General features: G+C 44.2%; 3 non-coding genes across 3 annotated transcripts; all 3 read left to right on the forward strand.

Moving 5' to 3' along the window:
* Positions 1–9,541: 9,541 nt before the first annotated feature.
* On the forward strand, positions 9,542–9,615 carry trnat-ugu (transfer RNA threonine (anticodon UGU)). Its single transcript has one exon. It is a non-coding gene; the product is annotated as a tRNA-Thr (tRNA).
* A 47,401-nt stretch (positions 9,616–57,016) lies between these two features.
* trnaf-gaa (transfer RNA phenylalanine (anticodon GAA)) lies at positions 57,017–57,089 on the forward strand. The gene has a single exon. It is a non-coding gene; the product is annotated as a tRNA-Phe (tRNA).
* Positions 57,090–122,195: 65,106 nt separating this feature from the next.
* Positions 122,196–122,267, forward strand: trnaw-cca (transfer RNA tryptophan (anticodon CCA)). The gene has a single exon. It is a non-coding gene; the product is annotated as a tRNA-Trp (tRNA).
* The last annotated feature ends 454,449 nt before the right edge of the window (positions 122,268–576,716 follow it).

The raw sequence follows: 576,716 nt of genomic DNA on the forward strand, positions 1-576,716 counted from the left end.
CATCCTTCAATCCAAGGTTTCGGCAGCATTTAATCTCCCTTTTTGGTGAAATTCTCTGTTATTTGCAACTTTTTTATCCAGCTTTGATGGGCAAGTGAAAAAACTGAAAAAAGTAAACAGTTCCATCCTTTCTTTTCTTCCTTCTTCCCTTCTTTCCATCAGTTTCTCTTTTCTGTCCCAGATCAATATGATGATGAGAATCCCAATTTAATCTGTTGTTTCTGGTGTTTTATCCATTCCAATTAAAATTCAACATTCCAGTCAAATCTATTTCTATTCCACAGTGTCTCTCCATGTGTTTTATTCTGTTGTATTCTCTCACAGTCTGTTTGATGATCAATGTTACATCTCACTCTCTGTTCTGGTGAAGGTCAGAAGCAGTAATATCTGTTTACACCACCTGACAAGTCAGTCTGAGGCTGTGACTCTCTGATCATGTGGAGTTAAAGCAATTCTTCCAGTCAGTTAGTTCAGTTGTCATTTCATGAGAAATTAGAAGTCATCATGTCTTCGTCAGTGACCTAATGGTTCAGGTGTCTGAGTGATGCTAATCATGATGTGATCAAATGATTGTATGTTCCAGTCTTTCCGTGGTGGGTTTTCACACTGAGTAGAAACGTGTTGGACATGGTCTGGAATGTTTCACACCGCTCCATTCCCAACAGGCCATGACCTGATGTGATGGAAATTTCATTTACTTACAGAAGCTACATTTCCATCATTGCACATCTGGCTGCACAGTCAGGATCTGAGCTGAAGGTGACAATCACGCCAAAACAGTTGACAAGGTGGCGGAGAAGTTAACATGATGGATTGCTAATCCATTGTGCTTTGCGCGTGTGGGTTCAAATCCCATCCTTGTTGTTAGTTTATGAACTGTCTGGTGCATTGTTGTTTCCAGGGGGGGAAATTTTGTGTTAAGTCGGCCTGGAAACCTGTTCTTGTCAATATCTTGGTGGCACAGTGACACAGTGGTTAGCACCGCAGCCTCACAGCTCCAGCGACCCGGGTTCAATTCTGGGTACTGCCTGTGTGGAGTTTGTAAGTTCTTCTTGTGTCTGTGTGGGTTTCCACCGGGTGCTCTGGTTTCCTCCCACATGCCAAAGACTTGCAGGTTGATATGTTAATTGGCCATTATAAAATGCCCCGAGTATAGGTAGGTGGTAGGGAAATATAGGGACAGGTGGGGATGTGGTAGGAATATGGGATTGGTGTAGGATTAGTATAAATGGGTGGTTGATGGTCGGCACAGACTCAGTGGGCCGAAGGGCCTGTTTCAGTGCTGATTCTCTAAACTAAACTAAACTAAATATCTAGAAGGTGATTCCAGAATTGTTTATACTTAATTAAAATTGAGTCAGACAATTGGAATTCTTTACCAAATTGGACTGGAATGAAGATCAAATTGGGATCACGAAAAGGAGCAAGATTTTTCCCTCCATCCCTTCCTTCCATCTTTACTTTCTCTGGATTTACACCAAATGAAAGACTAACGGGAAAAGCAAACGGCGAGGGAGCAGAAGCAGAACATTATCCTTTGACAAGAAATTTATTTTCAAATCTTCTTGATAGATTAAGTGAGTGAGCAATGCTTTGGCAGATGGAGTTTAAAATGAGGGGTCATCTAGGACCGACGAAAGATAGATCAGAGTGTTTTTTATAAGTGGTGAGATGTTAGAAACTGGAGAAGCAGAGACCCGAGTGCTGAATCACTAAAAGCAAGTGGACTGATAGAAAATAATGTGAAAGGCTAATGGAATCTGAAGATTGGAACTCATGTTGTAGTTATATAAAGCTCTGTGCTCCTGAAGTAAATATCCAAGCCTGAATTGTGGGGAATCTTTGGAGAGTGATTTGGTTTTTATTCATTCTTGGGCGCGAGTATCGCTGATAAGTCTAGCATTTATTACCCATCCCTAATTGCCCTTGAGAATGTAGTGGTGAGCTGCCTTCTGGAACCACTGCAGTCCATATGGTGTAGGAACACCCACAGTGCTATTGGGGAGGGAGTTCCAGGACTGTGACCCAACAATAGCGAAGAAATGGCGATATATTTCCATGTCAGGATGGTGAGTGACTTGGAGGGGAAACTGCAGGTAGTGAGTTCCCATGCATCTGCTGCCCTTGTCCTTCGAGGTGGTAGTGGTCACGGGCTTGGAAGGTGCTGTTGAAGGATACTTGGCAAGTTACTGCAGTTCATATGGAGATGGTACACACTGCAGCCACTGTGTACTGGTGGTGGAGGAAGTGAATGTTTAAGGTGGTGGGTTAGGTTCTGATCAAGTGGGATGCTTTGTCCTAGATGGTGTTGAGCTTCTTGAGTGTTGTTGAGTGAGGTGTATTCCATCACACTCCTGACTTGTGCCTTGTAGATAGTGGACAGGTTTTGGTGTATCAGGAGGTGAGATACTTGCTGCAGAATTCCCAATCTCTGACCTACGCTTATAGCCGCAGCATAGATGTGACTGGTCCAGTTTAGTTTCTGATCAATGGTAACCCCCAAGATGTTTATGGTGAGGGATTCAGCGATGGTAATGCTGCTGAATATCAAAAGGTGGATGGTTTGATTTTCTCTCAATCGAGATGTTCACTGCTTAGCACTTGTGTGGCCAGAAGGTTGCTTGTCACTTATCAGCTGAAGCCTGAACGTTGTTTTGGTCTTACTGCTTGTGGGCACAGACTGCTTCAGTATCTGAGGAATTGTGAATCAGCAGGGAACATTCCCGCTTCTGACTCTTCTGAGTCAACAATGAAACAGCTGAGGATGTCTGGACCTAGGACACTACCCTGAGAAACTCCTGAGGCAATGTCCTGGGCTGAGATGATTGGCCTCCACTAACCACAACCATCTTGCTTTGTGCGAGGTACGACTCCACCAAGTGGAGAGTTTTCCCCCGATTCCAATTGACTTCAATTTTGCTAGGGATCCTTGATGCCACACTCACTCAAGGGCAATCACTCTCACCTCTCCTCCGGAATTCCACTCATTCGTCTCTGTTTGAACCAATCTGCAATGAGGTTATAAGAACAGAAGAAATAGTAGCAGGAGTAGGCCATTTTGCCCCTCGAGCCTGCTCCGCCATTCAATAGGTTCATGGCTGACCTGATCATGGCCTCACTCCCACTTTCTTCCGGCTCCCCATAACCCTTGACTTCCTGGGAGATAAAAGTCTGTCGAACTCAGTCTTGAAGACATTCAATGATCCAGCCTCCATTGCTCTCTGCAAAGATTAATGAATCTCTGAGAGAAGAAATTCCGCCTCATTTCCTTCTTAAATGGAAAACCCCTAATTCTGAAACCGTGTCCCTGAGTTCTAGATTCCACCATGAGGGGAAACATCCTCTCAGCATCTACCCCGTCAAGCCCCCTCAGAATCTTATATGTCTCAATACGATCACCTATCATTTTTTCTCAGTTCCAATGAGTACAGGTCCAGCCTGCTCAACTCTCCTCATAAGACAACCCCTTCATCACAGGAATCAATCCAGTGAACCTTCTCTGAACTGCCTCCACTGCAAGGATATCCCTCCTTAAATAAGGAAACCAAAACTGTACACGGTACTCTAGGTGTGTTTTCACCAACACCCCTGTACATTTGCAGCAAGACTTCTCTACTTTTGTCCTCCATTCCCCTTGAAATAAAAGGTAACATTCCATTTGCCTTCCTAATTATTTGCTCTACCTGCATGCCAACTTTTATTGATTCATGGACAAGGACACCCAGATCCTTCTGCACCGTAGCATTCTGTAGTCTCTTGCAATTTAAGTAATATTTTGCTTTTTCATTCTTCCTACCAAAGTGGATAACCTCACATTTTCCCATATTATACTCTACCTGCTAGTATTTGTTTGGAGCCGAGACACCGTGGCAGAACCTAAACTGAGCATCGATGAGCAGATTATTGCCAAGTGTGTGGTGCTTGATAGCACTGTTGATGACATCTTCCATCACTTTGCTGATGATTGATAGTAGACTGATGGGGCGGTAATTGGTCAGATTGCATTTGTCCTGATTTTTTTTATGGAGAAGGCACACTTGGGCAATTTTCCACATTGTCAAGTAGATGCCTGTGTTGTCGCTCTACTGGAACAGCTTGGCTGAGAGTGCAGCTAGTTCTGGAGCACAAGTCTTCAGAACCAGAGCCGGAATGTTGTTAGGGCCCATAGTCTTTGCTGTATCGAGTGCCTTCATCTGTTTCTTGCTGTCATGTGGAGTGAATCGAATTGGCTCAAGACTGGAAACTGTGATGCTGGGGACCTCAGGAGGCCGAGATGAATCATCCACTGAGCAATTTCTGACAGAAGATTGTTAGAAATGCTTCAGCTTTGGCTCCAGCATCATTGAGGATGGAGATGTTTTTGGAGCCTCCTCATCTCATCTGTCCACCATCATTCATGACTGGATGTGGTAGGACTAAGGACCTGTGATCTGATCGTGAGGGAGATATCCTTGCATGGAGTGGTGGGATCTATGTAGAGTGATCCTGACAAGTGTCTGTAAACCTGGAATGGAAGCTTTCTGTGGAGGTACAGGAGTAGGCCATTCAGACCCAGTATTTTATAAAGGTTTATCATAACTTATTTGCTTTTACTCTATGCCTCTATTAATAAAGCCAAGTGTCCTGTTTTCTCTCAGCAGCCTTTTCAAACCTTCTAAGATTGGTGTACATTGTCTCTTTGTTCTTGCACCCACTTTAGAATTGTAACATTTCATTTATATGGCCTCTCCTTATTCTTCCTCCCAAATTGTATCACTTCACAATTCTCTGTGTAAATTTTATCTGCCATTTGAAAGCCCATTTTCCAGTTTTTTTTAAGCTCTGCTGAAGTGTGTTACTATCACTGGCACAGGATGAAATTCCCGAGCATTCTTTGATGCTATCTCCATGGAAAGAGCAATCTGACACGCTAGCTCAAATGTCGGATTTTGTGTGTTTAGTATCTTTTCTCATTCACCAATATAAGCACAAATCTGTCTCATAATGTACCGTCTAAGAATGTGCCAAAGCTGCAATGTAGTGATAAATTCTTCAGTGTCACAATGTACTCACCAACTGTTTCACTACTTTTCTGCTTTCTGGTTCCAAATTTCTAGCTTGCCGTGATCTCTCGTGGCTTTGGGTTGAAATGTTCCTCTAACTTGGTGATGATTGTTTTGAATGGCACATGTTTTGCCTTGATAGGAGCAGTAAGCTTTGTTAGCTGGTCATACACTTCCAGGCTAATTTCCATTAGCAAAATTGCTTTCTTGCCCTCAAGAATTGCTTTATTCTGAGTCTTGACCTCCATATTTTCATCTTCACATTCCAATTAGTTATTAGCTCTGAAAAACATTTCAATTCTTTCAATATATGAACTGAATGGTTCTCGAGCCCTCTCATATGTTCCGAGCCATGTATCCCATGGGTGTAGCCATATTTTCCCAAAATATCACTTTGAATCGGATGCACACTAAGACCCTGCGGCATCTCATTCAACTGAGGAGACAGTCTGTGGCCCAGGCTTCACACAATCCACCCAAAATCTCCACCATCCGAGCAGGTAGCTCACCAGGAGCTGGCTGATCTTGTTCACTGCCGTCCCTGCTGCTGTTTGCTGCCAATATTTTCGGACTTTCATCTCATCCTCATCACCATTTTCTCTGATATATTCAGGGGGCATCAGCAGAGAAAATGTACACCAAGTGTGGAAAGTGCAAGGAATTGTTTATTTACATCATTACCTCATGAACATAATATACAAATACATTACATGTGTGAATCACATCTTGATCACTATTACCTTTATACCAGATGTGTCTGAATAAATGGAACCCCGTCACAATAAACACTGTCACCTTTCAATGTTTAGCGGAGAGGTTTGACGGCCTGGTGTGTGTGATTCCCACATTAATGTGTTTGTACAAAGTTCGGAGAAAGACGGAGATATGAATAATTTGTTGGGAAATCTTTAAGCATATCTCCATGTCTCTCACGCACAAAGAACTGCAAACACATGGATTCAGAAAGAACCTGAGTGCAAAATCAACAGAAAAAAACACAGCCAGAGAGACTTGCAATAACCTGTAGCTCAGGGAAAGTGCATGATGTTATGGAAGGGACTTTGAATTTTTTTTTTGTGAATTTTATTTTGTTGAGGAAATTATAATCAAACTGAATAAATGTAAGACCAGTTCTTTTTCAAGAGGGCACTGAAAGTATTAATTTGACAACTATGTTGACAAGTTGTCACAACTCAAGCTAAATGTAGAACAGAAGCCCTGGTAACGGGGAAATGTGGACAGAGAAGTCAGTCGTGCCTCTTGATTGGACAAGCCCGGCAGCAGCAGCGCGCACCAAAGAGGGCAGAAAAATCGCAAGCTTTTGTTTGTAGCAGTCATTGTGTTTTACCTTCTGGAGTGAGCAGCTGATAAAGTTAGCCAGAAGAAGTGTCAAGGAATGAGAGAAGACCGCAACCCACCTTGTTTTGCAGCAAATCTTGAAAAGACTCTGAGAAGTTCACTGTGTCAATTCGTCTCATATTCTGTCTTTGAAGAAAGCCTGCTAAAATTAATTCTCAACCCCGCCTCTAAATAAACTCTTCTAAAAGAACCTAGTGACCTGTGCACATGTACTCGGAAATTAGACTGCATGTCAATTTTGGAACAACAGCGAAGATGATTCTCGGCAGGGGTGAGAGTAACAGGGTAGTTGTTATGGGGGACTTTAACTTTCCAAATATCGACTGGAAATACTATAGTTCGAGTACTTTAGATGGGTCAGTTTTAGTCCAGTGTGTGCAGGAGGGTTTTCTGACACAGTATGTAGACAGGCCAACCAGGGGCGATGCCACATTGGATTTGGTACTGGGAAATGAACCCGGCCAGGTGTTAGATTTAGATGTAGGTGAGCACTTTGGTGACAGTGATCACAATTCGGTTAGGTTTACCTTAGCGATGGGCAGGGACAGGTATATACCGCAGGGCAAGAATTATAACTGGGGGAAAGGAAATTATGATGCGATTCGGCAAGATTTAGGATGCATAGGATGGGGAAGGAAACTGCAGGGGATGGGAACAATCGAAATGTGGAGCTTATTCAAGGAGCAGCTACTGCGTGTCCTTGATAAGTATGTACCTGTGAGGCAGGGAGGAAGTTGTCGTGCGAGGGAGCCGTGGTTTACTAAAGAAGTTGAAGCGCTTGTCAAGAGGAAGAAGAAGGCTTATGTTAGGATGAGACGTGAAGGCTCAGTTAGGGCGCTTGAGAGCTACAAGCTAGCCAGGAAGGATCTAAAGAGAGAGCTAAGAAGAGCAAGGAGAGGACACGAGAAGTCATTGGTGGATCGGATCAGGGAAAACCCGAAGGCTTTCTATAGGTATATCAGGAATAAAAGAATGACTAGAGTTAGATTAGGGCCAATCAAGGATAGTAGTGGGAAGTTGTGTGTGGAATCAGAGGAGATAGGGGAAGTGTTAAATGAATATTTTGCGTCAGTATTTACAGTAGAGAAAGAACATGTTGTTGAGAATACTGAGATTCAGGCTACAAGGCTAGATGGGATTGAGGTTCACACGGAGGAGGTGTTAGCAATTTTGGAAAGTGTGAAAATAGATAAGTCCCCTGGGCCAGATGGGATTTATCCTAGTATTCTCTGGGAAGCTAGGGAGGAGATTGCAGAGCCTTTGTCCTTGATCTTTATGTCGTCATTGTCGACAGGAATAGTGCCGGAAGACTGGAGGATTGCAAATGTTGTCCCCTTGTTCAAGAAGGGGAGTCGAGACAGCCCTGGTAATTATAGACCTGTGAGCCTCACTTCGGTTGTGGGTAAAATGTTGGAAAAGGTTATAAGAGACAGGATTTATAATCATCTTGAAAAGAGTAAGTACATTAGAGACAGTCAGCACGGTTTTGTGACGGGTAGGTCGTGCCTCACAAACCTTATTGAGTTTTTCGAGAAGGTGACCAAACAGGTGGATGAGGGTACAGCAGTGGATGTGGTGTATATGGATTTCAGTAAGGCGTTTGATAAGGTTCCCCACGATAGGCTATTGCAGAAAATACGGAAGTATGGGGTTGAAGGTGATTTCGAGCTTTGGATCAGAAATTGGCTAGCTGAAAGAAGACAGAGGGTGGTGGTTGATGGCAAATGTTCATCCTGGAGTTTAGTTACTAGTGGTGTACCGCAAGGATCTGTTTTGGGGCCATTGCTGTTTGTCATTTTTATAAATGACCTGGAAGAGGGTGTAGAAGGGTGGGTTAGTAAATTTGCAGATGACACTAAGGTCGGCGGAGTTGTGGATAGTGCCGAAGGATGTTGTAGGGTACAGACAGACATAGATAGGCTGCAGAGCTGGGCTGAGAGATGGCAAATGGAGTTTAATGCGGAAAAGTGTGAGGTGATTCACTTTGGAAGGAGTAACAGGAATGCAGAGTACTGGGCTAATGGGAAGATTCTTGTTAGTGTAGATGAGCAGAGAGATCTTGGTGTCCAGGTGCATAAATCCCTGAAGGTTGCTAACCAGGTTAATAGGGCTGTCAAGAAGGCATATGGTGTGTTAGCTTTCATTAGTAGGGGGGTCGAGTTTCGGAGCCACGAGGTCATGCTGCAGCTGGACAAGACTCTGGTGAGACCGCACCTGGAGTATTGCGTGCAGTTCTGGTCACCGCATTATAGAAAGGATGTGGAAGCTATGGAAAGGGTGCAGAGGAGATTTACTAGGATGTTGCCTGGTATGGAGGGAAGGTCTTACGAGGAAAGGCTGAGGGACTTGAGGTTGTTTTCGTTGGAGAGAAGGAGGAGGAGAGGTGACTTAATAGAGACATATAAGATAATCAGAGGGTTAGATAGGGTGGATAGTGAGCGTCTTTTTCCTCGGATGGTGATGGCAAACACGAGGGGACATAGCTTCAAGTTGAGGGGTGATAGATATAGGACAGATGTGAGAGGTAGTTTCTTTACTCAGAGAGTAGTAAGGGCGTGGAATGCCCTGCCTGCAGCAGTAGTAGATTCGCCAACTTTAAGGGCATTTAAGTGGACATTGGATAGACACATGGATGAAAATGGAATAATGTAGGTCAGATGGTTTCACAGCTCGGCGCAACATCGAGGGCCGAAGGGCCTGTACTGCGCTGTAATATTCTAATTCTAAACAAATCTGCTGTTTTCTTCAGAAATGAGCAAGTAATCAGTCCAAGTGTTTTTTTTGTCTTTAACAGAGCCCTGAATTGTATAGAAAAATCCCTTTTTTTTCAGTATGTGTGTTTGCGTGTGTTCAGCTGAGGGAAGAAAGGGACTTTAAATGTTGGTTAAGGTAAAAAGGGAACTTTTAAAATTTCCACCTGTGTGTTTTTGCTTTACTTCATGATTAGTTAAAACTTGTTCTATAAGAAACTGATAATTTTGTTGTTCATTAAGTGTCTTCCATTCTGGGAAAAATAGAGCATATGATTGACTGTATCAGTAAGTGGGAAAAGTTAAAATTTTTGTTGTAACCTGTGGAGAAGTGGGATGAGAATAAATAGTAACCACCTCAGATTTCAATTGCAAGAGCACTTGTGATGTGGCTCTGTAGCTTAGTTGGTTAAAGCACCTGTCTTGTAAACAGGAGATCTTGGGTTCGATTCCCAGCGGAGCTTTATTTCAAATTTGCAATCTGCTTGAGAAGTTTCCGTATCAACATTTATGTCTGTGTCTTGTGAACTTTAACTGAGAATTCAAATTACATGATGAATTTCATTCACAGGAGAAAACAGCCTTTGTGAAGGATGTGAGTTTGGAATGGCTCTTCCTCCTCGTACAGAAATTCAGTGCTGATATTTCAAAGGCAACTTCTTTGATACAAATTTGTTCGCAGTTGCATTCAACCTGGAAAAGAAGCTCGAACTTAATCTCACTGAAGGAAAGTGTGACCGTGTTGTCTGTTTCAAAGTGTGTGTGTCATGATGTGTTGCTTGTAACTGAGACTGGGTCACGACACAAGTGGGAGGGTTGATCTGAGGTTTGGAATATTTCTCAGTCAGGAACAAGAAAAATCAAAGGAACCAAATAAGAAAACCATTGTCTCATGTGGTTACCGAGAAACGGTGAGGAGATATTAAACTTTGTTCTATTCAAAACAGCTGTGAACTTTGACCTTTCCTGCCTTTTCTCAACAGTATTTGAAGTGTCTCGGTAACAATGTTCAGTGTTGATGAGAGTGGGGTCTGGGTGAGCATCTGCTGAGTGTGACAGGGTCAGGACTGGATGCAGGAAGTTTTCTGACAGTCTCTCTCTCTCGCTGATGGGTTTGAGTTGATTTTCAACTGGGAGCAGCTGGTTTTTTGATAAATGAAGGAAGTTCCCTCTCTCCATTTTTTTCTGACAGACAGTGTAGTATAAGGATGTAAAGGGTTAATGCTGAAGACAGTGGGATCAACCCCTCCCACTGTCAGAGTGATGATGTAACAGTCAAATGAGATGAGGTTTGGGAGAAGAGAGAGCAGCACCAATGATGCCAGCTTAGGAGGCTTGATGAGTGTGTATATAGTATTGAGTAAATTAGAAAAGATTTCTTAGTTCTTTCAGCAGGAAATGTGTCCAGAAAATATTGATAAAGTCACAATTTTATAATTCAGGAGTCGGAACACAGATATTAACTCCAAGTGACAGTTCTGGGTTCATTTAACAAAAGTAGAGAATAATATTACTCACTGCTTGAAATCCCCCAGTGAGGAGACAGTTAAACAGATGATCTGTTGGGGCATCCTTCGATCCAAGGTTTCGACAGCACTTAATCTCCCTTTCTGGTGAAATTCTCTGTTATTTGCAACTTTTTTTATCCAGCTTTGATGGGTGAGTGAAAAAACTGAAAAAAGTGAACAGTTCCATCCTTTCTTTTCTTTCTTCTTCCCTTCTTTCCATCAGTTTCTCTTTTCTGTCCCAGATCAATGAGAATCCCAATTTAATCTGCTGTTTTATTCATTCCAATCAGAATTCAACATTCCAATCAAATCTATTTGTTATTCCACAGTGTCTCTCCATGTGTTTTATTCTGTTGTGTTCTCTCACAGTCTGATTGATGATCAATGTTACATCTCACTCTCTGTTCTGGTGAAGATCAGAAGCAGTAATATCTGTTTGCACCACCCACCAAGTCGGCCTGAGGCTGTGCCTCGCTGATCATGTGGAGTTAGGAACATAGGAACATAGGAGCAGGAGTCGGCCATTCAGCCCATCGAGCCTGCCCCACCATTCAATATGATCATGGCTGATCGTCCACTTCAATGCCCTTTTCCCCACACTTTCCTCATATTCCCTTATGTCATTTGTATTTAGAAATCTGTCAATCTCTGCTTTAAACATACTCAATGACTCAGCTTCCACAGCCCTCTGGGGTAGAGAATTCCAAAGATTCACAACCCTCCGTGTAAAGAAATTTCTCCTCATCTCTGTCCTAAGCGGCTACTCCCTTATTTTGAAATTCCTTCCCTTGGTTCTCGGCTCCCCAACCAGGGATCTTAGCTGCATCTACCCTGACTGTCGTTTAAGTATTTTGTAGGTTTCAATGAGATCACCTCCCATTCTTTGAAACTCTAGAGAATACAGCCCCAGTTTCTCCAACCTTTCTTCATACAACAGTCCCACCATCCCTGGAAGAAGTCTGATGAACCTTCGTTGAACTCCCTCCATGGCAATAATATCCTTCCTAAGGTAAGGAGACCAAAACTGTATTCCAAGTGCGGTCTAACCAAGTTTCTGTACAACTGAAGCAAGAATTCACGACTCCCGTACTCAAATCCTCTTGCGATACAGGCTAACATACTATTAGTTTTCCTAATTGCTTGCTGCACCTGCATGTTAGCATTCAGTGACTTATTGACAAGGACACCCAGATCACCCTTATATTCTATACCTCAGCTAATAAAGGAAAGGATTCCATATACCTGCTGAACCACCTTATTGACCTGTCCTGCTACCTTCAGGGATCTGTGGACATTCGCTCCAACGTCCCTCACTTCCTCTACACCGTTCAGTGTTCTCCCATTAATTGTGTATTCCTTTGCCTTTTTTGACCTCCCAAATGCATCACCTCACACTTGTCCAATTTGAATTCCATTTGCCACTATTCTCCCCACCTGACCAGTCTATTGATATCTTCCTGCAGTGTACAGCTATCCTCCTCGCTATCAACACCACAGACAATTTTCATGTCATCTGCAATCGTCTTGATTATGCCCTCTACATTCATGTCCAAATCATTAATTTATACCACAAAAAGCAGGGAACCTAGTTCTGAGCCCTGTGGAACACCACTTGAAACAGACCTCGAGTTGCACAAACACCCGTACCCAATTCCTTTTTGCTTCCTGCCACCGAGTCTATTTTATGTCCAGCTTGCTACATTCCCCTGGATCCCATGTGCTTTTATTTTTTTTAACCGGTTTGTCATGTGGGACCTTGTCAAAAGCCTTGCTAAAATCCATGTAGATCACATCAACTGCACTACCCTCATCAATCCTCATTGTTACTTCTTCAAAAAATTCACTCAAGTTAGTCAGACAGGAGCTTCCCTGAATGATGATACTTGATTAATCTGTGCCTTTCTAAGTGACAGTTTATCCTGTCTCTCAGAATTAATTCCAATAATTCACCCACTATTGAGGTTAGGCTGACTGGTCTTTAGTTGTTCCCTCGCTTCCTTTTTCAAGAATGGCGCAATGTTAGCAATAAAAACAAAAAGTGCTGGACATACACAGCAGGTCTGGCAGCATCTGTGGAGAGAGAAGCAAAGTTAACATTTCAGGTCAGTGACTTTTCATCAGAACAGATATGTTAACTTTGCTTCTCTCTCCACAGATGCTGCCAGACCTGCTGTGTATTTCCAGCACTAATAGTTTTTATTTCAGATTTCCAGCATCTGCAGAATTTTGCTTTTATTGCAGAGACCTCCAATCCTCTGACATCACACCTGTATCCAGTGAGGGATTGGAAACTGATGGTCAGACCTTCCACTATTTCCTCACTGGCTTCTTTTAACAGCCTGGGGTACATTTCATCCGGCCCTGATGATTTATCCACTTTCAAGGATGCTCATCCCATTTATACTTCTTCTCCCCCTCAGTTTATCATGTCCAATGCTTCACACTCCTTCTCCTTAATTATAATGTCTGCATCACCCCCTCATTTGTGAAGACAGTAAAGTATTCATTAACAAACATACCAACATCTTCAACCCTGACACATAGGTTACTTTTTAGTTCTTTGATGGGCCCTACTTTTTCCTCTGTTGCCTCTTACTCCCATGTATTGAAGAAATATCTTTGAATTCGTTTTGATTTTGCTTGTCAAAATTCTTTCATGCTCTGTGTTTTTCACCACTGCTCCCAAATGCCTGTAGTCATGTCAAAGCACAACTTGTCAGAAGTGGGATTTAAACCCACCCCTCCAGAGAGCGTTGTGATCTGAATGCACCATTTCAGACTGCTTGACATTCCTGTCTACCCCATGTGGATGCGTAATGCTGAGGTAGTTATCCATTCTTTGTGAAAGTATTTGTGAGACTGTGGAAATGTCTGGAAGAGGAAAGACCAGCGGAAAAGCTCGGTCCAAGGCCAAGTCTCGCTCCTCCCAGGCTGGACTGCAGTTCCCGGTGGGCCGTGTTCACAGGCTCCTGAGAAAGTGTAACTATGAAGAGCGTGTGGGTGCGGGAGCCCCGGTCTATCTGGCTGCTGTGCTCGAGTATCTGACCGCTGAAATCCTACAGCTGGCCGGTAACGCGGCCCGGGACAACAAGAAGACCCGCATCATCCCCAGACACCTGCAGCTGGCCGTCCGCAACGACGAGGAGCTCAACAAGCAGCTGGGAGGAGTGATCATCGCTGCTGCCCAAGAAAACCAGCGCTCAGAGCTTCCAGAAAAAGAAAAGCGGCCAAAATGTCATCTAATAACCCAAAGGCTCTTTTCAGAGCCACCCACAGTCTCTGTGAAAGGGCTGATTACTGTCTAATTCCAGCATGTCAGTAACAGGACAGAATAAGATCTATTTAAAATGTTTAAGCAACTATTTCAGTGGCTTCTCACTGTCCCCCTGATCCTTGTGTGAAGGGGAATTACCAAAAGTCTAATTTATTCCTTTCCACACCAAGTTTGAGTTATTGGTCCCTTAAGGATTGCTGAATGGAGTCTTTTACCGCCAGTTACAGATAAGAAGTGGGAAAAAAATGACAGGTTAAAACTGTGCGTAAAATAGCGCCAGGAATTTGTGGCGAAAATAGCGGAATAAACAAAGGTTTTTAAAGGTTGGTGGAAAATATTTTACGAACAACTTTAAATAGATTTTCCAGTAATCGCTTCTTTCCGACACTGAAGTTGGCGCCTTTTGCGAATTCAAACTTTCTGCCAGGTCGACAATTTAAACCAATGTAATAAAAACAAGAAATGCTGGAACCACTCAGCAGGTCTGGCAGCATCTGTGGAACGAGAAGCAGAGTTAACGTTTTGGATCCGGAACTGTTCGCACCCACACTGTTTGGGATCATCTTTTCCCTGCTGCTCTCATATGCATTCAAGTCTTCAGAAGAAGGAATTTTCCTCCACACATGATCAGGTGGCAGGTTGATCAACCTTGCCTGTCTAAGAGCGAAGACCAAAGTACGGAAAGTCCTCATCAGGGAACTCCTCTTTGCTGACAATGCTGCATAAAAATCTCACACTGAAGATTGTCTGCAGAGTCTCATCGACAGGTTTGCGGCTGCCTGCAACGAATGTGGCCTAACCATCAGCCTCAAGAAAACGAACATCATGGGACAGGATGTCAGAAATGCTCCATCCATCAATATCAGCAACCACACTCTGGAAGTGGTTCAAGAGTTCACCTACCTAGGCTCAACTATCACCAGTAACCTGTCTCTCGATGCAGAAATCAACAAGCGCATGGGAAAGACTTCCACTGCTATTTCCAGACTGGCCAAGTGAGTGTGGGAAAATGGCACACTGACACAGAACACAAAAGTCCGAGTGTATCAAGCCTGTGTCCTCAGTATCTTGCTCTACAGCAGCGAGGCCTGGACAACGTATGTCAGCCAAGAGCGACGCCTCAATTCATTCCATTTTCGCTGCTTCCGGAGAATCCTTGGCATCAGGTGGCAGGACCGTATCTCTAACGCAGAAGTCCTCGAGGTGACCAACATCCCCAGCTTATAGACCCTACTGAGCCAGCGGCGCCTGAGATTGCTTGGCCATGTGAGCCGCATGGAAGATGGCAGGATCCCCAAGGACACATTGTACAGCGAGCTCGCCACTGGTATCAGACCCACCGGCCATCCATGTCTCCACTTTAAAGACGTCTGCAAATGCGACATGAAGTTCTGTGACATTGATCACAAGTCATGGGAGTCAGTTGCCAGTGATCGCCAGAGCTGGCGGGCAGCCATAAAGGCGGGGCTGTCGTGCGGCGAGTCGAAGAGACTTAGCAGTTGGCAGGAAAAAAGACAGAAGCGCAAGGGGAGAGCCAACTGCGTAACAGCCCTGACAACCAATTTTATCTGCAGCACCTGTGGAAGAGTCTGTCACTCTCGAATTGGTCTTTATAGCCACTCCAGGCACAGCTCCACAAACCACTGACCACCTCAGGCGCTTACCCATTGTCTCTCGAGACAAGGAGGCCAAAGAAGAAGGTGTGGCTTTTCACTGAGGGCATGTGTCGACTGGGGAAATAACTAACTGTAGAACCTCGGGCACTGTTTACACAGCCCGTTTCGAAAATCAAATCCACTGCACATCCTTGCTGCAAGTGAAATGTCAAATTTGGGGATTCCAGTTTTATTCCCGAATGCAGCACAGATTTATTCCAGTCAGTTCTGAACAGCCAATCCCAGCTCCCGTTTCCAGGTCACTGCTCTCTCTGTGTGAGGCGGTGGGTGGCTCTTCGAAGAGCCTTTGTTGTGTGTTTGCTGGAAAGCGTCGAGTTGTTCAGCCGTCGAATCCGTGGAGTGCGGCCCTGCCATTTCAGAACGTACACCACATCCATGGCAGTGACCGTCTTGCACTTGCCGTGCTCAGTGTAGGTGACCGCATCCCTGATCACATTCTCCAGGAAAATCTTCAACACCCCGCGAGTCTCCTCAGAGATCAAACCAAATCCGCTTGACCCCGCCACGGCGAGCCAGGCGGCGGATTGCTGGTTTGGTGATGCCCTGGATATTATCACGAAGCACTTTGCGGTGCCGCTTTGCTCCGCCTTTTTCGTACCTCCCTCTCTCAATTTGTACCCACTCCATTGCCTCAACTCTCTGCACTTCTACTGATATTTTGTCCAATTCCACTTCCTTAGTGATCACTGATACAAAGTATTCATTAAGTAGATTAACATTGCCCTGCACCTCGAAACATATATTCCCCTCTTTGTCCCTAATAGGCCGCACTCTACCTCTTCCTACCCAGTTATCATTTACATGCTGCTCAAAGATTTTTGGGTTCCTTTTCATGTTGACTGCCAGTCTATTCTCATAGAAATAGAGAATAAGCTAAATATAGAAGATATAAATATTTCGCATCCTTGGGTGAGGTGGAACTTTTTTATGTTATGGGTGGTAATGACTTGGCCCACGAGTGTGGTGGAAGCAGAGACAATCAATGATTTGAAAAGGAAATTGGATGGATACTTGAAGGAAAGAAACTTGCAGGAGGAAAGGGATCGAGCTGGTGAGTGGAACTGACTAGATTGCTCCAGGGAGAGCCAGCATGGACATGATGGGCCAAACGACCACCTTCTATGCTGTAAACAACTCTGTGTTGTTTCTCAAATTCAATCCACTGGTGCTTGGTAAATAATTTCAAAGTAAATTGTGCAACTGGAAAATCAGAACCAAGGCAAGGGACGCATAAGGAAGCAGAATTGCTGAAACCCGGGATTGAACCTGGGTTCCCATGGATCAGATACTCCTCCACCAGTCCTAGGGATCATCCAAGTTACTTTTAAATCCTCCCATGGGTCCACATGTCAGACTGAGTTCCATGTTGTCGAATCAAGCAAAGGAAATCTGCTCAGTTCCAAAACTATCAGCAAATTGAAGCTGATTACGATCAACATCAACAGAGGTCAGAACTCCCTGGTGAAAGAAGACACCCTGAAGAAGGATCCACAATATATTCAAAGACATCAGCAAAGTAAAAAAGAAGAAAATCGATGATAAAAACAGAAAGTGCTGGAAAAACTGAGCGGGTCTGGCAGCATCTGTGGAGAGAGAAACAGAGTTAACATTTCAGGTCAGTGACCCTTCTTCAGAACTGGCAGATATAAGAAATGTAAAAGATTTTAAGCAAGTAAAGCGGGGGTGGGGCAAGAGATAACAAAGGAGAAGGTATTGATCGGACAAGGTCACGGAATAGCTTAACAGAAGGAGAGGGCGGGGGTAGTGGGGGTTGGAGAGGGTGGGGGGATATAGCGGGGGAAGTGAGGGGAGAGGGCGGGGAGAGGGGTGGGAAGCGAGTAGAGAGCGTGGGGGAAACGGGGAGAGAGTGTGGGGAATCGAGTAGAGAGCGTGGGGGAAGCGGGGAGAGAGTCTGGGGGAAGTGGGGAGGGAGCGGCCGAAGACCTTGGTGGCGGTGGGTGTGCTCTCCTCCTCCCCGCTCTCTCCGGACATTCTCTCCCATCTGATCTCTCCGGTCTTTCTCCCCCGCCTGATCTCTCCGGCCATTCCACCCCCCGCTCCCTCCACCCTAACCGCCTCCGCCCGATCTCACCAGCCATTTCCTGCTGCCATGAAAACACATGGCCTTTGTTTTGCTTTTCATTGCCTTTGTGTGATTATTTGAGCAGAGCCATCTTTAGTCCTGGCAGCTGCCAGAACGTCGCTGACTGGGACGTTTTATTTGAACAAAGTGATTGATGACAAAGCTACGTCATCAGAATGTGCCACGGTGCGCACGTGCGCACACGGTCTTGGGCCCTCTGCGCATGCGCTGCGGTCCGGATTGTCAGGACCAGTGTGCGCATGCGCAGACGACGTCATCGCGTAACGTCATCTTCCTCGGGGAACACGTCAGGTTGGCCTTTGCGCATGCGCAAACTGGTCCTGGCAATCCGGACCGCAGCGCATGCGCAGATGACCGGACCCCGTGTGCGCATGTGCGTCAATCTTCCGAAAGCTTCGGCGCGAGTTTTTGAAAATGGAAGGAGGAGAGGTTTCGTCGGGCATTTTATCTCAATTATTTAGTCATTTTGGATATTTGCTTCATTTTTATTAGACAGAGGAGATTGTCCCAAGGTAAGTTGCTCTGAAAATACATTTCAAGGGAGGGAAGGGAAGGGAGGGGAGGGGAGGGGAGGGGAGGGAAGGGAGGGGAGGGGAGGGAAGGGAAGGGAAGGGAAGGGAAGGGAGGGGAGGGGAGGGAAGGGAAGGGGGAGGGAAGGGAAGGGAAGGGAGGGGGAGGGAAGGGAGGAGAGAAGGGGGAAGGGAGGAGGGAAGGGAGGGGGAGGGAAGGGAGGAGAGAAGGGGGAAGGGAGGAGGGAAGAGGGGAAGAAGGAAGGAGGGAAGGTAGGGGAGAAGGGAAGGGAGGGACGGGGGGGAAAGGAGGTCGGGGGGGAGGGGGGGAGGACACAAGGACTGGCTGATGAGATGGAGCCAATTAATTTGCCCAACAATTGCCCGGAAGCACCTTCGGATGGAGGTGGCCACGCGCTGGACATCAGTCGCGTGCCACAATCCATGGATCCTGAGCATTTCACCCCCTGGCCTAATGATCTGATGGACCATACATATGCCTGCCTGTTCAAAGCTCCACTTCCCCCACCTGCGGTACCCTCTCCTTGCTGTTCAGTTCCACAGTCACCTGTTCCTGCACCCATCCAAGCAGTGCACGTGGACACACAGCCACATGTTTCCCCATCCGCCCTTGAAACAACCATGCAGAGCCTTGTGAGACTCCGCAATTGCCAGCTGCTGCCTGTCAAGCAGAGAAGGCGTCCAAAGGGGTCAAGCACTTGGGGAACATTCAGCAAGAAGAGACTGAGCACTAAAAGAAACAAGCATGCCGTGTCCAGTGGTTGCACAAATGTGAATGCTCTTGCTGCGTACACAACTGGTGAGGTGGGAGTGCAGCCACACCATTCTCCATCCTCAGTGTTGCTTTAAGGCAAAGGTAGATAAGAGTGAAAGAAATGGAAGATGATGCTGATAGTAGTAGGCAGGATTAAATGGGAATGGATGGGAAGACGCACGACTAGCATAACCACTAGCAGGGAACAGCTGGGCTAAATGGCCTGCTTTATGTTCATAGTCCAAAAGAAATGTGCTTCTTTTTCCAGCACCCTCACATCATTCATGTTTTCCCTGAGAGCAGCATTGAACCATCACGAGATAAGGGCAGTTACATCATCCTGCCTCCTACAGCTGAGGTGGGTACTAAGTGATTCATTGGCCTATACTGCAGAGCATAAAGCATGCGCAACAGTAATTTCATTGGAGGGAGGGAAGCTCTGACTCTGATTTGCTTTTCTTCTTTTCATGTAAAACATGCCGTCGAGAAAACAATCCTCGAGATTTACGGTCAGCATTCAAGCAACGAAGGCAACTGGATCATGCTGTGGAGCTCATCACGATGTGGAAAGGAACATTGCATTTATGGATGAATTGGGAATGCACATTGGGATGCGCTTGGGGAACATTCACCAAGAATAGACTGAGCTCAGACTCTTGTGACTTTGCCTTCTTCACATGGACAATACAGTAGTGGAATAGAGAGCCAAGCGTTCATTCACCACAAGGCTCTCCAGGAACAATCTCTTTTGCTGTGCATAGCAGAGACTCGGCCTGTCTGTCTAACGGGAATGCTGGACACAACACTCATGTATCCATGCACAGCAGTTCCTCGGATACTTAATGAACTTAATAAAACTTTTCAATAATTAAACCCAGAATTGTTGAGGTTTTGTTTTGCATGCTATTTCCCCGACTTTGCAACTGCACTTCAGATATTCAACTATGGTGGGGGGGGGGGGGGTAGAGGGAGGGGGTGGGTGAAGAGGGGGAGGGGTGGGGAGATCGGGGAGGGGTGGGGGAGAGGGAGCATGCAAAATGCAGGGATCAAACAGTTGCAATGCCTGAAGTACTGTGGAGAAGTAGAGAAAGCAACTGGGTAGGGGAGAAAGCAACTGGATTGGGCATCCGCAGCTGGAGGGAAGGGCTGAATGGAGAGGGCCGAAGCGAGAGGCCGTAGACAGCCGTGGGGAGCGAGCTTGCGAAGACCTTGGTGTCACCGAGTCCAGGGACTGGCCAGTAAGTCTTTTGCTGTTGTGTTCATAGCGCATGCACAGAAAAAGACACTCCTCTTCCGTTCTGCTGCTCCCTCCCCCCACTCTCTCCCCTTCTCCCCCCCCCACTCTCTCCCCTTCTCCCCCCCCCCACACTCTCCCTCATTCTCCCCCCTCCCTCTCCCCCTTTCTCCCCCTTCTCCCCCACTCCCTCTCCCCCTTCTCCCCCCTCCCTCTCCCTCTTTCTCCCCCCTCCCTCTCCCTCTTTCTCCCCCCCTCCCTCTCCCTCTCCCTCTTTCTCCCCCTTCTCCCCCCTCCCTCTCCCCCTTCTCCCACCTCCCTCTCCCTCTTTCTCCCCCCTCCCTCTCCCTCTTTTTCCCCCCTCCCTCTTTCATCCCCCCTCCCTCTTTCATCCCCCACTCCCTCTCCCTCTTTCATCCCCCCTCCCTCTCTCAGCCCCCCCTCCCTCTCCCTCTTTCATCCCCCCCCTCACCCTCTTTCATTCCCCCCCACCCCGGGCACTGCTACCGCTGGTCTCCCCCTTTCTCCACCCCCCCCCCCGCCGCCCCGGCACCGCTACCGCTGGTCTCCCCCTTTCACACCGCCCCCCCCCCGGGCACCGCTACCGCTGGTCTCCCCGCGCTGCTCTCCTCGGCGCGCTCCACTCTCTCACTCCGGCCACTGTATTCTGCCACGTGTTTGTTAGGTTTCATCTCTGTGATTTTTTGACCAGCGCCATCTTTAGTCCTGGCAGCTTGCTACAGTCGCAGGCTGTGACGTTTTCGTGGCACATGCTGTGTCTGCGCATGTGACAAACAGCGCCACCTACCGATCGCGTTGTCAACAATTGCGGTCTAATTTGAACAGGCTGCTTTTGCACATGTGCTGATGCAGCGCCACCTAGTGGTGACGTTGTCAGCAAATGCAGCCTTTCATTTCCTGGCATGTTAGTGTGTGTTTTCTTTTGTACCTGTCAGTGCCTGGGAGGAGAGAGTCAACTTCACTTCGTAACTGTGAATTTCGAGTGCGAGAATGTGGGTTTTTACTTTGTATGTTTCAGTTTTTGGTCTGTGACTGTTTGTTTCTGCTATTGCTCTGTGAGTTTCACCACATATCTTTCAACAACTTGTCTGTGAGCATCAGCTTTTGTCCAGATCTATCAGTTTCTGATATAGAGTCATAGAGTTATACAGCACAGAAACAGGCCCTTCGGCCCATCGTGTCTGTGCCGGCCATCAAGCACCTAACTATTCTAATCCCATTTTCCAGTACTTGGCCTGCAGCCTTGTATGCTATGGCATTTCAAGTGCTCATCGAAATACTTCTTAAATGTTGTGAGGGTTCCTGCCTCTACCACCCCTTCAGGCAGTGCATTCCAGATTCCAACCACCCTCTGGGTAACATTTTTTCCTCAAATCCCCTCTAAGCCTCCTGCCCCTCACCTTAAATCTACGCCCCATCGTTATTAACCCCTCTGCTAATGGAAATACTTTCTTCCTATCTAAACTATCAATGCCCTTCATAATTTTGTATAGCTCTCCCCTCAGCCTTCTCTGCTCTAAGGAAAACAACCCTCGCCTTTTCAGTCTCTCTTCATAGCTGAAATTCCCCAGTCCAGGCAACATCCTGGTGAATCTCCTCTGCACCCTCTCCAGTGCAATCACATCCTTCCGATAGTGTGGTGCCCAGAACTGTACACAGTACTCCAGCTGTGGCCTAACTAGCATTTTATACAGCTCCATCATAACACCCTGCTCTTATATTCTATGCCTCAGACGATCTATATCGTCCTGTAATCTAATGCTTTCCTCCTCACTATTTACGACACCACCAATTTTTGTGTCATGTGTGAGAAAGGATTTGATTCTGTCCCTATCAGTTTCTGTTACATGCATGTGTTTTTAATCTGCACCTCCTCTAGGTAAGTGTGTTTTCTTCTCTGTAATGGTCAGTCTCTTGTAGATGAGTCTGTGTTTTGCTTTTTATCTCTCAGTCTTCGAAGTATGAGCCTGGTTTTGTACCTAATTTTCTTTGTACCTTGCAGGATGGATATTGAAGAGAGGTTTTTGCACATTACCTGCCAAATCCTGCTAAATGATTTTTGGGTTTCACACAGTATCTGTCAGTTTCTTGTCTAGGCCTGTTGTTTTACTCTGTCCCTGGCATTTGCTGGTTTGTTAGTGTGGGGTTTACACTGTACCTGTCAGTTTCTCATATGTGAATGTTGGTTTCACTTTGTGTGGAATCATAGATCACAGAATACTTACAGCACAAAAGGAGGGATTCAGCTCATCGTGCTTGTGCTGCCTCTCTGCACAAGCAACTCAGATCATGCCACATCCTCATGTATTCCATGAAAACCTGATTTTTTTTCCCCTTCAGATAATTATCATATATCCTTTTGAAAGCTATTGTTGAATCTTCCTCCGTCACACTCTCATGCGGTACATATCAGATCTTAACCACTCGCTGCTTAAAAAAAGGTTTTTCCTCATGTTGCCTTTGGTTTTTTTCCCAATCACCTTAAATCGGTGTCCTCTGCTTACTCAGCCATGAGTAATATTTCCCGTTGCTTTCTCAGTACTGATGGATTGTGAGGTGGGAGACAGCCAGAAGTCCCACTGAGCCGCACTGACTCCCAGCTGAGAATGAAATGAGATAAAGTTCAATGTTTCACAGCGAGATGCTGCAGAGAGTTAAGAGTCCCGAATGAAAGTGAGACTTTCTCATACTGTTGTTGAATTTCATTTCAAACACTCCTTGTCATCTCTGCTACTGAAGCCGAAAAATAGGGAAAAACTAAATGGCGCTCAAACTCACAACCCTGAGATTAAACATCCCATGATTGACAGACTGAACTGTCACTTCCACTCTACCTCTGTTTGGATGGATGCAACTGTATGCTCCAATGCAAGGGCAGCTTTCAAATCCTCCCATGAGTCCACATGTCAGACTGAGTTACATGTTGTAGACTCAAGCAAAGGAAATCTGCTCAGTTCCAAAATTATCAGCAAATTGAAGCTGATTACGATCAACATCATCAGAGGTCAGAACTACCTGGTGAAAGAAGACACCCTGAAGAAGGATCCACAAAGATTCAAAGGCATCGACAAAGTGAAAAACAAGAAAATCGATGAGTCAATCCAAGCCAAACAGAAACAATTGAAGAATTCCATTCCAGACCAGAACACAGTATTGTTGCTTTTGGAGCCAGGTCTCAGTTAATGCTAGAACATGGCTACCTGCCTGACCCTAACCCGACGGGTCCCGATGACATGTGTCGGGTTTGGGTCGCTCCTCCTGGTTCAGCATTTGGGTTCGGCATTCGGGCTCAGGTCAGGCCGGGCTGGGTCAGACACACTCGAATACTCTAAATGCCTTGTGTTCAAATTGTGTTAGTGAAACACTGGAAACCGCAGATCTTTTGAAGTGTACTTCCTACTCTGCTTGGTATTTCAACTTACTGTGTACTAATCAATAAACAGTTTTTGGCGTACATTGTCGCAGAACTCAGCCCCAGGCACATAATTATCCAGTTAGCCCTTTCTTGCCCTTTCCTGATTCTAGGGGTGTTGAAGCTCTTTGCCATTTTAATCATAATGAAATATGTACAATGTAATCAGTTGCTGCACTGTTGTGTAATATGATGTTTTTAATGAGTTCTATTTTTCATTGACACAAATTTAACCTTTTTGTGTTTTGGTTTATCTCTTGGTTTTCCTTCGTGCTTTGTATTCTTGGTGACAAAAGCAGTTGAACAGCTACAATCTGCATTAATAGCAACTTCACCCTTTTCTTTAATTGCACAGTTTGCAAATGAATTGACTACATCCCGTTAGGGGTTGGCAAGACTTCTTGTGCCTGCCTCAAAACATATTGTATTGAATAAAGATTGTAAAGTAAAGGAGGCTTGTAATGCAAATTAAGAGATTTAAAGGGGAAAGACAATGAATTATGCTCTAAATTTGGAATATATTTAATCAATTAAGTGTCAGACTTGATAAATCGCTGCTTTTAGTTTAATGTGGCCTCAGTGTTTATGGATAATTAATGAAATTAAGAGGCATTTTTTATATACAAAGCTGGGCATTAGTACTTAATAGTTGATATATAATTTTGAATATATTTTAATTTCTTTATTCATTTGACACTGCTAAATACGAAGCAGTCTTAAATAAGTTAATTTTTTTTTGTAAAATCTGACTTACCAGACTAAAATATTAAATCAAAGGAGACATTTCAAAGATTACTGGACCAGTAAAAGCCAAAAGACTTGCAGGTTGGTAGGTAAATTGGCCATTATAAATTGTCACTAGTATAGGTAGGTGGTAGGGAAATATAGGGACAGGTGAGGATGTTTGGTAGGAATATGGGATTAGTGTAGGATTAGTATAAATGGGTGGTTGATGGTCGGCACAGACCCGGTGGGCCGAAGGGCCTGTTTCAGTGCTGTATCTCTAATCTAATCTAATCCAGAGGCCTTGACTCAAGATCCAGTGGCAGCCAGGACGTCAAGGTGGGAAACACTCTGCACTAGTCTGCAGTGAGCGATTCTATTGAAGGTAGAGTACAATCTCTTTAATATAAGAATGTATATTTTATAATAATTAATCACTCAAGACCTTCCTGGTCTCTGCATCTCAGCTGCTCTCTGGATAAACTTGCAGCAAGTATTTCAACCTGTAAAGCAGGAGTCTAGGGAATGTATAATGATATTTTCTAGCCTTCGGGCAATATTTTAATCAATACAGTGTGGGACAACCTGTCTGTGCACAACTCCATGACTTTCTCTTTAACTAGTGACCGAACAATCACTAACTTCTATGGTAACAATCTTCAGCTCATCACCTCCGGTACGTAGCTCTAATCTTAATGGACATTTAAACAACCTTTCAAGTCCAGTTACAGTTTTTGTTGCCTTATCTGCACAAGCTTAAAAAGTGAAAAACGGAAGCAAGTTTAACTGAACATTCTGGTGGTCGGTTCGGGCACGGGAAAAAATGAAAGGACTCGGACCAGGTCGGATGTGGTGCTGTCAGGCTTGGGTTGGGTTACATTTGCAGACCTGAGCAGGCCTTTAGTTACTGCTGCAACTTTATATTCCCACTTGACAACCTGTATATTTTGTTCATTTCAATTTTGTCGACAAGCTCTTTGAATCGAGTTCACCCGTCCTCAAGCAGGCTCAGTATGGAAATCGATTCCACCTTCTGGAAAGCTGAAACCAATCGATGACCTTAAACTAAAAATAGCAACAGAGAAGGGCTCGTCTGGGATTTGAACGCAGGACCTCTCGCATGTTAATCATTTATACACCCAAAGTGAGAACCATGCCCCTAGACCAACGAGCCGCTATTGGTGAGCTTTTTATTTGCTCCTGTGGAATTTCACTGGCGCCCACAGCCGATCATCCATTTTTTTCTGATCAAAGCAACATCCTGCAAAGCTGAAATAAAAACAGAAAGTGCAGGAAATGCTCAGCACCTCGGGCAGCATCTGTGGAGAGAGAAACAGAGTTAACATTTCAGGGTTTTCACCTTTTGTTTGAGCCATCTTTTCAGACTGCTTCTGTCCATCCAATCTCACTTTTTATTCTATCCACATTCTAAAGGTGGTACAGTGGTGAGCACTGCAATCTCACAACTCCAATGATCCAGGTTTAGTTCTGAGTACTGCTTGTGTGGAATTTGCAAGTGGTACTTTTTCAAACGCATTCGTAAAATCCAAATAAACAACACCCACTGCATTCCCTTCATCAACTTTCTCAGATAGTTTATCAAAAAATGCAGTTAGATTTGTCAAGCATGAACTCCCATTTATAAATCCATGCTCACTCTCCTTAGTTAACTCAAACCTCTCCAAATGACTTGAATTTTTTTCCTGACCTGTTGGTCTCATGCTGATAGCAAGCTCACCATAGAGCTTGTATTTGGCAATGTGACCGTCATTCATTTGGCCCAGTCAACAGAGTCACCGCTGACTCAAGAGGGCAAACATGCTGTGGATCCCTGCACGCTGGTGTACTTCCGCATTCGGCACTCTGTCCTGCCAGGAGATGTCCAATATCCATCTGAGACAGCGGAGGTGGAAGCTGTTCAGCTGCTTTCCTTGGCTTATATAAGTTGTTGATGCTTCTTGACTATAAAGGAGGGTGCTGAGAACACAAGCCGAGTACACGTGGAGCTTTGTATCGTTCAGTTTGCTGTCGGTTCACACTCGTCTTCTCAACTTTGACATGACAGCTGCAGCATTGACAATCCTGGTGCTGATTTCAGTATCAAGGGCCAGATTGCTGGTGATTGTTGATCCAAGGTATGTGAAGCTGTTGACAACCTCCAAAGTGAGGTTGTCGATGTTGATGGAAAGTGGAGTCTCTACGTCCTGGCCCATAACTTTGATCTTCCTGAGGCTGATCGTCAGTCCAAACTCCTTGCAGGCCAGGGAGAACCGATATACAAGCTGCTGTAAGTGAACTTCATTATGGGATGTCAGCGCAGCGTCATCAGCAAACAGCAACTCACAGACTAGGAATTTACCCACTTTGGTCTTGGCGCACAGTCTTGCCAAGTTGAACAGCTTGTCGTCAGCTCTGATGTGCAGGTGAACACCCGCATCTGAGTCACTGAAAGTGTACAATAGCAGCATGGAGAAGAATACACCAATTGTAAAGGATGTGATAACTAGACAGTTAGAAAATAATGATATGATTGGGCAGAGTCAACATAGATTTATGAAAAGGAAAACAGGTTTGAAAAACCTGTTGAGTTTTTTGAGGATGTTACCTGTAGAACAGATGAAGGAGAACCAGTGGATGTGTGGTATTTGCATTTTCCTTTGGTAAGATCCCACACAGGAGGTGAGTAAACAATATTAGAGCACATAGGATTGGGGATAATATACTGGTATGGATTGAGAATTGGTTAACAGACCGAAAACAGAGAGCAGGAATAACGGGTCCTCCTCTGGATGGCAGGCTGTTACTATTGGGGTACTGCAAGGATCAGTGTTGGAGCCACAGCTGTTAACAACCTATATAAATGATTTGGATGTGGGGATTAAATGTAATATTTCCAAGTTTGCAGATGACACAAAGCTCGGTGAAGTGTGAGTTGTGAGGAGGATGCAGAGAGGCTTCCAGGGGACCTGGAGAGGCTAAGTGAATGGGCAAGAACATGGAATATAATGTGAGTAAGTGTGAAGTTATCCACTTTGGTAGAATAAACAGAAAGACAGAGTATTTCTTAAATGGTGAGAGGTTGGGAAGTGTTGATGTCCAAAGGGACCTGGGTGTCCTTGTTCATGAGACACTAAACGCTCTTGTGCAGGTGCAGCAATCAATTAGGAAGGCAAATGGTATGTTGGCCTTCACACGAGGGGTCTTGAGTACAGGAGTAAAGATGTCTTGCTGCAATTGTATAGAGCCTTGTTGAATCCGCACTGGAGTATTGTGTACAGTTTGGTCTCCTCATCTAAGTTTGGATATACTTGCCATAGAGGGAGTGAAACAAAGGGTCACCAGACTAATCCCTGGGCTGGTGGGATTGTCTGATGAGGAAACTGGGCCTGTATTCCATAAAGTTTCGAAGAATGAGAGGTGATCTCATTGAAACTGACAAAATTCTTACAGGGCGTGATAGTGTGGGTGTCGACAGGATGTTTGCCCTGGTTGGTGAGTCTAAAACCAGGGGACATAGTCTCAGAATAAGGAGTAGGCTATTTAAAACTGAGATAGGGTTGAATTTCTTCACTCAGATGGTGGTGAATCATTGGAATTCTGTACCCCAGAGGGCTGTGGCAGCTCAATCATTGAGCATGTTCAAGACAGAAATTGATAGAAAGCTTGATACTCATGATATCAAGGGATATGGGGATAGCAGGGGAAAGGGGCTTTGAGGTAGATAATCAGCCATGATCAAATTGAATGGTCAAGCAGGCTCGACGGGCTGAATGGCCTAGTCCTATGTTCCTCTGTTCCTAAGAGAGTTGGCGCCAGCGCGCAGCCCTGCTTTACCCCACTGCTGATCTTGAAAGTGTCTGATGTTGCTCCATTGTAACTGATGGAACTGTGCATGTTCTTGTGGAAAGAAGAAGAGACCATCTCTGCTGACAAGATCAAAGGCCCTGGTGATGTTTCTTAAAACATATGTGGCTCTGTGGTGCAATGGATAGCGTGTTGGACCTTGTAAATAATGATAGAGAAAATGTTCAAAGGTGTGGGTTCGAGTCTCACCAAAGTCTAACTTTGGATCAGAGACACAGGAGCACGACGGAACAGAGATATAAGAAGTGCGTCAAAAGCACAGACTTGGAGACAGAGCAAGGCAGGAGTGACATCATAATGGAGAGTGAGAGCAGGGAAACAGAGAGCCGCTGGGGTGAGTTTGCAGGATTTGGTTCTTGCTTCGGTGCAGTGGAAGGAGCTGTTTGGTGAGGATCTGGTAAGCTGTGACATCACAGGCAAGCAGGTAGTTCATTGATTTGGAAAAAGTTGCATGTTTGATGAGTATCTGGTAAGTGATTAAGATCCATTTTAGTCCTAATGTTTAAAATAGTAAACAAACTAGTGGTAAGCTTAATAAAATATACAATAAAATAAATAATTGAATAAAATAATTAAGTAGTTAATTAGAACACTTTAAGGATGACAGGACAGGTGATGTGTCACAGCTGCAGCATGTGGGAGCTCCTGGATGCCAGTGTGATCCAGGGCAAACACGTCTGCAGTAAGTGTTTGCGGCTCAAAGAGGGAGAAAAAAGGAACGTAGTGGTAGTAGGGGACAGTATAGTAAGGTGGATTGACTCTGTTCTCTGCAGAAAAGAGCAAGAGTCCAGATGGCTGTGTTGCCTGCCGGTGTTAGGATTAAGGACATCTGCTCAGGGCTGGAGTGAAACATACAATGGGAGGGGGAGGATCCAGTTGTCGTGGTACATGTCGGTACCAACGACATAGGCAGGACAAGGATAGAGGTTCTGCATCGTCAGTATGAGGAACTAGGCAGCAAATTAAGAAGCAGAACCTCAAAGGTAATCATCTCTGGATTATTACCTGAGCCACGTGCAAATTGGCATAGGACAAATAAGATTAGAGAAAGTTATGCACAGCACAAAGTCTGTTGTGGTAGTAGTGGGTTCTGGTTCATGGGGCATTGGCACCAGTACTGGGGAAAGAGGTGGCTGTACCGTTGGGACAGTCTGCACCTGAACCATGCTGGGGCCGGTGTTCTAGCGAGCCACATAACGAGGGAAGTAGAGACGGTTTTAAACTGAATAGTGGGGGCAAGGGATCAAATTTGGGAAGATATGGTGAATCAAGGAGGAGAGACAAGGCAAGACAGAAAGGTATAAATAGGGGAAATGATAAAGAGAACGAGACAGGAAGAGACAAAGCATACAAATCAAAGAGTAAATCAAAATATAAGGCTAGAGGTGACAAAAATAATAAAAGGACAAAACTAAATGCTCTGTATCTGAATGCATGGAGCATTCGAAACAAAACAAATGAACTGAGAGCACAAATAGCATAAATAAGTACGATCTCGATCTGATAGTCATTACAGAGACATGGCTGCAGGGCGACATAGATTGGGATGTGAATATTGGAGGTGACATGGCATTTAGGAAGGACAGGAAGCTTGGAAAAGGTGATGGGGTAGCTCTGTTAATTAATGATGGTATTAGCACAATAGAGAGGGATGACCTAAGTTTAGGAGATCAGGATGTAGAAGCAGTTTGGGGAGAGATGAGAAATCATGAAGGCAAGAAGTCACTTGTGGGAGCAGTGTATAGGCCACCTAAGATTAACCACACTGTAGGATGGGGTATAAAGGAAGAAATAATGGCAGCTTGTCAGAAAGGTACAGCGATAATTATGGGGGGTTTTAATCTACATATAGACTGGAAAATTCAGATGGGCAGAGGTTGCCTAGATGAGGAATACATAGAATGTTTTTGGGATAACTTCTTGGAACAATACATTCTGGAGCCAACCAGAGAGCAGGCGATACTAGACCTGGCATTGTGCAACGAGATAGGATTAATTAATGACCTCATAGTTCAGGTGCCCCTAGGTAGTAGCAATCATAATATGATTGAATTTTACATTCAGTTTGAGGGAGAGAAGAGTGGGTCCCAGACTAGCATTTTAAACATAAATAAGGGCCTTTTGGCTAAGATCAAGTGTAGTATCTGTTCTTATTGGTGCTTATTTGGAAGAGAAGAAAGCATGATCATTGGCTTTTGATCCTGGGTAGGCTTTGAGTAAAATGGCTATAACCAATCTTCGCGCTTCAGGCCAGGGAGTGCGGAACACCGTTCGGGTGGTGGTGAAGGACAAGGAAGGAGAAGCACTGGTCGATCGCACCTTCTTCATCAAGAAAATCCTCATCAATTGCTGTGGATTTCGAGCTTCGGACATCTTCTGCCTGCAGGATTTCCCCAGCAGTGGGTATTTCGACATGATGTTCAAGAATGTGGCAGGATGCATCAAGTTCCTGAAGGCGTTCAAGGAGAAAGGGGACCAGGCGCCGTTGTCGATCCTCACAGTGAAGGCACTCTTCACAACGTGACCAGGTGGTGACGATTCACCTCTACAACCCCCATGTTCCGGTGGTGGATGTACTCACCTTTCTCGCCAAGTACGTCGAGGTGCCCGGCAGCAGCACTGATGTCAAGAACCGCTTTGAGATTTGAATCAGCAAGCGGCAGGTCAAGGTGACCTTGAAGGTCGATGCCAGTGGAACCATTATCCACCCTCCCTCCAGCTTCGCTATCGGGGGAAGTCGAGGCTTCTTGGTCTACGCTGGGCAGCCCAGATTTTGCTGCACCTGTGGCAAATCTGGTCACGCGGCAGCTAACTGCAGCATGGTTGTTTGCAAGAACTGCAAGGAGGAAGGCCATCAGACCAAGGACTGTAAGCAGACTAAGTGTTGCAACTTGTGCTGTGTGGCAGGCCATCTCTACAAAACCTGCCCCAAACGCTGCCTCAGTTATGCTTTGGCGGCAAGGTCCAAGGAAAGGCCGGGAGAAGGTTCGACGAAGGTGTCCGGTGCTGGAAAGAAGACAAGCAACCTTCTCCGCAGTGAGGAACTTCTACCTGAGAAGGAGAACAAAGGGGAGGCAGCTGAAACCAGCGACGCAGCACCTCCCCTGCACCCGGAAACCCCTCCTCCACAGACTGAATCAATGGAGGAGGAGGCAGCAGATGGACAAACCGGTCAGTGGAAAGTGGTGCAAAGGAAAACCACAAAGAAAAGACCTCCAAAAGCAGAACAGGTCACCACCCAAACCAGTGGCAAGAGGAGACTACCTTCTGAGACAGACTACAACAGCTACTCTTCACTGGATGAGGAAGTGCTGGAACGACGGCCCCTTCAAAAGAAGCGGCAGAACTCCAAGGAGCTGGAAGATAACGCCCCCCAGCCCCCGGACACAGGAAGATGTGATGGGCCTGGCGAGCCCCAACCCCAAAGTGCCACACCTAACGAAATGGCCACCGCATCCCAGCTCCAGGACACTGAGAGCAAAGACACGTCTGGCGCACCTCAGCTCCGGGAAGCAGGGAGCAGTGATGTTTTCGAGGAGGAACAGAGGGGAACAGCAGAGGACAACCCTATCCTTACTGCCTACAAGACCCCCCCGATGTCAACCCAGCGGAACAAACCCTGCATGAAAAACCAGGAGGGGTTTCTGAGCCCAACGAATGTGAAACAGCTTGCGTACACTATGGGTATGCAGGAACATCCCGAAGGACTGGGACTAGCAAGGACAAATGGTATGGGAAGCAACAACCAACTTTTAAAAAATGGGTATAAGGATTGCTTCCATAAATGTGCGTAGCATTAAATCCACTACGCGATATGTTTCAACCTTGGATTAACTTGCCAAGGTCAAAGCCGACCTCCTGTTTCTGCAGGAGTGTGGAATACAACATCTCAGCACCTACAGGCAGTGGTCACGATGGTGGTCCCATGGGCCATCGATCTGGTCGTGGGGTAATGACTGCCGTTCCTCCGGCCTGGGTATTCTGCTGCGGGGAGGTAACTTCACCATCTCCGAAGTTAAGGAGGTGGTGGGCGGTCGCCTCCTCGTAGCAGACGTAATGGACAACAACGCTCCGCTCCGGTTGATCAACGTGTACGCCCCGGTACAATGCAGCGAGTGGCTGACCGTCTTCCAGCAGCTCCCACTGCTGCTGGCGACGTCCAGGCCAGTCATCCTAGGCGGTGACTTCAACTGCATCATCAATGCGGCTGAACGATCCAGCAGTGACGACAGCAAACTGGACACTACGTCCAGATTCCTAATAGAAACAGTTAAAGATGCCAAACTGCACGACGTCTTCAGCAAACCTGCAGACGGAGCGCAGCGCAGACACACATGGTCAAGATCGAACGGGTCTGCCCGTTCCAGGATTGACTTCCTGTTTGTGTCCCGTGCTGTCACGGTCAGATCCACCGATGTCAAGCCGGTGTTCTTCTCCGACCACTGCCTCTTACTGGCCAACTGTCACTTACAGGACGTCCAGCGGGTTGGCAGAGGGAGGTATAAGCTCAATGCTACACTGCTGACCCCAGAGAACGTTGAGGAACTCAAAAGGGATAACAAAGGTTGGAGGACCGTGAAACCTCTCTTTGAGTCTCCAGTTCAGTGGTGGGAAGCGATCAAGGAGAACATCAAGAGGTTGTTCATCCACAAAGGTGTTCAGAGGGCGAGAGAGAGACAGAGGGAAATGTCCCGACTCCAGAAAAGTATGCAAAATCTGCTCCGGCTGCAATCAATGGGGGTCGAGGTCAAGGAGGACCTCCAAGAGGTGAAGAGCCAGCAGGCCTCGTTCTTTGCCACGGAGGCCTCCAAGATCATCTTCCGGTCCAGATTTCGCTCCATTGAGCAGGATGAGATGTGCTCGCATTACTTCTTCCAAAAGGTATACACAGAGAGCTCTGTTATCAGCAGCCTGAAGGAAGAGGATGGCTCAGTCACGTCTTCACAGTCCGACATACTAAGGATTAGCAAATACTTTAATGCTGGGCTGTATGACGCGAAGCCCACAGACAGCAGAGCCTCCCAGTCCTTCCTGTCATCTATCACAGAGGTCTTAGATAACAGCAGGAGGGAGAGACTGGACAAGCCGCTAACTCTGGACGAGCTGACAAAGGCAGTTGAGTCCTTCGAGACGAGTAAAACTCCCGGGAGCGACGGCTTACCGGTTGAGTTGTACTCGGCCCTGTGGTACTGGGTCGGCCCGGATCTGCTGGAAGTATACGAGAGTATGCTCCTGGCCGGCAGGATGTCAGAATCCATGAGGAAAGGCATCATCACCCTCATTTACAAGCGGAAGGGGGAGAGGGCAAAAATCAGAAATTGGCGGCCCATCTCACTGCTTGATGTTGATGAGAAGATTCTGTCCAAAGTCATCACCAGTCGAGTCAAGTCTGCTCTGGAGTTGGTGATTGACCCTGATCAGACCTGTACTGTACCCGACAGGAAGATCTCTGATAGTCTCGCACTACCCAGGGATACGATCGCCTATGTATGGACAGGAGGGTGGACACCTGCCTCATCAGCCTGGACCAGGAGAAGGCTTTTGACAGGATATCGCACACCGACATGATGGACGTGCTTTCCAAAATGGGGTTTGGGGAGGGAATCTGCAATTGTATCCAACTGCTCGACACAAACATCAGTAGCGCAGTCTCAATCAACGGGTGGGAATCAGAAAGTTTCCCGATCAAATCTGGAGTCAGACAGGGCTGTCCTCTCTCCCCGGTCTTGTTTGTTTGCTGTATTGCACCCTTTGCTGAGTCTATTAGGAAGGATGCGAGCATAAGAGGGGTGACAACCCCAGGCAGTGGAGGCACTCAGGTGAAAACCTCCCTGTACATGGATGATGTCGCCGTCTTCTGCTCGGATCCGCTGTCTGTGCACATACTGATGAATATCTGCGAACAGTTCGAACTGGCCTCGGGAGCCAAAGTTAACCATGGCAAGAGCAAGGCCATGTTCTTTGGTAACTGGGCTGACCGATCCTTTGTCCCCTTCACCGTCAGGTCAGACTACCTGAAGGTGCTGGGGATATGGTTCGGAAGGGAGGGGCAGCGATCTCTCTCCATTGTGGGTAAGAACCTGGTCATCAGGTGCGAGGCGCTCACTTTGTTGCTGTATGTGGTGCAGGTCTGGCCCATACCCCACTCCTGCGCTGTGGCGGTCACCCGAGCCATTTTCCGCTTCATCTGGAGATCTAAAATGGACCGGATCCGGAGGGACACGATGTTCAAATCTCTGGACAACGGTGGGAAAAATGTACCCAACGTGGCCCTCATCCTGATGACCACCTTCGTGTGCGGCTGCATCAAGCTGTGTGTAGATCTCCAGTACGCAAACTCCAAGTGTCACTACGTGCTGAGGTTCTATCTGTCCCCGGTGTTGCAAAGGATGGGCCTGGTCACATTGCCGCGGAACGCTCCATGCAGTTGGACCGTGCCGTACTGCCTATCCTTCGTGGAGCAGTTTCTGCGGGAAAACACCTTTGACCGCCGATCCATCAGGCAGTGGTCTGCACGGAATGTCCCCAAGGCCCTACGGGAAAAGGAGACGGGGGATCCTGTCGGATGGTTCCCTGAGCAGACCGTCAACGTCATTTGGTGTAATGCCTCATCACCAGAACTTTCTAGCAAGCACCAAGATGTAGCTTGGCTGGTGGTGAGTAGGGCCCTACCCGTCAGATCCTTCCTGCACGCACGAAGTCTCGTCCCCTCCGCGCAATTCCCCCCGCGGTGGCTGTGGTGGGGAAGAGATGATTGCCCACCTCCTCCTGGAATGTGTCTTTGCAAAGCAGGTGTGGAAGAGATGAAGTGGTTTTTGTTGAGGTTCATCCCTAGCAGCTCCGTAACACAGGAGTCTGTGCTCTGCGGGCTGTTCCCAGGGACACACACCGAGACAAACATCAACTGCTGCTGGAGGACTATCAATTCGGTGAAAGACGCCCTTTGGTCTGCCCGAAACTTGCTGGTCTTGCAGCGCAAAGAGTTGTCCACGACCGAATGTTGCAGACTGGTACATTCCAAGGTCCAGCACTACGTGCTGAGGGACGCATTAACGCTTGGGGCAGCTGCAGCAAAGGCTCAATGGGGAAAGACCACAGTGTAAGGTCCCGCCACCAAGCTGAACTGAGGGGCTGGCTCCATGGAAAACCCCTCGAACTGTTTTGGGAAATTTCCGTTTGCTGTAAAATGTACATGGCATGAAAAATGAAATGGAAGGGTTGTGAGGCAACTCACTCCTGTATTGAAGGAAACTGACCTCCTTTGCACTATTTGTAATTTTTGACGTGGTGCTGTTTGGAACTGTTTTGTCATGTAATTTTTTACAGATTTTTATGAATAAAGTATATTTTGGAAATTAAAAAAAAGTTCAGGGAAGCCAGGGTCCACCATAAACTGAGCATGTGGGAGCAACAATCTCTCCATTGTGGGTAAGAACCTGGTCATCAGGTGCGAGGTGCTCACGTTGTTGCTGTACGTGGCGCAAGTCGCCCATTCTCCACTCCTGCGCTGTGGTGGTCATCCGAGCCATTTTCCGCTTTATCTGGAGGTCTAAAATGGACCAGGTCCGGAGGGACACGATGTTCTAACCTCTGGATAAGGGCGGGAAGAATGTACCCAACATCGCCCTCATCCTGATGACCACCTTCTTGTGCGGCTGCATCAAGCTGTGTGTAGACCCCCAGTACGCAAACTCCAAGTGTCACTATGTGCTGAGGTTCTATCTGTCCCCGTTGTTGTGAAGGATGGGCCTGGTCACATTGCCGCGGAACGCTCCATCCAGTTGGACCATGTCGTACCAACTATCCTATGTGGGAATGTTTCTGCGGGAAAACACCTTTGACCACCAATCCATCAGGCAGTGGTCTGCACAGAATGTCCTCAAGGCCCTATGGGAAAAGGAGATGGTGGATCCGGTCGGATGGTTCCCCAAGCAGACCGTCAAAGTCATTTGGCGGAATGCCTCATCACCAGAACTATCAAACAAGCACCAGGATGTAGCTTGGCTGCTGGTGAGAAGGGCCCTCCCCGTCAGATCCCTCTTGCACACCCGGAGTCTATCCCCCTCCACACGCTGCCCTTGAGGTGGCTGCAGTGGGGAAGAGACTCCTTCTGGAATGTGTCTTTGCAAAGCATGTGTGGAAAAGCATTTGTCGAGGTTCATCCCAAGCAGCTCTGTAACACAGGAGTCTGTGCACTGTGGGCTGATCCCAGGGACACACACTGAGATAAACATCAACTGCTGCTGAAGGACTATCAATTTGGTGAAAGACGCTCTTTGGTCTGTACGAAACTTGCTGGTCTTCCAGCGCAAAGAGTTGTCCACCACCGAATGTTGCAAACTGGCACATTCCAAGGTCCAGGACTACAGGCTGAGGGATGCACTCAAGCTTGGGGCTGCCGTCACAAAGGCTCATTGGGGAAAGACCACAGTGTAAAGTCCTCCCACCATAGTGAACTGAGGGGCTGGACCCATGGGAAACCCCTCGGGCTGTATACACCAAATGTGGGTTTGCTGTAAAATGTACACGACATGAAAAAAGGTATGGAAGGGTTGTGTGGCAACTCACTCCTGCTTTGAAGAAAACTGATTTCTTTTACACCTTTTTTAAGAATTAGAATTAGAACATTACAGCACAGTACAGGCCCTTCGGCCCTCGATGTTGCGCCGACCTGTGAAACCATCTGACCTACACTATTCCATTTTCATCCATATGTCTATCCAATGACCACTTAAATGCCCTTAAAGTTGGCGAGTCTACTACTGTTGCAGGCAGGGCGTTCCACGCCCCTACTACTCTCTGAGTAAAGAAACTACCTCTAACATCTGTTCTACTCCGCAGTTTCATCTCATCTTACGTCTCATCCGACGCATTAACAAAAAACTTTTTCTCTTCCTTTCAGGTGTTAAGGAACGCAAGCTCCAGCAGCTGATGGGGACTAATGCCCCTCCAGATCCTCCTTCCCCTGCAATTCCCTCTGACCCCAACCCTTCTGATCTGACCCCTTGCCGTGTATTCACTATACCCTCTGACCTCCCCCTCTCTGATGCTGAGCGTTCTGTACTCAGCAAAGGTCTCAGTTTTATCCCCTTACGCCCCCACCTCAATGAATTTCGAGCTCGGCATGACGTTGAGCTCTTCTTCCATCGCCTCCGCTTCTGGGCTCACTTCTTCGACCAGGAGTCCTCCCCCCGACCAGTAGACCCATTCACCCGCCTCCAGCATTCTCCCTCTACCTGGACCCCTCCCCCTGGCCTCTTACCCGCTCTTGAGCTCTTCATTGAAAACTGTCGGCGAGACATTGGTCGTCTCAATTTCTCTGCCCCCCTCACTCACTCTAACCTGTCCCCCTCTGAACTTGAGGCACTCCGTTCTCTCAGGTCTAACCCCGACATGGTCATCAAACCTGCAGACAAGGGTGGTGCTGTTGTTGTATGGCGTACCGACATCTACCTTGCAGAAGCTCAACGCCAACTCACAGACACCTCTTCCTACCTCCCTCTGGACCATGGCCCCACTACCGAACATCAAGCTACTGTCCACAGGACTGTCACTGACCTCATCTCCTCTGGAGATCTTCCCTCTACAGCTTCCAACCTCATAGTCCCGCAACCCCGGACAGCCCGCTTCTACCTCCTTCCCAAAATCCACAAACAGGACTGTCCCGGCAGACAAATTGTGTCAGCCTGCTCCTGCCCCACTGAACTTATTTCTTCCTATCTAGACTCTATCTTTTCTCCGCTAGTCCAGTCTCTTCCCACCTACATCCGTGACTCTTCTGACGCCCTATGTCATTTTGACAATTTCCAGTTTCCTGGTCCCAACCGCCTCCTCTTCACTATGGACGTCCAATCGCTCTACACCTCCATCCCCCACCAGGATGGTTTGAGGGCTCTCCGCTTCTTCCTGGAACAGAGGCCCAACCAGTCCCCATCCACCACCACCCTCCTCCACCTGGCTGAACTTGTTCTCACATTGAACAACTTCTCCTTCAACTCCATGCACTTCCTTCAAGTAAAAGGTGTCGCTATGGGTACCCGCATGGGTCCGAGTTATGCCTGTCTTTTTGTGGGATATGTCGAGCATTCTTTGTTCCAGTCCTACTCAGGCCCCCTCCCCCAACTCTTTTTCTGGTACATTGATGACTGTATCGGTGCCATTTCCTGCTCCCGCCCCGAACTAGAAAACTGTATCAACTTTGCTTCCAATTTCCACCCTTCTCTCACCTTTACATGGTCCATCTCTGACACTTCCCTTCCCTTCCTCGACTTCTCTGTCTCCATCTCTGGGGATAGGTTGTCTACCAATATCCATTATAAGCCCACTGACTCCCACAGCTACCTCGACTACACTTCTTCACACCCTACCTCCTGTAAGGACTCCATTCCATTCTCCCAGTTTCTCCGTCTCCGACTCATCTGCTCTGATGATGGTACCTTCCATGACGGTGCTTCTGATATGACCTCCTTTTTCCTCAACCGAGGATTTCCCCCCACTGTGGTTGACAGGGCCCTCAACCGTGTCCGACCCATTCCCCGCACCTCTACCCTCACCCCTTCCCCTCCCTCCCAGAACCGTGACAGGGTTCCCCTTGTCCTCACTTTTCATCCCACCAGCCTCCATATCCAAAGGATCATCCTCCGCCATTTCCGCCACCTCCAGCGTGATGCCACTACCAGTCGCATCTTCCCCTCCCTTCCCCTGTCAGCATTCCGAAGGGATCGTTCCCTCCGCGACACCCTGGTCCACTCCTCCATTACCCCCACCACCTCGTCCCCGTCCCAGGGCACCTTCCCTTGCAATCGCAGGAGGTGTAATACCTGCCCATTTACCTCCTCTCTCCTCACTATCCCAGGCCCCAAACACTCCTTTCAGGTGAAGCAGCGATTTACTTGTACTTCTTTCAATGTAGTTTACTGCCTTCGCTGCTCACAGTGTGGTCTCCTCTACATTGGGGAGACCAAGCGCAGACTGGGTGACCGCTTTGCGGAACATCTCCGCTCAGTCCGCAAGCAGGACCCTGAGCTTCCGGTTGCTTGCCATTTCAACACTCCCCCCTGCTCTCATGCTCACATCTCTGTCCTGGGATTGCTGCAGTGTTCCAGTGAACATCAACGCAAGCTCGAGGAACAGCATCTCATCTACCGATTAGGCACACTACAGCCTGCCGGACTGAACATTGAGTTCAATAATTTCAGAGCATGACAGCCCCCCACTTTACTTTCATTTTTAGTCATTTTTAGTTATTTTTTCTTCCTTTTTTTTTTGCATTCCTTTTTACATTTTTTACAATCTTTTTTTGCATTTATTTCATTTCATCTTAGTTTGTTCAGTTTGCTTACCCACTGTTTTTTTCAGGTTGTTTTTCTCCAGGTTTGCACTTGCTGCTGTTCAATATTCAGTATATTCACACATAATCTGTACGAATGCTTTGTCTTTCAACACACCATTAACATATTGTTTGACTTTGCTCCGTGACCTTTTGGTCAGCTATGTGGCCTGGTCCAATCTGCACCTTCTCCTTTGTTATCTCTTGCCCAACCCCCACCTCACTTGTTTATAATCTGTGACTTTTCTAATATTTGTCAGTTCCGAAGAAGGGTCACTTACCCGAAACGTTAACTCTGCTTCTCTTTCCACAGATGCTGCCAGACCTGCTGAGTGATTCCAGCATTTCTTGTTTTTGTTTCAGATTTCCAGCTTCCGCAGTATTTTGCTTTTATTTACCTCTAACATCTGTCCTATATCTATCACCCCTCAACTTAAAGCTATGTCCCGTCGTGTTTGCCATCACCATCCGAGGAAAAAGACTCTCACGATCCACCCTATCTAACCCTCTGATTATCTTATATGTCTCTATTAAGTCACCTCTCCTCCTCCTTATCTCCAACGAAAACAACCTCATGTCCCTCAGCCTTTCCTCGTAAGACCTTCCCTCCATACCAGGCAACATCCTAGTAAATCTCCTCTGCACCCTTTCCAAAGCTTCCACATCCTTCCTATAATGCGGTGACCAGAACTGCACGCAATACTCCAGGTGCGGTCTCACCAGAGTTTTGTACAGCTGCAGCATGACCTCGTGGCTCCGAAACCCGATCCCCCGACTAATAAAAGCTAACACACCATATGCCTTCTTAACAGCCCTATTAACCTGGGTAGCAATTTTCAGGGATTTATGTACCTGGACACCAAGATCTCTCTGTTCATCTACACTACCAAGAATCTTCCCATTAGCCCAGTACTCTGCATTCCTGTTACTCCTTCCAAAGTGAATCACCTCACACTTTTCCACATTAAACTCCATTTGCCATCTCTCAGCCCAGCTCTGCAGCCTATCTATGTCCCTCTGTACCCTACAACATCCTTCGGCACTATCCACAACTCCACCAACCTTCGTGTCACTCGCAAATTTACTAACCCACCCTTCTACACCCTCTTCCAGGTCATTTATAAAAAGGACAAACAGCAGTGGCCCCAAAACAGATCCTTGCGGTACACCACTAGTAACTGAACTCCAGGATGAACATTTGCCATCAACCACCACCCTGTGTCTTCTTTCAGCTAGCCAATTCCTGATCCAAAGCTCTAAATCACTTTCAACCCCATACTTCCGTATTTTCTGCAATAGCCTACCGTGGGGAACCTTATCAAACGCCTTACTGAAATCCATATACACCACATCCACTGCTTTACCCTCATCCACCTGTTTGGTCACCTTCTCGAAAAACTCAATAAGGTTTGTGAGGCACGACCTAACCTTCACAAAACCGTGCTGACTATCGCTAATGAACTTATTTTTTTCAAGATGATTCTAAATCCTGTCTCTTATAACCTTTTCCAACATTTTAGCCACAACCGAAGTAAGGCTCACAGGTCTATAATTACCAGGGCTGTCTCTACTCCCCTTCTTGAACAAGGGGACAACATTTGCTATCCTCCAGTCTTCCAGCACTATTCCTGTCGACAATGACGACATAAAGATCAAGGACAAAGGCTCTGCAATCTCCTCCCTAGCTTCCCAGAGAATCCTCGGATAAATCCCATCTGGCCCAGGGGACTTATCTATTTTCACACTTTCCAAAATTCCAAAATAACACCTCCTCCTTGTGAACCTCAATCCCATCTAGCCCAGTCGTCTGAATCTCAGTATTCTCCTCGACAACATTTTCTTTCTCTACTGTAAATACTGACGCAAAATATTCATTTAACGCTTCCCCTATCTCCTCTGATTCCACACACAACTTCCCACTACTATCCTTGATTGTCCCTAATCTGGGGTGGAACAGTGGCGCAGTGGTTAGCACCGCAGTCTCACAGCTCCAGCGACCCGGGTTCAATTCCGGGTACTGTCTGTGTGGAGTTTGCAAGTTCTCCCTGTGTCTGTGTGGGTTTTCTCCGGGTGCTCTGGTTTCTTCCCACATGCCAAAGACTTGCAGGTTGATAGCTAAATTAGCCATTAGAAATTGCGCCTAGAATAGGTCGGTGGTAGGGAAAATATAGGGACAGGTGGGGATGTGGTAGGAATATGGGATTAGTGTAGGATTAGTATAAATGGGCGGTTGATGGTCGGTACAGACTCGGTGGGCTGAAGGGCCTGTTTCAGTGCTGTATCTCTAAACTAACTCTAGTCATTCTTTTATTCCTGATATACCTATAGAAAGCCTTCTGGTTTTCCTTGATCCTATCCGCCAATGACTTCTCGTGTCCTCTCCTTGCTCTTCTTAGCTCTCCCTTTAGATCCTTCCTGGCTAGCTTGTAACTCTCAAGCGTCCTAACTGAGCCTTCACGTCTCATCCTAACATAAGCCTTCTTCTTCCTTTTGACAAACGCTTCAACTTCTTTAGTAAACCACAGCTCCCTCGCTCGACAACTTCCTCCTTCCCTGACAGGTACATACTTATCAAGGACACGCAGTAGCTGCTCCTTGAATAAGCTCCACATTTCGATTGTTCCCATCCCCTGCAGTTTCCTTCCCCATCCTGCACATCCTAAATCTTGCCTAATCGCATCATAATTTCCTTTCCCCCAGCTATAATTCTTGCCCTGCGGTATATACCTGTCCCTGCCCATCGCTAAGGTAAACCTAACCGAATTGTGATCACTATCACCAAAGTGCTCACCTACATCTAAATCTAACACCTGGCCGGGTTCATTACCCAGTACCAAATCCAATGTGGCATCGCCCCTGGTTGGCCTGTCTACATACTGTGTCAGAAAACCCTCCTGCACACACTGGACAAAAACTGACCCATCTAAAGTACTCGAACTATAGTATTTCCAGTCAATATTTGGAAAGTTAAAGTCCCCCATAACAACTACCCTGTTACTCTCGCCCCTGTCGAGAATCATCTTCGCTATCCTTTCCTCTACATCTCTGGAATGTCAACTTGGTGCTGTTTTGAACTGTTTTGTCATGCATTATTTTTACAGATTTTTATGAATAAAGCATATTTTTGGGGGGAGAAAAAGTTCAGAAAAGGTTCACTAGGCTGATTCCTCGGGTGAGGGGTTTGTCTTTTGAGGAAAGGTTGAGCAGGTTGGGCCTGTACTCATTGGAGTTTAGAAGAATGAGAGGTGATCTTATTGAAACATATCAGATCCTGAGGGGGCTTGACATGGTAGATGCTGAGAGAATGTTTCCTCTCATGGGGGAATGTAGAAATAGGGCACACAGTTTCAAATTAAGGTGATTCCAATTGAAGATGGTGATGAGGAGGAATTTCTTCTCTCAGTAGGTCATTAGCATTTGGAATTCTCTTTCCCAGCGAGCAGTGGAGGCTGGGTCAATAAATATATTCAAGGCTGAGTTCGACAGATTTTTGATTGACAAGGGAGCCAAGGGTTATGAGGGGGCAGGAAAGTGATGTTAAGACCACGATCAGATCAGCCATGATTTTATTGAATGGCGGAGTAGGATCAAGGGGCTGAATGGCCTACTGCTGTTCCTACTTCTTATGTTCTTATACCTACACAGACAGTCCTTTTTCACAGCTACTCTAAAACGAATGATATTTTAATGACTCTTGCAAACAATCCTCTCCGACTGAAACATACTTCATTCACCTGACTTCATTCTCCAAATCTAGATCCAGTACCATCTCCTTCCCCATTGGATGGAAATATACTGATTCAGAAAGTTCTCTTACACACATTCCAGGAATTCTTCTCCCTCTTTGCCCTTCACACAGTTATTTTCCCAGCCTGTATTCGGATAATTGAAATCCCCATTAGCATTACTCAGAGGTTCTTGCATCTTTCGACAATTTGCCTGCAAATTTGCTCCTCTATCCACTTCCTACTATTTAGTGGCCTGGATATACACTGAGCAGTGGAATAACTCCTCTGTTGATGCATTATTCTAAACAAATAGATTCTACCTTTCAACCCTCAAGTACATTTTCTCTTCCTAGTGCTGTAACAGTATCTTTGATCAATACAGCTGCACCCACACAATCCTCTGCCTATTTTTCTTCTCTATCTTTCTTGAATACATCGCAGTGAGGAATATTAAGTTCCCATTCCTCCCCTTGTTTAATCCATGTCTCCGTTATTGCCACTGGATCACAATCCCATGTGACTGCTTGTACCTGCAGCTCACCAATCCTATTTACCATGCTGCAAGTATTTACAAACATGCACTCTAAACCTATCTCAGTCTGCCTTGCATTTGTCTCTTGTTTGAGTCTTGTGTTTCTGAACTATTCTTTATTCTAATGCTGTTTGTTTCTCTCAGTCCTCGGTGCACCTTGTATCTATTCTCTAATGCTTCATCCTTGTGCCCCTCCCCCAGCCAAATTAGTATAAATCCTTTCACAAAACATTAGTTAAAGTGACAGCGAGGTCATTTGTCCTGTCCATCTTGTGCAGGTCACATCAACACCAGAAGTGGTGACAATGTTCCTGGAAGCTGTAGCCCTGCCTCATCCACCATTTCTCCAGCCATGCATTAACCTGTATTATCCTACTATTCCTATACTCACTAATACACATGGGAGTAATCCAAATATTATAACCTTTGTGGTCTTGCTCTTTAACTTCCTTCCCAGCTCCTAAAACTCTGATTGTAGGATCTCAACCCTTTTCATACCCATGTCATTGGTTCCAAAATAGACCACGACTTCTGACTGTTCTTCTTCCCCATTGAACATATTTTGAAGACTGAAAACTGGTTTCAGAATCTCACACTTGGTCCCACTGCCAAGCGGCCGGTGGGGAGGTGAGGGTGGGGGGTGGCGGAGCGGCGGGCCTTTCCCGAAGTCGAGGGTCGCGGCGGGGCTCTTCCCGCGGAATTTTATGGCCCCCTCCTGCCGTGACCCATGACATCGAGAGGCTGGTCAAATTCAGCCCGATATGTTCAGCTGCAATGGCGGTTCATGCTGCCCTCTCCTGGTCATTGGCTGACATACATGCAAAGTTTCTGTAAAATGAATGTAACGTGGATATATTGCCAGAACAGGGGAGGATCACCTTGAGATGTTTTTAGGAAGAAGCAGAGCAGTTGGACTAATTGGAGAACACAGCCAAAGATACAGCACTGGCATGATGGGCCAAATGGTCTTTGTTCACTATTCTATGACTCGATGAACATTTCCCATCCTAATTTCACATTTTCTACAACTGCAGCATTTGGCTTTGTAAAGGTCTGGTGTGTAGACTTTTCCCAGAGCTGCAAATAGTACCTTGTGACAATATAAACTGTCAGTGTGTGAATGTGGGTGTCACATTTCTATACAAAATGAGTGCTGAAGTTATGACAGTGTCAGTTGTAAATGTATTTTCATTATGTTTCTAATCTGTAATATGTTATACATATCTATGATTGAAACTGTGCTCCTGTAAATGGTGAGCTTTATTAATCATTCATTGGATGTGGACATCGTTTACAAGGCCAACATTTACTGCCCATCCTGACTTGCCCTTGAGATGCTGGTGCTGAACCGGCTTCCTAAACAGCTGCAGCCCGTGTGGATTTGCAGTTTTTCTTGTAGTTATTCATTTGAAACAGATGAACGGTATGCTCGGGCATTTCAGAGAGCAGTAAAGAGTTAACTACAATGCTGTGAGTTTGAAGTCACACATGGGCCAGACCAGGTGAGGAGAACAGATTTCCTGTCCTAAGAACATTAGTGAACCAATACTCCAGTTGTTTCATTGTCACCATTACTGATACAAGCTATTTATTGTTGATTTATTTCATTAACTGAACTTAAATTCTGCAACTGTGGTGATGGGATTTGAAATCACTGTCACCAGATTATTGATGGGATTTGAAATCACTGTCACCAGATTACAGATGGGATTTGAAATCACTGTCACCAGATTATTGCTGGGATTTGAAATCACTGTCACCAGAGTACTGATGGGATTTGAAATCACTGTCAACAGATTATTGCTGGGATTTGAAATCACTGTCACCAGATTACTGATGGGATTTGAAATCACTGTCAGCAGGTTATTGCTGGGATTTGAAATGACTGTTACCAGATTACTGATGGGATTTGAATTCACTGTCACCAGATTATTGCTGGGATTTGAAATCACTGTCACCAGATTACTGATGCGATTTGAAATCACTGTCACCAGATTATTGCTGGGATTTGAAATCGCTGTCACCAGATTACTGATGGGATTTGAAATCACTGTCACCAGATTACTGATGGGATTTGAAATCACTGTCAGCAGATTATTGCTGGGATTTGAAAACACTGTCACCAGATTAGCGATGGGATTTGAAATCACTGTCACCAGATTATTGCTGGGATTTGAAATCACTGTCACCAGATTATTAGTCCAGGCCTCTGGATTACTAGTGCAGTAAATATTACCACTATTTTACTGTAGCCAGGGGTGCATCAATGGGCTCATTATGAATAAATGTGTGTGTCTGTGTGTGTGGTTTTGGAATATATTTGTGTGTATCTTTGTGTATAAATGTACTTAGGTGTTATTAATAAATAAAACAGAAATAAATAAACAGATAATTTTTTTGAATAAGACAATTCAACCTGAATAAATAATAGATTCGTGCAAATAAGCATGTAAGCAGTATTTAACACAAGAAATCAAAAATGTTCGAGTTTAACATGGATGAAAGGAAGAGCAAATGTAACAGGGCTTTAAGGTGATAAACTCATAGAATCAGTGACTGGTTACAGCACAGAAGGAGGCCATTCAGCCTATCGTGTCAATGCTAGCTCTCTGCAACAGCAACTCACCCAGTCCCACTCCCCTGCCTTTTCTCCATTGCCCTGCAAATTTTTCTCCTCAGATAATTATCCAATTCTCTTTTGAAGGCCTCGATTGAACCTGCCTCCGCCGCACTCTCAGGCAGTGCATTCCAGATCCTAACCACTCGCTGCTTAAAATAGTTTTTCCTCATGTTGCCATTGATTCTTTAGCCAATCATCTTAAATTGGTGTCCTCTGGTTGTAGATCCTTCCAGCAATGGGAACAGTTTCTCCCTATCTACTCTGTCCAGACACAAGAACACAAGAACATCAGTAGTATGAGAAATGGTCCATTTTCCTGCTGATTTTTCTATTGCCTCACCTCAATAACCACAATAACAATCATCTCCTTGGGTTTCTTGGTTTATTGAATGAATTTGCAGTCCTGACACAGTGTGAATCCACAGAAGTCATCGATAAGGTCTATCTACTGCCCCGTGACATGGTGTAGCTAGCTCTATTCTATCAATGAAAGTAATTCGCATTGGCATTACATACTATATTGCTTGCTTGCTAGCTAATGCATTTTGCTGCTCTCCATTGATGTTTGTATGCTACTTTATTTATAGGGAGAAAATATGTTTTAAATCAGACTGTGTTTTGAAGGCATCAGATTGGCTATACAATTTATATACAGATTAATTGCCCCCATGTCCGTGGCTGAGTCAATAATTTTGTCAAATGTCCATGGTGCAACATCAACATGTCAGTGCCTATCCCTGCACAGATAAGAGGGGCTCCCTCTTCATTTAGGGCAGGAGGAGGAGGAATGGCTTTCCCAGAAGACATAAATCTCAAAGAACACATCCATTCAGAGTTTTGACTGAACTGAACTGCACAGAATGTTGTGAGATAACAATCCAGTTCCTTTTCCCACTCTCTTGGGGCTTGAGGAAAAAATGTTCTTTAAAACAAAGAAAGAAATGCACTGGACACATTCAACTGGAGAAACTGGATCAAAATTCTTTGCCGCTGTTTGTTGTTCCACCTCCCCTAAAGGTTTAATGGGTGTATGTGGCGTGGCAATGGAATGATGGAAACTCGGAAACCCCAAGGTAGATTTGCCCAGATTTGTGCTGAGTTGACGTACCACATTTAGTCTCAGTGTCCTTAGTTTAAGAATGGGAAAACGTAGCCAGGAATCCTCCTCCTAATAGCAATTCAGTGACTTGATGTCAATTACACAGGTATGGACCTGAGGCAAGGGAGAGATTAAGCTCAATTTGTGATGTGCTCCAAGCAGCCTGTCAACAATGGCTCTCTCAGCTCACACATGAAGAATGTTCTAGAAGGCTGACCGAACCCATGGATCATAATCCCAGTGAGGACTCAACAACCAGAGGAGGAGAAAAACAATGATTGGATAAAATAATTGAAATGCTGTTTGTAAAGTTATATATAATGCAACAGTTCATGCTGCAACAAAACAACATGATGTGGGTTTGAACCCGTAAGTGCACAGCAGTAATATTCTCCATCTACAGACTAGGAGGCTCCTCAGTGAAAGTGAAATTGGAGTGTCAGCCTAGGACATGAAAGCTAGTGCCAGTTATTTTAGCAAACTAAGACACACAGGTTCAACTGGTAGAAAGCAAAATTAGGACTGATGTCAGGAAGTTCCGTACACAAATAGTGATCGCCGTGTGGAAAAGACTTCCAGATAGGGCAGTGAAGATAAAAAAGCTTGTCAACACTGAAGAAACAGTTGGAGAGTGTGGGAGTGAGGGATGCAGTTCTTTCTGCATCAATGAGCTTGAATAGGCCAGATGGCATTCCTCAGAATCCCAATGTTTATAACCTGTAAGGCTGAATTGCTATATGTCTGGGGATAGGTTATCTGTTTGCTTCGTAGTCTGAGTGAAGTGTCTCGCATGGGCAAAACAACTAATGGAAAAGAGGTAACTTACCTACATGAGACTCCCTCTCATGCAGTGACAAGGTTATGATAAGCATGGTGAGGACACAGAACTGCGAGCTCAAGGTACAGCTAACAGATCTTCAAAATAGATTTGGAAAACCTGTATGTATTTTACATCACCTCTTTGTAAAACCCAAGATCTTATTCACAAATGTGTTTCTGAATCTATTTCACTAATCCTCACATCAACTGGATCCATTATTAAGTCTTTGTGGTCAAAATCCTGAAGTTCCCTCTTGCATTTTGGGTGTATTTAGACTGCATTTTCGATCAGTGTGAAATGGTTTCAACTTTGCACTGACACTTTTATTATATTCATTCAGAGGTAATGTAATATCCATCTTCGAAAAGGGTGACAGAACTAAGCCGAATAATTGCAGACCAGTTAATTTAACATCTATGTTAGTTGAGTGAGTATGTTCAAGACTGAGATTGGTGGAGTGTTGGACACGAATGGAAACAAGGGAAATGGGGATAGGGTGGGAAATGGATTGAGGTAGAAGATCAACCATGATCTTATTGGATGGTGGAGAGGCTCGAGGGGCCGTACAATCTACACCCGCTCCTATTTCTTATTTTCTAGGTCAATGTTTAGAATCTTTAAAGATAAAATTACTAAATATCCAAGTGAGAAAATTATTAGAAGTAGAAACACTGGTTTCATAAAGGAAAATCGTGCTCGACAAAACCCAATAGAGTTCTTTTGAAGTGACAGATAATGGTGGCCGTGTGGACAGGGACATTCGGAATGCCTTGGAAAAGTTAGTAGAGAGGAGACCATTGGAGAAGATTAACACTTTTGGAATTAGGGGAATGGGATGAAATGGGATTAAAAACTGGTTCTGAGGGAGGGGAGAGTAGGAGTTAAGGGCAGTTTCTCCGAGGGGATGGAAGTGGGTAGCAGTGCCCCACACGGTTCTGTTCTAGTGCTGCTAATTTGTAGTGTGTAAGGTCACTTGTGCACTTGGCGGGGAGTGAATTATGGTGCAGGGCATGGGGAAGATGCAAAAAGACCATCTTTAAGAAAAGGAGTCTGGCCTCAATGGTCCGGGTGGAAACACTTGTGACACCATGCAGTCACACTGACTCACTCGTATGCATGGGATTGGCCTGTGTTGACAGCCCGAGCAATAAGGGAATATTTTTTTTCTACAGAATGTAACATTTGATTCGCTTTCGGTTGAGTTGAAGAATGACGGTTTTTATAATATTGAGAAACTGGTTCTTTCAAACTGCTTGTTTCTCTTATGGAGTTTGTTGAACCCAGACTGAGTCACAACACTTCAATAACCTGAAACATTCTCAGCACAGTAACTTTTTATTCATGTGATTGTGTTTTTTACTCCCCAGATCTAGAAGACAGCAGCTTGACAGATGATATTGAGTCTTCAAGCACTTCACTGAGCTGCTGTGCTTCCAGCAGAGGCTCTGCAGCAAAAGCAGGCTTGCCTTCCGAAGACTGCACTACTAAACAGACCATAGAACTTACTGAAGAAATCCAGAACCCACAGGTCAAACAAAACTCATCCCTGACCTTTTGTAAATGTGTTCCCTTTCTCTGCAAGCATGAAAAAGCATGAGGTAATCAAGATTAGAGCCGTCTGACAATCTGATCCATTCAAGCACAGGGAATATAATTTTTTGGGGGGTGGGAGATGGTTGTAAATAGTTAAGGATCTAAAGGCTAAGTGTGTTGATGAGCAACATTGTGGTAGAACGCGAGGAATTTTGAGGCCAGAGAAACCGTGGTTCTACAAAACACCAGCGTTAATCTTGCATGACCTCTAATAATGCCTCATCAAAAAGATGACTATAATTAATAACCGAGTTCCTTTAACTTCTGTAAACAGCTGCTTTGAAACCGTTTACAAACATAATCACATGTATTGTAGATTTTTTAAAACCCAGTGTAATAAGTTCCTCTCCTTCCCAGAGATTTAAGTTATTATAATTCTCAAATGACATTGATAGGATTGTCCCAATCAGGAGCCATTTGACCTGTCTGCTTTTGTAGACTAATTACACTCTATCCTCAAGGCTCAATGGGAACTCAGTGCATTTGTGTAAAAACCAGACAGGGAATTGTGAAAATATACTAAATCTGTGTTTTTTAAGCTGCTGAAAACAAATTGCACGTTTTAATTTAGAAACACAGTTTCTCGAGTTCCCCAATGGTCTAGTGGTAAAGGCACTGCTGTTCACCTGACATTCAACCATATGAACCAGAGGATCTCAGGTTTGATTCCCACTCTTGGCTGAGTTAGCTAATTTCAACGAGAGACACTGTCGGGGCTGCTGCAGTTACCTCAGTCACCAGTTGAACCATGTAGGTTTGGTGCTCCGAAGTCGGAGATGATAAAGGGGGTGAGAAAGGGAACGGTGGCCTCATTCCCTGTCTCTGTTCAAGTTTTGGAGCTGGGGGATCCTCCAAACACCACCAGGTTTCATCAATTTCTGTCTCCGCTGGGCAAGCTAATATTGTCACTTGCTGTCCTTCCATCCTCTTCGCAACCACTCACAATCACTCTGGTGAGCAGATTGTTGAGGTATTTGCTGTTTGCTTCTCTCATTGCAGTGTGTCAGGGGCCTGGAGAACATGACCTTTGGAGATGCTGGATGGTTTTGGAGGGTGCTGGACTCAATCATTATCCTGTTGAGGAATAAGCAGAACAAAGAGATGCTAACGCTTGAGGTGCTGTCATACCTGTCGAAGAACATGATTCAGTTGAGAGCAAACACTAATCCACCCTTTGTCGATACAATTCTCAGCAGAATTCAGTCACTCTTTGAGGGAAGGTGTGAGTAAGTACTGGTGGAAATGTTCCAATGTGTTGGGAAACTTGACCAAGTGGAATCTGAGGGTGAAGATCTTTCTTCTACCAACAGGTCCATTCCAAACTCGTTCACTTATTGTTGCACTTGGATGGAAAGAGTGAGGAGATCATCAGATCTTGTAGGTCAACACTGTGGATGATCTTGCCACTTACTGGATCTGCCGAGGCTTCCTCATAGATATCTAGAGGAGCCCAATGGGAGTTACATGGACTTCCTCAGATACCTATCACAGCAGTTAGTTTAAGATGCTTCGAAACCTGTGGAGCTTTTATCAGTTCTCCAAGGAAGACAGTCACAGTGACTGCCTGACAGTGTTGGATCTTAAGGATGTGAGAAGCCAGCTGCTCCACAATACCAGGCAGACTGGGACCAACATATTCCACCATTGCTCTGGCAGCAGAACAACCCCCTTGTTGAATTTGCAGAGGTTCATCATCTGTTCCCATCCTCCATTTCTTTCCATGTATTCAGCTCCGTCTCTATAATTGTCTGATTCAAAGGGATCTTTAGTGTCTCCACACTATTGACACACAAATCCCTACTTATAGATGTTTGAAATTGAGCTGTGAATTCTCTCTGCTGTGATTCACTCTCAGAAACAAAACCATTGATCAGAGAAAGATCAATTCCTATACCATGGATTGTGAGTTATTCTTCAATAATGAGCAGGAGCAGCTCCGAGAACACGCAGTGACCTTTTCAACTTTACTCCTGCAGCAGCTGGAACGTGTCTGACCCGCCCGGTGGGTTACCTGGTGGACGAGCTGTGTGATGAACTGCTGCTGTCCCCCACCAGAATGAAACCTAAAGACACAGACCTCGATCCTCCTCCACATCCTCCTCTTCAGAACAACAAACTGATCATTCTTTCAACATGACCTACACATTTGTAAATGTATGGATTGTAAATAAATAAATATTCTCTTGTGTTATTGTAACTATTGGTGAATCTTCAAACCCATTCAGGGAGGTAGTATTCCTTACACAGAGCAGCAGTGAGCAGGAGGAACTGGGGATAACATTGAGGAGAAATCTGTCTCTCCCCGGGGGTGACAGAAGCAGGAGGTCTCAGCTGTGGATTCCAAGAGCAAGATCTCTGAGGCCTCGGCTGGTAAAGATCAATGATTGATGAGCATTGGTCTCACACACAGGCTGTGGAGACAGTCTCTTCTCTCCTGGTGTAGATGACGGGACAATTGGAGGAGTCCAGAACTCACACCGACAACACAATGAGGGAGGCAACACATGAAGTGAGGAAGACCCTGGGCACTGGCCGTCCGGGAGATCAATGTAGCTGCCAACCAGACATTAGGAGGAGGGGAGAAGAGCTCTGGTCACTTCTACAGTGACAACAGTTACTGCTTCCATAGCTGGCATTCTGACAACGTAGCCTTGACTGCTCAGAAACTGCAATTTCATCATCATTTCCATAACTCCTGGTAAATCCGTAATCCAGAATTAGCCCACTGTGTGTTCACATTTAGCCATTTCTCCCCCGTCGCTCCAGTCATTTGATTCTGGTGGGTGCACTGTCACAAAATGATCAGAGTTACAGAGGCTCAGAGAGGGAAATCATGGCAGAAATCCCAGTGGTCACTTCTGGTGAGGAGTTTTGCTGTGGGGCCATGTCCCTCTTCACTTGCCAGACCAGCTCCCAGAAGTGGGTGGTTTTCGGAAGGAAATTCCAGCTGGTGATTTTGGGATACGGGTGCTGTGATAATAAGACTCGCCTGTTTGAAATCTGGTTTTCACATAACATTCTGATGACCATAATTTGAAATTGCATGGAGGCATGAAAACAGAAAGCTGCAGTTCATCACTCGAGTGCTGATTCGAAGCAATGTTCTTGGTGCAGTATAAGTGGGTTCCACACACACATTTCCACTGAAGGTGTGAAGTGTGCTGTCTGACACACAGCAGCATGTTTCAGGATCACTCAGGGACTGAGGGAACGAAGGCACAGGTTCACAGATACAGTACTGGAGGTCCTGATCGAGGAGGTCCAAAGGAGGAGGAATATCCTGTACTTACAGAGGAGAAGGAGTCCACCTCCCTCTCCTGTCCTTCTCTCCTGCCACGGCAGGTGCTGCTCAGCCTGGCCTCGTGTCCTCCTCCCATTTCTCCCGCAGACCGAGCAAGATGTCAATGACCAAACGCTCCCTTTCTCCTGCTGATTCCTATAAAGTTTCCAATAAGGTGGAGTAACACAGCACTTAACCTTTATAGGTGAAATCCTCAGAGTATTTCCCGAGTAAATGCTGACAGAGTGTTGGTGAAGTCTTGACAACCTTTCCCAGAAAGTCTCCCAACGTGTTTCAAATGTCCTCTTCAAACCTCCAGCAGTAAGTGAACAGTAAAAGGTGATTAATCTTCAAATAGCACTTGAAATCCCCAGCGATGACTTGTTTACTCCTGTCACTGTCAGGAGACGGTGTGAGTTCAACAGCCAGCCACCAAAATGCTGATCTGAGCAAGATGTCGATGACTAAACACTCCATTTGTCCTGGTGACTCTGATAGGGAGGGGTCGACCCAACTCACAATCTCACTGATTTCACACAAATCATAAACTGCAGGCCTGTCTGTGAAATTAACCTCCAATGTAGCATTCAAAATAAAATATGAATTCATAATTTAATAGTTTGTTTTAAAACTCCTCTGTGGTCACTGTGATACAAAAACACTTCACTTCCTTCATGTGATGATGTGATCTTCCAAAAGGAAATTGAAACAGTCCTCGTTCAGGAGTGAGAATTCTTCTGGTCACTGACTGCAGAGTTAAAGGTGCCAACAATAGCTTCCTCTCTTGCGGATTTCCACTGTAATCACAGTTTCATCGAACAAGGAAAGTGTTTACCAGCATACATCAGCAGCATGGAATTCTGTTGTGTATACAGGAAAGGGAGGTGGGGACAGGACAGGCACATGGGATTAGGACGACTGCTCATGTGGAGGATGATCACCAGTAATCTATCAGAGATCAGATTACACCAGAGAGACTCCTAAAGAGAAACTGGTGTTGAATTTGTGAGGCTTGCTTTGTGGAATGCTTTAGTATTTGATGAGAATGTTGAACCAGTGAAATTTTGCAGCTGTGGGATGACAGTTACTTGAATAGATATTATAATATTTATTGCAACATTAAGGTACCATGTGTACTGAGTGTAACAACGTTAGCAGCATCCAATCATACAGCTGTGAAATATCTGCAAATGTTGCTATTTATGTCGTGAGACAAATTGAAAAGTGTTTAACTTCTCTGCGATTTAAATAGACATCGAGTCACTGGACCCAGAACCCTGAAGTGGAAGAAAATCATTCTCGTTCTCGAGGGGCTGCCTAAGAAGAAGAAGAAGAAGAAGAATGGAATAAAGTAACACCCTGACAGTTCATTAATTGTCTGTATGGAACCTTGCAGAATTTGGAAGACAGGCAGAAAAGTCAAAGTCACTGTCCTGGTCCCAAGTCCTCCACTCCTCCAATATTGCATATTTACATCTCTATAAAGGAGATGGCTTTTTGGTAAAGGAGCAGAATTCCTGCTGTGTATTTGTGTGAGGTCCTGGGTTCAAATCATACATAAGCCCTCATTTCGCCAGTAACATTAGAACTTGTCAGTGAAGTATTTAATACTTTTTCCCATGCGAATTGTGAAATTTACAGAAGTCTGCTACAAAAGAGGTTGAACCTCTGTTGAAAAAGGGAGCGAAGGAAAGACCGAGTAATTACAGGCCAGTCAGACTAACCTCAGTCATGGCCCAATAACTGGAACCTATTCTGAGAGACAGAATAAACTGTCAGTTCGAAAAGCATAGGTTAATCAAGGATAGTCAGCATGGATTTTTAATCGAAGATCTTGTTTGACCAACTTGATGGAATTTTTTGAAGAATTAACAAGGAAGATAAATGAGGGTAGTGCAGCTGACGTGTCCTACATGGATGTTATCAAGGCATTTGGCAAGGTCCCACATGGCGGACTGGTTAAATAATTAAAAACCCATGGGATCCAGGGAAATGCAGTAAGGTGGATACAAAATTAGCTCAGTGGTAGGAAACAAAGGGTAATTGTTGACGGGTGTTTTAGCGACTGGAGGGCTGTTTCCAGTGTGTTCTGCAGGGCTCAGTACCAGGTCCCCTGCTTTTTGTGGTACATATTAGCGATTTGGAAGTCAATGTAGGGGGCATGATCAAGACCTTTGCAGACGACACAAAGATTGGCCATGAGGTAGATAATGAGGAGGACAGCTGTAGGCTGAAGGAAGATATTGATGGCTTGGTCAGGTGGGCAGAAAAGTGGCAAATGGAATTCAACCTGGAGAAGTGTGAAGTGATGCATTTGGGGAGGTCAAACAAGGCAACAGAATGCACGATACTGAGAAGTATAGAGGAAGTGAGAGACCTTGGATTGAATGTCCACAGATCCCTGAAGATGGCAGGACAGGTCGATAAGGTGGTTTAGAAAGCAGATGGAATCCTTTCCTTTGTTAGCCGAGGTATAGAATACAAGAGCAGCGAGCTTATGCTGAAACTGTATAACTCATTGGTTAGGCTACAACTTGAGTTCTGTGTGCAGTTCTGGACACCTCATTTCAGAAAGGATGCAATTGCACGAGAGAAGGTACAGAGGAGATTTGCAAGGATGTTGCCAGGACTGGAAAAATGCAGCGATGAGGAAAGACTGGATAGGCTGGAGCTGTTCTCCTTGGAACAGAGAAGGCTGAGAGGAGATCTGACTGAAATGTACAAAATTTTGAGCGGTCTAAATAGAGTGGAAGCGCAGGGTCTATTCACCTTAGCAGAGAGTTCTGTGACGAGGGGGCATAGATTTAAAGTGATTTGTAGGAATATTAGAGGGGAGACGAGGAAAAACCTTTTCACCCAGAGGATGGTGTGGGTGTGGAACTCACTGCCTGAAAGGGTGGTTGAGACAGAAACCCTCTACTCATCCAAAAGGAGTCTGGATAATCACCTCAAGTGCCGTAATCTGCAGAGCTACGGACCAAATGCTGGAAGGTGGGATTAGAACAGGTGGATCGTTTTTCAGCCGCCACAGACATGATGGGCCAAGTGGCCTCTTTCTGTGCGCTGCACCTTCTATGATTCTGTGATTCTTAACTGTCTCCAGCATCTTGCTTATTGATTTTCTTGTTCTTCTTGTTTTTCACTTTGTCGATGCCTTTGAATAATTGTGGATCCTTCTTCAGGGTGTCTTCTTTCACCAGGTAGTTCTGACCTCTGATGATGTTGATCGTAAACAGCTTCAATTCGCTGATAGTTCTGGAACTGAGCAGATTTCCTTTGCTTGAATCTACAACATGGAACTCAGTCTGACATGTGGACCCATGGGAGGATTTGAATGCAACCCCTGCGTTGGAGTTGCATCCATCCAATAAGAGACCGAGTAGAAGTGACAGTTCTGTCAGTCGAACATGAGACTTTTAATGGCAGGGTTGTGAGTTTGAGTGCCATTCTGTTTTTCCCTTTTTTAAGGCTTCATGAGCAGAGAGTACATGGAGTGTTTGGAATGAGCAAGTCTCGCTTTGATTCAGGACTCTCACCACTCAGCAGCATCTCACTATGAAAGATTGAATTGGATCTCATTTCATTCTCAGCTCGGGGTCTGTGTGGCTCAGTGGCACTTCTGGCTGTCTCCCGCTTCACAATCCATCAGTACCGAGAAAGCAATGGGGAATATTACTCACATGTTGTGTTCTTTAATTTTTTGGAAAACTTGAATGTATGTATTTTCTTCCAAAACAAGGACACCAAGCCACTCTTGGCGTAGGGCTGAAATAGCTCAGTTGGGAGAGCGTTAGATTGAAGATCTAAAAGTCCCAGGTTCAATCCCGGGTTTCAGCAATTCCGCTTCCTTATGCGTCCCTTGCCTTGGTTCTGATTTTCCAGTTGCACAATTTACTTTGAAATTATTTACCAAGCACCAGTGGATTGAATTTGAGAAACAACACAGAGTCATTTACAGCACAGAAGGTCGTCGTTTGGCCTATCACGTCCATGCCGGCTCTCCCCGGAGCAATCTAGTCAGTTCCACTCACCAGCTCGATCCTTTACCTCCTGCAAGTTTCTTTCCTTCAAGTATCCATCCAATTTCCTTTTCAAATCATTGATTGTCTCTGCTTCCACCACACTCGTGGGCCAAGTCATTACCACACACAGCATAAAAAAGTTCCACCTCATCAAGGATGGGAAATACATATATCTTCTATATTTGCTTATTCTCTATTTCTATGAGAATAGACTGACAGTCAGCATGAAAGGAAACCCAAAAATCTTCGAGCAGCATGTAAATGATAAGTGGGTAGTAAGAGGTTGAGTAGGGCCTATTAGGGACAAAACAGATAATATAAGCATAGAGCTGCAGGGCAATGTTAATCTACTTAATGAGTACTTTGTATCAGTGATCACTAAGGAAGTGGAATTTGAAAAAATATCAGTCGAAGTGAAGAGACTAGAGGCAATGGAGAGAGCACAAATTAGGAGAGGGAGGTACTAAAAAGGCTGGCTGTGCTTCGGGAAGATAAATCACCTGGTCCGGATGGCTCACATCCCAGGTTACGAAAGGAAATGCGGATGCAGATAACAGAAGGGCTTGCTATAATCTTCCAATCTTCCCTGGATACGAGGGAGGTGCCAGAGGATTAAACAGTGGCAAATGCGACACCCTTATTCAAGAAAGGGAGTAAGGACAGTCTGGGTAACTGCAGGCTAGTTAGATTAACAGCAGTGGTGGGTAAGGTTTTAGAAAGAATAATCAGGGTAAAAAATCAACAGTCACTTGGAGAGGTTTGAGTTAATTAAGGAGAGTGAGCATGGACTTAAAAACGGGAGTTCATGCTTGACTAATCTAACTGCATTTTTTGATGAACTAACAGAGCAGGTTAATGAAGGGAATGCAGTGGATGTTGTTTATATGGATTTTAAGCAAGCTTTTGACAAGGTACCACATAAAAGGGCGGTTAACAAAATTGAGGTTCGTGGTATAGGAGGGTCAGTGTCCAATTGGATAGAAAATTGGTTTAAGGACAGAAAACGGCGAGTCTTATTAAATGGCTCTTTGTCAGACTGGAGGATAGTCGACAGTGGTGTTCCCCAAGGGTCAGTGCGAGAACCACTGCTTTTTTTGCTAAAGCATTTTGGATCTTGGAATACAGAGTAGAATCTCAAAATATGCCGATGACACCAAACTTGGAGGAGTGGCAAACAGTGAGGATGATATGAACTGCCTGCAACAGGACAGTGATAGGCTAGCAGAATGGGCAGACAGGTGGCAGATGGAATTTAATAGTGACAAGTGTGAGGTGATGTATTTTGGCATAAGGAATAGGGAGAGGCAATATTTACTTAATGGCACAGTTCTAAAGAGTGTGTTGGAATAGAGGGACTTGGGGTTCATGTGCATCAATCTTTGAAGGTGGCAAGACATATGGCGAGAGTGGTTCGCAAAGCATATGGGATCTTGGGCTTTATAAATAGAGGCATTGAGTACAAAGCAGGGAAGTTATGCTGAACCATTATAAAGCTCTGGTTAGGCCCCAGTTGGCGTGTTGCTTCCAGTTTTTCTTACCACACTTAAGAAAGCATGTGAGGGTCCTTGAGAGGATGCAGAGGAAATTCACCAGAATGGATCCAGGGATGGAGGATTTTAGTTACAAGGTTAGGTTGGAAAAGCTAGGGTTGTTCTGCCTCTATCAAAGGAGAGTGAGGGGAGAATTAATAGATGTGTTTTCGGCTTTGACAGTTTTAAATAAGTTGGCAAGGAAACATTGTTCCCGTTGACTATTGGTACAAGGACTAGGGGACACAGATTGAAGGTTTTGGACAGGAGATACAGGGGGAATGTGCGGAAGAACTTTTTTACACAGTGATTGGTGATGATCTGTAATTCGCTGCCCACGAGGGCGGTGGAAATGGAGACAATCGATGATTACAAAAGTAATTTGAATGGGCACTTGAAGGAAATAATTTTACAGGGCAATGGGGATTGAGCAGACAAGTAATAACTCGTCTCCACTCCTAGTATTTCTAAATCCCACACATTCAATATAATGTGAACAATTATTTCCTGTTGTGTCTCTCTCCGATTTGTAAACCTCACTGTATTGGAGTGAAGTGACATCTACTGGCAAGAAACTAGAACTGCCGTGATGAGATCAGCCATGATTGTATTGAATGGCAGAGCAGGCTCCAAGGGTTGACTTGCCGACTCCGGCTCCTCGTTCTTATGTTCTTAGAATCATACAGCACAGAAGGAGGCCATTCGGCCCCATTGTGCCTCTGCTGACTCTCTGACAAAAAGATGCAATTAGTATAACCCCCTGCCTATTTCCCCATAATCCTGGAGAATTTCACTTTGAAATATTTGTCCAATTCCTTTATGAAAGTTATAATTGAATCTGTTTCCACCACCCTGTCAGACAATTCATTCCAAATCCGAATCAGTTTCTGGGTAAAAAGATCTCTCCTCACCTCCCCTTGACATTTTTGGCCAATTATTTTAAATCTGTGTCCTCTGGTTACTGACTCCTAGGACAGTGGAAACAGTTTCTCCCTCTCTACCCTATGAAAATCCTTCATGATTCTGAACACCTCTATTAAATCTTCCCTTAACCTTCTCTACTCTGAAGAGAACAATCCCAGCTTCACCAGCCTGTCCAGAGAACTGAAACCCCTCATCTCTGGTATCATTCTAGTAAATCTCCTCTGAACTGTCTCAGAAGCTTTGATGTGCTTTCTAAAGCCTGGTGCCCAGAACTGGACACATTACTCGAGCTGAGATAGAGCCAGCGACGCCCACATCCCACGAACGAATAAAAAAACGCTCCCTAACCAGTCCCCAATTCTTAAGCATTTATCGGCACTCCCTGCCCAGTCCCCAAATTTATTCATTTAGAAACGCTCCCTGCCCAGTCTCCAATTCTTATTCAATTATAGACACTCCCTGCCCAGTCTCCAATTCTTATTCATTTATCGACACTCCCTGCCCAGTCCCCAATTCTTATTCATTTAGAGACGCTCCCTGACCAGTACCCAAATTTTATTCATTTAGAGACGCTCCCTGCCCAGTCCCCAATTCTTATCCACTTACAGACGCTCCCTGACTAGTACCCAAATTTTATTCATTTACAGACGCTCCCTGCCCAGTCTCCAATTCTTATCCATCTCCAGATGCTCCCTGCCCAGTCCCCAATTCTTATCCAGTTCTCGACACGGTTTCGGGAAGCCTCACCGGGAAAAGCTTCACCACCGCCATCCGCAGGGATGCAGATGGGATTGTTCCATGTTATTGTGGCCCTGAGGCCCTGCTCCAGCTGTGTGAGCCCACAAAGTCTTCTCGCACTTTGTGAATATCCCGCTCCAACTCCGAACCCGCAGCTCCAGCTGCTGACAGAGCTGTCTCTACTGCGCCTGCGCGCCCCGCTCCTGTCACAGATAGCGCGGATTCTAGGCCGCTGAGCATTCTGGGCACCACACCTGTCATTAATGCTATTCATTCAGCTGATAGGTTTTATTGCGTACATTTCATGACCCGGAATCGTCGTGAGTGTTTTCTTTTGCACCTGTCAATGCCTGGGAGGATAGAGTCAGCTTCACTTTGTAGCCATGAGTTTCTGGTGTGAGAAAGTGGTGTTTAACTCAGTATATTTCAGTTTTTGGTCTGTGACTGTGGGTATTATTCAGTACCTGTTTGTTTCTGCTATTGCTATGTGAGTTTCACCACATATCTTTCAACAACTTGTATGTGAACATCAGCTTTTGTCTATATCTATCAGTTTCTGAGAAGTGAGAAAGGGTTTGATTCTATCCCTATCAGTTTCTGTTACATGCATGTGTCTTTAATCTGCACCTCCTCTGAGTGTGTCTTCTTCTCTGTACTTGTCGGTGAGTATGTGTTTTGCTTTGTATCTCTCAGTCATTGAAGTGTGAGCCTGGGTTTGTACCTAATTTCCTTTGTACCTTGTAGTTGGGATATGAAAGAAAGATTTTTACACGTTACCTGCCAACTGCTGCTTAGTGACTGTGGGTTTCACGCAGAATCTGTCAGTTTCTTGTCTGGTAATGCGAAGTTTACAAAGGACCTGTCAGTTTCTAGTCTGGGACTGAGTTGGCTTTACTCTGTCCCTAGCATTCGCTGGTATGTTAGTGTGGGGTTTACATTGTACCTGTCAGTTTCTTGTATGTGAGTGTTGATTTCACTCTGAAAAGCATCATTGATCACAGAATAGTAACACAACAAAAGGAAGCCATTCAGCTCATTGTGCTTGTGCTGCTTCTCTGCACGAGCAACTCAGCTCATGCCACAGACTCATGTATTCCATGAAAACATGCAATTTTTTTCACTTCAGATAATTATCTTATACCATTTTGAAAGCCATGTTTGAATCAGCCTCCATCACACTCTCAAACAGTGCATATCAAATCTTAACCACTCGCTGTGCAAAATAAGTTTTTCCTCATGTTGCCTTTGGTTCTTTTGCCATTCACCTTTAATCGGTGTCCTCTGGTTACAGAGCTGTGTATAATATTCCCCATTGCTTTCTGAGCACTGATGGATTGTGAAGTGGGAGACAGCCAGAGGTCCCACTGAGCCGCACTGACCCCGAGCTGGGAATGAAATGAGATGAAGTTCAATCTTTCACAGCGAGATGCTGCAGAGAGATAAGAGTCCCGAATCAAAGTGAGACTTTCTCATACTTTTGCTGAATTTCATTTCAAACACTCCTTTTACTCTCTGCTAATGAAGCCTTAAAAAAGGGAAAAACAAAATGGCACTCAAACTCACCACCCTGAAATTAAAAGTTTAATGTTTGACTGACGGAACTGTCACTTCTACTCGGTCTCTTATTGGATGGATGCAACTGTATTCATCAACGCAGAGGTGTCATTCAAATCCTCCCATGGGTCCACATGTCAGACTGAGTTCCATGTTGTAGACTCAAGCAAAGTAAATCTGTTCAGTTCCAAAACTATCAGTGAGTTGAAGCTCATTACGATCATCATCATCAGAGGTCAGAACTACCTGGTGAAAGAAGACAATCTGAAGAAGGATCCACAATTATTCAAAGGCATCGACAAAGTGAAAAACAAGAAAATCGATGAGTCAATGCAAGCCAAACAGCAGAAACACTGAAGAATTCCATTCCATTCCAGTCCAGAACCCAGTCCTGTTGTTTTTGGAGTCAGGTCACAATTACTGCAACAACTTTGGATTCCCACTTGGCTATCTGTACATTTAGTTAATCAAGCTCTTTGAATCCAGCTCTCTGGTCCTCAAGCAGGCTCCATATGGAAATCAATTCCGCCTTCTGCAAGGCTGAAACCAATCAATGACCTTAAACTAAAAATGCCAAAGAAGAAGGGCTTGTCCAGGATTTGAACCCAGGATCTCTCACACATTCATTAATAACTCACGCTAAGCAAGAATCATACCCCGAGATCAACATGCCACTGATATCAGAACTTCCTTTTAGCTCCTGTGGAATTTCACTGGCAGCCAAAGCCGATCATCCATTTTTTTTTCAGAGCAAAGCAACATCTTGCAAATTCTGAAATAAAAACAGAAAGTGTTGGAAATGTTCAGCATCTGTGGAGAGAGAAACAGAGTTAACCTTTCAGGGCGTTTACCTTTTGTTTGAGCCATCCTTTCACACTGCTTCTGTCCACCCAATCTCACTTTCTATTTTATCTAGATTCCACCCTCTCACTACCTAAGTACATTTATCATGAATTCCTCATATCTTTTAATAATGACAATTTTATTTTTCTGTCCTTTGCTTTGGACTCCACCACAAGTGGAATCATGTCTCCATCAACCCAATCAAACCCATTCACTATTTCCTCACATTGCAATGTTTCTTTCACCCTGACAGACGATGGAATTTCTGCTGCTTGATTGCTGTTCTTGCCTCTTGCCAGTAGATGTCACCTCACTCCAGTGCAGTGAAGGTGACTAATCTGAGAGCACACAACAAGAAGTAATTGTTCACGTTGTTCATTTTTCAGTGAACAGGTCCCTCTATTCCTGCACACTCTTTAGAAATGTGCCATTAAGTATATATTGCCTTCCCCTATTCCTTCTGCTAAAATGCATCACCTCAAGCTGTGAAGTCAATTTCAGTGTAAGTTTAAAAGTGAATTCCCTTTTGTCTTCGGAGGACCAGGGGACTGCTGGGAAAGTAAAAAGTATATATTTGTGTGGTGTAAAATCTCTTTCTTTTAGTTTCGGTGACTGCAGCTTTGATAGTAACGGAGGTGCGGGAGCGGGCTTACTGCTGTGAAGTCAATTTCATTGTAATTTTAAAAGTGAATTCCCTTTTGTTTTCGGGGGACCAGGGGACTGCTGGGGAAGTAAAAAGTATATATTTGTGTGGTGTAAAATCTCTTTCTTTTCGTTTCGGTGACTGCAGCTTTGATAGTAACGGAGGTGCGGGAGCGGGCTTACTGCTGTGAAGTCAATTTCAGTGTAAGTTTAAAAGTGAATTCCCTTTTGTTTTCGGAGGACCAGGGGACTGCTGGGTAAGTAAAAAGTATATATTTGTGTGGTGGCTGTAGCCGAGACACTACACGTGTAGTGTCTCCCACCCACCCTCCTCCTCTAACCAAAAAAAAAGGACTCTGGTGTGTTGATAAGGTAAGCTTTTTATTTAAGAAGTTCTGTCCGTTGGATTGCTAACCTAACAAGTTTTGACTTTTTGTTTTTGGTTTTTCAGTAGATTTGTTGGGAATTTAGAATAGTGGGAATGGAGGTTAAGGCAGTTGTATGTTCCTCCTGCAGAATGTGGGAGGTAAGGGTCGCCAAGAGTGTCCCTGCTGACTGCATCTGTGGGAAGTGCACCCAACTCCAGCTCCTCGAGAACCGCGTTAGGGAACTGGAGCTGGAGCTGGATGAACTTCGGATCATTCGGGAGGCGGAGGGGGTTATTGAGAGGAGTTATGGGGAGGTAGTCACACCTCAGGTAAAAGAAGTAGGTGGATGGGTTACCGTCAGGGGAAGGAGAGGGAACCAGCAGGCAGTGCAGGGATCCCCTGTGGCCGTTTCCCTCAACAACAGGTATACCGTTTTGGATACAGTTGCGGGGGACGACTTACCAGAGGCAAGCAATGGGGTACAGGTATCTGGCACAGAGTCTGTCCCTGTTGCTCAGAAGGGAAGGGGAAGACGAGCAGAACATTAGTCATTGGGGACTCCATAGTTAGGGGAACAGACAGGAGGTTCTGTGGGAACGAGAGAGACTCACGGTTGGTTTGTTGCCTCCCAGGTGCCAGGGTTCGTGATGTCTCGGATCGTGTTTTTGGGATCCTTAAGGGGGAGGGGGAGCAGCCCCAAGTCGTGGTCTACATAGGCACCAACGACATAGGTAGGAAGAGAGATGGGGATTTAAGACAGAAATTCAGGGAGCTAGGGTGGAAGCTTAGAGCAAGAACAAACAGAGTTGTTATCTCTGGGTTGTTGCCCGTGCCACGTGATAGCGAAGCGAGGAATCAGGAGAGAGAGAAGTTGAACACGTGGCTGCAGGGATGGTGCAGGAGGGAGGGTTTTGGTTTCCTGGATAATTGGGGCTCTTTCTGGGGTAGGTGGGACCTCTACAAACAGGATGGTCTTCACCTGAACCAGAGGGGTCCCAATATCCTGGGGGAGGGGAGATTTGCTAGTGCTCTTCCGGGGGGTTTAAACTAATTCAGCAGGGGAATGGGAACCGAAATTGTAGTGCCAGTGCACAGGATATTGAGAGTAGTGAGGTCAGGGATATGGTTACAAGGACGCAAGAGGGCACTGGCAAGCAAGAACCTGGTTTAAAGTGTGTCTACGTCAACGCCAGGAGCATCCGGAATAAGGTGGGTGAGCTTGCAGCATGCGTTGGTACCTGGGATCTCCATGTAGTGGCCATTTCGGAGACATGGGTAGAGCAGGGGCAGGAATGGATGTTGCAGGTTTCGGGATTTAGATGTTTCAGTAAGAACAGAGAAAATGGTAAAAGAGGGGTGGGGGGTGGCATTGTTAATCAAGGAGAGTATTACAGCGACAGAAAGGACGTTTGAGGACTCGTCTACTGAGGTAGTATGGGCCGAGGTCAGAAACGGAGAGGTGAGGTTACCCTGTTGGGAGTCTTTTATAGAACTCCGAATAGTTCCAGAGATGTAGAGGAAAGGATAGTGAAGATGATTCTCGACAGGGGCGAGAGTAACAGGGTAGTTGTTATGGGGGACTTTAACTTTCCAAATATCGACTGGAAATACGATAGTTCGAGTACTTTAGATGGGTCAGTTTTTGTCCAGTGTGTGCAGGAAGGTTTTCTAACACAGTATGTAGACAGGCCAACCAGGGGCGATGCCATATTGGATTTGGTACTGGGAAATGAACCCGGCCAGGTGTTAGATTTAGATGTAGGTGAGCACTTTGGTGATAGTGATCACAATTCGGTTAGGTTTACCTTAGCGATGGGCAGGGACAGGTATATACTGCAGGGCAAAAATTATAGCTGGGGGAAAGGAAATTATGATGCGATTAGGCAAGATTTAGGATGCGGAGGATGGGAAGGAAACTGCAGGGGATGGGAACAATCGAAATGTGGAGCTTATTCAAGGAGCAGCTACTGTGTGTCCTTGATAAGTATGTACCTGTGAGGCAGGGAGGAAGTTGTCGAGCGAGGGAGCCGTGGTTTACTAAAGAAGTTGAAGCGCTTGTCAAGAGGAAGAAGAAGGCTTATGTTAGAATGAGACGTGAAGGCTCAGTTAGGGCGCTTGAGAGCTACAAGCTAGCCAGGAAGGATCTAAAGGGAGAGATAAGAAGAGCAATGAGAGGACACGAGAAGTCATTGGCGGATAGGATCAGAGAAAACCCTAACGCTTTCCATAGGTATATCAGGAATAAACGAATGACTAGAGTTAGATTAGGGCCAATCAAGGATTGCAGTGGAAAGTTGTGTGTGGAATCAGAGGAGATAGGGGAAGTGTTAAATGAATATTTTGCGTCAGTATTTACAGTAGAGAAAGAAAATGTTGTTGAGGAGAATACTGAGATTCAGGCTACGAGACTAGATGGGATTGAGTTTCACAAGGAGGAGGTGTTATCAATTTTGGAAAGTGTGAAAATAGATAAGTCCCCTGGGCCAGATGGGATTTATCCTAGGATTCTCTGGGAAGCTAGGGAGGAGATTGCACAGCATTTGTCCTTGATCTTTATGTCGTCATTGTCGACAGGAATAGTGCCGGAAGACTGGAGGATAGCAAATGTTGTCCCCTTGTTCAAGAAGGGCAGTAGAGACAGCCCTGGTAATTATAGACCTGTGAGCCTTACTTCGGTTGTGGGTAAAATGTTGGAAAAGGTTATAAGAGACAGGATTTATAATCATCTTGAAAAGAATAAGTTCATTAGAGATAGTCAGCACGGTTTTGTCACGGGTAGGTCGCGCCTCACAAACCTTATTGAGTTTTTCGAGAAGGTGACCAAACAGGTGGATGAGGGTAAAGCAGTGGATGTAGTGTATATGGATTTCAGTAAGGCGTTTGATAAGGTTCCCCACGGTCGGCTATTGCAGAAAATACGGAAGTATGGGGTTGAAGGTGATTTAGAGCTTTGGATCAGAAATTGGCTAGCTGAAAGAAGACAGAGGGAGGTGGTTGATGGCAAATGTTCATCCTGGAGTTTAGTTACTAGTGGTGTACCGCAAGGATCTGTTTTGGGGCCATTGCTGTTTGTCATTTTTATAAATGACCTGGAAGAGGGTGTAGAAGGGTGGGTTAGCAAATTTGCAGATGACACTAAGGTCGGTGGAGTTGTGGATAGCGCCGAAGCATGTTGTAGGGTGCAGAGGGACATAGATAGGCTGCAGAGCTGGGCTGAGAGATGGCAAATGGAGTTTAATGTGGAAAAGTGTGAGGTGATTCACTTTGGAAGGAGTAACAGGAATGCAAAGTACTGGGCTAATGGGAAGATTCTTGGTAGTGTAGATGAACAGAGAGATCTTGGTGTCCAGGTATATAAATCCCTGAAAGTTGCTTCCCAGGTTAATAGGGCTGTTAAGAAGGCATATGGTGTGTTAGCTTTTATTAGTAGGGGGATCGAGTTTCGGAGCCACGAGGTCATGCTGCAGCTGTACAAAACTCTGGTGAGACCGCACCTAGAGTATTGCGTGCAGTTCTGGTCACCGCATTATAGGAAGGATGTGGAAGCTATGGAAAGGGTGCAGAGGAGATTTACGAGGATGTTGCCTGGTATGGAGGGAAGGTCTTACGAGGAAAGGCTGAGGGACTTGAAGTTGTTTTCGTTGGAGAGAAGGAGGAGGAGAGGTGACTTAATAGAGACATATAAGATAATCAGAGGGTTAGATAGGGTGGATAGTGAGCGTCTTTTTCCTCGGATGGTGATGGCAAACACGAGGGGACATAGCTTCAAGTTGAGGGGTGATAGATATAGGACAGATGTGAGAGGTAGTTTCTTTACTCAGAGAGTTGTAAGGGCGTGTAACACCCTGCCTGCAGCAGTAGTAGATTCGCCAACTTTAAGGGCATTTAAGTGGTCATTGGATAGTCATATGGATGAAAATGGAATAGTGTAGGTCAGATGGTTTCACAGGTCGGCGCAACATCGAGGGCCAAAGGGCCTGCACTGCGCTGCAATGTTCTAAATCTAATTCTCACACTAGTCACTATTAAAATCCATCTGCACCTGTCCGCCCATTCTGCTAGCCTATCACTGTCTTGTTGCAGGAGGTTCATTTCATCCTCACTGTTTGCCACTTCTCCAAGTTTGGTGTTCTCGGCATATTTAGAGATTCTGCTCTATATTCCAAGATCCAAGTCATTTATCTGTCGCAAGTAAAAAGCAGTGGTTCCAGCAGTGACCCTTGGGGAACAGCACTGTCGACAACTTTCCAGTCTGAGAATGAATCATTTATTACGACTTGCTGTTTTCTGTCCTTAAGCCAATTTTCTATCCAATTGGACACTGACCCTCCTATTCCATGAACCTCAATGTTGTTAATCACCCTTTTATGTGTTGTTTCTTAAAATCCATATAAACAACATCCACTGCATGCCCTTCATCAACCTTCTCTGTTAGTTCATCAAAAAATGCAGTTAGATTAGTCAAGCATGAACTCCCATTTATAAATCCATGCTCACTCTCCTTAATTAACTCAAACCTCTACAAGTAACTGTTGATTTTTTTCCCTGATTGTTCTTTCTGAAACCTTACCAACCACTGCTGTTAATCTAACTGGCCTGTAGTTAGCCGGACTGTCCTTACACCCTTTCTTGAATAAGGGTATCACATTTGCAACTGTTTAATCCTCTGACACCTCCCCCGTATCCAGGGAAGATTGGAAGATTATAGCGAGCCTTTCTGTTATCTGCATCCACATTTCCTTTCGCAATCTGGGATGAAAGCCATCCGGACCAGGTAATTTATCTTCCTGAAGCATAACCAGCCTTTTCAGTACCTCCCTCTCTCAATTTGTTCCCTCTCCATTGCCTCTACAATCTCCACTTCTACTGATATTTTGTCAAATTCCACTTCCTTAGTGATCATTGATACAAGGTACTTATTAACTCGATTAACATTGCCCTGCAGCTCTAAGTATATATTACCCTCTTGGTCCCTAATTGAACCCACTTCACCGCTTACTACCTGCTTATTATTTATATACTGCTTGAAGATTTTTGGGTTCCCTTTCATGTTGACTGCCATTATATTCTCGTAGAGATAGAGAATAAGCTAAATATAGAAGATATAAATATTTCCCATCCTTGGGTGAAGTGGATTTTTTTAATGCTGTGAGTGGTAATGACCTGACCCACGAGTGTGGTGGAAGTAGAGACAATCAATGATTTGAAAAGGAAATTGGATGGATACTTGAAGCAAAGGAACTTGCAGGATGAAAGGGATCGAGCAGGTGAGTGAAACTGAGTAGCTGGCTCCGATAATTGCTGCAGTCACTGCGATCCCCCTTAATTTTGTACAAGGTGACAATGTTTGCATCACGCATGTTTTGAGCCCTTGTTGAGCTCGACTATGGAGGGCTCACTGTCCAGTTCCTCCATGACAGGGAAGTCTGGAATGGCACTGAGAGCTACTTCAGTGACAATGTTCTCCGTTATGTAGAGTTCAAAATAATGCTCCACTCACCTTTCCATCTGCTTGTTAGGTTCAGTGATGATCACCCCTCTCTTTGTCTTCAAAAGGTGCTGATTTAGTTCCTACTGGGCCCATTGCTTTCTTAATTCCTTCATACATCCCTCTCGCATCCCCCCATTCATCAGAAGAGTTTTAACCAGTATTGATTGGTGCAGTGCCGAGCAGTCTGCAGAGACTTGTTTCTGGCAGCTCTGAGAGCATTTAGATGTTGTTTGCTGGGGACTTGTTTGTAGTTCATGAGGACTCTCCTCTTAGTTACAGTAACTGACTCCATTTCAGTCCAATAAGCCTCAAACCAGTCAGCATTCCTCCCATCTCTTTTCCTAGACACAGTGAGTGCAGAGTTATAGATGGTGGTGTGCAGATGATTCCACTTTGACACTGCACTGAGGCCTTGAGCATTGTTGTCTGAAAGAGCCTGATCGAGGATGTTGAGGAACTCCTGGGTCCTTTCTGGATCAGTGGTTCGGCAAGTGTTGATCAGAAGACGAGCTTTTATCATGGATGGATGAAGCTTCCTTGGCTGAAGCCTGACCTTGTTACAGACCGGGGAGTGGTCAGTGTCACAGTCAGCGCTGTGAAAGCTGCGAGTGATGAGGACACTGCTGAGGGTGGTATGTCTGGTGAAGATAAGGTCTAGCTGGTGCCAATGGCATGATCTCGGATGTCTCCAGGACACCTTGTAGCACAGCTTGACCTGGAAGTAGCTGTTCATCACACAGAATCCATGGTGACAGCAGAGCTCCAGCAACCTCTGTCCATTTTCGTTCATCTTGCCAATCCCCTGGTGCCCTATGCACATTGGCAAAGCTGTGTAGTCAGTACCAAAGCTTGTGTTGAAGTCTCCTAGAAGGTACAGTCCCTCAGTGCTGGGAATTCTACTGATGGCAGTGTCAAGTGTCACATAGAATTGATCCTTGACATCTGGAGTGGAGGTGAGTGTCGGGACATAGATGCACATGAGATTAACTGGATTAGCTTGCTGACAAGTGAAGAGTAAGAAGTCTCTCTGAGCCTACTGTGGGTGGTTCACTCATCTCAAGTGGCGTGTATTTTACTGTGAAACCCACTCCATGCTCACGACTTGCCTCTTGGGCTTTCCCCTGCCAGAAGAAGGTGTAGTGTTTCTCTTTGAGGGATCCACTTTGAACGAGTCTAGTTTCTTGCAGCACAGCAATGTCCACATTGTGTCTTGTGAGTTCCTTGTCGATCACAGCTGTCTTGTGTGTGTCATCAACCTGCAGAAGGTTGTTGGTAAGGCCAGGACACATGGTCCTTAGATTCCAGCTTGTGATGCGAAGGACTGGTGTCTTCTTTGTTGAGTTTGTTTTTCTTGGTGCATAGATTATCAATCCGTCTGTTGAGAGATGACTCTCTAAGCTCCAAGCACCCATTGAAGCAAGCAGGTCGTGGCTTCACAGCACCTAACTGACTGGGGGCTGCCCAGCTTGGAGTGAATGGTATCTATCCAATGAGACACTAAGAGCTCTCCCACTGTCCGAAGTAACCCCTGGCGCTCATACTCTACACCAATTGAATGAGAGCTTATAATCAGTAACTGTTTATTCCCGGGTTGTGCGAATGTTTAACCACGAAGCTGGAGTGTCCTCTCCAGGGCACAGGCCTGGGCAAACAGTATGGAGACCCTGAGCATCAGGACCACCTCTCAGCATTGCTCGTATTGTCCAAAGGAATGGAAAAACCAGTACTGTTTGTTACCAGCTCTGCTGCAGGAGTTGCTGGAAATCTGCCTGCCAAATCACAGGTAACCGCCTCCAGGACTCCACTCCGGATTTACTGTCCACGTCCACTGCCTCAGCCTTCTTATTTATTTATTTATTTAGAGATACAGTACTGAAACAGGTCCTTCCTGCCCACCGAGTCTGTACCGACCATCAACCACCCATTTATACTAATCCTACATTAATCCCATATTCCTGCCACATCCCCTCAATTCCCCTACCACCTACCTACACTCGGAGCAATTTACAATGGGCAAGTTACCTATCAACCTGCAAGTCTTTGGCTGTGGGAAGAAACCAGAGCACCCGGCAGAAACCCACGCAGTCACAGGGAGAACTTGTAAACTCTGCACAGGCAGTACCCAGAATCGAACGCGGGTCACTAGAGGTGTGAGGTTGCGGTGCTAACCATTGCGCCACTGTGTCTTCTCGAGACACCCCTTGAGAAGTGAGACTTTTTGCCCAGAGATGGGGCTCTATTTCTTGGCATCAGGATGGAACCACACACCAGTGGGCCTGTATGACATGCACAAGGATATCACACACTGCCCCATCCCTGTGACAGATCAGAGAGATACCCTGATGATAATGCACCTCACAGGAAAATCACAAACAGCCCGCTCCCTAGGACAGCTCAGAGTCAGAAACTGCACACACTGCAACAACAGTGACAATACTGTATTAGTCCCTCCATTCTGAAAAACAAGCATTCACCCTAGTTTATGTTTTCCGTCTCTCAGCCAATTTTGTATCCATGCTGCCGCTGCCTCTTTAATCCCATCTGATCAAATTTTGTTAACAAGTTTATTTTATGGTACTTTTTCAAACACAATTTCACCACCCTGGTCAACTCTCTGTGAAACTACATCAAAGAAATTAATTCATTAATTAATTCATACACAATCTTCTGTTAACCAATCTGTCCTGGCTGTCATTTATTAGCCCATGTTCTACCAAGTGCCAGTTAATTTTCTCCTGGATAATTGTCTCTAAAAGTTTCCCCACCACTGACATTAGACGAACTGGTCTGTAGTTCCTGGGTTTATCTCTCTTTTTAAACAGGGCTGTAAAATTAACAATCCTTGCAGACTTATCTTTCAGTTCTGGAAAGTCTATTGTGGAGAATCTCTTTGGGCATGACTTTAACCAATTAAAGCAACAGGATACTTGATTAATAAGTCCAGAACTTTTATTGAGAGTAAAATAGTCCTAAATAATTGGAAGTAAAATTATCTTGAACAAACTTGGGGAACATAACTTGACAGCTCTAGCAGGTGTGAGAACTGGTCGAGCTTGGTCTCAGAGTGTCACGGTCCTCTTTGTCCAGTCTAGATCCCTCATCAGGTGGAGAACTTGGTTGATGATCTGAGCCTTTACCCCTGAGGTCTTCTCGTGGTCCTGCACACTGAAACCTTACAAGATCCCTACTTTTAACCCCTGGATGGCCATCACACCACCATGTAAAATAATAATTGGTCTGAGCTGTTGCTTGGTACATTTAATTAATGATGTCTTCCACTAACAGCCAACTGTCCTCAGAATCTCAGGCATGAGTACAATGGAATGGTTTCACACTGTCTCCCAATCTGATCTGAAACAAGTTTCCTATTCATTAAATCGAGACTCTTGAAAATGCTGGAAATACTCAGCAGCTCTGACAGCATCTGTGGAGAGAGAAACAGAGTTAACGTTTCAGATCTGTGATTTTTCATCAGAACTGGGTTGAAATTGTCTGAGGGACTGAGATTGTGGAATCAATTTCAGGGTCAAAAACATTGTACTCTGTCAGGATAGGAAGATGGTGATTATTAAGTATAGTGCAAGAATATAGATGCTTTTACATTATTTGAATCAACATTGATTTAAACTTTGTGCTCACGAAACCTATCTTGTGATCAAAATGACACTGATAACAATGGAAAAAGCAACACATGCATTTCACGACCACAGGGCTTTGTAAAGCCTTTTACAGCCAATGAAGGACTTTCCAAGTGTATTCACTGTACAGTACAATACAATACCCTACAATAAGGATATTTCACATTCGAGTCACGCAAGTCCCAGGCAATGACCTTCTGAAACAAGAGAGAATCTAACCATCTCCCCTTGACATTCAACAGCATTACGATTGCTGAATCCCCCACTATCAACATCCTGGGGGTAACCATTGACCAGAAACTGAACTGCAGTAGCCAAATAAATATCATGGCTACAAGAGCAGGTCAGACACAAGGAATCCTGCGGCAACTAACTCACCTCCTGACTCCCCAAAGCCTGTCCCCTATCTACAAGGCACAAGTCAGGAGTGTGATGCAATATTCTCCATTGCCTGGATAGGTGCAGCTCCAACAACACTTAAGAAGCTCAACGTCATCCAGGACAAAGCAGCCCACTTGATTGGTGCCGCATTCACTATATTCACTCTCTCCATCACCAACGCACAGTGGGAGCAGTGTGTACCATCCACAAGATGCACTGCAGCAACGCAGCAAGCCTCCTTACACAGCACCTTCCAAACCCGTGACTTCTATCACCTAGAAGGACAAGGGCAGCAGATGCATGGGAACACCACCACCTGCAAGTTCCCCTCTGAGCCTCACACCATCCTGGAATTGGAACTATATCACCGTTCCTTCACTGTGGCTCGGTTAAAACCCTGGAAATCCCTTCCTAACAGCACCACATCGACTGCAGTGGTTCAAGAAGGCAGCTCACCACCACCTTCTCGAGGGAATTAGGGATGGGCAATAAATGCAATAAATAAAAATAAAATCAATAAAAAATGACAACATCCTGTAATCCCCAAAAGTAGAAAATACATATGAAAATGAAAATATGATAAAACACAGTCAGCATGGATTTCACAAAGAAAGTCTTGATTAACCTTATCTTTGAAGAATCAACAGCAAGAGTAATACAGCAGATGTAGAAGAGTTTAAGTTAATAAAGCCTCATACTTTTAAGTGCTTGAAACAACAAATTGTGGGTTAACAAACAAGCACACTAACTGACAGAGCTGGGTGTTGTGCTTTCTAGATTACCCGAAAGCAGGGTGTCAATGAGTTAAATCTTCAGGTTGCTGCAACCAGAATAGCCATTGTCCAGTATCAGTTTTACTGTTACAAATAAAGGGTGGAACGTTAATTGTGAATCTATAGAAACAGTCTGGTCCTGCACACTGCAGTCACATCCACGTCATCACCAACCAGCTCTCCTATAATTGATGCAGTTATTCGACTTTTCCCCATTAGCTCCATGGAATTAATTTTGAAAGATTTTAAATTCCAAGAAGTTTTGTTAATATTCAGCCCTCGAGAAGAAATCATTCCCTGACCACAGTGGAGACAGCATTGAATAGAAAACAGTAGACGACCAGGTAACACAGAGAAAGCTGATCAGCTAATCTATAATTTTGCTCTTGCTATTCGGATTTTCATCATTTTCAGCTCCTGACTGTGGATATTATTGTGATTAAATGTGAAAAGATGCACTGTGTCTCAGCCCCGGTATGTTGGCTCTTTCTCTGTACAGTGCGGTACACACTCAGATACTGACAGTGTCTCTCCCTCCCTCAACTTTCCAGCCCTGACGGTGCAGAAAGTGCTGCTCAAAGTTACACATTCTGACTGTTTGCAGTTGATTAGTGAGAGCTTATTAACGTACCCTTCTGCAGCGCTGCCTCGGTTAATAACAGCAGATCTAAGTCACATTTCAGATACAGAAACAGACGCATCAATTATTCACTCTTTCCCAGAGCGAGTGAGGCCGGGACAAGCAGCAACATTCCAGCTCCACACTCTGCAATTACCCAGCACCAGCGGAAAGCAGTGAATACAGATTCAATCAGGGGGTTAATGTCCATTACCGGGATGCAAGATTCCACGGCCCAGCATAAACATCCCCATACACCGAGAACAAGCTCAGGAAAACCCGGGGGAGTTAATAGCCCAATCACTGAGCATTGCAGCAACATTGAACAAGTTCCAGAACTGAGTGAACCTTTCAAATTACAGAAGTGATGACGAGGTCAAAAAGGTCTGAACAGTTGAGATGACTGAGCGGTTTCAGCTTCTCTGTTCAGGTTGCAGCTTTCACTGGAGGCATGTGTTTAAATCCCACTTCTGACAACTTGATTTTCAGTTACTTTACAGGGTTTCCTTGAAGGTTTGAGGTACAGTAAATAGTGAGGAACTGTTTCTCACTGCTGAACGGTCAATAACCGAAGGTTACAGATTTAAAGTGACTCACAAAACCAGAAGGAACATGAGGAAAAATTCCTTTCTGCAACATGTGGTTAGGATTTCAGTAATGTGGACAGATTGGAGAAGCTGGGGTGTTCTCCTTAGAGAGGAGATTTGATAGAGGTGTTCACAATCATGAGGGGTCGTGACAGACCCGATAGAGATAAACTGTTGGATGAAGGATTGAGACTCAGGTAAAAGCTGTGGCTCAGTTGATCACACTCACCTCGAAATCACAAGCTTCTGGGTTCAGATTTTACAGCTGACACTCCAGTACAGCACTGAGGGTGTTGAAGGTGCTGCCTTTCAGGTGTGATGTTAAACCAAGACCTGGTCTGCATGTTTGGGTGAATGTAAAAGATCCCATGCTGCAATTTCAAACAAGTGAAGAGCAATTCTCCCTGCTGTTGTGATCAATATTTGCCCCTCAATCAGATCAGTTGGTCATTATCACATTGCTGTTTGTGGGTATTAGCTGCTGCATTTCTGACATTACAACAGTGATTACACTTCAAAAGTATTTCATTGTCTACAAAGTGCTTTGATATGTCCAGTGGTCTTGAAAGGTGCTATATAAATGCAAGTCTTTTCTTTCTTTATCACAACACATTGCTGTGTAAAAAATGGTTCTTCATGTCACCTCTGGTTCTTCTGCCAATCACCTGATATCTGTGTCCTCTGCTTTACAGACCCTTTTACCACTGGAAACAGTTTCTCCTTATTTAAAATCTTGAAAACCTCCATGATTTTGAACAAATGTGTCAAATCTCTACTGAACTTTCTCTGCTGCAAGGAGAACAAACCCAGCTTCTCCAATCTCTCCACAGAACTGAAATCCCTCACCCTGCTACCATTGTGGCAAATCTCTTTTTTATTCTTTCCTGGGATGTGGGCACTGCTGACACAATGTGATTCCTGTCAACGGAGCGGCCCGCTGACATCATCAGAGAGCGCCAAGCTGCGCATAGGCACAGCTACATCTTGCCAGGGTTAAGTGGCACATGCACAGGATGATGTCATGGCTCAGCGCCAACATCATCGCATATCAGCCCATGGTCCATCTTCGCACATTCACGCTAAAGCGTCATCGGGTATCCAGCCTCTCACTCAGCTGGAGGAAGCGGCTGAATGGGAGACTTTGAGGTTGGAGCTCTCCCCCCTCAGCCTTGACGCTTCTTCTCCTCAGCTGCTCGCTCTCCACCTCGCTGCTCCCCTGGACGATTGTTCCCCACTCACGTCACCCAGCTCTCCTGCCACTCGCTCCCAGCCCCCCAACCCCCACTCCAGCCATTAAAACGAGGCCGTGCCACTTCCCTCCTCTTGGCCACTCGTTCTTCACTCCTACGTCACACTTTTTGAGAGGCATAGATAGTGTAGATAGCCAGAGTCTGTGTCCCATGGTAGGGGTGAATAAAACTAGAGGGCATAGATTTAAGCTTTTAGGGAGGAGGTTTAAAGGGAGTCAAAGGGGTAAATTTTTCACAGAAAGAATAGTGGGTATCTGGAATGAGCTGCCTGGTGGAGGCAGGAACAGTAGTCACATTTAAGAGACATCTGGACAGGTACTTGAATGAGCAAGGCATGGAGGGATATGGAATTAATGCAGGCAGGTCGGATTAGTATAGATAGGCATTATGGTCGGCATGGACGCGGTGGGCCGAAGGGCCTGGTTCTATGCTGTATTACTCTATGACCCTCTGTGACTCCTGTTAATTGTTTAATTATCCAAGACCATTCAGGACTGGATGTGGCAGGACTGCAGAGCTTTGATCTGATCTGTTGATTGTGAGATTGCTTTGCTCTGTCTATTGCATGCTGCTTCCGCAATATGACATGCAAGTCATCCTGTGTTGTAGCTTCACCAGGTTGACACCTCATTTTTAGGTCTGCTTGGTGCTGTTGCTGACATGCCCTCCTGCACACTTCATTGAACCACTATTGCTCCCTTGGCTTGATGGTAATGGTAGAGTGAGGGATATGCCAGGCCAGGAGGTAACATATTGTGTTTAAATACAATTCTGCTGCTGATGATGACCCACCGTGCCTCATGGATGCCCAGTTTTGAGCTGCCAGATCTGTTCATTTCTTCCCTCAGATATAATTGAAAAAAAAAATTCTGAAGAAATGCATGAACTAAATATAAAGGAGAGAGAAATAAATACTGACAAAATAGATGGCAGCATTTGGAAGGTAAAAAGATTTCAGTTTTATTATTGATGAGTGAGAGGAATTTCTCACACTTTGGGGCTTCTGTAAGTGGATTTACTGTATCAGAGTAGAAGTACTGTATCAGGCCTTGTTAGCTTAGTTGGTAGAGTATGAGACTTTTAATCTCAGGGTCTTGGATTTGAGACCCTTGTTGTGTGGTTGTTCTTCCCTTTTTCAGTCTTCATCGGCAGAGAGTTCAAGGAGTGTTTGAAATTAAATTCAACAACATCACCAGATTTCAACCACCCCCCCTTGCCCCCATCCCAGTGTAGTTGACAGGACCATCAACCTCTGCCTTCCCCTTCCCCTCCCTCCCAGAACTGCGACAGGGATCCCCTTGTCCTCACTTTCCACCCCACCTGCCTCCACATCCAAAGGATCATCCTCCACCATTTCCACCACCTCCAGCGTGATGCCACTACGTAACGCATCTTCCCCTCCCCTGTCAGAATTCCGAAAGGATCGTTCCCTCCGCGACACCCTGGTCCACTCCTCCATTATCCCTGACACCTCATCCCCTTCCCAAGGCACATTCTCATGCAATCGCAGGAGATATAATACCTGCCCTTTTCCCTCCTCTCTGCTCATTATTTAAAGGCCAAACACTCCTTTCAGGTGAAGCAGCGATTTACTTGTACTTCTTTCAATTATGTATACTGTATTCACTGCTCACAATGCGGTCTCGTCTAAACTGGGGAGACCAAGCGCAGATTATGTCGAACACCTCTGCTCAGTCCGAAAGCATGACCCCGAGCTTCTGGTTGCTTGCCATTTCAACACTCCCCCTGCTCTCATGTCAACATTTCTGTCTTGGGTCTGTTCCAGTGTTCCAGTGAACATCTCCATGGAAAGATCAATCTTACACGCTAGCTCAAATGTTGGATTTTGTATGTTTAGTATCTTTTCTCATCCAAAGATTACACTATCAATCATTTACCACTCTGTCTTCTCCTGAATTTCGAGTTCAAATTTGTTTGTGAAGTTGAGTGACACGTTTAGACAGCACAGTCTTTGTCTTTGTGAAGGAAGTGATTTCGGAATGGCTGTTTGAAACTGCCCCTCCTTGCACAGAAATTCAGTGCAAATGCTCAAATCACCCACAATTTCTTCGTGGTAAATTTGTTCACAATTGCATTCGACATGGAAACCGCCGCAACATTAATCTCACTGAAGGAAAGTGTGACCGTGTTGTTTGTTTCAGAGTGTTGGTGCCGTTATGTGTCGCTCTAAACCAAGACTGGGACACAACGCAAGGTTGATCCAAGGTTGGCATATATTATCATTCAGGAGCAAGAAAAATCAAAAGGAACCGAACAAGAAAACCCAGTCTCCAGATGTGAGAATCTGTAGATCCGCTTTGGGAAAGTGAATCAGAGCAGAATGAAGGGTGAACTGTCCGACTGCCCAGAAGAGATGAAGATACAGCTCAGTCAGCACGTTCCCCCGGTTTATGATGCTGGAACATTCCTCACACAGAAATTATTCAACCCGATGACAAACGTGCTTACAGCCGATAATATATTAAGATAATTTTTTTTTGAGCTACAACACAAACAGCTACTCGACAATGTGGAAAATTACCCAGGTGTGTCCTGTCCATAAAAAAAAAGCAGGACAAATCCAATCTGACCAATTACCGCCCCATCAGTCTATTATCAATCATCAGCAAAGTGATGGAAGATGTCATTAACAGTGCTATCAATCACCACACATTTAGTAATAATCTGCTCATCGATGCTCAGTTTAGATTCCGCCAGGGCCTCGCGGATCCAGGCAAACATTTGGAAGCTGGAGTATAATGTGGGAAAATGTGAGGTTATTCACTTTGGTAGTAAGAACAGATAAATTAAATATTATTTAAATTGCGAGAGACTACAGAATGCTGCGGTATAGAAGGATCTGGGTGTCTTCGGACATGAATCACAAAAAGTCAGCATGCAGGTAGAGCAAATAATTAGGAAGGCAAATGGAATGTTACCCTTTATTACAAGGGGAATGGAGGATAAAAGGAGAGAAGTCTTGCTACAAATGTACAGGGTGTTGGTGAAACCACACCTGGAGTACTGTGTACAGTTTTGGTCTCCTTATTTAAGGAGGGATATACTTGCATTGGAGGCAATTCAGAGAAAGAGGTGGGCAACTGTCTCTTCCCCACCACAGCCACCTCGAGGGCATTGTGCGGAGGGGGTGAGACTTCGGGCGTGCAGGATGGATCTGATGGGGAGGGTTCTTCTCACCACCAGCCAAGTTACATCTTGGTGCTTGTTTGAAAGTTCTGGTGTTGAGGCATTCCGCCAAATGACTTTGGCAGTTTGCTCGGGGAACCATCCGACTGGATCCACCATCTCCTTTTCCTGTAGGGCCTTGAGGACATTCCGTGCAGACCACTACCTGAAGGATTGGTGGTCAAAGATGTTTTTCCACAGAAACTTTCCCACGAAGGATAGGTGGTACGGCACGGTCCAACTGGATGGAGCATTCCGCGGCAATGTGACCAGGTCCATCCTTCACAACGCTGGGGACAGATAGAACCTCAGCACGTAGTGACACTTGGAGATTGTGTCATGGGGATCTGCGCACAGCTTGATGCAGCCGCACACGAAGGTAGTCATCAGGATGAGGGTGACGTTGGGTACATTTTTCCCGCCCTTATCCAGGGGTTTGAACATCGTGTCCCTCCAGACCTGGTCCATTTTGGAACCCCATATGAAGCGGAAAATGGCTCGGGTGATCGCCACAGCGCAGGAGTGGCGTATGGGCCAGACCTGCACCACGTACAGCAAGGTGAGCGCCTCGCACCTGATGACGAGGTTCTTACCCACAATGGAGAGAGATCGCTGCTCCCACATGCTCAGCTTATGGTGTATCCTGGCTTCTCGCTACTTCCAGGTTTTGGTGCACGCCCCGGCCCTTCTGAACCATATCCCCAGCACCTTCAGGTAGTCTGACCTGATGGTGAAGGGGACAAAGGATCGGTCAGCCCAGTTCCCAAAGAACATGGACTCGCACTTGCCATGGTTAACTTTGGCTCCCGAGGCGCGTTCGAACTGGTCGCAGATGCTGATCAGTCTGCGAACGGACAGTGGATCCGAGAAAAAGACGGCGACCTCATCCAGGTACAGGGAAGTTTTAACCTGAGTGACTCCACTGCCTCGGATTGTAACCCCCCACTTATGCTTGCATCCTTCCTAATAGACTCAGCAAAGGGTTCAATGCAACAAACAAACAAGACAGAGGAGAGAGGACTGCCCTGTCTGTCTTTGCAAAGCAGGTGTAGAAAAAGATGCAGTGGTTTTTATCGCGGTTCATCCCAAGCAGCTGTGGTACACAGGAGTCTGTGCTCTACAGGCTGTTCTCAGGGATGCACACTGAGATAAACATCAACTGCTGCTGGAGGACTATCAATTCGGTGAAAGACGCACTTTGGTCTGCCCGAAACATGCTGGTCGTCCAGCGCAAAGAGTTGTCCACGACCTAATGTTGCAGACTGGCACATTCCAAGGCCTAAGACTACGTGCTGAGGGACGCACTACAGCTTGGGGCAGCCGCTGCAAAGGTTCCCTGGGGAAGACCACTGTGTAAGGTACCCCCACCAAGGTGAACTGAGGGGCTGGATACATGGAAATCCCCTCGGGCTGTATCCAGAAAATATTTCTCCGCCTCCAGGCTCACTTCTTTGACCAGGAGTCCTCCTCCCGACCAGCAGACCCATTCACCCACCTCCAGCATTCTCCCTCTACCTGGACCCCTCCCCCTGGCCACTTACCCACTCTTGATCTCTTCATTGAAAACTGTCGGCGAGACATTTGTCATCTCAATTTCTCTGCCCCCCTCACTCACTCTAACCTGTCCCCCTCTGAACTTGAGGCATTCCGTTCTCTCAGGTCTAACCCCGACATGGTCATCAAACCTGCAGACAAGGGTGGTGCTGTTGTTGTATGGCGTACCGACCTCTACCTTGCAGAGGCTCAGCGCCAACTCACAGACACTTCTTCCTATCTCCCTCTGGACCATGACCCCATCGCCGAAAATCAAGCCACCGTCCAAAGGACTGTCACTGACCTCATCTCCTCTGGAGAACTTCCCTCTACAGCTTCCAACCTCATAGTCCCGCAACCCTGAACAGCCCGCTTCTACCTCCTTCCCAAAATCCACAAACGGAAATGTCCCGGCAGACCCATTGTGTCAGCCTGCTCCTGCCCCACTGAACTTATTTCTTCCTATCTTGACTCTATCTTTTCTCCGCTGGTCCAGTCTCTTCCCACCTACATCCGTGACTCTTCTGACGCCCTCCGTCATTTTGACAATTTCCAGTTTCCTGGTCCCAACCGCCTCCTCTTTACTATGGAAGTCCAATCGCTCTGCACCTCCATCCCCCGCCAGGATGGTTTTGAGGGCTCTCCGCTTCTTCCTGGAACAGAGGCCCAACCAGTCCCCATCCACCACCACCCTCCTCCGCCTGGCTGAACTTGTTCTCACATTGAACAACTTCTCCTTCAACTCCACGCACTTCCTTCAAGTAAAAGGTGTCGCTATGGGTACCCGCATGGGTCCTAGTTATGCCTGTCTTTTTGTGGGATATGTCGAGCATTCTTTGTTCCAGTCCTACTCAGGCCCCCTCCCCCAACTCTTTTTCCGGTACATTGATGACTGTATCGGTGCCGTTTCCTGCTCCCGCCCCAAACTGGAAAACGTTATCAATTTTGCTTCCAATTTCCACTCTTCTCTCACCCTTACATGGTCCATCTCTGACACTTCCCTTCCCTTCCTCAACTTCTCTGTCTCCATCTCGGGGGATAGGTTGTCTACTAATATCCATTAAAAGCCCACCGACTCCCACAGCTACCTCGACTACACTTCTTCACACCCTACCTCCCGTAAGGACTCCATTCCATTCTCCCAATTTCTCCGTCTTCGACGCATCTGCTCTGATGATGCTACCTTCCATGGCGGTGCTTCTAGTATGACCTCCTTTTTCCTCAACCGAGGAATCCCCCCAACTTTTGTTGACAGGGCCCTCAACCGTGTCCGGCCCATTTCCCGTACCTCTGCCCTCAACCCTTTCCCTCCCTCCCAGAACCGTGACAGGGTTCCCCTTGTCCTCACTTTCTACCCCATCGGCCTCCATATCCAAAGGATCATCCTCTGCCATTTCCACCACCTCCAGCGTGATGCCACTACCAGACACATCTTCCCCTCCCTTCCCCTGTCAGTATTCCAAAGGGATCGTTCCCTCCGCGACACCCTGGTCCACTCCTCCATTACCCCCACCACCTCGTCCCCATCCCATGGCACCTTCCCCTGCAATCGCAGGGCGTGTAATACCTGCCCATTTACCTACGCTCTCCTCACTATCCCAGGCCCCAAATACTCCTTTCAGGTGAACCAGAGATTTACTTGTACTTCTTTCGATGTAGTATACTGTATTCGCTGCTCACAATGTGGTCTCCTCTATATTGGGGAGACCAAGCGCAGACTGGGTGACCATTTTGCGGAACACCTCCGCTCGGTCCGCAAGCAGGACCCTGAGCTTCCGGTTTCTTGCCATTTCAACACTCCCCCCTGCTCTCATGCTCACATCTCTGTCCTGGGATTGCTGCAGTGTTCCAGTGAACATCAACGCAAGCTCGAGGAACAGCGTCTCATCTACCGATTAGGCACACGACAGCCTGCCGGACTGAACATTGAGTTCAATAATTTCAGAGCATGACAGCCCCCCATTTTACTTTCATTTTTAGTTGTTTTTTCTTTTTTCTTCTTTTTTGCTTTTTTACATTTTTTACAACCTTTTATATTGCATATATTTCATTTCATCTTAGTTTATTCAGTTTGCTTACCCACTGTTTTTTTCAGGTTTGCACTTGCTGCTGTTCAATATTCAGTCCATTAACACCTATTCCGTACTAATGCTTTGTCTTTCAACACACCATTAACATATTGTTTGCCTTTGCTCCATGACCTTTTGGTCAGCTATGTGGCCTTGGCCAACCTGCACCTTCTCCTTTGTTATCTCTTGCCCCACCCACACCTCACTTGCTTATAACCTGTGACATTTTTAATATTTGTCAGTTCCGAAGAAGGGTCAGTGACCCGAAACGTTAACTCTGCTTCTCTTTCCACAGATGCTGCCAGACCTGCTGAGTGGTTCCAGTATTTCTTGTTTTTATTCCAGAAAATATTTGTTTGCTGCAAAAAGTACATGGCAGGTAAAATGAAATGGAAGGGTTGTGAGGCTATTCACTCCTGTACTGAAGGAAACTGATCTCCTTTGTAATCTTTGTATTGTTGACTTGGTGCTGTTTTTGAACTGTTTTGTAATGTATCTTTTTATAGTTTATTTAACGAATAAAGTACATTTTGGAAATTAAAAAAAAAGTTCAGAGAAGGTTCACTGGATTTATTCCTGTGATGAAGGGGTTGTCTTATGAGGAGGATTGAGCAGGTTGGACCAGGGTCTCTCAGCTCCAGGAAATAATTTGGCAGATAGAGTATAATGTGGGAAAATGTGAGGTTATCGACTTTGGTAGGAAGAATAGAACAGGAAAATATTATTTCAATTGTGAGAGATTACAGAATGCTGCAGTGTCGAAGGATCTGGGTGTCCTCGGACATGAATCACAAAAAGTTACCATGCAGGTACAGCAAATAATTAGGAAGGCAAATGGAATGTTACCCTTTATTGCAAGGGGGATGGAGTATAAAAGTAGAGAAGTCTTGCTACAAATGTACATGGTGCTGGTGAAACCACACCTAGAGTACTGTGTACAGTTTTGGTTTCCTTATTTAAGGAGGGATATACTTGCATTGGAGGCAGTTCAGAGAAGGTTCACTAGATTTATTCCAGTGATGAAGGGGTTGTCGTATGAGGAAAGTTGAGCAGGTTGGACCGATACTCCTTGGAGCTGAGAAAAATGAGAGGTGAATGTCTTGAGACATATAAGATTCTGAGGGGACTTGACAAGGTAGATGCTGAGAGGAAGTTTCCCCTCGTGATGGAATCTAGAACTAGAGGACACAGTTTCAGATTTAGGGGTTTTTCATTTAAGAAGGAATTTCTTCTCTCAGAGGGTCATTAATCTTTGGAATTCTCCACCACATAGAGCAGTGGAGGCTGGGTCATTGAATGTCTTCAAAATTTTTATCTACAAGAGAGCCAAGGGTTATGTGGGCAGGCAAGGAAGTGGGGTTGAGGTTATGATCAGGTCAGCCATGATCCTATTGAATGGCGGAGCAAGCTCGAGGGGCCAAATGGCCTACTCCTGCGACTATGTCTTCTGATCTTCTGCTCTTATCACTCATTGCAGCTTGGCCCAAACAGAGATGAAAGAGTGGAATTCCAGAGGAGAGGTGAGAGTGATTGCCCTTGAGTGAGTGTGGCATCAAGGATCCCTAGCAAAATTGAAGTCAATGGGAATCAGGGGGAAAACTCTCCACTTGCTGGCGTTGTACCTCGCACAAAACAAGATGTTGTGGTTAGTGGAGGCCAATCATCTCAGCCCAGGACATTGCTTCAGTAGTTTCTCAGGGTAGTGTCGTAGACCCAAACATCCTCAGCTGTTTCATTGACGACTTTCCCTTCAACATAGGTCAGAAGTGGGAATGTTAGGTGATGATTCACAACTCCTCAGTTGAAGCAGTCTGTGCCTACAAGCAGCAAGACCTGAACAATATTCAGGCTTGAGCTGATAAGTGACAAGCAACCTTCTGGCCACACAAGTGCCAAGCAGTGAACATCTCCAATGAGAGAGAGAAAAAAATCTACCTTTTGATATTCAGAAGCATTATCATTGCTGAATCCCCCACCATCAATATGTTGGGGGTTACCATTGACCAGAAACTTAACGGGACCAGTCACATCTATGCTGCGGCTATAAGTGCAGGTCAGAGATTAGGAATTCTGCAGCAAGTATCTCACCTCCTGATACACCAAAACCTGTCCACCATCTACAAGGCACAAGTCAGGAGTGTGATGGAATACAGCCCACTCAACAACACTCAAGAAGCTCAATTCCATCCAGGACAAAGAAGCTCACTTGATCGCCACCTAACCCACCAACTTAAATATTCACTCTCTCCACCACCAGTACACAGCAGCTGCAGTGTGTACCATCTCTATATGCACTGCAGTTACTCGCCAAGTATTCTTCAACAGCACCTTTCAAACCTGTGACCTCTACGACCTCGAAGGACAAGGGCAGCAGATGCATGGGAACTCGCCATCTGCAGGTTCTTCTCCAAGTCACTCACCATCCTGACTTGGAACTATATCGCCATTTCTTCACTGTTGTTGGGTCACAATCCTGGAACTCCCTACCCAGTAGCACTGTGGGTGTTCCTACACCATATGGACTGCAGCAGTTCAAGACGGCAGCTCACCACTGCATTCTCAAAGGCAATTAGGAATGGGTAATAAATGCTAGCCTTATCAGCGATACTCACATCCCAGAATGAATAAAAAACAAATCACTCTCCACAGATTCCCCACAATCTGGGCTTGGACATTCGCTTCAGGAGCACAGAGCTTTATACCACTGCAACATGAGTTCCAAACTTCATATTCCGTTCGCTTTTCACATTATTTTTCTGCCAGTCCACTAGTTTTTAGTAATTCTGTATTCGGGTCTCGGCTCCCCAAAAGTTTCTAACATCTCACCTCTTGCAAAAAAACACTCTGATCTATCTTTCGTAGGTCCTAGATGACCCCACATTTTAAACTCCATCTGTCAAAGCATTGCTCACTCACTTAATCTATCAAGAAGATTTGGAAATAAATTTCTTGCCAAAGGATCATGTTCTGCTTCTGCTCCCTCGCCGTTTGCTTTTCCCGTTAGTCTTTCACTTGGTGGAGATCCAGAAAATTTCAAGATGGAAGGAAGGGAGGGAGGCAAAATCTTGCTCCGTTTCGTGATCCCAATTTGATCTTCATTCCAGTCCAATTTGGGTGAAGAATTCCAATTGTCTGTCTCAATTTTAATAAAGTATAAACAATTCTGGAATCACTGTCTGGAAATTGACAAGAACAGGTTTCCAGGCTGACTTTACGCAAAAAGTGCCCCATTTTAAACAATGCACTACACAGCTCACAAACTAACAATAAGAATGGGATTCAAACACATACATGAAGAACAAATAGATCAGCAGTCCATTGCCTTAACCTCTCAGCCACCTGGTCAATTGCGCAAGCATGACTGTCACCTTCAACACAACTCCTGGCTGTGCAGCCAGCTGCAGTGACCGAATGGTTCAGGCGTCTGAGTGATGTTCATCATGATGTGATCAGATGATTGTCTGTTCCACTCTTTCCGTGGTGGATTTTCACACTGAGTGGAAACGTGTTGGACATGGTCTGGACATGTTTCACACCGCTCCATTCTCTATTTCATTTACTTACAGAATTATATTTCCATCATTACACAACCCATAAGATGAACTTTTTCCAAAAGACTTCAGTGTGTTTAACTCTGTGTCCAACACTGTGAGGCAGCTTTCTGTGTTTATAAAGAGTGTAATTTATTGACTGGTCTCTTGGATCTTGGATCAAACAGGGTGACAGACAGAGGTCTGTGTGCAGAGGGTTTGGAGGTGAGCTCTGATTCCTCACCCTTTCTGCATTATGAGGAATAAAGAATGAATGAGAGAGAGAGAATGTGGGAGAAGGGATGATGGAAGAATTTGTCCGTGAACCTGATTAAAAGTGGCTCAAACGCAAGATAATATTAAGATATCAAGAGCAGAATATTAACATAATCTGAGTTCCACAATCTGGTCGGGTCCCATTCCCCTGAAGTGAGGAATGAACGGGTGGGAAATTCCGCCTGGAGTTATATTTGTCTCCAATGAAGATGAGTTCACAGTGAGGCCGGAATAGCTCAGTTGGGAGAACACTAGATTGAAGAACCAGGATACAATCCCTGGTTTCATCAGGTTTAATTTGGTGTCTCCATCATTTTAAGTAGAGAGAATCAGAGGGGAGATTTTCCACTTTTGACCCCATGGGCTGAATTTTAAACTAACGGTGTGGCTCTTGGCAGAGACACCGGAAGTGGGTGTCGACACCAAACGAGTGAAATGTGGCCGACCGAATCCGATCACGGAGCAGCCGACCAATTAATGAAGGGGAGACGTGGGGCCCATGTAAACAAGGACCAGAGGTAGGGAATGAGGTGCTGATGGCACCGACATCTGACACAACGGCAGGTGCTGGCACCATATTTAAAGGGTTGCCAGCCCTGCATTCACTGCTGCCTTGTTTAAAGGAGTGTCTTCCTGAGAGCCCTCTGCTGTCCAGGACCCGTTCTGCTGCCTCTGATGCCCCAGGACCCGTTCTGCTGCCTCTGCTGCCTGATGGGTAAGGAGCTGAATGCGAGCCTGCAGTGACCATGGTCCCACGGTTTAGCGATGCCTCCCTGCCAGTTCTCCTCCAGGTGGCAAGAGAAAGGTGGAAGATCCTCTTCCCCAGGGATGGGAGGTGGAGACCTGTCCACCTGACCAAGCAAAGCTGGCTGAAGATAGTAGGTGAGGTCAGCAGCCGTGGGTTCACCCCCAGGACATGGATCCAGTGCAGGAAGTGGGTCAATGACCTGATCCAGGCTGCTCAAGTGAGAACTCCAAACACTTTGGACCCTTTGGACATTGCGTGTGGCAGAGTGAGAGGGAGTGTTTGGTGGAAAGGGAGTGACCACCCAGTCATGTGTATTGGGGAAGGGCAGCAGGACATGCTGCCTGAGGCTTGGCTGCATCTCGGTGAGAGGTGCATGTCAGTCATTGTATAACCTCACACAGTCCCTCGAGAGGGGCCGCATGCAGGAGGAATACGTGTATCCCCATCATGGACTGCTGGGCTATCACCATCAGAGATCTTGTCCCCGCTGGGAGACTAACTTTGTTCATCATTGCGTCTGCAGGAGAAGACATCCCACAATTGGAAAGAACCAATCAAGACCGACGGTGGAGTGCCTTATCTCCATGTCCTCATCCCGATGGAGGAGGAGGCCATGGAACTGGCCGGGCAGCAAAGCAGCTGCTCCATAGCTGATGGAGAGACAGGGGCACCTACCCAAGAGAGTGAGTGAACATCTCCTGGGGCACAAGGGAGCATCTGCTGCAAAGGAGCCACACTGCTCATCTGTTCACCACTGCATCAATGGAGCTGCACATTAGGGGTGGTTGGAATGTCACGATGGGAAGACCCTAACCCTTCAATGTCCCTGTTTTCTCATGAAGGCCCGTATGAATGACATGAGCGAAGAGCTGGAGAGACTGGGAGACAGCTGCATACATCTGAGGAGCAGGAGGGAGCCTCAGAGGGTGCACCGTCACATCATTCCCCCGCATCCTGCACCAGAACAGAAACTCTCACGTTGGTGGGTATCCGTTCGCTGTTAGATTTGAGCACACAAACTGATGAGCACATCACAGACAGGCCCGGGCAGCTGACGGAGGCTGTGACAGCCGAGGCCACTGGCACTTGGCGGTCAGTGGGAGGCCAGGCCCACGCTGAGCCCCAGGCTGATGACATGCCTCTGGTGTTACTAGCAACACGGGAAATGCTGCAGCTGCAGTGAGAGGTCAGGCAACATCTGGCAGAGTTGCCAGACGCTATGTGTACCCAAGCATGGACAATGGAGGAGTCCATCCAGGCCTTGGACGCTGCACTGTCTCTGATGGGGGTGTGTCTGGCTTCCTCCATTGAGAGATTGGTGACTCTCATGGAGAGGCAGATCCAGCCGACCAATCAGTGGCTGCCGGAGATGTGCGCAGACCTGCACTCCATCACTTTGTCCTTGAGCTCCATCCAGCGGTGACAAGGTGAGAGGGGGGACGAGGCACCTGAACTCTCCACCGGGTCCACGTCCCTCTCAGGTCAGCAGGGAGGTACAAGTGTGTCTGATAAGGGGGAGGAGCAGCTGGCTGCTACATCCGGGGTCTCCTCTCAGGGGGCTCCTAGTGTGGACAGTAGCTCTGAAGCCCCTCTGCCTGTAACACCAGTGATGCCAGCACCTCCATCATCCTCGCTGACAGAGGGGGTCCCTGTACGTGTGCAGGAGGTCCTCAGTGTGCCAGGGCCCTCCAGGCCTCAGGCAGTGAGAGGACGGCCGCCAATGTCATCCCAAGCCATGGGGCAGCAAGGTCAGCAGCCTGTCTTCACCTCAGCTGACAGAGCAGGGGGAGTAGCACGTAGGAGCACCCGGAAAAGATTTAAGAAGAGCACCTAGATTCACTGAGGGGTTCACGGGTGAATGTACATTCCAGGTGGATAGGGTTGTGTTTGGTGTCGCACAGAATAAAGAAATGATGTTCTCTCACTATGTCTCCTTCCAATTGTTGATGCCCTTTTGGACTTCATTTCAACCCTTCCTCCCAAGGGGCTGGAAGTGAGGGACCAAGCCCTGAGTTCACAAAGCTTCGGCCTTGTCACTGTGCGATGTGTACCTGGGCGCTGTAGTGCAGAAGGAAAGAGGTGACAACAGGGCTGCTTAAAGCTAAGGCTTTATTGCTGTGGTTCCAGAAGGTGGTAAGGCTCAAAGGAAACTTGAATCTATAAGGGTGTGTCGTGCCTCCCTTGTGTGTATCTCATGGTGGCTTTCCTGCTGTGCCTGAGGTTCTTCATCTGGCACTGCTTGGGCAGCATCCTCCTCCACATCCTCATCATCAGAGGAGGCATCACACTCCATGATATCCTCACTAGTCAACACCTCACCCCTCTGTAATGCCAGATTGTGCAGAGCACAGCAAAACACCATGATATGCGAGACCCTCACCAGGACATACTGAAGGGCTCCACAGGAACAATCTAAGTGACTGAATCTCATCTTCAGGAGACCAATGGCCTCTTTGATGGTCGCTCGGGTTGACCTGCAGCAGGTATTGTACCTCTCCTCTGCATCTTGGGTGGGTTCCTCACAGGCGTCAGTACTCATGTCTTCAGTGGGTAGCCCTTGTCTCTAAGGATCCATCTCAGAAAGCGCATGGGGCCACGGAAAAGTTCTGGCACCTGCGACTGCCTTGGTAAGCAGGTGTTGTGGCTGCTTCCCGGGATTTGTGCACACACCTGTAGGATCTATTTGTGATGGTCACAGACCAGTTACACACTGAGCAAGTGGAAGCCCTTCCTGTTGAAGGCTGCTGGCTGGTCTGCAGGAGCCTTGATGGTCACATGGGTGCAGTCAATGACACCCTACACCTGGGGGAATCCAGCGATGGCCCCGAATCCTATAGCCCTCTCAGCGTGACTGTTTGGATCGATGTGCACATAGTCACCGGCCCTCCTGAAGAGGACATTGGTGACCTCCTTGGTGCACTGATTCACCACAGACTGTGAGATTCCACACATATCTCCAGTGGATCCCCGCAATGATCTGCTGGTGTAGAAGTTCAGTGGCACGGTGACCTTCAGTGACACTGGCATCAGGTGCCCAGCAAGTCCCATGGGGCACAGCTGCATCATGGCAGAAACGACCTCCGTGGAGAGGTGCAGTCTGTGGAGACACTGTCACTCGGACATCTGCAGGAAGTTGAACCTCGGCTGACGTGTTTCTCTGCCTCCTTCTCCTGCCTCCTGTTCGAGGCTGGCCCTCCTGTGGGCCCCCAAGCAGCTGTGGTGCCCCTGCTGGTGCCTGCGCTCCCTCTCTACTACTGCTCTTCTTCAATGGGAGCATCAAATGCAGGGTGAATGAGGCTGATGCCAGGTTGCCCCTCCCTTGGTGCAAGGCCTTCACAGTAAACAACACCCAGCCACAGTTCCCTCACTTGTCATCCTCAATGAGGTGGCACTGCCCCAATGGCACCCTGGTGTTGTTCCCCCTGCAGAGCTGGCACATTGGCCCCCACTCCTGACAGTGTTTCCCGATGCCCTTTCCCCCTCCACCCTTGCTGCCAAGTTTTGCTGCCTCACCCGATAGCTTCCCAGTGAAGCCAACACTCAGGTGCCACCTCCCAGTCACCTCCTTTAACCAGGCGAGGCTCTGAAGCCCCGTGGTTCCCGTGTGCTATTAGTTCAATTGGACCCAGTGAATAAAATTGCTGACAATTGGACTCATAAATACTTTCAATGCCTTCTTGCCGTGTGGATGTGCGAAGTCTGTCCTCCATGTTAGCCGCCGACAGAAAAATCTGGTCCGACGTCTTCCATCCCTATTTTATACACCCCCCTCCCCCTCCCCAGCCTCCATTTCCGTCTCCAACGGTCCCTTAAAATTCTGGCCCATGTCTCTAAGACTAATGGGAGTGAAACTATCTCTGATCCTTAGACTGAATAGGGAGAGCTGCTCTCTCTGTGTTTAAAGTGACTGAATCTGATCTTTACCTTGTCTTACTGGAACGTTCACTGTCTGGAAATGTCTGTTTGAAAATGTTTTCCTGATATATTAATGGAGCAGAGGAGCAGATGTGAGGTACTGTTGAACAGAGAGGTTTGGAAGTGGGTGAAGGTGTGAGTGAGAGGCGCAGTGAGTTGGCCATTCTCAATAGAGTGTCAGGAATGAAGGTCAGAGGAACAGACCAGGCTGGAAACACAGAAAGAGCGAGGAGAAGCTGGTGTGAAAAACAGAGATTAAACAACAGGCTTGTTCAGTTGGTTTGGTTCTGGTGTTTAGAATACCCGGAATCTGGGTTCACGTCCCTTCCAACTCAGGCAACTGTACCAACATTATGTTCATAAAACCATAGACTGAAACCCAAAGAAGGAGACCATTTGGTCCATTGTGTCAGTGCTGTCTCTTTGGTTGTGCTATCCAATTAGTCCTGGTGTTCAGCTTTTTCCTGTAATCTGTACATTTTCCTTCCAGTATTTATCCCAATTGCTTTTCAAAGTTACTACTGAATCTGCTTTCAAGTCCTGATCAGACAGTGCATTCCAGATCACAACACATCACTGTGTAAAAAATCATTCCTCCTTTCGCCTCTGGTCTTTTCTCAATCACCTGATAAATACATCCTCTGGTTACTGACCCTTTTGCCACTGGAAACAATTTCTCCTTATTTAAAACTTATTGAAAACCTTCTTGATGATGTCACATACTAGACTGCCAGTAAAACTGAAGCCCATGTAATAAAAGGGACAATGACAGCATGCATATGAAGTTAGCAGACTGATAGGAACATAGAAGCAGGACTAGGCCATTCAGCCCATCGAGTCCACCCCACCATTCAATATGATGATGACTGATCATCCACTTCAATGCCTTTTTCCCACACTATCTCCATATCCCCTATGTCATTTGTATTTGGAAATCTGTCAATCTCTGCTTTAAACATACTCAATAACTGAACTTCCACAGCCCTCTGGGTAGACAATTCCAAAGATTCACAACCCACTGAGTAAAGAAATTTCTCCTCATCTCTGTCCTAAGTGGCTTTCCCCTGACGTTGAAATTGTGTCCCCTGGGTCTAGATTCCTCAACCGGAGGAAACAGCTTCATCTACCCTGTCCATCCCTTTAAGTATTTTGTAAGTTTCAATGAGATCACCTCTCATTCTTCAAAACTCTAGAGAATACAGGCCCAGTTTCCCCAATCTCTCTTCATATGACAGTCCCGCCATCCCGGGAACAAGTCTGGTGAACCTTCGTTGCACTCCCTCTATGGCAATGATATCCTTCCTAAGGTAAGGCGAACAAAACTGCACACAGTATTCCAAACTGCAGACCAACCAAGGTTATATACAATTGAAGCAAGACTTCACTACTCCTGTACTCAAATCCTGTTGCGATCGAGTCTAACATGTCATTCGCCTTCCTAATTCCTTGCTGCACCTGCATGTTAGCTTTCAGTCACTTATTGACAAGGACACCCAGGCCCCTTTGCACATTTACACTTTCTGATCTCATACCATTCAAGAAATAATCTGCACATCTCTTCCTCCAACAAAAATGGATAACCTCACATTTTTACACATGATATTCCATGTGCCATTTTCTTGTTCACTCACTAAGTCTGTCCAAGTTTTGTGTCATCCACGAACTTGGAAATAGTCCATTTGGTCCCCACATCCGAATCATTGATATATATTGTGAACAGCTGGGTCACAGTGTGGTGGTGAACAGTTGCATTTCTGTATGGAGGAAGGTTTACTGTAGGTTCCCCATGGTTCCTCATAACTTCAGTTATGTGCAGAGACTGGAAAAGCTGGGGTTGTTCTCCTTGGAGCAGAGCAAGTTCAGAACAACTTTGACAGAGTTAGAATCACGGAATCAAATGGTGACAGTTCAGATGGAGACCATTCAATCCATCATGTCCATGACAGCTCTTTGCAAGAGCAAATCAGCTAATTCCACTCCTCTGCCCTTTCATTGTAGCCCTGCAACTTTTCTCTATTCAGGTGTTTATCCAATTCCCTTTTGAAAGCCACGATTGAATCTGCCTCCAGCACACTCTCAGGCAGTGTACACCAGATCCGAACCACTCGCTCTGTCCCACACCCCTGGTATCATTGCAGAAAATCTCTTCTGTTTATTTCATCCCTCATAAATAATTGAAATGTAATGTTCCTTAGGAAATGCACAACTTGAAAAGGAGAGAGAAATAAATGCTGAGCAAAATAGAAGTCAATGTTTGGAAGGTAAAAAGAGCAAAAGATGTAACTTTTATTCTGGACGAGTGAGAGGAATATATCACACTTTGGGGATTTTGTAAGAGGATTTATTGATAAACCTGGGATTTGAGAGGAAGCTGGTTCATGGTTTACAGAACAAATTCAGCCCCTGGGGTGGAGCCAACAGCAGCACCGTCCAATAACAGACAGGACGCGGACACTGTCTCAGGCCTGGTGAGCTCAGTCGATGAAAGCATGAAACTCTGAATCTCAAGCTTTTGAGTTTGAGACCCACGGTGGGTGTTTTTTATTTCCTTTTTAGGCTGATTTTACAGGCGTTCTCCAGCTCTGAATTCCTCGGCAGAGAGTTCAAGGAGTGTTTGAAATGAGATTCAACAGCAGTATGAGAAAGTCTCTCCTTGATTCAAGTCTCTTACCTGTCCGCAGCAACTCCCTGCTGAAGATTGAACTTTTTCTCATTTCATTCTCAGCTCAGGGTCAGTGTGGATCACTGGGACTTCTGGCTGTCTCCCACTTCACAATCCATCAGTGCTGAGAAAGCAATGGGGAATATTACTCACATGTTGTAATGTTTTATAAATACTTGAATGTATTTCACACTGTGTCTAACAGTGTGAATCTCCCCTGGTATATCAGCTCACCAATACTTCAACAGAACATTCACATAATGTGAGCTCTGAGATCTGTTCAGATCCCATTCCCAAAACCTGGAAAGTGGGATTGGGCTGGGTCGCTCTTTTTCAACTGGCACAGACACAATTGCTAAATGGTCTCATTCTGTGCCATAACTTTTCTCCATTTTCTATGTTCTATGAAGTGAGGTGTGATTGGCAGAGGCAATTCCACCAGGGTTATATTTTCTACCAAAACAATGACACAAACCTCTAACCAAAAAAAAGGACTCGGTGGGGTGTTTATAAGGTAAGGCTTTTTCGATTTCTCTGGTTTTATTGTGATTGGTAAAAACTTTTCGTTCCTTTTTCATTTAACTAAGTTTAAACTTAAGATTAAAAATGGCAGGAGATCTCAGACCCGTATCATGCTCCTCTTGCTCAATGTGGGAGCTCAGGGACATGGCTGATGACCTTGACTCCTTCACGTGCAGGAAGTGTGTCCAGCTGCAGCTCTTGTTAGACCGCATGACGGCTCTCGAGCTGCGGATGGACTCACTTTGGAGCATCCGCGATGCTGAGGAGGTCGTGGATAGCACGTTTAGTGAATTGGTCACACCGCAGATTAGGATTGCTGAGGGAGAAAGGGAATGGGTGACCAAAAGGCAGAGAAAGAGCAGGAAGGCAGCGCAGGAGTCCCCTGCGGTCATCTCCCTCCAAAACAAGTATACCGTTTTGGATACTGTTGAGGGAGATGGCTCACCAGGGGAAGGCAGCCGTAGCCAGGTCCATGGCACCGTGGCTGGCTCTGCTGTTCCGAAGGGCGGGAAAAAGAGTGGAAGGGCTATAGTCGTAGGGGATTCGATTGTAAGGGGAGTAGATAGGCGGTTCTGTGGTCGAAAACGAGGCTCCCGAATGGTATGTTGCCTCCCAGGTGCACGGGTCAGGGACGTCTCAGATCGGCTGCAGAACATTCTAAAGGGGGAGGGTGAACAGCCAGTTGTCATTGTGCACATAGGCACTAATGATATAGGTAAAAAACGGGATGAGGTCCTACATGCAGAGTTTAGGGAGTTAGGAGCCAAGTTAAAAAGTAGGACCTCAAAGGTAGTAATCTCAGGATTACTATCAGTGCCACGTGATAGTCAGAGTAAAAATGAAAGAATAGTCAGGATGAATGCGTGGCTTGAGAGATGGTGCAGGAAGGAGGGGTTCAGATTTTTGGGACATTGGGACCGGTTCTGGGGGAGGTGGGACTATTACAAATTGGACGGTCTACACCTGGGCCGGACTGGAACCAATGTCCTTGGAGGTGCTTTTGCTAACGCTGTTGGGGAGGGTTTAAACTAATGTGGCAGAGGGATGGGAACCAATTGAGGTCCGTTGACAGTAAGGAGGTAGTAACAAAAGCCTGTAAGGAACTAGATAATGAAGTCAGTGTGACTAAGGGGAAGAGCAGGCAGGGAGCAGATGATGAATATAAAGGGACTGGTGGTCTGAGGTGCATTTGTTTTAATGCAAGAAGTGTAGTAGGTAAGGCAGATGAACTTAGGGCTTGGATTAGTACCTGGGAGTATGATGTTATTGCTATTACTGAGACTTGGTTGAGGGAAGGGCATGATTGGCAACTAAATATCCCAGGATATCGATGCTTCAGGCGGGATAGAGAGGGAGGTAAAAGGGGTGGAGGAGTTGCATTACTGGTCAAAGAGGAAATCACAGCTGTGCTGAAGGAGGGCACTGTGGAGGACTCGAGCAGTGAGGCAATATGGACAGAACTCAGAAATAGGAAGGGTGCGGTAACAATGTTGGGGCTGTACTACAGGCCTCCCAACAGCGAGCGTGAGATAGAGGTACAAATATGTAAACAGATTATGGAAAGATGTAGGAGCAACAGGGTGGTGGTGAAAGGAGATTTTAATTTTCCCAACATTGACTGGGATTCGCTTAGTGTTAGAGGTCCAGATGGAGCAGAATTTGTAAGGAGCATCCAGGAGGGTTTTCTAGAGCAGTATGTAAATAGTCCAACTCGGGAAGGGGCCATACTGGACCTGGTGTTGGGGAATCAGCCCGGCCAGGTTGTTGAAGTTTCAGTAGGGGACTACTTTGGGAATAGTGATCACAATTCCGTAAGCTTTAAAATACTCATGGACAAAGACGAGAGTGGTCCAAAAGGGAGAGTGCTAAATTGGGGGAAGGCCAACTACACCAAAATTCGGCAGGAGCTGGGAAATGTAGATTGGGAGCAGCTGTTTGAAGGCAAATCCACATGTGATATGTGGGAGGCTTTTAAAGAGAGGTTGATTAGCGTGCAGGAGAGACATATTCCTGTGAAAATGAGGGATAGAAATGGCAAGATTAGGGAACTGTGGATGACAGGTGAAATTGTGAGACTAGCTAAGAGGAAAAAGGAAGCATACATAAGGTCTAGGCGGCTGATGAAAGACGAAGCTTTGAAAGAATATCGGGAATGTAGGACCAATCTGAAACGAGGAATTAAGAGGGCTAAAAGGGGTCATGAAATATCTTTAGCAAACAGGGTTAAGGAAAATCCCAAAGCCTTTTATTCATATATAAGGAGAAAGAGGGTAACTAGAGAAAGGATTGGCCCACTAAAGGACAAAGGAGGAATGTTATGCTTGGACTCAGAGAAAATGGGTGAGATTCTAAATGAGTACTTTGCATCGGTATTCACCGAGGAGAGGGACATGACGGATGTTGAGGTTAGGAACAGATGTTTGATTACTCTAGGTCAAGTCGGCATAAGGAGGGAGGAAGTGTTGGGTATTCTAAAGGGCATTAAGGTGGACAAGTCCCCAGGTCCGGATGGGATCTATCCCAGGTTACTGAGGGAAGCGAGAGAGGAAATAGCTGGGGCCTTAACAGATATCTTTGCAGCATCCTTAAACACTGGTGAGGTCCCGGAGGACTGGAGAATTGCTAATGTTGTCCCCTTGTTTAAGAAGGGTAGCAGGGATAATCCAGGTAATTATAGACCGGTGAGCCTGACGTCAGTGGTAGGGAAGCTGCTGGAGAAGATACTGAGGGATAGGATCTATTCCCATTTGGAAGAAAATGGGCTCATCAGTGATAGGCAACATGGTTTTGTGCAGGGAAGGTCATGTCTTACCAACTTAATAGAATTCTTTGAGGAAGTGACAAAGTTGATTGATGAGGGAAGGGCTGTCGATGTCATATACATGGACTTCAGTAAGGCGTTTGATAAGGTTCCCCATGGCAGGCTGATGGAGAAAGTGAAGGCGCTTGGGGTCCAAGGTGTACTAGCTAGATGGATAAAGAACTGGCTGGGCAACAGGAGACAGAGAGTAGCAGTAGAAGGGAGTTTCTCAAAATGGAGACGTGTGACCAGTGGTGTTCCACAGGGATCCGTGCTGGGACCACTGTTGTTTGTGATATACATTAATGATTTGGAGGAAAGTATAGGTGGACTGATTAGCAAATTTGCAGACGACACTAAGATTGGTGGAGTAGCAGATAGTGAAGGGGACTGTCAGAGAATACAGCAGAATATAGATAGATTGGAGAGTTGGGCAGAGAAATGGCAGATGGAGTTCAATCAGGGCAAATGCGAGGTGATGCATTTTGGAAGATCCAATTCAAGAGTGAACTATACAGTAAATGGAAAAGTCCTGTGGAAAATTGATGTCCAGAGAGATTTGGGTGTTCAGGTCCACTGTTCCCTGAAGGTGGCAACGCAGGTAAATAGAGTGGTCAAGAAGGCATACCGCATGCTTTCCTTCATCGGGCGGGGCATTGAGTAAAAGAGTTGGCAGGTCATGTTACAGTTGTATAGGACTTTGGTTCGGCCACATTTGGAATACTGCGTACAGTTCTGGTCGCCACATTATCAAAAGGATGTGGATGCTCTGGAGAGGGTGCAGAGGAGGTTCACCAGGATGTTGCCTGGTATGGAGGGCGCTAGCTATGAAGAGAGGTTGAGCAGATTAGGATTATTTTCGTTAGAAAGACGGAGGTGGAGGGGGGACCTGATTGAGGTGTACAAAATCATGAGAGGTATAGACAGGGTGGATAGCAAGAGGCTTTTTCCCAGAGTGGGGGTTTCAATTACTAGAGGACACGAGTTCAAAGTGAAAGGGGAAAAGTTTAGGGGGGATATGCGTGGAAAGTTCTTTACGCAGAGGGTGGTGGGCACCTGGAACGCATTGCCAGCGGAGGTGGTAGATGCGGGCACGATGGAGTCTTTTAAGATGTATCTAGACAGATACATGAATGGGCAGGAAGAAAAGAGATACAGAACCTTAGAAAATAGGCGACATGTTTAGAGAGAGGATCTGGATCGGCGCAGGCTTGGAGGGCCGAAGGGCCTGTTCCTGTGCTGTAATTATCTTTGTATCTTTGTTCTTTGTTCAAGGGATACTTCACATTTTTATTCATTCATTCATGGGATGTGGGCATCGCTGGCTAGGCCAGCATTTATTGCCCATCCCTAATTGCCCTTGAGAAGGTGGTGGGTTGGGCTGCCTTCTTGAACCACCGCAGTCCATGTGAGGTAGGTACATCCACAGTGCTGTGAGGAAGGGAGTTCCAGGATTTTGATACAGCGACAGTGAAGGAACGGCGATATAGTTCCAAGTCAGGATGGTGTGTGGCTTGAAGGGGAACTTGCAGGTGGTGGAATCCCCTGCATTTTCTGCCCTTGCCCTTCTAGGTGGTAGAGGTTGCTGGGTTTGGAAGGTGCTGTAGAAGTAGTCTTGGTGCATTGCTGCAGTGCATCTTGTAGACAGTACACACTGCTGCCACTGTGCGTCGATGGTGGAGGGAGTGAATGTTTGTAGATGGGGTGCCAATCAAGCGGGCTGCTTTGTCCTGGATGGTGTTGAGATTCTTGAATTGGAATTGCACCCATCCAGGCAAGTGGAGAGTATTCCATCACACTCTTGACTTGTGCCTTGTAGATGGTGGACAGGCTTTGGGGAGTCAGGAGTCATCGATGAGTGAGAGGAATATATCACACTTTGGGGCTTTTGTAAGAGGATTTATTGATAAACCTGGGATTTGAGAGAAGCTGCTTCATGGTTTACAGAACAAATTCAGCCTCTGGGGTGGAGCCAACAGCTGCACTGTAATTACTCACCTCAGGATTCCAAGCCTCTGACCTGCTCTTGTACCCACGTTATTTGTATGGCTACCCATTGTAACCCCCGTGATGTTGATAGTGGGGGATTCAGTGATTGTAATGCTATTGAATGTCAAGGGGAGATAGTTAGATTCTCTCTTGTTGGAGATATTCATTGCCTGGCACTTGTGTGGTGCGAATGTTACTTGCCACTTATCATCCCAAGCCTGTGAGACTGAAATAGCTCAGTTGGGAATGTGTTAGACTGAAGATCCCTGGTGCAATCTGGGGTTTTGGCAGTTCTCCTTTATTCTGCATCGCCATTTGGTTTTGACTCTCGAGTTGCACAATTTACACTGAAATTATTTACCCAACTCTGAAGGTTGGATTGGAATAGAGAGATATCAAGGATGGGAAATATTTACATTGTCTGCTGTAGTTTATTCTCTATCTCCTTGTGTCCTTTTCCCCAGTTTTTGAATCTTTCGGGGCCGGGTGAACATTTGATTTGCTGCATTTGTCCCAAACTGAAGCCTTTTCCACATCTCTGGGCGGTCAGACTCACTCTGTCTGTTTTTGCTGCTCGTGACCATTAACGAGAACAGGCCACGAGTTCAATGTTTATCAGCAAATGGAAGATAATTGGAAAGAATTCTGTGTTACTCCAGACCAGTGACAAAGATACAATGGATATTATTCAAAATAAATTCCATTTGACATTTTATGTAAACTTGTTGGCATCTAAAAGTTGGATTTTAAGTGTTACAAAAATGAGTCAAATTAATGACTGACCATGTGACAGCGCACATGGGGATCAAATCCACAGCCTTGTTGTTATCAACACTGCGTCCTAACCAACTGAACTAAGTGGCCTATAGGCAGAGCCAGGTATGGGTTTGAGCCGCAAGCTGGGCGGTTTGTGTTTTATTTCTCACACTGGGTGACAGAGCGATTGTCGAAACAATGGACACATCACATCCCTGAAACATTGTTCTGATATAAAACAGTGTGAAATAAGAACTGAGCATGGAAATGGAACGGAACCAGAAATCAGGACTTGAATCTATTGAAGTTGATCTTGAAATTAAACCATTCACTGAACATTCCAATAGATCGAACTCTCTTCTGATATAAAATCCAGGAACTTGAGCTGCTGGAAAACACAACTGAGCCTGACGTGATTTGAACACGCAACCTTCTAATCTGGAGTCAGACACGCTACCGTTGTGCCACAAGCTAACAGATAAAGCAAATTGTTCCATTCCTGACAGATTTACTTCTTGTTTAGATTCAGTGATTGAAATTAATTCAATCCTCATCTGACCTCCGCTCTGTAAAGGCCTGCAATCGGACCTGAACCCGACGGGACCCGACGACCTGTGTCGGGTTCTGGTCATGTCCGGTCGCTCTTCCGGTTCTGGTTTTCGGGCTCGGGTCAGATTGGGTCATGTTCAGGTCAGGCTGGGTCCAGGTTGGACTGAGTCCGGGTCGGACACACACAGTAAGTATTACATTTAACTCTGCTGGGAAGTTGAGTTTAATAAGTGTCAAAAGTTGAAAAGCCAACCAAAGCCGGGAGTCCGGGTCATTAAGGAGGGAAACTCTGAGTCTGCGCAGTGAGCAAGTGAGCATCTCGATGATGTCATTGCGCTCATGCTGCAGCTTCCTACAGATTCGGAATCGGGAGGTAGATAAAGTGAACATTCCGGTGGTCGGGTAAGGCGCGGGTCGGTTCGGGCGCGGAAATAAATGGAGATACTCGTGCAGGGTCTGGCTTGGGTCCAATGTGGTTCTGTCGGGTTCGGGTCGGGTATTTTTTCCTGACCTGAGCAGACCTTTACCGCTCTGTCAGTTCAGTGCCTTATTTAAACTATTACTTGGAGTTCTGTTTGACAGGGTCTCGGCTGTTGAAGTATTTCCCAGACCCACTACTCTGATTAATCATACATTTTGCTGCTAACTGCTGCTGCTACAATTGAAATGTAAAAAAGAATTTCCAGTGACCTGCAACCAATGGGCAAATACATTTCAGAAAGATAAAGCTCATTCACCAATCCACAAATGTGTTTTTCTGCTTATATTTATAAACAACTCCTTCTCTCCACTATGAGAACTATACAATCACTCCAGTTATTTGAAAGTTAGTATAAGATGTTCTAGTTCATCAATTTTAAAACTGCAGCAGGTATTTTCCAGAAAACTTCTCTGTTGGAACCTCAGTCCCATTTAGATTGAAAGTGGACAATTAATGTTTTCACTTGTTCATTGTGGACAGGTGTCTGACTTCGAATAAATCTCATTAACTTTCAATGAGGTGGCAGTATTTCTGTGCTCCCATTTTACAGTCTGTCCTGTTCATGCACCATGTTTTTATTCTCCTCTCCCATTCTCCACAGGATACAGATTACAAGCATCATCAATCTAGCTGTTGAAAAGCATTGGAAGAATCTGGTCACACAGGTATTGTAACATTCATTATCTGCCATTTTACAAGTTGGTTGCTTTAAACACAGTACGATGTGTAATCATCTTGAAAAGAGATTCTCTTCAATATCCAAAACAAATTGAATTACAAACCTGACAGACAAACACAGGAGAACAAATGACTCGTGAACACAAACCTGATGGTGCTCATTTTCAGATCTATTGCAGTCATCTTACAAAACAAGTGAAAGAATATTACAGTGAAATGATTTGGAAAGGAGGTGTGACTTTTGTTGGTGCCTTTCTTTGCTCTGTTGGTGAAACTTTCTTGCACCTGACTCCTGTTCATGTCTCTGTTTCCTCTATTGAATGAGGAAGGAGGCATTTGATCAGAAATCAACTGGATTGTGTACCTTTGAGAGGGGATTTCTGCACCGTCAGGGCTGGAAACAGGAGTGAGTGAAAGACACTGCATGGAGTTTGATTTTGGACAGAGGGAGAGCAAATCTAACAGGACTGTGCAATATTGGCCTGGATTTTACAGTCCCAATAGCAGCAAACGCTGAGACTTTCACTGCTATTGAGGGTCTGAACAGCAGTGCAACTGCCGGTACATGCACACACTAACACCAGCATCTGGAAGTTGTGGTGGTGAGAAATGTGCTTAGAAGGAGCCTCTGATCATAATCACACCAGCCAACTCTTTAAAGTGACAGGGACCTGTAGTTCAGCAATTTGGGCTCATTGCCCACAACGTACCCTGATTTTTACCTGGGTTGGATTAGAGCCGGAACCAACAGGCTTAGGGCCTGCTCGGGAAGGACTTTTCTGTTGACACAACAGCTCCAATATTCCAGGAAGACACCGGCTGCAGCAGGGGTCAACTTTCAGAAAGGAGTTCAGACATTTTAAATGTTGTATTTTATTTCTTAATTGGATGTAAGTTTTTAGCATGGCCTTATCAGAGTGCTTAAATTTACATCTGACTTTTTATCAACAAGATTGAAGTGCTTTTAAAAGATCTCTAAATATATATGACTTTTTATCAAGATTTACCTGGCTTCTTTGTAAAGACTCGAGTAAGATTGAAGTGACTTTTAAAAACTACATCTTATCCTTTAAAATCCTGCTTCCATGTAGATGACATTGGAAGATGGCTTCAGAATAACTTAGACTATCTTTCTAACAGGTACTGCAACAGCTTAAGTCCTACTTTCTGCAAAAGCTGGTGAATTACAAAGAAACAATGTATTGAACATTTTATAAACTGTTGATGCAGATGGGATTCAAACTCATACATGGAAAACAGAAGGAATTAATAATCCATCATCTTAACCTCTCAAACACTTCATCACCCAGCTTTGTGCCAGTAGCCCATCACATGTCTTTTTTGCCTCCATGAAAATTTGGGCAGGATGGTCACCTTCAGCTCAGATCCTGACTGTGCAGCCAGATGTGCAATGATGGAACAGTAGCTTCTGTAAGTAAATAACATTTCCATCACATCAGGTCATGGCCTGTTGGGAATGGAGCGGTGTGAAACATTTCCAGACCATGTCCAACACGTTTCTACTCAGTGTGAAAACCCACCACTGAAAGACTGGAACATACAATCATTTGATCACATCATGATTAACATCACTCAGACACCTGAACCATTAGGTCACTGATGAAGTCATGATGACTTCGAATTTCTCATGAAATGACAACTGAACTAACTGACTGGAAGAATTGCTTTAACTCCAAATGATCAGAAAGGCACAGCCTCAGACCGACTCGGCAGATGAATATTGATTGAATAATTTCTGTGTGAGGAATGTTCCAGCATCATAAACCAGGGGAACGTGCTGACTGAGCTGTGTCTTCATCTCTTCTGGGCAGTCGGACAGTTCACCCTTCATTCAGCTCTGATTCACTTTCCCAAAGCGGATCTGCAGATTCTCAAATCTGGAGACTCGTTTTCTTATTTTGTTCCTTTTGATTTTTTTTGCTCTTGAATGATAATATATTCTAAACCTCGGATCAACCCTCCCCTATGCGTCGTGTTATTTCTTTTTTTTCTTTCTTTTGGGCCTCCTTATCTCGAGAGACAATGGATACGCGCCTGGAGGTGGTCAGTGGTTTGTGAAGCAGCGCCTGGAGTGGCTATAAAGGCCAATTCTGGAGTAACAGGCTCTTCCACAGGTGCTGCAGAGAAATTTGTTTGTTGGGGCTGTTGCACAGTTGGCTCTCCCCTTGCGCCTCTGTCTTTTTTCCTGCCAACTACTAAGTCTCTTCGACTCGCCACAATTTAGCCCTGTCTTTATGGCTGCCCGCCAGCTCTGGCGAATGCTGGCAACTGACTCCCACGACTTGTGATCAATGTCACACGATTTCATGTCGCGTTTGCAGACGTCTTTATAACGGAGACATGGACGGCCGGTGGGTCTGATACCAGTGGCGAGCTCGCTGTACAATGTGTCTTTGGGGATCCTGCCATCTTCCATGCGGCTCACATGGCCAAGCCATCTCAAGCGCCGCTGACTCAGTAGTGTGTATAAGCTGGGGATGTTGGCCGCTTCAAGGACTTCTGTGTTGGAGATATAGTCCTGCCACCTGATGCCAAGTATTCTCCGAAGGCAGCGAAGATGGAATGAATTGAGACGTCGCTCTTGACTGGCATACGTTGTCCAGGCCTCGCTGCCGTAGAGCAAGGTACTGAGGACACAGGCCTGATACACTCGGACTTTTGTGTTCCGTGTCAGTGCGCCATTTTCCCACACTCTCTTGGCCAGTCTGAACATAGCAGTGGAAGCCTTACCCATGCGCTTGTTGATTTCTGCATCTAGAGACAGGTTACTGGTGATAGTTGAGCCTAGGTAGGTGAACTCTTGAACCACTTCCAGAGCGTGGTCGCCAATATTGATGGATGGAGCATTTCTGACATCCTGCCCCATGATGTTCGTTTTCTTGAGGCTGATAGTTAGGCCAAATTCATTGCAGGCAGACGCAAACCTGTCGATGAGACTCTGCAGGCATTCTTCAGTGTGAGATGTTAAAGCAGCATCGTCAGCAAAGAGGAGTTCTCTGATGAGGACTTTCCGTACTTTGGACTTCGCTCTTAGACGGGCAAGGTTGAACAACCTGCCCCCTGATCTTGTGTGGAGGAAAATTCCTTCTTCAGAGGATTTGAACGCATGTGAAAGCAGCAGGGAGAAGAAAATCCCAAAAAGTGTGGGTGCGAGAACACAGCCCTGTTTCACACCACTCAGGATAGGAAAGGGCTCTGATGAGGAGCCACCATGTTGAATTGTGCCTTTCATATTGTCATGGAATGAGGTGATGATACTTAGTAGCTTTGGTGGACATCCGATCTTTTCTAGTAGTCTGAAGAGACCACGTCTGCTGACGATGTCAAAGGCTTTGGTGAGATCAATGAAAGCAATGTAGAGGGGCATCTGTTGTTCACGGCATTTCTCCTGTATCTGACGAAGGGAGAACAGCATGTCAATAGTCGATCTCTCTGCACGAAAGCCACACTGTGCCTCAGGGTAGACGCGCTCGGCCAGCTTCTGGAGCCTGTTCAGAGCGACTCGAGCAAAGACTTTCCCCACTATGCTGAGCAGGGAGATTCCACGGTAGTTGTTGCAGTCACCGCGGTCACCTTTGTTTTTATAGAGGGTGATGATGTTGGCATCGCGCATGTCCTGGGGTATTGCTCCCTCGTCCCAGCACAGGCATAGCAGTTCATGTAGTGCTGAGAGTATAGCAGGCTTGGCACTCTTGATTATTTCAGGGGTAATGCTGTCCTTCCCAGGGGCTTTTCCGCTGGCTAGGGAATCAATGGCATCACTGAGTTCCGATTTGGTTGGCTGTATGTCCAGCTCATCCATGACTGGTAGAGGCTGGGCTGCATTGAGGGCAGTCTCAGTGACAGCATTCTCCCTGGAGTACAGTTCTAGGTAGTGCTCAACCCAGCGGTCCATCTGTTTTCGTTGGTCAGTGATTATGTCCCCCGATTTAGATTTGAGGGGGGTGATCTTCTTGATGGTTGGCCCAAGAGCTCTCTTCATGCCATCATACATTCCTCTGATGTTTCCGGTGTCTGAGGCCAGCTGAATATGACTGCATAGGTGTTGCCAGTAGTCGTTTGCGCAACGCCTAGCTGTTCTTTGTGCAGTACTTCTGGCTGCTTTAAGTGCTGCGGATGTTAAATCGCTGGGGGCTTTCTTGTCGTGTTAAAAGAGACACAAAACGGCACAAACACTCTGAAACATACAACACGGTCACACTTTCCTTCAGTGAGATTAATGTTGAGCTGTTTTCCAGGTTAAATGCAACTGCAAACACATTGCTCTCAAAGAAATTGTAGGGGATTGAGTTGCCGTTGAAATATTAGCACTGGACATCTGCACGAGCAGGAACAGCCATTTCAAACTCACATCCTTCACAAAGGCAACCACTGAGCTGTTTTCTTGCGTGAATAAAATTCATAAGAAAAGTTAAAGTTCATAAGAAAATGGATGTAAATGATTGATAGCTAAACTTTTGAAGCAAGGATATGAATCCAGGATTTTCTGATTATTAGACAAACACTCAAACCAATTAAGCTACTGAGCCAGATCACAAGTGCTGTGACAACTAAGGGCAGAGGAGGGCACTCTTTATTGTCATCCCACTTCTCCACAGGTCACAACATCGATGTGAACTTTTCCCACATACTGATACAGTCAATCATGTACTCTATTTTTCCCAGAATAGAAGACACTGACCAGGTTTCTTTAATGAACAAGAAAATTATCCATTTATTGTCGAACAAGTTTTAACTAGTCATGAAGTGAAGCATAAACACACAGGTGGAAATTTTAAAAGTTCCTTTTTCACCTTGAACAACTTTTAAAGTCCTTTTTTTTTATCTTCGAGCCACACGCACACACACACACACTGGATAGCTGAAAAAATAAAAGGGAATATTTTTTAAATTCAGCACTCTGTTACAGACAAAAAAAACCTCTTGGGCTGTTTATTTGCTCGTTTTTGAAGAAATCATCAGATGAGATATGTTGCTCCAAAACTGGAATACAGTCTAACTTCCGAGTATACGTAGACAGGTCACGAGGGTATTTTGGAACAGTTCTTTTCAGAAGGCATTGAGAATTAAATTTAGCAGGCCTTCTTCAAAGACATGCGACAAGATGAATTAACTCAGTGGACTTCTCAGGGTCTTTTAAAGATTTTCTGGAAAACAAACTGGGTTGTGGTCTTCTCTCCTTCCTTGACGATTCTTCAGGCTAACTTTATCAGCTGCTCACTCCAGCAGGTAAAACACACTGACTGCTACAACCAAAGGTTGTGAGTTTTCTGCTGTCTTAGGTTTGCGCTGCTGCTGCCAAGCTTGTCCAATCAAGGGGCATGACTGACTTCTCGGTCCACATTTCTCCCTGTTACCAGGGTTTCTGCTCTATATTTAACTTGAATCATGTGACAACCAGTAAACATAGTTGCCAAATTGGTTCTTTTGGTGCCCTCTTAAAAAAGAACTGGTCCTACATTTATTCAGTTTGATTATGACTTCTTCAAAAAATATTTTAAAAGAAACAGAATCCCTTCCATAACATCATTTACTTTCCCTGAGCTACAGGTTATTGCAAGACTTTCTGGCTGTGTTTATTTTAGGTGATTTTGTACTCAGGTTCTGTCTGAATCCATGTGTTTGCAGATCTTTGTGAGTGAGAGATGTGGAGATATGTTTAAAAGATTTCCCTGTAAATTATTTATATCTCCATCTTTCCCCGAACTTTGTACAAGCACATTAATATGGGAATCACACACATCAGGCCGTCAAACCTGTCTGCTAAACATTGAAAGTTGACAGTGTTTATTGTGACGGGGTTCCATTTATGAAGACATATCTTGATGATTCACACATGTAAAAATTTGTATATTATGTTCATGACATAATGACATAAATAAACATTTCTTTGCACTTGCCACGCTTGGTGAACATTTTCTCTGCTGATGCCCCCTGAATATATTAGAGAACATGGTGACGAGGTTGAGATAAAAGTCTGTAAATATAGGCAGCAAACAGCAGCAGGGACTGCAGTGAACAAGATTTACGTGACATATTTGTGCTTATATTGGTGGGTGAAATAAGATACTAAACACACAAAATCCTACATTTGAGCTCGTGTAAAAGATTGCTCTGTCGATGGCGATAGCATCAAAGAATGCTCAGGAATTTTGCCCTATGCCAGTGATCGTAACACACTTCAGGGGAACTTTAAAAAAATGGTAAAATGGGCTTTCACATAACAGATGAAGTTTTACACAGAGAAGTGTGAAGTGATACAATTTGGAAGGAGGAATGCCATATAAATGAAACGTTACAGTTCTAAACTGGGTGCAGGAGCAGAGAGACAATGTACACCAATGTTAGAAGGATTGAAAAGGTTGCTTAGAGCAAACAGGACACTTGGCTTTATTAATAGAGGCATAGAGTAAAAGCATATAAGTTATGCTAAACCTTTATAAAATACTGTGAATGAATGGCCTCTTCCTGTACCTCCACAGAAAGCTTCCATTCCAGGTTTACACCCACTCATCAGGATCACTCTCCACAGATCCCGCCATTCCAGGTTCGGACACCCACTTCAGGATCACTCTCCATACATCGCAGCACTATGGGCTCGGAGACCCTCTTCAGAGATCCTAAATCTCCAGACACGGACATCCTTTGAGGAACACTCTCCACAGATTCTTCCCTCCAAGCTCAGGCACCCTCTTCAGAATCACTCTCCATACATCCCGCTACTCCACGCATTGATATCTCCCTCAGGATCAGATCAAAGAATGTTGCTTGTCACATATCAGCTCAAGCCTGAATGTTGTTCAGGTCTTGCTGCTTGCAGGCACAGACTGCTTCAGTATCTGAGGAGTTGTGAATCATCAGCGAACATTCCCACTTCTGACTTATGTTGAAAAGAAAGCCATCAATGAAACAGCTGAGGATGGTTGGGCCTAGGACACTGCCCTGAGAAACTAAGTATCCAGTCATGAATGGTGGAGGACAATTAAATAACGAACCAGATGAGGAGGCTCCAAAAACATCCCTATCCTCAATGTTGGTGGAGCCGAGCACTTCAGTGCAAAAGGTGAAGCTGAAGCATTTGAAACCATCTTCAGTCAGAAATTGCTCAGTGGATGATTCATCTCGGCCTCTTGAGGTGCCCAGCATCACAGCTTCCATTTTCAGCCAATTCGCTTCACTCCACATAATGGCAAGAAACAGCTGAAGGCACTCGATATAGCAAAGACTATGGGCCCTAACATTCCGGCTCTAGTACTGAAGACTTGTGCTCCAGAACTAGCTGTGCTCTCAGCGAAGCTGTTCCAGTAGAGCTACAACACGGGCATCTACTTGACAATGTGGAAAATTGCCCAAGTGTGCCCTCTCCATAAAAAAATGCAGGACAAATCCAATCTGACCAATTGCCGCCCATCAGTCTACTATCAATCATCAGCAAAGTGATGGAAGATGTCACCAACAGTGCTATCAAGCACCACACACTTAGCAATAATCTGATCATCGATGCTCAGTTTAGGTTCTGGCAGGGTCTCTCAGCTCCAGGAAATAATTTGGCAGATAGGGTAGAATGTGGGAAAATGTGAGGTTATCGACTTTGGTAGGAAGAATAGAAAAGGAAAATATTATTTCAATTGTGAGAGATCACAGAATGCTGCGGTGTCGAAGGATCTGGGTGTCCTTGTACATGAATCACAAAAATTTACCATGCAGGTACAGCAAATAATTAGGAAGGCAAATGGAATGTTACCCTTTATTGCAAGGGGGATGGAGTATAAAAGTAGAGAAGTCTTGCTACAAATGTACATGGTGCTGGTGAAACCACACCTAGAGTACAGTGTACAGTTTTGCTCTCCTTATTTAAGGAGGGGTATACTTGCATAGGAGGCAGTTCAGAGAAGGTTCATTGGATTCATTCCTGTGATGAAGGTGTTGTCTTATGAGGAAAGTTGAGCAGGTTGGACCGATACTCATTGGATTTGAGAAAAATGAAAGGTGAATGTCTTGAGACATATAAGATTCTGAGGGGGCTTGACAGGGTAGATGCTGAGAGGATGTTTACTCTTGTGGTGGAATCTAGAACTAGGGGACACAGTTTCAGATTTAGGGTTTTTTTATTTAAGAAGGAATTTCTTCTCTCAGAGGGTCATTAATCTTTGGAATTCTCTACCGAAGAGAGCAGTGGAGGCTGGGTCATTGAATGTCTTCAAGATTTTTATCTACAAGAGAGCCAAGGGTTATGTGGGCAGGCAAGAAAGTGGGGTTGAGGTCATGATCAGGTCAGCCATGATCCTATTGAATGGCGGAGCAAGCTCGAGGGGCCAAATGGCCTACTCCTGCTACTAGTTCTTCTGATCTTCTGTTCTTATTACCTCATTGCAGCTTGGTCCAAACAGAGACAAAAGAGTGGAATTCCAGAGGAGAGGTGAGAGTGATTGCCCTTGAGTGAGTGTGGCATCAAGGATCCCGAGCAAAATTGAAGTCACTGGGAATCGGGGGTAAACTCTCCACTTGCTGGAGTTGGACCTCGCACAAAACAAGATGGTTGTGGTTCGTGGAGGCCAATCATCTCAGTCCAGGACACTGCCTCAGGAGTTTCTCAGGGTAGTGTCGCAGACCCAAACATCCCAGCTGTTTCATTGACGACTTTCTCTTCAACATAAGTCAGAAGTGGGAATGTTAGATGATGACTCACAACTCTTCAGATACTGAAGCAGTCTGTGCCTGCAAGCAGCAAGACATGAACAACATTCAGGCTTGAGCTGATAAGTGACAAGCAACCTTCTGGCCACACAAGTGCCAAGCAGTGAACATCTCCAATGAGAGAGAAAAAAAATCTACCTTTTGATATTCCGAAGCATTATCATCGTTAAATCCCCCACCATCAACATCTTGACCAGAAACATAACTGGATCAGTCACATCTATGCTGTGGCTATAAGCGCAGGTCAGAGATTACGAATTCTGCAGCAAGTATCTCACCTCCTGATACCCCAAATCCTGTCCACCATCTGCAAGGCACAAGTCAGGAGTGGGATGGAATACATCCCACTCAACAACACTCAAGAAGCTCAACACCATCCAGGACAAAGCAGCGCACTTGATCGGCACCTCACCCGCCACCTTAAACATTCAATCCCTCCACAACCAGTAAACAGTGGCTGCAGTGTGTACCATCTCCATATGCACTGCAGCAACTCGCCAAGTATCCTTCAACAGCACCTTCCAAACTCGTGACCTCTACCACCTCGAAGGACAAGGGCAGCAGATGCATGGGAACTCACTACCTGCAGGTTCCCCTCCAAGACACTCACCATCCTGACTTGGAACGATATCGCCATTTCTTCACTGTTGTTGGGTCACAATCCTGGAACTCCCTCCCCAATAGCACTGCGGGTGTTCCTGCACCATATGGACTGCATCAGTTCAAGAAGGCAGCTCTCCACCACCTTCTCAACGGCAATAGGAATGGTTAATACATGCTCGCCTTATCAGCGATACTCACACCCAAGAACGAATAAAAACCAAATCACTCTCCACAGATTCCCCACAATCTGGGCTTGGACGTTTACTTCAGGAGCACAGAGCTTTATATCACTGCAACATGAGTTCCAATCTTCATATTCTGTTCACTTTTCACATTATTTTCTCCCAGTCCACGAGCTTTTATTAATTCAGTATTCGGGTCTCTGCTCCTCCGCCGTTTCTAACATCTCACCTCGGACAAAAAATCACTCTGATCTATCGTAGGTACTAAATGACCCCTCATTTTAAACTCCATCTGCCAAAGCATTGCTCACTCACTTAATGTATCAAGAAGATTTGAAAATAAATTTCTTGCCAAAGGATAATTTTCTGCATCTGCTCCCTCACCATTTGCTTTTTCCATTTGTCTTTCACTTGGTGCAAATCGAGAGAAAGTAAAGATGGAAGGAAGGAGGGGAGGAAAAATCCTGTTCCGTTTCGTGATCCCTATTTGATCTTCATTCCAGTGCAGTTTGGGTGAAGAATTCCAATTGTCTGTCTCAATTTTAATAAAGTAAAACCAATTCCGGAATCACTGTCTGGACTTCGACAAGAACAGGTTTCGAGGCTGACTTTACAAATAAACTCACCTAACATAAACAATACACTAAACAGTTCACAAACTAGCGACACAGATGAGCTCCGAACCCACTTGTGCAGAGCACAGTGGATTAGCAGTCCATCACCTTATCCTCGCAGCCACCTTGTCAGTTGCACAGACATAGCTGTCACCTTCAGCACAGCTTCTGGCTGTGCAGCCAGCTGTGGAATTATGGAAATATATCTTCTGGTAGTAAATGAAGTTGGGAATGGAGCGGTGTGAAACATTTCCAGACCATGTCCAACACGTTTCTACTCAGTGTGAAAATCCACCACGGAAAGACTGGAACAAACAATCATTTCATCACATCATGATTAACATCACTCAGACATCTGAACCATAAGGTCACTGACGAAGTCATGATGATCGGATTTCTCATGAAATTACAACTGAACAAACTGACTGGAAGAATTGCTTAAACTCCACATGATCAGAGAGCCACAGCTTCAGGCCGACTTGGTGGTGGTGCAAACGGATATCACTGCTTCTGATCTTCACCAGAACAGAGAGTGAGATGTAACATTGATCATCAAACAGACTGTGAGAGAATACAACAGAATAAAACACATGGAGAGACACTGTGGAATAACAAATAGATTTGATTGGAATGTTGAAATTTTGATTGGAATGGATAAAACACCAGAAACAGCAGATTAAAGTGGGATTCTCATCATTATATTGAGCTGAGACAGAAAAGAGAAACTGTTGGAAAGAAGAGAAGAAGGAAGAAAAGAAAGGATGGAACTGTTCAATTTTTTCAGTTTTTTCACTCGCCCATCAAAGCTGATAAAACAAGTTGCAAATAACAGAGAATTTCACCAAAAAGGGAGATTAAATGTTGCTGAAACCTTGGATCGAAGGATGCCCCAACAGATCACCTGTTTAACTGTCTCATCACTGGGGGATTTCAATCAGTGAGCAATATTATTCTCTACTTTTTTTGTTAATTGGTCCCAGAACTGTCACTTGGAATTAATATCTGTGTTCCGACTCCTGAATAATAAAATTGTGAGTTTCTCGATATTTTCTGGACACAGTTCCTGCTGTAAGAACTAAGAACTCTTTTCTAATTTACACAATACTCCAGACACACTCATCAAGCCTGCTAAGCTAGCATCGTTGGTGCTGCTCTCTCTTCTCCCAAACTTCATCTCATGTGACTGTTCCATCATCACTCTGACAGTAGGAGGGGTTGATCCCACTATCTTCAGCATTAACCCTTTACATCCTTAAACCACACTGTCTGTCCAAAAAAAATGGGTGGAGGGAACTTCCTTCATTGATCAAAACACCAACAGCAGCAAAGTGGCACAATGGTTAGCACCGCAGCATCACAGCTCCAGCGACCAGGATTCAGTTCTGGGTACTGCCTGTGTGGAGTTTGCAAGTTCTCCCTGTGTCTGTGTGGGTTTCCGCCGGGTGCTCTGGTTTCCTCCCACCTCCAAAAGATTTGCAGGTTGATAGGTAAATTGGCCATTGTAAATTGTCCCTAGTGTAGGTACGTGGTTGGAGAATGGTGGGGATGTGGTACAGTATATGGGATTAATGTAGGATTAGTATAAATGGGTGGTTGCTGGTTGGCACAGACTCGGTGGGCCGAAGGGCCTGTTTCAGTGCTGTATCTCTAAATAAGAAAAGTAAAATAAAAGCTACCAGTCGTAAATCAACTCAAACCCATTAGAGAGATAGAGGGAGACTGTCAGAGAACTTCCTGCATCCAGTCCTAACCCTGTCACACTCAGAAGCTTCTCACCCAGACCCCACTCTCATCAACACGGAACATTGTTGCCGAGACCCTTCAAATACTGTTTACAAACGGTAGAAAAATTCAAACTTCATCACAGCTAGATTGAATAGAACAAAGTTTAATATCTTTTCGTCGTCACTCGGTAACCACATGATACAGTCCTTAAATCAGTAGCATAAATTATCAGCTGTAAGAATGTTTGTCATTGGGTTGAATCATTTCTGTGTGAGGAATGTTCCAGCATCATAAACCAGGGGAACGTGTTGACTGAGCTGTGTCTTCATCTCTTCTGGACAGTTCATCCTTCATTCTGCTCTGATTCACTTTCCCAAAGCAGATCGACAGATTCTCAAATCTGGAGACTGGGTTTTCTTATTTTGTTCCTTTTGATTTTTCTTGCTCTTGAATGATAATATATTCCAACCTCGGATCAAGCTTGCCCTGTGTCCCAGTCTCGGTTAAAAGCGACAAATAACGGCACCAACATTCTGAAACATACAACACTGTCACATTCTGCTTCAGTGAGATTAATGCTGAGGCAGTTTCCGTGTCGAATGCGATTGTGAAAAAATTTCTCTCGAGGAAATTGTGAGTGATCAAGTATTTGCACTGAATTTCTGTGCAAGAAGGGACAGTTTCAAACAGCCATTCCCAAATCACTTCCTTCACATAGACAAAGATTGTGCTGTCTTAACGTGTGAATCAACTTCACAAACAAATTTGTACTCGAAGTTCAGGAGAAGACAGAGATGTGAATGATTGACAGTGTAATCTTTAAATCATAATTTTCCGTTTCTTCGTTGAAGCGAGGCTCAACCCTAATCCACTGGAGATCGCGCAAAGCTACAAACTTGGATCCAGAAATCAGAAAAGTAGTGAAACAGTTGGTGAGTACATTGTGAAACTGAAGAATTTATCACCACATTGCAACATTGGCACATTCTTAGACCGTACATTATGAGACAGATTTGGGCGTATATTGGTGGATGAGGAAAGATACTAAACACACAAAATCCCAATTTGAGCTAGTGTGTAAGATTGCTCTTTCCACGGAGATAGCATCAAAGAATGCTAGTGAATTTCGTTCTATGCCAGTGACAGTGGTACAATTCAGAGGAACTTAAACACACTGGTAAAATGGGCTTTCACACAACAGATAAAATTTTACACAGAGAATTGTGAAGTGATACAGTTTGGGAGGAAGAATGAGACAATGTACACCAATCTTTTTTGATCAAGGTTTGAAAAGGTTGCTAAGAGCAAACAGGACACTTGGCTTTATTAATAGAGGCATAGAGTAAAAGCAAATAAGTTATTCTAAACCTTTATAAAACACTGCTGCTGAATGGCCGACTCCTGCACCTCCACGGAAAGCTTCCACTCCAGGCTCGGACACCCTCTTCAGGATCACTCTCCATACATCCCGCCACTCCACGCACGGATATCTCCCTCAGGATCAGATCACAGCTCCACAGTCCTGCCACATCCAGTCGTGAATGGTGGTGGATAATTAAATAACTAACAAGATGAGGAGGCTCCAAAAACATTCACATCCTCAATGATGGTGGTGCTGAGCACGTCAGTGCAAAAGATGAAGCTGAAGCATTTGCAACCATCTTCAGTCAGAAATATTAATTGGATTTGATCTGTGCTAATTTCAGCTCGTCATGCTCGCTGGTGCCTTGGTTCTCTGGTGCTAATTTCAGAGTAAATCATGCAGCTTTACAATTGGAGCCAAAGAAAAAGACACAGGAGAGGTTGAAAGTGCCAAAACCTGGGATTGAACCAAGAACTGTTTAACTGTTAGTACAGCACAAACTCAACAAAGCTATTTCAACAACACACTAAAGCCACCATTCTGTCACTGCTTTGGAAGACAATATGTGTCATTAAAGTGAATTAAAGACAATTAAAGTGTTTGTAAAAAGTTACAGAACACAACATGTGAGTAATATTCCCATTGTTTTCTCAGTACTGATGGATTGTGAAGTGGGAGACAACCAGAAGTCCCACTGTGCCACACTGACCCTGAGCTGTGAGTGAAATGAGATAAAGTTCAATCTTTCGCAGAGAGATTCTGGAGAGAGGGAAGAGTCCTGAATCAAGGAAAGACTTTCTGACACAACAAAAGCAAAATACTGCAGATGCTGGAAATCTGAAATAAAAACAAAAAGTGCTGGAAATACTCAATAGCTCTGGCAGCATCTGTGATGAGAGAAACAGAGTTAACGTTTCTGGTCTGTGACCTTTCATCAGAACTGACACAGGTTAGAAAAGAATTAGGTTTTAAACAAGTGAAGGGGAGGGGAATGTGGGAGAGAACAAAGGGGAAGGTGTTTGATAGTGCAGAGGGCAGGAGAGATTAAATAACAAAGCTGTCCTGGGACAAAGGTAAAGAGTGTGTTAATGCTTGTGGTTGCCTGACACCAGTCATGCTCTGATGTTATTGAACACAATGTTCAATCCACAAGGCTGTAGAGCGCCGAATCAAAAGGTCAGGTGCTGCTCCTCGAGCTTGGGTTGATTTTCACTGGAACACTGGGGCAGGCCAAAGACAGAAATGTTGACATGCGAGCAGGGGGGAGTGTTGAAATGGCAAGCAACCAGAAGCTCAGGATCATGCTTTCGGCCTGAGCAGAGGTGTTCCATCTAATCTGCGTTTGGTCTCCCCAGTTTAGAGGAGACCGCATTGTGAGCAGTGAATACAGTATACATAATTGAAAGAAGTACAAGTAAATCGCTTCTTCACCTAAAAGGAATGTTTGGGGCTTTAGATAATGAGCAGAGTGGAGGGAAAAGGGCAGGTATTATATCTCCTGCGATTGCATGGGAAGGTGCCTTGGGAAGGGGACGAGGTATTGGGGGTAATGGAGGAGTGGACCAGGGTGTCGCGGAGGCAACAATCCCTTCAGAATGTTGACAGGGGAGGGGAGGATGCGTTTGGTGGTGGCATCACGCTGGAGGTGGCTGAAATGGTGGAGGATGATCCTTTGGATGTGGAGGCTGGTGGGGTGGAAAGTGAGGACAAGGGGAACCCTGTCGCAGTTCTGGGAGGGAGGGGAAGGGGGAAGGCAGAGGTTGATGGTCCTGTCAATTACACTGGGAGGGGGCGGGGTGGGAGTAGTTGAAATCTGGTGATGTTGTTGAATTTAATTTCAAACACTCCTTGAACTCTCTGCTGATGAAGACTGAAAAAGGGAAGAACAACCACACAACAAGGGTCTCAAATCCAAGACCCTGAGATTAAAAGTCTCATACTCTACCAACTGAGCTAACAATTCCTGATACAGTACTTCTACTCTGTCTGTTATTGGACGGATGCAGCTGTTGGCTCCACCCCAAGGGCGGGAATTTGTTCCACCAACTATGAAGCAGTTTCCCATCAATTCCCCAGATTATCAGTAAATCCACTTCCAGAAGCCCCAAAGTGTGATATATTCCTCTCACTCATCAATAATAAAACTGAAATATTTTTACCTTCCAAATGCTGCCATCTATTTTGTCAGTATTTATTTCTCTCTCCATTTTATTTAGTTCATGCATTTCTTCAGAATTTTATTTTCAATTATATCTGAGGGAAGAAATGAACAGAACTGGCAGCTCAAAACTGGGCATCCATGAAGCACTGTGGGCCATCAGCAGCAGCAGAATTGTATTTAAACACAATATGTTACCTCATGGCCTGGCATATCCCTCACTCTGCCATTACCATCAAGCCAAGGGAGCAATAGTGGTTCAATGAAGTGTGCAGGAGGGCATGTCAGGAGCAGCACCAAGCAGACCTAAAAATGAGTGAAGCTACAACACAGGACTACTTGCATGTCATATAGCAGAAGCAGCATGCAATAGACAAAGCTGAGTGATCTCACAACCAACAGATCAGATCAAAGCTCTGCAGTCCTGCCACATCCAGTCCTGAATGGTGGTGGATAATTAAACAATTAACAGGAGGACGAGGCTCCACAAATATCCCCATCCTTAATGATAAGGGAGACCAGTATATCAGTGCAAAATACAAGGTTGAATCATTTGCAACCATCTTCAGCCAGAAGTGCCAAGTAGATGATCCACCTCGGCCTCCTCCTGAGGTCCCCAGCATCACAGGTGCCAATCTTCAGCTAAATCCACTTCACTCCACATGATATCAAGAAATGGCTGAAGGCTCTGGATACTGACAACATCCTGGCTGCAGTGCTGAAGACTTGTGCTCCAGAACTAGCCACGCTGCCTGCCAAGCTACAACACTGGCATCTACCCAGCAATGTGGAAAACTGCCCAGGTATGTTCTGTATACAAAAGGCAGGACAAATCCAACCTGGTCAATTCCTGCCCGATCAGCCTCCTCTTGATCATCAGTAAAGTGATGGAAGGTGTCGTTGACAGTGCCATTAAGCAGCACTTACACAGCCATAACCTACTCACCAATGCTAATTTTGGGTTCTGCCAGGGCCACTTAGTTCCTGACCTCATTATGGCCTTGGCCCAATTATGGACAGAAGAGTTGAATTCAGGAGGTGAGGTGAGGTGACAGTGACTGCTCTTGCCAAGGGCATCGAGGAGCCCTTGCAAAATTGAAGTCAATGGCAATCAAGGAGAAAAATCTCCACTGGTTGGAGTCATACCTTGCGCAAAGGAATATGGTGCTTGTTGTTGGTGGCCAATCATCTCAGTACCAGACATCGCTCAGGAGTTCCTCAGGGTAGTGTCCGAGGCCCCAACCGTCTTCAGTTGCTTCATCAATAAACTTCCTCCTTCATAAGGTCATATGTGGAAATGTTCACTGATGATTGCAAAATGTTCAGTTGCATTAGTAACTCCTCAGATACTGAAGCAGTCCGTGTCCACCTGTGGAGAGACCTGGACAATATCCAGGCTTGGACTGATAAGTGGCAAGTAACATGCACGCCACAAAAATGCCAGGCAATGACCATTTCCAACAAGAGTGAATCTAACCATCCCCCCTTGACAGTCAATGACATTACCATTGCTGAATCCTTCACTATCAACATCTGGGGGGTTACCAATGAGCAGAAACTGAATTGGATCAGTCATATAAATACCGTAGCTACAAGAGCAGGTCAGAGGCTGGGAATTCTGCTGCAAGTAACTCACCTCCTGTCCACCATCTACAAGGCACAAGTCAGGAGTGTGATGCAATACTCCCCACTTGCCTGGATGAGTGGAGCTCCAACAACACCAAAGAAACTCAACACCATCCAGGGCAAAGCAGATCACTTGATCAGCACTCCATCCACTACTTTAAATATTCAAATCCTGCACCACCAGTGAACAGTGGCAGCAGTGTGTACCATCTACAAGATGCACTGCAGCAACTCACCAAGCCTCCTTCGACAGCACCTTCCAAACCCCCAACCTCGACCACCTAGAAGGACATTGGATGAATGGAAACACCACCATCTGCAAGCTCCCCTCCAAGTTACACACTGTCCTGACTGGGAACTATATCACCATTCCTTCACTGTCACTGGATCAAAATCTTGGAACTCCCTTCCTAACAGCACTGTGGGTTTACGTACAACACATGGACTGCAGCAGCTCCAAAAAGGCAGCTCACCACCACCTTCTCAAGGGCAATTAAGGATGGACAATAAAGGCTGCGTTTGCTGACAACGCAACCACTAGGTGGCACAATTCGCTTTCTCCCCCTGCTTTGCACCGGCAGCTTCCACCCTCCACAGTCGCTGGCTCCAGACCTCGCTGCTCCCCACCCCCCCCCACTTCCCTGGCCGATTGTCACCCGATCAGGTCACCCCATTCTTCGGTCGTTCGCTCACTCCCCACCCCACCTCCCCTCCAGCCGCTGGCTCTAGGCAGCGCAGCTTCCCTTCTCTCGGCCACTTGCTCCCATGTTTGTCCAGTCTCCACGCGACGCCCGAAGAAGCAAGGTGGGCTGCAAAGTGTGACGTAGGAGTGAGTGGCCTAGAGGAGGGAAGTGGCACGGCCTAGAGCTAGCGGCTGGAGCGGGGGTTGGGGGGCAGAGAGCAAGCGGCCATAGAGCTGGATGACGCGACTGGGGAACAATTGTCCAGGGGAGCATCGAGGTGTGGGCAATGAGCCCAAATTGCTGAACTACAGGTCCCTGTCACTTTAAAGAGTGGGCTGGTGCGATTATGATCAGAGGCTCCTTCGAAGCACATTTCTCACCACCACAACTTCCAGATGCTGGTGTTAGTGTGTGCATGTACCGGCAGTTGCAGTGCTGTTCAGACCCTCAATAGCAGTGAAAGTCTCAGAGTTCACCGCTATTGGGGCTGTAAAATCCAGGCCAATATCTCACAGTCCTGTTAGATTTGCTCTCCCTCTGTACAAAATCAAACTCTACACATTGTCTTTCACTCACTCCTGTTTCCAGCCCTGATGATGCAGAAATTCCCTCTCAATGGTACACAATCCAGTTGATTTCTGATCAAATACCTCCTTCCACATTCAATAGAGGAAACAGAGACATGAACAGGAGTCAGGTGCAAGAAAGTTTCACCAACAGAGCAAAGAAAGGCACCAACAAAAGTCACACCTACTTTCCAAATCATTTCACTGGAATATTCTTTCACTTGTTTTGTCGGATGACTGCAATAAATCTGAAAATGAGCACCATGAGGTTTGTGTTCACTAGTCACTTGTTCTCCTGTGTTTGTCTGTCAGGTTTGTAATTCAATTTGTATTGTATATTGAAGAGAATCTCTTTTCAAGATGATTGCACATCGTACTGTGTTTAAAGCAACCAACTTGTAAAATGGCAGAAAATGAATGTTTCAATACCTGTGTGACCAGATTCTTCCAATGCTTTTCAACAGCTAGATTGATGATGCTTGTAATCTGTATCCTGTGGTGAATGGGAGAGGAGAATAAAAACATGGTGCATGAACAGGACAGACTGTGTAAAATGGGAGCACAGAAATACTGCCACCTCATTGAAAGTTAATGAGATTTATTCGAAGTCAGCTACCTGTCCACGATGAACAAGTGAATACATTAATAGTCCACTTTCAATCGAAATGGGACTGAGGTTCCAACAGAGAAGTTTTCTGGAAAATACCTGCTGCAGTTTTAAAATTGATGAACTGGAACATCTTATACTAACTTTCAAATAACTGGAGTGATTGTGTAGTTCTCATAGAGGAGAGAAGGAGTTGTTTATAAATAGAAGCAGAAAGACACATTTGTGGATTGGTGAATGAGCTTTATCTTTCTGAAATGTATTTGCCCATTGGTTGCAGGTCACTGGAAATTCTTTTTTACATTTCAATTGTAGAAGCAGCAGTTAGCAGCAAAATGTCTGATTAATCAGAGTAGTGGGTCTGGGAAACACTTCAACAGCCGAGACCCTGTAAAACAGAACTCCAAGTAATATTTTAAATAAGGCACTGAACTGACAGAGCGCTAAAGGCCTGCTCCGGTCAGGAAAGAAAACCCGACCCGAACCCAACAGAACCACATTGGACCCGAGCCCGACGCGGCCCGAGTATCTCCATTTATTCCCACGCCCAAACTAACCCGAGCCTTACCCGACCACCAGAATGTTCACTTTACCTACCTCCCAATTCCGAATCTGCAGGAAGCTGCAGCATGAGCGCAATGACGTCATAGAGATGCTCACTTGCTCACTGAGCAGACTCAGAGTTTCCCTCCTTGATGACCCGGACTCCCAGCTTAGGTTAGCTTTTCAACTTTTGACACTTATTAAACTCAACTTCCCGGCAGAGTTAAATGTAATACTTACTGTGTGTGTCCGACACGGACTCAGCCCGACCTGGACCCAGCCCGACCCGAACCTGGCCCGACCTGACCCGAGCCCGAAAGCCAGACCCGGAAGAGCGACCCGACACGACCCGGACCCGACACAGGTCGTCGGGTCCCGTCGGGTTCAGGTCGGGTAGCAGGCCTTTACAGAGCGGAGGTCAGATGAGGATTGAATTAATTTCAATCACTGAATCTAAACAAGAAGTAAATCTGCCAGGAATAGAAGACTTTGCTTTATCTGTGAGCTTGTGGCACAACGGTAACGCGTCTGACTCCAGTTCAGAAGGTTGTGTGTTCAAATCACGTCAAGCTCAGTTACGTTTTACAGCAGCTCAAGTTCCTGGATTTTATGTCAGAAGAGAGTTCGTTCTCTTGGAATGTTCGTGCATTGTAGAATTTCAAGATCAACTTTAATAGATTAAAGTCCTGATTTCTGGTTCCGTTCCATTTCCATGCTCAGTTCTTATTTCACAGTGTTTTGTATCAGAACAATGTTTCAGGGATGTGATGTGTCCATTGTTTGTACAATCGCTCTGTCATCCAGTGTGACAAATAAAACACAAACCGCACAGCGTGCGGCTCAAACCCATACCTGACTCTGTCTATAGGCCGCTTAGTTCAGTTGGTCAGGATGCAGTGTTGATAACAACAAGGCTGTGGATTTGATCCCCATGTGCGCTGTCACATGGTCAGTCATTAATTTGACACATTTTTGTAACACTTAAGATCCAACTTTTAGATGCAAACAAGTTTACATAAAATGTCAAATGGAATTTATTTTGAATAACATCCATTGCATCTTTGTCACTGGTCTGGAGTAACACAGAATTCTTTCCAATTATCTTCCGTTTGCTGATAAACATTGAACTCGTGGTCTGTTCTCGTTAATGGTCACGAGCAGCAAAAACAGACAGAGCGAGTCTGACCACCCAGAGATGTGGAAAAGGCTTCAGTTTGGGACATATGCAGCAAATCAAATGTTCACCCGGCCCCGAAAGATTCAAAAACTGGGGAAAAGGACACAAGGAGATAGAGAATAAGCTAAAGCTGACAATGTAAATATTTCCCATCCTTGATATCTCTCTATTCCAATCCAACCTTCAGAGTTGGGTAAATAATTTCAGTGTAAATTGTGCAGCTCAAGAGTCAAAACCAAAGGGCGATGCAGAATAAAGGAGAACTGCCAAAACCCCAGATTGAACCAGGGATCTTCAGTCTAACAAACTCCCAACTGAGCTATTTCAGTCTCACAAGCTTGGGATGATAAGTGGCAAGTAACATTCGCACCACACAAGTGCCAGGCAATGAACATCTCCAACAAGAGAGAATCTAACTATCTCCCCTTGACATTGAACAGCATTACAATCACTGAATCCCCCACCATCAACATCATGGAGGTTACCATGTATAGCCATACAAATAACGTGACAACAAGAGCAGGCCAGAGGCTTGGAATCCTGAGGTGAGTAATTACAGTGCAGCTGTTGGCTCCACCCCAGGGGCTGAATTTGTTCTGTAAACCATGAAGCAGCTTCCTCTCAAATCCCAGGTTTATCAATAAATCCTCTTGCAAAAGCCCCAAAGTGTGATATATTCCTCTCAGTCATCCATGACTCCTGACTCCCCAAACCCTGTCCACCATCTGCAATTCACAAGTCAAGAGTGTGATGGAATACTCTCCACTTGCCTGGATGGGTGCAAATAGAACTCAAGAATCTCAACACCGTCCAGGACAAAGCAGCCCACTTGATTGGCACCCCATCTACAAACATTCACTCCCTCCACCATCGGCACACAGTGGCAGCAGTGTGTACCGTCTACAAGATGCACTGCAGCAATGCAGCAAGACTCCTCAGACAGCACCTTCCAAACCCAGCGACCTTTACCACCGAGAAGGGCAAGGGCAGCAAATGCACGGGATACCACCACCTGCAAGTTCCCCTCCAAGCCACACACCATCCTGACTTGGAACTATATCGCCGTTCCTTCACTGTCACTGGGTCAAAATCCTGGAACTCCCTTCCTGACAGCATTGTGGGTGCACCTACCCCACATGGACTGCAGCGGTTCAAGAAGGCAGTTCACCACCACCTTCTCATGGGCAATTAGGGATGGGCAATAAATGCTGGCCTAGCCAGCAACGCCCACATCGCATGAATGAATGAATAAAAATGTGAAGTATCCCTTGTGTCATTGTTTTGGTAGAAAATATAACCCTGGTGGAATTGCCCCTCCCAATCACACCACACTTCATAGAACATAGAAAATGGAGAAAATTTATGGCGCAGAATGAGACCATTTAGCAATCGTGTCTGTGCCAGCTGAAAAAGAGCGACCCAGCCCAATCCCACTTTCCAGGTCTTGGGAATGGGATCTGAAGAGATCTCAGAGTTCACATTATGCGAATGTTCTGTTGAAGTATTGGTGAGCTGATATACCAGGGGAGATTCACACAGTTAGACACAGTGTGAAATACATTCAAGTATTTATAAAACATTACAACATGTGAGTAATATTCCCCATTGGTTTCTCAGCACTGATGGATTGTGAAGTGGGAGACAACCAGAAGTCCCAGTGATCCACACTGACGCTGAGCTGAGAATCAAATGAGAAAAAGTTCAATCTTCAGCAGTGAGATGCTGCAGAGATGTAAGAGTCCTGAATCAAGGAGAGACTTTCTCATACTGCTGTTGAATCTCATTTCAAACACTCCTTGAACTCTCTGCCGAGGAATTCAGAGCTGGATAACGCCTGTAAAATCAGCCTAAAAAGGAAATAGAAAACACCCACCGTGGGCTCAAACTCAAAAACTTGAGATTCAGAGTTTCATGCTTTCATCGACTGAGCTCACCAGGCCTGAGACAGTGTCCCCGTCCTGTCTGTTATTGGACGGTGCAGCTGTTGGCTCCACCCCAGGGGCTGAATATGTTCTGTAAACCATGAACCAGCTTCCTCTCACATCCCAGGTTTATCAATAAATCCTCTTACAAAAGCCCCAAAGTGTGATATATTCCTCTCACTCATCCAGAATAAAAGTTACATCTTTTGCTCTTTTTACCTTCCAAACATTGACTTCTATTTTACTCAGCGTTTATTTCTCTCTCCTTTTTATGTTGTGCATTTCCTAATAAACATTTCATTTCAATTATTTATGAGGGATGAAATGAACAGAAAAGATTTTCTGCAATGGTACCGGGGTGTGGGACAGAGCGAGTGGTTCGGATCTGGAATAAACTGCCTGAGAGTGTGCTGGAGGCAGATTCAATCGTGGCTTTCAAAAGGGAATTGGATAAACACCTGAATAGAGAAAATTTCCAGGGTTACAATGAAAGGGCAGAGGAGTGGAATTAGCTGATCTGCTCTTGCAAAGAGCTGTCATGGACATGATGGACTGAATGGTCTCCTTCTGTACTGTAACCATTTGATTCCTTGATTCTAACTCTGTCAAAGTTGTTCTGAACTTGCTCTGCTCCAAGGAGCACAACGCCAGCTTTTCCAGTGTCTGCACATAACTGAAGTTATGAGGAACCATGGGGAACCCACTGTAACCTTCCTCCAGACAGAAATACAACTGTTCACCACCACACTGTGACCCATCTATTCACATGATTTGGATGTGGGGACCGAATGTAGTATTTCCAAGTTTGCAGATGACACAAAACTAGGTGGGAATCTGTGTTGTGAAGAAGATGCAAAGCGGCTTCAAGGGAATTTGGACAGACTTAGTGAGTGGACAAGAAAGTGGCACATGGAATATAATGTGTAAAAATGTGAGGTTATCCACTTTGGTAGGAGAAACAGATGTGCAGATTATTTGTTAAATGGTAAGAGTGTGAATGTACAAAGGGGCCTGGGTGTCCTTGTCAATGAGTGACTGAAAGCTAACATGCAGGTGCAGCAAGCAATTAGGAAGGCGAATGATATGTTAGCCTCTATCACAAGAGGATTTGAGTACAGGAGTAGTGAAGTCTTGCTTCAATTGTATATAACCTTGGTTGGTCTGCAGTTTGGAATACTGTGTGAAGTTTTGTTCCCCTTACCTTAGGAAGGATATCATTGCCAACGAGGGAGTGCAACGAAGGTTCACCAGACTTGTTCCCGGGATGGTGGGACTTTCAAATGAAGAGAGATTGGGGAAACTGGGCCTGTATTCTCTAGAGTTTCAAAGAATGAGAGGTGATCTCATTGAATCTTACAAAATATTAAAAGGGATAGACAGGTAGATGAAGCTTAGATGTTTCCCCCGGTTGAGGAGTCTAGAACCAGGGGACACAATTTCAACATAAGGGGAAAACCACTTTGGACAGCGATGAGGAGAAATTTCTTTACTCAGTGGGTTGTGAATCTTTGGAATTCTCTACCTCAGTCATTGAGTATGTTTAAATCAGAGATTGACAGATTTCTAAATACAAATGACATAGGGGATATGGAGATAGTGTGGGAAAAAGACATTGAAGTGGATGATCAGTCATCATCATATTGAATGGCAGGATGGACTCGACGGGCTGAATGGCCTACTCCTGCTCCTATGTTCCTATCAGTCTGGAAACTTCATATGCATGCTGTCATTGTCCCTTTTATTCCATGGGCTTCAGTTTTACTGGCAGTCTAGTATGTGACATCATCAAGAAGGTTTTCAATAAGTTAAATAAGGATAAATTGTTTCCAGTGGCAAAAGGGTCAGTCACCAGAGGATGTATTTATCAGGTGATTCAGAAAAGAACCAGAGGTGAAATGAGGAATGATTTTTTTAATCAGTGATGTGTTGTGATCTGGAATGCACTGTCTGATCAGGACTTGAAAGCAGATTCAGTCGTAACTTTGAAAAGCAATTGGTATAAATACTGGAAGGAAAAATGTACAGATTACAGGAGACAGCACTGACACAGCGGACCAAATGGGCTCCTTCTTTGGGTATCATTCTTTGGTTTTATGAACATAATGTTGATACAATTCGCTGAGTTGGAAGGGAAGTGAACCCAGATTCCGGGTATTCTAAACACCAGATCCAAACCAAATGAACAAGCCCGTTGTTTAATCTCTGTTTTTCACACCAGCTTCTCCTCACTCTTTCTGTGTTTCCTGCCTGGTCTGTTCCTCTGACCTTCATTCCTGACACTCTATTGAGAATGGCCAACTCGCTGCGCCTCTCACTCACACCGTCACTCCACCCCTTCACCCACTTCCAAACCTCTCTGTTCAAACGTACCTCACATCTGCTCCTCTGCTCCATTAATGTAACAGTAAAACATTTTCAAACAGACATTTCCAGGCAGTGAACGTTCCAGTAAGACAAGGTAAAGATCAGATTCATTCACTTTTTTTTTAGAATATTACAGCGCAGTACAGGTCCTTCGGCCCTCGATGTTGCGCCGATCATCTGACCTACACTATTCCATTTACATCCATATGTCTATCCAATTACCACTTAAATGCCCTTAAAGTTGGCGAGTCTACTACTGTTGCAGGCAGGGCGTTCCACGCCCCTACTACTCTCTGCGTAAAGAAACTACCTCTGACATCTGTCCTATATCTTTCACCCCTCAACTTAAAGCTATGTCCCCTCGTGTTTGCCATCCTCATCCGAGGAAAAAGACTCTCACTATCCACCCTATCTAACCCTCTGATTATCTTGTATGTCTCTATTAAGTCACCTCTCCTCCTCCTTCTCTCTAACGAAAACAACCCCAAGTCCCTCAGCCTTTCCTCGTAAGACCTTCCTTCCATACCAGGCAACACCCTGGTAAATCTCCTCTGCACCCTTTCCAAAGCTTCCACATCCTTCCACCAGAGTTTTGTACAGCTGCATCATGACCTCGTGGCTCCGAAACTCGATCCCCCTACTAATAAAAGCTAACACACCATATGCCTTCTTAACAGCCCTATTAACCTGGGTAGCAACTTTCAGGGATTTATGTACCTGGATACCAAGATCTCTCTGCTCATCTACACTACCAAGAATCTTCCCATTAGCCCAGTACTCTGCATTGCTGTTACTCCTTCCAAAGTGAATCACCTCACACTTCTCCGCATTAAACTCCATTTGCCATCTCTCAGCCCAGCTCTGCAGCCTATCTATGTCCCTCTGTACCCTACAACACCCTTCGACACTATCCACAACTCCACCGACCTTCGTGTCATCCGCAAATTTACTAACCCACCCTTCTACACCCTCATCCAGGTCGTTTATAAAAATGACAAACACAGTGGCCCCAAAACAGAACCTTGCGGTACACCACTAGTAACTAAACTCCAGGATGAACATTTGCCATCAACCACCACCCTCTGTCTTCTTTCAGCTAGCCAATTTCTGATCCAAAGCTCTAAATCACCTTCAACCCCATACTTCCGTATTTTCTGCAATAGCCTACCGTGGGGAACCTTATCAAACGCCTTACTGAAATCCATATACACCACATCCACGGCTTTACCCTCATCCATCTGTTTGGTCACCTTCTCGAAAAACTCAATAAGGTTTGTGAGGCACGACCTACCTTTCACAAAACCGTGCTGACTATCGCAAATGAACTTATTCTTTTCAAGATGATTATAAATCCTGTCTCTTATAACCTTTTCCAACATTTTACCCACAACCGAAGTAAGGGTCACAGGTCTATAATTACCAGGGCTGTCTCTACTCCCCTTCGTGAACAAGGGGACAACATTTGCTATCCTTCAGTCCTCCGGCACTACTCCTGTCGACAATGACGACATGAAGATCAACAACAACGGCTCTGCAATCTCCTCCCTGGCTTCCCAGAGAATCCTAGGATAAATCCCATCTGGCCCGGGGGACTTATCTATTTTCACTCTTTCCAAAATTGCTAACACCTCCTCCTTGTAATCTCAATCCCATCTAGCCTAGTAGGCTGTATCTCAGTAATCTCCTCGGCAACATTTTCTTTTTCTACTGTAAATACTGACGAAAAATATTCATTTAACGCTTCCCCTATCTCCTCTGATTCCGCACACAACTTCCCACTGCTATCCTTGATTGGCCCTGTTCTAACTCTTATCATTCGTTTATTCCTGATATACCTATAGAAAGCCTTAGGGTTTTCTTTGATCCTATCCGCCAATGACTTCTCGTGTCCTCTCCATGCTCTTCTTAGCCCTCCCTTTAGATCCTTCCTGGCTAGCTTGTAACTCTCAAGCGCCCTAACTGAGCCTTCACGTCGCATCCTAACATAAGCCGCCCTCTTCCTCTTGACAAGCGCTTCAACTTCTTGAGTAAACCACGGCTCCCTCGCTCGACAACTTCCTCCCTGCCTGACAGGTACATACTTATCAAGGACACGCATTAGCTGCTCCTTGAATAAGCTCCACATTTCGTTTGTGCCCATCCCCTGCAGTTTCCTTCCCCATCATACACATCCTAAATCTTGCCTAATCGCGTCATAATTTCCTTTCCCCCAGCTATAATTCTTGCCCTGCGGTATATACCTGTCCCTGCCCATCGCTAAGGTAAACCTAACCGAATTGTGATCACTATCGCCAAAGTGCTCACCTACATCTAAATCGAACACCTGGCCGGGTTCATTACCCAGTACCAAATCCAATGTGGCATCGCCCCTGGTTGGCCTGTCCACATACTGTGTCAGAAAACCCTCCTGCACACACTGGACAAACACAGACCCATCTAAAGTACTCGAACTATAGTATTTCCAGTCAATATTTGTAAAGTTAAAGTCCCCCATAACCACTATCCTGTTGCTCTCGCTCCTGTCGAGAATCATCTTCGCTATCCTTTCCTCTACATCTCTGGAACTATTCGGAGGTCGATAGAAAACTCCCAACAGGGTGACCTCTCCTCTCCTGTTTCTAACCTCGGCTCATACTACCTCAGTAGACGAGTCCTGAAACGTCCTTTCTGCCGCTGTAATACTTTCCTTGATTAACAATGCCACCGCCCCCCCCCGCCCCCTCTTTTACCCTCTTCTCTGTTCTTACTGAAACATCTAAATCCCGGAACCTGCAACATCCATTCCTGCCCCTGCTCTACCCATGTCTCTGAAATGGCCACAACATCAGGATCCCAGGTACCAACCCATGCTGCAAGCTCACCCACCTTATTCCGGATGCTCCTGGCGTTGAAGTAGACACACTTTAAACCAAGTTCTTGCTTGCCAGTGCCCTCTTGCGTCCCTGTACCCTTATCCCCTACCTCACTACTCTCAACAGCCTGTACACTGGAACTACAATTTAGGTTCCCATTCCCCTGCTGATTTAGTTTAAACCCCCCCGAAGAGCACTAACAAATCTCCCCCCCAGGATATTGGTACCCCTCTGGTTCAGGTGAAGACCATCCTGTTTGTAGAGGTCCCACCTACCCCAGAAAGAGCCCCAATTATCCAGGAAACCAAAACCCTCCCTCCTACACCATCCCTGCAGCCATGTGTTCAACTCCTCTCTCTCCCTATTCGCTAGCACGTGGCACAGGCAACAACCCAGAGATAACAACTCTGGTTGTTCTCGCTCTCAGCTTCCACCCTCGCTCCCTGAATTTCTGCCTTAAATCCCCATCTCTCTTCCTACCTATGTCGTTGGTGCCTATGTGGACCACGACCTGGGGGTGCTCTCCCTCCCCCTGAAGGATCCCAAAAACACGATCGGAGACATCACGTCCCCTGGCACCTGGGAGGCAACACACCAACCGTGAGTCTCTCTCGTTCCCACAGAACCTCCTATCTGTTCCCTTAGCTATGGAGTCCCCAATGACTAATGCTCTGCTCCTCTTCCGTTTTCCCTTCTGAGCAACAGGGACAGACTCTGTGCCAGAGACCTGCACCCCATTGCTTACCCCTGGTAAGTCGTCCCCCACAATAGTATCCAAAACGGTATACCTATTGTTGAGGGAAACGGCCACAGGGGATCACTGCACTGCCTGCTGGTTCCCTTTCCTTCCCCTGACGGTAACCCATCTACCTACTTCTATTACCTGAGGGGTGACTGCCTCCCTATAACTCCTGTCAATAATCCCCTCCCCCTCCCGAATGATCCGAAGTTCATCCAGTATGTCTTTTTAACTGGGTGTTAGTGTGTGTCTGTGTTACTTGGTGTCAGTGCATGTCTTTGTTACTGTGTATCAGTGTTTCTCTGTGTTACTGGGTGTCAGTGTGTGTTTGTTTGTGTTACTGGGTGTCAGTGTGTGTCTGTGACACTAGGTGTCAGTATTTAGTTTAGTTCAGAGATACAGCACTTAAACAGGCCCTTCGGCCCACCGAGTCTGTGCCGACCATCAACCACCCATTTATACTAATCCTACACTAATCCCGTATTCCTATCACATCCCGACCTTTCCATACATATTTCCCTACCACCTACCTACACTAGGGGCAATTTATGATGACCAATTAACCGATCAACCTGCAAGTCTTTGTCATGCGGGAGGAAACCGGAGCACCGGGAGGAAACCGGAGCACCGGGAGGAAACCCACGCAGACACAGGGAGAACTTACAAACTCCGCACAGGCAGTACCCAGAATCGAACCCGGGTCCATGGAGCTGTGAGGCTGCGGTGCGAACCACTGCGCCAATGTGCCCCCCAGTGTGTGCCTGTGTTACTGGGTATCAGTGTATGTCTTTGTTACTTGGTATCAGTGCATGTCAAAATACTTGGTGTAAGTGTATGTCTTTTTTACTGGGTGTAATTGTCTGTCTTTGTTACTTGGTGTCAGTGTATGTCTGTGTTACTTGGTGTAAGTGTGTGTCTTTGTTACTTGGTGGAAGTGTATGTCTTTGCTACTTGGTGTCAGTGTATGTCTTTGTTACTTGGTGTCAGTGTGTGTCTGTGTTACTGGGCATCAGTGTATGTCTTTGTGACTTGGTATCAGTGTACGTCTTTGTGACTTGGTGTCAGTGTATGTCTTTTTTACTGGGTGTAAGTGTGTGTCTGCGTTACTGGGTATCAGTGCATGTCTTTGTTACTTGGTGTCAGTGTATTTCTGTGTTACTTGGTGTCAGTGTGTTTGTTTGTGTTACTGGGTGTCAGTGTGTGTCTGTGTTACTTGGTGTAAGTGTGTGTCTTAGTTACTTGGTGTCCGTGTGTTTCTGTGATACTGGGTGTCAGTGTATGTCTTTGTTACTGGGTGACAGTGTATGTCTTTGTTACTTGGTGTAAGTGTGTGTCTGTGTTACTGGGTATCAGTGTCTGTCTTTGTTACTTGGTGTCAGTGTATGTCAAAATACGTGGTGTAAGTGTATGTCTTTGTTACTTGGTGTAATTGTCTGTCTTTGTTACTTGGTGTCAGTGTATGTCTGTGTTACTTGGTGTAAGTGTGTGTCTTTGTTACTTGGTGTAAGCGTATGTCTTTGTTACTTGGTGTCTGTGTATGTCTGTGTTACTTGGTGCAAGAGTGTGCCTGTGTTACAGGGTATCAGTGTATGTCTTTGTTACTTGGTGTCAGTGTATTTCTGTGTTACTTGGTGTCAGTGTATTTGTTTGTGTTACTGGGTGTCAGTGTGTGTCTGTGTTACTTGGTGTAAGTGTGTGTCTTACTTACTTGGTGTCCGTGTGTGTCTGTGTTACTGGGTGTCAGTGTATGTCTTTGTTACTGGGTGACAGTGTATGTCTTTGTTACTTGGTGTAAGTGTGTGTCTGTGTTACTGGGTATCAGTGTCTGTCTTTGTTACTTGGTGTAAGTGTGTGTCTGTGTTACTGGGTATCAGTGTATGTCTTTGTTACTTGGTGTCAGTGTATGTCTGTGTTACTTGGTGTAAGTGTGTGTCTGTGTTATTGGGTATCAGTGTATGTCTTTGTGACTTTGTATCAGTGTATGTCTTTGTGACTTGGTGTCAGTGTGTGTCCGTGTTATTGGGTATCAGTGTATGTCTTTGTTACTTGGTGTCAGTGTGTGTCTTTGTTACTGGGTATCAGTGTATGTCTTTGTTACTTGGTGTAAGTGTACGTCTTTTTTACTGGGTGTAATTGTCTGTCTTTGTTACTTGGTGTCAGTGTATGGCTGTGTTACTTGGTGTAAGTGTGTGTCTTTGTTACTTGGTGTAAGTGTATGTCTTTGTTACTTGGTGTCAGTGTATGTCTTTGTTACTTGGTGTCAGTGTGTGTCTGTGTTACTGGGCATCAGTGTATGTCTTTGTGACTTGGTATCAGTGTATGTCTTTGTGACTTGGTGTCAGTGTCTGTCTTTTTTACTGGGTGTAAGTGTGTGTCTGCGTTACTGGGTATCAGTGTCTGTCTTTGTTACTTGGTGTCAGTGTATGTCAAAATACTCGGTGTAAGTGTATGTCTTTGTTTCTTGGTGTAATTGTCTGTCTTTGTTACTTGGTGTCAGTGTATGTCTGTGTTACTTGGTGTAAGTGTGTGTCTATGTTACTTGGTGTAAGCGTATGTCTTTGTTACTTGGTGTCAGTGTATGTCTGTGTTACTTGGTGCAAGATTGTGCCTGTGTTACTGGGTATCAGTGTATGTCTTTGTTACTGTGTGTCAGTGTATTTCTGCGTTACTTGGTGTCAGTGTGTTTGTTTGTGTTACTGGGTGTCAGTGTGTGTCTGTGTTACTTGGTGTAAGTGTGTGTCTTAGTTACTTGGTGTCCGTGTGTGTCTTTGTTACTGGGTGACAGTGTATGTCTTTGTTACTTGGTGTAAGTGTGTGTCTGTGTTACTGGGTATCAGTGTCTCTCTTTGTTACTTGGTGTAAGTGTGTGTCTGTGTTACTGGGTATCAGTGTCTGTCTTTGTTACTTGGTGTCAGTGTATGTCAAAATACGTGGTGTAAGTGTATGTCTTTGTTACTTGGTGTAATTGTCTGTCTTTGTTACTTGGTGTCAGTGTATGACTGTGTTACTTGGTGTAAGTGTGTGTCTTTGTTACTTGGTGTAAGCGTATGTCTTTGTTAATTGGTGTCTGTGTATGTCTGTGTTACTTGGTGCAAGAGTGTGCCTGTGTTACAGGGTATCAGTGTATGTCTTTGTTACTTGGTGTCAGTGTATTTCTGTGTTACTTGGTGTCAGTGTATTTGTTTGTGTTACTGGGTGTCAGTGTGTGTCTGTGTTACTTGGTGTAAGTGTGTGTCTTACTTACTTGCTGTCCGTGTGTGTCTGTGTTACTGGGTGTCAGTGTATGTCTTTGTTACTGGGTGACAGTGTATGTCTTTGTTACTTGGTGTAAGTGTGTGTCTGTGTTACTGGGTATCAGTGTCTGTCTTTGTTACTTGGTGTAAGTGTGTGTCTGTGTTACTGGGTATCAGTGTATGTCTTTGTTACTTGGTGTCAGTGTATGTCTGTGTTACTTGGTGTAAGTGTGTGTCTGTGTTATTGGGTATCAGTGTATGTCTTTGTGACTTTGTATCAGTGTATGTCTTTGTGACTTGGTGTCAGTGTGTGTCCGTGTTATTGGGTATCAGTGTATGTCTTTGTTACTTGGTGTCAGTGTGTGTCTTTGTTACTGGGTATCAGTGTATGTCTTTGTTACTTGGTGTAAGTGTATGTCTTTTTTACTGGGTGTAATTGTCTGTCTTTGTTACTTGGTGTCAGTGTATGGCTGTGTTACTTGGTGTAAGTGCGTGTCTTTGTTACTTGGTGTAAGTGTATGTCTTTGTTACTTGGTGTCAGTGTATGTCTTTGTTACTTGGTGTCAGTGTGTGTCTGTGTTACGGGGCATCAGTGTATGTCTTTGTGACTTGGTATCAGTGTATGTCTTTGTGACTTGGTGTCAGTGTCTGTCTTTTTTACTGGGTGTAAGTGTGTGTCTGCGTTACTGGGTATCAGTGTCTGTCTTTGTTACTTGGTGTCAGTGTATGTCAAAATACTCGGTGTAAGTGTATGTCTTTGTTTCTTGGTGTAATTGTCTGTCTTTGTTACTTGGTGTCAGTGTATGTCTGTGTTACTTGGTGTAAGTGTGTGTCTTTGTTACTTGGTGTAAGCGTATGTCTTTGTTACTTGGTGTCAGTGTATGTCTGTGTTACTTGGTGCAAGATTGTGCCTGTGTTACTGGGTATCAGTGTATGTCTTTGTTACTGTGTGTCATTGTATTTCTGCGTTACTTGGTGTCAGTGTGTTTGTTTGTGTTACTGGGTGTCAGTGTGTGTCTGTGTTACTTGGTGTAAGTGTGTGTCTTAGTTACTTGGTGTCCGTGTGTGTCTTTGTTACTGGGTGACAGTGTATGTCTTTGTTACTTGGTGTAAGTGTGTGTCTGTGTTACTGGGTATCAGTGTCTCTCTTTGTTACTTGGTGTAAGTGTGTGCCTGTGTTACTGGGTATCAGTGTATGTCTTTGTTACTTGGTGTCAATGTATGTCTGTGTTACTTGGTGTAAGTGTGTGTCTGTGTTATTGGGTATCAGTGTATGTCTTTGTGACTTTGTATCAGTGTATGTCTTTGTGACTTGGTGTCACTGTATGTCCTTGTTACTGGGTGTCAGTGTGTGTCTTTGTGACTTGGTGTCAGTGTGTGTCTGTGTTACTGGGTATAAGTGTATGTCTTTGTGACTTGGTATCAGTGTATGTCTTCGTTACTTGGTGTCAGTGTATGTCTGTGTTACTTGGGGTAAGTTTGTGTCTGTGTTACTGGGTATCAGTGTATGTCTTTGGTACTTTGTATCAGTGTATGTCTTTGTGACTTGGTGTCAGTGTGTGTCCGTGTTATTGGGTATCAGTGTATGTCTTTGTTACTTGGTGTCAGTGTGTGTCTTTGTTACTGGGTATCAGTGTATGTCTTTGTTACTTGGTGTAAGTGTATGTCTTTTTTACTGGGTGTAATTGTCTGTCTTTGTTACTTGGTGTCAGTGTATGGCTGTGTTACTTGGTGTAAGTGTGTGTCTTTGTTACTTGGTGTCAGTGTATGTCTTTGTTACTTGGTGTCAGTGTGTGTCTGTGTTACGGGGCATCAGTGTATGTCTTTGTGACTTGGTATCAGTGTATGTCTTTGTGACTTGGTGTCAGTGTCTGTCTTTTTTACTGGGTGTAAGTGTGTGTCTGCGTTACTGGGTATCAGTGTCTGTCTTTGTTACTTGGTGTCAGTGTATGTCAAAATACTCGGTGTAAGTGTATGTCTTTGTTTCTTGGTGTAATTGTCTGTCTTTGTTACTTGGTGTCAGTGTATGTCTGTGTTACTTGGTGTAAGTGTGTGTCTTTGTTACTTGGTGTAAGCGTATGTCTTTGTTACTTGGTGTCAGTGTATGTCTGTGTTACTTGGTGCAAGATTGTGCCTGTGTTACTGGGTATCAGTGTATGTCTTTGTTACTGTGTGTCAGTGTATTTCTGCGTTACTTGGTGTCAGTGTGTTTGTTTGTGTTACTGGGTGTCAGTGTGTGTCTGTGTTACTTGGTGTAAGTGTGTGTCTTAGTTACTTGGTGTCCGTGTGTGTCTTTGTTACTGGGTGACAGTGTATGTCTTTGTTACTTGGTGTAAGTGTGTGTCTGTGTTACTGGGTATCAGTGTCTCTCTTTGTTACTTGGTGTAAGTGTGTGTCTGTGTTACTGGGTATCAGTGTATGTCTTTGTTACTTGGTGTCAATGTATGTCTGTGTTACTTGGTGTAAGTGTGTGTCTGTGTTATTGGGTATCAGTGTATGTCTTTGTGACTTTGTATCAGTGTATGTCTTTGTGACTTGGTGTCACTGTATGTCCTTGTTACTGGGTGTCAGTGTGTGTCTTTGTGACTTGGTGTCAGTGTGTGTCTGTGTTACTGGGTATAAGTGTATGTCTTTGTGACTTGGTATCAGTGTATGTCTTCGTTACTTGGTGTCAGTGTATGTCTGTGTTACTTGGGGTAAGTGTGTGTCTGTGTTACTGGGTATCAGTGTATGTCTTTGGTACTTGGTGTCAGTGTATGTCTGTGTTACTTGCTGTAAGTGTGTGTCTGTATTACAGGGTATCAGTGTATGTCTTTGTGACTTGGTGTCACTGTATGTCTTTGTGACTTGGTGTCAGTGTATGTCTTTGTTACTTGGTGTCAGTGTATGTCAAAATACTTGGTGTAAGTGAGTGTATTTGTTACTTGGTGTCAGTGTGTATCTGTGTTACTTGGTGTAAGTGTGTGTCTGTGTTACTGGGTATCAGTGTATGTCTTTGTTACTTGGTGTCACTGTATGTCCATGTTACTTGGTGTAAGTGTATGTCTTTGTTACTGGGTGTCAGTGTATGTCTTTGTTAATTGGTGTAAGTGTGTGTCTGCGTTACTGGGTATCAGTGTATGTCTTTGTTACTTGGTGTCAGTGTATGTCAAAACACTTGGTGTAAGTGTATGTCTTTGTTACTTGGTGTAATTGTCTGTCTTTGTTACTTGGTGTCAGTGTATGTCTGTGTTACTTGGTGTAAGTGTGTGTCTTTGTTACTTGGTGTAAGCGTATGTCTTTGTTACTTGGTGTCAGTGTATGTCTTTGTTACTTGGTGTCAGTGTATGTCTGTGTTACTTGGTGCAAGTGTGTGACTGTGTTATTGGGTATCAGTGTATGTCTTTGTTACTTGGTGTCAGTGTATGTCAAAATACTTGGTGTAAGTGAGTGTATTTGTTACTTGGTGTCAGTGTGTATCTGTGTTACTTGGTGTAAGTGTGTGTCTGTGTTACTGGGTATCAGTGTATGTCTTTGTTACTTGGTGTCACTGTGTGTCTATGTTACTTGGTGTAAGTGTGTGTCTTTGTTACTGGGTGTCAGTGTGCAACTGTGTTACTTGGTGTAAGTGTGTGTCTTTGTTACTTGGTGTCCGTGTGTGTCTGCGCTACTGGGTGTCAGTGTATGTCTTTGTTACTGGGTGTCAGTGGATGTCTTTGTTAATTGGTGTAAGTGTGTGACTGTGTTACTGGGTACCAGTGTCTGTCTTTGTTACTTGGTGTAAGTGTGTGTCTGTGGGACTTGGTGTAAGTGTATGTCTTTGTTACTTGGTGTAAGTGTGTGTCTGTGTTACTGGGTATCAGTGTATGTCTTTGTTACTTGGTGTCCGTGTATGTCTGTGGTACTTGGGGTAAGTGTATGTCTTTGTTACTTGATGTCAGTGTATGTCTTTGTTACTTGGTGCAAGTGTGTGTCTGTGTTACTGGGTGTCAGTGTGTGTCTGTGTTACTTGGTGTAAGTGTGTGTCTTTCTAACTTGGTGTCCGTGTGTGTCTGTGTTACTGGGTGTCAGAGTATGTCTTTGTTACTGGGTGTCAGTGTATTCTTTGTTACTCGGTGTAAGTGTGTGTCTGTGTTACTGAGTATCAGTGTCTGTCTTTCTTACTTGGTGTAAGTGTGTGTCTGTGTTACTGGTTATCAGTGTATATCTTTGTTACTTGGTGTCAGTGTATGTCTGTCTTACTTGAGGTAAGTCTGTGTCTGTGATACTGGGTATCAGTGTATGTCTTTGTGACTTTGTGTCAGTGTATGTCTTTGCTACTGGGTGTCAGTTTGTGTCTTTGTGACTCGGTGTCAGTGTATGTCTTTGTTACTTGGTGTAAGTTTGTGTCTGTGTTACTGGGTATCAGTGTATGTCTTTGTTACTTGGTGTCAGTGTATGTCAAAATACTTGGTGTAAGTGTATGTCTTTGTTACTAGGTGTAATTGTCTGTCTTTGTTACTTGGTGTAAGTGTGTGCCTTTGTTACTTGGTGTAAGTGTATGTCTTTGTTACTTGGTGTCAGTGTATGTCTTTGTTACTTGGTGTAAGTGTGTGTCTGTGTTACTGGGTATCTGTGTATGTCTTTGTTACTTGGTGTCAGTGTATGTCTTTGTTACTTGGTGTAAGTGTATGTCTTTGTTACTTGGTGTCAGTGTATGTCTTTGTTACTTGGTGTAAGTGTATGTCTGTGTTACTGGGTGTCCGTGGGTGTCTGTGTTACTGGCTGTCAGTGTGTGTCTGTGACACTAGGTGTCAGTATTTAGTTTAGTTTAGAGATACAGCACTTAAACAGGCCCTTCGGCCCACCGAGTCTGTGCCGACCATCAACCACCCATTTATACTAATCCTACACTAATCCCGTATTTGTATCACATCCCCAAATGTCCCTATATATTTCCCTGCCACCTACCTGTACTAGGGGCAATTTATGATGGCCAATTAACCCATCAACCTGCAAGTCTTTAGCATGTGGGAAGATAGATTGGAGAGTAGGGCAGAGAAATGGCAGATGGAGTTCAATCAGGGCAAATGCGAGGTGATGCATTTTGGAAGATCCAATTCAAGAGTGAACTATACAGTAAATGGAAAAGTCCTGGGGAAAATTGATGTCCAGAGAGATTTGGGTATTCAGGTCCACTGTTCCCTGAAGGTGGCAACGCAGGTAAATAGAGTGGTCAAGAAGGCATGCGGCATGCTTTCCTTCATCGGACGTGGCATTGAGTACAAGAGTTGGCAGGTCATGTTACAGTTGTATAGGACTTTGGTTCGGCCACATTTGGAATACTGCGTACAGTTCTGGTCGCCACATTATCAAAAGGATGTGGATGCTTTGGAAAGGGTGCAGAGGAGGTTCACCAGGATGTTGCCTGGTATGGAGGGCGCTAGCTATGAAGAGAGGTTGAGTAGATTAGGATTATTTTCATTAGAAAGACGGAGGTTGAGGGGGGACCTGATTGAGGTGTACAAAATCATGAGAGGTATAGACAGGGTGGACAGCAAGAAGCTTTCTCCCAGAGTGGGGGTTTCAATTACTAGAGCACACGAGTTCAAAGTGAAAGGGGAAAAGTTTAGGGGGGATATGCGTGGAAAGTTCTTTACGCAGCGGGTGGTGGGCACCTGGAACGCATTGCCAGCGGAGGTGGTAGAGGCGGGCACGATGGAGTCTTTTAAGATGTATCTAGACAGATACATGAATGGGCAGGAAGAAAAGAGATACAGAAGCTTAGAAAATAGGCGACATGTTTAGAGAGAGGATCTGGATCGGCGCAGGCTTGGAGGGCCGAAGGGCCTGTTCCTGTGCTGTAATTATCTTTGTTCTTTGTTCTTTGTAAACCGGAGCACCCGGAGGAAACTCACGCAGACACAGGGAGAACTTGCAAACTCCGCACAGGCAGTACCCAGAATCGAACCCGGGTCCCTGGAGCTGTGAGGCTGCGGTGCTAACCACTGCGCCAATGTTCCTCCCCACCCGCTCCACCCCAGTGTGTGCCTGTGTTACTGGGTATCAGTGTATGTCTTTGTTACTTGGTGGAAGTGTGTGTCTGTGTTACTGGGTATCAGTGTATGTCATTGTTACTTGGTGTCAGTGGATGTCAAAATACTTGGTGTCAGTGTATGTCTTTGTTACTGGGTGTCAGTGTGTGTCTTTGTGACTTGGTGTCAGTGTATGTCTTTGTTACTTGGTGTAAGTGTGTGTCTGTGTTACTGGGTATCAGTGTATGACTTTGTTACTTGGTGTCAGTGTATGTATGTGTTACTTGGTGTAAGTGTTGGTCTGTGTTACTGGGTATCAGTGTATGTCTGTGTTACTTGGTGTAAGTGTGTGCCTGTGTTACTGGGTATCAGTGTATGTCTTTGTTACTTGGTGTCAGTGTATGTCTGTGTTACTTGGTGTAAGTGTGTGTCTTGTTACTGGGTGTCAGTGTGTGTCTGTGTTACTTAGTGTAAGTGTGTGTCTTTGTTACTTGGTGTCCGTGTGTGTCTGTGTTACTGGGTGTCACTATATGTCTTTGTTAATTGGTGTAAGTGTGTGTCTGTGTTACTGGGTATCAGTGTCTGTCTTTGTTACTTTGTGTAAGTGTGTGGCTGTGTTACTGGGTATCAGTGTATGTCTTTGTGACTTTTTGTCAGTCTATGTCTTTGTTACTGGGAGTCAGTGTGTGTCTTTGTGACTTGGTGTCAGTGTATGTCTTTGTTACTTGGTGTAAGTGTATGTCTGTGTCACTGGGGATCAGTGTATGTCTTTGTTACTTGGTGTCAGTGTATGTCAAAATACTTGGTGTAAGTGTATGTCTTTGTTACTTGGTGTAATTGTCTGTCTTTGTTACCTGGTGTCAGTGTATGTCTGTCTTACTTGGTGTAAGTGTGTGTCTTTGTTACTTGGTGTAAGCGTATGTCTGTGTTACATGGTGTAAGTGTGTGTCTGTGTTACTGGGTATCAGTGCATGTCTTTGTTACTTGGTGTAAGTTTGTGTCTGTGTTGCTGGGTACCAGTGTATGTCTTTGTTAATTGGTGTCAGTGTATGTCTTTGTTACTTGGTGTCAGTGTATGTCTGTGTTACTTGGTGTCAGTGTATGTCTTTGTTACTTGGTGTCAGTGTATGTCTGTGTTACATGGTGTAAGTGTGTGTCTGTGTTACTGGGTATCAGTGTATGTCTTTGTTACTTGGTGTAAGTGTGCGTCTGTGTTACTGGGTATCAGTGTATGTCTTTGTTACGTGGTGTCAGTGTATGTCTTTGTTACTTGGTGTAAGTGTGTGTCTGTGTTACTGGGTGTCAGTGTGTGTCTGTGTTACTTGGTGTCCGTGTGTGTCTGTGTTACCTGGTGTCAGTGTATGTCTTTGTTACATGGTATAAGTGCGTGTCTGTGTTACTGGGTATCAATGTATGTCTTTGTTACTTGGTGTCAGTGTATGTCTTTGTTACTTGCTGTAAGTGTATGTCTTTGTTACTTGGTGTCAGTGTATGTCTTTGTTGCTTGGTGTAAGTGTGTGTCTGTGTTACTGGGTGTAAGTGTGAGTCTGTGTTACTGGGTATCAGTGTATGTCTTTGGTACTTGGTGTCAGTGTATGTCAAAATACTTGTTGTAAGTGTATGTCTTTGTTACTTGGTGTAATTGTCTGTCTTTGTTACTTGGTGTCAGTGTATGTCTGTGTTACTTGGTGAAAGTGTGTGTCCTAGTTACTTGGTGTAAGTGTATGCCTTTGTTACTTGGTGTCAGTGTATGTCTTTGTTACTTGGTGTCAGTGTGTGTCTGTGTTACTGGGTATCAGTGTATGTCTTTGTGACTTGGTATCAATGTATGTCTTTGTTACTAGGTGTCAGTGTATGTCTTTGTTACTTGGTGTAAGTGTGTGTCTGTGTTACTGGGTGTCAGTGTGTGTCTGTGTTACTGGGTATCAGTGTATGTCTTTGTTACTTGGTGCAAGTGTGTGTCTGTGTTACTGGGTATCAGTGTATGTCTTTGTTACTTGGTGTCAGTGTATGTCTGTGTTACTTGGTGTAAGTGTGTGTCTGTGTTACTGGGTATCAGTGTATGTTTTTGTTACTTGGTGTCAGTGTATGTCTTTGTTACTTGGTGTAAGTGTATGTCTTTGTTACTTGGTGTAAGAGTGTGTCTTTGTTACTTGGTGTCCGTGTGTGTCTGTGTTACTGGGTGTTACTTTATGTCTTTGTTACTTGGTGTCAGTGTATGTCTTTGTTACTTGGTGTAAGTGTGTGTCTGTGTTACTGGGTATCAGTGTCTGTCTTTGTTACTTGGTGTAAGTGTGTGTCTGTGTTACTGGGTATCAGTGTATGTCTTTGTTACTTGGTGTCAGTGCATGTCTGTGCTACTTGGTGTAAGTGTGTGTCTGTGCTACTGGGTATCAGTGTATGTCTTTGTTACTTGGTGTAAGTGTGTGTCTGTGTTACTGGGTATCAGTGTATGTCTTTGTTACTTGGTGTCAGTGTATGTCTTTGTTACTTGGTGTAAGTGTATGTCTTTGTTACTTGGTGTCAGTGTATGTCTTTGTTACTTGGTGTAAGTGTGTGTCTGTGTTACTGGGTGTCAGTGTGTGTCTGTGTTACTTGGTGTCCATGTGTGTCTGTGTTACTGGGTGTCAGTGTATGTCTTTGTAACCATGTGTCAGTGTATGTCTTTGTTACATGGTGCAAGTGCGTGTCTGTGTTACTGGGTATCAATGTATGTCTTTGTTACTTGGTGTCAGTGTATGTCTTTGTTACTTGCTGTAAGTGTATGTCTTTGTTACTTGGTGTCAGTGTATGTCTTTGTTGCTTGGTGTAAGTGTGTGTCTGTGTTACTGGGTGTAAGTGTGAGTCTGTGTTACTGGGTATCAGTGTATGTCTTTGGTACTTGGTGTCAGTGTATGTCAAAATACTTGTTGTAAGTGTATGTCTTTGTTACTTGGTGTAATTGTCTGTCTTTGTTACTTGGTGTCAGTGTATGTCTGTGTTACTTGGTGAAAGTGTGTGTCCTAGTTACTTGGTGTAAGTGTATGCCTTTGTTACTTGGTGTCAGTGTATGTCTTTGTTACTTGGTGTCAGTGTGTGTCTGTGTTACTGGGTATCAGTGTATGTCTTTGTGACTTGGTATCAATGTATGTCTTTGTTACTAGGTGTCAGTGTATGTCTTTGTTACTTGGTGTAAGTGTGTGTCTGTGTTACTGGGTGTCAGTGTGTGTCTGTGTTACTGGGTATCAGTGTATGTCTTTGTTACTTGGTGCAAGTGTGTGTCTGTGTTACTGGGTATCAGTGTATGTCTTTGTTACTTGGTGTCAGTGTATGTCTGTGTTACTTGGTGTAAGTGTGTGTCTGTGTTACTGGGTATCAGTGTATGTTTTTGTTACTTGGTGTCAGTGTATGTCTTTGTTACTTGGTGTAAGTGTATGTCTTTGTTACTTGGTGTAAGAGTGTGTCTTTGTTACTTGGTGTCCGTGTGTGTCTGTGTTACTGGGTGTTACTTTATGTCTTTGTTACTTGGTGTCAGTGTATGTCTTTGTTACTTGGTGTAAGTGTGTGTCTGTGTTACTGGGTATCAGTGTCTGTCTTTGTTACTTGGTGTAAGTGTGTGTCTGTGTTACTGGGTATCAGTGTATGTCTTTGTTACTTGGTGTCAGTGCATGTCTGTGCTACTTGGTGTAAGTGTGTGTCTGTGCTACTGGGTATCAGTGTATGTCTTTGTTACTTGGTGTAAGTGTGTGTCTGTGTTACTGGGTATCAGTGTATGTCTTTGTTACTTGGTGTCAGTGTATGTCTTTGTTACTTGGTGTAAGTGTATGTCTTTGTTACTTGGTGTCAGTGTATGTCTTTGTTACTTGGTGTAAGTGTGTGTCTGTGTTACTGGGTGTCAGTGTGTGTCTGTGTTACTTGGTGTCCATGTGTGTCTGTGTTACTGGGTGTCAGTGTATGTCTTTGTAACCATGTGTCAGTGTATGTCTTTGTTACATGGTGCAAGTGCGTGTCTGTGTTACTGGGTATCAATGTATGTCTTTGTTACTTGGTGTCAGTGTATGTCTTTGTTACTTGCTGTAAGTGTATGTCTTTGTTACTTGGTGTCAGTGTATGTCTTTGTTGCTTGGTGTAAGTGTGTGTCTGTGTTACTGGGTGTAAGTGTGAGTCTGTGTTACTGGGTATCAGTGTATGTCTTTGGTACTTGGTGTCAGTGTATGTCAAAATACTTGTTGTAAGTGTATGTCTTTGTTACTTGGTGTAATTGTCTGTCTTTGTTACTTGGTGTCAGTGTATGTCTGTGTTACTTGGTGAAAGTGTGTGTCCTAGTTACTTGGTGTAAGTGTATGCCTTTGTTACTTGGTGTCAGTGTATGTCTTTGTTACTTGGTGTCAGTGTGTGTCTGTGTTACTGGGTATCAGTGTATGTCTTTGTGACTTGGTATCAATGTATGTCTTTGTTACTAGGTGTCAGTGTATGTCTTTGTTACTTGGTGTAAGTGTGTGTCTGTGTTACTGGGTGTCAGTGTGTGTCTGTGTTACTGGGTATCAGTGTATGTCTTTGTTACTTGGTGCAAGTGTGTGTCTGTGTTACTGGGTATCAGTGTATGTCTTTGTTACTTGGTGTCAGTGTATGTCTGTGTTACTTGGTGTAAGTGTGTGTCTGTGTTACTGGGTATCAGTGTATGTTTTTGTTACTTGGTGTCAGTGTATGTCTTTGTTACTTGGTGTAAGTGTATGTCTTTGTTACTTGGTGTAAGAGTGTGTCTTTGTTACTTGGTGTCCGTGTGTGTCTGTGTTACTGGGTGTTACTTTATGTCTTTGTTACTTGGTGTCAGTGTATGTCTTTGTTACTTGGTGTAAGTGTGTGTCTGTGTTACTGGGTATCAGTGTCTGTCTTTGTTACTTGGTGTAAGTGTGTGTCTGTGTTACTGGGTATCAGTGTATGTCTTTGTTACTTGGTGTCAGTGCATGTCTGTGCTACTTGGTGTAAGTGTGTGTCTGTGCTACTGGGTATCAGTGTATGTCTTTGTTACTTGGTGTAAGTGTGTGTCTGTGATACTGGGTATCAGTGTATGTCTTTGTTACTTGGTGTCAGTGTATGTCTTTGTTACTTGGTGTAAGTGTATGTCTTTGTTACTTGGTGTCAGTGTATGTCTTTGTTACTTGGTGTAAGTGTGTGTCTGTGTTACTGGGTGTCAGTGTGTGTCTGTGTTACTTGGTGTCCATGTGTGTCTGTGTTACTGGGTGTCAGTGTATGTCTTTGTAACCATGTGTCAGTGTATGTCTTTGTTACATGGTGCAAGTGCGTGTCTGTGTTACTGGGTGTCAATGTATGTCTTTGTTACTTGGTGTCAGTGTATGTCTTTGTTACTTGGTGTAAGTGTATGTCTTTGTTACTTGGTGCCAGTGTATGTCTTTGTTACTTGGTGTAAGTGTGTGTCTGTGTTACTGGGTGTAAGTGTGTGTCTGTGTTACTGGGTATCAGTGGATGTCTTTGTTACTTGGTGTCAGTGTATGTCAAAATACTTGGTGTAAGTGTATGTCTTTGTTACTTGGTGTAATTGTCTGTCTTTGTTACTTGGTATCAGTGTATGTCTGTGTTACTTGGTGTAAGTGTGTGTCTTTGTTACTTGGTGTAAGTGTATGCCTTTGTTACTGGGAGTCAGGGTGTGTCTGTGTTACTTGGTGTCAGTGTATGTCTTTGTTACTTGGTGTCAGTGTATGTCAAAATACTTGGTGTAAGTGTGTGTCTTTGTTACTGGGTGTCCGTGTGTGTCTGTGTTACTGGGTGTCAGTTTATGTCTTTGTTACTTGGTGTCAGTGTATGTCTTTGTTACTTGGTGTAAGTGTGTGTCTGTGTTACTGGGTGTCAGTGTATGTCTTTGTTACTTGGTGTAAGTGTGTGTCTGTGTTACTGGGTATCAGTGTATGTCTTTGTTACTTGGTGTAAGTGTATGTCTTTGTTACTTGGTGTAAGTGTGTGTCTGTGTTACTGGGTGTAAGTGTGTGTCTGTGTTACTTGGTGTCAGTGTGTGTCTGTGACACTAGGTGTCAGTATTTAGTTTAGTTTAGAGATACAGCACTTAAACAGGCCCTCCGTCCCACCGAGTCTGTGCCGACCATCAACGACCCATTTATACTAATCCTACACTAATCCCGTATTTGTATCACATCCCCACCTGTCCCTATATATTTCCCTACCACCTACCGATACTCGGGGCAATTTATGATGGCCAATTAACCTATCAATCTGCAAGTCTTTGGCATGTGGGAGGAAACCGGAGCACCCGGACGAAACTCACGCAGACACAGGGAGGACTTGCAAACTCCGCACAGGCAGTACCCAGAATCGAACCCGTGTCCCTGGAGCTTAGAGGCTGCGGTGCTAACCACTGCGCCAATGTGCCACCCCCCAGTGTGGGCCTTTGTTACTGGGTATCAGTGTATGTCTTTGTTACTTGGTGTCAGTGTATGTCTGTGTTACTTGGTGTAAGTGTGTGTCTGTGTTACTGGGGGTCAGTGTGTGTTTCTAACTGGGTGTCAGTGTGTGTCTGTGTTACTGGGTATCAGTGTATGTCTGTGTTACTTGGTGTAAGTGTATGTCTTTGTTACTTGGTGTCAGTGTATGTGTTTGTGAATTGGTGTCAGTGTATGTCTTTGTTCCTGGGTGTCAGTGTATGTCTTTGTTACTTGTTGTAAGTGTGTGTCTTTGTTACTGGGTATCAGTGTATGTCTTTCTTACTTGGTGTCAGTGTATGTCTTTGTTACTTGGTGCAAGTGTATGTCTTTGTTACTTGGTGTAAGTGTGTGTCTTTGTTACCTGGTGTCAGTGTATGTCTTTGTTACTTGGTGTAAGTGTGTGTCTTTGTTACTTGGTGTCAGTGTGTGTCTGTGTTCCTGGGTGTCAGTGCATGTCTTTGTTACTTGGTGTCAGTGTGTGTCTGTGTTACTGGGTGTCATTGTGTTTGTTTGTGTTACTGGGTGCCAGTGTGTGTCTGTGTTACTTGGTGTAAGTGTGTGTCTTTGTTACTTGGTGTCCGTGTGTGTCTTTGTTACTTGGTGTCAGTGTATGTCTTTGTTACTTGGTGTAAGTGTGTGTCTGTGTTACTGGGTGTCAGTGTATGTCTTTGTTACTGTGTATCAGTTTGTGTCTGTGACACTAGGTGTCAGTATTTAGTTTAGTTTAGAGATACAGCACTGAAACAGGCACTTCGGCCCACCGAGTCTGTGCCGACCATCAACCCCCCATTTATACTAATCCTACACTAATCCCGTATTCCTATCAACAACTTTGCTTCCAATTTCCACCCTTCTCTCACCTTTACGTGGTCCATCTCTGACACTTCCCTTCCCTTCCTCGACTTCTCTGTCTCCATCTCTGGGGATAGGTTGTCTACCAATATCCATTATAAGCCCACTGACTCCCACAGCTATCTCGACCACACTTCTTCACACCCTACCTCCTGTAAGGACTCCATTCCATTCTCCCAGTTTCTCCGTCTCCGACGCATCTGCTCTGATGATGCTACCTTCCATGACGGTGCTTCTGATATGTCCTCCTTTTTCCTCAACCGAGGATTTCCCCCCACTTTGGTTGACAGGGCCCTCAACCGTGTCCGACCCATTCCCCGCACCTCTACGCTCACCCCTTCCCCTCCCTCCCAGAACCGTGACAGGGTTCCCCTTGTCCTCACTTTTCATCCCTCCAGCCTACATATCCAAAGGATCATCCTCCGCCATTTTCACCACCTCCAGCGTGATGCCACTACCAGTCGCATCTTCCCCTCCCTTCCCCTGTCAGCATTCCGAAGGGATCGTTCCCTCCGCGACACCCTGGTCCACTCCTCCATTACCCCCACCACATCGTCCCCGTCCCATGTCACCTTCCATTGCAATCGCAGGAGGTGTAATACCTGTCCATTTACCTCCTCTCTCCTCACTATCCCAGGCCCCAAACACTCCTTTCAGGTGAAGCAGCGATTTGCTTGTACTTCTTTCAATGTAGTATACTGCATTCGCTGCTCACAGTGTGGTCTCCTCTACATTGGGGAGACCAAGTGCAGACTGGGTGACCGCTTTGCGGAACATCTCCGCTCAGTCCGCAAGCAGGACCCTGAGCTTCCGGTTGCTTGCCATTACAACACTCCCCCTGCTCTCATGCTCACATCTCTGCCCTGGGATTGCTGCAGTGTTCCAGTGAACATCAACGCAAGCTCGAGGAACAGCATCTCATCTACCGATTAGGCACACTACAGCCTGCCGGAATGAACATTGAGTTCAATAATTTCAGAGCATGACAGCCCCTCACTTTACTTTCATTTTTAGTCATTTTTCGTTATTTTTTCTTCCTTTTTTTTTGCATTCCTTTTTACATTTTTTACAATCTTTTTTGGCATTTATTTCATTTCATCTTAGTTTGTTCAGTTTGCTTATCCACTGTTTTTTTCAGGTTGTTCTTCTTCAGGTTTGCACTTGCTGATGTTCAATATTCAGTATATTCACACCTAATCTGTACTAATGCTTTGTCTTTCAACACACCAATAACATATTGTTTGCCTTTGCTCCGTGACCTTTTGGTCAGCTATGTGGACTGGTCCAATCTGCACCTTCTCCTTTGTTATCTCTTGCCCAACCCCCACCTCACTTGTTTATAATCTGTGACTTTTCTAATATTTGTGAGTTCCGAAGAAGGGTCACTGACCCGAAACGTTAACTCTGCTTCTCTTTCCACAGATGCTGCCAGACCTGCTGAGTGAATCCGGCATTTCTTGTTTTTGTTTCAGATTTCCAGCATCCGCAGTATTTTGCTTTTATTTTAGTGTTTAATTCACTGCCACTTCTCTTCCAGGAATGCCTACCTTGAAGAAGTTATGCTCTTCTCTCCGACGGGATTTTCGTTTGTCTCTTTTACCTTGTTCACCTTGATTGCTTTCTACTTCCCTCCTGGTGTTTGATAAGGTTTCTACCAAAACCCGTTTTCACAGCCACATCTCCTTCCCCAGTGACTGTCTCCGGCTCCGACTGATTCCACGTGGATTCCAACTGCAGTTTCACGCATCATGCTTTGAAACCACCCAGGACCACAGGTATCACCGAGAAATACAACGTTCCTCGGACTGCTACTCTCGCCGCATCCTGAGATCCACACTCAGTGCTATGCGCCACCATATGCACACACTGGACCTCTCTCTCCAGCAGCACCATCTCACCTTATCTCAAATCTGTTCGACTCTGCAGTTTCATCTCATCTTACGTCTCATCCGACGCATTAACAAAAAACTTTTTTTCTTCCTTTCAGGTGTTAAGGAACGCAAGCTCCAGCAGCTGATGGGGACTAATGCCCCTCCAGATCCTCCTTCCGCTTCACTTCCCTCTGACCCCACCCCTTCTGATCTGACCCCTTGCCGTGTATTCACTATACCCTCTGACCTCCCCCTCTCTGATGCTGAGCGTTCTGTACTCAGCAAAGGTCTCAGTTTTATCCCCTTACGCCCCCACCTCAATGAATTTCGCGCTCGGCATGACGTTGAGCTCTTCTTCCGTCGCCTCCGCCTCCGGGCTCACTTCTTCGACCAGGAGTCCTCCCCCCGACCAGCAGACCCATTCACCCGCCTCCAGCATTCTCCCTCTACCTGGACCCCTCACCCTGGCCTCTTACCCGCTCTTGATCTCTTCATTGAAAACTGTCGGCGAGACATTGGTCGTCTCAATTTCTCTGCCCCCCTCACTCACTCTAACCTGTCCCCTCTCTGGACTTGAGGCACTCCGTTCTCTCAGGTCTAACCCCGACATGGTCATCAAACCTGCAGACAAGGGTGGTGCTGTTGTATGGCGTACCGACCTCTACCTTGCAGAAGCTCAATGCCAACTCACAGACACCTCTTCCTACCTCCCTCTGGACCATGACCCCACCACCGAACATCAAGCCACCGTCCAAAGGACTGTCACTGAACTCATCTCCTCTGGAGATCTTCCCTCTACAGCTTCCAAACTCATAGTCCCGCAACCCCGGACAGCCCGCTTCTACCTCCTTCCCAAAATCCACAAACGGGACTGTCCCGGCAGACCCATTGTGTCAGCCTGCTCCTGCCCAACTGAACTTATTTCTTCCTATCTAGACTCTATCTTTTCTCCGCTGATCCAGTCTCTTCCCACCTACATCCATGACTCTTCTGACGCCCTACGTCATTTTGACAATTTCCAGTTTCCTGGTACCAACCGCCTCCTCTTCACTATGGACGTTCAATCGCTCGACACCTCCATCCCCCACCAGGATGGTTTGAGGGCTCTCCGCTTCTTCCTGGAACAGAGGCCCAACCAGTCCCCATCCACCAACACCCTCCTCTGCCTGGCTGAACTTGTTCTCACATTGAACAACTTCTCCTTCAACTACATGCATTTCCTTCAAGTTAAAGGTGTCGCTATGGGTACCCGCATGGGTCCTAGTTATGCCTATCTTTTTGTGGGATATGTCGAGCATTCTTTTTTCCAGTCCTACTCAGGCCCCCTCCCCCAACTCTTTTTCCGGTACATTGATGACTGTATCGGTGCCGTTTCCTGCTCCCGCCCCGAACTAGAAAACTTTATCAACTTTGCTTCCAATTTCCACCCTTCTCTCACCTTTACATGGTCCATCTCTGACACTTCCCTTCTCTTCCTCGACTTCTCTGTCTCCATCTCTGGGGATAGGTTGTCTACCAATATCCAATATAAGCACACTGACTCCCACAGCTACCTCGACTACACTTCTTCACACCCTACCTCCTGTAAGAACTCCATTCCATTCTCCCAGTTTCTCCGTCTCCGACGCATCTGCTCTGATGATGCTACCTTCCATGACGGTGCTTCTGATATGACCTACTTTTTCCTCAACCGAGGATTTCCCCCCACTGTGGTTGACAGGGCCCTCAACCGTGTCCAACCCATTCACCGCACCTCCACCCTCACCCCTTCCCCTCCCTCCCAGAACCGTGACAGGGTTCCCCTTGTCCTCACTTTTCATCCCTCCAGCCTACATATCCAAAGGATCATCCTCCGCCATTTTCGCCACCTCCAGCGTGATGCCACTACCAGTCGCATCTTCCCCTCCCTTCCCCTGTCAGCATTCCGAAGGGATCGTTCCCTCCGCGACACCCTGGTCCACTCCTCCATTACCCCCACCACCTCGTCCCCGTCCCAGGGCACCTTCCCTTGCAATCGCAGGAGGTGTAATATCTGCCCACTTACCTCCTCTCTCCTCACTATCCCAGGCCCCAAACACTCCTTTCAGGTGAAGCAGCGATTTACTTGTACTTCTTTCAATGTAGTATACTGTATTCGCTGCTCACAGTGTGGTCTCCTCTACATTGGGGAGACCAAGCGCAGACTGGGTGACCGCTTTGCGGAACATCTCCGCTCACGTCCCTATATATTTCCCTACCACCTACCTATACTAGGGGCAATTTATGATGGCCAATTAACCTATCAACCTGCAAGTCTTTGGCATGTGGGAGGAAACCGGAGCACCCGGAGAAAACCCACGCAGACATAGGGAGAACTTGCAAACTCCGCACAGGCAGTACCCAGAATCGAACCCGGTTCCCTGGAGCTGTGAGACTGCGGTGCTAACCACAGCGCCGATCTGCCCCCCACCCCCCCCCCCCCAGTGTGTGCCTGGGTTACTGGGTATCAGTGCATGTCTTTGTTACTTGGTGTCAGTGTATGTCTGTGTTACTTGGAGTAAGTGTGTGTCTTTGTTACTGGGTGTCAGTGTGTGTCTGTGTTACTGGGTGTCAGTGGATGTCTTTGTTACTTCGTGTAAGTGTGTGTCTGTGTTACTGGGTATCAGTGTCTGTCTTTGTTACTTGGTGTAAGTGTGTGTCTGTGTTACTGGGTATCAGTGTCTGTCTTTGTGACTTGGTGTCAGTGTATGTCTTTGTTACTTGGTGTAAGTGTGTGGCTGTGTTACTGGGTATCAGCGTATGTATTTGTGACTTGGTATCAGTGTATGTCTTTGTTCCTGGGTGCCAGTGTGTGTCTGTGTTACTTGGTGTCAGTGTATGTCTTTGTTACTGTGTATCAGTGTTTCTCTGTGCGACTGGATGTCAGTGTGTGATTGTTTGTGTTACTGGGCGTCAGTGACACTAGGTGTCAGTATTTAGATTAGTTTAGAGATACAGCACTTAAACAGGCCCTTAGGCCCACCAAGTCTGTGCCGACCATCAACCACCCATTTATACTACTCCTACACGAATCCCGTATTCCTATCACATCCCCACCTATCCCTATATATTTCCCTACCACCTACCTATACTAGGGGCAATTTATGATGGCCAGTTAACCTATCAACCTGCAAGTCTTTGGCATGTGGGAGGAAACAGGAGCACCCGGAGGAAACCCACGCAGACACAGGGAGAACTTGCAAACTCCGAACAGGCAGTACCCGGAATAGAACCCGGGTCCCTGGAGCTGTGAGGCTGCGGTACTAACCACTGCGGCAATGTGCCCACCCCCAGTGTGTGCCTGTGTTACTGGGTATCAGTGTATGTCTCTGTTACTTGGTGTCAGTGTATGTCTGTGTTACTTGGTGTCAGTGTGTTTGTTTGTGTTACTGGGTGTCAGTGTGTGTCTGTGTTACTTGGTGTAAGTGTGTGTCTTTGTTACTTGGTGTCCGTGTGTGTCTGTGTTACTGGGTAGCAGTGTCTGTCTTTGTTACTTGGTGTAAGTGTGTGTCTGTGTTACTGGGTATCAGTGTATGTCTTTGGGACTTGGTGTCAGTGTATGTCTTTGTTACTGGGTGTCAGTGTGTGTCTTTGTGACTTGGTGTCAGTGTATGTCTTTGTTACTTGGTGTAAGTGTGCGTCTATGTTACTGGGTATCAGTGTATGTCTGTGTTACTTGGTGTAAGTGTGTGTCTTTGTTACTTGGTGTAAGTGTATGTCTTTGTTACTTGGGGTCAGCTTATGTCTTTGCTACTTGGTGTCAGTGTGTTTCTGTGTTACTGTGCATTAGTGTATGTATTTGTGACTTGGTGTCAGTGTATGTCTTTGTGACCTGGTGTCAGTGTATGTCTTTTCTACTGGGTGTCAGTGTGTGTCTGTGTTACGTGGTGTCAGTGTATGCCTTTGTTACTGTGTATCAGTGTTTCTCTGTGTTACTGGGTGTCTGTGTGTGTTTGTTTGTGTTCCTGGGTGTCAGTGTGTGTCTGTGTTACTTGGTGTAAGTGTGTGTCTTTGTTACTTGGTGTCCGTGTGTGTCTGTGTTACTGGGTAGCAGTGTCTGTCTTTGTTACTTGGTGTAAGTGTGTGTCTGTGTTACTGGGTATCAGTGCATGTCTTTGTTACTTGGTGTCAGTGTATGTCTGTGTTACTTGGTGCAAGTGTGTGTCTGTGTTACTGGGTATCAGTGTATGACTATGTGACTTGGTGTCAGTGTATGGCTTTGTTACTGGGTGTCAGTGTGTGTCTTTTTGACTTGGTGTCAGTGTATTTCTTTGTTACTTGGTTGAAGTGTAAGTCTGTGTTACTTGGTGTGAGTGTGTGTCTGTGTTACTTGGTATCAGTGTATGTCTTTGTTACTTGGTGTAAGTGTGTGTCTGTGTTACTGGGTAACAGTGTATGTCTTTGTTACTTGGTGTCAGTGTATGTTTGTGTTACTTGGTGCAAGTGTGTGTCTTTGTTACTTGGTGTAATTGTCTGTCTTTGTTACTTGGTGTCATTGTATGTCTGTGTTACTTGGTGTAAGTGTATGACTTTGTTACTTGGTGTCAGTGTATGTCTTTGTGACTTGGTGTCAGTGTCTGTCTTTGTTACTGGGTGTCAGTGTGTGTCTTTGTTACTTGGTGTAATTGTATGTCTTTGTTACTTGGTGTCAGTGCATGTCTTTGTTACTTGGTGTAAGTGTGTGTCTGTGTTACTTGGTGTAAGTGTGTGTCTAAGTTACTTGGTATCAATGTATGTCTTTGTTACTTGGTGTAAGTGTGTGTCTGTGTTACTGGGTAACAGTGTATGTCTTTGTTACTTGGTGTCAGTGTATGCCTGTGTTACTTGGTGTCAGTGTATGTCTTTGTTACTTGGTGTAAGTGAGTGTTTGTGTTACTTGGTGTAAGTGTGTGTCTGTGTTACTTGGTATCAGTGTATGTATTTGTTACTTGGTGTAAGTGTGTATCTGTGTTACTGGGTAACAGTGTATGTCTTTGTTACTTGGTGTCAGTGTATGTCTGTGTTACTTGGTGTAAGTGTGTGTCTGTGTTACTTGGTGTCAGTGTATGTCTTTGTTACTGTGTATCAGTGTTTCTCTGTGCGACTGGATGTCAGTGTGTGATTGTTTGTGTTACTGGGCGTCAGTGACACTAGGTGTCAGTATTTAGATTAGTTTAGAGATACAGCACTTAAACAGGCCCTTAGGCCCACCAAGTCTGTGCCGACCATCAACCACCCATTTATACTACTCCTACACGAATCCCGTATTCCTATCACATCCCCACCTATCCCTATATATTTCCCTACCACCTACCTATACTAGGGGCAATTTATGATGGCCAGTTAACCTATCAACCTGCAAGTCTTTGGCATGTGGGAGGAAACAGGAGCACCCGGAGGAAACCCACGCAGACACAGGGAGAACTTGCAAACTCCGAACAGGCAGTACCCGGAATAGAACCCGGGTCCCTGGAGCTGTGAGGCTGCGGTACTAACCACTGCGGCAATGTGCCCACCCCCAGTGTGTGCCTGTGTTACTGGGTATCAGTGTATGTCTCTGTTACTTGGTGTCAGTGTATGTCTGTGTTACTTGGTGTCAGTGTGTTTGTTTGTGTTACTGGGTGTCAGTGTGTGTCTGTGTTACTTGGTGTAAGTGTGTGTCTTTGTTACTTGGTGTCCGTGTGTGTCTGTGTTACTGGGTAGCAGTGTCTGTCTTTGTTACTTGGTGTAAGTGTGTGTCTGTGTTACTGGGTATCAGTGTATGTCTTTGGGACTTGGTGTCAGTGTATGTCTTTGTTACTGGGTGTCAGTGTGTGTCTTTGTGACTTGGTGTCAGTGTATGTCTTTGTTACTTGGTGTAAGTGTGCGTCTATGTTACTGGGTATCAGTGTATGTCTGTGTTACTTGGTGTAAGTGTGTGTCTTTGTTACTTGGTGTAAGTGTATGTCTTTGTTACTTGGGGTCAGCTTATGTCTTTGCTACTTGGTGTCAGTGTGTTTCTGTGTTACTGTGCATTAGTGTATGTATTTGTGACTTGGTGTCAGTGTATGTCTTTGTGACCTGGTGTCAGTGTATGTCTTTTCTACTGGGTGTCAGTGTGTGTCTGTGTTACGTGGTGTCAGTGTATGCCTTTGTTACTGTGTATCAGTGTTTCTCTGTGTTACTGGGTGTCTGTGTGTGTTTGTTTGTGTTCCTGGGTGTCAGTGTGTGTCTGTGTTACTTGGTGTAAGTGTGTGTCTTTGTTACTTGGTGTCCGTGTGTGTCTGTGTTACTGGGTAGCAGTGTCTGTCTTTGTTACTTGGTGTAAGTGTGTGTCTGTGTTACTGGGTATCAGTGCATGTCTTTGTTACTTGGTGTCAGTGTATGTCTGTGTTACTTGGTGCAAGTGTGTGTCTGTGTTACTGGGTATCAGTGTATGACTATGTGACTTGGTGTCAGTGTATGGCTTTGTTACTGGGTGTCAGTGTGTGTCTTTTTGACTTGGTGTCAGTGTATTTCTTTGTTACTTGGTTGAAGTGTAAGTCTGTGTTACTTGGTGTGAGTGTGTGTCTGTGTTACTTGGTATCAGTGTATGTCTTTGTTACTTGGTGTAAGTGTGTGTCTGTGTTACTGGGTAACAGTGTATGTCTTTGTTACTTGGTGTCAGTGTATGTTTGTGTTACTTGGTGCAAGTGTGTGTCTTTGTTACTTGGTGTAATTGTCTGTCTTTGTTACTTGGTGTCATTGTATGTCTGTGTTACTTGGTGTAAGTGTATGACTTTGTTACTTGGTGTCAGTGTATGTCTTTGTGACTTGGTGTCAGTGTCTGTCTTTGTTACTGGGTGTCAGTGTGTGTCTTTGTTACTTGGTGTAATTGTATGTCTTTGTTACTTGGTGTCAGTGCATGTCTTTGTTACTTGGTGTAAGTGTGTGTCTGTGTTACTTGGTGTAAGTGTGTGTCTAAGTTACTTGGTATCAATGTATGTCTTTGTTACTTGGTGTAAGTGTGTGTCTGTGTTACTGGGTAACAGTGTATGTCTTTGTTACTTGGTGTCAGTGTATGCCTGTGTTACTTGGTGTCAGTGTATGTCTTTGTTACTTGGTGTAAGTGAGTGTTTGTGTTACTTGGTGTAAGTGTGTGTCTGTGTTACTTGGTATCAGTGTATGTATTTGTTACTTGGTGTAAGTGTGTATCTGTGTTACTGGGTAACAGTGTATGTCTTTGTTACTTGGTGTCAGTGTATGTCTGTGTTACTTGGTGTAAGTGTGTGTCTGTGTTACTGGGTATCAGTGTATGTCTTTGTTACTGGGTGTCAGTTATGTCTTTGTTACTTGGTGTCAGTGTGTGTCTTTGTTAATTGATGTAAGTGTGCGTCTGTGTTACTGGGTATCAGTGTATGTCTTTGTTACTTGGTGTCAGTGTATGTAGTTGTTACTTGGTGTATGTGTGTGTCTGTGTTACTGGGTGTCAGTCTATGTCTTTGTTACTTGGAGTCAGTGTATGTCTGTATTGCTTGGTGTAAGTGTGTGTCTTTGTTACTTGGTGTAAGTGTATGTCTTTGTTACTTGGTGTCAGTGTATGTCTGTGTTACTTTGTGTAAGTGTATGTCTTTGTTACTTGGTGTCAGTGTTTATCTTTGTTACTTTGTGGAAGTGTGTGTCTGTGTTACTGGGTATCAGTGTATGTCCTTGTGAGTTGGTGTCATTGTCTGTCTTTGTTACTGGGTGTCAGTGTATGTCTTTGTGACTTGGTGTCAGTGTGTGTCTCTGATAGTCTTTGTTACTTGGTGTCAGTGTCTGTCTGTGTATGTCTTTGTTACTGTGTGTCAGTGTGTGTTTCTTTGTGTTACTGGGTGTCAGTGTGTGTCTGTGTTACTTGGTGTAAGTGCATGTCTTTGTTTCTTGGTGTCAGTGGATGTCTTTGTTACTTGGTGTCAGTGTTTGTCTTTGTTACTTGGTGTAAGTGTGTGTCTGTGTTAGTGGGTATCAGTGTATGCCTTTGTGAATTTGTGTCAGTGTATGTCTTTGTTACTGTGTGTGAGTGTATGTCTTTGTTACTTGGTGTAAGTGTGTGTCTGCGTTACTGGGTATCAGTGTATGTCTTTGTATCTTGGTATCAGTGCATGTCTTTGTTCTATGGTGTCAGTGTATGTCTGTGTTACTTGGTGTAAGTGTTTGTCTTTGTTACTTGGTTTAATTGTATGCCTTTGTTACTTGGTGTCAGTGTATGTCTGTGTTACGTGGTGTAAGTGTATGTCTTTGTTACTTGGTGTCAGTGTATGTCTTTGTTACTTGGTGTAATTGTGTGTCTGTGTTACTTGGTGTAAGTGTGTGTCTGTGTTACATGGTATCAGTGTATGTCTTTGTTACTTGGTGTAAGTGTTTGTCTGTGTTACTGGGTAACAGTGGATGTCTTTGTTACTTGGTGTCAGTGTATGACTGTGTTAATAGGTGTAAGTGTGTGTCTTTGTCACTTGGTGTAATTGTATGTCTTTGTTACTTGGTATCAGTGTATGTCTTTGTGACTTGGTGTCAGTGTATGTCAAAATACTTGGTGTAAGTGCATGACTTTGTTACTTGGTGTAATTGTCTGTCTTTGTTACTTGGTGTCAGTGTATGCCTGTGTTACTTGTTGTAAGTGCGTTTCTTTGTTACTTGGTGTAAGTGTATGTCTTTGTTACTTGGTGTCAGTGTATGTCTTTGTTACTTGGTGTCAGTGTGTGTCTGTGTTACTGGGCATCAGTGTATGTCTTTGTTACTTGGTGTCAGTGTATGTCTTTGTTACTTGGTGTAAGTGTGTGTCTGTGTTACTTGGTGTAAGTGTGTGTCTAAGTTACTTGGTATCAATGTATGTCTTTGTTACTTGGTGTAAGTGTGTGTCTGTGTTACTGGGTAACAGTGTATGTCTTTGTTACTTGGTGTCAGTGTATGCCTGTGTTACTTGGTGTCAGTGTATGTCTTTGTTACTTGGTGTAAGTGAGTGTTTGTGTTACTTGGTGTAAGTGTGTGTCTGTGTTACTTGGTATCAGTGTATGTCTTTGTTACTTGGTGTAAGTGTGTATCTGTGTTACTGGGTAACAGTGTATGTCTTTGTTACTTGGTGTCAGTGTATGTCTGTGTTACTTGGTGTAAGTGCTTGTCTTTGTTACTTGGTTAATTGTATGTCTTTGTTATTTGGTGTCAGTGTATGTCTGTGTTACTTGGTGTAAGTGTATGTCTTTGTTACTTGGTGTCAGTGTATGTCTTTGTTACTTGGTGTAAGTGTATGTCTTTGTTACTGGGTGTCAGTGTGTGTCTTTGTGACTTGGTGTCAGTGTATGTCTTTGTTACTTGGTGTAAGTGTGCGTCTATGTTACTGGGTATCAGTGTATGTCTGTGTTACTTGGTGTAAGTGTGTGTCTTTGTTACTTGGTGTAAGTGTATGTCTTTGTTACTTGGGGTCAGCTTATGTCTTTGCTACTGGGTGTCAGAGTGTTTCTGTGTTACTGTGCATTAGTGTATGTATTTGTGACTTGGTGTCAGTGTATGTCTTTGTGACTTGGTGTCAGTGTATGTCTTTTTTACTGGGTGTCAGTGTGTGTCTGTGTTACGTGGTTTCAGCGTATGCCTTTGTTACTGTGTATCAGTGTTTCTCTGTGTTACTGGGTGTCAGTGTGTGTTTGTTTGTGTTCCTGGGTGTCAGTGTGTGTCTGTGTTACTTGGTGTAAGTGTGTGTCTTTGTTACTTGGTGTCCGTGTGTGTCTGTGTTACTGGGTAGCAGTGTCTGTCTTTGTTACTTGGTGTAAGTGTGTGTCTGTGTTACTGGGTATCAGTGCATGTCTTTGTTACTTGGTGTCAGTGTATGTCTGTGTTACTTGGTGCAAGTGTGTGTCTGTGTTACTGGGTATCAGTGTATGTCTATGTGACTTGGTGTCAGTGTATGTCTTTGTTACTGGGTGTCAGTGTGTGTCTTTTTGACTTGGTGTCAGTGTATTTCTTTGTTACTTGGTGGAAGTGTATGTCTGTGTTACTTGGTGTGAGTGTGTGTCTGTGTTACTTGGTATCAGTGCATGTCTTTGTTACTTGGTGTAAGTGTGTGTCTGTGTTACTGGGTAACAGTGTATGTCTTTGTTACTTGGTGTCAGTGTATGTTTGTGTTACTTGGTGCACGTGTGTGTCTTTGTTACTTGGTGTAATTGTCTGTCTTTGTTACTTGGTGTCATTGTATGTCTGTGTTACTTGGTGTAAGTGTATGTCTTTGTTACTTGGTGTCAGTGTATGTCTTTGTGACTTGGTGTCAGTGTCTGTCTTTGTTACTGGGTGTCAGTGTGTGTCTTTGTTACTTGGTGTAATTGTATGTCTTTGTTACTTGGTGTCATTGTATGTCTGTGTTACTTGGTGTAAGTGTATGTCTTTGTTACTTGGTGTCAGTGTATGTCTTTGTTACTTGGTGTAAGTGTGTGTCTGTGTTACTTGGTGTAAGTGTGTGTCTTTGTTACTTGGTGTCAGTGTATGCCTGTGTTACTTGGTGTCAGTGTATGTCTTTGTTACTTGGTGTAAGTGAGCGTTTGTGTTACTTGGTGTAAGTGTGTGTCTGTGTTACTTGGTATCAGTGTATGTCTTTGTTACTTGGTGTAAGTGTGTATCTGTGTTATTGGGTAACAGTGTATGTCTTTGTTACTTGGTGTCAGTGTATGTCTGTGTTACTTGGTGTAAGTGCTTGTCTTTGTTACTTGGTAAATTGTCTGTCTTTGTTATTTGGTGTCAGTGTATGTCTGTGATACTTGGTGTAAGTGCATGTCTTTGTTACTTGGTGTCAGTGTATGTCTTTGTTACTTGGTGTAAGTGTGTGTCTGTGTTACTGGGTATCAGTGTATGTCTTTGTTACTTGATGTAAGTGTGTATCTGTGTTACTGGGTAACAGTGTATGTCTTTGTTACATGGTGTCAGTGTATGTCTGTGTTAATTGGTGTAAGTGTGTGTCTTTGTTACTTGGTGTAATTGTATGTCTTTGTTACTTGGTGTAAGTGTGTGTCTCTGTTACTGGGTATCAGTGTATGTCTTTGTTACTGGGTGTCAGTGTATGTCTTTGTGACTTGGTGTCAGTGTCTGTCTTTGTTACTGGGTGCCACTGTATGTCTTTGTGACTTTGTGTCTGTGTATGTCTTTGTTACTGGGTGTCAGTTATGTCTTTGTTACTTGGTGTCAGTGTATGTCTTTGTTAATTTATGGAAGTGTGTGTCTGTGTTACTGGGTATCAGTGTATGTCTTTGTTACTTGGTGTCAGTGTATGTAGTTGTTACTTGGTGTATGTGTGTGTCTGTGTTACTGGGTGTCAGTCTATGTCTTTGTTACTTGGAGTCAGTGTATGTCTGTATTGCTTGGTGTAAGTGTGTGTCTTTGTTACTTGGTGTAAGTGTATGTCTTTGTTACTTGGTGTCAGTGTATGTCTGTGTTACTTTGTGTAAGTGTATGTCTTTGTTACTTGGTGTCAGTGTTTATCTTTGTTACTTTGTGGAAGTGTGTGTCAGTGTTACTGGGTATCAGTGTATGTCCTTGTGAGTTGGTGTCAGTGTATGTCTTTGTTACTGGGTGTCAGTGTATGTCTTTGTGACTTGGTGTCAGTGTGTGTCTCTGATAGTCTTTGTTACTTGGTGTCAGTGTCTGTCTGTGTATGTCTTTGTTACTGTGTGTCAGTGTGTGTTTGTTTGTGTTACTGGGTGTCAGTGTGTGTCTGTGTTACTTGGTGTAAGTGCATGTCTTTGTTTCTTGGTGTCAGTGGATGTCTTTGTTACATGGTGTCAGTGTTTGCCTTTGTTACTTGGTGTAAGTGTGTGTCTGTGTTAGTGGGTATCAGTGTATGCCTTTGTGAATTTGTGTCAGTGTATGTCTTTGTTACTGTGTGTGAGTGTATGTCTTTGTTACTTGGTGTAAGTGTGTGTCTGTGTTACTGGGTATCAGTGTATGTCTTTGTATCTTGGTATCAGTGCATGTCTTTGTTCTATGGTGTCAGTGTATGTCTGTGTTACTTGGTGTAAGTGTTTGTCTTTGTTACTTGGTTTAATTGTATGTCTTTGTTACTTGGTGTCAGTGTATGTCTTTGTTACGTGGTGTAAGTGTATGTCTTTGTTACTTGGTGTCAGTGTATGTCTTTGTTACTTGGTGTAATTGTGTGTCTGTGTTACTTGGTGTAAGTGTGTGTCTGTGTTACATGGTATCAGTGTATGTCTTTGTTACTTGGTGTAAGTGTCTGTCTGTGTTACTGGGTAACAGTGGATGTCTTTGTTACTTGGTGTCAGTGTATGACTGTGTTAATAGGTGTAAGTGCATGACTTTGTTACTTGGTGTAATTGTCTGTCTTTGTTACTTGGTGTCAGTGTATGCCTGTGTTACTTGTTGTAAGTGCGTTTCTTTGTTACTTGGTGTAAGTGTATGTCTTTGTTACTTGGTGTCAGTGTATGTCTTTGTTACTTGGTGTCAGTGTGTGTCTGTGTTACTGGGCATCAGTGTATGTCTTTGTTACTTGGTGTCAGTGTATGTCTTTGTTACTTGGTGTAAGTGTGTGTCTGTGTTACTTGGTGTAAGTGTGTGTCTAAGTTACTTGGTATCAATGTATGTCTTTGTTACCTGGTGTAAGTGTGTGTCTGTGTTACTGGGTAACAGTGTATTTCTTTGTTACTTGGTGTCAGTGTATGCCTGTGTTACTTGGTGTCAGTGTATGTCTTTGTTACTTGGTGTAAGTGAGTGTTTGTGTTACTTGGTGTAAGTGTGTGTCTGTGTTACTTGGTATCAGTGTATGTCTTTGTTACTTGGTGTAAGTGTGTATCTGTGTTACTGGGTAACAGTGTATGTCTTTGTTACTTGGTGTCAGTGTATGTCTGTGTTACTTGGTGTAAGTGCTTGTCTTTGTTACTTGGTTAATTGTATGTCTTTGTTATTTGGTGTCAGTGTATGTCTGTGTTACTTGGTGTAAGTGTATGTCTTTGTTACTTGGTGTCAGTGTATGTCTTTGTTACTTGGTGTAAGTGTGTGTCTGTGTTACTGGGTATCAGTGTATGTCTTTGTTACTTGATGTAAGTGTGTATCTGTGTTACTGGGTAACAGTGTATGTCTTTGTTACATGGTGTCAGTGTATGTCTGTGTTAATTGGTGTAAGTGTGTGTCTTTGTTACTTGGTGTAATTGTATGTCTTTGTTACTTGGTGTAAGTGTGTGTCTCTGTTACTGGGTATCAGTGTATGTCTTTGTTACTGGGTGTGAGTGTATGACTTTATGACTTGGTGTCAGTGTCTGTCTTTGTTACTGGGTGCCACTGTATGTCTTTGTGACTTTGTGTCTGTGTATGTCTTTGTTACTGGGTGTCAGTTATGTCTTTGTTACTTGGTGTCAGTGTGTGTCTTTGTTAATTGATGTAAGTGTGTGTCTGTGTTACTGGGTATCAGTGTATGTCTTTGTTACTTGGTGTCAGTGTATGTAGTTGTTACTTGGTGTATGTGTGTGTCTGTGTTACTGGGTGTCAGTCTATGTCTTTGTTACTTGGATTCAGTGTATGTCTGTATTGCTTGGTGTAAGTGTGTGTCTTTGTTACTTGGTGTAAGTGTATGTCTTTGTTACTTGGTGTCAGTGTATGTCTGTGTTACTTTGTGGAAGTGTGTGTCTGTGTTACTGGGTATCAGTGTATGTCCTTGTGAGTAGGTGTCAGTGTATGTTTTTGTTACTGGGTGTCAGTGTATGTCTTTGTGACTTGGTGTCAGTGTGTGTCTCTGATAGTCTTTGTTACTTGGTGTCAGTGTCTGTCTGTGTATGTCTTTGTTACTGTGTGTCAGTGTGTGTTTGTTTGTGTTACTGGGTGTCAGTGTGTGTCTGTGTTACTTGGTGTAAGTGCATGTCTTTGTTTCTTGGTGTCAGTGGATGTCTTTGTTACTTGGTGTCAGTGTTTGTCTTTGTTACTTGGTGTAAGTGTGTGTCTGTGTTAGTGGGTATCAGTGTATGCCTTTGTGAATTTGTGTCAGTGTATGTCTTTGTTACTGTGTGTGAGTGTATGTCTTTGTTACTTGGTGTAAGTGTTTGTCTTTGTTACTTGGTTTAATTGTATGTCTTTGTTACTTGGTGTCAGTGTATGACTGTGTTAATAGGTGTAAGTGTGTGTCTTTGTCACTTGGTGTAATTGTATGTCTTTGTTACTTGGTATCAGTGTATGTCTTTGTGACTTGGTGTCAGTGTATGTCTGTGTTACTTGGTGTAAGTGTTTGTCTTTGTTACTTGGTTTAATTGTATGTCTTTGTTACTTGGTGTCAGTGTATGACTGTGTTAATAGGTGTAAGTGTGTGTCTTTGTCACTTGGTGTAATTGTATGTCTTTGTTACTTGGTATCAGTGTATGTCTTTGTGACTTGGTGTCAGTGTATGTCAAAATACTTGGTGTAAGTGCATGACTTTGTTACTTGGTGTAATTGTCTGTCTTTGTTACTTGGTGTCAGTGTATGCCTGTGTTACTTGTTGTAAGTGCGTTTCTTTGTTACTTGGTGTAAGTGTATGTCTTTGTTACTTGGTGTCAGTGTATGTCTTTGTTACTTGGTGTCAGTGTGTGTCTGTGTTACTGGGCATCAGTGTATGACTTTGTGACTTGGTATCAGTGTATGTCTTTGTGACTTGGTGTCAGTGTGTGTCTTTTTTACTGGGTGTAAGTCTGTGTCTTCGTTACTTGGTGTCAGTGTATGTCTTTGTTACTTGGTGTCAGTGCATGTCTGTGTTACTTGGTGTAATTGTCTGTCTTTGTTACTTGGTGTCAGTGCATGTCTGTGTTACTTGGTGTAAGTATGTGGCTTTGTTACTGGGCATCAATGTATGTCTTTGTTACTTGGTATCAGTGTATGTCTTTGTGACTTGATGTAAGTGTGTATCTGTGTTACTGGGTAACAGTGTATGTCTTTGTTACATGGTGTCAGTGTATGTCTGTGTTACTTGGTGTAAGTGTGTGTATTTGTTACTTGGTGTAATTGTATGTCTTTGTTACTTGGTGTCAGTGTATGTCTGTGTTACTTGGTGTAAGTGTATGTCTTTGTTACTTGGTGTCAGTGTATGTCTTTGTTACTTGGTGTAAGTGTGTGTCTCTGTTACTGGGTATCAGTGTATGTCTTTGTTACTGGGTGTCAGTGTATGTCTTTGTGACTTGGTGTCAGTGTATGTCTTTGTTACTGGGTGCCACTGTATGTCTTTGTGAATTTGTGTCAGTGTATGTCTTTGTTACTGGGTGTCAGTTATGTCTTTGTTACTTGGTGTCAGTGTGTGTCTTTGTTCATTGATGTAAGTGTGTGTCTGTGTTACTGGGTATCAGTGTATGTCTTTGTTACTTGGTGTCAGTGTATGTAGTTGTTACTTGGTGTATGTGTGTGTCTGTGTTACTGGGTGTCAGTCCATGTCTTTGTTACTTGGTGTCAGTGTATGTCTGTATTGCTTGGTGTAAGTGTGTGTCTTTGTTACTTGGTGTAAGTGTATGTCTTTGTTACTTGGTGTCAGTGTATGTCTGTGTTACTTTGTGTAAGTGTATGTCTTTGTTACTTGGTGTCAGTGTTTGTCTTTGTTACTTTGTGGAAGTGTGTGTCTGTGTTACTGGGTATCAGTGTATGTCCTTGTGAGTTGGTGTCAGTGTATGTCTTTGTTACTGGGTGTCAGTGTATGTCTTTGTTACTTGGTGTCAGTGTTTGTCTTTGTTACTTGGTGTAAGTGTGTGTCTGTGTTAGTGGGTATCAGTGTATGCCTTGTGACTTGGTGTCAGTGTGTGTCTCTGTTAGTCTTTGTTACTTGGTGTCAGTGTCTGTCTGTGTATGTCTTTGTTACTGTGTGTCAGTGTGTGCTTGTTTGTGCTACTGGGTGTCAGTGTGTGTCTGTGTTACCTGGTGTAAGTGTATGTCTTTGTTTCTTGGTGTCAGTGGATGTCTTTGTTACTTGGTGTCAGTGTTTGTCTTTGTTACTTGGTGTAAGTGTGTGTCTGTGTTAGTGGGTATCAGTGTATGTCTGTGTTACTTTGTGTAAGTGTATGTCTTTGTGACTTGGTGTCAGTGTTTGTCTTTGTTACTGTGTGTCAGTGTATGTCTTTGTTACTTGGTGTAAGTGTGTGTCTGTGTTACTGGGTATCAGTGTATGTCTTTGTTTCCTTGTGTCAGTGTATGTCTTTGTTACATGGTGTCAGTGTATGTCCGTGTTACTGGGTATCAGTGCATGTCTTTGTTCTATGGTGTCAGTGTATGTCTGTGTTACTTGGTGTAAGTGTTTGTCTTTGTTACTTGGTTTAATTGTATGTCTTTGTTACTTGGTGTCAGTGTATGTCTGTGTTACGTGGTGTAAGTGTATGTCTTTGTTACTTGGTGTCAGTGTATGTCTTTGTTACTTGGTGTCAGTGTTTGTCTTTGTTACTTGGTGTAAGTGTGTGTCTGTGTTAGTGGGTATCAGTGTATGCCTTTGTGACTTGGTGTCAGTGTTTGTCTTTGTTACTGTGTGTCAGTGTATGTCTTTGTTACTTGGTGTAAGTGTGTGTCTGTGTTACTGGGTATCAGTGTATGTCTTTGTTTCTTTGTGTCAGTGTATGTCTTTGTTACATGGTGTCAGTGTATGTCCGTGTTACTGGGTATCAGTGCATGTCTTTGTTCTATGGTGTCAGTGTATGTCTGTGTTACCTGGTGTAAGTGTTTGTCTTTGTTACTTGGTTTAATTGTATGTCTTTGTTACTTGGTGTCAGTGTATGTCTGTGTTACGTGGTGTAATTGTATGTGTTTGTTACTTGGTGTCAGTGTATGTCTTTGTTACTTGGTGTAATTGTGTGTCTGTGTTACTTGGTGTAAGTGTGTGTCTGTGTTACATGGTATCAGTGTATGTCTTTGTTACTTGGTGTAAGTGTTTGTCTGTGTTACTGGGTAACAGTGTATGTCTTTGTTACTTGGTGTCAGTGTATGACTGTGTTAATTGGTGTAAGTGTGTGTCTTTGTTACTTGGTGTAATTGTATGTCTTTGTTACTTGGTATCAGTGTATGTCTTTGTGACTTGGTGTCAGTGTATGTCAAAATACTTGGTGTAAGTGCATGTCTTTGTTACTTGGTGTAATTGTCTGTCTTTGTTACTTGGTGTAATTGTCTGTCTTTGTTACTTGGTGTCAGTGTGTGTCTGTGTTACTTGGTGTCAGTGCATGTCTTTATTACTGTGTATCAGTGTTTCTCTGTGTTACTGGGTGTCAGTGTGTGTTTGTTTGTGTTACTGGGAGTCACTACACTAATCCCGTATTCCAATCACATCCCCACCTGTCCCTATATATTTCCCTACCAACTACCTATACTAGGGGCAATTTATGATGGCCAATTAACCTATCAACCTGCAAGTCTTTGGCATGTGGGAGGAAACCGGAGCACCGGGAGGAAACGCACGCAGACACAGGGAAAACTTGCAAAATCCGCACAGGAAGTACCCAGAATCGAACTCGGGTCCCTGGAGCTGTGAGGCTGCGCTGCTAACCACTGCGCCAATGTGTCGCCTCTCACCCCACCCCAGTGTGTGCCTGTGTTACTGGGTATCAGTGTATGTCTTTGTTACTTGGTGTAATTATCTGCCTTTGTTACTTGGTGTAAGTGTATGTCTTTGTTACTTGGTGTAATTGTCTGTCTTTGTTACTTGGTGTCAGTGTATGTATGTGTTACTTGGTGTAAGTGTGTGTCTTTGTTACTGGGTGTAAGGGTGTGTCTTTGTGACTTTGTGTCAGTGAATGTCTTTGTTACTTGGTGTAAGTGTGTGCCTGTGTTACTGGGCATCAGTGTATGTCTTTGTGACTTGGTATCAGTGTATGTCTTTGTGACTTGGTGTCAGTGTATGTCTTTGTTACTTGGTGTAAGTGTGTGTCTGCGTTACTGGGTATCAGTGTATGTCTTTGTTACTTGATGTCAGTGTATCTCTGTGTTACTTGGTGTAAGTGTATGTCTTTGTGACTTGGTGTCAGTGTTTGTCTTTGTTACTGTGTGTCAGTGTATGTCTTTGTTACTTGGTGTAAGTGTGTGTCTGTGTTACTGGGTATCAGTGTATGTCTTTGTTTCCTTGTGTCAGTGTATGTCTTTGTTACATGGTGTCAGTGTATGTCCGTGTTACTGGGTATCAGTGCATGTCTTTGTTCTATGGTGTCAGTGTATGTCTGTGTTACTTGGTGTAAGTGTTTGTCTTTGTTACTTGGTTTAATTGTATGTCTTTGTTACTTGGTGTCAGTGTATGTCTGTGTTACGTGGTGTAAGTGTATGTCTTTGTTACTTGGTGTCAGTGTATGTCTTTGTTACTTGGTGTCAGTGTTTGTCTTTGTTACTTGGTGTAAGTGTGTGTCTGTGTTAGTGGGTATCAGTGTATGCCTTTGTGACTTGGTGTCAGTGTTTGTCTTTGTTACTGTGTGTCAGTGTATGTCTTTGTTACTTGGTGTAAGTGTGTGTCTGTGTTACTGGGTATCAGTGTATGTCTTTGTTTCTTTGTGTCAGTGTATGTCTTTGTTACATGGTGTCAGTGTATGTCCGTGTTACTGGGTATCAGTGCATGTCTTTGTTCTATGGTGTCAGTGTATGTCTGTGTTACTTGGTGTAAGTGTTTGTCTTTGTTACTTGGTTTAATTGTATGTCTTTGTTACTTGGTGTCAGTGTATGTCTGTGTTACGTGGTGTAATTGTATGTGTTTGTTACTTGGTGTCAGTGTATGTCTTTGTTACTTGGTGTAATTGTGTGTCTGTGTTACTTGGTGTAAGTGTGTGTCTGTGTTACATGGTATCAGTGTATGTCTTTGTTACTTGGTGTAAGTGTTTGTCTGTGTTACTGGGTAACAGTGTATGTCTTTGTTACTTGGTGTCAGTGTATGACTGTGTTAATTGGTGTAAGTGTGTGTCTTTGTTACTTGGTGTAATTGTATGTCTTTGTTACTTGGTATCAGTGTATGTCTTTGTGACTTGGTGTCAGTGTATGTCAAAATACTTGGTGTAAGTGCATGTCTTTGTTACTTGGTGTAATTGTCTGTCTTTGTTACTTGGTGTAATTGTCTGTCTTTGTTACTTGGTGTCAGTGTATGTCTGTGTTACTTGGTGTAAGTGTGTGGCTTTGTTACTGGGCATCAATGTATGTCTTTGTGACTTGGTATCAGTGGATGTCTTTTTTACTGGGTGTCAGTGTGTGTCTGTGTTACTTGGTGTCAGTGCATGTCTTTATTACTGTGTATCAGTGTTTCTCTGTGTTACTGGGTGTCAGTGTGTGTTTGTTTGTGTTACTGGGAGTCACTACACTAATCCCGTATTCCAATCACATCCCCACCTGTCCCTATATATTTCCCTACCAACTACCTATACTAGGGGCAATTTATGATGGCCAATTAACCTATCAACCTGCAAGTCTTTGGCATGTGGGAGGAAACCGGAGCACCGGGAGGAAACGCACGCAGACACAGGGAAAACTTGCAAAATCCGCACAGGAAGTACCCAGAATCGAACTCGGGTCCCTGGAGCTGTGAGGCTGCGCTGCTAACCACTGCGCCAATGTGTCGCCTCTCACCCCACCCCAGTGTGTGCCTGTGTTACTGGGTATCAGTGTATGTCTTTGTTACTTGGTGTAATTATCTGCCTTTGTTACTTGGTGTAAGTGTATGTCTTTGTTACTTGGTGTAATTGTCTGTCTTTGTTACTTGGTGTCAGTGTATGTATGTGTTACTTGGTGTAAGTGTGTGTCTTTGTTACTGGGTGTAAGGGTGTGTCTTTGTGACTTTGTGTCAGTGAATGTCTTTGTTACTTGGTGTAAGTGTGTGCCTGTGTTACTGGGCATCAGTGTATGTCTTTGTGACTTGGTATCAGTGTATGTCTTTGTGACTTGGTGTCAGTGTATGTCTTTGTTACTTGGTGTAAGTGTGTGTCTGCGTTACTGGGTATCAGTGTATGTCTTTGTTACTTGATGTCAGTGTATCTCTGTGTTACTTGGTGTAAGTGTGTGTCTTTGTCACTGGGCATCAGTGTATGTCTTTGTGACTTGGTATCATTGTATGTCTTTGTGACTTGGTGTCAGTGTACGTCTTTTTTACTGGGTGTCAGTGTGTGTCTGTGTTACTTGGTGTCAGTGCATGTCTTTGTTATTCAGTATCATTGTTTCTCTGTGTTACTGGGTGTCAGTGTGTGTTTGTTTGTGTTACTGGGTGTCAATGTGTGTCTGTGACACTAGGTGTCAGTATTTAGTTTAGTTTAGAGATGCAGCACTTAAACAGGCCCTTCGGCCCACCGAGTCTGTGCCGACCATCAACCACCCATTTATACTAATCCTACACTAATCCCGTATTCCTATCACATCCCCACCTATCCCTATATATTTCCCTACCACCTACCTATACAAGGGGCAATTTATGATGGCCAATTAACCTATCAACCTGCAAGTCTTTAGCATGTGGGAGGAAACCGGAGCACCGGGAGGAAACCCACGCAGACACAGGGAGATCTTGCAAACTCCGCACAGGCAGTACCTAGAATCGAACCCGGGTCCCTGCAGCTGTGAGGCTGCGGTGCTAACCACTGCGCCAATGTGCACCCCTCCCACCACCCCAACCCCAGTGTGTGCCTGTGTTACTGGGTATCAGTGTATGTCTTTGTTACTTGTTGTAATTGTCTGTCTTTGTTACTTGGTGTAAGTGCATGTCTTTGTTACTTGGTGTAATTGTCTGTCTTTGTTACTTGGTGTCAGTGTATGTCTGTGTTACTTGGTGTAAGTGTATGTCTTTGTTACTTGGTGTCAGTGTGTGTCTGTGTTACTGGGCATCAGTGTATGTCTTTGTGACTTGGTGTCAGTGTATGTCTTTTTACAGGGTGTAAGTGTGTGTCTGCGTTACTGGGTATCAGTGTATGTCTTTGTTACTTGATGTCAGTGTATGTCAAAATACTTGGTGTAAGTTTATGTCTTTGTTACTTGGTGTCAGTGTATGTCTTTGTTACTTGGTGCAAGTGTCTGTCTTTGTTACTTGGTGTAAGTGTGTGTCTGTGTTACTGGGTATCAGTGTATGTCTTTGTTATTTGGCGTCAGTGTATGTATGTGTTACTTGGCGTAAGTGTGTGTCTGTGTTACTGGGTATCAGTGTATATCTTTGTGACTTGGTGTCAGTGTATTTCTTTGTTACTGGGTGTCAGTGTGTGTCTTTGTGACTTGGTGTCAGTGTATGTCTTTGTTACTTGTTGCAAGTGTATGTCTTTGTTACTTGGTGTAAATGACTGTCTTTGATACTTGGTGTAAGTGTATTTATTTGTTACTTGGTGTCAGTGTATGTCTTTGTTACATGGTGTCAGTGTATGTCTGTGTTACTTGGTGTAAGTGTGTGTCTTTGTTACTTGGTGTAAGTGTATGACTTTATTACTTGGTGTCAGTGTATGTCAAAATACTTGGTGCAAGTGTATGTCTTTGTTACTTGGTGTAATTGTCTGTCTTTGTTACTTGGTGTCAGTGTATGTCTGTGTTACTTGGTGTAAGTGTGTGTCTTTGTTACTGGGCATCAGTGTATGTCTTTGTGACTTGTTGTCAGTGTATGTCTCTGTTACTTGGTGTAAGTGTGTGTCTGTGTTACTGGGTATCAGTGTATGTCTTTGTTACTTGGTGTCAGTGTATGTCAAAATACTTGGTGTAGGTGTATGTCTTTGTTACTTGGTGTAATTGTCTGTCTTTGTTACTTGGCGTAAGTGTATGTCTTTGTTACTTGGTGTCAGTGTATGTCTTTGATACTTGGTGTCAGTGTGTGTCTGTGTTACTGGGTATCTGTGTATGTCTTTGTGATTGGTATCAGTGTATGTCTTTGTGACTTGGTGTCAGTGTATGTCTTTGTTACTGGGTGTAAGTGTGTGTCCGTGTTACTTGCTGTCAGTGGATGTCTTTGTTACTGTTTATTAGTGTTTCTCTGTATTACTGGGTGTCAGTGTGTCTTTGTTTGTGTTACTTGCTGTCAGTGTATGTCTTTGTTACTTGGTGTAAGTGTGTGCCTGTGTTACTGGGCATCAGTGTCTGTCTTTGTTACTTGGTGTAAGTGTGTGTCTTTGTTACTTGGTGTCAGTGTATGTCTGTGTTACTTGGTGCAAGTGTGTGGCTTTGTTACTGGGCATCAATGTATGTCTTTGTGACTTGGTATCAGTGTATGTCTTTGTGACTTGGTGTCAGTGTATGTCTTTTTTACTGGGTGTCAGTGTGTGTCTGTGTTACTTGGTGTCAGTGCATGTCTTTGTTACTGTGTATCAGTGTTTCTCTGTGTTACTGGGTGTCAGTGTGTGTTTGTTTGTGTTACTGGGAGTCAGTGTGTGTCTGTGACACTAGGTGTCAGTATTTAGTTTAGTTTAGAGATGCAGCACTTAAACAGGCCCTTCGGCCCACCGAGTCTGTGCCGACCATCAACCACCCATTTATACTAAACCTACACTAATCCCGTATTCCTATCACATCCCCACCTATCCCTATATATTTCCCTCCCACGTAAATGTACTAGGGGAAATTTATGATGGCCAATTAACCTATCAACCTGCAAGTCTTTGGCATGTGGGAGGAAACCGGAGAACCGGGAGGAAACCCACGCTGACACAGGGAGAAAATGCAAACTCCGCACAGGCAGTACCTAGAATCGAACCCGGGTCCCTGCAGCTGTGAGGCTGCGGTGCTAACCATGCGCCAATGTGCACCCCCCCACCCCTGTGTGTGCCTGTGTTACTGGGTATCAGTGTATGTCTTTGTTACTTGTTGTAATTGTCTGTCTTTGTTACTTGGTGTCAGTGTATGTCTTTGATACTTGGTGTCAGTGTGTGTCTGTGTTACTGGGTATCTGTGTATGTATTTGTGATTGGTATCAGTGTATGTCTTTGTGACTTGGTGTCAGTGTATGTCTTTGTTACTGGGTGTAAGTGTGTGTCCGTGTTACTTGCTGTCAGTGGATGTCTTTGTTACTGTTTATTAGTGTTTCTCTGTATTACTGGGTGTCAGTGTGTCTTTGTTTGTGTTACTTGCTGTCAGTGTATGTCTTTGTTACTTGGTGTAAGTGTGTGCCTGTGTTACTGGGCATCAGTGTCTGTCTTTGTTACTTGGTGTAAGTGTGTGTCTTTGTTTTTTGGTGTCAGTGCATGTCTTTGTTACTGTTTATTAGTGTTTCTCTGTGTTACTGGGTGTCAGTGTGTCTTTGTTTGTGTTACTTGGTGTCAGTCTCTGTCTGTGTTACTTGGTGTAAGTGTGTGTCTGTGTTCCTTGGTATCAGTGTATATCTTTGTTACTTGGTGTCAGTGTATGTCTGTGTTACTTGGTGTAAGTGTGTGTCAGTGTTACTGGGTATCAGTGTATGTGTATGTTACTTGGTGTAAGTGTATGTCTGTAGTACTTGGTGTCAGTGTGTGTCTGCGTTACTGGGTATCAGTGTATGTCTTTGTTACTTGGTGTCAGTGTATGTCAAAATACATGGTGTAAGTGTATGTCTTTGTTACTTGGTGTAATTGTCTGTCTTTGTTACTTGGTGTCAGTGTATGTCTGTGTTACTTGGTGTAAGTGTGTGGCTTTGTTACTGGGCATCAATGTATGTCTTTGTGACTTGGTATCAGTGTATGTCTTTGTGACTTGGTGTCAGTGTATGTCTTTTTTACTGGGTGTCAGTGTGTGTCTGTGTTACTTGGTGTCAGTGCATGTCTTTGTTACTGTGTATCAGTGTTTCTCTGTGTTACTGGGTGTCAGTGTGTGTTTGTTTGTGTTACTGGGAGTCAGTGTGTGTCTGTGACACTAGGTGTCAGTATTTAGTTTAGTTTAGAGATGCAGCACTTAAACAGGCCCTTCGGTCCACCGAGTCTGTGCCGACCATCAACCACCCATTTATACTAAACCTACACTAATCCCGTATTCCTATCACATCCCCACCTATCCCTATATATTTCCCTCCCACGTAACTGTACTAGGGGAAATTTATGATGGCCAATTAACCTATCAACCTGCAAGTCTTTGGCATGTGGGAGGAAACCGGAGAACCGGGAGGAAACCCACGCAGACACAGGGAGAACTTGCAAACTCCGCACAGGCAGTACCTAGAATCGAACCCGGGTCCCTGCAGCTGTGAGGCTGCGGTGCTAACCATGCGCCAATGTGCACCCCCCCACCCCCCCAACCCCTGTGTGTGCCTGTGTTACTGGGTATCAGTGTATGTCTTTGTTACTTGTTGTAATTGTCTGTCTTTGTTACTTGGTGTAAGTGTATGTCTTTGTTACTGGGTGTAAGTGTATGTCTTTGATACTTGGTGTCAGTGTGTGTCTGTGTTACTGGGTATCTGTGTATGTCTTTGTGATTGGTATCAGTGTATGTCTTTGTGACTTGGTGTCAGTGTATGTCTTTGTTACTGGGTGTAAGTGTGTGTCCGTGTTACTTGCTGTCAGTGGATGTCTTTGTTACTGTTTATTAGTGTTTCTCTGTGTTACTGGGTGTCAGTGTGTCTTTGTTTGTGTTACTTGCTGTCAGTGTATGTCTTTGTTACTTGGTGTAAGTGTGTGCCTGTGTTACTGGGCATCAGCGTCTGTCTTTGTTACTTGGTGTAAGTGTGTGTCTTTGTTACTTGGTGTCAGTGCATGTCTTTGTTACTGTTTATTAGTGTTTCTCTGTGTTACTTGGTGTCAGTGTGTCTTTGTTTGTGTTACTTGGTGTCAGTGTCTGTCTGTGTTACTTGGTGTAAGTGTGTGTCTGTGTTCCTTGGTATCAATGTATATCTTTGTTACTTGGTCTCAGTGTATGTCTGTGTTACTTGGTGTAAGTGTGTGTCAGTGTTACTGGGTATCAGGGTATGTGTTCGTTACTTGGTGTAAGTGTATGTCTGTATTACTTGGTGTCAGTGTGTGTCTGCGTTACTGGGTATCAGTGTATGTCTTTGTTACTTGGTGTCAGTGTATGTCTGTATTACTTGGTGTCAGTGTGTGTCTGCGTTACTGGGTATCAGTGTATGTCTTTGTTACTTGGTGTCAGTGTATGTCAAAATACATGGTGTAAGTGTATGTCTTTGTTACTTGGTGTAATTGTCTGTCTTTGTTACTTGGTGTCAGTGTATGTCTGTGTTACTTGGTGTAAGTGTGTGGCTTTGTTACTGGGCATCAATGTATGTCTTTGTGACTTGGTATCAGTGTATGTCTTTGTGACTTGGTGTCAGTGTATGTCTTTTTTACTGGGTGTCAGTGTGTGTCTGTGTTATTTGGTGTCAGTGCATGTCTTTGTTACTGTGTATCAGTGTTTCTCTGTGTTACTGGGTGTCAGTGTGTGTTTGTTTGTGTTACTGGGAGTCAGTGTGTGTCTGTGACACTAGGTGCCAGTATTTAGTTTAGTTTAGAGATGCAGCACTTAAACAGGCCCTTCGGCCCACCGAGTCTGTGCCGACCATCAACCACCCATTTATACTAAACCTACACTAATCCCGTATTCCTATCACATCCCCACCTATCCCTATATATTTCCCTCCCACGTAACTGTACTAGGGGAAATTTATGATGGCCAATTAACGTATCAACCTGCAAGTCTTTGGCATGTGGGAGGAAACCGGAGAACCGGGAGGAAACCCACGCAGACACAGGGAGAACTTGCAAAATCCGCACAGGAAGTACCCAGAATCGAACCCGGGTCCCTGGAGCTGTGAGGCTGCGCTGCTAACCACTGCGCCAATGTGTCGCCCCTCCCCCCACCTCAGTGCGTGCCTGTGTTACTGGGTATCAGTGTATGTCTTTGTTAATTGGTGTAATTGTCTGCCTTTGTTACTTGGTGTAAGTGTATGTCTTTGTTACTTGGTGTAATTGTCTGTCTTTGTTACTTGGTGTCAGTGTATGTCTGTGTTACTTGATGTAAGTGTGTGTCTTTGTTACTGGGTGTAAGTGTGTGTCTTAGTGACTTTGTGTCAGTGTTTGTCTTTGTTACTTGGTGTAAGTGTGTGCCTGTGTTACTGGGCATCAGTGTATGTCTTTGTGACTTGGTATCAGTGTATGTCTTTGTGACTTGGTGTCAGTGTATGTCTTTGTGACTTGGTGGAAGTGTGTGTCTGCGTTACTGGGTATCAGTGTATGTCTTTGTTACTTGGTGTCAGTGTATGTCAAAATACTTGGTGTAAGTGTATGTCTTTGTTACTTGGTGTAATTGTCTGTCTTTGTTACTTGGTGTCAGTGTATGTCTTTGTTACTTGGTGTAAGTGTTTGTCTGCGTTACTGGGTATCAGTGTATGTCTTTGTTACTTGGTGTCAGTGTATGTCAAAATACTTGGTGTAAGTGTATGTCTTTGTTACTTGGTGTAATTGTCTGTCTTTGTTACTTGGTGTCAGTGTGTGTCTTTGTTACTGGGCATCAGTGTATGTCTTTGTGACTTGGTATCAGTGTATGTCTTTGTGACTTGGTGTCAGTGTACGTCTTTTTTACTGGGTGTCAGTGTGTGTCTGTGTTACTTGGTGTCAGTGCATGTCTTTGTTATTCAGTATCAGTGTTTCTCTGTGTTACTGGGTGTCAGTGTGTGTTTGTTTGTGTTACTGGGTGTCAATGTGTGTCTGTGACACTAGGTGTCAGTATTTAGTTTAGTTTAGAGATGCAGCACTGAAACAGGCCCTTCGGCCCACCGAGTCTGTGCCGACCATCAACCACCCATTTATACTAAACCTACACTAATCCCGTATTCCAATCACATCCCCACCTGTCCCTATATATTTCCCTCCCACGTAACTGTACTAGGGTCAATTTATGATGGCCAATTAACCTATAAACTTGCAAGTCTTTGGCATGTGGGAGGAACCCGGAGCACCGGGAGGAAACGCACGCAGACACAGGGAGAACTTGCAAAATCCGCACAGGAAGTACCCAGAATCGAACTCGGGTCCCTGGAGCTGTGAGGGTGCGCTGCTAACCACTGCGCCAATGTGTCGCCCCTCACCCCACCCCAGTGTGTGCCTGTGTTACTGGGTATCAGTGTATGTCTTTGTTACTTGGTGTAATTGTCTGCCTTTGTTACTTGGTGTAAGTGTATGCCTTTGTTACTTGGTGTAATTGTCTGTCTTTGTTACTTGGTGTCAGTGTATGTATGTGTTACTTGGTGTAAGTGTGTGTCTTTGTTACTGGGTGTAAGTGTGTGTCTTCGTGACTTTGTGTCAGTGTATGTCTTTGTTACTTGGTGTAAGTGTGTGCCTGTGTTACTGGGCATCAGTGTATGTCTTTGTGACTTGGTATCAGTGTACGTCTTTGTGACTTGGTGTCAGTGTATGTCTTTGTTACCTGGTGTAAGTGTGTGGCTGCGTTACTGGGTATCAGTGTATGTCTTTGTTACTTGGTGTCAGTGTATGTCAAAATACTTGGTGTAAGTGTATGTCTTTGTTACTTGGTGTAATTTTCTGTCTTTGTTACTTGGTGTCAGTGTATGTCTGTGTTACTTGGTGTAAGTGTGTGTCTTTGTTACTGGGCATCAGTGTATGTCTTTGTGACTTGGTATCAGTGTATGTCTTTGTGACTTGGTGTCAGTGTACGTATTTTTTAATGGTGTCAGTGTGTGTCTGTGTTACTTGGTGTCAGTGCATGTCTTTGTTATTCAGTATCAGTGTTTCTCTGTGTTACTGGGTATCAGTGTGTGTTTGTTTGTGTTACTGAGTGTCAATGTGTGTCTGTGACACTAGGTGTCAGTATTTAGTTTAGTTTAGAGATGCAGCACTTAAACAGGCCCTTCGGCCCACCGAGTCTGTGCCGACCATCAACCACCCATTTATACTAATCCTACACTAATCCCGTATTCCTATCACATCCCCACCTATCCCTATATATTTCCCTACCGCCTACCTATACTAGGGGCAATTTATGATGGCCAATTAACCAATCAACCTGCAAGTCTTTGGCATGTGTGAGGAAACCGGAGCACCCGGAGGAAACCAACGCAAACACAGGAAGAACTTGCAAACTCCGCACAGGCAGTACCCAGAATCGAACCCGGGTCCCTGGAGCTCTGAGGCTGCGGTGCCAACCACTGCGCCAATGTGCCCCACCCCCACTGTGTGCCTGTATTACTGGGTATCAGTGTATATCTTTGTTACTTGGTGTCAGTGTATGTCTGTGTTACTTTGTGTAAGTGTGTGTCTGTGTTTCAGGGTATCAGTGTATGTCTTTGTGACTTGGTGTCAGTGTATGTCTCTGTTACTCGGTGTCAGTGTGTGTCTTTGTGACTTGGTGTCAGTGTATGTCTTTGTTACTTGGTGTAAGTGTGTGTCTGTGTTACTGGGTATCAGTGTATGTCTTTTTTAATTGGAGTCAGTGTTTGTCTGTGTACTTGGTGTCAGTGTGTTTGCTTGTGTTACTGGGTGTCAGTGTGTGTCTGTGTTACTTGGTGTAAGGGTGTGTCTTTGTTACTTGGTGTCCGTGTGTGTCTGTGTTACTGGGTGTCAGTGTTTGTCTTTGTTACTGGGTGTCAGAGTAACTCTTTGTTATTTGGTATAAGTGTGTGTCTGTGTTACTGGGTATCAGTGTCTGTCTTTGTTACTTGGTGTAAGTGTGTGCCTGTGTTACTGGGTATCAGTGTATGTCTTTGTTATTTGGTGTCAGTGTATGTCAAAATATTTGGTATAAGTGTCTGTCTTTGTTACTTGGTGTCAGTGTATGTCTGTGTTACTTGGTGTAAGTGTGTGTCTTTGTTACTTGGTGTAAGTGTATGTCTTTGTTACTTGGTGTCAGTGTATGTCTTTGATACTTGGTGTAAGTATGTGTCTGTGTTACTTTGTGTCAGTGTATGTCTTTGTTACTGGGTGTCAGTGTATGTCTTTGTTACTTGGTGTAAGTGTGTGTCTGTGTTACTGGGTATCAGTGTCTGTCTTTGTTACTTGATGTAAGTGTGTGTCTGTGTTACTGGGTATCAGTGTATGTCTTTGTTACTTGGTGTCAGTGTATGTCTGTGTTACTTGGTGCCAGTGTGTTTGTTTGTGTTACTGGGTGTCAGTGTGTGTGTATGTGTTACTTGGTGCCAGTGTGTTTGTTTGTTTTTCTGGGTGTCAGTGTGTGTGTATGTGTTACTTGGTGTCAGTGCGTGTCTTTGTTACTCGATGTCCGTGTGTGTCTGTGTTACTGGGTGTCAGTGTGTGTCTTTGTGACTTGGTGTCAGTGTATGTCTTTGTTACTTGGTGTAAGTGTGTGTCTGTGTTACTGGGTATCAGTGTATGTCTTTGTTACTTGGTGTCAGTGTATGTCAAAATACTTGGTGCATGTGTATGTCTTCGTTACTTGGTGTCAGTGTATGTCTTTGTTACTTGGTGTCAGTGTATGTCTGTGTTACTTGGTGTAAGTGTGTGTCTGTGTTACTGGGTATCAGTGTATGTCTTTGTGACTTGGTGTCAGTGTATGTCTTTGTTACTGGGTGTCAGTGTGTGTCTTTCTGATTTTGTGTCAGTGTACGTCTTTGTTACTGGGTGCAAGTGTGTGTCTTTGTTACTTGGTGTAAGTGTATGTCTTTGTTACTTGGTGTCAGTGTCTCTCTGTGTTACTTGGTGTAAGTGTGTGCCTGTGTTACTGGGTATCAGTGTATGTCTTTGTTACTTGGTGCCAGTGTATGTCTGTGTCACTTGGTGTAAGTGTGTGTCTGTGTTACTGGGTGTCAGTGTGTGTCTGTGTTACTTGGTGTAAGTGTGTGTCTTTTTTACTTGGTGTCCGTGTGTGTCTTTGTTACTTGGAGTCCGTGTGTGTTTGTGTTACTGGGTGTCAGTGTGTATCTGTGACACTAAGTGTCAGTATTTAGTTTAGTTTAGAGATACAGCACTTAAACAGGCACATCGGCCCACCGAGTCTGTGCCGACCACAAACCACCAATTTATGCTAATCCTACACTAATTCCGTATTCCGATCACATCCCCACCTGTCCCTATATATTTCCCGACCACCTACCAATATTAGGGGCAATTTATGATGGCCAATTAACCTATCAACCTGCAAGTCTTTTGCATGTGGGAGGAAACCGGATCACCCGGAAGAAACTCACGCAGACACAGGGAGAACTTGCAAACTCCGCACAGGCAGTGCCCAGAATCGAACCCTGGTCCCTGGAGCTGTGAGGCTGCGGTGCGAAACACTGCGCCAATGTGCCCCCCCCCACCCACGCCAGTGTGTGCCTGTGTTACTGGGTATCAGTGTATGTCTTTTTTACTTGGTGTCAGTGTATGTCTGTGTTACTTGGTGTCAGTGTGTTTGTTTGTGTTACTTGGTGTCAGTGTGTGTCTGTGTTACCTGGTGTAAGGGTGTGTCTTTGTTACTTGGTGTCCGTGGGTGTCTGTGTTACTGGGTGTCAGTGTATGTCTTTGTTACTGGGTGTCAGAGTAAGTCTTTGTTACTTGGTATAAGTGTGTGTCTGTGTTACTGGGTATCAGTGTCTGTCTTTGTTACTTGGTGTAAGTGTGTGCCTGTGTTACTGGGTATCAGTGTATGTCTTTGTTACTTGATGTCAGTGTATGTCAAAATACTTGGTGTAAGTGTCTGTCTTTGTTACTTGGTGTCAGTGTATGTCTGTGTTACTTGGTGTAAGTGTGTGTCTTTGTTACTTGGTGTAAGTGTATGTCTTTGTTACTTGGTGTCAGTGTATGTCTGTGTTACTTGGAGTAAGTGTGTGCCTATGTTACTGGGTATCAGTGTATGTCTGTGTTACTTGGTGTAAGTGTGTGCCTGTGTTCCTGGGTGTCAGTGTGTGTCTGTGTTACTTGGTGTAAGTGTATGTCTTTGTTACTTGGTGTCCGTGTGTGTTTGTGTTACTGGGTGTCAGTGTGTATCTGTGACACTAGGTGTCAGTATTTAGTTTAGTTTAGAGATACAGCACTTAAACAGGCAAATCGGCCCACCGAGTCTGTGCCGACCATAAACCACCCATTTATGCTAATCCTACACTAATTCCGTATTCCGATCACATCCCCATCTGTCCCTATATACTTCCCTACCACCTACCTATATTAGGGGCAATTTATGATGGCCAATTAACCTATCAACCTGCAAGTCTTTGGCATGTGGGAGGAAACCGGATCACCCGGAGGAAACTCACGCAGACACAGGGAGAACTTGCAAACTCCGCACAGGCAGTACCCAGAATCGAACCCTGGTCACTGGAGCTGTGAGGCTGCGGTGCGAAACACATCGCCAATGTGCCCCCCCCGCCCCCCCCCCCTCCCCCCACGCCAGTGTGTGCCTGTGTTACTGGGTATCAGTGTATGTCTTTTTTAATTGGTGTCAGTGTATGTCTGTGTTACTTGGTGTCAGTGTGTTTGTTTGTGTACGTTGGTGTCAGTGTGTGTCTGTGTTACTTGTTGGAAGGGTGTGTCTTTGTTACTTGATGTCCGTGGGTGTCTGTGTTACTGGGTGTCAGTGTATGTCTTTGTTACTGGGTGTCAGAGTAAGTCTTTGTTACTTGGTATAAGTGTGTGTCTGTGTTACTGGGTATCAGTGTCTGTCTTTGTTACTTGGTCTAAGTGTGTGCCTGTGTTACTGGGTATCAGTCTATGTCTTTGTTACTTGATGTCAGTGTATGTCAAAATACTTGGTGTAAGTGTCTGTCTTTGTTACTTTGTGTCAGTGTATGTCTGTGTTACTTGGTGTAAGTGTGTGTCTTTGTTACTTGGTGTAAATGTATGCCTTTGTTACTTGGTGTCAGTGTATGTCTTTGTTACTTGGTGTAAGTGTGTGCCTATGTTACTGGGTATCAGTGTATGTCTGTGTTACTTGGTGTAAGTGTGTGCCTGTGTTACTGGGTGTCAGTGTGTGTCTGTGTTACTTGGTGTAAGTGTGTGTCTTTGTTACTTGGTGTTCGTGTGTGTTTGTGTTCCTGGGTGTCAGTGTATGTCTTTGTTACTTGGTGTCCGTGTGTGAGTTTGTTACTTGGTGTCCGTGTGTGTCTGTGTTACTGGGTGTCAGTGTATGTCTTTGTTACTGGGTGTCAGTGTATGTCTTTGTTACTTGGTGTAAGTGTGTGTTTGTGTTACTGGGTATCAGTGTCTGTCTTTGTTACTTGGTGCAAGTGTGTGTCTGTGTTACTGGGTATCAGTGTATGTCTTTGTTACTTGGTGTCAGTGTATGTCTGTGTTACTTGGTGTAAGTGTGTGTCTGTGTTACAGTGTATCAGTGTATGTCTTTCTGACTTGGTGTCAGTGTATGTCAAAATATTTGGTGTAAGTGTATGTCTTTGTTACTTGGTGTCAGTGTATGTCTGTGTTACTTGGTGCAAGTGTGTGTCTTTGTTACTTGGTGTAAGTGGATGTCTTTGTGACTTGGTGTCAGAGTATGTCTGTATTACTTGGTGTCAGTGTGTTTGTTTGTGTTACTGGGTGTCAGTGTGTGCCTGTGTTACTGGGTATCAGTGTATGTCTTTGTTACTTGGTGTCAATGTATGTCTGTATTACTTGGGGTCAGTGTGTTTGTTTGTGTTTCTGGGTGTCAGTGTGTGTCTGTGTTACTTGGTGTAAGTGTGTGTCTTTGTTACTTGGTGTCCGTGTGTGTCTGTGTTACTGTGTGTCAGTGCATGTCTTTGTACTGGGTGTCAGTGTAAGTCTTTCTTACATGGTGTAAGTGTGTGTCTGTGTTATTGGGTATCAGTGTCTGTCTTTGTTACTTGGTGTAAGTGTGTGTCTGTGTTACTGGGTATCAGTGTATGTCTTTGTTACTTGGTGTCAGTGTTGTCTGTATTACTTGGTGTCAGTGTGTTTGTTTGTGTTACTGGGTGTCAGTGTGTGTCTGTGTTACTTGGTGTAAGTGTGTGTCTTTGTTACTTGGTGTCCGTGTGTGTCTGTGTTACTGTGTGTCAGTGCATGTCTTTGTACTGGGTGTCAGTGTAAGTCTTTGTTACTTGGTGTCCGTGTGTGTCTGTGTTACTGTGTGTCATTGCATGTCTTTGTACTGGGTGTCAGTGTAAGTCTTTGTTACTTGGTGTAAGTGTGTGTCTGTGTTACTGGGTATCAGTGTATGTCTTTGTTACTTGGTGAAAGTGTATGTCTGTGCTACTTGGTGTAAGTGTGTGTCTGTGTTATTGGGTATCAGTGTATGTCTTTGTGACTTGGTGTCAGTGTATGTCTTTGTTAATGGGTGTCAGTGTGTTTCTTTGTTACTTGGTGTCAGTGTATGTCTTTGTTACTGTTTATCAGTGTTTCTCTGTGTTACTGGGTGTCAGTGTGTGTTTGTTTGTGTTGCTGGATGTCAGTGTGTATCTGTGACACTAGGTGTCAGTATTTAGTTAAGTTTAGAGATACAGCTCTTAAACAGGCCCTTCGGCCCACCGAGTCTGTGCCGACCATCAAGCACCCATTTATCCTAATCCTACACTAATTCCGTATTCCGATCACATCCCCACCTGTCCCTATATATTTCCCTACTACCTACCTATACTAGGGGCAATTTATGATGGCCAATTAACCTATCAACCTGCAAGTCTTTGGCATGTGGGAGGAAACCGGAGCACCCGGAGGAAACTCATGCAGACACAGGGAGAACTTGCAAATCCCGCACAGGCAGTACCCAGAATCGAACCCGGGTCCCTGGAGCTGTGAGGCTGCGGTGCTAAACACTGCGCCAATGTCCGCCGCCCCGCCCCCCCAGTGTGTGCCTGTGTTACTGGGTATCAGTGTATGTCTTTGTCACTTGGTGTCAGTGTATGTCTGTATTACTTGGTGTCAGTGTGTTTGTTTGTGTTACTGGGAGTCAGAGTGTGTCTGTGTTACTTGGTGTAATTGTGTGTCTTTGTTACTTGGTGTCCGTGTGTGTCTGTGTTACTGTGTGTCAGTGCATGTCTTTGTTTTGGGTGTCAGTGTAAGTCTTTGTTACTTGGTGTAAGTGTGTGTCTGTGTTACTGGGTATCAGTGTCTGTCTTTGTTACTTGGTGTAAGTGTGTGTCTGTGTTACTGGGTATCAGTGTATGTCTTTGTTACTTGGTGAAAGTGTATGTCTGTGTTACTTGGTGTAAGTGTGTGTCTGTGTTACTGGGTATCAGTGTATGTCTTTGTGACTTGGTGTCAGTGTATGTCTTTGTTACTGGGTGTCAGTGTGTGTCTTTGTGACTTTGTGTCAGTGTATGTCTTTGTTACTTGGTGCAAGTGTGTGTCTGTGTTACAGGGTATCAGTGTATGTCTTTGTTACTTGGTGTCAGTGTATGTCAAAATACTTGGTGTAAGTGTATGTCTTTGTTTCTTGGTGTAATTGTCTGTCTTTGTTACTTGGTGTCAGTCTATGTCTGTGTTACTTGGTGTAAGTGTTTGTCTTTGTTGCTTGGTGTAAGTGTATGTCTTTGTTACTTGGTGACAGTGTATGTCTTTGTTACTTGGTGTCAGTGTATGTCTGTGTTACTTGGTGTAAGTGTGTGCCTGTGTTTCTGGGTATCAGTGTCTGTCTTTGTTACTTGGTGTAAGTGTGTGTCTTTGTTACTGGGTGTAAGTGTGTGTCTGTGTTACTGGGTGTCAGTGTATGTCTTTGTTACTGGGTGTCAGTGTATGTCTTTGTTACTTGGTGTCAGTGTGTGTCAAAATACTGGGTGTTAGTGAATGTCTTTGTTACTTGGTGTCAGTGTATGTCTGTGTTACTTGGTGCAAGTGTGTGTCTTTGTTATTTGTTGTAAGTGGATGTCTTTGTTAATTGGTGTCAGTTTATGTCTTTGTTACTTGGTGTCAGTGTGTGTCTGTGTTACTGGGTATCAGTGTATGTCTTTGTGACTTGGTATCAGTGTATGTCTTTGTGACTTGGTGTCAGTGTATGTCTTTGTTACTGTGTGTCAGTCTGTGTCTGTGCTACTTGGTGTCAGTGTATGTCTTTGTTACTGTTTTTCAGTGTTTCTCTGTGTTACTGGGTGTCAGTGTGTGTTTGTTTGTGTTACTGGGTGTCAGTGTGTGTCTGTGTTACTTGGTGTGAGTGTGTGTCTTTGTTACTTGGTGTCCGTGTGTGTCTGTATTATTGGGTGTCAGAGTATGTCTTTGTTAATGGGTGTCAGTGTAAGTCTTTGTTTCTTGGTGTAAGTGTGTGTCTGTGTTACTGGGTATCATTGTCTGTCTTTGTTACTTGGTGTAGGTGTGTGTCTGTGTTACTGGGTTTCAGTATATGTCTTTGTACTGGGTGTCAGTGTAAGTCTTTGTTACTTGGTGTAAGTGTGTGTCTGTGTTACTGGGTATCAGTGTATGTCTTTGTTACTTGGTGAAAGTGTATGTCTGTGCTACTTGGTGTAAGTGTGTGTCTGTGTTATTGGGTATCAGTGTATGTCTTTGTGACTTGGTGTCAGTGTATGTCTTTGTTAATGGGTGTCAGTGTGTGTCTTTGTTACTTGGTGTCAGTGTATGTCTTTGTTACTGTTTATCAGTGTTTCTCTGTGTTACTGGGTGTCAGTGTGTGTTTGTTTGTGTTGCTGGGTGTCAGTGTGTATCTGTGACACTAGGTGTCAGTATTTAGTTAAGTTTAGAGATACAGCTCTTAGCAGGCCCTTCGGCCCACCGAGTCTGTGCCGACCATCAACCACCCATTTATCCTAATCCTACACTAATTCCGTATTCCGATCACATCCCCACCTGTCCCTATATATTTCCCTACCACCGACCTATACTAGGGGCAATTTATGATGGCCAATTAACCTATCAACCTGCAAGTCTTTGGCATGTGGGAGGAAACCGGAGCACCCGGAGGAAACTCATGCAGACACAGGGAGAACTTGCAAATCCCGCACAGGCAGTACCCAGAATCGAACCCGGGTCCCTGGAGCTGTGAGGCTGCGGTGCTAAACACTGCGCCAATGTCCGCCGCCCCGCCCCCCCAGTGTGTGCCTGTGTTACTGGGTATCAGTGTATGTCTTTGTCACTTGGTGTCAGTGTATGTCTGTATTACTTGGTGTCAGTGTGTTTGTTTGTGTTACTGGGAGTCAGTGTGTGTCTGTGTTACTTGGTGTAATTGTGTGTCTTTGTTACTTGGTGTCCGTGTGTGTCTGTGTTACTGTGTGTCAGTGCATGTCTTTGTTTTGGGTGTCAGTGTAAGTCTTTGTTACTTGTTGTAAGTGTGTGTCTGTGTTACTGGGTATCAGTGTCTGTCTTTGTTACTTGGTGTAAGTGTGTGTCTGTGTTACTGGGTATCAGTGTATGTCTTTGTTACTTGGTGAAAGTGTATGTCTGTGTTACTTGGTGTAAGTGTGTGTCTGTGTTACTGGGTATCAGTGTATGTCTTTGTGACTTGGTATCAGTGTATGTCTTTGTGACTTGGTGTCAGTGTATGTCTTTGTTACTGTGTGTCAGTCTGTGTCTGTGCTACTTGGTGTCAGTGTATGTCTTTGTTACTGTTTTTCAGTGTTTCTCTGTGTTACTGGGTGTCAGTGTGTGTTTGTTTGTGTTACTGGGTGTCAGTGTGTGTCTGTGTTACTTGGTGTGAGTGTGTGTCTTTGTTACTTGGTGTCCGTGTGTGTCTGTATTATTGGGTGTCAGAGTATGTCTTTGTTAATGGGTGTCAGTGTAAGTCTTTGTTTCTTGGTGTAAGTGTGTGTCTGTGTTACTGGGTATCATTGTCTGTCTTTGTTACTTGGTGTAGGTGTGTGTCTGTGTTACTGGGTTTCAGTATATGTCTTTGTACTGGGTGTCAGTGTAAGTCTTTGTTACTTGGTGTAAGTGTGTGTCTGTGTTACTGGGTATCAGTGTATGTCTTTGTTACTTGGTGAAAGTGTATGTCTGTGCTACTTGGTGTAAGTGTGTGTCTGTGTTATTGGGTATCAGTGTATGTCTTTGTGACTTGGTGTCAGTGTATGTCTTTGTTAATGGGTGTCAGTGTGTGTCTTTGTTACTTGGTGTCAGTGTATGTCTTTGTTACTGTTTATCAGTGTTTCTCTGTGTTACTGGGTGTCAGTGTGTGTTTGTTTGTGTTGCTGGGTGTCAGTGTGTATCTGTGACACTAGGTGTCAGTATTTAGTTAAGTTTAGAGATACAGCTCTTAGCAGGCCCTTCGGCCCACCGAGTCTGTGCCGACCATCAACCACCCATTTATCCTAATCCTACACTAATTCCGTATTCCGATCACATCCCCACCTGTCCCTATATATTTCCCTACCACCGACCTATACTAGGGGCAATTTATGATGGCCAATTAACCTATCAACCTGCAAGTCTTTGGCATGTGGGAGGAAACCGGAGCACCCGGAGGAAACTCATGCAGACACAGGGAGAACTTGCAAATCCCGCACAGGCAGTACCCAGAATCGAACCCGGGTCCCTGGAGCTGTGAGGCTGCGGTGCTAAACACTGCGCCAATGTCCGCCGCCCCGCCCCCCCAGTGTGTGCCTGTGTTACTGGGTATCAGTGTATGTCTTTGTCACTTGGTGTCAGTGTATGTCTGTATTACTTGGTGTCAGTGTGTTTGTTTGTGTTACTGGGAGTCAGTGTGTGTCTGTGTTACTTGGTGTAATTGTGTGTCTTTGTTACTTGGTGTCCGTGTGTGTCTGTGTTACTGTGTGTCAGTGCATGTCTTTGTTTTGGGTGTCAGTGTAAGTCTTTGTTACTTGTTGTAAGTGTGTGTCTGTGTTACTGGGTATCAGTGTCTGTCTTTGTTACTTGGTGTAAGTGTGTGTCTGTGTTACTGGGTATCAGTGTATGTCTTTGTTACTTGGTGAAAGTGTATGTCTGTGTTACTTGGTGTAAGTGTGTGTCTGTGTTACTGGGTATCAGTGTATGTCTTTGTGACTTGGTGTCAGTGTATGTCTTTGTTACTGGGTGTCAGTGAATGTCTTTGTTACTGGGTGTCAGTGTGTGTCTTTGTGACTTGGTGTTAGTGTATGTCTTTGTTACTGGTTATCAGTGTATGTCTTTTTTTTAATTAGAATATTACAGCGCAGTGCAGGCCCTTCGGCCCTCGATGTTGCGCCGATCATCTGACCTGCACTATGCCATTTACATCCATATGTCTATCCAATGACCACTTAAATGCCCTTAAAGTTGGCGAGTCTACTACTGTTGCAGGCAGGGTGTTCCACGCCCCTACTACTCTCTGCGTAAAGAAACTACCTCTGACATCTGTCCTATATCTTTCACCCCTCAACCTAAAGCTATGTCCCCTCGTGTTTGCCATCCTCATCCGAGGAAAAATACTCTCACTATCCACCCTATCTAACCCTCTGATTATCTTGTATGTCTCTATTAAGTCACCTCTCCTCCTCCTTCTCTCTAACGAAAACAACCCCAAGTCCCTCAGCCTTTCCTCGTAAGACCTTCCTTCCATACCAGGCAACATCCTAGTAAATCTCCTCTGCACCCTTTCCAAAGCTTCGACATCCTTCCTATAATGCGGTGACCAGAATTGCACGCAATACTCCAGGTGCGGCCTCACCAGAGTTTTGTACAGCTGCATCATGACCCCGTGGCTCCGAAACTCGATCCCCCTACTAATAAAGGCTAACACACCATATGCCTTCTTAACAGCCCTATTAACCTGGGTAGCAACTTTCAGGGATTTATGTACCTGGATACCAAGATCTCTCTGCTCATCTACACTACCAAGAATCTTCCAATTAGCCCAGTACTCAGCATTGCTGTTAATCCTTCCAAAGTGAATCACCTCACACTTCTCCACATTAAAGTCCATTTGCCATCTCTCAGCCCAGCTCTGAAGCCTATCTATGTCCCTCTGTACCCTACAACACCCTTCGGCACTATCCACAACTCCACCGACCTTCGTGTCAACCGCAAATTTACTAACCCACCCTTCTACACCCTCATCCAGGTCGTTTATAAAAATGACAAACAGCAGTGGCCCCAAAATAGAACCTTGCGGTACACCACTAGTAACTAAACTCCAGGATGAACATTTGCCATCAACCACCACCCTCTGTCTTCTTTCAGCTAGCCAATTTCTGATCCAAAGCTCTAAATCACCTTCAACCCCATACTTCCGTATTTTCTGCAATAGCCTACCGTGGGGAACCTTATCAAACGCCTTACTGAAATCCATATACACCACATCCACGGCTTTACCCTCATCCACCTGTTTGGTCACCTTCTCGAAAAACTCAATAAGGTTTGTGAGGCACGACCTACCTTTCACAAAACCGTGCTGACTATCGCAAATGAACTTATTCTTTTCAAGATGATTATAAATCCTGTCTCTTATAACCTTTTCCAACATTTTACCCACAACCGAAGTAAGGCTCACAGGTCTATAATTACCAGGGCTGTCTCTACTCCCCTTCTTGAACAAGGGGACAACATTTGCTATCCTCCAGTCCTCCGGCACTACTCCTGTCGACAATGACGACTTAAAGATCAACAACAACGGCTCTGCAATCTCCTCACTGGCTTCCCAGAGAATCCTAGGATAAATCCCATCTGGCCCAGGGGACTTATCTATTTTCACTCTTTCCAAAATTGCTAACACCTCCTCCTTGTGAATCTCAATCCCATCTAGCCTAGTAGGCTGTATCTCAGTAATCTCCTAGGCAACATTTTCTTTTTCTACTGTAAATACTGACGAAAAATATTCATTTAACGATTCCCCTATCTCCTCTGATTCCGCACACAACTTCCCACTACTATCCTTGATTGGCCCTGTTCTAACTCTTATCATTCGTTTATTCCTGATATACCTATAGAAAGCCTTAGGGTTTTCTTTGATCCTATCCGCCAATGACTTCTCGTGTCCTCTCCTTGCTCTTCTTAGCCCTACCTTTAGATCCTTCCTGGCTAGCTTGTAACTCTCAAGCGCCCTAACTGAGCCTTCACGTCTCATCCTAACATAAGCCGCCCTCTTCCTCTTAACAAGCGCTTCAACTTCTTGAGTAAACCACGGCTCCCTCGCTCGACAACTTCCTCCCTGCCTGACAGGTACATACTTATCAAGGACACGCATTAGCTGCTCCTTGAAAAAGCTCCACATTTCGTTTGTGCCCATCCCCTGCAGTTTCCTTCCCCATCCTACACATCCTAAATCTTGCCTAATCGCGTCATAATTTCCTTTCCCCCAGCTATAATTCTTGCCCTGCGGTATATACCTGTCCCTGCCCATCGCTAAGGTAAACCTAACCGAATTGTGATCACTATCGCCAAAGTGCTCACCTACATCTAAATCGAACACCTGGCCGGGTTCATTACCCAGTACCAAATCCAATGTGGCATCGCCCCTGGTTGGCCTGTCCACATACTGTGTCAGAAAACCCTCCTGCACACACTGGACAAAAACAGACCCATCTAAAGTACTCGAACTATAGTATTTCCAGTCAATATTTGGAAAGTTAAAGTCCCCCATAACCACTACCCTGTTACTCTCGCTCCTGTCGAGAATCATCTTCGCTATCCTTTCCTCTACATCTCTGGAACTATTCGGAGGTCTATAGAAAACTCCCAACAGGGTGACCTCTCCTCTCCTGTTTCTAACCTCGGCCCATACTACCTCAGTAGACGAGTCCTCAAACGTCCTTTCTGCCGCTGTAATACTTTCCTTGATTAACAATGCCACACCCCACCCCCTCTTTTACCCTCTTCTCTGTTCTTTCTGAAACATCTAAATCCCGGAACCTGCAACATCCATTCCTGCCCCTGCTCTACCCATGTCTCTGAAATGGCCACAACATCAGGATCCCAGGTACCAACCCATGCTGCAAGCTCACCCACCTTATTCCGGATGCTCCTGGCGTTGAAGTAGACACACTTTAAACCAAGTTCTTGCTTGCCAGTGCCCTCTTGCGTCCCTGTAACCTTATCCCCTACCTCACTACTCTCAACAGCCTGTGCACTGGAACTACAATTTAGGTTCCCATTCCCCTGCTGATTTAGTTTAAACCCCCCCGAAGAGCACTAACAAATCTCCCCCCCAGGATATTGGTACCCCTCTGGTTCAGGTGAAGACCATCCTGTTTGTAGAGGTCCCACCTACCCCAGAAAGAGCCCCAATTATCCAGGAAACCAAAACCCTCCCTCCTACACCATCCCTGCAGCCACGTGTTCAACTCCTCTCTCTCCCTATTCCTCTCTTCGCTAGCACGTGGCACAGGCAACAACCCAGAGATAACAACTCTGGTTGTTCTCGCTCTAAGCTTCCACCCTAGCTCCCTGAATTTCTGCCTTAAATCCCCATCTCTCTTCCTACCTATGTCGTTGGTGCCTATGTGGACCACGACTTGGGGGTGCTCCCCCTCCCCCTTAAGGATCCCAAAAACACGATCGGAGACATCACGTACCCTGGGAGGCAACACACCAACCGTGAGTCTCTCTCGTTCCCACAGAACCTCCTATCTGTTCCCCTAACTATGGAGTCCCCAATGACTAATGCTCTGCTCCTCTTCCATTTTCCCTTCTGAGCAACAGGGACAGACTCTGTGCCAGAGACCTGCACCCCATTGCTTACCCCTGGTAAGTCGTCCCCCCCAACAGTATCCAAAACGGTATACCTGTTGTTGAGGGAAACGGCCACAGGGGATCCCTGCACTGCCTGCTGGTTCCCTTTCCTTCCCCTGACAGTAACCCATCTACCTACTTCTTTTACCTGAGGTGTGACTGCCTCCCTATAACTCCTGTCAATAATCCCCTCCGCCTCCCGAATGATCCGAAGTTCATCCAGCTCCAGCTCCAGTTCCCTAACGCGGTCTGCGAGGAGCTGGAGTTGGGTGCACTTCCCGCAGATGCAGTCAGCAGGGACACTCTTGGCGACCCCTACCTCCCACATTCTGCAGGAGGAACATACAACTGCCTTTACCTCCATTCCCACTTTTCTATATTCCCAATAAATCTACTGAAAAACCAAACGAAAAAAAAGTCAAAACTTGTTCGCTTAGCAATCCGACGGACTGAACTTTTTAAATAAAAAGCTTACCTTATCAACACACTAGAGTCCTTTTTTTTTTCGTTAGAGGAGGAGGGTGGGTGGGAGACACTACACGTGTAGTGTCTCGGGTACTGCCACTGCCCAAATAAATAGTTTTCCCCTACCCAGCAGTCCCCGGTCCTCCGAAACAAAAAAGGGATTAACTTGCAACTTACTGAAATTGACCGCTCAGCTGAAAGTCCGCTCCGCACCTCGTTCTGTCAAGGCTGCTCCTCGCAAAAGACAAAGATTTTAAAACTGCCCAAATAAATAGTTTTCCCCTACCCAGCAATCCCCGGTCCTCCGAAACAAAAAAAAGATTAACTTGCAACTTACTGAAATTGACCGCTCAGCTGAAAGTCCGCTCCGCACATCGTTCTGTCAAGGCTGCTCCTTGCAAAAGACAAAGATTTTAAAACTGCCCAAATAAATAGTTTTCCCCTACCCAGCAGTCCCCGGTCCTCCGAAACAAAAAAGGGATTAACTTGCAACTTACTGAAATTGACCGCTCAGCTGAAAGTCCGCTCCGCACCTCGTTCTGTCAAGGCTGCTCCTCGCAAAAGACAAAGATTTTAAAACTGCCCAAATAAATAGTTTTCCCCCACCCAGCAGTCCCCGGTCCTCCGAAACAAAAAAGGGATTAACTTGCAACTTACTGAAATTGACCGCTCAGCTGAAAGTCCGCTCCGCACCTCGTTCTGTCAAGGCTGCTCCTCGCAAAAGACAAAGATTTTAAAACTGCCCAAATAAATAGTTTTCCCCTACCCAGCAGTCCCCGGTCCTCCGAAACAAAAAAGGGATTAACTTGCAACTTACTGAAATTGACCGCTCAGCTGAAAGTCCGCTCCGCACCTCGTTCTGTCAAGGCTGCTCCTCGCAAAAGACAAAGATTTTAAAACTGCCCAAATAAATAGTTTTCCCCCACCCAGCAGTCCCCGGTCCTCCGAAACAAAAAAGAGATTAACTTGCAACTTACTGAAATTGACCGCTCAGCTGAAAGTCCGCTCCGCACCTCGTTCTGTTAAGGCTGCTCCTCGCAAAAGACAAAGATTTTAAAACTGCCCAAATAAATAGTTTTCCCCTACCCAGCAGTCCCCGGTCCTCCGAAACAAAAAAGCGATTAACTTGCAACTTACTGAAATTGACCACTCAGCTGAAAGTCCGCTCCGCACCTCGTTCTGTCAAGGCTGCTCCTCGCAAAAAACTTTGTGACTTGGTGTCAGTGTATGTCTTTGTTACTGGGTGTCAGTGTGTGTCTTTGTGACTTGGAGTCAGTGTATGTCTTTGTTACTTGGTGTAATTGTGTGTCTGTGTTACTGGGTATCAGTGTATGTCTTTGTTACTTGGTGTCAGTGTTCTTTTGGGCCTCCTTATCTTGAGAGACAATGGATACGCGCCTGGAGGTGGTCAGTGGTTTGTGAAGCAGCGCCTGGAGTGGCTATAAAGGCCAATTCTGGAGTGACAGGCTCTTCCACAGGTGCTGCAGAGAAATTTGTTTGTTGGGGCTGTTGCACAGTTGGCTCTCCCCTTGCGCCTCTGTCTTTTTTCCTGCCAACTACTAAGTCTCTTCGACTCGCCACAATTTAGCCCTGTCTTTATGGCTGCCCGCCAGCTCTGGCGAATGCTGGCAACTGACTCCCACGACTTGTGATCAATGTCACACGATTTCATGTCGCGTTTGCAGACGTCTTTATAACGGAGACATGGACGGCCGGTGGGTCTGACACCAGTGGCGAGCTCGCTGTACAATGTGTCTTTGGGGATCCTGCCATCTTCCATGCGGCTCACATGGCCAAGCCATCTCAAGCGCCGCTGACTCAGTAGTGTGTATAAGCTGGGGATGTTGGCCGCTTCAAGGACTTCTGTGTTGGAGATATAGTCCTGCCACCTGATGCCAAGTATTCTCCGAAGGCAGCGAAGATGGAATGAATTGAGACGTCGCTCTTGGCTGGCATACGTTGTCCAGGCCTCGCTGCCGTAGAGCAAGGTACTGAGGACACAGGCCTGATACACTCGGACTTTTGTGTTCCGTGTCAGTGCGCCATTTTCCCACACTCTCTTGGCCAGTCTGAACATAGCAGTGGAAGCCTTACCCATGCGCTTGTTGATTTCTGCATCTAGAGACAGGTTACTGGTGATAGTTGAGCCTAGGTAGGTGAACTCTTGAACCACTTCCAGAGCGTGGTCGCCAATATTGATGGATGGAGCATTTCTGACATCCTGCCCCATGATGTTCGTTTTCTTGAGGCTGATGGTTAGGCCAAATTCATTGCAGGCAGACGCAAACCTGTCGATGAGACTCTGCAGGCATTCTTCAGTGTGAGATGTTAAAGCAGCATCGTCAGCAAAGAGGAGTTCTCTGATGAGGACTTTCCGTACTTTGGACTTCGCTCTTAGACGGGCAAGGTTGAACAACCTGCCCCCTGATCTTGTGTGGAGGAAAATTCCTTCTTCAGGTGTCAGTGTATGTCTGTGTTACTTGGTGTAATTGTGTGTCTGTGTTACTGGGTGTCAGTGTGTGTCTGTGTTACTTGGTGTAAGTGTGTGTCTTTGTTACTTGGTGTCCGTGTGTGTCTGTGTTACTGGGTGTCCGTGTATGTCTTTGTTACTGTGTGTCAGTGTATGTCTTTGTTACTTGGTGTAAGTGTGTGTCTGTGTTACTGGGTATCAGTGTCTGTCTTTGTTACTTGGTGTAAGGGTGTGTCTGTGTTACTGTGTATCAGTGTGTGTCTATGTGACTTGGTGTCAGTGTATGTCTTTGTTACTTGGTGTCAGTGTGTGTCTTTGTGACTTGGTGTCAGTGTATGTCTTTGTTACTGGGTGTCAGTGTGTGTCTGTGTTACTTGGTGTAAGTGTGTGTCTTTGTTACTTGGTGTAAGTGTATGTCTTTGTTACTGGGTATCAGTGTATGTCTTTGTGACTTGGTGTCAGTGTATGTCTGTGTTACTTGGTGTAAGTGTGTGTCTTTGTGACTTTGCGTCAGAGTATGTCTTTGTTACTTGGTGCAAGTGTGTGTCTGTGTTACTGGGTATCAGTGTATGTCTTTGTTACTTGGTGTCAGTGTATGTCAAAATACGTGGTGTAAGTGTATGTCTTTGTTTCTTGGTGCAAGTGTGTGTCTGTGTTACTGGGTATCAGTGTATGTCTTTGTTGCTTGGTGTCAGTGTATGTCAAAATACTTGGTGTAAGTGTATGTCTTTGTTACTTGGTTTCATTGTCTGTCTTTGTTACTTGGTGTCAGTGTATGTCTGTGTTACTTGGTGTAAGTGTGTGTCTTTGTTACTTTGTGTAAGTGTATGTCTTTGTTACTTGGTGTCAGTGTGTGTCTGTGTTACTTGGTGTAAGTGTGTGCCTGTGTTACTGGGTATCAGTGAATGTCTTTCTTACTTGGTGACAGTGTATGTCTGTGTTACTTGGTGTAATTGTGTGTCTGTGTTACTTGGTGTCCGTGTGTGTCTGTGTTACTGGGTGTCCGTGTATGTCTTTGTCACTGTGTGTCAGTGTATGTCTTTGTTGCTTGGTGTAAGTGTGTGTCTGTGTTAATGGGTATCAGTGTCTGTCTTTGTTGCTTGGTGTAAGTGTGTGTCTGTGTTAATGGGTATCAGTGTCTGTCTTTGTTACTTGGTGTCAGTGTGTGTCTTTGTGACTTGGTGTCAGTGTATGTCTTTGTTACTTGGTGTAATTGTGTGTCTGTGTTACTGGGTATCAGTGTATGTCTTTGTTACTTGGTGTCAGTGCATGTCAAAATACTTGGTGTAAGTGTATGTCTTTGTTACTTGGTGTCAGTGTATGTCTGTGCTACTTGGTGCAAGTGTGTGTCTTTGTTACTTGGCGTAAGTGGATGTCTTTGTTACTTGTTGTCAGTGTATGTCTTTGTTACTTCGTGTCAGTGTGTGTCTGTGTTACTGGGTATCAGTGTATGTCTTTGTGACTTGGTATCAGTTTATGTCTTTGTGACTTTGTGTCAGTGTGTGTCTTTGTTACTGGGTGTCAGTGTGTGTCTGTGTTACTTGGTGTCAGTGTATGTCTTTGTTACTGTTTATCAGTGTTTCTCTGTGTTACTGGGTGTCAGTGTGTGTTTGTTTGTGTTGCTGGGTGTCAGTGTGTATCTGTGACACTCGGTGTCAGTATTTAGTTTAGTTTCGAGATACAGAACTTCAACCGGCCCTTCGGCCCACCGAGTCTGTGCCGACCATCAACCACCCATTTATGCTAATCCTACACTAATTCCGTATTCCGATCACATCCCCACCTGTCCTTATATATTTCCCTACCACCTACCGATACTAGGGGCAATTTATGATGGCCAATTAACCTATCAACCTGCAAGTCTTTGGCATGTGGGAGTAAACCGGATCACCCGGAGGAAACTCACTCAGAAACAGGGAGAACTTGCAAACTCCGCACAGGCAGCACCCAGAATCGAACCCGGTCCCAGGAGCTGTGAGGCTGCGGTGCGAAACACTGCGCCAATATGCTCCCCCACCACACCCCAGTTTGTGCCTGTGTTACTGGGTATCAGTGTATGTCTTTGTTACTTGGTGTCAGTGTATGTCTGTGTTACTTGGTGTCAGAGTGTTTGTTTGTGTTACTGGGTGTCAGTGTGTGTCTGTGTTACTTGGTGTAAGTGTGTGTCTTTGTTAGTCGGTGTCCGTGTGTGTCTGTGTTACTGGGTGTCAGTGTATGTCTTTGTTACTGGGTGTCAGTGTAAGTCTTTGTTACTTGGTATAAGTGTGTGTCTTTGTTACTTGGTGTAAGGGTGTGTCTGTGTTACTGTGTATCAGTGTATGTCTTTGTGACTTGGTGTCAGTGTATGTCTTTGTTACTTGGTGTCAGTGTGTGTCTTTGTGACTTGGTGTCAGTGTATGTCTTTGTTACTTGGTGTAAGTGTGTGTCTGTGTTACTTGGTGTATGTGTGTGTCTTTGTTACTTGGTGTAAGTGTATGTCTTTGTTACTGGGTATCAGTGTATGTCTTTGTGACTTGGTGTCAGTGTATGACTTTGTTACTTGGTGTAAGGGTGTGTCTGTGTTACTGTGTATCAGTGTATGTCTTAGTGACTTGGTGTCAGTGTATGTCTTTGTTACTTGGTGTCAGTGTGTGTCTTTGTGACTTGGTGTCAGTGTATGTCTTTGTTACTTGGTGTAAGTGTGTGTCTGTGTTACTTGGTGTAAGTGTGTGTCTTTGTTACTTCGTGTAAGTGTATGTCTTTGTTACTGGGTATCAGTGTATGTCTTTGTGACTTGGTGTCAGTGTATGTCTGTGTTACTTGGTGTAAGTGTGTGTCTTTGTGACTTTGCGTCAGAGTATGTCTTTGTTACTTGGTGCAAGTGTGTGTCTGTGTTACTGGGTATCAGTGTATGTCTTTGTTACTTGGTGTCAGTGTATGTCGAAATACGTGGTGTCAGTGTATGTCTTTGTTTCTTGGTGCAAGTGTGTGTCTGTGTAACTGGGTATCAGTGTATGTCTTTGTTGCTTGGTGTCAGTGTATGTCAAAATACTTGGTGTAAGTGTATGTCTTTGTTACTTGGTGTCATTGTCTGTCTTTGTTACTTGGTGTCAGTGTATGTCTGTGTTAATTGGTGTAAGTGTGTGTCTTTGTTACTTTGTGTAAGTGTATGTCTTTGTTACTTGGTGTCAGTGTGTGTCTGTGTTACTTGGTGTAAGTGTGTGCCTGTGTTACTGGGTATCAGTGAATGTCTTTCTTACTTGGTGACAGTGTATGTCTGTGTTACTTGGTGTAATTGTGTGTCTGTGTTACTTGGTGTCCGTGTGTGTCTGTGTTACTGGGTGTCCGTGTATGTCTTTGTCACTGTGTGTCAGTGTATGTCTTTGTTGCTTGGTGTAAGTGTGTGTCTGTGTTAATGGGTATCAGTGTCTGTCTTTGTTGCTTGGTGTAAGTGTGTGTCTGTGTTAATGGGTATCAGTGTCTGTCTTTGTTACTTGGTGTCAGTGTGTGTCTTTGTGACTTGGTGTCAGTGTATGTCTTTGTTACTTGGTGTAATTGTGTGTCTGTGTTACTGGGTATCAGTGTATTTCTTTGTTACTTGGGGTCAGTGTATGTCTGTGCTGCTTGGTGCAAGTGTGTGTCTTTGTTACTTGGCGTAAGTGGATGTCTTTGTTACTTGTTGTCAGTGTATGTCTTTGTTACTTGGTGTCAGTGTGTGTCTGTGTTACTGGGTATCAGTGTATGTCTTTGTGACTTGGTATCAGTTTATGTCTTTGTGACTTTGTGTCAGTGTGTGTCTTTGTTACTGGGTGTCAGTGTGTGTCTGTGTTACTTGGTGTCAGTGTATGTCTTTGTTACTGTTTATCAGTGTTTCTCTGTGTTACTGGGTGTCAGTGTGTGTTTGTTTGTGTTGCTGGGTGTCAGTGTGTATCTGTGACACTCGGTGTCAGTATTTAGTTTAGTTTCGAGATACAGCACTTTAACCGGCCCTTCGGCCCACCGAGTCTGTGCCGACCATCAACCACCCATTTATGCTAATCCTACACTAATTCCGTATTCCGATCACATCCCCACCTGTCCTTATATATTTCCCTACCATCTACCTATACTAGGGGCAATTTATGATGGCCAATTAACCTATCAACCTGCAAGTCTTTGGCATGTGGGAGTAAACCGGATCACCCGGAGGAAACTCACTCAGACACAGGGAGAACTTGCAAACTCCGTACAGGCAGCACCCAGAATCGAACCCGGTCCCAGGAGCTGTGAGGCTGCGGTGCGAAACACTGCGCCAATATGCTCCCCCACCCCACCCCAGTTTGTGCCTGTGTTACTGGGTATCAGTGTATGTCTTTGTTACTTGGTGTCAGTGTATGTCTGTGTTACTTGGTGTCAGTGTGTTTGTTTGTGTTACTGGGTGTAAGTGTGTGTCTTTGTTAGTCGGTGTCCGTGTGTGTCTGTGCTACTGGGTGTCAGTGTATGTCTTTGTTACTGGGTGTCAGTGTAAGTCTTTGTTACTTGGTATAAGTGTGTGTCTGTGTTACTGGGTATCAGTGTCTGTCTTTGTTACTTGGTGTAAATGTGTGTCTGTGTTACTGCGTATCAGTGCATGTCTTTGTTACTTGGTGTCAGTGTGTGTCTGTGTTACTTGGTGTAAGTGTGTGTCTGTGTTACTGGATATCAGTGTAAGTCTTTGTGACTTGGTGTCAGTGCATGTCTTTGTTACTGGGTGTCAGTGTGTGCCTTTGTGACTTGGTGTCAGTGTATGTCTTTGTTACTAGGTGTAAGTGTGTGTCTGTGTTAATGGGTATCAGTGTATGTCTTTGTTACTTGGTGTCAGTGTATGTCAAAATACTTGGTGTAAGTGTATGTCTTTGTTACTTGGTGTAATTGTCTGTCTTTGTTACTTGGTGTCAGTGTATGTCTGTGTTACTTTGTGCAAGTGTATGTCTTTGTTACTTGGTGTCAGTGTATGTCTTTGTTACTTGGTGTCAGTGTATGTCTGTGTTACTTGGTGTAAGTGTGTGCCTGTGTTACTGGGTATCAGTGTATGTCTTTGTTACTTGGTGTCAATGTATGTCTGTGTTACTTGGTGTAAGTGTGTGTCTGTGTTACTGGGTGTCAGTGTGTGTCTGTGTTACTTGGTGTAAGTGTGTGTCTTTTTTACTTGGTGTCCGTGTGTGTCTTTGTTACTTGGTGTCCGTGTGTGTCTGTGTTACTGGGTGTCAGGATATGTCTTTGTTACTGGGTGTCAGTGTATGTCTTTGTTACTTGCTGTAAGTGTGTGTCTGTGTTACTGGGTATCAGTGTCTGTCTTTGTTACTTGGTGTAAGTGTTTGTCTGTGTTACTGGGTATCAGTGTATGTCTTTGTTACTTGGTGTCAGTGTATGTCTGTGTTACTTGGTGTAAGTGTGTGTCTGTGTTACTGGGTATTAGTGTATGTCTTTGTGACTTGGTGTCATTGTATGTCTTTGTTCCTGGGTGTCAGTGTATGTCTTTGTGACTTGGTGTCAGTGTATGTCTTTGTTACTTGGTGTAAGTGTGTGTCTGTGTTACTGGATATCAGTGTATGTCTTTGTTACTTGGTGTAAGTGTCTGTCAAAATACTTGGTGTAAGTGTATGTCTTTGTTACTTGGTGTCAGTGTATGTCTGTGTTACTTGGTGCAAGTGTGTGTCTTTGTTACTTGGTGTAAGTGGATGTCTTTGTTACTTGGTGTCAGTGTATGTCTTTGTTACTTGGTGTCAGTGTGTATCTGTGTTACTGGGTATCAGTGTATGTCTTTGTGACTTGGTATCAGTGTATGTCTTTGTGACTTCGTGTCAGTGTATGACTTTGTTACAGGGTGTCAGTGTGTGTCTGTGTTACTTGGTGTCAATGTATGTCTGTGTTACTTGGTGTCAGTGTGTTTGTTTGTGTTACTTGGTGTCAGTGTGTGCCTGTGTTACTTGGTGTAAGGGTGCGTCTTTGTTACTTGGTGTCCGTGGGTGTCTGTGTTACTGGGTGTCAGTGTATGTCTTTGTTACTGGGTGTCAGAGTAAGTCATTGTTACTTGGTATAAGTGTGTGTCTGTGTTACTGGGTATCAGTGTCTGTCTTTGTTACTTGGTGTAAGTGTGTGCCTGTGTTACTGGGTATCAGTGTATGTCCTTGTTACTTGGTGTCAGTGTATGTCTGTGTTACTTGGTGTAAGTGTGTGTCTTTGTTACTTGGTGTAAGTGTATGTCTTTGTTACTTGGTGTCAGTGTATGTCTTTGTTACTTGGTGTCAGTGTATGTCTGTGTTACTTGGTGTAAGTGTGTGCCTATGTTACTGGGTATCAGTGTATGTCTGTGTTACTTGGTGTAAGTGTGTGCCTGTGTTACTGGGTGTCAGTGTGTGTCTGTGTTACTTGGTGTAAGTGTGTGTCTTTGTTACTTGGTGTTCGTGTGTGTCTGTGTTACTGGGTGTCAGTGTATGTCTTTGTTACTTGGTGTCCGTGTGTGAGTTTGTAACTTGGAGTCCGTGTGTGTCTGTGTTACTGGGTGTCAGTGTATGTCTTTGTTACTGGGTGTCAGTGTATGTCTTTGTTACATGGTGTAAGTGTGTGTCTGTGTTACTGGGTATTAGTGTCTGTCTTTGTTACTTGGTGTAAGTGTGTGTCTGTGTTACTGGGTATCAGTGTATGTCTTTGTTACGTGGTGTCAGTGTATGTCTGTGTTCATTGGTTTAAGTGTGTGTCTGTGTTACAGTGTATCAGTGTATGTCTTTCTGACTTGGTGTCAGTGTATGACTTTGTTACTGGGTGTCAGTATGTGTCTTTGTGACTTGGTGTCAGTGTATGTCTGTGTTACTTGGTGTAAGTGTGTGCCTATGTTACTGGGTATCAGTGTATGTCTGTGTTACTTGGTGTAAGTGTGTGCCTGTGTTACTGGGTTTCAGTGTGTGTCTGTGTTACTTGGTGTAAGTGTGTGTCTTTGTTACTTGGTGTTCGTGTGTGTCTGTGTTACTGGGTGTCAGTGTATGTCTTTGTTACTTGGTGTCCGTGTGTGAGTTTGTAACTTGGAGTCCGTGTGTGTCTGTGTTACTGGGTGTCAGTGTATGTCTTTGTTACTGGGTGTCAGTGTATGTCTTTGTTACATGGTGTAAGTGTGTGTCTGTGTTACTGGGTATTAGTGTCTGTCATTGTTAATTGGTGTAAGTGTGTGTCTGTGTTACTGGGTATCAGTGTATGTCTTTGTTACGTGGTGTCAGTGTATGTCTTTGTTACTGTTTATCAGTGTTTCTCTGTGTTACTGGGTGTCAGTGTGTGTTTGTTTGTGTTGCTGGGTGTCAGTGTGTATCTGTGACACTCGGTGTCAGTATTTAGTTTAGTTTCGAGATACAGCACTTCAACCGGCCCTTCGGCCCACCGAGTCTGTGCCGACCATCAACCACCCATTTATGCTAATCCTACACTAATTCCGTATTCCGATCACATCCCCACCTGTCCTTATATATTTCCCTACCATCTACCTATACTAGGGGCAATTTATGATGGCCAATTAACCTATCAACCTGCAAGTCTTTGGCATGTGGGAGTAAACGGGATCACCCGGAGGAAACTCACTCAGACACAGGGAGAACTTGCAAACTCCGTACAGGGAGCACCCAGAATCGAACCCGGTCCGAGGAGCTGTGAGGCTGCGGTGCGAAACACTGCGCCAATATGCTCCCCCACCCCACCCCAGTTTGTGCCTGTGTTACTGGGTATCAGTGTATGTCTTTGTTACTTGGTGTCAGTGTATGTCTGTGTTACTTGGTGTCAGTGTGTTTGTTTGTGTTACTGGGTGTCAGTGTGTGTCTGTGTTACTTGGTGTAAGTGTGTGTCTTTGTTAGTCGGTGTCCGTGTGTGTCTGTGCTACTGGGTGTCAGTGTATGTCTTTGTTACTGGGTGTCAGTGTAAGTCTTTGTTACTTGGTATAAGTGTGTGTCTGTGTTACTGGGTATCAGTGTCTGTCTTTGTTACTTGGTGTAAATGTGTGTCTGTGTTACTGCGTATCAGTGCATGTCTTTGTTACTTGGTGTCAGTGTGTGTCTGTGTTACTTGGTGTAAGTGTGTGTCTGTGTTACTGGATATCAGTGTAAGTCTTTGTGACTTGGTGTCAGTGCATGTCTTTGTTACTGGGTGTCAGTGTGTGCCTTTGTGACTTGGTGTCAGTGTATGTCTTTGTTACTAGGTGTAAGTGTGTGTCTGTGTTAATGGGTATCAGTGTATGTCTTTGTTACTTGGTGTCAGTGTATGTCAAAATACTTGGTGTAAGTGTATGTCTTTGTTACTTGGTGTAATTGTCTGTCTTTGTTACTTGGTGTCAGTGTATGTCTGTGTTACTTTGTGCAAGTGTATGTCTTTGTAACTTGGTGTCAGTGTATGTCTGTGTTACTTGGTGTAAGTGTGTGCCTGTGTTACTGGGTATCAGTGTATGTCTTTGTTACTTGGTGTCAATGTATGTCTGTGTAACTTGGTGTATGTGTGTGTCTGTGTTACTGGGTGTCAGTGTGTGTCTGTGTTACTTGGTGTAAGTGTGTGTCTTTTTTACTTGGTGTCCGTGTGTGTCTTTGTTACTTGGTGTCCGTGTGTGTCTGTGTTACTGGGTGTCAGGATATGTCTTTGTTACTGGGTGTCAGTGTATGTCTTTGTTACTTGCTGTAAGTGTGTGTCTGTGTTACTGGGTATCAGCGTCTGTCTTTGTTACTTGGTGTAAGTGTTTGTCTGTGTTACTGGGTATCAGTGTATGTCTTTGTTACTTGGTGTCAGTGTATGTCTGTGTTACTTGGTGTAAGTGTGTGTCTGTGTTACTGGGTATTAGTGTATGTCTTTGTGACTTGGTGTCATTGTATGTCTTTGTTCCTGGGTGTCAGTGTATGTCTTTGTGACTTGGTGTCAGTGTATGTCTTTGTTACTTGGTGTAAGTGTGTGTCTGTGTTACTGGGTATCAGTGTATGTCTTTGTTACTTGGTGTAAGTGTATGTCAAAATACTTGGTGTAAGTGTATGTCTTTGTTACTTGGTGGCAGTGTATGTCTGTGTTACTTGGTGCAAGTGTGTGTCTTTGTTACTTGGTGTAAGTGGATGTCTTTGTTACTTGGTGTCAGTGTATGTCTTTGTTACTTGGTGTCAGTGTGTATCTGTGTTACTGGGTATCAGTGTATGTCTTTGTGACTTGGTATCAGTGTATGTCTTTGTGACTTCGTGTCAGTGTATGACTTTGTTACAGGGTGTCAGTGTGTGTCTGTGTTACTTGGTGTCAATGTATGTCTGTGTTACTTGGTGTCAGTGTGTTTGTTTGTGTTACTTGGTGTCAGTGTGTGCCTGTGTTACTTGGTGTAAGGGTGCGTCTTTGTTACTTGGTGTCCGTGGGTGTCTGTGTTACTGGGTGTCAGTGTATGTCTTTGTTACTGGGTGTCAGAGTAAGTCATTGTTGCTTGGTATAAGTGTGTGTCTGTGTTACTGGGTATCAGTGTCTGTCTTTGTTACTTGGTGTAAGTGTGTGCCTGTGTTACTGGGTATCAGTGTATGTCCTTGTTACTTGGTGTCAGTGTATGTCTGTGTTACTTGGTGTAAGTGTGTGTCTTTGTTACTTGGTGTAAGTGTATGTCTTTGTTACTTGGTGTCAGTGTATGTCTTTGTTACTTGGTGTCAGTGTATGTCTGTGTTACTTGGTGTAAGTGTGTGCCTATGTTACTGGGTATCAGTGTATGTCTGTGTTACTTGGTGTAAGTGTGTGCCTGTGTTACTGGGTGTCAGTGTGTGTCTGTGTTACTTAGTGTAAGTGTGTGTCTTTGTTACTTGGTGTTCGTGTGTGTCTGTGTTACTGGGTGTCAGTGTATGTCTTTGTTACTTGGTGTCCGTGTGTGAGTTTGTAACTTGGAGTCCGTGTGTGTCTGTGTTACTGGGTGTCAGTGTATGTCTTTGTTACTGGGTGTCAGTGTATGTCTTTGTTACATGGTGTAAGTGTGTGTCTGTGTTACTGGGTATTAGTGTCTGTCTTTGTTACTTGGTGTAAGTGTGTGTCTGTGTTACTGGGTATCAGTGTATGTCTTTGTTACGTGGTGTCAGTGTATGTCTGTGTTCATTGGTGTAAGTGTGTGTCTGTGTTACAGTGTATCAGTGTATGTCTTTCTGACTTGGTGTCAGTGTATGACTTTGTTACTGGGTGTCAGTATGTGTCTTTGTGACTTGGTGTCAGTGTATGTCTTTGTAACTTGGTGTAAGTGTGTGCCTGTGTTACTGGGTATCAGTGTATGTCTTTGTTACTTGGTGTCAGTGTATGTCAAAATACTTGGTGTAAGTGTATGTCTTTGTTACTTGGTGTCAGTGTATGTCTGTATTACTTGGTGTCAGTGTGTTTGTTTGTGTTGCTGGGTGTCAGTGTGTGTCTGTGTTACTTGGTGTCCGTGTGTGTCTGTGTTACTGTGTGTCAGTGCATGTCTTTGTACTGGGTGTCAGTGTAAGTCTTTGTTACTTGGTGTAAGTGTGTGTCTGTGTTACTGGGTATCAGTGTCTGTCTTTGTTACTTGGTGTAAGTGTGTGTCTGTGTTACTGGGTATCAGTGTATGTCTTTGTTACTTGGTGAAAGTGTATGTCTGTGTTACTTGGTGTAGGTGTGTGTCTGTGTTACAGGGTATCAGTGTATGTCTTTGTGACTTGGTGTCAGTGTATGTCTTTGTTACTGGGTGTCAGTGTGTGTCTTTGTGACTTTGTGTCAGTGTATGTCTTTGTTACTTGGTGCAAGTGTGTGTCAAAATACTGGGTGTAAGTGTATGTCTTTGTTACTTGGTGTCAGTGTATGTCTGTGTTTCTTGGTGCAAGTGTGTGCCTTTGTTATTTGATGTAAGTGGATGTCTTTGTTAATTGGTGTCAGTTTATGTCTTTGTTACTTGGTGTCAGTGTGTGTCTGTGTTACTGGGTATCAGTGTATGTCTTTGTGCCTTGGTATCAGTGTATGTCTTTGTGACTTGGTGTCAGTGTATGTCTTTGTTACTGTGTGTCAGTGTGTGTCTGTGCTACTTGGTGTCAGTGTGTGTTTGTTTGTGTTACTGGGTGTCAGTGTGTGTCTGTGTTACTTGGTGTAAGTGTGTGTCTTTGTTACTTCGTGTCCGTGTGTGTCTGTATTATTGGGTGCCAGTGTATGTCTTTGTTAATGGGTGTCAGTGCGTGTCTTTGTGACTTGGTGTTAGTGTATGTCTTTGTTACTGGTTATCAGTGTATGTCTTTGTGACTTGGTGTCAGTGTATGTCTTTGTTACTGGGTGTCAGTGTGTGTCTTCGTGACTTGGAGTCAGTGTATGTCTTTGTTACTTGGTGTAATTGTGTGTCTGTGTTACTGGGTATCAGTGTATGTCTTTGTTACTCGGTGTCATTGTATGTCTGTGTTACTTGGTGTAATTGTGTGTCTGTGTTATTGGGTGTCAGTGTGTGTCTGTGTTACTTGGTGTAAGTGTGTGTCTTTGTTACTTGGTGTCCGTGTGTGTCTGTGTTACTGGGTGTCCGTGTATGTCTTTGTTACTGTGTGTCAGTGTATGTCTTTGTTACTTGGTGTAAGTGTGTGTCTGTGTTACTGGGTATCAGTGTCTGTCTTTGTTACTTGGTGTAAGGGTGTTTCTGTGTTACTGTGTATCAGTGTATGTCTTTGTTACTTGGTGTCAGTGTGTGTCTTTGTGACTTGGTGTCAGTGTATGTCTTTGTTACTTGGTGTAAGTGTGTGTCTGTGTTACTTGGTGTAAGTGTGTGTCTTTGTTACTTGGTGTAAGTGTATGTCTTTGTTACTGGGTATCAGTGTAAGTCTTTGTGACTTGGTGTCAGTGTATGTCTGTGTTACTTGGTGTAAGTGTGTGTCTTTGTGACTTTGCGTCAGAGTATGTCTTTGTTACTTGGTGCAAGTGTGTGTCTGTGTTACTGGGTATCAGTGTATGTCTTTGTTGCTAGGTGTCAGTGTATGTCAAAATACTTGGTGATAGTGTATGTCTTTGTTACTTGGTGTCATTGTCTGTCTTTGTTACTTGGTGTCAGTGTATGTCTGTGTTACTTGGTGTAAGTGTGTGTCTTTGTTACTTGGTGTAAGTGTATGTCTTTGTTACTTGGTGTCAGTGTGTGTCTGTGTTACTTGGTGTAAGTGTGTGCCTGTGTTACTGGGTATCAGTGAATGTCTTTCTTACTTGGTGACAGTGTATGTCTGTGTTACTTGGTGTAATTGTGTGTCTGTATTACTGGGTGTCAGTGTGTACCTGTGTTACTTGGTGTAAGTGTGTGTCTTTGTTACTTGGTGTCCGTGTGTGTCTGTGTTACTGGGTGCCCTTGTATGTCTTTGTCACTGTGTGTCAGTGTATGTCTTTGTTGCTTGGTGTAAGTGTATGTCTGTGTTAATGGGTATCAGTGTCTGTCTTTGTTACTTGGTGTAATTGTGTGTCTGTGTTACTGGGTATCAGTGCATGTCTTTGTGACTTAGTGTCAGTGTATGTCTTTGTTACTTGGTGTCAGTGTGTGTCTTTGTGACTTGGTGTCAGTGTATGTCTTTGTTACTTGGTGTAATTGTGTGTCTGTGTTACTGGGTATCAGTGTATTTCTTTGTTACTTGGTGTCAGTGCATGTCAAAATACTTGGTGTAACTGCATGTGTTTGTTACTTGGTGTCAGTGTATGTTTGTGCTACTTGGTGCAAGTGTGTGTCTTTGTTACTTGGCGTAAGTGGATGTCTTTGTTACTTGGTGTCAGTGTATGTCTTTGTTACTTGGTGTCAGTGTGTGTCTGTGTTACTGGGTATCAGTGTATGTCTTTGTGACTTGGTATCAGTTTATGTCTTTTTGACTTTGTGTCAGTGTGTGTCTTTGTTACTGGGTGTCAGTGTGTGTCTGTGTTACTTGGTGTCAGTGTATGTCTTTGTTACTGTTTATCAGTGTTTCTCTGTGTTACTGGGTGTCAGTGTGTGTTTGTTTGTGTTGCTGGGTGTCAGTGTGTATCTGTGACACTCGGTGTCAGTATTTAGTTTAGTTTCGAGATACAGCACTTCAACCGGCCCTTCGGCCCACCGAGTCCTTGCCGACCATCAACCATCCATTTATGCTAATCCTACACTAATTCCGTATTCCGATCACATCCCCACCTGTCCTTATATATTTCCCTACCACCTACCTATACTAGGGGCAATTTATGATGGCCAATTAACCTATCAACCTGCAAGTCTATGGCATGTGGGAGTAAACCGGATCACCCGGAGGAAACTCACTCAGACACAGGGAGAACTTGCAAACTCCGCACAGGCAGCACCCAGAATCGAACCCGTTCCCAGGAGCTGTGAGGCTGCGGTGCGAAACACTGCGCCAATATGCTCCCCCCCCCCACCCCAGTTTGTGCCTGTGTTACTGGGTATCAGTGTATGTCTTTGTGACTTGGTGTCAGTGTATGTCTGTGTTACTTGGTGTCAGTGTGTTTGTTTGTGTTACTGGGTGTCAGTGTGTGTCTGTGTTACTTGGTGCAAGTGTGTGTCTTTGTTACTCGGTGTCCGTGTGTGTCTGTGTTACTGGGTGTCAGTGTATGTCTTTGTTACTGGGTGTCAGTGTAAGTCTTTGTAACTTGGTATAAGTGTGTGTCTGTGTTACTGGGTATCAGTGTCTGTCTTTGTTGCTTGGTGTAAGTGTGTGTCTGTGTCACTGCGTATCAGTGCATGTCTTTGTTACTTGGTGTCAGTGTGTGTCTGTGTTACTTGGTGTAAGTGTGTGTCTGTGTTACTGGATATCAGTGTAAGTCTTTGTGACTTGGTGTCAGTGTATGTCTTTGTTACTGGGTGTCAGTGTGTGTCTTTGTGACTTGGTGTCAGTGTATGTCTTTGTTACTAGGTGTAAGTGTGTGTCTGTGTTACTGGGTATCAGTGTATGTCTTTGTTACTTGGTGTCAGTGTATTTCAAAATACGTGGTGTAAGTGTATGTCTTTGTTACTTGGTGTAATTGTCTGTCTTTGTTACTTGGTGTCAGTGTATGTCTGTGTTACCTGGTGTAAGTGTATGTCTTTGTTACTTGGTGTCAGTGTATGTCTTTGTTACTTGGTGTCAGTGTATGTCTGTGTTACTTGGTGTAAGTGTGTGCCTGTGTTACTGGGTATCAGTGTATGTCTTTGTTACTTGGTGTCAATGTATGTCTGTGTTACTTGGTGTAAGTGTGTGTCTGTGTTCCTGGGTGTCAGTGTGTGTCTGTGTTACTTGGTGTAAGTGTGTGTCTTTTTTACTTGGTGTCCGTGTGTGTCTTTGTTACTTGGTGTCCGTGTGTGTCTGTGTTACTGGGTGTCAGTATATGTCTTTGTTACTGGGTGTCAGTGTATGTCTTTGTTACTTGCTGTAAGTGTGTGTCTGTGTTACTGGGTATCAGTGTCTGTCTGTGTTACTTGGTGTAAGTGTGTGTCTGTGTTACTGGGTATTAGTGTATGTCTTTGTGACTTCTTGTCATTGTATGTCTTTGTTACTGGGTGTCAGTGTATGTCTTTGTGACTTGGTGTCAGTGTATGTCTTTGTTACTTGGTGTAAGTGTGTGTCTGTGTTACTGGGTATCAGTGTATGTCTGTGTTACTTGGTGCAAGTGTATGTCTTTCTGACTTGGTAGCAGTGTATGTCTTTGTGACTTCGTGTCAGTGTATGTCTTTGTTACTGGGTGTCAGTGTGTGTCTGTGTTACTTGGTGCAAGTGTATGTCTTTCTGACTTGGTAGCAGTGTATGTCTTTGTGACTTCGTGTCAGTGTATGTCTTTGTTACTGGGTGTCAGTGTGTGTCTGTGTTACTTGGTGTCACTGTATGTCTTTGTTACTGTTTATCAGTGTTTCTCTGTGTTACTGGGTGTCAGTGTGTGTTTGTTTGTGTTGCTGGGTGTCAGTGTGTATCTGTGACACTAGGTGTCAGTATTTAGTTTAGTTTAGAGAGACAGCACTGAAACAGGCCCTTCGGCCCACCGAGTCTGTGCCGACCATCAACCACCCATTTATGCTAATCCAACACTAATTCCGTATGCCGATCACATCCCCACCTGTCCCTATATATTTCCCTACCACCTACCTATACCAGGGGCAATTTATGATGGCCAGTTAACCTATCAACCTGCAAGTCTTCGGCATGTGGAAGGAAACCGGAGCACCCGGAGGAAACTCACGCAGACACAGGGAGAACTTGCAAACTCCGCACAGGCAGTACCCAGAATCGAACCCGGGTCCCTGGAGCTGTGAGGCTGCGGTGCTAAACACTGCGCCAATGTCCCCCCACACCCCCCCGCCCCCCCCCCCCGCATTGTGTGCCTGTGTTACTGGTTATCAGTGTATGTCTTTGTTACTTGGTGTCAGTGTATGTCTTTGTTACTGGGTGTCAGTGTGTGTCTGTGTTACTGGGTATCAGTGTATGTCTTTGTTACTTGTTGTCAGTGTATGTCAAAATACTTGGTGTAAGTGTATGTCTTTGTTACTTGGTGTAATTGTCTGTCTTTGTTACTTGGTGTCAGTGTATGTCTATGTTACTTGGTGCAAGTGTATGTCTTTGTTACTTGGTGTCAGTGTATGTCTTTGCTACTTGGTGTAAGTGTGTGCCTGTGTTCCTGGGTATCAGTGTATGTCTTTGTTACTTGGTGTCAATGTATGTCTTTGTTACTTGGTGTAAGTGTGTGTCGATGTTACTGGGTGTCAGTGTGTGTCTGTGTTACTTGGTGTAAGTGTGTGTCTTTTTTACTTGGTGTCCGTGTGTGTCTTTGTTACTTGGTGTCCGTGTTTGTCTGTGTTACTGGGTGTCAGTGTATGTCTTTGCTACTGGGTGTCAGTGTATGTCTTTGTTACTTGGTGCAAGTGTGTGTCTGTGTTACTGGGTATCAGTGTATGACTTTGTGACTTGGTGTCATTGTATGTCATTGTTACTGGGTGTCAGTGTGTGTCTTTGTGACTTGGTGTCAGTGTATGTCTTTGTTACTTGGTGTAAGTGTGTCTGTGTTATTGGGTATCAGTGTATGTCTTTGTTACTTGGTGTAAGTGTATGTCAAAATACTGGGTGTCAGTGTATGTCTTTGCTACTGGGTGTCAGTGTGTGTCTGTGTTACTGGGTATCAGTGTATGTCTTTGTTACTTGTTGTCAGTGTATGTCAAAATACTTGGTGTAAGTGTATGTCTTTGTTACTTGGTGTAATTGTCTGTCTTTGTTACTTGGTGTCAGTGTATGTCTATGTTACTTGGTGCAAGTGTATGTCTTTGTTACTTGGTGTCAGTGTATGTCTTTGCTACTTGGTGTAAGTGTGTGCCTGTGTTCCTGGGTATCAGTGTATGTCTTTGTTACTTGGTGTCAATGTATGTCTTTGTTACTTGGTGTAAGTGTGTGTCGATGTTACTGGGTGTCAGTGTGTGTCTGTGTTACTTGGTGTAAGTGTGTGTCTTTTTTACTTGGTGTCCGTGTGTCTTTGTTACTTGGTGTCCGTGTGTGTCTGTGTTACTGGGTGTCAGTGTATGTCTTTGCTACTGGGTGTCAGTGTATGTCTTTGTTACTGGGTGTCAGTGTGTGTCTTTGTGACTTGGTGTCAGTGTATGTCTTTGTTACTTGGTGTAAGTGTGTGTCTGTGTTATTGGGTATCAGTGTATGTCTTTGTTACTTGGTGTAAGTGTATGTCAAAATACTGGGTGTCTGTGTATGTCTTTGCTACTGGGTGTCAGTGTATGTCTTTGTTACTAGGTGTAAGTGTGTGTCTGTGTTACTGGGTATCAGTTTATGTCTTTGTTACTTGGTGACAGTGTATGTCAAAATACTTGGTATAAGTGTATGTCTTTGTTACTTGGTGTAAGTGTATGTCTTTGTTACTTGTTGTCAGTGTATGTCTTTGTTACTTGGTGTCAGTGTATGTCTGTATTACTTGGTGTCAGTGTGTGCCTGTGTTACTGGATATCAGTGTATGTCTTTGTTACTTGGTGTCAATGTATGTCTGTGTTACTTTATGTAAGTGTGGTCTGTGTTACTGGGTGTCAGTGTGTGTCTGTGTTACTTGGTGTAAGTGTGTGTCTTTTTTACTTGGTGTCCGTGTGTGTCTTTGTTACTTGGTGTCCGTGTGTGTCTGTGTTACTGGGTGTCAGTGTATGTCTTTGTTACTGGGTGTCAGTGTATGTCTTTGTTACTTGCTGTAAGTGTGTGTCTGTGTTACTGGGTATCAGTGTCTGTCTTTGTTACTTGGTGTAAGTGTTTGTCTGTGTTACTGGGTATCAGTGTATGTCTTTGCTACTTGGTGTCAGTGTATGTCTGTGTTACTTGGTGTAAGTGTGTGTCTGTGTTACTGGGTATTAGTGTATGTCTTTGTGACTTGGTATCATTGTATGTCTTTGTTACTGGGTGTCCGTGTATGTCTTTGTGACTTGGTGTCAGTGTATGTCTTTGTTACTTGGTGTAAGTGTGTGTCTGTGTTACTGGGTATCAGTGTATGTCTTTGTTACTTGGTGTAAGTGTATGTCAAAATACTTGGTGTAAGTGTATGTCTTTGTTACTTGGTGTCAGTGTATGTCTGTGTTACTTGGTGCAAGTGTGTGTCTTTGTTACTTGGTGTAATTGGATGTCTTTGTTACTTGGTGTCAGTGTATGTCTTTGTTACTTGGTGTCAGTGTGTATCTGTGTTACTGGGTATCAGTGTATGTCTTTGTGACTTGGTATCAGTGTATGTCTTTGTGACTTCGTGTCAGTGTATGTCTTTGTTACAGGGTGTCAGTGTGTGTCTGTGTTACTTGGTGTCAGTGTATGTCTTTGTTACTGTTTATCAGTGTTTCTCTGTGTTACTGGGTGTCAGTGTGTGTTTGTTTGTGTTGCTGGGATTCAGAGTGTATCTGTGACACTAGGTGTCAGTATTTAGTTTAGTTTGGAGAGACAGCACTTAAACAGGCCCTTCGGCCCACCGAGTCTGTGCCGACCATCAACCACCCATTTATGCTAATGCTACACTAATTCCGAATTCCGATCACATCCCCACCTGTCCCTATATATTTCCCTACCACCTACCTATACTAGGGGCAATTTATGATGGCCAATTAACCTATCAACCTGCAAGTCTTTGGCATGTGGAAGGAAACAGGAGCACCCGGAGGAAACTCACGCAGACACAGGGAGAACTTGCAAACAGCGCACAGGCTGTACCCAGAATCGAACCCGGCTCCCTGGAGCTGTGAGGCTGCGGTGCTAAACACTGCGCCAATGCCCCCCCCCCCCGCTAGTGTGTGCCTGTGTTACTGGTTATCAGTGTATGTCTTTGTTACTTGGTGTCAGTGTATGTCAAAATGCTTGGTGTAAGTGTCTGTCTTTGTTACTTGGTGTCAGTGTATGTCTTTGTTACCGGGTGTAAGTGTGTGCCTGTGTTACTGGGTATCAGTGTATGTCTTTGTTACTTGGTGTCAATGTATGTCTTTGTTACTTGGTGTAAGTGTGTGACTATGTTACTGGGTGTCAGTGTGTGTCTGTGTTACTTGGTGTAAGTGTGTGTCTTTTTTACTTGGTGTCCGTGTGTGTCTTTGTTACTTGGTGTCCGTGTGTGTCTGTGTTACTGGGTGTCAGTGTATGTCTTTGTTACTGGGTGTCAGTGTATGTCTTTGTTACTTGGTGTAAGTATGTGTCTGTGTTACTGGGTATCTGTGCCTGTCTTTGTTACTTTGTGTCAGTGTATGTCTGTGTTGCTTGGTGCAAGTGTGTGTCTGTGTTACTGGGTATCAGTGTATGTCTTTGTGACTTGGTGTCATTGTATGTCTTTGTTACTGGGTGTCAGTGTGTGTCTTTGTGGCTTGGTGTCAGTGTATGTCTTTGTTACTTGGTGTAAGTGTGTGTCTGTGTTACTGGGTATCAGTGTATGTCTTTGTTACTTGGTGTAAGTGTATGTCAAAATACTTGGTGTAAGTGTATGTCTTTGTTACTTGGTGTCAGTGTATGTCTTTGTTACTTGGTGTCAGTGTGCATCTGTGTTACTGGTATCAGTGTATGTCTTTGTGACTTGGTATCAGTGTATGTCTTTGTGACTTCGTGTCAGTGTATGTCTTTGTTACTGGGTGTCAGTGTGTGTCTGTGTTACTTGGTGTCAGTGTATGTCTTTGTGACTTGGTATCACTGTATGTCTTTGTGACTTCGTGTCAGTGTATGTCTTTGTTACTTGGTGTCAGTGTATGTCTGTGTTACTTGGTGTCAGTGTGTTTGTTTGTGTTACTGGGTTTCAGTGTGTGTCTGTGTTACTTGGTGTAAGTGTGTGTCCTTGTTACTCGGTGTCCGTATGTGTCTGTGTTACTGGGTGTCAGTGTATCTCTTTGTTACTGGGTGTCAGTGTTATTCTTTGTTACTTGGTATAAGTTTGTGTCTGTGTTGCTGGGTATCAGTGTCTGTCTTTGTTACTTGGTGTAAGTGTGTGTCTGTGATACTGGGTATCAGTGCATGTCTTTGTTCCTTGGTGTCATTGTATCTCTGTGTTACTTGGTGTAAGTGTGTGTCTGTGTTACTGGGTATCAGTGTATGTCTTTGTGACTTGGTGTCAGTGCATGTCTTTGTTACTGGGTGTCATTGTGTGTCTTTGTGACTTGGTGTCAGTGTATGTCTTTGTTACTCGATGTAAGTGTGTGTCTGTGTTACTGGGTATCAGTGTATGTCTTTGTTACTTGGTGTCAGTGTATGTCAAAATACTTGGTGTAAGGGTATGTCTTAGTTACGTGGTGCAATTGTCTGTCTTTGTTACTTGGTGTCAGTGTATGTCTGTGCTACTTGGTGTAAGTGTATGTCTTTGTTACTTGGTGTCAGTGTATGGCTTTTTGACTTGGTGTCAGTGTATGTCTGTGTTACTTGGTGTAAGTGTGTGTCTGTGTTACTGGGTGTCAGTGTGTGTCTGTGTTACTTGGTGAAAGTGTGTGTCTTTTTTACTTGGTGTCCGTTTGTGTCTTTGTTACTTGGTGTCCGTGTGTGTCTGTGTTACTGGGTGTCAGTGTATGTCTTTGTTACTGGGTGTCAGTGCATGTCTTTGTTACTTGCTGTAAGTGTGTGCCTTTGTTACTGGGTATCAGTGTATGTCTTTGTTACTTGGTGTCAATGTATATCTGTGTTACTTGGTGTAAGTGTGTGTCTGTGTTACTGGGTGTCAGTGTGTGTCTGTGTTACTTGGTGTAAGTTTGTGTCTTTTTTACTTGGTGTCCGTTTGTGTCTTTGTTACTTGGTGTCCGTGTGTGTCTGTGTTACTGGGTGTCAGTGTATGTCTTTGTTACTGGGTGTCAGTGCATGTCTTTGTTACTTGCTGTAAGTGTGTGTCTGTGTTACTGGGTATCAGTGTCTGTCTTTGTTACTTGGTGTAAGTGTGTGTCTGTGTTACTGGGTATCAGTGTATGTCTTTGTTACTTGGTGTCAGTGTATGTCTGTGTTACTTGGTGTAAGTGTGTGTCTGTGTTACTGGGTATCAGTGTATGTCTTTGTGACTTGGTGTCATTGTATGTCTTTGTTACTAGGTGTCAGTGTTTGGCTTTATGACTTGGTGACAGTGTATGTCTTTGTTACTTGGTGTAAGTGTGTGTCTGCGTTACTGGGTATCAGTGTATGTCTTTGTTACTTGGTGTAAGTGTATGTCAAAATACTTGGTGTCAGTGTTTGTCTTTGTTACTTGGTGCAAGTGTGTGTCTTTGTTACTCGGTGTCCGTATGTGTCTGTGTTACTGGGTATCAGTGTATGTCTTTGTTACTTGGTGTCAGTGTATGTCTGTGTTACTTGGTGTAAGTGTGTGTCTGTGTTACTGGGTATCAGTGTATGTCTTTGTGACTTGGTGTCATTGTATGTCTTTGTTACTAGGTGTCAGTGTTTGGCTTTATGACTTGGTGACAGTGTATGTCTTTGTTACTTGGTGTAAGTGTGTGTCTGCGTTACTGGGTATCAGTGTATGTCTTTGTTACTTGGTGTAAGTGTATGTCAAAATACTTGGTGTCAGTGTTTGTCTTTGTTACTTGGTGCAAGTGTGTGTCTTTGTTACTCGGTGTCCGTATGTGTCTGTGTTACTGGGTGTCAGTGTATGTCTTTGTTACTGGGTGTCAGTGTAATTCTTTGTTACTTGGTAGAAGTTTGTGTCTGTGTAACTGGGTATCAGTGTCTGTCTTTGTTACTTGGTGTCAGTGTATCTCTGTGTTACTTGGTGTAAGTGTGTGTCTGTGTTACTGGGTATCAGTGTATGTCTTTGTGACTTGGTGTCATTGTATGTCTTTGTTACTGGGTGTCAGTGTGTGTCTTTGTGACTTGGTGTCAGTGTATGTCTTTGTTACTTGATGTAAGTGTGTGTCTGTGTTACTGGGTATCAGTGTATGTCTTTGTTACTTGGTGTCAGTGTATGTCAAAATACTTGGTGTAATTGTATGTCTTTGTTACTTGGTGTAATTGTCTGTCTTTGTTACTTGGTATCAGTGTATGTCTGTGTTACTTGGTGTAAGTGTATGTATTTGTTACTTGGAGTCAGTGCATGTCTTTGTTACTTGGTGTCAGTGTATGTCTGTGTTACTTGGTGTAAGTGTGTGCCTGTGTTACTGGGTATCAGTGTATGTCTTTGTTACTTGGTGTAAATGTATGTCTGTGTTACTTGGTGTAAGTGTGTGTCTTTGTTACTGGGTGTCAGTGTGTGTCTGTGTTACTTGGTGTAAGTGTGTGTCTTTGTTACTTGGTGTCCGTGTGTGCCTTTGTTACTTGGTGTCCGTGTGTGTCTGTGTTACTGGGTGTCAGTGTATGTCTTTGTTACTTGGTGTACGTGTGTGTCTGTGTTACTGGGTATCAGTTTCTGCTTTGTTACTTGCTGTAAGTGCGTGTCTGTGTTACTGGGTATCAGTGTATGTCTTTGTTAATGGGTGTCAGTGTATGTCTTCGAAACATGGTGTCAGTGTATGTCTTTGTGACATGGTATCAGTGTATGTCTTTGTGAATTGGTGTCAGTGTATGTCTTTGTTACTGGATGTCAGTGTGTGTCTGTGTTACTTGGTGTCAGTGTATGTCTTTGTTACTGTTTAAAAGTGTTTCTCTGTGTTACTGGGTGTCAGTGTGTGTTTGTTTGTGTTGCTGGGTGTCAGTGGGTATCAGTGACACTAGGTGTCAGTATTTAGTTTAGTTTAGAGAGACAGCACTTAAACAGGCCTTTCGGCCCACCGAGTCTGTGCCGACCATCAACCACCCATTTATGCTAATCCTACACTAATACCATATTCCGATCACATCCCCACCTGTCCCTATATATTTCCCTACCACCTACCTATACTAGGGGGAATTTATGATGGCCAATTAACCGATCAACCTGCAAGTCTTTGGCATGTGGGAGGAAACCGGAGCACCCGGAGGAAACTCACGGAGACTCAGGGAGAACTTGCAAACTCCGCACAGGCAGTACCCAGAATCGAACCCGGGTCCCTGGAGCTGTGAGGCTGCGGTGCTAAACACTGCGCCAATGTACCACCACCCCCCCCACCCCCCAGTGTGTGCCTGTGTTACTGGGCATCAGTGCATGTCTTTGTTACTTGGTGTCAGTGTATGTCTGTGTTACTTGGTGACAGTGTGTGTGTCTGTGTTACTTGGTGCAAGTGTGTGTCTTTGTTACTTGGTGTCCGTGTGTTTCTGTGTTACTGGGTGTCAGTGTATGTCTTTGTTACTGGGTGTCAGTGTAAGTCTTTGGTACTGGGTGTCAGAGTGTGTCTTTGTGACTTTGTGTCAGTGTATGTCTTTGTTACTTGGTGCAAGAGTGTGTCTGTGTTACTGGGTCTCAGTGTATGTCTGTGTTACTTGGTGTCAGTGTGTTTGTTTGTGTTACTGGGTGTCAGTGTGTGTCTGTGTTACTTGGTGTAAGTGTGTGTCTTTGTTACTCGGTGTCCGTGTGTTTCTGTGTTACTGGGTGTCAGTGTATGTCTTTGTTACTGGGTGTCAGTGTAAGTCTTTGGTACTGGGTGTCAGAGTGTGTCTTTGTGACTTTGTGTCAGTGTATGTCTTTGTTACTTGGTGCAAGAGTGTGTCTGTGTTACTGGGTCTCAGTGTATGTCTGTGTTACTTGGTGTCAGTGTGTTTGTTTGTGTTACTGGGTGTCAGTGTGTGTCTGTGTTACTTGGTGTAAGTGTGTGTCTTTGTTACTCGGTGTCCGTGTGTGTCTGTGTTACTGGATATCAGTGTATGTCTTTGTTAATGGGTGTCAGTGTATGTCTTCGAAACATGGTGTCAGTGTATGTCTTTGTTACTTGGTGTCAGTGTGCATCTGTGTTACTGGTATCAGTGTATGTCTTTGTGACTTGGTATCAGTGTATGTCTTTGTGACTTCGTGTCAGTGTATGTCTTTGTTACTGGGTGTCAGTGTGTGTCTGTGTTACTTGGTGTCAGTGTATGTCTTTGTGACTTGGTATCACTGTATGTCTTTGTGACTTCGTGTCAGTGTATGTCTTTGTTACTTGGTGTCAGTGTATGTCTGTGTTACTTGGTGTCAGTGTGTTTGTTTGTGTTACTGGGTTTCAGTGTGTGTCTGTGTTACTTGGTGTAAGTGTGTGTCCTTGTTACTCGGTGTCCGTATGTGTCTGTGTTACTGGGTGTCAGTGTATCTCTTTGTTACTTGGTGTCAGTGTTATTCTTTGTTACTTGGTATAAGTTTGTGTCTGTGTTACTGGGTATCAGTGTCTGTCTTTGTTACTTGGTGTAAGTGTGTGTCTGTGTTACTGGGTATCAGTGCATGTCTTTGTTCCTTGGTGTCATTGTATCTCTGTGTTACTTGGTGTAAGTGTGTGTCTGTGTTACTGGGTATCAGTGTATGTCTTTGTGACTTGGTGTCAGTGTATGTCTTTGTTACTGGGTGTCATTGTGTGACTTTGTGACTTGGTGTCAGTGTATGTCTTTGTTACTCGATGTAAGTGTGTGTCTGTGTTACTGGGTATCAGTGTATGTCTTTGTTACTTGGTGTCAGTGTATGTCAAAATACTTGGTGTAAGTGTATGTCTTTGTTACTTGGTGCAATTGTCTGTCTTTGTTACTTGGTGTCAGTGTATGTCTGTGTTACTTGGTGTCAGTGTATGTCTTTGTTACTTGGTGTCAGTGTATGTCTTTTTGACTTGGTGTCAGTGTATGTCTGTGTTACTTGGTGTAAGTGTGTGCCTGTGTTACTGGGTATCAGTGTATGTCTTTGTTACTTGGTGTCAGTGTATGTCTGTGTTACTTGGTGTAAGTGTGTGTCTGTGTTACTGGGTATCAGTGTATGTCTTTGTGACTTGGTGTCATTGTATGTCTTTGTTACTAGGTGTCAGTGTTTGGCTTTATGACTTGGTGACAGTGTATGTCTTTGTTACTTGGTGTAAGTGTGTGTCTGCGTTACTGGGTATCAGTGTATGTCTTTGTTACTTGGTGTAAGTGTATGTCAAAATACTTGGTGTCAGTGTTTGTCTTTGTTACTTGGTGCAAGTGTGTGTCTTTGTTACTCGGTGTCCGTATGTGTCTGTGTTACTGGGTGTCAGTGTATGTCTTTGTTACTGGGTGTCAGTGTAATTCTTTGTTACTTGGTAGAAGTTTGTGTCTGTGTAACTGGGTATCAGTGTCTGTCTTTGTTACTTGGTGTCAGTGTATCTCTGTGTTACTTGGTGTAAGTGTGTGTCTGTGTTACTGGGTATCAGTGTATGTCTTTGTGACTTGGTGTCATTGTATGTCTTTGTTACTGGGTGTCAGTGTGTGTCTTTGTGACTTGGTGTCAGTGTATGTCTTTGTTACTTGATGTAAGTGTGTGTCTGTGTTACTGGGTATCAGTGTATGTCTTTGTTACTTGGTGTCAGTGTATGTCAAAATACTTGGTGTAATTGTATGTCTTTGTTACTTGGTGTAATTGTCTGTCTTTGTTACTTGGTATCAGTGTATGTCTGTGTTACTTGGTGTAAGTGTATGTATTTGTTACTTGGAGTCAGTGCATGTCTTTGTTACTTGGTGTCAGTGTATGTCTGTGTTACTTGGTGTAAGTGTGTGCCTGTGTTACTGGGTATCAGTGTATGTCTTTGTTACTTGGTGTAAATGTATGTCTGTGTTACTTGGTGTAAGTGTGTGTCTTTGTTACTGGGTGTCAGTGTGTGTCTGTGTTACTTGGTGTAAGTGTGTGTCTTTGTTACTTGGTGTCCGTGTGTGCCTTTGTTACTTGGTGTCCGTGTGTGTCTGTGTTACTGGGTGTCAGTGTATGTCTTTGTTACTTGGTGTACGTGTGTGTCTGTGTTACTGGGTATCAGTTTCTGCTTTGTTACTTGCTGTAAGTGCGTGTCTGTGTTACTGGGTATCAGTGTATGTCTTTGTTACTTGGTGTCAGTGTATGTCTGTGTTTCTTGGTGTAAGAGTGTGTCTGTGTTATTGGGTATCCGTGTATTTCTTTTTGACTTGGTGTCATTGTCTGTCTTTGTTACTGGGTGTCAGTGTGTGTCTTTGTGACTTGGTGCCGGTGTATCGCTTTGTTACTTGGTGTAAGTCTGTGTCTGTGTTACTGGGTATCAGTGTATGTCTTTGTTACTTGGTGCAAGTGTGTGTCTTTGTTACTTGGTGGAAGTGGATGTCTTTGTTACTTGGTGTCAATGTATGTCTGTGTTATTTGGTGCAAGTGTGTGTCTTTGTTACTTGGTGGAAGTGGATGTCTTTGTTACTTGGTGTCAGTGTATGTCTTTGTTACTTGGTGTCAGTGTGTGTCTGTGTTACTGGTTATCAGTGTATGTCTTTGTGACATGGTATCAGTGTATGTCTTTGTGAATTGGTGTCAGTGTATGTCTTTGTTACTGGATGTCAGTGTGTGTCTGTGTTACTTGGTGTCAGTGTATGTCTTTGTTACTGTTTAAAAGTGTTTCTCTGTGTTACTGGGTGTCAGTGTGTGTTTGTTTGTGTTGCTGGGTGTCAGTGGGTATCAGTGACACTAGGTGTCAGTATTTAGTTTAGTTTAGAGAGACAGCACTTAAACAGGCCTTTCGGCCCACCGAGTCTGTGCCGACCATCAACCACCCATTTATGCTAACCCTACACTAATACCATATTCCGATCACATCCCCACCTGTCCCTATATATTTCCCTACCACCTACCTATACTAGGGGGAATTTATGATGGCCAATTAACCGATCAACCTGCAAGTCTTTGGCATGTGGGAGGAAACCGGAGCACCCGGAGGAAACTCACGGAGACTCAGGGAGAACTTGCAAACTCCGCACAGGCAGTACCCAGAATCGAACCCGGGTCCCTGGAGCTGTGAGGCTGCGGTGCTAAACACTGCGCCAATGTACCACCACCCCCCCCACCCCCCAGTGTGTGCCTGTGTTACTGGGCATCAGTGCATGTCTTTGTTACTTGGTGTCAGTGTATGTCTGTGTTACTTGGTGACAGTGTGTGTGTCTGTGTTACTTGGTGCAAGTGTGTGTCTTTGTTACTTGGTGTCCGTGTGTTTCTGTGTTACTGGGTGTCAGTGTATGTCTTTGTTACTGGGTGTCAGTGTAAGTCTTTGGTACTGGGTGTCAGAGTGTGTCTTTGTGACTTTGTGTCAGTGTATGTCTTTGTTACTTGGTGCAAGAGTGTGTCTGTGTTACTGGGTCTCAGTGTATGTCTGTGTTACTTGGTGTCAGTGTGTTTGTTTGTGTTACTGGGTGTCAGTGTGTGTCTGTGTTACTTGGTGTAAGTGTGTGTCTTTGTTACTCGGTGTCCGTGTGTGTCTGTGTTACTGGGTATCAGTGTATGTCTTTGTTAATGGGTGTCAGTGTATGTCTTCGAAACATGGTGTCAGTGTATGTCTTTGTTACTTGGTGTCAGTGTGCATCTGTGTTACTGGTATCAGTGTATGTCTTTGTGACTTGGTATCAGTGTATGTCTTTGTGACTTCGTGTCAGTGTATGTCTTTGTTACTGGGTGTCAGTGTGTGTCTGTGTTACTTGGTGTCAGTGTATGTCTTTGTGACTTGGTATCACTGTATGTCTTTGTGACTTCGTGTCAGTGTATGTCTTTGTTACTTGGTGTCAGTGTATGTCTGTGTTACTTGGTGTCAGTGTGTTTGTTTGTGTTACTGGGTTTCAGTGTGTGTCTGTGTTACTTGGTGTAAGTGTGTGTCCTTGTTACTCGGTGTCCGTATGTGTCTGTGTTACTGGGTGTCAGTGTATCTCTTTGTTACTTGGTGTCAGTGTTATTCTTTGTTACTTGGTATAAGTTTGTGTCTGTGTTACTGGGTATCAGTGTCTGTCTTTGTTACTTGGTGTAAGTGTGTGTCTGTGTTACTGGGTATCAGTGCATATCTTTGTTCCTTGGTGTCATTGTATCTCTGTGTTACTTGGTGTAAGTGTGTGTCTGTGTTACTGGGTATCAGTGTATGTCTTTGTGACTTGGTGTCAGTGTATGTCTTTGTTACTGGGTGTCATTGTGTGACTTTGTGACTTGGTGTCAGTGTATGTCTTTGTTACTCGATGTAAGTGTGTGTCTGTGTTACTGGGTATCAGTGTATGTCTTTGTTACTTGGTGTCAGTGTATGTCAAAATACTTGGTGTAAGTGTATGTCTTTGTTACTTGGTGCAATTGTCTGTCTTTGTTACTTGGTGTCAGTGTATGTCTGTGTTACTTGGTGTCAGTGTATGTCTTTGTTACTTGGTGTCAGTGTATGTCTTTTTGACTTGGTGTCAGTGTATGTCTGTGTTACTTGGTGTAAGTGTGTGCCTGTGTTACTGGGTATCAGTGTATGTCTTTGTTACTTGGTGTCAGTGTATGTCTTTGTTACTTGGTGTCAGTGTGCATCTGTGTTACTGGTATCAGTGTATGTCTTTGTGACTTGGTATCAGTGTATGTCTTTGTGACTTCGTGTCAGTGTATGTCTTTGTTACTTGGTGTCAGTGTGTCTCTGTGTTACTTGGTGTCAGTGTATGTCTTTGTGACTTGGTATCACTGTATGTCTTTGTGACTTCGTGTCAGTGTATGTCTTTGTTACTTGGTGTCAGTGTATGTCTGTGTTACTTGTTGTCAGTGTGTTTGTTTGTGTTACTGGGTTTCAGTGTGTGTCTGTGTTACTTGGTGTAAGTGTGTGTCCTTGTTACTCGGTGTCCGTATGTGTCTGTGTTACTGGGTGTCAGTGTATCTCTTTGTTACTGGGTGTCAGTGTTATTCTTTGTTACTTGGTATAAGTTTGTGTCTGTGTTGCTGGGTATCAGTGTCTGTCTTTGTTACTTGGTGTAAGTGTGTGTCTGTGATACTGGGTATCAGTGCATGTCTTTGTTCCTTGGTGTCATTGTATCTCTGTGGTACTTGGTGTAAGTGTGTGTCTGTGTTACTGGGTATCAGTGTATGTCTTTGTGACTTGGTGTCAGTGCATGTCTTTGTTACTGGGTGTCATTGTGTGTCTTTGTGACTTGGTGTCAGTGTATGTCTTTGTTACTCGATGTAAGTGTGTGTCTGTGTTACTGGGTATCAGTGTATGTCTTTGTTACTTGGTGTCAGTGTATGTCAAAATACTTGGTGTAAGTGTATGTCTTTGTTACGTGGTGCAATTGTCTGTCTTTGTTACTTGGTGTCAGTGTATGTCTGTGTTACTTGGTGTAAGTGTATGTCTTTGTTACTTGGTGTCAGTGTATGGCTTTTTGACTTGGTGTCAGTGTATGTCTGTGTTACTTGGTGTAAGTGTGTGTCTGTGTTACTGGGTGTCAGTGTGTGTCTGTGTTACTTGGTGTAAGTGTGTGTCTTTTTTACTTGGTGTCCGTTTGTGTCTTTGTTACTTGGTGTCCGTGTGTGTCTGTGTTACTGGGTGTCAGTGTATGTCTTTGTTACTGGGTGTCAGTGCATGTCTTTGTTACTTGCTGTAAGTGTGTGCCTTTGTTACTGGGTATCAGTGTATGTCTTTGTTACTTGGTGTCAATGTATATCTGTGTTACTTGGTGTAAGTGTGTGTCTGTGTTACTGGGTGTCAGTGTGTGTCTGTGTTACTTGGTGTAAGTTTGTGTCTTTTTCACTTGGTGTCCGTTTGTGTCTTTGTTACTTGGTGTCCGTGTGTGTCTGTGTTACTGGGTGTCAGTGTATGTCTTTGTTACTGGGTGTCAGTGCATGTCTTTGTTACTTGCTGTAAGTGTGTGTCTGTGTTACTGGGTATCAGTGTCTGTCTTTCTTACTTGGTGTAAGTGTGTGTCTGTGTTACTGGGTATCAGTGTATGTCTTTGTTACTTGGTGTCAGTGTATGTCTGTGTTACTTGGTGTAAGTGTGTGTCTGTGTTACTGGGTATCAGTGCATGTCTTTGTGACTTGGTGTCATTGTATGTCTTTGTTACTGGGTGTCAGTATTTGGCTTTGTGACTTGGTGTCAGTGTATGTCTTTTTTACCTGGTGTAAGTGTGTGTCTGCGTTACTGGGTAACAGTGTATGTCTTTGTTACTTGGTGTAAGTGTATGTCAAAATACTTGGTGTCAGTGTTTGTCTTTGTTACTTGGTGCAAGTGTGTGTCTTTGTTACTCGGTGTCCGTATGTGTCTGTGTTACTGGGTGTCAGTGTATGTCTTTGTTACTGGGTGTCAGTGTAATTCTTTGTTACTTGGTATAAGTTTGTGTCTGTGTAACTGGGTATCAGTGTCTGTCTTTGTTACTTGGTGTCAGTGTATCTCTGTGTTACTTGGTGTAAGTGTGCGTCTGTGTTACTGGGTATCAGTGTATGTCTTTGTGACTTGGTGTCATTGTATGTCTTTGTTACTGGGTGTCAGTGTGTGTCTTTGTGACTTGGTGTCAGTGTATGTCTTTGTTACTTGATGTAAGTGTGTGTCTGTGTTACTGGGTATCAGTGTATGTCTTTGTTACTTGGTGTCAGTGTATGTCAAAATACTTGGTGTAATTGTATGTCTTTGTTACTTGGTGTAATTGTCTGTCTTTGTTACTTGGTATCAGTGTATGTCTGTGTTACTTGGTGTAAGTGTATGTATTTGTTACTTGGAGTCAGTGCATGTCTTTGTTACTTGGTGTCAGTGTATGTCTGTGTTACTTGGTGTAAGTGTGTGCCTGTGTTACTGGGTATCAGTGTATGTCTTTGTTACTTGGTGTAAATGTATGTCTGTGTTACTTGGTGTAAGTGTGTGTCTTTGTTACTGGGTGTCAGTGTGTGTCTGTGTTACTTGGTGTAAGTGTGTGTCTTTGTTATTTGGTGTCCGTGTGTGCCTTTGTTACTTGGTGTCCGTGTGTGTCCGTGTTACTGGGTGTCAGTGTATGTCTTTGTTACTTGGTGTACGTGTGTGTCTGTGTTACTGGGTATCAGCTTCTGCTTTGTTACTTGCTGTAAGTGCGTGTCTGTGTTACTGGGTATCAGTGTATGTCTTTGTTACTTGGTGTCAGTGTATGTCTGTGTTTCTTGGTGTAAGAGTGTGTCTGTGTTATTGGGTATCCGTGTATTTCTTTTTGACTTGGTGTCATTGTCTGTCTTTGTTACTGGGTGTCAGTGTGTGTCTTTGTGACTTGGTGCCGGTGTATCGCTTTGTTACATGGTGTAAGTCTGTGTCTGTGTTACTGGGTATCAGTGTATGTCTTTGTTACTTGGTGCAAGTGTGTGTCTTTGTTACTTGGTGGAAGTGGATGTCTTTGTTACTTGGTGTCAATGTATGTCTGTGTTATTTGGTGCAAGTGTGTGTCTTTGTTACTTGGTGGAAGTGGATGTCTTTGTTACTTGGTGTCAGTGTATGTCTTTGTTACTTGGTGTCAGTGTGTGTCTGTGTTACTGGTTATCAGTGTATGTCTTTGTGACATGGTATCAGTGTATGTCTTTGTGACTTGGTGTCAGTGTATGTCTTTGTTACTGGATGTCAGTGTGTGTCTGTGTTACCTGGTGTCAGTGTATGTCTTTGTTACTGTTTAAAAGTGTTTCTCTGTGTTACTGGGTGTCAGTGTGTGTTTGTTTGTGTTGCTGGGTGTCAGTGGGTATCAGTGACACTAGGTGTCAGTATTTAGTTTAGTTTAGAGAGACAGCACTAAAACAGACCTTTCGGCCCACCGAGTCTGTGCCGACCATCAACCACCCATTTATGCTAATCCTACACTAATACCGTATTCCGATCACATCCCCACCTGTCCCTATATATTTCCCTACCACCTACCTATACTAGGGGGAATTTATGATGGCCAATTAACCGATCAACCTGCAAGTCTTTGGCATGTGGGAGGAAACCGGAGCACCCGGAGGAAACTCACGGAGACACAGGGAGAACTTGCCAACTCCGCACAGGCAGTACCCAGAATCGAACCCGGGTCCCTGGAGCTGTGAGGCTGCGGTGCTAAACACTGCACCAATGTACCACCACCCCCCCACCCCCCAGTGTGTGCCTGTGTTACTGGGCATAAGTGCATGTCTTTGTTACTTGGTGTCAGTGTATGTCTGTGTTACTTGGTGACAGTGTGTTTGTTTGTGTTACTGGGTGTTAGTGTGTGTCTGTGTTACTTGGTGCAAGTGTGTGTCTTTGTTACTTGGTGTCCGTGTGTTTCTGTGTTACTGGGTGTCAGTGTATGTCTTTGTTACTGGGTGTCAGTGTAAGACTTTGGTACTGGGTGTCAGAGTGTGTCTTTGTGACTTTGTGTCAGTGTATGTCTTTGTTACTTGGTGCAAGAGTGTGTCTGTGTTACTGGGTCTCAGTGTATGTCTGTGTTACTTGGTGTCAGTGTATCTCTGTGTTACTTGGTGTAAGTGTGCGTCTGTGTTACTGGGTATCAGTGTATGTCTTTGTGACTTGGTGTCATTGTATGTCTTTGTTACTGGGTGTCAGTGTGTGTCTTTGTGACTTGGTGTCAGTGTATGTCTTTGTTACTTGATGTAAGTGTGTGTCTGTGTTACTGGGTATCAGTGTATGTCTTTGTTACTTGGTGTCAGTGTATGTCAAAATACTTGGTGTAATTGTATGTCTTTGTTACTTGGTGTAATTGTCTGTCTTTGTTACTTGGTATCAGTGTATGTCTGTGTTACTTGGTGTAAGTGTATGTATTTGTTACTTGGAGTCAGTGCATGTCTTTGTTACTTGGTGTCAGTGTATGTCTGTGTTACTTGGTGTAAGTGTGTGCCTGTGTTACTGGGTATCAGTGTATGTCTTTGTTACTTGGTGTAAATGTATGTCTGTGTTACTTGGTGTAAGTGTGTGTCTTTGTTACTGGGTGTCAGTGTGTGTCTGTGTTACTTGGTGTAAGTGTGTGTCTTTGTTATTTGGTGTCCGTGTGTGCCTTTGTTACTTGGTGTCCGTGTGTGTCCGTGTTACTGGGTGTCAGTGTATGTCTTTGTTACTTGGTGTACGTGTGTGTCTGTGTTACTGGGTATCAGCTTCTGCTTTGTTACTTGCTGTAAGTGCGTGTCTGTGTTACTGGGTATCAGTGTATGTCTTTGTTACTTGGTGTCAGTGTATGTCTGTGTTTCTTGGTGTAAGAGTGTGTCTGTGTTATTGGGTATCCGTGTATTTCTTTTTGACTTGGTGTCATTGTCTGTCTTTGTTACTGGGTGTCAGTGTGTGTCTTTGTGACTTGGTGCCGGTGTATCGCTTTGTTACTTGGTGTAAGTCTGTGTCTGTGTTACTGGGTATCAGTGTATGTCTTTGTTACTTGGTGCAAGTGTGTGTCTTTGTTACTTGGTGGAAGTGGATGTCTTTGTTACTTGGTGTCAATGTATGTCTGTGTTATTTGGTGCAAGTGTGTGTCTTTGTTACTTGGTGGAAGTGGATGTCTTTGTTACTTGGTGTCAGTGTATGTCTTTGTTACTTGGTGTCAGTGTGTGTCTGTGTTACTGGTTATCAGTGTATGTCTTTGTGACATGGTATCAGTGTATGTCTTTGTGACTTGGTGTCAGTGTATGTCTTTGTTACTGGATGTCAGTGTGTGTCTGTGTTACCTGGTGTCAGTGTATGTCTTTGTTACTGTTTAAAAGTGTTTCTCTGTGTTACTGGGTGTCAGTGTGTGTTTGTTTGTGTTGCTGGGTGTCAGTGGGTATCAGTGACACTAGGTGTCAGTATTTAGTTTAGTTTAGAGAGACAGCACTTAAACAGGCCTTTCGGCCCACCGAGTCTGTGCCGACCATCAACCACCCATTTATGCTAATCCTACACTAATACCGTATTCCGATCACATCCCCACCTGTCCCTATATATTTCCCTACCACCTACCTATACTAGGGGGAATTTATGATGGCCAATTAACCGATCAACCTGCAAGTCTTTGGCATGTGGGAGGAAACCGGAGCACCCGGAGGAAACTCACGGAGACACAGGGAGAACTTGCCAACTCCGCACAGGCAGTACCCAGAATCGAACCCGGGTCCCTGGAGCTGTGAGGCTGCGGTGCTAAACACTGCGCCAATGTACCACCACCCCCCCACCCCCCAGTGTGTGCCTGTGTTACTGGGCATAAGTGCATGTCTTTGTTACTTGGTGTCAGTGTATGTCTGTGTTACTTGGTGACAGTGTGTTTGTTTGTGTTACTGGGTGTTAGTGTGTGTCTGTGTTACTTGGTGCAAGTGTGTGTCTTTGTTACTTGGTGTCCGTGTGTTTCTGTGTTACTGGGTGTCAGTGTATGTCTTTGTTACTGGGTGTCAGTGTAAGACTTTGGTACTGGGTGTCAGAGTGTGTCTTTGTGACTTTGTGTCAGTGTATGTCTTTGTTACTTGGTGCAAGAGTGTGTCTGTGTTACTGGGTCTCAGTGTATGTCTGTGTTACTTGGTGTCAGTGTATCTCTGTGTTACTTGGTGTAAGTGTGCGTCTGTGTTACTGGGTATCAGTGTATGTCTTTGTGACTTGGTGTCATTGTATGTCTTTGTTACTGGGTGTCAGTGTGTGTCTTTGTGACTTGGTGTCAGTGTATGTCTTTGTTACTTGATGTAAGTGTGTGTCTGTGTTACTGGGTATCAGTGTATGTCTTTGTTACTTGGTGTCAGTGTATGTCAAAATACTTGGTGTAATTGTATGTCTTTGTTACTTGGTGTAATTGTCTGTCTTTGTTACTTGGTATCAGTGTATGTCTGTGTTACTTGGTGTAAGTGTATGTATTTGTTACTTGGAGTCAGTGCATGTCTTTGTTACTTGGTGTCAGTGTATGTCTGTGTTACTTGGTGTAAGTGTGTGCTGTGTTACTGGGTATCAGTGTATGTCTTTGTTACTTGGTGTAAATGTATGTCTGTGTTACTTGGTGTAAGTGTGTGTCTTTGTTACTGGGTGTCAGTGTGTGTCTGTGTTACTTGGTGTAAGTGTGTGTCTTTGTTATTTGGTGTCCGTGTGTGCCTTTGTTACTTGGTGTCCGTGTGTGTCCGTGTTACTGGGTGTCAGTGTATGTCTTTGTTACTTGGTGTACGTGTGTGTCTGTGTTACTGGGTATCAGCTTCTGCTTTGTTACTTGCTGTAAGTGCGTGTCTGTGTTACTGGGTATCAGTGTATGTCTTTGTTACTTGGTGTCAGTGTATGTCTGTGTTTCTTGGTGTAAGAGTGTGTCTGTGTTATTGGGTATCCGTGTATTTCTTTTTGACTTGGTGTCATTGTCTGTCTTTGTTACTGGGTGTCAGTGTGTGTCTTTGTGACTTGGTGCCGGTGTATCGCTTTGTTACTTGGTGTAAGTCTGTGTCTGTGTTACTGGGTATCAGTGTATGTCTTTGTTACTTGGTGCAAGTGTGTGTCTTTGTTACTTGGTGGAAGTGGATGTCTTTGTTACTTGGTGTCAATGTATGTCTGTGTTATTTGGTGCAAGTGTGTGTCTTTGTTACTTGGTGGAAGTGGATGTCTTTGTTACTTGGTGTCAGTGTATGTCTTTGTTACTTGGTGTCAGTGTGTGTCTGTGTTACTGGTTATCAGTGTATGTCTTTGTGACATGGTATCAGTGTATGTCTTTGTGACTTGGTGTCAGTGTATGTCTTTGTTACTGGATGTCAGTGTGTGTCTGTGTTACCTGGTGTCAGTGTATGTCTTTGTTACTGTTTAAAAGTGTTTCTCTGTGTTACTGGGTGTCAGTGTGTGTTTGTTTGTGTTGCTGGGTGTCAGTGGGTATCAGTGACACTAGGTGTCAGTATTTAGTTTAGTTTAGAGAGACAGCACTTAAACAGGCCTTTCGGCCCACCGAGTCTGTGCCGACCATCAACCACCCATTTATGCTAATCCTACACTAATACCGTATTCCGATCACATCCCCACCTGTCCCTATATATTTCCCTACCACCTACCTATACTAGGGGGAATTTATGATGGCCAATTAACCGATCAAACTGCAAGTCTTTGGCATGTGGGAGGAAACCGGAGCACCCGGAGGAAACTCACGGAGACACAGGGAGAACTTGCCAACTCCGCACAGGCAGTACCCAGAATCGAACCAGGGTCCCTGGAGCTGTGAGGCTGCGGTGCTAAACACTGCGCCAATGTACCACCACCCCCCCACCCACCAGTGTGTGCCTGTGTTACTGGGCATAAGTGCATGTCTTTGTTACTTGGTGTCAGTGTATGTCTGTGTTACTTGGTGACAGTGTGTTTGTTTGTGTTACTGGGTGTTAGTGTGTGTCTGTGTTACTTGGTGTAAGTGTGTGTCTTTGTTACTTGGTGTCCGTGTGTTTCTGTGTTACTGGGTGTCAGTGTATGTCTTTGTTACTGGGTGTCAGTGTAAGTCTTTGGTACTGGGTGTCAGAGTGTGTCTTTGTGACTTTGTGTCAGTGTATGTCTTTGTTACTTGGTGCAAGAGTGTGTCTGTGTTACTGGGTCTCAGTGTATGTCTGTGTTACTTGGTGTCAGTGTGTTTGTTTGTGTTACTGGGTGTCAGTGTGTGTCTGTGTTACTTGGTGTAAGTGTGTGTCTTTGTTACTCGGTGTCCGTGTGTGTCTGTGTTACTGGGTATCAGTGTATGTCTTTGTTAATGGGTGTCAGTGTATGTCTTCGAAACATGGTGTCAGTGTATGTCTTTGTTACTTGGTGTCAGTGTGCATCTGTGTTACTGGTATCAGTGTATGTCTTTGTGACTTGGTATCAGTGTATGTCTTTGTGACTTCGTGTCAGTGTATGTCTTTGTTACTGGGTGTCAGTGTGTGTCTGTGTTACTTGGTGTCAGTGTATGTCTTTGTGACTTGGTATCACTGTATGTCTTTGTGACTTCGTGTCAGTGTATGTCTTTGTTACTTGGTGTCAGTGTATGTCTGTGTTACTTGGTGTCAGTGTGTTTGTTTGTGTTACTGGGTTTCAGTGTGTGTCTGTGTTACTTGGTGTAAGTGTGTGTCCTTGTTACTCGGTGTCCGTATGTGTCTGTGTTACTGGGTGTCAGTGTATCTCTTTGTTACTTGGTGTCAGTGTTATTCTTTGTTACTTGGTATAAGTTTGTGTCTGTGTTACTGGGTATCAGTGTCTGTCTTTGTTACTTGGTGTAAGTGTGTGTCTGTGTTACTGGGTATCAGTGCATGTCTTTGTTCCTTGGTGTCATTGTATCTCTGTGTTACTTGGTGTAAGTGTGTGTCTGTATTACTGGGTATCAGTGTATGTCTTTGTGACCTGGTGTCAGTGTATGTCTTTGTTACTGGGTGTCATTGTGTGACTTTGTGACTTGGTGTCAGTGTATGTCTTTGTTACTCGATGTAAGTGTGTGTCTGTGTTACTGGGTATCAGTGTATGTCTTTGTTACTTGGTGTCAGTGTATGTCAAAATACTTGGTGTAAGTGTATGTCTTTGTTACTTGGTGCAATTGTCTGTCTTTGTTACTTGGTGTCAGTGTATGTCTGTGTTACTTGGTGTCAGTGTATGTCTTTGTTACTTGGTGTCAGTGTATGTCTTTTTGACTTGGTGTCAGTGTATGTCTGTGTTACTTGGTGTAAGTGTGTGTCTGTGTTACTGGGTGTCAGTGTGTGTCTGTGTTACTTGGTGAAAGTGTGTGTCTTTTTTACTTGGTGTCCGTTTGTGTCTTTGTTACTTGGTGTCCGTGTGTGTCTGTGTTACTGGGTGTCAGTGTATGTCTTTGTTACTGGGTGTCAGTGCATGTCTTTGTTACTTGCTGTAAGTGTGTGCCTGTGTTACTGGGTATCAGTGTATGTCTTTGCTACATGGTGTCAATGTATATCTGTGTTACTTGGTGTAAGTGTGTGTCTGTGTTACTGGGTGTCAGTGTGTGTCTGTGTTACTTGGTGTAAGTTTGTGTCTTTTTTACTTGGTGTCCGTTTGTGTCTTTGTTACTTGGTGTCCGTGTGTGTCTGTGTTACTGGGTGTCAGTGTATGTCTTTGTTACTGGGTGTCAGTGCATGTCTTTGTTACTTGCTGTAAGTGTGTGTCTGTGTTACTGGGTATCAGTGTCTGTCTTTGTTACTTGGTGTAAGTGTGTGTCTGCGTTACTGGGTATCAGTGTATGTCTTTGTTACTTGGTGTCAGTGTATGTCTGTGTTACTTGGTGTAAGTGTGTGTCTGTGTTACTGGGTATCAGTGTATGTCTTTGTGACTTGGTGTCATTGCATGTCTTTGTTACTGGGTGTCAGTGTTTGTCTTTGTGACTTGGTGTCAATGTATGTCTTTGTTACTTGGTGTAAGTGTGTGTCTGCGTTACTGGGTATCAGTGTATGTCTTTGTTACTTGGTGTAAGTGTATGTCAAAATACTTGGTGTCAGTGTTTGTCTTTGTTACTTGGTGCAAGTGTGTGTCTTTGTTACTCGGTGTCCGTATGTGTCTGTGTTACTGGGTGTCAGTGTATGTCTTTGTTACTGGGTGTCAGTGTAATTCTTTGTTACTTGGTATAAGTTTGTGTCTGTGTAACTGGGTATCAGTGTCTGTCTTTGTTACTTGGTGTAAGTGTGTGTCTGCGTTACTGGGTATCAGTGTATGTCTTTGTTACTTGGTGTCAGTGTATGTCAAAATACTTGGTGTCAATGTATGTCTGTGTTACTTGGTGTCAATGTATGTCTGTGTTACTTGGTGTCAGTGTATGTCTGTGTTACTTGGTGAACGTGTGTGTCTTTGTTACTTGGTGTAAGTGCATGTCTTTGTTACTTGGTGTCGGTGTATGTCTTTGTTTCTTGGTGTCAGTGTATGTCTGTGTTACTTGGTGTACGTGTGTGTCTTTGTTACTTGGTGTAAGTGCATGTCTTTGTTACTTGGTGTCAGTGTATGTCTTTGTTACTTGGTGTCAGTGTATGTCTGTGTTACTTGGTGTAAGTGTGTCCCTGTATTACTGGGTATCAGTGTATGTCTTTGTTACTTTGTGTCAGTGTATGTCTGTGTTACTTGGTGTAAGTGTGTGTCTGTGTTACTGGGTGTCAGTGTGTTTCTGTGTTACTTGGTGTAAGTGTGAGTCTTTGTTACTTGGTGTCAGTGTATGTCTTTGTTACTTGGTGTCAGTGTATGCCTGTGTTACTTGGTGTAAGTGTGTGTCTGTGTTACTGGGTATCAGTGTATGTCTTTGTTACTTGGTGTAAGTGTGTGCCTGTGTTACTGGTTATCAGTGTATGTCTTTGTTACTTGGTGTCAATGTATGTCTTTGTTACTTGGTGTAAGTGTTTGTCTATGTTACTGGGTGTCAGTGTGTGTCTGTGTTACTTGGTGCAAGTGTGTGTCTTTTTTACTTGGTGTCCGTGTGTGTCTTTGTTACTTGGTGTCCGTGTGTGTCTGTGTTACTGGGTGCCAGTGTATTTCTTTGCTACTTGATGTAAGTGTGTGTCTGTGTTGCTGGGTTTCAGTGTATGTCTTTGTTACTTGGTATAAGTTTGTGTCTGTGTTACTGGGTATCAGTGTCTGTCTTTGTTACTTGGTGTAAGTGTGTGTCTGTGTTACTGGGTATCAGTGCATGTCTTTGTTCCTTGGTGTCAGTGTATCTCTGTGTTACTTGGTGTAAGTGTGTGTCTGTGTTACTGGGTATCAGTGTATGTCTTTGTGACTTGGTGTCAGTGTATGTCTTTGTTACTGGGTGTCAGTGTGTGTCTTTGTGACTTGGTGTCAGTGTATGTCTTTGTTACTTGATGTAAGTGTGTGTCTGTGTTGCTGGGTTTCAGTGTATGTCTTTGTTACTTGGTGTCAGTGTATGTCAAAATACTTGGTGTCAGTGTATGTCTTTGTTACTTGGAGCAATTGTCTGCCTTTGTTACTTGGTGTCAGTGTATGTCTGTGTTACTTGGTGTAAGTGTGTGTCTGTGTTACTGGGTGTCAGTGTGTTTCTGTGTTACTTGATGTAAGTGTGAGTCTTTGTTACTTGGTGTCAGCGTATGTCTTTGTTACTTGGTGTCATTGTATGCCTGTGTTACTTGGTGTAAGTGTGTGTCTGTGTTACTGGTTATCAGTGTATGTCTTTGTTACTTGGTGTCAATGTATGTCTTTGTTACTTGGTGTAAGTGTTTGTCTATGTTACTGGGTGTCAGTGTGTGTCTGTGTTACTTGGTGCAAGTGTGTGTCTTTTTTACTTGGTGTCCGTGTGTGTCTTTGTTACTTGGTGTCCGTGTGTGTCTGTGTTACTGGGTGCCAGTGTATGTCTTTGCTACTGGGTGTCAGTGTATGTCTTTTTTACTTGGTGTAAGTGTGTGTCTGTGTTACTGGGTATCAGTGTCTGTCTTTGTTACTTGGTGTCAGTGTATGTCTGTATTACTTGGTGCAAGTGTGTGTCTGTGTTACTGGGTATCAGTGTATGTCTTTGTGACTTGGTCTCATTGTATGTCTTTGTTACTGGTTGTCAGTGTGTGTCTTTGTGACTTGGTGTCAGTGTCTTTCTTTGTTACTTGGTGTCAGTGTATGTCTGTGTTACTTGGTGTCAGTGTGTTTGTTTGTGTTACTGGGTTTCAATGTATGTCTGTGTTACTTGGTGTAAGTGTGTGTCTTTGTTACTTGGTGTCCGTATGTGTCTGTGTTACTGGGTGTCAGTGTATGTCTTTGTTACTGGGTGTAAGTGTATGTCTTTGTTACTTGGTGTCAGTGTATGTCTTTGTTACTTGGTGTCAGTGTTTGTCTGTGTTACTTGGTGTAAGTGTGTGCTTGTGTTACTGGGCATCAGTGTATGTCTTTGTTACTTGGTGTCCATGTATGTCTGTGTTACTTGGTGTAAGTGTGTGTCTGTGTTACTGGGTGTCAGTGTGTGTCTGTGTTACTTGGTGTAAGTGTGTGTCTTTTTTACTTGGTGTCCGTGTGTGTCTGTGTTACTGGGTGTCAGTGTATCTCTTTGTTACTGGGTGTCAGTGTATGTCTTTGTTTCTTGCTGTAAGTGTGTGTCTGTGTTACTGGGTATCAGTGTCAGTCTTTGTTACTTGGTGTAAGTGTGTGTATGTGTTACTGGGTATCAGTGTATGTCTTTGTTACTTGGTGTCAGTGTGTGTCTGTGTTACTTGGTGCAAGTGTGTGTCTTTTTTACTTGGTGTCCGTGTGTGTCTTTGTTACTTGGTGTCCGTGTGTGTCTGTGTTACTGGGTGCCAGTGTATGTCTTTGCTACTGGGTGTCAGTGTATGTCTTTTTTACTTGGTGTAAGTGTGTGTCTGTGTTACTGGGTATCAGTGTCTGTCTTTGTTACTTGGTGTCCGTGTGTGTCTGTGTTACTGGGTGCCAGTGTATGTCTTTGCTACTGGGTGTCAGTGTATGTCTTTTTTACTTGGTGTAAGTGTGTGTCTGTGTTACTGGGTATCAGTGTCTGTCTTTGTTACTTGGTGTCAGTGTATGTCTGTATTACTTGGTGCAAGTGTGTGTCTGTGTTACTGGGTATCAGTGTATGTCTTTGTGACTTGGTCTCATTGTATGTCTTTGTTACTGGTTGTCAGTGTGTGTCTTTGTGACTTGGTGTCAGTGTCTTTCTTTGTTACTTGGTGTCAGTGTATGTCTGTGTTACTTGGTGTCAGTGTGTTTGTTTGTGTTACTGGGTTTCAATGTATGTCTGTGTTACTTGGTGTAAGTGTGTGTCTTTGTTACTTGGTGTCCGTATGTGTCTGTGTTACTGGGTGTCAGTGTATGTCTTTGTTACTGGGTGTAAGTGTATGTCTTTGTTACTTGGTGTCAGTGTATGTCTTTGTTACTTGGTGTCAGTGTTTGTCTGTGTTACTTGGTGTAAGTGTGTGCTTGTGTTACTGGGCATCAGTGTATGTCTTTGTTACTTGGTGTCCATGTATGTCTGTGTTACTTGGTGTAAGTGTGTGTCTGTGTTACTGGGTGTCAGTGTGTGTCTGTGTTACTTGGTGTAAGTGTGTGTCTTTTTTACTTGGTGTCCGTGTGTGTCTGTGTTACTGGGTGTCAGTGTATCTCTTTGTTACTGGGTGTCAGTGTATGTCTTTGTTTCTTGCTGTAAGTGTGTGTCTGTGTTACTGGGTATCAGTGTCAGTCTTTGTTACTTGGTGTAAGTGTGTGTATGTGTTACTGGGTATCAGTGTATGTCTTTGTTACTTGGTGTCAGTGTGTGTCTGTGTTACTTGGTGCAAGTGTGTGTCTTTTTTACTTGGTGTCCGTGTGTGTCTTTGTTACTTGGTGTCCGTGTGTGTCTGTGTTACTGGGTGCCAGTGTATGTCTTTGCTACTGGGTGTCAGTGTATGTCTTTTTTACTTGGTGTAAGTGTGTGTCTGTGTTACTGGGTATCAGTGTCTGTCTTTGTTACTTGGTGTCAGTGTATGTCTGTATTACTTGGTGCAAGTGTGTGTCTGTGTTACTGGGTATCAGTGTATGTCTTTGTGACTTGGTCTCATTGTATGTCTTTGTTACTGGTTGTCAGTGTGTGTCTTTGTGACTTGGTGTCAGTGTCTTTCTTTGTTACTTGGTGTCAGTGTATGTCTGTGTTACTTGGTGTCAGTGTGTTTGTTTGTGTTACTGGGTTTCAATGTATGTCTGTGTTACGTGGTGTAAGTGTGTGTCTTTGTTACTTGGTGTCCGTATGTGTCTGTGTTACTGGGTGTCAGTGTATGTCTTTGTTACTGGGTGTAAGTGTATGTCTTTGTTACTTGGTGTCAGTGTATGTCTTTGTTACTTGGTGTCAGTGTTTGTCTGTGTTACTTGGTGTAAGTGTGTGCTTGTGTTACTGGGTATCAGTGTATGTCTTTGTTACTTGGTGTCAATGTATGTCTGTGTTACTTGGTGTAAGTGTGTTTCTGTGTTACTGGGTGTCAGTGTGTGTCTGTGTTACTTGGTGTAAGTGTGTGTCTTTTTTACTTGGTGTCCGTGTGTGTCTTTGTTACTTGGTGTCCGTGTGTGTCTGTGTTACTGGGTGTCAGTGTATGTCTTTGTTACTGGGTGTCAGTGTATGTCTTTGTTTCTTGCTGTAAGTGTGTGTCTGTGTTACTGGGTATCAGTGTCTGTCTTTGTTACTTGGTGTAAGTGTGTGTCTGTGTTACTGGGTATCAGTGTATGTCTTTGTTACTTGGTGTCAGTGTATGTCTGTGTTACTTGGTGTAAGTGTGTGTCTGTGTTACTGGGTATCAGTGTATGTCTTTGTGACTTGGTGTCATTGTATGTCTTTGTTACTGGTTGTCAGTGTGTGTCTTTGTGACTTGGTGTCAGTGTATGTCTTTGTTACTTGGTGTAAGTGTGTGTCTGTGTTACTGGGTATCAGTGTATGTCTTTGTTACTTGGTGTAAGTGTCTGTCAAAATACTTGGTGTAAGTGTATATCTTTGTTAATTGGTGTCAGTGTATGTCTGTGTTACTTGGTGCAAGTGTGTGTCTTTGTTACTTGGTGTAAGTGGATGTCTGTGTTACTTGGTGCAAGTGTGTGTCTTTGTTACTTGGTGTCAGTGTGTATCTGTGTTACTGGTATCAGTGTATGTCTTTGTGACTTGGTATCAGTGTATGTCTTTGTGACTTCGTGTCTGTGTATGTCTTTGTTACTGGGTGTCAGTGTTTGTCTGTGTTACTTGGTGTCAGTGTATGTCTTTGTTACTGTTTATCATTGTTTCTCTGTGTTACTGGGTGTCAGTGTGTGTTTGTTTGTGTTGCTGGGTGTCAGTGTGTATCTGTGACACTAGGTGTCAGTATTTAGTTTAGTTTGGAGAGACAGCACTTAAACAGGCCCTTCGGCCCACCGAGTCTGTGCCGACCATCAACCACCCATTTATGCTAATCCAACACTAATTCCGTATTCCGATCACATCCCCACCTGTCCCTATATATTTCCCTACCAGCTACCTATACTAGGGGCAATTTATGATGGCCAATTAACCTATCAACCTGCAAGTCTTTGGCATGTGGAAGGAAACCGGAGCACCCGGAGGAAACTCACGCAGACACAGGGAGAACTTGCAAACTCCGCACAGGCAGTACCCAGAATCGAACCCGGGTCCCTGGAGCAGTGAGGCTGCGGTGCTAAACACTGCGCCAATGTCCCCCACTCCCCCCCTAGTGTTTGCCTGTGTTACTGGTTATCAGTGCATGTCTTTGTTACTTGGTGTCAGTGTATGTCTGTGTTACTTGGTTTCAATGTGTTTGTTTGTGTTACTGGGTTTCAGTGTGTGTCTGTGTTACTTGGTGGAAGTGTGTGTCTTTGTTACTCGGTGTCCGTATGTGTCTGTGTTACTGGGTGTCAGTGTATGTCTTTGTTACTGGGTGTCAGTGTAATTCTTTGTTACTTGGTATAAGTTTGTGTCTGTGTTACTGGGTATCAGTGTCTGTCTTTGTTCCTTGGTGTCAGTGTATCTCTGTGTTACTTGGTGTAAGTGTGTGTCTATGTTACTGGGTATCAGTGTATGTCTTGTGACTTGGTGTCAGTGTATGTCTTTGTTACTGGGTGTCAGTGTGTGTCTTTGTGACTTGGAGCAATTGTCTGTCTTTGTTACTTGGTGTCAGTGTATGTCAGTGTTACTGGGTATCAGTGTATGTCTTTGTTACTTGGTGACAGTGTATGTCAAAATACTTGCTGTAAGTGCATGTCTTTGTTACTTGGTGCAACTGTCTGTCTTTGTTACTTGGTGTCAGTGTATGTCTGTGTTACGTGGTGTAAGTGTATGTATTTGTTACTTGGTGTCAGTGTATGTCTTTTTTACTTGGTGTCAGTGTATGTCTGTGTTACTTGGTGTAAGTGTGTGCCTGTGTTACTGGGTATCAGTGTATGTCTTTGTTACTTGGTGTCAATGTATGACTGTGTTACTTGGTGTAAGTGTGTGTCTGTGTTACTGGGTGTCAGTGTGTGTCTGTGTCACTTGGTGTAAGTGTGTGTCTTTTTTACTTGGTGTCCGTGTGTGTCTTTGTTACTTGGTGTCCGTGTGTGTCTGTGTTACTGGGTGTCAGTGTATGTCTTTGTTACTGGGTGTCAGTGTCTGTCTTTGTTACTTGCTGTAAGTGTGTGTCTGTGTTACTGGGTATCAGTGTCTGTCTTTGTTACTTGGTGTAAGTGTGTGTCTGTGTTACTGGGTATCAGTGCATGTCTTTGTTACTTGGTGTCAGTGTATGTCTGTGTTACTTGGTGTAAGTGTGTGTCTGTGTTACTGGGTATCAGTGTATGTCTTTGTGACTTGGTGTCATTGTATGTCTTTGTTACTGGTTGTCAGTGTGTGTCTTTGTGACTTGGTGTCAGTGTATGTCTTTGTCACTTGGTGTAAGTGTGTGTCTGTGTTACTGGGTATCAGTGTATGTCTTTGTTACTTGGTGTAAGTGTATGTCAAAATACTTGGTGTAAGAGTATGTCTTTGTTAATTGGTGTCAGTGTATGTCTGTGGTACTTGGTGCAATTGTCTGTCTTTGTTACTTGGTGTAAGTGGATGTCTTTGTTACTTGGTGTCAGTGTATGTCTTTGTTACTTGGTGTCAGTGTGTATCTGTGTTACTGGTATCAGTGTATGTCTTTGTGAATTGGTATCAGTGTATGTCTTTGTGACTTCGTGTCAGTGTATGTCTTTGTTACTGGGTGTCAGTGTGTGTCTGTGTTACTTGTTGTCAGTGTATGTCTTTGTTACTGTTTATCAGTGTTTCTCTGTGTTACTGGGTGTCAGTGTGTGTTTGTTTGTGTTGCTGGGTGTCAGTGTGTATCTGTGACACTAGGTGTCAGTATTTAGTTTAGTTTGGAGAGACAGCACTTAAACAGGCCCTTCGGCCCACCGAGTCTGTGCCGACCATCAACCACCCATTTATGCTAATCCTACACTAATTCCGTATTCCGATCACATCCCCACCTGTCCCTATATATTTCCCTACCACCTACCTATACTAGGGGCAATTTATGATGGCCAATTAACCTATCAACCTGCAAGTCTTTGGCATGTGGAAGGAAACCGGAGCACCCGGAGGAAATTCACGCAGACACAGGGAGAACTTGCAAACTCCGCACAGGCAGTACCCATAATCGAACCCGGGTCCCTGGAGCTGTGAGGCTGCGGTGCGAAACACAGCGCCAATGTCCCTCCCCCACCACCCACCCAGTGTTTGCCTGTGTTACTGGTTATCAGTGTATGTCTTTGTTACTTGGTGTCAGTGTATGTCTGTGTTACTTGGTGTCAGTGTGTGTGTTTGTGTTACTGGGTTTCAGTGTGTGTCTGTGTTACTTGGTGTAAGTGTGTGTCTTTGTTACTCGGAGTCCGTATGTGTCTGTGTTCCTGGGTGTCAGTGTATGTCTTTGTTACTGGGTGTCTGTGTAATTCTTTGTTACTTGGAAGAAGTTTGTGTCTGTGTTACTGGGTGTCAGTGTCTGTCTTTGTTACTTGGTGTAAGTGTGTGTCTGTGTTACTGGGTATCAGTGCATGTCTTTGTTCCTTGGTGTCAGTGTATCTCTGTGTTACTTGGTGTAAGTGTGTGTCTGTGTTACTGGGTATCAGTGTATGTCCTTGTTACTGGGTGTCAGTGTGTGTCTTTGTGACTTGGTGTCAGTGTATGTCTTTGTTACTTGATGTAAGTGTGTGTCTGTTTTACTGGGTATCTGTGTATGTCTTTGTTACTTGGTGTCAGTGTCTGTCAAAATACTTGGTGTAAGTGTATGTCTTTGTTACTTGGTGCAATTGTCTGTCTTTGTTACTTGGTGTCAGTGTCTGTCTGTGTTACTTGGTGTAAGTGTATGTCTTTGATACTTGGTGTCAGTGTATGTCTTTTTTAGTTGGTGTCAGTGCTTGTCTGTTTTACTTGGTGTCAATGTGTGCCTGTGTTTCTGGGTATCAGTGTATGTCTTTGTTACTTGGTGTCAATGTATGTCTGTGTTACTTGGTGTAAGTGTGTGTCTGTGTTACTGGGTGTCAGTATGTGTCTGTGTTACTTGGTGTAAGTGTGTGTCTTATTTACTTGGTGTCCGTGTGTGTCTTTGTTACTTGGTGTCCGTGTGTGTCTGTGTTACTGGGTGTCAGTGTATTTCTTTGTTACTGGGTGTCAGTGTCTGTCTTTGTTACTTGCTGTAAGTGTGTGTCTGTGTTACTGCGTATCAGTGTCTGTCTTTGTTACTTGGTGTAAGTGTGTGTCTGTGTTACTGGGTATCAGTGTATGTCTTTGTTACTTGGTGTCAGTGTATGTCTGTGTTACTAGGTGTAAGTGTGTGTCTGTGTTACTGGGTATCAGTGTATGTCTTTGTGACTTGGTGTCATTGTATGTCTTTGTTACTGGGTGTCAGTGTGTGTCTTTGTGACTTGGTGTCTGTGTATGTCTCTGTTACTTGGTGTAAGTGTGTGTCTGTGTTACTGGGTATCAGTGTATGTCTTTGTTACTTGGTGTAAGTGTATGTCAAAATACTTGGTGTAAGTGTATATCTTTGTTAATTGGTGTCAGTGTATGTCTGTGTTACTTGGTGCAAGTGTGTGTCTTTGTTACTTGGTGTAAGTGGATGTCTGTGTTACTTGGTGCAAGTGTGTGTCTTTGTTACTTGGTGTCAGTGTGTATCTGTGTTACTGGTATCAGTGTATGTCTTTGTGACTTGGTATCAGTGTATGTCTTTGTGACTTCGTGTCAGTGTATGTCTTTGTTACTGGGTGTCAGTGTTTGTCTGTGTTACTTGGTGTCAGTGTATGTCTTTGTTTCTGTTGATCATTGTTTCTCTGTGTTACTGGGTGTCAGTGTGTGTTTGTTTGTGTTGCTGGGTGTCAGTGTGTATCTGTGACACTAGGTGTCAGTATTTAGTTTAGTTTGGAGAGACAGCACTTAAACAGGCCCTTCGGCCCACCGAGTCTGTGCCGACCATCAACCACCCATTTATGCTAATCCAACACTAATTCCGTATTCCGATCACATCCCCACCTGTCCCTATATATTTCCCTACCAGCTACCTATACTAGGGGCAATTTATGATGGCCAATTAACCTATCAACCTGCAAGTCTTTGGCATGTGGAAGGAAACCGGAGCACCCGGAGGAAACTCACGCAGACACAGGGAGAACTTGCAAACTCCGCACAGGCAGTACCCAGAATCGAACCCGGGTCCCTGGAGCTGTGAGGCTGCGGTGCTAAACACTGCGCCAATGTCCCCCCCCCCCCTAGTGTTTGCCTGTGTTACTGGTTATCAGTGCATGTCTCTGTTACTTGGTGTCAGTGTCTGTCTGTGTTACTTGGTTTCAGTGTGTTTGTTTGTGTTACTGGGTTTCAGTGTGTGTCTGTGTTACTTGGTGGAAGTGTGTGTCTTTGTTACTCGGTGTCCGTATGTGTCTGTGTTACTGGGTGTCAGTGTATGTCTTTGTTACTGGGTGTCAGTGTAATTCTTTGTTACTTGGTATAAGTTTGTGTCTGTGTTACTGGGTATCAGTGTCTGTCTTTGTTACTTGGTGTAAGTGTGTGTCTGTGTTACTGGGTATCAGTGCATGTCTTTGTTCCTTGGTGTCAGTGTATCTCTGTGTTACTTGGTGTAAGTGTGTGTCTATGTTACTGGGTATCAGTGTATGTCTTGTGACTTGGTGTCAGTGTATGTCTTTGTTACTGGGTGTCAGTGTGTGTCTTTGTGACTTGGAGCAATTGTCTGTCTTTGTTACTTGGTGTCAGTGTATGTCAGTGTTACTGGGTATCAGTGTATGTCTTTGTTACTTGGTGTCAGTGTATGTCAAAATACTTGGTGTAAGTGTATGTCTTTGTTACTTGTTGCAATTGTCTGTCTTTGTTACTTGGTGTCAGTGTATGTCTGTGTTACTTGGTGTAAGTGTATGTATTTGTTACTTGGTGTCAGTGTATGTCTTTTTTACTTGGTGTCAGTGTATGTCTGTGTTACTTGGTGTAAGTGTGTGCCTGTGTTACTGGGTATCAGTGTATGTCTTTGTTACTTGGTGTCAATGTATGACTGTGTTACTTGGTGTAAGTGTGTGTCTGTGTTACTGGGTGTCAGTGTGTGTCTGTGTTACCTGGTGTAAGTGTGTGTCTTTTTTACTTGGTGTCCGTGTGTGTCTTTGTTACTTGGTGTCCGTGTGTGTCTGTGTTACTGGGTGTCAGTGTATGTCTTTGTTACTGGGTGTCAGTGTCTGTTATTGTTACTTGCTGTAAGTGTGTGTCTGTGTTACTGGATATCAGTGTCTGTCTTTGTTACTTGGTGTAAGTGTGTGTCTGTGTTACTGGGTATCAGTGCATGTCTTTGTTACTTGGTGTCAGTATATGTCTGTGTTACTTGGTGTAAGTGTGTGTCTGTGTTACTGGGTATCAGTGTATGTCTTTGTGACATGGTGTCATTGTATGTCTTTGTTACTGGTTGTCAGTGTGTGTCTTTGTGACTTGGTGTCAGTGTATGTCTTTGTTACTTGGTGTAAGTGTGTGTCTGTGTTACTGGGTATCAGTGTATGTCTTTGTTACTTGGTGTAAGTGTATGTCAAAATACTTGGTGTAAGAGTATGTCTTTGTTAATTGGTGTCAGTGTATGTCTGTGGTACTTGGTGCAATTGTCTGTCTTTGTTACTTGGTGTAAGTGGATGTCTTTGTTACTTGGTGTCAGTGTATGTCTTTGTTACTTGGTGTCAGTGTGTATCTGTGTTACTGGTATCAGTGTATGTCTTTGTGAATTGGTATCAGTGTATGTCTTTGTGACTTCGTGTCAGTGTATGTCTTTGTTACTGGGTGTCAGTGTGTGTCTGTGTTACTTGTTGTCAGTGTATGTCTTTGTTACTGTTTATCAGTGTTTCTCTGTGTTACTGGGTGTCAGTGTGTGTTTGTTTGTGTTGCTGGGTGTCAGTGTGTATCTGTGACACTAGGTGTCAGTATTTAGTTTAGTTTGGAGAGACAGCATTTAAACAGGCCCTTCGGCCCACCGAGTCTGTGCCGACCATCAACCACCCATTTATGCTAATCCTACACTAATTCCGTATTCCGATCACATCCCCACCTGTCCCTATATATTTCCCTACCACCTACCTATACTAGGGGCAATTTATGATGGCCAATTAACCTATCAACCTGCAAGTCTTTGGCATGTGGAAGGAAACCGGAGCACCCGGAGGAAATTCACGCAGACACAGGGAGAACTTGCAAACTCCGCACAGGCAGTACCCATAATCGAACCCGGGTCCCTGGAGCTGTGAGTCTGCGGTGCGAAACACAGCGCCAATGTCCCCCCCCCCCCCCCCCACCACCCACCCAGTGTTTGCCTGTGTTACTGGTTATCAGTGTATGTCTTTGTTACTTGGTGTCAGTGTACGTCTGTGTTACTTGGTGTCAGTGTGTGTGTTTGTGTTACTGGGTTTCAGTGTGTGTCTGTGTTACTTGGTGTAAGTGTGTGTCTTTGTTACTCGGTGTCCGTATGTGTCTGTGTTCCTGGGTGTCAGTGTATGTCTTTGTTACTGGGTGTCAGTGTAATTCTTTGTTACTTGGAAGAAGTTTGTGTCTGTGTTACTGGGTGTCAGTGTCTGTCTTTGTTACTTGGTGTAAGTGTGTGTCTGTGTTACTGGGTATCAGTGCATGTCTTTGTTCCTTGGTGTCAGTGTATCTCTGTGTTACTTGGTGTAAGTGTGTGTCTGTGTTACTGGGTATCAGTGTATGTCCTTGTTACTGGGTGTCAGTGTGTGTCTTTGTGACTTGGTGTCAGTGTATGTCTTTGTTACTTGATGTAAGTGTGTGTCTGTGTTACTGGGTATCAGTGTATGTCTTTGTTACTTGGTGTCAGTGTCTGTCAAAATACTTGGTGTAAGTGTATGTCTTTTTTAGTTGGTGTCAGTGTATGTCTGTGTTACTTGGTGTCAATGTGTGCCTGTGTTTCTGGGTATCAGTGTATGTCTTTGTTACTTGGTGTCAATGTATGTCTGTGTTACTTGGTGTAAGTGTGTGTCTGTGTTACTGGGTGTCAGTATGTGTCTGTGTTACTTGGTGTAAGTGTGTGTCTTATTTGCTTGGTGTCCGTGTGTGTCTTTGTTACTTGGTGTCCGTGTGTGTCTGTGTTACTGGGTGTCAGTGTATTTCTTTGTTACTGGGTGTCAGTGTCTGTCTTTGTTACTTGCTGTAAGTGTGTGTCTGTGTTACTGTGTATCAGTGTCTGTCTTTGTTACTTGGTGTAAGTGTGTGTCTGTGTTACTGGGTATCAGTGTATGTCTTTGTTACTTGGTGTCAGTGTATGTCTGATTCACTAGGTGTAAGTGTGTGTCTGTGTTACTGGGTATCAGTGTATGTCTTTGTGACTTGGTGTCATTGTATGTCTTTGTTACCGGGTGTCAGTGTGTGTCTTTGTGACTTGGTGTCTGTGTATGTCTCTGTTACTTGGTGCAAGTGTGTGTCTGTGTTACTGGGTATCAGTGTATGTCTTTGTGACATGGTATCAGTGTATGTCTTTGTGACTTGGTGTCAGTGTATGTCTTTGTTACTGGATTTCAGTGTGTGTCTGTGTTACTTGGTGTCAGTGTATGTCTTTGTTACTGTTTATCAGTGTTTCTCTGTGTTACTGGGTGTCAGTGTGTGTTTGTTTGTGTTGCTGGGTGTCAGTGTGTATCAGTGACACTAGGTGTCAGTATTTAGTTTAGTTTCGAGAGACAGCACTTAAACAGGCCTTTCCGCCCACCGAGTCTGTGCCGACCATCAACCACCCATTTATGCTAATCCTACACGAATACCGTATTCCGATCACATCCCCACCTGTCCCTATATATTTCCCTACCACCTACCGATACTAGGGGCAGTTTATGATGGCCAATTAACCGATCAAACTGCAAGTCTTTGGCAAGTGGGAGGAAACCGGAGCACCCGGAGGAAACTCACGGAGACACAGGGAGAACTTGCAAACTCCGCACAGGCAGTACCCAGAATCGAACCCGGGTCCCTGGAGCTGTGAGGCTGCGGTGCTAAACACTGCGCCAAAGTCCCACCACCCCCCCCCCCCCCCCGCCCCCCAGTGTGTGCCTGTGTTACTGGGTATCAGTGCATGTCTTTGTTACTTGGTGTCAGTGTATGTCTGTGTTACTTGGTGTCAGTGTGTTTGTTTGTGTTACTGGGTGTTAGTGTGTGTCTGTGTTACTTGGTGTAAGTGTGTGTCTTTGTTACTTGGTGTCCGTGTGTTTCTGTGTTACCGGGTGTCAGTGTATGTCTTTGTTACTGGGTGTCAGTGTAAGTCTTTGTTGCTTGGTGTAATTGTGTGTCTGTGTTACTGGGTATCAGTGTATGTCTTTGTGACATGGTGTCAGTGTATGTCTTTGGTACTGGGTGTCAGTGTGTGTCTTTGTGACTTTGTGTCAGTGTATGTCTTTGTTACTTGGTGCAAGAGTGTGTCTGTGTGATTGGGTATCAGTGTATGTCTGTGTTACTTGGTGTCAGTGTGTTTGTTTGTGTTACTGGGTGTCAGAGTGTGTCTGTGTTACTTGGTGTAAGTGTGTGTCTTTGTTACTCGGTGTCCGTGTATTTCTGTGTTACTGGGTGTCAGTGTATGTCTTTGTTAATGGGTGTCAGTGTATGTCTTCGTGACTTGGAGTCAGTGTATGTCTTTGTTACTTGGTGTAAGTGTGTGTCTGTGTTACTGGGTAACAGTGTGTGTCTTTGTTACTTGGTGTCAGTGTATGTCAAAATACTTGGTGTAAGTGTATGTCTGTGTTACTTGGTGTACGTGTGTGTCTTTGTTACTTGGTGTAAGTGTATGTCTTTGTTACTTGGTGTCATTGTATGTCTTTGTTACTTGGTGTCAGTGTATGTCTGTGTTACTTGGTGTAAGTGTGTGTCTATGTTACTGGGTATCAGTGTATGTCTTTGTTACTTGGTGTCAGTGTATGTCTGTGTTACTTGGTGTAAGTGTGTGTCTGTGTTACTGGGTGTCAGTGTGTTTCTGTGTTACTTGGTGTAAGTGTGTGTCTTTGTTACTTGGTGTCCGTGTGTGTCTTTGTTACTTGGTGGCCGTGTGTGTCTGTGTTACTGGGTGTCAGTGTATGTCTTTGATACTGGGTGTCAGTGTATGTCTTTGTTACTTGGTGTAAGTGTGTGTCTGTGTTACTGGGTATCAGAGTCTGTCTTTGTTACTTGGTGTAAGTGTGTGTCTGTGTTACTGGGTATCAGTGTATGTCTTTGTTACTTGGTGTCCGTGTATGTCTGTGTTACTTGGTGTAAATGTGTGTCTGTGTTACTGGGTATCAGTGTATGTCTTTGTGACTTGGTGTCAGTGTATGTCTTTGTTACTGGGTGTCAGTGTGTGTCTTTGTGACTTGGTGTCAGTGTATGTCTTTGTTACTTGGTGTAAGTGTGTGTCTGTGTTACTGGGTATCAGTGTATGTCTTTGTTACTTGGTGTCAGTGTATGTCAAATACTTGGTGTAAGTGTATGTCTTTGTTACTTGGTGTCAGTGTATGTCTGTGTTACTTGGTGCAAGTGTGTGTCTTTGTTACTTGGTGTAAGTGGATTTCTTTGTTACTTGGTGTCAGTGCATGTCTTTGTTACTTGGTGTCAGTGTGTGTCTGTGTTACTGGGTATCAGTGTATGTCTTTGTGACTTGGTATCAGTGTATGTCTTTGTGACTTGGTGTCAGTGTATGTCTTTGTTACTTGGTGTCAGTGTGTGTCTGTGTTACTTGGTGTCAGTGTATGTCTTTGTTACTTTTTATCAGTGTTTCTCTGTGTTACTGGGTGTCAATGTGTGTGTTTGTTTGTGTTGCTGGGTGTCAGTGTGTATCTGTGACACTAGGTGTCAGTATTTAGTTTAGTTTGGAGAGGCAGCACTGAAACAGGTTCTTCGGCCCACCGATTCTGTGCCGAACATCAACCAAATATTTATGCTAATCCTACACTAATTCCGTTTTCCGATCACATCCCCACCTATACCTATATATTTCCCTACCACCTACCTATACTATGGGCAATGTATGATAGCCAATTAACCTATCAACCTGCAAGTCTTTGGCATGTGGGAGGAAACCGGAGCACCCGATGGAAACTCACGCAGACACAGGGAGAACTTGCAAACTCCGCGCAGGCAGTACCCAGAATCGAACCCTGGTCCCTGGAGCAGTGAGGCTGCGGTGCCAAACACTGCGCCAACGTCCCCCACCCCGCCCCAGTGTGTGCCTGTGTTACTGGGTATCAGTGCATGTCTTTGTTACTTGGTGTCAGTGTATGTCTGTGTTACTTGGTGTCAGTGTGTTTGTTTTTGTTACTGGGTGTCAGTGTGTGTCTGTGTTATTTGGTGTAAGTGTGTGTCTTTGTTACACGGTGTCCGTATGTGTCTGTGTTACTGGGTATCAGTGCATGTCTTTGTTCCTTGGTGTCAGTGTATCTCTGTGTTACTTGGTGTAAGTGTGTGTCTGTGTTACTGGGTATCAGTGTATGTCTTTGTGACTTGGTGTCAGTTTATGTCTTTGTTACTGGGTTTCAGTGTGTGTCTTTGTGACTTGGTGTCAGTGTATGTCTTTGTTACTTGATGTAAGTGTGTGTCTGTGTTGCTGGGTTTCAGTGTATGTCTTTGTTACTTGGTGTCAGTGTATGTCAAAATATTTGGTGTCAGTGTATGTCTTTGTTACTTGGAGCAATTGTCTGCCTTTGTTACTTGGTGTCAGTGTATGTCTGTGTTACTTGGTGTAAGTGTATGTCTTTGTTACTTGGTGTCATTGTATGTCTTTTTTACTTGGTGTCAGTGTATGTCTGTGTTACTTGGTGTAAGTGTGCGCCTGTGTTACTGGGTATCAGTGTATGTCTTTGTTACTTGGTGTCAATGTATGTCTGTGTTACTTGGTGTAAGTGTGTGTCTGTGTTACTGGGTGTCAGTGTGTGTCTGTGTTACTTGGTGTAAGTGTGTGTCTTTTTTACTTGGTGTCCGTGTGTGTCTTTGTTACTTGGTGTCCGTGTGTGTCTGTGTTACTGGGTGTCAGTTTATGTCTTTGTTACTGGGTGTCAGTGTATGTCTTTGTTACTTGCTGTAAGTGTGTGTCTGTGTTACTGGGTATCAGTGTCTGTCTTTGTTACTTGGTGTAAGTGTGTGTCTGTGTTACTGGGTATCAGTGTATGTCTTTGTTACTTGGTGTCAGTGTATGTCTGTGTTACTTGGTGTAAGTGTGTGTCTGTGTTACTGGGTATCAGTGTATGTCTTTGTGACTTGGTGTCAGTGTATGTCAAATACTTGGTGTAAGTGTATGTCTTTGTTACTTGGTGTCAGTGTATGTCTGTGTTACTTGGTGCAAGTGTGTGTCTTTGTTACTTGGTGTAAGTGGATTTCTTTGTTACTTGGTGTCAGTGCATGTCTTTGTTACTTGGTGTCAGTGTGTGTCTGTGTTACTGGGTATCAGTGTATGTCTTTGTGACTTGGTATCAGTGTATGTCTTTGTGACTTGGTGTCAGTGTATGTCTTTGTTACTTGGTGTCAGTGTGTGTCTGTGTTACTTGGTGTCAGTGTATGTCTTTGTTACTTTTTATCAGTGTTTCTCTGTGTTACTGGGTGTCAATGTGTGTGTTTGTTTGTGTTGCTGGGTGTCAGTGTGTATCTGTGACACTAGGTGTCAGTATTTAGTTTAGTTTGGAGAGACAGCACTGAAACAGGTTCTTTGGCCCACCGATTCTGTGCCGAACATCAACCAAATATTTATGCTAATCCTACACTAATTCCGTTTTCCGATCACATCCCCACCTGTACCTATATATTTCCCTACCACCTACCTATACTATGGGCAATGTATGATAGCCAATTAACCTATCAACCTGCAAGTCTTTGGCATGTGGGAGGAAACCGGAGCACCCGGAGGAAACTCACGCAGACACAGGGAGAACTTGCAAACTCCGCGCAGGCAGTACCCAGAATCGAACCCTGGTCCCTGGAGCAGTGAGGCTGCGGTGCCAAACACTGCGCCAACGTCCCCCACCCCGCCCCAGTGTGTGCCTGTGTTACTGGGTATCAGTGCATGTCTTTGTTACTTGGTGTCAGTGTATGTCTGTGTTACTTGGTGTCAGTGTGTTTGTTTTTGTTACTGGGTGTCAGTGTGTGTCTGTGTTACTTGGTGTAAGTGTGTGTCTTTGTTACACGGTGTCCGTATGTGTCTGTGTTACTGGGTATCAGTGCATGTCTTTGTTCCTTGGTGTCAGTGTATCTCTGTGTTACTTGGTGTAAGTGTGTGTCTGTGTTACTGGGTATCAGTGTATGTCTTTGTGACTTGGTGTCAGTGTATGTCTTTGTTACTGGGTGTCAGTGTGTGTCTTTGTGACTTGGTGTCAGTGTATGTCTTTGTTACTTGATGTAAGTGTGCGTCTGTGTTGCTGGGTTTCAGTGTATGTCTTTGTTACTTGATGTAAGTGTGTGTCTGTGTTGCTGGGTTTCAGTGTATGTCTTTGTTACTTGGAGCAATTGTCTGCCTTTGTTACTTGGTGTCAGTGTATGTCTGTGTTACTTGGTGTAAGTGTATGTCTTTGTTACTTGGTGTCAGTGTATGTCTTTTTTACTTGGTGTCAGTGTATGTCTGTGTTACCTGGTGTAAGTGTGTGCCTGTGTTACAGGGTATCAGTGTATGTCTTTGTTACTTGGTGTCAATGTATGTCTGTGTTACTTGGTGTAAGTGTGTGTCTGTGTTACTGGGTGTCAGTGTGTGTCTGTGTTACTTGGTGTAAGTGTGTGTCTTTTTTACTTGGTGTCCGTGTGTGTCTTTGTTACTTGGTGTCCGTGTGTGTCTGTGTTACTGGGTGTCAGTGTATGTCTTTGTTACTGGGTGTCAGTGTATGTCTTTGTTACTTGCTGTAAGTGTGTGTCTGTGTTACTGGGTATCAGTGTCTGTCTTTGTTACTTGGTGTAAGTGTGTGTCTGTGTTACTGGGTATCAGTGTATGTCTTTGTTACTTGGTGTCAGTGTATCTCTGTGTTACTTGGTGTAAGTGTGTGTCTGTGTTACTGGGTATCAGTGTATGTCTTTGTGACTTGGTGTCAGTGTATGTCTTTGTTACTGGGTGTCAGTGTGTGTCTTTGTGACTTGGTGTCAGTGTATGTCTTTGTTACTTGATGTAAGTGTGCGTCTGTGTTGCTGGGTTTCAGTGTATGTCTTTGTTACTTGATGTAAGTGTGTGTCTGTGTTGCTGGGTTTCAGTGTATGTCTTTGTTACTTGGAGCAATTGTCTGCCTTTGTTACTTGGTGTCAGTGTATGTCTGTGTTACTTGGTGTAAGTGTATGTCTTTGTTACTTGGTGTCAGTGTATGTCTTTTTTACTTGGTGTCAGTGTATGTCTGTGTTACCTGGTGTAAGTGTGTGCCTGTGTTACAGGGTATCAGTGTATGTCTTTGTTACTTGGTGTCAATGTATGTCTGTGTTACTTGGTGTAAGTGTGTGTCTGTGTTACTGGGTGTCAGTGTGTGTCTGTGTTACTTGGTGTAAGTGTGTGTCTTTTTTACTTGGTGTCCGTGTGTGTCTTTGTTACTTGGTGTCCGTGTGTGTCTGTGTTACTGGGTGTCAGTGTATGTCTTTGTTACTGGGTGTCAGTGTATGTCTTTGTTACTTGCTGTAAGTGTGTGTCTGTGTTACTGGGTATCAGTGTCTGTCTTTGTTACTTGGTGTAAGTGTGTGTCTGTGTTACTGGGTATCAGTGTATGTCTTTGTTACTTGGTGTCAGTGTATGTCTGTGTTACTTGGTGTAAGTGTGTGTCTGTGTTACTGGGTATCAGTGTATGTCTTTGTGACTTGGTGTCATTGTATGTCTTTGTTACTGGTTGTCAGTGTGTGTCTTTGTAACTTGGTGTCAGTGTATGTCTTTGTTACTTGGTGTAAGTGTGTGTCTGTGTTACTGGGTATCAGTGTATGTCTTTGTTACTTGGTGTAAGTGTATGTCAAAATACTTGGTGTAAGTGTATATCTTTGTTAATTGGTGTCAGTGTATGTCTGTGTTACTTGGTGCAAGTGTGTGTCTTTGTTACTTGGTGTAAGTGGATGTCTGTGTTACTTGGTGCAAATGTGTGTCTTTGTTACTTGGTGTCAGTGTGTATCTGTGTTACTGGTATCAGTGTATGTCTTTGTGACTTGGTATCAGTGTATGTCTTTGTGACTTCGTGTCAGTGTATGTCTTTGTTACTGGGTGTCAGTGTTTGTCTGTGTTACTTGGTGTCAGTGTATGTCTTTGTTACTGTTTATCATTGTTTCTCTGTGTTACTGGGTGTCAGTGTGTGTTTGTTTGTGTTGCTGGGTGTCAGTGTGTATCTGTGACACTAGGTGTCTGTATTTAGTTTAGTTTGGAGAGACAGCAATTAAACAGGCCCTTCGGCCCACCGAGTCTGTGCCGACCATCAACCACCCATTTATGCTAATCCAACACTAATTCCGTATTCCGATCACATCCCCACCTGTCCCTATATATTTCCCTACCAGCTACCAATACTGGGGGGAATTTATGATGGCCAATTAACCTATCAACCTGCAAGTCTTTGGCATGTGGAAGGAAACCGGAGCACCCGGAGGAAACTCACGCAGACACAGGGAGAACTTGCACACTCCGCACAGGCAGTACCCAGAATCGAACCCGGGTCCCTGAAGCTGTGAGGCTGCGGTGCTAAACACTGCGCCAATGTCCCCCCCCCCCCCAGTGTTTGCCTGTGTTACTGGTTATCAGTGTATGTCTTTGTTACTTGGTGTCAGTGTATGTCTGTGTTACTTGGTTTCAATATGTTTGTTTGTGTTACTGGGTTTCAGTGTGTGTCTGTGTTACTTGGTGGAAGTGTGTGTCTTTGTTACTCGGTGTCCGTATGTGTCTGTGTTACTGGGTGTCAGTGTATGTCTTTGTTACTGGGTGTCAGTGTAATTCTTTGTTACTTGGTATAAGTTTGTGTCTGTGTTACTGGGTATCAGTGTCTGTCTTTGTTACTTGGTGTAAGTGTGTGTCTGTGTTACTGGGTATCAGTGCATGTCTTTGTTCCTTGGTGTCAGTGTATCTCTGTGTTACTTGGTGTAAGTGTGTGTCTATGTTACTGGGGATCAGTGTATGTCTTGTGACTTGGTGTCAGTGTATGTCTTTGTTACTGGGTGTCAGTGTGTGTCTTTGTGACTTGGAGCAATTGTCTGTCTTTGTTACTTGGTGTCAGTGTATGTCAGTGTTACTGGGTATCAGTGTATGTCTTTGTAACTTGGTGTCAGTGTATGTCAAAATACTTGGTGTAAGTGTATGTCTTTGTTACTTGGTGCAATTGTCTGTCTTTGTTACTTGGTGTCAGTGTATGTCTGTGTTACTTGGTGTAAGTGTATGTATTTGTTACTTGGTGTCAGTGTATGTCTGTGTTACTTGGTGTAAGTGTGTGCCTGTGTTACTGGGTATCAGTGTATGTCTTTGTTACTTGGTGTCAATGTATAACTGTGTTACTTGGTGTAAGTGTGTGTCTGTGTTACTGGGTGTCAGTGTGTGTCTGTGTTACTTGGTGTAAGTGTGTGTCTTTTTTACTTGGTGTCCGTGTGTGTCTTTGTTACTTGGTGTCCGTGTGTGTCTGTGTTACTGGGTGTCAGTGTATGTCTTTGTTACTGGGTGTCAGTGTATGTCTTTGTTACTTGCTGTAAGTGTGTGTCTGTGTTACTGGGTATCAGTGTCTGTCTTTGTTACTTGGTGTAAGTGTGTGTCTGTGTTACTGGGTATCAGTGCATGTCTTTGTTACTTGGTGTCAGTGTATGTCTGTGTTACTTGGTGTAAGTGTGTGTCTGTGTTACTGGGTATCAGTGTATGTCTTTGTGACTTGGTGTCATTGTATGTCTTTGTTACTGGTTGTCAGTGTGTGTCTTTGTGACTTGGTGTCAGTGTATGTCTTTGTTACTTGGTGTAAGTGTATGTCAAAATACTTGGTGTAAGAGTATGTCTTTGTTAATTGGTGTCAGTGTATGTCTGTGGTACTTGGTGCAATTGTCTGTCTTTGTTACTTGGTGTAAGTGGATGTCTTTGTTACTTGGTGTCAGTGTATGTCTTTGTTACTTGGTGTCAGTGTGTATCTGTGTTACTGGTATCAGTGTATGTCTTTGTGAATTGGTATCAGTGTATGTCTTTGTGACTTCGTGTCAGTGTATGTCTTTGTTACTGGGTGTCAGTGTGTGTCTGTGTTACTTGGTGTCAGTGTATGTCTTTGTTACTGTTTATCAGTGTTTCTCTGTGTTACTGGGTGTCAGTGTGTGTTTGTTTGTGTTGCTGGGTGTCAGTGTGTATCTGTGACACGAGGTGTCAGTATTTAGTTTAGTTTGGAGAGACAGCACTTAAACAGGCCCTTCGGCCCACCGAGTCTGTGCCGACCATCAACCACCCATTTATGCTAATCCTACACTAATTCCGTATTCCGATCACATCCCCACCTGTCCCTATATATTTCCCTACCACCTACCTATACTAGGGGCAATTTATGATGGCCAATTAACCTATCAACCTGCAAGTCTTTGGCATGTATAAGGAAACCGGAGCACCCGGAGGAAATTCACGCAGACACAGGGAGAACTTGCAAACTCCGCACAGGCAGTACCCATAATCGAACCCGGGTCCCTGGAGCTGTGAGGCTGCGGTGCGAAACACAGCGCCAATGTCCCCCCCCCCCCCCCCCCACCCACCCAGTGTTTGCCTGTGTTACTGGTTATCAGTGTATGTCTTTGTTACTTGGTGTCAGTGTATGTCTGTGTTACTTGGTGTCATAGAACATAGAACATAGAACATAGAACATACAGCACAGAACAGGCCCTTCGGCCCACAATGTTGTGCCGATCCTTTGTCCTCTGTCAAGGACAATTTAATCTATACCCCATCATTCTCCTTTATCCATATACCTATCCAAAAGCCTTTTGAAAGTCCCTAAAGTTTCTGACTCAACAACTTCCCCGGGCAAGGCATTCCATGCCTCGACCACTCTCTGGGTAAAGAACCTTCCCCTGACATCCCCCTTATATCTCCCACCCTTCACCTTAAATTTATGACCCCTTGTAACGCTTTGCTCCACCCGGGGAAAAAGTTTCTGACTGTCTACCCTATCTATTCCCCTGATCATCTTATAAACCTCTATCATGTCACCCCTCATCCTTCTCCGTTCTAATGAGAAGAGGCCTAGAATGTTCAGCCTTTCCTCGTAAGACTTATTCTCCATTCCAGGCAACATCCTGGTAAATCTCCTCTGCACCCTCTCCAAGGCTTCCACATCCTTCCTAAAATGAGGCGACCAGAACTGCACACAGTACTCCAAATGAGGCCTTACCAAGGTCCTGTACAGCTGCATCATCACCTCACGGCTCTTAAATTCAATCCCTCTGCTAATGAACGCTAACACCCCATATGCCTTCTTCACAGCCCTATCCACTTGAGTTGCAACTTTCAATGATCTATGCACATAGACCCCAAGGTCTCTCTGCTCCTCCACATGCCCAAGAACCCTACCGTTAACCCAGTATTTTGCATTCATGTTTGTCCTTCCAAAATGGACGACCTCACACTTTTCAGGGTTAAACTCCATCTGCCACTTTTCAGCCCAGCACTGCAACCTATCCAAGTCCCTTTGCAGACGACAATAGCCCTCCTCGGTATCCACAACTCCACCAACCTTTGTATCATCTGCAAATTTACTGACCCACCCTTCGACTTCCTCATCCAAGTCGTTAATAAAAATCACAAACAGGAGAGGACCCAGAACTGATCCCTGCGGCACGCCACTGGTAACTGGGCTCCAGGCTGAGTATTTACCATCTAAGACCACTCTCTGCCTTCTATCAGTTAGCCAATTCTTAATCCAACTGGCCACATTCCCCACTATCCCATGCCTCCTGACTTTCTCCATAAGTCTACCATGGGGGACCTTATCAAATGCCTTACTAAAATCCATGTACACCACATCCACTGGTTTACCCTCATCCACTTGCTTGGTCACCTGCTCAAAGAATTCAATCAGGCTTGTGAGGCAAGACCTACCCCTCACAAAACCGTGCTGACTGTCCCGAATCAAGCAGTGTCTTTCCAGATGCTCAGAAATCCTATCCCTCAGCACCTTTTCCATCAACTTGCCTACCACCGAAGTAAGACTAACTGGCCTGTAATTCCCAGGGTTGTTCCTATTCCCTTTCTTGAACAGGGGCACAACATTTGCCACCCTCCAATCACCTGGTACCACCCCCGTCAGCAGAGAAGATGAAAAGATCATTGCCAGCGGCTCTGCAATTTCATCCCTTGCTTCCCATAACATCCTTGGATATACCCCGTCAGGCCCGGGAGACTTGTCTATCTTCAAGTTATTCAAAAACCCCAACACATCTTCCCTCCTAACGAGCACTTCCTCGAGCTTACCAGTCTGCTTCCCACCGTCCTCTTCAGTAATACACCCCTTCTCATTCGTAAATACCGAAGAGAAGTACTCATTCAAAACCTCACTTATCTCTTCCGGCTCAACACACAGGCTCCCGCTATTGTCCTTGACCGGACCTACGGTCCCCCTAGTCATCCTCATATTTCTGACATACGCGTAAAAGGCCTTGGGGTTTTCTTTTATCCTACCCGCCAAGCATTTTTCATGCCCTCTCTTAGCTCTCCTAATCCCTTTCTTCAGATCCTTCCTGGCCATCTTGTATCCCTCCAGAGCTATGCCTGTGCCCTTTTTCCTCAACTTTATATACGCATCCTTCTTCTTCCTAACAAGACTCTCAACCTCTCTTGTCAACCACGGTTCCCTCACATGACCATCCCTTCCCTGTCTGACAGGGACATGCTTATCAATGGCCCCTACTATCTGCTCCTTGAAAAAGTTCCACATTTCGACCGTGCCCTTCCCTGCCAGCATATGCTCCCAACTTATGCTCCTCAGTTCCTGCCTGACAGCATCATATCTACCCTTCCCCCAATTGTAAACCTTGCCCTGTTGCACATACCTATCCCTCTCCATTACCACAGTGAATGCTACAGAATTGTGATCACTATCTCCAAAGTGCTCGCCCACCAACAGCTCTATCACTTGCCCTGGTTCATTACCTAGTACCAAATCCAATATTGCCTCCCCTCTGGTCGGGCAGTCTACATACTGAGTCAGAAAAGCTTCCTGGACATACTGCACAAACACTACCCCATCCAAACTATTCGATCTAAAGAGTTGCCAATCAATATTTGGGAAGTTGAAATCCCCCATAATTACTACCCTGTGACTTCTGCTCCTTTCCAAAATCTGTTTCCCAATCTGCTCTTCCACCTCCCTGCTGCTATTGGGGGGCCTATAGAAAACTCCCATCAAGGTGACTGCTCCTTTCCTGTTCCTGACCTCAACCCACAGTGCCTCAGTCGGCAGATCCTCCTCGAAAATTCTTTCAGCAGTTGTTACACTATTTCTAACTAACAATGCCACCCCCCCACCTCTTTTACCACCATTCCTAATCTTATGAAAACATCTATAACCAGGTACCTCCAAAAACCATTCCTCCCCCTCACCTATCCACGTTTCAGTGATGGCCACAACATCGTAGTCCCAAGTGCCCATCCACGCCTTCAATTCACTCACCTTATTCCTGATGCTTCTTGCGTTGAAGTATACGCACTTTAACCCTTCTCCGTGCCCATCTGTCCTCTGCGACAGTGCTACCTTCCCCAATACCTCACTACACTCTTTGTCTTTCTGAGTGGACCCACTGGTCCCTGGATTACAAGTCCGGTTCCGATCCCCCTCCCAAACTAGTTTAAACCCTCCCGAACAGTACTAGCAAACCTCCCTCCCAGGGAGGCTTTCTGCCTCTTTCTCTGCTTTCAGGCACTTTCTCTGCTTTCTGTCTCTTTCTCTGCAATCTGACGCTTTCCCTGCGTTCTGTCTCTTTCTCTGTTTTCTGTCTTTTTCACTGCTTTCTTTCTCTTTCTCTGCTTTCTGTCTCTTTCTCTGCTTTCTGCCGCTTTCTCTGCTTTCTGGCACTTTCTCTGCTTTCTGCCTCTTTCTCTGTTTTCTGTCGCTTTCTCTGCTTTCAGTCTCTTTCTCTGCTTCCTGCCTCTTTCTCTGCTTTCTGTCTCTTTCTCTGCTTTCTGTCTCTTTCTCTGCTTTCTGCCTCTTTCTCTGCTTTCTTTCTCTTTCGCTGCTTTCTGTCTCTTCCTCTGCCTTCTGCCTCTTTCTCTGCTTTCTTTCTCTTTCGCTGCTTTCTGTCTCTTTCTCTGCTTTCTGCCGCTTTCTCTGCTTTCTGGCCCTTTCTCTGCTGTCTGCCTCTTTCTCTGCAATCTGTCGCTTTCCCTGCTTTCTGTCTCTTTCTCTGCTTTCTGACTCTTTCTCTGCTTTCTGTCTCTTTCTCTGCAATCTGTCTCTTTCTCTGCTTTCTGGCACATCTCTGCTTTCTGTCTCTTTCTCTGCAATCTGCCTCGTTCTCTGCTTTCTGTCACTTTCTCTGCTTTCTCTCTCTTTCCCTGATTTCTGTCTCTTTCTCTGCTTTCTGGCACTTGCTCTGCTTTCGGAATCATTCTCTGCTTTCTGTCACTTTCTCGGCTTTCTGTCTCTTTCTCTGCTTTCTGTCACTTTCTCTGCAATCTGTCTCTTACTCTGCTTTCTGGCACTTTCTCTGCTTTCGGACTCATTCTCTGCTTTCTGTCACTTTCTCGGCTTTCTGTCTCTTTCTCTGCTTCCTGTCTCTTTCTCCGCAATCTGTCACTTTCTCTGCTTTCTGTCTCTTACTCTGCTTTCTTGCACTTTCTCTACTTTCTGGCACTTTCTCTGCTTTCTTTCTCTTTCTCTGCTTTCGGTCTCTTTCTCTGCTTTCTGTCTCTTTCTCTGCAATCTGTCTCTTTCTCTGCTTTCTGGCACAGCTCTGCTTTCTGTCTCTTTCTCTGCAATCTGTCTCGTTCTCCGCTTTCTGTCACTTTCTCTGCTTTCTGTCTCTTTCCCTGATTTCTGTCTCTTTCTCTTCAAACTGTCTCTTTCTCTGCTTTCTGGCACATTCTCAGCTTTCTGTCTCTTTTTCTGCTTTCTGTCTCTTTCTCTGCAATCTGTCTCTTTCACTGCTTTCTGGCACATCTCTGCTTTCTGTCTCTTTCTCTGCAATCTGTCTCTTTCCCTGATTTCTGTCTCTTTCTCTGCTTTCTGGCACTTTCTCTGCTTTCGGACTCATTCTCTGCTTTCTGTCACTTTCTCGGCTTTCTGTCTCTTTCTCTGCTTTCTGTCTCTTTCTCTGCTTTCTGTCTCTTTCTCTGCATTCTGGCACTTTCTCTGCTTTCTGTCTCTTTCTCTGCTTTCTGTCTCTTTCTCTGCAATCTGTCTCTTTCTCTGCTTTCTTGCACTTTCTCTACTTTCTGGCAATTTCTCTGCTTTCTTTCTCTTTCTCTGCTTTCTTTCTCTTTCTCTGCTTTCTGTCTCTTTCTCTGCAATCTGTCTCTTTCTCTGCTTTCTGGCACATCTCTGCTTTCTGTCTCATTCTCTGCAATCTGTCTCGTTCTCTGCTTTCTGTCACTTTCTCTGCTTTCTGTCTCTTTCCCTGATTTCTGTCTCTTTCTCCTCAAACTGTCTCTTTCTCTGCTTTCTGGCACATTCTCAGCTTTCTGTCTCTTTTTCTGCTTTCTGTCTCTTTCTATGCAATCTGTCGCTTTCCCTGTTTTCTGTCTCTTTCTCTGCTTTCTGACGCTTTCTCTGCTTTCTGCCTTTTTCACTGTTTTCTGTCTCTTTCTCTGCTTTCTGGCACTTTCTCTGCTTTCTGTCTCTTTCTCAGCTTTCTTCCGCTTTCTCTGTTTTCTGTCGCTTTCTCTGCTTACGGACTCATTCTCTGCTTTCTGTCACTTTCTCGGCTTTCTGTCTCTTTCTCTGCTTTCTGTCTCTTTCTCTGCAATCTGTCTCCTTCTCTGCTTACTGGCACTTTCTCTGCTTTCTGTCTCTTTTTCTGCTTTCTGTCTCTTTCTATGCAATCTGTCTCTTTCTCAGCTTTCTGGCACATTCTCTGCTTTCTGCCTCTTTCTCTGTTTTCTGTCGCTTTCTCTGCTTACAGTCTCTTTCTCTGCTTTCTGCCTCTTTCTCTGCTTTCTGTCGCTTTCTCTGCTTTCCATGTCTTTCTCTGCTTTCTGTCGCATTCTCTGCTTTCTGTCACTTTCACTCCTTTCTGTCTCTTTCTCTGCTTTCTGGCGCTTTCTCTGCTTTCGGACTCATTCTCTGCTTTCTGTCACTTTCTCGGCTTTCTGTCTCTTTCTCTGCTTTCTGTCACTTTCTCTGCAATCTGTCTCTTTCTCTGCTTTCTGGCACTTTCTCTGCTTTCTTTCTCTTTTTCTGCTTTCTGTCTCTTTCTATGCAATCTGTCTCTTTCTCTGCTTTCTGGCAATTTCTCTGCTTTCTGTCTCTTTCTCTGCTTTCTGGCACTTTCTCTGCAATCTGTCTCTTTCTCTGCTTTCTTGCACTTTCTCTACTTTCCGGCACTTTCTCTGCTTTCTTTCTCTTTCTCTGCTTTCTGTCTCTTTCTCTGCTTTCTGTCTCTTTCTCTGCAATCTGTCTCTTTCTCTGCTTTCTGGCACATCTCTGCTTTCTGTCTCTTTCTCTGCAATCTGTCTCGTTCTCTGCTTTCTGTCACTTTCTCTGCTTTCTGTCTCTTTCCCTGATTTCTGTCTCTTTCTCTGCAAACTGTCTCTTTCTCTGGTTTCTGGCACATTCTCAGTTTTCTGTCTCTTTCTCTGCTTTCTGACTCTTTCTCCGCCTTCTGTCGCTTTCTCTGCTTTCTGTCTCTTTCTCCACTCTCTGTCTCTTTCTCTGTTTTCTGACTTTGGCTGCTTTCTGTCTCTTTCTCTGCTTTCTCCCTTTTTCTCTGCTTTCTTTCTCCTTCTCTGCTTTCTGCCTCTTGCTCTGTTTTCTATCTCTTTCTCTGTTTTCTGTCTCTTTCTCTGCTTTCTGTGTCCTTCTTTGCTTTCTGCCTCTTCCTCTGCTTTCAGGCACTTTCTCTGCTTTCTGTCTCTTTCTCTGCAATCTGTCGCTTTCCCTGCTTTCTGTCTCATTCTCTGCTTTCTGCCGCTTTCTCTGCTTTCTGGCACTTCCTCTGCTTTCTGCCTCTTTCTCTGTTTTCTTTCTCTTTCTCTGCTTTCAGGCACTTTCTCTGCTTTCTGTCTCTTTCTCTGCAATCTGTCGCTGAACCTGCTTTCTGTCTCTTTCTCTGCTTTCTGACTCTTTCTCTGCTTTCTGACTCTTTCTCTGCTTTCTGTCTCTTTCTCTGCTTTCTGACTCTTTCTCTGCTTTCTGCCTCTTTCTCTGTTTTCTGTCTCTTTCTCTGCTTTCTGTCTCTTGCTCTGCTTTCTGTCTCTTTCTCTGCTTTCTGCCGCTTTCTCTGCTTTCTGGCACTTTCTCTGCTTTCTGCCTCTTTCTGTGCTTTCTGTCTCTTTCTCTGCTTTCTGTCTGTTTCTCTGCGTTCAGTCTCTTTCTCTGCAATCTGTCTCTTTCTCCGCTTTCTTGCACTTTCTCTACTTTCTGGCACTTTCTCTGCTTTCTTTCTCTTTCTCTGCTTTCTGTCTCTTTCTCTGCTTTCTGTCTCTTTCTCTGCAATCTGTCTCTTTCACTGCTTTCTGGCACATCTCTGCTTTCTGTCTCTTTCTCTGCAATCTGTCTCTTTCCCTGATTTCTGTCTCTTTCTCTGCTTTCTGGCACTTTCTCTGCTTTCGGACTCATTCTCTGCTTTCTGTCACTTTCTCGGCTTTCTGTCTCTTTCTCTGCTTTCTGTCACTTTCTCTGCTTTCTGTCTCTTTCTCTGCTTTCTGCCACTTTCTCTGCTTTCTGTCTCTTTCTCTGCTTTCTGTCTCTTTCTCTGCAATCTGTCACTTTCTCTGCTTTCTGTCTCTTTCTCTGCTTTCTGTCTCTTTCTCTGCAATCTGTCTCTTTCTCTGCTTTCTTGCACTTTCTCTACTTTCTGGCAATTTCTCTGCTTTCTTTCTCTTTCTCTGCTTTCTGTCTCTTTCTCTGCTTTCTGTCTCTTTCTCTGCAATCTGCCTCTTTCTCTGCTTTCTGGCACATCTCTGCTTTCTGTCTCATTCTCTGCAATCTGTCTCGTTCTCTGCTTTCTGTCACTTTCTCTGCTTTCTGTCTCTTTTTCTGCTTTCTGTCTCTTTCTATGCAATCTGTCGCTTTCCCTGTTTTCTGTCTCTTTCTCTGCTTTCTGACGCGTTCTCTGCTTTCTGCCTTTTTCTCTGTTTTCTGTCTCTTTCTCTGCTTTCTGGCACTTTCTCTGCTTTCTGTCTCTTTCTCTGCTTTCTTCCGCTTTCTCTGTTTTCTGTCGCTTTCTCTGCTTACGGACTCATTCTCTGCTTTCTGTCACTTTCTCGGCTTTCTGTCTCTTTCTCTGCTTTCTGTCTCTTTCTCTGCAATCTGTCTCCTTCTCTGCTTACTGGCACTTTCTCTGCTTTCTGTCTCTTTTTCTGCTTTCTGTCTCTTTCTATGCAATCTGTCTCTTTCTATGCTTTCTGGCACATTCTCTGCTTTCTGCCTCTTTCTCTGTTTTCTGTCGCTTTCTCTGCTTACAGTCTCTTTCTCTGCTTTCTGCCTCTTTCTCTGCTTTCTGTCGCTTTCTCTGCTTTCCATGTCTTTCTCTGCTTTCTGTCGCATTCTCTGCTTTCTGTCACTTTCACTCCTTTCTGTCTCTTTCTCTGCTTTCTGGCGCTTTCTCTGCTTTCGGAGTCATTCTCTGCTTTCTGTCACTTTCTAGGCTTTCTGTCTCTTTCTCTGCTTTCTGTCACTTTCTCTGCAATCTGTCTCTTTCTCTGCTTTCTGGCACTTTCTCTGCTTTCGGACTCATTCTCTGCTTTCTGTCACTTTCTCGGCTTTCTGTCTCTTTCTCTGCTTTCTGGCGCTTTCTCTGCTTTCGGACTCATTCTCTGCTTTCTGTCACTTTCTCGGCTTTCTGTCTCTTTCTCTGCTTTCTGTCACTTTCTCTGCAATCTGTCTCTTTCTCTGCTTTCTGGCACTTTCTCTGCAATCTGTCTCTTTTTCTGCTTTCTGGCGCTTTCTCTGCTTTCGGACTCATTCTCTGCTTTCTGTCACTTTCTCGGCTTTCTGTCTCTTTCTCTGCTTTCTGTCACGTTCTCTGCAATCTGTCTCTTTCTCTGCTTTCTGGCAGTTTCTCTGCTTTCTGTCTCTTTCTCTGCTTTCTGGCACTTTCTCTGCAATCTGTCTCTTTCTCTGCTTTCTTGCACTTTCTCTACTTTCCGGCACTTTCTCTGCTTTCTTTCTCTTTCTCTGCTTTCTGTCTCTTTCTCTGCTTTCTGTCTCTTTCTCTGCAATCTGTCTCTTTCTCTGCTTTCTGTCACTTTCTCTGCTTTCTGTCTCTTTCCCTGATTTCTGTCTCTTTCTCTGCAAACTGTCTCTTTCTCTGCTTTCTGGCACATTCTCAGTTTTCTGTCTCTTTCTCTGCTTTCTGACTCTTTCTCCGCCTTCTGTCGCTTTCTCTGCTTTCTGTCTCTTTCTCCACTCTCTGTCTCTTTCTCTGTTTTCTGACTTTGGCTGCTTTCTGTCTCTTTCTCTGCTTTCTCCCTTTTTCTCTGCTTTCTTTCTCCTTCTCTGCTTTCTGCCTCTTGCTCTGTTTTCTATCTCTTTCTCTGTTTTCTGTCTCTTTCTCTGCTTTCTGTGTCCTTCTTTGCTTTCTGCCTCTTCCTCTGCTTTCAGGCACTTTCTCTGCTTTCTGTCTCTTTCTCTGCAATCTGTCGCTTTCCCTGCTTTCTGTCTCTTACTCTGCTTACTGAATCATTCTCTGCTTTCTGCTTCTTTCTCTGTTTAATGTCTCTTTCTCTGCTTTCTGTGTCTTTCTCTGCTTTCTGTCTCATTCTCTGCTTTCTGCCGCTTTCTCTGCTTTCTGGCAATTTCTCTGCTTTCTGTCTCTTTCTCTGCTTTCTGGCACTTTCTCTGCTTTCTGTCTCTTTCTCTGCTTTCTGTCTCTTTCTCTGCAATCTGTCACTTTCTCTGCTTTCTGTCTCTTTCTCTGCTTTCTGTCTCTTTCCCTGCAATCTGTCTCTTTCTCTGCTTTCTTGCACTTTCTCTACTTTCTGGCAATTTCTCTGCTTTCTTTCTCTTTCTCTGCTTTCTGTCTCTTTCTCTGCTTTCTGTCTCTTTCTCTGCAATCTGTCTCTTTCTCTGCTTTCTGGCACATCTCTGCTTTCTGTCTCATTCTCTGCAATCTGTCTCGTTCTCTGCTTTCTGTCACTTTCTCTGCTTTCTGTCTCTTTCCCTGATTTCTGTCTCTTTCTCCTCAAACTGTCTCTTTCTCTGCTTTCTGGCACATTCTCTGCTTTCTGTCTCTTTTTCTGCTTTCTGTCTCTTTCTATGCAATCTGTCGCTTTCCCTGTTTTCTGTCTCTTTCTCTGCTTTCTGACGCTTTCTCTGCTTTCTGCCTTTTTCTCTATTTTCTGTCTCTTTCTCTGCTTTCTGGCACTTTCTCTGCTTTCTGTCTCTTTCTCTGCTTTCTTCCGCTTTCTCTGTTTTCTGTCGCTTTCTCTGCTTACGGACTCATTCTCTGCTTTCTGTCACTTTCTCGGCTTTCTGTCTCTTTCTCTGCTTTCTGTCTCTTTCTCTGCAATCTGTCTCCTTCTCTGCTTACTGGCACTTTCTCTGCTTTCTGTCTCTTTTTCTGCTTTCTGTCTCTTTCTATGCAATCTGTCTCTTTCTCTGCTTTCTGGCACATTCTCTGCTTTCTGCCTCTTTCTCTGTTTTCTGTCGCTTTCTCTGCTTTCAGTCTCTTTCTCTGCTGTCTGCCTCTTTCTCTGCTTTCGGACTCATTCTCTGCTTTCTGTCACTTTCACTGCTTTCTGTCTCTTTCTCTGCTTTCTGGCGCTTTCTCTGCTTTCGGACTCATTCTCTGCTTTCTGTCACTTTCTCGGCTTTCTGTCTCTTTCTCTGCTTTCTGTCACATTCTCTGCAATCTGTCTCTTTCTCTGCTTTCTGGCACTTTCTCTGCTTTCTGTCTCTTTTTCTGCTTTCTGTTTCTTTCTATGCAATCTGTCTCTTTCTCTGCTTTCTGGCAATTTCTCTGCTTTCTGTCTCTTTCTCTGCTTTCTGTCACTTTCTCTGCAATCTGTCTCTTTCTCTGCTTTCTGGCACTTTCTCTGCTTTCGGACTCATTCTCTGCTTTCTGTCACTTTCTCGGCTTTCTGTCTCTTTCTCTGCTTTCTGGCGCTTTCTCTGCTTTCGGACTCATTCTCTGCTTTCTGTCACTTTCTCTGCTTTCTGTCTCTTTCTCTGCTTTCTGTCTCTTTCTCTGCAATCTGTCTCTTTCTCTGCTTTCTGGCACATCTCTGCTTTCTGTCTCTTTCTCTGCAATCTGTCTCGTTCTCTGCTTTCTGTCACTTTCTCTGCTTTCTGTCTCTTTCCCTGATTTCTGTCTCTTTCTCTGCAAACTGTCTCTTTCTCTGCTTTCTGGCACACTCTCAGTTTTCTGTCTCTTTCTCTGCTTTCTGACTCTTTCTCCGCCTTCTGTCGCTTTCTCTGCTTTCTGTCTCTTTCTCCACTCTCTGTCTCTTTCTCTGTTTTCTGACTTTGGCTGCTTTCTGTCTCTTTCTCTGCTTTCTCCCTTTTTCTCTGCTTTCTTTCTCCTTCTCTGCTTTCTGCCTCTTGCTCTGTTTTCTATCTCTTTCTCTGTTTTCTGTCTCTTTCTCTGCTTTCTGTGTCCTTCTTTGCTTTCTGCCTCTTCCTCTGCTTTCAGGCACTTTCTCTGCTTTCTGTCTCTTTCTCTGCAATCTGTCGCTTTCCCTGCTTTCTGTCTCATTCTCTGCTTTCTGCCGCTTTCTCTGCTTTCTGGCACTTCCTCTGCTTTCTGCCTCTTTCTCTGTTTTCTTTCTCTTTCTCTGCTTTCAGGCACTTTCTCTGCTTTCTGTCTCTTTCTCTGCAATCTGTCGCTGAACCTGCTTTCTGTCTCTTTCTCTGCTTTCTGACTCTTTCTCTGCTTTCTGACTCTTTCTCTGCTTTCTGTCTCTTTCTCTGCTTTCTGACTCTTTCTCTGCTTTCTGCCTCTTTCTCTGTTTTCTGTCTCTTTCTCTGCTTTCTGTCTCTTGCTCTGCTTTCTGTCTCTTTCTCTGCTTTCTGCCGCTTTCTCTGCTTTCTGGCACTTTCTCTGCTTTCTGCCTCTTTCTGTGCTTTCTGTCTCTTTCTCTGCTTTCTGTCTGTTTCTCTGCGTTCTGTCTCTTTCTCTGCAATCTGTCTCTTTCTCCGCTTTCTTGCACTTTCTCTACTTTCTGGCACTTTCTCTGCTTTCTTTCTCTTTCTCTGCTTTCTGTCTCTTTCTCTGCTTTCTGTCTCTTTCTCTGCAATCTGTCTCTTTCACTGCTTTCTGGCACATCTCTGCTTTCTGTTTCTTTCTCTGCAATCTGTCTCTTTCCCTGATTTCTGTCTCTTTCTCTGCTTTCTGGCACTTTCTCTGCTTTCGGACTCATTCTCTGCTTTCTGTCACTTTCTCGGCTTTCTGTCTCTTTCTCTGCTTTCTGTCACTTTCTCTGCTTTCTGTCTCTTTCTCTGCTTTCTGCCACTTTCTCTGCTTTCTGTCTCTTTCTCTGCTTTCTGTCTCTTTCTCTGCAATCTGTCACTTTCTCTGCTTTCTGTCACTTTCTCTGCTTTCTGTCTCTTTCTCTGCAATCTGTCTCTTTCTCTGCTTTCTTGCACTTTCTCTACTTTCTGGCAATTTCTCTGCTTTCTTTCTCTTTCTCTGCTTTCTGTCTCTTTCTCTGCTTTCTGTCTCTTTCTCTGCAATCTGCCTCTTTCTCTGCTTTCTGGCACATCTCTGCTTTCTGTCGCATTCTCTGCAATCTGTCTCGTTCTCTGCTTTCTGTCACTTTCTCTGCTTTCTGTCTCTTTTTCTGCTTTCTGTCTCTTTCTATGCAATCTGTCGCTTTCCCTGTTTTCTGTCTCTTTCTCTGCTTTCTGACGCGTTCTCTGCTTTCTGCCTTTTTCTCTGTTTTCTGTCTCTTTCTCTGCTTTCTGGCACTTTCTCTGCTTTCTGTCTCTTTCTCTGCTTTCTTCCGCTTTCTCTGTTTTCTGTCGCTTTCTCTGCTTACGGACTCATTCTCTGCTTTCTGTCACTTTCTCGGCTTTCTGTCTCTTTCTCTGCTTTCTGTCTCTTTCTCTGCAATCTGTCTCCTTCTCTGCTTACTGGCACTTTCTCTGCTTTCTGTCTCTTTTTCTGCTTTCTGTCTCTTTCTATGCAATCTGTCTCTTTCTCTGCTTTCTGGCACATTCTCTGCTTTCAGCCTCTTTCTCTGTTTTCTGTCGCTTTCTCTGCTTACAGTCTCTTTCTCTGCTTTCTGCCTCTTTCTCTGCTTTCTGTCGCTTTCTCTGCTTTCCATGTCTTTCTCTGCTTTCTGTCGCATTCTCTGCTTTCTGTCACTTTCACTCCTTTCTGTCTCTTTCTCTGCTTTCTGGCGCTTTCTCTGCTTTCGGACTCATTCTCTGCTTTCTGTCACTTTCTAGGCTTTCTGTCTCTTTCTCTGCTTTCTGTCACTTTCTCTGCAATCTGTCTCTTTCTCTGCTTTCTGGCACTTTCTCTGCTTTCGGACTCATTCTCTGCTTTCTGTCACTTTCTCGGCTTTCTGTCTCTTTCTCTGCTTTCTGGCGCTTTCTCTGCTTTCGGACTCATTCTCTGCTTTCTGTCACTTTCTCGGCTTTCTGTCTCTTTCTCTGCTTTCTGTCACTTTCTCTGCAATCTGTCTCTTTCTCTGCTTTCTGGCACTTTCTCTGCAATCTGTCTCTTTTTCTGCTTTCTGGCGCTTTCTCTGCTTTCGGACTCATTCTCTGCTTTCTGTCACTTTCTCGGCTTTCTGTCTCTTTCTCTGCTTTCTGTCACTTTCTCTGCAATCTGTCTCTTTCTCTGCTTTCTGGCAATTTCTCTGCTTTCTGTCTCTTTCTCTGCTTTCTGGCACTTTCTCTGCAATCTGTCTCTTTCTCTGCTTTCTTGCACTTTCTCTACTTTCCGGCACTTTCTCTGCTTTCTTTCTCTTTCTCTGCTTTCTGTCTCTTTCTCTGCTTTCTGTCTCTTTCTCTGCAATCTGTCTCTTTCTCTGCTTTCTGTCACTTTCTCTGCTTTCTGTCTCTTTCCCTGATTTCTGTCTCTTTCTCTGCAAACTGTCTCTTTCTCTGCTTTCTGGCACATTCTCAGTTTTCTGTCTCTTTCTCTGCTTTCTGACTCTTTCTCCGCCTTCTGTCGCTTTCTCTGCTTTCTGTCTCTTTCTCCACTCTCTGTCTCTTTCTCTGTTTTCTGACTTTGGCTGCTTTCTGTCTCTTTCTCTGCTTTCTCCCTTTTTCTCTGCTTTCTTTCTCCTTCTCTGCTTTCTGCCTCTTGCTCTGTTTTCTATCTCTTTCTCTGTTTTCTGTCTCGTTCTCTGCTTTATGTGTCCTTCTTTGCTTTCTGCCTCTTCCTCTGCTTTCAGGCACTTTCTCTGCTTTCTGTCTCTTTCTCTGCAATCTGTCGCTTTCCCTGCTTTCTGTCTCTTACTCTGCTTACTGAATCATTCTCTGCTTTCTGCTTCTTTCTCTGTTTAATGTCTCTTTCTCTGCTTTCTCTGTCTTTCTCTGCTTTCTGTCTCATTCTCTGCTTTCTGCCGCTTTCTCTGCTTTCTGGCACTTCCTCTGCTTTCTGCCTCTTTCTCTGTTTTCTTTCTCTTTCTCTGCTTTCAGGCACTTTCTCTGCTTTCTGTCTCTTTCTCTGCAATCTGTCGCTGAACCTGCTTTCTGTCTCTTTCTCTGCTTTCTGACTCTTTCTCTGCTTTCTGCCTCTTTCTCTGTTTTCTGTCTCTTTCTCTGCTTTCTGTCTCTTTCTCTGCTTTCTGCCTCTTTCTCTGATTTCTGCCGCTTTCTCTGCTTTCTGGCACTTTCTCTGCTTTCTGCCTCTTTCTGTGCTTTCTGTCTCTTTCTCTGCAATCTGTCACTGTCTCTACTTTCTGTCTGTTTCTCTGCGTTCTGTCTCTTTCTCTGCAATCTGTCTCTTTCTCCGCTTTCTTGCACTTTCTCTACTTTCTGGCACTTTCTCTGCTTTCTTTCTCTTTCTCTGCTTTCTGTCTCTTTCTCTGTTTAATGTCTCTTTCTCTGCTTTCTGTGTCTTTCTCTGCTTTCTGTCTCATTCTCTGCTTTCTGCCGCTTTCTCTGCTTTCTGGCACTTCCTCTGCTTTCTGCCTCTTTCTCTGTTTTCTTTCTCTTTCTCTGCTTTCAGGCACTTTCTCTGCTTTCTGTCTCTTTCTCTGCAATCTGTCGCTGAACCTGCTTTCTGTCTCTTTCTCTGCTTTCTGAGTCTTTCTCTGCTTTCTGCCTCTTTCTCTGTTTTCTGTCTCTTTCTCTGCTTTCTGTCTCTTTCTCTGCTTTCTGTCTCTTTCTCTGCTTTCTGCCGCTTTCTCTGCTTTCTGGCACTTTCTCTGCTTTCTGCCTCTTTCTGTGCTTTCTGTCTCTTTCTCTGCAATCTGTCACTGTCTCTACTTTCTGTCTGTTTCTCTGCGTTCTGTCTCTTTCTCTGCAATCTGTCTCTTTCTCCGCTTTCTTACACTTTCTCTACTTTCTGGCACTTTCTCTGCTTTCTTTCTCTTTCTCTGCTTTCTGTCTCTTTCTCTGCTTTCTGTCTCTTTCTCGGCAATCTGTCTCTTTCTCTGCTTCTGGCACATCTCTGCTTTCTGTCTCTTTCTCTGCAATCTGTCTCGTTCTCTGCTTTCTGCTACTTTCTTTTCTTTCTGTCTCTTTCTCCACATTTCTGTCTCTTTCTCTGTTTTCTGACTTTGTCTGCTTTCTGACTCTTTCTCCGCTTTCTGTCGCTATCTCTTCTTTCTGTCTCTTTATCCACATTTCTGTCTCTTTCTCTGTTTTCTGATTTTGTCTGCTTTCTGTCTCATTCTCTGCTTTCTACCTCTTGCTCTGCTTTCTTTCTCCTTCTCTGCTTTCTGCCTCTTGCTCTGTTTTCTGTCTCTTTCTGTGTTTTCTGTCTCTTTCTCTGCTTTCTGTGTCCTTCTTTGCTTTCTTCCTCTTCCTCTGCTTTCAGGCACTTTCTCTGCTTTCTGTCTCTTTCTCTGCAATCTGTCGCTTTCCCTGCTTTCTGTCTCTTTCTCTGCTTTCTGACTCTTTCTCTGCTTTCTGCCTCTTTCTCTGTTCTCTGTCTCTTTCTCTGCTTTCTGTGTCTTTCTCTGCTTTCTGTCACTTTCTCTGCTTTCTGCCGCTTTCTCTGCTTTCTGCCCCTTTCTCTGTTTTCTTTCTCTTTCTCTGCTTTCAGGCACTTTCTCTGCTCTTTGTCTCTTTCTCTGCAATCTGTCGCTTACCCTGCTTTGCGTCTCTTTCTCTGCTTTCTGCCACTTTCTCTGCTTTCTGTCTCTTTCTCTGCTTTCTGTCTCTTTCTCTGCAATCTGTCTCTTTCACTGCTTTCTGGCACATCTCTGCTTTCTGTCTCTTTCTCTGCAATCTGTCTCTTTCCCTGATTTCTGTCTCTTTCTCTGCTTTCTGGCACTTTCTCTGCTTTCGGACTCATTCTCTGCTTTCTGTCACTTTCTCGGCTTTCTGTCTCTTTCTCTGCTTTCTGGCGCTTTCTCTGCTTTCGGACTCATTCTCTGCTTTCTGTCACTTTCTCGGCTTTCTGTCTCTTTCGCTGCTTTCTGTCACTTTCTCTGCAATCTGTCTCTTTCTCTGCTTTCTGGCACTTTCTCTGCTTTCTGTCTCATTCTCTGCTTTCTGTCTCTTTCTCTGCAATCTGTCACTTTCTCTGCTTTCTGTCTCTTTCTCTGCTTTCTGTCTCTTTCTCTGCAATCTGTCTCTTTCTCTGCTTTCTTGCACTTTCTCTACTTTCTGGCAATTTCTCTGCTTTCTTTCTCTTTCTCTGCTTTCTGTCTCTTTCTCTGCTTTCTGTCTCTTTCTCTGCAATCTGTCTCTTTCTCTGCTTTCTGGCACATCTCTGCTTTCTGTCTCATTCTATGCAATCTGTCCCGTTCTCTGCTTTCTGTCACTTTCTCTGCTTTCTGTCTCTTTCCCTGATTTCTGTCTCTTTCTCCTCAAACTGTCTCTTTCTCTGCTTTCTGGCACATTCTCAGCTTTCTGTCTCTTTTTCTGCTTTCTGTCTCTTTCTATGCAATCTGTCGCTTTCCCTGTTTTCTGTCTCTTTCTCTGCTTTCTGACGCTTTCTCTGCTTTCTGCCTTTTTCTCTGTTTTCTGTCTCTTTCTCTGCTTTCTGGCATTTTCTCTGCTTTCTGTCTCTTTCTCTGCTTTCTTCCGCTTTCTCTGTTTTCTGTCGCTTTCTCTGCTTACGGACTCATTCTCTGCTTTCTGTCACTTTCCCGGCTTTCTGTCTCTTTCTCTGCTTTCTGTCTCTTTCTCTGCAATCTGTCTCCTTCTCTGCTTACTGGCACTTTCTCTGCTTTCTGTCTCTTTTTCTGCTTTCTGTCTCTTTCTGTGAAATCTGTCTCTTTCTCTGCTTTCTGGCACATTCTCTGCTTTCTGCCTCTTTCTCTGTTTTCTGTCGCTTTCTCTGCTTACAGTCTCTTTCTCTGCTTTCTGCCTCTTTCTCTGCTTTCTTTCGCTTTCTCTGCTTTCCATGTCTTTCTCTGCTTTCTGTCGCATTCTCTGCTTTCTGTCACTTTCACTCCTTTCTGTCTCTATCTCTGCTTTCTGGCGCTTTCTCTGCTTTCGGACTCATTCTCTGCTTTCTGTCACTTTCTCGGCTTTCTGTCTCTTTCTCTGCTTTCTGTCACTTTCTCTGCAATCTGTCTCTTTCTCTGCTTTCTGGCACTTTCTCTGCTTTCTGTCTCTTTTTCTGCTTTCTGTTTCTTTCTATGCAATCTGTCTCTTTCTCTGCTTTCTGGCACTTTCTCTGCAATCTGTCTCTTTCTCTGCTTTCTTGCACTTTCTCTACTTTCCGGCACTTTCTCTGCTTTCTTTCTCTTTCTCTGCTTTCTGTCTCTTTCTCTGCTTTCTGTCTCTTTCTCTGCAATCTGTCTCTTTCTCTGCTTTCTGGCACATCTCTGCTTTCTGTCTCTTTCTCTGCAATCTGTCTCGTTCTCTGCTTTCTGTCACTTTCTCTGCTTTCTGTCTCTTTCCCTGATTTCTGTCTCTTTCTCTGCAAACTGTCTCTTTCTCTGCTTTCTGGCACATTCTCAGTTTTCTGTCTCTTTCTCTGCTTTCTGACTCTTTCTCCGCCTTCTGTCGCTTTCTCTGCTTTCTGTCTCTTTCTCCAATCTCTGTCTCTTTCTCTGTTTTCTGACTTTGGCTGCTTTCTGTCTCTTTCTCTGCTTTCTCCCTTTTTCTCTGCTTTCTTTCTCCTTCTCTGCTTTCTGCCTCTTGCTCTGTTTTCTATCTCTTTCTCTGTTTTCTGTCTCTTTCTCTGCTTTCTGTGTCCTTCTTTGCTTTCTGCCTCTTCCTCTGCTTTCAGGCACTTTCTCTGCTTTCTGCCTCTTTCTCTGTTTTCTTCCTCTTCCTCTGCTTTCAGGCACTTTCTCTGCGTTCTGCTTCTTTCTCTGTTTAATGTCTCTTTCTCTGCTTTCTGTGTCTTTCTCTGCTTTCTGTCTCATTCTCTGCTTTCTGCCGCTTTCTCTGCTTTCTGGCACTTCCTCTGCTTTCTGCCTCTTTCTCTGTTTTCTTTCTCTTTCTCTGCTTTCAGGCACTTTCTCTGCTTTCTGTCTCTTTCTCTGCAATCTGTCGCTGAACCTGCTTTCTGTCTCTTTCTCTGCTTTCTGACTCTTTCTCTGCTTTCTGCCTCTTTCTCTGCTTTCTGTCTCTTTCTCTGCTTTCTGTCTCTTTCTCTGCTTTCTGTCTCTTTCTCTGCTTTCTGCCGCTTTCTCTGCTTTCTGGCACTTTCTCTGCTTTCTGCCTCTTTCTGTGCTTTCTGTCTCTTTCTCTGCAATCTGTCACTGTCTCTACTTTCTGTCTGTTTCTCTGCGTTCTGTCTCTTTCTCTGCAATCTGTCTCTTTCTCCGCTTTCTTGCACTTTCTCTACTTTCTGGCACTTTCTCTGCTTTCTTTCTCTTTCTCTGCTTTCTGTCTCTTTCTCTGCTTTCTGTCTCTTTCTCGGCAATCTGTCTCTTTCTCTGCTTTCTGGCACATCTCTGCTTTCTGTCTCTTTCTCTGCAATCTGTCTCGTTCTCTGCTTTCTGTCACTTTCTCTTCTTTCTGTCTCTTTCTCCACATTTCTGTCTCTTTCTCTGTTTTCTGACTTTGTCTGCTTTCTGACTCTTCCTCCGCTTTCTGTCGCTATCTCTTCTTTCTGTCTCTTTCTCCACATTTCTGTCTCTTTCTCTGTTTTCTGACCTTGTCTGCTTTCTGTCTCTTTCTCTGCTTTCTACCTCTTGCTCTGCTTTCTTTCTCCTTCTCTGCTTTCTGCCTCTTGCTCTGTTTTCTGTCTCTTTCTGTGTTTTCTGTCTCTTTCTCTGCTTTCTGTGTCCTTCTTTGCTTTCTTCCTCTTCCTCTGCTTTCAGGCACTTTCTCTGCTTTCTGTCTCTTTCTCTGCAATCTGTCGCTTTCCCTGCTTTCTGTCTCTTTCTCTGCTTTCTGACTCTTTCTCAGCTTTCTGCCTCTTTCTCTGTTCTCTGTCTCTTTCTCTGCTTTCTGTGTCTTTCTCTGCTTTCTGTCACTTTCTCTGCTTTCTGCCGCTTTCTCTGCTTTCTGGCAATTGCTCTGCTTTCTGCCCCTTTCTCTGTTTTCTTTCTCTTTCTCTGCTTTCAGGCACTTTCTCTGCTCTTTGTCTCTTTCTCTGCAATCTGTCGCTTACCCTGCTTTGCGTCTCTTTCTCTGCTTTCTGACACTTTCTCTGTTTTCTGCCTCTTTCTCTGTTTTCTGTCGCTTTCTCTGCTTTCTGCCGCTTTCTCTCCTTTCTGTCTCTTTCTCTGCTTTCTGCCGCTTTCTCTGCTTTCTGGCACTTTCTCTGCTTTCTGTCTCTTTTTCTGTTTTCTGTCGCTTTCTCTGCTTTCGGTCTCTTTCTGTGCTTTCTGCCTCTTTCTCTGCTTTCTGTCGCTTTCTCTGCTTTCTGTCTCTTTCTCTGCTTTCTGCCTCTTTCTCTGCTTTCTTTCTCTTTCTCTGCTTTCTGTCTCTTCCTCTGCTTTCTGCTTCTTTCTCTGCTTTCTTTCTCTTTCTCTGCTTTCTACCTCTTTCTCTGCTTTCTTTCTCCTTCTCTGCTTTCTGCCTCTTGCTCTGTTTTCTGTCCCTTTCTCTGTTTTCTGTCTCTTTCTCTGCTTTCTGTGTCCTTCTTTGCTTTCTTCCTCTTCTTCTGCTTTCAGGCACTTTCTCTGCTTTCTCTCTCTTTCTCTGCAATCTGTCGCTTTCCCTGCTTTCTGTCTCTTTCTCTGCTTTCTGATTCTTTCTCTGCGTTCTGCCTCTTTCTCTGTTTTCTGTCTCTTTCTCTGCTTTCTGTGCTTTCTGGCACTTTCTCTGCTTTCTGCCTCTTTCTCTGTTTTCTGTCGCTTTCTCTGCTTTCAGTCTCTTTCTCTGCTTTCTGTGTCTTTCTCTGCAATCTGTCTCGTTCTCTGCTTTCTGTCACTTTCTCTGCAATCTGTCTCTTTCACTGATTTCTGTCTCTTTCTCTGCAAACTGTCTCTTTCTCTGCTTTCTGGCACTTTCTCTGCTTTCTGCCTCTTTCTCTGTTTTCTGTCTCTTTCTCTGCTTTCTGTGTCTTTCTCTGCTTTCTGTCACTTTCTCCGCTTTCTGCCGCTTTCTCTGCTTTCTGGCAATTTCTCTGCTTTCTGCCTCTTTCTCTGATTTCTTTCTCTTTCTCTCCTTTCAGGCACTTTCTCTGCTCTCTGTCTCTTTCTCTGCAATCTGTCGCTTACCCTGCTTTCTGTCTCTTTCTCTGCTTTCTGACTCTTTCTCTGCTTTCTGCCTCTTTCTCTGTTTTCTGTCTCTTTCTCTGCTTTCTGTCTCTTTCTCTGCTTTCTGCCGCTTTCTCTGCTTTCTGGAACTTTCTCCGCTTTCTGCCTCTTTCTCTGTTTTCTGTCGCTTTCTCTGATTTCAGTCTCTTTCTCTGCTTTCTGTCGCTTTCTCTGCTTTCTGTCCCTTTCTCTGCTTTCTGCCTCTTTCTCTGCTTTCTTTCTCTTTCTCTGCTTTCTGTCTCTTCCTCTGCTTTCTGCTTCTTTCTCTGCTTTCTTTCTCTGCTTTCTGTCACTTTCCCTGCGTTCTGGCATTTACTCTGCTTTCTGCCTCTTTTGCTGTTTTCTTCCTCTTTCTCTGCTTTCTGTGTCTTTCTCTGCTTTCTGTCTCTTTCTCTGCTTTCTGCCTCTTTCTCTGCTTTCAGGCACTTTCTCTGCTTTCTGTCTCTTTCTCTGCAATCAGTCGCTTACCCTGCTTTCTGTCTCTTTCTCTGCTTTCTGACTCTTTCTCTGCTTTCTGTGTCTTTCTCTGCTTTCTGTCTCTTTCTCTGCTTTCTGCCGCTTTCTCTGCTTTATGGCACTTTCTCTGATTTCTGTCTCTTTCTCTGTTTTCTGTCGTTCTCTCTGCTTTCTGTCTCTTTCTCTGCTTTCTGCCACTTTCTCTGTTTTCTGTCTCTTTCTCTGCTTTCTGTCTCTTCCTCTGCTTTCTGCCTCTTTCTCTGCTTTCTTTCTCTTTCTCTGCTTTCTGCCTCTTTCTCTGTTTTCTGTCTCTTTCTCTGCTTTCTGTGTCTTTCTCTGCAATCTGTCGCTTACCCTGCTTTCTGTCTCTTTCTCTGCTTTCTGACTCTTTCTCTGCTTTCTGCCTCTTTCTCTGTTTTCTGTCTCTTTCTCTGCTTTCTGTGTCTTTCTCTGCTTTCTGTCTCTTTCTCTGCTTTCTGCCGCTTTCTCTGCTTTATGGCACTTTCTCTGATTTCTGCCTCTTTCTCTGTTTTCTGTCGTTTTCTCTGCTTTCTGTCTCTTTCTCTGCTTTATGGCACTTTCTCTGATTTCTGCCTCTTTCTCTGTTTTCTGTCGTTTTCTCTGCTTTCTGTCTCTTTCTCTGCTTTCTGCCTCTTTCTCTGTTTTCTGTCTCTTTCTCTGCTTTCTGTCTCTTCCTCTGCTTTCTGCCTCTTTCTCTGCTTTCTTTCTCTTTCTCTGCTTTCTGCCTCTTTCTCTGTTTTCTGTCTCTTTCTCTGCTTTCTGTGTCTTTCTCTGCTTTCTGTCTCTTTCTCTGCTTTCTGCCGCTTTCTCTGCTTTCTGGCACTTTCTCTGCAATCTGTCGCTTACCCTGCTTTCTTCCTCTTTCTCTGTTTTCTGTCGCTTTCTCTGCTTTCAGTCTCTATCTCTGCTTTCTGCCTCTTTCTCTGCTTTCTGTCGCTTTCTCTGCTTTCTGTCTCTTTCTCTGCTTTCTGTCTCTGCCTCTGCTTTCTGCCTCTTTCTCTGCTTTCAGGCACTTTCTCTGCTTTCTGTCTCTTTCTCTGCAATCTGTCGCTTTCTCTGCTTTCTGTCTCTTTCTCTGCTTTCTGTCTCTTCCTCTGCTTTCTGCCTCTTTCTCTGCTTTCAGGCACTTTCTCTGCTTTCTGTCTCTTTCTCTGCAATCTGACGCTTTCCCTGCGTTCTGTCTCTTTCTCTGTTTTCTGTCTTTTTCACTGCTTTCTTTCTCTTTCTCTGCTTTCTGTCTCTTTCTCTGCTTTCTGCCGCTTTCTCTGCTTTCTGGCACTTTCTCTGCTTTCTGCCTCTTTCTCTGTTTTCTGTCGCTTTCTCTGCTTTCAGTCTCTTTCTCTGCTTCCTGCCTCTTTCTCTGCTTTCTGTCTCCTTCTCTGCTTTCTGTCTCTTTCTCTGCTTTCTGCCTCTTTCTCTGCTTTCTTTCTCTTTCGCTGCTTTCTGTCTCTTCCTCTGCCTTCTGCCTCTTTCTCTGCTTTCTTTCTCTTTCGCTGCTTTCTGTCTCTTTCTCTGCTTTCTGCCGCTTTCTCTGCTTTCTGGCCCTTTCACTGCTTTCTGCCTCTTTCTCTGTTTTCTGTCGCTTTCTCTGCTTTCAGTCTCTTTCTCTGCTTACTGCCTCTTTCTCTGCTTTCTGTCTCTTTCTCTGCTTTCTGTCTCTTTCTCTGCTTTCTGTCTCTTTCTCTGCTTTCTGCCTCTTTCTCTGCTTTCTTTCTCTTTCTCTGCTTTCTGTCTCTTCCTCTGCCTTCTGCCTCTTTCTCTGCTTTCTTTCTCTTTCGCTGCTTTCTGTCTCTTTCTCTGCTTTCTGCCGCTGTCTCTGCTTTCTGGCCCTTTCTCTGCTTTCTGCCTCTTTCTCTGTTTTCTGTCGCTTTCTCTGCTTTCTGTCTCTTTCTCTGCATTCTGCCTCTTTCTCTGCTTTCTTTCTCTTTCTCTGCTTTCTGTCTCTTTCTCTGCTTTCTGGCACTTTCTCTGATTTCTGTTTCTTTCTCTGCAATCTGACGCTTTCCCTGCTTTCTGCCTCTTTCTCTGTTTTCTGTCTCATTCTCTGCTTTCTGCCACTTTCTCTGCTTTCTGCCTCTTTCTCTGTTTTCTGTGTCTTTCTCTGCTTTCTGTCTCATTCTCTACTTTCTGCCTCTTTCTCTGCTTTCAGGCACTTTCTATGCTTTCTGTCTCTTTCTCTGCTTTCTGTGTCTTTCTCTGCTTTCTGTCTCTTTCTCTGCTTTCTGCCGCTTTCTCTGCTTTACGGCACTTTCTCTGATTTCTGCCTCTTTCTCTGTTTTCTGTCGTTTTCTCTGCTTTCTGTCACTTTCTCTGCTTTCTGCCTCTTTCTCTGTTTTCTGTCTCTTTCTCTGCTTTCTGTCTCTTCCTCTGCTTTCTGCCTCTTTCTCTGCTTTCTTTCTCTTTCTCTGCTTTCTGCCTCTTTCTCTGTTTTCTGTCTCTTTCTCTGCTTTCTGTGTCTTTCTCTGCAATCTGTCGCTTACCCTGCTTTCTGTCTCTTTCTCTGCTTTCTGACTCTTTCTCTGCTTTCTGCCTCTTTCTCTGTTTTCTGTCTCTGTCTCTGCTTTCTGTGTCTTTCTCTGCTTTCTGTCTCTTTCTCTGCTTTCTGCCGCTTTCTCTGCTTTATGGCACTTTCTTTGATTTCTGCCTCTTTCTCTGTTTTCTGTCGTTTACTCTGCTTTCTGTCTCTTTCTCTGCTTTCTGCCTCTTTCTCTGTTTTCTGTCTCTTTCTCTGCTTTCTGTCTCTTCCTCTGCTTTCTGCCTCTTTCTCTGCTTTCAGGCACTTTCTCTGCTTTCTGTCTCTTTCTCTGCAATCTGACGCTTTCCCTGCGTTCTGTCTCTTTCTCTGTTTTCTGTCTTTTTCACTGCTTTCTTTCTCTTTCTCTGCTTTCTGTCTCTTTCTCTGCTTTCTGCCGCTTTCTCTGCTTTCTGGCACTTTCTCTGCTTTCTGCCTCTTTCTCTGTTTTCTGTCGCTTTCTCTGCTTTCAGTCTCTTTCTCTGCTTCCTGCCTCTTTCTCTGCTTTCTGTCTCCTTCTCTGCTTTCTGTCTCTTTCTCTGCTTTCTGCCTCTTTCTCTGCTTTCTTTCTCTTTCTCTGCTTTCTGTCTCTTCCTCTGCTTTCTGCTTCTTTCTCTGCTTTCTTTCTCTGCTTTCTGTCACTTTCCCTGCGTTCTGGCATTTACTCTGCTTTCTGCCTCTTTCGCTGTTTTCTTCCTCTTTCTCTGCTTTCTGTGTCTTTCTCTGCTTTCTGTCTCTTTCTCTGCTTTCTGCCTCTTTCTCTGCTTTCAGGCACTTTCTCTGCTTTCTGTCTCTTTCTCTGCAATCAGTCGCTTACCCTGCTTTCTGTCTCTTTCTCTGCGTTCTGACTCTTTCTCTGCTTTCTGCCTCTTTCTCTGTTTTCTGTCTCTTTCTCTGCTTTCTGTGTCTTTCTCTGCTTTCTGTCTCTTTCTCTGCTTTCTGCCGCTTTCTCTGCTTTATGGCACTTTCTCTGATTTCTGCCTCTTTCTCTGTTTTCTGTCGTTCTCTCTGCTTTCTGTCGCTTTCTCTGCTTTCTGCCACTTTCTCTGTTTTCTGTCTCTTTCTCTGCTTTCTGTCTCTTCCTCTGCTTTCTGCCTCTTTCTCTGCTTTCTTTCTCTTTCTCTGCTTTCTGTCTCATTCTCTGCTTTCTGACTCTTTCTCTGCTTTCTGCCTCTTTCTCTGTTTTCTGTCTCTTTCTCTGCTTTCTGTGTCTTTCTCTGCTTTCTGTCTCTTTCTCTGCTTTCTGCCGCTTTCTCTGCTTTATGGCACTTTCTCTGATTTCTGCCTCTTTCTCTGTTTTCTGTCGTTTTCTCTGCTTTCTGTCTCTTTCTCTGCTTTATGGCACTTTCTCTGATTTCTGCCTCTTTCTCTGTTTTCTGTCGTTTTCTCTGCTTTCTGTCTCTTTCTCTGCTTTCTGCCTCTTTCTCTGTTTTCTGTCTCTTTCTCTGCTTTCTGTCTCTTCCTCTGCTTTCTGCCTCTTTCTCTGCTTTCTTTCTCTTTCTCTGCTTTCTGCCTCTTTCTCTGTTTTCTGTCTCTTTCTCTGCTTTCTGTGTCTTTCTCTGCTTTCTGTCTCTTTCTCTGCTTTCTGCTGCTTTCTCTGCTTTCTGGCACTTTCTCTGCAATCTGTCGCTTACCCTGCTTTCTGTCTCTTTCTCTGCTTTCTGGCACTTTCTCTGCCTTCTTCCTCTTTCTCTGTTTTCTGTCGCTTTCTCTGCTTTCAGTCTCTATCTCTGCTTTCTGCCTCTTTCTCTGCTTTCTGTCGCTTTCTCTGCTTTCTGTCTCTTTCTCTGCTTTCTGTCTCTGCCTCTGCTTTCTGCCTCTTTCTCTGCTTTCAGGCACTTTCTCTGCTTTCTGTCTCTTTCTCTGCAATCTGTCGCTTTCTCTGCTTTCTGTCTCTTTCTCTGCTTTCTGTCTCTTCCTCTGCTTTCTGCCTCTTTCTCTGCTTTCAGGCACTTTCTCTGCTTTCTGTCTCTTTCTCTGCAATCTGACGCTTTCCCTGCGTTCTGTCGCTTTCTCTGTTTTCTGTCTTTTTCACTGCTTTCTTTCTCTTTCTCTGCTTTCTGTCTCTTTCTCTGCTTTCTGCCGCTTTCTCTGCTTTCTGTCTCCTTCTCTGCTTTCTGTCTCTTTCTCTGCTTTCTGCCTCTTTCTCTGCTTTCTTTCTCTTTCGCTGCTTTCTGTCTCTTCCTCTGCCTTCTGCCTCTTTCTCTGCTTTCTTTCTCTTTCGCTGCTTTCTGTCTCTTTCTCTGCTTTCTGCCGCTTTCTCTGCTTTCTGGCCCTTTCACTGCTTTCTTTCTCTTTCGCTGCTTTCTGTCTCTTCCTCTGCCTTCTGCCTCTTTCTCTGCTTTCTTTCTCTTTCGCTGCTTTCTGTCTCTTTCTCTGCTTTCTGCCGCTTTCTCTGCTTTCTGGCCCTTTCACTGCTTTCTGCCTCTTTCTCTGTTTTCTGTCGCTTTCTCTGCTTTCAGTCTCTTTCTCTGCTTACTGCCTCTTTCTCTGCTTTCTGTCTCTTTCTCTGCTTTCTGTCTCTTTCTCTGCTTTCTGCCTCTTTCTCTGCTTTCTTTCTCTTTCTCTGCTTTCTGTCTCTTCCTCTGCCTTCTGCCTCTTTCTCTGCTTTCTTTCTCTTTCGCTGCTTTCTGTCTCTTTCTCTGCTTTCTGCCGCTGTCTCTGCTTTCTGGCCCTTTCTCTGCTTTCTGCCTCTTTCTCTGTTTTCTGTCGCTTTCTCTGCTTTCTGTCTCTTTCTCTGCATTCTGCCTCTTTCTCTGCTTTCTTTCTCTTTCTCTGCTTTCTGTCTCTTTCTCTGCTTTCTGGCACTTTCTCTGATTTCTGTTTCTTTCTCTGCAATCTGACGCTTTCCCTGCTTTCTGCCTCTTTCTCTGTTTTCTGTCTCATTCTCTGCTTTCTGCCACTTTCTCTGCTTTCTGCCTCTTTCTCTGTTTTCTGTGTCTTTCTCTGCTTTCTGTCTCATTCTCTACTTTCTGCCTCTTTCTCTGCTTTCAGGCACTTTCTATGCTTTCTGTCTCTTTCTCTGCTTTCTGTGTCTTTCTCTGCTTTCTGTCTCTTTCTCTGCTTTCTGCCGCTTTCTCTGCTTTATGGCACTTTCTCTGATTTCTGCCTCTTTCTCTGTTTTCTGTCGTTTTCTCTGCTTTCTGTCACTTTCTCTGCTTTCTGCCTCTTTCTCTGTTTTCTGTCTCTTTCTCTGCTTTCTGTCTCTTCCTCTGCTTTCTGCCTCTTTCTCTGCTTTCTTTCTCTTTCTCTGCTTTCTGCCTCTTTCTCTGTTTTCTGTCTCTTTCTCTGCTTTCTGTGTCTTTCTCTGCAATCTGTCGCTTACCCTGTTTTCTGTCTCTGTCTCTGCTTTCTGTGTCTTTCTCTGCTTTCTGTCTCTTTCTCTGCTTTCTGCCGCTTTCTCTGCTTTATGGCACTTTCTCTCATTTCTGCCTCTTTCTCTGTTTTCTGTCGTTTACTCTGCTTTCTGTCTCTTTCTCTGCTTTCTGCCTCTTTCTCTGTTTTCTGTCTCTTTCTCTGCTTTCTGTCTCTTCCTCTGCTTTCTGCCTCTTTCTCTGCTTTCAGGCACTTTCTCTGCTTTCTGTCTCTTTCTCTGCAATCTGACGCTTTCCCTGCGTTCTGTCTCTTTCTCTGTTTTCTGTCTTTTTCACTGCTTTCTTTCTCTTTCTCTGCTTTCTGTCTCTTTCTCTGCTTTCTGCCGCTTTCTCTGCTTTCTGGCACTTTCTCTGCTTTCTGCCTCTTTCTCTGTTTTCTGTCGCTTTCTCTGCTTTCAGTCTCTTTCTCTGCTTCCTGCCTCTTTCTCTGCTTTCTGTCTCCTTCTCTGCTTTCTGTCTCTTTCTCTGCTTTCTGCCTCTTTCTCTGCTTTCTTTCTCTTTCGCTGCTTTCTGTCTCTTCCTTTGCCTTCTGCCTCTTTCTCTGCTTTCTTTCTCTTTCGCTGCTTTCTGTCTCTTTCTCTGCTTTCTGCCGCTTTCTCTGCTTTCTGTCCCTTTCTCTGCTTTCTGCCTCTTTCTCTGTTTTCTGTCGCTTTCTCTGCTTTCAGTCTCTTTCTCTGCTTCCTGCCTCTTTCTCTGCTTTCTGTCTCTTTCTCTGCTTTCTGTCTCTTTCTCTGCTTTCTGCCTCTTTCTCTGCTTTCTTTCTCTTTCGCTGCTTTCTGTCTCTTTCTCTGCTTTCTGCCGCTGTCTCTGCTTTCTGGCCCTTTCTCTGCTTTCTGCCTCTTTCTCTGTTTTCTGTCGCTTTCTCTGCTTTTTGTCTCTTTCTCTGCATTCTGCCTCTTTCTCTGCTTTCTTTCTCTTTCTCTGCTTTCTGTCTCTTTCTCTGCTTTCTGGCACTTTCTCTGATTTCTGTTTCTTTCTATGCAATCTGACGCTTTCCCTGCTTTCTGCCTCTTTCTCTGTTTTCTGTCTCATTCTCTGCTTTCTGCCACTTTCTCTGCTTTCTGCCTCTTTCTCTGTTTTCTGTGTCTTTCTCTGCTTTCTGTCTCATTCTCTACTTTCTGCCTCTTTCTCTGCTTTCAGGCACTTTCTCTGCTTTCTGTCTCTTTCTCTGCTTTCTGTGTCTTTCTCTGCTTTCTGTCTCTTTCTCTGCTTTCTGCCGCTTTCTCTGCTTTATGGCACTTTCTCTGATTTCTGCCTCTTTCTCTGCTTTCTGTCGTTTTCTCTGCTTTCTGTCTCTTTCTCTGCTTTCTGCCTCTTTCTCTGTTTTCTGTCTCTTTCTCTGCTTTCTGTCTCTTCCTCTGCTTTCTGCCTCTTTCTCTGCTTTCTTTCTCTTTCTCTGCTTTCTGCCTCTTTCTCTGTTTTCTGTCTCTTTCTCTGCTTTCTGTGTCTTTCTCTGCAATCTGTCGCTTACCCTGCTTTCTGTCTCTTTCTCTGCTTTCTGACTCTTTCTCTGCTTTCTGCCTCTTTCTCTGTTTTCTGTCTCTTTCTCTGCTTTCTGTGTCTTTCTCTGCTTTCTGTCTCTTTCTCTGCTTTCTGCCGCTTTCTCTGCTTTATGGCACTTTCTCTGATTTCTGCCTCTTTCTCTGTTTTCTGTCGTTTTCTCTGCTTTCTGTCTCTTTCTCTGTTTTCTGTCTCTTTCTCTGCTTTCTGTGTCTTTCTCTGCAATCTGTCGCTTACCCTGCTTTCTGTCTCTTTCTCTGCTTTCTGACTCTTTCTCTGCTTTCTGTCTCCTTCTCTGCTTTCTGTCTCTTTCTCTGCTTTCTGCCTCTTTCTCTGCTTTCTTTCTCTTTCGCTGCTTTCTGTCTCTTCCTCTGCCTTCTGCCTCTTTCTCTGCTTTCTTTCTCTTTCGCTGCTTTCTGTCTCTTTCTCTGCTTTCTGCCGCTTTCTCTGCTTTCTGGCCCTTTCACTGCTTTCTTTCTCTTTCGCTGCTTTCTGTCTCTTCCTCTGCCTTCTGCCTCTTTCTCTGCTTTCTTTCTCTTTCGCTGCTTTCTGTCTCTTTCTCTGCTTTCTGCCGCTTTCTCTGCTTTCTGGCCCTTTCACTGCTTTCTGCCTCTTTCTCTGTTTTCTGTCGCTTTCTCTGCTTTCAGTCTCTTTCTCTGCTTACTGCCTCTTTCTCTGCTTTCTGTCTCTTTCTCTGCTTTCTGTCTCTTTCTCTGCTTTCTGCCTCTTTCTCTGCTTTCTTTCTCTTTCTCTGCTTTCTGTCTCTTCCTCTGCCTTCTGCCTCTTTCTCTGCTTTCTTTCTCTTTCGCTGCTTTCTGTCTCTTTCTCTGCTTTCTGCCGCTGTCTCTGCTTTCTGGCCCTTTCTCTGCTTTCTGCCTCTTTCTCTGTTTTCTGTCGCTTTCTCTGCTTTCTGTCTCTTTCTCTGCATTCTGCCTCTTTCTCTGCTTTCTTTCTCTTTCTCTGCTTTCTGTCTCTTTCTCTGCTTTCTGGCACTTTCTCTGATTTCTGTTTCTTTCTCTGCAATCTGACGCTTTCCCTGCTTTCTGCCTCTTTCTCTGTTTTCTGTCTCATTCTCTGCTTTCTGCCACTTTCTCTGCTTTCTGCCTCTTTCTCTGTTTTCTGTGTCTTTCTCTGCTTTCTGTCTCATTCTCTACTTTCTGCCTCTTTCTCTGCTTTCAGGCACTTTCTATGCTTTCTGTCTCTTTCTCTGCTTTCTGTGTCTTTCTCTGCTTTCTGTCTCTTTCTCTGCTTTCTGCCGCTTTCTCTGCTTTATGGCACTTTCTCTGATTTCTGCCTCTTTCTCTGTTTTCTGTCGTTTTCTCTGCTTTCTGTCACTTTCTCTGCTTTCTGCCTCTTTCTCTGTTTTCTGTCTCTTTCTCTGCTTTCTGTCTCTTCCTCTGCTTTCTGCCTCTTTCTCTGCTTTCTTTCTCTTTCTCTGCTTTCTGCCTCTTTCTCTGTTTTCTGTCTCTTTCTCTGCTTTCTGTGTCTTTCTCTGCAATCTGTCGCTTACCCTGCTTTCTGTCTCTTTCTCTGCTTTCTGACGCTTTCTCTGCTTTCTGCCTCTTTCTCTGTTTTCTGTCTCTGTCTCTGCTTTCTGTGTCTTTCTCTGCTTTCTGTCTCTTTCTCTGCTTTCTGCCGCTTTCTCTGCTTTATGGCACTTTCTCTCATTTCTGCCTCTTTCTCTGTTTTCTGTCGTTTACTCTGCTTTCTGTCTCTTTCTCTGCTTTCTGCCTCTTTCTCTGTTTTCTGTCTCTTTCTCTGCTTTCTGTCTCTTCCTCTGCTTTCTGCCTCTTTCTCTGCTTTCAGGCACTTTCTCTGCTTTCTGTCTCTTTCTCTGCAATCTGACGCTTTCCCTACGTTCTGTCTCTTTCTCTGTTTTCTGTCTTTTTCACTGCTTTCTTTCTCTTTCTCTGCTTTCTGTCTCTTTCTCTGCTTTCTGCCGCTTTCTCTGCTTTCTGGCACTTTCTCTGCTTTCTGCCTCTTTCTCTGTTTTCTGTCGCTTTCTCTGCTTTCAGTCTCTTTCTCTGCTTCCTGCCTCTTTCTCTGCTTTCTGTCTCCTTCTCTGCTTTCTGTCTCTTTCTCTGCTTTCTGCCTCTTTCTCTGCTTTCTTTCTCTTTCGCTGCTTTCTGTCTCTTCCTTTGCCTTCTGCCTCTTTCTCTGCTTTCTTTCTCTTTCGCTGCTTTCTGTCTCTTTCTCTGCTTTCTGCCGCTTTCTCTGCTTTCTGTCCCTTTCTCTGCTTTCTGCCTCTTTCTCTGTTTTCTGTCGCTTTCTCTGCTTTCAGTCTCTTTCTCTGCTTCCTGCCTCTTTCTCTGCTTTCTGTCTCTTTCTCTGCTTTCTGTCTCTTTCTCTGCTTTCTGCCTCTTTCTCTGCTTTCTTTCTCTTTCGCTGCTTTCTGTCTCTTTCTCTGCTTTCTGCCGCTGTCTCTGCTTTCTGGCCCTTTCTCTGCTTTCTGCCTCTTTCTCTGTTTTCTGTCGCTTTCTCTGCTTTTTGTCTCTTTCTCTGCATTCTGCCTCTTTCTCTGCTTTCTTTCTCTTTCTCTGCTTTCTGTCTCTTTCTCTGCTTTCTGGCACTTTCTCTGATTTCTGTTTCTTTCTATGCAATCTGACGCTTTCCCTGCTTTCTGCCTCTTTCTCTGTTTTCTGTCTCATTCTCTGCTTTCTGCCACTTTCTCTGCTTTCTGCCTCTTTCTCTGTTTTCTGTGTCTTTCTCTGCTTTCTGTATCATTCTCTACTTTCTGCCTCTTTCTCTGCTTTCAGGCACTTTCTCTGCTTTCTGTCTCTTTCTCTGCTTTCTGTGTCTTTCTCTGCTTTCTGTCTCTTTCTCTGCTTTCTGCCGCTTTCTCTGCTTTATGGCACTTTCTCTGATTTCTGCCTCTTTCTCTGCTTTCTGTCGTTTTCTCTGCTTTCTGTCTCTTTCTCTGCTTTCTGCCTCTTTCTCTGTTTTCTGTCTCTTTCTCTGCTTTCTGTCTCTTCCTCTGCTTTCTGCCTCTTTCTCTGCTTTCTTTCTCTTTCTCTGCTTTCTGCCTCTTTCTCTGTTTTCTGTCTCTTTCTCTGCTTTCTGTGTCTTTCTCTGCAATCTGTCGCTTACCCTGCTTTCTGTCTCTTTCTCTGCTTTCTGACTCTTTCTCTGCTTTCTGCCTCTTTCTCTGTTTTCTGTCTCTTTCTCTGCTTTCTGTGTCTTTCTCTGCTTTCTGTCTCTTTCTCTGCTTTCTGCCGCTTTCTCTGCTTTATGGCACTTTCTCTGATTTCTGCCTCTTTCTCTGTTTTCTGTCGTTTTCTCTGCTTTCTGTCTCTTTCTCTGTTTTCTGTCTCTTTCTCTGCTTTCTGTGTCTTTCTCTGCAATCTGTCGCTTACCCTGCTTTCTGTCTCTTTCTCTGCTTTCTGACTCTTTCTCTGCTTTCTGCCTCTTTCTCTGTTTTCTGTCTCTTTCTCTGCTTTCTGTCTCTTCCTCTGCTTTCTGCCTCTTTCTCTGCTTGCTTTCTCTTTCTCTGCTTTCTGCCTCTTTCTCTGTTTTCTGTCTCTTTCTCTGCTTTCTGTGTCTTTCTCTGCTTTCTGTCTCTTTCTCTGCTTTCTGCCGCTTTCTCTGCTTTCTGGCACTTTCTCTGCTTTCTGCCTCTTTCTCTGTTTTCTTTCTCTTTCTCTGCTTTCAGGCACTTTCACTGGTTTCTGTCTCTTCCTCTGCTTTCTGCCTCTTTCTCTGCTTTCAGGCACTTTCTCTGCTTTCTGTCTCTTTCTCTGCAATCTGACGCTTTCCCTGCGTTCTGTCTCTTTCTCTGTTTTCTGTCTTTTTCACTGCTTTCTTTCTCTTTCTCTGTTTTCTGTCTCTTTCTCTGCAATCTGTCGCTTTCTCTGCTTTCTGTCTCTTTCTCTGCTTTCTGTCTCTTCCTCTGCTTTCTGCCTCTTTCTCTGCTTTCAGGCACTTTCTCTGCTTTCTGTCTCTTTCTCTGCAATCTGACGCTTTCCCTGCGTTCTGTCGCTTTCTCTGTTTTCTGTCTATTTCACTGCTTTCTTTCTCTTTCTCTGCTTTCTGTCTCTTTCTCTGCTTTCTGCCGCTTTCTCTGCTTTCTGGCACTTTCTCTGCTTTCTGCCTCTTTCTCTGTTTTCTGTCGCTTTCTCTGCTTTCAGTCTCTTTCTCTGCTTCCTGCCTCTTTCTCTGCTTTCTGTCTCCTTCTCTGCTTTCTGTCTCTTTCTCTGCTTTCTGCCTCTTTCTCTGCTTTCTTTCTCTTTCGCTGCTTTCTGTCTCTTCCTCTGCCTTCTGCCTCTTTCTCTGCTTTCTTTCTCTTTCGCTGCTTTCTGTCTCTTTCTCTGCTTTCTGCCGCTTTCTCTGCTTTCTTGCCCTTTCACTGCTTTCTGCCTCTTTCTCTGTTTTCTGTCGCTTTCTCTGCTTTCAGTCTCTTTCTCTGCTTACTGCCTCTTTCTCTGCTTTCTGTCTCTTTCTCTGCTTTCTGTCTCTTTCTCTGCTTTCTGCCTCTTTCTCTGCTTTCTTTCTCTTTCTCTGCTTTCTGTCTCTTTCTCTGCTTTCTGGCACTTTCTCTGATTTCTGTTTCTTTCTCTGCAATCTGACGCTTTCCCTGCTTTCTGCCTCTTTCTCTGTTTTCTGTCTCATTCTCTGCTTTCTGCCACTTTCTCTGCTTTCTGCCTCTTTCTCTGTTTTCTGTGTCTTTCTCTGCTTTCTGTCTCATTCTCTACTTTCTGCCTCTTTCTCTGCTTTCAGGCACTTTCTATGCTTTCTGTCTCTTTCTCTGCTTTCTGTGTCTTTCTCTGCTTTCTGTCTCTTTCTCTGCTTTCTGCCGCTTTCTCTGCTTTATGGCACTTTCTCTGATTTCTGCCTCTTTCTCTGTTTTCTGTCGTTTTCTCTGCTTTCTGTCACTTTCTCTGCTTTCTGCCTCTTTCTCTGTTTTCTGTCTCTTTCTCTGCTTTCTGTCTCTTCCTCTGCTTTCTGCCTCTTTCTCTGCTTTCTTTCTCTTTCTCTGCTTTCTGCCTCTTTCTCTGTTTTCTGTCTCTTTCTCTGCTTTCTGTGTCTTTCTCTGCAATCTGTCGCTTACCCTGCTTTCTGTCTCTTTCTCTGCTTTCTGACGCTTTCTCTGCTTTCTGCCTCTTTCTCTGTTTTCTGTCTCTGTCTCTGCTTTCTGTGTCTTTCTCTGCTTTCTGTCTCTTTCTCTGCTTTCTGCCGCTTTCTCTGCTTTATGGCACTTTCTCTCATTTCTGCCTCTTTCTCTGTTTTCTGTCGTTTACTCTGCTTTCTGTCTCTTTCTCTGCTTTCTGCCTCTTTCTCTGTTTTCTGTCTCTTTCTCTGCTTTCTGTCTCTTCCTCTGCTTTCTGCCTCTTTCTCTGCTTTCAGGCACTTTCTCTGCTTTCTGTCTCTTTCTCTGCAATCTGACGCTTTCCCTGCGTTCTGTCTCTTTCTCTGTTTTCTGTCTTTTTCACTGCTTTCTTTCTCTTTCTCTGCTTTCTGTCTCTTTCTCTGCTTTCTGCCGCTTTCTCTGCTTTCTGGCACTTTCTCTGCTTTCTGCCTCTTTCTCTGTTTTCTGTCGCTTTCTCTGCTTTCAGTCTCTTTCTCTGCTTCCTGCCTCTTTCTCTGCTTTCTGTCTCCTTCTCTGCTTTCTGTCTCTTTCTCTGCTTTCTGCCTCTTTCTCTGCTTTCTTTCTCTTTCGCTGCTTTCTGTCTCTTCCTCTGCCTTCTGCCTCTTTCTCTGCTTTCTTTCTCTTTCGCTGCTTTCTGTCTCTTTCTCTGCTTTCTGCCGCTTTCTCTGCTTTCTGTCCCTTTCTCTGCTTTCTGCCTCTTTCTCTGTTTTCTGTCGCTTTCTCTGCTTTCAGTCTCTTTCTCTGCTTCCTGCCTCTTTCTCTGCTTTCTGTCTCTTTCTCTGCTTTCTGTCTCTTTCTCTGCTTTCTGCCTCTTTCTCTGCTTTCTTTCTCTTTCTCTGCTTTCTGTCTCTTCCTCTGCCTTCTGCCTCTTTCTCTGCTTTCTTTCTCTTTCGCTGCTTTCTGTCTCTTTCTCTGCTTTCTGCCGCTGTCTCTGCTTTCTGGCCCTTTCTCTGCTTTCTGCCTCTTTCTCTGTTTTCTGTCGCTTTCTCTGCTTGTTGTCTCTTTCTCTGCATTCTGCCTCTTTCTCTGCTTTCTTTCTCTTTCTCTGCTTTCTGTCTCTTTCTCTGCTTTCTGGCACTTTCTCTGATTTCTGTTTCTTTCTATGCAATCTGACGCTTTCCCTGCTTTCTGCCTCTTTCTCTGTTTTCTGTCTCATTCTCTGCTTTCTGCCACTTTCTCTGCTTTCTGCCTCTTTCTCTGTTTTCTGTGTCTTTCTCTGCTTTCTGTCTCATTCTCTACTTTCTGCCTCTTTCTCTGCTTTCAGGCACTTTCTCTGCTTTCTGTCTCTTTCTCTGCTTTCTGTGTCTTTCTCTGCTTTCTGTCTCTTTCTCTGCTTTCTGCCGCTTTCTCTGCTTTATGGCACTTTCTCTGATTTCTGCCTCTTTCTCTGTTTTCTGTCGTTTTCTCTGCTTTCTGTCTCTTTCTCTGCTTTCTGCCTCTTTCTCTGTTTTCTGTCTCTTTCTCTGCTTTCTGTCTCTTCCTCTGCTTTCTGCCTCTTTCTCTGCTTTCTTTCTCTTTCTCTGCTTTCTGCCTCTTTCTCTGTTTTCTGTCTCTTTCTCTGCTTTCTGTGTCTTTCTCTGCAATCTGTCGCTTACCCTGCTTTCTGTCTCTTTCTCTGCTTTCTGACTCTTTCTCTGCTTTCTGCCTCTTTCTCTGTTTTCTGTCTCTTTCTCTGCTTTCTGTGTCTTTCTCTGCTTTCTGTCTCTTTCTCTGCTTTCTGCCGCTTTCTCTGCTTTATGGCACTTTCTCTGATTTCTGCCTCTTTCTCTGTTTTCTGTCGTTTTCTCTGCTTTCTGTCTCTTTCTCTGTTTTCTGTCTCTTTCTCTGCTTTCTGTGTCTTTCTCTGCAATCTGTCGCTTACCCTGCTTTCTGTCTCTTTCTCTGCTTTCTGACTCTTTCTCTGCTTTCTGCCTCTTTCTCTGTTTTCTGTCTCTTTCTCTGCTTTCTGTCTCTTCCTCTGCTTTCTGCCTCTTTCTCTGCTTGCTTTCTCTTTCTCTGCTTTCTGCCTCTTTCTCTGTTTTCTGTCTCTTTCTCTGCTTTCTGTGTCTTTCTCTGCTTTCTGTCTCTTTCTCTGCTTTCTGCCGCTTTCTCTGCTTTCTGGCACTTTCTCTGCTTTCTGCCTCTTTCTCTGTTTTCTTTCTCTTTCTCTGCTTTCAGGCACTTTCACTGGTTTCTGTCTCTTCCTCTGCTTTCTGCCTCTTTCTCTGCTTTCAGGCACTTTCTCTGCTTTCTGTCTCTTTCTCTGCAATCTGACGCTTTCCCTGCGTTCTGTCTCTTTCTCTGTTTTCTGTCTTTTTCACTGCTTTCTTTCTCTTTCTCTGTTTTCTGTCTCTTTCTCTGCAATCTGTCGCTTTCTCTGCTTTCTGTCTCTTTCTCTGCTTTCTGTCTCTTCCTCTGCTTTCTGCCTCTTTCTCTGCTTTCAGGCACTTTCTCTGCTTTCTGTCTCTTTCTCTGCAATATGACGCTTTCCCTGCGTTCTGTCGCTTTCTCTGTTTTCTGTCTTTTTCACTGCTTTCTTTCTCTTTCTCTGCTTTCTGTCTCTTTCTCTGCTTTCTGCCGCTTTCTCTGCTTTCTGGCACTTTCTCTGCTTTCTGCCTCTTTCTCTGTTTTCTGTCGCTTTCTCTGCTTTCAGTCTCTTTCTCTGCTTCCTGCCTCTTTCTCTGCTTTCTGTCTCCTTCTCTGCTTTCTGTCTCTTTCTCTGCTTTCTGCCTCTTTCTCTGCTTTCTTTCTCTTTCGCTGCTTTCTGTCTCTTCCTCTGCCTTCTGCCTCTTTCTCTGCTTTCTTTCTCTTTCGCTGCTTTCTGTCTCTTTCTCTGCTTTCTGCCGCTTTCTCTGCTTTCTGGCCCTTTCACTGCTTTCTGCCTCTTTCTCTGTTTTCTGTCGCTTTCTCTGCTTTCAGTCTCTTTCTCTGCTTACTGCCTCTTTCTCTGCTTTCTGTCTCTTTCTCTGCTTTCTGTCTCTTTCTCTGCTTTCTGCCTCTTTCTCTGCTTTCTTTCTCTTTCTCTGCTTTCTGTCTCTTCCTCTGCCTTCTGCCTCTTTCTCTGCTTTCTTTCTCTTTCGCTGCTTTCTGTCTCTTTCTCTGCTTTCTGCCGCTGTCTCTGCTTTCTGGCCCTTTCTCTGCTTTCTGCCTCTTTCTCTGTTTTCTGTCGCTTTCTCTGCTTTCTGTCTCTTTCTCTGCATTCTGCCTCTTTCTCTGCTTTCTTTCTCTTTCTCTGCTTTCTGTCTCTTTCTCTGCTTTCTGGCACTTTCTCTGATTTCTGTTTCTTTCTCTGCAATCTGACGCTTTCCCTGCTTTCTGCCTCTTTCTCTGTTTTCTGTCGCATTCTCTGCTTTCTGCCACTTTCTCTGCTTTCTGCCTCTTTCTCTGTTTTCTGTGTCTTTCTCTGCTTTCTGTCTCATTCTCTACTTTCTGCCTCTTTCTCTGCTTTCAGGCACTTTCTATGCTTTCTGTATCTTTCTCTGCTTTCTGTGTCTTTCTCTGCTTTCTGTCTCTTTCTCTGCTTTCTGCCGCTTTCTCTGCTTTATGGCACTTTCTCTGATTTCTGCCTCTTTCTCTGTTTTCTGTCGTTTTCTCTGCTTTCTGTCACTTTCTCTGCTTTCTGCCTCTTTCTCTGTTTTCTGTCTCTTTCTCTGCTTTCTGTCTCTTCCTCTGCTTTCTGCCTCTTTCTCTGCTTTCTTTCTCTTTCTCTGCTTTCTGCCTCTTTCTCTGTTTTCTGTCTCTTTCTCTGCTTTCTGTGTCTTTCTCTGCAATCTGTCGCTTACCCTGCTTTCTGTCTCTTTCTCTGCTTTCTGACGCTTTCTCTGCTTTCTGCCTCTTTCTCTGTTTTCCGTCTCTGTCTCTGCTTCCTGTGTCTTTCTCTGCTTTCTGTCTCTTTCTCTGCTTTCTGCCGCTTTCTCTGCTTTATGGCACTTTCTCTCATTTCTGCCTCTTTCTCTGTTTTCTGTCGTTTACTCTGCTTTCTGTCTCTTTCTCTGCTTTCTGCCTCTTTCTCTGTTTTCTGTCTCTTTCTCTGCTTTCTGTCTCTTCCTCTGCTTTCTGCCTCTTTCTCTGCTTTCAGGCACTTTCTCTGCTTTCTGTCTCTTTCTCTGCAATCTGACGCTTTCCCTGCGTTCTGTCTCTTTCTCTGTTTTCTGTCTTTTTCACTGCTTTCTTTCTCTTTCTCTGCTTTCTGTCTCTTTCTCTGCTTTCTGCCGCTTTCTCTGCTTTCTGGCACTTTCTCTGCTTTCTGCCTCTTTCTCTGTTTTCTGTCGCTTTCTCTGCTTTCAGTCTCTTTCTCTGCTTCCTGCCTCTTTCTCTGCTTTCTGTCTCCTTCTCTGCTTTCTGTCTCTTTCTCTGCTTTCTGCCTCTTTCTCTGCTTTCTTTCTCTTTCGCTGCTTTCTGTCTCTTCCTCTGCCTTCTGCCTCTTTCTCTGCTTTCTTTCTCTTTCGCTGCTTTCTGTCTCTTTCTCTGCTTTCTGCCGCTTTCTCTGCTTTCTGTCCCTTTCTCTGCTTTCTGCCTCTTTCTCTGTTTTCTGTCGCTTTCTCTGCTTTCAGTCTCTTTCTCTGCTTCCTGCCTCTTTCTCTGCTTTCTGTCTCTTTCTCTGCTTTCTGTCTCTTTCTCTGCTTTCTGCCTCTTTCTCTGCTTTCTTTCTCTTTCTCTGCTTTCTGTCTCTTCCTCTGCCTTCTGCCTCTTTCTCTGCTTTCTTTCTCTTTCGCTGCTTTCTGTCTCTTTCTCTGCTTTCTGCCGCTGTCTCTGCTTTCTGGCCCTTTCTCTGCTTTCTGCCTCTTTCTCTGTTTTCTGTCGCTTTCTCTGCTTTTTGTCTCTTTCTCTGCATTCTGCCTCTTTCTCTGCTTTCTTTCTCTTTCTCTGCTTTCTGTCTCTTTCTCTGCTTTCTGGCACTTTCTCTGATTTCTGTTTCTTTCTCTGCAATCTGACGCTTTCCCTGCTTTCTGCCACTTTCTCTGCTTTCTGCCTCTTTCTCTGTTTTCTGTGTCTTTCTCTGCTTTCTGTCTCATTCTCTACTTTCTGCCTCTTTCTCTGCTTTCAGGCACTTTCTCTGCTTTCTGTCTCTTTCTCTGCTTTCTGTGTCTTTCTCTGCTTTCTGTCTCTTTCTCTGCTTTCTGCCGCTTTCTCTGCTTTATGGCACTTTCTCTGATTTCTGCCTCTTTCTCTGTTTTCTGTCGTTTTCTCTGCTTTCTGTCTCTTCCTCTGCTTTCTGCCTCTTTCTCTGCTTTCTTTCTCTTTCTCTGCTTTCTGCCTCTTTCTCTGTTTTCTGTCTCTTTCTCTGCTTTCTGTGTCTTTCTCTGCAATCTGTCGCTTACCCTGCTTTCTGTCTCTTTCTCTGCTTTCTGACTCTTTCTCTGCTTTCTGTCTCTTTCTCTGCTTTCTGCCTCTTTCTCTGTTTTCTGTCTCTTTCTCTGCTTTCTGTCTCTTCCTCTGCTTTCTGCCTCTTTCTCTGCTTTCTTTCTCTTTCTCTGCTTTCTGCCTCTTTCTCTGTTTTCTGTCTCTTTCTCTGCTTTCTGTGTCTTTCTCTGCAATCTGTCGCTTACCCTGCTTTCTGTCTCTTTCTCTGCTTTCTGACTCTTTCTCTGCTTTCTGCCTCTTTCTCTGTTTTCTGTCTCTTTCTCTGCTTTCTCTGTCTTTCTCTGCTTTCTGTCTCTTTCTCTGCTTTCTGCCGCTTTCTCTGCTTTATGGCACTTTCTCTGATTTCTGCCTCTTTCTCTGTTTTCTGTCGTTTTCTCTGCTTTCTGTCTCTTTCTCTGTTTTCTGTCTCTTTCTCTGCTTTCTGTGTCTTTCTCTGCAATCTGTCGCTTACCCTGCTTTCTGTCTCTTTCTCTGCTTTCTGACTCTTTCTCTGCTTTCTGCCTCTTTCTCTGTTTTCTGTCTCTTTCTCTGCTTTCTGTCTCTTCCTCTGCTTTCTGCCTCTTTCTCTGCTTGCTTTCTCTTTCTCTGCTTTCTGCCTCTTTCTCTGTTTTCTGTCTCTTTCTCTGCTTTCTGTGTCTTTCTCTGCTTTCTGTCTCTTTCTCTGCTTTCTGCCGCTTTCTCTGCTTTCTGGCACTTTCTCTGCTTTCTGCCTCTTTCTCTGTTTTCTTTCTCTTTCTCTGCTTTCAGGCACTTTCACTGGTTTCTGTCTCTTCCTCTGCTTTCTGCCTCTTTCTCTGCTTTCAGGCACTTTCTCTGCTTTCTGTCTCTTTCTCTGCAATCTGACGCTTTCCCTGCGTTCTGTCTCTCTCTCTGTTTTCTGTCTTTTTCACTGCTTTCTTTCTCTTTCTCTGCTTTCTGTCTCTTTCTCTGCTTTCTGCCGCTTTCTCTGCTTTCTGGCACTTTCTCTGCTTTCTGCCTCTTTCTCTGTTTTCTGTCGCTTTCTCTGCTTTCAGTCTCTTTCTCTGCTTCCTGCCTCTTTCTCTGCTTTCTGTCTCCTTCTCTGCTTTCTGTCTCTTTCTCTGCTTTCTGCCTCTTTCTCTGCTTTCTTTCTCTTTCGCTGCTTTCTGTCTCTTCCTCTGCCTTCTGCCTCTTTCTCTGCTTTATTTCTCTTTCGCTGCTTTCTGTCTCTTTCTCTGCTTTCTGCCGCTTTCTCTGCTTTCTGTCCCTTTCTCTGCTTTCTGCCTCTTTCTCTGTTTTCTGTCGCTTTCTCTGCTTTCTGCCTCTTTCTCTGCTTCCTGCCTCTTTCTCTGCTTTCTGTCTCTTTCTCTGCTTTCTGTCTCTTTCTCTGCTTTCTGCCGCTTTCTCTGCTTTATGGCACTTTCTCTCATTTCTGCCTCTTTCTCTGTTTTCTGTCGTTTACTCTGCTTTCTGTCTCTTTCTCTGCTTTCTGCCTCTTTCTCTGTTTTCTGTCTCTTTCTCTGCTTTCTGTCTCTTCCTCTGCTTTCTGCCTCTTTCTCTGCTTTCAGGCACTTTCTCTGCTTTCTGTCTCTTTCTCTGCAATCTGACGCTTTCCCTGCGTTCTGTCTCTTTCTCTGTTTTCTGTCTTTTTCACTGCTTTCTTTCTCTTTCTCTGCTTTCTGTCTCTTTCTCTGCTTTCTGCCGCTTTCTCTGCTTTCTGGCACTTTCTCTGCTTTCTGCCTCTTTCTCTGTTTTCTGTCGCTTTCTCTGCTTTCAGTCTCTTTCTCTGCTTCCTGCCTCTTTCTCTGCTTTCTGTCTCCTTCTCTGCTTTCTGTCTCTTTCTCTGCTTTCTGCCTCTTTCTCTGCTTTCTTTCTCTTTCGCTGCTTTCTGTCTCTTCCTCTGCCTTCTGCCTCTTTCTCTGCTTTCTTTCTCTTTCGCTGCTTTCTGTCTCTTTCTCTGCTTTCTGCCGCTTTCTCTGCTTTCTGTCCCTTTCTCTGCTTTCTGCCTCTTTCTCTGTTTTCTGTCGCTTTCTCTGCTTTCAGTCTCTTTCTCTGCTTCCTGCCTCTTTCTCTGCTTTCTGTCTCTTTCTCTGCTTTCTGTCTCTTTCTCTGCTTTCTGCCTCTTTCTCTGCTTTCTTTCTCTTTCTCTGCTTTCTGTCTCTTCCTCTGCCTTCTGCCTCTTTCTCTGCTTTCTTTCTCTTTCGCTGCTTTCTGTCTCTTTCTCTGCTTTCTGCCGCTGTCTCTGCTTTCTGGCCCTTTCTCTGCTTTCTGCCTCTTTCTCTGTTTTCTGTCGCTTTCTCTGCTTTTTGTCTCTTTCTCTGCATTCTGCCTCTTTCTCTGCTTTCTTTCTCTTTCTCTGCTTTCTGTCTCTTTCTCTGCTTTCTGGCACTTTCTCTGATTTCTGTTTCTTTCTCTGCAATCTGACGCTTTCCCTGCTTTCTGCCACTTTCTCTGCTTTCTGCCTCTTTCTCTGTTTTCTGTGTCTTTCTCTGCTTTCTGTCTCATTCTCTACTTTCTGCCTCTTTCTCTGCTTTCAGGCACTTTCTCTGCTTTCTGTCTCTTTCTCTGCTTTCTGTGTCTTTCTCTGCTTTCTGTCTCTTTCTCTGCTTTCTGCCGCTTTCTCTGCTTTATGGCACTTTCTCTGATTTCTGCCTCTTTCTCTGTTTTCTGTCGTTTTCTCTGCTTTCTGTCTCTTTCTCTGCTTTCTGCCTCTTTCTCTGTTTTCTGTCTCTTTCTCTGCTTTCTGTCTCTTCCTCTGCTTTCTGCCTCTTTCTCTGCTTTCTTTCTCTTTCTCTGCTTTCTGCCTCTTTCTCTGTTTTCTGTCTCTTTCTCTGCTTTCTGTGTCTTTCTCTGCAATCTGTCGCTTACCCTGCTTTCTGTCTCTTTCTCTGCTTTCTGACTCTTTCTCTGCTTTCTGCCTCTTTCTCTGTTTTCTGTCTCTTTCTCTGCTTTCTCTGTCTTTCTCTGCTTTCTGTCTCTTTCTCTGCTTTCTGCCGCTTTCTCTGCTTTATGGCACTTTCTCTGATTTCTGCCTCTTTCTCTGTTTTCTGTCGTTTTCTCTGCTTTCTGTCTCTTTCTCTGTTTTCTGTCTCTTTCTCTGCTTTCTGTGTCTTTCTCTGCAATCTGTCGCTTACCCTGCTTTCTGTCTCTTTCTCTGCTTTCTGACTCTTTCTCTGCTTTCTGCCTCTTTCTCTGTTTTCTGTCTCTTTCTCTGCTTTCTGTCTCTTCCTCTGCTTTCTGCCTCTTTCTCTGCTTGCTTTCTCTTTCTCTGCTTTCTGCCTCTTTCTCTGTTTTCTGTCTCTTTCTCTGCTTTCTGTGTCTTTCTCTGCTTTCTGTCTCTTTCTCTGCTTTCTGCCGCTTTCTCTGCTTTCTGGCACTTTCTCTGCTTTCTGCCTCTTTCTCTGTTTTCTTTCTCTTTCTCTGCTTTCAGGCACTTTCACTGGTTTCTGTCTCTTCCTCTGCTTTCTGCCTCTTTCTCTGCTTTCAGGCACTTTCTCTGCTTTCTGTCTCTTTCTCTGCAATCTGACGCTTTCCCTGCGTTCTGTCTCTCTCTCTGTTTTCTGTCTTTTTCACTGCTTTCTTTCTCTTTCTCTGCTTTCTGTCTCTTTCTCTGCTTTCTGCCGCTTTCTCTGCTTTCTGGCACTTTCTCTGCTTTCTGCCTCTTTCTCTGTTTTCTGTCGCTTTCTCTGCTTTCAGTCTCTTTCTCTGCTTCCTGCCTCTTTCTCTGCTTTCTGTCTCCTTCTCTGCTTTCTGTCTCTTTCTCTGCTTTCTGCCTCTTTCTCTGCTTTCTTTCTCTTTCGCTGCTTTCTGTCTCTTCCTCTGCCTTCTGCCTCTTTCTCTGCTTTATTTCTCTTTCGCTGCTTTCTGTCTCTTTCTCTGCTTTCTGCCGCTTTCTCTGCTTTCTGTCCCTTTCTCTGCTTTCTGCCTCTTTCTCTGTTTTCTGTCGCTTTCTCTGCTTTCTGCCTCTTTCTCTGCTTCCTGCCTCTTTCTCTGCTTTCTGTCTCTTTCTCTGCTTTCTGTCTCTTTCTCTGCTTTCTGCCTCTTTCTCTGCTTTCTTTCTCTTTCTCTGCTTTCTGTCTCTTCCTCTGCCTTCTGCCTCTTTCTCTGCTTTCTTTCTCTTTCGCTGCTTTCTGTCTCTTTCTCTGCTTTCTGCCGCTGTCTCTGCTTTCTGGCCCTTTCTCTGCTTTCTGCCTCTTTCTCTGTTTTCTGTCGCTTTCTCTGCTTTTTGTCTCTTTCTCTGCATTCTGCCTCTTTCTCTGCTTTCTTTCTCTTTCTCTGCTTTCTGTCTCTTTCTCTGCTTTCTGGCACTTTCTCTGTTTTCTGTTTCTTTCTCTGCAATCTGACGCTTTCCCTACTTTCTGCCTCTTTCTCTGTTTTCTGTCTCTTTCTCTGCTTTCTCTGTCTTTCTCTGCTTTCTGTCTCTTTCTCTGCTTTCTGCCGCTTTCTCTGCTTTATGGCACTTTCTCTGATTTCTGCCTCTTTCTCTGTTTTCTGTCGTTTTCTCTGCTTTCTGTCTCTTTCTCTGTTTTCTGTCTCTTTCTCTGCTTTCTGTGTCTTTCTCTGCAATCTGTCGCTTACCCTGCTTTCTGTCTCTTTCTCTGCTTTCTGACTCTTTCTCTGCTTTCTGCCTCTTTCTCTGTTTTCTGTCTCTTTCTCTGCTTTCTGTCTCTTCCTCTGCTTTCTGCCTCTTTCTCTGCTTGCTTTCTCTTTCTCTGCTTTCTGCCTCTTTCTCTGTTTTCTGTCTCTTTCTCTGCTTTCTGTGTCTTTCTCTGCTTTCTGTCTCTTTCTCTGCTTTCTGCCGCTTTCTCTGCTTTCTGGCACTTTCTCTGCTTTCTGCCTCTTTCTCTGTTTTCTTTCTCTTTCTCTGCTTTCAGGCACTTTCACTGGTTTCTGTCTCTTCCTCTGCTTTCTGCCTCTTTCTCTGCTTTCAGGCACTTTCTCTGCTTTCTGTCTCTTTCTCTGCAATCTGACGCTTTCCCTGCGTTCTGTCTCTCTCTCTGTTTTCTGTCTTTTTCACTGCTTTCTTTCTCTTTCTCTGCTTTCTGTCTCTTTCTCTGCTTTCTGCCGCTTTCTCTGCTTTCTGGCACTTTCTCTGCTTTCTGCCTCTTTCTCTGTTTTCTGTCGCTTTCTCTGCTTTCAGTCTCTTTCTCTGCTTCCTGCCTCTTTCTCTGCTTTCTGTCTCCTTCTCTGCTTTCTGTCTCTTTCTCTGCTTTCTGCCTCTTTCTCTGCTTTCTTTCTCTTTCGCTGCTTTCTGTCTCTTCCTCTGCCTTCTGCCTCTTTCTCTGCTTTATTTCTCTTTCGCTGCTTTCTGTCTCTTTCTCTGCTTTCTGCCGCTTTCTCTGCTTTCTGTCCCTTTCTCTGCTTTCTGCCTCTTTCTCTGTTTTCTGTCGCTTTCTCTGCTTTCTGCCTCTTTCTCTGCTTCCTGCCTCTTTCTCTGCTTTCTGTCTCTTTCTCTGCTTTCTGTCTCTTTCTCTGCTTTCTGCCTCTTTCTCTGCTTTCTTTCTCTTTCTCTGCTTTCTGTCTCTTCCTCTGCCTTCTGCCTCTTTCTCTGCTTTCTTTCTCTTTCGCTGCTTTCTGTCTCTTTCTCTGCTTTCTGCCGCTGTCTCTGCTTTCTGGCCCTTTCTCTGCTTTCTGCCTCTTTCTCTGTTTTCTGTCGCTTTCTCTGCTTTTTGTCTCTTTCTCTGCATTCTGCCTCTTTCTCTGCTTTCTTTCTCTTTCTCTGCTTTCTGTCTCTTTCTCTGCTTTCTGGCACTTTCTCTGTTTTCTGTTTCTTTCTCTGCAATCTGACGCTTTCCCTACTTTCTGCCTCTTTCTCTGTTTTCTGTCTCATTCTCTGCTTTCTGCCACTTTCTCTGCTTTCTGCCTCTTTCTCTGTTTTCTGTGTCTTTCTCTGCTTTCTGTCTCATTCTCTACTTTCTGCCTCTTTCTCTGCTTTCAGGCACTTTCTCTGCTTTCTGTCTCTTTCTCTGCTTTCTGTGTCTTTCTCTGCTTTCTGTCTCTTTCTCTGCTTTCTGCCGCTTTCTCTGCTTTATGGCACTTTCTCTGATTTCTGCCTCTTTCTCTGTTTTCTGTCGTTTTCTCTGCTTTCTGTCTCTTTCTCTGCTTTCTGCCTCTTTCTCTGTTTTCTGTCTCTTTCTCTGCTTTCTGTCTCTTCCTCTGCTTTCTGCCTCTTTCTCTGCTTTCTTTCTCTTTCTCTGCTTTCTGCCTCTTTCTCTGTTTTCTGTCTCTTTCTCTGCTTTCTGTGTCTTTCTCTGCAATCTGTCGCTTACCCTGCTTTCTGTCTCTTTCTCTGCTTTCTGACTCTTTCTCTGCTTTCTGCCTCTTTCTCTGTTTTCTGTCTCTTTCTCTGCTTTCTGTGTCTTTCTCTGCTTTCTGTCTCTTTCTCTGCTTTCTGCCGCTTTCTCTGCTTTATGGCACTTTCTCTGATTTCTGCCTCTTTCTCTGTTTTCTGTCGTTTTCTCTGCTTTCTGTCTCTTTCTCTGTTTTCTGTCTCTTTCTCTGCTTTCTGTGTCTTTCTCTGCAATCTGTCGCTTACCCTGCTTTCTGTCTCTTTCTCTGCTTTCTGACTCTTTCTCTGCTTTCTGCCTCTTTCTCTGTTTTCTGTCTCTTTCTCTGCTTTCTGTCTCTTCCTCTGCTTTCTGCCTCTTTCTCTGCTTGCTTTCTCTTTCTCTGCTTTCTGCCTCTTTCTCTGTTTTCTGTCTCTTTCTCTGCTTTCTGTGTCTTTCTCTGCTTTCTGTCTCTTTCTCTGCTTTCTGCCGCTTTCTCTGCTTTCTGGCACTTTCTCTGCTTTCTGCCTCTTTCTCTGTTTTCTTTCTCTTTCTCTGCTTTCAGGCACTTTCACTGGTTTCTGTCTCTTTCTCTGCAATCTGTCGCTTTCCCTGCTTTCTGTCTCTTTCTCTGCTTTCTGGCACTTTCTCTGCTTTCTTCCTCTTTCTCTGTTTTCTGTCGCTTTCTCTGCTTTCAGTCTCTTTCTCTGCTTTCTGCCTCTTTCTCTGCTTTCTGTCGCTTTCTCTGCTTTCTGGATCTTTCTCTGCTTTCTGTCTCTGCCTCTGCTTTCTGCCTCTTTCTCTGCTTTCAGGCACTTTCTCTGCTTTCTGTCTCTTTCTCTGCAATCTGTCGCTTTCTCTGCTTTCTGTCTCTTTCTCTGTTTTCTGTCTTTTTCACTGCTTTCTTTCTCTTTCTCTGCTTTCTGTCTCTTTCTCTGCTTTCTGCCGCTTTCTCTGCTTTCTGGCACTTTCTCTGCTTTCTGCCTCTTTCTCTGTTTTCTGTCGCTTTCTCTGCTTTCAGTCTCTTTCTCTGCTTCCTGCCTCTTTCTCTGCTTTCTGTCTCTTTCTCTGCTTTCTGTCTCTTTCTCTGCTTTCTGCCTCTTTCTCTGCTTTCTTTCTCTTTCGCTGCTTTCTGTCTCTTCCTCTGCCTTCTGCCTCTTTCTCTGCTTTCTTTCTCTTTCGCTGCTTTCTGTCTCTTTCTCTGCTTTCTGCCGCTTTCTCTGCTTTCTGGCCCTTTCTCTGCTTTCTGCCTCTTTCTCTGCTTTCTGCCTCTTTCTCTGCTTTCTTTCTCTTTCTCTGCTTTCTGTCTCTTCCTCTGCCTTCTGCCTCTTTCTCTGCTTTCTTTCTCTTTCGCTGCTTTCTGTCTCTTTCTCTGCTTTCTGCCGCTTTCTCTGCTTTCTGGCACTTTCTCTGCTTTCTGCCTCTTTCTCTGTTTTCTGTCGCTTTCTCTGCTTTCTGTCTCTTTCTCTGCATTCTGCCTCTTTCTCTGCTTTCTTTCTCTTTCTCTGCTTTCTGTCTCTTTCTCTGCTTTCTGGCACTTTCTCTGATTTTTGTTTCTTTCTCTGCAATCTGACGCTTTCCCTGCTTTCTGCCTCTTTCTCTGTTTTCTGTCTCATTCTCTGCTTTCTGCCACTTTCTCTGCTTTCTGCCTCTTTCTCTGTTTTCTGTGTCTTTCTCTGCTTTCTGTCTCATTCTTTACTTTCTGCCTCTTTCTCTGCTTTCAGGCACTTTCTCTGCTTTCTGTCTCTTTCTCTGCTTTCTGTGTCTTTCTCTGCTTTCTGTCTCTTTCTCTGATTTCTGGCACTTTCTCTGCTTTCTGGCACTTTCTCTGCTGTCGGCCTCTTTCTCTGTTTTCTGTCGCTTTCTCTGCTTTCAGTCTCTTTCTCTGCTTTCTGCATCTTTCTCTGAACAAGAACAAAGAACAAAGATAATTACAGCACAGGAACAGGCCCTTCGGCCCTCCAAGCCTGCGCCGATCCAGATCCTCTCTCTAAACATGTCGCCTATTTTCTAAGGTTCTGTATCTCCTTTCTTCCTGCCCATTCATGTATCTGTCTAGATACATCTTAAAAGACTCCATCGTGCCCGCATCTACCACCTCCGCTGGCAATGCGTTCCAGGTGCCCACCACCCTCTGCGGAAAGAACTTTCCACGCATATCCCCCCCTAAACTTTTCCCCTTTCACTTTGAACTCGTGTCCTCTAGTAATTGAAACCCCCACTCTGGGAAAAAGCCTATTGCTATCCACCCTGTCTATACCTCTCATGATTTTGTGCACCTCAATCAGGTCCCCCTTCAACCTCCGTCTTTCTAATGAAAATAATCCTAATCTGCTCAACCTCTCTTCATAGCTAGCGCCCTCCATACCAGGCAACATCCTGGTGAACCTCCTCTGCACCCTCTCCAAAGCATCCACATCCTTTTGATAATGTGGCGACCAGAACTGTACGCAGTATTCCAAATGTGGCCGAACCAAAGTCCTATACAACTGTAACATGACCTGCCAACTCTTGTACTCAATGCTCCGTCCGATGAAGGAAAGCATGCCGTATGCCTTCTTGACCACTCTATTTACCTGCGTTGCCACCTTCAGGGAACAGTGGACCTGAACACCCAAATCTCTCTGGACATCAATTTTCCCCAGGACTTTTCCATTTACTGTATAGTTCACTCTTGAGTTGGATCTTCCAAAATGCATCACCTCGCATTTGCCCTGATTGAACTCCATCTGCCATTTCTCTGCCCAACTCTCCAATCTATCTATATTCTGCTGTATTCTCTGACAGTCCCCTTCACTATCTGCTACTCCACCAATCTTAGTGTTGTCTGCAAATTTGCTAATCAGTCCACCCTACTTTCCTCCAAATCATTAATGTATATCACAAACAACAGTGGTCCCAGCACGGATCCCTGTGGAACACCACTGGTCACACGTCTCCATTTTGAGAAACTCCCTTCTACTGCTACTCGCTGTCTCCTGTTGCCCAGCCAGTTCTTTATCCATCTAGCTAGTACACCTTGGACCCCAAGCGCCTTCACTTTCTCCATCAGCCTGCCATGGGGAACCTTACCAAACGCCTTACTGAAGTCCATGTATATGACATCGACAGCCCTTCCCTCATCAATCAACTTTGTCACTTCCTCAAAGAATTCTATTAAGTTGGTAAGACATGACCTTCCCTGCACAAAACCATGTTGCCTATCACTGATGAGCCCATTTTCTTCCAAATGGGAATAGATCCTATCCCTCAGTATCTTCTCCAGCAGCTTCCCTACCACTGACGTCAGGCTCACCGGTCTATAATTACCTGGATTATCCCTGCTACCCTTCTTAAACAAGGGGACAACATTAGCAATTCTCCAGTCCTCCGGGACCTCACCCGTGTTTAAGGATGCTGCAAAGATATCTGTTAAGGCCCCAGCTATTTCCTCTCTCGCTTCCCTCAGTAACCTGGGATAGATCCCATCCGGACCTGGGGACTTGTCCACCTTAATGCCCTTTAGAATACCCAACACTTCCTCCCTCCTTATGCCGACCTGACCTAGAGTAATCAAACATCTGTTCCTAACCTCAACATCCGTCATGTCCCTCTCCTCGGTGAATACCGATGCAAAGTACTCGTTTAGAATCTCACCCATTTTCTCTATGTCCAAGCATAACATTCCTCCTTTGTCCTTTAGTGGGCCAATCCTTTCTCTAGTTACCCTCTTTCTCCTTATATATGAATAAAAGGCTTTGGGATTTTCCTTAATCCTGTTTGCTAAAGATATTTCATGACCCCTTTTAGCCCTCTTAATTCCTCGTTTCAGATTGGTCCTACATTCCCGATATTCTTTCAAAGCTTCGTCTTTCATCAGCCGCCTAGACCTTATGTATGCTTCCTTTTTCCTCTTAGCTAGTCTCACAATTTCACCTGTCATCCATGGTTCCCTAATCTTGCCATTTCTATCCCTCATTTTCACAGGAACATGTCTCTCCTGCACGCTAATCAACCTCTCTTTAAAAGCCTCCCACATATCACATGTGGATTTACCTTCAAACAGCTGCTCCCAATCTACATTTCCCAGCTCCTGCCGAATTTTGGTGTAGTTGGCCTTCCCCCAATTTAGCACTCTCCCTTTTGGACCACTCTCGTCTTTGTCCATGAGTATTTTAAAGCTTACGGAATTGTGATCACTATTCCCAAAGTAGTCCCCTACTGAAACTTCAACAACCTGGCCGGGCTCATTCCCCAACACCAGGTCCAGTATGGCCCCTTCCCGAGTTGGACTATTTACATACTGCTCTAGAAAACCCTCCTGGATGCTCCTTACAAATTCTGCTCCATCTGGACCTCTAACACTAAGCGAATCCCAGTCAATGTTGGGAAAATTAAAATCTCCTATCAGCACCACCCTGTTGCTCCTACATCTTTCCATAATCTGTTTACATATTTGTACCTCTATCTCACGCTCGCTGTTGGGAGGCCTGTAGTACAGCCCCAACATTGTTACCGCACCCTTCCAATTTTGAGTTCTGTCCATATTGCCTCACTGCTCGAGTCCTCCATAGTGCCCTCCTTCAGCACAGCTGTGATATCCTCTTTGACCAGTAATGCAACTCCTCCACCCCTTTTACCTCCCTCTCTATCCCACCTGAAGCATCGATATCCTGGGATATTTAGTTGCCAATCATGCCCTTCCCTCAACCAAGTCTCAGTAATAGCAATAACATCATACTCCCAGGTACTAATCCAAGCCCTAAGTTCATCTGCCTTACCTACTACACTTCTTGCATTAAAACAAATGCACCTCAGACCACCAGTCCCTTTATATTCATCATCTGCTCCCTGCCTGCTCTTCCCCTTAGTCACACTGACTTCATTATCTTGTTCCTTACAGGCTTTTGTTACTACCTCCTTACTGTCAACTGACCTCAATTGGTTCCCATCCCCCTGCCACATTAGTTTAAACCCTCCCCAACAGCGTTAGCAAAAGCACCTCCAAGGACATTGGTTCCAGTCCGGCCCAAGTGTAGACCGTCCAATTTGTAATAGTCCCACCTCCCCCAGAACCGGTCCCAATGTCCCAAAAATCTGAACCCCTCCTTCCTGCACCATCTCTCAAGCCACGCATTCATCCTGACTATTCTTTCATTTTTACTCTGACTATCACGTGGCACTGGTAGTAATCCTGAGATTACTACCTTTGAGGTCCTACTTTTTAACTTGGCTCCTAACTCCCTAAACTCTGCATGTAGGACCTCATCCCGTTTTTTACCTATATCATTAGTGCCTATGTGCACAATGACAACTGGCTGTTCACCCTCCCCCTTTAGAATGTTCTGCAGCCGATCTGAGACGTCCCTGACCCGTGCACCTGGGAGGCAACATACCATTCGGGAGCCTCGTTTTCGACCACAGAACCGCCTATCTACTCCCCTTACAATCGAATCCCCTACGACTATAGCCCTTCCACTCTTTTTCCCGCCCTTCGGAACAGCAGAGCCAGCCACGGTGCCATGGACCTGGCTACTGCTGCCTTCCCCTGGTGAGCCATCTCCCTCAACAGTATCCAAAACGGTATACTTGTTTTGGAGGGAGATGACCGCAGGGGACTCCTGCGCTGCCTTCCTGCTCTTTCTCTGCCTTTTGGTCACCCATTCCCTTTCTCCCTCAGCAATCCTAATCTGCGGTGTGACCAATTCACTAAACGTGCTATCCACGACCTCCTCAGCATCGCGCATGCTCCAAAGTGAGTCCATCCGCAGCTCGAGAGCCGTCATGCGGTCGAACAAGAGCTGCAGCTGGACACACTTCCTGCACGTGAAGGAGTCAGGGTCATCAGCCATGTCCCTGAGCTCCCACATTGAGCAAGAGGAGCATAGAACATAGAACATAGAACATAGAAAAATACAGCACAGAACAGGCCCTTCGGCCCACGATGTTGTGCCGATCCTTTGTCCTCTGTCAAGGACAATTTAATCTATACCCCATCATTCTCCTTTATCCATATACCTATCTAAAAGCCGTTTGAAAGTCCCTAAAGTTTCTGACTCAACAACTTCCCCAGGCAAGGCATTCCATGCCCCGACCACTCTCTGGGTAAAGAACCTTCCCCTGACATCCCCCTTATATCTCCCACCCTTCACCTTAAATTTATGACCCCTTGTAACGCTTTGCTCCACCCGGGGAAAAAGTTTCTGACTGTCTACCCTATCTATTCCCCTGATCATCTTATAAACCTCTATCATGTCACCCCTCATCCTTCTCCGTTCTAATGAGAAGAGGCCTAGAATGTTCAGCCTTTCCTCGTAAGACTTATTCTCCATTCCAGGCAACATCCTGGTAAATCTCCTCTGCACCCTCTCCAAGGCTTCCACATCCTTCCTAAAATGAGGCGACCAGAACTGCACACAGTACTCCAAATGAGGCCTTACCAAGGTCCTGTACAGCTGCATCATCACCTCACGGCTCTTAAATTCAATCCCTCTGCTAATGAACGCTAACACCCCATATGCCTTCTTCACAGCCCTATCCACTTGAGTTGCAACTTTCAACGATCTATGCACATAGACCCCAAGGTCTCTCTGCTCCTCCACATGCCCAAGAACCCTACCGTTAACCCAGTATTTTGCATTCGTGTTTGTCCTTCCAAAATGGACGACCTCACACTTTTCAGGGTTAAACTCCATCTGCCACTTTTCAGCCCAGCACTGCAACCTATCCAAGTCCCTTTGCAGACGACAATAGCCCTCCTCGGTATCCACAACTCCACCAACCTTTGTATCATCTGCAAATTTACTGACCCACCCTTCGACATCCTCATCCAAGTCGTTAATAAAAATCACAAACAGGAGAGGACCCAGAACTGATCCCTGTGGCACGCCACTGGTAACTGGGCTCCAGGCTGAGTATTTACCATCTAAGACCACTCTCTGCCTTCTACCAGTTAGCCAATTCTTAATCCAACTGGCCACATTCCCCACTATCCCATGCCTCCTGACTTTCTCCATAAGTCTACCATGGGGGACCTTTTCAAATGCCTTACTAAAATCCATGTACACCACATCCACTGGTTTACCCTCATCCACTTGCTTGGTCACCTGCTCAAAGAATTCAATCAGGCTTGTGAGGCAAGACCTACCCCTCACAAAACCGTGCTGACTGTCCCGAATCAAGCAGTGTCTTTCCAGATGCTCAGAAATCCTATCCCTCAGCACCTTTTCCATCAACTTGCCTACCACCGAAGTAAGACTAACTGGCCTGTAATTCCCAGGGTTGTTCCTATTCCCTTTCTTGAACAGGGGCACAACATTTGCCACCCTCCAATCACTTGGTACCACCCCCGTCAACAGAGAAGATGAAAAGATACGGGTCTGTCGCTTTCTCTGCTTTCTGTCTCTTTCTCTGCATTCTGCCTCTTTCTCTGCTTTCTTTCTCTTTCTCTGCTTTCTGTCTCTTCCTCTTCTTTCTGCCTCTTTCTCTGCTTTCTTTCTCTTTCTCAGCTTTCTGTCTCTTTCTCTGCTTTCTGGCACATTCTCTGATTTCTGTCTCTTTCTCTGCAATCTGACGCTTTCTCTGCTTTCTGTCTCTTTCTCTGCTTTCTCTCTCTTTCTCTGCTTTCTGACCCTTTCTCTGCTTTCTGCCTCTTTCTCTGTTTTCTGTCTCTTTCTCTGCTTTCTGCAGCTTTCTCTGCTTTCTGGCACGTTCTCTGCTTTCTGCCTCTTTCTCTGTTTTCTGTCGCTTTCTCTGCTTTCAGTCTCTTTCTCTGCTTGCTGCCTCTTTCTCTGCTTTCTGTCTCTTTCTCTGCTTTCAGTCTCTTTCTCTGCTTTCTGCCTCTTTCTATGCTTTCGTTCTCTTTCTCTGCTTTCTGTCTCTTCCTCTGCCTTCTGCCTCTTTCTCTGCTTTCTTTCTCTTTCGCTGCGTTCTGTCTCTTTCTCTGCTTTCTGGCACTCTCTCTGATTTCTGCCTCTTTCTCTGTATTCTGTCTCTTTCTCTGCTTTCTGCCACTTTCTCTGCTTTCTGCCTCTTCCTCTTTTTTCTGTCTCTTTCTCTGCTTTCTGTGTCTTTCTCTGCTTTTTGTCTCTTTCTCTGCTTTCAGCCTCTTTCTCTGCTTTCAGGCTCTTTCTCTGCTTTCTGTCTCTTTCTCTGCAATCTGTCGCTTTCTCTACTTTCTGTCTCTTTCTCTGCTTTCTGTCTCTTTCTCTGCTTTATGTGTCTTTCTCTGCAATCTGTCGCTTTCTCTGCTTTCTGTCTCTTTCTCTGCTTTGTGACTCTTTCTCTGCTTTCTGCCTCTTTCTCTGTTTTCTGTCTCTTTCTCTGCTTTCTGCCTCTTTCTCTGCTTTCTGTCGCTATCTCTGCTTTCTGTCTCTTTCTCTGCATTCTGCCTCTTTCTCTGCTTTCTTTCTCTTTCTCTGCTTTCTGTCTCTGTCTCTGCTTTCTACCACTTTCTCTGCTTTCTGCCTCTTTCTCTGTTTTCTGTGTCTTTCTTTGCTTTCTGTCTCATTCTCTACTTTCTGCCTCTTTCTCTGCTTTCAGGCACTTTCTCTGCTTTCTGTCTCTTTCTCTGCAATCTGTCGCTTTCTCTGCTTTCTGTCTCTTTCTCTGCTTTCTAACTCTTTCTCTGCTTTCTGCCTCTTTCTCTGTTTTCTGTCTCTTTCTCTGCTTTCTGTGTCTTTCTCTGCTTTCTGTCTCTTTCACTGATTTCTGCCACTTTCTCTGCTTTCTGGCACTTTCTCTGCTGTCGGCCTCTTTCTCTGTTTTCTGTCGCTTTCTCTGCTTTCAGTCTCTTTCTCTGCTTTCTGCATCTTTCTCTGCTTTCTGTCGCTTTCTCTGCTTTCTGTCTCTTTCTCTGCTTTCTGCCTCTTTCTCAGCTCTCTTTCTCTTTCTCTGCTTTCTGTCTCTTCCTCTTCATTCTGCTCTTTCTCTGCTTTCTTTCTCTTTCTCAGCTTTCTGTCTCTTTCTCTGCTTTCTGGCACTTTCTCTGATTTCTGTCTCTTTCTGTGCAATCTGACGCTTTCCCTGCTCTTTGTCTCTTTCTATGATTTCTGTCTCTTTCTCTGCTTTCTGCCACTTTCTCTACTTTCTGTCTCTTTCTCTGCTTTCCATCTCTTTCTCTGCTTTCTGTCGCGTTCTCTGCTTTCTGTCTCTTTCCCTGCTTTCTGTCTCTTTCTATTCAATCTGTCTCGTTCTCTCCTTTCTGGCACTTTCTCTGCATTCTGTCTCTTTCTCTGCTTTCTGACTCTTTCTCCGCTTTCTGTCGGTTTCTCTGCTTTCTGTCTCTTTCTCCACTTTCTGTCTCTTTCTCTGTTTTCTGACTTTCTCTGCTTTCTGTCTCTTTCTCTGCTTTTTGCATCTATCTCTGCTTTCTGTCTCTTTCTCTGCTTTCTGGCTCTTTCTCTGCTTTCTGCCTCTTTCTCTGTTTTCTGTCTCTTTCTCTGCTTTCTGCCTCTTTCTCTGCTTTCTGCCTCTTTCTCTGTTTTCTGTCTCTTTCTCCGCTTCAGTCTCTTTCTCTGCAATCTGCCTCTTTCTCTGTTTTGTGACTGCTTCTCTGCTTGCTGTCTCTTGCTCCGCTTTCTGTCTCTTTCTCCGCTTTCTGTCTCTTTTTCCGCTTTCTTTCTCTTTCTCCGCTTCAGTCTCTTTCACAGCAATCTGTCTCTTTCTCTGTTTTCTGACTCTTTCTCTTTTTTCTGTCTCCTTCTCTGCTTTCTGTTTCTTTCTCTGCTTTCTGTCTCTTTCTCCGATTTCTGTCTCCTTCTCTGCTTTCTGTTACTTTCGCTGCTTTCTGTCTCTTTCTCCGCTTTCTGTCTCTTTCTCCGCTTCAGTCTCTTTCTCTGCAATCTGCCTCCTTCTCTGTTTTCTGCCTCTTTCTCTGTATTCTGACCCTTTATCCGCTTTCTGTCTCTTTCTCCGATTTCTGTCTCTTTCTCCGCTTTCTGTCTGTTTCTCCGCTTCAGTCTCTTTCTCTGCTTTCTGTCTCTTCTCTGCTTTCTGCCGCATTCTCTGCTTTCTGCCTCTTTCTCTGCTTTCTGCCTCTTTCTCTGTTTTCTGTCTCTTTCTCTGCTTTCTGTGCCTTTCTCTGCTTTCTGTCTCTTTCTCTGCTTTCTGCCTCTTCCTCTGCTTTCTGGCACTTTCTCCGCCTTCTGTCGCTTTCTCTGCTTTCTGTCTCTTTCTCCACTTTCTGTCTCTTTCTCTGTTTTCTGACTTTCTCTGCTTTCTGTCTCTTTCTCTGCTTTTTGCATCTATCTCTGCTTTCTGTCTCTTTCCCTGCTTTCTGTCTCTTTCTATTCAATCTGTCTGGTTCTCTCCTTTCTGGCACTTTCTCTGCATTCTGTCTCTTTCTCTGCTTTCTGACTCTTTCCGCACTTTCTGTCGGTTTCTCTGCTTTCTGTCTCTTTCTCCACTTTCTGTCTCTTTCTCTGTTTTCTGACTTTCTCTGCTTTCTGTCTCTTTCTCTGCTTTTTGCATCTATCTCTGCTTTATGTCTCTTTCTCTGCTTTCTGGCTCTTTCTCTGCTTTCTGCCTCTTTCTATGTTTTCTGTCTCTTTCTCTGCTTTCTGCCTCTTTCTCTGCTTTCTGCCTCTTTCTCTGTTTTCTGTCTCTTTCTCCGCTTCAGTCTCTTTCTCTGCAATCTGCCTCTTTCTCTGTTTTGTGACTCCTTCTCTGCTTTCTCTCTCTTGCTCCGCTTTCTGTCTCTTTCTCCGCTTTCTGTCTCTTTTTCCGCTTTCTTTCTCTTTCTCCGCTTCAGTCTCTTTCACAGCAATCTGTCTCTTTCTCTGTTTTCTGACTCTTTCTCTGCTTTCTGTCTCCTTCTCTGCTTTCTGTTTCTTTCTCTGCTTTCTGTCTCTTTCTCCTCTTTCTGTCTCCTTCTCTGCTTTCTGTTACTTTCGCTGCTTTCTGTCTCTTTCTCCGCTTTCTGTCTCTTTCTCCGCTTCAGTCTCTTTCTCTGCAATCTGCCTCCTTCTCTGTTTTCTGCCTCTTTCTCTGTATTCTGACCCTTTATCCGCTTTCTGTCTCTTTCTCCGCTTTCTGTCTCTTTCTCCGCTTTCTGTCTGTTTCTCCGCTTCAGTCTCTTTCTCTGCTTTCCGTCTCTTCTCTGCTTTCTGCCGCATTCTCTGCTTTCTGCCTCTTTCTCTGCTTTCTGCCTCTTTCTCTGTTTTCTGTCCCTTTCTCTGCTTTCCGTGCCTTTCTCTGCTTTCTGTCTCTTTCTCTGCTTTCTGCCTCTTCCTCTGCTTTCTGGCACTTTCTCCGCCTTCTGTCGCTTTCTCTGCTTTCTGTCTCTTTCTCCACTTTCTGTCTCTTTCTCTGTTTTCTGACTTTCTCTGCTTTCTGTCTCTTTCTCTGCTTTTTTGCATCTATCTCTGCTTTCTGTCTCTTTCTCTGCTTTCTGGCTCTTTCTCTGCTTTCTGCCTCTTTCTCTGTTTTCTGTCTCTTTCTCTGCTTTCTGCCTCTTTCTCTGCTTTCTGCCTCTTTCTCTGTTTTCTGTCTCTTTCTCCGCTTCAGTCTCTTTCTCTGCAATCTGCCTCTTTCTCTGTTTTGTGACTCCTTCTCTGCTTTCTGTCTCTTGCTCTGCTTTCTGTCTCTTTCTCCGCTTTCTGTCTCTTTTTCCGCTTTCTTTCTCTTTCTCCGCTTCAGTCTCTTTCACAGCAATCTGTCTCTTTCTCTGTTTTCTGACTCTTTCTCTGCTTTCTGTCTCCTTCTCTGCTTTCTGTTTCTTTCTCTGCTTTCTGTCTCTTTCTCCGATTTCTGTCTCCTTCTCTGCTTTCTGTTACTTTCGCTGCTTTCTGTCTCTTTCTCCACTTTCTGTCTCTTTCTCCGCTTCAGTCTCTTTCTCTGCAATCTGCCTCCTTCTCTGTTTTCTGCCTCTTTCTCTGTATTCTGACTCTTTATCCGCTTTCTGTCTCTTTCTCCGCTTTCTGTCTCTTTCTCCGCTTTCTGTCTGTTTCTCCGCTTCAGTCTCTTTCTCTGCTTTCTGCCTCTTTCTCTGTTTTCTTTCTCTTTCTCTGCTTTCTGTGCCTTTCTCTGCTTTCTGTCTCTTTCTCTGCTTTCTGCCTCTTCCTCTGCTTTCTGGCACTTTCTCTGCTTTCTGTCTCTTTCTCTGCAATCTGTCGCTTTCTCTGCTCTCTGTCTCTTTCTCTGCTTTCTGACTCTTTCTCGGCTTTCTGCCTCATTCTCTGTTTTCTGTCTCTTTCTCTGCTTTCTGTGTATTTCTCTGCTTTCTGTCTCTTTCTCTGCTTTCTGCTTCTTTCTCTGTTTTCTGCCGATTTTTCTGCTTTCCGTCTCTTGCTCTGTTTTCTGTTGATTTCTCTGCTTTCCGTCTCTTTCTCTGCTTTCTGCCTCTTTCTCCGCTTTCTGCCTCTTTCTCTGCTTTATTTCTCTTTCTCTGCTTTCTTTCTCTTTCTCTGCTTTATGTCTCTTTCTCTGCTTTCTGGCACTTTCTCTGATTTCTGTCTCTTTCTCTGCAATCTGACGCTTTCTCTGCTTTCTGTCTCTTTCTATGCTTTCTGTCTCTTTCTCTGCTTTCTGCCTCTTTCTCTGCTTTCTGTCTCTTTCTCTGCTTTCCATCTCTTTCTCTGCTTTCTGTCGCGTTCTCTGCTCTCTGTCTCTTTCTCTGCTTTCTGGCACTTTCTCTGCTTTCTGTCTCTTTCTCTGCTTTCTGTCTCGTCCTCTGCAATCTGTTTCTTTCTCTGCTTTCTTGAACTTTCTCTGCTTTCTGGCACTTTCACTGCTTTCGTTCTCTTTCTCTGCTTTCTGTCTCTTTCTCTGCTTTCTGTCTCTTTCTCTGCTTTCTGTCACTTTCTCTGCTTTCTGTCTCTTTCACTGCTTTCTGTCTCTTTCTCGGCAATCTTTCTCTTTCTCTATTTTCTGGCACTTCTCTGCTTTCTGTCCCTTTCTCTGCAATCTGTCTCGTTCTCTGCTTTCTGGCACTTTCTCTGCTTTCTGTCTCTTTCTCTGCTTTCTGTCTCTTTCTCTGCAATCTGTCTCTTTCTCTGCTTTCTGGCAAATTCTCTACTTTCTGTCTCTTTCTCTGCAATCTGTCCTGTTCTCTCCTTTCTGGCACTTTCTCTGCTTTCTGTCTCTTTCTCTGCTTTCTGTCTCTTTCTCTGCAATCTGTCTCTTTCTCTGCTTTCTGGCAAATTCTCTACTTTCTGTCTCTTTCTCTGCAATCTGTCTTGTTCTCTCCTTTCTGGCACTTTCTCTGCTTTCTGTCTCTTTCTCTGCTTTCTGACACTTTCTCCGCTTTCTGTCGCTTTCTCTGCTTTCTGTGTCTTTCTCTGCTTTCTGCCTCTTTCTCTGTTTTCTGTCTCTTTCTCTGTTTCCTGACTTTCTCTGCTTTCTGTCTCTTTCTCTGCTTCCTGCCTCTTTCTCTGCTTTCCTTCTCTTTCTCTGCTTTTTGCCTCTTTCTCTGCTTTCTGTCTCTTTCTCTGCTTTCTGGCACTTTCACTGCTTTCTGACTCTTTCTCTGTTTTCTGTCTCTTTCTCTGCTTTATGTGTGTTTCTTTCCTTTCTGTCTCTTTCTCTGCTTTCTGCTTCTCTGTCTGCTTTCCGGCACTTTCTCTGCTTTCTGCCTCTTTCTCTGCTTTCTGCCTCTTTCTCTGTTTTCTGTCTCTTTCTCTGTTTCCTGACTTTCTCTGCTTTCTGACTCTTTCTCTGCTTTCTGCCTCTTTCTCTGTTTTCCGTCACTCACTCTGCTTTCTGTCACTTTCTCTTCTTTCTGTCTCTTTCCCTGCTTTCTGCCTCTTTCTCTGTTTTCTGACTCTTTCTCTGTTTTCTGTCTCCTTCTCTGCTTTCCGTTTCTTTTGCTGCTTTCTGTCTCTTTCTCCGCTTTCTGTCTCTGTCTCCGCTTTCTGTCTCTTTCTCCGCTTCAGTCTCCTTCTCTGCTTTGTGACTCTTTCTCTGTTTTCCGTCACTTACTCTGCTTTCTGTCACTTTCCCTTCTTTCTGTCTCTTTCTCCGCTTTCTGTCTCTTTCTCCGCTTCAGTCTCTTTCTCTGCAATCTGCCTCCTTCTCTGTTTTCTGCCTCTTTCTCTGTTTTCTGCCCCTTTATCCGCTTTCTGTCTCTTTCTCCGCTTTCTGTCTCTTTCTCCGCTTCAGTCTCTTTCTCTGCTTTCTTTGTCTTTCTCTGCTTTCCGTCTCTTTCTCTGCTTTCTGCCGCTTTCTCTGCTTTCTGCCTCTTTCTCTGCTTTCTGCCTCTTTCTCTGTTTTCTGTCTCTTTCTGTGCTTTCTGTGCCTTTCTCTGCTTTCTGTCTCTTTCTCCGCTTTCTGTCTCTTTCTCCGATTTCTGTCTGTTTCTCCGCTTCAGTCTCTTTCTCTGCTTTCTGTCTCTTTCTCTGCTTTCTGCCGCATTCTCTGCTTTCTGCCTCTTTCTCTGCTTTCTGCCTCTTTCTCTTTTTTCTGTCTCTTTCTCTGCTTTCTGTGCCTTTCTCTGCTTTCTGTCTCTTTCTCTGCTTTCTGCCTCTTCCTCTGCTTTCTGGCACTTTCTCTGCTTTCTGTCTCTTTCTCTGCTTTCTTTCTCTTTCTCTGCTTTCTGCCTTTTTCTCTGCTTTCTGCCTCTTTCTCTGTTTTCTGTCTCTTTCTGTGCTTTCTGTGCCTTTCTCTGCTTTCTGTCTCTTTCTCCGCTTTCTGTCTCTTTCTCCGATTTCTGTCTGTTTCTCCGCTTCAGTCTCTTTCTCTGCTTTCTGTCTCTTTCTCTGCTTTCTGCCGCATTCTCTGCTTTCTGCCTCTTTCTCTGCTTTCTGCCTCTTTCTCTGTTTTCTGTCTCTTTCTCATGCTTTCTGTGCCTTTCTCTGCTTTCTGTCTCTTTCTCTGCTTTCTGCCTCTTCCTCTGCTTTCTGGCACTTTCTCTGCTTTCTGTCTCTTTCTCTGCTTTCTTTCTCTTTCTCTGCTTTCTGTTTCTTTCTCTGCATTCTGTCTCTTTCTCCACTTTCAGTCGCTTTCTCCAATTTCAGTCTCTTTCTCCGCTTTCTGTCTCTTTCTCAGCTTTATTCTCTTTCTCCACTTTCAGTCGCTTTCTCCACTTTCAGTCTCTTTCTCTGCTTTCTTTCACTTTCTCTGCATTTTGTCACTTTCTCTGCTTCTGTCTCTTTCTCTGCTTTGTTTCTCTTTCTCTGCTTTCTGTCTCTTTCTCTGTTTTCTTTCTCTTTCTCTGCTTTTTGTCACTTTCTCTGCTTTCTGTCTCTTTCTCTGCAATCTGTCTCTTTCTCTGCTTTTTGTCTCTTTCTCTGCTTTCTGTCTCTTTCTCTGCTTTCTGGCACTTTCTCTGCTTTCTGACTGTTTCTCTGCTTTCTGTCTCTTTCTTCACTTCTCAGTCGCTTTCTCTGCTTTTTGTCACTTTCTCTGCTTTCTGACTATTTCTCTTCTTTCTGTCTCTTTCTCCACTTTCAGTCGCTTTCTCAGCTTTTTGTCATTTTCTCTGCTTTCTGTCTCTTTCTCTGCTTTCTGTCTCTTTCTCTGCAATCTGTCTCTTTCTCTGCTTTCTGGCAAATTCTCTACTTTCTGTCTCTTTCTCTGCAATCTGTCTTGTTCTCTCCTTTCTGGCACTTTCTCTGCTTTCTGTCTCTTTCTCTGCTTTCTGACACTTTCTCCGCTTTCTGTCGCTTTCTCTGCTTTCTGTGTCTTTCTCTGCTTTCTGCCTCTTTCTCTGTTTTCTGTCTCTTTCTCTGTTTCCTGACTTTCTCTGCTTTCTGTCTCTTTCTCTGCTTCCTGCCTCTTTCTCTGCTTTCCTTCTCTTTCTCTGCTTTTTGCCTCTTTCTCTGCTTTCTGTCTCTTTCTCTGCTTTCTGGCACTTTCACTGCTTTCTGACTCTTTCTCTGTTTTCTGTCTCTTTCTCTGCTTTATGTGTGTTTCTTTCCTTTCTGTCTCTTTCTCTGCTTTCTGCTTCTCTGTCTGCTTTCCGGCACTTTCTCTGCTTTCTGCCTCTTTCTCTGCTTTCTGCCTCTTTCTCTGTTTTCTGTCTCTTTCTCTGTTTCCTGACTTTCTCTGCTTTCTGACTCTTTCTCTGCTTTCTGCCTCTTTCTCTGTTTTCCGTCACTCACTCTGCTTTCTGTCACTTTCTCTTCTTTCTGTCTCTTTCCCTGCTTTCTGCCTCTTTCTCTGTTTTCTGACTCTTTCTCTGTTTTCTGTCTCCTTCTCTGCTTTCCGTTTCTTTTGCTGCTTTCTGTCTCTTTCTCCGCTTTCTGTCTCTGTCTCCGCTTTCTGTCTCTTTCTCCGCTTCAGTCTCCTTCTCTGCTTTGTGACTCTTTCTCTGTTTTCCGTCACTTACTCTGCTTTCTGTCACTTTCCCTTCTTTCTGTCTCTTTCTCCGCTTTCTGTCTCTTTCTCCGCTTCAGTCTCTTTCTCTGCAATCTGCCTCCTTCTCTGTTTTCTGCCTCTTTCTCTGTTTTCTGCCCCTTTATCCGCTTTCTGTCTCTTTCTCCGCTTTCTGTCTCTTTCTCCGCTTCAGTCTCTTTCTCTGCTTTCTTTGTCTTTCTCTGCTTTCCGTCTCTTTCTCTGCTTTCTGCCGCTTTCTCTGCTTTCTGCCTCTTTCTCTGCTTTCTGCCTCTTTCTCTGTTTTCTGTCTCTTTCTGTGCTTTCTGTGCCTTTCTCTGCTTTCTGTCTCTTTCTCCGCTTTCTGTCTCTTTCTCCGATTTCTGTCTGTTTCTCCGCTTCAGTCTCTTTCTCTGCTTTCTGTCTCTTTCTCTGCTTTCTGCCGCATTCTCTGCTTTCTGCCTCTTTCTCTGCTTTCTGCCTCTTTCTCTTTTTTCTGTCTCTTTCTCTGCTTTCTGTGCCTTTCTCTGCTTTCTGTCTCTTTCTCTGCTTTCTGCCTCTTCCTCTGCTTTCTGGCACTTTCTCTGCTTTCTGTCTCTTTCTCTGCTTTCTTTCTCTTTCTCTGCTTTCTGCCTTTTTCTCTGCTTTCTGCCTCTTTCTCTGTTTTCTGTCTCTTTCTGTGCTTTCTGTGCCTTTCTCTGCTTTCTGTCTCTTTCTCCGCTTTCTGTCTCTTTCTCCGATTTCTGTCTGTTTCTCCGCTTCAGTCTCTTTCTCTGCTTTCTGTCTCTTTCTCTGCTTTCTGCCGCATTCTCTGCTTTCTGCCTCTTTCTCTGCTTTCTGCCTCTTTCTCTGTTTTCTGTCTCTTTCTCATGCTTTCTGTGCCTTTCTCTGCTTTCTGTCTCTTTCTCTGCTTTCTGCCTCTTCCTCTGCTTTCTGGCACTTTCTCTGCTTTCTGTCTCTTTCTCTGCTTTCTTTCTCTTTCTCTGCTTTCTGTTTCTTTCTCTGCATTCTGTCTCTTTCTCCACTTTCAGTCGCTTTCTCCAATTTCAGTCTCTTTCTCCGCTTTCTGTCTCTTTCTCAGCTTTATTCTCTTTCTCCACTTTCAGTCGCTTTCTCCACTTTCAGTCTCTTTCTCTGCTTTCTTTCACTTTCTCTGCATTTTGTCACTTTCTCTGCTTCTGTCTCTTTCTCTGCTTTGTTTCTCTTTCTCTGCTTTCTGTCTCTTTCTCTGTTTTCTTTCTCTTTCTCTGCTTTTTGTCACTTTCTCTGCTTTCTGTCTCTTTCTCTGCAATCTGTCTCTTTCTCTGCTTTTTGTCTCTTTCTCTGCTTTCTGTCTCTTTCTCTGCTTTCTGGCACTTTCTCTGCTTTCTGACTGTTTCTCTGCTTTCTGTCTCTTTCTTCACTTCTCAGTCGCTTTCTCTGCTTTTTGTCACTTTCTCTGCTTTCTGACTATTTCTCTTCTTTCTGTCTCTTTCTCCACTTTCAGTCGCTTTCTCAGCTTTTTGTCATTTTCTCTGCTTTCTGTCTCTTTCTCTGCTTTCTGCCTCTTTCTCTGCTTTCTGGCACTTTCTCTGCTTTCTGGCACTTTCTCTGCTTTCTGTCTCTTTCTCTGTTTTCTGTCTCTTTCTCTGCTTTTTGTCACTCTCTCTGCTTTCTGCCTCTTTCTCTGCAATCTGTCTCTTTCTCTGCTTTTTGTCTCTTTCTCCGCTTTCTGTCTCGTTCTCTGCTTTCTCTGCTTTCTGACTATTTCTCTACTTTCTGTCTCTTTCTCCACTTTCAGTCGCTTTCTCTGCTTTCTGTCTCTTTCTCTGCTTTCAGTCTCTTTCTTTGCTTTCTGGCACTTTCTCTGCTTTCTGTCTCTGATTTCTGTCTCTTTCTCTGCTTTCTGACACTTTCTCTGCCTGATCCCACTATAAATTCCCCAGCACAGCAAAGTACCCCTACCAACCCGCCCCCACCCCCAATCCCACTCTCGGGAACTGACCCCCATCTAATTTCTCCTGTGAATGGGTTCCCCAATCTAATACCACCCCAACTCCCCACGTCCCCACACCCCTTCCCCACCCCAAACCCCCATCCCGTGAACAGTCCTGTATCTAAACCCTCCATGAACAGACAGTAAAAGCCCCTTCCCCAATTCAAATTAAATCCTGGAGAAGACCCACCTCCCATTTTAAACCTGAAGAAGTCTCCCGTCCGATTTTATATCTGGAATAGACCCACCCCCCCACACATTTTAAACCTGGAGTAATCGCCGCTCCCTTTTTAAACCTGCAGTAGACTCCCTTCCGATTTTTAACCTGGTGTAGATCCACATCCCATTTTAAACCAGGAGAGCCCCACACCCCGCTCCTATTTTAAATCTGCTGTCGACTCAGCTCCCATCTTAAACCTGAATACCCCCTCCTAATTTGAACGGGGATGGTCCCAAGTCCCATTTGAAACTGAGAGAATCCCTATCCCATTTTCAACTTGGAAAATTGTCCCTCCCATTTGAAAAATTACCTAATTCCCTCTGTGAACATCGCCCTCTAATTCTCCCCTGCCTCCGCTGTAAACACACCTCCCTTTCTAAGTTACCCTCTCGGCCCATTAAAAGCCGCCTGTCTCTCCTAATTCCCACTCTGTATCATCTCCGTTGTGAACATCCCCCCTATGTGTAACTCCCGTCCCTGTGTAATTCCAATCTCCATCACGTTCCCGGGTGTGGCTCCATCCCACGACAGTCTTAATTCGTTTTAATTCCGGTCTGGATAAGCCTCTGGAATTCTATCAAATGGCTCTCAGGCGCCTGGCACCTTTAACTCGTTCTGGCCAGCACAGGGCCAAGCAGACAGCAAGGATGTGAAGAGGCTACCTGGCATTCTGAGCCTTTTATGCACAGCAATATCCCAGCCCCAGACACATCCCTCCCTGTGGAAAGATGTTTCACCTGTTCTCCCCATCACCCCCATTAGCATCAGTGAATCAGGCTGAGGTACACACACACACACACTGGTTAGAGCAGGGACAGGACGAGGCCATTCAGCCCTTTGAACCTGTCCCACCGATGTTAGATCATGGCTGATCTTTCCCTTTCCCCCTGAGCCACAAGAAGACAGGCAGAGACAATCGGGGAGTGGATACACAGAGAGGCAAATAAACGCTGGGCTGGACTTAGACTTGGTGCCAATAGTATAAACCGGGGAGGGGGCAGCTGGTTCAGCATCTCTGTGCTATTTTACCTCCATTGGGAGAAGAACTCGGAAAAGATGGAAAGCAGGATCCCGGTTCACACTCACCCTGTACAATACCATGGCAGCGAGTTCAAATCCACCCCCAGAGAGAGGAACAGAGGCACAGAAAACAGAGATCCAGGGATCAGGACAGAACTGACAGAGCGAGAGAGTGATAGAGAAACAAATGGAGAGGGAGATGGAGAATGAAAGAGAGGCAGTGAGTAAGGAAACAGTGAGAGAAACTAAAAGCAGAGGGCAGAAATACGAAGGACAAATAGAGAGATGAAGGTGCAGATGGAGAACGCAGCAGCGATGTACAGATTGAGAATAATCCCAGAAAAATAGAGAGATGCCGAGAGAGAAAGATGTCGAGCAGCAGAGATACAAAGTAAGGTGTAGATTCAGAATAGAGAGGGCTGTCTCAGGAAGGGGTGTGGGAAATGCAGAGACAATCTTGCAGGAAATGATATGTGGAACAGAGTGAGAGAGAAATGCACTGAGAGACAGATAAAGATGCAAAGAGCTGAAGAGCGAGAAAGAAAGGGGAACTTGTGAGATCCAAGACAGAGGCAGAGATATGAAGGATGTTGAGCGATGCAGAGACAGGGATTTAAAGATGTGGAGAAACTAAGTGATGAACAAGGAAGGAAGGGGCAGAGATATAGTTGTAGCAAGAGATGGAGAGAGGGAAATATACGTGATTACATTGACTGTTCTGGGACAGCGCTTCCCAAACTATTTACTTCAGAGGCCCCTCCAGTCCCCTCCCTTGTGGTAAAAAGGCCCTGCTCCCCAAAGCACAAAATCAAAATACTGCGAATGCTGAAAATCTGAAATCACAACCGTACTGGAAATATTGAGCATTTCCAGCACTTTGATTTTATATCAGCCACGAAAACACAAGGTCTTCTTTTCTGAATCTAAAAATGAATTAGACAACAACACATATATATTTATTATTATTTTCCTCTCTGGTAAAAGCTCTTTTCTGAGAATTCCACGTGCCAAAAGATTCTCCCTCTGCATCATCAAAGCTGCAATTTCTGGAAAGATTCTCCTTGGGAATAAGAGAAATAAAAAATGATTAAAACGTAGCAAAACGTTGTTGAACATCAAACAAACACAACAAGAGCCCAGGGCGCTTTCTCTCACTCACTGATATAAAACAATCTCTCAGGGGCTCTCCATCTTACAAATACATCCCCCGATACAGAGAATGGGAGGTGATGGGAGATGTGTGAGAGGGTTTTGGGAGCTGAGGACATGCCCATTGTCCTGTTAATCCAGGTAATATCGTCAGCTGTGAGCAGAGGCATGACAAGGAGCTGCTTCCTGATGACCTGCAAACTTTTCAGCCCAAACCCCACTGTGGACAACATTGCTGTAATTTACAGACAGACATTTGCAGCCATCAGCTCCATTCTGTTCCGATAATCTGTGAAATTCCCATTTTGTAAAAAACTGAGATTAACGTGCCAACACTTAATCACTGCCCCAGCGTCCAGCTTAACAAAAAACCAAGACACCTTCAAGAGAGGGAAATGTGGTTTGAAGGGTTGCGATGCGCTGTGGAGCTTCTCCACAGGGGCTGGGAGCTGGGCAGTGACTAAACACTGCAGACTCCCCAGAGCCTGTGTGTCTCCCTCTATGTGTACCCTGTTACTTGCAGCTGTTTCTCTCTCTCTGTCTCTCTCCACTTCTGTGTGTGTGTATCTACATTATTTCTACCTCATTGTAAAAATACACAAACACTGCTGACCCCATCCCCTCTCCCGTAGAAGGCTGGAGAGTGAACTTCACATTCTGAGCCCTGGAAGTCTGAATTCAACTAGAGGGGATCATATGTTGGACTTGGTGCTTGGCAACGAACAAGGCCAGGTGGCAGATCTCTCGGTGGGAGAGCATTTCGGTGATAGTGATCACAACTCCCTGACCTTTACGATAGTCATGGAGAGGGACAAGAGCAGACGGGATGGGAAAATATATAATTGGGGGAGGGGGAGTCACAATGCTATTAGGCAGGAACTGGGGAGCATAAATTTGGAACAGATGTTCTCAGGGAAATGCACGACAGAAATGTGCAGGATGTTTAGGGAGCATTTGCTGCGACTGCTGGATAGGTTTGTCCCGATGAGGCAGGGAAGGGATGGTAGGGTGAAGGAACCTTGGATGACAAGAGATGTGGAACGGCTAGTCAAGAGGAAGAAGGAAGCTTACTTAAGGTTGAGGAAGCAAGGATCAGACAGGGCTCGAGAGGGGTACAAGGTAGCCAGGAAAGAACTGAACAATGGACTTAGGAGAGCTAGAAGGGGACATGAAAAAGTCTTGGCGGGTAGGATTAAGGCAAATCCCAAGGCCTTCTACACTTAGGTGATGAACAAGAGGATGGCCAGAGTGTGAGTAGGGCTGATCAGGGATAGTGGAGGGAACTTGTGCCTGGAGTCGGAGGAGGTAGGGGAGGTCCTAAATGAATACTTTGCTTCAGTATTCACTGGTGAGAGGAACCTGGCCGTCTGTGAGGACAGCGTGGAACAGGCTGATATGCTCGAACAGGCTGAGGTTAAGAGGGAGGATGTGCTGGAATCTTTGAAAGACATGAGGACAGATAAGTCCCCTGGGCCAGACGGGATATACCCAAGGATATTACGGGAAGTGAGGGAAGAGATTGCCGCGCCTTTGGCGATGATCTTTGCGTCTTCACTGCCCACTGGAGTAGTACCGGACGATTGGAGGATGGCAAATGTTGTGCCTCTGTTCAAGAAAGGGAATAGGGATAACCCTGGGAATTATAGACCAGTCAGTCTTACATCGGAAGTGGGCAAATTATTGGAGAGGATTCTGAGGGACAGGATTTATGATTATTTGGAAAAGCATGGTTTGATTAGAAACAGTCAACATGGCTTTGTGAGGGGCAGGTCATGCCTCACAAGCCTTATTGAATTCTTTGAAGATGTGACAAAACACATCGATGAAGGAAGAGCAGTGGATGTGGTGTATATGGATTTTAGCAAGACATTTGATAAGGTTCCCCATGGTAGGCTCATTCAGAAAGTAAAGAGGCATGGGATTCAGGGAAAGCTGGCTGTCTGGATACAAAAAGCTGGCCCATAGAAGTCAAAGGGTGGTAGTAGATAGAAAGTATTCAGGATGGAGCTCGGTGACCAGTGGTGTTCCACAAGGATCTGTTCTGGGACCTCTGCTCTTTGTGATTTTTATAAGTGACTTGGATGAGGATGTGGAAGGCTGGGTTAGCAAGTTTGCCGATGACACGAAGGTTGCTGGAGTTGTGGATAGTGTGGAAGGCTGTTGTAGGTTGCAACGGGACATTGGCAGGATGCAGAGCTGGGCTGAGAAGTGGCAGATGGAGTTCAACCTGGAAAAGTGTGAAGTGATTCATTTTGGAAGGTCGAATTTGATTGCAGAATACAGGCTTAAAGACTGGATTCTTGGTAGTGTGGAGGAACAAAGGGATCTTGGGGTCCATGTCCATAGATCGCTCAAAGTTGCCACACAAGTTGATAGGGTTGTTAAGAAGGCGTATGGTGGGTTGGCTTTCATTAACAGGGGGATTGAGTTTAAGAGCCTCGAGGTTATGCTGCAGTTCTATAAGGCCCTGGTTCGACCACAATTGGAATATTGTGTTCAGTTGTGGTCGCCTCATTATAGGAAGGATGTGGAAGCTTCAGAGAGGGTGCAGAGGAGATTTACCAGGATTCTGCCTGGACTGGAGGCCATGCCCTCCGAAAAAAGATTGAGGGAGCTCGGGATTTTCTCATTTGACCGAAGAAGGATGAGAGGTGACTTGATCGAGGGGTACAAGATGATGAGAGGCATAGATAGTGTGGATTGTCAGAGACTTTTTCCCAGGAAACGACTATCACCAGGGGGCATAATTTTAAGGTGATTGGAGGAATGTTTCGGGGAGATGTCAGAGGTAGGTTCTTTACACAGAGAGTGGTGGGTGCGTGGAATGCGGTGCAAGCGGTGGTAGTAGAAGCAGATACATTAGGGGCATTTAAGCGACTCTTGGATAGGTACATGGGTGATAGTAGAATGAAGGGTATGCAGTTAGTTTGATATTAGAGTAGGTTAAATGTTCGGCACAACATCGTGGGCCGACGGGCCTGTACTGTGCTGTCCTGTTCTATGTTCTATGTTCTGTTCAAAAACCCCCAGGTGTTACATTTCACTGTCAAATTCAGCCATCAGCCTAAACGACCGACATTATTCGGGCATGATAACATGCCTTTACAAAACTTTGCATTTCGGCCACTGTCTGAAGGTGAGCTTCCGTGTTTCAGTCTCTGTGTTTGTGTGCCCAGGTGAATTGTAACTGATTGCAGTGTGGGTATGTGTGTGAGACAGAGAGTCCAGCTTTAACCCCCCTCTCGTTGACCCATTCTTAACCCTTTCCCCCAATTCCAACACCAATGTCCCTCTGTCCCAGGGTTTGTCACCGACCCACCCCCTCTCCCACCCCCATCAAGGACGAGCTGATGGACGGAAGGGGAGAGAGTCCAACGATGGAGCACAGACCGTGTGGGATGCTGAGTACTAAATATTTAATGTCCCTCACTGTCTTTCTCCCTCTATCTCTCTGTGTGTGTCTCTTTACCCTTCTTTGTGCCTCTTTCTTTCTCTGACTTTTCTTCTTTCTGTCTCTCCTCCGCTCTCAGTCTCTCTCTCTCTCTCTCTCTCTCTTTCTCTGGCTTGCTTTTCTCTCTGTTTCTCTGTCTCTCTGGCGTTCCCTTTTTTTCTTTCTTTCTTTTTCTGGCTTTCTTTATTTCTCTCTCACTCTCAGGCATTCATTTCCCTTTCTTTCTTTGCCTCTTTCGCTCTCTTCTCTACCTTTCTTTCTCTCTATCTCTCTGACTCTTCCTCTCTCTATTTCTCTCTCTCTCTCTGTCTATATCTGCTCTCTCTTTCTCTCTCTGGCTTTCTCTTTAGCTCGTTCCCTGGCTTTCTTCGTCGCTCTCTTTCGCTTTATAGCTCTCTAATTCACAGGCTCTGTCTCTGTCTCTCCCTCTCTCTCTTCGGCTTTCATCTCTCCATCTCTCTCTCTCTCTTTGGCTCCTTCTCTCTGTTTTCTGACTTTCTCTTCAGCTGTTGTTTTGATTTTCCTTTTCTCTGGCGTTCTCTCTCTTTTTCTGGCTTTCCTCCCTCTCTTAGGCGCTTTTCTCTTTCTTTGGCTTCCCCTTTGTCCCTTTTTCTCTGTCTTCCTCTGGCTCTCTCTCTGACTCTTTCACTTGGTGCCTCTCTGTCCCATTCTCTGGCTTTTATTCTCTCTATTTCTTTTGTTCCTTCTCTTTTTACTCGCTTTCTCTATCTTTCTCTGTCTTTTTCTCTCTTTTTCTTTGGTTCTCTCTCTCTCTCTCTCTCTCTCTCTCTCTCTCTCTCTCTCTCTCTCTCTCTCTCTCTCTCTCTCTCTCTCTCTCTCTCTCTCTCTCTCTCTCTCTCTCTCTCTCTTTCCATGGTTTTTTCTCTCTCTACCTTTCTCTGGCCTTTTTTCTCTTTCTCTCTATCTCTGTCTTTTTTCGCACTTTTGCTGGCTTTTTATCTCTGGCTCTTTCTCTTTGGCTGTTTCTCTGTGGCTTTCTCTTTCTCCTCTCGCTATCTCTTTCTGTATCTGTCTGTTTTATTTCTCTCTCTTCCTCTTGCTTTTTATTTCTTCGGCTCTTTCTCTTTGGCTCCTTCTCCTGAGAGCCTGCAAAGGGCAGAGATCTCTTTGCTCATGGACTGAGAAGCTTTCTTTCCTGTCTGCTCCCATCTCTTTCTCACAAACCTTTGAAGACACAAGAACTCCAAGAGAGAAAAGTCTCCTACAATGAACAGAGTTTAAGCAGAATACTGGGCCCCAACGAAAAGCAAGATTACCTACAATAAAGGACTCTACAATGAGCTCAAAGAACAGGAACAACAACTCTTCAGATATTTCCTCAAACATTTCTACTTTTTTATTCAGCTCTTTTCTGCCACTATTTATTGCGTGCATCATGTATGCATGCAAGTGCAGGCACGTCTTGTATCTGTAGACATCAACCAAATTAGAGTTCAAGTTTAATACATGTCAACTTTTCTTCTTTAAACCTGAGAAAGCCTGCTTGTGCTTGTTTTTTTGCCTTAAAATTGGAAAGCGGTGAACAAGGATTCGCCAAGGAGGGGCTAAGATTATCCGTTGTCTTCATTCCATCTTTTTAGTCTGTATTTCCTTGCTCCTCTTTCACTTTCTCGCTGAAATGCTCTATCTTTCTCCCTTCCCTCTTCTTCCAAGTCAATTTTTGAAAATTATTTTTCAGCCTCAAGTTTTTCTTTTTCCATTTCTTACTGAATGCCAACCAATTCAACAGACGTACTCTATTCTTCTTCTAATTTCTGATGTTGGTCTATTTCATTAATTATCTCTGGGTTTTTTTGTACCTGATTTCAATTTTAACCCCTATTGTGCTGCCAACGATTTTAGCTTTCTCGTTTCTTAAAGATTTCAAGTCACTGATGGACATATTCTCCTCTCCCAAAAAAAAAAAACGAACTGCTGCAACTGCAAATACCATTCTGATGCTCTCGCCTTCAATCTATTTTATGGGAAAGCTGCCTATTTATTTTCTCTTTCAATTATTTACTTCCCTTGTACTTCACATAATTATTGCTGGAAACGATCCCAACTAGAGTTCCCAATTAATATGTTACGACCAAGGCGTGAGTAATGCACTGTTAATTCAGTCCCACGTCTCCACAGGTAGTAGCATATCATGTAAAGTTTACCAGCCAGTGGAAACAAGCCAAATTGAGTACTCTATTTGTGCACCGGAAAGAAGTGCACCAAATCAGGTTTAATTTAACAACATCATTAACTATTAAGAAACGAAATCTTAAACAATAATGATATAAATCTATATCTGAAAGATTTTAAACTCCTTATTCTTCTTAACCCTCATGTACACAGACATGCACTCAAAAAACAGGTTAACTGGGTAAAAGGCTTTTTTGAATTATAACTGTTTCTTGAAAATAATAAAATAACTGGGTTTTCACGGTCTAGTTGTGTATTTCCTGGTCGGTGAAGCGTCCCAGAGTCAAACAGTCAGATTCCACTCGAAGTAACTGCAGGTGACGTTGATGAACAGACTGTGATGGGTAGGACATCAAGGCAATTCGTTCGCAGCAGGCATCACACAAGCTGTGCCATCAGGGCTGGAACAAAAGCTGTCAGTTCTCACACCCAATGCAAAAGTTCCCTATAAAAAATGCATGATTTCTGCAAATTCAGGACTTCTTCAAACACAAGAGGCAACAGTACAGCTTAATTCAGAGATTGTTCAGAGACAAGGAGCAACAGTAGTCTGTTGCAAGTGAAATACAGGCTTCCTCTCTGCAGACAGACACAGCAATAAGGGTTCAGCCCCCATACATTTAATTCACACACATCCACAGTTCGTTTAACTTCATGACGAAATTGCAATTACACTTGATGCAGGAATTATTTTCAAGAGAAATACATTCTTCTTTGGACTCCTTATCTCGAGAGACAATGGGTAAGCGCCTGGAGGTGGTCAGTGGTGTGTGGAGCAGCGCCTGGAGTGGCTATAAAGGCCAATTTTAGAGTGACAGGCTCTTCCACAGGTGCTGCAGAAAAATTTGATTGTCGGGCTGTTGGCTCTTCCCTTGCGCCTCTGTCTTTTTTCCTGCTAACTGTTAAGTCTCTTCGACTCGCCACACTTCAGCCCCGCCTTTATGGTGTCCGCCAGCTGTGGCGAACGCTGGGAACTGACTCCCACGACTTGTGATCAATGTCACAGGATTTCATGTCACGTTTGCTGACGTCTTTAAAGCGGAGACATGGACGGCCGATAGGTCTGATGCCAGTGGCGAGCTCGCAGTACAATGTGTCATTGGGGATCCTGCCATCTTCCGTGCGGCTCACATGGCCAAGCCATCTCAAATGCCGCTGACTCAGTAGTGTGTATTAGTTGGGGATGTTGGCCGCCTCGAGGACTTCAGTGTTGGAGATACGGTCCTGCCACCTGATGCCAAGTATTCTCCGGAGGCAGCGAAGATGGAATGAATTGAGATGTCGCTCTTGGCTGACATACGTTGTCCAGGCCTCGCTGCCATACAGCAAGGGACTGAGGACACAGGCCTGAATCACTCGGACTTTTGTGTTCCGTGTCAGTGCACCATTTTCCGCACTCTCTTGGCCAATCTGGACGTAGCAGTGGAAGCCTTTCCATGCGCTTGTTGTTTTCTGCATCTAGAGACAGGTTACTGGTGATAGTTGAGCCTAGGTTGGTGAACTCTTGAACCACTTCCAGAGCGTGGTCGCCAATATTGATGGATGGAGCATTTCTGACGTCCTGCCCCATGATGTTCGTTTTCTTGAGGCTGATGTTTAGGCCAAATTCATTGCAAGCAGCCGCAAACCTGTCGATGAGACTCTGCAGGCACTCTTCAGTGTGAGATGTTAAAGCAGCATCGTCAGTAAAGAGGAGTTCCCTGATGAGGACTTTCCGTACTTTGGACTTCGCTCTTAGACGGGCAAGGTTGAACAACCTGCCCCCTGATCTTGTGAGAGGAAAATTTAATCTTCCTAGGACTTCAACACATGTGAAAGCAGTAGGGAGAAGAAAATCCCAAAAAGTGTGGGTGCGAGAACACAGCCCTGTTTCACGCCACTCAGGATAGGAAAGGGGTCTGATGAGGAGCCACCATGTTGAATTGTGCCTTTCATATTGTCATGGAATGAGGTGATGATACTTAGTAGCTTTGGTGGGCATCCAATCTTTTCTAGTAGTCTGAAGAGACCATGTCTGCTGACGAGGTCAAAGGCTTTTGTGAGATCAATGAAAGCAATGTAGAGAGGCATCTGTTGTTCGTGGCATTTCTCCTGTATCTGACGAAGGGAGAACAGCATGTCAAAGGTCGATCTCTCTGCATGAAAGCCACACTGTGCCTCAAGGTAGACGCGCTCGGCCAGCTTCTGGAGCCTGTTTAGAGCGACTCGAGCAAAGATTTTCCCCACTATGCTGAGCAGGGAGATCGGGAGATTCCACAACAAAAATTAAAAAAAATAAATAATGCTGTCCTTCCCAGGGGCTTTTCCGCTGGCTAGAGAATCAATGGCATCACTGAGTTCCGATTTGGTTGACTGTATGTCCAGCTTATCCATGACTAGTAGAGGCTGGGCTGCATTGAGGGCAGTTTCAGTGACAACATTCTCCCTGGAGTGCAGTTCTCGGTAGTGCTCAACCCAGCGGTCCATTTGTTTGCATTGGTCAGTGATTATGTCCCCTGATTTCGATTTTAGGGGGGCGATCTTCTTGATGGTTGGCCCAAGAACTCTATTAATGCCATCATACATTCCTCTGATGTTTCCGGTGTCTGAGGCGAGCAGAATATGACTGCTTAGTTGTTGCCAGCAGTCGTTTGCGCCGCGCCTGGCTGTTCTTTGTGCAGTGCTTCTGGCTGCTTTAAGTGCTACGGATGTTAACTCACTGGGGGCTTTCTTGTAGTTCAACAGTGCAATGCGCTTAGCGGCTGTAACAGGCTCCAGCTCTTCATTATGAGATTGAAACCAGTCTGCATTTCTCCTCGGTCTCAGCATCCCCAGTGGGAGTGTTTTGAAGGGCTGACACAAGTGAATTTAGAAATTTTTGTAAAAGCTGTGGGTGACAAAGACATTATTGGCTATATTTCTGGCAGGTCGAGCAGCGACTGAACTCAATCCAAAAGTGAAACTAACTTTTTCAACAATCATGTCACATGACAGTCATAAATTTTCCTGTCATTTCCCTGTTGACTTGTTTGGCAACAGGTGCCTTGCAGTCTGAGCTCAATTCACTCAGTCCACAATTCAAATATCAGCCCTGAAAGCATTGTTTTCGAAGAAAGATAGAAGGAATCACATGACAGGTTTTAAAAGAGCAAGTTTTGTTTTCAGAGCAGATCTGTTGAACTGAGAATGCAATCAATGGAGGTGGAAGAGAGAGTGTGGCTGCTGTTCCGCCTCCTGTCCTGCAGGGAGCGCTCTGACAATCATCCTGCCACCTTTCTGTCGGGCCCTCTTAAAGTGAAATCTTCCTGCTGCCCCGCTGTCCTTTGCTGTGTGTGACCACGAGCCACCCACCCTCATCAGTGGATTTCCGGTCATCCAGCTGTCAGTCACCATTTTGTTACTGCTGTTACTGTTGGGCCTGTGTGACCTACCCCCTGCCAGTGCATTCTGGAGCATCCAACAATCAGGCACCCCTTGGAAATTCGGGTAAAATATACAACTTTCTGACCTTGGACTGAGTCACCACATAAATAAGTTTGTTTGCAGCTTACGTTCAGCAACATCCATCCGACTTATTGGAACATACATTCGGAGAGCCTGCAATACAAGGGATCTCTTCCTGCAATGTTGCAATATAAGAAATCTGTAACAAATAACAACCACAGGAGCATGAAATTGTCGGATATGGTGAAGAGTAAAATGACAGATTTCCTTCTGCTCTCCATCTCTGGGTCACTGTGATTCTCTCCCTTGCTCTCATCCCTCGGTCCCTTACGGACTCAACTGGTCACTCAAATGTGTCTGACTGTCAGAGCGTTGAGGAACAGAATTAAAGCAATTGGGTACAATAGGGCTAAAAACATTTCAAACCTGTCAATTCACACTGATCCTGGATCAGTAAAGTAGCTTGTCTTTGGAAAACAGAAGCATGATATATTGTTGATGATCTCTGCAGGCTGATGTACGAAATAAAAGCGAGCGTTTTCTAAACTGAGCAGAATGCAGATTGCTGATAAAACCACAGTCGCAATTTTCTTGGTGCAATATTTTCCTTCCAGCTTCTTGCAACAAATGGCCATAAATTAGTCAAAGGTGAAAGTGATGGTGAAGCAGACAGAAAAGTCTCCAGCAGCACCAGCCAGGGCAGTGGTCACTAGAAACACAGGGGTGATATCCAGGAAAGATATTGGAAAGTAATAAGAATTGATCTGGTTCATTATCACGGCAGTAATAATGAGCAGTAGATCCGCCTTTGCCATGGGCACCAGGTAGCCACTGGGACAGGTGGAGAGGCCGCAATTTCCGTGGTTTAGCATCACAGTCGCCAGTAAATTAACTGCAAGAGAGAGAAGCAAAAAGGGACTCGAATTACTAATCAAACATTCTGCGTGTCTGAGCCAAAGAGTAAGGGAAGGGCTTTAGTCCCAAAAACAGGTTTGTTGGAGGCCGGTCAGAGGTAGAAATTAATAAGCAAATCACAACTGACCTCCAACCCACCCAGTTCTGGGTTTAACCGCTTCGGAACAGGGAGGGGCAGGCAACTGCTCACAAGGGGCACGTTTGAAATGCAAATATTTAAATGAGACTGGAATTCTCCGATTTAATCTCTGTTAGACATGTAACCCTGGCCCCTGGTTATCCCCATTATAACACACCCAGTATTGGCAGAGTCAGAACTGACACCCACTCCAGGAGCCGACACTTCCCCTCCAGCAAGATTGGATATCCCCTGAGATTGGATTCTCCCCAGGATCAGACACTTCCCCTCCATCAAGATTGGATATCCCCTGAGATTGGATTCTCCCCAGGATCAGACACTTCCCCTCCACAAAGATTGGATATCCACTGAGATCGGATTCTCCCCAGGATCAGACCACCCACTCTGGTCTGACATCCCGCCTCCCCTGCATTCAAACCCTGGGATCAGATTCCCTCCCAGAGATTTATCACACCCACTAAGCAGGACAGGGCACTCACATACCCCGCCCAGGATTGGAAATTCTTGGATCAGAAGTCCTGCAGGGATTCGACCACCCACACGGGACTGCAACACCACCCGTGGATCAGACATCCCGGGTGTCAGGACCTGCACATCAAGTCTGGAATCAGACACTCCGCGTGCCCCATCTACCTTTCCGTACTCGGATCACACTCCAGCATGGGAGACCACTACTCACGTTTGGGAATCACTCTCCCTCCCCCCAGACCCTTCCCTGTCCCAATTGTCAGACCACACTCCAGTATGGGAGACCCCTCCGGCAGTTGGGAATCACCATCCCACCTCCAGACCCTTCCCTGGCCCAGTTATAAGACCACACTCCAGTATGGGAGACCCAGCCCACTGTTGGGAATCACTCTCGCTCCTCCAGACCCTTCCCTGTCCCAGGTGTCAGACCACACTCCAGCTTGCGAGACACCTCCCACTTTGGGAATCACTCTCCCTCCTCCAGACCCTTCCCTGTCCCAGTTGTCAGACCACAATCTCGCATGGGAGACCCCTCCCGCTGTTGGGAATCACTCTCCCTCCTCCAGTCCCTTCCCTGTTCCAGTTGTCAGACCACACACTAGCATGGGAGACCCCACCCGCTGTTGGGAATCACTCTCCCTCCTCCAGACCCTTCCCTGTTCCAGTTGTCATACCACACTCCAGCATGGGAGAACCGTCCCGCTGTTGGGAATCACTCTCCCTCCCCAAATCCTTTCTGTGTCCCAGTTGTCAGACCACACTCTAGCTTGGGAGACCGCTCGCAATGTTGGGAATCACGCTCCCTCCTCCAGACCATCCCTGTCCCAGGTGTCAGTCCACACCCCAGCTTAGGAGACCCCTCTCGCTGTTGGGAATCACTCTCCCTCCCGCAGTCCTTTCTGTGTCCCAGTTGTCAGTCCACACTCCATCATGGGCGACCCCTCGCAATGTTGGGAATCACTCTCCCTCCCCCAAACCCTTCCCTGTTCCAGGTGTCAATCCACACTCCAGCTTGGGAGACCGTTTGCAATGTTGGGAATCACTCTCCCTCCCCCAGTCCTTTCTGTGTCCCAGTTGTCAGACCACACTCCATCATGGGAGACCCCTAGCAATGTTGGGAATCACTCTCCCTCCCCCAGTCCTTTCTATGTCGCAGTTGTCAGACCACACCCCAGCTTGGGAGACCCCTCCCGCTGTTTGGGAATCACTCTCCCTCCTCCAGACCCAACTCTGTCCCAATTGTCAGACCACACTCCAGCTTGGAAATGCCTTCTGTGTCATTCCACACAGCACAGAGGGGCTTCTTCTACGGGCTGCTCTTGCAAACTCTCTCCTTGCTCGCCCTCGTCTGGCACCCGGACACACCATGACTGTCCATGCTGCCATCTGGCGGCTAGGGGAATACACAGTGGAGGTGTCCCGATGCAGCAGTCCTCTCCTTTTCGATCAGGAAATTGTTGCACAAGGAAGTCCCGTGCAATAAGCTTTGCCATCGATTCATGGGCTCCCAGGACACCTATAATTTCTGTCGCCTGGACGAGGTCATGCATTATGTTTATTTGGAGTGTGCAGGTTTTCAGCCCCAATTTGAAATTAATGGTGCTGTTCCTTCATTTTTAGCTCCACTTAATCCCTACAATCTTCACTCTTGGGCACGCGGGGCAGTGGGGTTTAGGTACAGGAAGAAGATCTGCCTTCTTTCTGCTCCTGGCCGTGGCCAAGGTTGCAACTCACAGGTTCTGTCAGAGGGCCATGGGGAGGCGAGGTGAAGGTGGTTTTGTTTGCACTGACTGCCTGTCCTCTTCAGAAGTTATGTTTGCAACCATGTGTCTCTGGAGAAGAAACATGCCGTGCCCATCGGATCTCCTGAGGCCTTCCACGGTACTTTCGTTTGAATTTTGTTTTATTTGTCTCTTAGATTAGATATATAGTAAAGCGCGCTCTAGACAGTCCCATTAAACCTGAGGATGGAAGATGCTGAACAGATTCGGTACAGAGCGAACCACCAATTAACACGGCTTCATTATAAATTCCCAGGTCAGGTACAGACTGCCTGAACACTATCTGTCCAGCATTTCCAGGGCTGCCCTCGGAGTGTTTTGTGGAAGAATAGATGTTTTTCAATTTTCTTGCACTGCGATGCCTCTAACTTTTCATCGTCAGTGAATATAATGTGACAAGTGATTGGGATTGAATATGTTTAATTGAGCTGAGTGTTAGTTTGGGGAATCTATTCAATTATATTTAGTAACATAAGGAATGTTCATGGGAAATTGTGTAACTTTGTGTCCTTAGCTCAAAAGAAACTGAGATCTATTTTCCAACTGAGTAATATTATTTCCAGTCACTGAGCAGCATCATTCACAATTTACAATCTGGCTCTTTTTATATATTTATATCCAGGCATTGGACAGATTTATATTAAAACCCACACAAGCAAATGAATATGATCATTGGAATGACTATTTGGAATTAAATCTGAAACCAATCTCTCAATCTGACAAGGACAATGTGAAGTGGGAACTGATTTGTTTACAGATTTAGACTTATTCCCACGATGCTGATGTAATCCTTTCATTCCAGTGGATATACTTTCTATCCAATTCTAAGTACTAAGCTCAGGACTCACACATGGACACTGTCCCAACTAACTGGTCAGATTCCATAAAAATATCAGAAATGGGGAAATCAGACATTTCTATTGCTTTAACACCATGGTTCCCTCCCAGGATTTTTGCAATAATCAAAAACATGTCCTCTGCTCAGTATTTAATCAAAGTAATGGTCAGCGCAGATAAATTTACTGAACATATTAACTATGTTGTGCAACACTGCCTCTGATCAACGAACTTAAGGTGGTGGGAGCATCAGCCACTGCATGTTCCCCTGGAGGACACACAACATCCTGACTTGGACATATATCACCTTGACTGCCCCTGGTTCAAAATTCTGGAACTCCCATCCTAACAACACTGTGGGTGTACCGAAACCATAAGGATCGCAGTGATTCAAGAAGGGGGCTCAGCATCACCTGCTCAAGGGAAATTAGATGTGGACAATAACTGCAGGCATAGCCAGTGACATCCAGTGAAAGAATGAAAATAATTATGGTACACTGAAAGAGAGTCGTTTTTTCTGAGGTAGTGATATCGTCCAACACTGCACCAATGTTGTACAAGGATGCTTAGTGAAAGTACAAGTGATGGCAGTGATGGCCAGTGACGGTACATTTGTCAGTGATATAACTGCAAGGGTAGTGGCAACAAGATTGAGACCTGTGCTGCATCTGCAAGAGTAATAACAGTATAATAGCGCTCCATCATATATCTGGATGATTAGCAACATAAGAAGTGAGGTCAGTCATATATCTGTACTGATATTTACCGTAAAGGTGAGGTCAGTGATATATCTGAATGGCTATTTACAGTAAAGGTGATGTCAGTGATATATCTGAATGGCTATTTACAGTAAAGGTGAGGTCAGTGATATATCTGAATGGCTATTTACAGTAAAGGTGAGGTCAGTGATATATCTGAATGGCTATTTACAGTAAAAGTGAGGTCAGTCATATATCTGAATGGCTATTTACAGTAAAGGTGAGGTCAGTGATATATCTGAATGGGTATTTACAGTAAAGGTGATGTCGGTGATGTATCTGAAGGGGTATTTACAGTAAAGGTGATGTCAGTGATATATCTGAATGGCTATTTACAGTAAAGGTGAGGTCAGTGATATATCTGAATGGCTATTTACAGTAAAAGTGAGGTCAGTGATATATCTGAATGGCTATTTACAGTAAAGGTGAGGTCAGTGATATATCTGAATGGGTATTTACAGTAAAGGTGATGTCAGTGATATATCTGAATGGGTATTTACAGTAAAGGTGAGGCCAGTGATGTATCTGAATGGCTATTTACAGTAAAGGTGAGACCAGTGATGTATCTGAATGGGTATTTACAGTAAAGGTGAGGTCAGTGATATATCTGAATGGGTATTTACAGTAAAGGTGAGGTCAGTGATATATCTGAATGGGTATTTACAGTGAAGGTGAGGTCAGTGATATATCTGAATGGGTATTTACAGTAAAGGTGAGGTCAGTGATATATCTGAAGGGGTATTTACAGTAAAGGTGAGGTCAGTGATATATCGGAATGGATATTTACAGTAAAGGTGAGGTCAGTGATATATCTGAATGGCTATTTACAGTAAAGGTGAGGCCAGTGATATATCTGAATGGCTATTTACAGTAAAGGTGAGGTCAGTGATGTATCTGAATGGGTATTTACAGTAAAGGTGAGGTCAGTGATATATCTGAATGGGTATTTACAGTAAAAGTGAGGTCAGTGATATATCTGAATGGCTATTTACAGTAAAGGTGAGGTCAGTGATGTATCTGAATGGGTATTTACAGTAAAGGTGAGGTCAGTGATATATCTGAATGGCTATTTACAGTAAAGGTGAGGTCAGTGATATATCTGAATGGCTATTTACAGTAAAGGTGAGGTCAGTGATATATCTGAATGGCTATTTACAGTAAAGGTGAGGCCAGTGATATATCTGAATGGCTATTTACAGTAAAGGTGAGGTCAGTGATATATCTGAATGGCTATTTACAGTAAAGGTGAGGTCAGTGATATATCTGAATGGCTATTTACAGTAAAGGTGAGGTCAGTGATATATCTGAATGGCTATTTACAGTAAAGGTGAGGCGAGTGATATATCTGAATGGGTATTTACAGTAAAGGTGAGGTCAGTGATATATCTGAATGGCTATTTACAGTAAAGGTGAGGTCAGTGATATATCTGGATTGGTATTTACAGTAAAAGTGAGGTCAGTGATATATCTGAATGGCTATTTACCGTAAAGGTGAGGTCAGTGATATATCTGAATGGCTATTTACAGTAAAGATGAGGTCAGTGATATATCTGAATGGCTACTTACAGTAAAGGTGAGGTCAGTGATGTATCTGAATGGCTATTTACAGTAAAGGTGAGGCCAGTGATATATCTGGATTGGTATTTACAGTAAAGGTGAGGCCAGTGATATATCTGGATTGGTATTTACAGTAAAAGAGAGGTCAGTGATATATCTGAAGGGGTATTTACAGTAAAAGTGAGGTCAGTGATATATCTGAATGGGTATTTACAGTAAAGGTGAGGCCAGTGATATATCTGGATTGGTATTTACAGTAAAAGTGAGGTCAGTGATATATCTGAATGGCTATTTACAGTAAAGGTGAGGTCAGTGATATATCTGAATGGGTATTTACAGTAAAGGTGAGGTCAGTGATATATCTGAATGGGTATTTACAGTAAAGCTGAGGCCAGTGATATATCTGGATTGGTATTTACAGTAAAGGTGATGTCAGTGATATATCTGAATGGCTATTTACAGTAAAGGTGAGGTCTGTGATATATCTGGATTGGTATTTACAGTACAAGTGAGGTCAGTGATATATCTGAATGGGTATTTACAGTAAAGGTGAGGTCAGTGATATATCTGAATGGGTATTTACAGTAAAGGTGAGGCCAGTGATATATCTGGATTGGTATTTACAGTAAAAGTGAGGTCAGTGATATATCTGAATGGGTATTTACAGTAAAGGTGAGGTCAGTGATATATCTGAATGGGTATTTACAGTAAAGGTGAGGCCAGTGATATATCTGGATTGGTATTTACAGTAAAGGTGATGTCAGTGATATATCTGAATGGCTATTTACAGTAAAGGTGAGGTCAGTGATATATCTGAATGGGTATTTACAGTAAAGGTGAGGTCAGTGATATATCTGAATGGGTATTTACAGTAAAGGTGAGGCCAGTGATATATCTGGATTGGTATTTACAGTAAAGGTGATGTCAGTGATATATCTGAATGGCTATTTACAGTAAAGGTGATGTCAGTGATATATCTGAATGGGTATTTACAGTAAAGGTGAGGCCAGTGATATATCTGAATGGGTATTTACAGTAAAGGTGAGGTCAGTGATATATCTGAATGGGTATTTACAGTAAAGGTGATGTCAGTGATATATCTGGATTGGTATTTACAGTAAAGGTGATGTCAGTGATATATCTGGATTGGTATTTACAGTAAAAGTGAGGTCAGTGATATATCTGAATGGCTATTTACAGTAAAGTTGAGGTCAGTGATATATCTGAATGGGTATTTACAGTAATGGTGAGGTCAGTGATATATCTGAATGGGTATTTACAGTAAAGGTGAGGCCAGTGATATATCTGGATTGGTATTTACAGTAAAGGTGAGGTCAGTGATATATCTGGATTGGTATTTACAGTAAAAGTGAGGTCAGTGATATATCTGAAGGGGTATTTACAGTAAAGGTGATGTCAGTGATGTATCTGAATGGCTATTTACAGTAAAGGTGAGGTCAGTGATATATCTGAATGGCTATTTACAGTAAAAGTGAGGTCAGTGATATATCTGGATTGGTATTTACAGTAAAGGTGAGGCCAGTGATATATCTGAATGGCTATTTACAGTAAAGGTGAGGTCAGTGATATATCTGAATGGGTATTTACAGTAAAGGTGAGGCCAGTGATATATCTGGATTGGTATTTACAGTAAAGGTGAGGCCAGTGATATATCTGGATTGGTATTTACAGTAAAAGTGAGGTCAGTGATATATCTGAAGGGGTATTTACAGTAAAGGGGAGGTCAGTGATATATCTGAATGGGTATTTACAGTAAAGGTGAGGCCAGTGATATATCTGGATTGGTATTTACAGTAAAAGTGAGGTCAGTGATATATCTGAATGGCTATTTACAGTAAAGGTGAGGTCAGTGATATATCTGAATGGGTATTTACAGTAAAGGTGAGGCCAGTGATATATCTGGATTGGTATTTACAGTAAAGGTGATGTCAGTGATATATCTGAATGGCTATTTACAGTAAAGGTGAGGTCAGTGATATATCTGGATTGGTATTTACAGTAAAAGTGAGGTCAGTGATACATCTGAATGGGTATTTACAGTAGAGGTGAGGTCAGTGATATATCTGAATGGGTATTTACAGTAAAGGTGAGGTCAGTGATATATCTGAATGGGTATTTATAGTAAAGGTGAGGCCAGTGATATATATGGATTGGTATTTACAGTAAAGGTGATGTCAGTGATATGTCTGAATGGCTATTTACAGTCAAGGTGAGGTCAGTGATATATCTGAATGGGTATTTACAGTAAAGGTGAGGTCAGTGATATATCTGAATGGGTATTTACAGTAAAGGTGAGGCCAGTGATATATCTGGATTGGTATTTACAGTAAAGGTGATGTCAGTGATATATCTGAATGGCTATTTACAGTAAAGGTGATGTCAGTGATATATCTGAATGGGTATTTACAGTAAAGGTGAGGCCAGTGATATATCTGGATTGGTATTTACAGTAAAAGTGAGGTCAGTGATATATCTGAATGGCTATTTACAGTAAAGGTGAGGTCAGTGATATATCTGAATGGGTATTTACAGTAAAGGTGAGGTCAGTGATATATCTGAATGGGTATTTACAGTAAAGGTGAGGCCAGTGATATATCTGGATTGGTATTTACAGTAAAAGTGAGGTCAGTGATATATCTGAAGGGGTATTTACAGTAAAAGTGAGGTCAGTGATATATCTGAATGGGTATTTACAGTAAAGTTGAGGTCAGTGATATATCTGAATGGGTATTTACAGTAAAGGTGAGGCCAGTGATATATCTTTATTGGTATTTACAGTAAAGGTGAGGCCAGTGATATATCTGGATTGGTATTTACAGTAAAAGTGAGGTCAGTGATATATCTGAAGGGGTATTTACAGTAAAGGTGAGGTCAGTGATATATCTGAATGGGTATTTACAGTAAAGGTGAGGCCAGTGATATATCTGGATTGGTATTTACAGTAAAAGTGAGGTCAGTGATATATCTGAATGGCTATTTACAGTAAAGGTGATGTCAGTGATATATCTGAATGGCTATTTACAGTAAAGGTGAGGTCAGTGATATATCTGAATGGGTATTTACAGTAAAGGTGAGGTCAGTGATATATCTGAAGGGGTATTTACAGTAAAGGTGAGGTCAGTGATATATCTGAATGGCTATTTACCGTAAAGGTGAGGTCAGTGATATATCTGAATGGCTATTTACAGTAAAGGTGAGGTCAGTGATATATCTGAATGGGTATTTACAGTAAAGGTGAGGCCAGTGATATATCTGAATGGCTATTTACAGTAAAAGTGAGGTCAGTGATATATCTGAATGGCTATTTACAGTAAAGGTGAGGTCAGTGATGTATCTGAATGGGTATTTACAGTAAAGGTGAGGTCAGTGATATATCTGAATGGGTATTTACAGTAAAGGTGAGGTCAGTGATATATCTGAATGGCTATTTACAGTAAAAGTGATGTCAGTGATATATCTGAATGGGTATTTACAGTAAAGGCGAGGTCAGTGATATATCTGAATGGGTATTTATAGGAAAGGTGAGGTCAGTGATATATCTGAATGGGTATTTACAGTAAAGGTGAGGTCAGTGATATATCTGAATGGCTATTTACAGTAAAAGTGATGTCAGTGATATATCTGAATGGGTATTTACAGTAAAGGCGAGGTCAGTGATATATCTGAATGGGTATTTACAGTAAAGGTGAGGTCAGTGATATATCTGAATGGGTATTTACAGTAAAGGTGAGGTCAGTGATGTATCTGAATGGGTATTTACAGTAAAGGTGAGGTCAGTGATATATCTGAATGGGTATTTACAGTAAAGGTGAGGTCAGTGATATATCTGAATGGCTATTTACAGTAAAAGTGATGTCAGTGATATATCTGAATGGGTATTTACAGTAAAGGCGAGGTCAGTGATATATCTGAATGGGTATTTATAGGAAAGGTGAGGTCAGTGATATATCTGAATGGGTATTTACAGTAAAGGTGAGGCCAGTGATGTATCTGGATTGGTATTTACAGTAAAAGTGAGGTCAGTGATATATCTGAAGGGGTATTTACATTAAAGGTGATGTCAGTGATGTATCTGAATGGCTATTTACAGTAAAGGTGAGGTCAGTGATATATCTGAATGGCTATTTACAGTAAAGGTGAGGTCAGTGATGGATCTGAATTGCTATTTACAGTAAAGGTGAGGTCAGTGATGTATCTGAATGGCTATTTACAGTAAAGGTGAGGTCAGTGATGTATCTGAATGGCTATTTACAGTAAAGGTGAGGTCAGTGATGTATCTGAATGGCTATTTACAGTAAAGGTGAGGCCAGTGATGTATCTGAATGACTATTTACAGTAAAGGTGAGGTCAGTGATATATCTGAATGGCTATTTACAGTAAAAGTGAGGTCAGTGATATATCTGAATGGCTATTTACAGTAAAGGTGAGGTCAGTGATATATCTGAATGGCTATTTACAGTAAAAGTGAGGTCATTGATGTATCTGAATGGCTATTTACAGTAAAGGTGAGGCCAGTGATGTATCTGAATGGCTATTTACAGTAAAGGTGAGGTCAGTGATATATCTGAATAGCTATTTACAGTAAAAGTGAGGTCAGTGATATATCTGAATGGCTATTTACAGTAAAGGTGACGTCAGTGATATATCTGAATGGCTATTTACAGTAAAGGTGAGGCCAGTGATATATCTGAATGGCTATTTACAGTAAAGGTGAGGCCAGTGATATATCTGAATGGGTATTTACAGTAAAGGTGAGGCCAGTGATATATCTGAATGGGTATTTACAGTGAAGGTGAGGCCAGTGATATATCTGAATGGCTACTTACAGTAAAGGTGAGGTCAGTGATATATCTGAATGGCTATTTACAGTAAAGGTGAGGTCAGTGATGTATCTGAATGGCTATTTACAGTAAAGGTGAGGCCAATGATGTATCTGAATGGCTATTTACAGTAAAGGTGAGGTCAGTGATATATCTGAATGGCTATTTACAGTAAAAGTGAGGTCACTGATATATCTGAATGGCTATTTACAGTAAAGGTGAGGCCAGTGATATATCTGAATGGGTATTTACAGTAAAGGTGAGGCCAGTGATATATCTGAATGGGTATTTACAGTAAAGGTGAGGTCAGTGATATATCTGAATGGCTATTTACAGTAAAGGTGAGGCCAGTGATATATCTGAATGGCTATTTACAGTAAAGGTGAGGCCAGTGATATATCTGAATGGCTATTTACAGTAAAGGTGAGGCCAGTGATATATCTGAATGGCTATTTACAGTAAAGGTGAGGCCAGTGATATATCTGAAGGGGTATTTACAGTAAAGGTGAGGCCAGTGATATATCTGAATGGGTATTTACAGTAAAGGTGAGGTCAGTGATATATCTGAATGGGTATTTACAGTAAAGGTGAGGCCAGTGATATATCTGGATTGGTATTTACAGTAAAAGTGAGGTCAGTGATATATCTGAAGGGGTATTTACAGTAAAGGTGAGGTCAGTGATGTATCTGAATGGGTATTTACAGTAAAGGTGAGGTCAGTGATATATCTGAATGGGTATTTACAGTAAAGGTGAGGTCAGTGATATATCTGAATGGCTATTTACAGTAAAGGTGAGGTCAGTGATGTATCTGAATGGCTATTTACAGTAAAGGTGATGTCAGTGATATATCTGAATGGCTATTTACAGTAAAGGTGAGGTCGGTGATATATCTGAATGGCTATTTACAGTAAAGGTGAGGTCAGTGATATATCTGAATGGCTATTTACAGTAAAGGTGAGGTCAGTGATATATCTGAATGGCTATTTACAGTAAAGGTGAGGTCAGTGATATATCTGAATGGCTATTTACAGTAAAGGTGAGGTCAGTGATATATCTGAATGGCTATTTACAGTAAAAGTGAGGTCAGTGATATATCTGGAGTGGTATTTACAGTAAAGGTGAGGTCAGTGATATATCTGAATGGCTATTTACAGTAAAGGTGAGGTCAGTGATATATCTGAATGGCTATTTACAGTAAAGGTGAGGTCAGTGATATATCTGAATGGCTATTTACAGTAAAGGTGAGGTCAGTGATATATCTGAATGGCTATTTACAGTAAAAGTGAGGTCAGTGATATATCTGGAGTGGTATTTACAGTAAAGGTGAGGTCAGTGATATATCTGAATGGCTATTTACAGTAAAGGTGAGGTCAGTGATATATCTGAATGGCTATTTACAGTAAAGGTGAGGTCAGTGATATATCTGAATGTCTATTTACAGTAAAGGTGAGGTCAGTGATATATCTGAATGGCTATTTACAGTAAAGGTGAGGTCAGTGATATATCTGAATGGCTATTTACAGTAAAGGTGAGGTCAGTGATATATCTGAATGGCTATTTACAGTAAAGGTGAGGTCAGTGATATATCTGAATGGCTATTTACAGTAAAAGTGAGGTCAGTGATATATCTGAATGGCTATTTACAGTAAAGGTGAGGTCAGTGATATATCTGAATGGGTATTTACAGTAAAGGTGAGGTCAGTGATATATCTGAATGGCTATTTACAGTAAAGGTGAGGTCAGTGATATATCTGAATGGGTATTTACAGTAAAGGTGAGGTCAGTGATGTATCTGAATGGGTATTTACAGTAAAGGTGAGGTCAGTGATATATCTGAATGGGTTTTTACATTAAAGGTGAGGTCAGTGATATATCTGAATGGCTATTTACAGTAAAAGTGAGGTCAGTGATATATCTGAATGGGTATTTACAGTAAAGGCGAGGTCAGTGATATATCTGAATGGGTATTTATAGGAAAGGTGAGGTCAGTGATATATCTGAATGGGTATTTACAGTAAAGGTGAGGCCAGTGATGTATCTGGATTGGTATTTACAGTAAAAGTGAGGTCAGTGATATATCTGAAGAGGTATTTACAGTAAAGGTGATGTCAGTGATGTATCTGAATGGCTATTTACAGTAAAGGTGAGGTCAGTGATATATCTGAATGGCTACTTACAGTAAAGGTGAGGTCAGTGATGTATCTGAATTGCTATTTACAGTAAAGGTGAGGTCAGTGATGTATCTGAATGGCTATTTATAGTAAAGGTGAGGTCAGTGATGCATCTGAATGGCTATTTACAGTAAAGGTGAGGTCAGTGATGTATCTGAATGGCTATTTACAGTAAAGGTGAGGCCAGTGATGTATCTGAATGACAATTTACAGTAAAGGTGAGGTCAGTGATATATCTGAATGGCTATTTTCAGTAAAAGTGAGGTCAGTGATATGTCTGAATGGCTATTTACAGTAAAGGTGAGGTCAGTGATATATCTGAATGGCTATTTACAGTAAAGGTGAGGCCAGTGATATATCTGAATTGCTATTTACAGTAAAGGTGAGGCCAGTGATATATCTGAATGGGTATTTACAGTAAAGGTGAGGCCAGTGATATATCTGAATGGCTATTTACAGTAAAGGTGAGGCCAGTGATATATCTGAATGGGTATTTACATTAAAGGTGAGGCCAGTGATATATCTGAATGGGTATTTACAGTAAAGGTGAGGTCAGTGATATATCTGAATGGGTATTTACAGTAAAGGTGAGGCCAGTGATATATCTGGATTGGTATTTACAGTAAAAGTGAGGTCAGTGATATATCTGAAGGGGTATTTACAGTAAAGGTGAGGTCAGTGATGTATCTGAATGGGTATTTACAGTAAAGGTGAGGCCAGTGATATATCTTTATTGGTATTTACAGTAAAGGTGAGGCCAGTGATATATCTGGATTGGTATTTACAGTAAAAGTGAGGTCAGTGATATATCTGAAGGGGTATTTACAGTAAAGGTGAGGTCAGTGATATATCTGAATGGGTATTTACAGTAAAGGTGAGGCCAGTGATATATCTGGATTGGTATTTACAGTAAAAGTGAGGTCAGTGATATATCTGAATGGCTATTTACAGTAAAGGTGATGTCAGTGATATATCTGAATGGCTATTTACAGTAAAGGTGAGGTCAGTGATATATCTGAATGGGTATTTACAGTAAAGGTGAGGTCAGTGATATATCTGAAGGGGTATTTACAGTAAAGGTGAGGTCAGTGATATATCTGAATGGCTATTTACCGTAAAGGTGAGGTCAGTGATATATCTGAATGGCTATTTACAGTAAAGGTGAGGTCAGTGATATATCTGAATGGGTATTTACAGTAAAGGTGAGGCCAGTGATATATCTGAATGGCTATTTACAGTAAAAGTGAGGTCAGTGATATATCTGAATGGCTATTTACAGTAAAGGTGAGGTCAGTGATGTATCTGAATGGGTATTTACAGTAAAGGTGAGGTCAGTGATATATCTGAATGGGTATTTACAGTAAAGGTGAGGTCAGTGATATATCTGAATGGCTATTTACAGTAAAAGTGATGTCAGTGATATATCTGAATGGGTATTTACAGTAAAGGCGAGGTCAGTGATATATCTGAATGGGTATTTATAGGAAAGGTGAGGTCAGTGATATATCTGAATGGGTATTTACAGTAAAGGTGAGGTCAGTGATATATCTGAATGGCTATTTACAGTAAAAGTGATGTCAGTGATATATCTGAATGGGTATTTACAGTAAAGGCGAGGTCAGTGATATATCTGAATGGGTATTTACAGTAAAGGTGAGGTCAGTGATATATCTGAATGGGTATTTACAGTAAAGGTGAGGTCAGTGATGTATCTGAATGGGTATTTACAGTAAAGGTGAGGTCAGTGATATATCTGAATGGGTATTTACAGTAAAGGTGAGGTCAGTGATATATCTGAATGGCTATTTACAGTAAAAGTGATGTCAGTGATATATCTGAATGGGTATTTACAGTAAAGGCGAGGTCAGTGATATATCTGAATGGGTATTTATAGGAAAGGTGAGGTCAGTGATATATCTGAATGGGTATTTACAGTAAAGGTGAGGCCAGTGATGTATCTGGATTGGTATTTACAGTAAAAGTGAGGTCAGTGATGTATCTGAAGGGGTATTTACATTAAAGGTGATGTCAGTGATGTATCTGAATGGCTATTTACAGTAAAGGTGAGGTCAGTGATATATCTGAATGGCTATTTACAGTAAAGGTGAGGTCAGTGATGGATCTGAATTGCTATTTACAGTAAAGGTGAGGTCAGTGATGTATCTGAATGGCTATTTACAGTAAAGGTGAGGTCAGTGATGTATCTGAATGGCTATTTACAGTAAAGGTGAGGTCAGTGATGTATCTGAATGGCTATTTACAGTAAAGGTGAGGCCAGTGATGTATCTGAATGACTATTTACAGTAAAGGTGAGGTCAGTGATATATCTGAATGGCTATTTACAGTAAAAGTGAGGTCAGTGATATATCTGAATGGCTATTTACAGTAAAGGTGAGGTCAGTGATATATCTGAATGGCTATTTACAGTAAAAGTGAGGTCATTGATGTATCTGAATGGCTATTTACAGTAAAGGTGAGGCCAGTGATGTATCTGAATGGCTATTTACAGTAAAGGTGAGGTCAGTGATATATCTGAATAGCTATTTACAGTAAAAGTGAGGTCAGTGATATATCTGAATGGCTATTTACAGTAAAGGTGAGGTCAGTGATATATCTGAATGGCTATTTACAGTAAAGGTGAGGCCAGTGATATATCTGAATGGCTATTTACAGTAAAGGTGAGGCCAGTGATATATCTGAATGGGTATTTACAGTAAAGGTGAGGCCAGTGATATATCTGAATGGGTATTTACAGTGAAGGTGAGGCCAGTGATATATCTGAATGGCTATTTACAGTAAAGGTGAGGTCAGTGATATATCTGAATGGCTATTTACAGTAAAGGTGAGGTCAGTGATGTATCTGAATGGCTATTTACAGTAAAGGTGAGGCCAGTGATGTATCTGAATGGCTATTTACAGTAAAGGTGAGGTCAGTGATATATCTGAATGGCTATTTACAGTAAAAGTGAGGTCAGTGATATATCTGAATGGCTATTTACAGTAAAGGTGAGGCCAGTGATATATCTGAATGGGTATTTACAGTAAAGGTGAGGCCAGTGATATATCTGAATGGGTATTTACAGTAAAGGTGAGGTCAGTGATATATCTGAATGGCTATTTACAGTAAAGGTGAGGCCAGTGATATATCTGAATGGCTATTTACAGTAAAGGTGAGGCCAGTGATATATCTGAATGGCTATTTACAGTAAAGGTGAGGCCAGTGATATATCTGAATGGCTATTTACAGTAAAGGTGAGGCCAGTGATATATCTGAAGGGGTATTTACAGTAAAGGTGAGGCCAGTGATATATCTGAATGGGTATTTACAGTAAAGGTGAGGTCAGTGATATATCTGAATGGGTATTTACAGTAAAGGTGAGGCCAGTGATATATCTGGATTGGTATTTACAGTAAAAGTGAGGTCAGTGATATATCTGAAGGGGTATTTACAGTAAAGGTGAGGTCAGTGATGTATCTGAATGGGTATTTACAGTAAAGGTGAGGTCAGTGATATATCTGAATGGGTATTTACAGTAAAGGTGAGGTCAGTGATATATCTGAATGGCTATTTACAGTAAAGGTGAGGTCAGTGATGTATCTGAATGGCTATTTACAGTAAAGGTGATGTCAGTGATATATCTGAATGGCTATTTACAGTAAAGGTGAGGTCGGTGATATATCTGAATGGCTATTTACAGTAAAGGTGAGGTCAGTGATATATCTGAATGGCTATTTACAGTAAAGGTGAGGTCAGTGATATATCTGAATGGCTATTTACAGTAAAGGTGAGGTCAGTGATATATCTGAATGGCTATTTACAGTAAAGGTGAGGTCAGTGATATATCTGAATGGCTATTTACAGTAAAAGTGAGGTCAGTGATATATCTGGAGTGGTATTTACAGTAAAGGTGAGGTCAGTGATATATCTGAATGGCTATTTACAGTAAAGGTGAGGTCAGTGATATATCTGAATGGCTATTTACAGTAAAGGTGAGGTCAGTGATATATCTGAATGGCTATTTACAGTAAAGGTGAGGTCAGTGATATATCTGAATGGCTATTTACAGTAAAAGTGAGGTCAGTGATATATCTGGAGTGGTATTTACAGTAAAGGTGAGGTCAGTGATATATCTGAATGGCTATTTACAGTAAAGGTGAGGTCAGTGATATATCTGAATGGCTATTTACAGTAAAGGTGAGGTCAGTGATATATCTGAATGGCTATTTACAGTAAAGGTGAGGTCAGTGATATATCTGAATGGCTATTTACAGTAAAGGTGAGGTCAGTGATATATCTGAATGGCTATTTACAGTAAAGGTGAGGTCAGTGATATATCTGAATGGCTATTTACAGTAAAGGTGAGGTCAGTGATATATCTGAATGGCTATTTACAGTAAAAGTGAGGTCAGTGATATATCTGAATGGCTATTTACAGTAAAGGTGAGGTCAGTGATATATCTGAATGGGTATTTACAGTAAAGGTGAGGTCAGTGATATATCTGAATGGCTATTTACAGTAAAGGTGAGGTCAGTGATATATCTGAATGGGTATTTACAGTAAAGGTGAGGTCAGTGATGTATCTGAATGGGTATTTACAGTAAAAGTGAGGTCAGTGATATATCTGAATGGGTATTTACAGTAAAGGCGAGGTCAGTGATATATCTGAATGGCTATTTACAGTAAAGGTGAGGTCAGTGATATATCTGAATGGCTATTTACAGTAAAGGTGAGGTCAGTGATATATCTGAATGGCTATTTACATTAAAGGTGAGGTCAGTGATATATCTGAATGGCTATTTACAGTAAAAGTGAGGTCAGTGATATATCTGAATGGGTATTTACAGTAAAGGCGAGGTCAGTGATATATCTGAATGGGTATTTATAGGAAAGGTGAGGTCAGTGATATATCTGAATGGGTATTTACAGTAAAGGTGAGGCCAGTGATATATCTGAATGGGTATTTACAGTAAAGGTGAGGCCAGTGATATATCTGAATGGGTATTTACAGTAAAGGTGAGGTCAGTGATATATCTGAATGGGTATTTACAGTAAAGGTGAGGTCAGTGATATATCTGAATGGCTATTTACAGTAAAGGTGAGGTCAGTGATATATCTGAATGGCTATTTACAGTAAAGGTGAGGTCAGTGATATATCTGAATGGCTATTTACAGTAAAGGTGAGGTCAGTGATATATCTGAATGGCTATTTACAGTAAAGGTGAGGTCAGTGATATATCTGAATGGCTATTTACAGTAAAAGTGAGGTCAGTGATATATCTGAATGGCTATTTACAGTAAAGGTGAGGTCAGTGATATATCTGAATGGCTATTTACAGTAAAAGTGAGGTCAGTGATATATCTGAATGGCTATTTACAGTAAAGGTGAGGTCAGTGATATATCTGAATGGCTATTTACAGTAAAGGTGAGGTCAGTGATATATCTGAATGGCTATTTACAGTAAAAGTGAGGTCAGTGATATATCTGGAGTGGTATTTACAGTAAAAGTGAGGTCAGTGATATATCTGAATGGCTATTTACAGTAAAGGTGAGGTCAGTGATATATCTGAATGGGTATTTACAGTAAAGGTGAGGTCAGTGATATATCTGAATGGCTATTTACAGTAAAGGTGAGGTCAGTGATATATCTGAATGGGTATTTACAGTAAAGGTGAGGTCAGTGATGTATCTGAATGGGTATTTACAGTAAAAGTGAGGTCAGTGATATATCTGAATGGGTATTTACAGTAAAGGCGAGGTCAGTGATATATCTGAATGGCTATTTACAGTAAAGGTGAGGTCAGTGATATATCTGAATGGCTATTTACAGTAAAGGTGAGGTCAGTGATATATCTGAATGGCTATTTACATTAAAGGTGAGGTCAGTGATATATCTGAATGGCTATTTACAGTAAACGTGAGGTCAGTGATATATCTGAATGGGTATTTACAGTAAAGGCGAGGTCAGTGATATATCTGAATGGGTATTTATAGGAAAGGTGAGGTCAGTGATATATCTGAATGGGTATTTACAGTAAAGGTGCGGCCAGTGATGTGTCTGGATTGGTATTTACAGTAAAAGTGAGGTCAGTGATATATCTGAAGAGGTATTTACAGTAAAGGTGATGTCAGTGATGTATCTGAATGGCTATTTACAGTAAAGGTGAGGTCAGTGATATATCTGAACGGCTATTTACAGTAAAGGTGAGGTCAGTGATGTATCTGAAATGCTATTTACAGTAAAGGTGAGGTCAGTGATGTATCTGAATGGCTATTTATAGTAAAGGTGAGGTCAGTGATGCATCTGAATGGCTATTTACAGTAAAGGTGAGGTCAGTGATGTATCTGAATGGCTATTTACAGTAAAGGTGAGGCCAGTGATGTATCTGAATGACAATTTACAGTAAAGGTGAGGTCAGTGATATATCTGAATGGCTATTTTCAGTAAAAGTGAGGTCAGTGATATGTCTGAATGGCTATTTACAGTAAAGGTGAGGTCAGTGATATATCTGAATGGCTATTTACAGTAAAGGTGAGGCCAGTGATATATCTGAATTGCTATTTACAGTAAAGGTGAGGCCAGTGATATATCTGAATGGGTATTTACAGTAAAGGTGAGGCCAGTGATATATCTGAATGGCTATTTACAGTAAAGGTGAGGCACGTGATATATCTGAATGGGTATTTACATTAAAGGTGAGGCCAGTGATATATCTGAATGGGTATTTACAGTAAAGGTGAGGTCAGTGATATATCTGAATGGGTATTTACAGTAAAGGTGAGGCCAGTGATATATCTGGATTGGTATTTACAGTAAAAGTGAGGTCAGTGATATATCTGAAGGGGTATTTACAGTAAAGGTGAGGTCAGTGATGTATCTGAATGGGTATTTACAGTAAAGGTGAGGCCAGTGATATATCTGAATGGCTATTTACAGTAAAGGTGAGGTCAGTGATATATCTGAATGGCTATTTACAGTAAAGGTGATGTCAGTGATATATCTGAATGGCTATTTACAGTAAAGGTGAGGTCAGTGATGTATCTGAATGGCTATTTACAGTAAAGGTGAGGCCAGTCATATATCTGAATGGCTATTTACAGTAAAGGTGAGGTCAGTGATATATCTGAATGGCTATTTACAGTAAAAGTGAGGTCATTGATGTATCTGAATGGCTATTTACAGTAAAGGTGAGGCCAGTGATGTATCTGAATGGCTATTTACAGTAAAGGTGAGGTCAGTGATATATCTGAATGGCTATTTACAGTAAAAGTGAGGTCAGTGATATATCTGAATGGCTATTTACAGTAAAGGTGAGGTCAGTGATATATCTGAATGGCTATTTACAGTAAAGGTGAGGCCAGTGATATATCTGAATGGCTATTTACAGTAAAGGTGAGGCCAGTGATATATCTGAATGGGTATTTACAGTAAAGGTGAGGCCAGTGATATATCTGAATGGGTATTTACAGTGAAGGTGAGGCCAGTGATATATCTGAATGGCTATTTACAGTAAAGGTGAGGTCAGTGATGTATCTGAATGGCTATTTACAGTAAAGGTGAGGCCAGTGATGTATCTGAATGGCTATTTACAGTAAAGGTGAGGTCAGTGATATATCTGAATGGCTATTTACAGTAAAAGTGAGGTCAGTGATATATCTGAATGGCTATTTACAGTAAAGGTGAGGCCAGTGATCTATCTGAATGGGTATTTACAGTAAAGGTGAGGCCAGTGATATATCTGAATGGGTATTTACAGTAAAGGTGAGGTCAGTGATATATCTGAATGGCTATTTACAGTAAAGGTGAGGCCACTGATATATCTGAATGGCTATTTACAGTAAAGGTGAGGCCAGTGATATATCTGAATGGGTATTTACAGTAAAGGTGAGGCCAGTGATATATCTGAATGGCTATTTACAGTAAAGGTGAGGCCAGTGATATATCTGAATGGGTATTTACAGTAAAGGTGAGGCCAGTGATATATCTGAATGGGTATTTACAGTAAAGGTGAGGTCAGTGATATATCTGAATGGGTATTTACAGTAAAGGTGAGGCCAGTGATATATCTGAATGGCTATTTACAGTAAAGGTGAGGCCAGTGATATATCTGAATGGGTATTTACATTAAAGGTGAGGCCAGTGATATATCTGAATGGGTATTTACAGTAAAGGTGAGGTCAGTGATATATCTGAATGGGTATTTACAGTAAAGGTGAGGCCAGTGATATATCTGGATTGGTATTTACAGTAAAAGTGAGGTCAGTGATATATCTGAAGGGGTATTTACAGTAAAGGTGAGGTCAGTGATGTATCTGAATGGGTATTTACAGTAAAGGTGAGGCCAGTGATATATCTGAATGGCTATTTACAGTAAAGGTGAGGTCAGTGATATATCTGAATGGCTATTTACAGTAAAGGTGATGTCAGTGATATATCTGAATGGCTATTTACAGTAAAGGTGAGGTCAGTGATGTATCTGAATGGCTATTTACAGTAAAGGTGAGGCCAGTCATATATCTGAATGGCTATTTACAGTAAAGGTGAGGTCAGTGATATATCTGAATGGCTATTTACAGTAAAAGTGAGGTCATTGATGTATCTGAATGGCTATTTACAGTAAAGGTGAGGCCAGTGATGTATCTGAATGGCTATTTACAGTAAAGGTGAGGTCAGTGATATATCTGAATGGCTATTTACAGTAAAAGTGAGGTCAGTGATATATCTGAATGGCTATTTACAGTAAAGGTGAGGTCAGTGATATATCTGAATGGCTATTTACAGTAAAGGTGAGGCCAGTGATATATCTGAATGGCTATTTACAGTAAAGGTGAGGCCAGTGATATATCTGAATGGGTATTTACAGTAAAGGTGAGGCCAGTGATATATCTGAATGGGTATTTACAGTGAAGGTGAGGCCAGTGATATATCTGAATGGCTATTTACAGTAAAGGTGAGGTCAGTGATGTATCTGAATGGCTATTTACAGTAAAGGTGAGGCCAGTGATGTATCTGAATGGCTATTTACAGTAAAGGTGAGGTCAGTGATATATCTGAATGGCTATTTACAGTAAAAGTGAGGTCAGTGATATATCTGAATGGCTATTTACAGTAAAGGTGAGGCCAGTGATATATCTGAATGGGTATTTACAGTAAAGGTGAGGCCAGTGATATATCTGAATGGGTATTTACAGTAAAGGTGAGGTCAGTGATATATCTGAATGGCTATTTACAGTAAAGGTGAGGCCAGTGATATATCTGAATGGCTATTTACAGTAAAGGTGAGGCCAGTGATATATCTGAATGGGTATTTACAGTAAAGGTGAGGCCAGTGATATATCTGAATGGCTATTTACAGTAAAGGTGAGGCCAGTGATATATCTGAATGGGTATTTACAGTAAAGGTGAGGCCAGTGATATATCTGAATGGGTATTTACAGTAAAGGTGAGGTCAGTGATATATCTGAATGGGTATTTACAGTAAAGGTGAGGCCAGTGATATATCTGGATTGGTATTGACAGTGAAAGTGAGGTCAGTGATATATCTGAAGGGGTATTTACAGTAAAGGTGAGGTCAGTAATGTATCTGAATGGGTATTTACAGTAAAGGTGAGGTCAGTGATATATCTGAATGGCTATTTACAGTAAAGGTGATGTCAGTGATATATCTGAATGGCTATTTACAGTAAAGGTGAGGTCAGTGATGTATCTGAATGGCTATTTACAGTAAAGGTGAGGCCAGTCATATATCTGAATGGCTATTTACAGTAAAGGTGATGTCAGTGATGTATTTGAATGGCTATTTCCAGTAAAGCTGAGGTCAGTGATATATCTGAATGGGTATTTACAGTAAAGGTGAGGTCAGTGATATATCTGAATGGGTATTTACAGTAAAGGTGAGGTCAGTGATATATCTGAATGGGTATTTACAGTAAAGGTGAGGCCAGTGATATATCTGGATTGGTATTTACAGTAAAAGTGAGGTCAGTGATATATCTGAAGGGGTATTTACAGTAAAGGTGAGGTCAGTGATGTATCTGAATGGCTATTTACAGTAAAGGTGAGGTCAGTGATATATCTGAATGGGTATTTACAGTAAAGGTGAGGTCAGTGATATATCTGAATGGCTATTTACAGTAAAGGTGAGGTCAGTGATATATCTGAATGGCTATTTACAGTAAATGTGATGTCAGTGATATATCTGAATGGGTATTTACAGTAAAGGTGAGGTCAGTGATATATCTGAATGGCTATTTACAGTAAAGGTGATGTCAGTGATATATCTGAATGGGTATTTACAGTAAAGGTGAGGTCAGTGATATATCTGAATGGCTATTTACAGTAAAGGTGATGTCGGTGATGTATCTGAATGGGTATTTACAGTAAAGGTGAGGTCTGTGATATATCTGAATGGCTATTTACAGTAAAGGTGATGTCAGTGATATATCTGAATGGGTATTTACAGTAAAGGTGAGGTCAGTGATATATCTGAATGGCTATTTACAGTAAAGGTGAGGTCAGTGATATATCTGAATGGCTATTTACAGTGAAGGTGAGGTCAGTGATATATCTGAATGGCTATTTACAGTAAAGGTGAGGTCAGTGATATATCTGAATGGCTATTTACAGTAAAGGTGAGGCCAGTGATATATCTGAATGGCTATTTACAGTAAAGGTGAGGTCAGTGCTATATCTGAATGGCTATTTACAGTAAAGGTGAGGTCAGTGATATATCTGAATGGCTATTTACAGTAAAGGTGAGGTCAGTGATATATCTGAATGGCTATTTACAGTAAAGGTGAGGCCAGTGATATATCTGAATGGCTATTTACAGTAAAGGTGAGGCCAGTGATATATCTGAATGGCTATTTACAGTAAAGGTGAGGCCAGTGATATATCTGAATGGGTATTTACAGTAAAGGTGAGGTCAGTGATACATCTGGATTGGTATTTCCATTAAAGGTGAGGCCAGTGATATATATGAATGGCTATTTACAGTAAAGGTGAGGCCAGTGATATATCTGAATGGCTATTTACAGTAAAGGTGAGGCCAGTGATATATCTGAATGGCTATTTACAGTAAAGGTGAGGCCAGTGATATATCTGAAGGGGTATTTACAGTAAAGGTGATGTCAGTGATGTATCTGAATGGCTATTTACAGTAAAGGTGAGGCCAGTGATATATCTGAATGGGTATTTACAGTAAAGGTGAGGTCAGTGATGTATCTGAAAGGCTATTTACAGTAAAGGTGAGGCCAGTGATATATCTGAATGGCTATTTACAGTAAAGGTGAGGCCAGTGATATATCTGAATGGCTATTTACAGTAAAGGTGAGGCCAGTGATATATCTGAATGGCTATTTACAGTAAAGGTGAGGCCAGTGATATATCTTCATTGGTATTTACAGTAAAAGTGAGGTCAGTGATGTATCTGAATGGGTATTTACAGTAAAGGTGAGGTCAGTGATATATCTGAATGGCTATTTACAGTAAAGGTGAGGCCAGTGATATATCTGAATGGCTATTTACAGTAAAGGTGAGGCCAGTGATATATCTGAAGGGGTATTTACAGTAAAGGTGATGTCAGTGATGTATCTGAATGGCTATTTACAGTAAAGGTGAGGCCAGTGATATATCTGAATGGCTATTTACAGTAAAGGTGAGGTCAGTGATGTATCTGAATGGCTATTTACAGTAAAGGTGAGGCCAGTGATATATCTGAATGGCTATTTACAGTAAAGGTGAGGCCAGTGATATATCTGAATGGCTATTTACAGTAAAGGTGAGGCCAGTGATATATCTGAATGGCTATTTACAGTAAAGGTGAGGCCAGTGATATATCTGAATGGCTATTTACAGTAAAGGTGAGGCCAGTGATATATCTGGATTGGTATTTACAGTAAAAGTGAGGTCAGTGATGTATCTGAATGGGTATTTACCGTAAAGGTGAGGTCAGTGATATATCTGAATGGCTATTTACAGTAAAGGTGAGGCCAGTGATATATCTGAATGGCTATTTACAGTAAAAGTGAGGTCAGTGATATATCTGAATGGGTATTTACAGTAAAGGTGAGGTCAGTGATATATCTGAATGGGTATTTACAGTAAAGGTGAGGCCAGTGATATATCTGAATGGCTATTTACAGTAAAGGTGAGGTCAGTGATATATCTGAAGGGGTATTTACAGTAAAGGTGAGCTCAGTGATGTATCTGAATGGCTATTTACAGTAAAGGTGAGGTCAGTCATATATCTGAATGGCTATTTACAGTAAAGGTGAGGCCAGTGATATATCTGAAGGGGTATTTACAGTAAAGGTGAGGTCAGTGATGTATCTGAATGGCTATTTACAGTAAAGGTGAGGTCAGTCATATATCTGAATGGCTATTTACAGTAAAGGTGAGGCCAGTGATATATCTGAAGGGGTATTTACAGTAAAGGTGAGGTCAGTGATATATCTGAAGGGGTATTTACAGTAAAGGTGAGGCCAGTGATATATCTGAATGGCTATTTACAGTAAAGGTGAGGCCAGTGATATATCTGAATGGCTATTTACAGTAAAGGTGAGGTCAGTGATATATCTGAATGGGTATTTACAGTAAAGGTGATGTCAGTGATATATCTGAATGGCTATTTACAGTAAAAGTGAGGTCAGTGATATATCTGAATGGCTATTTACAGTAAAGGTGATGTCAGTGATATATCTGAATGGGTATTTACAGTAAAGGTGATGTCAGTGATAAATCTGAATGGCTATTTACAGTAAAGGTGAGGTCAGTGATATATCTGAATGGGTATTTACAGTAAAGGTGAGGTCAGTGATGTATCTGAATGGGTATTTACAGTAAAGGTGAGGCCAGTGATATATCTGGATTGGTATTTACAGTAAAGGTGATGTCGGTGATATATCTGAATGGGTATTTACAGTAAAGGTGAGGCCAGTGATATATCTGGATTGGTATTTACAGTAAAAGTGAGGCCAGTGATATATCTGAATGGGTATTTACAGTAAAGGTGAGGCCAGTGATATATATGAATGGCTATTTACATTAAAGGTGAGGCCAGTGATATATCTGAATGGCTATTTACAGTAAAGGTGAGGTCAGTGATATATCTGAATGGGTATTTACAGTAAAGGTGAGGTCAGTGATATATCTGAATGGCAATTTACAGTAAAGGTGAGGTCAGTGATGTTTCTGAATGGGTATTTACAGTAAAGGTGAGGCCAGTGATATATCTGGATTGGTATTTACAGTAAAGGTGATGTCGGTGATATATCTGAATGGGTATTTACAGTAAAGGTGAGGCCTGTGATATATCTGGATTGGTATTTACAGTAAAAGTGAGGCCAGTGATATATCTGAATGGGTATTCACAGTAAAGGTGAGGCCAGTGATATATCTGAATGGCTATTTACAGTAAAGGTGAGGCCAGTGATATATCTGAATGGCTATTTACAGTAAAGGTGAGGTCAGTGATATATCTGAATGGGTATTTACAGTAAAGGTGAGGCCAGTGATATATCTGAATGGCTATTTACAGTAAAGGTGATGTCGGTGATATATCTGAATGGCTATTTACAGTAAAGATGAGGTCAGTGATATATCTGAATGGCTATTTACAGTAAAGGTGAGGTCAGTGATATATCTGAATGGCTATTTACAGTAAAGGTGAGGTCAGTGATATATCTGAATGGCTATTTACAGTAAAGGTGAGGTCGGTGATATATCTGAATGGCTATTTACAGTAAAGGTGAGGTCAGTGATATATCTGAATGGCTATTTACAGTAAAGGTGAGGTCAGTGATATATCTGAATGGGTATTTACAGTAAAGGTGATGTCAGTGATGTATCTGAATGGCTATTTACAGTAAAGGTGAGGTCAGTGATGTATCTGAATGGGTATTTACAGTAAAGGTGATGTCAGTCATATATCTGAATGGCTATTTACAGTAAAGGTGAGGTCAGTGATATATCTGAAGGGGTATTTACAATAAAGGTGAGGTCAGTGATATATCTGAATGGCTATTTACAGTAAAGGTGAGGTCAGTGATGTATCTGAATGGGTATTTACAGTAAAGGTGAGGCCAGTGATATATCTGAATGGGTATTTACAGTAAAGGTGAGGCCAGTGATATATCTGAATGGCTATTTACAGTAAAGGTGAGGCCAGTGATATATCTGAATGGCTATTTACAGTAAAGGTGAGGCCAGTGATATGGCTGAATGTCTATTTACAGTAAAGGTGAGGCCAGTGATATATCTGAATGGGTATTTACAGTAAAGGTGAGGCCAGTGATATATCTGAATGGCTATTTACAGTAAAGGTGAGGCCAGTGATATATCTGAATGGCTATTTACAGTAAAGGTGAGGCCAGTGATATAGCTGAATGTCTATTTACAGTAAAGGTGAGGCCAGTGATATATCTGAATGGGTATTTACAGTAAAGGTGAGGCCAGTGATATATCTGAATGGCTATTTACAGTAAAGGTGAGGCCAGTGATATAGCTGAATGTCTATTTACAGTAAAGGTGAGGCCAGTGATATATCTGAATGGGTATTTACAGTAAAGGTGAGGTCAGTGATATATCTGAATGGCTATTTACAGTAAAGGTGAGGCCAGTGATATATCTGAATGGCAATTTACAGTAAAGGTGAGGCCAGTGATATATCTGAATGGCTATTTACAGTAAAGATGAGGTCAGTGATATATCTGAATGGCTATTTACAGTAAAGGTGAGGCCAGTGATATATCTGAATGGGTATTTACAGTAAAGGTGAGGTCAGTGATATATCTGAATGGCTATTTACAGTAAAGGTGAGATCAGTGATATATCTGAATGGCTATTTACAGAAAAGGTGAGGTCGGTGATATATCTGAATGGCTATTTACAGTAAAGGTGAGGTCAGTGATATATCTGAATGGCTATTTACAGTAAAGGTGAGGTCAGTGATATATCTGAATGGGTATTTACAGTAAAGGTGATGTCAGTGATGTATCTGAAGGGGTATTTACAGTAAAGGTGAGGTCAGTGACTGTATCTGAATGGCTATTTACAGTAAAAGTGAGGTCAGTGATATATCTGAATGGCTATTTACAGTAAAGGTGAGGTCAGTGATATATCTGAATGGCTATTTACAGTAAAAGTGAGGTCAGTGATGTATCTGAATGGCTATTTACAGTAAAAGTGAGGTCAGTGATGTATCTGAATGGCTATTTACTGTAAAGGTGAGGTCAGTGATATATCTGAATGGCTATTTACAGTAAAAGTGAGGTCACTGATGTATCTGAATGGGTATTTACAGTAAAGGTGAGGTCAGTGATATATCTGAATGGCTATTTACAGTAAAGGTGAGGTCAGTGATATATCTGAATGGGTATTTACAGTAAAGGTGAGGTCAGTGATATATCTGAATGGCTATTTACAGTAAAGGTGAGGTCAGTGATATATCTGAATGGCTATTTACAGTAAAGGTGAGGTCAGTGATATATCTGAATGGCTATTTACAGTAAAGGTGAGGTCAGTGATGTATCTGAATGGCTATTTACAGTAAAAGTGAGGTCAGTGATGTATCTGAATGGCTATTTACAGTAAAAGTGATGTCAGTGATGTATCTGAATGGGAATTTACAGTAAAGGTGAGGTCAGTGATATATCTGAATGGCTATTTACAGTAAAGGTGAGGTCAGTGATGTATCTGAATGGCTATTTACAGTAAAGGTGAGGTCAGTGATGTATCTGAATGGCTATTTACAGTAAAGGTGAGGTCAGTGATATATCTGAATGGCTATTTACAGTAAAGGTGAGGTCAGTGATATATCTGAATGGCTATTTACAGTAAAAGTGAGGTCAGTGATGTATCTGAATGGCTATTTACAGTAAAAGTGAGGTCAGTGATGTATCTGAATGGCTATTTACAGTAAAAGTGATGTCAGTGATATATCTGAATGCGTATTTACAGTAAAGGTGATGTCAGTGATATATCTGAATGGCTATTTACAGTAAAGGTGAGGTCAGTGATATATCTGAATGGCTATTTACAGTAAAGGTGAGGTCAGTGATATATCTGAAGGGGTATTTACAGTAAAGGTGATGTCAGTGATATATCTGAATGGCTATTTACAGTAAAGGTAATGTCAGTGATATATCTGAATGGCTATTTACAGTAAAGGTGAGGTCAGTGATATATCTGAATGGGTATTTACAGTAAAGGTGAGGTCAGTGATGTATCTGAATGGCTATTTACAGTAAAGGTGATGTCAGTGATATATCTGAGTGGCTATTTACAGTAAAGGTGATGTCAGTGATATATCTGAATAGCTATTTACAGTAAAGGTGAGGTCAGTGATATATCTGAATGGCTATTTACAGTAAAGGTGATGTCGTTGATATATCTGAATGGCTATTTACAGTAAAGGTGAGGTCAGTGATATATCTGAATGGGTATTTACAGTAAAGGCGAGGTCAGTGATATATCTGAATGGGTATTTATAGTAAAGGTGAGGTCAGAGATCTATCTGAATGGCTATTTACAGTAAAGGTGAGGTCAGTGATATATCTGAATGGCTATTTACAGTAAAGGTGATGTCAGTGATATATCTGAATGGGTATTTACAGTAAAAGTGAGGTCAGTGATATATCTGAATGGCTATTGAGAGTAAAGGTGAGGTCAGTGATGTATCTGAATGGCTATTTACAGTAAAGGTGAGGTCAGTGATATATCTGAATGGGTATTTACAGTAAAGGTGATGTCAGTGATATATCTGAATGGCTATTTACAGTACAGGTGAGGTCAGTGATGTATCTGAATGACTATTTACAGTAAAGGTGATGTCAGTGATATATCTGAATGGCTATTTACAGTAAAGGTGAGGTCAGTGATATATCTGAATGGCTATTTACAGTAAAGGTGAGGTCAGTGATGTATCTGAATGGCTATTTACAGTAAAGGTGAGGCCAGTGATATATCTGAATGGCTATTTACAGTAAAGGTGAGGTCAGTGATGTATCTGAATGGCTATTTACAGTAAAGGTGAGGTCAGTGATATATCTGAATGGCTATTTACAGTAAAAGTGAGGTCAGTGATGTATCTGAATGGCTATTTACAGTAAAGGCGAGGTCAGTGATATATCTGAAGGGGTATTTACAGTAAAAGTGAGGTCAGTGATGTATCTGAATGGCTATTTACAGTAAAGGTGATGTCGGTGATATATCTGAATGGCTATTTACAGTAAAGGTGATGTCCGTGATGTATCTGAATGGGTATTTACAGTAAAGGTGATGTCAGTGATGTATCTGAATGGCTATTTACAGTAAAGGTGATGTCAGTGATATATCTGAATGGCTATTTACAGTAAAGGTGAGGTCAGTGATGTATCTGAATGGCTATTTACAGTAAAGATGATGTCAGTGATGTATCTGAATGGCTATTTACAGTAAAGGTGAGGTCAGTGATATATCTGAATGGCTATTTACAGTAAAGGTGAGGTCAGTGATATATCTGAAGGGGTATTTACAGTAAAAGTGAGGTCAGTGATGTATCTGAATGGCTATTTACAGTAAAGGTGAGGTCAGTGATATATCTGAATGGCTATTTACAGTAAAGGTGATGTCGGTGATATATCTGAATGGCTATTTACAGTAAAGGTGATGTCAGTGATATATCTGAATGGCTATTTACAGTAAAGGTGAGGTCAGTGATATATCTGAATGGCTATTTACAGTAAAGGTGAGGTCAGTGATATATCTGAATGGCTATTTACAGTAAAAGTGAAGCCGGTGATGTATCTGAATGGCTATTTACAGTAAAGGTGAGGTCAGTGATATATCTGAATGGCTATTTACAGTAAAGGTGAGGTCAGTGATGTATTTGAATGGCTATTTACAGTAAAGGTGAGGTCAGTGATGTATCTGAATGGCTATTTACAGTAAAGGTGAGGTCAGTGATGTATCTGAATGGCTATTTACAGTAAAGGTGAGGCCAGTGATATATCTGAATGGGTATTTACAGTAAAGGTGAGGTCAGTGATGTATCTGAATGGCTATTTACAGTAAAGGTGAGGTCAGTGATATATCTGAATGGCTATTTACAGTAAAGGTGATGCCGGTGATATATCTGAATGGCTATTTACAGTAAAGGTGATGTCAGTGATATATCTGAATGGGTATTTACAGTAAAGGTGATGTCAGTGATATATCTGAATGGGTATTTACTGTAAAGGTGAGGTCAGTGATATATCTGAATGGGTATTTACAGTAAACGTGAGGCCAGTGATATATCTGAAGGGGTATTTACAGTAAAGGTGAGGTCAGTGATATATCTGAATGGCTATTTACAGTAAAAGTGAGGTCAGTGATATATCTGAATGGCTATTTACAGTAAAGGTGAGGTCAGTGATATATCTGAAGGGGTATTTACAGTAAAGGTGAGGTCAGTGATATATCTGAATGGGTATTTACAGTAAAAGTGAGGCCAGTGATATATCTGAAGGGGTATTTACAGTAAAGGTGAGGTCAGTGATATATTTGAATGGGTATTTACAGTATAAGTGAGGTCAGTGATATATCTGAATGGCTATTTACAGTAAAAGTGAGGTCAGTGATATATCTGAATGGGTATTTACAGTAAAGGTGATGTCAGTGATATATCTGAATGGGTATTTACAGTAAAGGTGAGGTCAGTGATATATCTGAATGGGTATTTACAGTAAAGGTGATGTCAGTGATATATCTGGATTGGTATTTACAGTAAAGGTGAGGCCAGTGATATATCTGAAGGGGTATTTACAGTAAAGGTGAGGCCAGTGATATATCTGAAGGGGTATTTACAGTAAAGGTGAGGTCAGTGATATATCTGAATGGGTATTTACAGTAAAGGTGAGCTCAGTGATATATCTGAATGGCTATTTACAGTAAAGGTGAGGTCAGTGATATATCTGAATGGCTATTTACAGTAAAGGTGAGGTCAGTGATATATCTGAATGGCTATTTACAGTAAAGGTGAGGTCAGTGATGCATCTGAATGGCTATTTACAGTAAAGGTGAGGTCAGTGATATATCTGAATGGCTATTTACAGTAAAGGTGATGTCGGTGATATATCTGAATGGCTATTTACAGTAAAGGTGAGGTCAGTGATATATCTGAATGGGTATTTACAGTAAAGGTGATGTCAGTGATATATCTGAATGGGTATTTACAGTAAAGGTGAGGTCAGTGATATATCTGAATGGGTATTTACAGTAAAGGTGAGGTCAGTGATGTATCTGAATGGCTATTTACAGTAAAGGTGAGGTCAGTGATATATCTGAATGGCTATTTACAGTAAAGGTGAGGTCAGTGATATATCTGAAGGGGTATTTACAGTAAAAGTGAGGTCAGTGATGTATCTGAATGGCTATTTACAGTAAAGGTGAGGCCAGTGATATATCTGAATGGCTATTTACAGTAAAAGTGATGTCAGTGATATATCTGAATGGCTATTTACAGTAAAGGTGAGGTCAGTGATATATCTGAAGGGGTATTTACAGTAATGGTGAGGTCAGTGATATATCTGAATGGCTATTTACAGTAAAAGTGAGGCCACTGATATATCTGAAGGGGTATTTACAGTAAAGGTGAGGTCAGTGATATATCTGAATGGGTATTTACAGTAAAAGTGAGGTCAGTGATATATCTGAATGGCTATTTACAGTAAAAGTGTGGTCAGTGATATATCTGAATGGGTATTTACAGTAAAGGTGATGTCAGTGATATATCTGAATGGGTATTTACAGTAAAGGTGAGGTCAGTGATATATCTGAAGGGGTATTTACAGTAAAGGTGAGGCCAGTGATATATCTGGATTGGTATTTACAGTAAAGGTGAGGCCAGTGGTATATCTGAAGGGGTATTTACAGTAAAGGTGAGGTCAGTGATATATCTGAATGGGTATTTACAGTAAAGGTGAGGTCAGTGATATATCTGAATGGGTATTTACAGTAAAGGTGAGGTCAGTGATATATCTGAATGGCTATTTACAGTAAAGGTGAGGTCAGTGATATATCTGAATGGCTATTTACAGTAAAGGTGAGGTCCGTGATGTATCTGAATGGCTATTTACAGTAAAGGTGAGGTCAGTGATATATCTGAATGGCTATTTACAGTAAAGGTGATGTCGGTGATATATCTGAATGGCTATTTACAGTAAAGGTGAGGTCAGTGATATATCTGAATGGGTATTTACAGTAAAGGTGATGTCAGTGATATATCTGAATGGGTATTTACAGTAAAGGTGAGGTCAGTGATATATCTGAATGGGTATTTACAGTAAAGGTGAGGTCAGTGATGTATCTGAATGGCTATTTACAGTAAAGTTGAGGTCAGTGATATATCTGAATGGCTATTTACAGTAAATGTGAGGTCAGTGATATATCTGAAGGGGTATTTACAGTAAAAGTGAGGTCAGTGATATATCTGAATGGCTATTTACAGTAAAGGTGAGGTCAGTGATATATCTGAATGGCTATTTACAGTAAAAGCGAGGTCAGTGATGTATCTGAATGGCTATTTACAGTAAAGGTGATGTCAGTGATATATCTGAATGGCTATTTACAGTAAAGGTGATGTCAGTGATGTATCTGAATGGGTATTTACAGTAAAGGTGATGTCAGTGATGTATCTGAATGGCTATTTACAGTAAAGGTGAGGTCAGTGATATATCTGAAGGGGTATTTACAGTAAAGGTGATGTCGGTGATATATCTGAATGGCTATTTACAGTAAAGGTGATGTCGGTGATATATCTGAATGGCTATTTACAGTAAAGGTGAGGTCAGTGATATATCTGAATGGGTATTTACAGTAAAGGTGATGTCAGTGATATATCTGAATGGGTATTTACAGTAAAGGTGAGGTCAGTGATATATCTGAATGGGTATTTACAGTAAAAGTGAGGCCAGTGATATATCTGAAGGGGTATTTACAGTAAAGGTGAGGTCAGTGATATATCTGAATGGCTATTTACAGTAAAAGTGAGGTCAGTGATATATCTGAATGGCTATTTACAGTAAAGGTGAGGTCAGTGATATATCTGAAGGGGTATTTACAGTAAAGGTGAGGTCAGTGATATATCTGAATGGGTATTTACAGTAAAAGTGAGGCCAGTGATATATCTGAAGGGGTATTTACAGTAAAGGTGAGGTCAGTGATATATCTGAATGGGTATTTACAGTAAAAGTGAGGTCAGTGATATATCTGAATGGCTATTTACAGTAAAAGTGAGGTCAGTGATATATCTGAATGGGTATTTACAGTAAAGGTGATGTCAGTGATATATCTGAAAGGGTATTTACAGTAAAGGTGAGGTCAGTGATATATCTGAATGGGTATTTACAGTAAAGGTGATGTCAGTGATATATCTGGATTGGTATTTACAGTAAAGGTGAGGCCAGTGATATATCTGAAGGGGTATTTACAGTAAAGGTGAGGCCAGTGATATATCTGAAGGGGTATTTACAGTAAAGGTGAGGTCAGTGATATATCTGGATTGGTATTTACAGTAAAGGTGTGGCCAGTGATATATCTGAAGGGGTATTTACAGTAAAGGTGAGGTCAGTGATATATCTGAATGGGTATTTACAGTAAAGGTGAGGTCAGTGATATATCTGAATGGGTATTTACAGTAAAGGTGAGGTCAGTGATATATCTGAATGGCTATTTACAGTAAAGGTGAGGTCAGTGATATATCTGAATGGCTATTTACAGTAAAGGTGAGGTCAGTGATGCATCTGAATGGCTATTTACAGTAAAGGTGAGGTCAGTGATATATCTGAATGGCTATTTACAGTAAAGGTGATGTCGGTGATATATCTGAATGGCTATTTACAGTAAAGGTGAGGTCAGTGATATATCTGAATGGGTATTTACAGTAAAGGTGATGTCAGTGATATATCTGAATGGGTATTTACAGTAAAGGTGAGGTCAGTGATATATCTGAATGGGTATTTACAGTAAAGGTGAGGTCAGTGATGTATCTGAATGGCTATTTACAGTAAAGGTGAGGTCAGTGATATATCTGAATGGCTATTTACAGTAAAGGTGAGGTCAGTGATATATCTGAAGGGGTATTTACAGTAAAAGTGAGGTCAGTGATGTATCTGAATGGCTATTTACAGTAAAGGTGAGGCCAGTGATATATCTGAATGGCTATTTACAGTAAAAGTGATGTCAGTGATATATCTGAATGGCTATTTACAGTAAAGGTGAGGTCAGTGATATATCTGAAGGGGTATTTACAGTAATGGTGAGGTCAGTGATATATCTGAATGGGTATTTACAGTAAAAGTGAGGCCAGTGATATATCTGAAGGGGTATTTACAGTAAAGGTGAGGTCAGTGATATATCTGAATGGGTATTTACAGTAAAAGTGAGGTCAGTGATATATCTGAATGGCTATTTACAGTAAAAGTGAGGTCAGTGATATATCTGAATGGGTATTTACAGTAAAGGTGATGTCAGTGATATATCTGAATGGGTATTTACAGTAAAGGTGAGGTCAGTGATATATCTGAAGGGGTATTTACAGTAAAGGTGATGTCAGTGATATATCTGGATTGGTATTTACAGTAAAGGTGAGGCCAGTGATATATCTGAAGGTGTATTTACAGTAAAGGTGAGGCCAGTGATATATCTGAAGGGGTATTTACAGTAAAGGTGAGGCCAGTGATATATCTGGATTGGTATTTACAGTAAAGGTGAGGCCAGTGGTATATCTGAAGGGGTATTTACAGTAAAGGTGAGGTCAGTGATATATCTGAATGGGTATTTACAGTAAAGGTGAGGTCAGTGATATATCTCAATGGGTATTTACAGTAAAGGTGAGGTCAGTGATATATCTGAATGGCTATTTACAGTAAAGGTGAGGTCAGTGATATATCTGAATGGCTATTTACAGTAAAGGTGAGGTCAGTGATGTATCTGAATGGCTATTTACAGTAAAGGTGAGGTCAGTGATATATCTGAATGGCTATTTACAGTAAAGGTGATGTCGGTGATATATCTGAATGGCTATTTACAGTAAAGGTGAGGTCAGTGATATATCTGAATGGGTATTTACAGTAAAGGTGATGTCAGTGATATATCTGAATGGGTATTTACAGTAAAGGTGAGGTCAGTGATATATCTGAATGGGTATTTACAGTAAAGGTGAGGTCAGTGATGTATCTGAATGGCTATTTACAGTAAAGGTGAGGTCAGTGATATATCTGAATGGCTATTTACAGTAAAGGTGAGGTCAGTGATGCATCTGAATGGCTATTTACAGTAAAGGTGAGGTCAGTGATATATCTGAATGGCTATTTACAGTAAAGGTGATGTCGGTGATATATCTGAATGGCTATTTACAGTAAAGGTGAGGTCAGTGATATATCTGAATGGGTATTTACAGTAAAGGTGATGTCAGTGATATATCTGAATGGGTATTTACAGTAAAGGTGAGGTCAGTAATATATCTGAATGGGTATTTACAGTAAAGGTGAGGTCAGTGATGTATCTGAATGGCTATTTACAGTAAAGGTGAGGTCAGTGATATATCTGAATGGCTATTTACAGTAAAGGTGAGGTCAGTGATATATCTGAAGGGGTATTTACAGTAAAAGTGAGGTCAGTGATGTATCTGAATGGCTATTTACAGTAAAGGTGAGGCCAGTGATATATCTGAATGGCTCTTTACAGTAAAAGTGATGTCAGTGATATATCTGAATGGCTATTTACAGTAAAGGTGAGGTCAGTGATATATCTGAAGGGGTATTTACAGTAATGGTGAGGTCAGTGATATATCTGAATGGGTATTTACAGTAAAAGTGAGGCCAGTGATATATCTGAAGGGGTATTTACAGTAAAGGTGAGGTCAGTGATATATCTGAATGGCTATTTACAGTAAAAGTGAGGTCAGTGATATATCTGAATGGCTATTTACAGTAAAAGTGAGGTCAGTGATATATCTGAATGGGTATTTACAGTAAAGGTGATGTCAGTGATATATCTGAATGGGTATTTACAGTAAAGGTGAGGTCAGTGATATATCTGAAGGGGTATTTACAGTAAAGGTGATGTCAGTGATATATCTGGATTGGTATTTACAGTAAAGGTGAGGCCAGTGATATATCTGAAGGGGTATTTACAGTAAAGGTGAGGCCAGTGATATATCTGAAGGGGTATTTACAGTAAAGGTGAGGTCAGTGATATATCTGAAGGGGTATTTACTGTAAAGGTGAGGCCAGTGGTATATCTGAAGGGGTATTTACAGTAAAGGTGAGGTCAGTGATATATCTGAATGGGTATTTACAGTAAAGGTGAGGTCAGTGATATATCTGAATGGGTATTTACAGTAAAGGTGAGGTCAGTGATATATCTGAATGGCTATTTACAGTAAAGGTGATGTCGGTGATATATCTGAATGGCTATTTACAGTAAAGGTGAGGTCAGTGATATATCTGAATGGGTATTTACAGTAAAGGTGATGTCAGTGATATATCTGAATGGGTATTTACAGTAAAGGTGAGGTCAGTGATATATCTGAATGGGTATTTACAGTAAAGGTGAGGTCAGTGATGTATCTGAATGGCTATTTACAGTAAAGGTGAGGTCAGTGATATATCTGAATGGCTATTTACAGTAAATGTGAGGTCAGTGATATATCCGAAGGGGTATTTACAGTAAAAGTGAGGTCAGTGATATATCTGAATGGCTATTTACAGTAAAGGTGAGGTCAGTGATGTATCTGAATGGCTATTTACGCTAAAGGTGATGTCAGTGATATATCTGAATGGCTATTTACAGTAAAGGTGATGTCAGTGATGTATCTGAATGGGTATTTACAGTAAAGGTGATGTCAGTGATGTATCTGAATGGCTATTTACAGTAAAGGTGAGGTCAGTGATATATCTGAAGGGGTATTTACAGTAAAAGTGAGGTCAGTGATGTATCTGAATGGCTATTTACAGTAAAGGTGAGGTCAGTGATATATCTGAATGGCTATTTACAGTAAAGGTGATGTCGGTGATATATCTGAATGGCTATTTACAGTAAAGGTGATGTCAGTGATGTATCTGAATGGGTATTTACAGTAAAGGTGATGTCAGTGATATATCTGAATGGCTATTTAAAGTAAAGGTGATGTCAGTGATGTATCTGAATGGCTATTTACAGTAAAGGTGAGGTCAGTGATATATCTGAAGGGGTATTTACAGTAAAAGTGAGGTCAGTGATGTATCTGAATGGCTATTTACAGTAAAGGTGAGGTCAGTGATATATCTGAATGGCTATTTACAGTAAAGGTGATGTCGGTGATATATCTGATGGCTATTTACAGTAAAGGTGATGTCAGTGATGTATCTGAATGGGTATTTACAGTAAAGGTGATGTCAGTGATGTATCTGAATGGCTATTTACCGTAAAGGTGAGGACAGTGATATATCTGAATGGCTATTTACAGTAAAGGTGATGTCAGTGATATATCTGAATGGCTATTTACAGTAAAGGTGATGTCAGTGATGTATCTGAATGGGTATTTACCGTAAAGGTGAGGTCAGTGATATATCTGAATGGCTATTTACAGTAAAGGTGATGTCAGTGATATATCAGAATGGCTATTTACCGTAAAGGTGAGGTCAGTGATATATCTGAATGGCTATTTACAGTAAAGGTGATGTCAGTGATATATCTGAATGGCTATTTACAGTAAAGGTGATGTCAGTGATGTATCTGAATGGCTATTTACAGTAAAGGTGAGGTCAGTGATATATCTGAATGGCTATTTACCGTAAAGGTGAGGTCAGTGATATATCTGAATGGGTATTTACAGTAAAGGTGAGGTCAGTGATATATCTGAAGGGGTTTTTACAGTAAAAATGAGGTCAGTGATGTATCTGAATGGGTATTTACAGTAAAGGTGAGGTCAGTGATATATCTGAATGGCTATTTACAGTAAAGGTGATGTCGGTGATATATCTGAATGGCTATTTACAGTAAAGGTGATGTCAGTGATGTATCTGAATGGCTATTTACCGTAAAGGTGATGTCAGTGATGTATCTGAATGGCTATTTACAGTAAAGGTGATGTCAGTGATATATCTGAATGGCTATTTACAGTAAAGGTGAGATCATTGATATATCTGAATGGCTATTTACAGTAAAGGTGAGGTCAGTGATATATCTGGATTGGTATTTACAGTAAAGGTGAGGCCAGTGATATATCTGAAGGGGTATTTACAGTAAAGGTGATGTCAGTGATATATCTGAATGGCTATTTACAGTAAAGGTGAGGTCAGTGATATATCTGAATGGGTATTTACAGTAAAGGTGTGGTCAGTGATATATCTGAATGGCTATTTACTGTAAAGGTGAGGTCAGTGATATATCTGTATGGGTATTTACAGTAAAGGTGAGGTCAGTGATATATCTGAAGGGGTATTTACAGTAAAAGTGAGGTCACTGATGTATCTGAATGGCTATTTACAGTAAAGGTGATGTCAGTGATGTATCTGAATGGCTATTAACCGTAAAGGTGAGGTCAGTGATATATCTGAATGGGTATTTACAGTAAAGGTGAGGTCAGTGATATATATGAAGGGGTATTTACAGTAAAAGTGAGGTCAGTGATGTATCTGAATGGCTATTTACAGTAAAGGTGATGTCAGTGATGTATCTGAATGGCTATTTACAGTAAAGGTGAGGTCAGTGATATATCTGAATGGCTATTTACAGTAAAGGTGAGGTCAGTGATATATCTGAATGGGTATTTACAGTAAAGGTGAGGTCAGTGATATATCTGAATGGCTATTTACAGTAAAGGTGATGTCAGTGATGTATCTGAATGGCTATTTACCGTAAAGGTGAGGTCAGTGATATATCTGAATGGGTATTTACAGTAAAGGTGAGGTCAGTGATATATCTGAAGGGGTATTTACAGTAAAAGTGAGGTCAGTGATGTATCTGAATGGCTATTTACAGTAAAGGTGATGTCAGTGATGTATCTGAATGGCTATTTACCGTAAAGGTGAGGTCAGTGATATATCTGAATGGGTATTTACAGTAAAGGTGAGGTCAGTGATATATCTGAAGGGGTATTTACAGTAAAGGTGATGTCAGTGATATATCTCAATGGCTATTTACAGTAAAGGTGATGTCCGTGATATATCTGAATGGGTATTTACCGTAAAGGTGAGGTCAGTGATATATCTGAATGGGTATTTACAGTAAAGGTGAGGTCAGTGATATATCTGAAGGGGTATTTACAGTAAAGGTGATGTCAGTGATATATCTGAATGGCTATTTACAGTAAAGGTGAGGCCAGTGATATATCTGGATTGGTATTTACAGTAAAGGTGAGGCCAGTGATATATCTGAAGGGGTATTTACAGTAAAGGTGAGGCCAGTGATATATCTGGATTGGTATTTACAGTAAAGGTGAGGCCAGTGATATATCTGAATGGCTATTTACAGTAAAGGTGAGGCCAGTGATATATCTGGATTGGTATTTACAGTAAAGGTGAGGCCAGTGATATATCTGAAGGGGTATTTACAGTAAAGGTGAGGTCAGTGATATATCTGAATGGGTATTTACAGTAAAGGTGATGTCAGTGATATATCTGAATGGCTATTTACAGTAAATGTGAGGTCAGTGATATATCTGAATGGGTATTTACAGAAAAGGTGATGTCAGTGATATATCTGAATGGCTATTTACAGTAAAGGTGAGGCCAGTGATATATCTGAATGGCTATTTACAGTAAAGGTGAGGTCAGTGATATATCTGAATGTGTATTTACAGTAAAAGTGAGGCCAGTGATATATCTGAAGGGGTATTTACAGTAAAGGTGAGGTCAGTGATATATCTGAATGGCTATTTACAGTAAAAGTGAGGTCAGTGATATATCTGAATGGCTATTTACAGTAAAGGTGAGGTCAGTGATATATCTGAAGGGGTATTTACAGTAAAGGTGAGGTCAGTGATATATCTGAATGGGTATTTACAGTAAAAGTGAGGCCAGTGATATATCTGAAGGGGTATTTACAGTAAAGGTGAGGTCAGTGATATATCTGAATGGGTATTTTCAGTAAAAGAGAGGTCAGTGATATATCTGAATGGCTATTTACAGTAAAAGTGAGGTCAGTGATATATCTGAATGGCTATTTACAGTAAAGGTGATGTCAGTGATATATCTGAATGGGTATTTACAGTAAAGGTGAGGTCAGTGATATATCTGAAGGGGTATTTACAGTAAAGGTGATGTCAGTGATATATCTGGATTGGTATTTACAGTAAAGGTGAGGCCAGTGATATATCTGAAGGGGTATTTACAGTAAAGGTGAGGCCAGTGATATATCTGAAGGGGTATTTACAGTAAAGGTGAGGCCAGTGATATATCTGGATTGGTATTTACAGTAAAGGTGAGGCCAGTGATATATCTGAAGGGGTATTTACAGTAAAGGTGAGGTCAGTGATATATCTGAATGGGTATTTACAGTAAAGGTGAGGTCAGTGATATATCTGAATGGGTATTTACAGTAAAGGTGAGGTCAGTGATATATCTGAATGGCTATTTACAGTAAAGGTGAGGTCAGTGATATATCTGAATGGCTATTTACAGTAAAGGTGAGGTCAGTGATGTATCTGAATGGCTATTTACAGTAAAGGTGAGATCAGTGATATATCTGAATGGCTATTTACAGTAAAGGTGATGTCGGTGATATATCTGAATGGCTATTTACAGTAAAGGTGAGGTCAGTGATATATCTGAATGGGTATTTACAGTAAAGGTGATGTCAGTGATATATCTGAATGGGTATTTACAGTAAAGGTCAGGTCAGTGATATATCTGAATGGGTATTTACAGTAAAGGTGAGGTCAGTGATGTATCTGAATGGCTATTTACAGTAAAGGTGAGGTTAGTGACATATCTGAATGGCTATTTACAGTAAAGGTGAGGTCAGTGATATATCTGAAGGGGAATTTACAGTAAAAGTGAGGTCAGTGATGTATCTGAAAGGCTATTTACAGTAAAGGTGAGGTCAGTGATATATCTGAAGGGGTATTTACAGTAAAAGTGAGGTCAGTGATGTATCTGAATGGCTATTTACAGTAAAGGTGAGGTCAGTGATATATCTGAATGGCTATTTACAGTAAAAGTGAGGTCAGTGATATATCTGAATGGCTATTTACAGTAAAGGTGATGTCAGTGATATATCTGAATGGCTATTTACAGTAAAGGTGATGTCAGTGATGTATCTGAATGGGTATTTACAGTAAAGGTGATGTCAGTGATGTATCTGAATGGCTATTTACAGTAAAGGTGAGGTCAGTGATATATCTGAAGGGGTATTTACAGTAAAAGTGAGGTCAGTGATGTATCTGAATGGCTATTTACAGTAAAGGTGAGTTCAGTGATATATCTGAATGGCTATTTACCGTAAAGGTGAGGTCAGTGATATATCTGAATGGGTATTTACAGTAAAGGTGAGGTCAGTGATATATCTGAAGGGGTTTTTACAGTAAAAGTGAGCTCAGTGATGTATCTGAATGGGTATTTACAGTAAAGGTGAGTTCAGTGATATATCTGAATGGCTATTTACAGTAAAGGTGATGTCGGTGATATATCTGAATGGCTATTTACAGTAAAGGTGATGTCAGTGATGTATCTGAATGGCTATTTAACGTAAAGGTGATGTCAGTTATGTATCTGAATGGGTATTTACAGTAAAGGTGAGGTCAGTGATATATCTGAATGGGTATTTACAGTAAAGGTGAGGTCAGTGATATATCTGAATGGGTATTTACAGTAAAGGTGAGGTCAGTGATATATCTGAATGGCTATTTACAGTAAAGGTGAGGTCAGTGATATATCTGAATGGCTATTTACAGTAAAGGTGAGGTCAGTGATGTATCTGAATGGCTATTTACAGTAAAGGTGAGATCAGTGATATATCTGAATGGCTATTTACAGTAAAGGTGATGTCGGTGATATATCTGAATGGCTATTTACAGTAAAGGTGAGGTCAGTGATATATCTGAATGGGTATTTACAGTAAAGGTGATGTCAGTGATATATCTGAATGGGTATTTACAGTAAAGGTCAGGTCAGTGATATATCTGAATGGGTATTTACAGTAAAGGTGAGGTCAGTGATGTATCTGAATGGCTATTTACAGTAAAGGTGAGGTTAGTGACATATCTGAATGGCTATTTACAGTAAAGGTGAGGTCAGTGATATATCTGAAGGGGTATTTACAGTAAAAGTGAGGTCAGTGATGTATCTGAATGGCTATTTACAGTAAAGGTGAGGTCAGTGATATATCTGAAGTGGTATTTACAGTAAAAGTGAGGTCAGTGATGTATCTGAATGGCTATTTACAGTAAAGGTGAGGTCAGTGATATATCTGAATGGCTATTTACAGTAAAAGTGAGGTCAGTGACATATCTGAATGGCTATTTACAGTAAAGGTGATGTCAGTGATATATCTGAATGGCTATTTACAGTAAAGGTGATGTCAGTGATGTATCTGAATGGGTATTTACAGTAAAGGTGATGTCAGTGATGTATCTGAATGGCTATTTACAGTAAAGGTGAGGTCAGTGATATATCTGAAGGGGTATTTACAGTAAAAGTGAGGTCAGTGATGTATCTGAATGGCTATTTACAGTAAAGGTGAGTTCAGTGATATATCTGAATGGCTATTTACCGTAAAGGTGAGGTCAGTGATATATCTGAATGGGTATTTACAGTAAAGGTGAGGTCAGTGATATATCTGAAGGGGTTTTTACAGTAAAAGTGAGCTCAGTGATTTATCTGAATGGGTATTTACAGTAAAGGTGAGTTCAGTGATATATCTGAATGGCTATTTACAGTAAAGGTGATGTCGGTGATATATCTGAATGGCTATTTACAGTAAAGGTGATGTCAGTGATGTATCTGAATGGCTATTTAACGTAAAGGTGATGTCAGTGATGTATCTGAATGGCTATTTACAGTAAAGGTGATGTCAGTGATATATCTGAATGGCTATTTACAGTAAAGGTGAGGTCAGTGATATATCTGAATGGCTATTTACAGTAAAGGTGAGGTCAGTGATATATCTGGATTGGTATTTACAGTAAAGGTGAGGCCAGTGATATATCTGAAGGGGTATTTACAGTAAAGGTGATGTCAGTGATATATCTGAATGGCTATTTACAGTAAAGGTGAGGTCAGTGATATATCTGAATGGCTATTTACAGTAAAGGTGAGGTCAGTGATATATCTGAATGGGTATTTACAGTAAAGGTGAGGTCAGTGATATATCTGAATGGCTATTTACTGTAACGGTGAGGTCAGTGATATATCTGAATGGGTATTTACAGTAAAGGTGAGGTCAGTGATATATCTGAAGGGGTATTTACAGTAAAAGTGAGGTCACTGATGTATCTGAATGGCTATTTACAGTAAAGGTGATGTCAGTGATGTATCTGTATGGCTATTTACCGTAAAGGTGAGGTCAGTGATATATCTGAATGGGTATTTACAGTAAAGGTGAGGTCAGTGATATATCTGAAGGGGTATTTACAGTAAAAGTGAGGTCAGTGATGTATCTGAATGGCTATTTACAGTAAAGGTGATGTCAGTGATGTATCTGAATGGCTATTTACAGTAAAGGTGAGGTCAGTGATATATCTGAATGGCTATTTACAGTAAAGGTGAGGTCAGTGATATATCTGAATGGGTATTTACAGTAAAGGTGAGGTCAGTGATATATCTGAATGTCTATTTACAGTAAAGGTGATGTCAGTGATGTATCTGAATGGCTATTTACCGTAACGGTGAGGTCAGTGATATATCTGAATGGGTATTTACAGTAAAGGTGAGGTCAGTGATATATCTGAAGGGGTATTTACAGTAAAAGTGAGGTCAGTGATGTATCTGAATGGCTATTTACAGTAAAGGTGATGTCAGTGATGTATCTGAATGGCTATTTACCGTAAAGGTGAGGTCAGTGATATATCTGAATGGGTATTTACAGTAAAGGTGAGGTCAGCGATATATCTGAAGGGGTATTTACAGTAAAGGTGATGTCAGTGATATATCTGAATGGCTATTTACAGTAAAGGTGAGGTCAGTGATATATCTGAATGGGTATTTACCGTAAAGGTGAGGTCAGTGATATATCTGAATGGCTATTTACAGTAAAAGTGAGGTCATTGATGTATCTGAATGGCTATTTACAGTAAAGGTGATGTCGGTGATATATCTGAATGGGTATTTACCGTAAAGGTGAGGTCAGTGATATATCTGAATGGGTATTTACAGTAATGGTGAGGTCAGTGATGTATCTGAATGGGTATTTACAGTAAAGGTGAGGTCGGTGATATATCAGAATGGGTATTTACAGTAAAGGTGAGGTCAGTGATGTATCTGAATGGGTATTTACAGTAAAGGTGAGGTCGGTGATATATCAGAATGGGTATTTACAGTAAAGGTGATGTCAGTGATATATCTGAATGGCTATTTACAGTAAAGGTGAGGCCAGTGATATATCTGGATTGGTATTTACAGTAAAGGTGAGGCCAGTGATATATCTGAAGGGGTATTTACAGTAAAGGTGAGGCCAGTGATATATCTGGATTGGTATTTACAGTAAAGGTGAGGCCAGTGATATATCTGAATGGCTATTTACAGTAAAGGTGAGGCCAGTGATATATCTGGATTGGTATTTACAGTAAAGGTGAGGCCAGTGATATATCTGAAGGGGTATTTACAGTAAAGGTGAGGTCAGTGATATATCTGAATGGGTATTTACAGTAAAAGTGAGGTCAGTGATATATCTGAATGGCTATTTACAGTAAAGGTGAGGTCAGTGATATATCTGGATTGGTATTTACAGTAAAGGTGAGGCCAGTGATATATCTGAAGGGGTATTTACAGTAAAGGTGAGGTCAGTGATATATCTGAATGGGTATTTACAGTAAAGGTGATGTCAGTGATATATCTGACTGGCTATTTACAGTAAAGGTGAGGTCAGTGATATATCTGGATTGGTATTTACAGTAAAGGTGAGGCCAGTGATATATCTGAAGGGGTATTTACAGTAAAGGTGAGGTCAGTGATATATCTGAATGGGTATTTACAGTAAAAGTGAGGCCAGTGATATATCTGAAGAGGTATTTACAGTAAAGGTGAGTTCAGTGATATATCTGAATGGCTATTTACAGTAAAAGTGAGGTCAGTGATATATCTGAATGGCTATTTACAGTAAAGGTGAGGTCAGTGATATATGTGAAGGGGTATTTACAGTAAAGCTGAGGTCAGTGATATATCTGAATGGGTATTTACAGTAAAAGTGAGGCCAGTGATATATCTGAAGGGGTATTTACAGTAAAGGTGAGGTCAGTGATATATCTGAATGGGTATTTACAGTAAAAGTGAGGTCAGTGATATATCTGAATGGCTATTTACAGTAAAAGTGAGGTCAGTGATATATCTGAATGGGTATTTACAGTAAAGGTGAGGCCAGTGATATATCTGAAGGGGTATTTACAGTAAAGGTGATGTCAGTGATATATCTGGATTGGTATTTACAGTAAAGGTGAGGCCAGTGATATATCTGAAGGGGTATTTACAGTAAAGGTGAGGCCAGTGATATATCTGAAGGGGTATTTACAGTAAAGGTGAGGCCAGTGATATATCTGGATTGGTATTTACAGTAAAGGTGAGGCCAGTGATATATCTGAAGGGGTATTTACAGTAAAGGTGAGGTCAGTGATATATCTGAATGGGTATTTACAGTAAAAGTGAGGTCAGTGATATATCTGAATGGCTATTTACAGTAAAGGTGAGGTCAGTGATATATCTGAAGGGGTATTTACAGTAAAGGTGATGTCAGTGATGTATCTGAATGGCTATTTACAGTAAAGGTGAGGCCAGTGATATATCTGAATGGCTATTTACAGTAAAGGTGAGGTCAGTGATATATCTGAAGGGGTATTTACAGTAAAAGTGAGGTCAGTGATATATCTGAAGGGGTATTTACAGTAAAGGTGAGGCCAGTGATATATCTGAAGGGGTATTTACAGTAAAGGTGAGGCCAGTGATATATCTGGATTGGTATTTACAGTAAAGGTGAGGCCAGTGATATATCTGAAGGGGTATTTACAGTAAAGGTGAGGTCAGTGATATATCTGAATGGGTATTTACAGTAAAAGTGAGGTCAGTGATATATCTGAATGGCTATTTACAGTAAAGGTGAGGTCAGTGATATATCTGGATTGGTATTTACAGTAAAGGTGAGGCCAGTGATATATCTGAAGGGGTATTTACAGTAAAGGTGAGGTCAGTGATATATCTGAATGGGTATTTACAGTAAAAGTGAGGCCAGTGATATATCTGAATGGCTATTTACAGTAAAAGTGAGGTCAGTGATATATCTGAATGGCTATTTACAGTAAAGGTGATGTCAGTGATATATCTGAATGGCTATTTACAGTAAAGGTGAAGTCAGTGATGTATCTGAATGGGTATTTACAGTAAAGGTGATGTCAGTGATCTATCTGAATGGCTATTTACAGTAAAGGTGAGGTCAGTGATATATCTGAAGGGGTATTTACAGTAAAAGTGAGGTCAGTGATGTATCTGAATGGCTATTTACAGTAAAGGTGAGTTCAGTGATATATCTGAATGGCTATTTACCGTAAAGGTGAGGTCAGTGATATATCTGAATGGGTATTTACAGTAAAGGTGAGGTCAGTGATATATCTGAAGGGGTTTTTACAGTAAAAGTGAGGTCAGTGATGTATCTGAATGGGTATTTACAGTAAAGGTGAGTTCAGTGATATATCTGAATGGCTATTTACAGTAAAGGTGATGTCGGTGATATATCTGAATGGCTATTTACAGTAAAGGTGATGTCAGTGATGTATCTGAATGGCTATTTAACGTAAAGGTGATGTCAGTGATGTATCTGAATGGCTATTTACAGAAAAGGTGATGTCAGTGATATATCTGAATGGCTATTTACAGTAAAGGTGAGGTCAGTGATATATCTGAATGGCTATTTACAGTAAAGGTGAGGTCAGTGATATATCTGGATTGGTATTTACAGTAAAGGTGAGGCCAGTGATATATCTGAAGGGGTATTTACAGTAAAGGTGATGTCAGTGATATATCTGAATGGCTATTTACAGTAAAGGTGAGGTCAGTGATATATCTGAATGGCTATTTACAGTAAAGGTGAGGTCAGTGATATATCTGAATGGGTATTTACAGTAAAGGTGAGGTCAGTGATATATCTGAATGGCTATTTACTGTAACGGTGAGGTCAGTGATATATCTGAATGGGTATTTACAGTAAAGGTGAGGTCAGTGATATATCTGAAGGGGTATTTACAGTAAAAGTGAGGTCACTGATGTATCTGAATGGCTATTTACAGTAAAGGTGATGTCAGTGATGTAGCTGTATGGCTATTTACCGTAAAGGTGAGGTCAGTGATATATCTGAATGGGTATTTACAGTAAAGGTGAGGTCAGTGATATATCTGAAGGGGTATTTACAGTAAAAGTGAGGTCAGTGATGTATCTGAATGGCTATTTACAGTAAAGGTGATGTCAGTGATGTATCTGAATGGCTATTTACAGTAAAGGTGAGGTCAGTGATATATCTGAATGGCTATTTACAGTAAAGGTGAGGTCAGTGATATATCTGAATGGGTATTTACAGTAAAGGTGAGGTCAGTGATATATCTGAATGGCTATTTACAGTAAAGGTGATGTCAGTGATGTATCTGAATGGCTATTTACCGTAAAGGTGAGGTCAGTGATATATCTGAATGGGTATTTACAGTAAAGGTGAGGTCAGTGATATATCTGAAGGGGTATTTACAGTACAAGTGAGGTCAGTGATGTATCTGAATGGCTATTTACAGTAAAGGTGATGTCAGTGATGTATCTGAATGGCTATTTACCGTAAAGGTGAGGTCAGTGATATATCTGAATGGGTATTTACAGTAAAGGTGAGGTCAGTGATATATCTGAAGGGGTATTTACAGTAAAGGTGATGTCAGTGATATATCTGAATGGCTATTTACAGTAAAGGTGATGTCGGTGATATATCTGAATGGGTATTTACCGTAAAGGTGAGGTCAGTGATATATCTGAATGGGTATTTACAGTAAAGGTGAGGTCGGTGATATATCAGAATGGGTATTTACAGTAAAGGTGATGTCAGTGATATATCTGAATGGCTATTTACAGTAAAGGTGAGGCCAGTGATATATCTGGATTGGTATTTACAGTAAAGGTGAGGCCAGTGATATATCTGAAGGGGTATTTACAGTAAAGGTGAGGCCAGTGATATATCTGGATTGGTATTTACAGTAAAGGTGAGGCCAGTGATATATCTGAATGGCTATTTACAGTAAAGGTGAGGCCAGTGATATATCTGGATTGGTATTTACAGTAAAGGTGAGGCCAGTGATATATCTGAAGGAGTATTTACAGTAAAGGTGAGGTCAGTGATATATCTGAATGGGTATTTACAGTAAAAGTGAGGTCAGTGATATATCTGAATGGCTATTTACAGTAAAGGTGAGGTCAGTGATATATCTGGATTGGTATTTACAGTAAAGGTGAGGCCAGTGATATATCTGAAGGGGTATTTACAGTAAAGGTGAGGTCAGTGATATATCTGAATGGGTATTTACAGTAAAGGTGATGTCAGTGATATATCTGACTGGCTATTTACAGTAAAGGTGAGGTCAGTGATATATCTGGATTGGTATTTACAGTAAAGGTGAGGCCAGTGATATATCTGAAGGGGTATTTACAGTAAAAGTGAGGCCAGTGATATATCTGAAGAGGTATTTACAGTAAAGGTGAGTTCAGTGATATATCTGAATGGCTATTTACAGTAAAAGTGAGGTCAGTGATATATCTGAATGGCTATTTACAGTAAAGGTGAGGTCAGTGATATATGTGAAGGGGTATTTACAGTAAAGGTGAGGTCAGTGATATATCTGAATGGGTATTTACAGTAAAAGTGAGGCCAGTGATATATCTGAAGGGGTATTTACAGTAAAGGTGAGGTCAGTGATATATCTGAATGGGTATTTACAGTAAAAGTGAGGTCAGTGATATATCTGAATGGCTATTTACAGTAAAAGTGAGGTCAGTGATATATCTGAATGGGTATTTACAGTAAAGGTGAGGCCAGTGATATATCTGAATGGGTATTTACAGTAAAGGTGAGGTCAGTGATATATCTGAAGGGGTATTTACAGTAAAGGTGATGTCAGTGATATATCTGGATTGGTATTTACAGTAAAGGTGAGGCCAGTGATATATCTGAAGGGGTATTTACAGTAAAGGTGAGGCCAGTGATATATCTGAAGGGGTATTTACAGTAAAGGTGAGGCCAGTGATATATCTGGATTGGTATTTACAGTAAAGGTGAGGCCAGTGATATATCTGAAGGGGTATTTACAGTAAAGGTGAGGTCAGTGATATATCTGAATGGGAATTTACAGTAAAAGTGAGGTCAGTGATATATCTGAATGGCTATTTACAGTAAAGGTGAGGTCAGTGATATATCTGAAGGGGTATTTACAGTAAAGGTGATGTCAGTGATGTATCTGAATGGCTATTTACAGTAAAGGTGAGGCCAGTGATATATCTGAATGGCTATTTACAGTAAAGGTGAGGTCAGTGATATATCTGAAGGGGTATTTACAGTAAAAGTGAGGTCAGTGATATATCTGAAGGGGTATTTACAGTAAAGGTGAGGCCAGTGATATATCTGAAGGGGTATTTACAGTAAAGGTGAGGCCAGTGATATATCTGGATTGGTATTTACAGTAAAGGTGAGGCCAGTGATATATCTGAAGGGGTACTTACAGTAAAGGTGAGGTCAGTGATATATCTGAATGGGTATTTACAGTAAAAGTGAGGTCAGTGATATATCTGAATGGCTATTTACAGTAAAGGTGAGGTCAGTGATATATCTGGATTGGTATTTACAGTAAAGGTGAGTCCAGTGATATATCTGAAGGGGTATTTACAGTAAAGGTGAGGTCAGTGATATATCTGAATGGGTATTTACAGTAAAGGTGATGTCAGTGATATATCTGACTGGCTGTTTACAGTAAAGGTGAGGTCAGTGATATATCTGGATTGGTATTTACAGTAAAGGTGAGGCCAGTGATATATCTGAAGGGGTATTTACAGTAAAGGTGAGGTCAGTGATATATCTGAATGGGTATTTACAGTAAAAGTGAGGCCAGTGATATATCTGAAGAGGTATTTACAGTAAAGGTGAGTTCAGTGATATATCTGAATGGCTATTTACAGTAAAAGTGAGGTCAGTGATATATCTGAAAGGCTATTTACAGTAAAGGTGAGGTCAGTGATATATCTGAAGGACTATTTACAGTAAAGGTGAGGTCAGTGATATATCTGAATGGGTATTTACAGTAAAAGTGAGGCCAGTGATATATCTGAAGGGGTATTTACAGTAAAGGTGAGGTCAGTGATATATCTGAATGGGTATTTACAGTAAAAGTGAGGTCAGTGATATATCTGAATGGCTATTTACAGTAAAAGTGAGGTCAGTGATATATCTGAAAGGTTATTTACAGTAAAGGTGAGGCCAGTGATATATCTGAATGGGTATTTACAGTAAAGGTGAGGTCAGTGATATATCTGAAGGGGTATTTACAGTAAAGGTGATGTCAGTGATATATCTGGATTGGTATTTACAGTAAAGGTGAGGCCAGTGATATATCTGAAGGGGTATTTACAGTAAAGGTGAGGCCAGTGATATATCTGAAGGGGTATTTACTGTAAAGGTGAGGCCAGTGATATATCTGGATTGGTATTTACAGGAAAGGTGAGGCCAGTGATATATCTGAAGGGGTATTTACAGTAAAGGTGAGGTCAGTGATATATCTGAATGGGTATTTACAGTAAAAGTGAGGTCAGTGATATATCTGAAAGGCTATTTACAGTAAAGGTGAGGTCAGTGATATATCTGAATGGGTATTTACAGTAAAGGTGAGGTCAGTGATATATCTGAATGGCTATTTACAGTAAAGGTGATGTCGGTGATATATCTGAAGGGGTACTTACAGTAAAGGTGAGGTCAGTGATATATCTGAATGGGTATTTACAGTAAAAGTGAGGTCAGTGATATATCTGAATGGCTATTTACAGTAAAGGTGAGGTCAGTGATATATCTGGATTGGTATTTACAGTAAAGGTGAGTCCAGTGATATATCTGAAGGGGTATTTACAGTAAAGGTGAGGTCAGTGATATATCTGAATGGGTATTTACAGTAAAGGTGATGTCAGTGATATATCTGACTGGCTATTTACAGTAAAGGTGAGGTCAGTGATATATCTGGATTGGTATTTACAGTAAAGGTGAGGCCAGTGATATATCTGAAGGGGTATTTACAGTAAAGGTGAGGTCAGTGATATATCTGAATGGGTATTTACAGTAAAAGTGAGGCCAGTGATATATCTGAAGAGGTATTTACAGTAAAGGTGAGTTCAGTGATATATCTGAATGGCTATTTACAGTAAAAGTGAGGTCAGTGATATATCTGAATGGCTATTTACAGTAAAGGTGAGGTCAGTGATATATCTGAAGGACTATTTACAGTAAAGGTGAGGTCAGTGATATATCTGAATGGGTATTTACAGTAAAAGTGAGGCCAGTGATATATCTGAAGGGGTATTTACAGTAAAGGTGAGGTCAGTGATATATCTGAATGGGTATTTACAGTAAAAGTGAGGTCAGTGATATATCTGAATGGCTATTTACAGTAAAAGTGAGGTCAGTGATATATCTGAAAGGGTATTTACAGTAAAGGTGAGGCCAGTGATATATCTGAATGGGTATTTACAGTAAAGGTGAGGTCAGTGATATATCTGAAGGGGTATTTACAGTAAAGGTGATGTCAGTGATATATCTGGATTGGTATTTACAGTAAAGGTGAGGCCAGTGATATATCTGAAGGGGTATTTACAGTAAAGGTGAGGCCAGTGATATATCTGAAGGGGTATTTACTGTAAAGGTGAGGCCAGTGATATATCTGGATTGGTATTTACAGTAAAGGTGAGGCCAGTGATATATCTGAAGGGGTATTTACAGTAAAGGTGAGGTCAGTGATATATCTGAATGGGTATTTACAGTAAAAGTGAGGTCAGTGATATATCTGAATGGCTATTTACAGTAAAGGTGAGGTCAGTGATATATCTGAAGGGGTATTTACAGTAAAGGTGATGTCAGTGATGTATCTGAATGGCTATTTACAGTAAAGGTGAGGCCAGTGATATATCTGAATGGCTATTTACAGTAAAGGTGAGGTCAGTGATATATCTGAAGGGGTATTTACAGTAAAAGTGATGTCAGTGATATATCTGAAGGGGTATTTACAGTAAAGGTGAGGCCAGTGATATATCTGAAGGGGTATTTACAGTAAAGGTGAGGCCAGTGATATATCTGGATTGGTATTTACAGTAAAGGTGAGGCCAGTGATATATCTGAAGGGGTATTTAAGTAAAGGTGAGGTCAGTGATATATCTGAATGGGTATTTACAGTAAAAGTGAGGTCAGTGATATATCTGAAGGGGTATTTACAGTAAAGGTGATGTCAGTGATATATCTGAATGGCTATTTACAGTAAAGGAGATGTCGGTGATATATCTGAATGGGTATTTACCGTAAAGGTGAGGTCAGTGATATATCTGAATGGGTATTTACAGTAAAGGTGAGGTCGGTGATATATCTGAAGGGGTATTTACAGTAAAGGTGATGTCAGTGATATATCTGAATGGCTATTTACAGTAAAGGTGAGGCCAGTGATATATCTGGATTGGTATTTACAGTAAAGGTGAGGCCAGTGATATATCTGAAGGGGTATTTACAGTAAAGGTGAGGCCAGTGATATATCTGGATTGGTATTTACAGTAAAGGTGAGGCCTGTGATATATCTGAATGGCTATTTACAGTAAAGGTGAGGCCAGTGATATATCTGGATTGGTATTTACAGTAAAGGTGAGGCCAGTGATATATCTGAAGGGGTATTTACAGTAAAGGTGAGGTCAGTGATATATCTGAATGGGTATTTACAGTAAAAGTGAGGTCAGTGATATATCTGAATGGCTATTTACAGTAAAGGTGAGGTCAGTGATATATCTGGATTGGTATTTACAGTAAAGGTGAGGCCAGTGATATATCTGAAGGGGTATTTACAGTAAAGGTGAGGTCAGTGATATATCTGAATGGGTATTTACAGTAAAGGTGATGTCAGTGATATATCTGACTGGCTATTTACAGTAAAGGTGAGGTCAGTGATATATCTGGATTGGTATTTACAGTAAAAGTGAGGTCAATGATATATCTGAAGGGGTATTTACAGTAAAGGTGAGGCCAGTGATATATCTGAAGGGGTATTTACAGTAAAGGTGAGGTCAGTGATATATCTGAATGGGTATTTACAGTAAAAGTGAGGTCAGTGATATATCTGAATGGCTATTTACAGTAAAGGTGAGGTCAGTGATATATCTGAAGGGGTATTTACAGTAAAGGTGATGTCAGTGATGTATCTGAATGGCTATTTACAGTAAAGGTGATGTCAGTGATATATCTGAATGGGTATTTACAGTAAAGGTGAGGTCAGTGATATATCTGAATGGCTATTTACAGTAAAAGTGAGGTCAGTGATATATCTGAAGGGGTATTTACAGTTAAAGTGAGGTCAGTGATGTATCTGAATGGCTATTTACAGTAAAGGTGAGGTCAGTGATATATCTGAATGGCTATTTACAGTAAAGGTGAGGTCAGTGATATATCTGAAGGGGTATTTACAGTAAAGGTGAGGTCAGTGATATATCTGAATAGCTATTTACAGTAAAGGTGATGTCGGTGATATATCTGAATGGCTATTTACAGTAAAAGTGAGGTCAGTGATATATCTGGATTGGTATTTACAATAAAGGTGAGGCCAGTGATATATCTGAATGGCTATTTACAGTAAAGGTGAGGCCAGTGATGTATCTGGATTGGTATTTACAGTAAAGGTGAGGCCAGTGATATATCTGAATGGCTATTTACAGTAAAAGTGAGGTCAGTGATATATCTGAATGGGTATTTACAGTAAAGGTGATGTCAGTGATATATCTGGATTGGTATTTACAGTAAAGGTGAGGCCAGCGATATATCTGAAGGGGTATTTACAGTTAACGTGAGGCCAGTGATATATCTGAATGGCTATTTACAGTAAAGGTGAGGCCAGTGATATATCTGGATTGGTATTTACAGTAAAGGTGAGGCCAGTGATATATCTCAAGGGGTATTTACAGTAAAGGTGATGTCAGTGATGTATCTGAATGGCTATTTACAGTAAAGGTGAGCTCAGTGATATATCTGAATGGCTATTTACAGTAAAAGTGAGGTCAGTCATATATCTGGATTGGTATTTACAGTAAAGGTGAGGCCAGTGATATATCTGAATGGCTATTTACAGTAAAGGTGAGGCCAGTGATGTATCTGGATTGGTATTTACAGTAAAGGTGAGGCCAGTGATATATCTGAATGGCTATTTACAGTAAAAGTGAGGTCAGTGATATATCTGAATGGGTATTTACAGTAAAGGTGATGTCAGTGATATATCTGGATTGGTATTTACAGTAAAGGTGAGGCCAGTGATATATCTGAAGGGGTATTTACAGTAAAGGTGAGGCCAGTGATATATCTGAAGGGGTATTTACAGTAAAGGTGAGGTCAGTGATATATCTGAATGGGTATTTACAGTAAAAGTGAGGCCAGTGATATATCTGAAGGGGTATTTACAGTAAAGGTGAGGTCAGTGATATATCTGAATGGCTATTTACAGTAAAAGTGAGGTCAGTGATATATCTGAATGGCTATTTACAGTAAAGGTGAGGTCAGTGATATATCTGAAGGGGTATTTACAGTAAAGGTGAGGTCAGTGATATATCTGAATGGGTATTTACAGTATAAGTGAGGCCAGTGATATATCTGAAGGGGTATTTACAGTAAAGGTGAGGTCAGTGATATATCTGAATGGGTATTTACAGTAAAAGTGAGGTCAGTGATATATCTGAATGGCTATTTCAATTAAAAGTGAGGTCAGTGATATATCTGAATGGGTATTTACAGTAAAGGTGATGTCAGTGATATATCTGAATGGGTATTTACAGTAAAGGTGAGGTCAGTGATATATCTGAAGGGGTATTTACAGTAAAGGTGATGTCAGTGATATATCTGGATTGGTATTTACAGTAAAGGTGAGGCCAGTGATATATCTGAAGGGGTATTTACAGTAAAGGTGAGGCCAGTGATATATCTGGATTGGTATTTACAGTAAAGGTGAGGCCAGTGATATATCTGAAGGGGTATTTACAGTAAAGGTGAGGTCAGTGATATATCTGAATGGGTATTTACAGTAAAAGTGAGGTCAGTGATATATCTGAATGGCTATTTACAGTAAAGGTGAGGTCAGTGATATATCTGAAGGGGTATTTACAGTAAAGGTGATGTCAGTGATGTATCTGAATGGCTATTTACAGTAAAGGTGAGGCCAGTGATATATCTGAATGGCTATTTACAGTAAAGGTGAGGTCAGTGATATATCTGAAGGGGTATTTACAGTAAAAGTGAGGTCAGTGATATATCTGAAGGGGTATTTACAGTAAAGGTGAGGCCAGTGATATATCTGAAGGGGTATTTACAGTAAAGGTGAGGCCAGTGATATATCTGGATTGGTATTTACAGTAAAGGTGAGGCCAGTGATATATCTGAAGGGGTATTTAAGTAAAGGTGAGGTCAGTGATATATCTGAATGGGTATTTACAGTAAAAGTGAGGTCAGTGATATATCTGAAGGGGTATTTACAGTAAAGGTGATGTCAGTGATATATCTGAATGGCTATTTACAGTAAAGGAGATGTCGGTGATATATCTGAATGGGTATTTACCGTAAAGGTGAGGTCAGTGATATATCTGAATGGGTATTTACAGTAAAGGTGAGGTCGGTGATATATCTGAAGGGGTATTTACAGTAAAGGTGATGTCAGTGATATATCTGAATGGCTATTTACAGTAAAGGTGAGGCCAGTGATATATCTGGATTGGTATTTACAGTAAAGGTGAGGCCAGTGATATATCTGAAGGGGTATTTACAGTAAAGGTGAGGCCAGTGATATATCTGGATTGGTATTTACAGTAAAGGTGAGGCCTGTGATATATCTGAATGGCTATTTACAGTAAAGGTGAGGCCAGTGATATATCTGGATTGGTATTTACAGTAAAGGTGAGGCCAGTGATATATCTGAAGGGGTATTTACAGTAAAGGTGAGGTCAGTGATATATCTGAATGGGTATTTACAGTAAAAGTGAGGTCAGTGATATATCTGAATGGCTATTTACAGTAAAGGTGAGGTCAGTGATATATCTGGATTGGTATTTACAGTAAAGGTGAGGCCAGTGATATATCTGAAGGGGTATTTACAGTAAAGGTGAGGTCAGTGATATATCTGAATGGGTATTTACAGTAAAGGTGATGTCAGTGATATATCTGACTGGCTATTAACAGTAAAGGTGAGGTCAGTGATATATCTGGATTGGTATTTACAGTAAAAGTGAGGTCAATGATATATCTGAAGGGGTATTTACAGTAAAGGTGAGGCCAGTGATATATCTGAAGGGGTATTTACAGTAAAGGTGAGGTCAGTGATATATCTGAATGGGTATTTACAGTAAAAGTGAGGTCAGTGATATATCTGAATGGCTATTTACAGTAAAGGTGAGGTCAGTGATATATCTGAAGGGGTATTTACAGTAAAGGTGATGTCAGTGATGTATCTGAATGGCTATTTACAGTAAAGGTGATGTCAGTGATATATCTGAATGGGTATTTACAGTAAAGGTGAGGTCAGTGATATATCTGAATGGCTATTTACAGTAAAAGTGAGGTCAGTGATATATCTGAAGGGGTATTTACAGTTAAAGTGAGGTCAGTGATGTATCTGAATGGCTATTTACAGTAAAGGTGAGGTCAGTGATATATCTGAATGGCTATTTACAGTAAAGGTGAGGTCAGTGATATATCTGAAGGGGTATTTACAGTAAAGGTGAGGTCAGTGATATATCTGAATAGCTATTTACAGTAAAGGTGATGTCGGTGATATATCTGAATGGCTATTTACAGTAAAAGTGAGGTCAGTGATATATCTGGATTGGTATTTACAATAAAGGTGAGGCCAGTGATATATCTGAATGGCTATTTACAGTAAAGGTGAGGCCAGTGATGTATCTGGATTGGTATTTACAGTAAAGGTGAGGCCAGTGATATATCTGAATGGCTATTTACAGTAAAAGTGAGGTCAGTGATATATCTGAATGGGTATTTACAGTAAAGGTGATGTCAGTGATATATCTGGATTGGTATTTACAGTAAAGGTGAGGCCAGCGATATATCTGAAGGGGTATTTACAGTTAACGTGAGGCCAGTGATATATCTGAATGGCTATTTACAGTAAAGGTGAGGCCAGTGATATATCTGGATTGGTATTTACAGTAAAGGTGAGGCCAGTGATATATCTCAAGGGGTATTTACAGTAAAGGTGATGTCAGTGATGTATCTGAATGGCTATTTACAGTAAAGGTGAGCTCAGTGATATATCTGAATGGCTATTTACAGTAAAAGTGAGGTCAGTCATATATCTGGATTGGTATTTACAGTAAAGGTGAGGCCAGTGATATATCTGAATGGCTATTTACAGTAAAGGTGAGGCCAGTGATGTATCTGGATTGGTATTTACAGTAAAGGTGAGGCCAGTGATATATCTGAATGGCTATTTACAGTAAAAGTGAGGTCAGTGATATATCTGAATGGGTATTTACAGTAAAGGTGATGTCAGTGATATATCTGGATTGGTATTTACAGTAAAGGTGAGGCCAGTGATATATCTGAAGGGGTATTTACAGTAAAGGTGAGGCCAGTGATATATCTGAAGGGGTATTTACAGTAAAGGTGAGGTCAGTGATATATCTGAATGGGTATTTACAGTAAAAGTGAGGCCAGTGATATATCTGAAGGGGTATTTACAGTAAAGGTGAGGTCAGTGATATATCTGAATGGCTATTTACAGTAAAAGTGAGGTCAGTGATATATCTGAATGGCTATTTACAGTAAAGGTGAGGTCAGTGATATATCTGAAGGGGTATTTACAGTAAAGGTGAGGTCAGTGATATATCTGAATGGGTATTTACAGTATAAGTGAGGCCAGTGATATATCTGAAGGGGTATTTACAGTAAAGGTGAGGTCAGTGATATATCTGAATGGGTATTTACAGTAAAAGTGAGGTCAGTGATATATCTGAATGGCTATTTCAATTAAAAGTGAGGTCAGTGATATATCTGAATGGGTATTTGCAGTAAAGGTGATGTCAGTGATATATCTGAATGGGTATTTACAGTAAAGGTGAGGTCAGTGATATATCTGAAGGGGTATTTACAGTAAAGGTGATGTCAGTGATATATCTGGATTGGTATTTACAGTAAAGGTGAGGCCAGTGATATATCTGAAGGGGTATTTACAGTAAAGGTGAGGCCAGTGATATATCTGGATTGGTATTTACAGTAAAGGTGAGGCCAGTGATATATCTGAAGGGGTATTTACAGTAAAGGTGAGGTCAGTGATATATCTGAATGGGTATTTACAGTAAAAGTGAGGTCAGTGATATATCTGAATGGCTATTTACAGTAAAGGTGAGGTCAGTGATATATCTGAAGGGGTATTTACAGTAAAGGTGATGTCAGTGATGTATCTGAATGGCTATTTACAGTAAAGGTGAGGCCAGTGATATATCTGAATGGCTATTTACAGTAAAGGTGAGGTCAGTGATATATCTGAAGGGGTATTTACAGTAAAAGTGAGGTCAGTGATATATCTGAAGGATTATTTACAGTAAAGGTGAGGCCAGTGATATATCTGAAGGGGTATTTAAAGTAAAGGTGAGGCCAGTGATATATCTGGATTGGTATTTACAGTAAAGGTGAGGCCAGTGATATATCTGAAGGGGTATTTACAGTAAAGGTGAGGTCAGTGATATATCTGAATGGGTATTTACAGTAAAAGTGAGGCCAGTGATATATCTGAAGGGGTATTTACAGTAAAGGTGATGTCAGTGATGTATCTGAATGGCTATTTACAGTCAAGGTGATGTCAGTGATATATCTGAATGGGTATTTACAGTAAAGGTGAGGTCAGTGATATATCTGAATGGCTATTTACAGTAAAGGTGAGGTCAGTGATATATCTGAGGGGGTATTTACAGTAAAAGTGAGGTCAGTGAAGTATCTGAATGGCTATTTACAGTAAAGGTGTGGTCAGTGATATATCTGAAAGGCTATTTACAGTAAAGGTGAGGTCAGTGATATATCTGAATGGGTATTTACAGTAAAGGTGAGGTCAGTGATATATCTGAATGGCTATTTACAGTAAAGGTGATGTCGGTGATATATCTGAATGGCTATTTACAGTAAAAGTGAGGTCAGTGATATATCTGGATTGGTATTTACAGTAAAGGTGAGGCCAGTGATATATCTGAATGGCTATTTACAGTAAAGGTGAGGCCAGTGATGTATCTGGATTGGTATTTACAGTAAAGGTGAGGCCAGTGATATATCTGAATGGCTATTTACAGTAAAAGTGAGGTCAGTGATATATCTGAATGGGTATTTACAGTAAAGGTGATGTCAGTGATATATCTGGATTGGTATTTACAGTAAAGGTGAGGCCAGTGATATATCTGAAGGGGTATTTACAGTTAACGTGAGGCCAGTGATATATCTGAATGGCTATTTACAGTAAAGGTGAGGCCAGTGATATATCTGGATTGGTATTTACAGTAAAGGTGAGGCCAGTGATATATCTCAAGGGGTATTTACAGTAAAGGTGAGGTCAGTGATATATCTGAATGGCTATTTACAGTAAAAGTGAGGTCAGTGATATATCTGAATGGCTATTTACAGTAAAGGTGAGGTCAGTGATATATCTGAAGGGGTATTTACAGTAAAGGTGAGGTCAGTGATATATCTGAATGGGTATTTACAGTATAAGTGAGGCCAGTGATATATCTGAAGGGGTATTTACAGTAAAGGTGAGGTCAGTGATATATCTGAATGGGTATTTACAGTAAAAGTGAGGTCAGTGATATATCTGAATGGCTATTTCAATTAAAAGTGAGGTCAGTGATATATCTGAATGGGTATTTGCAGTAAAGGTGATGTCAGTGATATATCTGAATGGGTATTTACAGTAAAGGTGAGGTCAGTGATATATCTGAAGGGGTATTTACAGTAAAGGTGATGTCAGTGATATATCTGGATTGGTATTTACAGTAAAGGTGAGGCCAGTGATATATCTGAAGGGGTATTTACAGTAAAGGTGAGGCCAGTGATATATCTGGATTGGTATTTACAGTAAAGGTGAGGCCAGTGATATATCTGAAGGGGTATTTACAGTAAAGGTGAGGTCAGTGATATATCTGAATGGGTATTTACAGTAAAAGTGAGGTCAGTGATATATCTGAATGGCTATTTACAGTAAAGGTGAGGTCAGTGATATATCTGAAGGGGTATTTACAGTAAAGGTGATGTCAGTGATGTATCTGAATGGCTATTTACAGTAAAGGTGAGGCCAGTGATATATCTGAATGGCTATTTACAGTAAAGGTGAGGTCAGTGATATATCTGAAGGGGTATTTACAGTAAAAGTGAGGTCAGTGATATATCTGAAGGATTATTTACAGTAAAGGTGAGGCCAGTGATATATCTGAAGGGGTATTTAAAGTAAAGGTGAGGCCAGTGATATATCTGGATTGGTATTTACAGTAAAGGTGAGGCCAGTGATATATCTGAAGGGGTATTTACAGTAAAGGTGAGGTCAGTGATATATCTGAATGGGTATTTACAGTAAAAGTGAGGCCAGTGATATATCTGAAGGGGTATTTACAGTAAAGGTGATGTCAGTGATGTATCTGAATGGCTATTTACAGTCAAGGTGATGTCAGTGATATATCTGAATGGGTATTTACAGTAAAGGTGAGGTCAGTGATATATCTGAATGGCTATTTACAGTAAAGGTGAGGTCAGTGATATATCTGAGGGGGTATTTACAGTAAAAGTGAGGTCAGTGAAGTATCTGAATGGCTATTTACAGTAAAGGTGTGGTCAGTGATATATCTGAAAGGCTATTTACAGTAAAGGTGAGGTCAGTGATATATCTGAATGGGTATTTACAGTAAAGGTGAGGTCAGTGATATATCTGAATGGCTATTTACAGTAAAGGTGATGTCGGTGATATATCTGAATGGCTATTTACAGTAAAAGTGAGGTCAGTGATATATCTGGATTGGTATTTACAGTAAAGGTGAGGCCAGTGATATATCTGAATGGCTATTTACAGTAAAGGTGAGGCCAGTGATGTATCTGGATTGGTATTTACAGTAAAGGTGAGGCCAGTGATATATCTGAATGGCTATTTACAGTAAAAGTGAGGTCAGTGATATATCTGAATGGGTATTTACAGTAAAGGTGATGTCAGTGATATATCTGGATTGGTATTTACAGTAAAGGTGAGGCCAGTGATATATCTGAAGGGGTATTTACAGTTAACGTGAGGCCAGTGATATATCTGAATGGCTATTTACAGTAAAGGTGAGGCCAGTGATATATCTGGATTGGTATTTACAGTAAAGGTGAGGCCAGTGATATATCTCAAGGGGTATTTACAGTAAAGGTGATGTCAGTGATGTATCTGAATGGCTATTTACAGTAAAGGTGAGGTCAGTGATATATCTGAATGGCTATTTACAGTAAAAGTGAGGTCAGTGATATATCTGGATTGGTATTTACAGTAAAGGTGAGGCCAGTGATATATCTGAATGGCTATTTACAGTAAAGGTGAGGCCAGTGATGTATCTGGATTGGTATTTACAGTAAAGGTGAGGCCAGTGATATATCTGAATGGCTATTTACAGTAAATGTGAGGTCAGTGATATATCTGAATGGGTATTTACAGTAAAGGTGATGTCAGTGATATATCTGGATTGGTATTTACAGTAAAGGTGAGGCCAGTGATATATCTGAAGGGGTATTTACAGTAAAGGTGAGGTCAGTGATATATCTGAATGGGTATTTACAGTAAAAGTGAGGCCAGTGATATATCTGAAGGGGTATTTACAGTAAAGGTGAGGTCAGTGATATATCTGAATGGCTATTTACAGTAAAAGTGATGTCAGTGATATATCTGAATGGCTATTTACAGTAAAGGTGAGGTCAGTGATCTATCTGAAGGGGTATTTTCTGTAAAGGTGAGGTCAGTGATATATCTGAATGGGTATTTACAGTAAAAGTGAGGCCAGTGATATATCTGAAGGGGTATTTACAGTAAAGGTGAGGTCAGTGATATATCTGAATGGGTATTTACAGTAAAAGTGAGGTCAGTGATATATCTGAATGGCTATTTACAGTAAAAGTGAGGTCAGTGATATATCTGAATGGGTATTTACAGTAAAGGTGATGTCAGTGATATATCTGAATTGGTATTTACAGTAAAGGTGAGGTCAGTGATATATCTGAAGGGGTATTTACAGTAAAGGTGAGGTCAGTGATATATCTGAATGGGTATTTACAGTAAAAGTGAGGTCAGTGATATATCTGAAGGGGTATTTACAGTAAAGGTGAGGCCAGTGATATATCTGAAGGGGTATTTACAGTAAAGGTGAGGCCAGTGATATATCTGGATTGGTATTTACAGTAAAGGTGAGGCCAGTGATATATCTGAAGGGGTATTTACACTAAAGGTGAGGTCAGTGATATATCTGAATGGGTATTTACAGTAAAAGTGAGGTCAGTGATATATCTGAATGGCTATTTACAGTAAAGGTGAGGTCAGTGATATATCTGAAGGGGTATTTACAGTAAAGGTGATGTCAGTGATGTATCTGAATGGCTATTTACAGTAAAGGTGAGGCCAGTGATATATCTGAATGGCTATTTACAGTAAAGGTGAGGTCAGTGATATATCTGAAGGGGTATTTACAGTAAAAGTGAGGTCAGTGATATATCTGAAGGGGTATTTACAGTAAAGGTGAGGCCAGTGATATATCTGAAGGGGTAATTACAGTAAAGGTGAGGCCAGTGATATATCTGGATTGGTATTTACAGTAAAGGTGAGGCCAGTGATATATCTGAAGGGGTATTTACAGTAAAGGTGAGGTCAGTGATATATCTGAATGGGTATTTACAGTAAAAGTGAGGTCAGTGATATATCTGAATGGCTATTTACAGTAAAGGTGAGGTCAGTGATATATCTGAAGGGGTATTTACAGTAAAGGTGATGTCAGTGAAGTATCTGAATGGCTATTTACAGTAAAGGTGATGTCAGTGATATATCTGAATGGGTATTTACAGTAAAGGTGATGTCAGTGATATATCTGAATGGCTATTTACAGTAAAGGTGAGGTCAGTGATATATCTGAAGGGGTATTTACAGTAAAAGTGAGGTCAGTGATGTATCTGAATGGGTATTTACAGTAAAGGTGAGGTCAGTGATATATCTGAATGGCTATTTACAGTAAAAGTGAGGTCAGTGATATATCTGGATTGGTATTTACAGTAAAGGTGAGGCCAGTGATATATCTGAATGGCTATTTACAGTAAAAGTGAGGTCAGTGATATATCTGAAGGGGTATTTACAGTAAAGGTGAGGCCAGTGATATATCTGAAGGGGTAATTACAGTAAAGGTGAGGCCAGTGATATATCTGGATTGGTATTTACAGTAAAGGTGATGTCGGTGATATATCTGAATGGCTATTTACAGTAAAAGTGAGGTCAGTGATATATCTGGATTGGTATTTACAGTAAAGGTGAGGCCAGTGATATATCTGAATGGCTATTTACAGTAAAAGTGAGGTCAGTGATATATCTGAATGGGTATTTACAGTAAAGGTGATGTCAGTGATATATCTGGATTGGTATTTACAGTAAAGGTGAGGCCAGTGATATATCTGAAGGGGTATTTACAGTAAAGGTGATGTCAGTGATGTATCTGAATGGCTATTTACAGTAAAGGTGAGGCCAGTGATATATCTGAATGGCTATTTACAGTAAAGGTGAGGTCAGTGATATATCTGAAGGGGTATTTACAGTAAAAGTGAGGTCAGTGATATATCTGAAGGGGTATTTACAGTAAAGGTGAGGCCAGTGATATATCTGAAGGGGTAATTACAGTAAAGGTGAGGCCAGTGATATATCTGGATTGGTATTTACAGTAAAGGTGAGGCCAGTGATATATCTGAAGGGGTATTTACAGTAAAGGTGAGGTCAGTGATATATCTGAATGGGTATTTACAGTAAAAGTGAGGTCAGTGATATATCTGAATGGCTATTTACAGTAAAGGTGAGGTCAGTGATATATCTGAAGGGGTATTTACAGTAAAGGTGATGTCAGTGAAGTATCTGAATGGCTATTTACAGTAAAGGTGATGTCAGTGATATATCTGAATGGGTATTTACAGTAAAGGTGATGTCAGTGATATATCTGAATGGCTATTTACAGTAAAGGTGAGGTCAGTGATATATCTGAAGGGGTATTTACAGTAAAAGTGAGGTCAGTGATGTATCTGAATGGGTATTTACAGTAAAGGTGAGGTCAGTGATATATCTGAATGGCTATTTACAGTAAAAGTGAGGTCAGTGATATATCTGGATTGGTATTTACAGTAAAGGTGAGGCCAGTGATATATCTGAATGGCTATTTACAGTAAAAGTGAGGTCAGTGATATATCTGAAGGGGTATTTACAGTAAAGGTGAGGCCAGTGATATATCTGAAGGGGTAATTACAGTAAAGGTGAGGCCAGTGATATATCTGGATTGGTATTTACAGTAAAGGTGATGTCGGTGATATATCTGAATGGCTATTTACAGTAAAAGTGAGGTCAGTGATATATCTGGATTGGTATTTACAGTAAAGGTGAGGCCAGTGATATATCTGAATGGCTATTTACAGTAAAAGTGAGGTCAGTGATATATCTGAATGGGTATTTACAGTAAAGGTGATGTCAGTGATATATCTGGATTGGTATTTACAGTAAAGGTGAGGCCAGTGATATATCTGAAGGGGTATTTACAGTTAACGTGAGGCCAGTGATATATCTGAATGGCTACTTACAGTAAAGGTGAGGCCAGTGATATATCTGGATTGGTATTTACAGTAAAGGTGAGGCCAGTGATATATCTGAAGGGGTATTTACAGTAAAGGTGATGTCAGTGATGTATCTGAATGGCTATTTACAGTAAAGGTGAGGTCCGTGATATATCTGAATGGCTATTTACAGTAAAAGTGAGGTCAGTGATATATCTGGATTGGTGTTTACAGTAAAGGTGAGGCCAGTGATATATCTGAATGGCTATTTACAGTAAATGTGAGGTCAGTGATATATCTGAATGGCTATTTACAGTAAAGGTGAGGCCAGTGATGTATCTGGATTGGTATTTACAGTAAAGGTGAGGCCAGTGATATATCTGAATGGCTATTTACAGTAAAAGTGAGGTCAGTGATATATCTGAATGGCTATTTACAGTAAAGGTGAGGTCAGTGATATATCTGAAGGGGTATTTACAGTAAAAGTGAGGTCAGTGATATATCTGAAGGGGTATTTACAGTAAAGGTGAGGCCAGTGATATATCTGAAGGGGTATTTACAGTAAAGGTGAGGCCAGTGATATATCTGGATTGGTATTTACAGTAAAGGTGAGGCCAGTGATATACCTGAAGGGGTATTTACAGTAAAGGTGAGGTCAGTGATATATCTGAATGGGTATTTACAGTAAAAGTGAGGTCAGTGATATATCTGAATGGCTATTTACAGTAAAGGTGAGGTCAGTGATATATCTGAAGGGGTATTTACAGTAAAGGTGATGTCAGTGATGTATCTGAATGGCTATTTACAGTAAAGGTGATGTCAGTGATATATCTGAATGGGTATTTACAGTAAAGGTGATGTCAGTGATATATCTGACTGGCTATTTACAGTAAAGGTGAGGTCAGTGATATATCTGAAGGGGTATTTACAGTAAAAGTGAGGTCAGTGATGTATCTGAATGGCTATTTACAGTAAAGGTGAGGTCAGTGATATATCTGAATGGCTATTTACAGTAAAGGTGAGGTCAGTGATATATCTGAATGGGTATTTGCAGTAAAGGTGAGGTCAGTGATATATCTGAATGGCTATTTACAGTAAAGGTGATGTCGGTGATATATCTGAATGGCTATTTACCAGTAAAAGTGAGGTCAGTGATATATCTGGATTGGTATTTACAGTAAAGGTGAGGCCAGTGATATATCTGAATGGCTATTTACAGTAAATGTGAGGTCAGTGATATATCTGAATGGCTATTTACAGTAAAGGTGAGGCCAGTGATGTATCTGGATTGGTATTTACAGTAAAGGTGAGGCCAGTGATACATCTGAATGGCTATTTACAGTAAAAGTGAGGTCAGTGATATATCTGAATGGCTATTTACAGTAAAGGTGAGGTCAGTGATATATCTGAAGGGGTATTTACAGTAAAAGTGAGGTCAGTGATATATCTGAAGGGGTATTTACAGTAAAGGTGAGGCCAGTGATATATCTGAAGGGGTATTTACAGTAAAGGTGAGGCCAGTGATATATCTGGATTGGTATTTACAGTAAAGGTGAGGCCAGTGATATATCTGAAGGGGTATTTACAGTAAAGGTGAGGTCAGTGATATATCTGAATGGGTATTTACAGTAAAAGTGAGGTCAGTGATATATCTGAATGGCTATTTACAGTAAAGGTGAGGTCAGTGATATATCTGAAGGGGTATTTACAGTAAAGGTGATGTCAGTGATGTATCTGAATGGCTATTTACAGTAAAGGTGATGTCAGTGATATATCTGAATGGGTATTTACAGTAAAGGTGATGTCAGTGATATATCTGAATGGCTATTTACAGTAAAGGTGAGGTCAGTGATATATCTGAAGTGGTATTTACAGTAAAAGTGAGGTCAGTGATGTATCTGAATGGCTATTTACAGTAAAGGTGAGGTCAGTGATATATCTGAATAGCTATTTACAGTAAAGGTGAGGTCAGTGATATATCTGAATGGGTATTTGCAGTAAAGGTGAGGTCAGTGATATATCTGAATGGCTATTTACAGTAAAGGTGATGTCGGTGATATATCTGAATGGCTATTTACCAGTAAAAGTGAGGTCAGTGATATATCTGGATTGGTATTTACAGTAAAGGTGAGGCCAGTGATATATCTGAATGGCTATTTACAGTAAAAGTGAGGTCAGTGATATATCTGAAGTGGTATTTACAGTAAAGGTGAGGCCAGTGATATATCTGAAGGGGTAATTACAGTAAAGGTGAGGCCAGTGATATATCTGGATTGGTATTTACAGTAAAGGTGAGGCCAGTGATATATCTGAAGGGGTATTTACAGTAAAGGTGAGGTCAGTGATATATCTGAATGGGTATTTACAGTAAAAGTGAGGTCAGTGATATATCTGAATGGCTATTTACAGTAAAGGTGAGGTCAGTGATATATCTGAAGGGGTATTTACAGTAAAGGTGATGTCAGTGAAGTATCTGAATGGCTATTTACAGTAAAGGTGATGTCAGTGATATATCTGAATGGGTATTTACAGTAAAGGTGATGTCAGTGATATATCTGAATGGCTATTTACAGTAAAGGTGAGGTCAGTGATATATCTGAAGGGGTATTTACAGTAAAAGTGAGGTCAGTGATGTATCTGAATGGCTATTTACAGTAAAGGTGAGGTCAGTGATATATCTGAATGGCTATTTACAGTAAAGGTGAGGTCAGTGATATATCTGAATGGGTATTTACAGTAAAGGTGAGGTCAGTGATATATCTGAATGGCTATTTACAGTAAAGGTGATGTCGGTGATATATCTGAATGGCTATTTACAGTAAAAGTGAGGTCAGTGATATATCTGGATTGGTATTTACAGTAAAGGTGAGGCCAGTGATATATCTGAATGGCTATTTACAGTAAAAGTGAGGTCAGTGATATATCTGAATGGGTATTTACAGTAAAGGTGATGTCAGTGATATATCTGGATTGGTATTTACAGTAAAGGTGAGGCCAGTGATATATCTGAAGGGGTATTTACAGTTAACGTGAGGCCAGTGATATATCTGAATGGCTATTTACAGTAAAGGTGAGGCCAGTGATATATCTGGATTGGTATTTACAGTAAAGGTGAGGCCAGTGATATATCTGAAGGGGTATTTACAGTAAAGGTGATGTCAGTGATGTATCTGAATGGCTATTTACAGTAAAGGTGAGGTCAGTGATATATCTGAATGGCTATTTACAGTAAAAGTGAGGTCAGTGATATATCTGGATTGGTGTTTACAGTAAAGGTGAGGCCAGTGATATATCTGAATGGCTATTTACAGTAAATGTGAGGTCAGTGATATATCTGAATGGCTATTTACAGTAAAGGTGAGGCCAGTGATGTATCTGGATTGGTATTTACAGTAAAGGTGATGCCAGTGATATATCTGAATGGCTATTTACAGTAAAAGTGAGGTCAGTGATATATCTGAATGGCTATTTACAGTAAAGGTGAGGTCAGTGATATATCTGAAGGGGTATTTACAGTAAAAGTGAGGTCAGTGATATATCTGAAGGGGTATTTACAGTAAAGGTGAGGCCAGTGATATATCTGAAGGGGTATTTACAGTAAAGGTGAGGCCAGTGATATATCTGGATTGGTATTTACAGTAAAGGTGAGGCCAGTGATATATCTGAAGGGGTATTTACAGTAAAGGTGAGGTCAGTGATATATCTGAATGGGTATTTACAGTAAAAGTGAGGTCAGTGATATATCTGGATTGGTGTTTACAGTAAAGGTGAGGCCAGTGATATATCTGAATGGCTATTTACAGTAAATGTGAGGTCAGTGATATATCTGAATGGCTATTTACAGTAAAGGTGAGGCCAGTGATGTATCTGGATTGGTATTTACAGTAAAGGTGATGCCAGTGATATATCTGAATGGCTATTTACAGTAAAAGTGAGGTCAGTGATATATCTGAATGGCTATTTACAGTAAAGGTGAGGTCAGTGATATATCTGAAGGGGTATTTACAGTAAAAGTGAGGTCAGTGATATATCTGAAGGGGTATTTACAGTAAAGGTGAGGCCAGTGATATATCTGAAGGGGTATTTACAGTAAAGGTGAGGCCAGTGATATATCTGGATTGGTATTTACAGTAAAGGTGAGGCCAGTGATATATCTGAAGGGGTATTTACAGTAAAGGTGAGGTCAGTGATATATCTGAATGGGTATTTACAGTAAAAGTGAGGTCAGTGATATATCTGAATGGCTATTTACAGTAAACGTGAGGTCAGTGATATATCTGAAGGGGTATTTACAGTAAAGGTGATGTCAGTGATGTATCTGAATGGCTATTTACAGTAAAGGTGATGTCAGTGATATATCTGAATGGGTATTTACAGTAAAGGTGATGTCAGTGATATATCTGAATGGCTATTTACAGTAAAGGTGAGGTCAGTGATATATCTGAAGGGGTATTTACAGTAAAAGTGAGGTCAGTGATGTATCTGAATGGCTATTTACAGTTAAGGTGAGGTCAGTGATATATCTGAATGGCTATTTACAGTAAAGGTGAGGTCAGTGATATATCTGAATGGGTATTTGCAGTAAAGGTGAGGTCAGTGATATATCTGAATGGCTATTTACAGTAAAGGTGATGTCGGTGATATATCTGAATGGCTATTTACCAGTAAAAGTGAGGTCAGTGAGATATCTGAATTGGTATTTACAGTAAAGGTGAGGCCAGTGATATATCTGAATGGCTATTTACAGTAAAAGTGAGGTCAGTGATATATCTGAATGGGTATTTACAGTAAAGGTGATGTCAGTGATATATCTGGATTGGTATTTACAGTAAAGGTGAGGCCAGTGATATATCTGAAGGGGTATTTACAGTTAACGTGAGGCCAGTGATATATCTGAATGGCTATTTACAGTAAAGGTGAGGCCAGTGATATATCTGGATTGGTATTTACAGTAAAGGTGAGGCCAGTGATATATCTGAAGGGGTATTTACAGTAAAGGTGATGTCAGTGATGTATCTGAATGGCTATTTACAGTAAAGGTGAGGTCAGTGATATATCTGAATGGCTATTTACAGTAAAAGTGAGGTCAGTGATATATCTGGATTGGTGTTTACAGTAAAGGTGAGGCCAGTGATATATCTGAATGGCTATTTACAGTAAATGTGAGGTCAGTGATATATCTGAATGGCTATTTACAGTAAAGGTGAGGCCAGTGATGTATCTGGATTGGTATTTACAGTAAAGGTGAGGCCAGTGATATACCTGAATGGCTATTTAAAGTAAAAGTGAGGTCAGTGATATATCTGAATGGGTATTTACAGTAAAGGTGATGTCAGTGATATATCTGGATTGGTATTTACAGTAAAGGTGAGGCCAGTGATATATCTGAAGGGGTTTTTACAGTAAAGGTGAGGCCAGTGATATATCTGAATGGCTATTTACAGTAAAGGTGAGGCCAGTGATATATCTGGATTGGTATTTACAGTAAAGGTGAGGCCAGTGATATATCTGAAGGGGTATTTACAGTAAAGGTGATGTCAGTGATGTATCTGAATGGCTATTTACAGTAAAGGTGAGGTCAGTGATATATCTGAATGGCTATTTACAGTAAAGGTGAGGCCAGTGATGTATCTGAATGGCTATTTACAGTAAAAGTGAGGTCAGTGATATATCAGAATGGGTATTTACAGTAAAGGTGATGTCAGTGATATATCTGAATGGGTATTTACAGTAAAGGTGATGTCAGTGATATATCTGAATGGCTATTTACAGTAAAGGTGAGGTCAGTGATATATCTGAATGGCTATTTACAGTAAAAGTGCGGTCAGTGATATATCTGAATGGCTATTTACAGTAAAAGTGAGGTCAGTGATATATCTGAATGGCTATTTACAGTAAAGGTGATGTCGGTGATGTATCTGAATGGCTATTTACAGTAAAGGTGAGGTCAGTGATATATCTGAATGGGTTTTTACAGTAAAGGTGAGGTCAGTGATATATCTGAATGGCTATTTACAGTAAAAGTGAGGTCAGTGATATATCTGAATGGGTATTTACAGTAAAGGTGAGGTCAGTGATGTATCTGAATGGCTATTTACAGTAAAGGTGAGGTCAGTGATATATCTGAATGGCTATTTACAGTAAAGGTGAGGTCAGTGATCTATCTGAATGGCTATTTACAGTAAAGGTGAGGTCAGTGATGTATCTGAATGGGTATTTACAGTAAAGGTGAGGTCAGTGATATATCTGAAAAGCTATTTACAGTAAAGGTGAGGCCAGTGATATATCTGAATGGCTATTTACAGTAAAGGTGAGGTCAGTGATATATCTGAATGGCTATTTACAGTAAAGGTGAGGTCAGTGATATATCTGAATGGGTATTTACAGTAAAGGTGAGGTCAGTGATATATCTGAATGGCTATTTACAGTAAAGGTGATGTCAGTGATATATCTGAATGGCTATTTACAGTAAAAGTGAGGCCAGTGATGTATCTGAATGGGTATTTACAGTAAAGGTGAGGTCAGTGATATATCTGAAAAGCTATTTACAGTAAAGGTGAGGCCAGTGATATATCTGAATGGCTATTTACAGTAAAGGTGAGGCCAGTGATATATCTGAATGGGTATTTACAGTAAAGGTGAGGTCAGTGATATATCTGAATGGGTATTTACAGTAAAGGTGAGGCCAGTGATATATCTGAATGGGTATTTACAGTAAAGGTGAGGTCAGTGATATATCTGAATGGGTATTTACAGTAAAGGTGAGGTCAGTGATGTATCTGAATGGGTATTTACAGTAAAGGTGAGGTCAGTGATATATCTGAATGGGTATTTACAGTAAAGGTGAGGCCAGTGATATATCTGAAGGGGTATTTACAGTAAAGGTGAGGCCAGTCATATATCTGAATGGGTATTTAGAGTAAAAGTGAGGCCAGTGATGTATCTGAATGGGTATTTACAGTAAAGGTGAGGTCAGTGATATATCTGAATGGCTATTTACAGTAAAGGTGAGGCCAGTGATATATCTGAATGGCTATTTACAGTAAATGTGAGGCCAGTGAGATATCTGAATGGGTATTTACAGTAAAGGTGAGGTCAGTGATATATCTGAATGGGTATTTACAGTAAAGGTGAGGCCAGTGTTATATCTGAATGGTTATTTACAGTAAAGGTGAGGTCAGTGATATATCTGAATGGGTATTTACAGTAAAGGTGAGGTCAGTGATATATCTGAATGGGTATTTACAGTAAAGGTGAGGTCAGTGATATATCTGAATGGGTATTTACAGTAAAGGTGAGGCCAGTGATATATCTGAAGGGGTATTTACAGTAAAGGTGAGGCCAGTCATATATCTGAATGGGTATTTAGAGTAAAAGTGAGGCCAGTGATATATCTGGATTGGTATTTACAGTAAAGGTGAGGTCAGTGATATATCTGGATTGGTATTTACAGTAAAGGTGAGGTCAGTGATATATCTGAAGGGGTATTTACAGTAAAGGTGAGGCCAGTGATATATCTGAAGGGGTATTTACAGTAAAGGTGAGGCCAGTCATATATCTGAATGGGTATTTAGAGTAAAGGTGAGGCCAGTGATATATCTGGATTGGTATTTACAGTAAAGGTGAGGTCAGTGATATATCTGAAGGGGTATTTACAGTAAAGGTGAGGCCAGTGATATATCTGAAGGGGTATTTACTGTAAAGGTGAGGCCAGTCATATATCTGAATGTGTATTTAGAGTAAAAGTGAGGCCAGTGATATATCTGAATGGCTATTTAGAGTAAAAGTGAGGCCAGTGATATATCTGGATTGATATTTAGAGTAAAAAAGAGGTCACCGATATATCTGGGTGCCATTTCCGGTAAATGTGAGGTGAGTGATGTAAATGGATAGGGATTTCAGGGAAAAGTGATGTCAATGATTTTAAAGGGTGGTGATCGTACAAGAGATGTTGAGAGTGTTCAGCAACCGGGTGCAGTGAGACAGGAACACCAGCAGATGGAGATGGTGAAATAAAAACAAGAAATGCTGGAACCACTCAGCAGGTCTGGCAGCATCTGTGGAAAGAGAAGCAGACTTAGCGTTTCGGGTCAGTGACCCTTGTTCGGATGGAAATGGTGAGATGGGCATTTACTGCAGTGACACAGAGACATCAGCAGATGCAGATAGTGAGCGTGGTTCAGTAACTGCAGTGAAACAGGGACACCAGCAAATGGAGATGGTGTGAGGGGATAGGAACTGAGGGTAGTGAGACGGGGGCACCAGCAGATGGATATTATGTCAGGCGGGGGTAAATGCAGTGAGGAAGGCACGCCAGCAGATGGAGATGGTGAGAGAAGGGCACTAAATGCATTTTGACAGGGCAACCAGCAGATGCACGTGATGAGAGCGGTTCAATAACAGCAGTAAGACAGGGACACCAGCATATGCAGATGGTGAAAGGAAGACACTAACTGCAGTGTGACAGGGACACCAGCAGATGGAGATGGTAAGTTGGGGGAGTAACTGAATGCAGTTCGACAAGGACACCAGCATATTGAGACTGTGAGAGGGGCAGTAACTGCAGTGAGTCAGGGTCACCAGCAGGTGGAGATTTTGACTATTGGCAGTAACTGCAGTGAGGCAGGGACACAAGCAGATCGAGATGTTGAGGGGGCAGGAACTGCAGTGAGACAGGGAAACCAGCATTGGGAGATGGTGAGAGTGGGCAGTAAGTGCACGGAGACAGGCTCACCAGCAGATGGAGGTGGTGAGTGTGTGGCTTGACGCCTCTGTTTAATAATAGCGTGGCTTAAAAACTAAGATGTGCAGTGTGGCACAGCTGCACATTTTCGCTGGGGAACAGCAGGAGAAGTGCTGTGTGCAAAAAAAAAAATCAAAAAACAAATCAACCGGTTTGAACTAGGAGGAGGGACACCAGCACAAGTTCTACATTGACCAACAGGCTTGGATAATTCCCTAAAGAACGAAACAACAAAACCTTGTGATGAGAACATTTTTGTTGCATGTGGGAGCAAACATTGCTTTTCTTTACTTCCAATCTCAGAGTCTTTGCTTCAAGATTGATTCTCTCTTGACGGATTGTGTTTTCTGGAATTCGCATTAAAGTTTCAACTAAAATCTACCAATATTAAAATCAAAATAATAGACCTGTCGTTATAATCTATATTGAAGGAACTGTGCGATGCCTGCTGCAGCTGAAGTGCTTTGAATGTCTATCAAGTAAAGACTGTTCATCAAATCCGTGTGTAGAAATCAATTGGCATCTGATTGCTCAAATATAGACAGCTCATAAAGCAAGAGCGTAACTCACAAAGATTTGTAACCCAGTTATTTATTTATTCTGAAGGAACAGCCTTCTTCAGACAATTTGTACAACTGGTTAACCGTTAGTTTTTCAATGTATGTGCATGAATAGGGGAGTTCGAATACATGATAAGTTACAAGTTCTTTAGATATAAATTTATCTTAATAGTGTTCAGATTTAGTTTATTAATAAATAGTTCATTTGTTATCTAAAATACCTGATTTCATCCAGTTTTATTCTCGGAGTGGTAAAGTGATTAATTTGGCTTTTTTACGCTTAGCTGGGAAAACTTTAATAATATGCTGTGGCCTATGGAGTATTGGGACAGAATTGACAGTGCATTTCTCCCGCCACTGTCGGAACAGAGGGATAGTAATAGCGAGAGAGTAGCGGATAGATAGAACGTGCCAGGGGATCCTGAGACACTCTCGAAGTCATGCGAAAATAGGAAGGGTGTGGTAGGAACCTGTAGTTACAAGATATGGCCAATGACACTGAGACTTGTTACTGAACGAGTAATCCAGAGATCAAGGGCAATACATGAGGGACACAGGTTCAGATCCCACCTGGGCAGCTGCTGGAATTTAAATGCAATTGCTAAGTGCAATTGATCAATATAAAAACAGGAATTGAAAGATAGTCTCAGTAATGATGCCACAAATCTATCATTGATTGTCATAAAAACCCAGCTGGTTCACTCACGTCCTCCAGGGAAGGAAGTCCGCCATCCTTACCTGGGCCAGCCTACCAGGTTGAAACATCATTCTGAGGTGTGTCTGATGCTTCGATTCGAATGCCCTCCTGCACTCTTCATTGAACCAGTGTTCGTCCCCTGGCTTGATGATAATGGCAGAGTGGGAGTTGTGCCAGGCCATGAGGTTATAGATTGTGGCTGAATATAATTCTGCTGCTGCTGATGGCTCACAGCACCTCATCGATGCTCAGATTCGCGTTTCTATATGTGTTTAAAAGCTATCACATTTAGCACAGCGGTATTGCCGCACAACACGATGGAGGGTAGCCTCAATGTGAAGGCGGGACTTTGTCTCCACAAGGATGGGGAGATGGTCACGCCGACGAATATTGTCATGGACAAATGCAGCTGTGACATGTAGATTGGTGAGTATGCGGTCAAGGAGGCTTCTCCCTCTTGTTTGTTCTCTCAGCACCAGCCACAGACTCAGTCTAGTAGTTATGCCATTTTGGACTTGGCCAGATCGGTCAGTAGTGGTGCTACTGAGCCACTCTTGGTGATGGACATTGAAGTCCCTCACCCAGAGAACGTTTTGTGTCCTTGCCACCCTCAGTGTTTCCTCCAAGTGGTGTTCAACATGAAAAACCACTGATCTTCAGCCGAGTTGGTGTGGTAGGTGGTAAGCAGATGGACGTTTCCTGGCCCATGTTTGACCTGATGATATGAGGCTTCATGGGTTCAGTGTCAATCCTGAGGACTCCCAGTGGAACTCCCTGCTGACTGTATATCACTGTTCTGCCACTTTTGGTGGGTCTGTCCTGCCAGTGGGATGGGACATACCGAGGGATGTTGATGGTAGTGTCTGGCACATTGTCTGTAAATTAGGATTCATGAGTATGACTATGTCAGGCTGTTGCTTGAGTAGTTTGTGGTACAGCTCTCCCAACATCTGACATGTGGGAGTCTTTCAAACGTCAGCTGATTAGAATCCAGGGCCAGCATGTTCCTGTGAGGAAGAAAGACAAGTTTGGCAAGTTTCGGGAAGCTTGGATAACACGGAATATTGTGAGCCTTGTCAAAAAGAAAAAGGAAGCATTTCTAAGGGCTGGGAGGCTAGGAAGAGATGAAGCACGTGAGGAATATAAAGACAGTTGGAAGGAACTTGAGCAAGGAGTTAAGAAGGCTAAAAGGGTCATGAAAAGTCATTGGCAAACAGGATTAAGGAAAATCCCAAGGCTTTTTATACATATATAAAGAGCAAGAGGTTAACCAGGGAAAGGGTTGGCCCACTCAAGGACAGAGATGGGAATCGATGCATGGGGCCAGAGGAAATGGGCGAGGTGCGAAATGAGTACTTTGCATCAGTATTCACCAAGGAGAAGGACTTGGTGGATGATGAGCCTAGGAAAGGGAGTGCAGATAGTCTCAGTCATCTCATTATCAAAAATGAGGAGGTTTTGGGTGTTTTGCAAAGCATTAAGGTAGATCGGTCCCCAGGGCCTGATGGGATCTACCCTAGAATAGTGAGGGAGGAAAGGGAAGAAATTGCTGGGGCCTTGACAGAAATCTTTGCATCCTCATTGGCTACAGGTGAGGTCCCAGTGGACTGGAGAATAGCCAATGTTGTTCCTTTGTTTAAGAAGGGTGGCAAGGATAATCCAGGAAATTATAGGCCGGTGAGCCTTACGTCAGTGGTAGTGAAACTATTAGAGAGGATTCGTCGGGACAGGATTTACTCCCACTTGGAAACAAACGAACTTATTAACGAGAGACAGCATGTTTTTGTGAAGGGGAGGTAGTGTCTTACTAATTTGATTGAGTTTTTTGAGGAAGTGACGAAGATGATTGATGAGGGAAGGGCGGTGGATGTTGTCTATATGGACTTTCGTAAAGCCTTTGACAATGTCCCACATGGCAGACTAGTGCAAAAGGTGAAGTCAAACGGGATCAGAGGTGAGCTGGCAAGATGGATATAGAACTGGCTCATTCACAGAAGACAGAGGGTAACAGTGGATGGGTGTTTTTCTGAATGGAGGGATGTGACTAGTGGTGTTCCGCAGGGATCAGTGCTGGGACCTTTGCTCTTTGTAGTATATATAAATGATTTGGAGGAAAATGTAGCCGGTCTGATTAGTAAGTTTGCGGATGACACAAAGGTTGGTGGAGTTGCGGATAATGATGAGGATTGTCAGAGGATACAGCAGGATATAGATCGGTTGGAGACTTGGGCAGAGAAACGGCAGATGGCGTTTAATCCAGACAAATGTGAGGTAATGCATTTTGGAAGGTCTAATGCAGGTGGGAGATATACAGTAAATGGCAGAACCCTTAGGAGTATTGACAGGCACAGAGATCTGGGCGTACAGGTCCACAGGTCACTGAAAGTGTCAAGGCATGTTAATAAGGTAGTTAAGAAGGCATTCGGCATGCTTGCCTTCATCGGTCGGGGCATAGAGTATAGCAATTGGCAAGTCATGTTGCAGCTGCACAGAACCTTAGTTCGGCCACACTTAGAATATTGTGTGCAATTCGGGTCGCCACAGTACCAGAAGGACGTGGAGGCTTTGGAGAGGGTACAGAGGAGGTTTACCAGAATGCTGCCTGGTCTCGAGGGCATTAACTATGAGGAGGGGTTGGAAAAACTCGGATTGTTTTCACTGGAACGACGGAGGTGGAGGGGCGACATGATAGAGGTTTACAAAGTTATGGGCGGCATGGACAGAGTGGATAGTCAGACGTTGTTTCCCAGGGTGGAAGAGTCAGTTACTAGGGGACATAGGTTTAAGGTGCGAGGGGCAAAGTTTAGAGGGGATGTGCGAGGCAAGTTTTTTACACAGAGGGTGGTGAGTGCCTGGAACTTGCTGCCAGGGGAGGTGGTGGAAGCAGATACGATCGCGACGTTTAAGAGACATCTTGACAAATATATGAATAGGAAGGGAATAGAGGGATATGGGCCCTGGAAGTACAGAAGGTGTTAGTTTCGGCAGGCATCAATATGGGCGCAGGCTTGGAGGGCCTAATGGCCTGTTCCTGTGCAGTATTGTTCTTTGTTCTTTGTTCTTGTTCGATGTCAGTCAGGGGGAGTTTGCAGGGTCGACAGTGATTTTCCAACTTCCTGTTGAGTCAGAGGCGGGTGAATTCTCTGCCAAAGGAATTAATGTCTTTTGTGCAGAGCACCATGCACTATACAGATTGGCACCAACAGATGGCTGTACGGGGATCCGCCTCTGGGATGTCAGTACAGGTGCAGGAGTAGCCGAAGCCTCTGGGGCGCCTCTCATTGAGCGTGTCGAGGAGGCTGGATGGTGTGGCGACCTCCTAGCTGAACTGACCACGGCTCAACTGGATCTGCTCTTTGAACACAGGCAAAAAAACTATCATCGGGAGCTGGTCCTGTACAGCTTGAACTGGCCCTTGAAAATGCCTTCTGTGCCATTCCTGCACGGGCTGCTGCTGTACACTCTCAACATCCTCGCCCTCATCTGTGCCCGGACACGCCATGGCAGTCTGTGTTGCCATCTGACAGAGAGGGGAATCCCCAGTGGATATGTCCCTGTGCAGACGTCCTTCCGCTTTACATCAGGGACCTGGAATTGAGATGGTTGCAAAGGGAAGTCCCGTGCAATAAGCTTTTTAAGAGGGTCATCTGCTCCCAGGCTGCCTATAATTTCAGCAGCCTGGAGACGACCACGTGTCATGTTTCACTGGAGTGCGAGGTTGCGGCACCATCTTACATATGAATGGGGCTGTTCCTCAACTTGTTGCTGCACTTCAGCCTGATACTCTTCACCCTTCGGGACCAGACGCTCAGGGGGTAAGGTGCAGGAGGAAGATCGTCCCGTCCGCCTGCTCCTGGTTGGCCAAGTTAACAATTCAAAGGTTCTGGCAGCGGGCCATGGGCAGATGGGTTGCAGGTGATTTTCTTTGCCCTGATTGCCTGTCCTCTTCTGAGGTTATGTTTGCAACCATGTGCCCCTGGAGACAGAATATGCAGTGCACACCTGTTTACATGAGGCCTTCCATGTTACTTTAGTTAGAATTTTGTTTTGTATGTCTATCAGATTAGATATCGAGTAAAGCACCCTCGACACTGTCCCATAAAGGCGAGGGTGGAATATGCTTTCCAGTGTAGCTGCAGATCAAACTACCAATTAACACTGCTTCATTAAACATTCCCAGGGCAGGTACAGACTATAGTACACACTATCTGTCCAGCATTTCCAGGGTTGCCCTCGGAGTGTTTTGCAGCAGCGTATTTGCTTTTCAATTTTCTTGCAATGCGATGCCTCTAACTTTTAACAATTGGTTAATATAATGTGACAAGTGATTGGGATTGAATATGTTTAATTGAGCTGAGTGTTAGTTTGGGGAATCTGTTAAATTATATTCTGTGACCTGAGATTTGTTCATGGGGAATTGTGTAAAATTGTTGTCAAATAACAAAGAACAAAGAAAATTACAGCACAGGAATAGGCCCTTCGGCCCTCCAAGACTGCGCTGATGCAGATCCTCTATCGAAACATGTCGCCTATTCTCTAAGGGTCTGTATCTCTTTTCTTCCTGCACATTCATGTATCTGTCTAGATGCATCGTAAAAGACGCCATCGTGCCCACATCTACCACCTATGCTGGCAACGCGTTCCAGGCACCCACCACCCTCTGCGTAAAGAACTTTCCACTCATATCCCCCCTAAACTTTTCCCCTTTCACTTTGAACTCGTGTCCTCTTGTAATTGAATCCCCCACTCCGGGAAAAAGCCTCTTGCTATCCACCCTGTCTATACCTCTCATGATTTTGTACACCTCAATCAGGTCCCCCCTCAACCTCCGTCTTTCTAATGGAAATAATCCTAATCTACTCAACCTCTCTTCATAGCTAGCGCCCTCCATACCAGGCAACATCCTGGTGAACCTCCTCTGCACCCTCTCCAAAGCATCCACATCCTTTTGGTAATGTGGCGACCAGAACTGCACGCAGTATTCCAAATGTGGCCGAACCAAAGTCCTATGCAACTGTAACATGACCTGCCAACTCTTGTACTCAATACCCCGTCCGATGAAGGATAGCATGCCGTATGCCTTCTTGACCACTCTATTTACTTGCGTTGCCATCTTCAGGGAACAGTGGACCTGAACACCCAATTCTCTCTGGACATCAATTTTCCGCAGGACTTTTCCATTTACTGTATAGTTCACTCTTGAATTGGATCTTCCAAAATGCATCACCTCGCATTTGCCCTGATTGAACTCCATCTGCCATTTCTCTGCCCAACTCTCCAATCTATCTATATTCTGCTGTATTCTCTGACAGTCCCCTTCACTATCTGCTACTCCACCAATCTTAGTGTGGTCTGCAAACTTGCTAATCTGTCCACCTATACTTTCCTCCAAATCATTAATATATATCACAAACAACAGTGGTCCCAGCACGGATCCCTGTGGAACACCACTGGTCACACGTCTCCATTTTGAGAAACTCCCTTCTACTGCTACTCTCTGTTTCCTGTTGCCCAGCCAGTTCTTTATCCATCTAGCTAGTACACCTTGGAACCCATGAGCCTTCACTTTCTCCATCAGCCTACCATGGGGAACCTTATCAAACGCCTTACTGAAGTCGATGTATATGACATCGACAGCCCTTCCCTCATCAATCAACTTTGTCACTTCCTCAAAGAATTCTATTAAGTTGGTAAGACATGACCTTCCCTGCACAAAACTATGTTGCCTATCACTGATAAGCCCATTTTCTTCCAAATGGGAATAGATCCTATCCCTCAGTATCTTCTCCAGCAGCTTCCCTACCACTGACGTCAGGCTCACTGGTCTATAATTACCTGGATTATCCCTGCTATCCTTCTTAAACAAGGGGACAGCATTATCAATTCTCCAGTCCTCCGGGACCTCACCCGTGTTTAAGGATGTTGCAAAGATATCTGTTAAGGTCCCAGCTATTTCCTCTCTCGCTTCACTCAGTAACCTGGGATAGAACCCATCCGGACCTGGGGACTTGTCCACCTTAATGCCCTTTAGAATACCCAACACTTCCTCCCTCCTTATGCCGACTTGACCTTGAGTAATCAAACATCTGTTCCTAACCTCAACATCCGTCATGTCCCTCTCCTCGGTGAATACCGATGCAAAGTACTCGTTCAGAATCTCACCCATTTTCTCTGAGTCCAAGCATAACATTCCTCCTTTGTCCTTTAGTGGGCCAATCCTTTCTCTAGTTACCCTCTTTCTCCTTATATATGAATAAAAGGCTTTGGGATTTTCTTTAACCCTGTCCTTAACTTACTGTCAATAACAAAAGCAGAGATCCATTTTCCAACTGAGGAATATTAATTCCAATCTCTGAGCAGCAGCATTCACCCTTTACAATCTAGGTATTTCTTTAAACGACTATATATTTTAAACCAGATGTAAATTAAAACCCACAAACAATTGAATATAATCATTTGAATGATTATTGGAAATAACAGCTGGAACCAATCTTTCAATATGACAAGAACAATGTGAAGTGGAAATTGATTTCTTTACAGATTTCACATTATTTCCATGAGCTGATGTAATCTTTTCAGTCTAGTCGATAGATTTTAACTCCACTTCTCAGGAATAAGCTCAGGACTCGCACAAGGACACTGATCAAATTAACAGGTCAGATCCGAATAGATATTTGACATGGGGAAATCAGACATTACTTTTGCTTTAACATCATGGTTTTTTCCCAGGACATTTGGAATAATCTAAAGCATGTTCTATGCTCAGTATTTAATTAAAGTAATGGTCAATGCAGATAAATTTACTGTACATGGTAACTCTCCCCTTATTGTACAACACTGCCTCTGATCAGCGAGCTGATAGTGGTGGGAACATCAACACCTGAATGTTCCCCTCCAAACCACACACCATCTTTACCTGGAACTATATCGCTGCTCCTTCCCTGTCACTGGGTCAAGGTCCTGGAACTCCCTTCCCAACAGCACTGTGAGTGTACATCCCCCTCATGGGCTGCAGTTCTCATCATCACCTTCTCAAGGGAAATTAGAGATGGACAATAATTGCAGGTCTCGCCAGCGGCGCTCACATCCAGTGAAAGAATAAAAATAATTAAGGTACACTGAAATAGAGGATTTTTTTCTGAGGCAGCGACGACATGAAACATGCATGGGATGACTAATGACAGTACAAACGAGGGGGTTGGTATCCCTGGCTGGGATAAATTAAAGTCAGTGATATAACTGAAAGGGGAATGGCAGCACCTTTGATGCCTGTACTGCATATGGATGATTAATAACAGTATAATAGCGATGCGTCATATATCTGGCCGACCAGAAACAGAAAAAGTGAGATCAGTGATATTGATCGTTGTGTATTTACTGTAAAAGTGAGGTCACAGGAAAAGCTGGATGTATAGTTCCAGCACAAGTGAGATCCATCATATATCTGATGGGTATTTACAGTTGAAATGAGGTCAGTGATATATCTAGATGGGAGGTAACAGTAGAAATGTGGCCAGTGATATATATGGACGGGTATTTGAAATAAAACTGAGGTCCATGATATGTATGAATCGGTATATGCATTATAAGTCAGGTTTGTGATCTATCAGGGTGGGTATTTACCGTAAAGGTGAGGTTGGTGATACATCTAGATCGGTATTTAAGCAAAAGTGAGATCAGCGAAATATCAACATTTTATTTACAATACATTTGTGGCCAATGATATATCTGGATGGTATTTACAAGTGAGGTCAGTGATGCATCCAGATGGTATTTAGAGTAAATGTGAAGTCAATGATATATCTGGATGGTAATTGCAGTACAAGTGAGGTTAATGATATATCTGGATGATATTTACAATAAAAGTGAGGTCAGTGATATATTTGGATTGGTATAGAGTACAGAAGTAGCGATATCATGCTGGAGCTACACAGCGCGCTGGTTAAGCCACAGCTGGTGTATTATGTGCAGTTCTGGTCACCACATTACAGAAGGGACATAATTGCTCTGGAGAGAGAACAGAGGAGATTTAGAAGAATGTTGCCAGGCCTTTAAAGTTGCAGTTATGAGGAAAGATTGGATCGGCTAGGATTGTTTCCCTTGGAACTGAGGAAGCTGACGGGTGATTTGATTGAGCTGTACAAAATTATGAAGGGCCTAGATAGAGTGGACAGGAAGGACATGTTTCCCCTGGCAAAGAGGTCAGTTACCAGGCAACACAGATTTAAGGTGATTGGTCGAAGGATTAGAGGGGACAAGAGGTGAAACCTTTTCACCCAGAGGGTGGTGGGTTTCTGGAATTCACTGACAGGAACGGTGGTGGAGGCAGAAACCCTCAACTCATTTAAAATGTACCTGGACATGTCCCTGAACTGCTGTAACCTGCAGGACTATGGAACATGTGCTGGAATGTGAGATTAATTTGGGTGGCTAGTTCATTCGGTCAGCGCTGACACGATGGGCTGAATGGCCTCCTTCTGTGCTGCACTTTTTCTATGTTTCTCTGTCTCTATGTTTCTTACAGAGTGAATCTATTTAAATTACAACATTAAGGAGCAGCATTCAGCTAAATTTAATTTGCTCAAAGATCAGTTCTTGAACATTCCACTTTTGCCAATACAACTTGACCATTGGATCATACTGTTACAGAAAGTTTAATTGAGTCCGAACCTGCTCCCTGGTCCAGGGACGCTGTCTTCAATGTAAATTGATCTGTGCGAATTCCATAGACATTCACTGACATGACAATGTGCAACTGAAATGATCTGAAATCGGTAACTGAAAAGTTGTTCCCATTTCCCAGCTGCTATCAGACTGTGGGTCGCATATTATCTGTCCTTCCAAAGAGTTAAAGAAATAATTGTCAGCTATCTGGGAAACTCACTTTAAAGAATCGAAATATCTATCAAATGTTAGATTTAAAAAAATATATACATATACACTTTCTATTCTACATGTATATTTCCTGAGTAAAATGAGTCAATTTCAGTTGTGAAATGACTGTAATTAACACCATTCTCCTTGGGAACTAATTGTCTGTGTCTTGTCAATTCCAGTCATTTGAACACAGAAAATTCACACAGTATTATTTCGAGTAAAATTATAATGGAATATATTCTAAGTATTTTACAGGCCTGGATTTGCTCCCATCAATTCATAGCATGTGATGATTAAATGCTCAGTACAAAACAAAACGATGTTCATCTCACTCTGTGAAGTTTAAGTTGAGGAATCAGCTTCACCGTGTTGGATTGAAAATACAGTTTTTTGGGTGGAAAGTGTTAGTTTAATATCAGGGCTGAAAAAATACGCCAACATAGTCTCACAATTGTAAGCAGCATATTTCACGTGTTCTCAATTCCTCTCTTTAACTGTTACTTTATGCAGAATCATTGTGTAAATGCCTAGCCGTCCGAATAAGGGGCAAACCACACAATAAGGATGGGCCCACATTGGGGTGGGGAGGGTAGGTGAGGCAGGGGAGAGTTCTCTGACAATCTGGTACAAATTTTCTTTTTGTTCCCAATTTACTGATACTGAGCTGACACTGTCCAACACAACATCCCTTCGAAACGTCCTCCAGAAGAGTAAAGCTACAGGACAGGTTACATTCCCAGCCATGGTTAAATCTCTCACATTGTAAAATTCGTAAATATAAGAATTGAATTGGTAGGTATTAAACTGCTGAATTGAGCCTTGTATTAGTTTAGAAAATATGGTAAAATATATTCTGTGACATAAGAAATGTTAATGGCAGAATTGTGCAAATCTGTTGTCATTATCTTGCTGTAAGTAATAAGAAGCAGGGAGATTTGGTTTCCAGCTGAGTATAATTAATACCAGTCACTGAACAGCAGCATTAACACTTTACAATCTAAGTCTTTTTATACAACAATATGTTTAAAACCAGATATGGGAGAGATCATATAACCATTACCGACTGTTGTAAAAACCCATCTGGTTCACTAATGTCCTTCAGGGAAGGAAATTTGCAGTCCTTATCCAGTCTTGTCTACATGTGACTCCAGACCCACAGCAATGTAGTTGACTCTAAAATGCGCTCTGAAATGGCTGAGCAAGACACTCAGCTGTTTCACACCTTTTCGAGGACTGCAGTGGTTCAAGATGGCAGCTCACCACTACCCTCTCAAGGGCATTGACGGATTGACAATAAATGCTGGCCTTGTCAGCGATGCCCACAGCTCCGAAAGAAGAATAAAAATGTGAATATGATCATTTTAATAATTTTTGGGGAATAGCAGCTGGCCCAAATCTCTTTATCTAACAAGAATGAAATGAAGTAGGAGCTGATTCATTTTCTCATTTCAAATTACTTTTGTGATCCTGTACTAGTCTTTAATTGCACAGAATTTCGATCCACTTTTCAGGGCTGTACTCAGTCCTCACACATGGAAACTGAACCAATTAACTGGACAGATTCTATAAAACATCAAACGTAAATTCTGCAAGATGCACTGCAACAACTCGCCAAGCCTCCTTCGACAGCACCTTTCAAACCCGTGGACCTCCACCGCCAAGGACAAAGACAGCAGTTGCATGGGAACACCACCAGCTGTAAATTCCTCTTCAAGGCGCACATCATCCTGACTTGGGACGATAACGCTGTTCCTTCATGTCAGGTCCAGAACATGAAAATCTCTTCCTAACTACACTTTTGTTTTATCTGCACCACATGGACTGCAGCAGTTCAAGCAGGCAGCTCACCAGCACACCACCACCCACCCAACCCCGCCGCCCACCACCCCCAACTCCCCGCCCCCACTACCCCCCAACCCCGCCGCCCACCACCCCCAACCCCACCTCCCACCACACCCAACTGCCCGCCCCCCACTAGCCCCCCAACCCCCCAGGGCAATTTGAAAGGGCAGAAAGTTCTGGCTTGCCAGTGACGCCCGCATTCCATGAGAGTTTGAAACAAAAACTAAATGATATGCATTGTAATTACAGGCCAGTCAGTTTAATATCAGTTTCAGGATCTTTCTTTGAGGTACCATATTGTGGGACAAAATTAACAGTTGCATGGATAAATGTGGGTTAATTAAGAATTCAAACTGAACATGGACAACAAAGAACAAAGAACAGTACAGCACAGGAACAGGCCATTCGGCCCTCCAAGCCTGCGCCGATCTTGATGCCTGACGAAACTAACTCCTTCTGCACTTCCGGGGACCGTATCCCTCTACTCCCATCCTAGTCATGTATTTGTCTAGATGTCTCTTAAACGTCGCTATCGTATCTGCATCCACCACCTCCCCTGGCAACAAGTTCCAGGCACTCACCACCTTCTGTGTAAAAAACTTGCCTCGCACAACCCCTCTAAACTTTGCCCCTCTCACCTTAAACCTCGTAACTGACTCTTCCTCACTGGGAAAAAGCTTCTGACTGGATTTGGTAAGGGAAAATCATGTTTAACTAATTTTTTGTGTGAACGGAGATCATTGATGAGGATAATTCGGTTGATGTGGTGGACATGGACGTCCAAAAGAGGTTTGATAAAGTGTTGCATAACAGCCTTGTCAGCAAATTTGAAGCTTAGGGAATAAAACGGACATTCGCAGCCTGGGTGTGGAGCTGGCTAAGAGTCATACAGTCATCGAGTTAAACAGCACAGAAACAGGCCCTTCGGCCCATCGTATCTGTGCCTGCCATCAAGCACCTATTTATCCTAATCCCATTTTCCAGCACTTGGCCCATAGCCTTGTATGCTACGGCTTTCAAATGCTCATCTAAATGCTTCTTAAATGTTGTGTGGGCTACTCCCTCTATCACCCCTTCAGGTAGTGTATTCCAGATTCCAACTACCCTCTGGGTGATTTCTTTCCCTCAAATCCATTCTAAACCTCATGCCCCTTACCTTAAATCCATGCCCCGCTGCTAAAGGAAAAGGTTGCTTCCTCTCTATACTACCAATGCCCCGCATAATTTTGTACACCTCAGTCAGGTCCACCCTCAGCCTTGTCTTCTCTAAGGAAAACAATCCTAGCCTTTCCAGTCTCTCTTCATAGCTGAAATGCTCAAGCCCCGGCAATATCCTGGTGGATCTCCTCTGCACCCTCTCCAGTGCAATCACATCCTTCCTATAATGTGGCGACCAGAACTGTAGACAGTACTCCAGCTGTGGCCTAACTTGCGTTTTATACAGCTCCATCATTACCTCCCTGCTCTTATATTCTATGCCTTGGCTAATAAAAACAAGTATCCCATAAGCCTTCCTAACAACCTTATCTACCTGTGCTGCTGCCTTCAGTGATCTATGGACAAGGACACCAAGGTTCCACAGACCCTCTGTACTTTCTAGGCTCCTACCATCCATTGTACGTTCCCATGCCTTGGTAGTACTCCCAAAATGCATCACCTCACACTTCTCAGGATTAAATTCCATTTTCCACTGCTCCACCCATCGTACCAGCCCATCTATATCGTCCAGTAATCTGAGGCTTTCCTCCTCACTATTTACGGTTCCACCAATTTTTGCAACATCTGTGAACTTACTGATCGTACCTCCTATATTCACCTCTAAATTATTAATTAACACTACAAACAGCAAGAGTCCCAGCACAAATCCCTGCGGTACACCAATGGTCACAGGTTGCCACTCACAAAAACAACCCTCGACCATCACCCTCTGCATCCTGCCACTAAGCCAATTTTGGATCCAATTTGCCAAATTGCTCTGAATCCCATGGGCTCTTACCTTCTTAACCAATCTCCCGTGCGGGCCCTTATCAAAAGCCTTACTGAAATTCATGTAGACTACATCAACTGCCTTACCCTCATCTATACATCAAGTCACCTCCTCGAACAATTCAATCAAACTAAGTGACAGGAAATGGAAAGTAGTGGTGAAGAAGAGTTTTATTTTAACTGGAAGGACTTATGTAGTGGGGTTTACCAGGGGTCAATACAAGGACTGCTGATTTTCTGGTCTATATTACTGACCTAGACTTGTGAAGCGCACAATTTTACCATTTGAAAATGACACAACATTGTAATGAGGATAGTGACAGACTTATATAGGATCGAGACAGATTGACAGAATAGGGAGACACGCAGCAGATTAAATTTAATGCAATGAAATGTTTAGTGATACAGTTTAGTGGGAAGAAGCAGGAAACATAACATAAAATAAAGGATTCAATTCTAAAGGTGATACAAGAGCTGGGCACCTTTGTGTATATGGAGATAAATCGTTGAAGGTGACAGGGCAGATTGAGAAAACAGTTAATAAGCTATAGAGGCTTTATGGATGGGAGGCATAGAGTAAAAAGCTACACATAATGATAAATATTTCTCTCTCTCACGTTCTCTTTATTTCTTTCTCACTCTCTGCCCCGTTGGCTATTTCTCTCTCTTCTCTGGTTCTCTCTTTGACGCTTTTTCTTTCTCTCTCTTTCTCTGGTTCTTCCTCTTTAACTTTCTCTCTTTCTCTGGCTCTTCCTCTTTAACTTTCTCTCTCTCTCTCTCTCTCTCTCTCTCTCTCTTGGCTCTATGCTTTGACTCTCACTCTCGGGCTTTGTCTATCGATTACTCTCTAGCCTTCTCTTTCTCTTTCTGGTTTTCTCTTTCTCTTTTGCTTTCCCTCTCTTTGGTTCTTTCTGCTTGACTCTCTCTCTCTCTGACTTTGTCTATCTCTCTCTCTCTGGCTTTTCTTTCTCTCTCTCTCTCTATGGCTTTCTCTTCAGCTGTTTCTCTGACATCTCCTTCTTTGACTTTTTCACTCTTTCTCTCTGGCTATCTCTCTCTCTCTCTCTCTATGGCTTTCTCTTCAGCTGTTTCTCTGACATCTCTTTCTTTGGCTTTTTCACTCTCTCTCTCTCTCTGGCTATCTCTCTTTCGATCTCTCTCACTCTCTGGCTTTTTCCCTCTTTCTGGATTTCTTTCACACCCACCAATAAATTTTGGCGCCCAGTGGGCAATATTTCCGACGCAAATTCCCCCCTCTGCAAATTCACCCCCTGGAAATTTCCCTCCCGACAATAGCCCCCTTCCCCATCAATTACCCATGTCCCCTGAACAACTCCCAGTAAATTCCTTTTCCCTCCTTCTCTGTCTCCTTCTCCCTCTCTTTGTCCTCTCTCCCCCTTGTCGTCTTTCGCTCCCTGACCCTTTGCATAAATCCGCACTCATCCACATCCCCTCCCGTTGTAAACCTGGAGAAATGACTTCCCCTTCCATTTTAAACATTAGTGACTTCCCTCTACGAATATCCACAGGATTACCTCCCCCCTCCCCCCCACACACACCCGCCACCCGTGAATGGACCCCATCGAATTACCTACCTCCGTGAAAATACCCCATAAAATTAGCCCCCAGAGAACGGACCCCATCTAATACGCTTCTCTCCACCACACCTCCACCCCCCAACCCGTGCCCAAACCTCTATATAATATCCCCATGAGACCCTTCAAATTATGCCTCCCCCCTTGGACAGACCCCGATATTATGACCTTCCCATCCACCCCCCCCCCCGCCCCCATCTAAAGGCCCCATGAACCAACTGGTGAAAACCCTCCTATTTTAAAGATGGAGTAGACAGCCTTTCCCCCGCGAAATTATGCCCCGACATAACCACCCCCTGCAATTTCCACCCACTCCCCCACGAATTCCCCCCACAAATCACCTCCTAAAATTTTATTTCAAAAATCCCCGCCCCCAAATCTTCCCCGCAGCAGACACCAGCAGATGGAGATGGTGAGAGGGTGGGCAGAAACTACAGTGAGGCAGGGACACCAGCAGATGGAGATGGTGAAAGGGGGACAGTAACTGCAGTGAGACAGGGACACCAGCAGATGGAGATGTTGACTGCCGCCATTGACTGCAGTGAGACAGAGACACCAGCAGATGGAGATGGTGAGAGGCGGGCAGTAGCTGCAGTGATACAGGGACACCAGCAGATGGAGATGGTGAGAGGGGCAGTAGCTGCAGGAAGACAGGGGCACCAGCAGATGGAGATTGTGAGAGGGGGAGCAGTAACTGCAGTGAGGCAGGGACACCAGCAGATGGTGATGGTGAGATGGGGCGCAGTAACTGCGGTGAGATGGGACACCAACAGATGGAGATGGTGAGGGGGGGCAATAACTGCAGTGAGACGGGGACACTAGCAGATGGAGATGGTGAGAGGGGGCAGAAACTGCAGGGAGATAGGGACACCAGCATATGGAGACGGTGAGAGGGGGGTCGGAAACTGCATTGAGACAGGGACACCAGCAGATGGAGATGGTGAGAGAGGGCAGTAACTACAGTGAGACAGGGACAACAGCAGATGGAGATGGTGAGATGTGGAGCAATGACTACAGTGAGACAGGGACACCAGCAGATGGAGATGTTCACTGCCGCCATTGACTGCAGTGAGATAGAGACACCAGCAGATGGAGATGGTGAGAGGCGGGCAGTAGCTGCAGTGAGACAGGGACACCAGCAGATGGAGATGGTGAGAGGGGCAGTAGCTGCAGTAAGACAGGGGCACCAGCAGATGGAGATGGTGAGATGGGGAGCAGTAACTGCAGTGAGACAGGGACACCAGCAGATGGAGATGGTGAGATGGGGCGCAGTAACTGCGGTGAGATGGGACACCAACAGATGGAGATGATGAGGGGGGGGCAATAACTGCAGTGAGACAGGGACACCAGCAGATGGAGATGGTGAGAGGGGGCAGAAACTGCAGGGAGATAGGGACACCAGCAGATGGAGATGGTGAGAGTGGGCAGTAACTACAGTGAGACAGGGACAACAGCAAATGGAGATGGTGAGATGTGGAGCATTGACTGCAGTGAGACAGGGACACCAGCAGATGGAGATGGTGAGAGGGGGGACAGTAAGTGCAGTGAGAGAGGGACTCCAGCAGATGGCGATGGTGAGAGGGGGAGCAGTAACTGCTTTGAGACAGGGATACCAGCAAATGGAGATGTTGAGAGAGAACAGTAACTGCAGTGAGACAGGGACACCAGCAGATGGAGATGGTGAGAGGGGGCAGAGCAAGTTCAACCTCAATAGCTCAGATTCTCAACAAAATATATCAGAATCAGATTGAAAATAATTTCAGTGCTCAGTGCTGCGAATATAAAATATACTTTCTGTCCTGTGGGGAGTGTAGTGAATGGAATATGAAATAGGATTTAGTTCCAGCGTTTATCTCCTTCTCTGATTTCACTAATTTAACAATGAGATTGAGCGTGTATTTCACCGCCTTCTTCAGCTCCTCTCTGTATTTAGTCTGGGTCACAGCGTGTTGGTGCAGGAACTGAGAAGCTGCAGCATCTTTGATGTTCCTTCTGTGATATGGACTGGGTCAGTGTAGGAGGAATAATAATGAATATCTGAAATTCTCCTATAAATGAGAAACACAACTCGAGTCACCCAAAACAATATAAAACTGCTGGATATAGTGAAGAGTAAAATAATTGATTTTCTCCGATTCTCCATCTCTGGGTCTTTGTGATTCTCTCCATTGCCGTGGCGCAGGAATCCCCTGCGGACTTTACTGGAGAATAAAATACGTCTGACTATCAGAATATTGAACAGCAAAATCAGCAAGACCGGGACACAAGGGGTTAAAATATAATAAAGCAATTCAAATGCCCCCATGTGGGGCAAGAAAAGAAGCTCGGTTACCGACACAACCCATGGGAATATTATCAATAATGCACCTTGGTTTATGTACAAAGTAAATTGGGACAGACTGTAAACATCCCAGTACACATACTGTTCCTGCAACCACAGCCGCCGTTTTCTCGGTGCAATATTTTGTTTTCAGCTTCTCATAACAAATGGTCACAAATTGATCAATGGTGAAAGTGACTGTGAGCCAGACAGAAATAACTGTGGCAGCAGAATGCAGAACCTCAATGAGAGAGCACACGGCAGTAAAGTTCAGGAATGAATCTGGGAAATAAATTAAAACAAGCCAGTACAATATGGGATCAGTGATAACGACCAGGAGATCAGACACAGCCATTCCCACCAGGGAGACAGTGATACATTTGGAGAGACCGCACTTTCCTCGGGACAGGGTCACAATCGCCACCAAGTTAGCTGGAAGAGAGAGAAAAGGAATCAGAAAAATTACTGATCAGACCTGGAGACAAAGCAGCAGTTTGACAGGATCTGTGCTGAAATTTCCAGCTTTGTTGCTGCATTGAACAGTGAAAACTGATTCATTGACCTGGGCAGTGCTTTGTCACCGTGAAATATTTAAAATACAATTATTAATAATGTATTGGGAAATTGATACAGAAAGTGAATAAAGTCAGCACCAGATCTACTGGAAGGGCAGTGTATGGGAGCAGTGCCGATGGGGAATGGAGATGGGATTTTACAGACAATGCATCAAATTGGGATTTGGTTCAGGAATGGGAAGGCTTGTGGCCAGTGGAAGGTGCTGATGTTTTTTGCTGTGTGCTCCGAAAGCTGACAGGGGTTGGTACAAATTGGGAAAAGTTTGAGAGATGCTGTGGTGAGTTTGAGGGTTGGGAGGGAAAACCCTTTTGGCGAATGTAGAGAAATTAATGGACCCACCACTGATCAAAGGCACTTATAAGAAAATATCTAAAGAGACTAAATGAATTCATGTTGTTAAAGATCATAAACGAGTCTTCGAGGAGAAATACAAGGATGTTATAAAGTTCATTCAAGATAAGGTAGGCCAGATGAAGTTTTTCAAACGAGATTTTTTCGGAAGAAGTTACATAAGGTGACACATCTGAGAATGTTTTGCTCTTTCCCCTTTGGGAACAAGCAAATAAATGAACCCCGCAGCAACTGTTGTTTGTATTTAATTCACCATACAACATATGAATTGCTGAGAGTAAAATTTATATATTGAATATTATTAGACTTTCAATTTCTAAACTGACAAATAAAATTGGACAAATTAACACATTGGGTTTTAGAGAAGAGCTACAATGGATTGATTGTGCTATTATTTAAAAATCAGGTGCCAATAGTTTACAGGGTCACATGAGAACAGATACCACAGCAAGAGATCCAGCAGCTTTATGAATTACAGAACTGATCTGCAGGCATCAAATGTCACAGAATTGTCACAATTTGGGTTAAAGACTTTGCCTTCTCAAAAACTTTGGTTATTTGTTATCTTCTGAAACAAAGAGCTTGAGAAGGAGAGATAGCTGCAGCATTTCCGGCATTAATGGAAAACTCCACGCAATACCATCAAGTCTGGACATAAGAAATAAAAATACACTCGCAAAATTAAATTTATATGAGGACTTATCTCAAGCAATCAAAGGAGAATTCATTCGAACTTAAAGGAGATCTGCAGAATCCTGGTGAATAAGAGAGGAGCAGAGGGAGAGGACTGGAAATAAAAAGCACTAAAACAAGGTGAATAAGAGTGGAGCAGTGGGGGAGGAGACGATTTAAAAAGCATCAAAACCTGGTGAATAAGAAAGGGGCAGTGGGAGAGGAGCGGATTTAAAAAGCACCAAAGCCTGGTGAATAAGAGAGGGGCAGTGGGAGAGGAGCGGATTTACAAAGCACCGAAACCTGGTGAATAAGAGAGGATCAGTGGGCAAGGAGCGGATTTAAAAAGCACCGAAACCTGGTGAGTAAGAGGGGAGCAGTGGGAGAGGAGTGGGTTTACAAAGCACCAAAACCTGGTGAATAAGAGAGTTGCAGTGGGAGAAGAGAGGATGTAAAAAGCACAGAAACCTGGTGAATACGAGAGGTGCAGCGGGAGAGGAGTGGATTTAAAAAGCACCGAAACCTGGTGAACAAGAGAGGCGCAGTGGGACAGGAGTGAATGTAAAAATCACAGAAACCTGGTGAATAAGAGAGGAGCAGTGGGAGAGGAGTGGATTTAAAAAGCACAAAAACCTGGTGAATACGAGAGGTGCAGCGGAAGAGGAGTGGTTTTAAAAAGCAACAAAATCTGGTGAATACGAAAGTTGCAGCAGGAGAGGAGTGGATGTAAAAAGCACAGAAACCTGGTGAATACGAGAGGGGCAGCATGAGAGGAGTGGATATAAAAATCACCGAAACCTGGTGAATACGAGAGGTGCAGCAGGAGAGGAGTGGATGTAAAAAGCACAGAAACCTGGTGAATACGAGAGGAGCATTGGGAGAGGAGAGGATTTAAAAAGCACCAAAACCTGGTGAATAAGAGAGGAGCAGTGGGAGAGGAATGAATTTAAAAAGCACCAAAACCTGGAAAATAAGAGAGTAGCAGTGGGAGAGTTGTGGAATTAAAAAGCACCAAAACCTGGTGAATAAGAGAGGAGCAGTGGGAGAGGAGTGAATTTAACAAGCACCAAAACCTGGTGAATAAGAGAGGAGCAGTGGGAGAGTTGTGGGTTTAACAAGCACCAAAACCTGGTGAATAAAAGAGTAGCAGTGGGAGAGTTGTGGAATTAAAAAGCACCAAAACCTGGTGAATAAGAGAGGAGCAGTGGGAGAGGAGTGAATTTAACAAGCACCAAAACCTGGTGAATAAGAGAGGAGCAGTGGGAGAGTTGTGGGTTTAACAAGCACCAAAACCTGGTGAATAAAAGAGGAGCAGTGGGAGAGATGTGTATTTAAAAAGCACCAAAACCTGGTGAATGCGAGAGGTGGAGCGGCAGAGGAGTGGATTTAAAAAGCACTGAAACCTGGTGAATAAGAGAGGAACAGTGGGAGAGGAGTGGATTTGTGAAGCACCGAAACCGGGTGAAGAAGAGAGGAGCTGTGGGAGAGGAGTGGATTTATACAGCACAGAAACCTGGTGAATAAGAGAGGTGCAGCGGGAGAGGAGTTGATTTAAAAAGTACCGAAACCTGGTGAATAAGAGAGGAGAAGCGGGAGAGGGGTGGATTTAAATAGAACCAAAACCTGATGAATAAGAGAGGAGAAGCGGGAGAGGGGTGGAATTTAAAAGCACCAAACCCTGGTGAATAAGAGAGGAGCAGTGGGAGAGGAGTGGATATAAAAAGCACAAAAACCTGCTGAAGAACAGAGGAGCAGTGGGAGAGTAGTGGATTTACAAAGCACCAAAACCTGGTGAAGAAGAGAGTTGCAGTGGGAGAAGAGAGGATGTAAAAAGCACAGAAACCTGGTGAATACGAGAAGTGCAGCGGGAGAAGAGTGGATTTAAAAAGCACCGAAACCTGGTGAACAAGAGAGGCGCAGTGGGACAGGAGTGGATGTAAAAATCACAGAAACCTGGTGAATAAGAGAGGAGCAGTGGGAGAGGAGTGGATTTAAAAAGCACAAAAACCTGGTGAATACGAGAGGTGCAGCGGAAGAGGAGTGGATGTAAGAAGCACCGAAACCTGGTGAATACGAGAGGTGCAGCAGGAGAGGAGTGGTTTTAAAAAGCAACAAAATCTGGTGAATACCAAAGTTGCAGCAGGAGTGGAGTGGATGTAAAAAGCACAGAAAGCTGGTGAATACGAGAGGGGCAGCAGGAGAGGAGTGGATATAAAAATCACCGAAACCTGGTGAATACGAGAGGTGCAGCAGGAGAGGAGTGGATGTAAAAAGCACAGAAACCTGGTGAATACGAGAGGAGCATGGGGAGAGGAATGGATTTAAAAAGCACCAAAACCTGGAAAATAAGAGAGTAGCAGTGGGAGAGTTGTGGATTTAAAAAGCACCAAAACCTGGTGAATAAGAGAGGAGCAGTGGGAGAGGAGTGAATTTAACAAGCACCAAAACCTGGTGAATAAGAGAGGAGCAGTGGGAGAGTTGTGGGTTTAACAAGCACCAAAACCTGGTGACTAAAAGAGGAGCAGTGGGAGAGATGTGTATTTAAAAAGCACCAAATCCTGGTGAATAAGAGAGGAGCAGTGGGAAAGTTGTGGATTTAAAAAGCACCAAAACCTGGTGAATGCGAGAGGTGGAGCGGCAGAGGAGTGGATTTAAAAAGCACTGAAACCTGGTGAATAAAAGAGGAACAGTGGGAGAGGAGTGGATTTGTGAAGCACCGAAACCGGGTGAAGAAGAGAGGAGCTGTGGGAGAGGAGTGGATTTATACAGCACAGAAACCTGGTGAATACGAGAGGTGCAGCGGGAGAGGAGTGGATTCAAAAAGAACTGAAACCTGGTGAATAAGAGAGGAGCACTGGGAGAGGAGTGGATTTAAAAAGCATCAAATCCTGGTGAATAAGAGAGGAGCAGCGGGAGAGGGGTGGATTTAAAAAGAACCAAAACCTGGTGAATAAGAGAGGAGCAGCGGGAGAGGGGTGGATTTAAATAGAACCAAAACCTGATGAATAAGAGAGGAGAAGCGGGAGAGGGGTGGATTTTAAAAGCACCAAACCCTGGTGAATAAGAGAGGAACAGCGGGAGAGAAGTTCATTTAAAATGAACCAAAACCTGGTGAATAAGAGGAGAGCAGTGGGAGAGATGTGGATTTAAAAAGCACCAAAACCTGGTGAATAAGAGAGGAGCAGTGGGAGAGGAGTGAATTTAACAAGCACCAAAACCTGGTGAATAAGAGAGGAGCAGTGGGAGAGTTGTGGGTTTAACAAGCACCAAAACCTGGTGAATAAAAGAGGAGCAGTGGGAGAGATGTGTATTTAAAAAGCACCAAATCCTGGTGAATAAGAGAGGAGCAGTGGGAAAGTTGTGGATTTAAAAAGCACCAAAACCTGGTGAATGCGAGAGGTGGAGCGGCAGAGGAGTGGATTTAAAAAGCACTGAAACCTGGTGAATAAGAGAGGAACAGTGGGAGAGGAGTGGATTTGTGAAGCACCGAAACCGGGTGAAGAAGAGAGGAGCTGTGGGAGAGGAGTGGATTTATACAGCACAGAAACCTGGTGAATAAGAGAGGTGCAGCGGGAGAGGAGTTGATTTAAAAAGTACCGAAACCTGGTGAATAAGAGAGGAGAAGCGGGAGAGGGGTGGATTTAAATAGAACCAAAACCTGATGAATAAGAGAGGAGAAGCGGGAGAGGGGTGGAATTTAAAAGCACCAAACCCTGGTGAATAAGAGAGGAGCAGTGGGAGAGGAGTGGATATAAAAAGCACAAAAACCTGCTGAAGAACAGAGGAGCAGTGGGAGAGTAGTGGATTTACAAAGCACCAAAACCTGGTGAAGAAGAGAGTTGCAGTGGGAGAAGAGAGGATGTAAAAAGCACAGAAACCTGGTGAATACGAGAAGTGCAGCGGGAGAAGAGTGGATTTAAAAAGCACCGAAACCTGGTGAACAAGAGAGGCGCAGTGGGACAGGAGTGGATGTAAAAATCACAGAAACCTGGTGAATAAGAGAGGAGCAGTGGGAGAGGAGTGGATTTAAAAAGCACAAAAACCTGGTGAATACGAGAGGTGCAGCGGAAGAGGAGTGGATGTAAGAAGCACCGAAACCTGGTGAATACGAGAGGTGCAGCAGGAGAGGAGTGGTTTTAAAAAGCAACAAAATCTGGTGAATACCAAAGTTGCAGCAGGAGTGGAGTGGATGTAAAAAGCACAGAAAGCTGGTGAATACGAGAGGGGCAGCAGGAGAGGAGTGGATATAAAAATCACCGAAACCTGGTGAATACGAGAGGTGCAGCAGGAGAGGAGTGGATGTAAAAAGCACAGAAACCTGGTGAATACGAGAGGAGCATGGGGAGAGGAATGGATTTAAAAAGCACCAAAACCTGGAAAATAAGAGAGTAGCAGTGGGAGAGTTGTGGATTTAAAAAGCACCAAAACCTGGTGAATAAGAGAGGAGCAGTGGGAGAGGAGTGAATTTAACAAGCACCAAAACCTGGTGAATAAGAGAGGAGCAGTGGGAGAGTTGTGGGTTTAACAAGCACCAAAACCTGGTGACTAAAAGAGGAGCAGTGGGAGAGATGTGTATTTAAAAAGCACCAAATCCTGGTGAATAAGAGAGGAGCAGTGGGAAAGTTGTGGATTTAAAAAGCACCAAAACCTGGTGAATGCGAGAGGTGGAGCGGCAGAGGAGTGGATTTAAAAAGCACTGAAACCTGGTGAATAAAAGAGGAACAGTGGGAGAGGAGTGGATTTGTGAAGCACCGAAACCGGGTGAAGAAGAGAGGAGCTGTGGGAGAGGAGTGGATTTATACAGCACAGAAACCTGGTGAATACGAGAGGTGCAGCGGGAGAGGAGTGGATTCAAAAAGAACTGAAACCTGGTGAATAAGAGAGGAGCACTGGGAGAGGAGTGGATTTAAAAAGCATCAAATCCTGGTGAATAAGAGAGGAGCAGCGGGAGAGGGGTGGATTTAAAAAGAACCAAAACCTGGTGAATAAGAGAGGAGCAGCGGGAGAGGGGTGGATTTAAATAGAACCAAAACCTGATGAATAAGAGAGGAGAAGCGGGAGAGGGGTGGATTTTAAAAGCACCAAACCCTGGTGAATAAGAGAGGAACAGCGGGAGAGAAGTTCATTTAAAATGAACCAAAACCTGGTGAATAAGAGGAGAGCAGTGGGAGAGATGTGGATTTAAAAAGCACCAACACCTGGTGAATAAGAGAGGAGCAGTGGGAAAGTTGTGGATTTAAAAAGCACCAAACCCCGGTGAAAAGGAGAGGAGCAGTGGGAGAGGGGCGGATTTTAAAAGCACCAAAACCTGGTGAATAAGATAGGAGCAGCAGGAGGGGAGTGGATTTAAATAGAACCAAAACCTGGTGAATAAGAGAGGAACAGCGGGAGAAGAGTGGATTTAAAAAGAAACAAAACCTGGTGAATAAGAGAGGAACAGCGGGAGAAGAGTGGAATTAAAAAGAACAAAAACCTGGTGAATACGAGAGGTGCAGCAGGAGAGAAGTGGATATAAAAAGAACCAAAACCTGGTGAATAAGAGAGGAACAGCGGGAGAAGAGTGGATTTAAAAAGAAACAAAACCTGGTGAATAAGAGAGGAACAGCGGGAGAAGAGTGGATTTAAAAAGAACAAAAACCTGGTGAATAAGAGAGGAACAGCGGGAGAGGAGTGGATTTAAAAAGCACCAAAACCGGGTGAATAAGAGAGGTGCAGCAGGAGAGGAGTGGATGCAAAAAACACAGAAATCTGGTGAAAACGAGAGGAGCAGTGGGACAGGAGTGGATTTAAAAAGCACAAAAACCTGGTGAATAAGAGAGGAGCAGAGGGAGAGGAGAGGAATTAAAAAGCACCAAAATCGGGTGAATAAGAGAGGTGCAGCAGGAGAGGAGTGGATATAAAAAGCACAGAAATCTGGTGAATACGAGAGGAGCAGTGGGAGAGGAGTGGATTTAAAAAGCACAAAAACCTGGTGAATAAGAGAGGAGCAGTGGGAGGGGAGTGTATTTATACAGCACAGAAACCTGGTGAATATGAGAGGTGCAGCGGGAGAGGAGTGGATTCAAAAAGCACCGAAACCTGGTGAATAAGAGAGGAGCATTGGGAGAGGAGTGGATGTAAAAAGTACAGAAACCTGTTGAATACGAGAGGTGCAGCGGGAGAAGAGTGGATTCAAAAAGCACCAAAATCTGGTGAATAAGAGAGGTGCAGTGGGACAGGAGGGGATTTAAAAAGCACAAAAACCTGGTGAATAAGAGAGGAGCAGTGGGAGAGGAGTGGATTTAAAAAGCACCAAAACCTGGTGAATAAGAGAGGAGCAGTGGGAGAGGAGTGGATTTAAAAAGCAACAAAACCTGGTGAATAAGAGAGGAGCAGCGGGAGAGGGGTGGATTTAAAATGAATCAAAACCTGGTGAATAAGAGAGGAGAAGTGGGAGAGGGGTGGATTTTAAAAGCACCAAACACTGGTGAATAAGAGAGGAACAGCGGGAGAGGAGTGCATTTAAAATGAACCAAAACCTGGTGAATAAGAGAGGAGCAGTGGGAGAGGAGTGGATTTAAAAAGCACCAAAACCCGGTGAAAAAGAGAGGTGCAGTGGGAGAGGAGTGGATTTAAATAGAAACATAACCTGTTAAATAAGAGAGGAACAGCGGGAGAAGTGTGGATTTAAAAAGAAGCAAAACCTGGTGAATAAGAGAGGAGCAGTGCGGGAGAGGAGTGGATTTAAATAGAACCAAAACCTGGTGAATAAGAGAGGAACAGCGGGAGAAGAGTGCAGCAGCTTTTTCGGGAGCAGCGTGTGAGCGAGTGAGCAGCTGGGAAAGTCCGTTTGAAAGTAAATTTAATTTCCTTTTGTTTTTCGGCGGAGGCCAGGGGGCTGCTGGGTAAGTAAAACACTATATATTTGGGCGGTTTAAAATAACTTTCCTTTCAGTGCAGCAGCTTTTTCGGGAGCAGCGTGTGAGCGAGTGAGCAGCTGGGAAAGTCCGTTTGAAAGTAAATTTAATTTCCTTTTGTTTTTCGGCGGAGGCCAGGGGGCTGCTGGGTAAGTAAAACACTATATATTTGGGCGGTTTAAAATAACTTTCCTTTCAGTGCAGCAGCTTTTTCGGGAGCAGCGTGTGAGCGAGTGAGCAGCTGGGAAAGTCCGTTTGAAAGTAAATTTAATTTCCTTTTGTTTTTCGGCGGAGGCCAGGGGGCTGCTGGGTAAGTAAAACACTATATATTTGGGCGGTTTAAAATAACTTTCCTTTCAGTGCAGCAGCTTTTTCGGGAGCAGCGTGTGAGCGAGTGAGCAGCTGGGAAAGTCCGTTTGAAAGTAAATTTAATTTCCTTTTGTTTTTCGGCGGAGGCCAGGGGGCTGCTGGGTAAGTAAAACACTATATATTTGGGCGGTTTCTGAACCCGAGACACCACACTTGTAGTGTCTCCCACCCGCCCTCCTCCTCTAACCAAAAAAAAAGGACTCGGTGGGGTGTTTATAAGGTAAGGCTTTTTCGATTTCTCTGGTTTTATTGTGATTGGTAAAAACTTTTCGTTCCTTTTTCATTTAACTAAGTTTAAACTTAAGATTAAAAATGGCAGGAGATCTCAGACCGGTATCATGCTCCTCTTGCTCAATGTGGGAGCTCAGGGACATGGCTGATGACCCTGACTCCTTCACGTGCAGGAAGTGTGTCCAGCTGCAGCTCTTGTTAGACCGCATGACGGCTCTCGAGCTGTGGATGGACTCACTTTGGAGCATGCGCGATGCTGAGGAGGTCGTGGATAGCACGTTTAGTGAATTGGTCACACCGCAGATTAGGATTGCTGAGGGAGAAAGGGAATGGGTGACCAAAAGGCAGAGAAAGAGCAGGAAGGCAGCGCAGGAGTCCCCTGCTGTCATCTCCCTCCAAAACAAGTATACCGTTTTGGATACTGTTGAGGGAGATGGCTGACCAGGGGAAGGCAGCAGTAGCCAGGTCCATGGCACCGTGGCTGGCTCTGCTGTTCCGAAGGGCGGGAAAAAGAGTGGAAGGGCTATAGTCGTAGGGGATTCGATTGTAAGGGGAGTAGATAGGCGGTTCTGTGGTCGAAAACCAGGCTCCCGAATGGTATGTTGCCTCCCAGGTGCACGGGTCAGGGACGTCTCAGATCGGCTGCAGAACACTCTAAAGGGGGAGGGTGAACAGCCAGTTGTCATTGTGCACATAGGCACTAATGATATAGGTAAAAAACGGGATGAGGTCCTACATGCAGAGTTTAGGGAGTTAGGAGCCAAGTTAAAAAGTAGGACCTCAAAGGTAGTAATCTCAGGATTACTACCAGTGCCACGTGATAGTCAGAGTAAAAATGAAAGAATAGTCAGGATGAATGCGTGGCTTGAGAGATGGTGCAGGAAGGAGGGGTTCAGATTTTTGGGACATTGGGACCGGTTCTGGGGGAGGTGGGACTATTACAAATTGGACGGTCTACACCTGGGCCGGACTGGAACCAATGTCCTTGGAGGTGCTTTTGCTAACGCTGTTGGGGAGGGTTTAAACTAATGTGGCAGGGGGATGGGAACCAATTGAGGTCAGTTGACAGTAAGGAGGTAGTAACAAAAGCCTGTAAGGAACTAGATAATGAAGTCAGTGTGACTAAGAGGAAGAGCAGGCAAGGAGCAGATGATGAATATAAAGGGTCTGGTGGTCTGAGGTGCATTTGTTTTAATGCAAGAAGTGTAGTAGGTAAGGCAGATGAACTTAGGGCTTGGATTAGTACCTGGGAGTATGATGTTATTGCTATTACTGAGACTTGGTTGAGGGAAGGGCATGATTGGCAACTAAATATCCCAGGATATCGATGCTTCAGGCGGGATAGAAAGGGAGGTAAAAGGGGTGGAGGAGTTGCATTACTGGTCAAAGAGGATATCACAGCTGTGCTGAAGGAGGGCACTATGGAGGACTCGAGCAGTGAGGCAATATGGACAGAACTCAGAAATAGGAAGGGTGCGGTAACAATGTTGGGGCTGTACTACAGGCCTCCCAACAGCGAGCGTGAGATAGAGGTACAAATATGTAAACAGATTATGGAAAGATGTAGGAACAACAGGGTGGTGGTGATAGGAGATTTTAATTTTCCCAACATTGACTGGGATTCGCTTAGTGTTAGAGGTCCAGATGGAGCAGAATTTGTAAGGAGCATCCAGGAGGGTTTTCTAGAGCAGTATGTAAATAGTCCAACTCGGGAAGGGGCCATACTGGACCTGGTGTTGGGGAATGAGCCCGGCCAGGTTGTTGAAGTTTCAGTAGGGGACTACTTTGGGAATAGTGATCACAATTCCGTAAGCTTTAAAATACTCATGGACAAAGACGAGAGTGGTCCAAAAGGGAGAGTGCTAAATTGGGGGAAGGCCAACTACACCAAAATTAGGCAGGAGCTGGGAAATGTAGATTGGGAGCAGCTGTTTGAAGGTAAATCCACATGTGATATGTGGGAGGCTTTTAAAGAGAGGTTGATTAGCGTGCAGGAGAGACAGGTTCCTGTGAAAATGAGGGATAGAAATGGCAAGATTAGGGAACCATGGATGACAGGTGAAATTGTGAGACTAGCTAAGAGGAAAAAGGAAGCATACATAAGGTCTAGGCGGCTGTTGAAAGACGAAGCTTTGAAAGAATATCGGGAATGTAGGACCAATCTGAAACGAGGAATTAAGAGGGCTAAAAGGGGTCATGAAATATCTTCAGCAAACAGGGTTAAGGAAAATCCCAATGCCTTTTATTCATATATAAGGAGAAAGAGGGTAACTAGAGAAAGGATTGGCCCACTAAAGGACAAAGGAGGAATGTTATGCTTGGACTCAGAGAAAATGGGTGAGATTCTAAACGAGTACTTTGCATCGGTATTCACCGAGGAGAGGGACATGACGGATGTTGAGGTTAGGAACAGATGTTTGATTACTCTAGGTCAAGTCGGCATAAGGAGGGAGGAAGTGTTGGGTATTCTAAAGGGCATTAAGGTGGACAAGTCCCCAGGTCCGGATGGGATCTATCCCAGGTTACTGAGGGAAGCGAGAGAGGAAATAGCTGGGGCCTTAACAGATATCTTTGCAGCATCCTTAAACACGGGTGAGGTCCCGGAGGACTGGAGAATTGCTAATGTTGTCCCCTTGTTTCAGAAGGGTAGCAGGGATAATCCAGGTAATTATAGACCGGTGAGCCTGACGTCAGTGGTAGGGAAGCTGCTGGAGAAGATACTGAGGGATAGGATCTATTCCCATTTGGAAGACAATGGGCTCATCAGTGATAGGCAACATGGTTTTGTGCAGGGAAGGTCATGTCTTACCAACTTAATAGAATTCTTTGAGGAAGTGACAAAGTTGATTGATGAGGGAAGGGCTGTAGATGTCATATACATGGACTTCAGTAAGGCGTTTGATAAGGTTCCCCATGGCAGGCTGATGGAGAAAGTGAAGGCGCTTGGGGTCCAAGGTGTACTAGCTAGATGGATAAAGAACTGGCTGGGCAACAGGAGACAGAGAGTAGCAGTAGAAGGGAGTTTCTCAAAATGGAGACGTGTGACCAGTGGTGTTCCACAGGGATCCGTGCTGGGACCACTGTTGTTTGTGATATACATTAATGATTTGGAGGAAAGTATAGGTGGACTGATTAGCAAATTTGCAGACGACACTAAGATTGGTGGAGTAGCAGATAGTGAAGGGGACTGTCAGAGAATACAGCAGAATATAGATAGATTGGAGAGTTGGGCAGAGAAATGGCAGATGGAGTTCAATCAGGGCAAATGCGAGGTGATGCATTTTGGAAGATCCAATTCAAGAGTGAACTATACAGTAAATGGAAAAGTCCTGGGGAAAATTGATGTCCAGAGAGATTTGGGTGTTCAGGTCCACTGTTCCCTGAAGGTGGCAACGCAGGTAAATAGAGTGGTCAAGAAGGCATACGGCATGCTTTCCTTCATCGGACGGGGCATTGAGTACAAGAGTTGGCAGGTCATGTTACAGTTGTATAGGACTTTGGTTCGGCCACATTTGGAATACTGCGTACAGTTCTGGTCGCCACATTATCAAAAGGATGTGGATGCTTTGGAGAGGGTGCAGAGGAGGTTCACCAGGATGTTGCCTGGTATGGAGGGCGCTAGCTATGAAGAGAGGTTGAGCAGATTAGGATTATTTTCGTTAGAAAGACGGAGGTTGAGGGGGGACCTGATTGAGGTGTACAAAATCATGAGAGGTATAGACAGGGTGGATAGCAAGAGGCTTTTTCCCAGAGTGGGGGTTTCAATTACTAGAGGACACGAGTTCAAAGTGAAAGGGGAAAAGTTTAGGGGGGATATGCGTGGAAAGTTCTTTACGCAGAGGGTGGTGGGCACCTGGAACGCATTGCCAGCGGAGGTGGTAGATGCGGGCACGATGGAGTCTTTTAAGATGTATCTAGACAGATACATGAATGGGCAGGAAGAAAAGAGATACAGAACCTTAGAAAATAGGCGACATGTTTAGAGAGAGAATCTGGATCGGCGCAGGCTTGGAGGGCCGAATGGCCTGTTCCTGTGCTGTAATTATCTTTGTTCTTTGTTCTTTGTTCTAAATAGAACCAAAACCTGGTGAATATGAGAGGAACAGCGGGAGAAGAGTGGATTTAAAAAGAACCAAAACCTGGCGAATAAGAGTGGAACAGCGGGAGAAGAGTGGATTTAAAAAGAACCAAAACCTGGTGAATAAGAGAGTAACAGCGGGAGACGAGTGGATTTTAAAAAGAGCAAAAACCTGGTGAAAAGGAGAGGAACAGCGGGAGAAGAGTGGATTTAAAAAGAACCAAAACCTGGTGAATAAGAGAGGAACAGTGGGAGAAGAGTGGATTTAAAAAGAACAAAAACCTGGTGAATAAGAGAGGAGCAGTGGGAGAGGAGTGGATTTAAGAAGGACAAAAACCTGGTGAATACGAGAGTAGCAGTGGGAGAGGAGTGGATTTAAAAAGCACCAAAACCTGGTGAATAAGAGAGGTGCAGCAGGAGAGGAGTGGATGTAAAAAGCACAGAAAACTGGTGAATACGAGAGGAGCAGTGGGAGAGGAGTGGATTTAAAAAGCACAAAAACCTGGTCAATATGAGAGGAGCAGTGGGAGAGGAGTGGATTTATAGAGCACAGAAACCTGGTGAATAAGAGAGGTGCAGCGGGAGAGGAGTGGATTCAAAAAGCACCGAAACCTGGTGAAGAAGAGTGGAGCAGTGGGAGAGGAGTGGGTGTAAAAAGCACAAAAAACTGGTGAATAAGAGAGGAGCAGAGGGAGAGGAGTGGATTTAAAAAGCACAAAAACCTGGTGAATATGAGAGGAGCAGTGGGAGAGGAGTGGATTTATAGAGCACAGAAACCTGGTGAATAAGAGAGGTGCAGCGGGAGAGGAGTGGATTCAAAAAGCACCGAAACCTGGTGAATAATAGAGGAGCATTGGGAGAGGAGTTAATGTAAAAAGGACAGAAACATGGTGAATACGAGAGGTGCAGCGGGAGACGAGTGGATTCAATAAGCACCAAAACCTGGTGAAGAAGAGAGGTGCAGCAGGAGAGGAGTGGATGTAAAAAGCATAGAAATCTGGTGTATACGAGAGGAGCAGTGCGAGAGGAGTGGATTTAAAAAGCAGCAAAACCTGGAGAATAAGAGAGATGCAGCAGGAGAGGAGTGGATGTAAAAAGCACAGAAACCTGGTGAATAGGAGAGGAGCAGTGGGAGAGGAGAGGATTTAAAAAACTCCAAAACCTGGTGAATAAGAGAGGAGCAGTGGGAGTGGGGTGGATTTTAAAAGCACCAAAACTTGGTGAGTAAGAGGGGGGCAGTGGGAGAGTTGTGGATTTTAAAAGCACCAAAACCTGGTGAATAAGAGAGGAGCAGTGGGACAGGAGGGGATTTAAAAAGCACCAACACCTGGTGAATCAGAGAGGAGCAGTGGGAGAGGAGTGGATTTAAAAAGCACCAAAACCTGGTGAATAAGAGATGAGCAGCGGGAGAGGGGTGGATTTAAAAAGAACCAAAACATGGTGAATAAGAGAGGAGCAGCGGGAGAGGGGTGGATTTAAATAGAACCAAAACCTGGTGAATAAGAGAGGAGCAGTGGGAGAGGGGTGGATTTTCATAGCACGCAATCCTGTTGAATAAGAGAGGAACAGCGGGAGAGGAGTGCATTTAAAATGAACCAAAACCTGGTGAATAAGAGGGGAGCAGTGGGAGAGGAGTGGATTTAAAAAGCAACAAAACCTGGTGAATACGAGAGGTGCAGCAGGAGAGAAGTGGATATAAAAAGGACAGAAATCTGGAGTATACGAGAGGAGCAGTGGGAGAGGAGTGCATTTAAAAAGCACAAGGACCTGGTGAATATGAGAGGAGCAGAGGGAGAGGAGTGGATTTAAAAAGCACCAAAACCTGGTGAATAAGAGAGGTGCAGCAGGAGAGGAGTGGATGTAAAAAGCTCAGAAACCTGGTGAATACGAGAGTTGCAGCAGGACAGGAGCGGATGTAAAACGCACCGAAACCTGGTGAATACGAGAGGTGCGGCAGGAGAGGAGTGGTTTTAAAAAGCACCGAAACCTGGTGAATACGAGAGGTGCAGCAGGAGAGGAGTGGATGTAAAAAGCACAGAAACCTGGAGAATACGAGAGTTGCAGCAGGAGAGGAGTGGATTGAAAAAGCACCAAAACCTGGTGAATAAGAAAGGAGCAGTGGGAGAGGAGCGGATTTAAAAAGCACCAAAACCTGGTGAATAAGAGAGGAGCAGTGGGAGAGTTGTGGATTTAAAAAGCATCAAAACCTGGTGAATAAGAGAGGAGCAGTGGGAGAGGAGTGGATTTAACAAGCACCAAAACCTGGTGAATAAGAGAGGAGCAGTGGGAGAGGAGTGGATTTAAAAAACTCCAAAACCTGGTGAGTAAGAGAGGAGCAGTGGGAGAGTTGTGAATTTAAAAAGCACCAAAACCTGGTGAATAAGAGAGGAGCAGTGGGAGAGGGGTGGATTTTAATCGCAGGAAACCCTGGTGAATAAGAGAGGAACAGCGGGAGAGGAGTGGATTTAAAAAGCAACAAAACCTGGTGAATACGAGAGGTGCAGCAGGAGAGAAGTGGATATAAAAAGCACAGAAATCTGGAGTATACGAGAGGAGCAGTGGGAGAGGAGTGGACTTAAAAAGCACAAGGACCTGGTGAATATGAGAGGAGCAGAGGGAGAGGAGTGGATTTAAAAAGCACCAAAACCTGGTGAATAAGAGAGGTGCAGCAGGAGAGGAGTGGATGTAAAAAGCACAGAAACCTGGTGAATACGAGAGTTGCAGCAGGAGAGGAGTGGATGTAAAACGCACCGAAACCTGGTGAATACGAGAGGTGCGGCAGGAGAGGAGTGGTTTTAAAAAGCACCGAAACCTGGTGAATACGAGAGGTGCAGCAGGAGAGGAGTGGATTTAAAAAGCACCAAAACCTGGTGAATAAGAAAGGAGCAGTGGGAGAGGAGCGGATATAAAAAGCACCAAAACCTGGTGAATAAGAGAGGAGCAGTGGGAGAGTTGTGGATTTAAAAAGCATTAAAACCTGGTGAATAAGAGAGGAGCAGTGGGAGAGGAGTGGATTTAACAAGCACCAAAACCTGGTGAATAAGAGAGGAGCAATGGGAGAGGAGTGGATTTTAAAAACTCCAAAACCTGGTGAATAAGAGAGGAGCAGTGGGAGAGTTGTGAATTTAAAAAGCACCAAAACCTGTTGCGTAAGAGGGGAGCAGTGGAAGAGTTGTGGATTTAAAAAGCACCAAAACCTGGTGAATAAGAGAGGAGCAGTGGGAGAGGGGTGGATTTTAATCGCAGGAAACCCTGGTGAATAAGAGAGGAACAGCGGGAGAGGAGTGGATTTAAAAAGCAACAAAACCTGGTGAATACGAGAGGTGCAGCAGGAGAGAAGTGGATATAAAAAGCACAGAAATCTGGAGTATACGAGAGGAGCAGTGGGAGAGGAGTGGACTTAAAAAGCACAAGGACCTGGTGAATATGAGAGGAGCAGAGGGAGAGGAGTGGATTTAAAAAGCACCAAAACCTGGTGAATAAGAGAGGTGCAGCAGGAGAGGAGTGGATGTAAAAAGCACAGAAACCTGGTGAATACGAGAGTTGCAGCAGGAGAGGAGTGGATGTAAAACGCACCGAAACCTGGTGAATACGAGAGGTGCGGCAGGAGAGGAGTGGTTTTTAAAAAGCACCGAAACCTGGTGAATACGAGAGGTGCAGCAGGAGAGGAGTGGATTTAAAAAGCACCAAAACCTGGTGAATAAGAAAGGAGGAGTGGGAGAGGAGCGGATATAAAAAGCACCAAAACCTGGTGAATAAGAGAGGAGCAGTGGGAGAGTTGTGGATTTAAAAAGCATTAAAACCTGGTGAATAAGAGAGGAGCAGTGGGAGAGGAGTGGATTTAACAAGCACCAAAACCTGGTGAATAAGAGAGGAGCAATGGGAGAGGAGTGGATTTTAAAAACTCCAAAACCTGGTGAATAAGAGAGGAGCAGTGGGAGAGTTGTGAATTTAAAAAGCACCAAAACCTGTTGCGTAAGAGGGGAGCAGTGGAAGAGTTGTGGATTTAAAAAGCACCAAAACCTGGTGAATAAGAGAGGAGCAGTGGGAGAGTTGTGGATTTAACAAGCACCAAAACCTGGTGAATAAAAGAGGAGCAGTGGGAGAGTTGTGGATATAAAAAGCACCAAAAACTGGTAAATAGGAGAGGAGCAGTGGGAGAGGGGTGGAATAAAAAATGCACCAAAACCTGGTGAATACGAGAGGTGGAGCTGGAGAGGAGTGGATATAAAAAGCACCGAAACCGGGTGATTAAGAAAGGAGCAGTGGGAAAGGAGTGGATTTAAAAAGGAGCGAAACCTGGTGAATAAGAGAGGAGCAGTGGGAGAGGAGTGGATTTGAGAAGCACCGAAACCGAGTGAAGAAGAGAGGAGCAGTGGGAGAGGAGTGGATTTATACAGCACAGAAACCTGGTGAATAAGAGAGGTGCAGCGGGAGAGGAGTGGATTTAAAAAGCACCGAAACCTGGTGAATAAGAGAGGAGCATTGGGAGAGGAGTGGATGTAAAAAGCACAGAAACCTGGTGAATACGAGAGGTGCAGTGGGACAGGAGGGGATTTAAAAAGCACCAAAACCTGGTGAATGAGAGAGGAGCAGTGGGAGAGGGGTGGATTTAAAAAGAACCAAAACTGGTGAATAAGAGAGGAGCAGCGGGAGAGGGGTGGATTTAAATAGAACCAAAACCTGGTGAAGAAGAGAGGAGCAGTGGGAGAGGGGTGGTTTTAAAATGAACCAAAACCTGGTGAATAAGAGGGGAGCAGTGGGAGAGGACTGGATTTAAAAAGCACCAAAACCCAGTGAAAAAGAGAGGAGCAGTGGGAGAGGGGCGGATTTTAAAAGCACCAAAACCTGGTGAATAAGAGAGGAACAGCGGGAGAGGAGTGGATTTAAATAGAACCAAAACCTCTTGAATAAGAGAGGAACAGCGGGAGAAGAGTGGATTTAAAAAGAACCAAAACCTGGTGAATAAGAGAGGAGCAGTGCGGGAGAGGAGTGGATTTAAACAGAACCAAAACCTGGTGAATAAGGGAGGAACAGCGGGAGAAGAGTGGATTTAAATAGAACCAAAACCTGGTGAATAAGAGCGGAACAGCGGGAGAAGAGTGGATTTAAAAAGAACCAAAACCTGGTGAATAAGAGCGGAACAGCGGGAGAAGAGTGGATTTAAAAAGAACCAAAACCTGGTGAATAAGAGCGGAACAGCGGGAGAAGAGTGGATTTAAAAAGAACCAAAACCTGGTGAATAAGAGCGGAACAGCGGGAGAAGAGTGGATTTAAAAAGAACCAAAACCTGGTGAATAAGAGCGGAACAGCGGGAGAAGAGTGGATTTAAAAAGAACCAAAACCTGGTGAATAAGAGAGGAGCAGTGGGAGAGGAGTGGATTTAAGAAGGACAAAAACCTGGTGAATAAGTGAGGAGCAGTGGGAGAGGATTGCATTTAAGAAGGACAAAATCCTGGTGAATAAGAGAGGGGCATCAGGAAAGGAGTGGATTTAAAATGCACCAAAACCTGGTGAATGAAAGGGGAGCAGTATTAGAGGAGTGTATTTAAAAAGTACCAAAACCTGGAGAATGACAGAGGAGCAGTGGGAGAGGAGTGGATTCAATAAGCAACAAAACCTGGTGAATAAGAGAGGAGCAGTGGGAGAGGAGTGGATTTTAAAAGCAACAAATCCTGGTGAATAAGAGATGAGCAGCGGGAGAGGAGTGGATTTAGAAAGCAACAAAACCTGGTGAATAAGTGAGGAGCAGTGGGAGAGGAGTGGATTTAGAAAGCACCAAAACCTGGTGAATAAGAGAGGAGCCGTGGGAGAGGAGTAGATTTAATCCTCACCAAAGCCTGGTGAATAAAAGAGGATCAGTGGGAGAGGAATGGATTGAAAAATCACCAAAACCTGGTGAAAAGGAGATGAGCAGTGGGAGAGGAGTGGATTTAAAAAAGCACCAGAACTTGGTGAATAAGAGATGAGCAGTGGGAGAAGAGTGGATTTAAAAAGCTCTCAGCGGCGACAGGGAGAGCGAGGTGGCAGCTGGGTCAGTGAGTTTCCAACTTATATACACTTAGCTTTTTGTTTCGGCCGTTTCCTTTTGCAGCGGCGGCAGGGAGAGCGAGGTGGCAGCTTTGTCAGTAAGTCCTATATATTTGGGCTGGGGCTGAACCTGAGACACGACACCTGTAGTGTCTCCGACCCGCCCTCCTCTTCTAACCAAAAAAAAGGACTCGGTGGGGCGCAGATAAGGTAAGGCGTTTTCTATTTATTTGTTTTCGTGTGATTGGTAAAAACATTTCGTTCCTTTTTGATTTATCCAAGTTGAGACTAAGGTAAGCTTAAGATTAAAAATGGCAGGAGATCTCAGACCCTTGTTATGCTCCTCTTGCTCAATGTGGGAGCTCAGGGACACGGCTGATGTCCCTGACTCCTTCACATGCTGGAAGTGTGTCCAGCTGCAAAGAAGAAATAAAATGACAGCACAGGAACAGGCCTTTCGGCCCTCCAAGCCTGCGCCGATCCAGATCCTCTATCTAAACATGTCGCCTATTTTCTAAGGGTCTGTATCTCTTTGCTTCCTGCCCATTCACGTATCTGTCCAGATACATCTTAAAAGACGCTATCTTGCCTGCGTCTACCAACTCCGCTGGCCATGCGTTCCAGGCACCCACCACCCTCTGCGTAAAGAACTTTCCACGCATACCCCCCCTAAACTTTTCCCCTCTCACTTTGAAGTCGTGACCCCTGGTAATTGAATCCCCCACTCTGGGAAAATGCTTCTTGCTATCCACCCTGTCTATACCTCTCATGATTTTGTACACCTCAATCAAGTCCCCCCTCCACCTCCGTCATTCTAATGAAAATAATCCTAATCTGCTCAATCTCTCTTCATAGCTGGCTCCCTCCATACCAGGCAACATCCTGGTGAACCTCCTCTGCACCCTCTCCAAAGCATCTACATCCTTTTGGTAATGTGGCGACCAGAACTGCACGCAGTATTCCAAATGTGGCCGAACCAAATTCTTATACAACTGTAACATGAGCTGCCAACGCTTGTACTCAATACCCCGTCCGATGAAGGAAAGCATGCCTACTTGACCACTCTATTGACCTGCGTTGCCAGCTTCAGGGAACAATGGACCTGAACACCCAAATCTCTCTGTACATCAATTTTCCCCAGGACTTTTCCATTTACTGTATAGTTCACTCTTGAATTGGATCTTCCAAAATGCATCACCTCGCATTTGCCCTGATTAAACTCCATCTGCCATTTTTCTGCCCCACTCTCCAAACTATTTATATTCTGCTGTATTCTCTGACAGTCCCCTTCACTATCTGCTACACCACCAATCTTAGTGTCGTCTGCAAACTTGCTAATCAGACCACCTATACTTTCCTCCAAATCATTTATGTATATCACAAACAACAGTGGTCCCAGCACGGATATCTGTGGAACACCACTGGTCACACGTCTCCATTTTGAGAAACTCCCTTCCACTACTACTCTCTGTCTCCTGTTGCCCAGCCAGTTCTTTATCCATCTGGCTGGTACACCCTGGACCCCATGTGACTTCACATTCTCCATCAGCCTACCATGGGGAACCTTATCAAACGCCTTACTGAAGTCCATGTCTCTGACCTCTAGAGCCCTTCCCACATCAATCAACTTTGTCACTTCCTCAAAGAATTCTATTAAGTTGGTAAGACATGACCTTCCCTGCACAAAACCATGTTGCCTATCACTGCAGCTCTTGTTAAACCGCATGACGGCTCTGGAGCTGCGGATGGACTCACTTTGGAGCATACGCGATGCTGAGGATGTCATGGATAGCACGTTTAGCGAATTGGCACACTGCAGATTTGGATTGCTGAGGGGGAAAGGGAATGGGTGACCAAAAGGCAAAGAAAGAGCAGGATGTCAGCGCAGGTGTCCCCTGCGGTCATCTCCCTCCAAAACAGGTGTACCATTTTGGATACTGTTGAGGGTGATGGCTCACCAGGGGAAGGCAGCAGTAGCCAGGTTCATGGCACCGTGGCTGGCTGTGCTGTTCCGAAGGGCGGGAAAAAGCGTGGAAGGGCTATAGTCATCGGGGATTCGATTGTAAGGGGAGTAGATAGGCGGGTCTGTGGTCGAAAACGAGACTCCCGAATTGTATGTTGCCTCCCAGGTGCACGGGTCAGGGATGTCTCAGATCGGCTGCAGAACATTCTGAAAGGGGAGGGTGAACAGCCAGTTGTCATTGTGCACATAGGCACCAATGATATAGGTAAAAAACGGGATGAGGTCCTACCAGCAGAATTTAGGGAGTTAGGAGCCAGGTTAAAAAGTAGGACCTCAGATGTAGTAATCTCAGGATTGCTACCAGTGCCACGTGATAGTCAGAGTAGAAATGAAATAATAGTCAGGATGAATGCGTGGCTTGAGAGATGGTGCAGGAGGGAGGGGGTTCAGATTTTTGGGACATTGGGACCGGTTCTTGGGGAGGTGGGACTATTACAAATTGGACGGTCTACATCTGGGCCGGACTGGAACCAATGTCCTTGGGGGTGCTTTTGCTAACGCTGTTGGGGAGGGTTTAAACTAATGTAGCAGGGGGATGGGAACCAAATGAGGAGGTCAGTGGCAGTACGGAGGTAGTAACTAAAGCCTGTAAGGAACCAGATAATGAAGTCAGCGTGACTAAGGGAAAGAGTAGACAGGGAGCAGATGATGAACTCAAAGGGACTGGTGGTCTGAGGTGCATTTGTTTTAATGCAAGAAGTGTAGTAGGTAAGGCAGATGAACTTAGGGCTTGGATTAGTACCTGGGAGTATGATGTTATTGCTATTACTGAGACTTGGTTGAGGGAAAGGCATGATTGGCAACTAAATATCCCAGGATATCGATGCTTCAGGCGGGATAGAGAGGGAGGTAAAAGGGGTGGAGGAGTTGCATTACTGGTCAAAGAGGATATCACAGCTGTGCTGAAGGAGGGCACTATGGAGGACTCGAGCAGTGAGGCAAAATGGGCAGATCTCAGAAATAGGAAGGGTGCGGTAACAATGTTGGGGCTGTACTACAGGCCTCCCAAAAGCGAGCGTGAGATAGAGGTACAAATATGTAAACAGATTATGGAAAGATGTAAGAGCAACAGGGTGGTGGTAATAGGAGATTTTAATTTTCCCAACATTGACTGGGATTCACTTAGTGTTAGAGGTCCAGATGGAGCAGAATTTGTAAGGAGCATCCAGGAGGGTTTTCCAGAGCAGTATGTAAATAGTCCAACTCGGGAAGGGGCCATACTGGACCTCGTGTTGGGATGAACCCGGACAGGTGGTTGAAGTTTCAGTAGGGGACTACTTTGGGAATAGTGATCACAATTCCGTACGTTTTAGAATTCTCAAGGACAAAGACGAGAGTGGTCCTAAAGGAAGAGTGCTAAATTGGGGGAAGGCCAACTATACCAAAATTCGGCAGGAGCTGGGGAATGTAGATTGGGAGCAGCTGTTTGAAGGTAAATCCACATTTGATATGTGGGAGGCTTTTAAAGAGAGGTTGATTAGCGTGCAGGAGAGACATGTTCCTGTGAAAATGAGGGACAGAAATGGCAAGATTAGGGAACCATGGATGACAGGTGAAATTGTGAGACTAGCTAAGAGGAAAAATGAAGCATACATAGGGTCTAGGAGGCTATAGAAAGACGAAGCTTTGAAAGAATATCGGGAATGTAAGACCAGACTGAAACGAGGAATTTAGAGGCCTAAAAGGGGTCATGAAATATCTTTAGCAAACAGGTTAAGGAAAATCCCAAAGCCTTTTATTCATATATAAGGAGCAAGAGGGTAACGAGAGAAAAGATTGGCCCACTCAAGGACAAAGGAGGAATGTTATGCTTGGAGTCAGAGAAAACGGGTGAGATTCGAAATGAGCACTTTGCATCGGTATTCACCGAGGAGAGGGACATGACGGATGTTGAGGTTATGGACAGATGTTTGATTACTCTGGGTCAAGTCGGCATCAGGAGGGAGGAAGTGTTGGGTATTCTAAAAGGCATTAAGGTGGACAAGTCCCCAGGTCCGGATGGGATCTATCCCAGGTTACTGTGAGAAGCGAGAGAGAAAATAGTTGGGGCCTTAACAGATATCTTTGCAGCATCCTTAAACACGGGTGAGGTCCCGGAGGACTGGAGAATTGCTAATGTTGTCCCCTTGTTTCAGAAGTGTAGCAGGGATAATCCAGGTAATTATAGACCGGTGAGCATGACGTCAGTGGTAGGGAAGCTGCTGGAGAAGATACTGAGGGATAGGATCTATTCCCATTTGGAAGAAAATGGGCTTATCAGTGATAGGCAACATGGTTTTGTGCAGGGAAGGTCATGTCTTACCAACTTAATAGAATTCTTTGAGGAAGTGACAAAGTTGATTGATGAGGGAAGGGCTGTAGATGTCATATGCATGGACTTCAATAAGGCGTTTGATAAGGTTCCCCATGGTAGGCTGATGGAGAAAGTGAAGACGCATGGGATCCAGGGTGTACTAGCTAGATGGATAAAGAACTGGCTGGGCAACAGGAGACAGAGTAGCAGTGGAAGGGAGTTTCTAAAAAATGGAGACGTGTGACCAGTGGTTTTCCACAGGGATCCGTGCTGGGACCACTGTTGTTTGTGATATACATAAATGATTTGGAGGAAAGTATAGGTGGTCTGATTAGCAAGTTTGCAGACGACACTAAGATTGGTGGAGTAGCAGATCGTGAACGGGACTGTCAGAGAATACAGCAGAATATGGATAGATTGGAGAGTTGGGCAGAGAAATGGCAGATGGAGTTCAATCACGGCAAATGCGAGGTGATGCATTTTGGAAGATCCAATTCAAGAGTGAACTATACAGTAAATGGAAAAGTCCTGGGGAAAATTGATGTACAGAGAGATTTGGGTGTTCAGGTCCATTGTTCCCTGAAGGTGGCAATGCAGGTAAATAGAGTGGTCAAGAAGGCATACGGCATGCTTTCCTTCATCGGACGGGGTATTAAGTACAAGAGTTGGCAGGTCACGTTACAGTTGCAGAGGACTTTGTTTCGGCCACATTTGGAATACTGCGTGCAGTTCTGGTCACCACATTATCAAAAGGATGTAGATGCTTTGGAGAGGGTGCAGAGGAGGTTCACCAGGATGTTGCCTGGTATGGAGGGCGCTAGCTATTAAGAGAGGTTGAGTAGATTAGTATTATTTTCATTAGAAAGACGGAGGTTGATGGGGGACCTGCTTGATGTGTACAAAATCATGAGAGGTAGAGACAGGGTGGAGTGCAAGAAGCTTTTTCCCAGAGTGGGGGATTCAATTACAAGTGGTCACGAGATCAAATTGAGGGGGGAAAAGTTTTGGGGGGATATGCGTGGAAAGTTCTTTATGCAGAGGGTGGTGGGTGCCTGGAGTACGTTGCCAGTGGAGGTGGTAGATGCGAACACGATAGCGTCTTTTAAGATGTATCTAGACAGATACATGAATGGGCAGGAAGCAAAGAGATACAGACCCTTAGAAAATAGGCGACATGTTTAGGTAGAGGATCTGGATCGGTGCAGGCTTGGAGGGCTGAAAGGCCTGTTCCTGTGCCTTAACGGCCCAAATATATAGGGTTTTACTTACCCAGCAGCCCCTTGGTCCGCCGAAAACAAAAGGAAATTAAGTTTTAGCTGAAACTGACCTTCCCAGCTGCTCCCTCGCTCGCACTCTCTGCTCCCGAATAAGCTGCTGCAATGAAAATGGAATGGGCGGGTTGTCTTATGAGGAAGGTTGGACAGACTGGTCTTGTTTTGACTGGAGATTGGAAGAGTGAGGAGAGACTTGATTAAAATATATAGGATCCTGAACAGTCTTTTCCAGGTGGATGTGGAAAGGTTGTTTCCTCTTGATGGCGAGTCCTGAATTGGGGGGCACTGTTTTAAAATTAGCGGCCGCCATTTTGGGACAGCGATGAGGAGATTTTTTTTTCTCTCAGAGGGTTCTGCGACGTTGGAATTCTTTGCTTTCGAAGGTGGTGGTGGCGGGGTCATTGAATAATTTTAAGGTGGAGGTGAATAGATTCATGTTAGACAAGGGAATCCATCTTTATCGGGGCATATGGGAGTGTGGAATTCAAGACATAAACAGATGAGCCATGATCTTATTGAATAGTGGAGGAAGCTCGATGGGCCGAATGGCCTTCTTCTGCTCCTAATTCATATGTCTTTATGTTCGTATTTACCTGTTTATTCGACATTGGTTAATGTCTCCAGTAAAATTAGAACTGTGCCACCTCCTGACTCCATTCCTCCAGTTCAATTCCGATCAGCATCACATCAATATCAACTGGTCCAAAACTCTGCTGCTGATGTCCAGTCCTTACCAAGTCCTGCTCGTCCATCACCCTCACCTTCAATACCCTCATTGGCACCCATTTCCCTAACCCCTTATAATTAAAATTGTTATCACTGAGTTAAAATAACTCCATGTCCTCACCCCTCCCCATCTCTAGCCTTTCCCCAAACCTGCAGCAAACTTATCCGGGATCTCTCCATCCCTCTGACATTGGCCTCTTTCACTGCAACTGACATCACTTGGTTCCATTAGAACCATAGAATCATCAACAAATTATGGCACAGAAGGAGGCCATTCGGCCCATCGTAACCGTGCTGGCCGAAAAAACTAGTCACACAATCTAATCCCACTTTCCAGCACCTGGTCCATAGTCATGCCGGTGACAGCAGTTCATGTGCATGTCCAGGTACTTCTAAAAGAATTGAGGGTTTCTGTCTCCACCACTATTCCTGGCAGTTAATTCCAGACACCCACCACCCTCTGGGTGAAAAAGATTTCCCTCATGTCTCATCTAATCACCTTAAATCTGTGCCCCCTGGTAATAGACTTCTCTGCGAGGAGAAACAGATCCTGCCTCTCTACTCGATCTTGGCCCCTCATAATTTTGGACACCTCAATTAAGTCACCTCTCAGCCTGCTCTGCTGTAAGGAAAACGACTCTATCCAATCTTTACTCATCGCTGTAACTTTCGTGCCCAGCAGCATTCTTGTAAATCTCTTCTGTACCCTCTCTATAACAATTATGTCCTTTCTGTAATGTGGCGACCAGATCTGAACACAATAGTCCAACTGTGGCCCATCCAGTGTTTCATACAGTTCCAGCTTTACAATCCTGCTCTAGATTCTATTTCTCGGCCATTAAAGGAAAGCATTCCATATGCCTTCTACGTATCTACCTGTCTTGCCACCTTCAGGGACCTGTTGACATGCACTCCAAGGTCTCTCACTTCTTCTACCCCTCTCAATATCCTCCCGTTTGTTGTGTATTCCCTTGCTTTGTTTGCCCTCCCCAATTGCATTACCTCAGATTAATCCAGAATGTAATTCCATTTGGGAGGCACAGTGGCGCAGTGGTCAGCATCGCAGCCTCACAGCTCCAGTGACCCGGGTTCAATTCTGGGTACTGCCTGTGTGGAGTTTGCAAGTTCTCCCTCTGTCTGCGTGGGTTTCCTCTGGGTGCTCCGGTTTCCTCCCACAGCCAAAAGACTTGCAGGTTGACAGGTGAATTGGCCATTATAAAATTGCCACCAGTAATGGTAGGTGGTAGGGGAATATAGGGACAGGTGAGGATGTGGTGGGAATATGGAATTAGTGTAGGATTAGTATAGATGGGTGGTTAATGGTCAGCGCAGACTCGGTGGGCCAAACGGCCTGTTTCAGTGCTGTATCTCTATATCTAAAAAAAATCCATTTACCATTTTACCGCCACTCAACCAAACCATTGATATAATTCTGGAGTCGACAGCTATCCTCTTCACTATCAACTGCCCGGCCAATTTTTGTGTCATCTGCAAATTTCCCAATCTTGCCTCCCACATTTACGTCTCAAATCATTAATATATATCCCAACAGCAAGGAACCCAACACTGAGTCCTGGGGAAAGTCCACTGGAAACTGCTTTCAATAAGCAAAATCATACATCGCACTTTGTTCCCTTTCCCTGAGCCAATTTTGGAACCAACTCAATCATTTTTGACCACTTGCCATGTGGGAACTTGTCAAATGCCTTCCTAAAATCCATGGAGACAACATCCACTGAACGACCATCATCAATCGTCCTTGTCAGTTACTCAAAAAAAATCAGTTAAGTTAGTAAGACATGACCTTCCCTTAACAAATGCATACTGACCATCCCTGAGTAATCCGAGCCTTTAGAAGCAACAGTTTATCCGATCTGTGAGAACTGACTCTAATTATTTGCCCACCACTGAGGTCTGACTGACCAGCCTGTAATTATTTGTTCTATCCCTTGCTCCCCTTTTAAATAATGGTGCAACCTTTGCAGACCTCCGATCCTCTGATAGGTCACATGCTTGTAGTGACGATTTGAAGATGATCCTCAGAGCATCCGCTATTTCCCCACTGACTTCCTTTAATAGTCTGGGATATATTCCATCCAGCCCTGGTGAATTATCCATTTTCAAGGATGTCAGACACTCTCGCACTTCCTCTCTCCTTAAGCTGATCGTACCTTCTCCAATCTATCTTCATGATTGAAGTTCCTCATCCTTGGAGCCACCCTCGTGAATCTTTTCTGGACACTCGTCAATGCCCCCACATCTTTCCTGCAATATCTACAATATTCAGACCCGTCTTTGAAGAAAACCTTCCTTTCTAACCCCTTCATGTCGAATACAGGCCTGGTGAACACCAGCACATCTGTCTAAATCCCCACAACCGTGAACACCGCACAGCTGTTGAACTTACCCAATAAAGCCAAACACCCTCCGGTCTAACTCTCCACTTTGCACAAGCCTGCTCCTGCATAATTCCCCTGTGATCACCCTCCTGTCTAATTGCCCCCTGTGAACAAACTCTTGTCTAAGCCCCCGGTGATCTCCCTTCTGTTTTATTCCCCCTGTGAACACCATCCTGTATAATTCCCCCGGTGATCACCCTTCTGTTTTATTCCCCCTGAGAACACCCTCCTGCATAATTCCCCCTGTGATCACCCTCCTGTCTAATTGCACCCTGTGAACAAACTCTTGTCTAATTCCCCCGGTGATCACCCTTCTGTTTTATTCCCCCTGTGAACACCATCCTTTCAAATCCCCCGTGTGAACACCCTCGTGTCTAATTCCCCCTGTGATCAGACTCCACTCTCAATCCAACCGTGAACACCCTCCTGTCCAATTCCCCCTGTGAACAGCCTCCTCTCTAATACCCCCTCTGAACACTTTCCTTTCCAATTCCCCCTGAGATCACCGTGCTGACTAATTCCCCCTGTGGAAACCCTACTGTCTAATTCCCCTGAGAACACACTCCTGTCAAAATCGACCTGTGAACTTCCTCCTGTCTAATTCCCCCTGTGAACACCCTCCTGTCTGATTCCCCATGTGAACACCCTCCTGTCTAATTCGCCCTCTGAACACCCTACAGTCTAATTCCACCTGTGACACCCTCTTGCCAAATTCCCCCAGTGAAAACCCTCCGGTCTAATTCCCCATGTGAACACCCTCCTGTCTAATTCGCCCTCTGAACACCCTTCTGTCTAATTTCACCTGTGAACAAGCTCCTGTCTAATTCCCCCTGTGAAGACCATCCTTTCTAATTTCCCCTGAGAACAGCCTCCTCTCTAATACCCCCTCTGAAGACTTTACTGTCTAATTGCCCCGTGATCATCCTCCTGTCGAAATCCCTCTGTGAACACACTCCTGTCTAATTCCACCTGTGAAAACCCTCCTGTCGAATTCCTCTTGTGAACACCCGACTGTCTAATTCCCCTATGATCACCCTCCTGACTAATTCTGCCTGTGAACAGCCTCCTGTTTAATTCCCAAGAGAACAGCGTGCTTTGTAATTTCTCCTGTGAACATTCACCTGTCTAATTCCCCCTGTGAACACCATTCTGTCTAATTCCCCCTGTGAACCCACTGCTGTCTAATTCCACCTGTGAAAACCCTCCTGTCGAATTCCCCTTGTGAACACCATCCTGTATAATTCCCCCGGTGATCACCCTTCTGTTTTATTCCCCCTGTTAACACCCTCCTGCATAATTTCCCCTGTGAACACCTTCAAGTCTAATTTGCCCTTGTGAACAAACTCCTGTCTAATTCCCCCGGTGATCACCCTTCTGTTTTATTCCCCCTGTGAACACCATCCTTTCAAATCCCCCGTGTGAACTCCCCCGTGTGAACACCCTCGTGTCTAATTTCCCCTGTGATCAGACGCCACTCTCAATCCACCTGTGAACACCCTCCTGTCCAATTCCCCCTGTGAACAGCCTCCTCTCTAATACCCCCTCTGAACACTTTCCTGTCCAATTCCCCCTGTGATCACCGTGCTGACTAATTCCCCCTGTGGAAACCCTACTGTCTAATTTCCCTGAGAACACACTCCTGGCAAAATCTACCTGTGAACTTCCTCCTGTCGAATTCCCCCTCTGAACACCCTCCTGTCTAATTCTCCCTGTGAACACCCTCTCGTCTAATTCCCCCTGTGAACAACCTCTTGTCTAATTCCCCCTGTGAACACCACCGATCTAATTCCCCCTGTGAACACCCTCCTGTCGAATTCCCCCTGGGATCACCATCCTGTATCATTCCCCCTGTGAACACCCTCCTGTCTAATTCCCAATGTGAACACCCTCCTGTCGAAATCGCCCTCTGAACACCCTACAGTCTAATTCCACCTGTGACACCCTCCTGCCAAATTCCCCCAGTGAAAACCCTCCGGTCTAATTCCACCTGTGAACACAATCCTCTCTAGTTCTCCCGGTGAGCACCCTTCTGTCTAATTTCACCTGTGAACGATCTCCTGTCTAATTCCCCCTGTGAACACCATCCTTTCTAATTTCCCCTGAGAACAGCCTCCTCTCTAATGCCCCCTCTGAAAACTTTACTGTCTAATTGCCCCTGTGATCATCCTCCTGTCGAAATCCCTCTGTGAACACACTCCTGTCTAATTCCACCTGTGAAAACCCTCCTGTCGAATTCCCCTTGTGAACACCCTACTGTCTAATTCCCCTATGATCACCCTCCTGTCTATTTACCTCTGTGAGCACCATCCTGCATAATTCCCCCTGTGAACACCCTCCTGTCTAATTCCCGCTGTGCTTAACATCCTGCCTGATTCCCACTGTGAACACCCTGCTGTGTAATTCCCCCTGCGAACACGCTCCTGTCTATTTCCCCCAGTGAACACACCCTCTGTTTATTTCCCCCTGTCATCATCCTCCTGTCTAATTCGCCCTGTGAACACTCCCCCAGTCTAATTCCCCCCCTGAACACCCTCCGGTCTAATTCCACGTCTGAACACCCTCCTGTCTAATTCCCGCTGTTATGACCCTCCTGTCTGATTCCCACTGTGAACAACCTCCTGTCTAATTCGCCAATTGACCACCTTCCTTTTTAATTCCCCGTGTGATCACCCTCCTGTCTCATTCCCCCTGTGAACACCCTCCAGTTTAATTCCCCCTGTGAACCTCCTCCTGTCCAATTCCTACCTCTGATAACTCTCCTGTCTAATTCCCGCTCTGAGCACCCCCTGTCAAATTCCCTCTGTGATGACCCTCCTTTCCAATTCCCTCTGTGAGCACCCTCCTGTCTAATTCCCCCAATAAACACCCTCCTGTCTAATTTCCCCTGTGATGTCCCTTCTGTCTATTTTGCCCTATGAACACCCTCCTGTCTAATTCGACCTGTGAACACCCTCCTGTCTAATTCCCCCCGTGATGACCCTCCTGTCTAATTCGACCTGTGAACACCCTCCTGTCTAATTCCACCTGTGAACACCCTCCAGTCTAATTCCTCCTGTGAACACTCTCCTGTCTAATTCCAGCTGTGAACCCACTCCTGTCTAATTCCACCTGTGAAAACCCTCCTGTCAAATTCCCCTTGTGAACACCCTACTGTCGAACTCCCCTATGATCACACTCCTGACTAATTCTGCCTGTGAACAGCCTCCTGTCCAATTCACCCTGTGAACAGTCTCCTGTCTAATTCCCAAGAGAACAGCGTGCTTTGAAACTTCTCCTGTGAACCTACTCCTGTCTAATTCCCCCTGTGATCACCCTTCTGTCTAATTCCACATGTGAACACCCTCCTGTCAATTTCCCGCTGTGATGAGACTCCTGCCTCAATCCCCCTGTGAACACCCTCCTGTCTAACTCCCCCTGTGAAAATCTCTGCTGTCTAATTCCCCCTGTGATCACCCTTCTGTCTAATTCAGCCTCTGAACATCCTCCTGTCAAATTTCCCCACTGAAAACCCACCAGTCCATTTCCACCTGTGAACAGCTCCGTGTCGAATTCGCCTGCAAACACCCTCCTGACTAATTCCCCCTGTAAACACCCTCCGGTCTAATTCTACCTGTGAACACCCTCCTGTCCAATTCCCCCTGTGAACACCCCCTGTCTAATTCCCCGTGTGAACAGCACCTGTCGAATGCCCCCTGTGAGCAAACCTGCTGTCTAATTCCCCCTTTGAACAGCGTCCTGCCATTTTCCACCGTTGAACACCCTCCTGTCTAATTATCCCTTTGAAAATACTCTTCTCTAATTCCCCCAGTGAACACGCTCCTGTTTAATTCCCTCTGTGATCACCCTCCTGTCCAATTCCCCCTGTGAAGATCTCTGCTGCATAATTCCCCCAGTGAACAACCTCCTGTCTAATTCCCCCAGTGAACAGCCACCTGTCAAATTACCACTGTGAACCTCCTCGTGTCTAATTCCCACTTTGAACACCCTCCTGTCTAATTACCCCTGTGAGCACCATCCTGCATAATTCCCCTGTGAACACCCTCCTGTCTAATTGCCGCTGTGCTTTCCATCCTGTCTGATTCCCACTGTGAACACCCTGCTGTGTAATTCCCCCTGTGAACACGCTCCTGTCTATTTCCCCCAGTGAACACCCTCTGTCTATTTCCCCCTGTGATCATCCTCCTGTCTAATTCGACCTGTGAACATCCCCCTGTCTAATTCCCCCTCTGAACACCCTCCTGTCTAATTCCCGCTGTGATGACCCTCCTGTCTGATTCCCCCTGTGAACAACCTCCTGTCTAATTCCCCAATTGACCACCTTCCTTTTTAATTCCCCGTGAGATCACCCTCCTGTCTCATTCCACCTGTGAACACCCTCCAGTTTAATTCCCCCTGTGAACCTCCTCCTGTCTAATTCCTACCTCTGATAACTCTCCTGTCGAATTCCCGCTCTGAGCACCCCCTGTCAAATTCCCTCTGTGATGACCCTCCTTTACAATTCCGCCAATAAACACCCTCCTGTCTAATTCCCCCTGTGATGTCCCTTCTGTCTAATTTGCCCTGTGAACACCCTCCTGTCTAATTCCCCCTGTGAACACCCTCCTGTCTAATTCGACCTGTGAACACCCTCCTGACTAATTGCCCCCGTGATGACCCTCCTGTCTAATTCGACCTGTGAACACCCTCCTGTCTAATTCGACCTGTGAACACCCTCCTGTCTAATTCCCCCTGTGAACACCCTCCTGTCTAATTCCACCAGTGAACACCATCCTGTCTAATTCCACCTGTGAACACCATCCTGTCTAATTCTCCCTGTGAACACCATCCTGTCTAATTCCCCCTGTGAACACCCTCCTGTCTAATTCCACCTGTGAACACCCTAGTGTCTAATTCCACCTGTGAACACGCTCCTGTCTAATTCTCCCTGTTTACATTCTCCTGTCTAGTTCCCCATGTTATCACCCTCCTGTCTCAATCCCCCTGTGAACAGCATCCTGTTTAATTCCCGCCGTGATCACCCTCCTGTCTAATTCGCCCTGTTAACTTGCTGCGGTCTAATTCCTGCTGTGAATACGCCACTGTTTAATTCCCCCTGTGAATACGCTCCTATCTAATTCCCCCTGTGATCACCCTCCTGTCTCATTGCCCCTGTGAAGACCATCCTGTCTAATTCCCCCTCTGAACACCCTCCAGTTTAATTCCACCTCTGAACACGCTCGTGTCTAATTCCCGCTGTAAACACCCTCCTGTCTAATTCACCCAGTGAACAGCCTCCTGACTAATTCCCCCCGTGATGACCCTCCTGTCTAATTCGACCTGTGAACACCCTCCTGTCTAATTCGACCTGTGAACACCCTCCTGTCTAATTCACCCAGTGAACAGCCTCCTGACCAAATCCCCCTGTAAACATCATCCTGCCTAATTCCCCCTGTGATGACCCTCTTGTCAAATTCTCACTGTGATGACGCTCCTGTCAATTTCCACTGTGAACACCCTCCTGTATAACTCCCCCAGTGAAAACCATCCGGTCTAATTCCACCTGTGAACACCATCCTCTCTAATTCCCCCTGTGAACACCCTCCTATCTAATTCCCCCTGTGAACACCCTCCTTTCTAATTCCCCATGAGAACACCCTCCTGTCTGATTACCCCTGAAAAGACATTCCTGTCTAATTCGCCCTGTGATCACCCACCTGACTAATTCCCCCTGTGAACAACCTCCTGTCCAATTCCCCCTGTTAAAATCTCTGCTGACTAATTCCCCGTGTGATCACCCTCCTGTGTATTTCGCCCTGTGAACATTGTCCGGTCCAATTCCCCCTGTGAACACGCACCTGTCAAATTCCCCCTGTGAACCTCCTCCATTGTATTTCCCCCTGTGAATATTCTCCTGTCTAATTCCCCATGTGAACCCCCATCTGTCTGAAACCCACTATGAACACCCTCCAGTCTAATTCCCCCCCTGTGAACACCCTCCTGTCTAATTCCCCCGTTGAACACTCTCCTGTCAAATTCCCCCTGTGAACACCCTCCAGTCTAATTCCACCTGTGAACTCCCTCCTGTCTAATTCCCCCAGTGAACAACGTCCTGTCTAACTCCACCTGTGATGACCCTCCTATCTAATTCTCCCTGTGATGACCCTCATGTCTAATTTCCCCTTTGAACACCCTCCTGTCTAATTCCCACTCTGTAAACCCTCCCTTCTAATTCACCCTGTAAACACCCTCCTGTCTAACTCCCCTTGTGAACACCCTCCTGTCAAATTCCAGCTGTGAGCACCCTCCTGTCACATTCACCCTCTGTAAACCCTCCCGTCTAATTCCACCTGTGAACACCCTCCTGTCTAATCCACCCTGTAAACACCCTCCTGTCTAATACCCTCTGTGTCCAGCTCCTGTCTAATTCCCCCAGTGACCACCTGCCTGTTTAATTCCCACTGTGAACACCCTCCTGTCTCATTCTCCCTGTGAACACCCTCCTGTTAAATTTCCCCTGTGAACACCCACCTGTCTAATACCCACTGTGAGCATACTCCAGTCTAATTCCCCCTGTGAGCACCCACCTTTCCAATTCCCCCTCTGTATCCCTCCCGTCTAAATCCACCTGTGAACATCCCCCTGTCTAATTCCCCCTATAAACACCCTCTTGTCTAACACCCCATGTGAACACCTTCTGTCGAATTCCAGCTGTGAACACCCTCCTGTCTAATTCACCCAGTGAACAGCCTCCTGACTAATTCCCCCCGTGATGACCCTCCTGTCTAATTCGACCTGTGAACACCCTCCTGTCTAATTCGACCTGTGAACACCCTCCTGTCTAATTCACCCAGTGAACAGCCTCCTGACCAAATCCCCCTGTAAACATCATCCTGCCTAATTCCCCCTGTGATGACCCTCTTGTCAAATTCTCACTGTGATGACGCTCCTGTCAATTTCCACTGTGAACACCCTCCTGTATAATTCCCCCAGTGAAAACCATCCGGTCTAATTCCACCTGTGAACACCATCCTCTCTAATTCCCCCTGTGAACATCCTCCTGTCTAATTCCCCCTGTGAACACCCTCCTGTCTAATTCCCCCTGTGAACACCCTCCTTTCTAATTCCCCATGAGAACACCCTCCTGTCTGATTACCCCTGAAAAGACATTCCTGTCTAATTCGCCCTGTGATCACCCACCTAACTAATTCCCCCTGTGAACAACCTCTTGTCCAATTCCCCCTGTTAAAATCTCTGCTGACTAATTCCCCGTGTGATCACCCTCCTGTGTATTTCGCCCTGTGAACATTGTCCGGTCCAATTCCCCCTGTGAACACGCACCTGTCAAATTCCCCCTGTGAACCTCCTCCATTGTATTTCCCCCTGTGAATATTCTCCTGTCTAATTCCCCATGTGAACCCCCATCTGTCTGAAACCCACTATGAACACCCTCCAGTCTAATTCCCCCCCTGTGAACACCCTCCTGTCTAATTCCCCCGTTGAACAATCTCCTGTCAAATTCCCCCTGTGAACACCCTCCAGTCTAATTCCACCTGTGAACTCCCTCCTGTCTAATTCCCCCAGTGAACAACGTCCTGTCTAACTCCCCCTGTGATGACCCTCCTATCTAATTCTCCCTGTGATGACCCTCATGTCTAATTTCCCCTTTGAACACCCTCCTGTCTAATTCCCACTCTGTAAACCCTCCCTTCTAATTCACCCTGTAAACACCCTCCTGTCTAACTCCCCTTGTGAACACCCTCCTGTCAAATTCCAGCTGTGAGCACCCTCCTGTCACATTCACCCTCTGTAAACCCTCCCGTCTAATTCCACCTGTGAACACCCTCCTGTCTAATCCACCCTGTAAACACCCTCCTGTCTAATACCCTCTGTGTCCAGCTCCTGTCTAATTCCCCCAGTGACCACCTGCCTGCTTAATTCCCACTGTGAACACCCTCCTGTCTCATTCTCCCTGTGAACACTCTCCTGTTAAATTTCCCCTGTGAACACCCACCTGTCTAATACCCACTGTGAGCATACTCCAGTCTAATTCCCCCTGTGAGCACCCACCTTTCCAATTCCCCCTCTGTATCCCTCCCGTCTAAATCCACCTGTGAACATCCCCCTGTCTAATTCCCCCTATAAACACCCTCTTGTCTAACACCCCATGTGAACACCTTCTGTCGAATTCCAGCTGTGAACACCCTCCTGTCTAATTCACCCAGTGAACAGCCTCCTGACTAATTCCCCCCGTGATGACCCTCCTGTCTAATTCGACCTGTGAACACCCTCCTGTCTAATTCGACCTGTGAACACCCTCCTGTCTAATTCACCCAGTGAACAGCCTCCTGACCAAATCCCCCTGTAAACATCATCCTGCCTAATTCCCCCTGTGATGACCCTCTTGTCAAATTCTCACTGTGATGACGCTCCTGTCAATTTCCACTGTGAACACCCTCCTGTATAATTCCCCCAGTGAAAACCATCCGGTCTAATTCCACCTGTGAACACCATCCTCTCTAATTCCCCCTGTGAACATCCTCCTGTCTAATTCCCCCTGTGAACACCCTCCTGTCTAATTCCCCCTGTGAACACCCTCCTTTCTAATTCCCCATGAGAACACCCTCCTGTCTGATTACCCCTGAAAAGACATTCCTGTCTAATTCGCCCTGTGATCACCCACCTGACTAATTCCCCCTGTGAACAACCTCCTGTCCAATTCCCCCTGTTAAAATCTCTGCTGACTAATTCCCCGTGTGATCACCCTCCTGTGTATTTCGCCCTGTGAACATTGTCCGGTCCAATTCCCCCTGTGAACACGCACCTGTCAAATTCCCCCTGTGAACCTCCTCCATTGTATTTCCCCCTGTGAATATTCTCCTGTCTAATTCCCCATGTGAACCCCCATCTGTCTGAAACCCACTATGAACACCCTCCAGTCTAATTCCCCCCCTGTGAACACCCTCCTGTCTAATTCCCCCGTTGAACACTCTCCTGTCAAATTCCCCCTGTGAACACCCTCCAGTCTAATTCCACCTGTGAACTCCCTCCTGTCTAATTCCCCCAGTGAACAACGTCCTGTCTAACTCCCCCTGTGATGACCCTCCTATCTAATTCTCCCTGTGATGACCCTCATGTCTAATTCCCCCTTTGAACACCCTCCTGTCTAATTCCCACTCTGTAAACCCTCCCTTCTAATTCACCCTGTAAACACCCTCCTGTCTAACTCCCCTTGTGAACACCCTCCTGTCAAATTCCAGCTGTGAGCACCCTCCTGTCACATTCACCCTCTGTAAACCCTCCCGTCTAATTCCACCTGTGAACACCCTCCTGTCTAATCCACCCTGTAAACACCCTCCTGTCTAATACCCTCTGTGTCCAGCTCCTGTCTAATTCCCCCAGTGACCACCTGCCTGTTTAATTCCCACTGTGAACACCCTCCTGTCTCATTCTCCCTGTGAACACCCTCCTGTTAAATTTCCCCTGTGAACACCCACCTGTCTAATACCCACTGTGAGCATACTCCAGTCTAATTCCCCCTGTGAGCACCCACCTTTCCAATTCCCCCTTTGTATCCCTCCCGTCTAAATCCACCTGTGAACATCCCCCTGTCTAATTCCCCCTATAAACACCCTCTTGTCGAACACCCCATGTGAACACCTTCTGTCGAATTCCAGCTGTGAACACCCTCCGTTGAATTCCCCCTGTGAACAACTTGCTGTCTAATACCCCCTGTCAACACGCTCCTGTCTAATTCCCCCAGTGACAACTTTCCTGTTTAATTCCCCCTGTAGACACCCACCTGTCTAATACCCACTGTGAACACCCTCCAGTCTAATTCCAGCTCTGAGCACCCTCCTGTCAAATTCTCCCTGTGAACACCCTCCTGTCTCTTTCCCCCTCTGTAAACCGTTCTGTCTGAATCCACCTGTGAACACCCTCCTGTCTAATCCACCACCAAACACACTCCTGTCTAATACCCCCTGTGAACACCCTCCTGTCCAATACCCCATGTGAACAACCTCCTGTCTAATACGCCCTGTGAACACCCTCCAGTCTATTTCCCCCTGTGAGCACACTCTAATCTATTTACCCCCTGTGAACACCCTCCTGTCTAATTCGCCCTGTGAACACCCTCCAGTCTAATTCCACCTGTGAACACTCTCCTGTCTAATTCCCCCAGTGAACAACCTCCTGCCTAAATCCCCCTGTGATGACCCTCCTATCTAATTCCCCCTGTGAAAATCTCTGCTGTCTAATTCCCCCTGTGATCACCCTCCTGTGTATTTCACCCTCTGAATGTGCTCCGATCTAATTCCCCCTCTGATCACCCTCCTGTCTAAATCTGCCTGTGATCAAGCTCCTGTCTAATAATCCTTTGAAAACCCTCTTCTCTCATTCCCTCAGTGATTACGCTCCTGTTTAATTCCCCCTGTGCCCACCCTTCTGTCAATTTCCCTCTGTGAACACCCTCCTGTCTAATTCCCCCTGTGAAAATCTCTGCTGTCTAATTCCCCCTGTGATCACCCTCCCGTGTATTTCACCCTCTGAATGTGCTCCGATCTAATTCCCCCTTTGAGCACACTCCTGTCTAATTCCCCCAGTGAACACCCTCCTGTCTAATTCCCCCTTTGAACACCCTCCTGTCTAATTTCCCCTCTGAAAACCGTCGAGTCTAATTACACTGGTGAACACCCTCCTGTCTAATTCCCACTTTGAACAGCCACCTCTCTAATTCCCCTGTGAACACCCTCCTGCCTAATTCCACCTGTGAACACCCTTCTGTACAATTCCCTCTGTGAACACCCTCCTGTCCAATTTCCCCTGTGAACACCCTCCTGTCTAATTCCCCCTGTGAACCCACTGCTGTCTAATTCCACCTGTGAAAACCCTCCTGTCTAATTCCCCCTGTGATCACCCTCCTGTATAATTCCCCCTGTGATCACCCTTCTGTCTAATTCAAACTCTGAACACCCTACAGTCTAATTCCACCTGTGAACACCCTCCTGTCTAATTCCTGCAGTGACGACCCTCCTGTCCACATCCCACTTTGAACACCCAGCTCTCTAATTCCGCTGTAAACACTCTCCTGTCAAATTCCCGCTGTGATGACACTCCAGTCTGATTCCCCTTGGAGCACCCTCCTGTCTAATTCCCCCTGTGATCACCCTCCTGTCTAATTTCCCTTGTGATCACCCTCCTGTCGAATTCCCCCTGTGATCACCCTCCTGTCTAATTCCCCCTGTGATCACCCTCCTGTATAATTCCCCCAGTGATCACCCTCCTGTCTAATTTCCCCTGTGATTACCCTCCTGTATAATTCCCCCTGTGATCACCCTCCTGTCTAATTCCCCCTGTGATCACCCTTCTGTCTAATTCAAACTCTGAACACCCTGCAGTCTAATTCCACCTGTGAACACCCTCCTATCTAATTCCTGCAGTGACGACCCTCCTGTCCAAATCCCACTTTGAACACCCAGCTCTCTAATTCCGCTGTAAACCACCTCCTGTCAAATTCCCGCTGTGATGACACTCCAGTCTGATTCCCCTTGGAGCACCCTCCTGTCTAATTCCACCTGTGAACACCCTCCTGTCTAACTCCCCCTGTGAACACCCTCCTGTGTAATTCGCCCTATAAACATGCTTCGGTCTAATTCACGCTGTGAAGACCATCCTGTCTAATTGAACCTGTGCACACCCTCCTGTCTAATTACCGCTGTGATGACCCTCCTGTCTAATTCACCCAGTAAACACGCTCCCTTCTAATTCCCCCAGTGACCACCTTCCTGTCTAATACAACCTGTTAAAACCCTCACGTCTGATCCCCCCTGTGAGCAACCTCTGTCTAATTCCGTGAGTAAACACCCTCCTGTTTAATTCCCACTTTGAAAATCACTCTTCTCTAATTCCCACTTTGAAAATCACTCCTCTCCAATTCACCTTGTGAACACCCTCCTCTCTAATTCACCTTGTGAACACCCTCCTATCTAATTCCCCCTGTGAATATCCTCCTGTCGAATTCCCCCTGTGAACACCCTCTTGTCAAATTCCCCCTGTGAACACCCTCCTGTCGAATTCCTCCTGTGAACCTCCTCCTCTCAAATTCCCCAGTAAACACCCTCCTGTCTAATTCCGCCTGTGAACACCCTCATGTGTAATTCCCCCGGGAACACCCTCCTGTCTAATTCCCCCTGTGAACACCCTCCTGTCTAATTCCACCTGTGAACACCCTCCTGTATAATTCCCCCTGTAAACATCCTCCTGTCGAATTCCCACTGTGAAAATCCTCCTGTCTAATTCCCTTGTGCACAGCCTCCTTTGTAATTCCACCTGTGAACACCCTCCTGTCTAATTCCACCTGTGAACACCCTCCTCTCCAATTCCAGCTGTGAACACTCTACTGCCTAATTCCAGCTGTGAACACCCTCCTGTCTAATTCTCCCTCTGATCACCCTCCTGTTGAATTCTCCCTGTGAACAATCTCCTGCCTAATTCCCCGTGTGAATAGCCTCCAGTCTCATTCCACCTCTGAACACTATCCTGTCTAATTCCCCCACTGAACACCCTCCTGTCTAATTCACCCTGTGAACAGCCTCCTGTCTAATTCCAGCTGTGAACACCCTCCTGTCTAATTCCACCTCTGACTACCCTCCTGTTTAATTCCCCTGTGAACACCCTGCTGTATAATTCCCCCTGTGAGCACCCTCTGTCTAATTCCCCCAGTAAACACCCTCCTGTTTAATTCCCCCTGTGATCACCCTCCTGACTAATTACCCGTGTAATCACCGTTCTGTGTATTTCCCCCTGTGAACATGCTCCGATCTAATTGCCCCTTTGAACATGCTGCTGTCTAATTCCCCCAGTAAACACCCTCCTGTCGAATACCCCCTGTGAACCTCCTCCCGTCTAATGCCCCCTGTGAACCACCTCCTGTCTAGTTCCCTGGTGCGCAGCCTCCTTTGTAATTCCCCCTGTGAACATTCTCCTGTCTAATTCCCCCTGTGTACATTCTCCTGTCTAATTCCCCCTGTGAACACCCTCAAGTATAATTCCCCCTGTGTACTCCCTCCAGTCTAATTCCACCTGTGAACACCCTCCAGTATAATTCCCCCCCCCCCCCCCCGCCCCCCCCTCCCCCCCGTGAACATTCTCCGGTCAAATTACTACTGAGAACATCCTCCTGTTTAATTCCCGAGTGAACAGCCTCCTTTGTAATTCCCCCTGTGAAGTCCCTGCTGTCCATTTTCCTCTGTGAACACACTGGAGCCTAATTCCACCTGTGAACTCCCTCCAATCTAATTACCCCTCTGATCACCCTCCTGTCTAATTCTCCCTGTGAACACCCTCCTGTCTAATTCTCCCTGTGAACACCCTCCTGTCTAATTCCAGCTGTGAACACCCTCCTGTCTAATTCTCCCTGTGAACACCCTCCAATCTAATTCCCCCTCTGATCACCCTCCTGTTGTATACCCCCTGTGAACACGCTCCTGTCTAATTCCCCCTGTGACCACCTTTCTGTTTGATTCCACCTTTGAAAACCCAGCTGCGTCATTTGCCCATGTGAACACCCTCCTGTTTAATTCCCTCTAGAACACCCACCTGTCTAATTCCCCCTGTGAACACCCTCCTGTCTAATTCCCCCTGTGAGCACCCTCCTGTCCAATTCCCCCTGTGATCACCCTCCTGTCTTACCACCCCCCCGCCCCCGTGAACAACCTCCTGTCTTTTTTCCTCCTGTGATCACCCTCCTGTCTTATTCCTCCTGTGAACACCCTCCAGTCTAATTCCCCCCCTGATCAACATCCTGGCTAAATCCGCCTGTGAACAAGCTCCTGTCTAATAATCCTTTGCAAACCCTCTTCTCTATTTCCACCAGTGAATACGCACCTGTTTAATTCCCCCTGTGATCACCCTCCTGTCTAATACCCCCTGTGATCACCCTCCTGTCTAATTCCCCCTGTTATCACCCTCCTGTCGAATTCCCCCTGTGAACCACCTCCTGTCTAGTTCCACAGTGCGCAGCCTCCTTTGTAATTCCCCCTGTGAACATTCTCCTGTCTAATTCCCCCTGTGTACATTCTCCTGTCTAATTCCCCTTGTGAACACCCTCAAGTATAATTCCCCCTGTGAACTCCCTCCAGTCTAATTCCCCCTGTGAACACCCTCCTGTATAATTCCCCCCGCCGTGAACATTCTCCAGTCGAATTCCTACTGAGAACATCCTCCTGTTTAATTCCCGAGTGAACAGCCTCCTTTGTCATTCCCCCTGTGAACTCCCTGCTGTCCATTTTCCCCTTTGAACAAACTGGTGCCTAATTCCACCTGTGAACACCCTCCAATCTAATTACCCCTCTGATCACCCTCCTGTCTAATTCTCCCTGTGAACACCCTCCTGTCTAATTCTCCCTGTGAACACCCTCCTGTCTAATTCCAACTGTGAACACCCTCCTGTCTAATTCTCCCTGTGAACACCCTCCAATCTAATTCCCCCTCTGATCACCCTCCTGTTGTATACCCCCTGTGAAGACACTCCTGTCTAATTCCTCCTGTGACCACCTTTCTGTTTGATTCCACCTTTGAAAACCCAGCTGCGTCATTTGCCCATGTGAACACCCTCCTGTTTAATTCCCTCTAGAACACCCACCTTTCTAATTCCCCCTGTGAGCACCCTCCTGTCCAATTCCCCCTGTGAAAATCTCTGCTGTCTAATTCCCCTGTGATCACCCTCCTGTGTATTTCCCCCTGTGAACACGCTCCTGTATAATTCCCCCTGTGATCACCCTCATGTCTACTTCCCCCTGTGAACCCCCTCCCGTCTAATTCCCGCTCTGAACACCCTCCTGTCTAATTCCCCCTGTGATCACCCTCCTGTCTAACTCCCCCTGCGAACACCCTCCTGTCCAATTCCCCCTGTGAAAATCTCTTCTGGCTAATTCCCCCTGTGTTCACCCTCCTGTCTAATTCCCCCTGTGATCACCCTCATGTCCAATTCCCCCTGTGTTCACCCCTCTTTCTAATTCAGCCTCTAAACACCCTTCTGTCTAACTTCCCCTCTGAAAATGCTCCTGTCTAATTCCCCCTGTGAACCCCCTCTTGTCTAACTCCCCTGTGAACACCCTCCTGTCTAATTCCCCCTGTGAACACTCTCATGCCTAATTCCTGCTGTGAACATCCTCCTGTCTAATTCCCCCTGAGAACACCATCCTGTCCAATCGCCCGTGTGAACACCCTCCTGTCTAATTCCCCCTGTGAACACCCTCCTGTCTTATTCCCCCTGTGAACACCATCCTGTCTAACTCACCCTGTGAACACCCTCCTGTCTAATTCACCCTGTGAACACCCTCCTGTATAATTCCCCCAGTGAGCACCCACCTGTCTAATCCCCTCTGTGAACACTCTCCTGCCGAATTCCCCTTGTGAACACTCTCCAGTGTAATTTCCCCTGTGAACACTCTCCTGTCTAATTCCCCCTGTGAACACCCTCCTGTCTAACTCCCCCTGTGAACACCCTCCTGTCTCATCCCCCCTGTGAACACCCTCCTGTCTAATTCCCCCTGTGAACATCCTCCTGTCTAATTCACCCTGTGAACACCCTCCTGTCTAATTCCCCCTGTGAACACCCACCTGTCTAATTCCCTCTGTGAACACTTTCCTGCCTAATTCCCCATGTGAACACTCTCCTGTCTAATTCCCCCTGTGATCACCCTCTTGTCTAATTCCCACTGTGAACACCCTCTGTCTAATTCCCCATGTGAGCACTCTCCTGTCTAATTTCCCCGATGAACAACCTCCTGTCTAATTCCCTCTGTGAACACAATCCTGCCGAATTCCCCCCGTGAACACTTTCCTGTCTAATTCCCCCTGTGAACAACCTCCTGTCTAATTCCCGCTGTCTGCACCCTCCTGGATAATTCCCCCCGTGAAAAGACTCCTGTCTAATTCCCCCTGTTAACACCCTCCTGTATAATTCCCCCTGTGAACAACCTCCTGTCCAATTTCCTCTGTGAACACCATCCTGTCCCAATCCCCCTGTGAACACCCTCCTGGATAATTCCCCCCGTGAAAAGACTCGTGACTAATTCCCGCTGTGAACACCCACCTGTCTAATTTCCCCTCTGAACAACCTACTGTCTCATTCCCTCTGTGAACACCCTCCTGTCTAATTCCCTCTGTGAACACCATCCTGTCTAATCCCCCCTGTGAACACCCTCCTGTCTCATTCCCTCTGTGAAGACTCTCCTGTCTAATTCCCACTGTGAAAACGCTCCTGTCTAATTCACCCTGTGAACACCCTCCTGTTTAATTCCCTCTGTGAACACCCTCCTGTCTAATCCCCCCTGTGAACACCCTCCTATCTAATTCTCCCTGTGATCACCCTCATGTCTACTTCCCCCTGTGAACCCCCTCCCGTCTAATTCGCGCTCTGAACACCCTCCTGTCTAATTCCCCCTGTGAACACCCTCCTGTGCAATTCTCCGAGTGGACACACTCCTGTATAATTCCCCCTGTGAGCACCCTCCTTCCTAATTCCCCACTGTAAACAACCTCCTGTATAAATCCCCCTATGCACACTCTCCTGTCCATTTCCAAACTGTGAACACTCGACTGTCTAATTCTCCCTGCGAACACCCTCCTGTCTAATTCACCCTGTGAAAACCCGCGTGTCTAATCCCCCCTGTGAACACCCTCCTATCTAATTCTCCCTGTGAACAACTTCTGACTACTTCCCCCTGTGATCACCCTCATGTCTAATTCCCCCTGTTAACATCCTCCTGTCTAATTCCCCCTGTCAACATCCTCCTGTCTAATTCTCCCTGTGAACACCCTCCTGTCTAATTCTCCCTGTGAACACCCTCATGTCCAATTCCCCCTGTGAACACCCTCCTGTGTAATTCTCCGAGTGGGCACACTCCTGTCTAATTCCACCTGTGTGCACTCTCCTGTCTAATTCCCCCCTGTGAACACCCTCCTGTATAATCCCCCCTATGCACACTCTCCTGTCCATTTCCAACCTGTGAACACTCTACTGTCTAATTCTCGCTGTGAACACCCTCCTGTCTAATTCACCCTGTGAACACCCGCCTGTCTAATTCCCCCAGTGAAAACCCTCCTGTGTAATTCCCCCTATGCACACTCTCCTGTCCATTTCCAACCTGTGAACACTCTACTGTCTAATTCTCGCTGAGATCACCCTCCTGCCTAATTCGCCCAGTGAACATCCTCTAGTCAAATTCCCTCTGTGAACACCATCCTGTCTAATTCCCCCAGTGAGCACCCTCCTGCCTAATTCTCCATGTGAATACCCTCCTGTCTATTTCTTGCTGTGAACAACCTCCTGTCAAATTCCACCTGTGAACACCATCCTGTCTAATTCACCCTGTGAACACCCTCCTGTCTAATTCGGCCTGTGATCTCCCTCCTGTATAATTCCCTCTGTGATCACCCTCCTGTGCAATGGGTAGGCGGTCGTGCAGTAGTATTATCACTGGCCTTGTAACCCAGAGACCCAGGGTATTTCACTGGGGACATGAGTTCGAATCCCACAACATCAGAGGTGCAATTTCAATTTAAGTAATATATCTGGAATTAAAAGCTAGTCTAATTATGGTCATGAAACCATTGTCGATTGTTGTAAAAACCCATCTGGTTCACTAATGTCCTTCAGGGAAGGTAGTCTGCTGTCCTTACCTGGTCTGGCCTACATGTGTCTCCAAAACCACAGCAATGTGGTTAACTCTTACATGCCCTCTGTAATGGCCTAGCAATCTACTCAGTTGTACCTAACCGCTACAAAGTCAGTCGAAAGGAATGAAACCGGATGGACCAACAGGCATCGACCTAGGCACCGGAAATGACAATGGCAAACCCAGCCCTGTCGACCCTGCAAAGTCCTCCTTACTAACATCTGGGAGCCTGTGCCAAAGTTGGGAGAGCTGTCCCACAGACTAGTCAAGCAACAGCCTGACATAGTCATACTCACGGAATCATACCTTAAAGACAATGTCCCAGACACTGCCATCACCATCCCCGGGTATGTCCTGTCCCACCGGCAGGACAGACCCACCAGAGGTGGTGGCACAGTGGTATACAGTAGGGAGGGAGTTGCCCTGGGAGTCCTCAACATCGACTCCGGACCCCATGAAGTCTCAGGGCATCAGGTCAAACATGGGCAAGGAAACCTCCAACTGATAACCACCTACCGCCCTCCCTCTGCTGATGACTCAGTACTCCTCCATGTTAAACACCACTTGGAGAAAGCACTGAGGGTGGCAAGGGCACAAAATGGGTAGGGGACTTCAATGTCCTTCACCAAGAGTGGCTCGGTAGCACCGCTACTGACCGAGCCCGAAAGGACATAGCTGCTAGACTGGGTCTGTGGCAGGTGTTGGGGGCACCAACACAAGGGAAAAACATACTTGACCACATCTTCTCCAATCTGCCTGCGGCAGATGCTTCAGTCCATGACAGTATTGGTAGGAGTGACCACTGCACATTACTTGTGGAGACGAAGTTCCGCCTTCACATTGAGGATACCATCCATCATGTTGTGTGGCACCATCACCGTGCTAAATGGGATAGATTCCGAACAGATCTAGGAATGCAAAACTGGGCATCCATGAGGCACTGTGGGCCATCAGCAGCAGCAGAATTGTACTCATCCACAATCTGTAACCTCATGGCCCGGCATATCCCCCACTCTACCATTACCATCAAGCCAGGAGACCAACCCTGGTTCAATGAATAGTGCATGAGGGCATGCCAGGAGCAGCACCAGGCATATCTCAAAATGAGTTGACTCCACAAAGACTGTCCCCCATCTACAAGGCACAAGTCAGGAGTGTGATGGAATACTCTCCACTTGCCTGGACGGGTGCAGCTCCAACAACACGCAAGAATCTCGACACCATCCAGGACAAAGCAGCCTGCTTGAGTGGCACACCATCGACAAACATTCACTCCCTCCACCACTGACGCACAGTGGCAGCAGTGTGTACCATCTACAAGATGCACTGCAGCAATGCTCTAATGTTCCTGAGACAGAAACTTCCAAACCCGCCACCTCTACCAACTAGAATGGCAAGGGCAGCAGATACATGGGAACACCACCACCTGCAAGTTCCCCTCCAAGTCACACACCATCTGACTTGGAACTAAATAGCCATTCCTTCACTGTCGCTGGGTCAAAATCCTGGAACTCCCTTCTTAACAGCACTGTGGGTGTATCTACCTAACATGGTCTGCAGTGGTTCAAGAAGGCAGCTCACCACCACCTCCTCAAGGGCAATTAGGGATGGGCAATAAATGCTGGCCTGGCCAGCGACGCCCACATCCCATGAATGAATTAAAAAAAACTTAAGAGTCAAAGCTGCTGATGCAATGTGTTTGTTCAGGTGAGTGTAACTAATAGCAATGATCAGGGTATAACCGTGTCAGTGGAGACTTATCCCCTGTATAAATCAGCACCCATTGGAATGGATCAGCTCAGAGTGTCTGCTGGAGCTGTGGGTTCCAGGCTTACAGAAGTCTCTGCTTCTCACAGAAATGGGATATTTAGTAATGCTTCAGATCGCATTGATTTATTATCCTGTACTTGATGCAATTGGAGTTCCTGGTAAGCCTGTATATCAGTTGATAATGGTGTAACTCGATGTTAACTGTGCTGCTGTACTCGGTATTTTTTCTCACTGTGTGTTTTACACAGCCACCTGTTCTTTACCAGCAATTTACTAATGGAATCTCCTCATTGTCTACTCTTTCAGTCTTGCAGGAGCTGCATTATATTTAATGGTATTGCTTTAGTAACCCTGGAATAGTTACTGGATTATTGTGTTTATCTAATGTATTTGGTTCAGATGTCTCGGTTCGGATCAAGAATAAGAGCATCAGGATATTTGCACAGTTTCGTGATGTGCAACTAACCGGTCCTGCAATATTTTGATGATTTTTTTCGCTGTTTGATAACAAGACCTCCCACGATGTCAATGCGACAAGGAGGCAGCACAATATTCTCCCAACCCAATAACATGGTACAGTTTAACAGGGATTTCAATGTATTTATTGGTTATCACTGTTATAAAATATAGTGTGTATGTCTGACGCTGCTTCAGAGGTCTGGCTGCTGAGTTGAGTTTGCTGCTGCCTCTTTCACATCTCCTTCTCTGCTTCACTGTGGAGTCTTCACTGTCACTGGAATTCATTGTAAAATAGAAAGTATTGATGTGATGTTTTATTGGTTTACACTCTATCAGTTGGACTCAAGAGTCTTTCCATTTATCTGCAGATTATGAGCTGCACCGCTGGTGTTGGTGTTTTATTAATTAAACAACCCCACATTCTAACGGTGTACTTCATAATTGCAGGAGAAGGAATTTCAATGATTGTGAGGTTTCTTTGGAAGAAGCTTTCGATTCTGTTTATTCCATGCATTGTAGATGAAATGAAGAGTGTAGGTGAACAGGTGGAGATTTGTGTGCTCTGTAGACACATTAAATTATTCAATGAGATTTCACCATTCAACAAACCAACTCTGAGAATAGAATCATTGAACATGGGGCTGGTTAACAGGCGCAGAATGTGAGGAATAAATCGCATGTGAAAAGTGGCATGAAGTAACAGTTTGCAGGGTGTGAGGAGTCCAGACAGTGAGGGAGGGTATCTTTGAAAAGGAGCAGGGAGAATGAAACAGAGGGAAAAAGATAACGAGAAGGAAAGTGATGGAGGAAGAATCAGAGGTGTGAATAAATCACTAACATAAAGTGCTGAAACATCCGGAGAAGTTAGTGAGAGAAACTGCCAGTTGAAGTTATCAGTTGTCAGATTGAGTTAATTTTACTGAAGGACTCGATCCCTCAGTGTTTATTTCTGTCAGGTCCAAATTTTGTTTTGCAGAAGGTTCCTATTCCTTACATAGTGTATTGACTATATTGTATAATCAATGAAATGTTCTCCAGCACCAATAACTACAGGTATTATTGTTTGAATGTATTCATTGAGTTGTGTTATTGGGATTTCTATATTAGTTTTGCACGAACGCTTTGCTGCAGTCACTCCCGCTGAATCTCAGCCTTTCCTCTCACTGTATTGAATCCTTAGTCTCCTCATCCATTGCTTCAGTTTATCCACTTTCCCAAACCATGTGATCTTGTCTCCTCTCCTGCTCTAACATGACGAGAGTGGTCCCAAAGGAAGAGTGCTAAATATGGGGAAGGCCAACTATGCCAAAATTCGGCAGGAGCTGGGGAATGTAGATTGGGAGCAGCTATTTGAAGGTAAATCCACATTTGACATGTGGGAGGCTTTTAAAGAGAGGTTGATTAGCGTGCAGGAGAGACATGTTCCTGTGAAAATGAGGGATAGAAATGGCAAGATTAGGGAACCATGGATGACAGGTGAAATTGTGAGACTAGCTAAGAGGAAAAACGAAGCATACATTAGGTCTCGGTGGCTGAAAGCAGATGAAGCTTTGAAAGAATATCGGGAATGTAGGACCAATCTGAAACGAGGAATTAAGAGGGCTAAAAGCGGTCATGAAATATCCTTAACAAACAGGGTTAAGGAAAATCCCATCGCCTTTTATTCATACATAAGGAGCAAGAGGGTATGGAGAGAAAGGATTGGCCCACTCAAGGACAAAGGAGGAAAGTTATGCGTGGAGTCAGAGAAAATGGGTGAGATTCTAAACGAGTACTTTGCATCGATATTCACCAAGGAGAGGGACATGACGCTTGTTGAGGTTAGGGACAGATGTTTGATTACTCTAGGTCAAGTCGGCATAAGAAGGGAGGAAGTGTTGGGTATTCTAAAAGGCATTAAGGTGGACAGGTCCCCAGGTCCGGATGGGATCTATCCCAGGTTACTGAGGGAAGCAAGAGAGGAAATAGCTGGGGCATTTACAGATATCTTTGCAGCATCCTTAAACACTGGTGAGGTCCCGGAGGACTGGAGAATTGCTAATGTTGTCCCCTTGTTTAATAAGGGGAGCAGGGATAATCCAGGTAATTATAGACCAGTGAGCCTGACGTCAGTGGTAGGGAAGCTGCTGTAGAAGATACTGAGGGATAGGATCTATTCCCATTTGGAAGAAAATGGGCTTATCAGTGATAGGCAACATGGTTTTGTGCAGGGAAGGTCATGTCTTACCAACTTAATAGAATTCTTTGAGGAAGTGACAAAGTTGATTGATGAGGGAAGGGCTGTAGATGTCATATACATGGACTTCAGTAAGGCGTTTGATAAGGTTCCCCATGGTAGGCTGATGGAGAAAGTGAAGGCGCATGGGGTCCAAGGTGTACTGGCTAGATGGATGAAGAACTGGCTGGGCAACAGGAAACAGAGTAGCAGAGGAAGGGAGTTTCTCAAAATGGAGACGTGTGACCAGTGGTATTCCAGAGGGATCCGTGCTGGGACCACTTGTTTGTGATATACATAAATGATTTGGAGGAAACTATAGGTGGGCTGATTAGCAAGTGTGCAGACGACACTAAGATTGGTGGAGCAGCAGAGACTGAAGGGGACTGTCAGAGAATGCAGCAGAATATAAATAGATTGGAGAGTTGGGCAGAGAAATGGCAGATGGAGTTCAATCAGGGCAAATGTGAGGTGATGCATTTTGGAAGATCCAATTCAAGAGTGAATTATACAGTAAATGGAAAAGTCCTGGGGAAAGTTGATGTACAGAGAGATTTGGGTGTTCAGGTCCATTGTTCCCTGAAGGTGGCAACGCAGGTCAATAGAGTGGCCAAGAAGGCATACGGCATGCTTTCCTTCATCGGACGGGGTATTAAGTACAAGAGTTGGCAGGTCATGTTACAGTTGTATAAGACTTTGGTTTAGCCACATTTGGAATACTGCGTGCAGTTCTGGTCACCACATTACCAAAAGGATGTAGATGCTTTGGAGAGGGTGCAGAGGAGGTTCACCAGGATGTTGCCTGGTATGGAGGGCGCTAGCTATGAAGAGAGGTTGAGTGGATTAGGATTATTTTCATTCGAAAGGCGGAGGTTGAGGGGGGACCTGATTGAGGTGTACAGAATCATGAGAGGTACAGACAGGGTGGATAGCAACAAGCTTTTTTCAAAGAGTGGGGGATTCAATTACTAGGGGTCACGAGTTCAAAGTGAGAGGGGAAATGTTTAGGGGGATTATGCGTGGAAAATTCTTTATGCAGAGGGTGATGGGAGCCTGGAACGCATTGCCAGCGGAGGTGGTAGACGCGGGCACATAGCATCTTTCAAGATGTATGTCGACAGATACATGAATGGGCAGGAAGCAAAGAGATCTAGACCATTAGAAAATAGGCGACATGCTTAGATAGAGGCTCTGGATCGGCGCAGGCTTGGAGGGCCGAAGGGCCTGTTCCTGTGCTGTAATGTTCTTTGGTCTTTGTTCTTTGACCATTTCCTTCTCTCCCTCCCAATCTCACTAACTGGCTCCACCTCCAGCCGCCTCTTCCAAATAAGTCCGAACCAGGAAACTCACTGCAGCATCTCTCAGCCTTTTCTCATTCTGTACCAGCCCCTGTCGGCTCTCTGAACCCACAGCCACAAATCAGCTGCACCTTCCGCTGTCTTCAAACCTTCCTGACCAGCAGTCTGGCGACAAATTCCCATTTGACCCATTGGATTCCATCTTTGTAAAACCCTTTCTCATTTCCACACCGGTACTGCATCCTCACTCAGTACTTCCAGTAGATGTGGTGCTGACTTTATTCACTTTCTGCATCAATTTCCCAATACATTATCAATAATTGTGTTTCAAACATTTCACGGTGACAAAGCACTGCCCAGGTCAGTGGATCAGTTTTCACTGTTCGATGCAGCAACAAAGCTGGAAATTTCAGCCCAGATCCTCTCAAACTGCTGCTTTGTCTCCAGGTCTGATCAGTAATTTCTCTGCTTCCTTTTCTCTCTCTTCCAGTTAACTTGGTGGCGATTGTGATCCTGTCCCGAGGAAAGTGCGGTCTCTCCAAATGTATTACTGTCTACCTGGTGGGAATGGCAGTGTCTGATCTCCTGGTCGTTATCACTGGTCCCATATTGTTGCAGATTGCTTCAATTTATTTCCCATATTCATTCCTGAGAATTACTCCTGTGTGTTCTCTCAGCATCTCTCTGTTTTCTGCAGCCACATGTATTTCTGTCTGGCTCACAGTCTCTTTCACCTTTGATCGATTTGTGGCCATTTGCTGTGAGAAGCTAAAAACAAAATATTGCACCAAGAAAACAGCGGCTGTGATTTTAGGAACAGTGAGTGTGCTGGGCTGTTTACAGTCTGTGCCCTGGTACTTTACAGTGGAACAAGATTACTTCATTGATAATGTTCCCATGGGTTGTGTCCTGAAACCGAGCTTCTTCACCTCCCCCGTATGGGTCACATTTGAATTGTTAATTTACATTTTAACCCCTTGTGTCCCGTTCTTTCTGATTTTTCTGCTCAATGTTCTCACAGTCAGACGTATTTTATTCTCCAGTAAAGTCCGCAGGGGATTCCGGCGCCACAGCAATGGAGAGAATCACAAAGACCCAGAGATGGAGAATCGGAGAAAATCAATTATTTTACTCTTCAGCATATCCAGCAGTTTTATATTGTGATGGGTGACCCGGGTTGTGTTTAGAATTTATAGGCGAATTGCAGATATTCAGGATTATTCCTCCTACACTGACCCTGTCTATATCACAGATCACACATCACTAATGCTGCAGATTCTCAGTTCCTGCACCAACACATGTATTTACACTGTGACCCAGACTAAATTCAGAGAGGAGCTGAAGAAGGCGGTGAAACACCCTCTCAATCTCATTGTTAAATTAGTGAAATCATAGAAAGAGATAAACACTGCAACTAAAACCCATTTCATATTCCATTCACTACCCTCCCCACAGGACAGAAATGTACATTTTATATTCACAGCACTGAGCCCTATAATTATTTTAAATTTGATTCTGAGATTATATTATTGAGAATCTGAGCTATTGAGTTGGGACTTGCTCTGCCTCCCTCTCACCATCTCCATCTGCTGGTGTCCGGGTCTCACTGCAGTTACAGCCCCCTCTCACCATCTCCATCTGCTGGAGTCCCTGTCTCACTGCAGTTACTGTCCCGTCTCACCATCTCCATCTCCTGTTGTCCCTGTCTCACTGCAGTTACGTCCCCCTCTCACCATCACCATCTGCTAGTGTCCCTGTCTCACTGCAGTTACTGCCCCCTCTCACTATCCCCATCTGCTGGTGTCCCTGCCTCGCTGCAGTTAGTGCCCCCTCTCACCTTCTCCAACTGCTGGTGTCCCTGTCTCACTGCAGTTATTGTCTCCCTCTCACAATCTCCATCTGCTGGTGTCCCTGTCTCACTGCAGTTACTGCCTCCTCTCACTATCTCCATCTGCTGGTGTCCCTGTCTCACTGCAGTTACTGCCCCCTGGCATCATCTCCATCTGCTGATGGCCTTGTCTCACCGCAGTTACTGTCCCCTCTCACCATCTCCATCTGCTGGAGTCCCTGTGTCACTGCAGTTACTGCCCCCTCTCACCTTCTCCATCTGCTGGTGTCCCTGTCTCACTGCAGTTACTGCCCCCCTCGCACTATCTCCATCTGCTGGTGTCCCTGTCTCACTGCAGTTACTGCCCCCTGGCACCATCTCCATCTGCTGGTGTCTCTGTCTCACTGCAGTTACTGTCCCCTCTCACCATCTCCATCTGCTGGAGTCCCTGTCTCACAAACAAAAACAAGAAATGCTGGAATCACTCAGCAGGTCTGGCAGCATCTGTGGAAAGAGAAGCAGAGTTAACGTTTCGGGTCAGTGACCCTTCTTCGGAACTGACAATTATTAGAAAAGTCACAGATTATAAACATGTGGGGTGGGGGTGGGGCAAGAGATAACAAAGGAGAAGGTGCAGATTGGACCAGGCCACATAGCTGACCAAAAGGTCACGGAGAACAGGCAAACAATATGTTAATAGTGTGTTGAAAGACAAAGCATTAGTACAGATTAGGTGTGAATACACTGAATATTGAACAGCAGCAAGTGCAAACCTGAATAAAAACAACCTGAAAAAAACATTATTATCCCTGTCTCACTGCAATTACTGCCCCCTCTCACCATCTCCATCTGCTGGTGTCGCTGTCTCACTGCAGTTACGGCCCCCTCTCACCATCTCCATCTGCTGGAGTCCCTGTCTCTCTGCAGTTACTTCCCCGTCTCACCATCTCCATCTACTGGTGTCCCTGCCTCACTGCAGTTACTGCCCCCTCTCACCATCTCCATCTGCTGGTGTCCCTGTCTCACTGCAGTTACTGCCCCCTCTCACCTTCTCCATCTGCTGGCGCCCCTGTCTCACTGCAGTTACTGTCTCCCTCTCACAATCTCCATCTGCTGGTGTCCCTGTCTCACTGCAGTTACTGCCCCCCTCTCACCATCTCCATCTGCTGGTCTCCCTGTCTCACTGCAGTTGCTGCTCCCTGTCACCATCTCCATCTGCTGGTGTCCCTGTCTCACTACAGTTACTGTCTCCCTCTCACAATCTCCATCTTCTGGAGTCCCTGTCTCACTGCAGTTACTCCACCCCCACCCCTCACCATCTCCATTTGCTCGTGTCCCTGTCTCCCTGCATTTATTGTCCCCTCTCACCATCTCCATCTGCTGGTCTCTCTATCTCACTGCAATGACTGCCTCCCTGTCACCGTCTCCATCTGCTGGTGCTCTGTCTCCCCCAGTTCCCCAATTATTGTTGCCTCTCCCGATCCCCATTGAGTCAGAGGGATAGAAACAGAGAGTCAGGGACAGAGAAAGACAGAGATAAATAGTGACTTTGAGAGAAACAGAGCGAGAGGGAGAGAAAGACACAGGGAGAGGGAGAGAAACAGATGCAGAGGGACAGGGAGAGAGACAGTGACAGCGGGAGAGAGACAGAGAGAGAAACAGAGTGGGAGATGGAGAGGCAAAGACAGAGAGTTTTGGTAGAAACATTTTCAGCTGATAATGTTGAAAATAAATTTAAATATCTTTTTATCCTGGGACTCCATACTGAAAAAAAACTGGCTGCGCTAAGCAATGTCATTTGAAAGGAAACATTGAAGCCAGTTGTTGACTCAATTGGTAGTAATCTTGTCTCTGTGTTATATGGAGGGGACAAGTCCATTGTCATGTTTAATATGGATGAGAAATTGACGTTCTGTTTAACTCTCGTTCTTGAAATGTTGTCAGTGGGAAGTGAGGAAAGTGCCGGCAGACCCTGAGTAACTTTAGCAGCAGGGCACAGATGTAGATGTACAAAGGGACCTGGGTGTCCTCATCAATACGTGCTGAAAGCTGACATGCAAGTGCAGCAAGTAATTAAGATGGCTAATGGTATGTTAGCCTTTATCACAAGAGGATTAGAATGCAGGAGAAGAGGAGTCTTGCTTCAGTTGTACAGAACCTTGGTTAGACCGCACCTGGAATACTGTGTGCATTTCTGGTCCCCTTACCTTAAGAAGGATATCATTACCATAGAGGGAGTGCAACGAAGGTTCACCAGACTTCTTCCAGGGATGACGGCACTGTCCTACGAACAGAAAATGGGGAAACTGGCCCTGTATTCTCTAGAGTTTCGAAGAATGAGAGGTGAAGTCAATGAAAATTACCAAATACATAAAGGGATAGACAGGATCGATGGAGGTAAGATGTTTCCCCTGGTTGTGGAGTCTAGAACCAGGGGATGCAATTTCAAAGTAAGGGGCAAGCCACTCAATATTGATATAAGAAGAAATGTCTTTACTCAGAGCGTTGTAAATATTTGGAATTCTCTCCCCTAGAGGGCTGTGCAAGCTCAGTCATTGAGTATGTTCAAAGTAAAAACTGACAGATGTCTAAATACAAATTAAATAAAGAGATACGGGGATAATGTGGGAAAAGTGCATTGAAATGGAAGATCAGACATGATCGTGCTGAATGGTGGGGCAGGCTCGATGGGCTGAATGGCCTAATCCTACTCCTATGTTCCTATGGAAGTGGAGAAAGGGTGTGAGGGGGCCCTGGCACACATACACAAAGGGACACAAACTCACATACAGACACACAAAGGAAGCGGGAGACAGAGACAGACAGAGAGAAAGAGAGCAAGGCAGAGTGAAAGAAACAGACAGAGAGATTGAGAGAGAGGGAGCAACAGAGAGAGGGAGAGTCAGAGATAGAGGGAGAGACAGAGAGAGGGAGAGACAGAGAGAGAGGGATAGACAGAGGGGGAGAGAGAATCAGAGAGAGGGGGAGATTCAGAGTGAGAGTCAGAAAGAGAGGGAAAGTTAGAGAGAGAGGGAAAGACAGAGGGAAAACACAAGAAGACAAGAAATAGGAGCGGGGTAGACCATATCTCCCATCAAGCCTGCTCCGCCATTCAATAGAATCATGGCTGATCTTAGGATTCAACTCAGCTTCCCGCCTAGTCCTCACATCCCTTGATTCCATGAGAGGCTAAACTTCTGTCTATCCCAGCCTTAAATGTATTGAACGAAGGAGCATTCACTACCCTCTGGGGTAGAGAATTGCAAAGATTCACAACCCTTTGAGTGAAGTAATTTATATTCATCTCAATCCGAAATGATCAGCCCCTTATTCTGAGAGTGTGCCCTCTTGTTTTAGATTCCCTGACCTGCGGAATTAATCTCTCAGTGTCTACCGTTTCCAAATCCTTTAGAATTTTATATGTTTCAAGGAGATCTCCTCTCATTCTTCTAAACTCCATAGAATACAGGCCTAGTTTATTTAATCTCTCTCTTTCCCTCAGAACTGTCTGTTTCTGCACCCACTTTCGAATTGTATCCTTTAGTTTATATCACCTCTCCTTATTCTTCCTACCCGTGGAAGATGTGGGTATGGTTCTTAATGACTACATCACATCTGTCTTCACAAAAGAGGGGACGATTCTGACATTGTCGTCAAGGAGGAAGGGTTTGAAATATTGGATGGGATAAACAGTGAGAGAGGAAATATTGAGGGGTTTAGCATCTTCGAACGCTGATAATTCACCAGGCTCGGACTGTTACGAGATGCAAGTGAGAAAACAGCAGAGGCTTTGACCATCATTGTCTGATCCTCTCTGGTTACAGGCGTGGTGCCAGAAGACTGGAGGACTGCTAATGTTGTACTGTTGATGAACAAGGGAGAAAGTAATAGACTGAGTAATTACAGGCCAACCAGCCTAATCACAGTGGAGGGCAAATTATTGGGAAAATTTCTGGTAAACAGCATGAATCGTCATTTCGAAAGGTGCAGATTAATCCAGCACAGTCAGCATGGATTTGTTAAGTGAAGTTCGTGTCAGAATTGTTTGTTGATGTCTTTGAGGGGGTAAGAAGGAGGGACGATGAGGATCGTGACTCATCACCGGCTTCTCAAGGGCAATCAGGGATGAGCAATAAATGCTGGTCTTGTCATTGATTCCCAGATCCCGTGAATGAATTTAGTACAGTGACAGCTCCTGTACCTGTGCAGTACACAGTGGGTACAAAGGAATGATTCACTCCTGTCTTGTACTGTGTGTCTCAGTGTCACCATGTCTGTGTCTGTGTCATGTTCTGAGCACTAACCTACACGCCTTTCCACCTGTCCATAAAACCTTGCTCACATTGATGGTCACACATATCCCATACAGATTACTATCCGCAGTGAACCTTTTTAATCGTTAGATTTCACCTGAAACTGAACAGAAGATAGAGCGTGTCACAATAGCCCCGTGCTGTAGCTGTCCTGGGAGGGTTTGATGGGGGCAGTGTCGAGGGAGATTTACTCTGCATCAACCCCTGTTTTTTATATGTCGAGGGGGCATTTATTCCTCAGGCCCCCTTTTGATACATTTTTTAAATAACTTTTAAAAAATCGAATAAATAAACCAAAAAATCAAATTAATATGCTATTCTTGGCATCGACGATGCACTCCAGTCCCTGCAGTGCCCACCAGTCGCAGAAGGCCTCAAGCATATAAGTTGACACCACCTGCTCCTTCTCCAAGGACACCCAGGCACGAACGTAACTGCGGAACAGGGGCAGGCAATCAGGGCGGACGGACCCCCCGACGGCCCGCAGCCTGGACCTGTGAGTTGCAACCTTCACCAGGAGCAGACAAATGAGGAGATCCTCCTCCCGGCCCATGCCCCCTCTCACCGGGTACCCAAAGATCAGGAGTGTGGGACAGAAGTGCAACCCGAATTTGAGGAGCAGCCCCTTCAAATACTCAAAGAGGGGCTGCAAACTCGCACACTCCATATATACGTGGAACACGGACTCATCGAGGCAACTGAAATTACAAGCAGCCTGGGAGTCCGTGAACCTACTTAAAAGCCTATTGCACGGGACTGCCCTGTGCAACACCCTCCACCCTCCAACCCAGGTCTCCGATGTAAAGGTAGAGGACTCCCACACAGAGAGACCTCGACCCGGGTATCCCCTCGCCGCCAGATGGCAACACGAACTGCCAGGGCATGTCTGGCCAGCTGTCGAGGGTGAGGAAATGGAGATGTGCAGGAGCAGCCCAAACAGGAAACCCCTCTGCGCCGTTTGGAATGGAATGGAGGGCATTTCCAGGGGGCTATTCAGGTTGTGTGGGACTGACTCCCAAGGAGGGTTTCGGGGCCTGGGTCTGATGAGCAGTTATAGGTGAGCGGGGGTCAGCTCGTCATTGCTTCAGCTACTCCTCCACCCACCGGTCCATCAACAGAGCTGCCTATCCAGTCAGCCGAGGCGCTCTCCTCCGCTCAACGGGAGAGCGCCCTGACTTGAGGCAACCACGCTCCAGACTCTGAATAGATCATGGTAAAAGACAGGCAACTCCCTCAGAGAGGCACGGCTAACGGACTCCACCAGGAGCTGCGTGTCGTCTTGAAGTCAGTGACACTGGCGGAAAAAATACATCGGAAGTGCACACCTTCTGGGAGGATGCTTGGCATACAGGTATCTCTGCAGGGTCCAAAGGCGGGGAGTTGCAGCCTGGGTGCAGACGCACACCAGCGACTGGCCGCCCTCCTCAATCGGGAGACTCAGGACCACGGCAGAGACCCAGTGTTTCCTCTTGCCCTGGAAGAAATTGTCAAGCTACTTCTGGATCTTGGTGGTGAATGCAGGGGGTGGGGCCAAAGTGACCAACCAGTACCACAGCATCGAGGCCACCATTTGGTTTATGACCAGCGCTCGGTCTCTGTAAAAAAGCACTCGGAGCAGTCCTGTTCAGCCCCCCAGTCGAGTGGTGACTTTCGCCTCCAACTCCTGCCAGTTTGCCGGTCAGGTTTCCTCAGTGGGGTTAAGGTGGACTCCCAGATAGAGGAGGTGCGTGGTGCTCCACGCAAAAGGTGTTAACCCGTCTGGTAGCAAGTCCACCCGCCACTGAACCACCAGGAGTCCGAATCATTTCTCCCAATTGAGCCTTGCGGTGGACGCGGTGGGTGCAGATCACCCCTTAGGCAGCAGGACGATGACCACCCTGCACCACGAGAGGGGCATCTGCCCGGTCGTCAGGCTTTCCGCCAGGACAGGTGCATAATCGTCCCCCAGGATGTCCCAGTACGCCCTGAGGAACTCCATGGTCAGCCCGTCCAGCTCTGGGGATTTGCCCTGGTTGAGGGTGCCGGTCAGCTCCGCCAATGTGAGTGGAGCCTCCAATACTTCGCGCCCTCCGGGCTAACATTCAGCAGCTCCTTTCACAAAACTCTGTGTGCATCCTTGCTGGTCGGATCCAGAGAGAACAACGCACTGTAATAAGAACGGACCAGGAGGCCCATTCCCTCTAGATCTGTGTTGGAGGATTCGTCGTCGGCCAGCAGCTCAACAAGCTGCTTATGGACACGCCGCCATCTTTCTTTGACTTTGCAGCCTTGATGGTGGTGGTGCCTGGGGGTACCTGGGGATCTGAAACGGGAGACAGCTCCCCGAAAACAGATGGGCCCTGCACCTCAGGGTCCTGTGTCACCTCTGTGATGGGATGCCTTCTCCTCTTTTTCCACACTTGGCGCAGAGGCTCTGAGACCTCCATGTCAATAGAGGCATCCGTCTCTGCACCCTCCTTTTTCCAGTTGCCCTGGGCCTTAGCCCAGCCCTGGGGCAGAAGGGTTCCCTGGGATCGGTCCTTGGGCTGTGTTCAGGCTCGGGTTGTACCACAGTGTCCAGGGGACGCCTCTCAGTGTTTAATTTTCTTCCGCTGCTTCCTTCCACTCAGGCGGGCACCCCCTCCCCACCGGAGGCCGTGAAAACCACATACTCCGGAACCGATTGAACAGTGGCTTTTGGAGGTGTAGGGAAGTGGGAGAAGGTGCAGTAGTGTTTCGCTGGACCGCTGAGGTGCAGTTGACAGCCGGGAGGTTAGGGCAGTCCTTACGAACATGCCCCACACCCTTGCAGACATGGCACCATGCCCCATCCAAGGTTCAGAAGTCGGTGCAGGCCGTCCCCTGGAACTCCACTTAGAAATGGCCATCCGTGAACTCCTCCTGTGCCAGCTGCATAAATAACTGGCGGCGGAAGGTGTACACTTGCCAAAGGCTGTTCTCCCGAAGACCGAGCGGGACTGGGGTGAGATCTGTCTTTACTTCCCCCTGATGGTGCAGGTGGGGAAGGAGGAGCTCACCGGGAATGAAGGGTTGGACATTTGACAGAATGACCCTTTTGCAGTGGCCTCCAGGGGTCCACTGGCAGAAAGGTCCCACCCACAGTGAGCCCGTTGCTCAGGGCAAGGGACACCGCCCACTCGGTCTTCAGGAAAAACACTGCATTCCCGACATCTTTGAGGCAGCAACAAAGACCGAAGGGCCGACAACCTTGGCCATTGCCTTCGCACATATCTCCATTGACATAGTGGGGTGGATGTAGCTCTGCACCCCACGCTTCGATGTTCACAGCGCAAACGGTGACAGGGCAACAGGTGCAGCTGCAGCAGTGGCAGCAGCATACGTGTGAGAAGGCCCCACCACCAGCAAAGGGGGGCTTCCTTGGGTTCGAAGAGCTGTGCCCAATCTTAAGAAACAAAGTACACAACAGTTTTCTTTAAAACTTAAGGAATATGATGGAGGAATGGGAGTAGAGGAGGATCGGGCTGAAAAGGACCAGGACAGGAGTGGATGTGTGGCCGAGTGATGGAAGGGAGAGAAGGGCTGCAAGGATGTTACTGTGCAATTGGTGGTTGGAGCACCTCGCTGAAGAGGCTACAGTCCAGTCTTCCCAGGAGTGTTCTTCACCCCAGTCAGATTGAGCCGCCTGGTTCTCTCCTTTTCCTGATGCTCTATAAAGACCGTCTGCAGCCGGGCAACTCCAGATATCCTGAGCCACTCAGTTGGGGGTGGGGAGGGAGCCCCCTTTGTGCAGGATGGAAGTAATACACAAGAGCAAATATAGGGTTGGAGGGAGAGGGGAAATCAGCCAGGGTTCCTGCTCCTGATCACTGTCCAGTGACCGCTAGGTTAGAGATAGGGGAAATCTGCCATGATTACTGCTGCTGATCACTATCCAGTGACCGCTAGGTTAAAGAGAGAGCGGAAATCAGCCAGGGTTCCTGCTCCTGATAACTGCCCAGTGACCCCTGGGTTAGAGATAGGGGAAATCAGCCAGGGTTCCTGCTCCTGATCACTGTCCAGTGACCCCTGGCTTGGAGAGAGTGGGGGGAGGTCAGCCAAGGTTCCTGCTCCTGATCACTGTCCAGTGACTCCTGGGTTAGAGATAGGAGACATCAGCCAGGGTTCTTGTTCCTGATCATTGTCCAGTGAACTCTGGGTTAGAGAGAGAGAAAGAGGAAATCAGCCAGTGTTCCTGATCCTGATCACTGTCCACTCTGATTAATGTCTGCCCCTTCACTACCCTGCACCTTTGCTTTTTCATTACCTTTCGATTTTTTAAACTTCTTTTCAATCAAACCCTCCCGCCTCCAGCTATTTAGTTTAAAGTCTTATCCACAACCCTAGATATATGATTCACCAGGACACTGGTCCCAGCAGAGTTCAAAGGAAGCCCATCCCAATGGAACAGCTCTCTGCTTCCCCAGTACTCGTACCCATGAATCGGAACTCATTTCTCCCACACCAAACATTGAGCCACGTATGTACCTCTCTAATCTTATCTACCCTATGCCAATTTGCACGTGGCTCAGGTAGTAATCCAGAAATTATTAGCTTTGTTGTTCTGCTTTTTTAGTTTAGCCTCGAGCTGCTCATAGTCACTCAGCAGAACCTATTTCCTAGTGCTACCTATTTCATTGGTACCTACGTGGACTACGACAACTGGATCATTTCCCACCCACTCCAAGTTCATCTCTAATCCCGAGGGGATGTCCTTAACCGTGGCACCAGCTAGGTAACACAGCCTTCTGGACTCTCTATCTTTGCTCCAGAGAACAGTATCTATTCCCCTAACTATGCTCTCCCCAATTACAACTACATTTCTCTGTTCTCCCCCAACTTGAATGATGCTCTGAACCATGGTGCTGTGGTCAGTTCGCTCATCCTCCCTGTAGTCTGTGCCCTTGTCCACGCTGGGAGCAAGAACCTCGTACCTGTTGGACAAGGGCACTGACTGAGGCTCTTCCGAAGCTAAATTCTGGATCCCATACTTGCCTCACTCGCAGTCACATCCTCCAGTCACTGACCACGGTCCAAATTTGATGTAATTAATCTAACAACTGTGACTGCCTCCTGAAACACAGTGTCCAGGTAACTCTCCCCCTCCCTGATGTGTCGCAGTGTCCGCAGCTCAGACTCCAGCTCATCAACTCTGAGCCGAAGGTCCTTGAGCAGCCAACACTTGCTGTAGATGTGGTCACCGTGGATCGCACAGACGTCCACCAACTCCCACATACTCCAGATACAACATATCGTCTGCCCAGCCATCTCTATTCGATTTAAATAATTCATTTGGATTTCGGTATTTAAAAAAAAGAATTATTTAAGTGTACTCTTAAACTGTAATGACATCTCGAGATTTAATCACTTGGCTGAAACAAAAAAAAACACAATAAGAGACACGGAACAAAGAAATATCCACCAATCACTTACCAGCTCTCCTGTGACATCACACTTTAATTTCTGCTAGTCAAGCAGGTCCACTGAACAGAACAGAGCGATTTCACCACTGTCACTGCTTCTGGTATCGGGCCTCGGCTATTTTATCTCCCGGCTCCTCTCAACTGTGTGTTCCCACTTTCAGCACCACGGCGGCTGATTCTTAAACTGCGTCCCCTTGTTCTAGTCGCGTATGTTGGCCTTCGGTACAAGGGGTTTTGAGTACAGGAGTAAAGAAGTCTTGCTGCAATTGTATAGAGCCTTGGAGTCAAGCAGAGAATGGGAAAGAGAGGGACAAAGAGAGAGAATGAGTGAAATGCCTCAACACAATGCAGAAACACCACATACAACATAAACTCAGTTGTGACATTCCACTAAATTCACCTTTTAAAATATCCTATTCAATCTGCTCTGCTGCCATTTCAGGCAGCGCATTCCAGATCACAACAATTCAATATTTCTCCTCATTCCTCCCGTCTGGTTCTTTTACTGATTATCTTAAACCTGTGCCCCTTTGGTTACTGACTCTCCTGTCACTGGAAATATTTTCTCCTTATTTACTCCGTCAAAACTCATCATCATTGTGAACATCTCGATTAAATCTCCCTCGTAACCTTCTCTGCTCTGAGGAGAACAATCCCAGTTTCTCCTGTCTCGCCACATTAACTGAAGTCCCTCATCCCTGGGACCATTCTAGTTAGTCTCCTCTGAACTCTTCGGAAAGTCATCATGTCCTTTGCAAAGTGTGGTGCCCTCACAACTGGACACAATACTCCAGTTGAGGCCGAACCAGTGTTTTCTAAAGGTTGAACATGGCTTCCTTGTTTTTGTACTCTATGCCCTCACAGTGTGCACAATTATCTGAACATGGAGTGTGAGAGTGTGAGGGACACAGTGTGTACAAGTACTGGAACATGGAGAGTGAGCGTGTGAGGGACACAGTGTGTACAATTACTGGAACATGGAGAGTGAGCGTGTGAGGGACACAGTGTGTACAATTACTGGAACATGGAGAGTGAGAGTGTGAGGGACACAGTGTGTACTAATGCTGGAACATAGAGACTGAGAGTGCGAGGGATACAGTGTGTACAATTACTGGAACATGGAGAGTGAGCGTGTGAGGGACACAGTGTGTACAATTACTGGAACATGGAGAGTGAGCGTGTGAGGGACACAGTGTGTACAATTACTGGAACATGGAGAGTGAGCGTGCGAGGGACACAGTGTGTACAATTACTGGAACATGGAGAGTGAGAGTGTGAGGGACACAGTGTGTACTAATGCTGGAACATAGAGACTGAGAGTGCGAGGGATACAGTGTGCACAATTAGAGCACATGGAGAGTGAGGATGTGAGGGACAAAGTGTGTACAATTACTGAGACATGGAGACTGAGAGTGTGAGGGGCACAGTTTGTGCAATTACTGGAACATGGAGAGTGACAGTGTGAGGAACACAATGTGTACTAATGCTGGAACATAGAGGCTGAGAGTGCGAGGGATACACTGTGCACAATTAGAGCACATGGAGAGTGAGGATGTGAGGGACAAAGTGTGTACAATTACTGGGACATGGAGACTGAGAGTGTGAGGGGCACAGTTTGTGCAATTACTGGAACATGGAGAGTGACAGTGTGAGGAACACAATGTGTACTAATGCTGTAACATAGAGACTGAGAGTGCGAGGGATACACTGTGCACAATTAGAGCACATGGAGAGTGAGGATGTGAGGGACAAAGTGTGTACAATTACTGGGACATGGAGACTGAGACTGTGAGGGGCACAGTTTGTGCAATTACTGGAACATGGAGTGTGAGAGTGTGAGGGGCACAGCGTGTACAATTACTGGAACATGAGGAAGCAGCATCTTTGTGACACCTTCTGTAGAATTGCCGAATTGCTGTTTCCACGAAGTTGTGAATTTTTTGTCAGTGTCTTTCCTGCTGTGTTGCCTTTCACCATTCGTTGTTTGCACAATTCTGGGCGGAGTTAGCTTCCACTTGCCCCGTGGCTGACCAGCATCGATTATAATTTGCTGAGTTATCAGGAAGGATGTTTCAGTGTGTATATAAACTCACTCCGGGAGCTAGGAAACCACCGAATGATTTCACTGCTGCTGTTCACATTGAAATCTCAGAACATCTACAGCATCGCAGTCAGGATGAACAAGATTATCCTGTTTGATAAGATACAATTCTCTGGTCAAGGGAAGGATTTTATGGACAGTGTACCTGACCTTGGTTCTGCCTCCTTCTCCTCACTGAAAGTGGAGGGGAAACACTGGGTCGCTTACACCGGCACAAACTACACAGGAGAGTTGCCTGTTTATTGTGCAGGAGATCATGCAAATCTTGGTGAAATGGATAGAAAGATTCAAATCATTGCGCCTGGTGAAGGAAAATGTACTGGACCCAGAAATCGATTTTTAGGAAGACATCAATATTCAAGGTGACAGCTGTCACATCACTGAAATCATTAGCGACCTGAGTGTTATTGGGTTTGATACTCGGACCTCATCCCATGTGGTGAAGGCAGGTCTGTGGGTTCTTTAGCAGGTGGTGAATTTTAATGGGCCGCTCAAGCTCCTCTTTCAGGGTGAAAACTGGCCTAATTACAGCATTTTTGGCTGCGATAATAAGCTGTCTTGTGTCAGTTTCTTGCAGAACGGTGATCACAAAGTGTGAAAACTCAGCTGGAGAAGAGTTTGAGCAGGTCGGTGCCCAGGCTGATCCGCTCTGAATGCTTCATGCCCACTTCTGACAGACTGTCCTCCCCTTTAATAAAGCCACTGTCTGCAAGATAGAGTCTGCACCGAACATCTTTCACCAAATACTGAAACAGCTCCGCGCAAAATGATTCCAAAATCTGTGTAACTCTGTGAAGCTCCACATTACTGTCCCTCGGTGCAGGTCGGATTTGTAACTTTGCTTTTGCTCTGTCAGTTCAAAACCAATCAAATAAAATTCAAATGCTGCAAAGTCATCACCAATGTTTCCGTTTGAGTTTCTCTGTTATTTTATGAAATATTTGTTAATTCAAACAACAGGAAATGTTTGCAAGTAAGGCTTTAAATTTTTACAGTGCCACAGAGCATCTTAAATAACCAGGTACAGGTGAGAGTCTGAGAAGGAGAATTAAATCCCTGCAAATTCAGGCACATTCCCGAGACATTGTCTCACAAGACTGGTCTCACAAAACTGAGTCTGCTTCTAAATTTGAGCACGTTTCAGTGCTGCAGTCTGTTCAATTATATTGAAAATACCTCCTCCAGAGCCGAGTAGAAGGCAGAAATGGTGTCTGCTTCCACAGGAGCACAGGAAGCTGAGAGGTGATTTAAAAATCTTTTTTAAAACAGCAAGGCCTTTTTTCAGAGAATAGGGAAAGATTCGGTTCACAGGTTCGTGATAAGGGGTCATCAATTTAAATTTTTTGTTGTGAATGAAGATGGATATTGGGAGCATTATCCACACCACCTTCACTTATTTATTATTTTTATTCATGGGAGGTGTGCATCACTGGCAAGACCAGCATTTGTTACCCATCCCTAATTACCCTTGATAACTGAATGGACATTTCAAATGGCATTTAACAATCAACCACATTGCTGTGGGTCTGGAGTCACATGTAGGCCAGACCAGGTAAGGACAGCAGATTTCCTTCCCTAAAGAACATTAATGAACCAGATCGGATTTTACAGCAATCGATGATAGTGTCATATCAGCATTACAAAGAATAGCTTTCAATTCCAGATTTTTATTAATTAATTAAATTGAAATTCCACCAGCTGCCGTGATAGGAATTGAACCCGTGTCCCCTGGGTATCAGCCTGGAACTCTGGATTACTAGTTCAGTGACATTACCACTCTGGAGGTCTCACCTCCAACAGTCAGTGTGAGGAGCTCATGAACTTCCTCACTAAGATTCAGACCATGTGATCAGCTGACTTTGCTGCTTCCCTCCCTTCCCCTTGCCGACCGAGCTAAACTCCCTCTAAGACACCCCATCCTCCATCCCGTCCTGGACCTGAACTTGTATCCTTCTCTAGCTTCTCTCCCCTTGTGCACCTCCTCAGCTCATCTTGTACAGTAGGCCCACCTCCTGCTCTCTCACCCCCTATTCCCACTGAACTGCTGACCACCCAACTTCCCCAACTGGTCCCCATGTGAGCAGGGGTCGGCGAAGTGTCCGTACACGGACTCCAGTGTCAGTGGTAAAAGTGTTGAGGTCTGGGACTGTTAATTTCAGAGATGAGAAATTTCCCATTGGCTTCTGTTTTCCCACCAGAGCAGCTTTAAAAAGGAATGCACCTGTCAGTTTTACAGCTGGATTGGAATTTTTAAGTTCAGATCTTTATCTAATGCTCATTAACAATCCTTTCCAAATTCACAGCTTAGTGCAGGAACAGCAGCTTCCAAACCCTGGACAGATTCGGGGCTTTCCGGCTGGTTCTGATTTTTATTAAAGCCCTCTGGAAAACCATGAATCTGTCTGAAGTTCAGAAACTGCTGTTCCTACTCTCAGCAACAGTCAGAGAGAGGGGGGGGTGCAAAGAGAGATGGGGGACAGTGATGAGGGAGAGAGAGAGAGAGAGGCCAGAGAGTGAGGAGAGAGAGAGAGAGGGGGCTGACAGTGATGGAGGGACAGAGAGGAGGGGAATAGAGAGAGAGGGAGACAGAGAGGGAGAGAGAAAGGGCAGGGGGGTGTCAGTGGGAGAGAGCGGAATAGAGAGAGAGGGACAGAGAGAGGAGGAATGAGAGAGAGAGGGAGCAGAGTGATACTGACGGACAGAGAGAGGGGCAGCAAGAGAGAGGGGGCAGAGACTTGGTGACAGAGAAGGGGAATGACATGGGGGATGACACAGAGCGAGGGGACAACATAGAGAGGGGGTACAACAGGGAAGGAAGAATCGGGAGAGGGTTGACATATTGGGAGGGGGAGAGAGACAGACATAGAGAAAGAGAAGGGACGCAGACAGCAAGAGGCAGCGAGAGTGGGAGGAAACAGCAAGAATTAGTAAAGAGATAGAGGGGGGAGAGTGATAGAGAGTGACAGAGCGATAGATGGGCAGAGGGAGAGGGGGGACTGAGAGGGAGGTGACAGACAGGGGAAACGAAACGGGAGATGACACAGATGGTGAGGAGACAACACAGAGAGGCGATAGAACAGAGAAGGGGGAACAGAGAGAGGCCTGACACGGATTGACTCCATCTCCCCCATCCTCACTCACATTTCCTCTGCCCACCCTGCACTCTGTCTCCCTCTCTCCCTTTCCCACATTCCCCCTTCCCACTTGCCCACACTCCCCCTCCCCCACTTCCTTTCCCCCCTCATCCTCACTGTCACTCATTCACACTCACTGCCAGCACTCTCTCTCTCCGTCTCTGTCTCTCTCTCACTCTCTCTGCCCCTCAAGCTACTGCTGTCAGTCATCGCCAATTCCCTGGGCCTTGAGTTCGGCCTGCACATTCTCCAGATAATAACAGTCAGGCAAGCCATGGCAGGTCAGGTTAGAGCCAAGTTCCGTGCTGTGGTGGATCTCATTGCATACGACAGTGCGCAACTCTCTTATTGTGCTGGATGTCCCAGTGGCGCAGTGTAGAGCTCTCTCTACACTGTTCACATCAAACACTCCCAGTGACACCAGCAAATGGAGATGGTGAGAGGGGGCAGTAACTGCAGTGAGACAGAGACACCAACTGATGGAGATTGTGAGGGGGGACAGTAACTGCAATGAGACCGGGACACCAGCAGATGGAGATGGTCAGAGACGGACAGTGACTGCAGTGAGACAGGGACACCAGCAGATGGAGTTGATGAGGGGGGGCAGTAACTGCAGTGAGAAAGGGACACCAGCAGATGGAGATGGTGAGAGGGGTCAGTAACTGCCCAGAGAGGGGCACCAGCAGATGGAGATGGTGAAAGGGGTACAGGAACTGCAGTGAGACAGTGACACGAGTGGATGGAGATGGTGAGAGGGGACAGTAACTGCGGTGAGACAGGGACACCAGCAGATGTCAATGGTGAGATTGGGCAGTAACTGCAGTGAGATAGGGACACCAGCAGATGGAGATGGTGAGAGGTTGCAGTAACTGCAGTGAGACAGGGACACCAGCAGATGGAGATGGTGAGAGTGGGCAGTAACTGCAGTGAGATAGTGACACCAGCAGATGGCGATGGTTAGAAGGGGACTATAACTGCAGTGAGACAGGGATACCAGCAGATGGAGATGGTGAGAAGGGGCAGAGCAAGTCTCCCCTCAATTGTTCAGATTCTCAAAAAAATATAATCTCAGAATCAGATTTTAAATCATTTCAGGGCTCATTGTTGTGAAAATAAAATGCAATTTCTGTCCTGTGGGGAGGGTAGTGAATGGAATATGAAATGGTATTTAGTTCCAGTGTTTATCTCTTTCTATGATTTCAATAATTTAACAATGAGTTTGAGAGGGTATTTCACCGCCTTCTTCATCTCCTCTCTGAATTTAGTCTGGGTCACAGTGTAAATACACGTGTTGGTGCAGGAACTGAGAACCTGCAGCATTCTTGATGCGTGCTCTATGATATAGTGAGGGTCAGTGTTGGAGGAATAATACTGAATATCTGCTATTCGCCTATAAATGATAAACACAACCAGTGTCACCCATAACAGTATAAAACTGACGGATATACTGAAGAGTAAAATAATTGATTTCCTGCGATTCTCCATCTCTGGGTCTTTGTCATTCTCTCCATTCCTGTGGCCCCGGAATCCCCTGCGGACTTTACTGGAGAATAAAATACGTTTGACCGACAGAACATAGAGCAGCAAAATCAGAAAGACCGGGACACAAGGGGTTAAAATATAGTGAAACTATTCAAATGCCACCCATATGGGGGAAGTAATGAAGCTCAGTCAATAAAGACAACCCATGGGAACATTATCAATAATATTATATTGTTTCAGTGTAAAGTACCAGGGGACATTCTCTAAACAGCCCAGCACACTCACTGTTCCTACAACCACAGCCGCTGTTTTCTCGGTGCAATATCTTGTTTTCAGCTTCTCACAACAAATGGTCACAAATCGATCAAAGGTGAAAGTGACTGTGAGCCAGACAGAAACTACTGTTGCTGCAAATCTCAGAACCCGAATGAGAGAACACACAGGAGTAATGCTCAGGAATGAATATGGGAAATAAATTGATACAATCCAGTTCAATATGGGATCAGTGATAATGACCAGGAGATCCGACACTGCCATTCCGACCAGGTAGACAGTGATGCATTTGGAGAGACCGCACTTTCCTCGGGACAGGATCACAATCGCCACCAAGTTAACTGGAAGATTGAGAAAAGGAAGCAGTGAAATTACTGATCAGACCTGGAGACAAACAGCAGTTTGACAGGATCTGGGCTGAACTTTCCAGCTTTGTTGCTACATCGAACAGTGAAAACAGATTCATTGACCTGGGAAGTGCTTTGTCACAGTGAAATGTTTGAAAACACAATTATTAACAATGAATTGGGAAATTGATGCAGAAAGTGAATAAAGTTAACACAGGATCTGCTGGAAGTAATGGGTGAGATTCAGTACCGGTGGGGAAATGAGAAGGGGTTTTACAGAGATGGAATCCAATGGGTTAAATGGGAATTTGTCCCCAGACTGTTGATCGGGAAGGTTTAGGAACAGCAGAATGCACATTTGGTTTGTTGCTGCGGGTTCAGAGAACCGACCGGGGCTGGTACAAAATGGGAAAATGCTGAGAGCTGCTGCGATGAGTTTGAGGGTTGGGATTTATTTGGAAGAGGCAGCTGGAGGTGGAGCCAGTGAGTGAGATTGGGAGGGAGAGAAGGAAAACGACATGTTGGAGCTGGAGGAGAGACAGGAGCAGATGGTTTGGGAAAGTGGAGAAACTGAAGCAATGGATGAGGAGGCTGAGGATTCAATGCTATGAGAGGAGAGGCTGAGATTCACAGAGAGAGAGAGAGTGACTGCAGTAGAGTATTAGAGGAAATCTAATCTCTAGATTCCAGTAAAACAACTCAATTAATACATTCAAACAATAATACCTGTCGTTCTTGATGTTGGAGAACAGTTCATTGTTTATACAATATGGTCAATACATTTAGTTTGAACAGGGAATTAAGTATAAATTTAAACAGATTTCTGATATCAGTCTCGTTCTTTATTGAATTCAGCAGTCACAGAGATTTTAAAGTGCAATATTTAAATAATGAATTATCATCAGTGATGAACTGATTCTATGATGTTTATTCAGTCAGTAAGTAATGGATGGGAAATTTCTACAAAACAAAATGTGAATCTGACAGAAATAAACACAAAGAATCAAGTCCAACAGTAAAATTAACACAATCTGACAACAGACAACTTCAACTCACAGTTTCCCTCTCTAATTGTTCTGAATATTCCAGCACTTTATGATAGTGAATTATTCACACCACTGTTTCTTTCTCTTTCTTTTTCCATCGGCATTGTTTTCTCTGCTCCTTTTCTCCATCCTTCTCTCAGTCGCCCTCCCCATCTCTCTGGAGTACTCACACCCTAATGTTAAGTAATGTGACTTAATGCCACTTTTCACATATGATTTATTCCTGACATTCTGCGCCTGTATTTTGTTCACCAACCCCGTGTTCAATGATTCTGTTGTCAGAGTCAGTTTGTTCAATGGTGAAACCTCTGAATAATTTAATGTGCCTACAGAACACCCAAGTCTCCACATTTTTACCTCCATTCTTCACTTCATCTACAACGCATGGGATAAACAGAATCGAAAGCTTCTTCCAGACAAACCTCACAATCATTGAAATTCCTTCCCCTGGAATTATAAAGTAGACCGTTAGAATGTGGGGTTGTTTAATCAATGAAACACCAACATCAGTGCTGCAGCTGATAAGCAAAAGATGAATGGAAAGACTCTTGATTCCAATTGATAGAGTCTAAACCAATAAATCAACACATCAATATTTCCTAATTTACAAGGTATTCCAGTAATGGTGAATTAGAGAAGGAGATGTCAAAGAGACAGCAGCAAATTCAGTTCAGTAGCCAGACCTCTGAAGCAGTGTCAGTAACACGCTGAATTAAACAATATTTTATAACAGTGATAACCAATAAATACATTGAAATCCCAGTTAAACAGCACCATATTATTGGGGAGGCTGGACATTGTTCTGTCCCCTTGTAACAGTGAGACTGTGAGATGTCTCATTATCAATCAGCGAAAATAACAATCATAAAAATATTCCAGGACCAGTTAGTTGCACATCGTGAAACTATAGCAATTTCCTGCTGATCTGATTCTTGATCCTAACCGAGGCATCTTAATCAAATACATTCAATACACAGAATAATCTAGCAACAATACCAGGGTTACATAATCCAATATAATTGAAAGCATCTTCTGCAAGACGGCAAGAGTAGAGAATGAGGAGATTTCAGCAGTAAATTGCAGGGAAAGAGCACACACAGTGAGAAATAATACCCAGTACAGCAGCACAGTTAATATCGATTTACACTGGTAACAGCTGAGCAACTGGCTTACCAGGAACTCCAATTGCTGCAAGTACAGAATAATAAATATCTTCAATCTGATAGAGTAATGGATATTCCATTTCTGAGAGAAGCAGAGACTTCTGTTAGTCTGGAACCCACAGCTCCAGCAGCCACTCTGAGCTGATCCATTCCAATCGTCCTGATTCATGCAGGGGATAAATCTCCACTGACACGGTTGTAGACCTGATCATTGCTATTAGTTACACTCACCTGAACAAACACATTACATCAGCAGCTTTGACTCTGATGTTAATAATGTGGTGGATAAAACACAATAATTTCAATGTCAATGACATTTTCTCAGTAAGACCTCTCTTGGGAATAAACCTGACACCTGGGATTCGATTGTAAGGGGAGTAGATAGGCGGTTCTGTGGTCGAAAACGAGACTCCCGAATGGTATGTTGCCTCCCAGGTGCACGGGTCCGGGATGTCTCAGATCGGCTGCAGAACATTCTAAAGGGGGAGGGTGAACAGCCAGTTGTCGTTGTGCACATAGGCACCAATGATATTGGTAAAAAACGGGATGAGGTCCTACAAGCAGAATTTCGGGAATTAGGAGCCAAGTTAAAAAGTAGGACCTCAGCGGTAGTAATCTCCGGATTGCTACCAGTGCCACGTGATAGTCAGAGTAGAAATGAAAGAATAGTCAGGATGAATGCGTGGCTTGAGAGATGGTGCAGGAGGGAGGGGTTCAGATTTTTGGGACATTGGGACCGGTTCTGGGGAGGTGGGACTATTACAAATTGGACGGTCGACACCTGGGCCGGATTGGAACCAATGTCCTTGGGGGTGCTTTTGCTAATGCTGTTGGGGAGGGTTTAAACTAATGTGGCAGGGGGATGGGAACCAAAAGAGGTCAATAGGGAGTAAGGATGTAGTAACTTAAGCCTGTAAGGAACGAGATAATGAAGTCAGCGTGACTAAGGGAAAGAGTAGGCAGGGAGCAGATGATGAAAGCAAAGGTACTGGTGGTCTGAGGTGTATTTGTTTTAATGCAAGAAGTGTAGTAGGTAAGTCAGATCAACTTAGGGCTTGGATTAGTACCTGGGAGTATGACGTTATTGCTATTACTGAGACTTGGTTAAGGGAAGGGCATGATTGGCAACTAAATATCCTAGGATACCGATGCTTCAGGCGGGATAGAGAGGGAGGTAAAAGGGGTGGAGGAGTTGCATTACTGGTCAAAGAGGATATCACAGCTGTGCTGAAGGATGGCACTATGGAGGACTCGAGCTGTGAGGCAATATGGGCAGAACTCAGAAATAGGAAGGGTGCGGTAACAATGTTGGGGCTGTACTACAGGCCACCCAACAGCGAGCGTGAGATAGAGTGACACATATGTAAACAGAGTATGGAAAGCTGTGGGAGCAACAGGGTGGTGGTGATAGGAGATTTTAATTTTCCCAACATTGACTGGGATTCACTTTGTGTTAGAGGTATAGATGGAGCAGAATTTGTAAGGAGCATCCAGGAGGGTTTTCTAGAGCAGTATGTAAATAGTCCAACTCGGGAAGGGGCCATACTGGACCTGGTGTTGGGGAATGAGCCGGGCCAGGTGGTTGACGTTTCAGTAAGGGACTACTTTGGGGAATAGTGATCACAATTCCGTAAGTTTTAGAATACTCATGGACAAAGATGAGAGTGGTCCTAAAGGAAGAGTGCTAAATTGGGGGAAGGCCAACTATACCAAAATTCGGCAGGAGCTGGGGAATGTAGATTGGGAGCAGCTGTTTGAAGGTAAATCCACATTTGATATGTGGGAGGCTTTTAAAGAGAGGTTGATTAGCGTGCAGGAGAAACATGTTCCTGTGAAAATGAGGTGTAGAAATGGCAAGATTAGGGAACCATGGATGACAGGTGAAATTGTGAGACTAGCTAAGAGGAAAAAGGAAGCACACATAAGGTCTAGGCGGCTGATGAAAGACGAAGCTTTGAAAGAATATCGGGATTGTAGGCACAATCTGAAACGAGGAATTAAGAGGGATAAAAGGGGTCATGAAATATCTTTAGCAAACAGAGTTAAGGAAAATCCCAAAGCCTTTTATTCATATATAAGGAGCAAGAGAGTAACTAGAGAAAGGATTGGCCCACTCAAGGACAAAGGAGGAAAGTTATGCGTGGAGTCAGAGAAAATGGGTGAGATTCTAAACGAGTACTTTGCATCGGTATTCACCGAGGAGAGGGACATGACGGATGTTGAGGTTAGGGACAGATGTATGATTACTCTAGGTCAAGTCGGCATAAGGGGGGAGAAAGCGTTGGGTATTCTAAAAGGCATTAAGGTGGACAAGTCCCCAGGTCCGGATGGAATCTATCCCAGGTTACTGTGGGAAGCGAGAGAGGAAATAGTTGGGGCCCTAACAGATATCTTTGCAACATCCTTAAACACGGGTGAGGTCCCGGAGGACTGGAGAATTGCTCATGTTGTCCCCTTGTTTAAGAAGGGTAGCAGGGATAATCCAGGTAATTATAGACCGTTGACCCTGACGTCAGTGGTAGGGAAGCTGCTGGAGAAGATACTGAGGGATAGGATCTATTCCCATCTGGAAGAAAATGGGCTTATCAGTGATAGGCAACATGGTTTTGAGCAGGGAAGGTCATGTCTTACCAACTTAATAGAATTCTTTGAGGAAGTGACAAAGTTGATTGATGAGGGAAGGGCTGCAGATGTCATATACATGGACTTCAGTAAGGCGTTTGATAAGGTTCCCCATGGTAGGCTGATGGAGAAAGTGAAGGCGAATGGGGTCCAAGGTGGATAAAGAACTGGCTGGGCAACAGGAGACAGAGATTAGCAGTGGAAGGGAGTTTCTCAAAATGGAGACGTGTGACCAGTGGTGTTCCACAGGGATCCGTGCTGGGACCACTGTTGTTTGTAATATACATTAATGATTTGGAGGAAAGTATAGGTGGTCTGATTAGCAAGTTTGCAGACGACACTAAGATTGGTGGAGTAGCAGATACTGAAGGGGACTGTCAGAGAATACAGCAGAATATAGATAGATTGGAGAGTTGGGCAGAGAAATGGCAGATGGAGTTCAATCAGGGCAAATGCGAGGTGATGCATTTTGGAAGATCCAATTCAAGAGTGATCTGCACAGTGAATGGAAAAGTCCTGGGGAAAATTGATGTACAGAGAGATTTGGGTGTTCAGGTCAATTGTTCCCTGAAGGTGGCAACGCAGGTCAATAGAGTGGTCAAGAAGGCATGCGGCATGCTTTCCTTCATCGGACGGGGTATTGAGTACAAGGGTTGGCAGGTCATGTTACAGTTGTATAGGACTTTGGTTCGGCCACATTTGGAATACTGCGTGCAGTTCTGGTCGCCACATTACCAAAAGGATGTGGATGCTTTGGAGAGGGTGCAGAGGAGATTCACCAGGATGTTGCCTGGTATGGAGTGCGCAAGCTATGAAGAGAGGTTGAGCAGATTAGGATTATTTTCATTAGAAAGACGGAGGTTGATGGGGGACCTGATTGAGCTGTACAAAATCATGAGAGGTATAGACAGAGTGGATAGCAAGAAGCTTTTTCCCAGAGTGGGGGATTCAATTACGTGGGGACACGAGTTCAAAGTGAAAGGGGAAAAGTTTAGGGGGGATATGCGTGGAATTTTCTTTAGGCAGAGGGTGGTGGGTGCATGGAACGCTTTGCCAGCGGAGGTGGTAGACGCGGGCACGATAGCGTCTTTTAAGATGTATCTAGACAGATACATGAATGGGCAGGAAGTAAAGAGATATAGACCCTTAGAAAATAGGCGACAGGTTTAGATAGAGGATTTGGATCGGCGTAGGAATGGAGGGCCGAAGGGCCTGTTCCTGTGCTGTAATTTTCTTTGTTCTTTGTTCATTGTTTGTTCTGTACTTATACTGGATAGATGTGACAATTATGAGTGACATCATTTACATTTTCCATATTATTGTATTGACCTTATTCATTCCTGGAATTTCTATTGCGACTGTAACTAACTGTCTGCACTATACACTGAATGCAGGCACAAAAACAATCCCGTTTCATTCTGTTCCTGCCTTTTCCCAGTTAAAATGTGAACTTTGAGTCTCTGATGCGGGACCACGTTGGGGGTTACAGTCTAGAAACTACTGTAGTTGATGTTAGGGGGCAGGCACTATACATGTCCGTTGGGAGGCAGTCATGGAGTGACAATATCACTGGGCTAGTAATCCAGAGGTCCAGCCCAATGGCCTGAATTTTCACAATTTGGTTTAAAGGCTTTGCCTTCTCAAAATCTTTGGTTATTTGTTATCTTCTGTGACAAAGTACTGGACCTAATCCAAGGGAATGAAGCCGGTTAAGTGGTAGATGTGTCAGTGGGGGAACATTTTGGGACCAGTGACCATAACTCTATTAGCTTCAAAATAGTTATGAAAAAAGATAGGACTGGTCTTCAAGTTGAAGTTCTAAATTGGGGGAAGGCTAATTTCGATGGCATCAGACAGGAACTCTCAAGAGTTGATTGGGAGAGGCTGTTCACAGGTAAAGGGACGTCTGGCAAGTGGGAGGCTTTTAAAAGTGAGATAGGAAGAGTTCAGGACCGGCATGTTCCTGTTAGATGGAAGGGCAAAAATGGCAAGTTTAGGGAACCTTAGTTGACGAAGGATATTGGGAATCTGGTCAGACAAAGAAGGAGGTATATGTCAGGTAAAGGCAGCTGGGATCAAGTGAGTCCCTCGAGGAGTATAAGGGATGTGGGAGTACACTTCACAAGGAAATCAGGATGGCGAAAAGGGGCCATGAGATTTCCCTGGCAGATAAGATAAAGGAGAATCTTAAAGATGTTATAAGTATATGAAGAGCGAAAGGGTAGCCAGGGAGAGAGTAGGTCCCCTTAAGGATCAGTGTGGTAATCTATGTTTGGAGCCATATGAAATGAGCGAGGTCTTAAATGAATATTTCCCATCCGTGTTTACCGTGGAGAAGGTCATGGAAGCTAGTGAGTTCAAGGGCGGGAACACCGATATCCTGGAGCATATCAACATTACAAAGGAGGATGTGTTGGAGGTTTTGAAGCGCATTAATGTATAAATCTCCAGGGCCTGATCAGGTGTATCCCAGGATGCTATGGGAAGCAAGGGAGGAGATTGATGGGGCCCTGGCAGAGCTGTTTGTATCATCGTTACCCACGGGTGAGGTTCTGGAAGACTGGAGGATAGCTAATGTTGTGCCTTTATTTAAGAAGGGCAGCAGGGATAAGCCAGGGAATTACAGGCCGGTGAGCCTTATATCCGTGGTGGAAAGTTATTGGAAGGGATTCTTAGTGACAGGATTTACATAAATTTGGAAAGCCATGGTCTGATTAGGGATAGTCAGCAAGGCTTTGTGCGTGGGAAATCATGTCTCACAAATTTCCTTGAGTTTTTGAGGAGGCAACCAAGAGGATTGACGAGGGCAGGGAGGAGGACGTTGCCTACATGGACTTTAGCGAGGCCTTTGACAAGGTCCCGCATGGTAGGTTGGTCCGGAAGGTTCTAACAGATGGGATCCAGGGTGAGCTAGCAAATTGGATACACAATATTCATGATGATAGGAGACAGAGGGTGGTGGTGGAAGGTTCTTTTTCAGATTGGTGGCCGGTGACCAGTGGTGTGCTGCAGTGATCGGTGCTGGGCCCTCTGTTGTTTGTCATATATATTAATGACTTGGATGAGAATGTAGGGGGCATGATTAGTAAGTTTGCAGACGACACCAAAATTGGTGGTATAGTGGACTGCGAAGAACGTTTTGTCAGGTTACAACAGGATATAGATCAACTGGGAAAGTGGGCAAGTGATTGGCAAATGGAATTTAACGCAGACAAGTGCGAAGTGATGCATTTTGGGAAGTTAAGCCAGGGCAGGACATATGCAATGAATGGCTGGGTCCTGGGGATCGTTGTTGAGCAGAGAGACCTCGGGGTGCAAGTACAAATTCCCTTGAAAGTGGCAACAGAGGCAGACAGGTTGGTGAAGAAGGTGTACGGCATTTTTGCCTTCATCGGTCTAAGCATTGAGTACAAGAGTTGGGACGTCATGTTACAGTTGTACGTAACGTTGGTTAGGCCGCATTTGGAGTGCACTGTGTGCAGTTCTGGTCGGCGCACCACAGGAAAGAAGTGATTAACCTATGGAGGGTACAGAAAAGATTCACAAGTATGTTGCCTGGTTTGGAGGGCTTGGGTTATAAAGAGAGATTGGATAGGTTGCGTCTGTTTTCCCTGGAATGAAGGAAGCTGAGAGGGGACATGATAGAGGTATATAAAATTATGAGAGGCATAGATAGGGTAGACAGCCAGAGTCTGTTTCCCATGGTAGGGGTTACTAAAACTAGAGGGCATAGATTTAAGGTGAGAGGGAGAAGGTTTAAAGGCAATCAAAGGGGTAAATTTTTCACACAAAGAATAGTGGACATCTGGAATGAGCTGCCTGAGGATGTGGTGGAGGCAGGAATAGTAGCAACATTTAAGAGGCATCTGGACAGGTACATGCATGAGCAAGGCATAGAGGGATATGGAATTAATGCAGGCAGGTGGGATTTGTATAGATAGGCATGATGGTCGGCATGGACGCAGTGGGCCGAAGGGCCTGCTTTTATACTGTCCGACTCTCTATGACTCCATGACTCTCTTTGGTCTGCCTGAAACTGGCTGGTCTTCCAGCACAAAGAGTTGCCCACGACCGAGTGTTGCAGACTGGCACATTCCAATGTCCAGGTCTACGTGCTGAGTGACACACTAAAGCTTGGGGCAGCCACGGCAAAGGCTCAATGGGGAATGACTATTGTATAGTCCTCCCACCAAGGTGAACCAAGGGGCTGGATCCATGTGAAACCCCTCGGGCTGTATACATCAAATATGGGTTTGTTTTAAAATGTACTTGGCATGTGTAAAGGAATGGAAGGGTTGTGAGGGAACTCCCTCCTGTATTGAAGAAAATTGATTTCCTTTGCAGGTTTTAGAATATCAACTTAGTGCTGTTTTGAACTGTGCTGTCATGTAATTTTTTTACGGATTGTTATGAATAAAGTATATTTTTGGGGGACAAAATGACACATTCCCCACTCTGGTTGAGAGAGAGAGAGATTGTGTGTGTGTGTGTGTGTGTGTGTGTGTGTGTGTGTGTGTGTGTGTGTGTGTGTGTGTGTGTGTGTCTGTGTGTGTGTGTGTGTGTGTGTGTGTGTGTGTGTGTGTGTGTGTGTGTGTGTGTGTTTGCTCCCTCTGTCCAAATCTGGTTTATAACTGTGATTTGATTGTATTTGAATATTGCTAATTGTCTGTGTAACTGTGAGAGGAAACCCTGGGCTCTTGCTGTGCTCTATTGTTTAAAAATATCCTTGCTTTGAACTTTGATGCAATTTTTTCTCTTTCTTTCCCCTGAGGATTTTTTTTATTTTGAAAACTGCATTTTGAAGATGAAAAGAGGGAAAGTCTGGGACGAGGAATCCTTGGACAGGAGTTTCCTCCAGAGGAGACGGACTGAGGCCTTACCCATAGGGCGTACGTCAGTTGCGTCTGTTCATTAGCCCGAGGTTTAATTTCCTCACTGAGGCCCTGGGTTAACGAGTTCCTGTCAGATTGGGGCCCTGGAGTTTTAAACAGGTTGAGAGCCTGGGGTTAAAGGAGCAGCCCAGCTTTGCAATTTGACACAAAGAAGTTAATCCCCGATGCCTGACAAACAGGCTGCACCACCTCTCCACCTCACAAGACTAAATTAAACAACCGGCAGGTGTAGCTGTCGAAAGGCTTGTTATAATTCCCGAATAATGCTGGTATTTTGGGCAGTGCCGTGAATTTGAGTGTTAAATGAAAAATGCAGCAGCCATTTAAATTGAGAGTGAGGTTTAGTTTAGTTTAGTTTAGAGATACAGCACTGAAACAGGCCCTTCGGCCCACCGAGTCTGTGCCTACCATCAACCACCCATTTATACTAATCCTACACTAATCCCATATTCCTATCACATCCCCACCTGTCCCTATATATTTCCCTACCACCTACCTATACTAGGGGCAATTTATAATGGCCAATTAACCTATCAACCTGCAAGTCTTTGGCATGTGGGAGGAAACCGGAGCACCCGGAGGAAACCCATGCAGACACAGGGAGAACTTGCAAACTCCGCACAGGCAGTACCCAGAATCGAACCCGGGTCATTGGAGCTGTGAGGCTGCGGTGCTAACCACTGCGCCACTGTGCCGCCCCAGAGTGGATTTCTCTGTCTGTCTCTCTCTCTCCATCTGTCTCTCTGAATGAGAGTAACAGGAGGGAGAGATGCAGGAGTATGAGGGAAACAGGGAGGGAATGCCAAGGGGAGAGGAGGGACAGCCGGCTGTTATCACACTGCTGCTTGTGGGATCTTGCTGTGCACAAATGGCCTACAGCATTTCCAACGTTGCAACAGTGACGACCACTTTAAAAATTAATTCATTGAGTATCAAATGCTTCAGTGAATCAGCGGTTACATGCCCGAAATGCGATGGTTTGTAAAGGCTTGTTCTCATTCCCGAATGATGCTGGTGTTTTTGGCTGTGGGCTGAATTTGACAGTGAAATGAAACATCTGGGGACCATTTGAACTCAGATTTTCAGGGATGGGAATGTGGATTTCTCTCTCTATCCCTCTACGGGAGAGGGGAGTGGGGTCACCAGTGTTTGTGTGTTTTTACAATGAGGCAGAAACAGATGTAGAGAGACACACAGACAACCAGAGGGAGAGAGAGAGAGACAGCTGGAAATAACAGGGTAAACACAGAGGCAGACACACAGGCCAAGGGGGTGGCTGCAGTGTTTAGTCACTGCCCAGGTACCAGCCCCTGGAGAGAAGCTCCCCCCCCACCCTCCCACAACACCATCTCCAACCGTCGAGTGTGTCTTGATTTTCTGCGAAATTAAATGTTGGCCCAGTGATAAACTGTTGGCACATTCATCTCAGTTTAAAGAGATAATTTCACAATGTCTGGGAACAGAATGGAGCTGATTGCTGCAATTGTCTGTCTGTAAATTGCAGCGATGTTGTCGACAGTGGGGTTTGGAGTGAAAAGACTGCAGGTCATCAGGAAGCAGCTCCTTGTCATGTCTCTGCTCAGAGCTGGCTCTGTTACCCGGATTAACAGGACAATGGGCAGGAATTCAGCTCCTAAAACCCTGTCTCACATTTCCAATCACTTCCCATTCTCTGGCTCTGTGTCGGGGGATGTGTCTGTCAGATGGCGAGTCACTGAGAGATTGTTTTCTGTCAATCAGTGAGGGAAAGAGCCCTGGGCTCTTGCTGTGTTTGTTTTATGTTCAAAAGTGCTTTGCTTTGTTTGAATCAATTTTATTTCTCTTATTCCCAAGGAGAATCTTTTTGGAAGCTGCAGCTTTGATGATGCAAAGAGAGAATATTTTGAAACGTACAATTCTCAGAAAAGAGCTTTAACCAGAGAGGAAAATAAGAATAAATACAAATGTGTTATTGTCTAATTCATTTTTAGATACAGAATAAAGAAGACCTTGTGTTTTCGGGGCTGATTGAAAAACAAAGAGCTGGAAATGCTCAGTATTTCCAGCTTTTTTTAAATTTCAGATTTCCAGAATCTGCAGTATTTTGATTGTGTTTTTTAGGAGGAGGAGTAACTTTTACCACAAGGGAGGGGCTGGCGGGGCCTCTGTAGCAAATCCTTTGGGAAGCGCCGCTCCATAACTGTCAATGTAATACCATAGATTTCCCTCTCTCCATCTCTTGCTGCAACTTGTTCCCTGCCCCTACCCTCCATGTTCATAACTCTATTTCCTCATATCTTTAAATCCCTGTCTCTGTAGCGGTCAACATACTTTCTATCTCTGCATCTCTCTATTTTCTCTTTTCATTCTCTTTCTGCGATTCTCTGCATCGTTATCTGCCTATCATTCCATTCTTGGTATTTCTGCCCTCTGCTCTTAGTTTCTCTCACTGGTTTCTGACTTCCTGCCTCTCTTTCATTCTCCCTCTCCCTCTCCATTTGTTTCTCTGTCTCCCTCACTCAGTTCTGTCTTAATCCCTGGATCTCTGCTTTCTGTGTCTCTCTTGCTCTTTCTGGGGATGGATTGGAACTCGCTGCCATAGTGTTGTACAGTGTGAGTGTGAACCAGAATCCTGTTTTCCATCTCTCTCGGGTTTTGCTCCCAATTGAGGTAAAACAGGGGATAAATGCTGAACAGGCGGCCAATTCACAACTATCGCCACCCCTACCCCGGTTTTCACTATTGGCACCAAGTCCAAGTCCAGCCCAGTGTTTATTTGCCTCTCTGTGTATCTGCTCCTCAACTGTCTCTGCCTGTCTTCTTTTGGCTCCATGGGGGAAGGGACAGATCAGCCAGGATGAAACATTGATGGGGCAGGCTCGAAGGGCTGAATGGCCTCCTCTTGCCCCTGTTCCAAACAGTGTGTGTGTGTGTGTGTGTGCCTCAGTCCTATTCCCTGATGCTGAGGAGGGTGATGGAGAGAACATGTGAAACACATTTCTGCAGTGGGGATGTGTCTGGGACTGGGATCTTGCTGTGCATTAAATGCTCAGAATGCCTGTTAGCCTCTGTGGGTACTTGCTGTCTGCCCGGCCCTGTGTTTGGGTGGACACGATTTAAAGGTGACGGGGGTCTGAGAGCCATTTGATAGAATTCCAGTGGTTTATCCGTACTGGAATTAAAATGAATTAAAGACTGTTGGGAGATGGAGCCACACGCAGGAAAGGAATGGAGGTTGGAATTACACAGGAGGCTGATCACAGGGGAGATGATACAGAGTGATAATTAGTAGAGGGGGGATTTTACAGGGAAAGATATTATTTAGAAAGGAAGGGGTGTTTACAGTGGGGGCAGAGGAGGATTGGAGGGTGCTATTCACGGAAGAAATTAGGCCATGCATAAAATGTGGGGGATTCTTCAGGTTTAAAATGGGATGGGGATTCTTCAGGTTAAAATGGGAGGGGGTTCTCCAGTTTTAAAATGGGAGGGGGATTATTCAGAATTAAGATGGGAGGGGGTTCTCCAGTGTTTCAAATGGGAGGTGGACTCTTCAGATTTAAAATGGGAGGGGGTTCTCCAGGTTTAAAATGAGAGGAATGCCTCTCCAGGTTTAAAATGGGAGGGGGATTCTCCAGGGTTAAAATGGGAGGATTGCCTCTCCAGGTTTAAAATGGGAGGGGATTTTCTCCAGGTTTAAAATGGGAGGGGGATTGTCATTTAGGACTGAGAGGAATAGAAATTACTTCACTCAGAGGGTTGTTAATCTTTGGAATACTCTACTCCAGAGGATTGTGAATACTCCATCTTTCAATACATTTAAGGCTGAGATAGACAGATGTTTGTTTTTTCAGGGAATCAAGGCACATGGAGAGCGGGCGGGAAAGTGGCGTTGAATCCTAAGAACTGCCATGATGGTATTGAATGGCGAAGCAGGCTCGATGGGCCATATGGTCTACACCTACTCCTATTTCTCGTCTTCTTATGTTTCCCCTTTGTCCCTCCCTCTCTCTCTGACTCTCCCCCTCTCTCTGAGTCTCTCTCACTCTGTCGCTCCTTCTCTCTCAATCTCTCTGTCTCTTTATTTCTCTCTACGTTTCCCTCTCGGTCTGTCTCTCTCGCTCTGTGTATGTGTGTGTGTGTGTGTGTGTTTCTGTGTATGAGTCTCTGTGTGTGTCTTTGTCTGTGTGTGTGTGTGTCTGTCTCTGTGCCTCTGTATGCTTTTGTGTGTTTATCTTTGTGTGAACGTGTGAGTCTGGCTGGCGACGCCCACATCCCATGATTGAATAACCACCACCACCTCCCCTACCCACCCCGCCCCTCCGCCCAAAAAAACTGCTTTACCCTCATATGCACATTGAGTCACCACTTGGAAACATTTAATCAATTTAGTTAGGCACGATCTCCCCCTGATAAAGCCATGCTGACTATCCCTGATTAATCCCTGCCTCTCCAAGTGGAGGTTAATCTTGTCCCTCAGAATTTTCCAATACTTTCCCAATCATTGATGTTGGACTCACCGGCCTGTATTTACTGGGTTTATCCCTGCTTCCCTTCTTAAATAATGGTACCACTTTGGCTGTCCTCCAATCCTCTTGTATCTCTCCTGTGGCCAGAGAGGATTTGAAAATTTGTGTCAGAGCCCCTGCTAACTCCTCCCTTGCCTCACCTTACAGCCTGGGATACATCTCATCTGGGCCTGGGGGTTTATCCACTTTTACTCCCGCTAAAACAGCTAATACTTACTACCTTTCAATGCTAATATGATCAAGTATATCACAATCCCCCTGCCTGATCTCTACACATAAATCGTCCTTCTCCACAAATGAAAAGCAATCATTTAAAACCTCACCAATGTCCTCCGGTTCCACACACAGATTGCCACATTGGTCCCTAATGGGCCCTACGCTTTCCTAGTTTTCCTCTTGCCCTTAATAGACTTATAACACGCCTTACGATTTTGTTTTATCTTGCCCACCAGTGTGTTTCCATCTCCCTTCTTCGCTCTCCTAATTACAGTTTATAAAGTACCCAATACACTTTCTATACACCTCCAGTGCCTCGGCTGTTTTCAGGGCTTGGAATGTGCAATAAGCTTCCGTTTTTTGCCTGAACCAATCCTCTATATCCCTTGACATCCAGGGTTGTCTGGACTTGTTGGTCCTACCCTTCATCGTAACGGGTACATGTTGGCTTTGAACCTCCACTATTTCCTCTTTGAATGGCTCCTGCTGGTCTAATGTAGACTTTCCTTCAAGTAGCTACTCCCAGTCCACTATGACAAGATCCTGTTTTAGCATATGGAAATCGAGGGTGAGTAACTGCATTAAGTCAGGGACATCAGCTGATGGAGATGGTGAGGGGGGTGGGGAGTAACGGCAGTGAGACAGGGACACCAACAGATGGAGATGGTGAGATGGGGCAGCAACTGCAGTGAGACGGGGACACCAGCAGCTGGAGATGGTTAGAGGGGGCAGTAACTGCAGTGAGACAGGGACACCAGCAGATGGAGATTGTGAGAGGGAGACAGTAACTGCAGTGAGACAGGGACACCAGCAGATGGAGAAGGTGAGAGGGGAGCAGCAAGAGCAGTGAGACAGGGAAACCAGAAAATGTCCATGGTAAGAGGGGCAGTAACTGCAGTTAGGCAGGGACACCAGCAAATGCCGATGATGAGGGGGCAATAACTGCAGTGAGACAGGGACACCAGCAGATGGAGATGGTTAGAGGGGGCAGTAACTGCAGTGAGACAGGGACACCAGCAGATGGAGATTGTGAGAGGGAGACAGTAACTGCAGTGAGACAGGGACACCAGCAGATGGAGAAGGTGAGAGGGGAGCAGCAAGAGCAGTGAGACAGGGAAACCAGAAAATGTCCATGGTGAGAGGGGCAGTAACTGCAGTTAGGCAGGGACACCAGCAAATGCCGATGATGAGGGGGCAATAACTGCAGTGAGACAGGGACACCAGCAGATGGAGATGGTGAGAGGGGGCAGTAACTGCAGAGAGACAGGGACACCAGCAGATGGAGATTGTGAGAGGGAGACAGTAACTGCAGTGAGACAGGGACACCAGCAGATGGAGAAGGTGAGAGGGGAGCAGAAAGAGCAGTGAGACAGGGAAACCAGAAAATGTACATGGTGAGAGGGGCAGTAACTGCAGTTAGGCAGGGACACCAGCAAATGCCGATGATGAGGGGGCAATAACTGCAGTGAGCCAGGGACACCAGCAGATGGAGATGGTGAGGGGGGCAACAACTGCAGTGAGACAGAGACAACAGTAGGTGGAGATTGTGAGTCAGACAGGGAAACTAGCAGATGGAGATGGTGAGGGGGAGCAGTGACTGCAGTGAAGACAGGGACACAAGTAGATGGAGATTGTGAGAGGGGGCAGTAACTGCAGCGAGACAGGGACACCAACAGATAGAGGTTGTGAGAGGGGGGTGGTAACTGCAGTGAGGCAGGGACAACAGCAGATGGAGATGGTGAGAGGGGCAGTAACTGCAGTGAGACAGGGATACCAGATGATGGAGATGGTGAGAGGCGGGCAGCAACAGCAGTCAGACTGTGACACAAGCAGATGGAGATGGTGAGTGGCGGGCAGTAACTGCAGTGATACAAGGACTGCAGCAGATGTAGATGATGAGAGGGGGATGTAAATACAGTGAGACAGGGATACCAGCAGTTGGAGATGGTGAGAAGGGGGCGTTAACTGGAGTTAGACAGGGCACCAGCAGATGGAGCTGGTGAGAGGGGCAGTGACTGCAGTAAGACAGGGACACCTGCAGATGGAGATAGTGAGAGGGGGACAGTAACAGCAGTGAGCCAGCGACACCAGCAGGTATAGATATTGACAGGAAGCAGTAACTGAAGTGAGACGGGGGCGCCAGCAGATGGAGGTTGTGAGAGGGAGGCTGTAACTGCAGCGGGACAGGGACACAAGCGGATGGAGATGGTGAGAGGGACAGTAACTGCAGTGAGACTGGGACACCAGCAGGTGGAGATTGTGAGTGGGGGGCAGTAACTGCATTGAGAGATGGACACCAGTAGGTGGAGATGGTGAGCGGGCAAAGTAAATGCAGTGAGACAGGGAAACCAGCAGATGGATATGATGAGAAGGGGTATTAACAGTCGTGTGACAGTGACACTAAAACTGCAGAAGTTGAGAGGGGGCAGTAACTGCAGTGAGACACGGATACCAGTTGAAGGAGATGGTTAAAGGCAGTAACTGCCGTGAGAGAGGAATACTAGCAGATGGAGATGGTGAGAGTGGACAGCAAATGCAGTGACACAGGGACACCAGCAGATGGATTTGTTGAGAGTGGAGACTAACTGCAATGAGACAGGGGCACCAGAAGATGGAGATGGTGAGAGGGGACAGTATCTGCAATGATACAGTGTCATCAGCAGATGGAGATGGTGAGAGCAGTCTTTAGCTGCACTGAGACAGGGGCACCAGCAGATGGAGATGGTGGGAAGAGACAGTAACTTCAGTGAGACTGTGACACCAGCAGATGGACAGGGTGAGAGGGGAGCAGTAACTGCAGTAAGACAGGAACACCAGCAGATGGAGATCGTGGGAGGAGGACAGTAACTGCAGTGAGACAGTGACACCAGCAGATGGAATTGGTGAGAGGGGGCAGTAACTACAGTGAGGCAGGGACAACAGAAGATGGTGATGTTGAGAGGGGGACAGTAACTGCAGTGAGACAGGGACACCAGCAGATGGAGATGGTGAGAGGGGACAGTATCTGCAGTGAGACAGGGACAACAGCAGATGGAGATGTTGAGAGGGGGAAAGTAACTGCAGTGAGACAGGGACATCAGCAGATGGAAATGGTGGGAGGGAGACAGTAACTGCAGTGAGACAGGGACACCAGCAGATGGAAATGGTGAGAGGGCGGGCAGAGCAAGTCCCTCCTCAACAGGTCAGATTCTCAACAATATGTCGACTCAGAATCAGATTAAAAATCATTTCAGGACTCAGTGCTGTGAATGTAATCTTCATTTTCTGTCCTGTGGTGAGTGTAGGGACTGGAAAACGAAATGGGATTTAGTTCCAGTGTTTCTCTCTTCCGATGATTTCACTAATTTAACAATGAGATTGAAAGGGTATTTCACCGCCTTCTTAAGCTCCTCTCTGAATGCAGTCTGGGTCACAGTGTAAATACACATGTTGGTGCAGGAACTGAGAGCCTGCAGCATTAGTGATGTGTGTTCAGTGATTAAGTGAGGGTCAGTTAGGACGGATAATACCGAATATCTGCAATTCGTTTATAAATGATAAACACAACCCGGGTCATCCATAACAATATAAAACTGCCAGATATATTGAAGAGTAAAATAATAGATTTTCTGCGATTCTCCATCTCTGGGTCTTTGTGATTCTCTCCATTGCTGTGGCACCGGGAACCCCTGCGGACTTTACTGGAGCATAAAATACGTCTGACCGTCTGAACATTGAGCAGTAAAATCATAAAGACCGGGACACAAGGGGTTAAAATGTAGTACAACAATTGAAATGCCTCCCATGTGGGGGAAGTGAAGAAGCTTGGTTTAAAAGCACATCCCATGGGAACACTATCAATACTTTCCTCGTTTTCAAGTGTAAAGTACCAGGGGACAGACAGTGAAAATCCCAGCACACTCACTGTTCCGACAACCACAGCTGCCATTTTCTTGGTGCAATATTTTGCTCTCAGCTTCTCACAACAAATGGCCACAAATCTATCAAAGGTGAAAGTGACTGTGAGCCAGACAGAAATATATATGGCTGCAGAACTCAGAACTGTAATAAGAGCACACATGGGCATAGTACTCAGGAATGAATCTGGGAAATAAAATAAAACAATCCACAACAAGATGAGATTAGTGATAAAAACCAGGAAATCAGCCACTGCCATTCCCACCAGGTAGACAGTGGTACATTTGGAGAGACCACACTTTCCTCGGGACAGGATCACAATCGCCACCAGGTTAACTGGAAGGGAGAGAAAAGGAAGCAGAACATTACTGATCAGACCTGGAGACAAAGCAAAAGTTTGACAGGATCTAGACTGAAATTTCCAGCTTTGTTGCTGCATCCAACAGTGAAAACTGATTCATTGACCTGGGCAGTGCTTTGTCGCAGTGAAATGTTTGAAACACAATTATTAATAATGAATTGGGAAATTGAGACAGAAAGTGAATATGGTCAACACTGGATCTACTGGAAGTACGGAGTGATGATGCAGTGCCTGTGGGGGAATGAGAAAGGGTTTTACAGAGATGGAATCTCATGGGTTAAATGGGAATTTGTCTCCAGACTGTTGATCAGGAATGTTTAGGGCAGCGGGATGTGCAGATGGTTTGTTGCTGTGGGTTCAGAAAGCCGACATGGGCTGGTACAAAATGGGAAAAGTCTGAGAGCTGCTGCGGTGAGTTTGATGGTTGGGATTTAGTTGGAAGACGCAGCTGGAGGTGGAACCAGTGAATGAGTTTGGGAAGGAAAGAAGGAAAAGGATATGTTGGTTCAGAAGGGGAGACTGGAGCAGATGGTCTGGGAAAGTGGATAAACTGATGCAATGTCTGAGGAGACAGAGGGTTCAATACAGTGAGAGGAGATGCTGAGATTCACAGGGAGAGACTGCAGCAGAGTGTTAGAGGAAATCTAATCTATAGATCCCAGTAAAAAAACTCAATTAATACATTCAAACAAAAATATGTATGGTTACTGGTACTGGAGAACTGTTCATTTGGTAAACAATATAGTCAATGTATTTAGTATTTACAGGCAATTAAATATAAATTTAAATACATTACGATGACAGCCTCACTTGTTATTGAATTCAGCAGTCACAGAGATTTTAAAGTGCAGTATTTAAATAATGCATTAGCATCAGTGAAGAACTGATTTTATTCTGTTTATTCAGTCAGTAACTAAGCAATGCTTCATTATGCTCCATCCATCAATATTGGCGACCACGCTCTGGAAGTGGTTCAAGAGTTCACCTACCTAGGCTCAACTATCACCAGTAACCTGTCTCTCGATGCAGAAATCAACAAGCGCATGGGAAAGACTGAATGTTTCAAGCCTGTATCCTCAGTACCTTGCTCGACAGCAGCGAGGCCCGGACAACGTATATGAGCCAAGAGCGATGTCTCAATTCATTCCATCTTCGCTGCCTCCGGAGAATCTTTGGCATCAGGTGGCAGGACCATATCTCCAACTCAGAAGTCCTCGAGGCAGCCACATCCCCAGCATATACATCCTACTGAGCCAGCGGCGCTTGAGATGGCTTAGCCATGTGAGCCACATGGAAGATGGCAGAATCCCAAAGGAGGCATTCTGCAGCGAGCTCGTCACTGGTATCAGGCCCGCCGGCCGTCCATGTCTCCGCTTTAAAGACGTCTGCAAATGCAACATGAAGTCCTGTGACATTGATCACAAGTCGTGGGAGTCAGTAACCAGTGATCGCCAGAGCTGGCGGACAGCCATAAAGGCGGGGCTAAAGAGCGGCGAGTCAAAGAGACTTAGCAGTTGGCAGGACAAAAGACAGAAGTGCATTGGGAGAGCCAACTGTGTAACAGCCCCAACAACAGCTGGACAGGAGTGGACTTATAAAGCAGCAAAACCTGGTGAATAAGGGAGGAGCAGTGGGAGGGGAGTGGATTTAAAAAGTACCAAAACCTGGTGAATAAGAGAGGAGCAGTGGGAGAGGAGTTTATATTCATTCATGGGATGTGGGCGTCGCTGGCCAGGCCAGCATTTATTGCCCATCCCTAATTTCCCTTCAGAAGGTGGTGGTGAGCTGCCTTCTTGAACCGCTGCAGTCCATGTGGGGTAGATACACCCACAGTGCTGTTAGGAAGGGAGTTCCAGGATTTTGACCCAGTGACAGTGAAGGAATGGCGATATAGTTCCAAGTCAGGATGGTGCGTGACTTGGAGGGGAACTTGCAGGTGGTGATGTTCCCATGTATTTGCTGCTCTTGTCCTTCTAGTTGGTAGAGGTCGCGGGTTTGGAAGGTGCTGTCTAAGGAGCCTTGGTGCATAGCTGCAGTGTATCTTGTAGATGGTACACACTGCTGCCACTGTGCGTGTGTGGTGGAGGGAGTGAATGTTTGTAGATGGGGTGGCAATCAAGTGGGCTGCTTTGTCCTGGATGGTGTCGAACTTCTTGTGTGTTGTTGAGCTGTACCCATGGAGAGTATTCCATCACATTCCTGACTTGTGCCTTGTAGATGGTGGACAGGCTTTGGGGAGACAGGAGGTGAGTTACTCGCCTCTAGATTCCTAGCCTCTGACCTGCACTTGTAGCCACAGTATTTATATGGCTACTCCAGTTCAGTTTTTGGTCAATGGTAACCCCTAGCATGTTGATAGTCGGGAATTCAGCGATGGTAATGCTGTTGAATGTCAAGGGGAGATTGTTAGATTCTCCCTTTATGGAGATGGTCATTGCCTGGCACTTGTGTGGCCCGAATGATACTTGTCACTTATCAGCCCAAGCCTGGATATTGTCCATGTCTTGCTGCATTTCAACATGGACTGCTTAAGTATCTGAGGAGTCACGAATGGTGCTGATTTAAAAAGAACCAAAACCTGGTCAATAAGAGAGGAGCAGCGGGAGACGAGTAGATTAAAAAAAAGCACCAAAACTTCATGAATAAGAGAGGAGCAGCGAGAGAGGAGTGGATTTTGAAAAACACCAAAACATCACAGAATAACAGAATTGCTACAGCGCAGAAGGTGGCCATTCGGCCCATCATGTTTGCACTGGCTCTCTGTAAGAGACAATCCCTCAGGTCCATTCCCCTTCCTTCTTCCCATAACCCTGCGCATTCTTCCTTTTCACATAACTATCTAATTCCCTTGTGAATGCTTCAATTGAAGCTGCCTCCACCAGGTTCTCAGGCAGCACATTCCAGACCTTAACCGCTCGCTGCGTGAAAAAGTTTTTCCTCATGTCACTTTTGCTTCTGTTACCAAATACTTTAAATCTGTGCCCGCTAATTCTTGATCCTATCACGTGTGGAATAGTTTCTCTCTATCGACTCTGTCCGGACACCTCATGATTTCGAATACCTCTATCAAATCACCTCTTAGCCTTCTCTTCTTCCAATAAAACTGTCATAACTTCTCCGATCAATATTCGTAACTGAAATTCTTCACCTCTGGAACCATTCTCACGAATCTCTTTTCTGCTCTCTCCAGTACCCTCATGTCTTTCCGAAAGTGTGGCACACTGAAATGGACCCAATACTCCACCTGAGGACGAACTAGTGTCTTGTACAAGTTCAACATAACTTCCATGCTCTTGTTCTCTATGCCCCTATTAATAAATTCCAGGATACTATATGCTTTATTAACTGCTCTCTCAGCCCATCCTGCAACCTTCAATGACTTATGCACATATACACCCAGGTCCCTCTCCTCCTGCACCCCTTTAGAATTGTGCCCTTTATTCTACATTTTCTTTCTATGTTCTCCCTACCAAACTGAATTACGTTACATTTCTTGACATTGAACTTCATCTGCGACCTGTCTGCCCATTCCACCAACTTGTCTATGTCCTTTTGAAATTCTACACTCTCCTCCTCACAATTCACAATGCCTCCAATTTTCGTATCATCTGCAAACGTTGCAATTGTGCCCTGTACACCAAGGTGTAGTTTATTAATATGTATCAGGAAAAGCAAGAGTCCCATCACGGATCTTTGTTTCCTTCCAATCAAGACAATTCCGTATCCATGTTGCGACCATCCCTTTTATTTCATGAGCTACAAGTTTTCTCACAAGTTTGTTGTGTAGCATTGTATCAAGCGCCTTTTGAATGTCCATATACACCACATCAACAGCATTGCCTTCATCAACCCTCTCTGCTGCCTCCTCACAAAATTCCAGCAAGTTGGTTCAGCATGATTTTCCATAGGAACTCCATGCTGGCTTTCCATAATCAACCCACATTTGTCCACGTGACTATTGATTTTGTCCCGAATTATTTTTTCTAGATGTTTTCCCACCACCGAAGTTAAAATGTTCTTTAGCTGCTGAGCTTATCTCTGGACACTTTTTCAAACAAGGGTGTAACGTTTACAACTCTCCAGTCCTCTGGGGACAACTCTGATTCAAAGGAAGGTTGAAAAATTAGGGCCAGCGCCTCTACTATTTCCACCTTCACTTACTTCAGTATCCTTGGTTGCATCTCATCTGGTTGCGTGCTTTATCCACTTTACGTACAGACAGCCTATCTAATACGTGCTCTTTATCAATTTTCAATCCCTCTAGTGTCTGATTTACCTCCTCTTTCAACATTGCCTGAGTTGCATCATCTTCCTTGGTAAAGACAGATGCCAAGCATTCATTTAATACCTCTGCAATGCCCTCTGCCTCTATGTGTAAATCCCCTTTCTAGCCTCTAATCGGCCCCACCCCTCCTCTTACCACCCTTTTACTACTTACATGCCGAAAGAAAAGTTCGGAATTTCATAGAATCATAGAATGTTTAAGACAGAGAAAAAGACCATTTGACCCATCGTGTCTGTGCCGGCTGAAAAACTATGCAGCTATCCGCATCCCACCTTCCAGAATTTGCTCCGTAGCCCTGCAGACTGTGGAACTCGAGGTGCATATCCAGACTCACTTTGAATGAATTGAAGGTCTCTGCTTCATATATCCTTTCAGGCAGTGAGTTCCAGACCATCACCACCCTCTGGGTGAAAATGTTTTTCCTCATATCCCCTCTAATTCTTCTATAAATCATTTCAAATCTATGCCCCCTCGTCACTGACCTCTCTGCTAAGGTAAAAAGACCCTTCACCTCCATTATATCCAGGCCGCTCATATTTTTGTCCAGTTCAATCAGATCTCCCTTCAGCCGTCTCTGTTCCACGGATAACAATCCCAGCCTATCCAATCTTTCATCTCAACTCATTTGTCCAGTCCTGGCAACATCCTCGTAAATCTCCTCTGTACCTTCTCTTGTGCAATTACATCCTTTCTGCAATGAGTGACCATAACTGCACACAGTACTCAATTTGTGGCCTGACCAATGAGTTAAAAAGCGCCAGCATAACCTCCCAGCTCTTGTCTTCTATACCTCGGTTAATAAAGGAAAGGATTCCATGTGCCTCCTTCACCACCTTATCGACCTGTTCTGTTGCCTTCAGGGATTTGTGGGCATTCAGTCCAAGGTCCCTCACTTGCTCTACACTTCTCAGTATTTTCCCATTAATCAAATACTCCTTTGCCTTTTTTGACATCCCCAAATGCATCACCTCACACTTCTGCAGATTGAATTCCATTTACCACTTTTCTGCCCATTTGAACAGACCATCAATATCTTCCTGCAGCCAACAGCTATCCTCCTCGCTCTCTACCACACGGCCAATCTTTCTGTCGTCCGCAAATTTCTTGATCATGCCCCCTACATTTATGACCAACTCGTTAATATACACCACAAAAAGCAAGCGACCCAGTCCTGAGCCCTGCGGAACGCCACGGGAAGCAGTCACAAAAATAGCCGTCAACAATTACCCTTTGTTTCCTGTCACTGAGCCAATTTGTTGCATTTCCATGGAATCACGGGATTTTCTTTTTTAACCAGTCTTCCATATAGTATCTTGTCTAAAGCCTTGCTAAAATTTATACAGGCCACATCAATTGAACTACTCTCATCGACCTTCCCTGTTAATCCTTCATAAAATTCGATCACGTTGGTCAGACAAGATCATCCCAGAACAAATCCATGCTGACTGTCCTTGATTAACCCATGTCTTTCTAACTGACAATTTATCCTGTCTCTCAGAGGAGATTCTAATAATTTTTCCATTGTTGAGGTTAGACTGACCGGCCTGTAATTATTTGGCTTTGTTGCTTTGGATACCTGGAGAGGAGCAGCGAGAGAGGAGTGGATTTAAAAAGCAATAATGACTGGAAACTTGGAGAGAGGGACAGTGGAATTGCAGATTTAAAAAGCACCAAATCCTCGTGAATAACAGAGGTGCACTTTTTAAAAGTATCAACTCCTGCTGACGGAGCGAGGAGCATCGGGAGAGGAGCAGGATTTTCAGAAGAAAATGCCTCAGCAGATTTCTCAACTGGTCCGTCAAGAAAAGGGAGGAAATTTAATTGCTCCATTTAAAGGGTGAGTTTGAGTGCAGGATGGAGCACATCAGTCAGAACAAGGTAATGCATTCTCCATGGCAACGCATCTACCAGTTAGAGTGCACTTCCTAACGAATCAGCACTCTCTTTTCATACGGTATAACTTAGTTGCTTTCCCTTGCATCGGTATTCATGTGATTTGTCCAGATGAGTGCAAGATGAAAGGCTTCAACAAAATGCTTCTATTTACAGAAAAACTCAAATGATAGAGTCGTTATAATGGGGACCTTGAATTATCTGAATATAGACTGGGATGCTTGTAATGTAAAGGTTACAGAGGAACTGTTCATAGACAGTGTTTAGGAAATAGAATTCTGCAGCATTATGTTTCGGAAAGGAAGCTCTGCTGGACCTGGTTCTTGGGAATGAGGTGGGACAAGTTGATCAAGTGACAGTCGGAGCATATTTAGAGGACAGTGATCATCGTATCATAAGGTTTAGGTTGGCTCTGGGAAACGACAAAGAGCAATCCAGAGTCTTCTTCTTTGGCCTCCTTGTCTCGAGAGACAACGGGTAAGCGCCTGGAGGTGGTCAGTGCTTTGTGAAGCAGCGAATGGAGTGGCTATAAAGGCCAATTCTCGAGTGACAGACTCTTCCACAGGTGCTGCAGATAAAATTGGTTGTCGGGACTGTTACACAGTTGGCTCTCCCCTGGCGCTTCAGTCTTTTGTCCTGCCAACAGCTAAGTCTCTTCGACTCAGCAATCTTTAGCCCCGCCTTTATGGCTGACAGCCAGCTCTGGCGATCACTGGCAACTGACTCCCAAGAATTGTGATCAATGTCACAGGACTTCATGTCACATTTGCAGATGTCTTTAAAGCGGAGACATGGACGGCCGCTAGGTATGATACCAGTGACGAGCTCGCTGTACAATGTGTCCTCGGGGATCCTGCCATCTTCCATTTGGCTTACATGGCCAACCCATCTCAAGTGCCGCTGGCTCAGTTGGGTGTATATGCTGGGGATGTTGGCCACCTCGAGGACTTCTGCGTTGGAGATATGGTCCTGCCACCTTATGCCAAGGATCATCCGGAGGCAGTGAAGATGGAATGAATTGAGATGTCGCTCCAGGCTGACATACATTGTCCAGGCCTCATTGCCATAGTGCAAGGTACTGAGGACATTGGCTTGAAACACTTGGACATTTATGATCCCTGTCAGTGTGCCATTTTCCCAAACTCTCTCGGCCAGTTTCGACATAGAAGCAGATGTCTTTTCCATCCGCTTGTTAATTTCTGCATCGAGAGACAGGTTACTGGTGATAGTTGAGCCTAGGTGGATGAACCCTTGAACCACTTCCAGAGGGTGGCCAATATTGATGGATGGAGCATTTCTGATGTCCCGGTCCACGATGTTCGTTTTCTTGAGGCTGATGGTTAGGCCAAATTCGTTGCAGGCAGCCACAATCCTGTCGACGAGTCTCTGCAGACACTCTTCAGTGTGAGATGTTAATGCAGCATCGCCAGCAAAGAGGAGTTCCCTGATGACGACATTCCGTACTTTGGTCTTTGCTCATAGGCGGGTAAGGTTGAACAACCTGCCATCTGATCTTGTGTGGAGGAAAATTCCTTCTTGTGAAGACTTGAACGCATGTGAGAGCAGCAGGGCAAAGAAGATCCCAAAAAGTGTAGGTGCGAGAGAACAGCCCTGTTTCACGCCACTCAGAATAGGAAAGGGGTCTGATGTGATGCCGCTGTTCTGAATTGTGCCTTTCATATTGTCATGGAATGAGGTGATGATACTTAGTAGCTTTGGTGGGCATCCGATCTTTGTTTGTAGTTTGAAGAGACCTCGTCTGCTGCCGAGGTCAAAGACTTTGGTGAGATCTATAAAAGCAACGTTGAGGGGCATCTGTTGTTCATAGCATTTCTCCTGTTGCTGACGACGGGAGATTAGCATGTCAATGGTGGATCTCTCTGCTCGAAAGACATGTCTCTCTCCATTTGTCTCTCTGAATGAGAGTAACAGGAGGGAGAGAGAGGCAGGAGAATGAGGGAAACAGGCAGGGAATGAAAGGGGGAGAGGAGGGGCAGCTGGCTGTTATCACGCTGCTGCTTGTGGGATCTTGCTGTGCACCAATGGGCTGAAGCATTTCCAACATTGCAACAGTGACGATCACTTTAAAAATTAATTCAGTGAGCGTCAAATGCTTCTGTGAATCAACAGTTACACGGCTGAAATGTGAAGGTTTGTGAAGGCTTGTTCTCATTCCGAATAATGCTGGTGTTTTTGGCTGTGGGCTGAAATCAACAGTGAAATGAAACACCTGGCAACCATTTGAACTCAGATTTTCAGGGATGGGAATGTGGATTTCTCTATCCTTCTGCGGGAGAGGGGATTGGGGTCACCAAAGTTTGTGTGTTTTTACAGTGAGGCAGAAACAGATGTAGAGAGACACACCGAGAAATAGAGGGAGAGAGAGGGCCAGCAGGAAATGACAGGGTAAACACATCCACACTTCCCAGTCTCTGGCTCCGTGCTGGCGGAAATGCTGGTTACATGGAGAGTCACTGAGAAATGTTTTCATGTCAGTAAGTGAGAGAAAGAGCCCTGGGCTCTTGCTGTGTTTAACTTCTGTTCAAAAATGCTTTGCTTTCTTTGAATCAATTTTATTTCTCTTATTCCCAAGGAGAATCTTTTCAGAAGCTGAAGCTGTGATGATGCAGATGGAGAATCTTTTGGCCACGTGGAATTCTCAGACTAGAGCTTTAACCAGACAGGTTACAAGTACATAGTTCTCTGAAAGTGGCAATACAGGTAGACAGGGTCATGACGAAGGCGTATGGCATGCTTGCCTTCATCGGCCGAGGCATTGAGTACAAGAGTTGGGACGTCATGTTACAGTTGTACATAATATTGGTTAGGCCGTGCTTGGATTACTGTGTGCAGTTCTGTTCACTGCACTACAGGAAAAATGTGATTAAGCTAGAGAGGGTGCAGAAAAGATTCACAAGGATGTTGCCTGGTTTGGAGGGCTTGAGTTATAAAGAGAAATTGGATAGGCTGGGTCTGTTTTCCCAGGAGCGAAGGAGGCTGAGAGGGGACATGATAGAGGTATAAAAAATTATGAGAGGCATAGATAGGGTAGATAGGCAGAGTCTGTTTCCCATGGTTGGGATGACCAAAACTAATAGCCATAGATTTAAGGTGAGAGGGAGGAGGTTTAAAGGGGATCAAAGGGGTACATTTTTCACACAAAGAATAGTGGGTATCTGGAATGAGCTGCCTCAGGAGATGGTGGAGGCAGGAACAGTAGCGACATTTAAGAGGCATCTGGAGAGGTACTTGAATGAGCAAGGCATAGAGGGATATGGAATTAATGCCGACAGGTGGGATTAGTTTAGTTTAGAGATACACCACTGAAACAGGCCCTTCGGCCCACCGAGTCTGTCCCGACCATCAGCCACCCATTGTATACTAATCCTACACTATTTCCACATTCCTACCACATCCCCACCTGTCCTTATATTTCCCTACCACCTACCTGTACTAGGGGCAATTTTTAATGGCCAATTAACCTATCAACCAGAAATTTTTTGGCATGTGGGAGGAAACAGGAGCACTCGGAGGAAACCCACGCAGACACAGGGAGAACTTGCAAACTCCACACAGGCAGTACCCAGAATTGAACCCGGGTCGCTGGAGCTGTGAGGCTGCAGTGCTAACCACTGTGCCACTGTGCCGCCGATTAGTATAGATGGCATAATGGTTGAGCATGGACACGGTGGGCCGAAGTGCCTGTTTCTATGCTGCACGACTCTATGACTCCATCAATAAACAGATTATCTGTATAATATCACATTGCTGCCTGTGGGATCTTGCTCTGCAGAGCTTGCCTGCAGAATTTCCTGCATTATAACAGTGACTACATTTTAGGATTGAATTCATTGTGTGTACAACTCTCCTGAAGACATGGAATTAAAGTCCTGAGCTTGAAGCCGGTATAATTCCCGAAAAATGTTCGTGTTTTGGGCAGTTCTGTGAAGATCAGGGTTAAATGGCGAGAGGAAGAAAGACGCAGGAGATTCAGGAGACATGGAGGGAATCAGTGGGGGAGAGGGGAGCAGCCGATTGTTATCACATTGCTGCTGTGGGATCTTGCTGTGCACAAATGGCCTGCAGCATTTCCAACATTGCAATAGGTTCGAGCACTTTAACAATCAATTCATTGAGTATCAAATGCTCCCGATTCGTTTCAATTCATTTTCCTGAGATTCTCAGTTTACATTTTTCTCTCTGTCTCTCTCCAGCTTTCTTTCCCTCTATCTCTTTATTTAAACCTTTCATAGTTATAAACAAACACTGCACTGTGATTTGTTGCTGTTTTAAAGGGTGAGACAGAAATATTTCCGAGATCATTTCAATCAGGATTACATTGCAGCAGCTTTTTCGGGAGCAGAGTGTGAGCGAGTGAGCAGCTGGGAAGGTCAGTTTGAAAGTAAACTTAATTTCCTTTTGTTTTTCGGCGGAGTCCAGGGGGCTGCTGGGTAAGTAAAACACTATATATTTGGGTGGTTTAAAATAACTTTCCTTTCATTGCAGCAGCTTTTTCGGGAGCAGAGTGTGAGCGAGTGAGCAGCTGGGAAGGTCAGTTTGAAAGTAAACTTAATTTCCTTTTGTTTTTCGGCGGAGTCCAGGGGGCTGCTGGGTAAGTAAAACACTATATATTTGGGCGGTTTAAAATAACTTTCGTTTCATTGCAGCAGCTTTTTCGGGAGCAGAGTGTGAGCGAGTGAGCAGCTGGGAAGGTCAGTTTGAAAGTAAACTTAATTTCCTTTTGTTTTTCGGCGGAGGCCAGGGGGCTGCTGGGTAAGTAAAACACTATATATTTGGGCGGTTTAAAATAACTTTCCTTTCATTGCAGCAGCTTTTTCGGGAGCAGAGTGTGAGCGAGTGAGCAGCTGGGAAGGTCAGTTTGAAAGTAAACTTAATTACCATTTCTTTTTCGGCGGAGGACAGGGGGCTGCTGGGTAAGTAAAACACTATATATTTGGGCGTTTTCTGAACCCGAGACACCACACTTGTCGTGTCTCCCACCCGCCCTCCTCCTCTAACCAAAAAAAAGGACTCGGTGGGGTGTTTATAAGGTAAGGCTTTTTCTATTTCTCTGGTTTTATCGTGATTGGTAAAAACTTTTCGTTCCTTTTTCATTTAACGAAGTTTAAACTTAAGATTAAAAATGGCAGGAGATCTCAGACCCGTGTCATGCTCCTCTTGCTCAATGTGGGAGCTCAGGGACATGGCTGATGTCCCTGACTCCTTCACGTGCAGGAAGTGTGTTCAACTGCAGCTCTTGTTAGACCGCATGACGGCTCTCGAGCTGCGGATGGACTCATTTTGGAGCATGCGCGATGCTGAGGAGGTCGTGGATAGCACGTTTAGTGAATTGGTCACACCGCAGATTAGGATTGCTGAGGGAGAAAGGGAATGGGTGACCAAAAGGCAGAGAAAGAGCAGGAAGGCAGCGCAGGAGTCCCCTGCTGTCATCTCCCTCCAAAACAAGTATACCGTTTTGGATACTGTTGAGGGAGATGGCTGACCAGGGGAAGGCAGCAGTAGCCAGGTCCATGGCACCGTGGCTGGCTCTGCTGTTCAGAATGGCGGGAAAAAGAGTGGAAGGGCTATAGTCGTAGGGGATTCGATTGTAAGGAGAGTAGATAGGCGGTTCTGTGGTCGAAAACGAGGCTCCCGAATGGTATGTTGCCTCCCAGGTGCACGGGTCCGGGATGTCTCAGATCGGCTGCAGAACATTCTGAAGGGGGAGGGTGAACGGCCAGTTGTCATTGTGCACATAGGCAACAATGATATAGGTAAAAAACGGGATGAGGTCCTACAAGCAGAGTTTAGGGAGTTAGGAGCCAAGTTAAAAAGCAGGACCTCAGAGGTAGTAATCTCAGGATTGCTACCAGTGCCACGTGATAGTAAGAGTAAAAATGAAAGAATAGTCAGGATGAATGCGTGGCTTGAGAGATGGTGCAGGAAGGAGGGGTTCAGAGTTTTGGGACATTGGGACCGGTTCTGGGGGAGGTGGGACTATTACAAATTGGACGGTCTACACCTGGGCCGGACTGGAACCAATGTCCTTGGGGGTGCTTTTGCTAACGCTGTTGGGGAGGGTTTAAACTAATGTGGCAGGGGGATGGGAACAAATTGAGGTCAGTTGACAGTAAGGAGGTAGTAACAAAAGCCTGTAAGGAACTAGATAATGAAGTCAGTGTGACTAAGGGGAAGAGCAGGCAGGGAGCAGATGATGAATATAAAGGGACTGGTGGTCTGAGGTGCATTTGTTTTAATGCAAGAAGTGCAGTAGGTAAGGCAGATGAACTTAGGGCTTGGATTACTACCTGGGAGTATGATATTATTGCTATTACTGAGACTTGGTTGAGGGAAGGGCATGATTGGCAACTAAATATCCCAGGATATCGATGCTTCAGGCGGGATAGAGAGGGAGGTAAAAGGGGTGAAGGAGTTGCATTACTGGTCAAAGAGGATATCACAGCTGTGCTGAAGGAGGGCACTATGGAGGACTCGAGCAGTGAGGCAATATGGACAGAACTCAGAAATAGGTAGGGTGCGGTAACAATGTTGGGACTGTACTACAGGCCTCCCAACAGCGAGCGTGAGATAGAGGTACAAATATGTAAACAGATTATGGAAAGATGTAGGAGCAACAGGGTGGTGGTGATAGGAGATTTTAATTTTCCCAACATTGACTGGGATTCACTTAGTGTTAGATGTCTAAATGGAGCAGAATTTGTAAGGAGCATCCAGGAGGGTTTTCCAGAGCAGTATGTAAATAGTCCAACTCGTGAAGGGGTCATACTGGACCTGGTGTTGGGGAATGAGCCCGGCCAGGTGTTTGAAGTTTCAGTAGGGGACTACTTTGGGAATAGTGATCACAATTCCATAAGCTTTAAAATACTCATGGACAAAGACGAGAGTGGTCCTAAAGGAAGAGTGCTAAATTGGGGGAAGGCCAACTATACCAAAATTCGGCAGGAGCTGGGGAATGTAGATTGGGAGCAGCTGTTTGAAGGTAAATCCACATGTGATATGTGGGAGGCTTTTAAAGAGAGGTTGATTAGCGTGCAGGAGAGACATGTTCCTGTGAAAATGAGGGATAGAAATGGCAAGATTAGGGAACCATGGATGACAGGTGAAATTGTGAGGCTAGCTAAGAGGAAAAATGAAGCATACATAAGGTCTAGGCGGCTGATGAAAGACGAAGCTTTGAAAGAATAGCGGGAATGTAGAGCCTATCTGAAACGAGGAATTAAGAGGGCTAAAAGGGGTCATGAAATATCTTTAGCAAACAGGGTTAAAGAAAATCCCAAAGCCTTTTATTCATATATAAGGAGAAAGAGGGTAACTAGAGAAAGGATTGGCCCACTAAAGGACAAAGGAGGAATGTTATGCTTGGACTCAGAGAAAATGGGTGAGATTCTAAACGAGTACTTTGCATCGGTATTCACCGAGGAGAGGGACATGACGGATGTTGAGGTTCGGAACAGTTGTTTGATTACTCTAGGTCAAGTCGGCATAAGGAGGGAGAAAGTGTTGGGTATTCTAAAGGGCATTCAGGTGGACAAGTCCCCAGGTCCGGATGGGATCTATCCCAGGTTACTGAGGGAAGCGAGAGAGGAAATAGCTGGGGCCTTAACAGATATCTTTGCAGCATCCTTAAACACGGGTGAGGTCCCGGAGGACTGGAGAATTGCTCATGTTGTCCCCTTGTTTAAGAAGGGTAGCAGGGATAGTCCAGGTAATTATAGACCGGTGAGCCTGACGTCAGTGGTAGGGAAGCTGCTGGAGAAGATACTGAGGGATAGGATCTATTCCCATTTGGAAGAAAATGGGCTTATCAGTGATAGGCAACATGGTTTTGTGCAGGGAAGGTCATGTCTTACCAACTTAATAGAATTCTTTGAGGAAGTGACAAAGTTGATTGATGAGGGAAGGGCTGTCGATGTCATATACATGGAGTTCAGTAAGGCGTTTGATAAGGTTCCCCATGGCAGGCTGATGGAGAAAGTGAAGGCGCTTGGGGTCCAAGGTGTACTAGCTAGATGGATAAAGAACTGGCTGGGCAACAGGAGACAGAGAGTAGCAGTAGAAGGGAGTTTCTCAAAATGGAGACGTGTGACCAGTGGTGTTCCACAGGGATCCGTGCTGGGACCACTGTTGTTTGTGATATACAGTAATGATTTGGAGGAAAGTATAGGGTGACTGATTAGCAAGTTTGCAGACAACACTAAGATTGGTGGAGTAGCAGATAGTGAAGGGGACTGTCAGAGAATAAAGCAGAATATAGATAGATTGGAGAGTTGGGCAGAGAAATGGCAGATGGAGTTCAATCAGGGCAAATGCGAGGTGATGCATTTTGGAAGATCCAATTCAAGAGTGAACTATACAGTAAATGGAAAAGTCCTGGGGAAAATTGATGTCCAGAGAGATTTGGGTGTTCAGGTCCACTGTTCCCTGAAGGTGGCAACGCAGGTCAATAGAGTGGTCAAGAAGGCACACGGCATGCTTTCCTTCATCGGACGGGGTATTGAATACAAGAGTTGGCAGGTCATGTTACAGTTGTATAGGACTTTGGTTCGGCCACATTTGGAATACTGCATCCAGTTCTGGTCGCCACATTATCAAAAGGATGTGGATGCTTTGGAGAGGGTGCAGAGGAGGTTCACCAGGATGTTGCCTGGTATGGAGGGCGCTAGCTATGAAGAGAGGTTGAGTAGATTAGGATTATTTTCATTAGAAAGACGGAGGTTGAGGGGGGACCTGATTGAGGTGTACAAAATCATGAGAGGTATAGACAGGGTGGATAGCAAGAGGCTTTTTCCCAGAGTGGGGGATTCAATTACTAGAGGACACGAGTTCAAAGTGAAAGGGGAAATGTTTAGGGGGGATATGCGTGGAAAGTTCTTTACGCAGAGGGTGGTGGGTGCCTGGAACGCGTTGCCAGCGGAGGTGGTAGATGCGGGCACGATGGAGTCTTTTAAGATGTATCTAGACAGACACATGAATGGGCAGGAAGAAAAGAGATGCAGAACCTTAGAAAATAGGCGACATGTTTAGAGAGAGGATCTGGAACGGCGCAGGCTTGGAGGGCCGAAGGGCCTGTTCCTGTGCTGTAATTATCTTTGTTCTTTGTTCTTTGTTCATATGAGATGGAGGGAATAGACAGAGATATGGACAGGGAGAGAGACACAGGGGAGAATAAGTTAGGAACTGAGAGAGATACAGAGACAGGGAGAGAGATACAGAGACAGGAAGAGAGATACAGAGACAGACAGACAGACACTCAAGCACACAAAGGTGAAGGTTGCTGTCTCAATCTTTTTAGTCTCTGGTTTAGAACTGTGATTTGTCTGTATTTGGGTGATGCTGAAAGATTGTCTGTAGAACTGAGGGAAATTCCTGGGCTCTTGCAGTGCTATTTTGTTTAAACATGCTCTTGCCTTGTAATCAGTTTGACTGGGACCTGGTCTTGACGCTGAGTTTTGATGCAGAGTCTGTGAGTGGGGTCAGCACTGTTATATATTAATAACATCACTAAAAAAAGATTATCTGCAGAATATCATAGCTGCCTGTGGGATCTTACTGTGCGCAGCTTGCCTGCAGAATTCCTAGCATTGTCACAGTGACTGCATTTTGGAAGTGAATTTATTGTGTCCAAATCTCTCCTGAAAGCCTGGAATTAAAGTCCTGAGCTTGAAGCATGTATAATTCCCCAATAAGCCGGTGTTTTCGGCAGTACCATGAATTTGAGGGTTAAATGAAATTTGCTGCCGCCATTTGAATTGAGAGTGAGGTTCTCAGAGTGGATTTCCCAGTCTCTCTCTCTCTGTCTCCGTCTCACCTCGGACCAATTTCCTGATGGGGAGGTCATAACGGTGCCTCATAATTAACTAGTTAGCAAACTGAATGATCATGGAACGAAAGGAACAGTGACAGAGTGGATGTGACATTGGCTATGGGACAGAACACGGAGAGTAGTGCTGAATGGTTCTTTCAGACTGAAGGACGGTATCTACGCTTGACACATCGTACACTTCCTTTGCATCTCTTCTTAATGTCACTTGTTCTAAGGAGAACAAAGCCAGCTTTTCCAACAAACATTGCTGCTAAATTCCCCCATGTCTGGAATCATTCTGTTAAATCTTATGTGGACATTTTCAAAGACACTCACCTCCTTCCTAAAGTGTGGTGAACAGAACTGGACGCAATTCTCAAGTTGGGGCATAACCAGGGCTCTATAAAGGTTCGACATAACCTCACTACTACTATAGGTATGTGAAGAGAAAAAGACTGGTGAAGACAAATGTAGGTCCCCTGCAGTCAGAAATAAGGGAATTTAATAAGGGGAACAAATAAATGGCTGACCAACTAAATGCATACTTTGCTTCTGTCCACAAAGGTGGACAAATAACATACCAGAAATGTTGGGGAACACAGGGTTTAGTGAGATGGAGGAACTGAAGGAAATTAGTATTAGTTGAACAATGGTGTTGGGTAAATTGATGGGATTAAAGGCCGATAAATCCCCAGGCCCAGGTAATCTACATCTCAGAGTAGTTAAGGAAGTGGCCCTAGAAACAGTGGATGCATTGGTGGTCATCCTTCAATATTCTATAGGCTCTGGAACAGTTCCTACTGATTGAAGGGTAGCTAATGTTTAAAAAGGGAGGTAGAGAGAAAACAGGGAATTATAGACTAGTTAGCCTGACGTCGGTAGTGGGGAAAATTCTAGAGTCCATTATCAAAAGATTTTATAGCAGAGCACTTGGAGAACAGTCATAGAATCGGACAGAGTCAGCATGGATTTAGAAAAGGGAAATCATGCTTGACAAATCCACTATAACTCTTCGAGGATGCAATTAGTAGAGTTGATGAGAGGCAGCCAGTGGATGTGGTTTATTTGGACTTTCAGAAGGCTTTCGACAAAGTCCAATTTAAGAGATTAGCATGTAAAATTAAAACGCATAGGATTGGGGATAGAGTATTGTGATGGATAGAAAATTGGGTGGCAGACAGGAAACAAAGATTAGGAATAAATGGGTCTTTTTCTGAATGGCAGGCAGTGAATAGTGAGGTACTGCAGGGACCTATGCTAGGACACCAGCTATTTACAATATATACTAATGATTTGGATGAGGGAACTAAACGTAAAATCTTCAAATTTGCAGTTGATACAACACTGGGTGAGAGGGTGTGTTGTGAGGAGAATGAAGAGAGGCTTCAGGGTGAGTTGGACATGTTGACAGAGTGGGAAAATGCATGGCAGATGCAGTATCATGTGGATAAATGTGAGGTTATTCGCTTTGGTAGCAAAAACAGGAAGGCAGATTATTATCTGAACGGCTATAAACTGAGAGGGGAATATGCAACGAGACCTGGGTGTTCTCGTACACCAGTCGCTGAAGGTAAGCATGCAGGCGGGAAAAAGGGCAAATGGTATGTTGGCTTACATAGCGAGAGGATTTGAGTACTGGAGCAGGGATGTCTTGCTGCAATTATGCAGGGCCTTGGTGTGGCCACACCTGAAATATGGTGTGAAGTTTTGGTCTCCTTCTCTGAGGAAGGATGTTCTTGCTCTCGAGGGAGTGCAGCAAAGGTTTACTAGACTGATTCCTGGGATGGTGGGACTGACGTATGAGGAGCGATTAAGTCGGTTAAGATTATATTCACTGGAGTTCAGAAGAATGAGGGGGATCTCATAGAAACCTGTAAAATTCTGACAGGACTTGACAGGGTAGATGCAGGAAGGATGCTCCCGATGGTGGGGGAGTCCAGAACCAAAGTTCGTAGTCTAAGGATACGGGGCAAACCTTTCTGGACTGAGATGAGGAGAAATTTCTTCACCCAGAGAGTGGTAAGACTGTGGAATTCACTACCAGAGAAAGCAGTTGAGGCCAAAACGTTGCATGTTTTCAAGAAGGAGTTAGATAAAGCTGTTGGAGCGAAAGGGATCAAAGGGTATGGGGCAAAAGCGCGAAAGGTTGCTGAGTTGGATGAGCAGCCATGATCATAATGAATGGCGGAGCAGGCTCGAAGGGCCGAATGGCCTACTCCTGCTCCTATTTTCTATGTTTCAATGTTTCTATGACTTCAGGAGCATAGAGGCAGTCTCGTGAAATGGACAGTCTCAAGGCAGGTTAACTTCATAGCTGAGAGATGTAAAGTGATTCATTTTGGAAGGAAAGCTGACAAGAAGCAATATCAACTAAATGGTACGATGCTTAAATTACTAAAGGGACAGAGAGACCTGGGATTTCATATCTGTGTTACTTTTTATCTGTTGAAGAATCCATTGAGGTTCTGAATCTCCTGCTTGAAAATTGAGAGCAAATGGGTTGGGAAATGTGTTAAAAGCTGTTTCCATTCAGACATTCCTGCATTGTGGAAGTATTTGTCGAGATAGTAAATAGATGTGTTTGAATGGACTTGCAGGTTTTGGTTGATGGAATAAGGTGACAATTTGATTTGTGTCCCTTGCAGATAGGGAGAATTGAAGGTATTTACAGAACACCACATGAACGGTACAATATACAAAACCTGAGAGAGTCAGACAATAGCAGTAGGAAAGTGAATCTCTTTTTATGGGTTTTAATCAGAAGGCCTGAGCTGATGATTGAAATAGAAAGAGTTCAAATCTCACACTGGGCTGTTGTTAATTTGAATTCTGTCCCGACTAAAAAGTAAAACATAAATTTGGAATTGAAAAAAAATCTAAGACACAATGATTCACCCCCGTCTGCTCGTGCAAAGGCCCTGTGTGTCTCAATTTTACTGTATTTATTAACGATTTAAGATGATGGGGTGGAATTCCACATACCCAAGCTTGTCAATGGCACAAAATTACACAGCATTGTCAGCATCAAATTGCAAAGACATATTAATATCTTAAGTGAATGGGAAAAACTGTGATGGATGGATTTCAATGTCAGCTAAAAAGAACAGAAGAATACTTTGTAAATGGTGAAAAACTAGAAACAGTGAAGGTCCAAAGAGACTTGGGGGTGGGAGGGGGGTGGGGGGAATGTCCATGTCCATTTGAGTGCAGCGTAGATTTACCAGAATAATAACGGGACTGCAAGGGTTAAAATCCGAGATGATATTACACAAACTGTGGATGTATTCCCTGGAATTTAGGAAGATCGGGGTGATTTGATCGAAGTTGTTACAATATTAAGGGGAACTGATGGGGTAATTTTGGAGAAACTATGTCAGCAGGTTGGGAAGTCTGGGTCCAGTAAGCATAGTTGAAAACAAAAGAGCCAGACCTTTCAGGAGTTAAGTTGGGCAACACTTCGACACGCAAAAGGCGATATTAGTTTGGAACTCTCTTCTGCAGACGCAGATTGATGTTAACTCGTGTGTGTGTGCGCGTGTGTGTGTGCATGTGCTTCTGTGTGTGTGTGTGTGTGTGTGTGCTTGTTTGTGTATGTGGGGTGGGTGGGTGTGCTTCTGTCTGTGTGTGTGTGTGTCTGTTTGTGTATGTGGGGTGTGTGGGTGTGCTTCTGTATGTGTGTGTGTTTGTTTGTGCATGTGGGGTGGGTGGGTGTGCTTCTGTGTGTGTGTGTGTGTTTGTTTGTGTAAGTGGGGTGGGTGGGTGTGCTTCTGTGTGTGTGTGTTTGCTTGTGTGTGTGTTTGTGTGTGTGTGCGTGTGTGGGTGGGCTTGCTGCTGCGTGTGTGTACTTCTGCTTGTTCGTGTGTGTGGTTCTGTGTGTGAGTGTGCGCGTGAGTGTGCCGATGCCTGTTTCTCTGTCCTCTCTCAGAACCTCAGTAAAACTACAGATGCATCAGTTTGCCATGTTAAGTTGGTTGCTTCTGGTGACACCACAACGTCAGAGGGTGCACTTCCTTATGCAGGCTTGTAAGAAACCAGCATACCCCTATTTAATGGCATATTCTCTAAACAATGAAATTGGTTCATCCCTCATAATTGATCAAATCTGACATTGATTACTGATTGACGGTCTCAAGGTTTACCTTCCTCCCGGGGCTAATTAAAAACACTGACATTAGTGATGAGGGGAGTGCGAGTTTGCCTCAGTGTTTTGAAAATTCCAAACCCTGTTCCCACACCTAGAAAACTATGTTATATGGTGGTACACTGCAAATATTGTTACACTCAGTGCGCAGAGTACCTTCATGTTGCAAGAAGATGTTATAAGCTCTATTAGTTTACCCTGAGACACAGTGTGACTTTCGAGCAGAAAGAGATCCACCATTGACATGCTGTTCTCCCTTTGCCAGCGACAGGAGAAATACCGCGAAGAACAGATGCCCCTCTGCGTTGCTTTCATTGATCTCACCAAAGCCTTTGACCTCGTCAGCAGACGTGGTCTCTTCAGACTGTTAGAAAAGATCGGATGTCCACCAAAGCTACTAAGTATCATTACCTCATTCCATGACAATATGAAAGGCACAATTCAGCATGGTGGCGTCTCATCAGACCCCTTTCCTATCCTGAGTGTCGTGAAACAGGGCTGTGTTCTCGCACCTGTTGGGGTTCTTCTTGTCCCTGCTGCTCTCACATGCGTTCAAGTTTTCAGAAGAAGGAATTTTCCTCCACAGAAGATCAGGTGGCAGGTTGTTCAACCTTGCCCGTCCAAGAGTGAAGACCAAAGTATGGAAAGTCCTCATCAGGGAACTCCTCTTTGCTGACGATGCTGCATTAACATCTCACACTGAAGAGTGTCTGCAGAGACTCATCGACAGGATTGCGGCTGCCTGCAACGAGTTTGGCCTAACCATCAGCCTCAAGAAAACGAATATCATGGGACAGACGCCAGAAATGCTCCATCCATCAATATTAGCGACCACGTTCTGGAAATGGTTCCAGAGTTCACCTACCTCGGCTCAACTATCACCAGTAACCTGTCTCACGATGCAGTAATCAACAAGTGCATGGGAAAGTCTTCCACTGTTATGTCCAGACTGGCCAATAGAGTGTGGGAAAATGGCGCACTGACACGGAACACAAAAGTCCGAGTGTATCAAGCCTGTGTCCTCAGTACCTTGCTCTATGGCAACGAGGCCTGGACAACATATGTCAGCCAAGAGCGACGTCTCAATTCATTCCATCTTCGCTGCCACTGGAGAATCCTTGGCATCAGGTGGCAGGACTGTATCTCCAACACAGAAGTCCTCGAGGCGGCCAACAGCCCCAGCATATACACCCTACTGAGTCAGCGGCGCTTGGGATGGCTTGGCCATGTGAGCCGCATGAAAGTTGGCAGGATCCCCAAGGACACATTGTACAGTGAGCTCGTCACTGGTATCAGACCTACCGGCCACCCATGTCTCTGCTTTAAAGACATCTGCAACCGCGCCATGAAGTCATTGATCACAAGTCGTGGAAGTCAGTTACCAGCGATTGCCAGAGCTGGTGGACAACCATAAAGGCGGGGCTAACGCGTGGCGTGTCGAAGAGACTTAGCAGTTGGTAGGAAAAAAGACAGAAGCGCAAGGGGAGGGCCAACTGTTCAACAGTCCCGACAACAAATTTTATCTGTAGCACCTGTGGAAGAGTCTGTCGCTCTAAAATTGTCCTTTATACCCACTCCAGGCGCTACTTCACAAATCATTGACCACCTCCAGGCGCTTACCCATTGTCTCTCGAAACAAGGAGGCCAAAGAAGAGAAGAAGAAGATGAAGAATCTCTATTCAGATAACTCTCATGCCATAGGGGCAATGGTTTACTGGGTCAACATTCTCTCCAACACAAAAACATTCCAGACAGCGAGGCTCACAAATTCAAACACAAGTTTCATTTTCGGAGTCTCACTGATCTGTTCTGATTTTCGGTTGGGTGGCATCAGCCTAGGTTTTGTGCTTGACCTGAACCCACAAACTTATGGCTCAGAAGCAAGATTACTACCCACTGAGCTCCAATGCTCCCCAGAAAATTTAGTTACTTTCCAAGGGCACATTTGCTTTTTCTGTGCCCAGTCCCTTTACATTTTTAAGAACCTTTGAAGACGTGTACTGTTTATCACAGACCAAGACCTGCGTGGTACCTCCGAGGCTGCTGCACGCAGCTTTACTGGAACATTGACCGATGCTCTTTATTCCAATCCCTTCCTCTTTCTCTCTGGTACTCTCTCCCCATTGCTATCCTTCCCCCTCTCTGTTATTCTCGCTACGTATCTATCCCTGTCTTGCCCAATGTTACTCTCTCCATCTGGATGGTGGAGGAGAACGAGAGGCACATAGAGAGGCAGCTTTACTCTGTATCTAACCCCATACTGTACTTTATATAACAGAGAAGATTTACTCTGTAGCTGACTAGACATGTCAGCATCTGATATGACAGTATAGTTGGAGCATCAGTCTGTATCCATGGAATTTAGAAGGTTAAGAGGTGAACAGGTCAAATTTTACAAGATAGTAATAGAAACTGACAGGGTAGACAGCGAAAAAACACTTCTAACTGGTTGGGGGAGTCTTGGACGAGGGGCATAATCTAAAAATTTAACATGAGTTGAAATCCCTTTCAAAGGTGAAATTTAGAAACATGACTACACACTAAGGGTGGTGGAATTTAGGAACTGTCTTACACAAATGACCCCTCCCAAGCTTTGCAATCTCCGACAACTCCACAATCTTCCAAGACCTGTGATCCTTTAATTCTGGCCTCTTGGACATCCGCCAGTTTAATCGTTCTGGTGGCCGTACCTTCAAGCTGCCAAGGTGCTTACTCTGAAATTCATTTTCTAAAGATCTCCGCCTCATTACCTCGCTTCCCTCTTTGAAGACGATCCCTCAGCCCAACCTCTTTGACGAAGCTTTTGGTCGTCCAGTCTAATATCTCCAGAAGTGACTCGGTGCCAAATTGTTATTTTTGTTTTATTCATTTGTGTGATGTGCGTTTCGCTGGTAACGCCAGCATTTATTTCACATCTCTAATTGCCCTTTGAGAGGGTGGAGGTGAGCTAATTTCTTGAGCCACTGGAGTCTAATTGGTGTTGGTACAGTCACAGTGCTATTAGAAAGGGAGTTCCAGGATTTTGACCCTGTGACAATGAAGGAACGGAGATATAGTTCCAAGTCAGGATGATGTGTGACTTTAGCAGTTGTGCATTGCCAGATTTTTCAGTGCACAGTTCTTTTAAATTTTAAATGTATATTTTAACGTGTTTCAATGCAAAGTTTCTCCTGCACCCTGCCTGTCTCTCCCGTCTCTCCCTTCCTTTTTACGACCCGTCTCTCTGTCGCTGTTTCTACTCGTCTCGCCCTCCCTCTTTCTGCCTGTCTCTCCCTCCCTCTCTCTTCTTGTCTCTCTGAATTCAAAGTTCCCATATGTTTTGCTAATTTCTCTCTCAATCTGTTCCGGGGTCTTCAAAAATCACTGCACGTGAACCTTCAGGTTCCTCTGTCCATGCACATTCTTAGGAACTGTGCCATGGAATAATCAAACAAAGTCAACATGGTTTCACAAAGGAGAAACTGCGTTTCTTGTGGATGTAACTATTTGGGTAGATAAAGAGGAGCCAGTAGATATTGTATTCTTGGATTTTGAAAAGGTGCTACGCAAAAGGTTAAACTGAAGTAAAGGACTCATGGAGTTCGGAGTAACATATTGGTATGGATGGTTGATTGATTTATGGGCAGGACGCAAAGAGTAGAGATAAACAGGGCATTTGCAACTTGGAAGACTGTGACGAGTGGAGTGCCGCAAGGTCAGTACTGGAGCCTCAGGTACTTGTTCTGAACATGTTTGTTCCGACCCTCAATAACTCTCACTGCCTCTCTCAGTCCCTCGGCCACTCTTTGACACTCTATGTGTATTTATCTATTTCTGAACGTCTTTATACATTCATGCTCAGAACCTCAGTAACAAAACACAATCACAATATTACCCATTCACTCATTTAACATTCTTTACAAACACAGACAGTCATTTTAGGTTTGTTCATAGTGGCCATTATGTTACCACAGCATTGGGACATTTATTTCAGAGACTGATTCCTCAGTAATGTAAGGCTAGAGCTTTAAACATGACAGAGACACAGGCATGGAGACACCGAGACACCTAATACGAGACAGGAGTGAAATATTCCCTTGCACCCATTATGTATTGTACATGCACAGGAGCTGACACTGTATTACATTCTTTCACGGGATCTGGGCATCGCTGACAAGGCCAGCATTTGTTGCCCATCCCTGATTGCCCTTGAGAAGGCGGTAATCAGTTGTTCCCCTCATCCACCCTCCTTGTTACCCGCACGAATATGTCAATCAAGTTAGTCTGACACAGTCTTCATTTAACAAATCCTTTCTGACTGAGCTTGATTAATCTGTACCTTGCTAAATGACGATTACTATTATATATAAAGAATTTTGATCGACGTGTTCAAAATCTTGAGGAACATTCTTCTGAGCTGTAACTATTCGATGATATTGTAAGATATTTGGTGTTTATATTCTTCCAGCCAAAGTGAATGCCCTGACTATTCACCACGGTATACTCCACTTTTTTATCCACTCACTGAACCTGTCCATATTCCGTTCCCCACACCCTCTCTGTGTCCTCCTCACAGCTTACTGTCGCACCTGAATGGGTGTTATCCGCTCACTGGATACATTGTGCTGCATCCCTTCCTGGCCCAATCAAATAGCCCCACGGTTAACAACCATGCCTTCACCTGATCAGGAACAGCAACTTGTTTCAGTTATTACTGCACTAGATCCTGCCTCTGTCCATAAAACACCAGACTAGAAGGAGCGAGCGGGAGAGACAGAGAGGGAAAGACAGATGGAGGGATAGAGAGAGACAGAGAGACAGAGAGAGAGGCAGAGACAGAGATAGAAGGAAAGAGAGGGAGTGTCAGGAAGGGAAAGACAGATGGAGGGACAGAGTGTGAACAGAGAGAGAAGGAGAGAGATGGAGTGACAGGGAGGGTCGGATAGATGGATGGCGATAGAGAGAGATACAGTGATAGAAGGAGAGAGAGGGAGTGACAGAGAGGGAAAGACAGATGGAGGGACAGAGAGAGAGACAGAGAGGGAGGCAGAGACGGAAATAGAAGGTGTTAGAGGGAAAGACAGGGGGTGGGGAAGACTGATGAAGAGAGAGAGAGTCAGAGAGAGGAGAGAGATGGAGAGACAGAGAGGGAGGCAGAGACAGAAATAGAAGGAGTTAGAGGGAAAGACAGGGGGTGGGGAAGACTGATGAAGAGAGAGAGAGTCAGAGAGAGTAGCAGAGATGGAAGGAGAGCGAGTGAGTGACAGGGAGGGAAGGACGGATGGAGGATAGAGAGAGAGACAGAGATAGAAGGAAAGAGTGGCAGTGACAGAGAGGGACAGACAGATGGAGGGACAGAGAGAGAGACAGAGATAGAAGGAGAGAGGGAGTGACAGGGAGTGGGGAAGACAGATGGAGAGACAGAGAGAGAGACAGACGGAGAGAGAGGGAGAAAGAGGGGGGGGAAAGACTGATGGAGAGACAGAGAGGGAGAGGCAGAGATGGAAGGAGAGAGAGGGAGTGTCAGGGAGGGAATGACAGATGGAGAGACAGACAGAGAGAGACAGCGAGAGAAGGAGAGAGAGGGAGTGTCAGGGAGGGAAAGACAGATGGAGGGACAGACAGAGAGAGACAGCGAGACAAGGAGAGAGAGGGATTGTCAGGGAGGGAAAGACAGATGGAGGGACAGAGAGAGAGACAGAGAGAGAGAAGGAGAGAGAGGGAGTGACAGGGAAGGAAAGACAGATGGAGGGACAGATTGAGAGACAGAGAGAGAAGGAGAGAGATGGAGTGACACGGAGGGAAGGACTGATGTAGGCACAGAGATAGAGAGACAGAGATAGAAGGAGAGAGAGGAGTGTCGAGAGGGGAAGACAGATGGAGAGAAATAGAGAGAGAGAGACAGTTGGAGGGACAGACAGAGAGAGACAGAGATAGAAGGAGTGAGACGGAGTGTCAGGGAGAGAAAGGCAGATGAGGGACAGAGAGGGAGAGACAGAGAGAGAGACAGAGAGAAGGAGAGAGAGCGAGTGATAGGGAGGGAAATACAGATGGAGGGACATAGTGAGAGACAGAGAGAGAGGGAGAGAGATGGAGTGACAGGGAGGGAAGGACAGATGGAGGGATGGAGAGAGAGAGACAGACATTGATGGAGAGAGAGGGAGAGACAGAGAGGGAAAGGCAGTTGGAAAGGCAGAGAGATAGACAGAGATAGAAGGAGAGAGAGGGAGTGACAGGGATGGAAAGACAGAGAGAGTGAGACAGAGATAGAAGGAGAGAGAGGGAGAGACAGAGAGGAAAAGACAGATGGAGGGATAGAGAGAGAGACAGAGATAGAAGGAGAGAGAGGGTGTGACAGAGAGGGAAAGACAGGTGGAGAGACAGAGAGAGAGAGAGACAGAGATAGAAGGAGAGAGATGGAGTGACATGGAGGAAAGGACAGATGGGGGGATAGAGAGAGAGAGACAGAGATAGAAGGAGAGAGAGGGCGCCACAGAGAGGGAAAGACAGATGGAGAGAGAGAGAGAGAAGTAGAGAGAGCAAGAGAGAGGGAGTGTCAGGGAGGGAAAGGCAGATGGAGAGTCAGAGAGAGAAACGCAGAGATGCAAGGAGAGAGAGGGAGTGTCAGGGAGGGAATGGCAGATGGAGAGTCAGAGAGAGAAACGCAGAGATGGAAGGAGAGAGAGGGAGTGTCAGGAAGGGAAAGACAGATGGAGGGACAGAGTGTGTGACAGAGAGAGAAGGAGAGAGATGGAGTGACAGGGAGGGAAGGATAGATGGATGGATAGAGAGAGAGATACAGAGAAAGAAGGGGAGAGAGGGAGTGACTGATAGGGAAAGACAGATGGAGGGACAGAGAGCGAGACAGAGAAAGAGGCAGAGACAGAATTAGAAGGAGAGTGAGGGAGTGACAGGGAGTGGGGAAGACTGATGAAGAGAGAGAGAGAGTCAGAAAGAGGAGAGAGATGGAGAGACAGAGAGGGAAAGACCAATGGAGAGACGGGGAGAGATTGGAAGAGATGGAAGGAGAGAGAGTGAGTGACAGGGAGGGAAGGACGGATGGAAGGATAGAGGTATAGAAATTGAGAAAGAAGGAAAGAGTGGGAGTGACAGAGAGGGACAGACAGATGGAGGGACAGAGAGAGATACAGAGAGAGAGAGACAGAGACAGAGATAAAGGAGAGTGAGGGAGTGACGGGGGTGGGGAAGACAGATGCGGATACAGAGAGAGAGAAGGAGAGAGGGAGAGACAGAGAGGGAAAAACAGATGAAGGGACAGAGCGGGAGAGGCAGAGATGGAAGGAGAGAGAGGGGGTGTCAGGGAGGGAATGACAGATGGAGGGACAGAGAGAGACAGAGAGAGCAGAGAGAAGTTGTGACAGGAAGGGAAAGACAGATGGAGGGACAGACAGAGAGAGACAGAGAGAGAAGGAGAGAGAGGGTGTGACAGGGATGGAAGACAGATGGAGGGACAGAGTGAGAGACAGAATGAGGAGGAGAGTGATGGAGTGACAGGGAGAGAAGCAGAGATATAGATGCAGAGATGTGACCCTGAGATTCTCTCTCTCACACACACAAACATGCAGACACACACATACACACACGTAAAGGGACACACAGAGACACACACACACACACACAGACACATAGACGCACACATACCCACACACACACAGACACAGACACACCCACAGACACACACACACAGACAAACACACACACATAGACACACACAGACACTCACACAGACAGATTTTACAATCCACGCTGATGTCAGTAAAAATGGCCAACAGAACCTCAGCAACAATACCCAGTGTCTGCCCAGTCCTGAGAGAGACAAATAGAGAGATAGGGATTGACAGAGAGAGACAGTGAAAGAGGGAGGACAAAACAGCTTGTAGGAGAAACTTTACATTTATTTGTGTTCCACAGATTTTATTAAAAGTTGAAAGGGACTGGACACTGATAAACCTGTCAGCACACAACAACAACCCTGAAAGACTTTAGAAGTAAGGGAAAGGGAGACACTTTAAAATCCACTCTGATGTCAGTAAAAATCCCCAAACACAACCTCATCAGCAATCCCCATTATCTGCCCACTCCTGTATTGTGGGTTGAGTTTGAAGGTTTCAGGGGTGAGTGTTGGATCGGTGTTTGATATTTTCAAACTGCAGGGAAAGAATTAAATGTTTAAATTTAACGAAGAGATGGCTGAAAGCATTGCTGTGCTTGGATAAGCATATCAGTGGACTGGAAGAATCAGGAACGCCCTGTGCTGGGATTAACATATCAATAGACTGGAAGAGTCAGGAAGGTCCTGTCCTGGGATTAACATATCAATGGACTGGAAGAGTCAGGAAGGTCCTGTCCTGGGATTAACATATCAATGGACAGGCCCCCGCCCCCGCCCCCGAACAGGAGATTGAGAGACAGCCCAACATGTCAGAGGCTCAAGGGGTGGTGTTTGCAAACAGCTCACTCAGGATATAACTGGGTTTGAAGATTCCAGTTCCAATCACAAAACCCACCTTTCACTCTCTCTCTAGAGAGAGTGGACACATTCCCCAGTCTGGCTCATTGTGTGTGTCTGTGTGTGTATGTGTGCTCCCTCCGTCTCAATCTTGTTTATAACTGTTATGTGATTGTATTTGAATATTGCTGATTGTCTGTGTAACTGAAAAAGGAAATCCTGGGCTCTTGCTATGCTATTTTGTTTAAAAATGTCCTCGCTTTGTATTTTAATCCAATTTTTTTCTCATTCTTTCCCCTGAGGAATTTTCATTCTGAAAACTGCATCGTGAAGGTGAAAAGAGGGAAAGTTTGGGATGAGGAATCCTTGGACAGCAGCTTCCTCCCGAGGGGGCGGACTGAGGCCTTGTCCGCAGGCTGCACCCAAAGGGCCCACGTGCGCTGTGTCTGCTTATTAGCCCGAGGTTCAATTTCCTCTCTGGGGCCCACCTCGCAAGACTCTCTCTCTCTCTTCATCTGCCTCTCTGAATCAGAGTAGCAGGGGGGAGAGAGATGCAGGAGAGTGAGGGAAACATGGAGGGAATCAGAGGGGGAGAGGTGGGGGTAGCCGGCTGTTATCCGATTGCTGTTTGTAGGATCTTGCTGTGCACCAATGGCCTGCAGTATTTCCAACATTGCAACAGTGACGACCACTTTAAAAGTTAACTCATTGAGGGTCAAAAGCTTGGAATTCCGTCACAAATGTGACAGTTTCTAAAGGCTTGTTATTATTCTAGAGTAATCCATATCCTTTGGGCAATGTTCTGAATCTTTACTGTTAAATAAGATGTACGGAGCTTTTTTGTTTAACAATGCCTTTTAATCAATGTTCTCTCTTTCCCTCTTGCCTTCAGGAATTTTCATTCAGAAAACTGCATGGTGAAGATGAAAAGAGGGAAAGTTTGGGACGAGGAATCCTTGGACAGGAGCTTCCTCCAGAGGGGACGGACTGAGGCCTTGTCCACAGGCTGCACCCAAAGGGCCCACGTGAGTTGTGTCTGTTTATTAGCCTGTGGTTTAATTTCCTCTCTGGGGCCCTGCGTTAACCATTTTATGTCGGATTGGGGCCCTGGAGTTTTAAACAGATTGAAAGCCTGGGGTTAAAGGAGCAGCCCCAGGAGGGAGTCCCATTTGCCACTTGCTCCATCCAACCCTCAGTCTGTGAGGTTTGCTGATGTTTTGGGCAATGCTTCATGAACTGAGTGAAATAAGATGCACGGTGCCCATTTTAATTCATTTTACTGTTGGTCTGAGCTGCCTCTCTGTCTCCACATTCTTTCCCTGTGTCTCTATCTCCCTCCTATGCTTTCTCTTCTCTGTCTCGGTTTCACACTCTCCTTCTCCAATTAAACCTTTGATAAATAAAAAAAAACATGCCACACACAGCAATGTGATTTATTGCTATTTGAAATGGTGAGACTGAATGAGCAACTTGTTCCCAGTTTAAAGAGGGATTTTCACCCTTTCTGGGAACTGAAATCTGGCTATTATCAAATTGTTGCTTGTGGGCTCTTGCTGTGCATCTAGTGCCCTGCAGCATTTCCTACATAACAACAATGAGGACACTTTAAAATTCAGCTTCCTGAGGGTCTGAGTGTGGATTTCTCTGTGTTTTTAGAAAGATTTTACAACAATTACAAGAGCTGAAAGCTAAGCTGGATAAAGGCTTGTTGGAAGTTTAAAGATGGAGTTTAGCATTTTCGGAGGACTGTGATGGGATATCTGGCTATTATCACATTGTGGGATCCTGCTGTGCATACATTCCATGCACTAATTCCGACAGTACAACACTGAGGCACAAACAGATGGAGAGAAAAAGAGGGAGAGTGAGAAACAACTGGAGGTGGCAGGTTAAACAGAGAGAGAGAGAGAGAGAGAGAGAGAGAGACAGGCGGAGTGTGGGTGAGGGAGGAAAGGCAGAGAAAGATGGAGAGAGAGAGAGAGAGAGAGAGAAAGGAATCCACAATAAAATCCTTGGTTAACTGCATTTTGAACTGTCACCATTACTGGGATCGTGCTGTGCACAGCTTGCCTGCAGAATTCCCTGCATTGTAACAGTGACTGCATTTTAGAAGTGAATTCATTGTGTGTGAAGCTCTACTGAAGGCCTGAAATTAAAGTCCTGAGCTTGGAGCCAGTAGAATTCCCCAAAAATGCTGGTGTTTTGGGCAGTGCCGTGAATTTGAGGGCTAAATGAAATTGTGGGATCTTGCTGTGCACAAATGGCATGCAGTGTTTCCAACATTGCAGTCGGGACGAGCACTATTCACTGTTCACTGAGTGTCAAATGTTCCTTATTCAAACAATTCATTTTACTGAAGTTCTGTGTTTCGATTTCTCTCTCTGTCTCTCTCCAGCAGTCTTTTCCTCTGTCTCTCTATTTAAACCTTTAATAGTTAAAAACACACACAGCTGCGTGATTTGTTGTTTGTTTAAATGGTGAGACAGAAATATTTCACAGCTATTTTCAGTCAAGATTACATTTGAGATAGAGGAGCAAAAACAGATCTGGACAGAGAGAGAGAGAGAGAGATTGCGGGTCAAATGAGATAGGGACAGAGAGAGATACGGAGACAGGGATAGAGATCCTGAGACAGACAGACACACACACATAGTGGTGGAGATTGCTGTCTCAAACCCCTTTATCCTCGTGTTTATAACTGTGATTTGTCTGTATTTGGGTGTTGCTGCGAGAGTGTCTGTGTAACCGAGGGGAATTCCTGGGCTCTTGCTGTGCTATTTTGTTTAACAATGCATTTTCATCAATTTTCCCTCTTTCCCTCTTGCCTTCAGGAATTTTCATTCAGAAAACTGCATGGTGAAGATGAAAAGAGGGAAAGTCTGGGACGAGGAATCCTTGGACAGGAGCTTCCTCCAGAGGGGACGGACTGAGGCCTTGCCCACAGGCTGCACCCAAAGGGCCCACGTGAGTTGTGTCTGTTTATTAGCCCGAGGTTTAATTTCATCTCTGGGGCCCTGGGGTAACCATTTCATGTTGGATTGGGACCCTGGAGTTTTAAACAGATTGAAAGCCTGGGGTTAAAGGAGCAGCCCCAGGAGGGAGTCCCATTTGCCATTTGCTTCTTCCAGCCCTGTCTGTGAGGTTTGCTGGTGTTTTGGGCAATGCTAGGAAGCTAACAGTTAAATAAGATGCACAGTCCTCATTTTAATTCATTTTACTGTAGTTCTGAGGTTAGCTTTCTCTCTGTCTCCACATTCTTTCCCTGTGTCTCTATCTTTCCCCTCCATGCTTTCTCTTCTCTGGCTCTGTTTCACACTCTCCTTCTCCAATTAAACCTTTAATAAATAAAAAACATACCACACACAGCAATGTGGTTTGTCGTTATTTGAAATGGTGAGACAGAGTCAGCAACTTGTTCCCAGTTTAAAGAGGGAGTTTCACCCTTTCTGGGGACTGAAATCTGCATATCATCATACTGCAGCTTGTGGGATCTTGCTTTGCATCTAGTTCCCTGCAGCATTTCCTACATGACAACAATGAGGACATTGATATAAACGACATAGATGACTATGTCTACCCCATATGACTATGGGGTAGGATCAGTAAGTTCGCGGATGACACAAAGATTGGCCGAGTGGTTGACAGTGAGGGTGACTGTCTTAGGTTACAGGAAGATATAGATGGGATGGTTAAATGATCAGGAAAGTGGCAGATGGAATTTAACGCTGAAAAGTGTGAGTTGATACACTTTGAAAGGAGTAATGTGACACAGAAGTATTCAATGAATGGCCTGAGACTGGGAAGTTCCGAGGAACAAAGGGACCTTGACGTGTTTGTCCATAGATCTCTGAAGGCAGAAGGGCAGGTTAATAGGGTGGTGAAAAAGGCTTATGGGACACTTGCTTTTGTCAATCGAGGCATAGATTACAAAAGCAGCGAGGCCATGTTGGAGTTGTACAGAACTTTGTTAAGGCCACAGCTGGAGTACTGTGTGTAATTCTGGTCACCACATAATAGGAAGGATGTGATTGCACTGGAGAGGGTGCTGTGTGGATTCACAAGGATGTTGCCTGGGATGGAACATTTAAGCTATGAAGAGAGGTTGGATAGGCTTGGGTTGTTTTCACTGGAGCAGAGAAGACTGAGGGGTGACCTGATCGATGTGCACAAGATTATGAGGGGCATGGACAGGGTGGATAGGGAGCAGCTGTTCCCCTTAGTTGACGGGTCAGTTACTCGGGGACACAAGTTTAAAGTGAGGGGCAGGAGGTTACTGCGGGATTTGAGGAAGAACTGTTTTACCCCGAGGGTGGTGACGGTCTGGAATGGCAGCATCTGTGGAAAGAGAAGCAGAGTTAACGTTTCGTGTCAGTGACCCTTCTTCGGAACAGGTGTCTTTAATGCATCGGTGCAGTTTCGATGGGCCGAAGGGCCTCTTCTGCACAGTATTATTCTGTGATTCTCTCTCCATCTGCCTCTCTGAATGACAGTAACAGGAGGGAGAGAGACGCAGGAGAGTGAGGGAAACATGGAGGGAATCAGAGGGGGTAGAGGAGGGGTAGCCTGCTGTTATCACACCGTTGCTTGTGGGATCTTGCGTGCACCAATAGCCTGCAGATTTTCCAACATTGCAACAATGACGACCACTTTGAAAGTTAAGTCATTGAGTGTCAAATGTTCCCGATTCATTTCAATTCATTTTACTGGAGTTCTGAGTTTCGATTTCTCTCTCTGTCTCTCTCCAGCTTTCTTTCCCTCTGTCTTTCCATTTAAACCTTTAATAGTTAAAAACACACACAGCAGTGTGATTTGTTGTTGTTTTAAATGGTGAGACAGAAATATTTCAGAGCTATTTTCAGTCAAAATTACATATGAAATAGAGGAGAAACAGTAACAGATATGGAGAGACAGAGAGAGACAGGGGACAAATGAGTTGTGGACAGAGGGAGATATAGAGAGAGGGAGAGAGAGATACAGAGACAGGGGGAGAGAGATACAGAGACAGGGAGAGATTGATACAGAGACAGGGGGAGAGAGATACAGAGACAGGGAGAGCGGGTTATCAGCTGGGAAGGTCAGTTACAGCTTAAAGTAAATTATCTTTTGTTTCGGCGGACCATGGGGACTGTTGGGTAAGTAACAACCTATATATTTGGGCAATGGCTGAACCCGAGACACTACACATGCAGTGTCTCCCACCCACCATCCTCCTCTAACCAAAAAAAGGACTCCGGTGTGTTGATAAGGTAAAAAATTTTATTTCTTCTGAATTGTGTGATTGGGGAAAACTGTACTTTCTTTTTTTTACTTTCTTTTTTTGATTTATCTATGAATTGGTTATTTGAAAAAGACCATAGCAGAGAAGTATCATAAAGTATTTAACTCATAAATTTATATAAAATAATAAAGTAATTAACTAAGTAGAGATGGCTGGGCAGGTGATGTGCTGAAGCTGTATGATGTGGGAGCTGGCTGACCCCATTGTGAACGGCAAGGACCACATCTGCAGCAACTGTTGATTGCTGGAAGAAAACCAGCTCAGAGTTGATGATCTGGAATCTGAGCTTCAAACACTGTGGCACATCCGGGAGGGGGAGAGTTACCTGGACGTTTTGTTTCAGGAGGCAGTCACACCTGGTAGATTAAGTAATTCAAATTCAGTTAGTGATCAGGGACAACAGGGTGTGATTGCAAGTGAGGCAGGTAGGGGGATCCTGAGTTCAGGAGTGGAGGAGCCTCAGCCTTTGACCTTATCCAACAGGTATGAGATACTTGCTCCCTGTATGGATGAGGAAAAGGGCTGCGGGGAGGATGAGCCAACTGACCATGGCACCATGGTGCAAAAGGCCATTCAAGAGGGGGGAGCAAAAACACAAGTGGCAGTTATAGGGGATTCTATAATTAGGGGGATAGATAGTATCCTTTGCAAGCGGGATCAGGAGTCCCGCATGGTGTGGTGCCTGCCCGGTGCCAGGGTGCAGGACATCTCTGACCGGCTTGAAAGGATATTGGAGCGGGAGGGGGAGGATCCAGTTGTTCTGGTCCACGTTGGAACTAACAACATCGGCAAGGCTAGGATGGAGGACCTGTTTGGGGATTATAACGCACCTGGAACGAAATTAAGGAACAGGTCCTCGAGGGTCATAATCTCCAGATTATTGCCCGAGCCAGGTGCAAATTGGCTTAGGGATAAGAATATTAGGGAAGTAAACACGTGGCTAAGGGAGTGGTGTGGGAAAGAGGTGTTCCATTTCATGGGGCATTGGCATCAGTTTTGGAAGCGGGGGGATCTGTACCGATGGAACAGTCTCCACCTGAACCAATGTGGGACCAGTGTTCTGGCGAAACGGATGAATAGGGTGGTCTCTAGGACTTTAAACGAGTGAGTCGTGGGGAAGGGAAAGGGAAAACGACACGGAGTATGATGGTAAATAAAATGTAAGCAGCAGGTTAACATGTGCAGGAGGGTTTAAGTTCAAGGCAGACTATGAAAGAAGCAGAAAGGAAGGACAACTCAGGAGTTATTATTAGAGATGTTGCAAATCATGAGGGTAAGAAAGCTAGCATAAAGGCACTTTACCTGAATGCTCGTAGCATTTATAACAATGTTGATGAGTTAACGGCACAAATCATTGCGAATGAATATGATTTGGTAGCCATTACGGAGACATGGTTACAGGTTGGTCACGATTGGGAGTTAAATATCCAGGGGTACCAGACTATTCGGAAGGACAGACAGGAAGGTAAGGGAGGTGGTGTAGCTCTGATATTCAAGGACAATGCTGAGAGATGATATAGGTTCTATGGAGAATGAGGTTGAATCCATTTGGGTGGAAATTAGAAACACTAAGAAGAAAAAGTCATTGATAGGCGTATTCTATAGGCCACCAAATAATAACATCACATTGGGGCGGGCAATAAACAAAGAAATAACAAATGCCTGTAAAAATGGTACGGCAATTATCATGGGAGGTTTTAATCTACATGTAGATTGGTCGAACCAGCTCAGTCAGGGGAGCCTTGAGGAGGAGTTCGTTGAGTGTATCCGTGATAGTTTTCTTGAACAGTATGTAATGGAACTGACGAGGGAGCAAGCTATCCTAGATCTAGCCCTGTGTAATGAGACAGGAATAATTAATGACCTCATAGTTAGGGATCCTCTTGGAAGGAGTGATCACAGTATGGTTGAATTTAGAATACAGATGGAGAGTTTGAAGATAAAATCCAATACTAGGGTCCTGCGCTTGAACAAGGGGGACTACAATAGAATGAGGGAGGACTTGGTTAAAGTAGACTGGAAACAAAGATTTTATGGTGGGACAGTTGACGAGCAGTGGAGGACTTCCAAAGCAATTTTTCAAAGTGCTCAGCAAAAGTATATTCCAGTGAAAAGGAAGGACTGGAAGAAGAGGGGTAATCTGCCATGGTTGTCCAAGGAAATAAGGGAGGCTATCAAATTGAAAGAGAAGGCATACAAAGTGGCCAAAAACAGCATGAAACTAGAAGATTGGGAAAACTTTAAAGGTCAACAGAAAGCCACAAAAAGAGCTATAAAGAAAAGTAAGATAGAACATGGGAAAAAAGTAGCACAGAATATGAAGACAGATAGCAAAAGTTTCTATTAATGTATAAAACGAAAAAGAGTGGCTAAAGTAAACGTTGATCCTTTAGAGGATGAGAAGGGGAATTTAGTTATGGGATATGATGAAATGGCCGAGGCATTGAACAGGTATTTTGTATCGGTCTTCACAGTGGAGGACATTAATAACATGCCAGTAAATGACAAAGAGACGAACGTCGGTGAGGACCTGGAAACAATTATTAGAACAAAGAACAAAGAAAATTACAGCACAGGAACAGGCCCTTCGGCCCTCCAAGCCTGCGCCGATCCAGATCCTCTATCTAAACATGTCGCCTATTTTCTATGGGTCAGTATCTCTTTTCTTCCTGCCCATTCATGTATCTGTCTAGATACATCTTAAAAGACTCCATCGTGCCCGCATCTACCACCTCCGCTGGCAACGCGTTCCAGGCACCCACCACCCTCTGCGTAAAGAACTTTCCACGCATATCCCCCCTAAACTTTCCCCTTTCACTTTGAACTCGTGTCCTCTCGTAATTGAATCCCCCACGCTGGGAAAAAGCCTCTTGCTATCCACCCTGTCTATACCTCTCATGATTTTGTACACCTCAATCAGGTCCCCCCTCAACCTCCGTCTTTCTAATGAAAATAATCCTAATCTACTCAACCTCTCTTCATAGCTAGCGCCCTCCATACCAGGCAACATCCTGGTGAACCTCCTCTGCACCCTCTCCAAAGCATCCACATCCTTTTGGTAATGTGGCGACCAGAACTGCACGCAGTATTCCAAATGTGGCCGAACCAAACTCCTATACAACTGTAACATGACCTGCCAACTCTTGTACTCAATACCCCGTCCGATGAAGGAAAGCATGCCGTCTGCCTTCTTGACCACTCTATTGACCTGCGTTGCCACCTTCAGGGAACAGTGGACCTGAACACTCAAATCTCTCTGGACATCAATTTTCCCCAGGACTTTTCCATTTACTGTATAGTTCACTCTTGAATTGGATCTTCCAAAATGCATCACCTCGCATTTGCCCTGATTGAACTCCATCTGCCATTTCTCTGCCCAACTCTCCAATCTATCTATATTCTGCTGTATTCTCTGACAGTCCCCTTCACTATCTGCTACTCCACCAATCTTAGTGTCGTCTTCAAACTTGCTAATCAGTCCACCTATACTTTCCTCCAAATCATTAATCTATATCACAGACAACAGTGGCCCCAGCACGGATCCTTGTGGAACACCACTGGTCACACGTCTCCATTTTGAGAAACTCCCTTCTACTGCTACTCTCTGTCTCCTGTTGCCCAGCCAGTTCTTTATCCATCTAGCTAGTACACCTTGGACCCCATGCGCCTTCACCTTCTCCATCAGCCTGCCATGGGGAACCTTATCAAACGCCTTACTGAAGTCCATGTATATGACATCGACAGCCCTTCCCTCATCAATCAACTTTGTCACTTCCTCAAATAATTCTATTAAGTTGGTAAGACATGACCTTCCCTGCACAAAACCATGTTGCCTATCACTGATAAGCCCATTTTCTTCCAAATGGGAATAGATACTGTCCCTCAGTAACTTCTCCAGCAGCTTCCCTACCTCTGACGTCAGGCTCACCGGTCTATAATTACCTGGATTATCCCTGCTACCCTTCTTAAACAAGGGGACAACATTAGCAATTCTCCAGTCCTCCGGGACCTCACCCGTGTTTAAGGATGCTGCAAAGATATCTGTTAAGGCCCCAGCTATTTCCTCTCTCGCTTCCCTCAGAAACCTGGGATAGATCCCATCCGGACCTGGGGACTTGTCCACCTTAATGCCCTTTAGAATACCCAAGACTTCCTCCCTCCTTATGCCGACTTGACCTAGAGTAATCAAACATCTGTTCCTAACCTCAACATCCGTCATGTCCCTCTCCTCGGTGAATACCAATGCAAAGTACTCGTTTAGAATCTCACCCATTTTCTCTGACTCCACGCATAACATTCCTCCTTTGTCGTTTAGTGGGCCACTCCTTTCTCCTTATTATTCTGCAAGAGGTAGTGTTGGGCAAGCTAATGGAGCTAAGGATTGATAAGTCTCCTGGCCCTGATGGAATGCATCCTAGGGTACTAAAAGAGATGGAGGGAGAAATAGCAGGTGCACTGGCGGAAATTTTCCAAAATTGGCTGGTCTCTGGGGTAGTCCCAACAGATTGGAAAACATCAGATGTGACGCCACTGTTTAAAAAGGGAGTTCGACAAAAGATGGGGAATTATAGACCGGTTAGCTTAGCCTCTGTAGTGGGGAAGATGCTTGGGTCTATTATCAAGGAAGAAATAGCAGGGCATCTCGATAGAAATTGTCCCATTGGGCAGACGCAGCATGGGTTCATGAAGGGCAGGTCATGCTTGACAAATCTTTTGTAATTCTATGATGACATTACGAGCAAGGTGGACAATGGGGTCCCAGTGGATGTGGTGTACCTAGATTTCCAAAAGGCCTTCGACAAGCTGCCGCACAAGAGGCTGCTGCATAAGATAAGGATGCATGGCGTCAGGGGTAAAGTATTAGCATGGATAGAGGATTGGTTCACTAACAGGAAGCAGAGAGTGGGGATAAAGGTGTGCTATTCTGGTTAGCAATCTGTCACACGTGGTGTGCCTCAGGGATCAGTGTTGGGACCGCAATTATTTACAATTTATATAGATGATTTGGAGTTGGGGACCACGTGTAGGGTGTCAAAGTTTGCAGATGACACAAAGATGAGTGGCAGAGCAAAGTGTGCAGATGACTGTGAAACTTTGCAGAGGAACATAGATACATTGAGTGAGTGGGCAAAGGTCTGGCAGATGGAATACAATGTTAATAAATGTGAAGTCATTCATTTCGGTAGGAGTAACAGGAAAAAGGATTATTACTTGAAAGGTAAAAAGTGGCAGCATGCTGCTATGCGGACGGACCTGGGTGTCCACGTGCATGAATCGCAGAAGGTTGGTCTGCAGGTACAGCAAGTAATTAGGAAGGCAAATGGAATTTTGTCCTTCATTGCTATAGGGATTCCGTTTAAAAGCAGAGAGGTTATGTTGCAGCTGTATAAGGTACTGGCGAGGCCGCACCTGGAGTACTGTGTGCATGTTTGGTCTCCTTACTTGAGAAAGGATGTACTGGCACTGGAGAGGGTGCAGAGGAGGTTCACTAGGTTGATTCCGGAGTTGAGGGGGTTGGCTTATGAGGAGAGACTGAGTAGATTGGGATTATTTTCATTGGAATTCAGAAGAATGAGGGGGGATCTTATAGAAACATATAAAATTATGAAGGGAATAGATAAGATACAAGTGGAGAGAATGTTTCCACTGGCAGGTGAAGCTAGGACAAGATGGCATAGCCTCAAGATTAGAGGGAGCAGATTTTGGACTGAATTAAGAAGGAACTTCTTCACTCAGAGGGTTGTTAATCCATGGAATTCCTTGCCCAGTGAAGTAGTTGACACTTCTTCAGTAAACGTTTTTAATGCTAAGCTAGATATCTTTTTGAACAATAAAGGAATTAAGGGATACGGTGAGAATGCGGGTAAGTGGATCTGAGTCCACGAAAAGATCAGCCATGATCTTATTGAATGGCGGAGCAGGCTCGAGGGGCTGGACGCCCTACTTCTTATCCTAGTTCTTATGTTCTTATGGGAGAGAGAGATACAGAGACAGGGAAGAGAGATACAGAGACAGGGGAGAACGAGACAGAGACAGGGGAGAGAGATACAGAGGCAGACACACACACAGAGTTGGAGGTTGCTGTCTGAACCCTTTTATCCTTCGGTTTATTCACTGTCGTTTGTCGGTATGTGGGTGTTGCTGAGAGAGTGTCTGTGTAGCTGAGGGCAATTCCTGGGCTCTTGCTGTGCTGGAGTTGGCAGGTTAAACAGAGAGAGAGAGAGAGAGAGAGAGAGAGAGAGACAGGCGGAGTGTGAGTGAGGGAGGGAAGGCAGAGAAAGATGGGGAAAAGCAGAGAGAGAGGGAGAAATATCCATGCTCAAAACCTTGGTATTCTGCATGCTGAAGTGTCACCATTGCTGGGACCTTGCTGTGCACAGCTTGCCTGCAGAATTCCCTGCATTGTAACTGTGACTGCATTTTCGAAGTGAATTATTTGTGCGTAAAGTTCTCCTGAAGGCCTGGAATTAAAGTCCTGAGCTTGAAGCCGGTATAAGTCCCGAATAATGCTAGTGTTTTGGGCAGTGCCGTGAATTTGAGAGTGAAATGATATGTGCAGCATCCATTTGAATTGAGAGTGAGGGTCTGAGAGTGGATTTCTCTGCCTCCGTCTCTCCATCTGACTCTCTGAATGAGAGCAACAGGAGGGAGACATAGGAAAGTGAGGGAAACATACAGGGAATCAGAGGGGTAGCCAGCTGTTATCACACTGCTGCTTGTGGGATCATGCTATGCATTTGGTGTGACAGAATCAGCAGCTTGTTCCCAGTTTAAAAAGGGCACTTTGCCCTTCCTGGGGCCTGAAATTTGGCTATTATCAGCTTACTGCTTGTGGGATCTTGCTGTGCATCTAGTGGCTTGCAGCATTTCCTACATGACAACAATGAGGACACTTTAAAATTCAGCATCCTGAGGGTCTGAGTGTGGATTTCGCTGTGTTTTTACAAGAATGTTACAATAATTACAAGAGCTGAACGTGAAGCTGGATAAAGACTTGTTATAAGTTTAAAGATGGAGTTTAGCATTTTCTGAGGACTGTGATGGGATATCTGGCTATTATCACATGGTGGAATCCTGCTGTGCATACATACCCTGCAACAATACTTACATTACAACATTGAGGCAGAAACAGATGGAGAGAAAAAGAGAGTGAGAGATGCTGGAGGTGGCAGTTTAAATGCAGAGAGAGAGAGAGAGGTGGAGTGTGGGTGAGGGATAGAAGGCAGAGAAAGATGGAGAAAGACAGAGAGAGAGAGAGAGAAATCCACACTCAAAATCTTGGTAAACTGAATTTTGAAGTGTCACCATTTCTGGGATCTTGCTGTGCACAGCTTGCCTGCAGAAATCCCTGCATTGTCACAGTGACTGCATTTCAGAAGTGAAGTCTTTGTGTGTAAAGCTCTCCTGAAGGCCTGGAATTTATGTCCGGAGCTTGAAGCCGGTATGATTCCCGAATAATGCTGGCGTTTTGGGCAGTGCCGTGAATTTCTCTGTCTCTCTCCATCTGTCTCTCTGAATGCGAGTAACAGGAGGGAGAGAGATGCAGGAGATTGAGGGAAACAGGGAGGGAATCAGAGGGGGAGAGGAGGGGTAGCCGACTGTGATCACATTGCTGCTTGTGGGATCTTGCTGTGCACCAATGGCCTACAGCATTTCCAACATTGCAACATTGATGAGCACTTTAAAAATTAATTCATTGAGTGTCAAATACTTCTGTGAATCAGCAATGAAATGGGTGAAATGTGAAGGTTTGTCAAGGCTTGTTCTCATTCCGGAATAATGCTGGTGTTTTAGGCTGTGGGCTGAATTTGACAGTGAACTGAAACACCTGGGGTCCATTTGAATTCAGATTTTCAGGGATGGGAATGTGGATTTCTCTCCCTATGGAGAGAGGGGATGGGGGTCAGCAGTGTTTGTGTGTTTTTACAGTGAGGCAGCAAGAGATGTAGAGAGATACACAGAGAAATAGAGAGAGACAGAGAGAGAGACAGCAGGAAATGACAGGGTAAACACATCCACACTTCCCAGTCTTTGGCTCTGAGGCAGGGGATCGGTTTGTTAGACGGGGAGTCACTGAGAGATTGTTTTATGTGAGTGAGTGAGAGAAAGAGCCCTGGGCTCTTCCTGTGTTTTATTTCTGTGCAAAAATGCTTTGCTTTGTTTCAATCAATTTTATTTCTCTTATTCCCAAGGAGAATCTTTTCAGAAGCTGCAGCTGTGATGATGCAGAGGGAACATATTTTGGCCACGTGGAATTCTCAGATGAGAGCTTTAACCAGAGAGGGAAAATAATAATAAATATATATTTGTCATTGTCAAATTCATTTCTAGATGCAGAAAAGAATACTGTGTGTTTTTGAGGCTGATAGAGAAACAAAAGGCTGGAAATGCTCAGTATTTCAGATTTCCAGCATCCGCAGTATTTTGATTTTGTGTTTTCGGGGGTCTGTGGATTTCTTACCACAAGGGAGGGGGCTGGAGGGTGCTCCGAATGGAATAGTTTGGGAAGCGCTGCTCCAGAACTGTCAATGTAATCCTGTAGATTTCCCTCTCCCCATCTCTTGCTGCAACTTGTTCCCTGCACCTTCCTCCTTGTTCCCAGCTCTGTTTATTCACGTCTTTAAATCCCTATCGCTGTATCTCTCAACATCCTCTCTATCTCTGCCCCTCTCCAGAGTCTCACAAGTTTCCATTGTCACTCTCTTTCTGCGACTCTCTGCATCTTTATCTGTCTCTCTCTCAGTCTATTTCTTCTCTCACTTAGTTCCAAATCCCTGAATCTTTCCATCTCTGTTCCTCCTTTCCTGCAAGATTATCTCTGCATTTCCCTCCCCACTGTCCCGGGACACCGCTCTCTATTCTGTAAACACATCTTACTTTGTATCTCTGCCACTGCTCTTCTTTCTGTCTCTGCATCTCTCTCTTTGTCTGGAATCCTTCCCAATATCTACATCGCTGCTGCATTATCTCTCTGCACCTCCAGCTCTCTCTCTTTCTGTATGTCTCCATTTCTCTCTCTGCCCTTCTTGGTATTTCTGACCCTCTGTTCTCAGTTTCTCTCTCGCTGGTTTCTGACACCAAGCATGTCATTCTCCATCTCCCTTTCCATTTATTTCTCTCTCTCCCTGTTATGTCCTAATCCCGGGATCTGTTTTCTGTGTCTCTGTCCCTCTGTCTGGGGGTGGGACAGGATCAAAGGGCTGAATGGCCTCCTCCCATCCCTGTGCCAGTCAGCGCGTGTGTGTTTGTGTGTGTGTCTCCCTCTGTTTGATTCCCTGAAGCCGATGGCGAGAACAGGTGAAACACCTTTCTGTAGAGAGGGATGTGTCTGGGGCTGGGATCCACCTGTGCGTTAAATGCTCAAAATGCCAGTTCGCCTTGGGGGATTGTTCCCAGGGGGATATTTAGCTGGGAGTCTGTCACCGGGGGGCTATTTAGAATGGAGTCTGTTCCTGGGGGGGTATTTAGATGGGAGTCTGTCCCCGGGGGGGCGGGTATTTAGATGGGAGTCTGTTCCTGGGGGGGTATTTAGATGGGAGTCTGTCCCCGGGGATGTATTTAGATGGAAGTCTGTCCGCGTGGGGGGTATTTAGATGGAAGTCTGTTCCTGGGGGGGGGGGGTATTTACATGGGGTTTTGTTCCGGGGGGGGGAAATATTGAGATAGGGTTCTGTTCCCGGGTGAGTATTTAGATGGGAGTCTGTTCTCGGGGAGGTATTTAGAAGGGGGATTGCTCCCAGGGGGTAGTTAGTTACTATTGAATCTGCTTCCACTGCCCTTTCAGACAGCTCATTCCAGATCACAACAAATCACTTTGTAAAAAAACATTTCTCTTTCCCTCATTTCCCCTCTGGTTCCCCCTGCCGATTATCTTCAAATTGTGTCCCTCTGGTTACCGACCCTCCAGCCACTGGAAACGATTTCTTTTTCACATAAAAGCTGAATAATCGCATCCTTGATTTGAACTCCCTGTCTGTGTTAAGAAAGCCCAGGATCCTGAATGGAAAAGAAGAGGAGTAGAGGGGAGAATGCGAATTGTAGGGACTGGAGAGAAGGGGAAGGGACAATTGGAAAGGAGAAGGCTGAGCAATGGAAAGCAGAATGGATAAGGGAGATGGGGAGAAGGGGCGGGGGGACGGGTAGAAGGAGGAATGTTAGAGAATGAAAGTAGAAATGAAGGCAGGAGAGAGGGAAGGGCAGAGGGAAAATGGGAAAGTGGAAAAGCGTAAAGAGCGATTTACAAAAAGGGGAAGGAGAGCTGGTTAAAAAGGAGTGGAAGAGGGGAGAGGGGTATGAGAGAGCAGGGAGGTGATGGAGGAGAGGAGAGAGGGAGGAGATACGGACAAGGGAGAAGGGGAGACAGACGAGGGGAGGAGAAATGAGGAGAGAAGTGGGGGAGAGATAGAGGGAGGGAAGAGGAAGGGGTGGTGGAAAATACTCTCACCTTCTGGCCCATTGGGCTGGGGATTCATACTATCAATCAAAGAACAAAGAACAAAGGACAAAGAAAATTACAGCACAGGAACAGGCCCTTCGGCCCTCCAGGCCGACGCCGATCCAAATCCTCTGTCTAAACCTGTCGCCTATTTTCTAAGGGTCTGTATCTCTTTACTTCCTGCCCATTTATGTATCTGTCTGGATACATCTTAAAAGACGCTATCGTGCCCGCGTCTACCACCTCCGCTGGCAATGCGTTCCAGGCACCCACCACCCTCTGCATCAAGAACTTTCCACGCATATCCCCCCTAAACTTTTCCCCTTTCACGTTGAACTCTTGTCCCCTTGCAATTGAATCCCCCACTCTGGGAAAAAGCTTCTTCCTATCCAACCTGTCTATACCTCTCATGATTTTGCACACCTCAATCAGGTCCTCCCTCAACCTCCGTCTTTTTTAATGAAAATAATCCTAATCTACTCAACCTCTCTTCACAGCTAGCGCCCTCCATACCAGGCAACATCCTGGTGAACCTCCTCTGCACCCTCTCCAAAGCATCCACATCCTTTTGGTAATGTGGCGACCAGAACTGCACGCAGTATTCCAAATGTGGCCGAACCAAACTCCTATACAACTGTAACATGACCTGCCAACTCTTGTACTCAATACCCCGTCCGATGAAGGAAAGCATGCCGTCTGCCTTCTTGACCACTCTATTGACCTGCGTTGCCACCTTCAGGGAACAATGGACCTGAACACCCAAATCTCTCTGGACATCAATTTTACCCAGGACTTTTCCATTTACTGTATAGTTCACTCTTGAATTGGATCTTCCAAAATGCATCACCTCGCATTTGCCCTGATTAAACTCCATCTGCCATTTCTCTGCCCAACTTTCCAATCTATCTATATTCTGCTGTATTCTCTGACAGTCCCCTTCACTATCTGCTACTCCACCAATCTTAGTGTCGTCTGCAAATTTGCTAATCAGCCCACCTATACTTTCCTCCAAATCACTTCTGTTTCTTCTTGTTCCTCGCCCCTGTTTCCTTCTGCAACATCCAGGCTCTCTCCCCTGTCTCCTTCCATCTTTTCCCGTCTCTCATTTTCCACAACTTCCCTCCCATCTCCTCCATGATGTGGCCGCCTCTGGCTCGCAGTTGCCTCCTCAAAGGGGAACGATTCCAATCCAATCTTCTCACAACTGACGCTATCCGAACAGGGCAATATTTATTCACTAAGGGCCGCACCCAATTCTAACTTTTAATACAAATTGCTTCATTAGAACAGTGGGTACACGGGAGATCAGATGAGGCATTTCAGCACAAAGACCAGACTTTTCCTAGCTTCTAGAGGATGGGCTTGGGAGGCAGCTGGCTGTTCGCAGCTGGATTACCTGAGACTGGGAGGGAGCTGAGTGATCACAGCTGGATTACCTGAGAATGGGAGTGAGATGAGTGATCACAGCTGGATTACCTGAGACTGGGAGGGAGCTGAGTGATCACAGATGAATTATCTAAGACTGGGAGGAAGCTGAGTGATCACAGCTGGACTACCTGAGAATGGGAGTGAGATGAGTGATCACAGCTGGATTACCTGAGACTGGGAGGAAGCTGAGTGATCACAGCTAGATTACCTGAGACTGGGAGGCAGCTGTGTGTTCACAACTGGATTACCTGAGACTGCGAGGCAACTGTGTGATCACATCTGGATTACCTGAGACTGGAAGGCAGCTGAGTGATCACAGCTGGATTACGTTAGACACGGAGGCAGCTTAGTGATCACAGCTGCATTACTTGAAACTGGGATGCAGCTGAGAGTTCGCAGCTTGATTACCTGAGATTGGGAGGCATCTGAGTGATTACAGCTGTATTTCCTGAGTCTGGGAGGCAGCTCAGTGGTCACGGCTGGATTACCTCACACAATGAGGGAGCTGACTGATCACAGATGGATTATCTAAGACTGGGAGGGAGCTGAGTGATCACAGCTGGATTACCTAAGACTGCGAGGCAGCAGCGTGTTCACAGTTGGATTACCTGAGACTGGGAGGGAGCTGAGTGATCACAGCTGGATTACCTGAGACAGAGAAGCAGCTAACTGTTTACAGCTGCATTACCTGAGATTGGGAGGCATCTGAGTGATTACAGCTGGATTTCCTGATTCTGGGAGGCAGCTTAGTGATCACGGCTGTATTACCTCACACAATGAGGGAGCTGACTGTTCACAGATGGATTATCTAAGACTGGGAGGGAGCTGAGTGATCACAGCTGGATTACCTAGGACTGCGAGGCAGCAGCGTGTTCACAGTTGGATTACCTGAGACTGGGACTGAGATGAGTGATAACAGCTGGATTACATGAGACTGGGAGGGAGCTGAGTGATCACAGTTGGATTGCCTGAGGCTGGTAGGGTGCTGAGTGTTCACAGCTGGATTACTGGAGTCTGGGAGTCAGCTGAGTGATCACAGCCTGATTACCTGAGTCTGGGAGGGAGCTGAGCGATCACATCTGGATTACCTGTGACTGCGAGGGAGATGAGTGTTCACAGCTGGATTACCTGAGTCTGGGAGGGTGCTGAGCGATCACAGCTGGATTACCTGTGTCTGCGAGGGAGATGATCACAGCTGGATTACCTGAGACTGGGAGGGAGCTGAGTGATCACAGCTGGATTACCAGAGATTGGGAGACAGCTGAGTGACTCCATCTTGGAGTTTTCCTTGACTCCTGATTTATGTTATAGTTTTAGAAAAAAAAAGGAATTCAAATTCACAACAGCCCAGTGGGATTTGAACTGCGGCTTTTTCAATCATCAGCTGAGGCTTTCAAATTGAAACCATTAAAAAGAGACTGACTTTCCTACTGCTATTGTCTGACTGTCTCTGGTTTTGTATATTATTTCCTTCATGTGGTGCACCATAAATACCTTCAATTCTGTGCATTTGCAAGGGACACAAATCAAATTCTCACATTAACCCATGAACAAATACATGCAAGTCCATTAAAACACCCCTATTCCCTGGTTCTACAAAAATCGCTCAGGTGATGCAGTGGTTAGCACCACAGCTCCAGCAACCCAGGATAGGTTCTAGGTACTACATGTGTGGCGTTTGCAAGTTCTCCCTGTGTCCACGTGGCTTTCCACCGGGTACTCTGGTTTCCTCCCGCAGCCAAAGACTTGCAGGTTGATAAGTAAATTGGCCATTGTAAATTGCCCCTAGTATAGGTAGGAGAATGGTGAGGATGTGGTAGAGAAAATGGGATTAATATAGGATGAGTATAATTGGCTGGTTATTACTCAGCACAGAGTCGTTGGGCATAAGAACCTGTTTCAATGCTGTATCTCTCTATGACTACCTCAATGCAGGAATGTCTGAATGGAACAAACTTATGACACATTAGCTAACACGTTTGCTGACACTGGATTCAGCTGAGAATTCCAAGCCCAAAATTAAATCTTTACGACAGATAGAAGCCTGTCCCTGCACCAATTTTAACATTGTATCATTTAGGTTATATAACTTCTCCTCAGCCTTCCTTCAAAAATGCTTCATTTCACATTTCTCAGCATTGAAGTTATCCTGCCATGTGACTGTCCATTTCACCAGACTGCCTTTATCTTCCTGAAGTCTGCAACTCTTACCTATCTTGTTTAATACATTGCAGATAGCACAATATTGAAGTTATGCCCCGTGAACCCAAGTCCAAGTTATTAATATATTATCAAAAAGATCATTCGTCCTAATCCAAACCCCTGGGAATACCACTGTACCACAGTGTGCACTGTATACAGTGATTACAAAAGCAGGGAGGTTATGTTGAACGTTTATAAAGCTCTTGTTAGGCCTCAACTGGAGTATTGTGTCCAGTTCTGTTTCCCAAACTTTAGAAAGGAGGTGAGGATCCTTGTGAAAGGGTGAAGAGGTGTTTTACCAGAATGGTTCCAGGGATGAGGTATTTTAGCTACAAGGTTAGGTTGGCATAGCTGAATGTATTCTCCTCAGAACAAAGGCGATTGAGCGATGATTCAATAGACATGTACAAGATTACGTGTACAAGATTATGTTGGATAAAGATACCGCCCTCCATTCTGAAACAGCCATTCAAAACTACTCTCTGTGTACTGTACGTTAGCCAATGTCGTATCCACTCTGTGACTGTCTCATTCATTCTATGAGATTTCATTTTGCAAACCAGTCGATTATGAGGCAACACTATGATTTCCTCATGAGCCAGTTGGTACAAGACCTCTACATTTACACGTCTCTTCATATTTCCCGGGGCAGGTAAAGCACAATCAATGGCACAGAGTAAAGTTTCCTCTACTATGTTCAGTCAAACATGCATAGGGCAGCGGCAGTACACAATAAATACAGTGCAAAGCTCTGTCTACCCTTTCCCTAAAACTCCCAGTGCAAGTACAACACGGGTTAGCTGGAGTGAAGCTCTGTTTACATATACCACCTTCTCGCCTCCTCAGTCTACACCTCTCTCTATCTCTCACTTTCTGTGTCACCCTGTCTCTCTCTCGAGCTCTTTCTTCCTCACCCTAATCTGACTGCAGTTAATGCTGCCTGTCATCATCTCCATCTGCTGGTGGCCTTGTTTCACTGCAGTTACTGCCCCCTCTCATCACTCAATCTGCTGATGTCCCTGTCTGACTGCAGTTGCTGTCCCCTCTCACCATCTCCAACTGCTGGTGTCCCTGTCTTACAGCATTTACTATCCCCTCTCAGCATCTCCAACAGTACGTGTCCGTTTCTCAATGAAGTTACTGCACTTCTCACAAACTCCATCTGCTGGTGTCAATGGCTCACTGCAGTTACGGTCCCCGTCTCAGTATCCCCATCTGCTGGTGTCTCAGTCTTACTGCAGTTACTGACCCCTCTCACCACCTCAATCTGATAGCTTCCCTGTCTCACTGCAGTTACCTCCTCCCTCTGACCCCCTCCAACAGCTGGTGTCTCTGCCTCAATGCATGCACTGCCCCCTCTCACCATCTCCATCTCCTGGTGTTCATGTCTCACTGACGTTTCTGCCCTGCTCACCATATGCATATGCTTGTGCCCCCATCTCACTGCAGTTACGACCCCTCTCAACATCTCCATCTGCTGGTGTCTCTGACTCACTGCAGTTACTGTCCCTCACACCATCTCCAACCGTTGGTGCCCCTGACTCACTGCAGTTACGTTCCCCTTCTCAGCAAGTCCATCTGATGGTGTCCCTGACTCACTGCAGTTACTGCCCCCTCTCACCATGTCCATCTGCTGTTGTCCATGACTCACTGCAGTTACGGCCCCTCTCACCATCTCCATCTACAGGTGTCCCTGTCTCACTGCAGTTACGGCCCCTCTCACCATCTCCATCTGCTGGTGTCCGCTGGAGACGTGTGACCAGTGGTGTTCCACAGGGATCCGTGCTGGGACCACTGTTGTTTGTGATATACATAAATGATTTGGAGGAAAGTATAGGAGGTCTGATTAGTAAGTTTGCAGATGACACTAAGATTGGTGGAGTAGCGGATAGTGAAGGGGACTGTCAGAGAATATAGCAGAATATAGATAGACTGGAGAGTTGGGCAGAGAAATGGCAGATGGAGTTCAATCAGGGCAAATGCGAGGTGATGCATTTTTGAAGATCCAATTCAAGAATGAACTCTACAGTAAATGGAAAAGTCCTGGGGAAAATTGATGTGCAGAGAGATTTGGGTGTTCAGGTCCACTGTTCCCTGAAGGTGGCAAAGCAGGTCAATAGAGTGGTCAAGAAGGCAGACGGCATGCTTTCCTTCATCGGACGGGGTATTGAGTGCAAAAGTTGTCACGTCATGTTACAGTTGTATAGGACTTTGGTTCGGCCACATTTTGAATACTACATGCAGTTCTGGTCGCCACATTACCAAAAGGATGTAGATGCTTTGGAGAGGGTGCAGAGGAGGTTCACCAGGATGTTGCCTGGTATGGAGGGCGCTAGCTATGAAGAGAGGTTGAGTAGATTAGGATTATTTTCATTAGAAAGACGGAGGTTGAGGGGGGACCTGATTGAGGTGTACAAAATCATGAGAGGTATAGACAGGGTGGATAGCAAGAAGCTTTCGCCCAGAGTGGGGGTTTCAATTACAAGGGGACATGAGTTCAAAGTGAAAGGGGAAAAGTTTGGGGCGGATATGCGTGGAAAGTTCTTTACGCAGAGGGTGGTGGCTGCCTGGAACGCGTTGCCAGCGGAGGTGGTAGACGCAGGCACGATAGCGTCTTTTAAGATGTATCCAGACAGATACATAAATGGGCAGGAAGTAAAGAGATACAGACCCTTAGAAAATAGGCGACAGGTTTAGACAGAGGATTTGGATCAGCGTAGGCTTGGAGGGCCGAAGGGCCTGTTACTGTGCTGTAATTTTCTTTGTTTTTTGTTCTTTGTTCTTTGTCCCTGATTCACTGCAGTTGCTGCCCCTCTCACCATCTCCATCTGCTGGTGTCCCTGATTCACTGCAGTTGCTGCCCCCTCTAACCATCTCCTTCTGCTGGTGTCTCTGTCTCACTGCAGTTTCTGCCCCTCTCACCATCTCACAATCGCTGTGATTTGCAACTTTGTCCATTTTGCTGTGGGTCCAGGGGTGCTTTAGTTGAATTCAGCTGCGCATTCCAGTGACACATTTTCAAAACAATTCATGAATCATCTGCAGAGGAAATCCCACCTCAATCGATCAGATTATCAGTAAAATGTATTTCTCAGAGTCAGATTTAACTTCATTGCAGGGCTCAGTGCTGTGAATATAAAATGTACTTTCTGTCCTGTGGGGAGTCTATGAAATTGAATATGAAATGGGATTTAGTTTCAGTGTTTGAAATCTTTCAGATTTTTCTATGATTTCACTAATTTAACAATGAGATTGAGAGGGTATTTCACCGCGTACTTCAGCTCCTGCCTGAATATAGTCTGGGTCACAACGTAAATACACGTCTTGGTGCAGGAACTGAGATTCTGCAGCATCATTGATGTGTAATTTGCGATATCGTGAGGCTCGGTGTCGGTGAATTTATCCCGAATATCTGCAATTCGCTTATAAATGACATACACAACCCGGGTCAGCCATAACAATATAAAACTGCCAGATATAGTGAAGAGTAAAATAATTGATTTTCTCCGATTCTCCATCTCTGGGTCGTTGTGATTCTCTCCATTGCTCTGGCCCCGGAATCCCCTGCGGACTTTACTGGAGAATAAAATACGTCTGACCGTCAGAATATTGAACAGCAAAATTAGAAATACCGGGACACAAGGGATTAAAATGAGGTCAAGCAATTCAAATGCGGCCCATGTGGGGGAAGTGAAGAAGCTCGGTTTATAAACACAATCCATGGGAACATTATCAATAAAGTACCTTGGTTTATATACAAAGGAAATTGGGAGAGACTCTAAACAGCCCAGCACACACACAGTTCCAACAACCACAGCCGCCGTTTTCTTGGTGCAATATTTTGTTTTTAGCTTCTCACAACAAATTGCCACAAATCGATCAAAGGTGAAAGAGACTGTGAGCCAGACAGAAATAAATGTGGCTGCAGAAAACAGAACGGACATGAGAGAACACATGGGAGTAATTGTCAGGAATGAATCTGGGAAATAAATTAAAACACTCCACAACAATATGGGACCAGAGATAACGACCAGGAGATCAGACACTGCCATTCCCACCAGGTAGAAAGTGATACATTTGGAGAGACCGCACTTTTCTCGGGACAGGATCACAATCGCCACCAAGTTAACTGGAAGAGAGAGAAAAATAAACAGAGAAATTCCTGATCTGACCTGGAGACGAAGCAGCAGTTTGACAGGATCTGGGCTGAAATTCCAGCTTTATTGCTGCATTGAGGAGTGAAAACTGATTCATTGACCTGGGCAGTTCTTTGCCAGAGTGAAATGTTTGAAACACAATTATTATTAATTTTGGGAAATTGATCAAGAAAGCGAATAAAGTCAGCACTGGAGCTGCTGAAAACACTGAGTGAGGATGCAGTACTTCTGGGGAAATGAGAAGGGGTTTTACAGAGATGGGATCCAATGGGTTAAATGGGGATTTATGCCCAGACTGTCCGTTGGGAAGTTTTAAGAACAGTGGGATGTGCAGCTGGTTCGTTTCTGTGAGTTCAGAGAGCTGATAGGGGCCAGTACAAGGTGGGAAATGTTTGAGAGCAGCAGCGGTGAGTTTGAAGGTTGGAATTTATTTGGAAGAGGCAGCTGGAGGTGGAACAAGTGAGTGTGATTGTGAGGCAAAGAAGGCAAAGGACATTTTCGAGCTGGAGAGGAAACTGGAGCAGATGGTCTGGGAAAGTGGAGAAAAAGAAGCAATGAACAGAGGATTCAATACAGTGACATGACAGGCTGAGATTCACAGGGAGAGACTGCAGCAAAATGTTAGTACAAAGATAATTTATAGATCCCAGTAACACTACTCAATTAATACATTCAAACAATAATACATATAGTTATTGGTGCTGGAGAAGACTTCATTGGTTATACAATTTAGTCAACACATTTAAATTTGCACAGTCAGTTAAATGTCAATTTAAATATATTTCTGACATCAGCCTCGCTCTTTATTGAATTCAATGGTCACAGAGATTTTGCAGTGCAGTATTTAAATAATGAACTACCATCAGTGAAGAACTGACTTTATTATGTTTATTCAGCCAGCAAGTAAGCAAGAGGAACTTTCTACAAAACAAAATGAGGACCTGACAGAAATAAACAATGAGGGACCAAGTCCAACAGTAAATTTCACACAATCTGACAACTGACAACTTCAACTCTCAGTTTCTCTCACTAATTACTCTGGATATTCCAGCACTTTATGTTAGTGATTTATTCACTCCTCTGCTTATTCCTCTTTCACTTTCCTTCTGGTTAATTTTTTCCCTCTGTTTCATTCTCCCTGCTCCTTTTCTAAGTTGCTCACCCTGGCTCTCTGGACTCCACACACCTTGCAAACTGTTACTTAATGCCACTTTTCTCATGTGATTTGTTCCTCACATTCTGTGCCTGTATTCTGTTCACCAGCCCCATGTTCAATGATTCTATTCTCAGAGTCAGTTTGCTCAATGGCGAAACCACTGTGAATAATTTAATGTCTCAACATAGCACTCAAATCTCCACCTGTTCACCTACACTCTTCACTTCATCTACAATACATGGAATAAACAGAATCGAAAGCTTCTTCCAGACAAACCTCACAATCATTGAAATTCATTCTCCTGGAATTATAAAGTATACCGTTAGAATGTGGGGTTGTTAAATTAATAAAACACCAACACCAGCGGTGCAGCTGATAATCTGCAGATAAATGGAAAGACTCTTGATTCCAACTGATACAGTGTAAACCAATAAAACATCACATCAGTACTTTCTGTTTTACAATGTAGTTTAGTGACAGTGAAGGCTCCACAGTGAAGCAGAGAAGGAGATGTGAAAGAGGCAGCAGCAAACTCAGTTCAGTAGCCAGACCTCTGAAGCAGCGTCAGTCATACATAGTATATTTTATAACACTGATAACCAATAGATACATTGAAATCCTTGTTAAACTGAACCATGTTATTGGGTTGGGAGAATATTGTGCTGCCTCCTTGTCGCATTGATACAGTGGGAGGTCTTGTTATCAAAGAGCGAAAAAAAAATCCTGAAAACATTGCACCATTGGTTAGTGGCACTTCACGAAAGTGTGAAAAACTCCTGATGCTCTTTGTCTTGATCTTAACCGAGACATCTGATTCAAATATATTAAATAAACGGAATAATCCAGTAAATATTCCGGGGTTACTAAAACCAATACCATTAAATATAATGCAGCTCCTGCAAGACTGAAAGAGCAGACAATGAGGAGATTCCATTAGTAAATTGCTGGTAAAGAACAGGTGGCTGTGCAAAACACACAGTGATAAATATACCGAGTACAGCAGTGCAGTAAACATCGAGTTACAGCATTATCAACTGATGTACAGTCTTACCAGGAACTCCAATTGCAGCAAGTACAGGATAATAAATGAATGCGAGCTGAAAAATTAATGAATATCCCATTTCTGTGAGAAGCAGAGACTTCTGTTAGCCTGGAACCCACAGCTCCAGCACTATGAGCTGATCCATTCCAATGGGTGCTGATTTATACAGGGGATACGTCTCTACTGTCAAGGTTATACCCCTGATTATTGCTATTAGTTACACTCACCTGAACAAATATATTACATCAGCAGATTTGACTCTGATGCAATTAATGTGTTGAATAAAACACAATCATTTCAATGTCAATGACTTTTTCTTTCAGCCAATCTGAATACCTGACTTTTCACCACAGTATATTCCATCAGACACTTTCTTGCTCACTCACTGAAGAAGTCTATACTCCATAATCCATACCCTCCCTGTGTCCTCCTCACAGCTTACTGTCTCACCTCAATTTGTGTTATAAGCTGACTGGATACATTACTCTCCATCCTTTCATCCCCCAATCAAACAGTCACACGATTAGCGACCTTGTCTTCATCTGTTTCAGACCAACAATCTATTTCAGCTATTACTGCACCAGCTCCTGCCCCTGCTCGTAAAGCACGAGACCCTGCCTCCATTATTACTGCACTAGACAACGTCTCGGATTGTTACAATCGGCCAGGTCTCTGGTTCTGCTTTGTTTCACCCGGTCTCAGTTTGCACTGCACAAGACCATTTCTCTGTTTACAGTTCAATAGTCCCAGTCTTTACTCTTTATCTAACACCATGCTGCACCTTCCCTGGATGTGTTTGATGGGACAGTGCAGAGGGCAACTTACTCTGTGCCGAACCCAACACTGTGCTTGTCTTGAGAGTGTTTAACGGGACAGTGTAGATGGAGCTGTTCTCTGTATCTCTGGAATTTAGAAGGTTCAGGGGTGATTTGACCAACGTTTTCAATACAATAAGGGAAACTGGTATTCCCACTGGCTGCGGAGTCTAGAACGTGGGGGCATAGTCAAAAAATCGAAAGAGAGTTGAAAAATCTTTCTGGAGTGAAAAGAAGAAACACCTCAACACCAGGTGTGGTATCAGCATCTCTTCCAGAACCTGCAATTGCTGCTGAGCCACATGTTAATTTTTAAATCTGAGTTTCAGAGATGTTTGTTAAACAAAGGTGTGTAAAGATATGGGGCCAAGGCGGGTGCATGGAATGAGCTCACAGATCAGCCATGAGCTCTTTGAATAACGGAACAGGATTGAAGGACTAAATGGCCTCCTCCTGCACCTATGTCCAAAGACAAAACTTCTGCTAACACTCTCTGTGTCTCGATGACCCTAACGGTCCGTGCCTCGTTCTTTGTCTCGCTTTCTGTCTGTCAACTGTCTCTCTCTTAGAAGGGCGGCACAGTGGCGCAGTGGTTAGCACCGCAGCCTCACAGCTCCAGGGACCCGGGTTCGATTCCAGGTACTGCCTGTGTGGAGTTTGCAAGTTCTCCCTGTGTCTGCGTGGGTTTTCTCCGGGTGCTCCGGTTTCCTCCCACAAGCCAAAAGACTTGCAGGTTGATCGGTAAATTGGCCATTATAAATTGTCACTAGTGTAGGTAGGTGGTAGGGAAATATTGGGACAGGTGGGGATGTTTGGTAGGAATATGGGATTAGCGTAGGGTTAGTATAAATGGGTGGTTGATGTTCGGCACAGACTCGGTGGGCCGAAGGGCCTGTTTCAGTGCTGTATCTCTAATCTAATCTGTGGAAATCCATAAACATAAGACAGTCATTTGATTTCTTTCCCGCTGGTCATTTTATGTTACCACAGCACTGGGACATTTATTTCAGAGGCTGACTCCTTACTACTGTACCGTTAGTGTTTTCAACGTGTCAGAGACAGAGACATGGGGACACTAAGGAACACAGTACGAGACAGGAGTGAATCATTCTCTTGTACCCATTGTTTACAGTGTATGTACAGGGGTTGACACTGTGTTAAATTTCTTCACGGGATCTGGGCATCACTGCCAAGACCAGCATTTATTGCCTAATTTCCCTCAGAAGACGGTGATGAGCTGCTACCCTCATTGAGCCTCCTTGTTACCCTCACGTAAAATTCAATCAAGTTAGCCTGACACAACCTTGACTTAACAAATCCATGCTGACTGTGCTGGATTAATCTGCACCTTTCGAAATAACGATTCATATTATTTATTAGGATTTTTCCCAATGATTTTCCCTCTACTGATGTTAGGCTGAGTGGCCTGTAATTACTCAGTCTATCCCTTTCTCTCTTTTAGATCAACGGTACAACATTCGCAGTCCTCCAGTCCTCTGGCACCACGACTGTCAGCAGAGTGGATTGGAAAATGATGGTCAGAGCCTCCGCTGTTTCCTCCCTTGCTCTTCTTAACTGTCTGAGCCTGGTGAATTATCAGCTTTCAAAGATGCTAAACCCCTTAATATCTTCTCTATCACTATGTCTATCCCATAGAATGTTTCAAACTCCTTGTCCTTTACTACAATGTCTGCATCATCTCTTCTATTTGAAGACAGATGCAATGCATTCATGAAGAACCAAGCCCACATTTTTCGCCTCCATGGGCAGGAAGGAGAAGAGGCAATATAACCTAATTGCTCTTGCAGAAAACCGATCCTGGCTCGACAGGTTAACTTTCTTGTCTCTAATCGGCACGACTTATTCCTCCATTTAAGATAACAGTACATCAAGTTCATATCCGAGTACTTTCAAAATGCAGTGAGGGTTTCTGCCTCTGCCACCCTTTCAGGCATTGAGTTTCAGATCCCCACACAGACTATCTCCCGTTCCCCCTGTTTCTATAGCATCTCAGGGTCTTCTGGCATGCTCTATCTCTCTGCTTCGGTCTCTGTCGCGCTCTCCCCTCTCTATTTCTCTTTCTCCCTTTCTCTCTGCTTCCATTCCTGTGCACCAGCTGCCTTGGGAGCCTTTGATGGGGACAGTATACAGAACATAGAACATTACAGCGCAGTACAGGCCCTTCGGCCCTCGATGTTGCGCCGACCTGTGAAACCATCTGACCTACACTATTCCATTTTCATCCATATGTCTATCTAATGACCACTTAAATGCCCTTAAAGTTGGCGAGTCCACTACTGTTACAGGCAGGACATTCCACGCCCCTACTACTCTCTGAGTAAAGAAACTACCTCTGACATCTGTCCTATATCTATCACCCCTCAACTTAAAGCTATGTCCCCTCGTGTTTGCCATCACCATCCAGGGAAATAGACTCTCACTATCCACCCTATCTAACCTTCTGATTATCTTATATGTCTCTATTAAGTCACCTCTCCTCCTCCTTCTCTCTAACGAAAACAACCTCAAGTCCCTCAGCCTTTCCTCGGAAGACCTTCCCTCCATACCAGGCAACATCCTAGTAAATCTCCTCTGCACCCTTTCCAAAGCTTCCACATCCTTCCTATAATGCGGTGACCAGAACTGCACGCAATACTCCAGGTGCGGCCGCACCAGAGTTTTGTACAGCTGCAGCTTGACCTCGTGGCTCCGAAACTCGATCCCCCTACTAATAAAAGCTAACACACCATATGCCTTCTTAACAGCCCTATTAACCTGGGTAGCAACTTTCAGGGATTTATGTACCTGGACACCAAGATTTCTCTGCTCATCTACACTACAAAGAATCTTCCCATTAGCCCAGTACTCTGCATTCCTGTTACTCCTTCCAAAGTGAATCATCTCACACTTTTCCGCATTAAACTCCATTTGCAATCTCTCAGCCCAGCTCTGCAGCCTATCTATGTCCCACTGTAACCTACAACATTCTTCGGCACTATCCACAACTCCACCGACCTTCGTGTCATCCGCAAATATCCTAACCCACCCTTTTACACCCTCATCCAGGTCATTTAGAAAAATGACAAACAGCAGTGGCCCCAAAACAGATCCTTGCGGTACACCACTAGTAAATCGTATAGATGGAGATTTACTCTGTACCTACCCCGTGCTGGACATGTCTTGGGAGTGTTTGATGTGTACAGTGTAGATGGAGCTTTACTCTGCATTTAACCATGTGCTGTGCTTTCCCTGGGGTATTTAATGGGGACAGTGTAGAGGAAGCTTTACTTTGTACCTAACCTTGGTCAAGAGACAGAAAGCAGAGAATATATGTGAATGGTTGTTTCTTACACTCGGTGAAGATGTACAGTGGTACATCCAATTGTGCACAGCAACCTCCCAAAAACAGCAATGTGATAATGAGCAGTATCTTGTTTTAGTGATTTTGTTTGTGTGTTAAATATTGACCAGAACACCAGGGAGAACTGCATCGAGCCCACACGGGCACGCTGGGCGACTGATATCTTTCTCTGCTTGAATATTCTGTGATTTTATGAGTTCACAGTGAACACTCCTCGATCTCATTTAAGAACTGTTCCCTCTTGTTTGTAATTATTCCTCTCAGCTTACCCCTTGGAGTCCAGGTATCATTCTACTCTGTTCATGCTGTCCAATATTTCACAGCCCTCCTCCTTAAACACAATGCTTGCATTGTCCCCCTCTTTTATGACCATTTAGCAATATTGCTACTCCTATGATTAAAGGGGCAGTGACAGAGGGTTACAAAATTAGTTAAGGAACAGAACACAGAGTGTAGTACTGAATGGCTGTTTCAGACTCAAGCGAGGTATAGAGTTGTGTCCCCCAGAGGTTCGTATTGGGACCACTGCTCTTTTTGATAGATATTAATGACCTGAGTTGGGTATACAGGGCAGAACTTCAAAGCTTGTAGATGACACAACTCTTTGGAAATGTAATAAATACGGAGGCAAATGGCAGCAGACTTCAGGAAGCTATTGGCAGTCTGCTGAATTGGACAAACACATGGAAGGCTAAATTCAATGCTGAGAAATATGAAGTTGTGGATTTTGGAAGAAGAACTGTGAGAGAGGCAAGATAAACGAAATGGTACAATGGTAAAACGGGTGCCTGAACAGAGAAATCTTAAGTTTCAACCACAGTGTACCTTACACATACAAGTGCTGACTCTGTCTCTGTCTTTCTCTCTCACATTTCACTCTCTGTCTTTTGCTTTCAATACCTATCGTGACTTTTCTCTGCATCCTTCTTGTTTGAATAGTACCCTGAAATATTTCAGTCTAAATGTTTAAAATAACAGCTCATGGTACTTTCTTTCCGTTCAGGCATTCTTGCATTGTGGAACTGTCAGTTATCTGTGCAGAGACAGGATATAGGAGTGTTTGAATGGAGTTGAAGATTTTGGTTGTTTGAACAGGGTGTGAATTAGATTGTGGAATGAATCCGTTGCAGATATACACATTTGAATGTCTTTACAGCAGATGTGCTGAGAGAAAGAGGTGGTTTACCAGTGTCTGATTAACAGCAACGTCGATAGACACAGGAAATAACAAGAGTTGGGACAATATACAAAAGCTGAGACAGTCAGGCAAGAACAATAGGAAGGTGAATGCCTTTGCAATTTTTAATCTGAAGACCTGAGCTCATGATTGAAAAAGCAGGAGTTCAAATCCTACATTGGGCTCATGTGAACTTGAATCGCTCAGAAAATAATAATTAAAAAATCCAGAATAATAAATCCTTCAAGATGAAATTATTCACTCTCACTGCTATGACACGGATTTACCTTCAATTTGTGTTTTCCAGTCCTCTTTATCTAAACCGCCTTCCACTGGCCCAGATACATTCCCTAACGCTAAATGTAAAACTGACCCATCTCTTGTTGAGCTTGCTACGTACTGGCCTGAGAAAGTTCCCCTGAATGTATTTTAAGAATTATGTATCCTCGATACTTTTTCCACTAGTCTCAATTATCAATGCTGTAGTTAGGACTGTACTAGACCCCGCTTCTCTTTATATTACACATGCCCCTGTTTCTGCGGTAAAAAGTGGTATAAAATGGGCGAGGCGTCTCTGTGTCCGTCCTCCATTTTACGCATATAAACAGAACACCCTCTATTTTATGCACAGGGTTATAAGAAATAAGAGCAAGAGCAGGCTATTCAGCCTCTCGAGCCATTCAATAAGATCATGGCTGGTTTGATAGTGGCCTTAACTCCCGTCTCCTGCCTGCCCCCCATAATCCTCGACTCTCTAGTCAATCTCAAATCTATCCAACTCAGCCTTGAATATATTCAATGACCCAGCCTCCATTGCTCTCTGGCCAACAGAATTCCAGAGTCTAACCATCCGGTGAGAGAAAAAGAACATCCTCCTCGTCTCCCTCCGAAATGGGAAACCCTTTATTTTTAAACTGTGCCCCCTCGTTCTGGATTCCCCCAAAAAGAAACATCCTCCCAGCACCACCCTATCATGTCCCCTCAGGATCTTGTATGGTTCAATAAGATCAGCTCTCATTCTTCAAAACTCCAATGAGCATAGGCCCAACCTATTTAACCACTCTTCATAAGACCACCCCTTCATCCCAGGAATCAGCCTACTGAACCTTCTCTGAACTGATTCTGAAGTGATTTATGACTTTAACCCCTTATAGGGACTAAACCAAATAAGGCATACATCCCTATGAAACTCCTTTAATTAAGTGTAAACCAAACAAATCCTGATAGACACTTACCTAGGTCTAAATAATTGAACTAGATTCCCTCAGAAAAAGAAAACTAACAGACTATATGACCAGCTTTCGGATAGCCTATTTTAATAATTATAGCTAAGTCATAAATATCCCAGATATTATAAGAGTCTGGAAAACTCTTTTGAACACGTATCTCTCCACTTAAAGAGGCACAGCGGGGGTTGTTGTAGTTGTATACAGAATACTACATAAGACGACTTATTAACTTTTATATATTTATTTAAGAATTTAACATGCAATACACTTATAACTAGATAAGTATATCACAATATCAAATATTACGAAGATCTGGAACACAATCCTATTCCCAAAATAGAATCCAATGGTTTAACCCTGCTGATGTTATTGCAAAATATCTTAGAATATCCATCAAAATTTAAAGCGCAATGTTACCTTAAATTCCCCACGTAAGCCATAGGGTGGGAAGTATTGCTGAGGAATTCAACATTTCAAATTTTTTCTTCAGAACCCCTCATGTTTGTACTCTTTCTAAGGTATCATGTGATCTTTTAGCGTATAGGTGTCACCTTGATGTGTGTGATTTTCCTGCTTTTAAGATCCATACTTGGTAGTATCATTAACTAGCATTTTCACTAAATGTTTTTCTGGAATTCTCCTCTTTTTGAAGTTGTGCGCATTTCTCTGGTCAAAATGTTTATAATTGCCTTTACTTGACATCTGTTTTTGTAATAACTTTTCTCAATTATCATTTTATTATCTATAATTGTGTTTTATGGCAACGTGAAGCGTCTTTGTGGGTAAATCTGTCTACATTTACCAACGCCTTGCATTAATTAAATTTATGGCGACCTTTACTGATGTCACACAGAATGTTTCAATGTGTGTTCATCCTCCAATTCCCTGGCAACAGAAACACTGAAATGGATTTTCCAACTTGTTTCTGGTTCACATTCTAATGTAACAGGTACTTTGAAAGACCTTGACATTTCTCACACTACCTTCTTAAAGGGGAATGTCAGTGAGTATTAAAATCTGACCCTTTATTCACTCTTTAATTCTAAAAGATATAATATATTCACGATATATAAATTCTACCTATTTAAGCCTATTATACCGATATTCCATCACAACCCCTTCATCCCAGGAATGAGCCTCGTAAACCTTCTTTGAACTGATTCCAATGCATCCAGGCCTGACCATTTATCCACTTTCAAAGATGCCAAACACCTTAATATTTCCATCTCACTCTGTTTATCCCGTTCAATATTTCACACTCCTCTTTAACTACAATGTTTGCATTGTCCTCCTCCTTCTTTTATGAAGACAGACACAAAGTGTTCATTGAGAACCATGCCCACTGCTCCCACCTCCGTACACACGTTCCCTTTTTGGTCACTAATACTCTATCCTTGGTTATCTTCTTGCTCTTAATGTATTTCTGAAACATTTCGCATTTTTCTTGGTTCTGCTTGATAATACGTTTCTGGCCTTTGCTTTATCTTTGCTTTCCTAATTTGGTTTTAAATTTCACCCCTGCACTTTCTTCATTTGTCTCGGTTTTCTGTGGTATTGAGCTCTCAGTATCTGACATAAGCCTCCCTGTTGTGCTTTATCCTACGTGGTTTGATCCTTGACATCCAAGGGGCTCTAGATTTGGGAGTCCCACATTTTTTGTCTTTGTGCAAACATATTTGTTCTCAACTCTCACGAACTCTCATTGCTCTGACACTGATTGACCTTCAAGTAGCTGTCTCCACCCCACTTTGCTAAAATGCATCATCCCTGGAACTACCATCTCCTTTGCTCCTTCTGATGGATCCTCGCATTCTTCCTAAAGTGTGGTGACCAGAAATGTATGCTATACTCTAATTCTGGCCTAACCAGAGCCCAAGATCGCATATGCTTTGCTTACTGCTCTCTCAATATGACCTTCCATCTTCAAAGATGCATGAATATGTGCCTTCAGGTCTCTCTGTCCATGCGCCCTCCCTAGAAATATGCCATTAAGTCTATATTGCCTCTCTCTATCCCTTCTGCCAAAATACATCACCGCATATTTCCCTGTATGAAATTCCATCTGCCACTTGTCTGCCCACTCTGCTCGCCTATCTATGTCCTGCTGTAATGGATTGGTATCATCCTCACTGTTTGCATCGTCTCCAAGTTTGGTATCATCGGCAAATATTGAAATTTTACTCTGTGTTCCAAAATTCAAGTTATTTACATATATCCAAAAAAACAGTGGCGCTAGCAGTGACTGTTGGGGAACACCGCTCTCTACCATCCTCCAGTCTGAAATACAACCATTTGCCACGAATTTCTGTCCTTTTGCCAATTGTTTATCCAAACTGCCCCTTGCCGTCCTCTTCCATGAGAGTCAGATTTGTTAAGCATGACTTTATGTACTAGTTTGTCAAACGCTTTCTTCAAATCCATATGAAATCCATTGCATTCCCTTCATCAAATCTTCTCTGTTACTTCATCAAACAATTCAATTAGATTAGTCAATTACTTTCTGCCTTTTACAAAACCATGCTGGCTGTCCCGACTCAAACTTCTCCAAGTGTCTGTGATGTTTTGGCTCTTTCAATTTCTGATCCAATTTTCTTTTTGAAAGCGACCATTAAATCCGTCTCCAACACACCATCAGACATTTCTTTTCAGATCCGAAACCTTCATGTAAAACGTTTTTTTCCTCGAGTTACATCAGGCTGTTATTTTGCCAATCACCTTCAATCTGTACTCCCTGGTTATCTATCCTTCAGCCATTGGAAACAGTTTCTGTTATTTACTCTATTGAAACCTTTCATGATTTTAAACACCTCTAACAAATATCCTTTTAAGCTTCTCTGTTCTAAGGAGAAAAGCCCCCAGATTCCCCAGTCAAATAGCATAACTAAAATAATCTCATCCTGGAATCATTTCAATAAATTTCTTCTGAGTATTCTCCAAAGCCTCCATATCCTTCCTAAAGTGTGGTCCCAGAATTGGACACAATGCTCCTGCTGGGGACCATCTATTATTTTGTAGAAATTTAGCATCCCTTCCTGACTTTTATACTCTAGACCTCTGTTTATAAAGCCCAGGATCCCATCTGTTATATTAACCCGTCAGCAAAGAGGGAAATTCTACCGGAACCATTGGCCAGTTCCTTTGGACATGAATCCAGGAGTCGTTACAAGGCTGGTAGAAGGTTTTGGGAGATAGGATTCCAGAGAGAACCATGACTTTTGTTCAAGCATAAAACCATCAATGCATTGGAAACTGGGAGGAGACTTTTTGTATAGTGGTGACATTTGCAGCTGTAAATCAGTGGATACAGTGTTCACATCCATCTGCACATCATCCCAGTGACTGCACACTGGAGATCATCCTCTGAATTCTGAATAGGGAGCTATTCAGCTGTGTGAACCATGCCACATATCCCTCACTGCCTCGCTGCCTCTCCACTGCCTCTACCCCTCACTTGCTGTGCCTTTCCTTCTTTCAGGCCCACTTTGTCGTTCTCTCCCTTCCTGTCATAAGCACATAAGAAATAGGAACAGGTCTAGGCCATCTATACCCTCAAGCCTGCTCTGCCATTATCTGGTGAATGTTTGTTGCATCACCTCCAAGACAAGTATATCCTTTCTTCAGTACGGAGTCCAGGACTGTACACAATACTCCAGGTGTGGGCTCACCAAAGCCCTGGACAATTGCAGCAACAGATCCTCACTCTTGTACTCTAACCCCTTTGCAATAAAGGCCAATACTCCATTTGCCTTCCTAATTGATGGCTGTACCTGCATGTTAGTTCTCTGTGTTTTGTGTACAAGAAGACCCAAATCCCTCTGCACACCAACATTTAATAGGTGTTCACCATTTATAAAAACGTTCTGTGTTTCTGTTCTTCCTACTAAAGTGAATAACCTCACATTTCTCCACGTGATATTCCAGCTGCCAAATTCTTTCCCGCTCACTTAACTGGTACATCTTCCTTTGCAGCCTCTTTGAGTCCTCCTCACAGCTTACTGTCCCACCCAACTTCGTATCATCAGCCCATATAAGCACAACACAGGCGGTGTTTGAGTGAAGCACTTTTGTCCTCACAAGTATGAAGATGCAAAAGGTTGATATTTTGTGGAGCATATTTGCGCATATTCATCTGACTAAACCACAGAATAATCATAGAATGAAACGCCACAGAAGGAGGCCACTCAGCCCATCATATCTGTGCCAGTTCTTTGGTATAACTATCCAATTAATCCCAGCTCCCCTGCTCTTTCCCCACAGCCTTGTGTTTTTGTTTTTCCCATTCATGTATTTATCCAGTTTCTTTTTGAAAGTTATTATTGAATCTGCTTCTACTGTCCGTTCAGGCAGCACATTCCAGATCCCAACAACTCACTGTGTGCAACATTTCTCCACATTCTGCCATCCCCACTACCCCGCACCATTTCATTTACCAATAAATCCACAGCAGGTACTTGACTTTTCACATGGGTGTGCACCCTTTCAGTTGACAGAGCCCTTGCAGTGGAATTGTGAGAACGTGAACTCACCAACACAAGGAGTAGTTGAGCAGAATAGCACAGATTCATTTATCAGAAGCTAGATAAATACATGATGGAGACAGAATATATGTTGCTAGGGTGATATGAAATGGGGTCGGATGAGGCTCGTCTGGAGCATAAACACCAGCATGGACCAGCTGGCACGAATGGCCTGTTTCTGTGCTGTAATTATTTCTAATATTCACACTGCATCCCTCCTTTCCCTCTCCCAGTCGTTGGTGATCTGACTGCCCCTCTCCCAGTGGTTGGTGCTCCTTCTCTCCCTCTCCCAGTGCCTGGCACCCCGACTACCCTTCTCTGTAGCTGGTGCCTCTTCTGCCCTCTCCCAGTGACTGGGACCTCGACTGCCCCTCTCCCAATGACTGGTAGTGGCTGTGTGGAAGCGCCTATTGCAATTCTTTGCCTCTCTCTCCAGCCTCCCTTTCTCTTGAAGACAAGGCAAAAATCATAGCTCATTCACTTGCTGAATCACAGCCAAGAAACCAGCACTCTCGGGCTCTTGTACCAAAGAGCACCCAGAATAATTGGCGGACATGAAACTTGGAATAGGATCAAGGGATTGTATGGCCTACACCTGCTCCAATTTCGTATTACTCCTGATGTGCGATTCTCTAACCAGGGTATTTGTAAAGAAAGAGAAGGAACCCAAGCTCTGACCTTAAAGGCTGTCATCATCGGTTACATTAGAGAAAGGGAACACTATTTTATGTAGAAAAAGTAGAATTAAATGCATAAGTCTCTACCGTTCCAGCCAGGGTAAAGCATTCAGAATATTTTTTCCAAAATAAAAATCTTCCATCCTTTACATAGGTTTTCCAAGTTTAAGATGAAACAGCTTTCCTGCTTATTGACCCCTCTGCTAAGGGAAATCAATCTGTAGCCATCATAATTTTATACAGCTCAATTAAATCTCCCCCTCAGCTTCCTCTGCTCCAATGAAAGCAACCCCAGCCTGTTCAATTATTCCTCACAACTAAAATTGTCCATTGCTATCAACATCCTCTGTAAATCTCCTCTGTACCCTCTCTTGTGCAATCACATACTTCCTGTAATATGGTGACTGGAACTGTACACAGTGCCCTAGCTGCGGTCTAACTAGAGATTTATATATGTCTAGCATAATCTCCCTGCTCTAATATTCTATACATTGGCCAATAAAGGAAGGTGCAACAGAAAATACTGCAAGAAAAACAATCCTTAACGTTAACAAACTGTCAGCAGTTGTCAGTACAACACAAGTGCGAATCAGTAAAATTTAACACAACACAGCTGGTCACTAAGTCGTGTAAAGAGCATTGCATTATTGCTGACCTTTACTTCAATCCCTCAATCTCACTTCATCTCTGGGAGATTGTTGTAAGATTCACCCCATCCTTTCAAACATAAATATTACCAACATCAAACCAGAGCAGTTAGAAATTGTACACAGGTATTTTTCAGACCAAAAATGATTGGATCCACCAACCCAGGTAAATATATATCTTTATTTATATGGATATCTGTCAATCTAGCCATCCATCCATCAATCTATCTATCTATCTATCTATCTATCTATCTATCTATCTATCTATCTATCTATCTATCTATCTATCTATCTATCTATCAATCTATCTATCTATCTATCTATCTATCTATCTATCTATCTATCTATCTATCTATCTATCCATCCATCCATCTATCTATCTATCTATCTATCTATCTATCTATCTATCTATCTATCTACTAACCTATCTATCTATCTATCTATCTATCTATC

Source organism: Heterodontus francisci, unplaced genomic scaffold, assembly GCF_036365525.1.
Source record: "Heterodontus francisci isolate sHetFra1 unplaced genomic scaffold, sHetFra1.hap1 HAP1_SCAFFOLD_97, whole genome shotgun sequence".
NCBI classification, from domain to species: Eukaryota; Metazoa; Chordata; class Chondrichthyes; order Heterodontiformes; family Heterodontidae; genus Heterodontus; species Heterodontus francisci.